The sequence below is a fragment of the Mobula hypostoma genome, chromosome X2, assembly GCF_963921235.1.
Source record: "Mobula hypostoma chromosome X2, sMobHyp1.1, whole genome shotgun sequence".
Taxonomy (NCBI): Eukaryota; Metazoa; Chordata; class Chondrichthyes; order Myliobatiformes; family Myliobatidae; genus Mobula; species Mobula hypostoma.
In genome coordinates this window covers 23,873,599-24,359,667 of record NC_086129.1, presented here as the reverse complement: position 1 = coordinate 24,359,667, position 486,069 = coordinate 23,873,599, and the positions used below count along the sequence as shown (strand labels likewise).

Sequence of the window (486,069 nt, the reverse complement as noted above, 5' to 3'; positions counted from 1 at the left end):
GCAATACGTAATATAGAAGAAGAAAAAAGAAATGAAATAATAAAAAATAAATTTACAGTATATGTATATTGAATAGATTAAAATCATGCAAAAAACAGAAATGATGTATTTTTGAAAAGTGAGGTAGTGTTCATGGTTTCAATGTCCATTTAGGAATCGGATGGTAGAGGGGAAGAAGCTGTTCCTGAATCACTGAGTGTGTGCCTTCAGGCTTCTGTACCTCCTATCTGATGGTAGCAGTGAGAAAAGGGCATGTTGGAGGTGCTGGAGGTCCTTTATAATGGACACTGCCTTTCTGTGACACTGCTCCTTGAAGATGTCCTGGGTACTTTGTAGGCTGGTACCCAAGATGGAGCTGACTAAATTTACAACCCTCTGCAGCTTTTTTCGGTCCTGTGTAGTAGCAACCCCCCCCCCCCACCCCCATATCAGTGATGCAGCTAGAAGTTTTTGAGAATATACTACTTTGTAACATGTTTACAAAAGTGTGTTTGGATATTAATAAGAGTAATATCCAATAGTGTGGAAAATCTGTTAGTCTGGCACCACAATGTCTCAAAGGTGTTGGATTATTGGAGAATCATTATGATGTACAAGAACACAGTGGATGGCTAGATAAGTGTTAAGTTATTCTCTAATTTCTGACCCCTAATAGTAATTTTCCACCTGATGTAACTGAATATCAAAGTGAGATTGAGGTATCTGTGCACTGAAGATCAATATTGCTCTGGTACACTTGGGAGATTCTACAACTCAGAGTATTTAAGTATATGAAAATTGGCCTGGTAGATTTTACACAAGGCACTGCACCCTGTAGTCAGCAGAAAAGGTTCCTGTAAGAAAGATTCCAGAATTTTGATTCAGCCTTTATGAAGAAATGGGAAAATACTTTACCATTTCAGAATGCCATGCCTTGGAGCTGAGGTATTCCAATGTGCTTGTAGTCCTTTTCCTTCTTAAGCCTTGAGGGAAATGCTTAATCATCAGCCCAGAGTCTACCCTGAACATCTATCATCCAGCCACTTTTATCATACACTATTAGTCCCATTTTATTCTCTCCATGTTCCCATCAACTTGCCCAGATTCCACCGCTCACCATTAAAAGGGGCAATTAACAGTGACCAATTAACCTACCAATCCACGCATCATTGGGATGTGGGAGGAAACCGGAGCACCTGGAGAAAACTCCGATGGTCACATGGAGAAGGTGACAATGCCACAAAGACACACTGAAGATCAGCACTAATCCCAGGTCTCTGGTAGAGCCAGCATCTCTACTTGCTATACCACTGTGCTGAAAAGGATGGAAAGTTGCTGCATGCATCTTGCAGATGGGTCAGACTTTCAACCGTGGTGTGTCAGTCATGGGAAGAATGAATAGTTAAGATAGGTTGTCAATCTGAATAGTTTGGATGGCCTCCTATTTCTGGAGTGTTATCATTCAGGTCAGCAGAGAGTACCTATCACATTCCTGATTTGTGTCTTGTAGATACTAGGAACAATTTGAAAAGTCAACTGGTCATTGGCACAGTAAACTTGCCCTCTGACCTAGTGCGGGATCTGAAATTTTGATCTGGAGAGTGTGCTTAGATTCATGCCTACTATTGATTCCTGGGATGTTGATGATAACAAATTTGAAGAATGTGATCCCATTGAATGTCAAGGTGAGGAGATTAGGTCTTTGCCAGTATGAAATGACCATTGTTTCAGTATTTTTGTGGTGCATTTTGCTACTTCTCAGCCCAAGCCTGGCTGTCATAAATAGATTCAATGCCATAGACCATGTCAGGTGTGATCAGAGCAGCTGTGAATAGTCATGAAACTTATGCCTGGTGATGGTCAGATGTTTACATGAACGTAGATGGCTCTATTGCCGAAAAAAAAAGCTGTGGGTGAATTGTAATCATGGGCACTGGTGTCTAAATGACGGAGTGAAAAGCCATTCCAGTGGCAGGTAGAGTGTGCAGACTCTGCACAGGTGGCACCCTAGCTCTCCATCAAAACCAGGTCAGTGCTACCTGCCGTGTCACAATACTGTGATATCTTGAAGCTTCAACAACCATAATCAGGACACCATTGACTGCAGCAAAATCCTTTTTGGTTTACCAAAGTCCTTCACGGAAGGAACCAAATAACCATCCTGGTCTTGTCCAGGCAGTGTGTCACCTCTGTCCCACAACAATATCGTTAATTTTTAACTAGTCTTGAATCTGGTTCAGGATACCACTCAGTCATGACCATTTTGGGGCAGGCAATAAATTCAGAGTTAAAAACAATGCTACCGTTCCATTACTGATGAGGTCCCAGTCTGATCACATTCTGTACTATCCAGTCCTTAGTCCTCCGTACAAGGAGGAAACATATTTTCAATTGTCATTGTGAAGGCAAATCTCAGATTGCTGGCTTTAAACATTTACAATAAGATTAGATTAGATTCAACTTTATTGTCATTGTGCCGAGTACAGATACAAAGCCAATGAAATGCATTTAGCATCTGACCGGAAATGCAAAGAACAGTGTTATTTCCAAAATAACTGCGAATAAAAGTTCTACAGCACACAAATATAAAAGTACTGAGACAGTACAATACGGATGCAATACTGCTTAGCGCTGTGATGAGAGGTCCAGCAGTGTCACAGCCTCAGGGGAGAAGCTCTTCCTGTGCTTTTATCCTGTGATAAAAGATACTAATTGAGAATTACATTAACAAATCCCAAAATAATCCTGTGGGTTTGGCATTTAAACAATACTAGAAACACTCTTGCCAGATGTGGGAAATTTTGAACACATTAAATTTTAGGAGGTGTTTCTTTCAGTGCACATTGATTATTTGTATAACAACTTGTTCATCACTGGTGGTTTCCTCCCTGCTAGATTTTGATATGTACACTTCCTCTTCTGTGGCTCTGATTCGCTGGAATTGTATTTTAAATCAAGTTTTAGATAGTTTTATCAAGGTAGTCAGGGTTAGTTGTGGTGGGGGGGGGGGTGGAGATAAATAAAATCAGAAAGTATCAAATAGCCTGTTTTGTTTCTCGTCCTTTTTCCACTTTGAACATCAATGATATTTTTTCCCTTGAGACAAATTTACTGAAGGAAACTAAGACTTTCCAACTTATTTAGTAAATCATCCCAGCACTTCAACAATACAATCCGTTCAGCATAAACATATTTGCATGAAAATATGAATTACAACTATGTATTATTTTTAAAGATCAGAATATTTGGATAAGAATAATAAGATGCTGTATGATTTTCTGATAATGCTAGCAGAGGGATGTGAAGGAGTCAGTAATGTTAGGGCACCCTGCAATATGTAGACATCGGCCCGAAGCAAAATGCTGAAAAATCGGATTAATGCAGATAGATGCCGACTGGTCAGTAAGCTGAATGACCTGCTTCCATGCTGTATTACACGATGTTATGGATAAAGGTGTCAGAGGACATGAATTTAGATTTTTAAGTGGACTTGAGGTATGGGTCAGTCCTACTATAATTGATCAATCAAATCGGCAGATGTGCCGACTAGCCCACTTCTGTCCCTGTTCTTTGAAGCCATAACAATCTAACAAGATTTGGGGGAAAGACATCAGAGTGCAGATGAGATCAAAGCAGAATGATTTCTGAAAAAAGGAAGAATTCTTCAAAGCAAACCACTCCCATCAAAAAGTCAAATAACATTAAAGCACTTCAGTCCTCAAAGATGATGGCGTATTCCTCCCTTACATCACTCTTTCAGGATTGACGCCTATCATTCTGCAGCTCCTAACAGTGAATTGCTCCAGATGTACAAAAAGAGAAAACCTTGATCAACACAGCAATAGATTACTCATCTGGATTTTTCACACAACAGGAGCGTTCACGTTGATGTTTTGGTTAATATTTTTTTCTATTAATGCAACTAAACAGTTATGAAGCTTTATCGTGGAGATACAAAAGACTGCGGATGCTGGAATCTGAAGCCTCACACAAGCTGCTGGAGGAACTGAGGGTCAGGCAGCATCTGTAAAGGAAGTGGGCTGTCAACATTTCAGGTTGAGACCTATCATCTGGACTGAGAGAGGCATGATAGTCAGTATAAAGGTGGGGGGAGGCAAGTGCTGGTGGATCCAAATGAGGAGGGGCTAATTGGCAGATGGAGTTGGGTGGGAGAGGGAAAAGTGGAAATGGAGATAGATGGAGGCAACAAAGGGCTGCAGATGATGGAAACTGAGAGGAGAGGAAGGTAAAGAGGAACCAAATAAAGGAGGTAGGTTGGGCAAAGAAACTGGGAGATGGAGGGCTGTTGAGTGTGGTTTGGAGACAAAGAAATGTGTGAAAGGGGCTGAGTAGATAAGGAAGGAATAAAACAGACAGTTGAGGAGGGGTTTACACCAAAATGGAGAATTCATTGTTTGGCTTGTAGAACAAGCAGAATTTGAGATACTGTTCTTCTAATTGCATTGGGCCTCATCTTGGCAGTGTTGGCAGCTGAGGAAATAAAGACCTCTGTGGGAATGAGAAAGAGAATTAAATTGGCTGAAAGTCAGGAGCTTCAGATGATCATAGCAGTGCTTGGAAAGACAGTCACCTTGTCTGCACTGGTCTCAGATGTAACGGAGGCAGCATCAAACGCAATAGACAGGGTTGGAGGAGATGCACGTGAGCCTGGGAGGGCCACTTAAGTCCCATTGGATTAGGGTCAGATTGTTTTTGATTCTATTTTTCCTTGTAGATTTAGCCCTCTTTATGCTTGCTTACCTACATGTTTGTATCATCACTGTTGTAAACTTTTAGTATGTTGTGGTACACTTGGTTTTGTAGTTTTGTTGTCTGCCAAGCTGAAGCATGATTCACTCAGTACCTGCTAAACTGATTTCTTATCTAAACCACTTTGCAGTACGAGTGCACTTCCCTTTGTTACTGCCACTTACAGTTTGTTACGGCCAGACACAGAATCTGAGTCAGGTTTATCATTACCGACATGCACTCAGTGGCCACTTTATTAGGTACATCTGCTCATTAATACAAATATCTAATCAGCCAATCATGTGGCAGCAACTCAATGCATAAAAGCATGCAGACATGGCCAAGAGGTTCAGTTGTTCAGACCAAACATCAGAATGGAGAAGAAATGTGACTTTGACAGTGGAATGATAACTCAAATAATCACAAGTTTCAACAGTGGTACGTAAAAGAGGATCTCTAAACACACAGCACGTTGATTAGGAGGTATCTAATAAAGTGGCCACTGAGTTACTGTTGGACAATTTGTTGTTTTGTGGCGGCAGTGCAGCACAAAACTTGAGTTGCAATAAGTTATAAAGCAAATAATAGAGTTCAAAAGTCAAATAATGAGGTTGTGCTCCTGGACCATTCAGAAATCTGGTGGTGAAGGGGAACGATGTTCTGAAAATGTTCATTGTGATTCCTCAGCTATGGTTACAGCTTGCTGCAGTTTGTTACAGTTGCAGTTCCTTTGTAACTTCTCTGCCTTTTGTTTACTGGTGCAGGCCGACTCAGACCGTGATGAAATACAAGAAAATAGCTATAACCATAAGGTTTTGCACCTCATTCTTGACTTTTGTAAAACCTCTGGACAGCATTACCTCTAGATACAGGCAAAGGGGAAGATGGAGGAGTAGGTGTTGCACTGGGGAGGAATGGACACTAGGAGTCACAGAGTGGTCCCTGTGGAAAGCAGAACAGAATGGAAAGGGGAAGATAACACTGGTGATGAGGTCACGCTGTAGCTGGCTGAAACGCGGAGGGATGGTGTGCTTGATGTAGAGGCTGGCGGGGTGAAAGGCAAGGACTATATGGTGGGAGGCAGGGTGAGAACAGAAGGGCAGGAAATAGAGAGGAGGGGGAGGGTTCTATCGATCACAGTGATGGCGGAATCTATTTTGCTGGAAAAAAAAGGAGGCCATCTCAGACGTCCTGAGGTGGAAGGTTTCACCCCAAGAACAGGTGCAGTGGAGGCAAAGTAACGGAAAAGGATGGTATCCTTACAAGAGACGAGGTCAGAGGAGGTGTAGTCTACATAGCTGTGGGAGTCACTGGATTTGTAGCAAGTGTCAGTGAATAGTTCATCTCCCAAAATGGCGACAGATCAAAAAAGGGGATAGTGATGTCAGAAATGACAGCAGGGAAGAAGTTTGTAGCTGATGAAACTGACGAGTTCTGCATGGTAATGCAGTCATCGAGTAGTGAAGAAAGAGGTGGACGGGTTTCAAAGGTAGGTCCAGAACAAAGACTGCTCCCACATAGCTAAAGTCCGTTGTATCTGGAGCCCATGGCTACAGCTCTGATGTGTAAAAAAGTGGGAGGAATCAAAAGAGAAGTTTATTTGGGTAAGCGCTAGTTCCACCAGGTGGAAGACGGTGTTAATAGAGGGGAAGTGATTAGATGTGTTTAAGAAATGGAGAGCCCCAAGGCATTCCCGATGGGGGATGGAAGTGTATGCGAGCTTGCTGGGCACAAACTTGTCACCATTACATGAAACATGACAGCTCTACTTTAAAACATAGTGAAGCATTGTGAAGTCTTTCTGCCCCCTCCCACAGGGCACTCATTGTGGATTTGATTTCCTTTCAGACCACGCGTTTCCCTTTACTTCAGGTGTAAGGCAGAAAATTCTAGGTCACAGAAGGTCTGCCCAGAGCACATTCACCTTGATTGTGTTTTGCATCCAGCTGACTACGTGTTTCTTGAGCCCTTTTGTACTTCGAGTGCCCTTCACTACGCACCCATTGTGCAGTTCACAGACCATTATGCTATATTTAATAATGGTGACGTTGAGAGCGATCAGCCTGGTCACGAAAGAAAGCTGGAGAACAAAGAGCATCATCTGTATGTTGCAGGTGGTTCTTGCAGACAAGTACCTCCTCAGCAAATAAAAACTTGATGTACTTTACTCTGTATGCAAGTTGCCATGTTGCTATAGAGTCCCAAGGCACTTGATAGATGCATTATGAAGTATATTGACAGCAGGAGATTGGAAGAGGGAGAAAAGGCCATTTGCTGAGAAAGCGATTTTAAGGAGTAGCTGAAGAGAGAGGGACCTAAAGGACTACCAGAGTTGGTAACCAGCGTTCAAATAAAATTTGAAATTGGATTCAACCCACCAGGACTCACCGAGCTACTTTTTGGGTCTCTGTTCCACACTCTCAAGAGTGTGAAAGACGTACACTCTTTCCATCCCCAAGGAAGACAGAAATTGCACAACTAAAGTTTTTACGAAGGGCAGGAAGCTTTAGTTTGATACATTACATTTAGAGATGCAGGCACCACTCAATTGCAGCATTCAGGCTGGCTCCAAAGCCAAGCCTAATCTTTCTTCTCACTGCGTTTTATGCAGTCAGCCTCCATAAACACAGTGGGCAGTTATCTGTTCCAAGGAGCAGGATAAAGGACAGGGTGATGTTCTGAGGAATCTGGAACCAGGAGTCACTGCTTGAAAATAAGGGGCCACCCACTTAAGTCAGAGATTTTTTGCTCAGGAGGGGTCTGTCTTTGGAATGGCCTAGTCTTCTTCCTAATGTACATTTATATGTACCAGCCTGGGTAGACAACAAGAGGTTTGTAGCAGCACAGTGGTGCAGCAAGTAAAGCCAATTCTTCAGTGCCAGTGACCCAAGTTCAATGCTGATCTTTGGTGCTGTCAGTGTGGAGTTTGCAAGTTTTCCCTGTGACTCCAGCTATTCCCGATTCTTACCACATCCCTTAGGAACTTAAGGGCAGAATCTGGGGAAGTTGATGGAAATGTGCCAAGGACAACGTTGATTAAGGTTAGTTTATTACAAAAAAGGGCTAATGACGGTCAGTCTGGATTCAGTGGGCCAAAGGGCCTGTTTCTGTACTGGATCCTAAGTAGGGATGCACACTCTGCAAACATCGTGAGGGCACAGGTGTTTTTTTTTTACAAACGTTTAGATGTTTAAACATGAAATACAAAAGGTTATTGCTTTCCATTGGCCACAATAGTAATTGTGTAAAAATGATCCATTCTGAAAGTAAACAAGACTGGAGCGCGAGTTTTCCGTGCGTCTCAGTGTCAGAATAACATACAGAGGAATGATGTATCTGAATGCAAATATCACACTGACTTAAAGCTAGAATTTAGAGTTAACAAGTTTAATCAGATAATCAGCAATTCAAACTAAATAGTCTACTTCAAAGCTTCTTATAACCTTGAATGACAAACTCTTCTCACTTTAAACCCAAGCCTGTTCTCCCGAAGTTTAGATTTTCCTACCCTAGGGATAAAAAAAAAAGACCATCCACCTTCTCTACATCTCATATGTTACATACCTCTATAAAATAACCCCTCAGCCTCTCATCTCCAAACAACAGCACGCAGCACAAGAATCAAACTGGTGAATCTTTGTCATACTCCCTCCATCACACAAGTGGCAGACAATCTCCATACAATCTTCCAGATGCAGTAACACCACGTCTCAGTATTACTGGAGAACGGTTTTCCTGTCACACCTGTGCAACATTGCAGGTACTCCCCTTTCATTCACTATGAATGTATTAACCATTCTGATCAAACTAAATTAGCCCAGACCTGGGGTTTTCCTGCTCTATGTGACAGAGTTCTGTTTTGACTCTCCAAGTTTCAAACCAAACTACAAGAATACTGTAAGGTCTTCGAGTGCATGTCACAGCATTGGAAGGTTCAAAGCAGCTTTTTCATTGATCCTTCCAAGGCTTGTTACCTTCTTAAAAACCACATGTTGACCAATATTAGAAAAACATTGCAGGTATTTCTGAAGGCAGGCTAGGGAGCCACTGTAATGCCAAGCCCACAGCACAAACATTGAAGTATTAATTGTTTCACCACAGTGAACCCCTGAAGGATCCCTCCTACAACCCCCCCCCTTTTAAATAAACATGGGAGAACCATCAGGAAATGGCACAGTGAATGACTGCACTGTCTTTTCATAACTTGACTTTCACCTTCTCTTGTGCATCTCACACACACAGACACAGGAGAAGGCAGACAGATGAAGTAAAGTGCCTTTTGATAGCTACCCAAGATCCAACTAAACAGGATCAAGACACAGAACCAAATAAATATGGATAAAACTAAAAGGAAAAAAAGTGCTTATGTTTGATTTTTGAAGTCAAATTTTTAAAGAAATATTCCACTTGGAAACAAAATTATACAAATAGTGTACAGATACTTTATTAAAAGACAATGCATTAGACTCAGCCTGTGCTCCCAAAGTTCCCTTAACGAAAACTGTTTCACCATAAATTAGCAGGGCTACCATCAAAGTAAGTGGTTAAAATTTAGCTAACAGTTTCATAAAAGACAGGTCTGAGTTTAAAATCTGTTTTGTCAGTCTCTCCGAAGGGAGCAGTACATTAAAGAGACCTTATTATACTTCTCTTTCTTCATACTTTACTCCCACACACTGACAGAGCAGGTACCGAGCTTTGAAGCCAAAACCAGAATTAATTGACACTTTGAATTTCCTAGGTTTCTTTTATGATCTTCTCTGTTAAATCTCTTTCAATCTGGAACACAAAAAGAGGATGAAACTCATGAGGAACTAGTGGCAAATGTACAGCAGTTTTGGATGTAAGTATACATCTCTCCTCTTTCCCAAAAAGCCACGCCTTTTTTTTAACCTCTCCAAAAGCACTTCTCCCATCCCCTCTGGAAAATGCTGACCTTTCCTGGGATACAGTACACAAAATCTTTGGCATCTTGCTAAGCCCGAGAGAGGTAGTTGCCCTCAACCCTGGAAATATGCAGCAAGAAACTCCAACACAAATCTGTGTGCAGACCGCAAGAGTGAGTGCGAATGAGTTTTACCACTCATGTGCCTGGGTAAAAGGGCACTGTGTACCCAAAGATCTCCCAGAAAGAAGCAGTAATCTCAGAATATACCAGGTAGCTGAACACATCAAATAGTGTGCTACCATTAAAGAAAACACAATCTTAATTTTTTTTTATATAAAGCGGCACTTCTGAAAGAATGATGCTGATGAGACTGTTTACCAGTAAGATTTCATCTTAAACTCCAGATATTGTTTCCCCAATACCATTATTAATATTGCTTTGTCGCACACCTGACCTTACAGTGTTAAAGTTTTCCTTAACTGAAACCCTCAAGAGGGTTAAAGGACAAAGAATCTTACAGCTCACTTCCAAAATGAAGAAAGATTATCATCTTTTAAAAAGAGAATTGGATCCAACTATTCGGGTATTTGCCTTGTAGGCTGAGTGTTGGGCTAAAATTTTTTTTAAATGATTTGTACAGATTGAGCTAATTCATAAAATTATTTGATCAGGACAAAAAGGAGTGGTAAAGCAAGAGGCCATAATTAAAGACAGGCCACTCAGGGTTGAAGTATCAGAGAGCCTCCATGTGAAGTACTACAGGGAATGTGAAATACAGACCAGCTTTGATGATTTACCGAACAAGGAGTAAATGTACTGAGATATTAATCAAGCTGAATGATGAAAAAGTGTTGAGGTGCAAAATGGCTTGCACCACGGTATTGAGTTCCATTAGTTTTTGTTTTTATATATTATTTTTCTTGTTTTATTATTGTCACTGATTACAGGGCAGCATGGTAGTGTAGCAGTTGGTGTAACATTATTACAACGCCACTGACCTGGGTCCAATAGGAGCTTGTATGTTCTACCCGTGACCGTGTGGGTTTCCTCCCACATTCCAAAGACATATAGGTTAGTAGGTTAATTGGTCACGTGTGTATTTGGGTGGCACGGGCTCGTTACCGTGCTCATCTCTTTTACAAAAAATGCCAGTGAAGCAGTATCACTTGCTGCCATCAGGGGGAGCTGGAGACAAGGGCCTGCAACGCACTGATGGCTCTCTGGCAGCTATTGCAGACTGCCGTGCTCTGCACCTCAGGGGGCTTTAGACATGGTACCCAAGCACTGCAACAAAGAGGATACAGTGCACTGGAGGTCAGAATTCACCCCCAGAGTATATTTTATTCATAACCACTAGGCTCAAGGACTGCTTCGATCCCACTGTTAGAAGACTCTTGAACAGACTTCTTGTACGGCAAAGTTGAACTGGATCTCTCAACCTACTTCATTATGGCCTTTGTACATTAATTGTCTGCTTACATTGCACTTTTCTCTGTAACTGTAACACACTACTCCGCATTTTGTTGCGGCTTTTCGCTCAATGCTTTGAAATGTCTATAACTGTGAAGACAGTGCAATCGATCACTTAAAACTACACAAGGTACAATGGAATTACATGCACATTATAATTCGCCACAAAAGTCAATAAGAGTTAAATTAGTATCATCATTCTCTTACCCTCTTGGTCTTGGCAGATGTCCACACCAGCCCCGAATCTCCTTGAAGACTAATCTGGTCAATAACTGAAAAGAAAAAGTTGAACAGACAGATTAGTAGAGTGGTTTGCTCAAACCCTGAGCAGAATAAGGCTCCAACTGCTAACCTTCAGCCTCTGCATACTGAAACTCATCTGTGACGCCCCATGATTCAATATCTAGGTGCTGCCACAGTCAATGGCACTAGAAACTATTGCCGTACTCAGGTATGTATGGCAGAAGACACACAAGAACATAAGAAATAGGGGCAGGAGTAGGCCATCTGGCCTGTCAAGTCTGCTCCATCACTCAATAAGATCATGGCTGATCTGGCCATGGACTCATCTCCACCTACCTGTCTTTCCCCCAAAACCATTAATTCCCCTACTATGCAAAAATGTCCCGAACTGTGCTTTAAATATATTTAATGATGCAGCCTCTATTGCTTCCGAGCAGAGAATACCAGATACATTACTCTCTGGGAAAAGCCTTTTCTCCACATCTCAATATATTCCCCCAAATCTTCAGCTATCTCTCCTAGTTCTTATCTCACTTATCAGTGTAAACAACTTTCCTGCCTCTAACCTATCTAGTCCTTTCATAATTTTATAATCATTTTATAAGACCCCCTCTCATTCTTCTGAATTCCAGCAAATAGTCCCAGGCAATTCAATCTCTCCTCATAGGTTAACCCCCCCCCCCATCTCTAGAATCAACCTGGCGAACCTTCTCGGCACAGCCTCCAAAGCCAGTATGTCTTTCCTCAAGCAAGGAGACCAGAACTGCAAACAGTACCCTGGGTGTGGCCACACTGATACCCCGTATAGTTGAGGTATAACCTCCCTGCTCTCCCTCCAGCAATGAAAGTCAACACTGCATTTGCCTTATGGATACCACGTTGCATCTGCAAACCAACCTTCTGCGACTTATACACGAGCACTCCTGAATCCCTCTGCACAACAGCATGCTGCGATCTTTCACCATTTAAATAATCTGATCTTCTTGTTTCCCTTCCAAAGTTGACAACCCTCACCCACTCAACCCTATCAAAATTTCTCTGCAGACTCTCCGCATAATTTGCTTTCCCACTCAATTTATTACTAGTGTCAACACAAAAACGAACTATCTAAAGTCAAAAAAACTCGTATGATGCTAGAAATCTGAAATAAAAGCTAACTATTAGGTCAGGCAGCATCTGTGCAAAGAGGAACAGAGTTAATACTTTGGACCAAAGATCCTTTATCAGAAAGTAACTCTGCTTCTCTCTCCAGATGCTATCTCACCTGCAGAATGTCCAGTATTTTGTCCTTAATGACAAAGTAAACTTTATTTTTATTGAATAAAGAGACATACCAGGCAGGCTAAGATATCAGACGCAATCAACATATAAAATACATTGTTCCAGTTAGTGAGAAGTCCTGCCAACAGGGGTCCCAAGGCAGCACCTGAGGGAAAAAAAACAAGTTCAAGTGCAAGAATGAGCAGTCATACCTGCACCTCAAAGTCAGAGCAGGCAGGACTTCCTATCAAATTAGTTGCTCACAGGATGTGGACAGTTCATCGTCATAGACCTAGTAATGTTAACCAGATAGATGTGTCTGGAATCACACAGACCAAAATGGGTCAGGATGGCAGACAGACATTGTGAACCAGATGTACATGCCTTATCCAGCACTTTGAATGGGTTCATCCACCTTCAGTAAGTGGTAAGTAGACTGTGCTTTTTTTTTCATATTAATAGTTCCCATCAATTTATACACTAAATGTATTTAAATAAAATGTAAAACTTAATCTCAATACGCTCCATCTGTTTCTACATCTCTAATCATGAGAGATAATGCAAAAGCCCTCAGTCAACAAGAGCTGTCTGAAGGCTTGAAGTGAATAATTAGTTTATATAATTAACAAAAATGTTGTCTTTCATTATGCTGATGGGACAAAAGTAAACCCCATTACTAGTGAACAACTAAATGGCAACTCCTTTGCTTGCATCTTTGGAAACAGCTTTATTTCTATCTTTGGTATCTCTTTTTTTCCCTTTCAAGGTTCTTTTGAAGACCCTGACCTGGAGTTACACTCTGATTTTGGTTCTTTACGGGAATGGGACCAGCTCTCAGGGCCTCACGACTGGCTGCTTTTTGATATCCCAAGGACACAGCCTGGAAGGTGAGTGCGCCTTCAGGGTTCCGGATTTTGTGGCTCTGGAGACATGCTGATTCTAGGCTGGTGCTCCTGACTGAAGTGTTGCGGGAGAACACGGAACATTGGGAGCAGCGGGTTAGCTGCCGGGGGTTGTGTGTCCAGAGAGCTGCGCCTTTATGGTGCTGACTCTGGGTGCAGAGCTCAGAAAAAGTGGCGCAACAGACTTTTAACATCGTAAATCAGCAATTTGTTTGTTATGTGTCCCCTCTTGCTGTGAAACGGGGGCACCTCTTTATCCCTTGTTAGGGAGGGGAGGGGGAAGGGGGAAAAGAGAGAGACAGAGACAGAGACACACACACACACACAGTGGTATGTTGAATTACCAAGTGAATGAGTGGTCTTTGTGGTACTGCAAGTCTGTGTCTTTATTGATGCTTTGCTGCGCGCTTGAGTGCTTGCCGCAGGTGATGTTTTTTTTTGCTGGTGGGGATGGAGGGGGGGTCATTGCCTTGCTGCTGCTTATATGTGTCGGGGGGGGAGCTTTGGTGTTCTAACATTTAACTCATTCATTCTTTGGGGCACTCCTCTGTTTTCGTGGATGTTTGCAAAGAAAAAGAATTTCAGGATGTATATTGTATACATTTCTCTGAAATTAAATGTACCTTTGAAACCTATTGAAACAACTGACTTACCAATTGAGCCCGTTCCATCAATGATTGCAGTCACAGTCGCTAATGCTTTAGCGTTCCCTTTTAGACATTTGTGGGTCCCCTGGAGACAAGGTCACAACCACAGTTTAACATATTACCATAATCACTTTGTTCGTACACAACTACTGTCAACAGAAGGGCCTGTTACCATGCCACTATCTCTGAATAATAAAAATAAATTAAAAACCAGTGGCCCACTCTCTTCCCCACCCCCTGCATCTCACAAGGGCTCCTCACCAGATCGGCCGCCACTGCAGTTGTGATCAGTGCATACGGTCCATTCACTAGAGCTCCACACAGGATCAGCATTCCTGTCAGGGGGGAAAAAATAACCACTTCATTTAGAAACAAAAGTAAAACAGGTAAGGAGCATTTACCATCGTTGCATCTTCATTGGACAAACCAGATGCACTTCACAGCCAATGAACTGGTGTCTCTGGTGTAATGTAGAAATGGCAGCACACAAATTTGTGTACGCTGGAAGGGTCAAGAACAGTACAAGATAACGTAGCATTGTGGTATAGTGGCATAGACCAGAGGAACTTGCATTTATCCAAAGTGGGACATTGGGAAAACAATGGAGTAATAAAAGCTATGATAGGGCTCCAGTTTAACATCTGACTCAAAGAATATCAAAGGGCAGCAGTGGGTTATCAGCTACAGCAGTACCATTTGCAGTACAAGACATCTCCTTCCATTTGCCTACAAGATTGACATTAGATCACCAGGTTTTCTTCCCTCAATCAATGTCAGAAGACTTCATAAATGGCTGCCAGCCCCTCAGAGTGCACCGGCAACAGGTTCTTCCAACTGCTGCCGTCCACAGGAGCTGGACCATTCTCTCTCACCATGTGTGCCAGCCGTTTGGAACGTACCATCATTTTGGTACAGTCAGATCATTCTTGAAGAGCAACAAGTTTCAGTCTCCGAGCTCTGGAGAGTGACTTGAGCAGTGAGACTGCCTACACTGACGTTCATCACAATCAATAAGCTACTTAGAAAGGATCAGAAGGAAACAGTGTGTGAGGGCTGGGAAAGAGATGTTGTCCAATACCTTAATATCATCTTTTATAGATGGCCTCTGGTGTCACCCAGTGAACAAAAGAGTAGACCAGTTTCCACTGAGTAAAACGGTGTTGGTTTTAGGAAAATACCCAGGCAGGTGCTACCCTGAGTAAGAATGGCGAGACACAAAGTCTGGAATGGAGTCCCACAAGTATGAAGGAAATTTTAGGCACAATAATGGTTTCAGGCTGCCTCATTTTATACACATCAGTAAGTGCATATGATGACCAAATTGAAAAGTTGTAGATCATGACACAACCGAATCCTACAACACAGATGCCTCACCATCACAGAGCGGTAAACAGCACCGTGGTCCAATTTCACAATAGTCGACTCCAAATAAAATAAATATTAGATTAGGTAACACAATTTTCTGGGCCTATATTTCTTGGGAATTACCAAATCTCAAAAGAATAAAGAAAGAAAATCATATGATCCAAAATTTGTCCTTCATATCCTCTAACTTACCTATAATTATTGCAAGTCCATTTTTCCCAATGTAGTTATACAGGAAGAGCTGAAAGGAGACAAAGACATCAGCACCATTACTGTAAAGAGATTGCTTATCAGTAAGTATTTTTAATCATAGGATGACAGGATCGAAATTGAAATTCTTGGATTCACCAGGATAATGCACACTTGCTCCTTAATCATTGTAATTAATGCAAAACATCCTTTAGTTCTATAATTTGCTGCCGCACATTAACAGTACTTTCCAGGAGCATAAAGACAGAAGAACGTCACCTCTCCCACTGCCCACCACCAAAGTCCTCACCCCTACAACCTCTACGACCTCAATCTCCCTGAGGTGATCGCACTAACTTCAGCATTCTACCATTTGTATGCCACCAGCAAAATTCTTCTCGCTCAATATTTACCTCAAGAAGTGCATTTATAATAGCTTTCCTCACTTTTGATATTGTTGGTATAAAATAAAACAATAGTTTGACAACTGGGAAATCTGCAACATATATTTTAGGCTGCTTCAAAACAATCTTAAGTACTGAAGCTTCCATGTTTAGCAAGAATCTTCTCCTAAGCAGCAGCCAATGCTGCACTGTTGACACAATCTACCACCATTGACAAGGATGGGACACTGGTGGGTGGACACTCTAGATGAGTTCTCTTCCCACATTAGGAATTGACCCGAATTACAAAACCAACTTGGAGTCTTGAGGGTCAGGACATGGACAATGTACCTGGCATTTCAATTATTGATTACATTTTTTTTTTAAACTTGCGCTATGACATCACAGCCATTAAAGAAAGAACTTTATTTGGATGGGTTGGTTCATCCTTTGAAAATGCTGATCTTGAACATTCAAGGCTATTGTGGCTTTCCTCAGGGGTTGGGCCATTGCTCTACCCTCTTCTAGATTAGCATGGCTTCATAATTACTTAACTCAGGGGTCCCCAACCCTTTTGCACTGCGGACCAGTTTAATATTGACAATATTCTTGCAGACCGGCCGATCCGGGGGTGGGGGTAGGGTTGCCAACAGACAAGAGTAGCAGTCAAATACATTGTGTTTACCCCGAGAAAGACTACAATGACCATGAAGCCTTCTGGGGGCACCAGTGCGCACGCGTGTACCTGCCATTTTTTTCCTGCAAATCGTTTTTGGCGATTCTGTTTTGGGGGGGGGGGTGTTAATCACGACCGGAATATGGGTGATAAGTGGCTAATACACTCAATTTCATTTCTAAAAGGGTTTATCTAACGAATTTAATATTAAACACATAGCGCACATTTTCCTCGCATGAATATAGTGATAAGTCAATTATCAGGGGTGGACACGGGAGCTTGAAGTAAGTGTTGAACAAACTTCCAGTAGAAGTGGCAGAAACAGGTTCGATATTATCATTTAAAGAAAAATTGGATAGGTATTGGACAGGAAAGTAATGGAGGGTTATGGGCTGAGTGCAGGTCGGTGGGACTAGGAGAGAGTAGCGTTCGGCATGGACTAGAAGGGCCGAGATGGCCTTTTTCCGTGCTGTAATTGTTATACGGTTATATAAGTCACTTATAAGTCAATATCATAACATTTTAAGTAACGTTTGGATATTAAACACAGCACAGCACATATTTTCCTCGTATGAATATATAAAATCATTGCAACACACCAATATCACTGAATCAGTGGGAGCCCTGGGCTTGTTTCCCTGCAACAAGACGGTCCTATCGAGGGGTGATGGGAGACAGCGATACTCGAAGGGGGTTCCTTATGTCCAGTCTATTCCGCAATTTAGTTTTCGTTGCATTCATTGCAGAGATATGTTGGAAATGGAAGCAATGTTTTCAGTGCTTTTGTGGTTATCTCAGGATATTTAGCCTTGACTTTGATCCAGAATGCCCGCAGAGATGTTATGTCATGTCAAACATACTTTTCAGCCCGCCATCATTTGCAAGCTTGAGGAGTTGATTTTCTTCCCGCGCTGACATAGTTGGCGCGCGGGTAATGACCTCACATGCGTAATGGCTCAACAGTGGGCGTGACAGGGAATGAGGAAAGGTGCAGCTGACTCATACCGCCAAATCATATCGTTTCCTCGCGGCCCGGTAGCACATGCTTTGCGGCCCGGTGGTTGGGGACCGCTGACTTAACTAATTCACCAAAAACCTTTCCAGTGAATCAGAAAGATACATAGAAACATGCCTATTGACCCAACAACTTTGAGACCATCAAGCACAGATTATTTTTACAATGATCATAATCTAACCTACTTCTTCCTCCAAAGAGTATGGTTCAGGAGAATTCAGTGTTATTTGCCACCTCCCTCAGATAACCTCGCATGTGATACTTTGGTCCAATTTCTTTCGAGTGACATAAATCTATTGTCATGACCCTGAATTCCATACACAGAGGACAAGCACTTTTGCAGTGCCTTTGGTCGGTTGTTGTGGGTTCCAAATCACAGTCGAGGACACGAATAGGAGAGAATGGATTTCTTACAGAGTGGCTGCTTTGGCAAACTTTCTACCCTTTCTTCCTGACCTCCTAACAAAATCTGTTCTTACCATAGGAGCAGCCACGATCAACATCATCCAGCACGTAGTGGCCCGCCCACCAGTGTAATCGGAGATGATTCCAGCCAGAATTCCACCTTCATGGACAGAGATTGACCGTGAGCAAGCTTCACATTAACAAGTAGAGATATTAGCACCAGGAACACACTTTCCAATCCTCACTGCTCTGGAAAGATACTAAAAAAACTACCGAGTTCCTGAGTTTGAGGGAGAAAATGGAATGCTTTTAGTCACCACAGTAGTGTAGCAGTTTGCACAACACCATTACAGCTCAGGGTGTTCGAGCTCAGAGTTCAATTCCAATGTCATCACCTGTGGAATGCGTGGATTTCCTCCAGTTTCCTCCCACAGTCCAAAGATGTACTGGTAGGTTAGTTGGTCACTGTAAATTGTCCCGTGATTAGGCTAGGGTTAAAACAGGGGTTGTTGGGCACCTTGGCTCGAAGGGGCCTATTCCATCAGCATTGCATCTCAATAAATAAATACTTGCAAGAACACATAGGGTGAAGTGATTAGCGAAAAGCACGGCTTCATTAGAAACGGTCAGCAATGGCCTTGGGTGGGACAAGTCACATTTCACTTCAAGATGACAAAGGTGATTGATGTTGTCTACATGAACGTTAGTAAGACATTTGACAAGGTCTCCCATGGTAGTCTCATCCAGAAGATTAGATTTATACGATCCACAGTGACTTGGCCATCATCTGGATTCAGAATTTGCTTGTCCAGAGAAGATAGAGGGCAATGGTCAATAGGACTTATTCTGGCTGGAGGGAACTGCACTGGGACTTCTGCTATTTGTGATGCATAAAGATGTCCAGGATGAAAATGTGGATGGGTGAGTAAGTAAGTTCATAGATGATACAGATACTGGTAGCATCATAGGTAGTGTAGAAGATTGCCAAAGGATGCAGAATATAGATCGGTTGCAGATGTAGGTAGGTTAACAGCAGATAAGAGTTTAATCTGGGCTAGTGTGAGGTGTTGCACTTTGGGAGATCCATTGTAGAAGGGACAGTGCACAGTGATGATATGCAGAATGGTCTTCGAGTCCAAGTCCATAGCTTCCTGAAAATGGCTGCATAGGTTGAAAGGGAGGCGTATGACATTCTTGCCTGGGGTATCGAGTCAAGAGTCACAAAGTTATATTACAGCTTTATGAAACTCTGGTAGAGCTGCATCTGGAGTATTGCTTTGAATTCTGGTTGTCCCTTCATAGAAAGGATGTGGCAGCTTTGGAGATGGTGTAGAAGAGATTTACCAGGATGCTGCTGAATTCGAGGGCATGAGCTATGAGGTTGGACAAACTTGGGTTGTTTTCTCTGGAGCAGCAGAGGCCGGGGGGGTGGGGAGTTCAAAAGGATGTATGTTGGTTAAGTTTTTGTTTATGAACATAGAAGGCACTGGGTGCCTGGAATGTGCTGCTAGGGGTAGTGGTGGAGGCAAATATGCAAGAGGTATCGAAGCTCTTTGGCACATCAAAGCACAGAGATCGGAAGAATATGGATATGGTGTAGGCAGAAGTGTTTAGTTTGGCATTTAATTACTAGTTTAATTAGCTTGGCACAACATTGTGCGCCAAAGGGCCTATGCCTGTGTTGCACTGTTTTATGCTCTATGTTCTTAAAAAAGATGGGAAGCTTTTGTATTTGTTCAGAAGTTCAGAGCAGTACTTATAATAGGTGGAGCTGGAGTGAAATGATGAATTTATGAATATAAAGAACTTTTCAAGACTTAAGTATGAAATAAGAAAAGCTGGCTTTCTTTATAGAACACAGTTGGATTACCAACGGATGCCACGGTAGCGTAGTGTTAGAGCAACTCTACTACAGCTTGGGGTGTTCAATAGATTTTAAATTTATAAAGTGAGACAGTAAAATGTGAAAATAGTTGTGGGAGCTGAATACTTCAAGGCACTGTAAGGCGGAGGTAAATAACATCTTCAAAGATCAGGGAACTGTAACTGGCAGAGAGGAAATGAGGTCTGTAACCACATAGCAGACTTGGGAAGTCTGGTGATCCTTCATCCTCCTTGTGTGTTCTGTATCTGAGTTCCAGCATTGTGTTTTTCTGCACTCTTTTTCATATCCCTCTATGCACACTCCTCGAGACAGAAGAGTGATTAATAGTCAGCCTTCATCCTCAAACAGACAGCACAAATATTGTGTATCTGAAACACAGTGAAGTTGTAACTGCCGGAAATCTGAGACTAAACAGCTGGACATCCTTCAGACTTAAACCTATTCTAAGTCTTCTGGAGTTGGATTCCCATTTCCTCAGGAAAAGACCTTATCTATGTCCCTCGCGACTTCATACACTTCTACAAGATCAGTCCCCTACACTCCAAGCAATAAAGTCCCAGTCTGCCAAATTCTCTCTGTATCTGGCCCCGACGTAATCTTGGCAACACACACAAAATGCCGGAGGAACCCAGCAGGCCAGGCAGCATCTATGGAAAAGAGTAAACAGTCGGCATTTCAGGCCGAGACCCTTCAGCAGGACCGGAGAAAAACAAAAGATGAAGATTCAGAGTTAGAATGTGGGGGGGAGGGAGAAACACAAGGTGACAGGTGAAACTGGGAGTGGGGAGGGGGTGAAGTAAAGAGCTGGGAAGTTGTTCGGTGAAAGAGATACAGGGTTGGAGAAGGGGGTATCTAATAGGAGAGGACAGAAGGCCATGGAAGAAAGAAAAGGTGGAGGAGCACCAGAGGGAAGTGATGAGTAGGCAAGGAGATAAAATGAGTGAGGGAAAGGGGACATTACCGAAAGTTCGAGAAATCAATGTTCATGCTGTCCAGTTACAGGTTACCCAGACAAGGTGTTATTCCTCCGGCCTGAGTCTGGCATCGCAACAGTAGAGAAGGTCATGGATAGACATATCAGAATGGGAATGGGAAGTGGAAACAAAATGGGTGACCACTGGGAGGTCCTGCTTGTTCTGGTGGACAGAGTGTAGGTGTTTGGCAAACCAGTCTCACTGGTATACAGGAGGCCACACTGGGAGCACAGGACAGAGTATAGGACCTCAACAGGCTCACAGGTGAAGTGTCGCCTCATCTGGAAGGACGGTTTAGGGCCCTGGATGGTAGTGAGGGAGGAGGTGTAGGGGCAGGTGTAGCACTTGTTCCACTTGCAAGGGTAAGTGCCAGAAGGGAGATCAGTGGGGAGGGACCACCACCAAGCACATACTTCCCTCCCCCCACTTTCTGCTTTCCACAGGGGTCGCTCCCTACGCGACTCCCTTGCCTATTCGTCCCTCTCCACTGATCCCCACTTGTCTAAACTTTCAGACAAGTCTTTCACTGTACACCTGCTTCTCATCTTCAATGACTTTGTCAAACCAAATGTTTGAATGGATTCTTGTCCACAATTTAGTACATTCTTAAATTTGATTTGGCAAGTTTTCTGTCAATAAATTTGGTAGCCATGCTGCTGTAAGAGACAGACCAACTTAAAGCATATATTTATGAACAATTTTTCACTATTCACTTCATTTTTCTGGGGGAAAATACCCAATTTTATTGGGAGGAGTTGCAGTAGTTTTCCTTGCTGTTTAAATAGTCGGTATCTGAAGTAAACTTGTCTTCGTTGCTATGCAGAGTTAAGAGACCAAGCCCAACTTGCAACTCATTGGCTGATGCAACGTTGTCAATAAATCCCTCGTTTTAAGTTATCCACGTCTACAAACGTACCAATAATACCACCAACATCAAAGAGTGTCGAGAGGTCACCAGCAGCTTTGGGATTCAAATGAGCTGAAAGATGAAGAAAATAATTAGATAAGTTTGTTAACTCTCACTGTAAAAGTTCCAGCAAGCATAAAAGCAAGAACTTCTGCTCATGTTCCTACCCAACTGAAGTGTGAGCAGTGACTCAGTTGGTTACACCCTCACCAACCAGACACTTCACAGACTACGTCCTACTCTAGGAAGACAAGCCCATAATCCAGGGTAGGCATTCCCAAATTAGGGTCCGCAGACCACTTGATTAATGGTAGGGGTCTATGGCATAAAAAAGTTTGGGAACTCCTGATCTAGGGTATTACCACTGTGTGGATGGAAGTACTTTCTTTCCAAGGAGAAACTGTTTTCTTGCACTTACAGACAGGTGTAAAAACAATTGACATTTTATTACTTTGCAGTTCTCCTTGTGTCTTGGCCATTACTTATCCCACAAATAAAATTACATAATTTTACAATCTGCTCATTTCCTCAACTGCCACCATTCTTTAAAGGCCTAGGATTGCCAGAGGTTGTGAAAGGTGATAGACCCCAACTGATAAATGAGATTACTGTAGTACATTCAATCACCTCCATGTGGAACAGAGTGTGGACCCTTGCCAAGCCAGCTTAAACCAGGAGAAGACCTTCGGCAGAATATCACACACGTTTAATGAAAGTGTGCTCCAAAATGGAGTGGGAGAAAGAATCCACAATCGGATACAGATGTTCTACACGCACCATTAATGGTGCAGTATAAGGTAATGGTTAGGAAATTGGAAATATCCTGATCAAATATAGAGCTGGACAAGACAGGTTGTGGACATACAAGGAGTGACAACAACACCCAACAACACGCCTTCCCACTGCACACAAGACATCACTATCTTCAGCTTGGATGCACCGTCGCTCTGCAGAATGATGAGTGCCTGTGACCAAGTCTGAACTGGTCTCACTGGACAGAATAGCAAGAGTGAGAGTGCTTCTTTGGCAGCTGGTCCAGCCTTTGCCCCATTCACCATGGCATCCTACAACCTGACAGTACCAGGAAGGTGATATGGAGAAGCCATGGCTCACATCAGGAAATGGTTGGAAGAGAGTCTGGGAATGTGGGAACTGCGCTCCAATCTTTTGCAGGAAAGATCCTGGTAGTCGTGTGCAAGGTGCTCATGGCGTTACCGTGTAAGATGCTTTCACACCTGACTTCTAATGCATTCCTAACTTCCACAGTGGAAGCACACAGGTCCACAATGTGCATCAGCTCACTGGTGGCTGTCCACAAACCCAAGAGCCAGCAGTCAGCAGGCTCTAATCCATCACCGTACCCAAGGGTGGGTATGGCCTTCCATCTGGGACAGTGGCTGATACGTCCCCCAATCATCAACAACAACCCCTCCCCAACCAGCAATTCTAACATTTGCCAAATTGCTTGGCCTACCATTTCTACCCTTTCTTACAGGACCACTTTTGTAGTTCTGCATTGATAAGCACTGTGGAATCCAATTGGAAACTTCTTGAAACAAAGGCCAGGCGCTACTCACCCACAGATGAAATATAGAGTGGCAACCAGAAGAGGAACGTGTAGCTGACAAGTTTGGCAAAGAGTAAACAGAGTGAAAACTCCACCACTCCCTGTACAAACAAGAAAAGCAGCTTCAATTATGCAAGAAAATTACACTTGGGTGGGGGGGGGGAATGTACATACTAATTCAAAAAAATTACATAATACAAATGCTTTGAGAACTAAATTTTCCCTTTGCTTCACATGATTTAACTCATATTCTTGAATGATTTCAATTTAACATTGAAGTTAGTTATAAATATGGTTCTGGTTTACAAGAACAGAAAATGTAAACACTCCGCATCCTTAAAAAGAGAAATAGTTAATGTTTTCAGATCAGAAACACTTTATCGGAACTGGGAAAAAATGAAACGAGTTGTAGCAAAGGTGGAGAAGGTGAAAGACAGGATGGGGAATACGTCTGATCGTCCGAAGCTAGGTTTGCAGTGGGGATAAGTTGTCCAGGTCACAGGTTACAGGTTACTGGGGCAGTTAAAGAGCAAGAATATAAGAAGGAGTGTGAAGATGTGAAAAATACAGGGCTGCGGCAAACATCCAGAAGATCAAGGGATGGAGAGAGAAACATCGAGCAACAGTGCACAACCAGATGGATCCAAGAAAATCCAACTTCTGTTACAGACAGAGAAAGTGAGCCAGTCAAAATTGTTGGATTTGATATAATGTTGTTCGGCCAAAGTTCGCCAATTCTATAAGTGTCATTACTTCCAGCTATGAGCATCACTTACACACAGGGAGTGATCACATTTGAGGATTGACCCGGGCCTTTGTTACTCACAGGTATTCTGAGTGCTCCCAAGAAGCTGATTGCTGAGGGCTGTGTGGTGTAGCCATTGGTATTGATACTTCCCTCGTCGTTGGGATTGGCGAAAATCTCATCCATGCTATCACGGCGTAACAACGGCTCCTGCTCCCTCTGGTCCTGTAACGTACAGCAAGGCTTTAGCTTTTATGCAGGTCAAGGGGGCAAAAATACAGTTTGTTCTTCTAGACCCTCCAATGCTGCCTTACATTAGCTTCCAGGACAGGAGGTGGTGGCCAGTTCAAACCCCTTGCCAACGACTGCTGCAACGCTTACCAAGTTTCAATTGTTGCTGCATGTATACAGACTTTATTCTCGGTCTCAAATCTCTAGAGCCGCACAAATAGCTCAGTTAATGGAGCTGCTGCCTCACACACGGCTCCCGTTCCCATCTCTGTCGCTGTCTGCGTGGAGTTTGCACATTCTCCGAGACCATATGGGTTGGCAAGTGGCAAACACAAAATACCCCTAATGTAGAGTTGGGTGGTAGAGTCTGGTGCGAGCGGATGGTGACGTGGGAAAAACGGGTTACAGGGAAAACTTGTGGGAGAATGGAATTACTCTGCGAGGCAGCATGGATTCAAAGGACTGAAACTGGTTCATTTTATCTTGTGAAGAAACAAGAGATACGGAAGTATACAGAAGTTTTTAGTCTTTGCGATGAATATACCTGATGGCATCTCAACCCTGAGAAACACAACCAGGTGGATTCTACAAAAAACATTTCCCTCTTTCTCCCCAAAATAAATTCCCAACCCATGTTGTTGTAATGCTTGTCCTCTCCAGCACAGAAAGCACCCGAACTGAACGAGCTGCAGAATTGTACAGTGTGGGGGGGCTGGTGCAATGGTGTTGAGGCATTTTCATTTTCATTAGCTTGTTGATTCAGAATTGTTAAGAGTGGTCAATCTGCTTACATGGTGTTGAGGTGAAGTACAGCCCACATCTTCGGGGTCTGGAAAGAAGACAACAAGGTTAAGAACATGGAACAGTACAGCTTAGGAAAGATCCTTCAGCCCATGATGTTGCGTCGACCTTTTAACCTATTCTGCAATTAATCTAACCCCTCCCTCCCACATAACCCTCCATCTTTCCTACATCCATGTGCTATCTAAGAGTTTCTTAAATTCATAAACACTAAACATCACCCATCAAACAGGCACATCCCAAGGAGCTCCAACTCCCAATGATGGCATTTGAACAAACCAATTGTACCAGGCAGGTGCCAAGACTGTCGATAACAGCTGCCACACACAGGTCGCATCCAAAGTGCACGAGAGCTGTCACTGATTCGTCGTACCATTTCCCACAACTTACACACCCCACACTTTGAGGTAGTTGGGGGGGGGGGCGGGAGTGACAATCCCACAATTACCCGACCACCCCAAAGAAAATTTACCTGCACCCCAAATATCAGGACCAATTCAAATCCACCCAGTTAGATGAACCCAGTCCTCCCCATATAAAACTCTGATTCCTCAGCCCTCCAACCCCACCTCCAGAGAATAGCAAAAGACTCAGGGATGGAAAAGGTGAGTTTTTTTGCACAAGTCTATAACCATTCTATAACATATCATTGACACTGCATACATTGCTACACATAACACAGGTAATTATTGGACACAAAGTGCCCACAATGTGCATCTCTTGGCCCCAACACTGCATGCCATTCAAAGCAGGCAATCCCTGCTTTCGAGGAGGAAACCAGAGGTCCATGAGCCAGTCCTCATTGGCCGTTCAGAGGTGGAGAAGGTCAGCAACTTTAAATTCCTCCGTGTAGTTATTTCGGAGGATCTGTCCTGGGCCCAGCACATAAGTGCAGTTACAAAGAAAGCCTCTACTTCCTTAGCAGCTTGCGAAAAGTTGTCATGCCATCTAAAACTTTGACAAACTTCTATAGATATGTGGTAGAAAGTGTATTGACTGGCTGCATCAAAGCCTGGTATATAAACACCAATACCCTTGAACAGAAATTCCAACAAAAAGTAGTGGATATAGCCCAGTTCATCACAGGTAAAGCCCTCCCCACCCTTGAGCACATCTACACACATTGAGTTCTGGTCATTTAGGCTATGCAAGTATTTAGCTGGGATGTTCACTTTCCCTGTTATGGGCACGTGCACAAGGGTAGTCGGGGGAATGTTGGGTAAGAAAATGGCAGCTTGGTGTACCAAATATGAACGAAGAAAGTAAAGTTGTTAGAATGAAAAGAAAATCTTGTTTTTGATGTTTGAATGTTATCTGTGGTAGCAGAGGATGGTTTCCAATTATAGGATCTCACTGACATTCAGCAAGAGCAAGCCTTATGAAAGCTGGAAAAATGGAATTGAAATATGGACAGGTTACTGAGCTTGAGAAGAAGCAGGCCCTTGCAGTTATACTATCACTTTCAGGAAGAACAAGCAAGACTGCGATGAGAATTTCGGTGGAAGACTTGAACAAAGATGACGATATGAATGCACTAATAAATGCACTTGTCTCAGTTTTCCCTGAAGGAAAAACGATCGGATTTATGAGGCATATTCAGACCTTGACAAAATTTTCAAACAGTTCTATAAATATGGCTGATATTATTGATTTTGAACAAAATTACAATTGCATGTGTAAATACAAAATGGAACTTCCTGACACAGTATTGGTTTTTTAAATTGTTGGTTACCGTGTAAAGGATAGACAGCTAGACAGACAGACAATCAGAATTATTTTAAGTCAGGAAATGGCATATTTCACTGTGCAGAAACGAGAGTAGCAAGCATAGTACCCAGAGTGACCGGGCGAGGGCGCCATTTCCTGCCACAAATCCACTAAACAAGTACGGCAAGAGATCGAAATGTGCTGTTTGTCAAAGTACTTATCACTGGGCAAAAGGCTGTCCACACCGAACTGAACGAGCCAAGCTAACTTCAAAAAAATGACAAATGCGAAGATGTAGAAGAGTACCATATAACATTGTTTGCGAAAGAATCACTTACTAATGCAGAAACATCTGATATAGAGATTTTGATGATAGAATCTCTAGGATCTGCTGTTAAGAAAGCAGGGGGAGTATTGGATATGGAGAATGACCAAACAACCATGTTTCAACTGCCAGCCTCTCTTGAGCCCTGGATATTTACTGAGTGAATATTCTACATAAAGATATAACTGAGAATCAATGTGGGAATGAAGTATTAACTGTCACAGAGAACATGAACATGACCCCAGATAAAAAATATGAGACGGGGGCAAAGTGTATTACAAAAGAGCAGACTGTACAGAATGGAAAAGTCCTGGAGATGTCATTGGTCAGAATGGAGTTGTGGTATTCGTGAGACATGGAGGTATGTATGTGACAGTGCATCATTCCAGACTACGTAAAGCGCAAACTGAAAACCAGAACTCCATGGAGAATGACACAAAAAAATGAGAAGAACTTACTTCATACCAGTGTCACATAGCACAAACTGTGCTGAAGGGAGTGCAGCTGGGGACTCAACATACTTGCTAGAACAGAAATCATCACAAAAGCAAAGACAACATGGAAGGTCCAGTCTTAAAAACAGGACAAAGTGTGAGACTTCTACACCAAGACACTGGCATCTCATACAAAGCTGAGGTGTTAGGACAAGCAGGCAAAGCCACTGGAAGAAATAACGGATTGTTTGAGGAAGTCAGAGACATTGGCCAAAAGACAATGTCTTCAAGATGGGTGTGCACCCTGAGAGAAACCCTGACAGGAATCATATCAAATGCGTGCCTGGTGGGTAGAGGTTTTGAGGAACTGAACATAAAAGAACTCCACAAAGACTCACCAACATGTGCATCAGAGTCTCCCCAACTACTTCTCACAGTGATATGTCAAAAGCATTGACAACCCCATTTCGTGGACATAAAAATCAGCATTTTTACAGGAAATGGAGTTGTCACGGGACATTTACATTCAACCCCTACTTGAAGCCAGAAGCGAAGACTGTGGCAACTCAAAAAGTATGTGTATGGTCTAGCAGGTAGCATCACTCTACTGGTATAAAAGAGTCAAAGAAAACGTTGTAAACAGGTAGAAAGACATCACAAGTGGATACAGCCATTTCTTACTGGCAAAATTCAGAATGTCATGTGATTGGAGTACTTGATCAAAGTACTTGCTGGTCATGTAGATGCCTGAAATTTGGCATCAAGCACAAGAGATTTTCAGCTTTTTATTGGCAATCAAAAAGGATCCGAAGAGTTGTATGCTGGCAGAAGAAACCCTTGCAATGTCTGAAGGAATTGACAATGCTGTTTTTTCTCTGTCCACACTCTATTCTGAGCTTTTCCATGGTGACCCAAAGGAGGACTGTCTACAAATAACTTGTGTCACAGACAAAACTAGTCTTTGGTAGATGCCATCAAATCCACCAAGTCAGTTACAGAGAAGAGGCTTCGTCTAGAGATAAGCAGCATCAAGGAACTTGTCCAAGCACAGAAGATTCATCACATTCTATGGTCAACCACAAAGGAACAACCAATTGACTGTCTCACAAAGAAGGGGGCTCCAGCTCTTGTAGTGCTGAAGGAACTTAGAGAAGACATTTGGTGCCTTAACTGTATCAACATCAAGGGTTAGAACTAATTCCCATATCCTAAAGGACATTTCAGTTGCTATATATAATTTTTAGTACCCTGGAGGCACCAGGTGAGAGTATAGGCTATCTTTAAGAAATTTATTAAACCCAACAACTAGAGGTAAAAGTAATGAATCTAAACCAATGGACATATACTGATTGATATATACGAGTTGGGATGTTCACTTTCCTTATTATGGGCATGCCAATGGATGGTTGGGTAAGAGTGGCAGCCTGGTGTACTAAATGTGAACGGAGAAAGTAAAGCTGTTAAAATGAAAGAAAATTGTTTTTGTTGTTTGAATGTTATCACACGGAGTGTTGTCGCAGGAAAGCAGTGCCCATCGTCACGGGCCAACACCATCCAGGCCATGCTCTCTGCTCGCTGCTGCCATCAGGAAGGTGGCACTGGACCCACACCACCAGGTTAGGGAACAGTTATTACCCCTCAACCATCAAGCTCCTGAACTAGAGGAGATAACTTCACTTGCACCATCACAGAACTGTTCCCACAACCCATGGACTCACTTTCAAGGACTCTTCATCTCATGTTCATGATATTTATTGCTTATTTATTTATTACTATTTTTTTTCTTTCTTTTAAGTACTTGCAGTTTGTCTTTTGCACAATGGTTGTCCAAACTGTTGGTGCAGTCTGTCATTGATTCTATTATAGTTATTGGACTTATTGAGTCTTCCCACAAGAAAATAAATCTCAGGGTTGTTCATGGTGACATATATGTACTTTAATAATAAATTTACTTTGATGTACAAAAGCAACACAATACTTACACTCTACAAGAAAGAAGAAGCAGATTATTCCCATTCCTGCAATAATGGCACCAGGCACTATGAATGATAAACCCCAGGCAGAGGACACGAAGATTCCAGCGATCAAAGAGCCAAGAATATTACCGACTGATGTGTGAGAGTTCCAGATTCCCATAATGAAACCTCTCCTGTCAAGTTAAATGGGAGCAAAAATAACATTACACTCGTAAAATCATGATAAAGGATTTAACAAAGATGGTGACAGGTTGTTGTCTCAAGACCCTGAACAGAGTGTGGATTTGTTCAGAGTCTACCTGCCTTTATTGACTGAGTATTGCAAGCTGTGCCTGGGATTATTTGCTAGACAACTTTCTTCCCATCTTACTAAAGACAAGCTACTGTATGTTTATCGGAAAGCTTTGATATTCAGGGACAGTTGAACAATCTTGAGAGCAGATGATGATTTTTGCTAGAGATATGGAACCAGACAGGTAAAGCCGAGTTCCTCCAGACTGCAGCATCTCTCGTCTCTCCAGGTAAAGTTACAGGTCGGCTTTCATTTCATTGAGCTTCAAGGGGCTGATTTTTTTTTTTTTTTTTTTTTGCACAGATACAAGAGACGTACGTCCTGCAAAGTGAGAACTTGATCTCTTTTCACCCCAAGAGTGACAGATTCAACATTTGAATGTTGAGGTACCTAGACCCCCATGTTCACCCGAGGGAGGATAAATCAGCTAGAGTTCATTTATCCAGATCCTCCTGCCTCCCTCATACAGGTGGCACAACCTCCAGGAAGGTGTCCCAGTCCAACCTCAATTTTATGGATAAACCTTCACAAACTTTCCTAAGATTAGCCAAGTTCAAAGCAGCAGTAGGAAAATCTGCCCAATTGCTTCCCTTACTGGTCAGCTGTCATTAAAGACACCTTTAATAGCCCCATCTTCCGGTCAAGATGGCGCCAGCGAACAATGCGACCTTGGATGACATCTTCCAGATAGTGCACAAAACTGTTTCTTTCACTTCTTTTATGTCTTTTTCCTTTCAATGTGGTTCTGGTACTATTAGAGCATGTGATCTCCAGTTTGATGGTGTGTTCTCAGGCCAATTGAGAGATCTGGCGCTTTGCTGTCTCCAAGAAGATTCCAGGAGGCGAGTAGCCTCGAGGTCAAGGAGCTTAGAGATGGGGCACAAGCCCATGATCAACTCCATTTCTTGCTGATCTCGCCAATTAAAGAGTCGAGGACGGTTGAAACATTGAGGCGAGCGAGTGTTCAGCACCATCTACCAGCCTCTTGCTCGCTGTTGCCGAAGGAAGGTGTCTGTGTGCGAGTCTCTCACTCGCTGCTCCCGAGGGAAGGCCCCTACATTCGAATGGTCTCTCTCTCTCTCTCTCCTTCGATGTTGTCAGAGGATGATACCAAAGTTCTGTGTCGGTGGCTTATGGATTGGACTGTAGTTTGATTGGACTCTTTCAATTTTCTTTTTATTGTTTGTGTTTTCACCCATTCTTTCTTGTTGCCATTTGCATGATTTGTTTGTTTTTTTTTTGCGCGGGGGGTTTGATGTTCTTATTGCCATTTGCGCTATTTGTTTTTTGCGTGTGGGGGGTTTGATGTTCTTGTTGTTGTCTGCATGTTTTTTTGTGAATGGGTGTGGGATTGATATTTTTCTTTTGAATGGCGTCCATGGTTCTCTTTGTTTCATCGCTGTCTGGAGAAGGCAAATCTCAGATTGTATACGGCACACATACTTTGACAATAAACGTACTTTGAACCTTGAACCCATTACTCCTGAAATGAGGCAACACTAAGTATCAAACCTGGGACCATTTCTGGGAAGCTTGATCATGATGTGAATCAAGTGAGTCTTTCAACCAAGAAAAAGTGACATAGAATCAGGAAAAGCATATTAATTTCAGCTCCTTCGAGTGATTTTTCTTGCCAAATTACAATTACAGAATTTAAAATCATGCAGGTTTCACAGCAAAACAAAGACTGTACTATCTGCACTCTACACAGTAGAGAAGGTCATTCAGCCCACTTCATGTGTCAACTCTTTGGAAGGAGTCAATTAGCCTCACTTGCTTGCACTTTCCCATATTTTATTTTCTCACAGTTTCTTATGACATGAAAGCAAGACTTTTGGTTCATCAAGTAAATGCCAGCTCAGAACACTGCCATCAATCCTATTCCCCAATGTATTTCCCCGTAATCTATTCTCTCTCAAACGCCCATCAAATCCTGCCAGATTCTCCTTCACCTGCATTAGGGGTACTTTATAGTAACCAATTAACCAGCTGATCAACACACCTTTGGGATGTAGCAGGAAATCTGAGCACTGAGTGGCAATCCGTATAATCCCAGACAGAACGTGCAAACTCCACATAAATGGTACCAGTGGTCTGGGCTGAAAGCAGCTCACGGGGTTGTGCGGCAGCAACACTACTGATCAGCAAATCTCGCTTCTGAAGAGTGTGCAGCAGACCACAAGAAACTGCAGAGATTTGTGGACACAGTTCAGCATATTACAGCCTCCCCTCCATGGACTCTCTCCGTACTTCTCGCTGCATCAGGAAAGCAGCCAGTATAATCGAAGAGCCCACTCAACTTAGACAGCCTCTGTTCTCCCCTCTTCCACCCAGGCAGATGACACAAAAGCCTGAGAGCATGTACCAAGGCTCAAGGACAGCTTCTAACCTACTGTTATAAGGCTGTCAAATTGTTCCCTGGTACGGCAAGTTAAGACTCTTAATCTCACAATCTACAGTCTCATTATGATCTTGCAGCTTATTGTTTACCTGCAATATATTTTCTCCATATCTGTTGCAGTTTATTCTGCATTGTTAATGTTTTATCCTGTCTGATCTCAATGCAGTGAGTAATGATTTGATCTGTACGAACAGCATGCAAGACGAGCTTTTCACTGCACCTCAGTACATGTGACAATAATACACCAACTTCCAATATGCTTATTTTCTTTAACGACTGTGCTGGAATTCATTATAGCACATCACCTTTCCTGACCAGTCACAAGTCACAACCTGAAGCATCAATTCTCTTTCCACAGATCCTGCCTTACCTGCAGAGTCTTCCCAGCATTTTATGTTATATTTCCAGTATCCATAGGGTTTTAGTTTTGATTATTTTTCAAAGTTTCCATTATATCTCCAGTTCGGCAAAATGGGATCTCAGAAACCAATAGTAATTTAAGAGTTTCAGTTCAGGTTTGCTTGTTGTTTTTAAAAAGTTGGTCATGTAAGTGAACTGAAAGGGTTATTCTCAAAAGGCACTGGTTTACCCATTTCCTTAAGTGGAAAAAGTCTGTCATTCTTTGGTCTCTATCCACCTCATGCCCATTGTTATGTTACTGATTACGCTGTCTCTGTAATAATCATGAGGCTACACTGGAAAAGTTTCACTAGCACTTCTTAAAGTCATGGGGGTAATTAGTAAATTCCAAAGCTACCAGCAAATACACACATTTACTAAGAATAGAAATAAATATATTTGGGCCTTAGCAATCCTAAAGTAACAAGGACAAGATCCAGGAAGATGAGGGGCTGACTCACCACAGGAAAGATGTTTCACTTCTTCTTTCAAGGGGATTATCTATCCACAAAACCAATTCATGTGACAAGATAGCTTGACACATGACACCGCGTTAATGGCCTCTTACATTAAAGTCCCGAGCATGCAAGCATTTTTTTTTGGTGTAGAGTCAGCAAAATACAATACATACTTCCCTTTTCCGAACCAGTTACCCACGCAAGCGACAACAGCTGGCCACCCTGTGGTCTGCACCAAGCCATTTGCAATCTGTGGGGAAAAAAATGAACAAACGACGCAAATGAGTGAAAGTAAGTGACTCACAGATAAGACTTAAACTGATATTAAAGACATTAGCAGCTGGGGTAAGAGTTGCAACACTGAACATGTTCAGCTCCTGGCAGAGGCAGTGGGAAAGGCAAGAGGTCAGCGAGCTGGCCTGTCTGTACATGATGTTGTTAGGGAAGCTTGGCCATACAGCATAGAAGCAGGCCCTTCAGCCTGCTGAATCTGTGTCCGACATTTACAATAACCCCACACTGATCCTTTTACATTTGCCCCACGTTCCACATACTGGGGCAATTTACAGTGGTTGGTCTAGACATCTTGGGACATGGGAGGAACCTACAGGGAGATCGGGCAGAGTCCACACAGACAGCACTGGAGGTCAGGACTGAGCCCAGGTCACAGGGAGATCCACTGCCTCACGACTCCAACTGCTCCACTGCGTTGCCCTTTAAGTTCTGGCTGCTCAGCGTGCTGCACTCTACAGGCCAATGTTCCAGCAGTGAAAAGATGACCAATCGGAACAGGGCAGTAAGAGTCAGCCCAGAGGCCTGCACTTCGATCACAGCAGTTCCAACTCACGTATCCCTCAATGCCCTCGTCTAACAGCCTTGAAACTCACCTCAGATTTTTGGGAGAGAGCGCTCCATGTTGCCATTTGTCTTTGTGTGAAGAGGAGGGAATAACGGGGAAGAAAAACAGCTTGCGTTGAAAGACAGGCTCCACTGCCACTAAAATTAGAATATTTGATCAAGCAGCCATGTGTAATAGTTTACTTTATCCCAGTTTTCTCTTTCACATTCATGTTCTTGTAAAATTTCTCTCCAAAATCAGTCACAAACTCCTGGATACCAACAGGACAGGTGACCTGCTCTTGTTGCTCCTTGTAACAAGCGTAAAGGATGTGGTAGCACTGGATAGAGTGGGGAGGAGATTGCCCGGGACATTGTCAGAGATGAGCATTTCAGTTCATTGGAGGGGCTGGGCCTGTTTCCAGGGAGCAGGGGAGGCCAAGAAGGGATGTAACTGAGGGGCATTATAAAATAATGAGAGATATACAATAGGGTAAAATGCAGGGATCTTTGCCCTCAGAAGGTAGATAAAACTGGAGGACATACGTATGCAAAGGAGGAAAGTAATTTAGAGTGGATCTCGAGGAATCTTTTAGAATCAGAATTAATATCACCTGCATATGTCGTGAAGTTTGTTAATTTAGCGGCAGCAGGACATTGTAATACATGACAAATATATTAAAAAAAAGTAAAAAGTATATATATTAAATAGTTAAATTAAAAATAGTAGCACAAAAGCAGAAATAGTAAAAGTGAGATAATGTTCATGGGTTCAATGGGTTAGGAATCTGATGGCAGAGGGGAAGAAGCTGTTCCTGATGGTAGCAATGAGAAGAGGGCATGTCCTGGGTGATGGGGATCCTTAATCATGGACGCCACCTTCCTGAGGCACCGCTCCTTGAAGTGTCCTGGACACTATGGAGGCTGATACCCATGATGAAGCTGACTAAGTTGACAACTTTCTGCAGCTTATTGCGATCCTGTGCAGTAGCCCCCACCCCAGACAGTGATGCAGCCAGAGAATGCAGAGTACCGAGAACGTACTGCTGGAAATGGCGGAGGAAGCAGGTAAGTGTTTATGTATCTAGACAAGCACTTAAGTTGCAATGACTGTGGGCCAAGTGGAGATTAATATAGATGGGTGCTCACTGACTAGCAGGGACATGATGGGCTGAATGGCTCATTTCCATGCTGTATGACTATGCTTGAAAGCAGTGAAGCAGCTCATCTCGTTCCTTCCTCCCTCACCTCTACAGCCTCAAAGCTGGTGAACTGCTTTGCGATGTTTGTGAAGAATTATGAACCTAGTTTCTTTTATAACCGACCCTTCAGCTTCCGCCTTTTAGACTACAAGACACAGGAGGAGAATCAGGCCATTTTGGCCTGTTGAGTCTGCTCCACTTTCGATGCGTTGCTTGGTTTACCAATAACTGTCCCTCTGCCCGAGCGTCCCTGCAGCAAGAGCAGTGCAGAGTGACAAGAGGGTCAGGCTTCTACCCCAGAGCAGAATGGAAACAAGCAAGGTGAATACCGAGTTGAACTAAGACCGTGCTATTGTGCAATCCTCACTGTGTAAATTCCCGCTGAGAAAGAGGTGACAGGGCAATGTATTGATTGCTTCAACAAACTGTAACAAGTGCAATCACATTGTACAAGTTCCATCTAGTTGGAAGTGCATCAAGCAAAATAGAAACCTGCTACTCAAAAGCTTTTGATCAAGCAACTGATTCAGCACTAACTTCTGCAAAGTAAAATATATCCCTCATAATTTTAACGTGCATCTGAAATGGCTGACTATGGAAACAGGTGAGCTCCACAATCAGGGCAGGATGAAAAAAAACATAGGTAATGTGCTCGGGAGAATCTGCAGTCTACAGCCTCCTCAGAGAGCCCTTGCCGGTCAGTAGGCTCCTGACTACACAGTTGCACTGACCTGCATAAACACATAGAACCAGATGCTGTGGATCTGCCAGTAAAATCCACATCCAAAGAGAGCGGTGAACAATCCACTGAGCAACATCCCAACGGTGAGGTAATAGCGCAGAGGCAGACGCTCCCCAAATATACCACTGGAAAGAGAGAGAAATCTGCCTGAGTGTGAGGAGAATGCAGAAGTAACATCCCGTCAGTGTATAAAGTACAGCTACTGGACATGGGGCATCATTCAGTTTGTGTAATTAAATAAAAGTTCAGCTACGTGCAACTGGTGATTGAAATTTTTATTCAAATAAACGCCAGTAATGGCTTTCTTTTCCACATTTTCTTAAATTTTAAACCATTAATAAAAATCACAAATTATGATGATTGGAGAATTAAAGATCCCTCAGGTACTCTGAGTGAATGCATCAGTGATGACGACTTGGGGTGGGGTTCCAGCATCACATGAGCAGGTGAAGTTATGGAAGCAACAGTCAACCTTGAGCCAAGATTATCAGCCATGGCTTGCAGTGTATCACAGAGGCATGCTCCATCACCAGGGTCACATAAACAGTGATGACCATACTGTTATAAACCAACATAATTGCCCAGATTCCGTCACTTTTGCCAACACAACTTCCACATTTATTGTTTAAAATCTTTCCTCCTGGACTTCCATATTAATTTAAAAACTAGGTTTGGATGATTTATACTTCTCAAAAATTTTTTGGAGAGAATATAGTTTTTGCCGATATCGTAGGGCAAAGAACGAGCACAGTGCCAGAAAAGAAGCCGAGGCAATTGTGCTGAAAAGCAAAAATGCTTCAACATTCAGTGATCTTAGTCGGAAGATAGCTGGAAAAGAGGATGATAAACTACTCATCTCGTTCGTTACAGAGTTGCTTAATACTGGATAAGTTTCGTGACTGAAGAATAGTCAGAGCAAGCTTTACACTGTCCTCCCTTACGGGGGGGGGGGGGGGCATCCATTATGATGAGCTACACTCCAAACTATATAATTACACACTGGCACTCACCTGAAAAACATTCCAATGGCATAAGATATTAAGAAGGAGTTATCCAATGCACCAAACAGCATCTTGTAATTGGGTTTATCTGAAAAACAACATGCAGATAGTTATAGATATGTAAAGTAAATGAACATCCATGGGTATAATGAAGCTCCAAGTTACTGCCTTCCAAACACAGCACCTTAATCACCAAGAAGGTTGAAGATAGCATATAGATTGGTGGGGGGGGGGGGGAGAAAGAGATCGAAACATGGAAAATAGGTGGAGTAGGCCATTCGGCCCTTCGAGCCTGCACGGCCATTCAGTATGATCATGGCTGATCATCCAACTCAGAACCCTGTACCTGCCTTCCCTCCATACCCCCAATCCCTTTAGCCACAAGGGCCATATCTAACTCCCTCTTAAATATAGCCAATGAACTGGCCTCACCTGTTTCCTGTGGCAGAGAATTCCACAGATTCACCACTCTCTGTGTGAAGAAGTTTTTCCTCATCTCGGTCCTAAAAGGCTTCCCCTTTATCCTCAAACTGTGACCCCTCGTTCTGGACTTCCCTAACATCGGGAACAATCTTCCTGCATCTAGCCTGTCCAATCCCTTTAGGATTTTATACGTCTCAATCAGATCCCCCCTCAATCTTCTAAATTCCAACGAGTACAAGCCCAGTTCATCCAGTCTTTCATCATATGAAAGTCCTGCCATCCCAGGAATCAATCTGGGGAACCTTCTTTGTACTCCCTCTATGGCAAGGATGTCTTTCCTCAGATTAGGGGACCAAAACTGCACACAATACTCCAGGTGTGGTCTCACCAAGGCCTTGTACAACTGCAGTAGTACCTCCCTGCTCCTGCACTCGAATCCTCTCGCTATAAATGCCAGCATACCATTCGCCTTTTTCAACGCCTGCTGTACCTGCATGCCCACTTTCAATGACTGGTGTATAATGACACCCAGGTCTCGTTGCACCTCCCCTTTTCCTAATCGGCCACCATTCACATAATAATCTGTTTTCCTGTTTTTGCCACCAAAGTGGATAACCTCACATTTATCCACATTAAATTACATCTGCCATGAATTTGCCCACTCACCTAACCTATCCAAGTCACCCTGCATCCTCCTCACAGCTAACACTGCCACCCAGCTTCGTGTCATCCGCAAACTTGGAGATGCTGCATTTAATTCCCTCATCCAAGTCATTAATATATATTGTAAACAACTGGGGTCCCAGCACTGAGCCTTGCGGTACCCCACTAGTCACTGCCTGCCATTCTGAAAAGGTCCCGTTTATTCCCACTCTTTGCTTCCTGTCTGCCAACCAATTCTCCATCCACATCAATACCTTACCCCCAATACCGTGTGCTTTAAGTTTGCACACTAATCTCCTGTGTGATTAGCGTGTGAAAGCAGGTTGCCTTCGTCATCAGGGCAACTATTATGAGTAATAAAGTCCAGCTGTATTTTATGAGTAAAGTAATCCTAGCTGCCAATAGCTGGCAAATGTTACTGGGCAGCGACTCCACTTGAATACTCTGGCACTTACTCACGCAGTGTTGAATTTTCCACACCGTGAAAGCACAAGTGTTGGCGCAATTCTTACTGAAAAATTAGGAGTAGGAAGTAATCTACAGGACCCTTGTACAAAACTAGGCAAGGAAGGCCCTAGTTTAATATCAGGTTAATAAATGAGTTGGCTGATCCCAAATGGAGTGATGTTTAGCAAGCAGCAAGATCCCCAGCACCTTGCCTAGGATAAAGGTAAATTCCTGATGCCTGTCCAAAGGGCTAATACTTGCATCAGATTGTGAAGGGAAGGTTGGGTTTCGCTGCAACAGCTCAGGAGAAGAATTAGCATCCAGTACGATGCACACTGACACCTCAATGTTCAAGAGGTGTTCTCAGGAATGAGAGCCTCATGGAATCAGCACGAAAGAGTCATCATTTTAACATTATAAACTGGCAAACTGCTTTAGTATCATGACACGTATTCTGCATCTATGTAAAACCTTGGTTTTGCATGCCATCCTTAAAGATCATTTCACCATGCCATCCTTAAAGATCATTTCACCACATCAGTACATCAGGGTAAGGCAAGGAAAAAGCAATAATAGAGTGCTACATTGACAGATAAGGTGCAGTACAGGCAGAGAATTAAGTGCAAGGCTATCATGAGCTAGATTGTGAGATCAAGAGCCCATACAAGAGGTCTGTTCAATAATCTTATAGAAGTGGGATAGAAGCAGTCCTCGGGATTTCAGGCTTTTGAATCTTCGGCCTGACCAGAGGTAGGGGGGAAAAGTGAGAATGTCTGGGATGGGACGGTTCTTTAATGATGTTGGCTACTTTATGGAGAAGCGTATGTGGAGAGAGACTTGTTACTGACAACACAGTTGGGCTGACCAGGCACAGGTCAAAGAGCGAGACCAGAGGGTCCACGTGGTTTGTCAATGCCTGACAAGTTGCTGCTAATTCCCAGCGATAGTTACACTCACTGTGCCCAATGCCAGCCCCCAACCAGTGGCTGGTTGATACCAAGCCTTCACTGCAGGAGCATTCACAGAGGACTGAGGGTCACACCTAGGTTTTGGGACAAGGTTGGCAGCCAGACTGAGCATCCTTTCCAAAAAGGAACGTGGGTTTGTACGAGTGTTTAGACAGAAAGCCCAAGAGCAGTTTGATATAGAGCTGTTTACATCATCATTATGTGCCGTGTCATATGACATGGGTGATCATGATCTTTCTTTGACTGTGATTGCTCTTGGCAATTGTTTCTACAGAAGTGGTTTGCCCATTGCCTTCTTCTGGACAATGTCTTTACAAGATGGGTGATGGCAGCCATTATCAATACTCCTCAGAGATCGTCTGCCTGGCATTAGTAGTCGCATAACCAGGACTTGTGATACGCACCACCTGCTCCCATGGCTTCACATGACCCTGATTTTGGGTGGTGGTGGTGGGGAAGACTAAGCAGGTGCTACACCTTGCCCAAGGGTGACCTGCAGGCTAGCGGAGGGAAGGAGCAGCTGACACCTCCATTGGTAGAGACGTATCTCCACCTCGCCACCCAAGCTGTATCAGTGCATAAGCAGTATTCTTCTGAGAAACCATAGGAGTATGACAGCTTGAACAAAATACAAAAAGGAAAACCTAAATGCTGGGAACACTTAGCAGGCAAAGCAGCATCTGTCGAAAAAGGAACAATTAACATTTCAGGTCTAAAACCTTCCACTCGAAAGGTCACTTTACTCATTGCAGATTGTTTCCTTAATAGATTACAGCTGGGGTGGGGTGTCAAGTCAGCTGCTCCCTTTCAGTCTGCTAGCCAACTTCCGCATCAATGCCAAGAGGGTTGGTGGAGCTCCCATTTACTGGATGATCCTTCTTGACACCCACATGTTCTCCTAAGTATGAGATTACAGCAAAAAATGTAACTTTCTGACATTTCGCTTTCTCCCATTTTGTATTCAGTACAAAAGTTCAGGAAGAGATGCATACTGAGAGGCACCACTCCAAGAGGTGCATACTGAGAGGCACCACCCCGACATACATGTCCTTGATTCTATTTAATCAAGTCGACATTTTGGCTGGGTCCTGATAAACTGGTCGAGAGATGTCGTTGAACTTTACTGACATCAACTGGATTGGTATCGTGCACACTAACCCACAAGTAGCTGCTGATCTAGTATAATTTTCAAGAGATATTGTTACTCTTGTTCATTTCATTAATCGGTCAGTGGCAGGAGTCAGGCAAAGCGTGTGTCAAAGATGGCTGCATTCTGAACATCCATTTTATATGGAGAGGTAGCAGCAAGGAAGAAATTTTCCTCTTTGGGGTTTGATAAAGAGTGGAAATATTCTATGTGAATGATTGTACTGCTTATTAATCACTTAATATTAACCATGTTACGTTTCTAGGTTGATCCTCACTTACCTCCTGAGGATCAGTCACATAGGACCATGAGGTCTACAATTGTCCATGATGCAGTGGAAGAAACAATACGTTCTGCAGGGGAGGGGTGGGGCACAGTGGCACAGCAGTCAGTGATGTTCCAGAGACCTGGGTTCAATCCCCACCTCTGCCGTTGATTGTGCAGAACCAACACATTCTCCGTGAATGGATGTGTTCCCCCACCGCACCTCGGGGTGCTTGGTTTCCTCCCACGTTTCAATGAGGTGCTGTAAATTATCCCTTAGTGAAGATAAGTGACGAAAAGAATCAAAGGTAGAGTTGATGTGCGAGGGAGAGAATGGGTTGCCACACTGGAGGAAAATGAGGAGGGCTGGTCCAGGTGTGTTTGCTTTGCTGGGACTGGATGGACAAGACAACCCCCTCATTGGAACAATAATAATCACACCAATAATTACAATTAGCTGTATTTCCCACTTCTACACAATATAGTGCACATACATCAGGTTGTGTTTAGATGAAAGCCAAGTACCATGACCCAAAGCCCATCCATACACACAGCTCTGGCAGCCCTTCTGAGAGCTGGGAGCAAGTCAGCACAATATATTGATTCCAAACAGGCCTTTTTCTGAAAAATGTGCGATGCAGAATACAGGTTACAAAACATTCACAGTAAATGTTGCAACACTTTCCTGGCATAGTTCCCAGAGGTGACTCAGTCAAGCAAGAACTCCATGTGCTGCACTACCATCACAAACACAGCCATGGCCTTAGTGGAGGGGATTTTCCCTCACCAATTGCAGCATTAACACTCCCAATCGAAGGTTCAAGTCACGTTGCGCCCCCAAACTCTGAACTAGATTCACTTTTTCACTACAGATTAAGGTGAGACAACTATGTTCCCAGGAGTCCAAGACAAATATGACTATGTAATCGAGAAGGTGGAAAAGACCCTGATGGTTTACTAGTAACAACTTGCACATCACTAAAGTGATAGACAAATGCACAAATCCAGCCAAGAAGCAGAGTGCAGTGGTTGCGCACTGAATTAACAAGGCTCAGAAGTTCAGATCCTGCGACGACATAAAATGGTTCCTGCTGACATATAGTACTTATGAAGAGAGACTCTCACCAAATGGAGCCCAGTCACACCATGTATCGTTGTCGAGGTGACTTTTGTTTCCATGGCCGTCAATTGAGGAACAATTTTTGTGGAGTTCACTCTGGAAAATAATTCAATATTTTTGTTAGTGTTAAGAATATAAATCAGAGGGGGTTGCCCATGCACTGCTTCCCCACCCAAGCTCAGTATGTCCAAATCAGTGACAGGTAGAGTTCTCCATGAACTGAAAACAAAAGACACAACACCAAATGCTGGAACCTGAAACAAAAACACAAAATGCTGGAAGAACTCAAGTCAGTCAAGCAGCATCTGTGGAAAGCAACCCTTCCTCAGAGAGACACAAGAGCCTGCAGATGTAGGAATCTGGAGCAACAGGATCTGCTGGAGGAACTCAACAGATTGAGCAGCATCATCCTGATGTAGGGTTTCAACCTGAGACATCAACAGTTCCTCCAGCCTTCACAGATGCTGCTCAGCCTGCTGAGATCCTCCAGCCAATTGATTGTTGAAACTTTCCTCAGAACTGCTCCACTAGCCGAATTCTTCCAGCATTACCTGCTTTTGAATTGTCCATTCGTTGAGGAGCATTTACAGGTTACTGCAGCTTAAAAAGGATTTGCAAAAGAAAGATAAAGGATAATGGCTTCCTTCTGATAACGTCCAGTACATGTCCTATAACGAGGATAAGACCAACTTTGCGCCACTCCGCACTTCATTGCCGGTCTAGACACTTCTACATCACTACTCAGTCAAAATTATCCAATTGAAGCCCAAATCGGGGGGGGGGGGGGGGAATGGAATCTATAAGGTAGAGATTAACATGTTCTTGATTGTTAAGGAGGTTAGAGGTTATGGGGATAACGCAGGAGAATTGGATTGGGAAAAAAATGTCCATGAAAGAATGAAAGAACAAATTCAATGAGCTGAATGGCCTAATTCTCCTCCTCTATCAGTCTTATGCAAAAAGACATCTGACCTGGTAAATACCTCTGCTGCAAAGACTGCATAAGAGCCTGTTAGATCAGAAGTCATAGGAGCAAATTGGGCCATTCAGCCCATCGAGTCTACTCTGCCATTACATCATGGCTGATTAACCCTCTCAACACCAGTCTCCTGCCTTCTCCCCATAACCATCGACACCCTCACTAATCAAGAACCCATCAACCTCCACTTTAAATGTACGCAAAGACATGGCCTCCACAGCTATCCATGGCAATGAATTCCACAAATTCACCACCCTTTGGCTAAAGAAATTCCTCCTCATCGCTGGTCTAATGGGACAACCTTGTATTCTGAGCTGGTGCCCTCTAGTCCTACGCTCCCCTACTATATGAAACATCATCTCCATGTCCACGCTATCTACACCTTTCAATACTCGATTGGTTTCAATGAGATTTCCCCCATCATCGTTGTATTAACAAAAGAGCAGCTTATTTCTGTTTGAAACACAAGGTGGGCTAACACATGGAAAGAGATATGTGTAGAATTTTATAATCACTCCTGCTGTGGGTTACTGTTCAGTACTAGATATTAAAATTCATTTAATACTAGACAACGGGGTGACCCGTTGGGGCACCCTTTGACAGTCTGATGTGACCAGAATGAACATTAAATTTTCCTGAATGCCATTGGCATCGCTTTCCTTTGGAAACTGAAGTAGAAAACCTCAGTTTATTACAGAAGAACGACGCATAACAAAGCAAATATAGCTCCTCCTCATTTAATGAAGGACACTTTTGATGGCATCATTTCTGGTTTATCTGCCACCCTTGTGCCTCTCGTTGTCATTCTGGAGACGTGCAGTCCTTTCATCCCCCGTCTCTTCATCTCTTCTGCTGTTTGTTGTTTGTCTCTGATCCTGGAGACATGCATTTCTCAGCTCCTTTGTCTCTTCCTCTCTCCTCCTTCTGTGCCTGTTTTTGTCATTTTGGAGATGTGCAGCCCTTTCATCTCCCGTCTCTTCAGCTCTTCTGCTGTTTGTTGTTTGTCTCTGATCCTGAAGACATGCATGCGTCTCCTCCTCTGTCTCTTCTTCTCTCATTTTTTTTGTCCTGGAGTCGTGCGGCCCTGGCCTCATCCGATTCTTGTTCTCTCCCTCTCCTTACCACTTCCCGACAACGTTTGGCATCATCTCTTGACCATAATGTCCCCCTTTCCTTTCTATGTGGCATAATTAAGCTGACCATTTTTTTTTACCCTAATGCTGGATAGAAGATACGAAGCAGTAACACCAAAGGATGCTGATTATCCTTGATGATGTGGTTGGTGCCCTCCTAAATGGACGTGATATAGTCACCGCTGTCTTTTGACTGCAGCAAAGGGTTTTATGGGTGTCTCGAAGTACACCATTACAATAAGATTTAATTATCTCTTATTGATGGGTGGCAGTTAGATCTGTCCCAATCCTGCACGTGCTGATAGTGATTAGCAGAATGTGACCCCTCAAAATAGAGCTGCCCTGCCCTTTTGTTCCGGTAGGTGTTGCTGCTGAGGCTGGCCGTGCGCATGCCTTGGGCTGTCGCGTCCTGATTTCCATGATGGTGGATTGGCTCTCGGGTGGAAGGGAGCCTGTTGACTTTTGCGAATAATACGAATATATAGCCCTGAACTTTGCCTGCATTCTGTAAGTTAGCACATTTTAATTCGATTGAGCTGAAAAAAGTGCCGCTGTAATGCACCGTTTGTGCTAATTGGAGGTCACAGACAGACAGAGCATGAGAGTTTTAGTAGTATATAGATGACCAGATGCTTAGCTGCAGTACTATGTTGCAACAGCAGGTGGCAGTAAGAGCACTAGTAAGGATGAGCGACAAGAGGAAGGAGTTGGCAGTAAAGGAGTCAATCTTCAGATTATAGTTGAGAATTAGATTTAATATCACCGGTATTTGTCCTGAAATGTGTTGGCAGAAAAATAATAGAAAAAAAATTACAGTAAGTGTATATAAAAATAGTTAAATTAAATAAGTAGTGGACAGGAAGAAAAAAAAAGTGAGGTAGTGTTATTGGGTTCAATGTCCATTCAGAAATTGGATGGCAGAGGGGAAGAAGCTATTCCTGAATCTGAGTATGTGCCTTCAGGCTCCTGTACCTCCTTCCTAATAGAAGGAATGAAAAGAGGGCATGTCTCGAGTATGGGGGCGAGGAGGGGATTCCTAAATAATTATGTCACCTTTTTGAGGAATCACTCCGTGAAGTTGTCCTGGATGCTCCAGAGGCCAGTGCCCATGATGGAGCTGACTGAGTTCACAACTTTCGGCAGCTTCTTTCGATCCTGTGCAGTAGCCACCGGCCATCCCAGATGGTGACGCAGCCAGCTAGATTCTCTCCATCATACATCTGTAGAAATTTACGAGTGTCTTTGATGACATACCAAATCTCCTCAAACTCCTAATGAAATATAGCTGCTGTCATGCTTTCTTTGTAGCTGCATCGATATGTTGGACTTTTGATAGATCTTCTGAGATGTTGACACACAGGAGCTTGAAGTTGCTCACTCTTTCCACTTCTGATTCCCCTATGAGGACTGGCATATGTTCCCTCGTCTTACACCTTTTGAAGTCCACAATCAGCTCTTTGGTCTTACTGACATTGCTGCAACACCACTCAACTAGCTGACATATCACGCTCCTGCATGCCCTCTTGCCATCATCTGAAATTCTGCCAGGAAAGTGGATGAAGGCAAGGCAGTGGGTGTTGCCTACAAGGACTTTAGCAAGGTATGTGACAAGGTCCCACATGGGAGGCTGCTCAAGGAGGTTCAGTTGCTCGGCATTCAAGACGAGGTAGTAAATTGGCTTCTTCCACAAAGCCAATGTCCAATCCCGAGAATGGTAGTAGAGGGTTGCCTCTCTGAGTGGAGGCCCGTGACTCATGGTGTGCTACAGGGAATGGTGCTGGGTCCTTTGTTATTTGTCATCTATATCAATGATCTGGATGATAATGTGGTTAACTGGATCAGCAAATTTGGGGGTGTAGTGGACAGTGAGGAAGGCTATCATGGCTTGCAGATGATTCTGCTTCAGCTTGAAAAAAGGCAAATGGAATTTAATGCAGACAAGAGTGAGGTTTTGCACTCAGGAGGACCAACACAGGTCATACAGAGTGCATGGAAAGGCACTGAAGAGTGTGGTAGAATAAAGGGATCTGGGAATACAGGTACAGAATTTGTTGAAAGTGGCATCACAGGTGGATAGGATCGTAAAGAAAGCTTTTGGCACATTGGCCTTCAGAAATCAATGCACTGCATATAGAAGATGGGGTCCTATGATGAAATTGTTCAAGATGTTGGTGAGGCCAAATTTGAAATATTGTGTGCCATTTTGGTCACTTGCCTACAGGAAAGACATAGATAAGGTTGAAAGAGTGCAGAGAAAATTTACAAGGATGTTGCCAGGACTGGAGGACTTGAGTTATAAGGAAAGATTGAATAGGTTAGGAAGGTATTCTTTAGAACGTCAAAGATTGAGGGGAGATTTGATACAGGTATACAAAATTATGAGGGCTATAGATACAGTAAATGCAAGCAGGCTTTTTCCCCTATAAAGTTGGGTGGGACTACAATTAGAGGTCATGGCTTAAGGATGACAGACAAGAAATTTTGAGAATGTGAGGGAAATTTTTTTAGATTATGAAGACAAGCAGTCCTCTTTTATTGTCATTTAGTAATGTATGCATTAAGAAATGATACAATATTTCCTCCGGTATGATATCACAAAACACAGGACAGACCAAGACTGGAAAAAAAAACTAACAAAACCACATAATTATAACATATAGTTACAAACAGTGCAACAATACCATAACTTGAAGAACAGGCCATGGCACAGTAAAAAGTTCAAAGTCTCTCAAATGTCCCACATCTCACACAGACAGGAGAAGGAAGAAAAACTCTCCCTGCCATACACGACCATGGTCCGACTCTGAGTCATCCGAAAACTTCGAGCTCTGATCAGCTCTCCGACACCGAGTACTGAGCGCCATCTCTGTCCGAGCGATTCGACCTCCTTCTCGGTCGCCAACAGCAGGCAAAGCCGGAGATTTTGAGGCCTACCCTCCGAAAGATTCCCGACCACACAGTAACGACAGCAGCGAACGAGCGTTTCAGAAATTTCTCCAGATGTTCCTCTGCACTTTCACATCCATCTTCATCAAATTAGAATCGTTCACGGCCCCTATTTAACAGATATCATTTTTCAACGGAGGGCTGCGCACGTGCGGCGCGCTGCTTCTCTTCTCCTCCCTCTCTTTCTTCACTCAGAGGGTCGTGAAAGGGTGGAATGAGCTGCCAGCACAAGTGGTGCATGAAAACTCGATTTCAATGTTTAAAGGAAGTTTGGATAGGTACATGGATAGTAGGACTATGGAGAGCTACGGTCCCATGCAGGTTGATGGGAGTAGGCAGTTTAAATGGTTTCGACATGGACTAGATGGGCCGAAGGCCCTGTTTCTGTGCTGTACTTCTCTATGATTGTAACAGTTGTGTCGTCAGCAAATTTATAGATGGCATTTAAGCTGTGCCTAGCCACACAGACATGGGTGTAGACAGAGTAGAGCAGTGGGCGAAGCACGCATCCCCGAGGTGCGCCAGCATTGATCGTCAGTGAGGTGGAGATGGTATTTCCGATCCACACAGATTGTGGTCTCCCGGTGAGAAAGTCGAGAATCTAGTTGCAGAGAGAGGTAGAGAGGCCCAGGTTTTGGAGCTTTTTGATCAGAACTGTAGGAATGATGGTGTTAAACACTGAGCTATAGTCAATCAACAGCATCCTGACACAGGCATTTGTATTGTCCAGATGACCCAAAGCCACGTGAAGAGCCAATGAGGTCACACCTGCTGTATCCTATTGTGGCGATGGGCAAATTGCAGTGAGTCCAGGTCCTTGCTGAGGCAGGAGTTAATTCTAGCCATAACAATCTCTCAAAGCACTTCATCACCATAGATGTGAGTGCTACTGGACGATAGTCATTAAGGCAGCTCACCCTGCTCTTCTTGGGCACTGGTAGGATTGCTGCCCTTTTGAAGCAGGCGGGAATTTCTGACTGTGGCAAAGAGAGATTGAAAATGCCTTTGAGCACCCCCACCAGATGGTTGGCACAAGTTTTCAGAGCCTTACCAGGTACTCCATCGGGCCTGTCACGTTGTGAGGGTTCACCCTCTTGAAGGACAGTCTGGTGCCAGCTCATCTGGGAGTGAAACATCACTGCCATTTATGATGTTCGGTTTCACTTTGTAGGAAGTACCGGCCTGCAAACCCTGCCAGAGTTGATGTGCATCTGATTCTATTTCCAACCTCGTTCTGTATTGTTCCTTTGCTCTTGCGATAGCCCTCTGTAAATCATTCCTGGTCTTCTTGTACAGTCCTGGGTCACCAGACTTAAATGCCACAGATCGAGCCCTCAGCACCCTATGAAGCTCCTGGTTCATCCCTGGCTTTTGATTCGGGCACGTACGGTATGCTCTCATGGGCACACACTCATCCACACAGCTTTTTCATGAAGTCAGTGACAACTGTGGTGTACTCATTCAGACTTGAGGATGAGTCCCTGAATACAGTCCAGTCCACTGATTCAAAGCAGTGTTATAAGTGCTCCTGTGCTTCCCTTGTCCCTACCTTCTTGGTCCTCACTACTGGTGCTGCGGTCTTCAGTCTCTGCCTATACGCAGGGAATAGAAGTACAGCTAGGTGATCAGACTTCCCGAAGTGAGGGAGTGGAATACCATGGTAGGTGCTCTTGATGGTAGTGTAACAGTGGTAAACAGACCAAGAAAAGAGACAATAAGCAGAATATTTAACTAGAAAAAGGAAACTTAAATGTTGGTCAGGAAGTGGGGAATGATTATGTGTTGAGAGAGAGAAAACACCCAGGGTCTCCATTTGACATCTCTTTCAGTAGACAAAGTCTCGGACAGCACGGTGTTCAGTGTTTACTGACAACCTGAATAATTCAACAGTATTCAGCACCAGCTTGGTTGAAGATATCTTACAGAACCTGTCCCACACGCAGTTTACTACTTTTCCTTGAGACTCTGACTCACGCTCACATTGTTCCTTTACTGATGAATCTCCACATGTGCTATTACTCATTTATTAAGGAAGCCTTTATGGATTATTCATGGACCAACCCCATTCATTACCATAGAGGAACTGACAGGCAGCATAGAGTTACTGAAACATGGGAAGGCTGCAGGAGATGATATAACATCCAGATCATGGAGTCAAAGTGGCATACCACAGAAACTGGTCCTTCAACCCATCTTGTCCATGCCAACCAAGATGCCCATCTGAGCTGGTCCTTTCTCCACATCTTTCTAAACATTTCCTATTTGTGTACCTATCCAAATGTCTTCTAAATGAAATTGTACCTCCCCAAGAGTCAAGGGTTCCAGATCTATTCAATGGATGCACAAGGATAAATGTATCAAGGGCGAGAGAAGACACACCCCACCGGAACCAAAGACTCCTCTTCACCAAAAACACGTGGACCTATATCCCTCCCTCAGAATCACCTGAAAAACTCTCTGACCATTTATACACTTAGTGGCTTTCAAGCTTGAGGTGACACCAGTGACACTGCAAGTAGATCTGGGTTCAACCCTGACCTCCTGAAAGGTGAAATGTTTAAGGGGAACATGAGGGGAAACTTCTGCACTGAGGGTCGAGAGTGTGGAATGAGCTGCCAGTGCAAGTGGTACATGCAAGCTCGATTCCACCATTTAAGAGAAGTTTAGATAGGTACATATTGTAGAAGGGAGAGGTATGGAGGGCTATGGTCGGGTGCAGGTCAATGGGAGTAGGCAGTTTAAATGGTTCGATGGGCTGAAGGGCCGGTTTCTGTGTTGCATTTTTCTATGACTATGATTCTGGCGCTCTCTTTGTGGAATTTGCATGTTCTCTCTGTGACTATGTGTTGAGCTTTCCCTTGAGTGATCTGGCTTCCCGCCATTTCCCTGAAGGCTTTATAATTCAGAGAGGTGGAGTGAAGTTAAGATGGCGCCAAACGGCGTCTCCTTTGCTTGCATCTTTGGAAACAGTTCTATTTCTATCTTTGATATCTCTGTTTTCCCTTTTCAAGGTTCTTTTGAAGAGCCTGACTGAAGTTACACTCTGATTTTGGTTCTTTGCGGGAATGGGACCCACTCTCAGGGCCTCACAACTGGCTGCTTTTTGTTATCACAAGGTCGCAGCCTGGAAGGCGAGTGCACGTTCAGGGTTCTGGATTTTCGTGGCTCTGGAAATGGGTTGATTCCAGGCTGGTGCCCCTGACTGAAGCGTCGCAGGAGAACATGGAACATCGGGAGCAGCGGGTTAGCTCTGGGGATTGTGTGTCCAGAGAGCTGCGCCTTTATGGTGCCGACTCTCTGGGCACAGAGCTCGGAAAAAGTGATGCAACAGACTTTTAACATCGTGAATCAGCGAGTTGTTTGTTATGTCTCCCCTCTTGCTGTGAAACGGGGGCCTGTGGTATGTTGAATTACCAGGTGAATGAGTAGTCTTTGGGGTACTGCAAGTCTGTGTCTTTACTGATGCTTTGCTGCACGCTTGAGTGCTTGGTGGGGGACACCGATGCTATTTTTTCCTGGTGGGGAGGGTTGTTGCCTTGCTGCTGCTTATGCGTGGGAGGGAGGAGCTGGGGGGGCGGAGCTTTGAGGTTCTAACATTTAACTGTCATTTATTCTTTGGGGCACTCCTCTTTTTGTGGATGTTTGCGAAGAAAAAGAATTTCAGGATGTATATTGTATACATTTCTCTGACATTAAATGTACCTATTGAAATTTGGTTAATGCGCCATCTGCAGTAGCAGGAAAATGCGAAAGGAGTGTGTGGAGCAGAGAGTAAAGGGAAATGGCGGAAGGTGGGATGGGAAGAATCGGAATTGATGGGGATGGTCTGAGAGCCATCAATGGGCCAAACAACAATGACAAAGTGTCCAACATCATTTGATGCTTTTGGGATTTTCTTATGAGTGTTAGCCAAGGATTTTACTTCATTAATATCTTGTACTTACAACACAGAGACCTCCTTTATCACGAAAACACTGAAATAGATTGTTTTGTCATTATTAGTTGTGGGTTAAACTGTGGCCAGGGCACCTGAAGATCTCCCTTTTTTCAAAACTAACTTCAAGAACGCCTCTAAGTCCAGGCCTGATAAAAGACCTCAACTCAAAACACTGACTCTCTATTTCCCTCCATAGACGCTGCCTGACCTACTGAGCTCCTCCACCTTTTTATCATGTTGCTCTAAGAGAGCCCATTGTCTCATTCCAAAAATGACCCCCCAGAAGTGGTTTCCGCAGTGGGTCATGGACTCAAGAATGTGCCATCATCATTCAACTTCACATTCATAGCTTTGCAGCCCAGAAGGTAGATGCAGGTACAGAGGTCAGATCCTGAGAGCAGTGAACCAGGTGCTCAGCTCCATTTGGACCAGCTGTAATAACCCATTCAAGTGGATAGGCCTTGTCCCTGGATAAGGTATTCATGATGGGAGTTCACCGTTGGTGACAGGCCCTTCTGCTGAAGGCTGGCTTCAGTCACTGCAACATCACCCGTGGTGATCCCCAGATCTACAGGACAGCCACACATTACACATTAACCAAGAAACACAAGCAAGCTGCTCATTAAGCAATTATCTCATTTAGGAATTAACTCAGAAAACAATTAAAGCAAAAGGGAATTAAACACTTGACTACAGGAAGTCAAGATGGGATCAAACAGTGTCAGAGAAAATCAGGATCTGCACATTCACATAAAAATCTGCAAAAAAAAAAAAAAAAAAAATAGGTTCTGCATCCCCTCAGGTCTGCTCTTCCTCCAAGAGGACCACAACTTTGTCGGGTTTTGGAGGCTTACGTGCCCCAGTGGCCTGGAGAGCTATGTTGGCTGGGGTCAGAGCTTATGCTTTGGATCTTGGAAGGGTCACCCATGCCAAACACGTCAAAGGGTAGAGGACAGACCAAGAGTCTGTCCTCCAGGTTTGGCGGGGGTTCAGATCTGGCTAACGACCCTGACTGGTAAAACAAAACTGTCACGGAAACAGCAACGAAGAATCCTTCTACATCTGAGTGTGACAGTGTTCCTGAGTCTCCACCCCGGACTTGCATGACTGACAGCAGTGAAAACCCAGGGGGGAAGCTACTAATATGATGAAGGAAGCCCTGAACCCCGCCAGGAATGGAGGACCTTCATTGCTGCCCTAAATGCCAGCGGCGTAACGGGCAGTGAGTAAGTAGGCCTGCTCTCACTCCAAAAGATCACTAATCCTCAAAGTCACTTTCCCAGAAAATTCCCTCATCTTCTTCAATTCCTAGAATCCAAAAATCTGATTCCTGCCTTAAGCAACCACTGTCCTCCAAGAATTCCAAAGGTTGTCAATTTTGAATAAAAGAACATCTACTTTCTTATGCTCGTTTAGGCAATGTGTTCATCACTAGCTAGACCTTCATTTATTGCTCATTCCTGATTGCTCCTGAATAGAGTAGTTTACTCGGTTTCTTCAGAAGACAGTTAAAAGTCAACCACATTGCTTAAGGTCTGGATTGAGATATAGACCTGACTGCACAAGGATGATAGGTCTCCTGAAGGAGATCAGTAGTTCCAGGGTCACCTTGTTGAATAATTATTTTATATTTCCCAGATGGACGGCTTGTTCACCTTCAGATCAAAATTCCAGATCTCCAGCCAGTAATTAAACCACTATTCCTCTGTACAACCATTGGCACTAAATGGCCCTGTATCTGGAAACCATGACTTAATTCTAGAAGGCCAGGCTTCAGTTTCTCTACTGGTTGTGGCTTTATTGAATGTCTGAAGCTTATGTTGATGGGCAAAGTGTTTCTCCCAATTGCTTTCATAGCCCTCCTCCCTCACCCTATCATTTACATACCTTGACTATGCTGATGGGCTTGCGAGACAAGTGGTAACTGGCATAAAACAGGAAGGTCAGCATCAGAATGAAGCCACGGTACCTGGAAAAAGATAAGGCTGTTTTTAAATTAGATTCCAAAAAGAGTATGCGTGGTGCCCAGTCGCAGAGCAATGACAAGGCCCACTGACCAACGACTGATGGGGTGGTACTGCTACAGTGTCCAAGTTCAAACATGTGCCATATTTGATCACTGTTTTTGGGAGTTCCATTGAAATAGGTACACACTGGTGCAGGGAGAGCAAAGGGTGATAAGCCTAGAAATGGCACACTTGTATCTATAACTTAGTGTAATGCTCAGTTCCATGAATGCAAAGGGATGCCCCCAATACACACCTAAAGACAGAGCTCCATTTCTCTACTTACAAGAGATTGGAGATACTGGATTCTGATGCAGAGTCTTCATATGAAATGTCAGCCACCTCTTTCAGATCCTGCCTGACCCCTCAAGTTTTTCCAGCAGCTTATTGTTGTTTCAGGTGATTCCAGCATCTGCAGCCTCATGCCTCCATTCATCTTAGATCCAGTAAAACTGTTCTCAAAGGAACTGGACAAACTTCGAGACATACTGTATTTTGAGTTTCTCCCCGTTTCAATTTGCCAAGAAGCATAAAGCATTCCATCTTATCCAGAGGAAGGAGCGAATCACAGCAGCTGTCTGATTCCTCACAACACCACACATCAGTCTCCAATTCCTCAACTACACGAGCCAGCTTGGATGAAGAGTGAAGAATATCTCTCACTTATAACTCGGCAGAATTTGACTGCTGAACAAATGGAGGAGGAAACTTTAAACAAATGCAACCACCTACACTCAAGTAATCACCACTGCAGGCTTCATTTAGGAAAAGTCTAGACATTAGCAACCACAAATAAATAGACAACATAACAACATATCAACCAAAACTGCTGCATCAAGTAACTCATACTCCACACTGTTATGTCAAACAACAACAGTCAGGTACATTAGTTTTATACCCAAGGGTATTTAGTGGTAGATTAATGTTAATTCCATTTAAGTCCCAGCTTTGCACCAAGGGATACAACGTTAGCCTTTTTCACCAACTTTGTCATGAAAGGACAGGGCTGAAAGACCAAGTTTTGCTCCAAACCTACAAATACACGCCCCTTATAAACTTGCGCAAAACCCTTCAGGGGTTTGGCTCTGGATGGCAGCAACACCCAATTCCTTTGAGAACTGCTTCAATGGATCTAGAACAGTGTTAAGAATGGTCAGGCTTTGACTTGGGAGGCTACAGCAAGAACACATGGCAGCCAAAGGTGCTGAGTCTTTTGGGGTCATTTAGTTAATTGTAGGGCTTAAGCTTAAGAAGTTAGAGTTAAAGGTATAATAAATGTAGGCAGGGTGATAATTAAGGAAGTGAAAAGCCCCTACTGTGAGATGTGGGATTGCAGGGTACCTAACAGTCTCCCTGATGGTTACATCTGTTGTAAGTGCACCCAACTTCAGCTCCTGACTGGCAAGGTCAAGGATGGAGCTGGATGCACTCAGGGCCATCCAGGAGGCTGGAAACCCCACAGATGAGACTCTTACTGAGGTGGTCACACCCAGAGTGCAGGGTTCAGATAGTAGGTGTGTGACCACCAGGAGAAGTAAAGGAAGTAAGCAGTCAGTGCAGGGCTCCCCTGTGGCCAGTCCCCTCAGCGACAAGTACACTCCTTTGGATAATGCTGGGTGGGGGCAGGGGGTGGGGGGTGAATTATCAGGGCACAACAGCAGCAGCCAGGTCCGTGGCACTGTGATGGGCTCCAAGGCTCAGCAGGAAAGGGTAAAGTCAAGTACTGTGATAGTGGTAGGAATAAAGCAAGTGATCTTTTAGGGCAGTTAGGAACTCACAGGTATGACGTGGTGGGCATCATTGAGTCATGGCAGAAAGACAATCACAGTTGGGAGCTTAACATTCAAGGCTAGACATTGTATCAAAAGGACAGACAGGTAGGTAGAAGGGGTGGAGTAGCTCTGTTGGTAAAACATGAAATCAAATCCTTTGAAAGAGATGACATAGGATCAGAAGACGTAGAATCCTTCTAGATAGAGCTAAGAAACTGCAAAGGTAAAAAGATGCTGATGGGAGGTGTATACAGGCCTCCAAACAGTAACCAAGATGTGGGACACAAGCTACAACAGGAGACAGAAAAGGCATGTAAAAAGGGCCATGCATATGCAGGTAGATTGGGAAAATCAGGATGGTACAGGATCCCTTGAGAAGCAATTTGTAGAATGCCTATGATAGGGGTAGGCAACCTACGGCCCACGGGCCAGATCCGGCCCGTGGAAGTATTTTGACCAGCCCACGAGCGAGTTTTCCTTGTTCTGAGTGTTTCGCGCGACCACACTGATGGACATGCATGGCGTTTTGTTAACTGGCCCCAGGTTCCGTTTTGTTCCAAACCAAACACTGGTATATACGAATGACAGGAAGGCAGACTACCTTATTAATATGTATGAGATACTCTCTGTGCACGCGCAGGTTTTCAGATGGGATCATGCAAATTTGTAAACAGAAACAGCGTCACTGTGTTTTAACAAGAAATCCACACTAAATATCCAGATACTTACATGTGCTATGATAATTGTTGAATAACTCGCATTTTGAAATAAAATCGAAGAAAAAAATTCCAATGGCAATGAATGCAAAAACGCAGGAAGGTAGACACTGAGTGCCAAAATTTCCAAGACACTTGGACACTAGATTACTTCTTCATTGAGCAAGCTGGGAAACCAGTTTGTCTCATTTTCCTAGAAAATGTTGCTGTGAAGAAGGTGGCAAATATCAGGTGACATTACGAGACCCGCCATAGTGGAAATTTTAACAAGTTTACTGCGCAAGCAAGGAAGGATGAATTTGAGCGAATGAAGGCTAGTTTCGGAAAACAAACGTCATTTTTTGCCAAGAAAAGTAGTGAAAATGAAGGAAATACCCATGCCAGCTATGAAGTCTCAAAACGTATTGTCTCCCAAAAGTGGACACTCAGAAAATCAGAAATTTTTCAAATGGAATTGATTGAGATGCAGTGCGACGACATATTGAGATCGAAATTTCATTCTGAAGATGTGTCAGAGCTTGACTTCTATAGAAAATATATTCATCCAAATGGGAAATATCCTAACTTAGTGGACCATGCAAAAAAGATAGCATCATTGTTTGGCAGCACTTATCTGCGTGAGCAATTATTTTCAAAAATGAAGCACACCAAGAACCATTTGAGAACAAGATTGACTGATGCCCATCTGGATAATGTCTTGCTCTTGGCATCAACAAAACTGACACCCAATATTGAGAAGCTTTCAAGCAACAAACAGCATCAAGTTTCACATTGATTTATCAACTGTTTGCATTAAAAAAAAATTTTATTATACTTAATTTACCACCATTCAATGCATCATGTTCATACATTTTATGTTTAAAGATTCTTTGTGTCCTTTTAATAGATTCAAAAGATGCCTTAATTGAAATAAATTGCAACTAAACTGAGTTCTTTGACTACTAACTGGCATCCTTGGTTAAGCACAAATGATTTTCTAGCATGCGTTATTCATTAATTTGAGGCAAAACATAACTAGACGTATTTAAATGGATAATTCCCATATTTCAAGTTTTAATGGCATTTATCTGCCCCCCCCCCCATCCACTCATTAACACGTGATCCGGCCCACAGAGGCAAAAAGGTTGCCGACCCCTGGCCTATGAGATGGCTTTTTAGAGCAGCTTGTGGTCGAGTCCACCAGGGAAAGGCAATTCGGGATTGGGTGTTGTGTAATGAACCAGATTAGATTAGAGAGCTTAAGGTAAAGGAACCCTGAGAAGACAGTGATCATAATGTGATAGAATTCACTTTGCAGTATGAGAGCGAGAAGATAAAGTCAGATATATCAGTATTACAAATGGAGTAAAGGGAATTACGGAGACACGAGAGAGGAGCTGGCCAAAGTTGATTGGAAGGTAACACTAGCAGGGATGACAGAATGGCAATGGCTGGAACTTCTGTGGGCAATCCAGAAGATACAGGATAGATACATTCTAAAGATGAGGGAGTATTCTGAAGGGATGATGAGGCAACACTGCTAACAAGGGATGTCAAAGATAGCATAAAAACAAAAGAGAAGGGATATAATATAGCAGCTCCTAGAGGACCACAACTTTTTCATGGCTTGGAGGCTTATGTGCCTGAATGACCCAGAGAGCTATGCTGGTTGGAGTCAGGGCTTTATGCTTTGGCTCTTAGTAGAGTCATCTGTGCCAAACAGGTCAAAGGGTAGAGTTCAAGTGGTCCACTGGCACTGCAGGTTCAGGGTTCAGAATCCTGACTGAACACACAAAACTGTTGCAGAAACAGCAGTGAAGAATCCTTCTACATCTGTGTGCGACAGTATTCCCGAGTCTCCACCCGGGATTTGCTTAGCTGACAGTCGTGAAAACTGAGAGGAAGCTACTAGCATGATGTAGGTATCCCTGAACACTGCTAAAACCAAGAGCAAAATTGCTTTCTGGAAATGAAGGAGCTTCATTACTGCCTTAAACACCAGTGGTGTGACAGGCAGGAAGCAAGTATAATAGAGTACAAATCAATGGGAAGTTAAAGAATTGGGTAGCTTTTAAAAACCAAAAGGCAACTAAAAAAATCCATGAAGACGGAAAAGATGCACTATGAAGGTAACTAGCTAATAATATCAAAGAGGATATCAAAAGATTTTTCAGATATATAAAGAGTAAAAGGGAGGAAAGAGTGGATATTGGACCACTGGAAAATGACACTAGAGAGGTACTAATGGGGATCAAGGAAACAGCAGAAGAACTTAAGTATTTTGCATCAGTTTTCAGGGCAGAAGACACACGCAGCATGTCAAGAATTTGAGCACATCAGCCTGCAGAAGTGAGTGCAGTTGCTGTTACGAAGGAGTTGTTGTTTGGGAAGCTGAAAGGTCTGAAGGTAGATGTGAAGTACGTGGCCTACACTGCAGGCTACTGAAAGAGTTGGCTGAACAGATTCTGGAGGCATTGGTAATGATCTTTCAATAATCAATAGATTCCAGAATGGTTCCAGGGGACCAGAAAATTGCAAATGTCACTCCACACACTGAGAAGGGAAAGAGGCAGAAGGAAGGAAATTATAGGCCAGTTAGCCTGACTTCAGTGGTTGGGAAGATGTCAGAGTCCATTATTGAGGAGGAGGATTTGGGGCACTTGAAGGCACATGATAAAATAGGCCAAAGTTAGTATGGTTACTTCGAGGAGAAATCTTGCCTGACAAATTTGTTGGGAGTTCTTTGAGGAAATAATAAGCAAGACAGACAAAGGAGAGTCAGTGGATGTTGCTAACTTGGATTTTCAGAAGGCATTTGACAAGGTGCCACATATGAGGCTACTTATCAAGATAAAAGCCCAAGATATTACAGGGAAGATACTTGCGTAGATAGAAGTTTTGCTGACTGGCAGGAGGCAGAGTGGGAATAAAGGGGGCCTTTTCTGGTTGGCTGCCCGTGACTAGTGTTCCTTGGGGTCTGTGTTGGGACCAATTGACATATAATATAAAATAATGATTTGGCTGACAGAATTGATGGCTCTGTGGCCAAGTTTGCAGATGATACAAAGATAGGTGGAGGGGCAGGTAGTGTTGAGGATTCAGGGAGTCTGAAGAAACACTTGAACAGATTGGGAGAAAGGGCAAAGAAGTGGCAAATGGAATATAGTGTAGGAAAGTGTACGGTCATGCACTTTGATAGAAGGAATAAAGGCATAAACTATTTTCTAAACAGGTAGAAAATTCAAAAATCAGAGGTGCCAAGGGACATGGGAGTCCTTGTGCAGGATTCACTACAGGTTAACTTGCAGGTTGAGCTGATGGCAAGGAAGGCAAATGCAGTGTTAGCATTCATTTCGAGAGGACTAGGATTTTAAAAAAAGCAAGGATGTAATGCTGAGGCTGAATAAGGCATTGGTCAGATCACACTTGGAGTATTGAGAGCAGTTTTGGGCCCCTCGTTTTAGAAAGGATGTGCCAATATTTGAGAGAGTCCAGAGGAGGTTCACTAAAATGATTCTGGGAACAAAAGGGTTAACATGTGGGAGGCGTTTGATGGCTCTGGGCCTGTACTCACTGGAGTTAGAAGAATGGGTGGGGGGGGGGGGAATCTCACTGAAACCCACTGAATATTGAAAGGCCTGGACAGAGTGGATGTGGACGATGGGCCAAATGGCCTAATTCTGCACCTACGTCTTATGGCTACGGTCTTAACACAGTGGCACGGGAATTAGATGAACATATATTGCTGACCTCGTTCCGGCACCTTACCCTATATATACACAGCTGCAAGAGAAAGTTTGTAACTAGTTGCAATTACCTGGTTTTCTGCATTAATTACTCAAAAAGGTGGTCTGATCTTCATCTGAGTCACAATAATAGACAAACACAATCTGCCTGAACTAATAACAAAAACAATTGTACTTTTCATATCTTTATATAATACATTGTTTAATCATTCACAGTCCAGGTTGGAAAAAGTACGTGAACCCTTGTACTTAATAACTGGTAGAACCTCCTTTAGCAGCAATAATCTCCACCAAATGTTTACTGTAGCTGCTGATCAGACTGGCAAAATGGCGAGGAGGAATTTTAGACCATTCCTCCACACAAAACTGTTTCAGTTCTTCAATATTTCAAGGATAGCTTGCATGAATAGCTCTCTTCAGGTCATGCCACAGCATCTTAATTGGGTTTACATCTGGACTGACTTGGCCATTCCAAAACACAGTTTTTCTTCTTTTTAAATGATTCTGCTGTTGAATTACTCCTGTCTTTTGGATCATTGTCTTGTTGCATTATCCAACTTCTATTAAGCTTCAGGTGATAGACCACTAACCCTGGCATGCTGAAAAATGTCTTGATAAAATTTTGAATTCATTGTTCCCTCAATGATTGCAAGCTGCCCAGCCCCTAATGCAGCAAAGCAGCCCCAAACCATGATGCTCCTTCCACCATGCTTCACAGTTGGGATGAGGTTTTGGTGTTGGTGTGCAGTGCCCTTTTCCCTCCTAACGTATCAGTGTCCATTTCTGCCAAAAAGTGTTCAACTTCTTCTAAGGTCCTTTGAGAGTTGTTTTGATCCAGGCATAGTGCACATAAACAAATCTTTCTCGAGAAGAACAGGCTCTGTCAGTCTAGGCTGTAATTGTTTAAATGGGTACTCTGTAATGACGAGAAGTAGTACAATTGTTTGTGTGTTCTTAGTTGAGGTAGATTGTGTTTATCTATGGATGAAGATCAGACCACATGTTATGAGTAATCGATGCAGAAAACCAGGTAATTGCAAAGGACCAAACTTTTTTCTTGCAATTGTATGTCCTTGATGGCTGGTGCCAGTAGTGCACTGGGCAGTTTTAACTACCCTCATAGATAAAAGTTAATAGGATGCAAGGAGTTGATAATTAACTATTATCTTTCATGCTTTAGGAAGTCTTTTTAAGATCAGCTTCTTAAAACACTAAAAACAGTACTCAAGGGAGATCATTTATCAATTACAAAAAAAAGCTTTTAAATTAAAAAGGCATTTGCGAAAATCAGAACTAGAAAGCAAATTACATCATAATTGGTTGGAAGAGCACCAGGACTGGTACAGCTGTGCACAAAAGTTTGTGATCAAGCCTGAAATGATAAAGAATGATGAACGTGTTGGATAGTTTACAGTCACAGTTAGAACATGGCCCTGGAGACCATAGATACCCTCAACCACATGTGCGACTCAGTTGCCATGTTGCTTACAGAGACAATGCTCCCAGAGCCAGAACAATACAGTCAGCTGTAATGAGGCACTTCTCAATCTCAGTTTTTCTGCTCTCAAAATAACAAGTGCAGGCAAAATTGACATCACAAGAATACCACTGATGCAGACTTCTTATTGCTGAACAGACATTACTTGAGGTTAGGACCAACTGGTGGATAACACATCAATTACAGGTTTTTTTTAAAAAATGCCCCCTTGAAAACGTCAAAAGGGCATTGATGTAAATTACATAGTAAAATAAAGGAGTCATGGGAATAATTGCACAAATAATCAGTATTCTTTATATCAGCAAAATTCAGATGTCATATTAAATTCAAGTCAGCAACCTTATTTTGGAAATTACTGTAACAGAGAAAAAAAAGGAACTAGACAGTATTACCCGATAAATAGGAAATCATTATGCAAGTATTTGGAGTCAAGTAATTAATGCAACCTAATCTATTGTGACATTAACCATAACAGATAAAGGAAAAAAAGAGACAACTAGATTGGGGAAAACCACAGTGTTAAATGTAAATGGACAAGTTTCACATATCAGAGGACAATCTGGTCTCCTGGAAATCACACAAGTTGTCCAGTTTTAATTCAGTAAAGATAAAATATGTGAGCAAACCCCCAAATTCTGCCAGTTTACTCAGAAGAGAGATTACAAGTCATTTCTAGATCCCAATCCAGTCACTGGCACTACAAGTTAATGTGCATTCCTGAGTTATAAATGGGACATAATCTACAATGCCTATAAAAAGTAATCAAAATTTAGCTTTATTTAACTCTGAGCAACAGAAAAAGACTCTTACGTGTCAAAGTAATCCCTACAAAGTGATCTAAATTAATTACAAATATAAAACACAAAATAATTGATTGCACAAGTATTCACCCCCTTTAATATGACACACCAAATCATCACTGGTGCAGCCAATTGATTTCAGAAGTCACAAAATTAGTTAAATGCAGATCACCTGTGTGCAGTCGAGGTTTTTCAATAGATTGTAGTAAAAATACACCCGTTTTTGGAAGATCCAACTTTTGGTGAGTCAGTATCCTGGCAAAAACTACACCATGAAGACAATAAGGACACTCTAAGCAACTCCATGAAAAGGTTATTGAAAAGCACAAGTCAGGAGATGCATACAAGAAAGTTTCTAAGTGGCTGAATATCCCTTGGAGTCCAGTTAAGTCAATCATCGAGAAACAGAAAGGATATGGCACAGCTGTAAATCTGCTTAGAGCAGGCTGTCCTCAAAAACCGAGTGACTGTGTAAAAAGGGGACGAGTGAGGGAGGCTACCAAGAGACCTATGACAACTCTGGAGGAGTTACAAGCTTCAGTGGCTGAGATGGGAGAGACTGCACATACAACAACTGTTGCCCGGGTGCTTCACCAGTTGCAGCTTTATGGGAGAGTGGCAAAGAGAAAGCCACTGTTGAAAAAAATTCACATGAAATCTCAACTAGAGTTTGTCAGAAGGCATGTGGGAGACACTGAAGTCAGCTGGAAGAAGGTTCTATGGTCTGATAAAAACCAAAATTGAGCTTTTTGGCCATCAGACTAAATCCTATGTTTGGTATTAAGTCAAACACCACACATCATCAAAAACACAAACAGGGAAATCCTGGAGGAAAGCATGATGTAGTCTGTAAAGAGAACTGCAACTTGGGAGAAGATTTGTTTTCCAACAAGACAGTGACCCCAAGCATAAAGCCAAAGCTACACAGGACTGGCTTAAAAACAAAGTTAATGTCCTGGAGTGGCCAAGTCAGAGTCTAGACCTCAATCCAATTGAGAATTTGTGGGTGGACTTGAAAAGGGCTGTTCACTCATGATTCCCATGTAATCTGACAGAGCTTGAGCACTTTTGTACAGAAGAATGGGGAAAAATTGCAGTGTCCAGATAGAGCTGATAGAGACCTATCCACACAGACTCAAGGCTGTAATTGCTGCCAAAGGTGAACCTACAAAATACTGACTTGAAGGAGGCGAATAAGTACACAATCAATTATTGTTTTATATTTGTAATTTCAATCACTTTGTAGAGATGTGTTTTCTCATGAAAGAGTCTTTTATTTCCTCTGATCAGTGTTAAAAAAAGCCAAATTAAACCCACTGACTCAATGTTGTAAAACAATAAAACATGAAAACTTCCACAGGGAGGGTGAATACTTTTTTCTATAGGCACTGTGATTTCAGCAAGGTACCGATATAGCACTAAACTATCAAAAAATGTAGCAACTTCTCCATTCCTTAGGAAAGTGGAAATTGAAATACCATTCAGTGGTGGGAACATTAATAATACTGTATTAGTGTGCATCTGACCACTTCAATGGTGTTGTCCAGATTATTCCTTCCCATTTTCTAGTCTATACATCCAGTCTTGTACAGTACATCAGAAGTGTACGTTTACTGTCATAGGCATACATACCCAGGGTATAATTGTCATGGAACCAACCTCTTTGCAGCAGCAGCACAGTACATTACAAACTTAAACATAGATTAGATATAACTGGTGTAACCAGGTGACTGTTGAATATCATTTTTTAATTGTTAAAGCGCACTTGTGTATTTACTCTGGTAATGCTAAAATAGCTGTCTGTGCCTTTGAGAAAATGGTGACGCCATTATGTACGTGTAGAGTAGAAAGAAGAGTTACAATGTTCCAGAAAGAACTTTGAGTGCTGGTTGTATGGTGAGGAAAGGTGAATAATATTTACTAATATCCATACACTTGTTTGTCAAATTACCATTATTCTAGATTTACATTGTTTACATGTGGATGCTTTAGATTTTCATGAGTAAGGTATCGGCACTGGATAGCGTGGTTGTACGGAGTTCCTCATCAGCCAAGTAGGTTAGTCTTTCTATTAATTCAACTACAAGGCAATATATTGTAAGTTTATTTTTGCCTTACTTTGTTTCATGACCGAATGTGTTCTCCTCACTCATGATACTCTGTTCGCGTATCATGAGTGAGGAGAACTCATTTCAGGGTCTAGCCTATAATTGTTTGGAAATTAAGCACGTGTGCCAAAGTGAGTATCTCTTAGTTAAGATAGGATGTATTTATTCATATTTTTTGATGTGTACAAGGTTGGTAGGATTCTAATGTTTGTATAGAATTGCCTCTACATTGGTTTTGTATATTCATACTGCATACGTAACTAGTTGGTACACAAGGGTGTGGACTGAAATTAAACAGATTGTAACAGCAGGAACTGTTTCTTTTAAATTCATTTTATTTTGACACCCTCTTTCTGTATTAAACATCTAAAATATATAAAGGAATTAAAGACCCAAAAAGTATGTTGTCCTGCGTGTTCCCCCGCCCCCCCCTCACCTGAGGAATTGAGGATATAAAAAAAAACATTTTGAACCTATGTAACCTCTGGCTAAAAGAATAATTGGGACTGAACAGAAATTTTTGAACTGAAGTAAACTCTGTCTTCAGCAGTTAGCGAAAACCAGCTTATACTGGTTCCCTTTTGCGGAGACACATTGGGAATTTAATAAATAATACATTATACCTTTGTTTGAGTTGGGGGGGGAAGACTCACCAATGAGGACAGGAATGAACATCTGTCTGTAATTAAGTCAGGGCCTTGCAAAGGGAATAACTGATAAGGACTACACAGTACATCCATCTGTAATCAAACCTTGATTTAGCAGACTCTCTTATCTAAGTAATTAAGTTTTGCACCAACAGACTTGGTGGGTGTACCAGTTCTAATAACAGCTTGCAATAGTAATGTATGGGGCTTACTATGTATAAATATACGGCTGTAACCTGACTAAAGGAGTCCACTTGTCAGAAGGTGGCAGGGCTTGCGTGCCTTCCCTTTGACAGCTGGGTCTCAAACTCCTGCAGGAGAGTGCACAATAAACTGTGGTGACAATAAGAAATTGGTCTCCCAAATTTTATTCAGATTCGACTTTAACAACCAGGCTACAAAACTAGTATGACAAAAAAAATTAAACAACTTTAGTGCAAGTTGAGGGAAAGAAGACGTGCAAACATAGAAAATATAAAACAACTTGAATTAAATGTGGTAATATTTCACCATTAAGACTTTTTACCACAACAGGCAAAGATAATTCTGCCTTTTCCCTCACAGATAATACATGGCCTGCTGAGTGTTTCTAGCATTTTCTGTATGTATTTTATGATTCTCACAGTCGTGATGAAACAGGATGAGATTGAGGTAATTTCCTTCGGAACAGAGATAGCAGAGGGAAGCCTTAAAGTGAAATGCAGGGAAGTTACAAGAGGCCTAATTTGGTGGTGGTGGGGGGAGTACCCTTCCTTTCCACCCATTACGGAGGGATCAATAAATACAGGATTAAAAAAATTTAACTTAAACTAATTGGTCAGATAAGAAAGGAAGATATACGAGGGGATGTCTAACATGCTGCCTGAAAGAAAATGTGAGTACAAGATCATTAGCCCATAGTCTGCTCTGCCATTCAATCATGGCCAACTTACCTTCCCCTCAACTCCCCTTTTGTTAAATAGCTAACCATCAATAAAATTTCTTATTAAAAGGCAGCAGAGTGATGCAACAATTAGCATTGCCACCTCACAGCTCTAGCTACGAAAGTTTGTTTTGGACTCTTGTGATTAGTGTGGAATTTGAATCCTAATAATCTGACTTTGCCTTTCCCTGCTGAGCCTCGGAGCCGGCCAGGGTACAACTGCCTGGCTTCTGCTATGCCAATAGGTCATTTCCCCAACACCCCCTCCCACCCCCAGCAGTATCCAGAGGGGTATACTTGTTGCTGAGGGGAATGGCCACAGGGGAAACTCTGCACTGACTGCTTGCTTCTCCTGGTGGTCACCCATCTACTGCATCTGAGGCCTGCACTCTGGGTGTGACCACCTTAGTAAAATTGTCATCAGTGAAGCTTTCAGCATCCCAGATGCTCCAGTTCCTTGACCTTATCAGTCAGGCATTGAAGCTAGGTGCATTTTCTGCAGATATAGTCATCAGGGAGACCACTTTTCAGGTACCCTGAAATTCCACATCTCACAGAAGGAGCATTCCATTACCTGAACTAGCATCCTGCCTACACTTGTTATGCCTCCAACTTCTCAAAACTAAGTTTGTGTCCGTGCCTGTTGAGACAAAGCCTGGCCACTCTAACACTATCCACTCACACAATGGCCACTCCAACAATTCCATCACAGAACAACCAGCTGAACCAGGTAAGCCCTCCACCACCCCATTGCTCCCTCTCCATACCAAGCTGACAGCCACCGTCATGCCATGTGTCACCCACACTCTGAGACCATGGGAAGATCATCCCTTTATAAAATTGCACTGGCCATGACTTGAGTGTTAGAAGCCTTGCCTTGGAGGCAGAAGCTGCAAGCTTAATTCCAGAAATCAGGTGCTAAATTTAGATGATGACCTCTCCTAGGGTATCAACGAAGAGCTGGAAGTTGCACCTACTATTAGGGCCTTTGTACTGCTCTTAATCAATAAGCATTCACGCTATAATATCATGTTTCCTACAATGAACTCACTGTAAAACGTGCCTTTCATAGTCTGAAATATCGGTAAAGCCTTCTATTAAAGTAGATGGGCAGACAATCATTGTTTCTGTTTGAAATTCAGAACAAACTACGTCACACTGCACTACAATCAGTCAGATGACTCCACTGTCCAAGAACAAGATCACAGGCAGCAACCGATGACTAGAAGCATACCACACCTTGGTAGGGCAAACACAGCTTACATCTTGTAGACACTGCCTCTTAAAGATTTTATTTCTTCACATGACACAGATAGATTTATTGATTCTTGTTTATTTTTCTCCTGCTATTTAACCTTGAGTGACTCAGGACTTAACTTGCAAGTACACACAAACTAAACCAGTACGATAACAATGTCATGAGATATCCTCTGATCATAATATACGAGGGGCGATTGATATGTTCGTGGCCTAAGGTAGGAGTCTATTTTAGAAGACCTAGCACATTTATTTTTCAACATAATCCCCTCCTACATTTACATACTTAGTCCAGTGGTCCTGGAGCATACAAATCTTGGACCTCTAGAGGTCAACTCAGTGATTATGCAGAAAGTTTGAGGTTAATAGCTCATCTCCCTCTACCTTAGGCCACGAACTTATCAATCACCCCTGCTGTGGACACTTTCTGGAGGTCCAAGATCCGTATGCTCCACGACCACTGGACTAAGTGTGTAAATGTAGGAGGGGACTGTGTTGGAAAATAAATGTACCAAGTTTTCTAAAATTGACTCCTTCTACCTTAGGCCACGAACTTATCAATCACCCCTCGTACTTTCAGATATTGGCTTGCTACACTGTTGAGGTAGGAAGTTGCATCTCTCCATGATTTCAAAGCCTGACTTCCTATGGTCGGGGATTCTAGGACAAGAGGGCACGATTTCAGGATTGAAGTATGTCCTTTAGAACTGAGATGAGGAGAAATTACTTTAGTCAGAGGGTGGTAAATCTGTGTGATTTGTTGCCATGAGCAGCTGTGGAGGCCAAGTCACTGGGTGCATTTAAGGCAGAGATAGATAGGTTCTTGATTAGCCAGGACATCAAAGGGTATGGGGAGAAAGCAGGGGAGTGGGGATGACTGGAAGAATTGGATCAGTCCATGATTGAATGGTGGAGCAGACTTGATGGGCCGAATGGCCCACTTCTGCCCCTATATCTTATGGACTGCCTTATTAAAGAGTCCTGTTACAGCAACCATCTAAAACGTAACTGGCAAGAGTGGGACTGATCCCAGCATCCCCTACAATCTTCAGAACAATCTGTGGTAGGATTTTTGTTTCTTATTAGTATTTGGCAAAAATAAAATCAGTGATTTTCTACTATCAATTAATAAAGATATCAATTTTTGCTCTTTTTTTAAATAAAAGCAGCTACCTGGGGGGGGGGGAGAGAGAGAGAATGCGGGGAGGAAAATAGATGGCCACAGGAAAATTTCTCTAATATTCCTTACAAGTACATCCTGCAAATGGAACTCATCGGCGGTCTTCATGCACCTTCTAAATCATTTGCTCCTCCTTCACATGCTAAACTGGCTTCATTCTATACTCCTGTCAAAAGAACTTACAGGTCATATAGAATCAGCACAATGCATAGCATCTCTACTTCTAAAGCCAATAAGAGTTCCAATTGCACCTGACCCCCCCCCCATCTATGCAAATACACATGAAAAAAATCTAATTCAATAAAAAAAACTATTTGCATTATGATAAATATTTGAGGATTTTGTAAGCAGAAAACAGAAAAATCACCTTGCAGTTATTAAACAAGAGAATCTTAACACCACAAAGAGGAACTGCATCTAGTTTGGCCCTGTACTGTTATATCAAGAGAAAAAAAATTGAAAATGGATTGGCAAGATAGAAAGGGAACAAAGCAATAGAAAAGGACCTAGATTCAAAATGCCAAGCAATGAACTTAAAACTACTTTATTCAGATAGCATAAGCATCAAGAGCACCTTAATAATTAAAATGATCATAGCAGACAGCTAAGCATTTACACAAGGATGAACAAACTGTGGGGGAGCGGTCACCTGGAGTTCAATTGCTAACATCAATTGTTGAGAATGACATGCACAGAGGTACAGTTTCACTACTGGGATTGTCCCTCAGGGTACCAACTTTTGGAAAAGATATCAAGGTGCAAATTTGCAAATAAGATGTGCAAATGTCATAGTGTGAGGAGTGGTGATAATGGGGAACTTCCACAACACAAATATTGGCTGGAATAGCAATAATCTATGGGTCAAAGAGGAGGAGAGGTGTTGGACCTGTGATCAGGAAAACTTTCTTGATCAGCTAGGTCACGAACAGCAAGCATTATCAGTAAGGGAAATGTTTAGAAAACTGCAATCATACTATCTTAAAGGTTTTAAAACAGCACTGGAAAAGAATACACATGGCTACCAAGTTAAATGTCAATTGGAGAAAGGTCAGTTTCAAAGTCATGAGACAGTTTTCGCCACAAAGTGGAAGCGAAGCTTGACAGGGAAAACTGTCACTGAACCATTCGAGGCATTTTCAGTCGGTTATGTTTCAGCTGCAAGACTAGACATAATCCTCATAAGTGAAAAGGTGCAGGTAAACTGAAACTAGAACTCCTTGAAAGATAAGACTGTAAAATAGAGCAGGAAAACAATCTTGCCAATCTCCATTTTCCTTGAATTTCCATAATCCAAAGGCCATTCCATCTTGGCCAAAAGAATTTATGGGCCCAATCAAGCCTACCAGGGCAGCAGCTCAGCAAACAACTGTTGGCTCCAGATCAATGTGCGTGGGATGAAGACAGCCCCAAGGTCAGATGCTGACACATCCAATCCTCATTTTGGCAGTTCAACCAAATAGCAAAGCACCAACTTGGTGGAGAGAGAGGCCAGGTGCAAACAGGTACAATGTTAGGGAGGGGCACACATTAACAATAATCTCATCTTATTTAAATAGGATATGTGCAAAATTGTTGCTAAGTTACTTTATAAATAAAGATAGCAAGATATAAATTAGTATTAAATATTTAATTTAATGTTAAACAGCAACTAATTTGATTAAATCAATTTGAATAAAAGTAAACTATTCATTTCTGGAGACTTTCATACAGCAGAAAGTTGTCAAAGGCTGGAAGGATGTTTGGGGCCTCAGAATACACCACTGCACCTTTTGGATCAGGCCCAGAATACCTGGACAAATGCACCCAGAGCAAATGCAGAAAGGCTGGTGGTAGGGAGAACAAGTATATCATTTGCATCATAAGACATAGGAGCAGAATTAGGCTATTCAGCCCATCAAGTCTGCTGTGCCATTACATCATGGCTGATTTATAATCCCCTTTCAGTCCCATTCTCCTGCCTTCTCCCTGTAACCTTTGATGCCCTTACTAATCAAGAGTCTATCAGCCTCCACTTTAAGTACACCCAATGACTTGTCCTCCATCTGCAGCAATGAATTTCACAGATTCACCACCCTCCAGCTAAAGAAATTCCTCTGTATCTCTATTCTAAATGGACGTCCCTCTAGTCTGACAGTGTGCCCTCTGGTCCTGGACTCACCCACTACAGGAAACATCCTCCCCAAATCCTCTACCAACATTCGATGGGTTCCCCCCCCCTTCTTCTGAACTCCAGTGAGTACAAGCCCAGAGCCATCAAATGCTCCCTGTGTGTTAACCCTTTCATTCCCAAAATTATTGTAGTGAACTTCCTCTCGACCCTCTCCAATGTCAGCACATCTTTTCTAAATAAGGGGCGCAAAACTGCTCAGAATCCTCCAACTGCTGTCTGACCAATACCTTATAAAGCCTCAGCATTACATCCTTGCTCTTAGTATTCTAATCCTCTAGAAGTGAATGCTAACATTGCATTTGCCTTCCTCACCACCGACTCAACCTGCAAATTAACCTTTAGGGAATCCTGCACGAGTCCCTTTGCACCTCAGAGTTTTGAATTTTCTCCCTATTTAGAAAGTGATCTACACCTTTATTCCTTCTATCACAGTGCATAACCACCCACTTCCCTACACTGCATTCTATCTGCCACTTCTTTGCCCATTCTCCCAATCAGTCTAAGCCTTTCTACAGACTCCCTGCTTCCTCAACACTACCCGCCTCTCCTCCCATCTCCATAGCTGCAAACTTGGCCATGATGTCATCAATTGTCGTCCAAATTATTTAAATATAACATGAAAAGAAGTGTTCCCAACACCGACCCTACAGAACACCATTAGTCACTGGCAACCACCCAGAAAAAGAATTTGTTCCAAGAATTATGGCTGTGTTTAACTGTACAACAGCATCACATGTTCTTCATATGGCAGAGGCCACACAGCCTATTTACTCTATGGCAGCCCTCACTTCTTCCCCGTTCACATCCCTGTGACTAATTCTCTCACACACTTGATCTTCCTGCTTGCATGGGTAACTTACACTGCTTCATTTGCCTTTAAAATGTGGGAGGAACCAACATGGTCACAGAGAGGACACACAAACTCCAAGCAGACAGCACTGATGGGTCAGGTTTAAACCTGGGTCACTGGAGCTGTGCAGAGGTAGAGCGGCTTTGAGGAAGTGTGGCAAATCCCTGCACTTACTCATTTCCTTAAAAGAACTGGCAACTGCAAACACAAGAACAGAGAAGCAGGAGTAGGCCATCAAATCTGCCTCAGCTTTCAACATGATCATGACTGACCAACTGACCTACCCATGCTAGTGCAGTGGTTAACATAACTCTCTTACAACCCTACAATCCAGGTTCAATTCCGCCGCTGTCTGTAAGTTTTCCCCAGGACCACACGGACGACCTCCGGGTGCTCCAGTTTCCTCCCATATTCCAAAAACATACAGCTTTGTGGGTTAATTGGACACCTTGGCGTAAATGGGCAGCGCAGGCCTTTTGAGCCAGAAGGGCCTGTTACCACACTGTAACTCTAAAATAAAAAAAACTGAGTCTACAAGAACACAAGAAAATTAACTTTATGATTTGGAATATAGAACAGTACAGAACTCAAAACCTCAGATAGCAACAAGGAGGTGTACAGGAGAGAGAGTCATCGGCTCGTTGAGTGGTGTCTCAACAACGACCTCACATTCAACATCACAAGACTAAGGAAGTGATTGTGGACTTTAGGAAGGAGAAATCAGGAGAACATGCACACCAGTCCTCACTGGTGGGGGGGGGGGGGTCCAGAGGTGGAATATGTGAGCAGCTTTAAGTTCCTGGTGTTGACATCTCAAAGGATCTGTCCTGGGCCCAATGGCTCTACTCCAAATGAATTTGAGGAGATTTGGTATGGTTTGGCAGCAAAAGCTTCTGTAAATTGTAGATGGTGAAGAGCATTCTGCCCCTTACATCACAGCCTCATATGGAGGCTCCAGTCAATGCACAGGATCACAGGAGGCTGCAGAGGATAGTTGACTCAGCCAGTTCCACCAAGCACACAACTCTCTCCACCTCTGAGGACATCTTCAAGAAGGCAGCACCCACCATTATAGACCTTCACATTTCAGGACATAGCTTCCTCTCATTACGAGCATCAGGAAGGAGGTGGAGTTGATGTGGGTGAAGATCTATATTGGTGTTGAAGAAAACAAAGAAATAGGGACAGGAGTAGGCCATTTGGCCCATCGAGCCTGTTCCACCATTTAATAAGATCACAGCTGATCTGGCTGTGGATACAGCTCCATCTACCTGCTGCTTCCCCATAACTCCTAATTCCCCTGCTATGCAAATATCTATAAGGATGCTTTGAAAGTTTGGCAAGAGAAGTGATGATATTTTTCCAGAGAGGATAGAATCCACTGAAGGTGGGAATTGGGGAAAAGAGAAAGGAGTAAGAATCTGGTGGGGGAATGAATAAGAATGGAAGCTGTAAACTCTCTTCCTGCTCCATCCCATACAGAATTATACTTCCCCAGCACTGAGTTATTTTCCAGTGTTAATTCTCAATTCCCCAAGTCTGAGGCTGAAGGACAATATTACTGAAGTGTTGTTGGCTTTGGGATGCACACATAACAGTTTTGAAATCTCCCAGTTCACAGCATGCAAACTACATGTCTGCAGTGATTTTATTTTGGCAGGTTTGTTTTGTGGGCTTAGCCTGTGGCTTACACTCATCCGTCGTGCTTCCCCGTCAGACTATTACAGCAACAAAACCAAGCTTTGATTTTAGTTGTATTTATGTGTTTTAGTTAGTCATTAAAAAGTTTGCATCACACTATCATATTCTTATTTGCTGCTTAGGAAAATATCTAGTGCAGTTTTCTGAGATGTCCTGGCCCTTTAACTCATCTCTTGGTTTACACAGGGGTCCATTTGTACACAAAAGTGACAGTGCGTGTTTCAATGATGTTGGTTGCAGGATAAATTTTGGCCAGGATACTAGGAGGGCAACATACAGCACCCCTTCAGTCTGGTACTGTATTTAAACTTGAATTAATGTATTGAGTGGGACAGTGTACTCACACCATTCTGACTCAAATACGAGGGCTGTTTTGGAGCCAAAACTTTCTGGATATTACCTAAATATGTGATGGTCTAATTTTAAACTTTGATTTTATTTTCAGCAAAATATGTGCTTTAACACTCTCATTCTATTATCCAAATCCCAGTATGATATCAATCCTCAAATTCTCTCTAAAGCATTAGCTCATTTTGCATTCCTGATTTTCATCGATTACCAAGCTGTCTAGCCCTGAACTCTGGAATTCCCTCAGAAATTTCCTTCATCAGTTTTAATATGATGCTTAAAACTTTGGTCATGACACCTGCCCTGTTCTGAATGATAACATTCCCATGGAGCAGCTTGGAAAAATTTAACAATCGTGAAAGTTCTCTATGAATGAAAGTTGTTCCAACATCATCCAAGGTAAATTATATAAACTGAGGCAAGTTGCTACCATCCATAATTTGAAGAAGCTTTAAGATTTTAGGCACTTAATTTGATGTCATTTGTCATGCAAATCCAACATCAAGCTTTGTCCTTGCTTGCTGCAAAAGTGTTCTTTATAAATTTTAGTTCTTAATTATTATTCAAAAGAATATATATATATATATATATATATCTTTTTGTACTACTCGCATGCCTGAAGGGAAATCCAGATTTTCTGGAGAAGTTGAATCCACAACCTTTTGGCTATTCCAGAAAGTGCTATCACTGACCTTTCAACTAAACTCACATTTGTTAAGGTGCCAATTAGCCCTTTGCAAAGCAAACGGGGCCCATTTCCCACTGCTCCACATGCTGCACTCAGTTCCAAGAATAGGCAGGTGATAGAGAAGGGACGTGCTCAGTCAGATGGTTTGAGATGTGTCTATTTTAATGCAAGGAGTACTATGAACAAAGCAGATGAGCTTAGAGCGTGGATCAGCACTTGGAGCTATGATGTTGTGGCCATTACGGAGACTTGGACGGTGCAGGGGCAGGAATGGCTACTTCAAGTGCCAGGCTTTAGATGTTTGAGAAAGGACAGGGAGGAAGGCAAAAGAGGTGGGGGCATGGCACTGTTGATCAGAGATAGTGTCATGGCTGCAGAAAAGGAGGAAGTCATGGAGGGGTTGTCTACGGAGTCTCTGTGGGTGGAAGTTAGGAACAGGAAGGGGTCAATAACTCTACTGGGTGTTTTTTTATAGACCACCCAATAACAGGGACATCAAGGAGCAGATAGGGAGACAGATTCTGGAAAGGAGTAATAATAACAGGGTTGTTGTGGTGGGAGATTTTAAGTTCCCAAATATTGATTGGCCTCTCCCTAGAGTGAGGGGTTTAGATGGGGTGGAGTTTGTTGGGTGTGTTCAGGAAGGTTTCCTGACACAATATGTAGATAAGCCTACAAGAGGAGAGGCTGTATTGGGAAATGAACCTGGTCAGGTGTCAGGTCTCTCAGTGGGAGAGCATTTTGAAGATAGTGATCACAATTCTACCTCCTTGCACTGGAGAGAGGGATAGGAACAGACAAGTTAGGGAAACATTTAATTGGAGTAAGGGGAAATATGAGGCTATCAGGCAGGAACTTGGAAGCGTAAATTGGAAACAGATGTTCTCAGGGAAATGTACTGAAGAAATGTGGTAAATGTTCAGGGGATATTTGTGTGGGGTTGAGTAGGTACGTTCCAATGAGACATGGAAAGGATGGTAGGGTACAAGATCCGTGGTGCACAAAGGCTGTTGGAAATCTAGTCAAGAAGAAGAGCTTACGAAAGGTTCAAAAAACTAGGTAATGATATGCATCTAGAATATTATAAGGCTAGCAGGAAGGAGCTTAAGAATGAAATTAGGAGAGCCAGAAGGGGCCATGAGAAGGCCTTGGCAAACAGGATTAAGGAAAACCCCAAGGCATTCTACAAGCATGTGAAGAGCAAGAGGATAAGATGTGAGAAAATAGGACCTATCAAGTGTGACAATGGGAAAGTGTGTATGGAACTGGGGGAAATAGTGGAAGTACATAATGAATATTTTACTTCAGTATTCACCATGGAAAAGGATCTTGGGGATTGTAGGGATGACTTGCAGTAGACTGAAAAGCTTTAGAATGTAGATATTAAGAAAGAGGATGTGCTGGAGCTTTTGGAAAGCATCAAGTTGGATAAGTCACCGGGACCGGACAGGATGTACCCCAGGCTACTGTGGGAAGCGAGGAAGGAGATTGCTGAGCCTCTGGCAATGATCTTTGTATCATCAATGAGGACAGGAGAGGTTCCGGAGGATTAGAGGGTTGCGGATGTTGTTCCCTTATTCAAGAAAGGGAGTAGGGATAACCCAGGAAATTATAGGCCAGTGAGTCTTACTTCAGTGGTTGGTAAATTGATGGAGAAGATCCTGAGAAGCAGGATTTATGAACATTTGAGAGGCATAATATGATTAGGAATAGGCAGCATGGCTTTGTCAAAGGCAGGTCGTGCCTTACGAGACTGATTGAATTTTTTGAGGATGTCACTAAACACATTGATGAAGGTAGAGCCGTAGATGTAGCGTATATGGATTTCAGCAAGGCATTTGATAAGGTACCCCATGTAAGGTTTATTGAGAAAGTAAGGAGGCATGGGATCCAAGGGGACATTGCTTTGTGGATCCAGAACTGGCTTGCCCACAGAAGGCAAAGAGTGGTTGTAGATGGGTCATATTCTGCATGGAGACCGGTGACCAGTGGTGTGCCTCAGGGATCTGTTCTAGGACCCCTACTCTCTGTGATTTTTATAAATGACCTGGATAAGGAAGTGGAGGGATGGGTTAGAAAGTTTGCTGATGACACAAAGGTTGGAGGTGTTGTGGATAGTGTGGAGGGCTGTCAGAAGTTACAGCGGGACATTGTTAGGATGCAAAACTGGGCTGAAAAGTAGCAGATGGAGTTCAACCCAGATAAGTGTGAGGTGGTTCATTTTGATAGGTCAAATATGATGGCAGAATATAGCATTAATGGTAAGACTCTTGGCAGTGTGGAGGATCAGAGGGATCTTGGGGTCCGAGTCCATAGGACACTCAAAGTTGCTATGCAGGTTGACTCTGTGGTTAAGAAGGCATATGGTGTATTGGCCTTCATCAATCGTGGGATTGAGTTTAAGAGCCAAGAAGTAATATTACTTGGAGTACTGTGCTCAGTTCTGGTCGCCTCACTATAGGAAGGACATGAAAACCGTAGAAAGTGTGCAGAGGAGATTTACAAGGATGTTGCCTGGATTGGGGAGCATGCCTTTTGAGAATAGGTTGAATAAACTCGGCCTTTTCTCCTTGGATTGACGGAGGATGAGAGGTGACTCGATAGAGGTGTACAAGATAATGAGAGGCATTGATCGTGTGGATAGTCAGAGGCTTTTCCCTCAGTGCTGAAATGGCTAGTACGAGAGGGCATAGTCTTAAGGTGCTTGGAAGTAGGTACAGAGGAGATGTCAGGGGTAAGTTTTTTTTTTAAAAAAACGCAGACAGTGGTGAGTGCGTGGAATGGGATAGAGGCGGAAACGATAGGGTCTTTTAAGAGACTCCTGGATGGCTACATGGAGCTTAGAAAAATAGAGGGCCATGGGTAAAGCCTAGGTAGTTCTAAGGTAGAGACATGTTCAGCACAGCTTTGTGGGCCGAAGGGCCTGTATTGTGCTGTATGTTTTCTACGTTTCCATGTTTAAAAGGTCAGCAGGCCAAACCTTAAAAACATAATTTGTTAATATTTCAATACAATTTTCCTGCAGGAATGTAACACAGCACAGATGCCCATCTCACAGCAGCTCAGCATGCAAATACAGCAGCTTTGTTTCCTCCCCTCTCTTGTTATGGGATCCAAACACACCTCCCAGGTGAGGCAGCAATACAATTGCTTCCCTCCTGTTAATACACTACATTTGCTGCTCAGGAAGATGCCTCCACCAGTATGAAGAAACTAAACAGATTGGGTGAAGACTTTTTGGACCACCTCCATTCAGCTGACAAGTGTTGCTTTGAGTTCTCAGTTCCCAGATACTTCAGTGTTGCCTTTTTGAGACCTCCATCTTTGACCTCCTGGACTGTTTCAAAGTTCAACAGGAGCAGGAGGAACAGCACCTCACCTTCAATCAACCACATTACAGCCTTTAAGATTCAATACTGAATTCAACAATTTTAAATGATCATCCATTCCAATCCTGTATTTCTTGCTTAGTCTGTTGTCAGCTCTGCAGCTTTAAACCTGAATTTTTGTTGTAACTCTTCGCAGTTCTCATGTGGTGTTAACCACCTATTGCTCTCACCACAAATGCTGCCTGACCCATGATCATTTTCTATTTTGTAGCACCTGCAGTTTTCTACTGTAACTGTTTTGGTCTTTACCGTGACTGTTTCAGTGGATGCAGCCCAGTCCATCACAGGCAAAGGCCTCCCCACCATTGAGCACATCCACAAGGAGTGCTGCCACAGGAAAGCAGCATCATCCATTGTCAAGGACCCCCATCATCCAGGCCACACTCTCTTCTTGCTGCTACCTTTAGGAAGGAGGTACAGGAGCCACAAGTCCCATGCCACCAGGTTCAGAAACAGTGATTATCTTTCAATCATCAGGCTCCTGAACCAGCATGGATACACTCACTCACAACACCGAACAATGGATTCGCTTTGGAGGGCTCTACAATTTCATATTACTTATTCTGATTTGCTTCATTTGTTTTTGCACATTGATTGCTTCTGTGTGGTTTTACATTGATTCAGCTATATTTCTACATTCTACTTTGAATGCCAACAAGAAAATGAATCTCAGGGTTGTATATGGTGACATACACATATTTTTGTAATTAAATTACTTTGTTGCATAACAAGAGAGTTAACAACTGGTTACCATTTGTGACATGCAGGTTTGTTAAATGCTACTCAATATTTTAAATAAAAACATTTGATTGTAATTGACTTTTCCCTATGTTATGCAGCTCTAAGCCTGTTAATTATATACTGAAGTACAGATTTTATATAATTAATGTTTTTTTCCAGATCTTAGATATTGTGTAGGAAGAATGTGAAGAGTTAGGAAAGGATGAGTCACCCTCCATGTGCTAATGTAGTGTTGTGTATTTCACTGACGCTGAACTTTCAAATCAAAAACCTACGGCCAGCATCGGTGATGCAAAGTTGTAGCCAGTATAGAACTGCATTGTTTCAAAGTCACATGAAGGGAACCTGGTTTAGTACAAGAGTTAGGCCCTCTCCTTCTGAATTTGGTTTTCATAATTTTTACAGAAAATTCATCAAAGGCAGGTAAATGCCACAAAGTTTCAAAAAAATTTATTGGCTCACAATTCTGTCTCTGCTCCAAGTGATCCTTCCTACTGCTGGTAATAGGACCTACGGCCACTTTTCTTACACAGACGCACACACTTCCTTAAATCCCTTTCTCATGCTACAATCATCGTCAAAATATTTCTTAGAACTGTCTGACATAATTTCACAACCCCCTCCCATTAACAATGATTCCCCTATTTGAAAATGCCTCAGAGGAAGAGCATATAATTGGCAGGAGACACAAAGAACTGAATGTCCCATCTCTATGCTCATGTTTATTAATTCTTGGAACAGTTCTATATTACTTCACTGAATGGTCAGAGGCCCAATATCTGGAAGTCTAGGCCAGGGACTGGAGGCAGTCTGTCTCGGGGTTGGAGAGCTGTCTGTGTGCGTGTGAGGGAGAAAAGGGGCTTGTTTTGCTGTTGCTGTTGGAGCTTGTGTTGTTCTGATGAACATTGTGGGCATGTGACATTGGCACCGGAAAGTGTGGTGACATTTGCAGGCTGCCCCCCAGCATATTGTTCGATTGTGCAGATTGTTAACGCAAACACATTCCACTGCATGCTTCACTGTACATGCAATAAAAAGTAATCTGAATGCAACAAATGAAAAATACTCTGGGATGCAAGGAGTTGTGAAAAGCGATACAAATCTTCAGGACCTTTTAAAAAGAAAGAGCTAACCAAAGAGTTAAAATCAATCCAATTTGTCCAACACAAAAGAAATGTGTAAATCTCAGGAATTTTGACACTACCAGAGCACATGCAGCTCTGGCAATCTTGCTGGCCTATCCGAGGTCCACATCAGCTCGACAATAGAAGCTAAGAAAACACTGTCATCCATGATGAAAGATGTGATATTAATAAAATTAGAAACTAATAAATTGAGCAGCATCAATTTGGATTTATCAAAGGGAAACCATGTTTGGGGAGGGTGGGAGGGAGGGGGAGGGTAGTGGGGATAAACTCCCACAGCCTAGTAAATGCTCCCAATGGTGTGTGCCTCAAATAGCCTCTGACAACCAAGTCCGGCTCTTGGCCTTCATGTGGCTTAGCTACGAGCCTGGTGGAACCATCTCTACTGACAGGAGAAGGGGCAAAGGCAGGTTACTGGAACCTTAAAACCTGTGACACTCTGCATCTTTGTTTATTACTAAAGATGCTGCCTGGTCCATAAATACTAGTTTACAAGCCAAAGGTGTCATTAGCAAAGTGACAACCCAATGATTCTGATACAGGTCTCTATTGTGGACTCTGGCACTCCTTCTCTGCCACCAGTCCCACAGACCTCCCTCGCCATTCCCAACATCCTTTGTTCCCGCCAGATTTACAAACTCACTCTCTGCTCCACCTTGACAAATAGAGTACTGTGCAAAAAAAAAGTCTTGGGCTCCCCAGCTATATACTGTATATGCACACCTGAAACTTTTGCACAATACTCTATTTTTGTAAGAAGTTTATATAGGCATCCGTTAGTCTTGTGAGACCATGGATTTGCGCCTTGGAAGGTTTCCAGGGCGCAGACCTGGGCAAGGTTGTATGGAAGATGTTGTCCAAGGGAAGGGCATTACGACCAATACAGCTTGGCACTAGTGTCATCGCAGAGCAATGTGTGGTTAAGTGCCTTGCTCAAGGACACAACACGCTGCCTCAGCCAAGGCACGAACTAGCGACCTTCAGGTCACTAAACGAACACCTTAACCACTTGGCCACGCGTCAACTTTTTGTAAGCAGTGACAGTGATAATTGCAGTTTCAGTTCTTTTACATAATGACTAGTAACAGTGGTTCATCTATTCCCCAATTAGAAGCTACAGCAGGGGTGCAGCCTCGGACACATTTATGGCAGGTGACTTTAGTTCCCTCTGAGACCAGGATCTGGAACCATGGTCTCACTTGATTGCAGCAAAGCAAAAGGAGGCAACCTGTGTGGTGGTAGTTTACTTCAAACCTTAAACCCTGATTTATACCAATGCCAATGTAGCAGCGACAGGAAGCTAACCACGATCGCGACAGGGACTCTTGTGTCCCATCACTGAACAGTCAGCAACTTAAATTGGAATATCAGAAATGAAATGCAGTGCACACCACCAAAAAGAGTTGACAGGATACCACAGCATTTCGTAAGGGAAGTGGTTAAGCAGTTGAGATACCAGCAGAGCACAGACACTGGGATTGATTGCATATTTCTTCTGAACTGTAGCCAGGACAGGCATGGGCCAACACCTGCCAGTTCTGATTCGATGACAGCAGACACATTAGTTACAAATGTAGCAAACCACAACTTGCGTAACACACACAAAATGCAGCAGGAACTCAGCAGGCCAGGCAGCCTCTACGGAAACGAGTTCAGTAGACGTTTCAGCCCAGAACACAAATCAGCTAGACACCTATTTCAATCCTTTGGGTCTATTTTCAGCAGCAGGGAAAATGAAAAACTATCCTTGAGGTCCAGTGTGAAGGGGACATAGGGATGGTGGAGAAACCAAGAGGTAGAGGACAGGGAGTTCATCAAGGACATCGAAAAGTGTTCAGGAAGAAAAGTGACAAGATAACATCCCCATCAAGTTTGAACTCTTGCATAACATTTTTCTACCTGCCTAAAGTGAAATGTGGAGTCTCCACTTCGTCTTGCCCTCAAAGGGTAGGTTATGTTTTCCACCGGGAAGCGAGGGGTAAAGGGCACGACATCTTCCAACCAAATATTGAACCAGGGTCAATATGAGTGAGGTTGATGTTCTGGAGCATGTTGATATTAAGGGAGAGGAGGTGTTGGAGTTGTTAAAATATATTAGGACGGATAAGTCCCCGGGGCCTGACGGAATATTCCCCAGGCTGCTCCACGAGGCGAGAGAAGAGATTGCTGAGCCTCTGGCTAGGATCTTTATGTCCTCGTTGTTCATGGGAATGGTACCAGAGGATTGGAGGGAGGCGAATGTTGTCCCCTTGTTCAAAAAAGGTAGTAGGGATAGTCCAGGTAATTATAGACCAGTGAGCCTTACGTCTGTGGTGGGAAAGCTGTTGGAAAAGATTCTTAGAGATAGGATCTATAGGCATTTAGAGAATCATGGTCTGATCAGGGACAGTCAGCATGGCTTTGTGAAGGGCAGATCGTGTCTAACAAGCCTGATAGAGTTCTTTGAGGAGGTGACCAGGCATATCGATGAGGGTAGTGCAGTGGATGTGATCTATATGGATTTTAGTAAGGCATTTGACAAGGTTCCACACAGTAGGCTTATTCAGAAAGTCAGAAGGCATGGGATCCAGGGAAGTTTGGCCAGGTGGATTCAGAATTGGCTTGCCTACACAAGGCAGAGGGTCGTGGTGGAGGGAATACATTCAGATTGGAGGATTGTGACTAGTGGTGTCCCACAAGGATCTGTTCTGGGACCTCTACTTTTCGTGATTTTTATTAACGACCTGGATGTGGGGGTAGAAGGGTGGGTTGGCAAGTTTGCAGATGACACAAAGGTTGGTGGTGTTGTAGATAGTGTAGAGGATTGTCAAAGATTGCAGAGAGACATTGATAGGATGCAGAAGTGGGCTGAGAAGTGGCAGATGGAGTTCAACCCGGCGAAGTGTGAGGTGATACACTTTGGAAGGACAAACTCCAAGGCAGAGTACAAAGTAAATGGCAGGATACTTGGTAGTGTGGAGGAGCAGAGGGATCTCGGGGTACATGTCCACAGATCCCTGAAAGTTGCCTCACAGGTGGATAGGGTAGTTAAGAAAGCTTATGGGGTGTTAGCTTTCACAAGTCGAGGGATAGAGTTTAAGAGTCGCGATTCAATGATGCAGCTCTATAAAACTCTGGTTTGGCCACACTTGGAGTACTGTGTCCAGTTCTGGTCGCCTCACTATAGGAAGGATGTGGAAGCATTGGAAAGGGTACAGAGGAGATTTACCAGGATGCTGCCTGGTTTAGAAAGTATGCATTATGATCAGAGATTAAGGGAGCTAGGGCTTTACTCTTTGGAGAGAAGGAGGATGAGAGGAGACATGATAGAGGTGTACAAGATAATAAGAGGAATAGATAGAGTGGATAGCCAGCGTCTCTTCCCCAGGGCACCACTGCTCAATACAAGAGGACATGGCTTTAAGGTAAGGGGTGGGAAGTTCAAGGGGGATATTAGAGGAAGGTTTTTTACTCAGAGAGTGGTTGGTGTGTGGAATGCACTGCCTGAGTCAGTGGTGGAGGCAGATACACTAGTGAAGTTTAAGAGACTACTAGACAGGTATATGGAGGAATTTAAGGTGGGGGGTAATATGGGAGGCAGGGTTTGAGGGTCGGCACAACATTGTGGGCCGAAGGGCCTTACTGTGCTGTACTATTCTATGTACCCGATGATATAAAAACGATGCTTACCAGCTGTCTCTGCTGAATGCCTGAACGCAACGGATCCCTGGCGGCAGTGTAGATCGCATGGTACACTCGGCAACAATAACTAACACCAGAATAAACAGGCAGCCGGCAAGTTTCCGAAAGCTCCTTCCGGGGTGAAAAAAAAACCCACTGCGATTCCTGGGTCGCCACAATTCCACGCCGGCAACAGTATCCGTGATTGAAGTCAAGTCTGCTTTAAAAATAATACTGTATCCATGCAGTGCCGGTTATGTAACAGATTACACGGAAACAATGCATCATCACAGTCAAATGCGACAACAAATTTACAGAGCACGGTTTCCGGCACCGATCAGTTGAACATTGAGATGGATTAATCACATGCAGTTTATGGACAAGACGAGTCGTCAGCAGCCAGCCACAGCAGAATTTCCACCGCCATGTGACCCATCTAAGACTGACGCAAGAGAAGCGAGGAGCCAATGAAAGCGACCCGAGTGCAAATTCAGGATGGGTGGAGTTTCGATGCAACAAAAATCTTTCCCCATCGTTCCCCGTGCTGGAGGCAGTGATTGGTGGCTGCTAATAAATAAACGTGCTTTAGTCGCGAAATTAAAAATACAGCCAAGAAATTCCAATTGTTTATATTTTGAAGTTAATCCATTAATTAGAAAATGTGTATTAAATGAAAATACGTTAATAGATGCATGCATATATTGCAAATGAATCAAAATCAGGTTTATTATCACTGACGTGTCGTGAGATTTGTTGTTTTGCAATAGCAGTACAGTGCAAGGCATAAAAATGACTATAAGTTACAATAAATTAATTAAATGATTAATTAGTGCAGAAGAGGAATTGTGAGGTCGTGCTCATCGGCCCTTGGACTGTTCAGGAAAAGAATGGCTGATGGGAAGGAGCTGGTCCTAAAACATTCAGTGTGGGTCTATAGACTTCTCTACCTCCACCACGATGGTATTATGGAAGCTATGGTAAGGCAAGGATGAAAGACAACATCCAGGTGAGGATGACTGCAGCACTGTGTTCTCAAACCCAGTCAAGGGAGATCTTTGAAGTGAGACCAGTGGAGCCAACCTTGCTCACTGCAGACAAATAGGCAGTGGTGACTGCGACAATGTGTAGTAAAGTTAGACAAGTGAGGTCTCTGTAGTGAGACTTTTCTAGAAAGGACTTCCTAAAGCATAGTGTCCCTTTACACAGTAGGGGGTGCCGGAGACAAGATGAGATAAGAACCATGGAAGGATGTGAAACACATCCAACAACTAAGGGATGATTGTTTTACTAACTTCAAAATATCAACAGTTGTCAGCTTGAAGTTTTGATTGACTTTTAACACCTCTACTGTGAATGGCAATTGATCTTGCAAGTAAGGAATTCAAACATATACAATTTACCAAATGGTCAATTTCAACTCATCAGCCAATCCTATGTAAAAATAGCAACACCCGTAAAAGTTGCTGGTGAATGCAGCAGGCCAGGCAGCATCTCTAGGAAGAGGTACAGTTGACGTTTCAGGCCGAGACCCTTCGTCAGGACTAACTGAAGGAAGAGCTAGTAAGAGATTTGAAAGTGGGAGGGGGAGGGGGAGGGGGAGATCCAAAATGATAGGAGAAGACAGGAGGGGGAGGGATGGAGCCAAGAGCTGGACAGGTGATTGGCAAAAGGGATATGAGAGGATCATGGGACAGGAGGTCCGGGGAGAAAGACAAGGAGGGGGGAAGCCCAGAGGATGGGCAAGGGATGGGCGATGGTGGGGAGGGATTTATCTGTGACGAACTCGGCTGCATCCACTACTTTTTGTTCTTGGACATTGGTGTTTCCTTACCACTCAATGCAGATGTTGAGTGAAAGGTTGTTGTGACATGATTCATTTTCAACCAGTTAGGACACTGCCAATGTGTATCTATAGAAGTTTGTCAAGGTTTTAGATGACATGCCAAATTTGTCAAAAATAGCAGTTTTTTGTCCTGGCTTCAAGGCAGTGTGGGTGACAAGGACATGCTGTTCTCCTTACGCACAAGTAAAATAAACAGTGTGTGAGCCACAAGAGTCTATGTGTTCAGAACTTTTAGTGATTTAATTTTATTATCAGCAAGGACAGTAGTAATGAGTAAGAGGGCAAGTCCAAATGGTGAGGGTCCTTAATGGTGGATGCCATCTTCTTGAGGCATACCTTTCAAAGGTGTCCTGAATGGTGGGATGGGTTTTGCCCGTGATCGAACTGACCCTCTACAACTCTCTGCAGTGTCTTTCGATCCTGTACATGGGAGCCTCCATACCAAGAAATGATGCAAACAGTCAGAACACTCGGCAGTATATCTGTATAAATTTGCTAGAGTTTTTGGTGACATACTAAATCTTCTTAAACTCTTAATGAAGTATAGCCACTAGTGTGCCTTTGCTTTGATTGCATCAATGTGTTGAGACCAGGATAGATCCTCTGTGATATCAAAGTTCAAAGTAAATTTATTATCAGAGTACATGTATTTCACCATATACAACCCTGAGATTCATCTTTCAAGCATTTACAGGAAAATAAAGATATTTATGAAAACCTAGACATAAATGAAACAGCCAATGTGCAAAAGATAGATGGACAGATAGATAGATAATACTGAGAACATGAGTTGTAAATCTTGAAAGTGAGCCTGTAGGTTGTGAAATCACTTCAGAGTTGAGGTGAGTGGGGTTATCCAAGCTGGTTTGAGAGCCTGATGGCTGAAGGGTAACAACTGTTCCTGAACCTGGTGTGTGGGACCTGCTTCCCAATGGATGCAGCGAGAAGAGAGCATGGCCTAGATGGTGACGACAGTTGATAATGGACGCTGCTTTTTTGTGGCAGTGCTTCTTGTAGATGTGCTCAATGGTGGGGAGGGATTTATCTGTGACGAACTCGGCTGGATCCACTACTTTTTGTTCTTGGACATTGGTCTTTCCTTACCACTCAATGCAGATGTTGAGTGAAAGGTTATTGTGGCATGATTCAACCAGATTTTCAACCAGTTAGGACACTGCCAATGTGTATCTATAGAAGTTTGTCAAGGTTTTAGATGACATGCCAAATTTGTGGAAACTTCTAAGAAAGTAGAGGCGCTGCTTTGCCTCCTTTCTAATTGCACTTATGTGCTGGTCCCAAGACAGATTCTCTGAAATTATAATGCAAGGAATTTGAAGTTATTCCTCTTCCCTAGTGAGGATTGGCTCATGGATATCTGGTTTCTTCCTCTTGTAGTCAATAATCAGCTCTTTGGTTTTGCTTACATTGAGTGAAAGGTTGTTGCTGTAGCATGATTCAACCAGGTTTTCAATCTCCCTTCTATATGTCGATTCATCACTCCCTTTGCTTCGGCCAGTAACAGTGGTTCATCAATATGGCATCAGAGCTATACTTAGCCTCACGGTCATATGTATAGAATGGGGGCTAAGCACGCAACCTTATGGTGCACCTTTGCTGATAGTGATTGTGGAGGAGATGCTGTTGCCAATTTAAACTGACTGGGGTCTGCAAGTGAGGAAAATGAGGATGTAGTTGCACAGGGAGGCATCGAGGCCCAGGTCTTGTAGCTTAGTGATTAGTTTCAAGGGGACATAGTGTTGAATACTGAGCTGTAGTCAATTAAAAGCATCATGATGTATGCATCTTCACTGTCCAGGTTTTCCACAGCTGAGTGAAGGGCCAATGAAATGGCATCTGCTGTTGACCTGTTGTGACTGTAGGCAAATTGGAGCAGATCCAGGTCACTCCTCAGTCAGGAGGTTATATGATTTATGACCAACCTGTCAAAGCACAGTGGATGTAAGTGCTACTGGATGATATTAATGCCTAGGAACTTGATGATGCTCACCCTTTCCGCTGTTGACTTCTCAGTAAGGACTGGTGTGTTCTCCTGACTTCCCCTTCCTGAAGTCCACAATGAATTCCTTGTTCTTGCTGACACTGAGTGCAAGCTTGATTGATCTGTTAGCTCTTTGAAAGAATTATCCATTCAACCCAAAATGTTGACCATTCCCTCTATAGATGCTGCCTGGTCTGCTGAATACCTCCAGCATCTTGTTTGTTGTAACCCCATACCTCCCTATCCAGAAGTATTCTTCAAGTGTTCATTTTACTTCCTCTGTCAGTTACTATTGAATGTGTATTTCAGATGAAAAACTAGCTGAAGAAAAATAATTGTAGCAATTATAGGTAGCAAGGAGAATATTGAATTAAACATAGAAGACAGCACTGGTCAAACCATACAACCCACAATGTTTTTGCCAATTCAACATAAGCGACACAAGAGACTGCAGATGCTGGAATCTGGAGCAACAAATGACCTGCTGGAGGAAGTCAGAGGATCAAGAGGCAACTGCAGAGGGGAAAAGAATTATTGACATTGAGTCAAAGCCCTGCATCAGAGAATGTGCTGATAAAGCCATCAATTTGCGTAGTAGGGGATCTGTAGGGTTTCACAATGTTGCAAAGGTTAGGTCCAAGCAGCATTGGAGGTAGGAGTTAAATCTCAACACAGGGTTAAACAGTAGAGTAAATAGTCTGGTTGAGCCTGAATGGCTGGAGAGGCTAGAGTTGTAGAGTTGGCCCTTTCACTGTGTCAATGTTGACCATCAAGTACACAGCCATAGTAATTCTATTTTCCACACATGGCCCATAGCATTTTGTGCACAGGCAATTAAATTGCCTGTTGTAAGAGTCCGAGCCTTTGGCACCCCCTCAGGCAGTGCAATCCAGATTCGAACCATCTAATGAAAATTGTTTTCCTCCAATCTTCTTGAACCCTCCTCCCCTTACCTTAAACCTATGTCCAACAATTTTAGACACTTCAGCCATTGGGGAAAAAGTCTTACTATCGATTCTGAATGTACTGCAGAGGCTAAAGTGATATAGCTGAGTTGTGGAAAACTAAATTTCAACCAAGAGAATGAAAAACTAAGAGGTATTATACTATGTGGGAGGGATAAATGATCAGATACACTTGAGAGGCATTGGAATACCTATGAAGGCTGACTCTCAACTTACAGATGATATCCATAAGACAAGAAAATACAATTAGGCCATTTGACCTGTTGAGTCTGCTTTGCTATTCCATCATAGTTGACTTATTATCCCTCTCAACCCCATTCTCCTGCCTTTTCCCCATAACCTTGGATGCCCTTACGAATCAAGAACCTACTAAACTCTACCTTAAATTAATCTAATGACTTGGCCTCCACAGCTATCCATGGCAATAAATTCCACTGATTCACCACCCTCTGGCTAAACAAATTCCATCTAATTTCTTTTCTAAAGGGACATCTTTGTAGTCTGAGGCTATGCCCTCTGGTCCGAGAGCATCATCCCTTTATACAAAAGGACAGCCCTTGACAGGAAGCATCCTCTCCACATCCACTTTGTTTAGGCCTTTCAATATTTGATAGGTTTCAATGAGATACCCTTTCATTCCTCTAAAGTCCAGTGAGTACAGGCCCACAGCCATCAAACGCTCCTCATATGTTAACCTTTTCATACCCAGAATTATTGTAGTAAACTTCCTCTGTACCCTCTCCAATGTCAGCACATCTTTTCTTAGATAAGGGGCCCAAAACTGCTCCCAATACTCCAGGTGTGGTCTTTCTAATGCCTTATAAAGCCTCAGCATTACATCCTTGCTGTTATGTTCTAGTCCTCTCCAAATGAATGCTAACGTTGCATTTACCTTCCTTACCACTGACTCAGCCAGCAGGTTAACCTTTAGGGAATCCTGCACAAGGACTCCCAAGTCCCTTTGCACCTGTTTTTACATTTTCTCCCCATTTAGAAGATAGTCTATGCCTTTATTCCTTCTACCAAAATGCATGACCATACCCTTCCCTACACTATATGTTATCTACCACTTCTTTGTTCATTCTCGTTATGTCTAAATCCTTCTGTAGCCTCTCTGCTTCCTTAACGCTACCTGTCCCTCCACCTATCCTTGTATTGTCCACAAAGCCATCAATTCTGTCATCCAAATCATTGACATATAACATGGAAAGAAGTGGTACCAACACTGACCCATGCAGAACTAGTCAGTGGCAGCCAACCAGAAATGGCCCCCTTTATTCCTCTGTTTTGCCTGCCGCCAGTCATCCAATCCTCTACCCATGCTAGTATCTTTCCTTTAATGCCATGGGCTCCTACCTTGCTTAGCCAGACATCCCACCCTGCAAAAACTCATTTCAGGGAGGTAGCACCATCAACTTGCGGGAGACTTCCGGGAGAGGTGGGATGTCTGCAATAGAGTAGCTCCTTAGCAGCTAGTCAGCTAGTTTAAATAACGTTAGCTATGCTAATGAACAAATGACACCTGTTAAACTCACCTCAACATGTCTTTCACAGTCTTAACCCACCATGGGCAATAGAAAAGTCACTGTTGCGAACAGTGCAGCGAGCAACACTGTCATTACCTTGACCCCTATTAGGCAGGGGTACACTTTGGTATAGTCTGGGGAGACATACGTTTTATATTTTTTTGGAACACACTGCCATGGCGCGCTCTCTCTCTCTCTGGTGGTCACTCGCTCGCTCTCAAAAAAAAATTGATTTCTGTGATATTGTATATAATTTGCGGACATCAGGGAGCCACTATTAATATGCGGGAGACTCCCGGAAGTTCCGGGAGAGGTGGGATGTCTGGCTTAGCAGCCTCATGTGCAGCACCTTGTCAATGGCCTTCTGGATATCCAAGTAAACAACATCCACTGATTCTACTATGTCCATCTTGGCTGTTAGTTCCTCAAAAAATTCCAACAGATTTGTCAGTTAAAGAAACCAGGCTGATTTTGGCCTACTTTATCATGTGCCTCCAAGAAACCCTGAAACCACATCCTTAATTATGGACACTGTCCCAACTACTGAAGTCAGGTTAACTGACCAATAATTTGATTTCTTTTGCCTCCCTCCCTTCTCAAAGAATCGAGAGACATTTGCCATTTTTCGAGTCCTCCAGAATCATTCCAAAATATAGTGATTCTTGAAAGATCATCACTAATGCCTCCATAATCTCTTTAGCTACCTCTTTCAGAACCACTAAGTGTCAGAAGGTAAACACTGGAAACTTATAAATGTAACAGTCTGGAAATGAAAGAGATGTTGGACATCTTATGAATGCCCGTCTTATAGACATAGATGGATAGCTGTGGAGAAAATCTGGTAGAAATTTATACAATGTTGTTGAGTGCTGTGGAAAGGTTCAGAAGAACAACAAAGGATGTTGCAACACAGCAACATTGATTTGGATCTTAATGCTGCAAGGGTAGTAGCAAACTGAAGAAATTTAAATAATGTTTTATGGCGCAAAATGTTCAAAGAACCATTGGATTCTATTGTTGCTTCAGTGGGGCACACATGGGAAAGTTGAGTAGCTGGGCAATGAGTAGGAAAAGAATCGAGTAAGCAGAGATAGAATGCATTTGATCAGCACCCAAATGACGAACATATTATTGATATCAAAAACTAATTCTGTGAAGACATTCGTGGGACACTGATTCGTGTACCTTCCAAACACTTAAAGTGTAATACACAAATGATTCTACAGATGCTGGAAATCTTGAGCAATACACAAAATGCTGGATGAACTCAGCAAGTCAGGGCACCTATCATTAATGTGAATGGTTTATTAACAGTAACACTTGCTGATAACACAGTATTGTTTTCACAAGTTAGGCAACAAGGCATAGGAGAAGAATTAGGCCATTCAGCCCACTGAGTCTGCTCCACTGCTTTCCTCCGATTTATTTTCCCCTCTCAACCACATTCTCCTGCTTTATAGTGTTATACAACTAAGCTCATTCTTGAAAATGGTAAAAGTACAAATTGCAGAAAGTGGTCACCTGCAGTAAATCTTAAATGCATACATTCTCCCTCTCTTATTTGAGTCATCATCTACAACAAGACAGCCCGTGCATACATGAAATTTATCCAGTGATTCTGATCGTGGTTAATTATTCTCTCCAAAACATCTCACCATAAGGAACTCCAATTACAGTGTGGGTTGGCGTTAACATTTTGTTTTTTCTTATTATTATTGATATATTGTTTAACTTGGTTGATAGTTTAACTCTTATTGTACATATTGATATGTTGACTTGATTATATCAATGTATATTTTTTGTTGTTGATTTTCAATAATAAAAAGATTTAACATGGTACAGTGTGGGTTGGAGGTGGAAGACTGAAGTATATAATTGTAAAACATCAAGTAATGAAACACTATTGTTTGTAGTAGTCCTTTATTATTACTGATTTAGACAATTTTTCTTTAAAATTATCTCCTATGGAAATATTTTTTCAATTTTATTAAACTTAATGCTCAATTGAAAAAGTTCAGAAAAGTGGTTAAATATCTTTAAAATCAGTTTTTCATACAAAAACACATTAAATAACTTATCAAACACAACTGTTAATAAAAATACCACACATTATCTAATCACACTTTACACATTGAGTCTTACAGTGAAAATTTATTAGCCAACTGTATCCCAAAGTGAATTACTTCTTGGCTAGACATAAATTCATTAATGCAAGTTTCTTCATTGAGGAACGATTTCTGTAATGTTCATCCCAAGCATCATATGAAGATAACACAGATTGCAGTGCTTTGGAGTATCCTGCACAATCAAGGAGAAATAGGGAGACAAAATTTAAAATAAAATGAAGCACATCTTGGAACTTATCTTGATTATACCAGCTGAAACTGAACCCAAACTGTGCAAAAGGCAAACTTAGAATACCCCACAAATCAATAATCTCTAATTTTATTTAAGTTATATGTATTTACTTATTATCATTTTAAAACATCACATAAAACCTGTAGGAAAGTGAGCCTTTCAGCAAGAGGCATTATACAGAACCCAAAAGCTTTGACTGCTAGGAAATGTATGGTACAAATATCTGAGGAACTAGATGAATTTTGAAGTTTCCAAAAGAACAAACAATGCTTATTATCTGATGTAATGTCAAACAAAGTACATCATTAATAAGTTTCTGAATTCAAGCTAAGTGCAGTATAATTGCAGAAAACTGGATGCTAAAATCAAAACAATTAGATCCAATTAAAGCCAATCATACAGCCTTAAAGGACACCATAGAACATTCAACACAGTACCAGAATTACCAGCAATTTACCACAGCAGATGTACCTTGCTACCTGCTTGTAAAAGAGATTGCTTTAATTAAGGCTTATTAATGCATGTTAAAAACTAACAAAACAAATTGTTTAGCAAAATTATAATCTTAATTACAGAATACATTTTACTAAAACTCAGTAACTGTCAAGAGTGCTGTGTGTATTCTTTAAGCTACGCTTACATCCCCAACAACTCCTTCTGAAGTCCATTTAATTTTAAATATCCGATTATTTTACCATGGTCATTAATGTTTAGCTTTGTGCTAGTGATTTCACATTATAAATGTTGTGAATTTAATAGGTCCTAGTTAATGTATATTTAAATTCAACCTCATTGTTTATGGCTAATGACCACTCTATGCAAATTATGTTCCAGATTTTTATCAACATTGTTTAGCTTTAAGGTGAGAGGGGAGAAATTTAAAGTAGACTCAAAAATGCCCCGATGAGACCCTTCATCAAGACACTTTTGTGTGTGTTACTCCGGATTTCCAACATCTGTAAATTCTCTTGTGTTTAGACCTGGGTGACAAGTTAGTCACATAGAGGGTAGTGAATATTTGAAACAAGCTGTCATAAGCGTAGTAAAGGTAAATACTATTTCAATGTTTAAAACGTGGGGGCAGCACGGTAGCATTGGCAGCATCGTATCATAATGGTTAGTGCATCCCTTTATAGCATCAGCAATCACCGATCAGGGTTTAATACCCGCCACTATCTGTAAAAAAAAATTACACAATCTCGCCATGACCTTGTGGGTTTTTTTTTCCCCCCGTGTGTTCTGGTCTTCTCCCACATTCTAAAAATGTACGGTTAGGGTTAGGGTTAGTTGTGGGCATACTATGTTAGCACCTCGCACAATCCTCGCTGATTTGATGCAAACACATTTCACTGTATGTTTCAATGAACAAGTGATAAATAGAACAAATTTTTAAAAATTAGAACTGAATTTGGACAGGTACTTGGATAAGAAAGAAGTAGAAAGATGAGGGCCTAATAACAGAAAATGTGATTAGCATCAACAGGCGTCACATTTGGCATTGACAAAGTGGACTAAAAGGCCTGTTTCTTTGCTTTATGTCTCCATGATTCTATGAGTTTAATTAATATAATTTAGAATTAGGGATATGGGGTGATGCATAGAGGGAATCCGAATATCACGTAAATAATGAAAAAGTAGTTCCAATCTGATCATTTAATCTTTAAAAAAATAAGAATGTCGAAACTTTCTGATACCTTTAACTAACATAAATTATATATTGCATATAGAAATTCCTGTAAGTATATATTGCACAGAATTGATCAATTTGTCTTGCAACTCTTTGATCAAATAAATTGAGGCTTTTAATGGTGAAAATTTCTTTTGACAATTTACAAAATGCAAATATTTAGAAAACTAATTCTGTAAGTATTGTCATCCAGTTTTAAAGGCATACCTTTTGGGTTTTTGTAGAAGACACAATTATTTGCGCACTTGTCTGGATGCGAATCCCAGAAATCAGATCCACAGCAGCAGAGTGGAGGCAAATCGGTATTCCACAATTTAATTTTTTCCATCATCTGTGCTCTTAAAGCTTCTATATATCTGCAAAAAAAAAGTGGCATAAAACCCATTTAGCAGCAAATCACACAGCCATTATGAATCATTATATGGATATAATTGACAAATTAAATTTGCTTAAATTTAATCCTACCAATTTTTGCCTCAAAACTACATTTTCTATTCTGCCATCATGATTTGATTTATTCAAGGCCAATGAACAGTCTTAAACAGATGAGCATTGCTTCTCAGCAACCTAATTTTAAAACAGTTTCTCATATCAGCATGGGGTTGAAAGAAAATCTGAAGCTGCAAACTAAAGTAAACACAAATCTACCAGATTTTATTATGAAATTTATATTGGGTGAAGAGTCACTAATGAAGATTATTTTATTTCTTCTATGTGACAGACCAGTTTTGAATGTTATTTTTCCACTGAGATAATACTTAAGAACTTACCATATTAATTTCACCCACTTTTAGATTTTTAAACCACTAACATATTAATTGAAGACTCTTTCCAACATCCTGCATCCCATAGCATGCTTTGCAAGCATAGCATTTCACAATTCTAAAATAACTAGGTAGGTTTGTGACAAACTTGAAAGTATTCGAGCTGCTCAGTAAATCATGAATGTGATTAAAATGTGAGCTTTATTCCCCAGCAGTTAACATGAATTCATTCACATTGGGCAGTACAATAGTGTAGCGGCTCGCGTAACGCTATTACAGCATCAGCGACCCAGATTCAATTCTTACCACTCTCTGCAGGAGTTTGTATGACTGCATGGGTTTCCTCCGGGTGCTCCAGTTTCCTCCTCCCACATTGCAAAGACGTAAGCGTTAGTAGGTTAAATGTTACTTGGGTGTAATTGGGCAGTGCGGGTTTGTTGGGCCAGAGGATCTGTTACCTTGCTATATACGTAAACTAAACATTACCCTGAGACAAAGATAAATTCCAAATACTTATTGGTAGAATAGTAAACATAATGCTTCTTATTGATTCCTCAGGTCTATCAGGTTCACATCATCAACATCGCAGATATATCAAAACTTCAGAAATTGAATACATGTTAAATGGTAAGAATTTGTTGTGCTTGGTAGGGACTCCAATGAATTTCAAGTTCAATTACATGCTTTGCACCTTAGGATCACAAAGCTGTGTTTCAACACACATTTTTTTACACTTACATTACATCTTCAACATTGTTTGTATCTGTATTTACTAACAGGGCCTAATATTACGTTAATTTTAAAGAGCTTCTTGCCTTTCTTCCATATCAACAAGCATAATTTTACAAGAGAAAGGGATAGCTTCCTTGCTTGGCTAACTCTTGTTGCTGTTCTACAATACTGTAGAGAAAGGTTGGAGAGATGTCACAGCCTAGCCCGAGTTCAGGTGGCACTGGGATTTAATTTGTGGTAGATCTTTTGGTTAGTAATCACAGCTTTCAAATCAAAAGACAAATGGAGATGAATTTCTAAGAGCAATCAAGTTTAAGAAAGGTTCACCACAATCTCTCTCAGCTGACAGGTTGAGGAAGGCCAAGTGATGTTGCTCCTTTCATTATTTTTATCATGCAAAGTAGATCACATCCATTGTACTTTTGAAGAATAAACAGCAGTACTGTTTAGAGGACAATTTAATTGGTGACTGTTATTGAACTGATTAACTAGACACAATGTTCTTAAAATCAGATTGTGTACCTTGTACTCTCTCTATTTCGTTGGCTTTTGTCTTTATCTGCTCTCTTCTGTGTTTCCTCTTCCTTTAAATGCACAGTCCTTACACTTTCAGTCACAAATTCTCTTTGATGAGTGTGCTCAATCATCCTTTTCTCTTGTGCCTTTCTTAGTTTCTCTTTTTCTTCCTTAATTCTGGATTTTAAAAAGTAACAGATTCAGATCTGAGGTAAAGACATCTAAAAGCTGTGGGGAGTATATATGAGCATGAGTAAACAAAGCCAAACAGAATCACTTTGTCACTTTTTCACTCTCCAGTAATATACTCAAGTATTAATAAATTATTAACATAATGCAATGCTTTACTTTTTGCCCAAAGCTGCTTCTGACAAATCAATTCCCATAAAATATCATTTATCAGAGTTCAAATATTTATGCTCATTAACAATTTTTTTTAAGAGCCAATTTTTCTGTGGTGAAGTTCTCAGAATAAAAACAGGAAAACAAGTGGATTCTGTTTTCCGACTTGAAGCAGCAATTAACCTGTTGAGCTATAGCCTTGCCTCAATGGCTACATAGAGTTCCAGCAGTCAGTGCTGCTATCTCAGTTCCAGCATCCCTGTATGATCCTAACCTTGAGGGCTGTCCATATGGAGTTCCAATGTTTCCCTTGTGACTATGGTTTTCCCCAAAGTGCTCTGGTTTCCTCCCATATCCCAAACATGAGCAGATTAATTGGCAAATTTACATTACTCCCAAATCTAAGATGATGTCAAAATTACGCATGGGGAGTTGATGGTGATCGTAAGAAAAAATAAATGCAGGGAGTTTAAGGAAATAGGGTGATGGAAAAGGGATTTTGTTCTGCTAGGAGCCAGCACAGATCAAAGGGCTATCAGACCTCCTTTTGTGTCATTCTAAGTACAAGATAAAATATATCACTCACTTTGCTATTCTCTTCAAATGTTGTTGTTGGCGTTGTTGTTCTTTCACCTGCTCTCGTTCAATATCCATGAAGAGGCGACGATACATCATATACTGGCTACCACGCTGCGGGACATAGATCAAAGTGTTACTCTTGCATTTTGTGGAGTGCTAATTATTTTCAGACTACTGTACCTGAGGGAAACAGACCCCTCTTTGAAACTGCAATGTAATTTTGAGTTCTTGGACCACTTTCATATTTGAAAGCATCTGTAGCACTGAGATGGCTCAAAGTTCATTAAAGGGCTCACTACCTTGTTCGACTGTGTTGATGCCACAACCAAGAAAGCTCACCGATGCCATTACTTCCTCAGGAGGCTAAAAAATTTGGCATGCTCCCATTAACCTTTACCAGTTTTGGTTGATGCTTCACAGAAAGCATTCTATCTGGATGCCAACAGTTTGTTATGGCAACTACTCTGCATGTGACCACAAGAAACTCCAGGGAGTTGTGGACACAGTTCAGCAAATCACCAATTTCCCCTCTATGGACTCTGTCTATACTTCTCACAGTAGAACAAAGAAATACAACAAAATCAATGAGAAACTACACATGAACAAAACTGACAATGTGCAAAAGACAAACTGCAAAAACAAACAAGCTACTGAACTCCCCGCCACCAACCAGGTTTCATCACGTATGAAGCACCAGTAGCGTTAAACTGTCTACTTTATAACTTGTGTCGTAAATGCACCTTATTAGTTGTTAATTTATTTGTGGTAATATTACTTTGTGTTGTGCTCGTGAGTTATATGTACTGTAATGTGCACCTTGGTCCGGAGGAATGTTGTTTCATTTGGTGGTATAAATGTGTACAATTCAATGACAATAAACTGAACTTGAATTTGTGGTCTGTAAGTGAGGAAATTGAGGATCCAGTTGCACAAAGAGGTATCGAGGGCTAGGTCTTGGAGCTTATTGATTAGTTTTGAGGGTGTGATATTGTTGAATGCTGAGCTGTAGTCAATGAAGAGCATCCTGATGTATGCATCTTCACTGTCCAGATGTTTCAGGGCTGAGTGAGGAACCATATTCACTGTTGACCTGTTGTGACAGTAAACATATTGGAGTGGATCCATATGTATCAAATGAGTAATGAAAAGAAAGGTTATTTGACTTCAATAATATGTTAGGGCTGCATGCACTTCAGTTGACTTTTAGGTAAACAGATGCTATAGTAAGCAATTCGACACCTTAAACCTATTCTTATCCTTATTCATAGCAATCTTAAAACTTAAGGAGGTGATTAACATTTCCTAAATATTCCCCCACTGATAGGACACCTAGCTCATTTCCAATGGCTCCTCCTCTATTTTGATTATCCATATATTGTTTTAAGAAACTCTTGGATGCACCCAACAATACTTAATAGTTCTTGCATTAAAATACACACATCAACACTTCCGACCCATCATGTATATTACCGTGCTCCTGCCTGTCCTGATCAACTGGTCATGACACCTACCTTCCCTTAAATCCCTCTGCTTTCTAACCTGGTGTTCTGGTTCCTGTTTGGTTATATATTTGAGAAACACTAGTTGTCCACGCAGGCATTTCCAGTTAAGATCACTGGAAAACAATGAGAAAATGGAACTGTGACATTGCTCTGACTCTGGGATCATTGAGATTAGATGTAGTAACCATACCAACATCTAAACTCAAATGAGCTAACTGAAATAAAACAACATTTGGGAGGAAGAAGCAGAGTTAGTGATGCAGGTTGATGACCCCAAATTAGGATTAGATAAAGTTAAAAATCAAATACATTTTACTTAACATAGTGTTAGGATGGGAAAGAAACTCAGGGTACGTCCACACTACACCGGATAATTTTGAAAACGAAGCTTTTGCTCTTCGTTTTGACCTCCCGTCCACACTGAGCCGGCATTTTCAGCCCCCGAAAACGGAGATTTTCAGAAACGGTCTCCAGAATGAATAAATCTGAAAACGCCGAATATCTGTTGTAGTGTTTACGGGGTAACTGGAGAGATTTAAAAACGCTGTCATGACAACACCTCAACAACAATGCTTTTTCTGCTTCTGCTTGGTACCGCGCAAGCACTGCCGTACGGCTGTTATAACGCGCAGTCGGTGTGAACGGCGTGAGAGTTAAATTGTAAAGTGAGCTTTTTTGACTATTTTAAAACGCTGTCATGACGTGCCGGAACAGATTGCCGCAGTGCAGCATTTCATTGTTTTCTTGAACGCAACCCCCCGCATAACCTAACAATTTCAGAACAGACGGCAACGAGACTGAAGCCAAAAGAGTTAGAAATGTACTCACCAAATACTTTGACCCATAGCTTACTGAATAAATAAGTATACTCACTTTGCCCTGTTTTCTGTCCTTGCTTGTATGAAGGTGGTTTACCTATTTATGCAAGTACTTCTCTGGCAATAGATGTGTAACAGCCTAATGTAACATTGTATGGAAATACAAGATAACACTGATACAGACATGTTTTATACATTTAACAAGGTGCTTTATTAATGCCACAGAGTTAGTCAGTTTTTCAATGTTCGTCATCAGCCAGGTCATACTGTCCGTGAACTCCCTGTCGGTTGCCTCCATACGCTCCAGTATTTGTTTTTTTTTTAGTTTTAAGTCCTCCTATGCGAGATCCAAGAGCAATTCCTTTTAAGTTTTTCTACTCTGTAACTGGACAAACGCGCACCAAGTATATCGTTTCCTCTTCGCTCGTTTTCTGTGTGTCCTGCACATGCCCAGTAGGAGGAGATTCGCCCAAATATCCGTCTAATGTGGACGGAGATATTTTGAAAAATGCTTAGTGTGGACGCCTGTCGTTTTTACTCAAAACTGGCGTTTTCAAAATTATCCGGCGTAGTGTGGACGTAGCATCAAAGCATATGTGATTGGAGGGAGACCAAGACAGCCGAAATGACAAAAGGTGATAGTGTTAGCTGAAAGAGTATGGTGAAGACTTGTTAATTGCAAATAGATTGGGAAATAGTGAGTCCTGATGAAGGGCCTCAGCCTGAAATGGTGACTGTTCATTTCCCGCCATAGATACTGCTGACCTGCAGATTTCCTCCAGAATTTTATGTATGTTGTTCTGGAATTCCAGCTTCTGCAGAATCGCTTGTATTTATGAGATGGGGAAATCATGTACGAAGGGAGTCTGGTAATCATGCAAATAGAAGATGAACAAGGATAGCACAGTGGAAAAACACGTAATGTTGCTACATTCAAGCTCCACTGACCCGAGTTCAACCTGACCTCTGTTCCTGTTTATTTTGAAGATGCAATCTGTTCTTATGAATATGTTGGCTTCCCCAGATGCTGAATTTTCCTCCCACATTACAAAAAGATGCTAGTTGGGAAGTTTCAATGATTACTGTAAATTACCTTGGCATAGACGGATGTTAGGAGAATCAGGGTGAAGATGATGGGCTTTGGAGAGTATAGTTTACAGGTAGAGTGTTGGATTAGGCTTTTGACGCAAATGTTGAGTCAGCACAGATCTGACAGCCAAATGGGCTCCTCCTATATCACAAGAAAATATCAAAATGGCAAGAAAGAAAAAAAACTGAAACACAAAACACTGCAGTTGCAGGAAAGATAAAAGAGAATGATGGAAGGGTCCAGCAACATCTGCGGGAACAGAAAAACTGAGTTAATTGCCTTCCATTAGAACTGGCTAGTTCAGACACAACTGGTTTTCTGAAAGTGTTAATTTTAATGCCGGGCCTGGGGGCTGTAACATGCCTAATATGAAGATGCTTTCTGGAGCTTTAATGGGATTTTCAGTTGAAATTCTGAATTTTCCGTGTTCGGGAGCAGCAGGCAAGTTATTAGAAAGCATACAAGGTAAATATCAGATTCTTGGTTCCCTACCAATCATTGTCGCAAAATAAAGCTAGTCTTCTTCCATTAATAAGTCAATTTGTTGAACTCATTTCAAAGAAAGAACACACCTGTTTTTTGCTCTCTTCCTGGTCCACACCAGGTTGCAGAATGAGTGTTGCCTTGTAGTCAGTACTAAATCCAAGGGAGGAACCCGTGGGGTAAGGCTCACGATAAAGTCTGATACAAGGCTGAAATATATTAAAAAATTAGAGTTCCTATTACTTAAAGTTTTAAACAATTTTCTAAACTATGCAGATTTAATGCTGTACAAGTACTCCACGCTGATCCCCCCTGACTTTATAAACTTTTTTTTACTTTATCACAATAAAGTATCACATTTGAAACTAATTTAAAACTCTATAATATTGTTTGGTCTTGGTTCCCATCCACTAACACTATAGACCTACAGTACATTATCTCAAACAATACTCAAACTCCACTTTTTTGGGGGTTAGTTTTCAATCCTCCAAACCTCTCTTCCATCACCATATTTTTCATCTCTGTCCTCATGATCATTCCAATTTACAACATTCTCCACCCCACTTCTTCTTACTCTCTAGATCAATCACTTACTTGACTTATGCTCTTTATCCCTCCTTTGACATTTCATACTGACATCCCATGACAACGACTCAGTCCTATTCTGTCAACATTCACACCCAACACACCCATGAGATAATAAATTTTACTTTTAAAACAGCAAATACTGGAGACATACAGTAGATCAGGCAGCATCTTTGGGAAGGGGCAAGGTGAACTTAAATCTCCTTTCTGCATTACTTGCCTCCTTTCATCTTGACATCTGCCACTAGAACATAGGCTCATTTACAGATAAACTTGATGTGAATATTGTAAATACAGGATCAGTGTCAAGACTTTCAGATACCTGACTGAAGGACAATGATACAACACTGTTAATGATGCCTTCCTGTCCTTCCACTACTTGCCCAGTTCAGACTGGTGCACTGGTGGTATGGGCGATCATCAAATGAAAGGCATCATCTGCTTGCCACCTCCATCTCCTTGCCTATCAGAACACTAAGGATTTAAGATTATCAGTGACAACTCTGCAGCTAGCATGAAAACTTGTTTTTGTGTGGGCAGAATATTTCCACAACTGGCAAGCACACCTGATGCCAGAGTAACGTAGGACAGTCCAAATGGAAGGATGAGCTTGCTCCAAATACACCAAGTTAATTTGTACGCCTCTAAATGACAGGTGAAAAGTGAAATTTTGTGGTTTATGTTTGGGTTTAAGCTGATAAGGAGTTTGTCAGCCTTGCTGGAGCAACTGTTACAAGACTATAACATATAGGAGCAGAATTAGGCTATTTGGCCCATCGAGTCTGCTCCACCATTTCATCATGGCTGATCCATTTCCCCCTCAGTGGCATTTACAATTTTCTAGTCCTCCGGAACCATGTCAGAATCAACTGATTCCTGAAAGGTCATTACAGGTGTCCCCCACTTTTCGAACGTTCGCTTTACGAAACCTCAGTTACGAAAGACCTACATTAGTTCCCTGTTTTCGCAAACAGAAGGTGTTTTCACTATTACGAAGAAAGGCAGCGCGCAGGGAAAAGCAGCGCGCGATAAAGGCAGCGCACGAAAAAAAAACAGCACGTTCCGTGAGCAGCTGCTCTCCCCCGGATTCAGAACAGCATACTCGCCGGCATTGCTTAAACTTGTGCCCGTGGGCAGCCGTTTGCAAGATGAGTTCTAAGGTATTGGAAAAGCCTAAAAGAGCTTGTAAGGGTGTTACACCTAGTGTAAAACTAGACATAATTAAGCGTTTCGATCGTGGTGAACGAAGTAAGAACAACGTGAGTTTGGCTTGTAGAAGTTGACAAAGATGATGTTGAAGAGGTTTTGGCATCACATGACCAAGAACTGATAGATAAAGAGCTGATGCAATTGGAAGAGGAAAGGATAACAATTGAAACCGAATGAGTAATGATAAAGTACGACTTTAATTTTGAAAGGGTACGTAACTTTAGGGCATATTTGCAAGATGGTTTGAGTGCTTACAAAGAACTGTATAATAGAAAAATGCGCGAGGCTTAGCAGTCAAGCAGGCCGTCCACAGCAACCAGAGCAGACGACGAACCTCGACCTTCGACATCGAGGCAGGCAGAGATAGGAGAAGATGAGCTGCCTGGCCTGATCAACGATGAGATGACACCCCAGTGACCCACCACCCCACCCCCCAGTCCACGGACAGATACCGATTCGCGGAGAATGCAGCAGTAGCCGGGAGGCACTCAGCACATCTTTAAGAAAAAAGCCGAAATAAACATGCTAATTAATTAGGTGCCGCCCGTACTAACCTGTACTAATGCCTCCACAATTTCTTCGGCCACCTCTTTCAGAACCCTGGGGTGTAGACCATCTAGTCCAGATGACTTGTCTACCTTCAGACCTTTCAGTCTCCCAAGCACGTTTCCCCTAGTAATGGCAAATTTACTCACTTCTGCTCCTTGACACTCTTGAATTTCTGGCATACTTCTTGTGTCTTCCACAGCGAAAACTGATGCAAAATACTTATTCAGTTCGTCTGCCATTTCCTTGTCCCCCATTACTACCTCTCCAGCACATTTTCCAGAGGTCCAGTATCCATTCTCGCTTCTCTTTTACATTTTATATATTTGAAGAAACTTTTGGTATCTTTAATATTATTGGCTAGCTTACCTTCGTATCCCATCTTTTCCTTTCTTATGATTTTTTTTCTTTTTTACTGTAGTTGCCTTCTGTTGGTTTCTAAAAGCTTCATAATCCTCTAACTTCCCATTACCTTTTGCTCTATTATATGCCCCCCTTTGGCTTTTATGTTGGTTTTAACTTCTCGTCAGCCACAGTTGCATCATCCTGTATTTAGAATTCTTCCTCTTCAGGATGTATATATCCTGTGCCTTCCAAATTGCTCCCAGAAATTCCAGCCATTGCTGCTCTCCCATCATCCTTGCTAATATTCTCTTCCAATCAATCTTGGCTAGCTCCTCTCCAATGTTTCTGTAATTCCCTTTGCTCCACTATAATACTGATACATTTGACTTTAGCATTTCCTTCTCAAATTGCGGGATGAATTCTATCATATTATGATCACTGGCCCCTAAGGGTTCTTTTACCTTAAGCTCTCTAATCAATTCCAGCTCATTGCACAACACCCAATCCAGAATAGCGGATCCTCTAGAGGGCTCAACCACGAGCTGCTCTAAAAAGCCACCTTGTAAGCAATCTACAAATTCACCCTCTTGGGATCCAGCACCAACCTGACTTTCCCAATCTATCTGCATATTGAAATCCCCCAAGAATATCATAACATTGCCCTTTTAACATGCATTTTCTATCTCCAGTTGTAATTTGAAGACCACATCTTTGCTACTGTTTGGAGGTCTGTATACAACTCCCATTCAAGGTCTTTTTATCCGTGCAGTTTCTTAGATCTATTCACAATGATTATATACTTTCCAATACTATATCGTGCACTTGTCCCGCTTTTGCCAGGTTATCAGGATAAATAATTTTCAAATTCTTGGATTATATCCATAGTCATATATGTAAAGGTAAATGGGCAGGTATTTTAAGTTCAAGTTTATTGTCACCTGACTACATACAATCAAACTTAACATCCTCTGGACAACTGAGTGCTCACAAACCATGCATTACACAGCACATAAAACAAAATATTATAAGATCGTTCAAAGTGTATATAATATGCAGCACAGATAAACAGTAAACAGCTTGCTGTCCTTGTGACAAGACCTCAGTGATGGCAGGGTATTCATTAGTCTTTCAGCCTGAGGGAAGAAGCTGTTAACCAGTCTAGAAGTCCTAGTCCTGATGCTCCCGTACCTCCCTCCCAATGTAGTGGGTCAAAGAGATTGTGTGATGGGTGGTAGTAATCCTTAACAATGCTTTGGGCCCTTCATCTACAATGCTCCCGGTAAATGTCACAAATAGGGAGCAGAGAGACCCTGGTGATCCTCTCAGCAGTTTTTACTATTCTCTGTAGGATCTTGTGGTCTGATGTCTTGCAGCTTCTGTACCACACAATGATGCAGCCAGACAGGACACTCTTGATGGTGCTCCTGCACAAAGTTGCTAGAATGGGGGCGAGGAGTCTTGCATGTTTCAATCTCCTCAGAAAGGTGTAGATCCTGCTGTGCCTTTTTGACTAATGAGGTGGTATGTGGGTCCAGGTTAGATCGTCTGTTATGTGCACACCAAGGAACTTTGTCCTCTTCATTCTCTCCACGGCAGAGCCATTGATGTGAATGCAGAGTGGTCAACCTGCGCCTTCCTGAAGTCAACAATCATCTCTTTTATCATCCATGTTGAGACTCAGTTGTTGTTCTCACACCATTTGACAAGCTCTCTACCTCCTCCCTGTATGCCAATTCATCATCATTGCTGATGAGGCCAACCATTGTTGTATCATCAGCGAACTTGATGACATGGTTTGATCTGGGTCTAGCAGTACAGTAGCGAGTCAGCAGCATGAGCGGCACCAATGCTCAGCGTGATGGAGCTTGAGGTGTTGCTGACAACTCAGACTGACTGGGGTCTTTCCGTCAAGAAGTCCACAATCCAGTTACACGTCATTGAGATTTGCTGATGTGATGCAAACAAAAGTGACCATGACTCAGCAAGTCAGGCAGCAACATTGCAAAGAGAAATACATTTTAGGCCAGAAACCTTTCTATTTTCCCAAGATATTCCAATAACACTTCTCCAAACACACATGCTTACTACTCATGAAAACAAGTGCAGCAGGCACCCAAGAACATCAGCACCACCTGCAGGTTCTTTTCCAAGTTGCACAGCACCTTGACATGTTTAATGTTGCTGGATCGAAATCTTGGAACTCCCTCATTAACAGAACAGTGTGAGTTGTTTCAGTACAAGGATCGGGGCAGTTCAAGGCCCACTTTTTCATATAATCTCTCAGCAGCTTGGACAATATGGGATGGGCAATAAATGCTGGTCTTTCCAGCAGTGCCAGATCCCAAAACAATGAATAAAAAAAGATACAGCTTGTCGCATCCATCTTAGATCTTATAAAGCAGAACTGGATGGCTGGCAATGATAAACCACCAAGACATCAATAAAGACAGCAATAATGATAACTTTTTCCCAGAAAAATATCTTTGATATTTAAAGACTGATGTTTAAAACCTACAAACTGCCTGGCAGCTTATTTGGGGACACGGTGCTTTTTCGACTGAGTGATAGCCTACTCAGGCTGATATCTCAAAGTCTGAAAGGTGTGAAAATGAAGAAATTACCCATAACACTTTTAGACCTCAAGTCTTCTTTACTCAACTTCAAAACTGCAGCAGAAGTTTCTCTTCTCTTGTTACATACACCTGTTAGGGTGCATTCTCCAGCCTTATAAGGTAACCGTAGCCTTCATCCAGGAGCAGATGTCATCAGGTGGTTCCCAACCCTCACAGAATGTTTCGACCCTTAACCACGACACTCTCCAGTTGGTGGGCCAGCAGTGGTGGCCAAATCACTGCCCATCTGCGCCTGGCTTCCAGCTTCCTTCCTCTCGCCTATTCCAAATCAAACAAGAGGCTCGTTTTGCCTCTTCCCCCATCCTACGAGCTGCTTGTTTTTTGCTCCTTTCGTCCAGGCCCAGAGCTGACAACAACTGCCATGCTGATTTGGCTGGGAAACCTCTGCAGCCGATCTCCACAGGGAACAGCCATGCCTGCTATCCCTTGTCTTTACACTCCAGCACTACGGGCTGGTGCTTCAAGGCCTTCTCTTGTGGGCCTCTTCCCAGCCCTCCTCCCACAGCACAGTCAGCTCATCCAGAATCATTTTCCTGTCTTCAGATGACCACAGTACAACATCTGGGCGTAGGGTTGTATGCACCATATCCGGGAACTGCAGCCTCCTTCCCACATCAACCTTCATCTCCCAGGACCTGGCTGTTAGCAGCAGATTGGGCTTTGGTTGTTTGGTTACGAAAGGCCTGGCTCCCTCTTTGATGAGGGTGATGGCCTTCCTCAAATCTGTGCCAGCCGTCCTCTTCTTGCATCTCTCTCGCTCTAGTGTGTCAGCAAGAGCCAGAAACACCTTATCATGGTGCCACCTATACCGTCCTTGAGTTAGAGCTGTTTTACACCCGGACAGTATATGAGCCAGTGGCGCCTTTTGACCACAGAGCTTACAGTTCGGGTCCTCTCTCATGCCCCATGTGTACAGATGTAATGGCGAAGGAAGGGTGTCATACACGGATTGCAAGAGGAAGGAAATACAGAAGGGCTCCAGACTCCATAACTCTGCCCATGAGATCTTGTGCTTAGGCAGATCCCATTTTGTCCAGGCACCCTGGAACCCTTGTTCCGCTGCCTTTGACATCCGCTTCTCTTCCTCACAGATCCGTACTTCTGCCTGTACCATGTCTCCCCTGTTACTTATGCTTGCATTTCCCCACTGCTGGAAGTGAACTGAGCAGAGGCCTTGCCACCTGACGCAGGGGTTGCCGATGATATCTCGCATCTTCAGAGAACACACTGCGAGCTCCACAGCTGCGTTGGCTGCCCACTTGCGCCCAGATCTGGTTGTAACGCCTGCTTGCTTTACCAAGACGTCATTGGAATCTCTCAAGCTTAATAAGGCTTTGCATTTTGCCACCTTGAGTTCCTCCACAACAGATGACAGTGGAAGCTGTAGTTGCCCAGATCGAATATAGAGGCCCACTGAAGAGAAGCTTGGGGCAACTCCCAACCATCTCCACAGGTGCTTGTTGGTTTTCCTCTTGATGCCCTCTACGGCAGTTGTGGGGAACTCATAAAGTGTGAAGAGCCAGAGAAGCCTGGGCAGAATGCCGTATTGGTACAGCCAGGTCTTGAATTTACCTGAAGTCCGGATTTGTCGATCTTCTTTAGCCATTCGTCTGTCTGCTTCACAGCATTGGTGACATTGGCCCCATCTGTCAGTGACACATTAAACCACTTCCCCAAGCACTTTATCGGGTTATCTTCGATGGAAGGGATGACCTCACCCTGAACTTGGAGGCTAAACTTGCTAGTAACTTTGCCCTTTCTGATCACCATACACCTGGACTTATTGGCCTTGAAGGACATCCTCGCCCAAGTGATTACATTGTCCAGGGTTTCCAATACCCATCTTGCTTGGACATGTGACACAGTTGTTATAGTGATGTCGTCCATGAACCCTCGTAGAGCTGGCTGAACAATGCCCGACTCCAGCGTCGGGCCGCGGGTTACATCTTCTGCTGCTGATAATAGCAGTTTCAGTCCCATATTAAATAGGGGGGGAGATGGTACACCCTGTTGGAATCCCCTTCTGGAGGTCCTGCCAACTAGTTGAGAAATGGGCTGATGTAAATCTGAGTTTGAATCCTCTGAGGTAGCTGGTGATCATGTCTCGAATAGCCACTGGGATGTAATAGTGGTCAAGTCCTTCTAGGATGAGGTCATGTGGAATAGACCCGTAGGCGTTCGCGAGGTCTAACCAGACACCTGTTAGGTCGCCTTTTTTCTGCTTGGCCTCACGGATCAAATGACTAATCATTGAGGTGTGTTCCAGACACCCCAAAAAGCCTGGAATACCGCCTTTATGAATGGATGTGTTGATATAGCGGTTCTGCATCATGAAGAAGTCAGCCTTTTTGCGAGCACAGAAAAGAAAATCTTACATTCCCAATCCAGGAGAGAAATTGTCCGAAACTGGGCAATTGTGGAAGAATCCTCTTCCTTTGGAATAAAGCATCCCTCTGCCAATTTCCAACTTGATGGAATAGTACCTTTGGTCCAGATCTTTCTCATGACCTTTCCACAGCCTCTGAAGTAGTTTTGGGCATTTCTTATACACCTTAGAAGGTATACATTTGAAGTTTACACAGACTTCAAAATGTTAGTCCCTGTACACTGTTCCAAATTTACATTTTCATTGCACGTAAACAAGACATGCAACCTTTCAAGACTTCAGGGCATCTTGATTGGTAAGGGAGCAAGAGTTACAAAAAGAATGCATGAGAATGGACTTGGGGAAAAAAAAATCAGCCATGATATGAATTCTGCTCCTATATCTTATGATTGCAAGGCAGTGACAGAATCTTCCATTTCAGCTGCTAAAGTGGCCAATAAAATTGTTCTCTTTATGTCTATTATATTGTGGTTTACCTTTTAGCCATTTGAAGACGTTTCATTTTTAAGCAACTGGCAAATTATAAGGTTGCTGCTACGGAATAGCATTATCTGCTTTCTGTGAATCATTTCTGTTCAATAATTGTTGACCAAACTTTATTGTTAAGTGTGTCATATTTGCTTCCTTTATCAGTTTCTGCCATGACTTGTGTTCTTCTGCCAAAAGTTTCCTTTGCAATTGTCTTCTGCAAGAGGATCTACTTCATATATCTCAATGTAACTATCGTATATGGTGAGCAGATCCTAGTGCAGGTCCTAGGATACGATTTGTTCATCGGCAGTGCATTTTAAGGCAATATATTTCATCATGTTCATGGACTTTTCATAGTTCAAGATGAAGTACAACGTCTGCCCTCTTTTGTCGAGATGCATTGCTTTCTTGAAAGTTAAACATTGCCAGATAATTAGAATTTGGTAATGAAAATGAATGGGTTCAGATCCGGATGGGTGGGTGTTGAAGTGGAATTGAGGTCATAATCACCTTGTAGTTCAATGTCATGACTTTGTTGCTAACAAAGAAGCGGTTGGGCTGTAGACTCCCTTTCAACAGCCACTGTTAAAAGCTTAGGGTCAAGAATTGTGTTGTTTTGCAGGTTAGTCTTCCCAAATTTAGAATCATAGAAGGATGCTGCCCAAAGAGACCAGCTAACTCGTTATTTTATTTGAGGTTTTTGTTTTGGGTGCTTGATAGTTTCTTTGAACAGGTTCCATGGTGTTACTTTGTTTCATGGCTGCCCGCGGGAGGATGAATTTCAGAATTGTATTCTGTATACATACTTTGATAATAAATGTACTTTGATAATAAATGTACTTTGAATCTTATATCAGTGCCAGTTAATGAAGATCAACCCAGGCTAATTCTACTTCTAGGACATGGCTCATAATTGCAGATCGTGGCTGTTCAAATATTCATCCAAATATTTTTAAAATGTGATGGTGTTTTTATCTCTTCTGCTCTTCCATGTGACAAGCTCCAGCATCCTACCAGCCTAAGTGCAAGTGTTTGCCCTCATCATCCTTCTAATTTTGTCACCAATAACCTTAAATCTATACACAATATCTTCCTTTATATAAATTCTCCAATCTGTAGTTAATTTCTCACATGGTCTTGCGACTCATCTCATCTTAATCACTGAAAAAGGCGCCATAATCACTTCTTAGTATTTCTCACCTTAACCCTGCTTATACCTGTTTACATAATTATCCAAAGTTTACTCCCAATTTGCATCTCTGGGCTTTCAAAAGTCTGTACATCTAGCTCACACTTTTGTGATTAGCACCCTTTCAGATCAAAACTAAGACAAATTATTAAAATATGTGGCAGCAAACAGCATACAAGAAATATTTGACAATGTGATTGAATTTTTTGCAAGCCTGAGAGAATATTGAAGCAGACTTTAAATGCAGAGTTAAAAATCTTCTATGAGAGCCAACACCAACAAAGTGCTGACAATCTCTAGGAATTCCTTTACTTCTAATTTTATAAGCCTAAAAATAGCCCTGTCAGTACCCACCCAACTCTCCCCGCTCTTCTACTGGTGACCTTAACCAAAATTATTGATAATTTATCCTACAGCCTCTCCACACCCATCCCCCTGAAGCACTCACTGCAACTTAATTTGTCTCTGAATCTTATTAAATCAAATCCAATTCTGGCCTTCCAGGCTTTAATTGGTGCCACCTGTGTCATCATTAACCAATGCCCAAGATCTGTAATTTCCTCCCGGAATATCTCTACATTTGCACCTCATTTTCTAAGGTGCCTTTTGAAACTTAGCTCTTTGATCGACCTTATTAATTATAGGCCTTAATATCTCCGTGGCTTGATGTCAAGTTATGTTTGATAATGCTTCAATGACAAAATCACAGTCACAAAGAACACAGCAAGTACAGCACTGGACAGGCTATTCGCCCCACAATGTTGTGTTGATCTTGATGCTAGAAAAAGCAAATGTCCTCCTCTGTGTATCATCTATATTCTTCCATTCCCTTCATATTCATGTGCTATCTAAAAGGCTCTTAAACTCCACCAAATTGCTTGCTCCACTACTACCCCTAGTAACCAATTTCAGGCACCCATCACACTCTGCATAAAAAAAACACTTGCTTTAAACTGTTCACACCCCCACCACCCAACCTTAAAAGTATGTCTTCTGTTTTGTGACATTTTTACCCCGGGGAAGAGATTCTGAGCACAAGACCATAAGATATAGGAGCAGAAGTAGGCCATTTGGCCCATCGAGTCTGCTCCATCATTCAATCATAGGCTGATCCAATTCTTCCAGTCATCCCCACTCCCTTGCCTTCTCCCCATATCCTTTGATGCCCTGGCTAATCAAGAACCTATTTATCTCTGCCTTAATTATACCCAATGACTCTACCGCCACTCATGGCAACAAATTCAACAGATTTGCCACCCTCTGACTAAGGTAATTTCTCAGCATCTCTGTTCTAAATAGACATCCTTCAATCCTGAAGTCATGCCCGCTTGTCCTAGATTCCCCTACCATGGGAAATAACTTTGCTATATCTAATCGGTTCAGGCCTTTTAACATTCGGAATGTTTCTATGAGATCCCCGCCGCCACCCCCGCCCCCCGCCATTTTCCTGAACTCCAGGGAATACAGCCCAAGAGCTGCCAGATATTCCTCATATGGTGTCCCTTTCAATACTGGAATCACTCTCGTGAATCTTCTCTGAATCCTCTCCAATGTCAGTGTATACCTTCTAAAATAAGGAGCCCAAAACTGCACACAATACTTCAAGTGTGGTCTCATGAGAGCCTTATAGAGCCTTAACATCACATCCCTGCTGTTATATTTTATACCTCTAGAAATGAATGCCAACATTGCATTCGCTTTCTTCACCACCTACTCAACCCGAAGGTTAACTTTTAGGGTACCCTGCACAAGGACTCCCAAGTCCCTTTGCACTTCTGTATTTTGAATTCTCTCCCCATCTAAATAATAGTCTGCCCATTTATTTCTTCCACCAAAGTGCATGACCATATACTTTCCAACATTGTATTTCATTTGCCATTTCTTTGCCCATTCCTCTAAACTATCCAAGTCTCTCTGCAGGCTCTCCGTTTCCCCAACACTACCTGCTCATAGAACCATAGAAAATAGGTGCAGGAGTAGGCCATTCGGCCCTTCGAGCCTGCACCACCATTTATTATGATCATGGCTGATCATCCAACTCAGAACCCCGCCCCAGCCTTCCCTCCATACCCCCTGATCCCCGTAGCCACAAGGGCCATATCTAACTCCCTCTTAAATATAGCCAATGAACTGGCCTCAACTGTTTCCTGTGGCAGAGAATTCCACAGATTCACCACTCTCTGTGTGAAGAAGTTTTTCCTAATCTCGGTCCTAAAAGGCTTCCCCTTTATCCTCAAACTGTGACCCCTCATTCTGGACTTCCCCAACATCGGGAACAATCTTCCTGCATCTAGCCTGTCCAATCCCTTTAGGATTTTATACGTTTCAATCAGATCCCCCCTCAATCTTCTAAATTCCAACGAGTACAAGCCCAGTTCATCCAGTCTTTCTTCATATGAAAGTCCTGCCATCCCAGGAATCAATCTGGTGAACCATCTTTGTACTCCCTCTATGGCAAGGATGTCTTTCCTCAGATTAGGGGACCAAAACTGCACACAATACTCCAGGTGTGGTCTCACCAAGGCCTTGTACAACTGCAGTAGTACCTCACTGCTCCTGTACTCGAATCCTCTCGCTATAAATGCCAGCATACCATTCGCCTTTTTCACCGCCTGCTGTACCTGCATGCCCACTTTCAATGACTGGTGTATAATGACACCCAGGTCTCGTTGCACCTCCCCTTTTCCTAATCGGCCACCATTCAGATAATAATCTGTTTTCCTATTTTTGCCACCAAAGTGGATAACTTCACATTTATCCATATTAAATTGCATCTGCCATGAGTTTGCCCACTCACCCAACCTATCCAAGTCACTCTGCATCCTCTTAGCATCCTCCTCACAGCTAACACTGCCACCCAGCTTCGTGTCATCCGCAAACTTGGAGATGCTGCATTTAATTCCCTCATCCAAGTCATTAATATATATTGTAAACAACTGGGGTCCCAGCACTGAGCCTTGCGGTACCCCACTGGTCACCGCCTGCCATTCTGAAAAGGTCCCGTTTATTCCCACTCTTTGCTTCCTGTCTGCTAACCAATTCTCCATCCACATCAATACCTTACCCCCAATACCGTGTGCTTTAAGTTTGCACACTAATCTCCTGTGTGGGACCTTGTCAAAAGCCTTTTGAAAATCCAAATATACCACATCCACTGGTTCTCCCCTATCCACTCTACTAGTTACATCCTCAAAAAATTCTATGAGATTCGTCAGACATGATTTTCCTTTCACAAATCCATGCTGACTTTGTCCGATCATTTCACCGCTTTCCAAATGTGCTGTTATCACATCTTTGATAACTGACTCCAGCAGTTTCCCCACCACTGACGTTAGGCTAACCGGTCTATAATTCCCCGGTTTCTCTCTCCCTCCTTTTTTAAAAAGTGGGGTTACACTAGCCACCCTCCAATCCTCAGGAACTAGTCTAGAATCTAACAAGTTTTGAAAAATTATCACTAATGCATCCACTATTTCTTGGGCTACTTCCTTAAGCACTCTAGGATACAGACCATCTGGCCCTGGGGATTTATCTGCCTTCAATCCCTTCAATTTACCTAACACCACTTCCCTACTAACAAGTATTTCGCTCAGTTCCTCCATCTCACTGGACCCTCTGTCCCCTACTATTTCTGGAATAGTTGCTCCTCCAACTATCTTTGTATCATCGACAAATTTAGCCACAAATCCATTAATCCCATAGTCCAAATCATTCCATCAGGTCCAGGAGATTTATCCACCCTCAGACCATTAAACTTCCTGAGCACCTTCTCAGTCATAATTTTCACTGCACATACTTCACTTCCCTGACACTCTTGAATGCCCAGTATACTGCAGGTATCTTCCACTCTGTTGACTGATGCAAAATACGCATTCAGTTCCTCTGCCATCGTTGTGTCTCTCATTACACTGTCTCCATCGTCATTTTCTATTGGTCCAACAGTGGCATGCAGAAGTTTGGGCACCCTTAGTCAAAATTTCTGTTCCTGTGAATAGTTGAGTAGAAGATGAACTGATATCCAAAAGTCATAAAGTTAAAGATGAAACATTCTTTTCAACATTTTAAGCAAGATTAGTGGCAGTTAACAGGAACGATGGAGGTCAAGTTGAGGCCTGGAAGACCAAGAAAACTTTCCAAGAGAACTGATCGTAGCATTGCTAGAAAGGCAAATCAAAACCCCCGTTTGACTGCAAAAGACCTTCAGGAACATTTAGCTGACTCTGGAGTGGTGGTGCACAGTTCTACTGTGCAGCGACACCTGCACAAATATGACCTTCATGGAAGAGTCATCAGAAGAAAACCTTTCCTGTGTCCTCACCACAAAATTCAGCATCAGAAGTTTGCAAAGGAACATCTAAACAAGTCTGATGCATTTTGGAAACAAGTCCTGTGGACTGATGAAGTTAAAACAGAACTTTTTGGCCGCAATGAGCAAAGGTATGTTTGGAGAAAAAAGGGTGCAGAATTTCATGAAAAGAACACCTCTCCAACTGTTAAGCACGGGGGTGGATCGATCATGCTTTGGGCTGGTGTTGCAGCCAGTGGCACAGGGAATATTTCACTGGTAGAGAGAATAATGAATTCAATTAAATACCAGCAAATTCTGGAAGCAAACATCACACCGTCTGTAAAAAAGCTGAAGATGAAACAGGATGCTGTTCTACAACAGGATAATGATCCTAAACACACCTCAAAATCCACAGTGGATTACCTCAAGAGGCGCAAACTGAAGGTTTTGCCATGGCTCTCACAGTCCCCTGACCTAAACATCATCGAAAATCTGTGGATAGACCTCAAAAGGGCAGTGCATGCAAGACGGTCCAAGAATCTCACAGAACTAGAAGCCTTTTGCAGGGAAGAATGGGCGAAAATCCCCCAAACAAGAATTGAAAGACTCTTAGCTGGCTACAGAAAGCTTTTTTTTTTTAAAAAGGCATCCGTTAGTCTTGTGAGACCATGGATTTGCGCCTTGGAAGGTTTCCAGGGCGCAGGCCTGGGCAAGGTTGTATGGAAGACCGGCAGTTGCCCATGCTGCAAGTCTCCCCTCTCCACGCCACCGATGTTGTCCGTAGGACAGGGCATTAGAACCCATACGGCTTGGCACCGGTGTCGTCACAGAGCAATGTGTGGTTAAGTGCCTTGCTCAAGGACACAACATGCTGCCTCAGCCAAGGCTCGAACTAGCGACCTTCAGATCACTAGACGAACGCCGAAACCACTTGGCCACATGCCAACACACAGAGAAAGCATTTACAAGCTGTGATACTAGCCAAAGGGGGTGTTACTAAATACTGACCATGCAGGGTGCCCAAACTTTTGCTTCGAGCCCTTTTCCTTTTCTATTATTTTGAAACTGTAAAAGATGGAAATAAAAAAAGGAATCTTGCTTAAAATATTAAGGAAATGTGTCATCTTTAACGTTATGCCTTTTGGAAATCAGGTCATCTTTTACTCGCTTAGCTATTCAGTGTAACAGAAATTTTGACCAGGGGTGCCCAAACTTTTGCATGCCACTGTATATCTACCCTCAACTCTCTATATACTTAAAAAAGCTTTTAGTATCTTTTTTGATAATAGTTGCTAGCTACCTTTCATAATTCATCTTTTTCTTCCTAATGATCTTCTTAGTTCCCTTCTGTAAGTTTTTAAAAGCTTCCTTAAAAGTTCTTAAAATCTACAAATGTTTGTACCTTACCTATGCATTCTGCAAATTTTAGAAACTCTGTCAGGTCTCTGATGCTCTGAGAAGAGCAACCAAAGTTTGTCCAACCTTTCCTCATAGCTCATACCCTCTACTCTACTGCAGGCAGCATCCTGGTAAATCATTTTTGCACCTTTTCCAAAGTCTCCACATCCTGTCCATAATGCAGAACTGCACACAATACCATGAGAATGGTCAGACTAGTTTTATATAGCTGCGGTATGACTTTCCTACTCTTATGCTCAATACCCCTACGAATGAAGGCAAGCATACATAGCCCTTCTTAACCACCTTATGCACTTGCGTAGTCAATTTCCGTGAACTATGGATTTGGACCCCAATGTACTCTGTACTTCAATGCCATTTAAAGGGCCTACCATTAACTATATACATCTTCATTCATTTGACCTCAAGTGACTCCATTCACTTGCCCAGATTAAACTCCATCTACCGCTTCTCTGTCCATATCCGTAGCTGATCTATAATCACACTATATGCTTTGAAAGGCCTTTACACTGTCCACAACTCCTCCAATCTTGGTGTCATCCTCAAACTTGCTAATCCACTCATCCATATTTTCATTCAAGTCATTGATATATATCACAATCAACAGAGGTTCCAGCACCAATCCTTCTGGAGCACCACTGGTCATAGACCTCCAGCACCACGCTGTCATCTATAAGACCATTAAGACCATAAGACATAGGAGCAGAATTAGGCCATCTGGCCCATCCAGTCTGCTCCATCATTCAATCATGGCTGATCCTTTTTTTCCTATCTCCTCCTCAACCCCAGTTCCTGGCCTTCTCCCCGTAACCTTTGATGCCATGTCCAATCAAGAACCTATCAATCTCTGCCTTAAATACACCCAACAACCTGGCCTCCACAGCTGCATGTGGCAACAAATTCCACAAATTCACCACCCTTGGGCTAAAGAAATTTCTCCACATCTTTTCGAAAGGGCGCTCTTCTATCCTGAGGCTGTGCCCTCTTGTCCTAGACTCTCCCACCATGGGAAACATCCATACCACATCTACTCTGTCTAGGCCTTTCAACATTTGAAAGGTTTCAATGAGATCTCCCCTCATCCTTCTGAATTCCAGCGAGTACCGACCCAGAGCCATCAAACATTTCTCGTATGATAAGCCTTTCATTCCTGGAATCATCCCTGTGAACCTCCTCTGGACCCTCTTCAATGCCAGCACATCTTTTCTGAGATGAGGGGTCCAAAACTGTTCACAATACTCAAAGTGAGGCCTTATAAAGCCTCAGTATCACATCCTTGCTCTTGTATTCTAGACCTCTTGAAATGAATGCTAACATGGCATTTGCCTTCCTCACCACTGACTCAACCTGCAAGTTAACCTTCAGGGTGTTCTGCACAAGGACTCCCAAGTCCCTCTGAATCTCAGATTCCTGGATTTTCTCCTGTTTAGAAAATAGTCAGCACATTTATTTCTACTACCAAAATGCATGACCGTGCATTTTCCAACATTGTATTCATTTGCCAACATTGTATTCATTTGCCACTTTCTTGCCCATTCTCCAAATCTAAGTCCTTCTGCATCCTACCTGTTTCCTCATCACTACTTGCCCCTCCACCAATCTTTGTATGACCTGCAAACTTGGCAACAAAGCCATCTATTCCATCATCTAAATCATTTATATACAGCATAAAAAGATGTGGTCCCAACACCGACCCCTGCGGAACACCACAGTCACTGGCAGCCAACCAGAAAAGGGTCCTTTTATTCCCACTCGCTGCTTCCTACCTATCAGCCAATGCTCTAACCATGTTAGTAACTTTCCTGTAATACCATGGGCTCTTAACTTGGTAAGCAGCCTCATGTGTGGCACCTTGTCAAAGGCCTTCTGAAAGTCCAAATATACAACATCCATTACATCCCCTTTATCTATCCTACTTTTAATCTCCTCAAATAATTCCAACAGGTTCATCAGACAGGATTTTCCCTGAAGGAAACCATGCTGACTTTGTACTATCTTGTCCTGTGTCACCAAGTACTCCGTCACCTCATCCTTAACAATTGACTCTAACATCTTCCCAACCACGGAGGTCAGGCTAAATTTTCTTTCTGCTGCCTCCTCCTTTCTTAAAGAATGGAGTAACATTTGCAATTTTCCAGTCCTCTGGCACCATGCCAGAGTCCAATGATTTTTGAAAGATCATTTCTAATGCCACCACGATATCTAACGCTATCTCTTTCAGAATCCTAGGGTGCAGTTCATCTCGTCCGGGTGACTTAGGTACCTTTAGCTCTTTCAGCTTTTTGAGCATCTTCTCTCTTGTAACAGTAACTGCACCCACTTTTCTTCCTTCACACACTACAACATCATGCACACTGCTAGTGTCTTCCACAGTGAAGACTGATGCCAAATACTCCTTTAGTTCAGCAGTCATCTCCTTGTCCCATTATTATTTCTCCTGCCTCATTTACCAGCGCTTCTATATCCACTCTCACTTCTCTATGGGCAAGCCAGTTATGAATCCAAACTTCCAATACACAAGTGGTGATTGAATACAAGAAACCAACATGGATCTGTTAAGAGATTCTGTGTACAATTAACTTGGTAAGTAGTTTTTGAATTAGCAGCAGAGGGGATCAAGACTAGAAATGCTGCTTGTAGAGAATAAATGGAATTATGAAGATGTCATATAATAGGCATGTTATTAAGACTGAAGGCTATAGAATGAAGGGAATTGCAGCAGCATGAATAGAAAATTAGTGAAGTGAAAATGAACAGTATTGGTGAAAGGTAGCTTTTCAGACAGGAGAAAAGCTACAGTGGAGCTCCCATAGGTCTGTGTGAAGATCACTGATTTTTGTTATGTTAAATATTACGACTTGTGTATGCAAGATCATTTCCAAATGACATGAAATGTGGAGACAAATGAATTATAAGGAAGACAAGCCAATGGAATGGGCAGTTAGTTGGCAGATGAAATTTCATGTTAGGAAATATTAAGTGCTAGATTTTGGTTGGAAGAATCAGAGGAGACAATTAGATGGCATAATTCTGAAAGGAGTACAAAGAGATGTATATGTGCATTGTTTGTTGAAACTGGTATAGCAGAAGAAAGCGGTTATTAAAATACACGTGATGAGAGGGGCATACAATCCAAGAGCAAGTTATGATAACTTTTAAAAAAATTAAAATACTGGTTCAGCTACATTTGGCACAGTGTTCAGTACTGAGGGTCGCATGTTAGGAAAATTATAAATGCTCTAGAGACACTACAAAGGAGATTTACTAAAATTATTCCAGGAACACAGAACAGATTGTGAAAGGACCAAAATAGACCTATTTAAAACCACAAAAGGACATTGAAAGTAGACAAATAAAAAGGGCAGAGAGGTTAAGAACCATGAGACAGAATGAAGGTGGTAAGCCAAAGAACCAAAGTGACAATAAGTGGTTACAGTTCGGAATCCAACTGAGATAAAATAGTGCAAGAATCGAAATGAAAATATTTGCAATGCAATGGAGACGTTGGGAAATGGAACAAGCTGAATTGCTCTAACAGAGCAGGTATGAATTTGGATTCAATGGCCTTCTGTATTGTAACAATTTTGTGAAGTATCACGGGATGTTTCAATATATTAAAGGTATTGCATAAGTGCTAGTTATCACTGTGCAATCATTTCTAAGACAAGGAAAAAAGATTCTCATAAATGGCAAAATGCTGTTGGCAATGTGTACAAACAAGTGATTGGAAGAAGGTTTTGAGCAAGATTAAAATTAAGAATTCTGCCTCCTGCTGCTGTGCCAAAAACCCCTGCCCTTTGGTGGAACTGCCCCAACAATAAAGCGCCCACAGCCCAGGGTGGAGAGGGTGGATTCAGGATGAGGGACGCAGAGAATCAGCACTGACACACATGGCTGAAGGGTGTGGGTCATTGCTGGGGAATAATAGCAGCTGCTTCACTCGTTGATAGATTGCCCATCTTGTCATTTCCTGTGGATGCGAAGATAGGTGCAGACCTCTGTCCCTCCTTCAGTTTAGGTTATTATCAGGTGAAATCATTGGGCTAAAGAAAACTGTGTAACCAAATAAAGAGGAGGGGTACAGCCCTGAGCACCACATCTCAGTGGATACACCATGGCTGTGGCCCAACTAACACCAGCTCTCATGGAGATTCCCACCACACAGATTGTTGATTTTGCACCAAATTCCTAGCACAGCAATAGGCGGCCTCTTGTAAACCCCCGCCGTTCCAGAGTTACTAGTAGTGCCTCTCTATATATACATAATGCTATTATAACCTGCTTTAGAATTGTTTCTACCAGCACTCTTGTTCCTTGTAACGAGTTGTGAGTTACCAGTGTGTGCATTCATTAAATTGATCAATATGTTGTACTTGCTATTCACTTCTATTTATGATACCTCCACCTCTACTTATTTTAAACAAAATAAATATAATGCAAATTAGGCACCGTGATCAGTTACTTGATATTTGCTGCGGACTCAGGCCTAAGAGGTCTGGTTCCTTGCTGTATGCCTTTTACAAGACATTCCTTAAATTTTCATAGCTTCCATGACGAAGTGTATATGAACTGGTGAACGAACCCGTAACTGCATTAACAATCTTCACATCTGGGTTAGTGAAGATGCAGAGTAAAGTTCCATTATATTGCCTCAAAATTATTCTTCAACCCAATTGTATCACAACCATATCATGCAATACTTCTATTTTTCTTTGTGACATTCAAGAGTGACAATGCAAATCTAAAGGTGCTGATGAATTGTAATTTTATACTGTAGGATCAACTTGCACAAGCAACAAGGATAAGACTGATATAAACTATTTCATGTTGATAAATGCAATCAAATATGAGATGCTGTATCAGATTTATGCAAGAAAATTATAAAGGAGTAATATAAACAAAGTATGGTAGATCCACTTTCCTGAGGTAACAAGAGAAGGCACTACAGAGGATTGTAATTGCTCTGAGATATTAAGCTCAGGATATTGTAAGATTTGTTTTTAATAAGAAGGATAAGTAATTTAATTGAGCAAAGATTAAAAACTAAATTTAAGTTTGCTTGATAATTGAATACAAAAGATGTAAATGCTTTTAAAGAAAGGTTATCTTGGACTGATTAAAATGCATAACTAAATTAAATCATTAGATGGATCTTGGTCTTATGTTTACTCCTATGGAGCACGCAGAAATCAAAGACTAACCTTCTCATGCTGTAGCTCAGGCTCCAAAGTAACATGCTTCCCACCAGTGGATTTCTGTGGCTGTTTCTGCAACTCTGCAGGCAGATCATGCTGATCTTTCAAACATGTGACATCTGTGACACCTAACTCCCTCCCCATTTGGGAAGCTGGATTCTGGAAAAAAAAGTATGCAAACCAAACTTAACTAGAAAATTCCCCTCGTCTTTTTAATTTCTATATTTTCATTACCACTTCACGTAAACAGTTATTGATTTGGTATAGAAAATTATTGCAAGCTACAGAAATCTAACAATGTTTAACAAGTTATGAAATGTCTAATTCATTAATATAAAAATCAGTACTGGCTATAATGCAGCGAAGCAATTTTTGTTTTAGGTGAGATAAGAGTGAGTGTGTGTCTGTGTGTGCCCTTAACTCCTGATGGAATTGTCGGGGCGCCGTCATGACAACCTTTTTTTGGTATGCTCATCATATGGCGTATCTTGGGCATCTGAAACCTGGCGGAGCCCATCATTCTCCAGGTTTTTATAAGATAACTTTAGCAGTTTATAATTATACAAAAAGCTATACATTCTACCTTATAGAGTCTCAGAAAAGTACAGAACAGGCCCTACGACCCATCTTGTCTGTGCCGAACCATTTAAACTGCCTACTCCTATCGACCTGCACCAGGACCATAGAGCTCCATACCCTTCCCATCCATGTACCAATCCAAACGTCTCTTAAACCTTGAAATCAAGCTCGCATGCAGCACTTGCACTGGCAGCTCATTCCACAATCTCACCACCCTCTGAGTGAAGAAATTTCCCTTCGTGTTCCCCTTAAACATTAAACCCTTAACTTATGACCTCTAGTTGTAGTCTCACCCAACCTCAGTAGCAAAAGCCTGCTTGTATTTACCTTATCTATACCCCTCATAATTTTGTATACCTCTATCAAATCTCCCCTCAATCGTCTACATTCCAAGGAATAAAGCCCTAACTTATCAATCTTTCCTTTTAACTCAGGTCCTCCAGTCTCAGCAACATCTTTGTAAATTTTCTTTTTACCCTTTCAACCTGACTTGCATCTTTCCTGTAGGTAGTGACCAAAACAGCACTCAATAGTCTAAATTTGGCCTCACCAATGTTTTATGTGAGCCACACAGGGAAGGAATTAACAAAACGACTGATTGTATAACAGACTATATCAAATTCTGTGAGAATACCATCTTGCCAGCCAGGACTGTACACTGCTTTCCCAACGACAAGCCCCAGATCACCAGTGACCTGAAAGAACTTTTGAATAAGAAGAAAGCCTTCAGATCTGGAGATAGACAAGTAGCGAGGCGAGTACAGAGTAAACTGAGAGGGAGTGCAAAGACTTCTACAAGAAGTTGGAGTACGAACTCCAGCAGAATAGCGTAAGGGACATGTGGTCGGATATGAAGCAGATCACTGGCTTCAAGGTTAAGGAAGGGAAGATTGAGGCTGCCTGGATAGGACCAACAAATTGAACTTGTGAACTTGTTTTTCCAACAGGTCCAGCGTGAGACCTCCAGCTGTTCCCCACCCCCACTTTTCCAGACCAAACACCCTCCCTGCCCCTGAAGCCTTCTTCCTCCACTCCTCTCTGGTGAGTGGTTGTGTTTCAACCCCCCCACCCCGCCACTTTGGATCATCCTGCCTCCATAGGGATGCCCACCCTCCTCCGCCTCATTATGACTGCAGGTCAGGGTAGAAAACAGCTGGAGAGACTCCATCAAGGCAAGGCTGCTGGCCTGAATGGTATCAGCCCCAGGGTACTGAAGGCCTGTGCGAGCCAGCTGTCTGGTATTTTGCAGCAGCTTGACAATCTGAGTCTGAGTCAGGAAAAGATACTGGTACTGTGGAAGACTTCCTGCTTGGTTCCTGTAGCCAAGCAGGTGACTCCATTTGAACTTAATGACTACAGACCAATTGCCCTCACATCTTGTGATGAAGGTGCTGGAGAGGCTGGTCTTGACTTACCTTGGACTGCAGATGAGATCTTCATTGGACCCTCTACAGTTTGCCTACCAACCTCATGTGGGATTGGATGATGCCATCATCTACCTGTTGTCGAGAGCTCACTCTCATCTGGATGATGCTAGTGGCATTGTGAGAATCACATTTTTTGATTTCTTTAGTGCAGTGGTAACCAACCTTTTTAAGCCCAAGATCCCCTACCTCGACCTTAGTGAAAGACGAGATCTACCTACTAAATCGTTTAGAGAAAAAACAGCTCAGATTGTACTTCCAATTTGAGGCCTTTAATTTGGGCTAATTGCATTTGAATTACACAAAATACTTTTGTCAAATTTTCAAATTAATTCAAACAAGAAAACACTGTAACCAGCACATCTTTCTTTAAGAATATTACAATACTTCACACCTTTAATTCTAAGTTTCATTATTTAATTTTATTTCAACACAAAAAATAAATGAATAAAAATTGACTGTTGCACTCAGTGTGATGACTGGGGCTGAATACTTTCTGTTAGTTCCCTGAAATTTGGCTCATGACTACAGACAGCCAGTCTGAGACAGTCTGTGAGGCGTCTGTCAGTAAGACAGCTCCTGTACATAGATTTAATAATTTTCATCTGTGAAAGTGCAATTTCACATAGATAAGCTGACCCGAAGTAGGCACTGACTTTTAGTGCTATAAAACTAACACGCACACCACACATTGCTGGGGCCCCATCAGTTGTAATTGCCACCAGTTTATGAATGGGGATGTCATTTTCACGGACATATTCTTTAAACCCATTGTAAATATCCTCAACTCTCGTTCTCTCCTTTAATTGCAAAAGAGTGAGGAGTGAGGAATAAGGAACTTTGGTTCTCAAGGGATATTGCAACTCTGATAAAGAAGAAGAGGGAGTTGTATGACATGTATAGGAAGCAGGGAGTAAATAAGCTGCTTGAGGAGTATAAGAAGTGCAAGAAAATACTTAAAGAAATCAGGAGGACTAAAAGAAGACATGAGGATGCCTTGGCAGTCAAAGAGCTTTTACAGGTATATTAAGAGCAAAAGGATTGTAAGGGATAAAATTGGTCCTCTTGAAGATCAGAGTGGTCGGCTATGTGCGGAACCAAAGGAAGTGGGGGAGATCTTAAATAGCTTTTTTGCGTCTGTATTTACGAAGGAAGCTGGCATGAAATCTATGGAATTGAGGGAATCAAGTAGTGAGATCATGGAAACCGTACAGATTGAAAAGGAGGAGGTGCTTGCTGTCTTGAGGAAAATTAAAATGGATAAATCCCCGGGACCTGACAGAGTGTTCCCTCGGACCTTGAAGGAGACTAGTGTTGAAATTGCAGGGGCCCTGGCAGAAATATTTAAAATGTCGCTGTCTACAGGTGAGGTGCCGGAGGATTGGAGAGTGGCTCATGTTGTTCCGTTGTTTAAAAAAGGATCGAAAAGTAATCCGGGAGATTATAGGCCAGTAAGTTTAACGTCGGTAGTAGGTAAGTTATTGGAGGGAGTACTAAGAGACAGAATCTACAAGCATTTGGATAGATAGGGACTTATTAGGGAGAGTCAACATGGCTTTGTGCGTGGTAGGTCATGTTTGACCAATCTATTGGAGTTTTTCGAGGAGGTTACCAGGAAAGTGGATGAAGAGAAGGCAGTGGACATTGTCTACATGGACTTCAGTAAGGCCTTTGACAAGGTCCCGCATAGGAGGTTAGTTAGGAAAATTCAGTCACTAGGTATACATGGAGAGGTGGTAAATTGGATTAGACGTTGGCTCAATGGAAGAAGCCAAAGAGTGGTAGTAGAGAATTGCTTCTCCGAGTGGAGGCCTGTGACTAGTGGTGTGCCACAGGGATCAGTGCTGGGTCCATTGTTATTTGTCATCTTATCAATGATTTGGATGATAATGTGGTGAATTGGATCAGCAAATTTGCTGATGATACAAAGATTGGAGGTGTAGTAGACAGTGAGGAAGGCTTTCAGAGCCTGCAGAGGGACTTAGACCAGCTGGAAAAATGGGCTGAAAAATGGCAGATGGAGTTTAATACAGACAAGTGTGAGGTATTGCACGTTGGAAGGACAAACCAAGGTAGAACATACAGGGTTAATGGTAAGGCACTGAGGAGTGTAGTGGAGCAGAGGGATCTGGGAATACAGATACAAAATTCCCTAAAAGTGGCGTCACAGGTAGATAGGGTCGTAAAGAGAGCTTTTGGTACATTGGCCTTTATTAATCAAAGTATTGAGTATAAGAGCTGGAATGTTATGATAAGGTTGTATAAGGCATTGGTGAGGCCGAATCTGGAGTATTGTGTTCAGTTTTGGTCACCAAATTAAAGGAAGGATATAAATAAGGTTGAAAGAGTGCAGAGAAGGTTTATAAGGATGTTGCCGGGACTTGAGAAACTCAGTTACAGAGAAAGGTTGAATAGGTTAGGACTTTATTCCCTGGAGCGTAGAAGAATGAGGGGAGATTTGATAGAGGTATATAAAATTATGATGGGTATTGATATAGTGAGTGCAAGCAGGCTTTTTCCACCGAGGCAAGGGGAGAAAAAAAACCAGAGGACATGGGTTAAGGGTGAGGGGGGAAAAGTTTAAAGGGAACATTAGGGGGGGCTTCTTCACACAGAGAGTGGTAGGAGTATGGAATGAGCTGCCAGACGAGGTGGTAAATGCGGGTTCTTTTTTAACATTTAAGAATAAATTGGACAGATACATGGATGGGAGGTGTATGGAGGGATATGGTCCATGTGCAGGTCAGTGGGACTAGGTAGAAAATGGTTCGGCACAGCTAAGAAGGGCCAAAAGGCCTGTTTCTGTGCTGTAGTTTCTATGGTTCTAATTCCTCCTTTGTTGTAAAATCCTGGAAAGCCATTCTGACAAATACAATAAGCTGAGTTGTTTGCATTACATCCAGGGATTCATCAAACTGTAGTGAAAAATATTCACAGAGTGACAAGTCGATCCACTTCCTCTGACAGTGACTCTACCCTCCTTGTCACTGTTGCAGGGCCAAGTGGTATATTATGTATTGCGGTTGTGATGTCGTTTTTGTTTTTAAAGTCATTAAGAACAGTCTCTGTGGTAATGACCATTGCTTCCTTGAATAAATCACCATCTGTAAAAGGCTTCTTGTGTTTAGCCAAAAGGTGGCTTACACGAAATCATGCTTCAATAGCAGCCTTATTTTGAGCAGCATGTTTTGTGAAGAACGATTGCTGGGCTTTCAAAGCAGATTTCAGCTCCTCAGCTTTCCTGGCACGAATTGCGCTCTTTGAGGGGGTAGGTGTCTTTAAATTTCTGGTGGTTGGTGTTGTGGTGCCGCTCCAAATTCCCTCTTTTAGTCAGTGCTTATGTTTGGTGGCACAACATACATACACACTTGTCTTTCACCAAGGTAAAGAGAAATTCCTCTTCCCATTCTGGATGGAATTTGTACATTTTCGCCTTCTTTCGTGGAGCCTCCGCCATGCTATCAGGATATCACGAGCGAGTGACGTATATTGATGTTTGTGACAGTCTGTACTCTTATCTAATCTAATTGATCACTTTGATGCAGCACAAGCTATGCTGAAAACACAGTGCTTGGTGGGGAGCTACATACATGTGCACTGGGCAGAAAGAACGGAACGAAAACCTCGCAAACTGGAAACAATCTCTCTTTACAAACAGCTTTCAGTAGCGAAAGTATTGCTATATTACTATTATCCTAATTAGTATTACTTATTTTTATAATGCTCACATTACAACAGTATTTGTGTATTTATTTTTGATTTTTTTCGGGATCTACTGGAAAAGTCTCAAAGATCGACCGGTCGATCGCGATCGACGGGTTGGCGACCACTACTTTAGTGCCTTCAAAACAATCCAGCCACTTTTTCCTGAGTGAGAAGCTGCAAAGGATGGGCGTAGACAAATCTTCTATCTCCTGGATTACTGACAGATAGACCCCAGTTTGTATGGCTGGGTAGTTCTCTGTCCGACGTAGAGGTGAGTGGCATTGGAGTGTCACAAGGGACTGTCCTGTCTTTATTTCTGTTCACCCTGTACACCTCAGATTTTCAGTACAACTTTCAGTCTTGTCACTTGCAAAAGTTCTCTGATGACTCTGTGGTGGTTGGGTATATCAGAGATGGGCAGGAGTCAGAGTACAGAGGACTGGTGGACAAGTTTGTGGAATGGTGTGGACGGAATCACCTGCTACTGAATGTGGCCAAAACCAGGGAGATGGTGATTAAGTTTGAGAGGAAGAGGACTGTCACGAGTCCACAGTCCTATGGGAGAAGAGGTTGCGGTGGTGGAGTACAACAAATACTTCGGTGCTCACCTCGACAACAGTCTTGACTGTTAAACCAACACCAAGGCTGTTTACAAGAAGGGGATGAGCAGACTATTTTCTAAGGAAACCGAGATTCTACAATGTGTGCAGCAAGACGTTAGAGATCTGTTAACAGTCTTCTTTGCTGCTTTATGTTGGGGGAGCAGCATCAGTGCTGGTGATGCAAAAAGACTAAATAAACTTATTAAAAAGGCTGGATCTGTCCTTGGCTACAACCCAGAACTATACAAACTGTTATCCATTATGGACAATCTAGCACATCCTCTCCATGACCTACTGAACAAGCAGTGGAGCACCTTTTTGAACAGGTTCATTCAGCTCCGCTGTTACGAGGATCATTACAGGAAATCTTTCCTACCAAATGCAATAAGCATATACAACATTTCACCTCCATGAAACAGGAGAACACACATTATAGTACAATAGTATCTGCTTTATTATTTAGTACATTATTGCATATACTATTATTCTGTACTTTATCATTAGTTAAGTCTGTACACTAAGTTGTGTTTTTAATTGTTGCTACGAAATGAAAGAATTTCCCACTCAGGATCAATAAAGTATTATTATCATACAACTTTAACATAACATCCTATCTCCTGTACTCAAATACTTCGATTTATGAAGGCCAATGTGTCAAAAGCTTTCTTTACGACCCTATCTTGCTGTGCTGACACTTTCAATGAATTATGGACCTGCATTCCCAGATCCCTTTGTTCTACAGAACTCCTCAGCGCCCTACCTTGGTTGGTCCTACCAAAGTGCGTACCTTGCACTTGTCTGCATTAAATTTCATCTGCTAATTCTCAGCCTATTTTTCCAGCTGGTCCAGATCCCGCTGCAAGTTTTGATAATCTTCCTCGCTATCTACACTCAATCTTGGTGTCATTTGCAAATTTGCTGATCTAGTTAACCACATTATCATCCAGGTCATTGATATAGATGACAAACAACAATGGACCCAGCACCAATCCCTGTGGCACACCACTAGTCACAGACCTCCAGTCAGAGGCAACCATCTACTACCACTCTCTGGCTTCTCCCACAAAGTCACGTCTAATCCAATTTACTCATCTTGAATGCCGAGTGACCGAACCTTCTTGACTAACCTCTCATGCGGGATCCCATGAAATGCCTTGTCTACGTAGACAACATCCACAGCCCTGCCCCCATCAATTTTCCTGGTAACTCTCTCGAAAAAATCTAGGATTAGTTAGACACAACCTACCATGCACAAAGCCATGCTCACTATCCCTAATCAGTCCATGTTTATCCAAATACTCACATATCCAGTCCCTTGGAATAACTTCCAATAACTTTCCTACTACTAATTTCAGGCTCACCGGACTATAATTTCCCAACTTATCTTTAGAGCCTTTCTTAAACAGTGGAACAACATTAGCAATCCACTGGTACCTCACCTCTCGCCAAGGATGATTTAACGTAAAGTAGAGGAGACAAATTTAAATCAATTGTTTATCCCCAGTTAAGTGATCTTTATTAAAAATCAATAGAAATGTCTAAGTATCTTTTAATTAAAAAAATGAAATTTTGGCACATTTTACTGAAGGAGGCTCCAAAATATTGTATTTCAAAACTTCACTCCTGAAAGAACATTTGGAATCTATAGATTCAAAGGAAGCCTCCCTCAAGACTATTTCACAAGATTATGATCGATCTCAACCACCCAGGGTAAACTTTCACCCTTGCTTCTCAAGAATCTACCTACACCCAGCATTATAAATTTTCAAAGACTATATTTCTAATGCCTTTTGTGGAAGAGTTCCAGAAACACAAGACCCCTGGAAATAAAACATTACATCTCATCTCTGTTTTACATGGGCGACCTGTATTTCTAAACAGTAACCCCTAGTTTTAGATTCTCCAATCTATCAAAACAAGCTTCTCAGGATTTAATTTTAATCAAGTCTCTCACTCTTCCAGCTATTATTTATTTATTTAGTTCACTGGAGTATTCTCTTATTAATCTTTCCATTGCTCCCTTTACAATCTGATCCTACTTCTTAGTTTCCTCATCCACAATCTCATCTGAGAAATCATCTGTTTTCATATCTCCATTGACTCCTTTCTTTTTGGCCGTCCATTCATCCAGCTGGGATTTAGTCTTTGCATCTACTTTTACAAGCAGCTTTTTGTCTCCCACTTGAAGCTTATGCAATAACCTTAATGCATGCAGAGCAGATTCTGGTTCTTTATACTCACAATTTGTTTGACCAAGCTGGTTTCTGTTCAGATGATGCAATTTTATTCACGCTCCCTTTCACCCCTGACTGCAACTCAATCGCATCTTTGTTTGCAGTTTCCATTGAAACAGAGATTTCAGCTGCTCTTTTAAATGTATGTTGAGCTTTTGTTAGGAGTGTTTTTGAATGCTTTCTTGTAAGATTCCACAAACTAAACGATTTCTCAGTGTACCATTAAGACCATTACTGAACTGAGAATGCTCCGATAATCTCTTCAATTCAGCCACGTACGCTGAAATGGACTCACCTTTTTAATTCCACTTATGAAACCTAAAGCATTGTGCAATCCAATAATGGCTTTTGTTCTAAATGTTCCTGCATTACTTTTGACAATATCAGAAAATCTCACTTCTGGTTTGGATGGAGCAATCAAACTGAACTTTAAACCCAGTACACTTAGCAAAATTGGTATTTGCTTTTCATTGGCCATTTTATTTGCTTCAACATACTGCTCAATTTGCTCAGTATATAAAATAGTTATTTTTTGTGTAATCAGATCTATCTTCTGATGTAGCCAGCTATTTCTGCTTTTATTTATGATTACTATCACTCAGTACTCACTCTTTATGAACCCGTGAATTCTTGCCTTTACTGCCTTTCAATGTTCCTCGCTAGATTCATTTTAATGAATACCTTATCGCTGATGTTATGTTTAGTAACGTCAAAACATTAAACTAATTCAAAAGAAGACACAAGCATCCAAAATGCAGGTCTAACTTCGCATTTACTTTAAGTGGGGTGTGTACATATCACATGGTAGTGTGATGACATATGCAATTCATGCACATACATATAACCCGTAATGAATTATTTAAACAAGAATGCTTAATTAAACGTGTAAATAAATTTATATATACATATATATATATTATATATACATACACACACACATATATATACACACACAAATAATTATTCAAATATTACTGAATTATTAAAAAATCAACCACTCCAGCTATTTATCTAGTAACCCTTCTCTGAACGACTTACATTTAAAATCTTCCTCAAAAATGATCAAAACTATAACCAATATTCCAGATGTGATTTCACCAAGTATAACCTTCCGACTTTTGTATTCAATTAATCAAGTAATAATCAATAAGACCGTCAGCTTTCCCAATTACTTGTATCTACAGACCAGCTTTTTGCAAGTTGTTTGCTACGATACCAAGAACACTGCATCTCAGTGCATTGCAATCTTTCAGCTTTTATTGCTTTTTTAAAAATTATTCCTGCCAAAATATACAACCTCACACATTCTTTGAGTTTTCAACTACGTCCCAGTTCTAGATTCTCTAACAAATGGAAATAGCTTTGCACATTAAATAAATATCCAACAAGATATTATAAAAATCAAATCGAGAACTAAACTATATAACAGAATTTCCTCTAGTAACTTAACCTTTGGAATCCATGTATCAGCCTGTATATCCACACTATGCCCCTCCAAGAATAGTAGAGTAAAACTTGATAATTTAACTGTATGTTTTCCCAATAGGTCTGAGATTGTTGCCCCCTGTGAAGATGACAGTGGGGGCTATAGGAAGTGGCACCATGGTTCAAGTTCAGGGGGGCATTCAAGAGGAGAGAAGAGAAGAAAAATGTGGTTATAATTAGGATAATATAATTAGGGGAATAGAGACAATTCTCTGTCACGAGGATCGAAAGTCCAGAAGGCTGTGTTCTCTGCTAGTGCCCAGGTTCGGACATCTCATCTGATCTGCAGAGGAATTTAGAGTGGGAAGGGAAAGATCCAGTTGTCATGGTCCAAGTGGGTATCAATTACATCAGAAGAACAAGGAAAGAGGTTCTGCTGAGGTAATTTGAGCAGTTAGGGGCTAAAGTAAAATGCAAAACCAAAAAGGTAATAATCTCTGGACTGTTATCTGTTCATGTGCCCAAGTAGAGCCTTTTAAACACCTCTATTGTATTGCCTTCATTACCACCCCTGGCAGCACATTCCAGGCACACACCTATGTAATAAAAACTTGCCCCACACATCCCTTTGCACTCATCCCCTCTCACCTTAAATGCATGCCTCTAGTATTAGACATTTTGACCCCAGGGGAAAAAAGATAATAGCTGGTCACCGTATCTATGCTTCTCAATCTTATAAACCTGAATTAGGGCTCCCCTCAGCCTCTGCCACTCCAGAGAAAACATCACAAATTTGCCCAATCTTTTCTTATAGCACTTGCCCTTCAATCCGGGCAACGCCCTGGTTAGCTTCTTTTGCACCCCCTCCAAAATTTCCCCATCCTGCCTATGAAGGAAACAACCAGAAATGAATGCAATACACCAGATGGGGCCTAACCAGAGTTACACAAAGCTCCAAAATAACCTCCTGATTCCTGAACTCATTTCCTCAACTAATAAAGGCAGGCATGCCACATCTTCCTTACCACCCTATCAAGCTGTGGACTTCCAGGGAGCAATGGACTTGAATCAAGATCGTTCTATACATCAACACTGTTAGGGGTCCTGCCATTAACTGTATATTGAACTTTTATACTTCGCAATGAAACGCAGCACCCAGATTGGAAGTGCAAGTGAATTGCTGGTTCATTTGAAAAGACAGTTTGGGGAAGGCTGGTTCACAGACAGATAAAGACAAGCCTTGGTCTGTCCAAAAAGAGAGGTTGAGAGCAGAAGTATTGAAAATAGAAGATGTGCTTAAAGACACTGTTAACTAGGCAGAGAAGTTGGTGTAGCTCAGAGTGGAAGTAAAACATCCCAGAGGGAACTCAAAGAAATCTTGTCATTGGGTGACATGGAGGAACAGGGACAATGGAATATAGCTTTCATAGGAGGTAGGTTAGGAGGAAATATTGTCAAAATATCTGTAAGAGTCTGTAGGCTTGTAATGGATGTAGTCTCAAACTTCTCTTTCAAGATGAAGACAGAGATCCAGAAGGGGAAAGGAAGAAACAGATGCTTCTATTAACCCTCTAACCTCTACACCACATTCCCAAGGTAACCCTGGCTTCATCTTACCCTTGAAACTAAAACATTTTCCCCTTTTTCCAGTTCTCAAGGATCTTTGACCTGAAGCATACTGCTGGACCCGTTTTCAGCATTTTCCATTTTTGGTATTCGTTTATTATTGTCACTTGTACCAAGGTGAAGTGAAACGCTTGTCTTGCATTCCTGTTCATTTTGATCAAACCATTATAAAGTCCATTGAGGTAGAACAGCATAAAACAGTAACAATGCAGAATAAAGTGTAAAGGCTCTTGAGAAAATGCAGTGTAGGTAAACGATAAAGTACAAAGTCGTAACAAGAAAGATTGAGAGCTCAAGAGTTCAGCATACCATACAAGAGGTCCACTGAAGAGTCTGATAACAGTGAGATAGAAGCTGTCCTTGAGCCTGGTGGTACATGCTTTCAGGCTTGTAACTTCTGCCTGATGGAAGAGGGGAAGAGAGAGTACGTCTGGGGTGGGCGGGGTCTTTGATTATGCTGGCTGCTTTACTGAGGCAGTGAGAAGTATAGGCAGAGTAACATGCTGAACTGTGGCCACAGCTCTCCAGTTTCTTATGGTCACATGCAGAGTAGTTGCCATACTGAACAGTTATGCTTCCAGATAGAAAGCTTTCTATAGCGCATCAATAAAAATTGTTAAGGGTCAATGGGGACATGCCAAGTTTCTTTAGCCTCCTGGGAAAGTAGAGGCACTGGTGAGCTTTCTTGACCGTGACATCAATATGGTTGAGCCAGGACAGGCCAATGATGATGTTCACATCGAGGAACTTGAAGCTGTCAACCTGCTCAACCTTAAAACCACTGATGTCAACAGGAGCATGTGCACTATCCCTCTTCCTGAAGTCAATGACCAGGTCTTTTGTTTTGCTGACATTGAGGGAAATATGTCATATCATTATATTACTGAGCTCTCTACCTACTTCCTGTACACCAACTCATTTATTTGAGATGTGGCTTCACTACTGGTATCATCTGCAAACTGGTAGATGGAGTCAGAGCAAAATCTGGCCACGCAGTCATGACTGTACAGGGAGTAGAGTAGTGAGCTGTGGACACAACTTTGTGGAGCACCAATGTTTAAAGTAATCATGGCAGAGGTGTTGATACCTACCCTTCCTAATTGTGGTCTATTGGTCAAGAAGTCAAAGATCCAGTTGCAGGGGGAAGCATTGACTCTCAGGATTCAGAGTTTGATGATGAGATTACTTGGAATAATAGCATTTAGGCAGAACTGTAGTCAATACACAATTTTATCTCAAATTTCCAGCATCCATAGTGCTGGGGAGAAGAAATCATAACTATCAAATCAGTTCAAAAACCTTCTGCCATTTCTCACATGGTGGATTTTAGATTTGTTTCAGATTTAAGACCAATAGAAAGTAACATTATCACTGAAAAGAAAACTCACATCTCTTGTTGGAGACACCTTCCAGATTCCTCCAGGAAGACTTGAGTCCAAGTCCATTTCAGGTACTATTTGACATGATGCAAGTCGATGCCGAGCCTCTTTTGTGACTTTGCTCAGCTGAAACAAACAAATATTTCGAGCATTACTTTCAAAAGAATGATTTTTGTAAGTGAACAAAAACAAAATGTCATCTTCAACACTTCTGCCTTTTCTTGACAAAATTCAATCTTTTTTATAAATGCATCCAATTCATATAAAATTAGCTTTAAATTTAAACAAATTGAAAATGTTATGTTACAAATTGAAAAGTTCAAATCCAATGGGACAAGTACAATACAACTTCGGATAATGTAGGCTTATGTCAAAGGATCCCCAAAAGAGCATTTTTCCAATCAAGTTGATTCATCATTGGGGATCCATTGAGATACACATGGCTGCTGGAAATCAAGAGATAAAAGATTGGTCCCATATTGTACATCGGGATGAAATGGCGAACAGCTGAATAGGAGGTAATCATTTGCATGTGATGATAGCTGGAAACAGTCACCATAAATAAAAAGGATAAACTACAAAGAAGGATGGAGTAACGAAATCACTGATCATTCTAAGAGACTTATATTTCAGTAATTATAAATTAGTTTGTTATGGACATTTGCTGTAGAAATCCAACACACACACAAAAAAAACATCTTTTCCACAAATACCTACTCAGTTATAGGACAAGTTAACAATTGGTACTGGAATTGGTAATGGTTCATTATCATCACATGTACCGAAATATAGTAAAAAGCTTGCTTTGTGTTCTGTCTATACAGATCAGATCATTACACAGTACATTGAGCTAGAACAAGGTAAAATAACAATACAGAATAAAATGTAACAAACTAATAATATCTGGCCATTTGGTTTTCTTTAACTTTTATTATTGCTACTGAAACTACTGAAGATTTAGAAACCTAGTAGGATGATTCACTTCATAGCAATATGAATTAAGTTGTTTCTGCTATTTAAAATTGAAGCCCTATTAAAGTTCAGATCAACTTCATGTTTAAATCCTCAAATTAACTTGTAACACAGCACGTAATATTAAATATTGTGCAGATACACAATATAAACCTAGTCACTAGGCCATATTCAACTGCTACACGGTGTATAAAAAAGAACTTATTAGAGAAAATTATGATGCAGATTAGAAATCTAAGTTTCTCACACTCACAGAAAATTAACTTTAACTTTGTTGTTTCCACAATAGGCAGATTTGAATCTGCTCTTGATAGAGTTCTTATTCCATAAAGATAAGTTTTACTACAGGTAGATAACAATTCACACCATTTCTTGAGTTATTCAGTAAAGCTTATCATTAGAAAGGACTTAGAGCTATTTTCTAGAAATAAAGACCAAAATTAAACTCAAATGGAGGAAATCTGACCAAGATAATAGATTATATCTATTTCTAAATCAAATAATTGGCCAACATCATCTACAACACTTTTTTTTTAATTTAGTGACACAACACAGAGTAGGCTCTTCCGGTCCTTCAAGCCACACTGCCCCAGCAACCCCAATTAACTCTAACCTAATCATGGGACAATTTACAATGACCAATTAACTTACCCGGTACACGTTAGGATGGTGGGAGGAAACCAGTGCACCCGAGGAAAACTCACACATTCCACAGGAAGAATTGAACTCTGAACTCCAGAATGCTCTGAACTGTAATAGAGTCGTGCTAACTGCTACACTACCCATGACTGCAGAGGTTTAATTGGATCCAAAACTTGAGATTCCTTAGCATACATTAAGGCTTGTGTTGCATCTGCCTTCCACTTCCCTTCACAGATCCTACCTGACCCACCTACTGAATTCCTCCAGCATCTTGTTTGTTGCTCCAGATTCCAGCATCTGCAATCTCTTATGTTTCCATGGCTCACTGTCCTCTTGTTGCAGATTTAGTCTGGGAACAGTGCTTCAGGATTCAGCCAGTTCTGTAGGTGATAGTTCTGCCAAGAAACTTTTGGTGATGGACAATGGTCCTCCACCAAGAGTGCTTTCTGTGCCTTGCTACTTTCAGAGCTTATTTCCTCGCAACTATTGTTCAACCGAGGAGTACTGATTCATCAGTTGAGAGGTTGGTGATAATCAAGAGGTCACATTAATACATTGAGAGTTCATTAAGTTTGAAATCAACTTTGAGAACTTCAAGCGCTACTCCTTCCCACCTGTACCAATGTGGTGCCAGCTCTGCTAGGTCTGTCCTGCTGGTGGGACAGCACATGTGCACAGATTGTGCTGAAAATGTCAAATGTGGTCGTATTCTGAGTACAACAACATCGAGCTGTTGCTTGATTTGTCTATAAAACAGCTTTCAGAGGCACCAGTCCCTTGATGTCATGTGGACAAATTTACAAGGTTGACATGGCTACAAGTGACTTTGCTCTGTTTGAATTTAATACCAAGATCAAGGGCTAGTGGTCCAAGTCATTTTATTTTCTCTATTTGAACATACCATTCATGGTACAAGTGAATGGTTTCCTAAGCTATTTCAAATAGCAGTTACAAGTCAATTGCATGGAGCAAGCCTGGAAGCTAGAATGGACAAAGATTGCAGATTTTGGTATTATCATTGATATGGTCCCCAACATTAACCGTCTGAGAGCCACTGTTGAACCGAAGCTCAACGACTTTTCAATACCGACAATTCACAAATCAGGACTGTGATGGAACACTCTCCACTTGCCCGGATGACGACTGCTTCGATAACTCTCAAGGAGCTCAACACCACCTAAAAGGAAGTTGCCTTACTTGCACTCCAACTAGCTTAAACATTCATTTCTCTACCTAAGCTACTCTTACTGCACCTCTATCAGCAAAAAGGACAAAAACAGCAAATACATGAAAACATTGTAACATGAATACTTCTTTCTAAGTTGTACACCATCCTGATTTGGAAATGTATTATTTTTTCCTCAACTCCACTGTGTCCAAGTTATAGAACTCCAAACCCTTCAGTGGTACAATAAAAGATCTTCACCAGGAGTACAGTTTAGTTAAGCTGGCAACTCAACACAACCTTTTCAGGATAATTATGAGTAACAATAATTTCTGATCTCTCCAGCAATGCCCAGATTCCTACAGGAGCATAAATATAAAAGGGAACTTTGCTTAAGACAGTCTGTTTCTGCGAAATATCTATTATGCCTATTAAAAGATTCACAAACAGGATGGAAGAAAGTACAGTACTCTATTATAAGTTTTGTTTTAGAAAAGCAATTAATGTTAAACATATTTGCATGCTCCTGGAATTTCCTGAATGGGTAATGGAAGTTTACATTTTCATTTTACTAATTTTATGTTGTCATGATCCAAATTTCAAATTTCTATTCCAATTTGGCACGTTGACACAATGGGATTTCATATTTTCAACGATATGTTAACAATATAAGAGGACATTCAATCTACTGCATGTCTATGAGTGCTAAAGACCTGTGCTGAACAACTGGCTGAAGTGTTCATTGAGATCTTTAACCCTTCGCTTCAACAGTCTGAAGTAGCGGTGCCCAAGAATAATGTGGTAACCTGTCTCATTCACTATCATACAGTGGCACTTACATCCACAGTGATGAAGTGTTTTGAGAGGTTGTTGATGAAACATATCAACCCCTGCCTGAGAAACTGCTTGGATTTGCTCCAGTTTGCCCACCAGCATAACAAGTCCACAAAAGATGCCATTTCATTGGCTTTTCACTCAACCCTGGGACATCTGAACTGCAAAAATGCATACATCAGGATGCTCTTTATCGATTACAGCTTGGCATTCAATACTATCATCCACTCAAAACAAATCAATAAGCTTCAAGACATTGGCCTCAATACCTCTGCAACTGGATCCTTGATTTTCTCACTTGCAGACCCCAGAAGGTTCAGATTGGCAGCAACATCTCCTCCACAATCTCTATCAACACAGGTGCACCACAAGGTTGTGTGCTTAGCTCCCTGCTCTACAACAACCACCTCTCACTCAATGCCAGCAAGACCAAGGAGCTGATTATTGACTTCAGGAGGAAAAAACCGAAGGACCATGAGCCAGTCCTCATCCAGGGATCAGAGCTGGAAAGAGTCAGCAACTTTAAATTCCTCAGTATTATCATTTTAGAGGATTTATCCTGGGCCCAGCACGTTAGTGTAATTATGAAGAAAGCACAGCAGCGCATCTACTTCCTTTGTGAAGATTCAGCATAACTGAAACTTTGGCAAATTTCTTTAGACAGTTTATTAACTGGCTGCATCACGGCCTGGTATGGAAACATCAATGCACCTTAATGGAAAATCCCACAAAAAGTAGTGTATACTGCCCAGTCTATCACAGGTAAAGTCCTTTCCGCCACTGAGCACATCTACATGGAGCGCTGTCCCAGGAAAGCAGCATCCATCAAGGACCCCCACCACCCAGGTCATGCTCTCTTCTCACTGCTGCCGTCAGGACGGGGGTACAGAAGCCTCAGGACTCACCAGCAGGCCAGGCAGCCTCTATGGAAAAGAATAAATAGTTGATGTTTTGAGCCAAGAAACTTCAGGAGGGTCCTGATGAGGGGTCTTGGCCCAAAATGTCGACTGTTTACTCTTTTCCATAGAGGCTGCCTGGCCTGCTGGTGAGTCCTGAGGCTTCTGTACCCCCTTCTTGACAGCAACTTTCCTGGCCCAAAATGTCAACTAATATTTCTTTTCCATAGAAGCTGCCTGACCTGCTGAGTTCCTCCAGCATTTTGTGTGCGTTGCGTGGATTTCTAGCATCTGCGGATATTCTCATTTTAGGATTCACACCACCAGGTTTAGGAACAGTTATTATCCCTCAACCATCAGGCTCTTGAACCAGTGTAAATAACTTCACTCGTACCATCACTCTACTATTCCCACAACCTAGGGACTCACTTTCAAGGACTCATGTTCTCAATATTTATTGCTTATTTATTCATAATTATTTCTTTGTTTTCTTTTGTATTTGCACAGCTTGTTGTCTTTTGCAAATTGGTTGGTTGTTTGTCCTGTTGTGTGCAGTCTTTCATTGATTCTATTATGGTTCTTGGGTTTACTGAGTATGCCCACAAGAAAATGAATCTCTGGGTTGTATATGGTGACATAGGAATACTTTGATAATAAAGCTTACTTTGAACTCTCACAGCAATCCCTTCAATCACGTCTACTTCTTTCCCTCCAACGTATCCTCTCCTGCTTGCACCAACAACTCAATTCTGCCCATTGACCAGTATGTATTTAGAGTGCAGGAGGAAATCGGAACACCCAGGGAAAACTTAAGTGGTTATAGGGAGAACAAGAAAACTCCACAGACAACAGTTCAGGATGTGGGTTTTCCAACTTACCCTTAGAAGTTACAGCCTCATAGCACTACAGTAACCTGAAAATGAAACAACTTTAAGGAAATAACAGCTGCCATTTAAGCACTTCTGAGAGCTTCTCACCTGCCTGGCTTGATCATTGAATACATCTTCATCTTCCTTTTCATTACTTAACCCCTGAGCAGATACCCACCTCGAGCTTGGACTAAAAATAGCAAACCCAACATCATTGCCGCGAAGCAGGCAAGTGTTTTTGTTTGGAACGAGCTGATCAGCTGAAGCAGAGGATTGTATTATCACACGATCATCCTTTTCAACCTAAATAAAAACAGCAAAGCAATTAAGCTCTCTGTATAAAAGGTACTTCATCAATTTGGATACAAAATAACCTGTGATTTTTTTGTCATTTCCTTTGACTTTTAAGCAAACTGTGAAGTTGAATAATATTTTATGGTCCAGCATTTCATCAATGTGTATTGTAGGATCATGGTTAGCAAATTTAAATGCTACACACACATTTAAGCCCTGCATATATTTGATATTTAAACTCTGTATTATATTATTTCTATAGTTGCAAGTAAAAGTTTGTGAACCCTTTGCAATTACCTGGTTTTCTGCATTACTTATAAAATGTGGTCTGATCTTCACTTAAGTCACAATAATAGACAAACAATCTGCCTAAACGATTAGTACACTAACAATTGTACTTTTCATGTCTTAATTGAACACATTGTTTAATGGTTCACAGTCTAGGCTGGAAAAAGTATGTGAACCCTTGTATTTGATAACTGGTAGAACTTCCTTTAGCAGCAATAACCTCCACCAAACATTTCCTGTAGCTGCTGATTAGACTAGCAAAATGGCGAGGAGGAATTTTAGACTATTCCTCCATACAAAACTGTTTCAGTTCTTCAATATTTCTGAGACAGCTTGCATGAACAGCCCTCTTCAGGTCATGCCACAACATCTCACTTGGGTCAAGGTCTGGACTCTGATTTGACCATTCTAAAACATGAATTTTCTTCTTTTTAAAACCATTCTGTTGTTGATTTACTTTTGGTCTTTCAGATCATTATCTTGTTGCATCATCCAAATTCTATTAGGCTTCCGGTGACTGACTGCTACCCTGACATTCTGCTGTAAAATATCTTGATACAATTTTGAACTAATTGGTCCCTCAACGACTGCAAACTGTTCAGGCCCTGAGGCATCAAAGCAGCCCCAAAGCTTCACAGTTGGGATGAGGTTTTGGTATTGGTGTGCAGTGCCTTTTTTCTCTCCAAACATAGCAGTGTGCACTTTTGCCAAAAAGTTCAGTTTTTGTCTCATCTGTCCCAGAAGCATTGTGGAACATCCAGATGGTCTTTTGCAAACGTTAGACTTACAGCAATGTTGTTTTTTGGAGAGCAGTGGTTTCCTCTGTGGTGTCCTTCCATGAACACTATTCTTGTTCAGTGTTTTTCTTATGGTGGACACATGAACAGAGACTTTAGCAAGTTCAAGAGATCTCTGCAGGTCTTTTGCTGTTACCTTTGGGTTCTCTTTCACTTCCTTCAGCATTGCACATTGAACTCTGTGTGATCTTTGCAGGATGCAACAGTACTGAATTTCTTTCATTTATAGACAATTTCTCTTACTGTGGACTGATGAACACGCAGGTCATTAGAAAGGCTTTTGTAGACTCTTCCAGCTTCATCCCGCTCTACAATTCTTCTTCTAAGGTCCTCTGAAAGTTGTTTTGATCAAGGCATGGTGCACATAAACAAATATTTCTTGAGAAGAGTAGGCTCTGTCAGTAACTTGACTGTGTGTCTTTTTTTAAAATAAGGCAGGGCACCTCTATGAGCCATACCTCTAATCTCATCTCATTGATTTGAGCACCATACTCCAAATAGCTTTTGTAGAATGTATTACTCCAGAGGTTCACATACTTTTTTGAAACTAGGCTGTGATTGTTTAAATGGTGTACTCAGTATTGATGAGAGGGAGTACAATTGTTTGTGTGTTATTAGTTTAGGCAGATTGTGTGTCTATTATGGTGACTTAGATAAAGATCAGACTGCATTTTGAGTAATTAATGCAGAAAAAAGGTAATTACAAAGGGTTCACAATTTTTTTTCTTGCAACTGTATACATGTTAACATTTTAATTGTTTTGCACTAATTAATTTGAATACTTAATGAGGAAATTAAAATATTATGATAAATTATGCTATCTAACGATTTATATCACCATAAAAACCTTGGAGGACAGAAGATGGGTTGATATTACAAATAGTTACAAAAGCCAGAAGAGTGCAAGAAAAAGAAAACATTAGCAGGTACTGTATAATCAGAAGCAACATTTTGTTTTATAATTAAAGAGGGAAATTAAGTAAACAGTAATCTCTATTAAAGACCAAAGTAATTGGCTATTTCTAGATTCAAAGACTCAAAGTCCTAAATGAATATTTATGCCTGTTCCCACAGGACAGGGGTAACAAAGGGCATTGAAATTGAGGAGAAAATGTGAAGTATTGGAAGTGATTAAGAGGGCAGACTATAGAATCTAGCATCTTTTTAAAAAATAGAATGTAAATCACTAGGCTAAGCTGTTTCCCAGGATGTTAAAAGACACCAGGGTACCAACAGCATGAGGTTTGGCCATATTTTCAAATAAACTTTGGCTGAAGGCATGGCATTACAACTGTGGAAAATGTGTTACAGTTAATCAAAGAAGGGGAGAGGGATAGACGGAGTTACCAAAGGCCACTTGTCTGACTGTTGATGGCATGCAGGTTAGATTCATAGTATCATATAAATCATACAGCATAGAAATGGACCCTGCCAGCCCACTTTGTCCATGCTGACTATGATATCCACCTACACTAATACCATTACACACACCTCTCTACACCTTTCCCATATAAATAACTACAAGATTACTGGAAAGGCTGACACTTTGGATTGAATGCCCAGCATGTATTTTCTATGATCTGATGTAAAACACCCATTTCTTTTCAAATCATGCCAAGTTCCAATAATTTTTCAAAATAGAACATGCTAATAACACTGTAGTTGTAAGACAGAATTGGAGCATGGTGTAAACATAACTTTAAAGACTGTACAAAGCAATTTACACACATAGACCAGCAGAGTCCACTGTACTGGACATCAAGGTGGATATCACTAATTACTTTGAAATAACTTCATTTTTATGGAAAAACTCAATAATGTCATATTATTACTATGCTCATATTCTTAAATTATAAACTTCAATGTTGATATTAGAGTCAGTCCCATAAAGGAATCCAAGATACAATTGCAACATCAATAAGCAAAGTTAATGTAGAATCAATATTGTCTCCAGCTGACAAATGTACAAAACCATGACATCTATAAAAGGCAACGGGCATAATCGTGGTTCAGACCTTACACTGCATTTCATTCATTTCAAACTAAAAGCCATGCATTCATGTATTCAAATGCTAAAAAGTACAAGGTGAAAATAAAGATAGTGCTTTAATAATTAAATAAATTAATAAAAATAGGAAGTGCTGGAAATACTGAGCAGATGGGGCAACATCCTGGAAAAACACCTAACACTTCAGATCAATGACCATTGATCAGGACAGTCTAACTCAGAATGTTAGTTTGCTCTCGATAGAGATGTTAACTGACCTGCTGTGTACTTCTGATATTTTCTCCTTTTAATCCTGATTTTCAGCATTGAATTTTTGCTTTCCAATAAATTAAAAGCATACTTGTCTATATATAGCAAAATTGTTAGTGCTGTATAGGCACATCCCCATAAAAGTTCAATTATTGTAAGCTAGCTTTCCATTAAAAGGAATTAATGTTCCCTAGGAATAGACATGCAAGATAGCTACATTCAAATTATGACTCCATCTGTACACTTCTTTAATTTAGCATAATTTCTAAATTTAAAGTGATATTAGTTTTCGACTTCCCAATTACTGAAAAATTGAACAAAAAAGGCACATCTTAATTTTAACTGTATTGAGGATGAAGTGGCAGAATGTTCATCTATTTAATAAATTGCTTGTATCTTACTGCTTCACAAGTTCGCTGCCGTTGATGCTTCTTATGTATTTGGGCATATGCGGTCACACGTTGCTTCACCTCATCTTGAAAACGTTTCAAATTTTCCATCTTTGCTTTATGGATTTCCTTTAGTTGCTTATCTACTTCAAGAGCAGAAATCTAAAAACAAAGATGTCACTTTAATCAAGATGCTGAAAGATTCATAGCTGGAAAAACAAAGATATTATTTCAAGTAAAAAATAAGAACTTCTCAATAACTGGCAGCAACATCTCAAATTTAAAAAGCCATAAGTGATTAAAGGCACGTGACCTCTGATACTTCCATCAAAGACTTTAAGTAGTAAGCAAAAGGTAATATTATGACAAGTTTCTAAAGCTCCATGAAAAAGTTCTCAAATTTCATTAGGTTACTCATCCAAATCAGCAAGTGTTAAAGAGTATGATTCACTGCAAAGAATACGGAAATAAATGCTAAACAATCTCCATTATCTTAAATAATATTCCTCTTTAGCACTTGACATGGGAAGCTTATAAAGAAAAAAGTTCCTCTAGTCCACTCTGTAAACACAATAATCCTTGAGCTGATACTATGACCTTCCATTCATGCACCACTCTATGTGAAACTAACTCCATTAGTCCAATTTCATCCTTTATATGAAATATGGGATATTGCTTGATGCAAGACGAAATAACCCAAGCGCCGCATTTCTATTTGATATACAAGTTAGAGAAAGCCCAGTTCATCATAGGCATAGGCATCATAGGCATCACTGAATACAATTACATTGTATGCTGCCATAAGAAAGCAGCATTCATCTGCCAAGAGAGAATCTGCAGATGATGTAAATCCAAGCAACACACACAAAATGCTGGAGGAATTCAGTAGGCCAGGCAGTATCTATGGAAAAAAGGACAGTTGACATTTCAGGTGGCTGACTCACTTTCGAAGACTCTTTACAACTCACGTTCAATATATTATTTTTATTTGCACAGTTTCTATTGTTTTGCATATTGGTGTTTGTCAGTCTTTGTCTATTTATGTATAATTTTTCATAAAATTCTATTGTATCTATTTTTTTCCTTTAAAAGCCTACAAGAAAGTGAATCTCAAAGTTCAGGAAGGGTAAGATGAAGGAGCACATACCAACCCTCATAGAGGGATCAGAAGTGGAGAAAGTGAGCTGTTTCAAGTTCCTGGGTGTCAAGCTTTCTGAGGACCTAACCTGGTCCCAACATATCGATGCAGTTATAAAGAAAGCAACACTATACTTCATTAGGAATACAAAGAGATTTAGTATGTCAACAAAAACATTCAAAAACTTCTATAGTTGTACCGTAGACAGCATTCTGACAGGCTGCATCACTGTCTGGTATGGAGGGGCTACTGCACACGACCGAAAGAAGTTACAGAAGGTTGTAAATTTAGTTGGCTCCATCTTGGGTACTAGGCTACAAAGTACCCAGGACATCTTCAGGAAGCAGCGTCTCAGAAAGGCAGCTTCCATTATTAAGGACCCCCAGCACCCAGGGCATGTCCTTTTCTCACTGTTACCATCAGGTAGCAGGTACAGAAGCCTGAAGGCACACACTCAGCGATTCAGGAACAGCTTCTTCCCTTCTGCCATCCGATCCCTAAATGGACATTCAACCCTTGGACACTAGCTCACTCATTTTAATACACAGTATTTCTGCTTTTGCACGATTTTAATCTATTCAATATATACTGTAATTTATTTATTTCTTCTATATTATGTATTGCATTGAACTGCTGCTGCTAAGTTAACACATTTCACGACACATGCCGATGATAATAAACCTGATTCTGATATGGTAATGTGTACGTACTCATGTTAAAGATTTACTTTGAACTTTGAAAGTTAGAAGAGGCATAGTTAGTTAGATAGATAGCATCCTTTATCCCCTATAGTAGGATTAAAGATGTCATCCGTTTAAGGTAACGGTAATGAATTTTAGAGGGGATTTGAAGCATTTTTAATATGCAGAGAATGGTTGCAGCCAGAGGAGATGGTTGATTTAAATGATTACTACGTTTAAGATACATTTAGAAATATACAAGGTATAACAGGATATAGACCTAATACGTGCAAATGGGATTACTGGAGATAGGCAAAGAGATTAGCATGGATACGGCAGGCCGAACGCCCAGTTACTGTGTGGCATGACTCCATGACGTTTCCATGGAAACACGTCAAGCCAACATTCCCGTTTCGGGAGAAGGCCTACACGAGCCCCACATCCTCGGCGTCTTCTTTTCCAAGCACCAACTCCCCAGGGCCTGTGACTGATGCCTCGCACTCAGGTACTCACAAACGCCGGGCTATGCTCCTCGGAGCAGTCTCTGGCACTCTCCACCCAGGCTCCCACCGGCACCACGGCCTGGTTCCTTTCAGCCAGCACCCTGCCTACGCCCGAGTGCCACTGATGGTGGCGCTGAGTCGGGAACCCCGATGTCTCTCCGCGCCGCGCCTTGAGTGACATCGCCGGCAACCTGCGAGCTCCTTCCCGAAAGTTCAGACCAACCGCCACTCAGTCGCGTAACATGACCGTTCCTAACTAAATCTCGCGAGAGCTGCTTCAATCCCCGTTCTAAAAACGGTGCGACCAGCATCTTGGTAAAGGACAACCCCTGGTTCAACTGTGGAATTAATCTCTTCTTTTTCTTCTGATAGTTCAATAACAGTTGCTAGACCAATATAAGGTACATTACCGCCACCTACCGAATTGGAATATGGAGCAAAGAGACAGGAAGTATACGGATTATATACCCCCCGATTTAAATAATATCAAAAAGTCTTTCAGAAAGTCAAATACATATTTATATAGATTGCGATGGCAGCGATATTCTAACAAAAATTCCATGTTAAACTGTGTCTGTCCTAAAGATCTCAATTTAAGCAATTGAGCAATGTTTCCTTTGCACCTCACAGGAACTTCATTCAAACAATATATGCTGCTGGAAATAATCTCCCAATCGTCCTGTGGACTAATGCTGACACTGTATCTCAAAGAGTGTAAGCTACTCTCTAAAACGTTGTTCAAAGGATTTGCACAGTATTTGTTGATTCTAAGCTTGTCCTCATCCAGTACCCACTTCCCAAAACAGTCTGTAGAGTGCTGGCTACTTTGGTAAATTCGTTTATGAGTTCATTTCTTGAAGACAAGATTGTATAAACTTTCTACATGTCAAAATGCACATTGACTAGCACTTGAATTTGAAATGGCAAGTCAACCCCACAAAATCCAGCAGTAGTGGAACAAGAATACTCAATGAAGAGAGAATGGCCCTGTAGTGTTAATCATTGATTCTGGACACCATGAGCTCAAAAACACAAGACGGGATGATAGAGCTCGGCACCTTCTCAGGTATCCATAATTGCAGAAGCCAGACTGCAGTCAGATTGATTAACTCTAGCTGATATCACAAAATGGCTAGATGCACTGGATGCACCAAATATTGCTGTTCTGACAATGTTCAGAGGCAATAGTTTATGTGAAAAATTGTCCATGTATTTCTAATCCAGACGCTTACCACCCCATCAGACTTCTCATAAGCACCAAGAATCAGATCCCATTTATTATCACTGTATGTCATGAAATTTGATTTGCCACAGCAGTACAGTATTTAAATAAAAATAAGTTACAGTAAGAAATATATAAAAATAAGTAGTGTTCATGTGTTTATGGGTTGTTCAGAAATCTGATGGCAGAGGGGAAGCTGTTCCTAAAATGTTGAGTGTGTGCATTCAGGACTCTGTACCTCCTCGCTGATGGTAGCAATGAGGAGAGGGGATGTCCTGGGTGGTTCTATTGACAGTGCTATCAAGTAGGAGTAAATTGCTAATGTTCAGTTTGGTTTCCACTAATACCACACAGCTTCAGATTTCATTATAATCTTGCTGGATTCCAGAGATAAACTGAGAATGCTTCTCTTCAACATCAAGATAGCATTTGACTAGTTGAGGAGAGTTCTAGTAAATGGCAAAAGCCAAGGACGTAACTTTCCATTGGCAGAACTCAATCCTACCACAAAGGAGCATTATTAAAGTTGATGGAAGTCAGTCATTTCAGCCAAGAGTTCCTCAGGCGGTGCCCTAAGGTCTGGTTTAAGACGGCGCTGGTGGTACAGCAATAATTTGTGGCAGCAAACAAAACTATTAACTACTTTATTAATCACATTTTTTCTCAGAAACGATCACTGCAATCAATAGCCTGCAACTTCCCTTTTGGAGATGAACTTTGAACTGCCTCTACAGCCTGGCATTTTTGTGGTGTGAACTGAAGTCTTGAAGATCCAGGATGGTTGTGGCATGGTGAGTACGGGCCCAAGAGTGGGGAATAAGCCAATGTTTGACCATTGCTGGAACGGACTTAGAGGCGATTTGAAGTAGCAGTACCAAGGTGAGGCGGAGCCTGGAAATGAGAGCAAGGAGTGATGTGCTGTTTGGCCGATTTAAACGCTAGGCCAGATTGGAAAGGTGAGGTACAGGCCAAATTGAGCCTGTGAGGCCCTGGTTCAATAGCACATCGAAGTGGCAGGGCCCGGGTTTGAGAATGAGGAGCGACCCACTGTTTGGCTGACTTAAGCACCGGGCCAGATTGGAAAGGTCAGGGTGTCGGGACAGGATGAGAGGGATGGGGCAACGTTCAGCTTGCTACTCTGTGAGGCCTACTCGTCTCTGTGCTGAACTGAGGCAGCCGATCGGGGGTCATTGGCTTCGTGGCTGTGGACTCACTTTCATGAACTTCATTTCTGAATGTTGTTTGTTTACTTTTATTGCTTACACGATTGTTTTTTTTCTGCACATTGGGTGTTTGACAGTCTTTTTTAATAAGTTCTATTGGGTTTCTTTGTTTTGTGGCTGCCTGTAAGGAGGTGAATCTCAAGGTGGTGTATAGTATACATACATTGATACGAAATGTACTTTGAACTTTGAGCTTTAAGGTTAATTATCTTACGGGCCTTTCATCAATGATAAAGTTAGAAATGAGATTCTCATCTAACATGCAATTTTAAACATGTCCCTCTCTCCGCCCACTCCTCTGTCATAACAACGCATTTTGTGCCTCTCTCAATTCAGATAATGAAGAAATCGCTTTTTGTCAGGCCTTGACATCTTCACTGTCTGATACCGAAGAAGACTATGAAAACTTCTGATAACTCACATCCACATATCTTGGCATTTACAAACAGCAGAGGATAGATTGGAGGTAGGATCTGCACATGATATCACTACATAGCTGATTCTGAGATTGTTGATACGCACCTTAAGGGGCTCAGTCTATGTTGCCATTATATTTGCATGAATTAACGTAGGTTGCAATTACTTGAGTGTGTGATAGGCCTGGAAAATGAACAGTCGTGCTGCAGATGACTCCGATGACATATAGGTTGATGTGTATGCATGTGAAGGCAGTGACTGAAATAAAAATAACAATTCTGAAAATATTTAGCAACCAGCATTTTGGAGAGACAAAGAATTAAGGGTTATGGGGAAAAGGCAGGTAGATGGAGCTGAGTTTACGGTCAGATCAGCCACGATCTTATTGAATGGCGGAGCAGGCTCGATGGGCCAGATGGCCTACTCCTGCTCCTATTTCTTATGTTCTTATGTTCTTATTCACGGATATTTTACAGAACTAAGAATAGATAGAAATCAAATATATTTGTAGTTGCAGACAAGAGGGAGAGATAGAGTAAAGAGAATGTCTGTGATATGATGGTCACAAAGAGCCATTGAATGAGACAAGTGTTATTGATGCCACTGAGAGAAGAAAGTGAAGCCTTGGTGACTGTAGGACATGTGAATACAAGGAGATGAATGTTTGCAGAAGACAGAATAGAAAGCTGAAATGAAAGTGGATGCTGAAAATACCCAGGTAGTGTCTGCGAAAAGAGACCTTTCATCAGAACTAGGTAATATTGGTACACTTTGGAAAGGCTGGCTATCTGAACTTCCATCTCTGAACTATCTATACTTCCAGTTTAAGATGGTGCTACCGAAGGCATGTGACACCTTACTGGTAGTTTGAAAACAAAGAAATTTGATTAAAGCAGTATTAATAACACTTTTTTTTGAAGTAAGTTGTGGTAAACTATCACTACAAACAAAGAGGCAAGCAAAGGCGAAGTGAATTCGAGAGATGTGCCCTTCTGGTGCACTGCAAAGTCGACGTACTTGGAATTGGAGCTGTGTTGGTTGGAGTGAACAACTCAGAGGGGAGAAGCTGAGGCAGAGGAATTCCAATGCCCGTCCAACTAACCTGGGTGCAAGGGTGGATCGCTCTAAGTGCTGAGCTGATTTGTCTAGGTCAAGAATGGCTTCTTCGGCAGCGGAATCTAAGCCTGAAGCAAATCACTGGGCAGCATGTTCTAGGCCTGGAGCAATTTGCTGCGGCAGAGCCCAGATCCTAATGTGAGGCACAATCTGCTGCTCGGACAATTTAAACATGGGCCTGGGGGCTCCTCTTTCCACTGAGGCTGTGAGACTGCCCGCCAGCTGCTGTGCTTTGCATCTGCGAACCTTGTGACGATTTGCTCCACTAATATGATGAACTGAATACTGAGACTTTGAGCTGACTCTGGGCTGCTCTGAGGATTTGGATCTAAGGACTCAATTTGGTGCGGAATGCTTGCTTCTATTGTTTGCATGATTTCTGGGTTTTTTTCTCTTTCTCCGCACATTAGAGGTTGGTCTTTGTTTTTAAATTGGGTTGTTTTGGGTTTCTTGCTTTGTGACTGCTTGTAAGCAGACAAATCTCAAGGTTGTGTAATTTATATATTCTTTGATAATAAATGTACTTTGAATCTTGAAATTCTTGAATTTAATACTGAATTCATTATCTAGTCAGATGATGTGTGCTGAGTTTATGTTGGGCTTCTTTGAAGTAGGCACCTCCCCCAACCCAGAAAGGCCATAGCCTTTGTCAAAGCTAGAAGCCAACCACAGTCTCAACCCAGATCACTGGCAGGCTTACTCATCATAATATCTGACTGGAATCTGAAAGCTGATCCTGGCAAGCAATTAAAGTTCTTTGACTTCATCACATCATCATCCCTGAGACGTGGCATGGTCATTCTGTTAGAAACCTCAAAGCAGCTGGTCGTGGTAGAACTGACAGTGCCTTGGGAGACCCGATTGAGGAGGTGTTGGAATATAAGAAAGCCAAATACCAGGAGCTGGTAGAGCAGTGCCGGAGAGGGGTGAAGGGCACAATGTGAGCCTATAGAGGTGGGTGTAGAGTTTTTGCTGGCTGCTTGCTCTGAAGAACTTACTCCCTCCTTGGAATTACGTGGGCTGCAAAGAAAAGAGCCATCAGGACTGTCACAGAAGCTGCTGAGTGACCCTCCGGATGGCAATGGATCAAGAGGTGTGACCCGTGGACCAATGCTGCTGGGATGCAAGCCAGGGCCTGATCCACCCTGGCTGGGTCGCCTGGGCAAAAGTGTCTGATGTTGATGTGTGTAGTTGATATATCAATAATATTTGAGTAATGTTGTATATATGCTGTTTGATTAAGCGCTCTTGTTTGTTTAAATAATTCATTACGGGTTATATGTAAAAATATGCCAATTGCATACGTCATCACGTTACCAAGTGATACATGCGCCCCCCGCTTAAAGTAAAGATGAAGTTACTATTGTATTTTCAGACTCCCGTGTTTCCTTTGAATTAATGTAATGTTTAAAAGTTACACAACATAACAGTTGAAAGACCCGAAGCACCCGATGACCCCAGGTTACGTCACTGCTCATTGTCCTATCCATCGTGTGACTGTTTATTGGTCTGTCATGTGACATCACGGGATTGGTCGATTTCGCGGGCTTGTCCATCTATCAATTAACATTTGACCTACATATTCTGTGTCTGTGAACATGTTCATTTTTGTCGATGTGACTACCAGACAAGCAGACCTATTCAGCTGCACTGGACACAATAAATGTTTCTTTAATTGTAACAGTGGCAACAAGGATTAAATCTGTGACACTTGCTCTTTTGGAATAAATGTTCACATTTGAACCATGAGCATAATTGGAAAAGTTGAGGAATACTGTGATTCACTGTATCCCTAGAGTGTTTATGTCAAACATTTGGACTGTTTTTTTGTGACAGGCGACATCACTGAGCCCAATAAAAAAGCCAGCAACTTGCTCGGTGTATGCGGTCCGAAAGCATATGACAAGTTTGGTGAGTCCCAATTTGCACTCTTCAAAATCTTATGAGGAATTTGTGAGATTAAGTAGGTCTCATTACAATCCTAAACCATCAGTTATTGTGCAATGCTTTAGATTCAACACGCGTATTCAGTTAGAAAATGAATCAGTAGCAACATTTGTTGCTGAATTAAGAAAACTGACTGAATCTTGTGATTTTGGAGCTATTCGAGAAAATATGATATGAGATCACTTGGTTGTCGGCATGTGTAATGTTCGTATTCAATGTTGCCCATTGGCAGAATCAGAGCTCACACTTAAGAGCACAAACAACAGGAATTCTGCAGATGCTGGAAATTCAAGCAACACACATCAAAGTTGCTGGTGTGTGTTCCTTTTTGTTTCTTAGCTAGGACACTTTGTTAAGGTCAGTATAGTCTGCTGCAGTTGTAGGTGATGGGGATGTTGTCTCTCCTTGTACTTTGCACTGTTGCAACAAAATTACATTCTTATCTGCCACTTCCATGCCATTTGCAAAAACAAAGAGCAATTTAAGTGTGAGCAACACACATCAAAGTTGCTGGTGAACGCAGTAGGCCAGGCAGCATCTCTAGGAAGAGTTACAGTCAACGTTTCAGGTCGAGACCCTTCGTCAGGACTGGAGAAAACAAGATGAGGAGTAGATTTAAAAGGTGGGGGAGGTGAGAGAGAAACACAAGGTGATGGGTGAAACCAGGAGGGGGAGGGGTGAAGTAAAGAGCTGGGAAGTTGATTGGTGAAAGAGATACAGGGCTGGAGAAGGAGGAATCTGATAGGAGAGGACAGAAGGCCATGGAAGAAAGAAAAAGGGGGAGCAGCACCAGAGGGAGGCAATGGGCAGGCAAGGAGATAAGGTGAGAGAGGGAAAAGGGGATGAGGAATGTTGAAGGGGGAAGGGGCATTACCGGAAGTTCGAGTGGCCACCCATTTTAATTCCACTTCCTATTCCCATTCCAATATGTCAATCCATGGCCTCCTCTACTGTCACGATGTGGCCACACCCAGGTTGGAAGAACAACACCTCGTATTCTGTCTGGGTAGGCCTGATGGCATGAACTTTCTCGAACTTCCAGTAATGCCCCCCGCTCAGCATTCTGCATCCCCTTGAACTAGAAAAACAGTCTAACAGCCTCACTAGTATTGCAACACACAAAGGCTTGTTCCAGTATATGAGGCTCATGTTCGGCATAAATTCACCTCCAGCAATAATCCAACGTACCATTGCATCCTGCATTGAAGACCTGCCCAATACAGTAGCTTACTTAGATGATATTCTGATTACCGGGTCGACCCTAGAAGAGCACCTGAATAATCTTGATAAAACCTTCCCCTGACTGATGGAACTCGGTCTACAAGTAAAGCACAAGAAATGCATCCTTCTGGCAGATCATGCAGAGTACCTGGGTTTTTGCTTGGATTCCAAAGGTACACATCCTATTAGAGAAAAGCTTCTCCCCATTCTTGAAGCCCCAGCACCAAGCACCAAGGAATATCCATGACTTTGCTTCTTTTTGGACATGTGCAATCATTATTCCAGATTTTTTGCCTCACACAGCCATGTGTCTTGCTCTGCTTAATGCTCTATTGAAGGAAGGTACGAGGTTGCGTTGGGAACGAGGGATTCACTTGGCTGTCTCCTGATGTGGTCTAGATGTTGGCAGCATACACTACCATCCTTAAGTGCTAAAGTAACTTGTTGGCTCTCTTTCACCACAACTTTACGTATGAAGATGCTAGCCCAGAGTTACGTTTGGTGGCTGAAAATTGATGTGGACATTGAGCACATTGTTCATGCATGCAACCCATGCCAGCAGTCTTGACCTTTAAATGCTCCCGTACCTATGGTTCCATGACATTGGACAACCAAACCCTGGAGACGTTTACACGTAGATTACACAGGTCCATTGGACAGTCACATACTGTTGGTAGTCGTTGATACGTATTCTAAATGGATCAAGGCCAAAGAGGTGAAGACTTTGACCAGCCAGGCAAGGATAAACATTTTATGCACACTATTTTGTACACATGGAATCCCCAATACTGTGGTCTGTGATAATGGTCCCATGTTTATATGTAAGGAATTCAAAATATTTTTACAAGACAGTGGAGTTCGATTGCAACATACATCCCCTTATCACCCATCGTCAAACAGTATGGCTGAAAGAGCTGTTCAGACTGTCAAGTAAGGGATACAAAAATTGAATGGTGACATACACCAGGATCAACCAGTTTTTGTTTGAGTAAAGAATAATCCTACAAATTACCGCAGGTTTCTCTCCATCTGAGCTATTGGTGGGCTACAGGTTGTGTTCCACATCGGATTTATTGCACCCAGAGCAGGAAGACTGAGTATGAGATAGACAGCAAACAATGACAGTGCGGTACGACTCAAAAATGGAACATCGGAACTTTGAGGAGGGAGATCCGGTTTATGTTCGCCCAAACCCTGAATGAAAGGAGAAGTTATGGTGAAAGAGAGCCAACAAGTTACTTCAACACTTGAGGATGGTAGTGTATGCTGCCAACATCTAGACCACATCAGAAGATCACCAAGTGAATTTCTCATCCTAGAATGAGCTAGCGAACAAGACAGGTTAGCCCCGCAACCTATCGAAGTGGAATCCCCAGTTGAAAGCATTGAATCTGGACCAACACTCGATCCTGGGTTTTCTGGATTGCGCCGATCAGAACGGACTAGAAAACCAGTGGAATATTATCAATCTGGTTTTGCCTAAAGTCCTATGGTGGAGAGATGTTCTGTCCACCGGGTCGCTGTTTATTGGTCTATCATGTGACATCATGGGATTGGTCAATTTCACGGGCTTGTGCATCTATCAGTTAATGTTTGACCTACTAATTGTGTGCATGTGAACATTTTCATTTTTTTCTGGGTGACTATGAGTCAAGCAGACCTATTCGGCTGCACTGAACACGATAAACATTCTTAAATATGTCCCAGCACATCCTGTGGTATATCTCAGCAACAAACATTGCAAAAAGCCAGACAAACAAGTGGAAGTCTTTTGGAGAATTAAGAGGCAACTGGAAAATCAAGATCACTCTTTCAGATTGAATGATCTGTTCTGATAAAAACAAGTCATCCATTCTGGGTTTACTTTCACCAGTGTGGATCAACTTTGGTGCACTTCATGGGTGTGTGCATAGCCCACTGCTCCACTCTGTATACAGTATACAGTATACACATGACTGTGTGGCTAGGCATAGCTCAAATACCATCTATAAATTTGCTGTTGATACAACCATTGTTGGTAGAATCTCAGATGGAGATGAGAGGGCGTACAGGAGCGAGATATGACAACTAGTGGAGTGGTGTCACAGCAACAACCTGGCACTCAACATGTAACACGCTGTAAGGTTTCACTGCTAATGTAATGGCTTCTCTGTAATGTTCCACTGCTGAGGTAATGGTTTCTCTGTAGCAGCAATGTTTGGGTTACGACTAGAGATAACGGGGCATGTTAGCCAATGAGTGGGATGTTGCTCTTTCTTGTGTGTTTGGGAGAGGGATTTTGCTGTCTTTTGCCGGGGAGAGATGAGGAGGGAGGACGCGAATGGAGAGAGTTGGTAGACCGCCAGACGGAGTGGACTGAGGAGTGAGGGTCCGAAGGTCAGCGACGATTAGAGGAGATCGATGGTGGGCGAGCGGCCTTATCAGTGAGCTCCAATGTTTGCGCATTAGACTGTTTCATGAGAATGGGCCCTTTTCTTTTTTTTTTGTTTCTTTACTAATCATATGGTTAAATTAAGAATTATAAAGCTCAATTGTTTAATCACATATTGTGCACTGTTTGTTATTTCATGGTACTGATTTGTAACAGGGGACACATCACTCAGCATCTACCCAAACGAGATTTCTTAAGTTTGGTCGGGCTGAGGACTATCATCTCCTAGATTAAGCCGCTAGCTGAAGCAAGAGTTACAAACATCATTAAGACGAAAGAGTTGATTGTGGACTTCAGGAAGGGTAAAACGAAGGAACACATACCAATCCTCATAGAGGGATCAGAAGTGGAGAGAGTGAGCAGTTTCAAGTTCTTAGGTGTCAAGATCTCTGAGGACCAAACCTGGTCCCAACATATCGATGTAGTTATAAAGAAGGCAAGACAGTGACTGTACTTCATTAGGAGTTTGAAGAGATTTGGTATGTCAGCAAAAAGACTCAAAAACTTCTATAGATGTACCATGGAAATCATTCTGACAGGCTGCGTCACTGCCTGGTAGCTGCTGCACAGGACCAAAAGAAGCTGCAGAGGGTCGTAAATCTAGTCAGCTCCATCTTGGGTACTAGTCTACAAAGTACCCAGGACATCTTCAAGGAGCGGTGTCTCAGAAAGGCAGTATCCATTATTAAGGACCCCCAGCACCCAGGGCATGCCCTTTTCTCATTGTTACCATCAGGGAGGAGGTACAGAAGCCTGAAGACACACACTCAGTGATTTAGGAACAGCTTCTTCCCCTCTGCCATCCGATTCCTCAATGGACATTGAACCCGTGAACACTACCTCACTTTTTAAATATATATTACAGCTGTTTTTGCAGGATTTTTAATCTATTCAATATACATATACTGTAATTTATTTATTTCTTCTATATTATGTATTGTATTGAACTGCTGCTGCTAAGTTAACAAATTTCGTGACACATGCCGGTGATAATAAACCTGATTCTGATTCTGAAGTGGTTACATTGTGAGCTCTGAATTAGAGGAAGCACAAGTGAATCATTACTTCACGTAGGTGTAGATTCCTAGATAGTGAGAGGGGAAAAGATAAAAGGACAGGTGTTGCATAGAAAATGTCAACAAAAGGAGAGTGGGTGTTGATGGAGATGGAAGTCTCCACAATGAATGACGTGACATTGAGGAAAGTTCCCCCCGCCCCCGAGGAACAGGCAATCTGTCTGGCCGCAGCCGAGGTGAGGAAGATACTAGCTAGCATAAACCCACACAAAGCTGTGGAGCTGGACAACGTATCTGGTCATGTGCTGAGGGGTTGTGTGGCCCAGTTAATAGGGGTCTTAACAGACATCTTTAATATCTCTTTGAAATAGTCCGCTGTCCCTGCAGGCTTCTAGGCAACCACCATCATTCTGGTGCCGAAGAGAGCAACAGTAACTGGCCTAAGTGATTACTGCCCAGTGGCACTGCCCTTAAAAATCATGAAATGCTTTGAGCAGCTGGTAACGGATTGTATAAAAACCCTTTTCCAGTTGACCTGCCGCTCAAACCGATCCACTGATGATGCCAGAACCTCAGTCCTCCACTCTGTCCCGTCCTGTCCCACCAAGAAAATGGTGCTTCATATGCCAGAATGTTGTTCATTGCCCAGCTCGGAGTTTAACACGGTCATCCCTCAGAGACTGGTGGGTAAACTGTCCTCATTAGGACTCAACATCCCTCTCTATAACTGCATCTTGGACATCTTGATGGAAAGGACCCAGTTGGTCCAAGTTGGCAGCAACATCTCAAACTTCATCATATGTTCATGCTGCTGACTCACGACTGCACTGCCAGATTCAGCTCAAACCACACCATCAAGTTCGCTGATGATACAACAGTGGTTGGTCTCATCAAGAACAACGATGAGTTGGCATACAGAGAGGAGTTAGAAAGACTTATCAAATGGTGTGAGAACAACAACCTGAGTCTCAACATGGACACAATAAAAAAGATGATTGTGGACTTCAGGAAGGCACAGGTTGACCACTATCCATTGCACATCAATGGCTCTGTTGAGAGAGTGAAGAGTTCCTTGGTATGCACATAACAGATGATCTAACCTGGATCACAACAGCTCCTCACCAGTCAAGAACGCACAGCAGCGTCTACACTTTCTGAGCAGATTGAAACATGCAAGGCTCCCATGCTCCCACTCTAAAAAAGTTCTACAGGAGCACCATTGAGAGTGTTCTGTCTGGCTGCATTATTGTGTGGTACAGAATCTTCAAGGTATCAGACCGCATGATCCTACAGAGGATAGTACAAAATGCCAAGTGAATCATGGGATCTCCCTCCCCACTATTTGTAACATTTACTGGGAGCATTGTAGATGAAGGGTGCGAAGGTTGGTTAAAGATCCCTACCACCCATCTCACAATCTCTTTGACCCGCTACCCTCAGCAAGGAGTTACAGGAGCATCAGGACTTGGACTGCCAGACTGGGTAACAAATTCTTCCCTCAGGCTGCGAGGCTAATGAATACTCTACTACGACTAAGGTCTTGTTACTAGCACAGCGAACTGTTTACTGTACTGTTTACATGTGCAGTACACTACATATGCATTTTGAATCATATTTATTAACATACAGTACTATGTAAAATTCTTAGGCACATATATGTAGCTAAGGTGCCCTAGACCTTTGCACAGTACTGCATTTGTCGATATGGATCAGAGAGCAAGTTTGTAAATCTGGCGGCAGTAAAAGATGTTGGAAATGGCGAGGATGGAGCATTGGAGGAGGGGTGTGGGACAGGTGGCAGAGAAGGAGTGCTGGGGTGGGGGCTGGTGCACATGCAGACATACCCAGCCCTGACACACCAGACGAGGTCATTTGATTCCAAACAATTGGTTTATTGATCATTACAGAATGTCTCTCTGGTGCTTCCTGCTCCCTCCCCTCTCCCTTCCCCTTTTCTCACTCTCGATCCACAATAGAGACCCATATCGGAATCAGGTTTATCATCACTCACATATGTCATGAAATATTTTTTTGCTGCAGCAGCAGTACAGTGCAATACATAAAATTACTACAATACTGCACAAAAGTCTTAGGCACCCTAGCTATACACATGTGCCTAAAAGTCTTAGGCTTTTACACAGTATTGTATTTATGGTAACAATTTTGTTTTATGTGCTGTTTGTGATATATGTTTTATGGGTGCACTGTTGTCTGGAGGAACGTTGTTGTATATATGCACAGTTAGATGACAATAAACTTGAAGTTGAAAATGGTGATACAGGTAGAGAGTTTTTCTTGAAGTATCCTAGTAATTTTCGGATATAATGATGGTTTCTGACTCCATCATCCTTTCAGACAATGGATTCCAGACCCCTACCACTCTTTTGAAGAAAATATTTTTATTTTATTTCATCTCTAATTAGTTTTAATCTATGAAAAAGGATCTCATACTTCCTAGCATATATGATGAATAAACTCTTCTCGGGCTCCCAGCTGGGTACAGGTATCGATTTTAACTGATGTTTCGATGACAAGCTCTGCTATCTTCATCAGGGATGATGCCTGGGCATGTCTAGTCTGATGGTATTTATACCCAGGTTGCCTGCCCCTCCTGATTGGTTAGTCCTCATCCAATCAGGTTTCCGCTCTCCCATATTGTTTACAATCAAATTCCAGTTCTTACTTCTAGCGAGACCTTTGTCTTTGTTAAAATTTGGAGTAGAGCAAGCAATCCAAAAACTACCATTGGATACTGCAGAGGAGATAAGGAGGTCTGCATGGCCCTCAAAAGGGCTGTTTTGTCAAAACCGAACATTACAAAAGGAGAGTGACTGGCCCTCTAGGCACTACGGCGAAACCCAGCCATCTGCAGAATTCCTGTTGTTTGCATCATGATTTTACCAGCTGACAAAGGAAACGCGATGGTCCTGATGTCCTCGAAGGAATACCACAGGAAAGTCCAACAGATGCTGGGCGATCCCAGATCTACAGGGTTCTGCAGTGGGATCCCATGGATTCAACTGTGAGGATGATCTCAGCTCTTCTGAAGAAATCTGGACAGTCAGCAGACATATGCAAGACACTTCTGTCTCAGGTGCCGGTACCACCAAGACTTTATGGACTCCCTAACGTACACAAGGAGGTCCCCGAGGCCTATAGATTCTCCAACTTACTACCTCGCTAAGCATTTAGCAACCATGCTGTCTCCCTTTGTTGGGGGCTGTGAGCATCACATCACGAATTTGACTGACTTCGTAACAATGTTAACCAACATCCAGCTGACCTCGGAGGACATAGTGGTAACTTTCAACATGGTGTCCCCGTTTATGAGGGTTCCCATTAAGGACAGCTTGGTCCTCCTGCAGTCAATGTTTGATAAGGGTGCCATTGTCCTTTTTGAACATACCCTTACATCAACATACTTCCTCTATAAGGGGAACTACTATGAACAAACGGACTGGGTGGCCATGGGATCACCCTTGTTGCCGGCTATTACTAATTTCTACATGGAGGACTTTGAGAAGAGGGCACTGAGCTCATCTCCCTTATGTCCCAAATGTTTCTTCAGATATGTCGATGGCACCTTCATAGTGTGGCCTCATGGACTCCAGGCACTCCAACAGTTCCACAAACATCCTAACAGCATACATCCAAACATTCAATTTACTATGGTGATGGAGAAAAATGGTTGCTTCCCATTCCTGGACATTCTAATACGACGGAAACCGGATGGTAGCCTCGGACATGGCGTCTATCGGAGACCCACTCACACAGACTTGTACCTCATCAATAACAGCCAAAATCATACCTCCCAATGTAGAGTGGTTCTTTCTACTTCGATTAACCGTGCAAAAGCTATTTCGGACCTAGAGGGTCTCTACAAGGAAATAAGACAATTATCCATGACGTTCCTACAGAATGGCTGCAAGGTGAAGGAAATCAATCGGACCCTTAAATGGGTCAACAGAAAAAAACAGGAAACCTAACAACGAGGAGGAACCCGTCACTACCTCCTGTTTTCCCTATATTTCCACAGTTTCTGGAAGGATTGCCAGGATCCTGAAGAAATACCGGATTAATACCGTCCACAAACCTGTGAGGAAACTCAAATCACAGCTTATGTGGGTCAAAGATGACCTGGGGTTAAGGACAACTGGCGTTTACAGGATTCCCTGTGAATGTGGAGTAGCGTATATTGGCCAGATGGAACGCACAGTGGAAAGCCGAATCAAGGATCACAGGAGGTGTATCCGTTTGGGTTACCCAGACAAATCGGCGATAGCAGAACATTGCATTTGTAATGACCATAGAATTGACTTCAGTGGCACAGAACTACTGTGCTGTGCCAATGGCTTTTGGGACTGCCTGGTGAAGGAAGCCATTGAAATAAAACTAGAGGAAAAGAGTTTTAACAAAAACAAAGATCCCGCTCTAAGTAAGAACAGGAATTTGATTAACATGGTGAGACAGCAGAACCCTGATTAGATGAGGACTAACCAATCAGGAAGGACAGACGACCGGGGTATAAATACTACCAGACTAGACATGCCTGATGAAGATGGCAGAGTTTGTCATCGAAACATCGGTTGAAATTGATGCCTGTACCTAGCTGAAATCCCAAGAAGAGTTTAATTTTAATATCTATCTACTGTTTTTTACCCCTTTTAATCTTTTAATCTTGACCTCTGATAATTTTATATATTTCCTTTATATATTAAGATTAAGAATCATGGGATTGATGGTGAATTGGCTGTTTGGATTCAGAACTGGTTTGCCCATAGAAGATAGAAAGTAGTGGTTGAAGGGACTTATTCTAGCTGAAGGTCTACGGTTAGTGGTGTTCCATAGGGCTCTGTACGGAGACCTCTGCTGTTTGTGATGTATAAAAATGACTTTGAGAGAATGTAGATAAATGGAAGCTGCAGATGATACAAAGATTGGTGCTGTTATGGACCATGTAAAAAACTGGCAGATAATACAGTGGGATATAGATCAGTTGCACATATGGGCAGAGAAATAGCTGGTGTAGTTTAATCCCAGCCAAATGTGAAATGTTGCACCATGGTAGATCAAATGTAAAGAGACAGTACACTGTTAAAGGCAAGACCCTTAATAGTGATAATGAGCAGAGGGATCTTGGGGTTCAAGTTCATAGCTCCCTGAAAGTGGCTGCTTTCAGGGTGGATAAGGAGGCATATGGCATGCTTGCCTTTATTAGTTGAAGCATTGAGTTCAAAAGTCAGGAAGATATGTTGCAGCTTTCTAAAGCTCTACATCTGGAGAACGGCATACGGTTCTGGTCACCCCATTATAGAAAGGATGTCGAGGCTTTGGAGAGGTTGCAGAAGAGGTTTACCAGGATGTTGCCTGGATTAGAGTGTATGTGCTATAACGGGAGGCTGGGCAAGCTTGGGTTGTTTTCTCAGGAGTGGTGGAGGCTGAGGGATCTGACAGAGGTTTATAAGATTAAGAGAAGCATAGCTAGAGTAGACAGTCAATATCTTCTAGAGTAGACAGTCAATATCTTTTTCCAAGGGTTGAAATGTTTAATACTGGTGGTCATGCATTTAAAGTGAGGGGGATGATTTCAAAGGAGATGCGAGGGGCAGGTTTTTTTACACGGAGAGTGGAGGATGCCTGGAATGCGCTGCCTGGTGTAGTGGTGGAGGCAGACACATTAGAGGCTTTTAAGAGGCGTTTAAATAGGCACACGAATGTTAAGAAAATGGAAGGATATGGACATCGTGTAGGCAGAATTATGCTCGAAGGGCCTGTTCTATGTTCTATGCCTTCTTTCAGCCCTCGCCGCAGAGTCTCACACCCCCGCTACTCCACTGGCGGAGGCCGGTGCTGGGATTCCTCAAAGATCTCATTGATTCCTGTCCACGGCATCCTGCCTCCCAGTACCAGTTCCTGTCGACATACAGATGGCACGGTTTATGTATTGGTCCGTGTATACTGAATATGCAATGTACTTAGGTTGAACACAGTCTGTGTACCAGTGCGCATACACTATGCATAGTCTGTATACATTGGATATGGTCTGTGTAATCCAGATGGCTCCGTATTTGGCAGTCCCATACCATTTCTGTTTGAGAATGTAATCCTTGACAGGAAGTGACAGCTAAGCTGATGTAGGAGACCACAACAAACTGTTCTTTTTATGCTAAGAAGAAAAGATGTGAAAGGAGCCGATTTCAAAGCCCATTTTCAAGCTTCCATTGAGGAGTGCAGTTATATGGGTGATAGTTTAGAGGCAGCTCCTTGATATTAGTCCTCTAACTCTCCTTGGTTGTGGTTTATTACTGTACAGTAATTATGTTTTGCATATTTATAAATATTTGCAAGTAAAGCAATATAATCATTTTGACGAAGAGTTAAAATGCTAATTTCTTCCTTGCCGAAGAAATTTACGCTCTATTCATTCTTCCCCCCTCTTCAAATCATTGGCCCCTCATTCAAATGAACAGACTTTATAACTCTTCTCTATCACTATGGGAACTCTATGTCGTTTCTTTATTTGTGCTCAGCTCCACATCACAACATTAATATATGCTTTCGCCTCACAGTCTCACAGTTGTGTTGAAATCATGGTGAGGTGGTCAGAAAATTGATTTACTAAGTTTATTTCTAAAATATAGATGGAAGCATATGCCTTGAATAAAAATGTATTTTATATTGAATATTAACATTTAAATTAAGATCTAAAACAATAAATAAGTCCTGCACTTTGGCAGGTAGTGTTTTGGAGCCCTTAGTCTCGACCTCAATAAGTTCCTGTACCGCTCCTTTTGTATTCTGTGCCAATCAGCATTGCATAACAGACAACACAGTGAAACCTTGTTACTACAAGTCTGTTGTAGGATCAAGTGTTGACCCTGATTCTGTTATGCTCAAGTAAACTTATTCAAAAGAACTCATTCCTGGCAACAGTAAAGCTACAAAATTCACAACTGTTGGTTACCATGCATTTATTATCAAAATGGCTGGGATATAGGCAAAGTTGTTGCCATTTATTTTTTGCAACACAAATTTGAAAAATCAAGTGATAGAGGAGTAAATTGTACTTTCTTTCTGATTGCTCAGCGTTGACTCCTAAATCTTTTCATACTTTGGTTAGTAATTGGAGATAGATTGCTGGATGAAAGGCTCATTAATCTCTTAATATCAAACAACTTCAATTACGTTGACTTTCTTTTGGTTGAATCCATAGTAGTAATTGCATACATCTTGGAAAAAAGCATTTGAATGACTAATAAAGTTGATAATAAGCTGGGGCACATCCTCAAGAAATGCTTTAACAATTTAAATGCATTGAGCATCTACAACATTAAAAAAAATCAAAGTTGCTTCAAAGAAATACTACTGGATAATAATGCATAAAAAGAAGTATTTAGAGAATTGCCAAGTTTCACGAAATTCAAAGTAAATTTGTTATCAAAGTACATATATATCACCAGATACTACCCTGAGATTTCTGCAATGTATTGAAGAATAAGGATGAGTCCACTGCTAATTTGTTTGGAGTTCCAGCAAAAGCCAGCAATAACATTCTGTATAAACAGAAATGGTTTTCTAGGAAATATATGATAGTACTATATACTACATTTTGAAACCAACAATGGAACCAGCCAAAGCCAATTCAGAGGCAAATAACAAAATTAGGATTAGTTAATATCCAAAAATAATAAGCAATTTGGCAAACAGTGACTATGATAATGACTAGATGTGTAAAGGAAGATTTTAAATTTGAGTAAAGCAAGCTTTAATAACTTAGGATGAAAATTACTAAACTGGCTAAACTGCTAATGAGTGAGCCCAAATTTTAAAGTTAGAAATATTTAAAAAATAATTTGTTCCAATACAAGTCCAACATCTTCCCCTAAAATGCTGAGACATAACGTGTACATGGATTGGTGTCACAGAAAGGCACCATCCATCATCAGGAATCCCCACCACCCAGGTCATGCTCTCTTCTCACTGCTGCCACCAGGAAGAAGGTACAGGAGCCTCAGGACTCACACCACCAGCTTCAGGAACAGTTATTACCTCTCAACCATCAGGCTCTTGAACCAGAGGGATAACTTAACTCAACTTCACTTGCCCCATCGTTGAACTGTTCCCACAACCTATCGACTCACTTTCAAGAACTCTTCATCTCACGTTCTCGATATTTATTGCTTATTTATTTATTATTATTAGTTCTTTCTTTTTATATTTGCACATTTTGTGGTCTTTTGCACACTGGTTATCTGCCCTGTTGGTGAGGTTTTTCATTGATTCTATTATGGTACTGGATTTATTGAGTATGCCTGCAGGAAAATGAATCTCAGGGTTGTACATGGTTACATATATGTACCTTGACCTTTGAAGCAATTATTGCCAATCAATGAGATATAATGTTGAAAAGGTTTACACAAATGCAAGTATAAGTAGATAGGCTAGGAGAGCTACAGGAAGCAACAAAAAGGTCCAAAGAAAACATGAAAAAACAAAATCAAAAATTATTCAAAAGGGTATCCAAAACTTTCAGCTAAAGCCTCATTGGTATTTAACTAGCAGTGAGGGTTGGAGGGAAGTTAGTAGAGAAATAGTTGATGAAATAATTGTGATGAGGTGCTGGGCAGATGATAATAATTGGCAGAACAGATGGAACAGAAAAAAGGGATGCATGGCCGCAGGTATTGCACTCTTACAAATTTAATTTTTTTGCCCCAAAATATACTGCAACCTAACCATTTTTAATTATTCAAACAATTTTACAAGGTTGATCAAGAAAGACTTATATTTTGGGATCATTTCCAACAACCACACATTTCTTCATCAAATTAATAATCTCAGTACAGAGATGTTAGTAATTTGTCAATGCCTAAAATATGAAAAAACTGGCTCATAATTTTTGGAGCATTTGCAAAGGTGAGTGGAAAATGTACCCTGAAGGTATTTTTGGAATCTGTTCAAAATTGTTTTCTCAATCAATACTGAACAAAAAAACAAACTACTTGACTTTTATCTCGGGGTAATGAAACAGAGAAGTAGGAGACCTAAAAGTAGTAAATTTGCAAATAGATATGCAGTCTTCCGCGAATTTATTGTTCAGTCATATACTGATGTAAAGAAGGTATGTTTCAACACTTGTGAATTAATGGCTAGATACAGCCAGATAAGTATTCTTATGATTGATAACTGAATAGATATCAATCTGATTTGAGACTATCACCATTATCACAAGGAATGACAATCACATCAAAACTGATTGCTCATCATTCTCAGGAATTGTACTACTGCCTCAGAGAAGTTTCAAACATACATCTCACGAAGATTCGTCAGCCCTTTATTTTAAGATTTAATTGCATAAATCCCTTTATGTGAGCATTGGGATTTCTGCTAACAGGTTAAGTTTATATGGACTAACTCCATTTCTATGTGTTAGTACTGAGCTAAATCAAGCTGGATTTGGTCCACTGCCCAAACTTACCTACCCGACATTTGGCTGGACCAGATACAAAGAATGCAATAAGCTAACATTTTGCCTCAGGGATGCTGAGTTGTAGAAAATTTTCAGTAGGAACTACAGTAAATCCACATATTACTGCTAGAACACCTTGATAGGGCAAAACCACACCTGTGAGAATTTCTAATTGTTTTTAAAAGTACGTGACATTCAAATAGATTTTTAAATTATTGCTATCACTTTAATAATTAAAAATATAATTTATTTTTATTAAAATATGTTAAATGTCAAATAGGCAATCAAATCTTTACTCCTAATTTTCTGGTTGAGAAGCCCCATTAAAATGTGTTTAAAAGTAAATGGCTGAATATCAGCATTTCCTTTCAGAACCATCAGCAAGTCTACATGATTCAGCCTACACTCTTGTATCTTGCCTTACCATTTGCTTTGACACATTAAAAAAATCTAAACATTAAAAGGTTGACAGAGCACACAGTGAAAAGTTTGAGGGAAAGTCAAAATGAGATAACCATAATTTTATTTATGCATCTTGTTTTAGACCCCTTCATTTCAGGAAATAGTTTATCTTGATTTATTTATGTTGAATCTTGCTAGCTTCTTCATTCTGTTTACAGAAGCATTGAAAACAGAATGACAAGAAGGCATTCATCCCCTTGAGCTGCTCCTCCAAGTAATACATTTGTGGCTGTTCCTCTGTCTTAATATCACATTCCCACCTTATCAACATATCCCTTAATGATCTTTGTATCTAGAAATCCTTCTTCTTAAATATATTTAGCAACTTGGCCTCTGCCATCATCCGTTGCACAGGTTCACCATCCTGTGAGAAGAAGAAATTACTGTTTAGAATGACTCAACAACTGGGTCTCCACACCTCACTTGGATAGAAAATTCGAAAGATTCATTACCCTCTGAGTGAAGAACTTTCTCGTCATCTTGTTCCTAAACAGCCATCCTTCATTTTCAGGTTGTGAACCTTCCTTCTAGATTCCAAAGTCAGGGGAAAAGTCCTCCCATATCCAGTTTGTTTAGGCCTGTCAAAATTTTGTACATTTCAATGAGTCCTCTGTCATATCTCATTCTTATCAGCTGTAGCAAATATAGGCTTTTGTCCCAATCTCTCTTTATCTGACAGTCTTCCCTTACAACAATCAGTCCAGTGAACTTTCTCTGCATATTCTTTATGCAAGTACATTCCTTCTGAAGTAAGAGGCTAAAATTGTACACAATTCTTCAAGTGCTGTCTCACCATACTCTTTATGGTGTAGCATGGTAGTGTAGCTGCTAGAGTAATGTTTAACAGCGCCAGCAACCCAGGTTCAATTCTTACCGCTATCTGTATGGAGTTTGTATGTTCTCCCCGTTACTGCATGGGTTTCCTCCAAGTCTCCCAAAGAAGTACGAGGTAATTGGTCACATGGGTGTAATTGGGTGGCGCAGGCTCATAGGGCCAGAAGGGCCTGTTAACGCACTGAATCTCTAAATAAAAAACAATAAGATAATCGCAGCAAGACATTTCTTGCTCCAATACTCAAAACCTCTTGTAGTGAAATTCATCTTCTTTGCTGTTCATTGCACCAGGATGTTTACTTTTAGCATCTGGAATACCAGGACGCCCAGCTTCCATTCTACAGCAACATTTCCCAGACTATCATGATTGAGAAGCCCATCACCTCTCGTTACTACCACCAGGGAGGAGATACAGGAGCCTGAAGCCACTCACTCAACATTTTAGGATCGACTTCTTCCCCCTTGCTATCAGATTTCTGAAAGGTCTATGAACCCATGAACACTACCTCACTATTTCGCTCTCTTCTTGCACCTGGACTGTACACACTGGCTGTGTGGCAAAAAAAAGCACAGCAGCATCTCTTCCACCTGAGGCGACTGAAGAAGTTCAGCATGAGCCCCCAAATCCTCAAGACCTTCTACAGGGGCAGCACTGAGAGCATACTGACTGGCTGTATCACCACCTGCTATGGACACTGCACCAACCTTGATTGCTGGACACTACAGAGAGTGGTTCGGTCAGCCCAACACATCCATGGGTGTGAACCTCCCTCCATTGAGAATATTTATAGCAGCAGGTGCAGAAAGAAGAAAATTTAATTTATTGATTTGAGAACTCTGGAACGTGAATGGTTAATATTCATGTAAAAGCATTCAATAACTGACATCAGCAGTGCCTAGAGAAGGCTTTGAGTTCAAATATCAGTTCCCATGTTATCTCAAGAGGTTCCTTTTTTATAAAGGGTAACGACAAGATCTCCATCTTTATGTTTCCTCATCCTTGATGAAGTTGGCAGGGATTCTCTGTGCTGAAAGCATGGTAATAAATTAGAGAACACTATCCTTCTATTCAGGAGCTTGGCAGAGCTGAGGTCTGTCGAAAACTCCTAGTGGTACTGAGGACGTGCCCTGTTTGTACAAATAATGCAAATCATCATCAGGCAGGACCCAGAGCTAGTCCGAAAATGAAGGCTGAAAGGGAAGTATTCTCAAGAGGTTTCACCACTCTGCACTTATTCAACGCTTTCTTTTTTCTCCTAGCACTGTCAGGTAGGAGGTGTATTTTATACTATCTTTATAAATATATCAATTTAACATATTGCTTCTGTGCGCCTGCTGCAGTTTACTTGGTATGCTTGTTGATCTCTTGTTAAAGTCATTGCAACGGCATTGGAGCGGATCTAGCAAAAGAAAACTTTTAACAAGTCACGGGACACTTTTTAAAAATGATGTTTCTTGTTTCTGTTTGTTAAATGCAGTAGTCTCTAAGGCATCCCATGAAATAACATCCTTTGTTTTGCATCTCTTAGACAGAAACCGTGTCAATTGCCCACTCTGAATAGCATGTCTTTCACAATGACATATTTCTTGTATCATTTCCAGAGTGAGAGTTATAGAAAGTCTGTATTGTACATTGATGGTGTAAATTCTTGTGCTAGACCAGAGGTCATGTTGATCCAGTCAGTCATATTCTGATAAAGTAATCAGTTTGCAGAGGTAGGAGGTCATGCAGATCTGTGTGGGCATTTATTGTGCATTTGTTTGGTGTTTAACTCTTTCAACAATGACATTCGTTCTGGATAATAGGCTTATAATTAACAAAAAAAACATTTCATCACACTTTAGCTACCTTCTATCATTTTGGGTTGTATTTTTCATCAATATTTTGCAGGGGGTTGTATTTTGGATTGTTTAAGGTGGATCTGTCTGATCATCAAACATTCCTGATCCTCTGGACTTGACAGAGACCAGCAAATCAATTTTTGGTGGTGGACAATTGAAATAACATTTTTCTTAGCATTTACCTTTTAATTTTATGTTTTCTCCTCATGCTTCATAATAAAATTCCAAATGCAAGTCTGAGTGTTTACTGTCCTCTTTGGTGCCCTGCTAAAAGATAATTCGGTAAAAACAGTAAGAGCTTTTATTCAATTATTTGGTTGAGGGTGCAGCCAAATAATTTTTCTCATAGCAGCCAGCTATAAGTTTAGTGCACTATTTTAATAAGGATAGGTGGACAGAAAGTAAGATCAAAAATTGTGATTGAGTTTTCCCTCTCATTACCGGGGGCGGGGAGAGGGTGGAGGTGTATCTGAGTCCATTTATAGCACACCTACAACTGAGATCAGCTAACCGAAAATATCAAACGTGGTATCCTCTCGTTCTCTGCAAGTGTAACGTGCTAGGAAATTGGAGCAATTTGAATGAAAGCAAATATGAATTGTACCTTCAATTGGAATTATAAGATCAGAGACATCATACCAGATTTTTTTTTTGGTTCTATACTCAGCTTCAGTTGTGATAGTCCTAAAAGTTACAGTTCGGTTTATTATTTGGATGCTTATGTCAATTATAATCAATTACATTTCTGTGTTTAAGTTTGTACAAGATGTGGTTTATGACTATAACAAAATAATTGGTGCATTTTAAAAATCTTGTTTTACATGGGTGTCCTTCAGAATCAACACATTTGCATTCAACTAATTTCAAAGCACCTATTGAAATCAGCAGACAGTTGGTGATGGTTGGGTGTTGAAGGCATTTCTGGAATGTACATTCCAAAGGTGGCCATGCCATTATTTGACATTTCACAAAAGAATAAATATAACTTATTTACTGGGTTAAGAAGAGGAGTTAGAATAAAGAATGAGGGATTACAGTAAGCATTACTGCTTACTACTGTCCCTTAATGCTATCCCTCATGCATTACATTGCCACTTAAAATTTGAAATTAAGTATTTGTACCAAGGTCAGTAGCTTTATGGTAATGTTGTACTATCCAAGGAATAGAGGTTGTTGGGATTCGATCATAGCTAAGTAGTCTTAACTGTGAAGAAGATTCACAGAAGTATTAGTGTGAGTGAAACTCTGTATTTCAGAAGCACTTGGATGAGTTAGGATATTATGTCTAATGCTCTGATGCATGCCCTTGAACCAAAGTGTTGACAATTTCTTTCCCGCACTGATCCCACAGATGCTGCCCGACTTGTTGTATTCCAACAGCAGTTTATTTTTTGTTCCAGATTCCAACATCTACAGGTTAAAGCAACACTCACAACACGCTGGAGGAACTCAGCAGGTAGGGCAGCATCCGTGGAAACCATCAGTCAACGTTTCGGGCCAGAACCCTTCGTCAGGACCACGGATGCTGCCCGACCCGCTGAGTTCCTCCAGCGTGTTGTGAGTATTGCTTTGACCCCAGCATCTGCGGAATATTTTGTGTTTAGCATCTACAGGTTCTTGTGTCTCCAGGAAATCATAGATCATGTAAAAACAAGTGACAAAGAAAAAGAGTACTAGAAATTTTAAACACAGATGATTCTGCAGATGCTGGAAATCCAGAGCAACACCTGCAAAATGCTGGAGGGACTCACTAGGTCAGGCAGTATCTACAGAGATAGGAATAAACAATTGACGTTTCAGGCCAAGGCCCTTCAAAAGAACGTCATTAGTAGAAATCTTAACCTCTTATTAGTATTTTAAACACAGGACTATAGAAACATCTCTGTGTTTTGCTCTGATGCCAATTCCATTAACTTCCATGTACTCTGCATACATTTTTACCCTCACCTTTGCGAATGTGATGCAGCTCTAAACATTATAAACCAGTTTGTCTTATTTCAGTCAATGACAAACTACTAAACTCTTTGTACTGAGCCAATTAAAATAATGAACAAATATATGATAAGGAGTGACATTTAGAAATGTTTCTGAAACGTAAGTCCTGCTTTTCTTGTTAAACCTTGTAAAATTCTTTGAATAATTAAAAAATATTTAGAGAGATATATTAGGTTTTGGGACAAAATGGACAGAGGGCTGAAGGGCCTGTTTCCATACTAGATCTCTTGGTGACTCTATGATATATTTCTGCTAATAACTATAAGAGTAAACAGCAAAACAGGTAAGGGCTTCAAAAGACATGCAGAGTACTTGCTTTTGTGTAGGAGGCAAAGAATATTTAAAACATAGAGGTTATGCTGACCTTGTAAAGAGCTTGTTTCACTTTTAGCTGAATTATTGATTATAGTTTGTTTAAAAACCAGGTGCAGTGTGCAACAGAATTTTATGTTAAACCTGATCATAACTCAATTTATGCTTATATCACGAGCTCTTCTGGAGAAGATATAGGAAGGCTGGTGGAATGGGCAGATATATGGTACAGTTCCAAAATGGGTACAAGAACAGAGAGAAATGGAGGTATCTGTACATGTTTGTTTAGTGACAGTGCTGGCTAAGAAAATGGTGAATAAAACCATAAGGGATTCCAGAATTTAAATAGATAGTACAAGAGCAAAGAAGTTATGTTGAATCTTTACTTGTGTCCATTTTAGGGCAGCACACTTTAGGAAACATCTGAAGGCGTTGGAGAGAATGTAGGACACATTTATCAAAATTACTCAAGGAATGAAGTACTTTTAAATGGAGAAACTGGAGTATTCTCTTTGAAAGACCGGAGGTGTGAGGCTATCTAATAGATGTAGTTAAAATCATGAAGTGTACAGAGTAGATAGAGAATCCATTATCTTTGTAAAGGGGACATAGAGTAAAAGTACTTGACAAAGGAACAAATTGTGACATGAAGAGAAATTATTGTACACTGTGAATGGTTAGGCTCTGGAGTGCACTGCCAAAGTAGTAGTGGAAGCAAATCTAGCATTGAAAAGGGAGCAAGTATTTGAAAGGGAAAAAAATGTTGCCAGGTCAAGAGGAGAGGATAAGGAGAGTGTGTTGAGCTGGATATTTCCTGCAGATGGCTGGTAGGGACTCAATGGACTGAATGACCTCTTCCCATTCTATTTCTGAGATTCAGACCACAAATGAATATACAAGCAGGAATAGACCACTCATCCCCATTTTCCACTATTCAATGAGATTATGTCTGGTCTGACTCTAACCTCAATGCTGCATTCCCACCCTCCTCCAGTAACCTTTCATTCCTTGCTTATCAACAATCTATTTACCTCTGTCTTAAAAATAATCATGACACTGTTTCCATTGTTCTTTAAGGAAGGGAGTTCCAAACACTCATGCCCCTGTGAGAAAGAATTGCACCTTATCTCTGTCTTACACGGGCAACTTCTTATTTTTGAGTAGAAGCCTCTTGTTCAAGATTCTCACACAAGAGGAAACATCCTCTTCACATCCACCCTGTTAAGGATCTTGTATGTTTCCATCAAGTTGCTTTTCACTCTTTTAATCTCTAGCAGATGCAAAATTGGCCTGTCCATAAGACAACTCACCCTGCCACATATCAGTCTAGTAATCTCTGAACTGCATTTTATTCGATTCAAATCCTTAAGGAAGCAGATCAATAATGTGCACAGTGCTCATGATATAATTCACCATTACTATATACATGGAAGCATAACTTCCCTACTTTTGTGTTCATCTCCCTTGAAGTAAATAGTATTCTGTTAGCTTTTGCAGTTTCTTGCTATATCTGCATATTAGCCTTCTACAAATCATTGACATCCAGATCCCTTTGCTCCTCAGAGCTTTGCAATCTCTTAACATTTAGATAATATGCTTTTCTGATCTTTTCTGACCAAAATGTAGATCACATACACTCCATTTACCAGATCGTTGCCCATTTATTTATCTGAATGCCTGAAGATGAAACATTCAGTATCAAGTCAAGAAAGGTGCAGTGTGACCAGATGAAAGTTGCAGTGCAATATATTAAACTTATGTTGAGCCTAGTTACAACGATGCAGCGGGCCACTTACTTTCTCCAGATCAAAGAGAGAGGTACTTTGCATGGACCTGGGCTATACTTATCTTTTTATAGGATTCATTGAACCATATTTGTTTTAGTTCTTTTCAGGCCTTTACCCTCAACTTTTTTTCTCTGGTAAAGGCTTAGGAAGGACTGAAACAAAGAGTGCTTCACTTCTCCCAATCTAGCGTGCTGAATTTGGTGTTCACAATGGGGCCTCTCCTACACTGAAGAAACTAAATGTAGATTAGGTGACTACATTCAATTTGCTAAGGTGATCCTGACCTTCCTGTTGCTTGCTATATTAATTCTCTGTCCCATTTACACTTTGACATAATGTTCATAGCTTTCTGCACCTTACAATGATATCTACTGAAAGCTTTAGAATCAGCACTTCATCTTCTGTCTTGGTACATTTTAGCCTTATTGACACAATATTGAATTTTACAACTTAAGTTAACTCACTTTCTCTGCATCATAACTGGCCAGTCCTTCTGTGAAATTCAACTGTTCTATTAACCCATCAACTGGATGGCCTTGTTTAATCCTAAATTTACCTTACCAGAGACATTTTATTCTAGCTATCCCTCCACCTCTCTCACTGTAAATTGAAACCAACTTGTTTACTCCCTTTCTTAGTTCTTTGGCCTGAAATATTAACTCTGTTTCTTTGCTTGAAAAACAATTTTTTTTTGTTTTAATTTCAGGATTCTAGTATCTGCAGTTTTTTTAGTTTTCTGTAGCTTTCTTTATTTTGCAGTATTAACATCCAATACTCACTTTCTATAGGACCAGTGTTTGATCTCTCCATCTCCATCTCTGAAAACAGACTGTCAACTGATATCTTTTATAAACCTACTAACTTTCAGAGATACTGTATCTTGACTATACCTCACCTCACCCTGTCACCCATAAAAATGCCATTCCTTTTTCTCAGTTTCTCTGTCTCCACTGCATCTGTTATCAGGATGGGGCTTTCCTTTCCAGAACACCTGAAATGTTCCTCTTCAAAGAACGGGGTTTCCCTTCCTCTACCACTGAGTCTGCCCCCACCCGCATCTCCTCCATTTCCCAGATATTCACCCTCACATTATCTTCTCACCGCCTTAACAGGAAAAGAGTTCCTCTTGTCCTTACCTACTATCCCATGAGCCTCTGCATGTAGCTCATCATTGTCCACAATTTTCACCATCTTCAATGAGATCCTACCAGCAAGCACATCTTTACCTGGCCGACCCTCCCCCCCCCCCGCCCCCACACTCTGCTTTCTGCAGGGATTGCTCTCCTCATGAATCCCTTATCCATTCGTCCCTCCTCACTGATCTCCCTCCCGGCATTTATCCCTGCAAGCCGCACAAGTGCCACACCTGTCCATTCACCTCCTCCTTCACCACCATTCAGGGCCCCAAACAGTCCTTCCAGGTGAGGCAACACTTCACCTACAAGTTTGTCGAGGTCATTTACTGCATCCAGTGTTACCAGTGTGGCCTTCTCTTCATCGGAGAGACCCAGTGTAGATTGGAGGGCCACTTAGCAAGCAAGTTCTCTCTGTCTGCAACAGGAAGGATTTCCCGGTGGCCAACCATTTTAATTCAACTCCCCATTCCCATTCTGACACGCCAGTCTATGGCCTCATCTATTGCCACAATGAGGTCAGTCTCAGGTTGAGGAGCAACACCTCATATTCTGTGTGGGTAGCCTCCAACCTGATGGCATGAACTTCAATTTCTCCAGCTTCTGGTAATTTCTCCCTCTCCCCTTCTCTCCTTTTATGGATACTATAGAAAAAGGGTGCAGAGGAGATTTACAAGGATGTTGCCTGGATTGGGGAGCCATGCCTTATGTGAATAGGTTGAGTGAACTTGGCCTTTTCTCCTCGGAGCAATGGAGGATGAGAGGCGACTTGATAGAGGTGTATAAGATGATGAGAGGCATTGATCATGTGGATAGGCAGAGGCTTTTTCCCAGGGCTGAAGTGACTAACACGAGGGGGCATGGTTTTAAGGTGCTTGGAAGTAGGCACAAGGGGGATGTCAGAGGTAAGTTTTTCACGCAGAGAGTGGTGGGTGTGTGGAATGCACTGCCAGCTAAGGTGGTAGAGGTGAATACAATAGGGTCTTTTAAGAGACTCTTAGATAGGTACAGTATATGGAGCTTAGAAAAATAGGGGGCTATGCGGTAGGGAAATTCTAGGCAGTTTCTAGAGTAGGTTACACGGTCGGCACAACATTGTGGGCTGAAGGGCCTATAATGTGCTGTAGATTTCTATGTTTCTATGTTTTCCATACCCATTTTGACTCCCCTCTAATCCCTCCTCTTCTCCTCACCTGCCTATCACCTTTCTCTCTGGTGACTCTCACCTTCCCTTCCTTCCATGGTCCACTCTCGTCTCCTTTAAGATGCCTTTTTCTTCAGCCCTTTTCTACCTATCACCTCCCAGTTTCTCACTTCATCCGCCCTCCCCCACCCATCTACTTACCTCCTCACTTGGCTTCACCTACCTCCTTCCAGCTTGTACTCTTTTGGCTCCCTCCACCTCCTTATTCTAGCTTCTTCCCTCTTCCTTTCCAGTCCTGATGAAGGATCTCAGCCAGACACGTTGACTCGCTATTCCCCTTCATAGATGCTGCCTGACCTGCTGAGTTCCTCCAGCATTTTGTGTGTTACACACTTTATTAAATCATTTTTCTTCAATAAAAATATCTTGTTAACTGTTTTCATGTTTTTAGCTAGTTTTGCCTTGAATGTTTTCCTTCACGATTAATCATTTACTCATTTTTAGCTGCTTTTTATATTCTGACCTGCCACCCATCTTTGAACAATTATATGCTTTAAGTTTGAAATAGTCTTTAACCTTTCTGGTTAATCACAGATGGTGAGACCACCCCTTGGAATTTTTCTTTTTCTTTAGTATCTGTTTAGTGAATTCTCAAAGATTCTTTCAAATGTCTGTACTCCATCTTGAGTAATCAATCCTTAACCTAATTTTCCAGTTTATGTTTTTAGACCCATTGTACTCTTCCTCAATTCAAATGTAAAGTTCCATTAGATTATTATTAGCTTCACTATAAATCATTACTTAATAATGAGGTCCTCAATAAGATCATTAATTAATCCAATCTTTCATTGTAAAATATCAGGTCTAGTACAGCCTGCTTGATAGTTGGCTCCAGAATGCTCTGTTCGAAGAAACTATGCTGAAAACACTGCAAACCCCTCAACTTGGCTTTCTTTGCTCATCTGGTTTTTTTATTCTTTATGTGAATTCCAATTCCCTGTGACCTTATTGCTGTACTTTCTAACAAACTCCCATTATTTCTTCTTTTATACTGTTACAGGTGACTTCTGGCCCTGATTATTTCTCACCATTCAAACCATTTCTATGTCTTAGTTTCCTGAACTTGAGTCATCATTTTCTTTTGCACTAAGACTCATTAAAGACTGAATCAGTCCTCTATTTTTCCCTAACTTCCTGTCCTTCTGAAATGTAACGTATCATTCAATATTCAGGTCACAATATGTTATCCTGCAGCCATGTCTTTGTAATGGCTCTCAGATGATAGCTGCACCTTCTCCTAGTTTAGTTTCAATTTATATTGACTGTATGTTCAGCTACAGCCTTTAGTCCTATTATTATTTTTACTGATATAAAGTTGATCTTTTCCTGATCAACATTTTGATGTGATGAACTTCAGATACCGGTGTTATGTGCGTGATTTTAAAGCACAATACAGGCCACTTAACTTAGCTGATTTGTGCCAGTATTTATGCTGCGCCCGCTTCTGCCCACCCTGTTTAATTTCACTCTTTTCTCTCATTGTGAACTGGATTCAAATCTAATCCTGAATAATGATCCTTGAGTGTTTGTCAGTAATGTTTGAAAACTAGGAAGGTGAAATTAGGTCTCAAACACTCATCCTGAAAGGGTGCACTCTGCTCATGGCATTAGAATCTAGTGCAAGTCTAAAGGTGAGTCCAATATTAGTCAATTTCCAGCACCTGAATAATGCTAGCAGCAAAGACAATTTTCTTCTCAAATTTTAATTTCATTCTCACAATTCCTAATGATCTTGCCAATTCTCAAAATGCCTAAAATTCTTAAGAGACTCAAGCAAGTAGATGGAATTTACCATAAACTTAAAAAAATGATCTCTGTATCCCTTAGGATTCTACCAGGTTTATATTTGTCCCTCCTCTCTTCATTTCACAAAAGTTGTAAACCAGAGTTATTTCTTTTGCCCTACAACTTACAAATACAAAGTACTGTATTTTAACTTAGACATATAAAGTGTATCTGAAAAGCAACTTGTAAAACTATGTTCATATGTTTACTAAATTGCTCAGATGTTAATCTGCAGAAACTAGCAGATTTTCATGTTCTAATTAAGAACATACATTCTATTGAGACATTTTATGTTCAGCTCTTCCCCTCAGAATTGAAACAAGGCAACTCAGTGGAACTGTAAATGCAAATCGAATGCAGATAGTCAGGATGCACAACTGCTCCTCCCTCCCCATCATCCTGTCCCCCAGGGCTGTGTGCTGAGCCCGTTGCTGTACACTCTACTCACACATGACTGCATGACCACACACCCAAGTAATCATATTGTCAAGTTCGCCGATGACACGACAGTGATGAGGCTCATCACCAACAATGATGAGATGGCCTACAAAGAGGAGGTGGGAGAGCTTGAGGCCTGGTGCCAGGCAAATAACCTGTCAACAAGGCAAAGGAGATGGTTATCACCTTCAGGAGAACTCGCACCCTTCTTTACATCGGCAGCACAGCAGTGGAAACAGTGAGCAATTTCAAACTCCTGGGAGTGCACATCTCACACAACCTCTCATGGTCTGAGAACACATCCTACACAGTCAGGAAAGCTCACCAACACCTCTACTTTCTAAGGAGGCTGAAGAGAGCTGGATTACGCACATCCATACTCACATCATTCTACAGATGTGCTGTAGAGAACATCCTAACAGGCTGTATTACTGTATGGTATGGAAGCTGCACTTCAGTGGACAGGAAGGCTTTACAACAGGTAGTCAAAACTGCTCAACGCATTACTGGCAGCAGCCTATCCATCATCAAGGACATATGTACAGAAAGGTGTCAGAAAAGGGACAATAAAATCATGAGAGATCCCACCCACCTTGCTCATGGACTGTTTGTCCCAGTCCCATCAGGGAGAAGGCTACATAGCACCCACGCCAGGACCACTAGAATCGATCGCAGTTACTTCAGAATCAGAATCAGAATCAGGTTTATTATCACCGGCATGTGACATGAAATTTGCGAACTTAGCAACAGCAGTTCAATGCAATACATAATCTAGCAGAGAGAAAAAAATAAATAAATAAAATAAAAATAATAATAATAAATAAACAAGTAAATCAATTATGTATATGGGAAAGATTTTTTTTAAACGTGCAAAAACAGAAATACGGTATATTAAAAAAAAGTGACGTAGTGTCGAGAGATTCAATGTCCAATTTGGAATCAGATGGCAGAGGGAAAGAAGCTGTTCCTGAATCGCTGAGTGTGTGTCTTCAGGCTTCTGTATCTCCTACCTGATGGTAACAGTGCATGTCCTGGGTGCTGGAGGTCCTTAATAATGGACGCTGCCTTTCTAAGATAATGCTCCCTAAATATGTCCTGGGTACTTTGTAGGCTAGTACCCAAGATGGAGCTGACTAGATTTACAACCTTCTGCAGCTTCTTTCGGTCCTGTGCAGTAGCCCCTCCATACCAGACAGTGATGCAGCCTGTCAGAATGCAGAATGCTCTCCATGGTACAACTATAGAAGTTTTTGAGTGTACTTGCTGACATGCCAAGTCTCTTCAAACTCTTAATAAAGTATAGCTGCTGTCTTGCCTTCTTTATAACTACATCACTATGTTGGGACCAGGTTAGATCCTCAGAGATCTTGACACCCAGGAACTTGAAGCTGCTCACTCTCTCCACTTCTGATCCCTCTATGAGGATTGGTATGAGTTCCTTCGTCTTACCCTTCCTGAAGTCCACAATCAGCTCTTTCGTCTTACTGACATTGAGTGCCAGGTTGTTGCTGTGGCACCACTCCACTAGTTAATATACCTCACTCCTGTACACCCTCTCGTCACCACCTGAGATTCTACCAACAATGGTTGTATCATCAGCAAATTTATAGATGGTATTTGAGCTATGCCTAGCCACACAGTCATGTGTATATAGAGAGTAGAGCAGTGGGCTAAGCACACACCCCTGAGATGTGCCAGTGTTGATTGTCAGCGAGGAGGAGATGTTATCACCAATCCGCACAGACTGTGGTCTTCCGGTTAGGAAGTTGAGGATCCAATTGCAGAGGGAGGTACAGAGCCCCAGGTTCTGCAACTTCTCAATCAGGATTGTGAGAATGATGGCATTACATGCTTAGCTATAGTCGATGAACAGCATCCTGACAAAGGTGTTTGTGTTGTCTAGGTGGCCTAAAGCCGCGTGGAGAGCCATTGAGATTGCATCTGCCGTTGACCTATTGTGGTGATAGGCAAATTGCAATGGGTCCAGGTCCTTGCTGAGGCAGGAGTTCAGTCTAGTCATGACCAACCTCTCAAAGCATTTCATCACTGTCGATATGAGTGCTACCAGGCGATAGTCATTAAGGCAGCCCACATTATTCTTCTTAGGCACTGGTATGATTGTTGGCTTTTTGAAGCAAGTGGGAACTTCCATCCATAACAGTGAGAGGTTGAAAATGTCCTTGAATACTCCCGCTAGTTGGTTGACTCAAGTTTTCAGAACCTTACCAGGTACTCTTCGGGACCTTCTGCCTTGCGAGGGTTCACTCTCTTTAAAGACAGCCTAACATCGGCCTCTGAGATGGAGATCACAGGGTCATCAGGTGCAGCAGGGATCTTCACAGCTGTAGTTGTGTTCTCCCTTTCAAAGCGTGCATAGAAGGCATTGAGTTCATCTGGTAGTGAAGCATCACTGCCATTCATGCTATTGGGTTTCACTTTGTAGGAAGTAAAATCTTGCAGACTCTGCCAGAGTTGCCGTGCATCCGATGTCACCTCCAACCTCATTCGAAATTGTCTCTTTACCCTTGAAATAGCCCTCCGCAAATCATACCTGGTTTTCTGGTACAGGCCTGGGTCGCCAGACTTGAATGCCACAGATCTAGCCTTCAGCAGACGATATACCTCCTGGTTCATCCACGGCTTTTGTTTTGGGAATGTACAGTAAATATTTGTGGGCACACACTCATCCACACAGGTTTTAATGAAGTCAGTAACAACTGCAGCATACTTATACTTTCCCCAAGCAGTAAGGCTGATTAACACCTCCACCCACAAATCCACCTGTCTACGCCCCCAGCTACCATTACTTTATCATATCCTGTCAGTCATCTTATATACAGACACTCCTGTGCCCAGCATCACTTTATGTACATACAATCAATCTGTGTATACAAGCCATCTTATACATTTATATTCATTGTGCTTTTTTAATTACTGTGTTCTGTATCTTATTGTGGTCTTTTTTGTGCTGCACCAGATCTGGAGTAACAATAATTTCATTCTTTTCACTTATGTTCTGGAAATTACATTAAACAATCTTGAATCTCGAATCTTGAGTTGAGTTGACAGTTTTGTAGCCTGCATCATCTGGGCTTTCAAGCCAAATATAAGGCTTGGCAGTTGTTTGCACAATCCATCTGTGATGAGGAGTAGATGTGCACAACTGCTGAGCCCCTCTGTCCATGAAACTTGTTTTGGAAATTAGGGATTCCATTAATGCCACTCCAAGTACCCCAACAAGACAAAAAAATGAACTTTGCATGTCTAGAAACATAACAATTAATGGCCCAGCACTCAATGCGAGGTTTTTAATGCACTTCTTGCCATGCCTGATATACTTCACATTTCTGGATTGTACATCCAACCATAAGCTTCATCATCAGAATCCAGGGTTTCAATCCAAAAATGTTGATAATTCTTTTCCCATTGAGTCCCTCCAGCATTGAGTTTATCGCTCCAGATTCCAGCATCTGCAGTCTCTTGTGCTTCCGAGCGCCCCCTGACCCTAACGTCTATGAGAGAAAAGCAGTCAAAGACCTGTGACTAGTAGGGTGCCCCAGGGGTCAGTGCTGGGACATATTTTATTTCATTATTTATGTAAATTATTTCAAAATGTATATACATGGCACAATTAATTGGTTTGCTGATACTAATTTAGGATGTCTTGTTGATGAATTGCAAAGAGATATTGATCAGTCAGGGAGATTTGCTGAGGAATGGCAAATAGATTTCAACTTGAATAAAGGTGAGGTGGTGCATTGTTAACAGTCAAAACAGGGTAGGACTTATACAGAGAATGGCTGGGCACTGATGAATATTGTGGAACAAAGGAACCTGGGAGTACAAGTGCACATTTCACTGAAAGCGGCCGTATAAGTAGACAGGGCAGTGAAGAACTTGTTTAGCATGCTAGCCTTCACCAGTCAGGGCATCAAGTTTAGGAGTAGAAACATTATGTTGCAGTTGCTGTGACCACACTTAAGAGTATCGAGTACAGTTTTGGTCACCCTGTTATTGGAAAGACTTAATCAAGCTGGAGAGGGTGCAGAAGAGATTTACAAGGATGCTGCCTGGACTAGAGGATCTGAGTTTTAAGGAGAGGTTGGGCACGTTGGACCTTTATTCCCTGGAATGCAGGAGAATGAGGGCTGACCTCATAAAATTTAATCATATCATGAAGGGACTTGATTTGGTGGACAGCCATAATCTCTTCCCCAGGGTTGGGGAATCCAAAAGTTCATGTTCAAGTTTATTGTCATGCAGCCGTACACAAGTATACAGCTAAATGAACCAATGTTCCTCAGAGACTAAGGTGCAAAACACAGTCCACGTATCACATATAGCGCATAAAATTAATACATTAATATTAATAGATAAAGAACGTATTCTGCATTTGGTATTCTGTAGAGGTACAGCACACAGATACAAGACAAGGTTTTAAAGAGACCTGAGAGGTATCTTCTTTACACAGAGAGTAGCAAGTATCTGGAATGAGCTGCTAGAGGAAGTGGCCGACGCGGGTACAATTGTAACATTTAAGAGACATTTGGGTAAGTACATGAAGCGGAAGGGCTTGGAGGTTTATGGACTGAACACAGGCAACTGGTACTAACAGGGAGGATGCAGTGATCAGCGAGGTCCAGCTGCACCAAAGGGCCTGTTTCCATGCTACACTACTTTATTACTCCACATATGAGGGGTGATTGAGAAGTTCGTGGCCTAAGGTAGAAGGAGTCAACTTTAGAAAACCTAGCACATTATCTTTCCTACATTTACACGTTTGATCCCGTGGTCGTAGAGCATACGGATCCCTTCTTTGTAGAAGTCGGCATCTTGGACCTCCAGAAAGTGGTCCACAGCAGGGGTGATTGATAACTTTGTGGCCTAAGGTAGAAGGAGATGAGGAGAAACTTCAAACTTTCTGTATTTTCACTCAAAGAGTTGAACTGCACGTGCATGTAATGAGAGCTGTATAACTCATCTCCTTCTCCCTTAGGCCACAAATTTATCAATCACCTCTGCTGTGAACCACCTGGAGGTCCAAGATGCTCTTGTTACATGCACGTGCAGTTCAACTCTTAAGTGATAATGCAGAAAGTTTGAAGTTAATAACTCATCTCCTTCTACCTTAGGCCACAAACTTATCAATCACCCCTGCAGTGGGCCACTTCTACAAAGAAGGGATCCGTATGCTCCACGACCGCTGGACTAAGTGTGTAAATGTAGGAGGGGTTTTATGTTGAAAAATAAATGTACTAGGTTTTCTAAAATTAACTCCTTCTACCTTAGGCCACGAACCTGTCAATCACCCCTCATAGGTTGTATTTAGATTCTAGAAGCTTACAGATCTCAGTAATGGCACAGAATTCAGCCTGGGTGACTGGCCCTTTAGATAGCAAAGTTTCAAAGGATATAGGGTTAGTAAAACTTGGTTGTTCCACTTAGAACTGCCAGCTGCAAGCAGCATAATTCAGCCTAGTATTTTAGTCATTGATTTGAAATAAAATTGTTTTCAACAAATTGTGGAACAATATCTGTAAACCTTCTATTTGATCTTGATTTAGAAGTCTCCCATATTATCAATGTAAAACTTCTAGCTGCTTGCTATACTGAACAATGTGAAATAAATTTTGATCTGTCTGAATTATCTTTCTGTCAATATGAGTTTATAATTGAAAGATCTTCCAACAGAAATTTGCAATTTTATTGAGAGAGCTTAAGGATGAATGTGAAGGCAGTCATGTTTTTGCTGTTGGATATGTGTAAAAGAGAAAGAATCAGTAGCCAAGAGCCTTGAATGAGAATAGATGATTGTTGTTATGCAAGCGAGATCTCTTCATTTTAATTAGTTGTCACAGGAGAGTGGAATCTGTATAAGATGAGTCAGTGCCAGGTCTGTTAGTTCTATCCGTTTTATATGTAGAATAGATAAGGGAGATTTTCAGACCTTGAAATGAGAAAAGCATTAAATGCAAGCTATCTGGTAAGAAGTTCCAGTGGACGAAACTACTTCACATTAATATGCTAAGATCCAAACATGACACCTAAACAGAGTGTGGATTTGTGAGTAAAAAGATCCGTTTTAGCTTGAACTCAGTTTGCCATTTCACTCAGAGAAGTTGATTTTTGAACCAAAAATTCAAGAGAATCAGCAAAATTCAAAATCAGAGCTAGATTAATCAAGGTTCAAGATTCTTAGTGACTCAGGTCTATGGTATGCAGGAATTCTCTTTCCAAAGTTTGACCTTAGTCAAGTTGACCAACAAACTCAATCAAATGGATAACTAAAGCAAAGCAATTGTAAAATTAAAAATTTTCCGATACAGAGAGCCATGTCATCTCTTTCTTTCTTTCTTTTTAAATCTTTTTATTGAGTAAGTATACAAAAAAGGTAAGCCATATAAACATTAATACAATGTTAAAGTATAATAAAATTCCAAAAGATAACAATACCAAAAAGAAAATACTACAAACAATGTAATTTAAGCATAAGAAACCAAGATAACATAATAGTATACTAGATTTTATATATATCAATGGGAAAAAAAAGAAAAAAAAAACCCCCCAAAAAAAAAACCCACCGTGCAACTAACTAAAAGCAAAGCAAAGCAATGGGCTAACTTGAAACCAAACAGAGTTAAACTTAAAATCACGTCCTCAATCCCGACCTCCATTAAAACAGTGAAAAAAAAACAAGAAGGGTAAATATTACATTAAATGAAAATATCGAATAAAAGGTCCCCAAATCTGTTCAAATTTAAATGAAGAATCATAAAGGTTACTTCTAATTTTCTCCAGATTCAAACATAAAATCGTCTGAGAAAACCAAAAAAAGGTAGTTGGAGCATTAAGCTCTTTCCAATGTTGTAAAATACATCTTTTCGCCATTAAAGTAAGAAATGCAATCATTCTACGGGCTGAAGGGGAAAGATTACTAGAAATTTTAGGTAGTCCAAAGATAGCAGTAATAGGGTGAGGAGAGATATCTATATTTAATACCTTAGAAATAATATTGAAAATATCTCTCCAAAAAGTTTCCAAAGTAGGGCAAGACCAAAACATATGAGTTAAAGAGGCTATCTGCCCCGAACATCTATCACAGAAAGGATTAATATGCGAGTAAAACATGTCATCTCAAAATTTCACATGCTTAATTATTTTTGGCAATCGTTTTGCATGCAGTTATTTTACATAATTAACCAGAAGAATAATGAGCGACTTGGTTTCTTCTTTTAATTGTGTCGGTGTATAAAGCTACTACCTAGATATGAGTAAATCATGACTGTCTATGACTACATTCTCTGACAGAAATCCCATTCTTCGAATACAGTTAAACAGCTAGTTTGAATACTTTTTAAAAAAAGATCAGCATAATCGTCATTAATGTAGTGATTTAGCTAAATATAGCTTCAGTGGGGAATACCTGTTAGGTGTCTGTTGCAAAACTCTACCAGCAAGCAAATAACACAAAGCTTGTGGTTGGATGCACAGTACAGCTCTTTGCATGTAAATCCTAGAACATAAACTCAGTCTGAAAAAGTCATTTGTGTTGGACTTGTTGAAACCCATGTTGACTAGTTTCCTAGTTACTTTTTCACCCTGATTTAATTCTAACTGATTGTTAAACTACTACTGATTTCACTGTAATTCTTGAACAAATCCAGGTTTGATTCTACAAGGATGAGAATTTTTGGCAAACTATCTGTGCATAATTTGGATTTATAGTCATAGTCATACTTTATTGCTCCTGGGGGAAATTGGTTTTCGTTACAGTTGCACCATAAATAACTAAATAGTAATAAAACCATAAATAGTTAAATAGTGATATGTAAATTATGCCAGGAAATAAGTCCAGGACCAGCCTATTGGCTCAGGGTGTCTGACCCTCCAAGGGAGGAGTTGTAAAGTTTGATGGCCACAGGCAGGAATGACTTCCTATGACGCTCTGTGTTGCATCTCGGTGGAATGAGTCTCTGGCTGAGTGTACTCCTGTGCCCAACCAGTACATTATGTAGTGGATGGGAGACATTGACCAAGATGGCATGCAACTTAGACAGCATCCTCTTTTCAGACACCACTGTCAGAGAGTCCAGTTCCATCCCCACAACATCACTGGCCTTATGAATGAGTTTGTTGATTCTGTTGATGTCTGCTACCCTCAGCCTGCTGCCCCAGCACACAACAGCAAACATGATAGCACTGGCCACCACAGACTCGTAGAACATCCTCAGCATCGTCCAGCAGATGTTAAAGGACCTCAGTCTCCTCAGGAAATAGAGACGGCTCTGACCCTTCTTGTAGACAGCCTCAGTGTTCTTTGACCAGTCCAGTTTATTGTCAATTCGTATCCCCAGGTATTTGTAATCCTCCACCATGTCCACACTGACCCCCTGGATGGAAACAGGGGTCACCGGTACCTTAGCTCCCCTCAGGTCTACCACCAACTCCTTAGTCTTTTTCACATTAAGCTGCAGATAATTCTGCTCACACCATGTGACAAAATTTCCTAGCTTAGCCTTGTACTCAGCCTCATCTCCCTTGCTGATGTATCCAACTATGGCATAGTCATCAGAAAATGACAATAAACTGAAGATGACAAGACTCTGTGCAGTAGTTGAAGTCCGAGGTGTAAATAGTGAAGAGAAAGGGAGACAAGACAGTCCCCTGTGGAGCCCCAGTGCTGCTGATCACTCTGTTGGACACACAGTGTTGCAAGCACACGTACTGTGGTCTGCCAGTCAGGTAATCAGGAATCCATGACACCAGGAAAGCATCCACCTGCATCGCTGTCAGCTTCTCCCCCATATTCACCATATAGTCACCATATTTTACAGTGGGTGACAAAGGAGCAACATCTGAAATTCATTACAATTATTTTTTGTCCACAGACTTGCAATGGGTATTTACATTTGTACACTACTTTATAAAACCATTTCAGTACAATATTTCTTGGTGTATCTTTGACCTGCATGAAAAGTAATAACAACTATATATCCCCTCCAACAATCATTAATCAATCAGACTGGGTTTCAACCGAGAAATTGGATCAGTAAATTGGAATATTTCATTTAATGGTGAAGCATATCAGGAGGGAAATCAGATAGGATTACCAGAGAGAATTTGAAAGGAAAATTTATGGTTGAAAGATGGTTAAGTTAAATTTAATATACTCTACATATGTTTTTGATATTAACTAAAGTCACACAATTAAAGATTTCCACTGAAATAGGCAACTTATATCTTTTGTAGTATGTTTAATGTATGTTTTTGCAAACCTACCGTACTTTCACAACATTATTTTTATTTCAATGGTGTCTCTTAGTGAGGGAGCGGTATAGCCAGCTTTCTGAAAAGAAGTGGACTGCAAGTTCCCATTTTCAATGTTTAACTTCATGTATGGCCACTCGAGCCTGCTGCTTGATTTTCACTTCATATCCATGATACTAATAACTTTACCATTACTTTATTGTCAGTTCAAAGTCTATTTGCTGAGATAGTTTGATGCCAGTATAGTTAGCTTTCTTAATCCTAGTGATACTGAATACCTTTTAACCATGCATATGAAATATCTGTAACCCAGATGCTTCCTTGGGCTCTTTTTTCTAATCCAAAGATAAAATCACAGTTACAACTTCCATCCAGTCATCCTACTCCAATTCTCAATTGTGTTCTGCATGTCCTTATTAATATAATTCTTGCTTGATAATTTTCAGCAGTCATGCTTCAAAACTCCATTGCAGCATCAGAGTTTTTCTTTGTGATAGACTTCTTGAGAAATGGGATTTTCCAACTTTGTGATGAGTAGGACAGGCCTTGCAAAGAAACCAGAGCACTCCCCTTCCAAGGTTTTTGTAACTCCCAAGTAATGTTTGCTTTATGAATCTCTTTCCCAACCCACATTCCAGTATGCTTCCTACACTATTCTAATGCTTGGTCGTGGCCTCAGTTCATTCAATTTACTGTTTCTATATGCAGATCTCCATTTCTGCTATATTGAAATACAAATCAAACATTGACTATGCCATTTACACTGTTGAAACCCTCTAGACCTGATGATTACAAGACTCACCTGGCTCACCTTTCTTGTTCTGCCTTCTGTAAACTGGAAGTCATTTATAACTTTCATGCCTATGGCTATCTGCCATCAAATTCCATTCATTCATCACAATGCTTGTTGACCTACATTAAATCCTAATTAAGCAATACCTATATTTTAAAATTTTCATCTAGTTTCAATTTAATTTAATGCATTTGTTCCTCTCTGTCTCAGTAATCACAAGCTTTACAATCTCTGAGATGCAAGGACTTTTCCAATTTTGGCTTCTAGATCATCCCTGAATTGGTCACCAGTGCTGGTCTTTCAGATTAAGGCCCTGTCAGAAATTTGACTCTTAAAACTTTCCTGGCATCCTTCCTTTCTGTTACCCTATCCCTCTTTTCTCTTTAACACTCCTTAAAGTTCACCCCACTGGCCACTGTCCTAATATCTCCCTATATGTCTGCGTCACAGAATCATTGAGCACTGCAGCATAGAAGCAGGTCCTTTGGCCCATTTAGTCCGTTCTATTCTGCTGAGCGCGAATGACCTGCACCTGAACCATCGCCCTCCATGCCCCTCCCATCCGTGTACTTACCCAAACTTCTCTTAAATGGTACAATTGAACCCATATCCACCACTTAGCCGGCATCTCGTTTCACACTCGCACCACCCTCTGAGTGAAGATGTCTCCCCCCCCCCCACCTCAGGCTTCCCTTAAGTATTTAACCTTTTACCCTTAGCATATGACCCCTAGTGCTAGTCTCACCCAACCCCAGTGGAAAAAGCTTGCTTGCATATACTCTATCTACATCCTCATAATTTTATATACCCTCATTCTCCTACACTCCAGGGAATAACATTTCCTGGCAACATCTTTGTAAATTATCTCTGTACTCTTTCAATCTTATTGATAATTTTCCTTTAGTTAAGTAACCAGAGTTGCGCACAAAATTCCAAATTTGGCCTCACCAACATCTTATGCAACTTCAGCATAACAGCCCAACTCCTACACTCAATACTCTGATTATAAAAGCCAATGTGCCAAAAGCTCTCTTTATCTACCTGTGAGGGCACCTTTAAGGAATTATGGATCTATATCCCCAGATCCCTCTGTTCTGTTGCACTCCTCAGTGTGTTCAGTGTGCAAGTCCTACCCTTTTTTGTCCTCCCAAAGTGCAATGCCTCACACTTAACTACATTAAATTCCATCTGCTATTTTTCAGCCCATTTTTTCCAGCTGGTCCAGATCCTGCTGCAAACTTTGATAGCTTTCCTTGCCGTCCACTGTGCCCCCAATCTTGGTGCCATCTACAAATTTGCTGATCTAGTTAACCATATTATCGTCCAGATCATTGATATAGATGACAAACAACAATGGACCCAGCACCAAGCTCTGTGGCACTCAACTAGTCACAGGCCTCCAGTCAGAGAGGCAACCGCCTACTATCACTCTCTGGCTTCTCCCACTAAGCCAGTGATGAATCTAATTTACTACTTCATCCTGAATGCCAAGCGACTGAATTTTCTGGACCAACCTCCCATGCTGGACCTTGTCAAAGACCTTGCTAAAGTCCAACTAGACAACATCCACTGCCTTGCCTTCATCAACATTCCTGATAACATCCTCAAAAACTATTTAAGATTGGTTAGACATGAGCTTCCTTTCACCATCCCTAATCAGGTCCTCTCTATCCAAATATTTATATGTCTTGTCTCATGGAATAATGTACAAAAATTTACCCACTCCTGGTGTCAGGCTCATCGGCCTGTCACTTCCTGGCTTATTCTTAGAGCCTTTCTTAAACAACACAATCTTATCTATCTACCAGTTCTCCAGCACCTCACCTACAATTAAGGATGTTTTAAATATCCTTGCTATCTCTACAATTTGTTCCTCTAAATCACCCTGTCTATTGGATGGTCTATAATATAATCCCATTGACATGGTCATCCATTTTTTATTCCTCAGTTCCACCCTACAGCCTCAGTAGACGAGCCCTTCAATCTCTCCTGACTGAGCACTGCTGTGACATTTTCCCTGACTAGTAATACCACCTTCCCTCCTTTAATCCCTCTCTCCCATCGTGTCTAAAACAATGTGACTCCAGAACACTGAGCTGCCAATCCTGCTCCTCCTGCAACCAGTGGTGCAACTCTTCTTACTCATGGTGGTAATATTATAACACCATGTGCTGATCCATGCTGTAAGATCTTCTGCCTTAGCTGTGTACAATATTCTTTGTATTTAAGTAGATGCAACTCAGAAAATTGGTCACACCATACTCAGCCTTTCAATTTCTGTCTTTGTATATAGGCTTAACACCTACTTCCCCCACAACCACTTCACCAGCTGATCTGGCACACTGGTTCCCATCCCCCTGCAGCTCTAGCAAACCTTCCCACTAGGATATAGGTCCCATGCAGTTGAGATATAAGTCGTCCTGTTTGTACAGATCCAACATTCCCCGGAAGTGAGCCCAGTGATCCAAAAATCCAAACCTCTCCCTCCTGCACCATCTCTTTAGCCATGTGTTAAACTGCAATATCTTCCTATTTCTAACCTCACTATCACGTTGCACAGGGGCCCTTAACCCCCCCCCCACACCCCCTGAAATAATGTCAGTCTATTTTCCCTGTCAATTGACTCTAAATGAACACAATTTTCAGGTGAAAGAAACATCTTTTAAGTTATTCACCTTGCTTAGAATTTATGAACTTTAAAGTTGTGGCTTTTGCTCATTATGTGCATTCAGCATCGTCCATATCCTTCATATTTTAAAGATGTGAAGCTTTAATCTTATAATTTTTTATGTAAACCCATATAACCTGGATTTGGATTAGCCACTCTTACTCAATTTCTTGTTAATGTATTGAATATTATTTTTTCAGATTTAACGGCCAATGCTACTCCATACTCACTTTTAATCTGCACAGTCAATGCAATGTGGTTCAATTTATAATCTAATGACTTCAGGATTTGTACTTTGTTTACCATGTCGATAACTTTCACCGTAACCAGATCATTTCTGAGTATCGCCAAACACCACTGCCAAATCATTTTCTATTTTTTTTGAACTGGGCTCCTTTTGATACTGTATCATGAAAACCTTTGAAGTTACTTCTTTCTGTACTTTCAATGCTATGTGCATGCATCCATATTAAATTTAATATTCCACATTTCAGCTCATCTTTACAAAGAGTTCAAATCTATTTTAAAGTAATTTGCCTCTTCTCAGTTGTCATCATGAAGACAGAAATTCTGTTATGACTATACATTGTTCATAGATATTGTGAACAGCAAGGGTCCATGGCTTTTATTTTCCTCTGAGATCATTTTCTAATAATCATCACTAGTGGTTAAGACAATAGACTAAACAGTTTGTTGTCAATCCATGAGTCAAGCTTTCACATAAATATCATGCCAAATGACTTCTAAAAATTTGATGTATAAATGACTTCTACTGAATTAGTGGTAGCCACATCACCGAAAAACTAGTAATATGTTTGTAAACATGACTTGTGATGTATGAAATTTTATGAAATCTGATCTTTGGTGTCAGAAATGGATGCTGCTTTCCTGTGACAGCGCTCCATGTAGATGTACTCAATGGTGGGGAGGGCTTTAACCCTGATGGACTGGGCTGTATCCACTACCTTTTGTAGGATTTTTGTTCAAAGACATTGGTGTTTCCATATCAGGCCATGATGCAGCCAGTCACTTGGATCAACTTTGCTGATTTGCAAACTGAAAAAATTAATAGTGTGTATAATCTTTATCATTAAATATAGACTGGGAAACAGACAATGAGACTTTCTTTGCAGAATTAAAATGAATATATCAGTCCGCTCTTGGAGCAGATTAAAATGAGTTAATTAAACAATTAACTCAAACAATTTTCTTGGCAATCCTCATACAATTGATAAGATAATGTAAATGGAGCTTAATTATGTAGTGTTTTCATAGTTTTCTGTCAGATGTCCAAAGTACAAAATATCAACTTCATTTTTGTGTTAAGGAAGTGCTGTACTCCCAAATATTTGCTGTCTTTTAAAAGTGATGTTATACAAAGATCTCTTCTACCTACGTGGAATACTCTGCGGTAGTCTTTTGGAGAAGTGCAGTGTATTCTGCTGGTTTGCAGGCCAATGCCTATCACCGACCAGAATTACTAAAATGAAAGATTGTATTGTGATGATCACATTTTTGTCCGTGGGTTGGGCTATGTGCAAATTGTAATACGTACATTCCACCAGCGACTTCCATTCAAGAGCAATGAATTTATTTTAAGCTACTTTATGGCATCCCAAGAAAAATACTGATTAAATTCAAGCCTTTCTGTATATTGTGTGACCTAAAGCTCTTGATAAGTCAAAATAAGGTTTCTTGCTCCCAACATTCCTGCCACAGGAATTGTTTTTCACCTGGTTGTCAACTATCCTGAATCTGAAACATGATGTAATTATTAAACCTAAAGAGATGATTAAACCTAAGCTATTCCATCTTACTCTGGATGCTTTTTTGATCTATAGGCGTTTCATCAGCTATACAATAGGTGCAATCAGCTTACGTAGGTGAGATCTATCCCTCAAGACTCTCGCGGACAGGAAGCTCAATGAGAGTTTTTTTAAAATTCATTTTGAATCATGTCCCAACTGTGTTTGTCAAAGAGCAATGTACACAAATATAGGATCACAGAAAATCCGTCTTGATTCTTGACTATATTTACACAAGGACTCTTACATTAGAGGTTGGCACAGATAGGGTATAAGGAAGAGGCAACCACATAACAACTACCAGTAGGATTTGAACTATTCTAGGCAAACTAATTAGAATTAAAACTAGACAAATGACCAAAACAGAGAGTATAAAGGCAGCTCAGTGGACTGCTAAGTGATGGGTTGAGAGCTTAGCTAACAAATTATGCATTTGACAAAAGTATTATTAAGGGAGTCAGGATATGAAAATACAAAGGATTGTTATATGGAGATATAGAAAGTATTATGTGTTCAGGATGGGACCCCATAGGTTGAATGCACTGAATTTGGAGAAATGAACAGTTCTCCTTGGTATCTCGGCTGATATATATTGCTCACCTAGTATCACTACCAACAGATTGATCCTGTCTCAATGCTGTTTGAAGGATCATGCAGTATGCAGTTAGACTGCTGAATTGCTTAACTATAGCAAATCACAATTAGCCTGAGGGTTTTGGCAGACGCTGAGAGCAGAGATTTAGGGTGCTAGCTGCACTATGTGACTTGAGTTACTTTTACGTGATGGAAGGGATGTAAAACAGATCTCAGTTATTCAGCCTCTTTTGGACCAAAGTTGGATTAAGTCTTTCTGAGTTGTTTTGTTGATACTAAAGTTTTAGGTGCACTGATTAGACAATTGAGGATTAATTTTACTTTAGAGATGTAACATTTTCAATACCTATAGCTAAGCTAGGCAGAGGCTAGACAGTTTGAATCAGCACTCCTTGTCATATAGAAAAATGAGGAGTGACCTTGGTCAAATGCCTAAGATTCAAAGGTGGGGTGAGGGTTGGGGCTTGAAAGGGTGGATGTTGAGATAGTCTCACTGTGGGAGAGGCACAAACATGGGGATATAATTACAAGACAAGGGTCAATCATTTAAAATTGAGGTGCATAGAAATTTCTTTTCTCACAGGGTAATGAACCTCAAGGGTGCTGGAGGCCAGATCATTACACATATTTAAGATGGAGATAGATAGCTATTTTCCAGATAGAGGAATTGAGGAATTGAGGGTTACGGGGAACTGGTACAGAACAGGAGTTGAGGCCAGCTTCAAGCAGCCATAATCATATTGAACAGTGGGGCACATCTGAGAGGTCTGGTGGCCAATATTCATGTATTTCTTGGGTTACCATATTATAGCAAATAGCAGATGAAGCCAAGCAGGCATTTCTTTTCCCTCAAAGTTACTTTGCCACTTTGGAACCCAGAGCATTCATTATTCATTATCAAAGTCTTTAACAAGGGCAAGCAAGTGACTTGATGAAAAATTTGATTGGAGTCTTGTTGCTAAACATAACCTTCTATCTGAATCATCAGTCATCGCACAATGGGAAGTTGAGCTGTGGAGAGGGTCGGCACAAGCCTGCTGAGTGGCTTTGATGCTGAGGAGTTTGGCTCCACTAATTACAATTTATTGGCACTTCAATGCTCTGCTTCTGGGAGCATTTATTATTTTTGTTTTCCATCTGAAGTTAACACAAAACTAATACAACCTCCAGTGTGTAGCTACAGAAGGATGTCTTCTGATTCATAAAACCCTCTCATGTCTGGATTTTGAGTTAAAAAATAAATTTGATTCTGTTATCCTTGGCAGCACTTCTATTTCTGAGCCAGAAATTGCAGTTGCAAGTGCCATCCAAAGAGCTGACACATTTTTTATATACTTTCTCTTCAGTGCACTACTGAAGTCTGATGCTGCCTTTTGAATGAGATGTTCAACCAAGTTTTTGTCTGCTCTCTCAGATGAATATAAAATGTCTCAGGACATGTTATGAAGAAGAGCACCAGAGTGCTATCATGACCAATATTTATCCTATAACTAGCATTACAAAATAAAACCTAGTCATTTGCTTATTGTTGTATGCAGTACTTTACTGTGTATCTGTTGGTTCTTGTGTGTCTTAAGACAGTGAAACTTCAAAAATATCTAGTTAGCTGTTAAGTCTTGGTTGGCAGTATATGAATTCATATCCTCTTTTTCTGTTTGGATTTGTGTGTAATTTTTGATATTTTATTTCATATCAGTTGCCTTATTATAATGAAATTAATAGATATTGTATTCTCAGGGAGAGCTGTTATCATCTTTGGGCTGACCATTGTTTAGTAAAATAGCTTACTTCTTTGTTAGAGTACATACAGTTGACATTGGGATAGCAATTATATTGTAACATGTAAACATATGTTTCTCTGCAAATTAGGAGGAGTTATTGGTAACATATTTCAAACCCACTAGAAGACGTATCCAAAGGTTAAATTGCAATTAAATGCTTGCAAAACCGTTAGTGAGGCTAGTGGCTATTTATAAATCCCAAAATAAGAAAAGTGCAACAGAAAAGATGCATTTTAAAAGTATTTTGATTAAACTTCTACATATGATGAAATGTGCTTTTTGAAGCAAAGTAGATTTGGGCTTGCTTTATTTCTAAGGATTCCTTTCACAGAAAGCAGGAGTATGTTGAAGTTGGCTGGGAGGAAAGGAGAGGGAGATGTGATTCTTCACATACCAGCCTCCATTTTCTTGCATAAAAGCTATTCAACGGTAGAAAATCAGTTGAGGAGAAAGGATATGGAGGTCATGGCAGTAGAGAAGGAGAGTAGAGAAGTAGGAGTAGAGAAGATGCAACTTAGTAGTCCCAATTACCATCCCCATGCTTGTTTTGTGCTACTTTTAGCAAGACATCCTGAGATTTTGACAGACAGGACTAATTAAGCTTGCAAATCAAGCATCATGTTTTGTTTATCAAATTCATTTACAATTTTAATATACAAAGTAGTAGAATATGTTCTGTGCTGCCCATATCTACCACGTGTCTTAGACAATACCACTACAAGCCAACAAGCCTGCGGTATACAGTTTGTAAACTAACTGACAAGTTCTGATGAAAGGTCATCAGTCTGTGATGTTAATGTCACTTCGTTTTCTCCATAGGTGCTGCCTGACCCTACAGGTACCTTCAGTATTTTTATTTTATTTCAGGTTTACAGCAACTGCGGTGTTTTATATCTTCTATTGTCTATTTCCTTATTTTTTATGTTCTTATTCATTTCCTTTTCTGTACACCTCCTCAAGATGCATCTGCAGCAGGCAGCGAGAAGTCTCTGCAGATGGTACCACCACCATTTGTGTTCATCAGTTCATCATGGTCACTATCTTATCACAAATTGTTCTCTCCACCCTCAAACTATTCTGTAATTTAATATATATTTGAATTCCAGCATTTCCTATAACTGAAAAGCCATGGATCTGAAACATTTTTACTTCATATTTACAGCAGTTGCCAATTTTTTATCTTCTTAAACAAATTGCTGGTGATTTCTGTAGTGCCACGAGGAGATATATTTCTTCTAATTCCACATAATCATTCAAGTTTTCTTTCCTTGTACGTGGTCGATCTTAACCTCCAGGGTGAGCCCTCTGGAGAAAACCTGGATGGGACTACTACTCAGCTCATAAAAAAGCTGAGACACATGAGTCTGTAGTTGCTGTAATCTGGAGCAAAATACAAACTGCAAGGTATAATGGAGCACCCATACTTTTTTGCTTATAGCTCACCTGTTCAAATAGTTTGCCCTTCTATTCAGACTAGCTTTAGTAGTGTTACACTTAGTCTTCAGCAACACCAAGCCCATTTGCTTGCTTGATGAATTTATTATTGTGAGGCATCTGCCTGTTATCTGGAAACAATTGATGTAGAGAGAAATAATGTACAAGTTCGACTAAATTAAATGAATATATTGAAGGCTTTAGTATCATGGCAGTGCTTTGGTTAAACAATGTTGAGATTTGTGGTATTTATCTTCAATGCGAGAACGTTTCACAAATTGTTCCCTTATTATTAATTAAGCTATACATATTATGCGTTGAGGTTGTGCCACAGGATACAGAGAGTGATCAACAACAAATTGCAAACATTAAGGAGAGCTATCTACAATTATGTACTGTAAAATATTTGACATGTTTACAATTTTGGTAGTGGCTGGACTAGCAGATTTTTAGATGTTATTTCTATTAATATCCCAACCCACTTTACACACACGAAATGCTGGAGGAACTCAGCAGGTCAGGCAGCATCGATGGAAATGAATAAGCAGTCAATGTTTCGGGCTGAGACCCTTCTTCATGACTGGAAAGGAAGGGGGAAGATGCCAAAATAAAAAAGGTGGAGCAGAGGACGGAGGATAGCTAGAAGCCAGTTGGGTAGGAAAAGTAAAGGGCTGGAGAGGAAGGAATCTGATAGGAGAGGAGAGTGGAACATAGGAGAGGGGAAGGTGGAGGAGACCCAGGAGGAGGTGATAGGCAGGTGATAAGAGGTAAGGGGCCAGTGTAGGAATACAAGAAGAGTGGAGGGGGAGGAAAATTATTTTTTACCGGTAGGAGAAATCACTATTCATGCCGTCAGGTTGGAGGCTATCCAGCCATTAGGGTGTTGCTCCTTCACCCTGAGGGTGGCCTTATTGTCACACAAGAGGAGGTAATGGACTGATGTGTTGGGACAGAGATGGAGATTGGAATTAAAATGTTTGGCCACCGGGCGGTTACGCTTTTGGCATACAGAGCAGAGGAGCTCAATGAAGCAGACCCCAATTTACGACGGGTCTCACCAATGTATAGGAGGCCACATTGGGAGCACCGGGCACAATCGACAACACCAGCAGATTCACAAGTGAAGTGCTGCCTCACCTGGAAATTCACTTTTTAAGATATTACGCAGTAATATGAATTTTCTGGTGAACTGGTAAGTTTATAGGGAGTACAGGATTTGGAGCTACACTGAATGGAAAGTGAATGTATGGGACAGGGCCTCAGAGAGTGTAAAGGCAACACAGGAACTGGAACCTCATTGAGTTAAAGGAGACCTCAGGAAAAGGCCATGCCTGCTGCACTTTCTTTTCACTTACCATGGCCACAGAAAGCTGAATGGATGCACGGCAAGCATCACCTTACTGAACCAGTAGGATTTCAGAACAGTTGGATAGTGGATTGTTGAATTTTACCATAATAAATTGCTAATAGGTTTTCACTGCACAATATCATTGCTAAGTTCTTGTCAACCTTGCAATGTGCAATTTTCATAGAGTTAATGAGGCAGAATTGTAAAGGACTGTAGTTAGTTTGTGGAACATTTCAACCCTGGGAGATGTTGTCTTGGCTGATATTAGCATATTCACTGAACTGCTTCCAGCATTTTGCACTCCACAAAAACACTGTTTTCACAGAGCTACTCTTTAATTAGAGCCAAGGATAGGAAATGAGCCCAATGAAAGGGAACAAGGAAACAAGTTCTTTGTCCACAGTTACTTGGCAATCAGAAGTTCACAAACTGCTGCGTTCAATAGGATGGAACATACATTTTTACTCCCTAATTCTTTATTAAATATTGCTTGGGACTCATTCAATGAAATCCTCTATATTGATCTACTCAGTCCAAGCCAGGTTATTGTTTGGTAATAAATAAAGGCACCATGATTGTCAGCAAACTGTATAAAATGGATATATTTAAAACTCCACATTACAGCTCTCCTCCTCTATATTTTTCTCTCTGTAGAGCACAGAACAATATAGCACAGAAACAGGCCCTTCAGCCAAGCTAAGTAAATTAGTAATCAAATGCTCAACAAAACTAATTCCGTCTGCCTATATAATGTCCATATTGTTTGATTACCTGCAGATTTATGGACCTACTTAAGAGACTCTTGAATGCCTCTATGGTATCTGTCTCCACCATCAACTGTGGTAGCACATTCCAGGCACCCACTCTCTATGTAAAGAAAACTTTCCCTGCACGTCTCCTTTGAACTTACCTCCTCTCACATTAAATGCATGCCTTCTGGTATTAGACCTTTCAACCCGAAGATAAAAGGTACCTGCTGTCTACTCCGTATTTGTCTCTCATAATCTTATAAAACTCTTTGATCTCCCCTCAGCCTCCGCTGCTCCAGGGAAAACAACACAAGTTTGTCCAACTTCTCTTTTTAGCACATGCCCTCTAATCTAGGGAACAACCCAGTAAACCTCTTCTGCACCCTCTTCAAAGTCTCAGTATCCTTCTTTAATGGGGCAGCCAGAACTGAATGCAATACTCAAGATGCAACCTAACTGGTTTTATAGAACTGCAACTTAAGCTCCTGACTCTTGAACTAATTTCTTCAATGAATAAAAGCAAGCATGCCATATACCTTCATTACCGATCTATCTATCAACTTGTGTAGCCACTTGCAAGGAGATATGGACCCCAAGATCCCTCTGTTCATCAACATTTTAAGAGTCTTGCCATTAACACTGTATTGTCCCTTTACATTTGATCTACCAAAGTGCGATACTTCTCATTTGGCAGAGTTAATCTATATCCGCTGTTTCTCTGCCCATTTCTGCAATTGATCAATATCTTGCTATATCCTTAGCCAGCCTTCTACGTTATGCACAACACCACCAATCTTCATATCATCTACAAACTTACTAACTCACCCATCTGTGTTTGCATCCAGGTCATTTATACATATGACAAACAGCAGAGGTCCCAATATGGATCCCTGTGGATCATCACTAGTCACAGATCTCCAGCCAAAATAAGGCCTATCAACCACTACCCTCTATTTTCTATGGGCAAACTAATTCTGTATAAAATAGCCTGTTCACCATGAATCCCATGCGTCTTAACCTTCTGGATGAGCTTTCAATGAATGACCTTATCAAATGCCTTACTAAAATCCATGTAAACAACATCCACGGTTCTACATTCATCGATTATCCTCAGCACCTCCTCAAAAAGCTCAAATTGGTAAGACATGACATGCCCAACACAAAGCCACACTGACTGTCCCTAACTACAGTAGGCTGTGGTTTTTGAAATGTTCATATCTTTTATCTTTTAAAAAATTGTCTATACACTCTTCTCTCTCGTGCTGCAGTGTCCCTATTCCTGCTTGTAAACCACCTTAGGAAACTGTTGATGATAACATTGTTAGACAAAAGCAGTTATTATTTTCAGGCAATCATGCTTGAATATGCAATAAAACTGCAAGTGCTGAGAATGCTTTTTTGAAAGGCCAGTGACCTGAAGTGATAACTGAATTTGCCCCTCCACTGATACTGCCAGATCTGCTGAGACAGTTAGGGTTTTTGCTGTTTGATTTAGATGTCTAGCATTGTAGTAATTTGCATTTAATGTTTTAGAACAAGGTTACCCGCTACTGTCCTACTTTAATCACAACAAATAAGAGTGCATTAGATATTAGCCAGTATCCACAAAATAGCATAACTCAGCAGCCTGGACATTTCTAGGTCTTATAACAATGTTGTTGATCACCCTAATGTTATTCATTAAAATTACATAAAGGGCAAGAAGTTCAGTTGCAAGGTGTACAGACAATAATGTCGGATTTTGCTGTGTACCACTGCACTGAAAGTGACATTGTTGTTTCCTATGCAAACACGAGGAATTCTGCAGACGCTGGAATTTCAAGCAACACACATAAAAGTTGCTGGTGAACGCAGCAGGCCAGGCATCATCTCTAGGAAGAGGTACAGTCGACGTTTAGGGCCGAGAAGGGTCTTGGCCTGAAACCTTGACTGTACCTCTTCCTAGAGATGCTGCCTGGCCTGCTGTTGTTTCCTATGATGTGTTGCAGATTCTCATAGTTATCAGCATGTTGCCCAGATACTACTGCAAAGATTGCACTAACTTAAAAGGACATAACACAGTAGAAACAGCACTCTTCTAGTAACAACAGTGTTACTGGATGCTGCATTGATGTGAACGAGTGAGAAAGTGCTCCCAAAGGGTCAGGGAGACCTGGACAGATTGTTCAGGAATAATGTCTGCAAGATGCATGGTCTTTGACACTAAAGGCACCTTTGTGGCTGCACCAAGGTGCTCCTGGCAGAAAGTTGCCAGAGAGATCTCAACAAAGGTGACCACAATCAATAGGAAGCCTGCAATACATGTAAATGCCCGTACCTGTTCCCATCAGCTGAAGGAAAAGTAGATGAATTCTTCACTTGGTTATGGAATTTGGGAGACTTCCTGACAACAATGGTGAGCACCAGACTGGGATTTTGCAGAGAATAACAGTGGCAGCATGGAGTGACCATGAGGCATGAAAAGTGAGAGTGATCGTAATGCTGAGTTCCATGGGCAAAACAATCCATGTATATGTGTGAAGCTGTATTGAGGTTATAGGAACTCACAAACCTCAGTGAAGATATAGAATGCAACTGGAATCCTGGCCCTTGAAGTTGTGCAGTTTCAAGCTAGTAAACACTCAAAGTAAATAAAGACTTATTTAATTGAAATTTGCCTGTTGAAGCCATTGGGAGGAGTTTTATGCCATGAAAAGTGTTGGGGTAATGAATATCCTGCTAACAAATGGGAAGATAAATTACCCAGTGAGCACTAAGACACCCAGAAATGTAAACCATGCTCTGTACTCAGGGTTAACCTAACCTTCAATAGTACAACACTTTTGTTTATGGAGTTAGTGTGACTGAATTTCTAACCATGATGCATTTTGTAGCCATTTCATGACTGGGCTATTGATTAAATCTGCAGATATTGATACTACTGCCTTAAAGGTTAATTTTTATTTTATTGTATTCTTGCAGCAACCTTGCTGAGAGAGATTGTTGTCAGATTGGGGAATGGGTTAAAATTGAGTTTATTTGTGCAAAGCTTTCCATTGCAAAATCTCAAATTATACTTTCATCTGAGAGAACAACGGAACATTCAAGGTGACCTGAACTTCCAAGACAAAAGGATTATTGTTCCAAAGCTGCAAAGGGGCAACATGATCAAACTCATGCACTCCTTGTATTTGGAAATGCATCATTGCCTCTGTAAAGCAAGAGAAATTTCTGTAAACCAAAAAAAAGATGCAGATACTGGAAATTTGTAATAAAAAAAAGAAAACACCGGAAACTCTCAGCAGATCAGTATCATATGTGGAAAGAGAAATGGAGTTTATATTTCAGTTCAAAGACCCATCATTATTGCTGGGAGAGAGAACAAGTATATTGTTCGGAAGAGAATTTCTGTGAGGCAGGGGTTCCCAACCTTTTTTTATGCCATGGACCCCTACCATTAACCAGGGGTCCATGACATAAAGAAGGTTAGGAACCCCTGTCTTGGAGAGGGGCAGAACAGAGAGAGAGTGAATAAAAGAACACAGAAGTTGTAAAATGAGGGCAGTCAATTCTGCTCTCATCCCCTTCTTCCTGGACAGAACAAAAATAATCGTCTCTTGGTCTTCAGCTTCAACACAACAAATTACATTCAATGCATCATCTTAATTAATGGCTTCTACCTGGGAGTCTTCACAGGAGACAGGCTGGGAGTAAGTATGGTGTAAGTAGTTGTGAGAGTGTGTAGGGATGTTTTTCATTAGCCTATTCTCTTAGAGGTGGACAGAGAGATCCAGAAAAGGGAAGGGAAGGAAATGGAAAAGTCAGAGATTGGACCATGCTGTGGCTTTAAATGCCTTTTGTCTGTTTTGCCTCTTTGAACTAGCCAGTTAAAATTTAGGCTGCAGAGTCTTGTTGAAAGTCCTCACATGATTTATCACCTCGTGGTGGCTCGGAGCTTTCTGGAGCTCATCCACATCCCTGACAAAACTTCTAAATTGATAGAGTCAAGTTTATATTAAGGCATTTACATATTGCCTTACATGTGCTCAGGATGTCCTGAGATACTTCACAGGCAATTGACTTCTCTTTTGAAGCATAATTACTGTTGTAATGAAAGAAGCATACATCATACTCCTATGAGCAATGACAAATTGATCCGTTTTGGAGATATTACCCAGGTCACACAGGAGATGACATTAATAAATCAGTAAAATTTAATTTATATTAGTGTATGGAATAAAATGGCTACATACACCTAAAAATTAACTCTGAAAATGAAGCTTATATCATAGTGTTAGGCTGCAACCATGCTAGAGGTAAGTCCCTTTACTGCCTTTAATCCTTCTGTGTACTCTTCCCATCAGAGCATAGACACCAATTTCTTTCCAGAACTGATCTCTTGAGTCCATCCCCTACCACCTTTCATCAGATTTCTTTCATCAACCTAGGCCCCAAAACAACCACCTATGAATTAGTCCTACCACAAACTCACCAATCTTCGTCCAAATGCACAAAGCATTGACAATTCACCAATCTCCCCACCTCATCCTCCTATGCTCTCCACCCCACAATGCAAACTCCTAGCCAATTGATTCCCAACCTGATCTCAGGCTTGGACTTTGATGGCCTTCATCCCCACTAAATCCTTCTGTTTCCCACCTCCACTTAATCACTTAGCGAATTGCCAAGTCAGCATCTTTCTTCCTCATCTTGTAAAATCAAAGTACAATGTACTGCTGCTGCAAAAAATAAATTTCATGACGTATGTGAGTGATGATAGACCTGATTCAGATATGGGCCTCCATTGTGGACTGAGAGTGAGAAGGGGGCAGGGAGAGGGGAATCATGTTTGGGAAAGGTGAAGGAGTGGGAAGCAGCAGAGAGTCATTCTGTAATGATCAGTAAACCAATTGTTTGGAGTCAAATTACTTTGCCTGGTGTCTCAGGGCTGGCTGTGTCTGGACCTGTGCCATTCCTGCTCCTGGCTCTGTTTCTTTGTCACCTATCTCACACCCCTTCAGCAGCGCTCCACCCTCACTATTCCCAACATTCTTTGCTCCTGCCAGATATACAAACTCACTCTCCGCTCCTTGTTGATAAATATGGTACAGTGCAAAAGTCTAGGCACCCTAGCTATATATATGTCCCTAAGACTTTTGCACAGTACTGTAAGTGAGAAGTGGGTGTGGTGGACTGTGGGAGAAAGGATGGAATGAAGTTAAGAAGAAATAATTCAGTGAGTCAGAAGCGCTGAGTAAGTGCAAATGAATAGAGCAAGGCTGAACGATTATAAGGCCGGAAGCAGTGGACGGATGATCACCCAAGGAAATGAGGTCTTTGACTGTCTGGAATATAATGGCCTGTTGTTTGGTGATACAGCAGTGGTCTAGATGGAGGTATGAGGAAGTGTCTCGGAGCTGACATCTGGGCTCTACAACATAGAGGCCAGTTCACTAGATCACAACAGCACCACTCTTGTCAGTGGTTTTCATGATGATATTAGCTCTTAGTAAACAGAGTGCTGCAAGATCAGAAAGGGGTAAATTAGAGTGAGGGGAATGGAAATGTGAAGGCAGCTAATGACATATCAGTACTAGCAATGAATAGTTTTAAAGAGGGTTGGAGACCAGACCGCTTCCTTTGTTTATTAAAGTGCTTTGTAATTTAACTTGCTGGCGCTCCTCCAGTACTTTGGAGGGAGAGGGACACGAAGGGAGACATTCTGATATAATGCGAATAATGGATGTTGTTGCCTGGTTTTCTTAACCATGGCAAGCCTCGCTAATATATAACCCAGACCATTATTAAAGAAGCCTTGACCAGGAGGATCTTATGGCCTTAGTGTGGGCTGACCTTAGACAAAGCCACACTGAGATTCTTCTCTTGATTTCTGTAATCTTAAATATAAAAGCCCATGAGATTAACATGAACGTACAGCAAGCAATTAGAAAGGTAACTGGCAAGTTAACATTTATTGGTAGGGGGTTGCAAAATAAAAATAACGAAGTCTTCTTGAAAGTACATAGAGATTGAAGAGATCAGACCCTGAGTACTATACCCACTTTTGGTTTCATTATCTAAGGAAAAATCTACTTAACTTAGAAGGATTGTAGTGTCGTCCATGACTGTGTGGATATAGTCCAGCTCCAATTCCATCTATAAATTTGCTGATGACGCAACTATTGTTGGCAAAATCTCAGATGGTGATGAGGAAGCTTACAGGAGTAAGATAGATCAGCTGGGTGAATGGTGTCACAACAAAAACTTTGCACTCAGCATCAGTAAGACCAAAGAATTGTTTGTACACTTCAGGAAGGGAAAGTTGAAGGAACACACACCAGTCCTCTTCGAGGGATCAGCTGTGAAGAGTGTGAATGGTTTCAAGTTCCCGAGTGTCAACAGCTCTGGAGACCTATCCTGGACTCAACGTATCAATGCAATTACAAAGAAGGCATGACAGTGGCTATATTTTGAGGAGATTTAGGGTGTCACCAAAGACTCTAGCAAATTTCTACAGATGTACCACGGAGAGCTTTCTAACTGGTTCCATCACTGCCTGGTATGGAGGGAACACTGCACCGGATTGGAAAAAGCTGCAGAACATTGCAAATTCAGCCAGCTCCATCATGGGCAGTAGCCTCCCATCATCAAGGTCATCTTCAAACAGCGATACCTCAAAAAGGTGGCATCTATCACTAAGGACCACCCAGGACATGCCCTCTTCTCATTGCTACCATCAGGGAGGTGGTATAGGAGCCTGGAGACAAACACTCAACATTTTAGGAACAGCTTCTTCCACTTCGCCATCAGATTTCTGAATGGACAATGAACCAACCTATGAACTCTAATGTAGTGTATTTAATATTTCAGTAATATTTGAGTAATATTGTAAATATATGTTTTTGATTAAGCAAACTTTGTTTATATAATTCATTATGGGTTATATGTAAGAGGTATGTGGATGGTATATGTCATTACGCCACAAAGTCATATGTGAGCTTCTCACTAAGAAAAAAGGGGGAAGAAAGCTAAGCAGGCAGGTATCCTGGCTCCTGTGTTTTTCTTTCGATTGTTTTCTGGAGTTACGAAATATAACAACTATCTCACTATATTTTTTCCACTATATATTTCATATTGTAATTCATATTTTTCTTGAATTCCACTGTACTGTTGCCACTAAACAATAAATTTCACAACATGTGTCAGTGATATTAAACCTGATTCTGATTCTGAAAGTTCACCAGACAGATATTCTGGATGGGTATTGTAATTTAAGGAGAGATTGAACAGCTGAAGCCTTTATTCCTAAATGTGAAAAAAATGAGTAGTTGGCACAGAGATTAAGATAAATTCTTTCACTTCACTGGTTGTGAATGTTTGTAATGCTCTGCTCCAGAGAGCTGTGATTGCTCAGAAGTAGTGTACGTTCATGACTGGTGGATTCTTGGATGTTATAAGCGAGCCAACCATGATCTTACTGAATGGAAGAATGGTCTCAAAAAGCCTATTCTGTCATTTTGGTTTCTATGTGCTTAAAGACACCATTGTCACAATTCTTGCATTTGTCCTTAGCTGGTTATCCTGCAAGTGCAAGATTTAATGTCGTAGTTTGCCAGCATTCAAAATAGGCCCAGGCATGAGAACAAAGTGGTTGGATCAAATATAGAATTTCCTGTATCTCATCGTGAATTAGTATCACAATGATGAAATTTGGGGAGAAAATTAATTATTATTTCATAAACAAGTTCATAATCGATGATGATAACTCCCACACTGTAGAGTGATCCACTGGTCAAAGTGCTGTACTTTTAAACTTCAAAATCCACTTTTCTACTCAGGTGGACACAGAAGAATCACACATTAATAGAATAGAACAGTGGAGTTCTTGGTGTTCTGCCCTAATATTTGTCTCATAAGATCTGTTTGTGGGGCCTTTCTCTCCTTTTTACATTTCCAAATCTAAAGCAGAGACTGCATCTCAGATGCTCCACTGGCTTTCTGGTAAGAAGGTGGCGCACTCAATTGTGGTGGCCTCTCTGGTGCAATTGTCTGTCCTTTATGTGTTTTTTACAATTGCAAGACACTACTGGATACTAAGAACACCAAGTACTGGAGATTTACCTGTCGTAACTGTGAACGAAGTCACCAGAGAAACGCAGCTGGTAGATATAAAAGTCTTTATTTGGGACACACACAAGCTGACAGTCATCGGAGTCATTCAAGGGAGACAGACTCCTTAATCCAAAATTACAGTGCATTTTTATATGTTAAAGGACAAAGGTAACAGGACAATTTCTATAGTTACAATGCCCTCATAATGCTTCTTTTGAGTTACATGTAATTTTCTAAATTCATAGGTCTTCCCACCAACACACCCAAATTGAGTGTTAATTACTGTGGTCCCTGAGTCGTACTCATGCAATAGGGTGTCGATTGCATTCATGCCTATGCAGACATCTCAGTCAATTGGATGTTTCCTGGTCGGCAATTCACTCTAAAATGCAGCTTCAGGAAGACCATTGATCTGAGCTACATTTTAAATTCAATCTACATTCCATATTCAGATCTGAAGGTTGGTTGCTGTTGAAATTAATATTTGCTATTTACCCTAACTACAGAATATACCCTAACACCACCTCAGCAGTGAGATGCTGGATAGCAGCGCTGGAAGTGGACTTGTTGCATATTGTGTCGCTGCATACTACAGGCACCCAGGGAAGAAGGCATCAGAGGTGGTGCACAGAGATGGTGTGCAGTCCAACAAAAGGTGTAAATAATTGTCTTGGACATTGGTAATGTAGAATACTGCAAATCTGGTTCATTGGTTCATTGGCGAGACTGAAGGCGGAGGAGTTGCGTGGCCTTGGTTGTTGCGCAGACCAGGCCCTTTTCCCGCGGCATTGCCCGCCCAAAGGAGGAGACGCTGGTGGCTGTGTGAAAGAGAGCAAAGGCATGGCAGGCTCACTGGAGTCCATGCTGGGTTGGGGGCTGGCCCTCTCATCAGTGCTGCCCTCTAGTGTTCACTCGCTGGATTTTTGTTGATAATGCTCCTTTCTTATTATTTACATTATTTCTTATTATTGTTTTCAGTGGGAGCAGAGGGCGTGAATATAACAACACAAGCTTACACCACCCATGGTGTTGTGGGAGGCTCGGTCTTACTTTCTATACAGTACACAGCCAGCAGTTCTGAGATTCCTGTTATTCAGTGGCAGTTGAAGAGAGACAAGCCTATCCCTTTGGTCCAGTCCTATGGTACCCGTATCCTGGGCAAGTTACGGCCAGAGTACAAGGATCGTATTGTGGTCTTCCGCAATGGGTCTCTGTTGATCCACAACCTGCAGCCAACCGACGAGGGAATGTATGAAGTTGAGATTGCAATCACGGATGATGCCTCCACCGCAGTGCAAACACTCAATTTAACTGTCGATAGTAAGTAGCCGGCAGACCATTGAAGCAATTATATTCTGATATATATTTAAGTAACGCATACACGAGGAATTCTGCAGATGCTGGAAATTCAAGCAACACACATCAAAGTTGCTGGTGAACGCAGCAGGCCAGGCAGCATCTCTAGGAAGAGGTACAGTCGACGTTTCGGGCCAAGACCCTTCGTCAGGACTAACTGAAAGAAGAGTTAGTAAGAGATTTGAAAGTGGGAGGGGGAGGGGGAGATCCAAAATGATAGGAGAAGACAGGAGGGAGAGGGATGGAGCCAAGAGCTGGACAGGTGATTGGCAAAAGGGATATGAGAGGATCATGGGACAGGAGGCCCGGGGAGAAAGAAAAGGGGAAGGGGGGGAAAACCCAGAGGATGGGCAAGGGGTATAGTGAGAGGGACAGAGGCAGAAAAAGGAGAGAGAGAGAAAGAATGTATAACATCTCAAAGCTCTCTGCTTCTTTTTGGATTCCAGACCTAACCAGTTCTACTGTGCTCCGTCTAGCAGAATTAGTCCTTACTCTTAATAATTTCTCCTTTGGCTCCTCCCACTTCCTTCAAACTAAAGGTGTAGCTATGGGCACCCGTGTGGGCCCTAGCTATCCCTGCCTTTTTGTTGGCTTTGTGGAACAATCTATGTTCCGTGCCTATTCTGATATCTGTCCCCCACTTTCCCTTCACTACATCGACGACTGCATTGGCGCTGCTTCCTGCACGCATGCAGAACTCGTTGACTTTATTAACTTTGCCTCCAACTTTCACCCTGCCCTCAAGTTTACCTGGTCCATTTCTGACACCTCCTTCCCCTTTCTAGATCTTTCTTTCTCTATCTCTGGAGACAGCTTATCTACTGATGTCTACTATAAGCCTACTGACTCTCACAGCTATCTGGACTATTCCTCTTCTCACCCTGTCTCTTGCAAAAATGCCATCCCCTTCTCGCAATTCCTCCGTCTCTGCCGCATCTGCTCTCAGGATGAGGCTTTTCATTCTAGGACGAGGGAGATGTCCTCCTTTTTTAAAGAAAGGGGCTTCCCTTCCTCCACCATCAACTCTGCTCTCAAACGCATCTCCCCCATTTCATGCACATCTGCTCTCACTCCATCCTCCTGCCACCCCACTAGGAATAGGGTTCCCCTTGTCCTCACCTACCACCCCACCAGCCTCCGGGTCCAACATATTATTCTCCGTAACTTCCGCCACCTCCAACGGGATCCCACCACTAAGCACATCTTTCCCTCCCCCCCTCTCTGCTTTCTGCAGGGATCGCTCCCTACGCGACTCCCTTGTCCATTCGTACCCCCCATCCCTCCCCACTGATCTCCCTCCTGGCACTTATGCTTGTAAGCGGAACAAGTGCTACACATGCCCTTACACTTCCTCCCTTAACATCATTCAGGGCCCCAGACAGTCCTTCCAGGTGAGGCGACACTTCACCTGTGAGTCGACTGGGGTGATATACTGCGTCCGGTGCTCCCCATGTGGCCTTCTATATATTGGCAAGATCTGACGCAGACTGGGAGATCATTTCGCTGAACACCAACGCTCTGTCTGCCAGAGAAAGCAGGATCTCGCAGTGGCCACACATTGTAATTCCATGTCCCATTCCCATTCTGATATGTCTATCCACAGCCTCCTCTACTGTAAAGATGAAGCCACGCTCAGGTTGGAGGAACAACACCTTATATTCCGTCTGGGTAGCCTCCAACCTGATGGCATGAACATTGACTTCTCTAACTTCCGTTAATGCCCCACCTCCCCCTCGTACCCCATCCATTATTTATTTATTTATTATTATTCGTGTTTTTTCCCCTCTCTCTCTCCTTTTTCTCCCTCTGTCCCTCTCACTATACCCCTTCCCCATTCTCTGGGTTTCCCCCTCCCCCTTTTCTTTCTACCTGTGCGTCCTGTCCCATGATCCTCTCATATCCCCTTTTGCCAATCACCTGTCCAGCTCTTGGCTCCATCCCTCCCCCTCCTGTCTTCTCCTATCATTTTGGATCTCCCCCTCCCCCTCCCAGTTTCAAATCTCTTACTAGCTCTTCCTTCAGTTAGTCCTGACGAAGGGTCTCGGCCTGAAATGTCGACTGTACCTCTTCCTGTAGATGCTGCCCGGCCTGCTGCGTTCACCAGCAACTTTGATGTGTGTTGCAGGGGTATTTAAGTAAACCTAATTTATTTCCCACAAAAATATAATTTTGCATTCTCCTCCACTTTAATTCTTCTGCTCTTACAAAAGCAGCAAATTGTATTTATCACAGTTTCATGGTCACCAGCAACTTCTGCTAAATATCCATTCTCAATGTATGAGTGTAGGGGACAGTGAGCTTCAGCGAGTATCCAACTTTAGGGAGAGAAAGATCCCTGCCAATGCTGTCCTTATCCAGCTTTTGTTGATCACATGGAAGGGATAGGAAAAATTACTTTCATTTACATGGGGATGGAGATTAGGTCTAAGGTGTTGAAGCCCAAATCCAAGGGCATCCTAGCTAAATGTAATACACCCTAACTCCTTTTTGATTGAATTCTGAAAACTCAGCTGAGTGGAAGCAAAACCTATCATTCTCCTGATCAGAACGGCTCAGACCAGAGCCAGGCAACACTGTGTCACCGAGCCACATAGTTCATTTGTACTCTGTATTCCTGGATGTGTGAGGGAAGGTGTATCACTTCTTGCTTCTAATGGAGTTGTCATTCTCCCTGCTCTAAAATACTGATGTACAGGTATCAGGTAAAAATGAAGTTAGGCTTCTGCAAGAATTGGAGTCCTAATATGCCAAAAGATTTTTGTGTAATGTAACAGCAAAGAGAGCAAGTTGTATCCAGACTCATACTTACCAGCAGTAGTACCTCAACAAATAAACTATGCTCCTGAATTTTAAATACAATATGCCAGCTGTATTGATTTCTGACTCTTTTGACGTTGTAGCTCCCCGATACAAATGAATCAATTAGGGGAAAGTTTGACATCTGCTATGTTCCCAATTTATATTCTGATGTCTTGTTAAATATAATAAAATAACTGTCCTGCCGTAGATTTACTAATCAAGAACCTATCGACCTTTGCTTTAAATATACCCAATGACTTGGCCTCCACAGCTGTCTGTGGCAATGAATTCTACAGATTCACCACCCTCGGGCTGAAGAAATTCCTCCTCAACTGTTCTAAAGAGACATCTGTGTGTTCTGAGGCTGTGCCCTCTGGTCCTGGACTCTCCCACAAAAGGAAGCATCCTCTCCATGTTTATTCTGCCTAGGCCTTTCAGTATTTGGTAGGTTTAAATGAGATCGCCCCTCATTCTTCTAAACTCCAGGGAGTACCAGCCCAGAGCCATCAAATGATCCTCATACACTGACCCTTTCATTCCCAAGATTATTCCTGTAAACCTCCTCTAAACCCTCTCCAATGCCGACACATCCTTTTTCCTGGCCAGTTTTTTAGCTGCCACCCACTGAGTTATTGGACTCATTTAAAATTCTGCTGCCAGAATCCACTAAGCCCCATTCACTCATCACGCAAGTGCAACTACACCACCAGTTTCCCCACCCAGTACCAATTAGTTTCTAACTTTGCCTCTGACTAATTATGCTCCCCAAAAGATTGTATAATTGCAAGCTGTTATTGTTGTTGTTGTATGGGACACTCTGTGTTTTACAGCCTTGTGCCCATTGTCTGTTTTCTACCTTGGATTATCCAGTCCCTGTGACGAAGCCCGTGGTGGTCTTATCATCCTCCACAGTTTTGGAACTGAGTGAATACGTAACATTAAACTGTTCACATGAAAATGGAACAAAACCAATATATACATGGCTGAAAGGAGGAAAACCCCTAGAAAGTGATGAAAGGTTCTCCTTGTCCAGCGATCAGAAAATACTGACCATCTCACAGATCCACGTAACTGATGATGACATTTACAGCTGCGCCGTGGAGAATCCAATCAGCAGCTCTCGAAGCACGCCGGTCAAACTGACTGTGTACAGTAAGTACAAAAGCAATATTTAGAGGAACACTCAGGATCGACAGGACACAATCTGAGAAACTGGGAGGATATATAGATGGATAGTATGGATAACAAAATGAAAATATGCTGACATTTATAAAAGCATGTCAAATATCATAGCTTTTCAGTATTGCCAAAAGACAATTAGCTCAGAAGCATTTAAGGGTAGATAATAGTCATGGACTATACAGCATGGGCACAAGCTGTTCAGTTCACCACATCCACATCAGCCAGGGACAGCCACTCGTATTAATCTCACCTTCTAGTGCTGAATCCTGAACTGATTCTTAAGAGCAACTATATAAGGCCTTGGCCAGATCAAACCTGAATTCCTTGTACATTCAACAACATTGTGGGTATGCCCACACCTCCAGGACTAGCTCACCATCGCATTCCCAAGGGCAAATAGGGATGGGGCAATTAAGTGCTGGCTCAGCCTGAAAAGCCCACATCCCTTGAATAGATAAAAAAGGTCATAAGAAAGATGAAGTTAGAAGAATTCATTTTAATGATGAGAGTGATTAGAATCGGGAATGGCCAGCAAGGAATGGTTTTAGATACAGAAAATTTGAAGCATTTCATATGAATATCATGAATGTAATTGAGGCAAAAATAGATAATACTTTTACAGTGCACATCAGGAAGTATGTCCTCTTCCAGAACAGTAATTCCTTTGTAATGTTCTTCTATTTGTAGTTAAGATGGTTTCAACTATAATTCAGAAGCATGAAGTACAAATAATGATGTGTTTGTGTTTCTTATAGGGCGGAGTTCTTTGTACATTATCCTTTCTACAGGAGGCATTTTCATTCTGGTAACCTTGGTTACTGTGTGTGCTTGCTGGAAACCATCAAAAAAGTAAGACTTATTTGAGGTTCCTGCTTTTATGTTTTTCTCTGCCTGTTTCTGTGCTTACAGAATGATTCATTAGAAAGAAGTGTGAGTGTAGTGATTATGCTACTGAGTTAGTAACCTGAATTCAAATCCTGCATAGGCAGATGGAGAATTCTAATTAAGTTAAGAATATGGAAATAAAAATATATATAAATATTGCATTACTTCAACTTGTTCTTTCAGAGCAAGAAACCTACTCATAGAATCATACACCACAGAAAAGGGCCCTTTGGTCCACCTCATCCATGCCAAATACCAGGGGTGATTGATAAGGTCGTGGCCTAAGGTAGAAGGAGATGAGTTATTAACTTCAAACTTTCTGCATAATCACTCAAAGAGTTGAACTGCATGTGCATGTAACGAGAGCTGTATAACTCATCTTCTATCAATCACCCATCTGTGGACACTTTCTGGAGGTCCAAGATCCATATGCTCCATGACTGTTGGGCTAAATGTGTAAATGTAGGAGGGGATTATGTTGAAAAATAAATGTGCTACGTTTTCTAAAATTGACTCCTTCTACCTTAGGCCACAAACTTATCAATCACCCCTCATATGATGCCTACCTATGCTAATCCCATTTGCCCATATTAGGCCCTTATACCTCTATGCCTTTCCCATCCAACTACCTGTCCAAATGGTTTCATTTAAAACAACTTCAGCTGTTCTTTTAAATGAAACCAGTCCCACTTTGCAGTGTTTGTTTCTTAACAGTCTCACGAAAACATAAAAAATAGGCCATCTGATTCCTTAAGTCTGCTCTATCATTCATCAAGATCACTGCTGATTTTTTTTTACCTCATTGCTTCATTCCCTTGTCCCTTGATTCCCTTTATGTCTGGAAATCTATGGATCTCTTTGTTTTGAACAAACTCAACATCTGAGTACACCACTCTCCAGCATACAGAATTCCAAAGATTCATCACAATTTGGGTGAAGTAGTTCCTCCTCATCTCAGTCTTGAGTGACCACCCCCCCACCCCCCAAGTCTGAGACCTGTGACTCTGCTTCTGAACTCTCCAGCCAGGGAGCACAGGGAACACACTTTCCCTGCATCCGTCCTGTCATAATGTACAAGAACTTTCCAAGTTTTGATGAGATAGCCACTCATCCTTCTGAACTACAGAGTATATACACCTAGTCCTCTGAATCTCTCCTCATATGACAAACCCAACATCCTTGGAACTCACTTAGTGAATCTTCACTGCACTCCCCCACCATGCCAAGTACATTCTGAGGTAAGGAGACCAGAACATTATGCAGACTCTATGTATAGTTCAACCACAGATCTATACAAATGTAGTAAAACCTATGTTATTATTTTAAGAGGATTTAAAAGCAGAGATAAGGAAATTTTACAACATGTATAATATACTCTTTGCCTTCATAATCACTTGCTGGCTTTCAGTGACTCATTAATATCTAAGTGACACCTGGTTTTCTTTGAACATCAACATAACCAATCTCACCATTTAAAAAATGCTCTTCTTTTCTGTTTCTCATGAGGTTTTCTCATAAGGTACCCAGTTGTATCAAACTATTGGAGAATCACTTTCTCACGGCATTTAAGGTGAGCAGTATTTGCCACTACTGCCGGCAACTGTGTGCTATGAAGTGAACTACTTGAGAGTCACTTTTCTACATGTATAGATATCAACAGCTTCATCAGACATATGGCAAAGTAGAATTTGATTCAGTTTTAGATTCAGATTAGTGTATTGTCATATACACCAAAATGCAATAGAATTCCTAGCTGGTGTGAAGCTCATTTAGAGATTCAGGTTGAAAACCCTTTATCAGGTGAAGTGTCTTCAATCTGAAATGCACATCTGTCTGTGCACAGTTTTTAAGAATGCATGGCTTTTGAAGCTAGATTGGTAAATGAGAATTTATATTCCATTCAACATAGTTTTTCACCTCTAGCTGTCTGGGGCAATTCCTGTATGAAACCCTAAGCTCACAGTTTGTGTTAAGTTTGGAGATAATGTGTTCTTGTTGGAGTAATTTACCTATCTATCATAAGAGCTACATTAAGTTCAGTACTGCAGCTAACTCCAGTCTGTGAGTCAGTAATATTTCAGTTTAATGTTTGTTTTCCTATGCATGTCTACATTTCTACATAATGTAATATTTTGAAATTTGCTGATGGCATAAAACTGGGCGATATTATGAGATGGGAAGAGGACCCAAAGAGATTTCAAACAATTTATTCAAGTTGGTTAGCTGAGCAAATACAAGGGAAATGCAATATTACATGATAATGGCTAGACCTCATTCCTAGTATCAGTGACTGATCTCAGATGTCAGATATATCTCACGTGATCTGGAGTGTACTGATCATTTATATCCTGATCTCATCAGTAGTTTGTGGCTTACATTTTTACGGTGTTTTTTAAGACTGTGTACGAGGAAAGATTGAGTTGACTAGGCCTGTATTCTTTAGAGTTTAGAAGACTGACAGGGAAACTTTTTGAAACATACAAAATTTTGACAGGGCTAGACAGACAGGATGTTGCCTCTGGCTAGGACCAAGGCGGGGTTGGTGGTTCTAGAATGAGGGGTCAAGTCTCAAGAAAATGAGTGAAGCATTTAAAATTGAGATGAGAAATATCTTCACTCAGAGGGGGTGAACATCTGAATTCTCTACTACAGAGGCAGTTGAGGTCGTCACTGAATACAGTATATGTAAGAAGTGGATAGATTTCCAGACACAGGAGGCTCCAAGGATTTGAGAAAGGATAGAAATGTAGTATTAGTCACTGTATTGAATGTGAAGCAGCCAGGAAGAGCTGAATAGCTATCCCTATTCATATTTCCTATGATTATATGTTTTTTTCACCTGACTACTGATAAGTGACTGCCACATATAGCAGCTCTTGGGTTCTTCATTCTTCTTTATGGATTTATACTTTAACACAACAAAGTCCCATTACTGGATTCCCTATAGAGTTCACGTTTTCTCTTTATGAGAAATCATGTGAAAAAAAGTTGTTTGCACAATGCCCAAAAACCGACATTGTGCGGCCAAAAATCGCTTTAGTGCAACATTAATCACATTATTTTGCAGACAGTTCTGCATAAGTTAACACCACATGTTAACAATGAAGGACTTCTTGGCATAAGGAATTTGCATACCCTTATGCTGTTTTCTTCTTGTCCATCTGACTCAAATGACATCAACAGTATAATAAAGCTTAAGATTGATTCCTGGTGAAATTTTCAACCATGTTGGTCTGAAGCATGACTTTTCCTGTTCTCTCACAGAATAAAACAACTTTTAATTACACAGAAGGCTCAAACTGAGTGTTATTTAAAAGGCTGGGCATTGGGCCAAATAAACTGCAAGTAGACTGACCCAGAATGGAATACTAGTCAACATAACCCCCAGGTGATTTCAACAATTTGTACCTTGGTACAAAGAAGCGCCAGAAGAAATTCTGCAGAAAGAAAAGTGTTTTTTTTCTGCTTTAGATTAGAAATTACCACTAAAAAAGAGAAAGATCTCTGATAAGAAATGCCTTCATGGCAGGAAGTTGCCATGGTAGTGTCTGTAAAAGCATCATTGCTTTCCCTGAATGCTTGCACTTTAAGAGGAGCTTTACTGGAGTCAAATACCCTTCTAATTGGCTTGAGTGGCAAGAGAGAGCCTTTCTTGATTTCTCAATGCCAAAATGTTGCATTGCAGAAGTACCTCTCACTGTACCATAAATATATGCCACACATGCAGCCTGACAGGAGGATCCTATGACACTGTAGGAGAAAGAGCATTGGTATTCCTCCTGATAGACAAACCAGTATTCAACCCTCATCATACAAACTCCTTCAAGCAGTAATGATATACTAAACAAATAATCTGCTTATTGATAACAATTACCTTGAACAGAAAGTCCTACAAGGAGTAATGGATATGGCCCGGTCCATCACGGTAAAGCCCACTCCATCATTGAGCACATCTACACAGAGTACTGCTGCAGGAAAGCAGCATCCATCACCAAAGACCCCATCACCCAGGCCATGCTCTCTTCTCACAGTTGCCATCAGGAAGGAAGAAGGAACAGGAGTCTTAGGACTCTCACCATCAGGAACAGTTATTACCCCTCAACCATCAGAGTCCTGAACCAGTGGCAATAACTTCACTTAACTTCATCTCTGAACCGGTGGAATCACTTTCAAGGACTTTTCATCTCACGTTCTTGATATTTATCACTTACTTATTTATTATTATATATTTTTCTTTTGTATTTGCACAGTTTCTTGACTTTTGTACATTGTTTGTCTGTCTGTCCTGTTGGGTGCAATCTATTGTGCTTCTTGGATTGACTGAGCATGCCCGAAAGAAAATGAATCTCAGGTTGTATATTGTGACATATATGTAATTTGATAATAAATTTACTTTGAATTTTGAGCTTGATCTAGTTTTTGTACCTTTGCTATTTGCAGAAGCTTGCAATGCACATTGGCCAGGTGCTTCCAGCATCACAACAATGCTTATATTTAGAAACACAAGAGATTCTGCAGATGCTGGAAATCCAGGGTAACATACACAAAATGCTGCAGGAACTCAGCAGGTCAGGCAGTACCTATGGAAAGGAATAAACAGTTGACATTTTGGGCCGAGAGCCTTCATCAGGCCTTATACAGTATTTAGAGCACTTCATTGGTTATAAACTATTTTGTGGCAATCTGAAATTGTGAAAACCACATGGGAGCAATTCACCATAAAATGCATAAAAATCAACATGAAAGACTGTCCCCTTGAAGCCTCACTATTTTTCTTGTTTATTAAGAAATAAAAGAAAAGGAGAAAAAGAGGGATCCCAAGATCCTACAGAGCAAAACGAAGAACAAGCCAAGCATGAAGGTACAGTGTATCTAAAGTGTGGAGTGTTGGTTATAGGTTGTGGAATGCAAGCCTCTTTTTCTTAACACGGCAAAGTTGGTAGGATGGTTATAAAACATTGTACTGAGCAGATTGCTTTGTCTTTCTGGTAAAGGGTGTAGATGGAAGAAGATTTGGAATATTAAAGCATGGAGGACAGAAGATTAGATGGATTACAACATTCTTTTTGATTTCAGCATAAGCACCTTGATACAAATTGACATCTTAATTCAGTGTATCGAAAAGAATGACTGTTGTGGTGCAGAAGCACATTTCCCTAACACACTGACACAAGGGAATGTTTTCTTCTGGAGACTGCTCTGAATATTCTCAAAGCACAGCAGAGAGAACTCGAATTGATTGCCTGCATAATAATTTAATTGGATTTCTTGATACAAAAATGAACATAGATCTGGAATTTTTATCTCCTAGAGCAATGATTTTATGTACAGTGCAGTGGAATTTTTAAAAAACTGCAAAGCAATAAAAAGATTTGGTTAGACTACACCTGAAATATGTAAGCAGTTTTAAGGACCAAACCTTCGGAAAACATACATTGCTGCGAAGGAGTGCAAAATAGGTTTACCATGATGATAACTGGACCAAGCATTAAATTACAAGGAAAGATTAGACAAACTAGAGTTGTATGACCTGGAGTTTAAAATGTTATCTAATATATATAAAAAAGAGAGCTAAAGGGATGGATAAAAATAAATTATTTCAATTTGTTGAACAGACGAAGGGTAGGAGGTCATACACTAAAAATTAGATTTACGCCTTTCAGGAGCGATTTTAGGAATTTCTTAAATGCTCAATGTGATTCAGGTTTAGAACTCCCTTTCACAATTGGCAGTGCCAGGCCCATTGATAATTTTAAATTTGATATTGATATATTTTTGCTAACTAAAGTTACTTAAGGATATGAAGAAATATCAGGTATGTAGAATTGGGTTATATATCAGACAAAATTTCATCAAGTGACTGAACTAGCTCAAAAGGCTAATTTTGATGTTCTGTTCCTAACGCTATCACTTGCATCCCAACAATCCCTTAATCAGGCCTCACACTTGACAGTACCATGATCAACTGTGCCCACATAGACTGTGGGCTGTGCACCTACACACTTAGTAACCAATACATTTCTCTTTATTGGTGCACAATCATAGAAACATAGAAACATAGAAAATAGGTGCCGGAGTAGGCCATTCGGCCCTTCGAGCCTGCACCGCCATTTATTATGATCATGGCTGATCATCCAACTCAGAACCCCGTCCCAGCCTTAGGCAGCTCCAATTAACTGGTAGGGACAGGTATGGTCACATGACCTGTCACCTGGCCTTGGTCATAACTGGAATTATCGTTGTGTTGTCCATGGACACAGGCATAATCATGTTAGATACAGAATAGTGTCCTTAGAATTAATCTTCTTTTCCACATACCACTTAGCCCGTAATCACTTCTGATTCACATGCTGCTAATGGAACAAGCAAGCAGCTCTCTGCAGCTTTTCTCTCACCACAGCCTACTTCTGTGCTCCTTTCCTTTCAGAGGGCCAAGAATCTGACCAGGTGATATAGAATACAAGTACACACTGCCACTCAATTTAATACTCACAGATAGTAGTTCAGAATCTTAGCTACTTAAAGACCAGATTTACATGTGTACTCCAAGTATGAAGTGCCTACAGGCAAGGCAAGGTGAAAGAGTAGTGCAGGTACCAAATCCCTGGATGATTTAATTTAAGGAAGATAGAGATATATTATTGGGACATCATAAAATTTTTTGCACAATGAAATTGGTGCATTGACAGTTCCACCAAAAGTTTATGTGCAGTGTAAAGAAGCTTAGAGGCATCTTGACAAACCTAGCATCAGCCTTTGAATAGAGTTTAGAACCCAACCTTTTTTTTAATAGGGGTAGGCAGCTCCATTAACACACTTGTGGACCCAATTAAAAATGTAGATCTGGTAACCAATATCTCCACCTAGTTCAGCACAGACAGCGCAATCCAGAATTATGATGCTGCAATGGAGGCTCAAGTCTCTATCAAGCAAGTTCAGACTGTCATGGTAGTTCTGCAATGTATTCCCTGAATAATCACCAGCATTACAAGAGCACTAACCTTGGGGAGTGGCATTGAATTCAAAAAATACAAATTTGCTGTCCTCTCTTATGACAATAGCAATTATGATCGCTGCATTTCCATTTTGCTGGTTCTTTGATGTTGTCTGATAGACCACAGTCTACAGGACTTCAGAGATCAGATATGAACATAGTTGATTTTCAGGGCCATCTGCAGATGTGTGAGTCAGAAGCTTTCTACAGCAGACATTCGGGTAGCATTTGGAACAGGCTAAGACATTAAAGGATTACACAAGGATAATCATTTGCTATTTCTATGTAATTTTGTATGCTTCAATTTATAAATTTTGTTTTAAAATATTTTTTAGAAAAATGTTATCTTTGCACTGTGGCTGAGAAAAGATGGAAAGTGTAGTGGACTGGGCAATTCAGATTGCATTTACTGGTAGTGCAATTGAATGAGTTTGAGTTTGTCACAGGCAGACTGGATCAAAAGAGCAATGAAGGTAGATAAGTCACCTGGACCAGATGGTCTACACCTTAGGATTCTGAAAGAGGTGGCTGAAGAGATTGTGGAAGTATTAGTAATGATCTGTCAAGAATCAATAAATTCTGCCATGGTTCCAGAGGACTGGAAAATTGCAAATGTCACTCCACTCTTCAAGAAGGGAAGGAGGCAGAAGAAAGGAAATCATAGGCCAGTTACTCTGACCTTAGTAGTTGGGAAGATGTTGGAGTTGATTGTTAAGGATGTGATTTCAGGGTTCTTGGAGACACATGATAAAATAGGCCAAAGTCAGCATGGTTTCCTTAAGGGAAAATTTTGCCAGACAAATTTGATGGAATTCTTTGAAGAAATAACAAGCAGGATAGACAAAGAAGAATCAGTGGATGTTATGTATTTAGATTTTCAGAAGGCCTTTGACAAGGTGCCACACATGAGGCTGCTTAACAAGTTAAGGATCCATGGTATTACAGGAAAGATACTAACATGGATAGAGCATTGGCTGATTGGTAGGAGACAATCAGTGGAAATAAAGGGAGCCTTTTCTGGTTGGCTGCCAGTGACCAGAAGGGGTCTGTATTGGAACCGCATCCTTTTACGTTATATGTCAATGATCTAGATGACAAAATTGATGGTTTGGTGGCCATTTGCAGATGATATGAAGAGGGGTGGAGGGATAGGTAGTGTTGAGGTAGCAGAGAGGCTACAGTAGGACTTAGACAGATGAGGGAAATGGGCAAAGAAGTGGCAGATGGAATACAGTGTCAGGAAGTGTATGGTGTTGAACTTTGGTTGAAGAAATAAAAGCACAGATTATTTTCTAAATGGGGAGAAAATGCAAAAATCTGAGGTGCAAAGGGACTTGGGAGTCCTCATGCAGGATTCCCTAAAGGTTAATTTGCAGGTTGAGTCGGTGGTGAGGAAGGCAACTTCAACGTTAGCATTCATTTCAAGAGAACTAGAATATAAAAGCAAAGATGTAATGTTGAGGCTTTATAAGGGGCTGGTGAGGCCTGACGTAGTATTGTGAGCAGTTGTGGGCTACTTTTCTAGTAGCAGATGTGCTGACGTTGGGGAAGGTTCAAAGGAGGTTCATGAAAATGATTCAGGGATTGAAAGGCTGATCATATGAGGACTATTTGTTGGCTCTAGACCTGTACTTGTTGGAATTCAGAAGAATAAAAGGGGATCTCATTGAAAGCTATCGAATGTTGAAAGGCCTCAGTGGAGTGGATGTGGAGAGGATGTTTCCTATGGTGGGGCAATCTAAGACCAGAAGACACAGACTCAGAATAGAGGGGTATTCTTTTAAAATGGAAATAAGGAATTTCTTTAGCCAGAGGTGAACCACAGGTGAATCTGTGGAATTTGTTGTCACAGACAGCTGTGGAGGCCAAGTCATTGGGTATATTTAAGGCAGAGGTTGATAGATTCTTGATTAGTCAGACAAGAAAGGATACAGGGAAAAAGCAGGAGATTGGGGCTGAGAAGGAAATGGGTCAGCCATGTCAATGGACCAGATGGCCTAATTCAGTTTCTATATCTTATGGTCTATAAGGAGGCCTCATCCTCCTTCTCATTTTCCTCTTGTTGAATAGACTAAATCTATAATAGCATGGATTACATATTAAAACAACCAAAAGCCATGATACCCATTCTGCCGTATGCTACAGGTGTCCTCCAAAGGCATCTTGGCGGTGAAATTATTATACAACAAAGTAGATAATACTAGAAACAATCATCGGGTTAGTCACCACCTGAGGAGAGAGAAACAATTGACTTTTCATCAGAACGGCAGAGTTATTATTGTAAAGAATATTCTGATCTATGGTTTTTATTGTATGCACGTGTGAACTGTGTATTAGCAATTTCATCCTCCGGTCTCGCTTACAGCCCAGTAGACAACCTTTAATCGGTCACAATAGCTTCACTGCAGATGAATCAGTGGACTGACAGAAAATTAAGATATCATGATAATTGCCAGGAAATGGCTCTGTTCAGCGTGGTAAATTGTGCGTTGTCGCAACCCAGGTGGGCATTGAGAGTGTGAGATCCCTTTCTGACATGGTGCATCTCAGAGCCAAATACCATGTGTACACTTAAAGTTACTTGTAAAGTGAACTGGAATCCTTATGAAGTCATGTGCTTACTGCTTCTTGACGAGAGAGGATGACATGTTAGATCTCCTTAAAACAGAGCTCCACTGTCCTCCCTCATGCAGAAGTAGATGGAAAACGGTGAGGTGTTGCAAATATTTCCACCTTTAATCAGGTAACCTTGACATAGACAGACTGGACAGTAAGTGTTAAGTCATACAGTACTTCATTGTGCAAGGATTAGAGTGACACAGTTTCCTCTGGGTGCTCCAGTTTCCCTCCAAAAATATGTGGGTTGGTATGTTAATTGACCACTATAGATTGCTCCTGGTGTATTGATGAGTGATAGAATCTGGGTGCAGTTGACAGGAATATGAGGAGGATAAAATGGGTAAGCATAGGATTGTATAAAAATGAGCATTTGATGATCAATGCAGACTTAATGAGCCAAAGGATCTGTTTCTCTTTATGACTCTGATAGTATCTCTCATGGGCCATAATTTGCATGTGGTTGACAGACTTTGTCATGCAGTCCTCCAAGGTGGCTGGACCAGGTGACAGATTTTATGGAAGATGTCCTTACTAAAGTTCAGACATTTCACAAACTTATTTGAAAATGATCAGTTTTCTTCAATTTCTTTTTGTGCGACTGAATATAAAATCCCAGAATTTGATGTTTGATTGGTATGGTATCAGAATCAGAATTAGAATCAGGTTTGTTGTCATGGGCACATGTTGTGAAAGGTATTAACATACCTTTTGTATGTTGTGAGAGGTGTTAACCAATATCCCCTCTTCTCATTGCCTTCACAGTGCATTCCTGGAGGATTTCCTGATACCTTGCAGAGACAGGATTACTCTTCTTTGTATTACCTCCTCCTGTGGTGTCAAGCGGTGTCAGAAAATCACAGAATTCATATAGCGCCAGACATAATTGTTTCTCAGATCAGCTTCTCTTATAGACAACTCTGAATCTGTGACTCATGCCTACACCTACTATAGCAGCAGTGTACCTACTTATTAGGAGTTGTAGACTGGTTTAAGTTGCTAGCTACTCACAGTATTGCTTCCTTATCTAGGACTTGCGCCCAATAGGCATCACATCATACAGGTATCACAAATTAAAGTTCTTTCTAAGTTACCTCTCATTTGTTTGTGTTTGATTCTAGTTTAAAAAGCCTCAGCTGTCATCTAGTGTTAGAAATAGAATATTACAAGATTTAAGATGGGATTAGCACATTGAAAGTAATTTTCTTCTTCTGAGAATCAGAATCACTTTATTGCCAGCACGTGATTGTGATTTGGCGCCAAGCAAAAAACACAAGCCGATACCACAACAGACAACACAATAGCAACCAATAATTTACAAGACAATAGCGCAAACAGCCATAAGCAATCAACAATTAGCATAACGGTCACATGCGCAAATGTCAATAATCAAACTTAAATGTATGTGAAGATATGAACGGAATAAATAGTTGTCAACAGAACAAGGAGAGCAGGGAAGAACAATTAAATGATGTTGTACAGGGACAGTTAGGGTATTACACCTGAGTGGGTTTTGTTGTGAAGCTGGATAGCTACAGGAAAGAAGCTTTGGAGATGATGTGTAGCCCTGGTAGTGATGGACCTGATGGCAATTGGTGAATAGGTGACAGCAGTAATATTTCCAGCTCTTTTCTTTGCTCTGGCAATGAACAGGACTTTTAATGTCAGTAGCTGGCAGCCAATGATCTTCTCCACTGAGTGGACCACTCGTTCGCCCTGGACTTGGAGAGGGAGGAGCCGGCAGGGAAGCAAACAGTGATAGAGGTGGTCACAGCACTCTCAACGATGGCTGAGTAAAAATTCATCAGGATACACCGTGAGATGTTAAGTATCCTAAACTGGCGTAGGAAGAACAATCTCTGCTGGGCTTTCCCAGTGATGAGCGTAACATGAGCGTCCCACTTCAGTGTGTTTGTAATGGTAGTCCCCAGGAGTTTGAATGACTCAGCCACAGATACAGCCTGACCATTAATTTCTAAAGAAGGGAGCAGGTTGTCAGCAGAAGTCAATCCTCATTTCCACTGTCTTGATGGCATTAAACTCCAAGTTGTTATGAGCACACCATGCTGCGAGACAGTCTACCTCTCCTTGATAGCACATCACATCATTATTAGACATGAGGTCAACCTCTTCTGTGAAAGTTGGTGAATAGAAAGGGAAGTCAAGAATATGTATAATAGTGATCTATCAGTGGATTTTCCACCACTTTAGAAAGTTAAATTAGCATTGAATAATATTAACCATTTAATGTCATCAACATTTTTGTTATCTTTAGTTAGTGATAGAAGTACCAAATACCTAGATAAAGAAAAAAAATACTGGAAGCAACAAGCTGGCATTGATTTCAAAAATGAGGATTGTGTTTGATCACAAGAATGATAAGTAAGGAACAGCAGTAGATGAGGTTGACGTGAATCTTAAGAAAATCCTTCAACAAATAGAATTTACCTTGGGGCACATTAAGGGTTATAGAATTCACAGAAAGTGAAAATTTAATCTAGAACTAGTTAACAGCATCTTGTTAATTATTTTATGCCATTCTATTCCTTTCTCAGTAGAACTGCTACCAAAAGCAGCAGAGCACAAACGTGAGCGAAAGAACCATAAGGGATTATACGTCATCAAAGAAAAGGTATGAGAGGCAGTACCTTGTCTCTGGTTGCGGCAAATATTTCAGCTGCTCAGTGGTAGATCAGGGACAACATAACAGTTATAAAATCTGTGTGTCTAACAGCACATACACACTTCTATGTAGGTTTGAAAAAGATGTGTTAAAATATCATTGATAGTTTCATTGAATTCCAGTAAACTTGTACATAGACTATTCAGCCCACTATGTCTGTGCCAGTCAAACAAAGAGCTGCCCAGCTTCATTCCATCTTTCAGCACTAGGTCTGTAGCCCTGCAAGTCACAGCTCATAAAATAAATATCCAATTTTTTGTTTCAGTATGCAAAAGGATTTCGGCCCTGCCATCTTTTTAAATTTCCTCTTGTCCTCTCTAGTCTTTTTAATTTGTGCCCTCGTGGTTTCAGTCCATAGGTCCTTCCTGTTCTCTCCATTTCAGCCCTTTACAGTCTTATCCTCTTTAATTAACTCCCCTCAGGATCCTCTGTGCCAAGAAACTAACATAGTGTAACCAATCATTCCCTGTAGCTATTTTCTTTTCCTGGCAGTAAGTTCATAAATGTCCTTTGCCCCCTTGCCAGTTTTCATCACATCTTTCTTACAATGTGCCAACCAGAACTCAAATTGTTATTATTATTTATTAGTTTAATATTGTCACACTTATTGAGATGGCGTGAAAAACTTTTATTTGCATGCCATAAGTACATCAATGTAGTACAAAAGGGGACAAAAAGCAGAATAGTATTATAGTTACAGAAAAATTGTTGCGCAGGTAGACAAATTAAGTGCACAGGCTATGACTAGGTAGATGGAGAGATCAAAAATTCATCTTTATCCCATAAGAGGTCCATTCAGAAGTGTTATAACAGTGGGGTAGAAGCTGTCATTAAGCATGGTTGTATGACAGTGTACTCAAGTTTTTGTACCTTCTGTCTGATGAGAGGGGTTCAAAGGGGTCCTTAATTGTATTGGCTCCTTCCCCAAAACAGTGGGAAGTGTTGACAGAGTCAATGGACGATCAGAGGTTGGTGTCTATAATAGATTGGGGTGTGTTCACAACTCTATGCAACTTCTTGTGGTCTTGGGCAAAGCAGTTGTCATACCAAGCTGTGATACATCTGGATATATCATGGTGAACTCTGGCAATGACGGAACCCAGGTGCAGAGGAACGGCAGACTCCCATGGAGAGATGGAAACAAGAGGTTATATATAAGTATATCACCAGGGCATTGGAGACACGACCGAGCGACACTGTGAGGCACATCGTACTCAACGTAAGGACTCCAGGAAGAGCGCTAAACAGGGATCTGTATTAAATAATCATAGATCACAGCAAATCTGTGCCAGTCACTATTAACTTGACAAGACTAAACAGAAAGCACAAGGGCTTAACGGCTCTAGGTAAGACAACAATTAGTAAATACAGGTGCTTGAGAATTCTAGTACCCAATGTTCTACAGCTCACTGCAGAGGCCTGCAGGGCTCATGACAGTACCTCTGTCCCTAAGGCCAGGTCCTGATGGCCCACAGAGCCCTGGGGGGCTCAAGACAGGACTGGAAAACTTGGGACAGACCTGATGCTCTTGAGACAGGGCTGGAGAACCTGGAACAGTCCTAATATTCTTGAGACAGGGCTGGAAAACCTGGAACAGACCTGATGCTCTTGAGACAGGGCTGGAAAACCTGAGACAGTCCTGATACAGACAGGGCTGGAAAACCTGGAAAAGACCATGTAACTCGGAAACCTTGCGCATATAACTTGGGAAAATTGCGCATATAACTCAGAAACATTGCGCATATAACTCGGGAATATTGCAAATATAGCTCGGGAACATTGCAAGTATAACTTGAAAACATTGCAAGTATAGCTCAGAAAAACTGCATATACTGTAGCTTGGAAAGACTGCAAATATAGCTTGGAAACATTGCATGTAGCTCAGAAACATTGAATACCATAGGAGATCTAATATACCTTGTCGACCCAGAGAATCTCAGAAAAAATCTTGAACGTAGACTGGAGAAGCTTGGAACATAGACTCAGGGCAATCAGAACATGAACTGAGTAAAGAAGGCATCCTCGACTCCAGCCAACCATGTCCAAACCACTGTAGTACCTCTGCTGGGTCTTTTGATGGTGCCGGGTCCTTCTGTCACAGTGAGCGCTGGCAGCGACTGAACCCAAGTGCGGAGAAATGACAATCGTCGTCGCAGTGAGTGCTGGCAATGACTGAACCCTGGTGTGGAGGAATAGCAGACTCCCATGAAGAAAAGAAAACAAGAGGTTATCCATAGGTATACCAACGGAGCATTGGAGGTACAGCCAAGCCGTACCGCAAGACAAATCATACTCAACAGTAGGACCCCATGGAGAGCGCTAAACGGAAGTCCATATTAAATAGTCATAGAATGTGAAAAACGCGTGCCAGTCACAATTAACTTGACAAGATTAAACAGAAAGCAGAAGGGCTTAACAGCTCTAGTTAAGACAACTAGTAAATACAGGTGCTCGAGAAACCTAGCAGCCCAACGTTCTACAGCTTGGCGCAGAGCCCTGCAGGGCTCATGAGAGGATAGGGTGCTTTCTATGGTGCATCGGTAAAAATTGGTGAGAGTCATCAGAGCCATACCAAACTTTCTTAGCCCTTTCTGAGGAAGTAGAGACACTGGTATGCTGTGATCTAACTGACATTGTATACAATTTTTGCGTAATCTGGCTGCTCATTTATTTTAAGCTTTGGCTAATAGATGCATCCTACATGCCTTTTTTAAATCATTTCATTGTCATGACTGGCCGCCCTTAAGTGTCTGAGGACTCCAAGTTCCCTTTATTTATTTAAAACCTTGGTATTCTGTCAATTACTATATATATTTCCTTGCCCTTTTGGTCTTATCCAACTGCATTTCCTCACTCTTTTCTGAGCTGAGTTCCATTTGCCACTTCCCTAATGAGAACACTTATATCTTCATGAAGTTTAAAGCTGTTCCTCTCACGTTCAGCTGCAAACTTCTTTATCTTTCCCCCTATATTTAAGACTAAAGCACGAATGTATATCAAGTAGAAATCAGGATCCCAACATCCTGCGCAATAGAAAACTGATCTAATTTCCCCATTAGATCTTTTGCTAATGATTTTAAATTTGACCTCTGGTTATTCATCACTCAATATATCATTATCTTGGAAACCTCTTGTAGGTAAGTTTACAGTCTACTTATTAAAAGCTGAAAGCGCTTGCAGCAGAAAAAAAGTAACATACTTCTTCCTGCTGTGCATCCACAATTTTTATTGGCAACCATGGCCTTGGCCTCCACTGCACTAACCTCTGGAATTCTTCCCTAAATCTGTCTGCTTCTTTACTTCTGCATCCTCCTTTAAGATGTTCTTTACCATATTTTGTTCCCTAATATGTTAGATACAACGTTTTATTAAAATGGCATCCCTGTAAAGTGCCTTGGGACACTTTGGTATTAAGGGTGCTATGTCAATGCAAGTTATTGTTCTTTAACTTGGTCCTTCTCATGACAGCAAGACATTCAAACCTACCACTTTATTTTGTCTTTTCAGTCACCTACAATTCTAAAACTCAAACATTCTCTCCCTTAAAACACTGTATCCAGGCTTGCTTTTAATCTTATCCATTCAACTTTTAAGGACTTGAGTCTGAAACAATAAGGTTTCTCAAACTCAAATATTCTAATCCAGCTCGTTGTCTTTTGCAGGATTCTCCAGATGATGAGGAAGACTCTCACATTGATCCCAAGAATACAGCCGAACAGGCTGAATTCATCGTTCCCTCCATAGCTCCAGCTCGATCCCCAAGACCAGGTGGCCAATCACCTAGGCGGTATAGCAGGTCTCCTGCTCGATCTCCTGCTTCCAGCAGATTGCAGAAATCACCAAGCCGATCTCCCAGCTCACCATCACACCAGAGAGGTGCCAACCGCATTATTCGGCCAACAGGAGTTCATATGATTGTGGAGCAAGACGAGGCTAATACAGAGGAAAATTAACGCTTAGAAGATTTTGTATCTTCCTTCACAGACATTAAATATATAGTAGGTCCAGAAATATCAATATCAAAGCCTGGAACATATCCAAGGTCCTCCCCCTCACCCCCAATAACTGCTTTTCCCGAGTGTATATGTAATTCTGGTAAGCTTATATCCTGTAACTAGTGTTCAACATGGAAGCCCTTGGTGTAATTATTTGATGTTCCATTTTTAAAATGTAAATGGAATTATTTTCGATTACCCTTTGGGTAATAAGGATGCAGGAGCTAAAGGCACACAGGTATGAAATATGTTTGGTTTAGGGTTTTGGCAGATAGCCTTCAGAATCCTCACTCTTAAAATGACCTCACCTCTCCTGGTAGGTGAATATTTTATCAGGACTCATGTGGACGAAAATGATCTCAGTATTGATCTGGCAAATCCTAGCTGAGGACTCAGTAATTAGTTTCTTTGTCCTTGGGTTAGATGTGGAATGGGAGGTTTCATTATCTTGTTAAATGGTACATGAGTATGGACATGGAGTATAGGCCTGTTTTGATGCTTTCTTCAGCACATATGTGCATGATAAAGAATGGTCAGTCTGCAGATGTTGACCCATTTCCAGTATGAAAGATAATTGATAGCTTTACTCGGATACTTACACACTTTCAAGGACCTGAGCCAACACCACAGTCATCAATGGCAGTTGAGCACCTTATATTTTTTAGAAGCTGATTTCATTCCAGTGGGTCCGACATCTGAGGTCAGACAACTCGCTCGAGAACAGTCCTTTAAGATAGGCTGGTTAGAGAGAATTCAAAGAGAATAACTAATCTAAAACAAAAAGAAAATCACTGCATAATCAGATACAGAAAGCCAGGAAATGAAGGAAAGAAAACAAATGATGGCTCAAGCAATGATGTGATGGTTGTATTTGGTTCTTCTAGATTTAACCCAATCAAAAACAGGGCACCAAATTGATCGCTTTTACATTTCAGGCTCTAATGACATACCCCATTGATTATTCTATACTATATAAAAACCAGAAATATGCATTAAAGATGATTTCTGGTGACTTGGTAATACCTGATAATCATCCACTAACTTCCTGATCAAATAAAGTTCATGCATCTTCACATCAAATAAGCATGGGAATTCAGCTTGGCTGAGAGGCTTCCTTCAGTCACTGTAATCTAGGCTCCTGTACAGAAAATGTCCAATTTGGTGAGGTGCGGGAGAGCTTCTAGTGCACGACTTGCATCCCAGCACCTCCGAGAGAGGGGAAGAGACAATCAGGAAATAGCCTACATTGGATACAACTTTATCCAAATAGTTTTGGGTCTAAATATTGGCTGGTACCTTAAATTATTCAAATGACCCATTAATTTCTTTGTCCAAAGACACAAATTCTGCAGATAATAAGATTGCTGATGGTGAGTGAGATGGAACACTGTAGAGCAGATTCATCACGCCTCCCCAGGCAAATCCTATGCTGTTGTCAACCAAAATACTGGTGCTTATTTTCTTCCCATCCTTCCTTATTGACCAGCAGTCATGATGAACAGGAAGATGCTTTTCCTGTTACTAACTTTCAATGACAAACTCTCCAAAATCGGCTTGTAAATTGAACTTTAACAGGAAATTACACTGTCATGCTTTTCCCTCTAGTCTCATCATAGCCTTATTGGTATTTACATAGAAGAGAAAGAAAACATTACTGTTACGATATTCAGGAAGCCGATGTGATCTGTGAATGCCAACCTTGTGCAGATTCCAACCTCTCCCAATTTTCTTATTCTCCAATCTGGGGATCCAGAATTCTTGAATCAGTCATAAGAACTCGATCTCAGGACTCAATCCTTTCCTCCTCAAGTTTCCCTTGTCATTTCCTTGTAATATTCAGCTTGAAACCATTATTATTTTTGGGATGTTTACACTTCTTTCAAATAGAAAGAAGTCGAAGCCCTCATCAAGATTAATTCACATTGAAAGAATGCATGATTTTGTTTGCAAAACAACCCTGGTGCTTGTATGTAAATTAGGAGCCAACATCACAATACTTTGTTTAATCAATATAAAATCCTTCATTTACAATTTTAATCTTAACACGTGTACTTTAATCAGTCCACAAATGCATTGTATATGCTTGTTTGATGTTGTCTTGACACTGTCTTGGTGTTATCCAGACTATAGCATAAATATGAAATTTAATATGTTTGATTCTCTGAAATGGCGTACAAATATATCTCCCAAAATCTCCAAAGTGTTTAATAGATTACCTACATGCCACAATCATTGCCTTTTTTGAAAAAAAATCCAGTGTTGCTCCCTGTGCTGTATGACTTTCTACAGTCAAACTATTTGTTGCATTACTGCATTCCAATCCTTTAACAGCCTGGGCACACCGAGCATTCTAGCCAAGCACCTTTCGCTGTGAATGGTTGGGCCCTGGGACATGTTGTAGTACAGAAGGACTTTGAATTTCAAATACATGGTAACCTGAAAGTGTTGTCACTGGTACGTAGGGTGGTGAAGAAGGTCTTGGCACCCTGGCCTTCATCAATCATGGCATTGAGCACAGAAGTTGGGATGTTATGTTGAAATTGTACAAAATGTTGGTAGGCTGCACTTGGAATACTGTGTTCAGTGTTTGGCCACCCTGCTGTAGGAAAGATGCCACTAGGCTGGAAAGAATGCAGAAATGATCTATGAGACTTTTGCCAGGACTTGAGGAACTGGATTATAGGGAGAGATTGGGCAAGCTAGGACTTTATTCCCTGGAGCATAGGAGACTAAGTGGTGATCTTATTGAGGTATGCAAAGTCATGGATAGAGTGAATACACACAGTCTTTCCCAGGGTTGGGGGATTAACTCAAGGAGGTAGGTTTAAAATAAGATTGGAAAGATTTAATAGGAACCTGAGGGACAGCTTTTGCCCACAGAGGGTGGAGAGTATATGGAATGAGCTACCAGAGAAAGTGGTTGAGGCAGGTACTATAACCACATTTAAAATATATTACGAAGGGTCTCGGCCTGAAACGTCGACTGTATCTCTTCCTACAGATGCTGCCTGGCCTGCTGCGTTCACCAGCAACTTTGATGTGTGTTGCTTGAATTTCCAGCACCTGCAGAATTCCTGTTGTTTGCGTTTAAAATATATTTGGCCATTTACATGGACAGGAAAGATATAAAGAGTTATGGGTCAAATGTGGGCAAATGATACTAGCTTGGATGGATATCTTGGTTGGCATAGATGAATTGGGCATGACTATGACACTCTCCACTTGCAGCTTCCACCCACCACCTGTGAAAGTGGATGCATATCATTCAACAGTTTTATTTTACACCTTTGGAGGAAGGCAAGCAATGTATCAGAGCATTGTAGCCAAATATTAGTGTCTCCAGCAATAAAATACAGAAAATGATGTAAACATTCAGCAGGAAGAGTTAGAGGAACAGTTATTGATTCAGGTCCAAGTCCCTTCATTAGAATTGAGAAAGAGAACAAGTTGGTTGCGGAGATGGGTGTTAGAGATGAATAAAACAAAAGGAATTTCACTAGTAGGTGAGACTGAAGGACCTGTTGTGGCAGTTAAAGGGTCATTAAATGCAGATTGAGTCATCCAATCTCATTCCATCAGAGAAATTTCTGTTATTCCATCAATTTTTGACTCCCTCAACTTCTCTGCTAACTAGAAATACTTTTCTCCTCTCTTTCCAAGTTCTGGTGAAGCCTCTTGGACCTGAAACATTAACTGTTTCTCATTCACAAACAAGATAAACGGATTCTCTTTCCTCAGATGATGTCTGACCTACTGAGTGTTAAAACATTTTCTGTTTTTTATTGCTGGAGACATCAAATTTCCATTCTTTTAAATTTTCATTGGCATTTCCAGTGTGTCTTATCTTGTGCTCTTAGCCCTGAATGACAAACCAGTATCTCACATTAAATATTACTCTTGGATAGAGGATCATGAATGTATGGAGCAGGTGAGACGCTATTTTCACCAAACTATTCCAATGGCTTCAACTTTTAAATGGAAGCAGAAGTCAGTTTTACAGTCAGGTAAGCTGAAAATTTCAAGATAGAAATCAATAGATTTTAGTTAAGAATACAGTAACAAGGCATGTAAATGGAGTTCAGATACAAATTAGACATAATGTAAATAAATGGCAGAATAGGTTTGAGATGCAGAATTAATTACACCTGTTCCTATATTTTCATGCTCTCTACTCCAGCCAGTGATGAACCAGCTCATGCTGTTTCAGTACATGGTTTAGGCTATTTTGTTAAAATCTATTTACATGCTGACTGTGTCATAGAGATGAGATCTGTCAGAAATTTGCATATATTGATATGAATGTCAATCTTGCCCTTGCTCGTCTCACCTCATTCATTCCTAATTCCCATTGTCAGTCTATGGAATTATGTGAGTGGATCTGATATAATCCAAGTTTAATGCTTGCTTTAGAAAATGAGGCATCCTTATATTCCTTGGATACCAGTAGTTTGAACTGACCACTAATAGAACACAACTTGTTCTTGATTTGGTACCTGGATAGAATGTTTTATTTCAATGGTTTAGCCACCACTTTGAGGCGTGCAGGAGTCAGTAATTTAGACTTAATTATTCTCCTAGTTTTGGGAGAATTGACAAGAAGCTGTGACAAATATCAATAAAGGTTATTGTAAATTCCTGTACCTCAGTCTCAAATATTTCTTTAAAATTGTTTTCAGAATATATAGAAACTGTTACATTCAAGCCTTGTTTGTTAGCATCCATGCCCCAAGACCACAGATATGTGGATATTACAAAGGTGATCCATTTAAATAGATATTATTGATTTTCTTCTGTTTTGATCAATCACATCACCATGACTGACTGAAACTAGGAATCTATGGAAACAGGTAAAATCTCTAGACGTTTTGTTGAATGGAAAGGAACAGATTTTGATGTAATATGATTTTATAACATGTTGCAAGTCAATATTACATTCTTTCCAATATTTATCTTAATCATTAACTTCTTTAAACATTAAAACTGGAAAAGATATAAAATGAAGGCACTCGTAGCTTTTAATTTATAATGATTTAACTATGTTTATTTAGCTTTTAATGTTTTCATTTTTATTTTTTTCTTATTTTCATTTTGAAAAACCTATTAATAGATTTAAATATGACTCTACCAAAAATGTTAAAGAAATATTAATGTGACGTGGTCTTCCAGAGGTGTGGCCTCAGAACGTGACGCTTTCTCTTCTTGGCCCACTCTGCATGGCTGGAGTGGCATGGCTTTTGGGGAGTGGAGTGGTGGGTGTCAGCTTATCACCACATTGTTGGCTGTGGGTGCTTTAGATGCACAAGTTTCACAAGAAAATGTTGCAGCATTTTCTGTTTTTATTTCATATTTCCAGCATTTGCAGTTTTGTTGATAGCAATAGATACTTTAATTGCTGCTAAGTATTTTGGCACAAAAAGCACTATACAAATACAAACCTATTTGACCTTTGCTTCATGCCCGTTAATATAGCATTTGCATGTGCTCTATGTCTTCATGTTGACCGGGTGTAGCTTACAGGATCTGTTGCACACTCTATCTATACACAAAGTGTAGCAAGGTACGTCATCCCAAAGATCCCAGCAGTGCTGGGTGGTTCCATGTGACCTTGTTCAGCCTGCAAGTGGACTGGAAGAGCTCATGGACAATGTGACAGCTTGAAGGAGATGGGTAAATGTCAGGGACTGTGGTGAGACTGGCGGATAATACCAGTTCTGACCTTACCCTCTGAAGCAGAACATTCTGTCCTCAATAAGGGTCTCATCTTTGCCCCCCTGCACCCACACCTCAGTGAGTTCCGCACCCACCACGACGCTGAGCTCTTCTTCCGTTGCCTCCATCTCCATGCCTACTTCTTTGGCAAGGACTCTCCACCCCGCACTGATGACCCCTTCTCCCGATTTTACCCTCCTTCTCTTCCTGGACACCCTGCTCTGGATCTTTTCATTGCTAACTGCCAATGAGACATCAACTGAATCAACCTTACCACTCCTGTCATCAATTCTAACTTCACTCCTTCCGAACACACGAATCCTAACCTCACCATCGAACTCGCAGATAAGGGGGTGCTGTAATAGTCTGGTGGACTGACCTCTACCTTGCTGAAGCCAGGTGACAACTCTCAGACACCTCCTTTTACTTAGCCCTCGAACAGGACCCCATGAAGGAACACCAGACCATTGTCACCTGCACCATCAATGACTTTATCAACTCTGGGGATCACTATTACCAACCTCATAGTTCCCTTACCCTGCACCTCCCGTTTCTACCTCCTACCCAAGATCCACAAACCTGCCTGTCCAGGTAGACCCATCATTTCTGCTTGTTCCTGCCCCACTGAACTTATATTTGCATACCTCGACTCTTGTTTTCTCCCCCCTAGTTCAGTCCTTCACTTCAGACACTTTACACTCTCTGGATCTTTTCAATGACATCAAGTTCCCTGGCTCTGATAGTCTCATTTTCACCATGGATGTCCAGTCCTATGCACCCCCATCTCCCATCAGGAGGGCCTTAAAGTTCCATGCTTCTTTCTAGAAAACAGACCCAACCTGTTCCACTCTCCTCCTTCTGGCGGAACTGCTCCTCACTCTCAATAATTTCTCCTTAGGCTCCTCCCATTTCCTTCAAACCAAAGGTGTAGCCATGGGCACTCATGTGGGTCTCAGCTGTGCCTGCCTGTTTGTCGGCTACGTGGAACAGTCTATGTTCCAAGCCTACACTGGTATCACTCCCCAACTTTTCCTACACTATATTAATGACTGCATTGGTACTGCTTCCTGCACTCATGTGGAGCTTGTCAACTTCAACAACTTTGCCTCCAACTTCCACCCTACCCTCAAATTTATTTGGTCCAATTCTGACACCTTCCTCCCCTTTCTTAATCTCCCTGTCTCTATCTCTGAAGATAGTTTATCTACTGGTATCTTTCATGATTCCCACAGCTACCTGGACTATACCTCTTCCCGCCCGTGTCATTTGAAAAAATGCCACCCCCTTTCTCTCAGACCCTGCAACTCCGCGGCATCGCTTTCAAGATGAGACTTTTCATTTCAGAACTAATGAGATGTCCTACTTCTTCAAAGAAAGGGGCTTTCCTTCCTCCACCATCAACACTGCCCTCACCGCATCTCTTCCATTTTGCACGTCTGCCCTCACCCCATCCTCCTGCCGCAATACCAGGCAGAGGGTTCCCCTTATCCTCACCTACCACCCTACTAGCATCCGCGTCCAGCACATAATCCTCTTTAACTTTCACCATCTCCAATGGGATGCCACCAATAGGCCTATCTTTCCCTCTCCCCCACTTTCTGCAGGATCGCTCATCCATTCATCCCTCCCCACTGATCTCCCTCCTGGTACTTATTCTTGCAAGCATAACAATTGCCATACCTGCCCCTACACCTCCTCCCTCATTACCATTCAGGGTCCCAAACAGTTCTTCCAGGTGAGGCAACACTGTGAGTCTGCTGGGGTCATCTACTGTATCTGGTGCTCCCTGGTGTGGCCTCCTATGGATCGGTGAGACCCAACGTAGATCGGAAGACTGCTTCACCAAACACCTACGCTCCATCTGCCAGAAAAAGCCGGATCTCCTAGTGGCCACCCATTTCAATTCTACTTCCCATTCCCATATGTCAGTCCACGGCTTCCTCTACCTCCGTGAAGTGGCCACACTCAGGTTGGAGGAACAACACCTTATATTCTAGCTGGGTAGCCTCTGATCTGATGGCATGAACATCAATTTCTCGAACTTCCGGTCATTGTCCCTCTCCCTATTTCACCTATCACCTTGTACTTCTTGCTCTGACTTCTCATCTCTTTTTCTAGTCCTGATGAAGGGCCTTAGCCTGAAACATTGACTGTTTACTCTTTCCCATAGATGCTACCTGGCCTGCTGAGTTCCTCCAGCATTTTGTGTGTGTTGGGTAATTCCAGTTGGCAGCATTTGAATTCTCCAGATCCCTGAAGCTTTACTTTAACACTGAGAATAAATGATCAATAAATAAAAGAACTATTCAAACAGCAGAAAATATAACCACAATCAATTTTATTCATTTATTTTACACAAGGTTAAACTACTACCATTTAGAAAGATTGTATTGCTAAAGTCTTGACTCATTGGTCAATAAAACATTGGAGACAGCATCCCGAAGCGATGTGTTCAGGCTATATTTATCTCTGAGCTTCATTTGGAATGAGCGAGTTTGTGCTTGCCCCTTTAAGGGGTAATTCCCATCAAGTTTATCCTTTATTAAATGACTTACTCTGTTCACAACTGTCGTATAACATCCTCAGGATGCAAAATTGGAACGTTTGCGGCACTTAACAGTTACTACATCATTTTTTTTCTCAGAGAGAAGAAATGGCTGTATAAATGTTTGGTATTCTGGTCAAGATCAGACAAAGGCCAGAAAAGATATTCAGTCCTCTGGATTGCGGAATGTGAATTGCATAGCTGAGATAGAGACTGAATTATTCATGAGCAACTACAATCAGGAGATGGAGCTCTGGGTGATTTTCCTGTTTCTAAACTCATGATCAGGTATAGCACACCAATTCAATTAACTGATTACCCTAAACCAGGACTATAAAGCTAATAGAGGCAATGCCACTGCATGAATGAGTTAAAAGACAATGCAACAAATTAAAATAGTTCCATGGAGAAATGTTGCACTCCATTCAGGCCAATTCCGCCCACAAGACTAAAGGAATTTTAAAGCTTACAGACTCTTTGTTCTCGTAACCATGGCAATGCACCTTGCATAAAGCAATTCTATTAAAATTCTGAAGGGGGAACTTGGCACTTCTTAATGACAGGGTGGATGGTGGGGGGCTACATGCTCACCCACCTATCTGGAATTAAGTCAGAATATTTATTTTATTATATTGGTAATAACAGAATACCAAATGTTATAATTTTCCTTTAATAGTTAAATATCAGAAACTAAACAGTCAATAAGGTGGTACTTGCCTGTCATTAGCCTTAGATCTTAAGTGAAACATAGGAGCTGATCAGAAAGATTGCTTGTCACTAGAAAATAGCTCATAAACTCAATAGCATTTTCCTCATAGATTATCATAACTATGCATACATCAATATGTCTTCTTTCCTTTGGAGTTGTGTCTCTGAAAATCAGATAACGTTTATTGCAGAGAAGATAGCTATTCAGCCTCTTGTATCCATGATGGTCAAAACAGAGAGATGTAGATTTATCCAGTGCCCTTCTTTCTATCAAATGCAAAACATTCTACTGAAAACACTCTCTGATCATGTATAATTGTGACACACCTCTTCCCCACATAATCATCCATTGAATTTGGGCTCTTCCTGTACTCTGATTCTGCCTTTGTCGTCACCTCTTGAAATATTTACTCACTCCTGCCGCCTCTCACTCCCCTAGCTCAGTTATCCAATTCTCCACATTTTTTCTGCCTTTGAAGCCCACACTTAATGCCTAATTCACCAATGGTCAACATCTTTCTGGCTTTTACTTAGAGTTTTCAACAAGAACATTTGTGTTAGATTTAATCACAGAGTTATGTACAGTATCCAAAATAGAAATAACTCATAGAAGCACAACAAGGCACAACAATTACAAATTCTGGATATATTCCTGGACCCATGAGGCAGGCACCTATTTCCCAGTGCCTCCATACTATTGGTTTCCAGGCACACCCTGACGAAGGGTCTCGGCCCGAAACGTCAACTGTACCTCTTCCTATAGATGCTGCGTTCACCAGCACTTTTTATGTGTGTTACACCTATTCTTATGACACCACTACCTTTGACCATCCTACACCAATGAGAAGGTGAACAGATTTTTCCTTAACCTGACTGGGTAATTCTTTACTGTCAATCAATCAACTGTCATTTGCTAATTCACAAGCAACATTTTTAAGTAATAAGGTATTCGATAGCATTAAACTAAACAGTTTGAATATCCCTGTTTATTTTCCTGAGTTGCTCTTGGTAGTGTCCAAGGAATGTTAACTTCTGTAAACCTCAGGACAAACATCAATATCAACATTTAATGTGACCAAATGGATTACATACAGACGAAGGAGATACTGCAGTGAAGGAAAAGGTGAAATGGGAGTCTGGTAATCGTGGCTTTTCTCAAACCTCTGAGCAAAAATATTTTAAACGTATTTGGTCTTAATATCGATTTTTGGCTGCTGGATGAAACTGCAAATGTCCACCGCTGCCATCCAGTGGCCTTGGCGCATTACTGCTTGTAAATACATTCCCCGTCAGGCACTTTTTTGGATTTACAATGATGTTGGTTAACTAACACCTGAGTATTGAATTATATTAACAATTATAACAAAGGCAGAGTGAGCTGCATCTATCATATCACTGAGTGCTGTGCGTCATTACTAATGCAGCTCTTAGATTACACATGGCACTCTATCCAGGGATTTATATACTAAACAATTTTCAATAATGCTACTGGGATGCTATCCAGAATACAGCAGAATCTGAACTCTTAATTCCAATGGCCAATGGCCAACCAATTCACAATTATTGTACAAAAAAACAGAGCAGTAAAGTCCTGCTACTAACTCCCTTTATAAAGAATCCTAAACATCAAATCACCCCCTTCTCCTCTATTAATTACAATTCTTCATTAGAAAATCACCACCAAATGTAATCAAAATTTTGTAGTTTGAACAAGTTGTCGTTCATATCTGAGACAGAAGTATCACCAGACCAAGTTCTCTCTACAACTCACTACCAGACGATTGTTGTAGGTATTCAGCTTGTCAAATGCACATTAGCCACAAAATTTTTTGCCAGAGATATTCTGACTCAAATTTTTCTTGGTTTGGTATAAGCCATAAATATTGAGGGTGAAATTCCTAGTGGTGACTAGGGTAAAGCAGGCAATAGCAAAACAGTCCAGGTGAAGAATCTTGACTTGAAACGTTGACTGTCCATTTCCCTCCACAGATGCTGCCTGATCTGCTGAGTTCCTCTTGCACTTTGTCCAGAATTTAGTATCTGCAGTCTCTCGTGTTTCCAATAGCAAAACTATCTCACATTCCCACCACCATCTGCATTGTGCTGTTGCCAGAATTCAATTTCAGCCCTGTTAGTACCCAGTTGTGTTTAAGATTGTTACAAATACTGTATAAACTACTATCCTGATCAACAACACCTTCTGTCACCTTACTACCCGTCATCTGAAAACTCTGGCAGAATTGCAACTGTTGATTAGAAGATTCTGTGTGCATCTGAGAGACTGCACAGCCTTGGGATGAAGAATATAAATGGACTGTCAAAAACCAAATAAACTAGGACTTGGCCCATGCTGTAGATTGGTGATGTTTTTGTAATCAATGTGGTTTCATAGAAAGTTTCTGTGCCTGTTTAAGGCCTTTTTTTTGCTTTCCTTTTATTCCCTCTCATTAAAAGTGCATCAGTACCAGCTTTGTAGCTTTCCCCATCTCTCTCCTGGCTCACTGACAGGACCTGCTTTTCAATGTCAGCACCTACATTGCACCCTGGGAGTTCAGTTGAAATGGTCAACTCTCCGCCTCCTTCCTGCACCAGCTACCACAGCAGCAGCAGCAGCACCTCAGCAAGCGCCCAAGGCAGGGAAAGTGCTTCCACCAGGAAGAGAGGGAAGAGGAGCGTATCGAGACCAGGTCCTCCTGTGATACCACCAGCATGGCTTCCTCTGTCTGAACCGAGGCAGAGGAAGAGGGGCTCAGAGCTTCCCGGAAATTCCGCAGAAACCAAAGGCCTTCGCTGGACAGGCTGGAATCGGCAGCTGTAATGAGAAGAAAAATAAGTTATTAAATTGATTGATGGATTTTTGCCATTAACTTTATCGTAAAATTGCCTAGGAACAAAGGCACAGAAGTAGGCCGTTCACCCCACTGACGATCCCAATAAAATCAACAATAATCCTTAACCCTCCTTAAAATAATTCTACCAGTCAGTTTTCAATTTTCCAGTTGGTCTAAGTTTCACACAGTTTTGGAGTGTGTGATTTCCAGAGTTTATCTGCCTTTCTGTGAAGAACAGTGTTCCAATATCTCGAATTAACAGGCTACCTCTGATAAACTCCTACCCATTGTACTGTAATCCATGAACAAAAGGGCCTTGGAAACTCTAAATATTAATGCTCTTTCTCCAGTCAAGGAGGGAGATTAGAAGAATCCCACAGGAAATCTTGCTTAAATGACCAAGTGCATGTTTAATTTCACATGAAGAAGAGACCAGCAGTCACTGGCTCGACAAAAAGCTTCTGACCTAAAGGACTCACTGCATCTCTATCATCAACTTGCATTCTTGCACTGATTATAAATTACTGATAAATTTAAGTGGCATCATTTGTCCACTGACAACCAGGCTTTCTGAGCTCATTGCCAGACCTTTAGAGCCAAAAGAGAAAGGAATCTTGCTGCTCCTGGTCTGACTGGAGCCCATGCTGCTGGACATCTCCTGGATAGATTTTACTTGGTCAGATTCAGAATCAGATTTAATATCACCGGCATATGTCATGAAATTTGTTGACTTTGCAGCAGCAGTACAATGCAATACATAATAAATATAGAAGAAAAACTGAATTACAGTAATTATGTATGTATATTAAATAGTTAAGATAAAAAAGTAGTGCAAAAACAGAAATTAAAAAAGTATTGAGGTAGTGTTCATGGATTCAATGTCCATTTAGAAATCGGATGGCAGAAGGGAAAAAGCTGTTCCTGTATCGCTGAGTGTGTGCCTTCAGGCTTCTGTACCTCCATCCTGATGGTAACAATGAGAAGAGGGCATGCCCTGGGTGGTGGGGGTCCTTAATGATGGACGTATTAAGAAAAGCAATGTTTTTAAAAAACGCAAACACAAGGAAATCTGCAGATGCTGGAATTTCAAGCAACACACATAAAAGTTGCTGGTGAACACAGCAGGCCAGGCAGCATCTCTAGGAAAAGGTACAGTCGACGTTTTGGGCCGAGACCCTTCGTCAGGACGGGTCTCGGCCCGAAACGTCGACTGTACCTCTTCCTAGAGATGCTGCCTGGCCTGCTGCGTTCAAAGCAATGTTTTAGTTTTTTTAGTTAATTGTTGGGATAGGGTATTGTTTGAAGTTATTCACAGAATTCTTTTCTTGCTGGCAGTTTGATGTTTATTTTTAGAAGCTTTTTGTATGACACATGACTACGGGGTTGTACACCTAATGGGTTCTTTTTTTTCCTCACTTTTCTGCTTAGTAGGTTTTTTTTGTTATCACAAAATTTTTTTCCAATCTTTAAGATAATGTCTTTTTTGAGGCATTGTAAGTGTTGTTACTTCAATGTACTCATGTTATTTTTCCTGTATAATATAACAATAAAGATTTGAAAAGAAAGAAGTTATTCACAGAAAAGGCCCTACAGCCCACCAGGCCCATGCAATTTTTACCCAATTTTTGGGCCCATGCAATTTTACCAAACACCCAATTTTTACACTAAGCCTACTTGAGTTTTTGCACATCCATCCCAATTCCACCTCTCACATACATGTCAATGGAAATTTACAGTGGATAATTAACCAACCAAACTGCACATTTTTTAGACGTGAGCAAAACCCATGGAAAATGTACCAAACTCCAAAAAGACAGCACCTGAGATCAGGATCAAACATGGTCATTGCAGCTGTGAGGTAGCAGCTGCTGGTTGCACCACTATTACTCCCTTGTTTAAAAACGAAGTTAAGATCAGCCCAAAGACCATAGGCCAGTCAGTATAACCTTGGAGATGGGAAAGCTTTTAGGAATGTTGATCTGGGACAAGATATTCATCACCTTCAGGAAAATGGATCGATTGAAGTAGACCAACATGCTAAGGCTAATTGGGGCAATGGGACCTGCTGAAAATGAAAGAGCACCTTGGAAAAAAAAGTTAATAAAGCATACATAATTCTTGTCTTTATCAGTTGAAGCATTGAGCATAAAAGCAGGGAAGTCATGTTACTGGCCTGGTCTTAACTGGAGAGTTGAGTTCAATTCAGGTCACCCATTAAAGGAAGGGTGTGAAGCCATTACAGAGAGCCCAGAGAAGGTTTATGAGGTGAGTTCTTGGGATGAGAGATAACAGTTACAAGGATAAATTAAGCAGGATAGGTTTCTACTTTGAGGAATGTGATGCTTGAGGGGTGGGGCAGGTGGAATTAAATGAAGAATAAAATAATGAGGTATCTGTAGGTGGAGCCATTTAAGACCAGAATGCTGAGGGACGGAGAAGACAAGGATTTTTTGTTCCTCCAACAAGATGTTCTTGGAATCAGGAATGTACAGTGATGCCAGAAAATTTGTGAACCCTGTAGAACCTTCTTTATTTCTGCATAAATATGACCTAAAATGTGTTCAGATCTTCACACAAGTCCTAAAACTAGATAAAGAGAACACAATTAATTAAATAACACAAAAACATTATACTTGTTCATTTATATATTGCGAAAAATGATCCAATATTACGTGTATTTGTTGGAAAAAGTATGTGAACCTTTGCTTTCAGTAACTGGTGTGTCCCCTTTTTACAGCAATAACTTCAACCAAATGTTTTCGGTAACCATTGATCAGTCCTGCACATCAGCTTGGAGGAATTTTAGGCCATTCCCCCTGACAAAACTGCTTCAGCTCTGGGATGTTTGTGGGCTTCCTTGCATGAACTGCTTGCTTCAGATCCTTACACAATATTTCTATAGGATTAAGGTCAAAACTTTGACTCAGCCATTCCAAAACACAAATTTTCTTCTTTTTCAACCATTCTGTTGTTGATTTATTCTTGCCTTTCGGATCATTGTCTTGTTGCATTATCCGACTTCTATTAAACTTCAGGTGATGACTGCTATCCTGACATTCCCCTGTAAAATGTCTTGATACAATTTTGAATTCATTGTTCCCTCAACGCTTGCAAGTTGTCCAGGCCCCGAGGCAGCAAAGCAGCCCCAAACCAAGATGCTCCTTCCACCATGCTTCACAGTTGGGATGAGGATTTGGTGTTGGTGTGCAGTGCCTTTTTCTCTTTGAACATGATGGTGTGCATTTCTGCCAAAATGTTCAACTTTTGTTTCATCTGTCCACAGAACATTGTCCTAGAAGAATTGTAGAACATCCAGGTAGTCTTTTGCAAACTTGAGACAAGCAGTAATTTTTTTTTTGGAGAGCGGTGGTTTCCTCCGTGGTGTCCTTCCATGAATACCATCCTTGTTCAGTGTTTTTCTTAAAGCGGATACAAAAACAGAGACTTTAGCAAGTTCTAGAGATCTCTGCAGGTCTTTTGCTGTTATCCTTGGGTGCTTTTACACCTCCTTCAGCATTGCACGTTGTGCTCTTGGTGTGATCTTTGCAGGATGCCCACTCCTAGGGAGGATAGCAACAGTGCTGAGTTTCCTCCATTTATAGACAATTTCTCTTACTGTGGACTGATGAACACTCAGGTCTTTAGAAATGCTTTTATAGCCTTTTCCAGCTTCATGCATCTCCACAATTCTTCTTCTAAGGTCCTCTGAAAGTTGTTTTGATCGAGGCACAGTGCACATAAACAGATCTCTCTTGAGAAGAGCCGGCTCTGTCAGTAACCTGACTTTGTGTGTCTTTTTTAAAGGTCAGGGCACCTCAACAACCCACACCTCCAATCTCATCTCATTGATTGGTACACCTGACTCCAAATAGCTTTTGTAGAAGGCATTACCCCAGAGGTTCACATACTTTTTCCAAGTACATGTAATATTGGATCATTTTTCTCAATAAATAAATGAACAAGTATAATGATTTTTGTGTTATTTATTTAATTGGGTACTCCTTATGTAGTTTTAGGACTTAAGTGAAGATCTGGTCACATTTTAGGTCCTATTTATGCAGACATAGAGAAAATTCGACAGGGTTCACAAACTTTCTAGCACCACAGTAGTACCCGGAGGAGTTGGTGGACAGGTTCCACTGCAACCATCACAAGAGAAATGGATAAATCTATGGTGGAGGGAAACTTGCAAGTCTATCTCAGAATAACTAGTAGGGGGAACAAGTGGGTTGCTCTGAAAGGGACATGACATGAATATGATGGGTTGAACAGCCTGATTTTGGGTTGTACCCATACTATTATTCCAATATTCTATGATTTTCACTGTCTGTACTTTTTTGCTCCTAAAATCACAGGGAACAGATTGATATGAACCCACCTGGCTCATCCCCATCGTAAAGCTTGGCAAACTTGTTTAACTCCAGCTTGGGTAGGCATTGTTCCACAGACACCCAGTGTCCAGTCACGGGGCACAACAGCTCTGTTGGCTGGTACAGGAGCTACAAAAGAAAATATAGAGATTAATCCAGGCTCAGTTCAATGGATCAAAAAAAAAGCCTTCAAGAAATTGTGGAATATGAACTATTCAAAAGTTTCATTGAACCTGGTTAACTTCCTGCTCATTCTAATCAGCTCACACAAATTTGAAATAAGTGACTAAATTAAGAATTACAATAAAGCACTAAAAGGAGATGTTATTTGTTTATTAATTAGTGAATGCAGAGATGGCTGGGATGTGATGCCAGTACTGGTGACCTAATGATGTCATCCATGACATAGAACTTGCTCCAAGATGCAATGATGTTAACACTATGCCCCTATGGTAAAATGACAAAGTCACCTGTGATATAACAGGTCATTTGTGATAAAATATTAGATGATAACCTCTGTGACTTGTGATTGGATGTGCCCACTTCTATGTGACACCAGTACTTTTGACATGATGGTACACCTGTCACCAAATGCCATATTACCTGTGGCAGAATGGTGTCATCTCATCATGATGACATCCCTTGTAGTCTCACCTGTGACACAAGTGTTGTCAAGTAGGCCTCCAAGAAGAAGAGGAAAAAAAAAGAGAAGCAAAACCCTAAGGACATGAAAGAAATGGCAGAGACCCACTATTGTGGGATTTTAAAGCACACCTTTCAAAATCATTCAACAATGAAAACTTTCGTGAAGAAGTCTGAGGCCCATTTTATCAGAGTTTTCTACAAGGCAGATTATTATCTAAATGGAGACAGGCTCCAAGTGAATGAAGTACAGAGGGATCTTGTGTTCAAGTGCCTGGATCACCAAAAGCCAGCAGGCAGTTCCAACAAGTAGTAAAGAAGGCAAACAACATTTTGGCCTTCATAGCAAATGGTTTGTTGTCTAAAAGTAGTGAGGCTTTGTTGCAGTTTTTTTAACAGTACAGTGCAGATTTGGCCCTTCCAGCCCTTGAGCCATGCCACCCCAGCAACCCCACAACCCTGAATAACTATAACCTAATCATGGGACAATTTACAATGACCAATTAACATATCCGGTGCATCTTTGGACCGTGGAAGAAAACTAGAGGACCTGGAGAAAACCTACACATTCCACGGGGAAAACGTACAGAGACTCCTTACAGAATGCTGCTGGAATTGAACTCTGCACTCCTGAATGTCCCAAGCTGTAATAGAGTCACACTAACTACTACGCTACCATGGCGCCCAATTGTGAGGCCTCACCTGGAATATTGTGTGCAGTTTTGGTCCCCTTAACAAAATATAGTAGCATTGGAGGCAATACAGAGGAGAATCACCAGGCTAATTCCTGGGATAACAGGATCATCTTAACAAGAGAGACTAAACAGCTTTGGCCTATATACTTTAGAATGAGCATTGATCTGATTCAAATATGCAAGATTCTAGGGGGGCTTAACAACATCAATGTAGAGATGGGGGGCCATAACTACAAGAGGACAGTCATTTAAATTGAGGTACATAGAAATTCTTTCTTGCAGAGGGTGGCAACTCCCTGCTCTGTTGGTTCATGTTAAAAGTATTTAAAGCAGAGGTGAAGAATGATTTGATAGATTGGGGAAAAGAGGGGTATGGGAAATGAGAAAGCCAGCTGTGATCATATTAAATGATGAGGTGATCTTGAAGGGCCTGATAACCTTGTCCTGCTCCTATTGTGTTCTTTTGCTCACTTTGTGAACAAGTTGAGAGTTTACAACAATCTGATGTTTTATAGTCATGAATTCATGCACGATGTGTGGAGTAAATACTTCAGCTGAAATATTAATTGACTTGGATGAAGTCAAAGGAATGGTTACTAAATTTATTGATAACATGAGGAGAATCAGGAAAGTAAACTGGAAGGCATCTACAAATGGATGTGCCAGGTTACTGCCTCCCTTCACAGGTGACACCATTTCAGCCTTTAACAGTGACCCCCACCCCCACAGATCTAGATCATCCCACATGGATAAACATCCTCTGCCATAATGCTTTGGTAGGTGAGTGGGAAAACACCTGGCAAGTGTAGTATTAATATGGAAAATTGTGAAATTATCCATTTTGACAGGCAAATAAAAAAGACATCATCTAAATGGTGAAAGAGACCGTGTTAGGGATCTGGAGCTGCAGCTTGATGACCTACTGCTTATCAGGGAAAGTGAAGAGGTGATAGACAGGAGCTACAGGGAGGTAGTCATCCCTAGGCTACAGGGGTCAGAAAACTGGGTCACTGTCAGGAGAGGGAAAGAAAATGCCTGGATAGTGGAGAGCACCCCTGTGGCTGTCCCCCTCAGCAACAGATATCTTGTTCTGGATGCTGTTGAGGGGGATGACCTGACAGACAGTCGACGCCCAAGGTGACCGGGTCTCTGGCACTGAGCCTGGCGCTGTTGTGCAGGAGAGAAGGAGGGAGAAGAGGAATGCGGTAGTCATAGGGGATTCCAAGTCAGGGGAACGGACAGGAGATTCTGTGAGCCTGATAGAGATACCTGCATGGTGTGTTGCCTCCCAGGTGCCAGGGTACGGGATGTCTTGGATCGGGTCCTGAATATTCTGAAGGGAGAAGGCGAGCAGCCAGTTGTCTAGGTACATGTTGGTACCAATGACATAGATAGGAGAAGGGAGGAGGTCCTGAAGAGAGATTTCCGGGAGTTAGGAAGGAAGCTGAGAAGCAGGACCTCCAGGGTAGTAATCTCAGGATTGCTACCTGTGTCACGTGCAAGCGAGGGCAAGAATAGTAGGATCAGGCAGATGAATGCCTGGCTGAGAGACTGGTGCAGAGGGTAAGGCTTCAGATTCTTGGATCATTGGGATCTCTTCTGGGGAAAGTATGACCTGTTCAAAATGGACGGGTTACACCTGAACCCGAAGGGGAGCAATATCCTGGCGGGAAGGTTTAATAGAGCTGTTAGGGAGGGTTTAAACTAATTTGGCAGGGGGATGGGAACCGGAATGATAGAGCGGAGGAGGGGGAAAACAGAAATAAATCTAAGATAGTGAGCAGTAAAGATGTCAGGAAAGACAGGCAGGTGATGGGGCAAATCTGCAGCCATTGGGATGAGTTGCAGTGCAATCAAAGCAAAAAGTACCAAATACTGGTCTTAAGGTGTTGTACTTAAATGCACACAGCATAAGGAATAAGGTGGATGATCTCGTCGTACAGCTACAGATTGGCAGGTATGATATTGTGGCCATCACTGAGACGTGGCTAAAGGATGCATGTCTCTGGGAGCTGAACGTCCAAGGATACACGGTGTATTGGAAAGATAGGAAGGTAGGCAGAGGGGGTGGCATGGCTTTATTGGTAAGAAATGATATTAAATCATTAGAAAGAGGTGACATAGGATCAGAAGGTGCAGAATCTTTATGGGTTGAGCTAAGAAATTGCAGGGGTAAAAGGACCCTGATGGTAGTTATATACAGGCCTCCAAACAGCTGCAGTGATGTGGACTACAAATTACAACAGGAAATAGAAAAGGCTTGTCAGAAGGGCAGTGTTCTGATAATTGTGGGGGATTTTAACATGCGAGTGGATAAGGAAAATCAGGTCAGCACTGGATCTCAAGAGAGAGAATTTGTAGAATGTCTGCGAGATGGCTTTTTAGAACAGCTTGTTGTTGAGCCCATTAGGGGATCGGCTGTACTGGATTGGGTATTGTGTAATGATCCAGAGGTGATTAGAGAGATTGAGGTGAAGGAACCCTTAGGAGACAGTGATCGTAACATGATTGAGTTCACTGTGAAATTTGAAAAAGAGAAGCCGAAATCCGATGTGTCGGTATTTCAGTGGAGTAAAGGAAATTACAATGGCATGAGAGCAGAACTGGCCAAAGTTGACTGGAAAGGGACACTAGCGGGAAGGACTGCAGAGCAGCAGTGGCTGGAGTTTATGCGAGAAGTGAGGAAGGTGCAAGACAGATATATTCCAAAAAAGAAGAAATTTTCAAATGGGAAAAGGATGCAGCCGTGGCTGACAAGAGAAGTCAAAGCCAAAGTTAAAGCAAAGGAGAGGGCATACAAGGAAGCAAAAATTAGTGGGAAGACAGAGGATTGGGAAGTTTTTAAAAGCTTACAAAAGGAAACTAAGAAGGCCATTAAGAGGGAAAAGATGAACTATGAAAGGAAGCTAGCAAATAATATCAAAGAGGATACTAAAAGCTTTTTCAAGTATATAAAGAGTAAAAGACAGGTGAGAGTAGATATAGGACCGATAGAAAATGATGCTGGAGAAATTGTAATGGGAGATAAGGAGATGGCAGAGGAACTGAACGAGTATTTTGCATCAGTCTTCACTGAGGAAGACATCAGCAGTATACCGGACACTCAAGGGTGGCACGGAAGAGAAGTGTGCGCAGTCACAATTACGACAGAGAAAGTACTCAGGAAGCTGAATAGGCTGAAGGTAGATAAATCTCCTGGACCAGATGGAATGCACCCTTGTGTTCTGAAGGAAGTAGCTGTGGAGATTGCGGAGGCATCAGCGATGATCTTTCAAAAGTCGATAGATTCTGGCATGGTTCTGGAAGACTGGAAGATTGCAAATGTCACTCCGCTATTTAAGAAGGGGGCAAGGAAGCAAAAAGGAAATTATAGATCTGTTAGCTTGACATCAGTGGTTGGGAAGTTGTTGGAGTCGATTGTCAAGGATGAGGTTATGGAGTACCTGGAGGCATATGACAAGATAGGCAGAACTCAACATGGATTCCTTAAAGGAAAATCCTGCCTGACAAGCCTATTACAATTTTTTGAGGAAATTACAAGTAGGCTAGACAAGGGAGATGCAGTGGATGTTGTATATTTGGACTTTCAGAAAGCCTTTGACAAGGTGCCACACATGAGGCTACTTAACAAGATAAAAGCCCATGGAATTACGGGAAAGTTACATACGTGGATAGGGCGTTGGCTGATTGGCAGGAAACAGAGAGTGGGAATAAAGGGATCCTATTCTGGTTGGCTGCTGGTTACCAGTGGTGTTCCACAGGGATCAGTGTTGGGGCCGCTTCTTTTTACGTTGTACATCAACAATTTGGATTATGGAATAGATCACAAGATCACAAGACAAAGGAGCAGAAGTAGGCCATTCAGCCTATCGAGTCTGCTCTGCCACTCTACCATGAGCTATCCTATTCTCCCATCTAGTTCCAATTTCCGGCTTTTTCCCCATATCCCTTGATATCCTGACTAATTAGATACCTATCAATCTCCTCCTTAAACACCCTCAATGACTGGGCCTCCACAGCTGTATGTGGCAACGAATTCTACAAATCCACGACACTCTGGCTAAAAAAAAATCTCTCCTCATCTCCGTTTTAACTGGGTACTCTCTAATTCTAAGACTATGGCCTTTTGTCCTGGACTCACCCACCAAGGGAAACAGCCTTTCCACATCTACTCTGTCCAACCCTTTCAACATTCGAAATGTTTCTATGAGATCCCCTCTCATTCTTCTATACCCTAATGAATACAGTCCAAGAGCCGACAAACGCTCCTCATATGTTAGCCTCTGCATTCCAGGAATCATCCTCGTAAATCTTCTCCGAACTCTCTCCAACATCAGTACACTCCTTCTAAGACAGGGGGCCCAAAACTGCACACAGTATTCCAAATGAGATCTCACCAGTGCCCCATAGAGCCTCATCAACACCTCCTTACTCTTATACACTATTCCTCTTGAAATGAATGCCAACATAGCATTCGCTTTCCTTACCGCCGATCCAACTTGGTGGTTAACCTTTAGGGTATCCTGCACGAGGACCCCCAAGTCCCTTTGCACTTCCGATTTTTGAATTTTCTCCCCATCTAAATAATAATCTGCCCGATTATTTCTTCTTCCGAAATGTACAACCGTACATTTGTCAACGTTGTATCTCATCTGCCATTTCTTTGCCCACTCTCCTAAACTGACTAAGTCTCTCTGCACCCTTTCCGTTTCTTCACACTTCCTGCTCCTCCACCTATCTTGGTATCATCCGCAAACTTGGCCACAAAACCATTTAATCCATAATCCAAATCATCGATATACATTGTAAAAAGAAGCGGCCCCAACACCAACCCCTGCGGAACACCACTAGTAACCGGCAACCAATCAGAATAGGATCCCTTTATTCCCACCCTTTGCTTTCTGCCTATCAGCCAGTGCTCCACCCATTTCAATATCTTTCCCATAATTCCATGGGCTCTCATCTTATTAAGCAGCCTCATATGCGGCACCTTATCGAAGGCCTTTTGAAAATCCAAATACACAACATCCACAGCCTCTCCCTTGTCAATCTTATTTGAGATAACCTCAAAAAATTCCAATAGGTTGGTGAGGCAGGATCTTCCCTTCATGAAACTATGCTGGCTTGGGCCTATCTTGTCTTGCACCTCAAGGTAAATACATAAGTAAATCTTATTCCATATACTTCATACAGTATATGTATATTGAATAGATTAGAAATCATGCAAAAAACAGAAATACTGTATATTAAAAAAAGTGAGGTAATGTCCAAGGGTTCAATGTCCATTTAGGAATCGGATGGCAGAGGGGAAGAAGCTGTTCCTGAATTGCTAACTGTGTGCCTTCAGGCTTCTGTACCTCCTACTTGATGGTAACAGTGAGAAAAGGGCATGCCTTGGGTGCTGGGTGTCCTTAATAATGGATAGTGCCTTTCTGAGACTCTGCTCCTTGAGGATGTCCTGGGTACTTTATAGAAGGAGCTGACTAGATTTACAACCCTCTGCAGCTTCTTTCGGTCCTGTGCAGTAGCTCCAGATGGCTTTGTGGCTAAGTTTGCTGATGATACAAAGAGATAGGTGGAGGGGCCGGTAGTGCTGAGGAAATAGAGTCTGCAGAGAGACTTGGATAGATTGGAAGAATGGGCAAAGAAGTGGCAAATTAAATACAATGTTGTAAAGTGTACGATTATGCACTTTGGCAGAAGGAATAAACGGGCAGACTATTATTTAAATGGAGAGAGAATTCAAAGTTCTGAGATGCAACGGGACTTGGGAGTCCTCGTGCAGGATACCCTTAAAGTTAACCTTCAGGTTAAGTTGGTGGTGAAGAAGGCGAATGCAATATTGGCATTCATTTCTAGAGGAATAGAGTATAGGAGCAGGGATGTGATGTTGAGGCTCTATAAGGCGCTGGTAAGACCTCACTTGGAGTACTGTGGGCAGTTTTGGGCTCCTTATTTAAGAAAGGATGTGCTGACGTTGGAGAGGGTACAGAGAAGATTCACTAGAATGATTCTGGGAATGAGAGGGTTAACATATGAGGAACATTTGTCCACTCTTGGACTGTATTCCTTGGCATTTAGAAGAATGATGGGGGACCTCACAGAAACATTTCGAATGTTAAAAGGCATGGACAGAGTGGATGTGGCAAAGTTGTTTCCTATGATGGGGCAGTCTAGTACGAGAGGGCATGACTTAAGGATTGAAAGGCGCCCATTCAGAACAGAGATGCGAAGAAATTTTTTTTGGCCAGAGCGTGGTGAATCTATGGAATTTGTTGCCACGGGCGGCGGTGGAGGCCAAGTCATTGGGTGTATTTAAGGCAGAGACTGATAGGTATCTGAGTAGCCAGGGCATCAAAGGTTATGGTGAGAAGGAGGGGGAGTGGGACTAAATGGGAGAATGGATCAGCTCATGATAAGATGGCGGAGCAGACTCGATGGGCCGAATGGCCAACTTCTGCTCCTTTGTCTTATGGTCTTATGGAAAGTTTGTAGAGCTCTGAAATTCAGAGGGACCTGGATGATCACAAATAATCTGGAAACCAAACAGCATATCATCATTTATTGGTAGGGAAATTGGATACAAAAGTAGGACTATTATGCTTTAGTTATATTGTGTGTTGGGGAACCACATCTAGGGTACTAATCACAGCATTTAAATCTTTATTTAAGGATGTAGTTGCATTGGAAGCAGTTGAGAAAAGGTTCACTAAACCCACTCCTGGAGTGGGCAGGTCTTCTTATTGGGAAAGGTTGGACAAGCTAGGTTTATACCTGTTGAGGTTTAAAAGAATGAGAAGGGGTTTGATGGTAACCTACAACGTCCTGAGGCATTTTTAGTGAATGCAGAGAGGGTATTGTGGAAGAATCTAGATTTAGGGATCACTGTTCAGAATTAAGGGGTCATGTATTTAAGATGAGGGTCGTGTTACCTGTGAAGTGAGGTAGTACTTGTCACATGATGTCATTACCACCTGTGGCACAATGATGAGACCTCAACACGGCAATGTTGGCCTTAATAATTATGTCAACTTCTATGATACAAAGATATCAGCTGTGACAAGGTCATCCCACCCATGACAATTGTATTGTCAAGTAGCCCTACAAGAAGAAAGGAGAATCAAAATGTAAAAGGCATTAGAAGAAATAAGATCAAGCAACACACATCAAAGTTGCTGGTGAACGCAGCAGGCCAGGCAGCATCTCTAGGAAGAGGTGCAGTCGACGTTTTAGGCCAAGACCCTTCGTCAGGACTAACTGAAGGAAGAGTGAGTAAGGGATTTGAAAGTTGGAGGGGGAGGGGGAGATCCAAAATTATAGGAGAAGACAGGAGGGGGAGGGATGGAGCCAAGAGCTGGACAGGTGATAGGCAAAAGGGATACGAGAGGATCATGGGACAGGAGGTCCGGGAAGAAAGACAAGGGGGGGGGACCCAGAGGATGGGCAAGGGGTATATTCAGAGGGACAGAGGGAGAAAAAGGAGAGTGAGAGAAAGAATGTGTGTATAAAAATAAGTAACAGATGGGGTACGAGGGGGAGGTGGGGCATTAGCGGAAATTAGAGAAGTCGATGTTCATGCCATCAGGTTGGAGGCTACCCAGACGGAATATAAGGTGTTGTTCCTCCAACCTGAGTGTGGCTTCATCTTTACAGTAGAGGAGGCCATGGATAGACATGTCAGAATGGGAATGGGATGTGGTACAGTAGAGGAGGCCAATAAGATATTGTGAGAAGACATTCGAGACTGTAGATGTTGGAATCTGGAGCAAAAAACAAGCCTCTGGATGAACTCAGCAGGCTGAGCAGCAATTGTGTAGGCAAAGTGATGGTCACTTATCCCTCTTTAGAATATTTTATGGCAGAGGTAGCTAGATTCTTGATAAACAAGGGATTGTAAGAGAACCATGGGAGGACAGGAATGTGATATTGAGATTTTAATGGTTTCTGTCATTAAATGAAGAAACCCATGCAGACACAGGAGGAAAAATGTGCAAACTCCACACAAACAGAGGTCAGCATGGAATCCAGGTCACTAGAGATGTGAGAGTGTGTTTCTACTAGATAAGGCACTGTGCCAGACTTGTACAATCACAACACTCATACTTAACTTGCAGCTGATTTCTCACCTGATCCATGCAATGCTAGAATAAAATCTGTCCAAGGTTTCCTGAAGACAATCATGCTTACCTTGTATTTTACTTTAACACATGAATGCACATAAGGGCCCAAGTAATAATACTTCATTCTTGGAACCTTCTCATTCAGTCTTTGGGTTAGTGCTATTTCCCTGGAAGACAGCAGAAGCAGTATCACACTTAGAAGCCTGTTATAACTCAGGTCTCTCTCCCTAAGATAAAGCATCATTTCAATGTGGAACAAACCTCTTCCTCAGCTCTTTACTATTGAGAGCAGCAAATACAGAGGCAGTCAAGTATATTGGAGGCTGAGATTGATCTTTGGACAGAAGGGGAATTCAGGGTTTCAGGAGGTGGAATTCATCCTCCCACTCCCTTGAGCTGGGTCCACCTCTATCCAGAAGTGTGCAGCCAGCATTGTGGCTGGCCTTCCCGCTTCATGTTCCATAAACGTGAACTCATCCAAAGCTTTGTTAGCATCTCTTAACACTAAGCATTCATCTCCAAACTTATTTCATCCTATTCTTCCATCACTCTGTTTTACATTGGCTCCCAAATGTGGTAATACCACGTTTTGGACTCTCATCCTTATATCCCTCTGTGGGTCTTTACCCACCACCCTCACAGTCTCCACCTTAACCATTTGCACCCTGAACCCCCTCCCCACCACCAACCTCCAACTGTAACCTCCCACAATCATCCAGGTTGTCTACTTCCTCTAATTCTGACCCTCTCATACATCTCAGATCATTAATCACTCTATCATTAGGAGCCTTTCCAGAACTCTCAAAAAAAAATCAGTCGGTCTTGAACCCTTCTCTTACCGACAGGGAGGAGAGCATTGCATCACAATTGGCAAGTATAAATATGCTGGTTTTCCTCTGTAATGAACCTTGGCTGTTAAAGGGCTTGCTGAAGCAGGATACAGATTGGGATTCTTGAAATGATCTGGTTGGTGTTCTACGTGAATTTCCAGTCATTAAGATAATTGACTGATGGATTACAGTCCAAGTTTTTTACTAGCAAATAACCTGTACTAGGAATGACAAATTTTTAACATTTCATTTATACAATTCCTGTTTCCCTGAAAAATACCTGAGAGCAGAGTAGACTCCCAATGAGAGAGAGGAGTAATCTGGATCATAGCACAAGTACTGTGAGTTAATTCCTTCAGGTAGTATGTCCAATAATCCAAGAGCTATAATCTTCCCGTCCAGCAGGAACTGTTCAATGAAAGAGCCATAGCCAGTGTCTGGGCCATCAGCAGGATCCTCCCCCTGTGAGCGAGACAATGGAAGCAGGGTTAGGGTAGTTTCAGCAGTGGATCACAGCATGCTTTCTCTAAACCTCTGTCTACTCCATCACAAGTGCAGATTGCCCACTAATTCAAGACAGGCATTGCAAGCAGGTTGCACACATTCGGTTTTTGGAAACTGGGTAATGATGTTTTAAAATAAGCCTGCTGTTGTACAATTAAAACAGCTGGTAAAATAGGGAGCTTTCACATGTGATGTGTTGTTGATAGGAATCATAATCACCTGCTTGGGCCTGCTGGGACCTACCAGCTATTTCTGGGGCACAACGTCTTGTGTGAGTCTGTGTTTATCTGTGTCTATACATATAAGGTCTTTGAACATTCACCAGCAATAATATTATTTTTAAAGTATTAAATTTCTTGTTAATATTCATCCCTTAAATCACAATAAATGGCAGCTATATGGTGTCAAATTACAGATTTTCTCCAAGTTGTAGAAGTGAACATTTTTGCATTTTTTCCTATTGTCACAGAGTGAATGAAGTGTGAAAATCCCTCTGAAGGATGTCCATTAAATGCACACTCATTAGTCGCCATATAGGTTAGATTTAAGGGTTAATTTTTCAAACATTATTTGCCCTTGCTTAGTGCTTCTTCCAGGCATTGTTCAAGATGGAGGACGAAGTCATCAGATATGTTGGTAATCAGGTTTCCTTGCCCCTGTTTGACCTGATGCCATGACAGTTTGTGGGGTTGTGAATCAAGCATTGGGGACTCATGGGGCCACACTCTCATACCTGTCTTCCATTGTGTTATCGGGGAGGAAGTGCAAGACATACAGGTGAAATATGAAAGAGGAGATAGGCAGGTTGTCCGCAAGATTAGTTCAATGAGTACCACATGAGTCTCAAGCAGTGTGTGGACCACTCTCTCAACTTGAACACCAGTCCCCACATAATTATGAAGAAAGACTTGCAAGATCAACTTGATTGTATTTTTATTTCTTTCCGAACCCAGATGCTGGGTGGAAACCGCAGTCCTGATGCAGTGTCTCAAAATATAAACAATTCCTCCCCCCCTCCCCCCCCCCCCACACACACACACACACACACACACACACAGATTCTGCTCAGCCCGCTGAATTCCTCCAGCAGATTGTTTGTTCCAAATACACAAATACTGGGTGTTCTATCCGGTTTGACTCTGTGTTTCAGCGTGGTGACTTAGATATTACAGAATAGGTTGCTAGGCTATATGGAAATGTATTTCTATCATATTGATCCCTGATTTAGGAGCAGTCCTCAATTAACATATCCAATTGTAAGACAGGTAGCCAGCTGAACTTCTCATCTTGGAGACCTACCTTTGAACACTAATATTGTAAGTAGATGTAGGAGTAGGTTACATGGCCCTCTGTGCCTGCTCTACCATTCAATAATATGATGGCTGATCTTATACCTCAGCACCACCTTCCCGTGTTAAACCCAAATCCCTCGATCTATCACTCTTAGTCTTCACTCACTGTCTGAGCTTTCACAGTGCTGCGGAGTAGAGAATTCAACAGATTCACTTCCAGATATGTAAAGAAATGTCTTCACATCTCAGTTCTGAATGGCTGACCCCGTACTTTGAGACTGTGACACCTAGCTCTAGATATCAGTTTCAGGAAACGTTAACCGTGCATCTACTAGGTCAACCCCCTTAAGAATTGTGTTTCTTTCAATGAAATCACCCCTTATTTTTCTATATATAGGCCTTGTCTACTTATTCTCTCCTCATGGATGGCCACCACTGCACCTCCCTGCCCTCCTCCACCTACTCCAGCCCAGGAATCAATACCTCAAATGGTAGGACAACCGGATCTAGGTGATGTCTCACTGGGGCATAGATTAAGGATAAGAGGGAAAAGATCTAAAAGGGACCAAGTGGTGGTGAGCATGTGGAACAAATTGCTAGAGGAATTGGTACAATGGTATCATTTAAGAAGAACTTCAATAGACACATGGAGGGGCATGGCTTAGAGGAATATAGGCCAAAGGGTCTGTATCTGTGCTGTATTGCTCTATGACTCTCAGAAGGTCATCTCTATTTCTAAATTCCAAGGAATACAGACTCAAGTTGTGTAGCCTTTCTTAATGCAACAACACTCTCATCCTAGGAATTAGCCCAGTGAATCTCCTTTGGACAGACTCCAAGGATGAAAGACATATTTCTGTTTGTAGCCCCCACAACATCAACATCCCAAAGGTCACCATTGACTAGAAACTCAATTGGACCAACTATGTGAAAATTGTGACTACTTGGTCAGAGGCTGGATATAACTGACTTCCTGACATCCTGAAGACTTTTCCAGCATCTACAAAGCAATAGAATTCTACAATCTGTAGCTTTTTTTATTTTGTCTCCAGCCTTTGTTGCCACCTCCACCCCTCTTGGCTTCATCTGCCTATCCAACCCCTCTTCACTTGGATCCACCTGCTCCTTTCCAGCTCCTTCATCCCTCCTCCTTCTTCCCTCACTTCTTTATACAGGCTATCCTCCCTATACACTCCCAGTCCTGCTGCTGGATGTCAACCCAAGATGTCAGCATCCCTTTTCCTCCAGAAGCCTGGCAACATCCAGGGCTAAGCAGCCGATGCGATTGATACCCCACTCAACACAAGGGCACAATGGATGTGGTATGTGCAATATGCAAGATACGTTGCTGTTACTTGGCCTTAAATCTTGATCTCTACCACCAAAAGGAACAAAGGCAGCAGGCACATAGGAACACCTCTACCTGCAGGATCCTCTCCAAGTCACACAACATACTGACTTGGAAAATATATCACCATTCTTTGTTGGGTCTAAATTTTGGGCTTCTATCCCGAAAGGTACTGTGATAGCACCACCAAAAGAAGGTCAACAAGAAAATCACCTTAATCTTTTCAAGGGCAATTAGGGACAAACAACTAATGCTAGCTTTTTATAAAATTTGGAACATGTATGCAAAAAAATGCTGTGTTGAGATCTGCTGTTATGAGGGCATCATACAGATTTAGCGCATTTTTGCGGAAAGAAGGCATATACTTTACCCGATAACTAAGGTCTATATATTCACAAGAGTCTGCAGATGCCAGAATCCAGAGAAGAAAGCTAATTGCTGGGAACTCAATGAGCTGAATTGATGGGTCTCAACCCAAATGTTGACTCAAGATTTGAGTCAAGACCCTTATCTGGGCTTGAATTCAATCTGAAACATTGACTGTCCATTTCCCTCCACACATACTGCTCGACCCGCTGAGTTCCTCCAGCAGTTTGTCTGTTTTTGCATAATATCTATGTCCAAGCAACCTTCTTAATAGTCATCTGTAACTCAGTGGTTACATTAGCAACTCCATGTCAAAGGGTTGTGATAGCAAGATCTACTGAACACACACAAGATAATGCTTGAATGCAGTGCTGAGAGAACTTTGTGTTATCAGGTGATTAGTCCAAGTTGGTGCTCCTATGCAGTACTAAGAGTGTGTCACACTGCCAGAGGTTCAGGGCAGACATGGAGTGCGGTCTACTCTCTCCGGGTGTTAAAGTCCCCCCCACCCACTATTTGGAAAAGGACCTCTCCCCCATTCCAACCTCACCCTCTGCCTTGACCAAAACTTATGATTTAAGAGTGTGATTTAGTCATTACTTCACTACCGTTTGTGTTAACTTGTTGTTCACAAAATGTTTATTGTTTTTTACATTGCACCAAAGGTTCCACTGATTTATTTCCAAAGTTCAGAGGTCTCAAATACTGTGATATGAATGCACCTCTCCATTCATTTGTTTCTATTTGTATATAAGGTAATTGGGAAGAACTGGGATTGCTCTCTTATATCCACAACTTATGACTGATCTGTTCTTATAAAATTCAAAACCAATATGAGAAAAATCATCCATCAGCAAACTAAGGGTCCTAAAGTAGCTATCCATTGCAGAAAAAAAAGCAGCATAACATACAGGTGTCACTTACCAGGAGCGGAGTACTGCAGAAAAACCTTCTGTACTGCAAGAAACAACACAACAGTCAGTCAGGCAGATCAGCACAGAGGGGCTTGCAGCATCTGCCTGCATTCCCTACAGCCATTGGATGAATGATGTTTTAGCAACAGACCCCTCCACCAGTGAATTAAGCTTAGAAACCAGTGTACCGAATTACTGGACATTGACCTCTATGCTCATGTCTGAAGCCCACATCCACATCTACTTGGGATCTCTTTGGTACTAATTCCTCACAGAAGTTCCCTTCATGTCTCTGTATGTAATATCTTAAGTGTTTGTGAACTCTCTGTTTATTGAAATGAGTAATGTCAGTGCAGGGCGATGTAATTTTGGACATTCAGTATCAATATTAATCACTTACAGGTCAGGGAGGCATGGGTTATTGTCGAGGTGTTGTTGTTGAAAAAGCAATGATGCCAACAGCATTTTATGGAGCAGTTAATGACTTCCTGCTCCTCAGTGTGAAACTGACATATTGATGGATTTGCATATTAGTAATCACCGAGGCTGTTAATGTGTTTGATTTAGATTGAATTCCAATGGTAGGAAGATTCCTGTTCATTGATAGCAACTCAGAGATTAGCCAAGGAACTTCTCAAGCTTTATTCAAAAGGAAACATTTTCTGGCTTCTAACTCTTTGCCTGACTAGTCATGAGAAATCCAGCTGCACTTATTGACTGTTTAAAATTATCGGCAAAATGTCTGCATTGTCTGAGTGTCTGCCATTCATAAACTGATATAATCTACAGTGATACTAACATAATATATCTCAATTTCTTCAAAGCGTTTGTTTACTGTATATGAGGTAATGATTAACCATTATCAATGGTATTTCAATTGATAACATTCTTGTCTAAATCAGATCTGCAGGTGGGTTCAAGACTAACTTGAGACTGAGAAGTACAAACATTAACTGTGGTAGTCGCTGAAACAGTACAGTACAGTACAGGAACAGGCCCTTTGGCCCATATTGTCTGAGCCGGACATGACACTAAATTAAATCAAATCTCTTTTGTCTGTACATAATCCATATCCCATCATATTTACGTGTCTATCTAACGGCTTCTTAAGTATCACAATTGTGTCTGTTTCCATCAATGCCTCTGGCAGCCTGTTCCAGGCACCTAACAATCTCTGCGTACAAATAAATACATAAATAAATAAGACTTGCCCTGCACATTTCTCTTCAAACCCCCGACCCTGCCTAACTTTAAATGTACTTCACATTTAAATTCTGATTTATAAGAATTTATAAACTTTTATCAGGTCTCTTTTATCCTCAGCATTTGATGCTCCAAAGACAACAACTCAACTTTGTCTAATCTCTCCTAGCTCATGTCCTCCAATCCAGCATCCTGCCAAACCCCTTGTGCACCCTTCTCCAAAGCCGCCATATCCGTCCCATAGTGGGACAACCAGAACTTCACATGACATTTCAAATGTGGCTTATCTAAAGTTTTTTGTGTGACTACAACATGACTTCCTGATTCATACCCATGAGGGCATGTCATATGCCTTCTTCACCACCATACTTGCATGGCCACATTCAGTGAACTACGGACTTGCACCTCTAGATCCCTTTGTTCATCAATGCTGCTAAGGGTCCTGCCATTAACTGTATAGTTTCCCCTTATACTAGACCCCTCCCCACTCACAGTAAAGCACCTCACGCTTGCTTGGAATAAACCTCATATGCCATTTCTCTGCCATACCTGCATGCAACGTTTGAGTACAGAGAGGAAATTAAGAACCTGGTGGCATGGTGCGAAGACAATAACCTATCCCTCAACATCAGCAAGACGAAGGAATTGGTTGTTGACTTCAGAAGGAGTAGCGGACTGCACCACCCAATTTACATCGGTGGTGCGCAAGTGGAACAGGTCAAAAGCTTTAAGTTCCTCGAGGTCAATATCACAAATGACCTGACTTGGTACAACCAAGCAGAGTTCACTGCCAAGAAGGCCCACCAGCGCCTTTACTTCCTGAGGAAACTAAAGAAATTTGGCCTGTCCCCTAAAACCCTCACTAATTTTCATAGATGCACCGTAGAAAGCATTCTTCTAGGGTGCATCACAACCTGGTATGGAAGTTGTCCTGTCCAAGACCGGAAGAAGCTGCAGAAGATCATGAACACAGCGCAGCACATCAAACAAACCAATCTTCCGTCAGTGGACTCACTTTACACCGCATGCTGTCAGAGCAGTGCTGCCAGGATAATCAAGGACACGACCCACCCAGCCAACACACTTTTCGTCCCTCTTCCATCCGGGAGAAGGCTCAGGAGCTTGAAGACTCGTACAGCCAGATCTGGGAACAGCTTCTTTCCAACTGTGATAAGACTGCTGAACGGATCCTGACCCGGATCTGGGCCATACCCTCCAAATATCCAGACCTGCCTCTCGTTTTTTTTTGCACTACCTTACTTTCCATTTTTCTATTTTCTATTTATGATTTATAATTTAAATTTTTAATATTTACTATCAATTTGTAATCCAGGGAGCGGGAAGCACAGAATTAAATATCACTGTGATGATTGTACATTCTAGTATCAATTGTTTGGCGACAATAAAGTATAAAATATAAAGTATATTCTACTCTATCCTATGGGAGCAATGGTGCAGTACTGAGAGGTACCATTTTCCAGGCAATGGGCTAAACAAAATAGAAATAAAAATGTTCTCGGCATTACTTTGAAAGTATATATGGGATTTATCTGGATAGTATTTACTGCTCAATCAGTATCACCTAAACATTGTGTGGTCACAAATTGTAGTATGAAGCAGTCATTTTACACAGAACAAGATTCCAGAAATGGCAATGCGTTAAGAACCACATCAAAGTTTAAAGATCTTTGAAAGTTCAAAGTTTCAAACTTTCTTTGAACAAAAAGAATAAGTTTCTTTGTACTTTGATACAGTCCTAACACATTGCCATTTCTGGAATCTTGTTCTGCGTAAAATGACTGTTTCATACCACAGTTTGTGAAGTATTCTGGGACATTCCAGGTGCGATATAAATGCAAGTTGTTGCACTTTTATCTTTACGAACTTATCTCTCCAAGTCCATTGTGTTTGACCTGGCAATGTGCAATCACAATAGATCTCCTGTGTTGATTATTTTGCTGAATTTAGAAGACTTTGAAAAGTATTATCCATTGATTATTAAATGATCTGAATGAAATTGAAATGATCAGACCGAGCTTTTGGCCACTAATAGTTTTTTTCATCGAAGCTGACAGAATCTACGAAGTAGCTGGAAATGGACTGATTGTTAGGTGTACTTTTTTCACCAGCAGGCTGGATTTTGGAGGGGAAAGAAAATCCCCTGTTATAGCACTCAATTGCTTAACAATTACAGGGACTTAGTTACTCTAATATTTATTGATCTCTCCTTGTCTAAAGAACTTGCTGATGGTACCAACACCCCCCAAGTATTGCTCTCATAAACCTTGCAGTCATCTACCCAATCTTTACTTTCCCTATACTTTAAATGGGTCTTGCTTTATTCTTCTAAATTTGATGTTCTGCTTTTCTGTACAACCTTGCACGATTGCTTCTCAGGGAAGTCCAAATCTTTTCAGTCTGCCCTCAGTCCCCAGCGTCAAGGGTCAAACTTCTGCCTTCATCTGAATATCAGAATGACCGCCTTGATTTTTGCTGACATTGGGGATATAATAATAATGGGCACAGTCCTCAAGTCATGAGGGAAAGATCATGTACAGTTTAAATTGGCATCACAGTTGGCACAGATATTGAAGCCAAAGGGCTTGTTCCTGTGCTGTGATGTTGTTCCATCTTCTATGAAGTGCCTGGAGGACAAAATGAGCGCGTCCTCCTCAACTCAGCACGCTGGTGGTCTCATTACTCTGCAGTACTGCACAGTGCTAACCAGTAATCTAGTTGGATCCCTCTCAACTTTGTTCTTGGTCACGTTAATACCACCAAATGGAATGTGTGAGATACTTATTTATTTTCTTCTCATGTCAGGCATCTCAGGAAACTGAGTGCACTTCACATGTGCATACTGATAGCAAGGAACCTCACCAATCAACGGATAAGGGAGGTTCCTCGGTATCAGATTCATCTCCACTATCACCCCCTACACCCACAACCAATGTAAGGCACAACCCCAACCATCCCACAGTGTCAATGAGTCAGCACAGTTGGTACCTCAGCCTCTGAGGCCATCAGCTCTGTGTCTTTGTGCACGTGCATCTGGTAGCGCTTGTAGACCTTGTATGATTCACCAAAGGTGGCCTGTAGTTCAGGGCTGGGTGGAGAAAGTCTCAGCAACTTCACCTGAGTGGAGAAGGAAGGAAAAACAAATATTAAGGGGAAATAAGCAAAATAAACCTGTTACTAAAAACAGAGAGTGCTCTGAATATGCAACAGATCAGGCAGCATCTGTAGAGGGGGAAACAGTTGATGTCTTAGATTGATAACACCTTCATCAGAACCACAAAAGTGAGAAAGCTAAGAATAGGGTGGGACAGGGGTGGGGAGAGCAAAGGGACCATCTGTGATAGGGTGGAGACCAAGGTTGGCTTGGTGAGTTAATTGCTTCTGATGCCATCAGAAAAGGTTGATGAACCATCGTTGATCCATCTGAGGAAGGTATAATGAGGGGAACAGAGATAAAAAGAAACGCTGAACTAGAATTATTGAGACAGAGCACAAAAGTAGCCCTGAAATAAATAATGTTACTACAGCACCAGTGACCCTGGCTCAATTCCACTGCTATACGTAAGGAGCTTGCATGTTCTCCTTGGGATTTCCTCTGGCTGCTCTATTTCCTTCCCTCATTCCAAAGCTGTGTGGGTTAGTAGATTAATTGGTCACATGGGTGTAAATAGATGGTGCAGGCTCATTGGCCAGAAGGACCTGTTCAGTGTTATAATGCTTAAAAAAAAAATAAAAACAATAAGATAATAAGATGGAATGCTGGAAATTACGATCAAGTCCAGCAACATCTGTGAGGGAAGAGAGAGACTGGGTTAAGGTTATCAGTGAGTGACATGACATAAAGGATTAGCCAGTGCTGATACTAACAGTATAGGCTGGATATCTGAAGTTGTTAAATTGAGTACTGTATTGTGTTCCAAAGGATGCAATATACCTGGAGTTGTTCCTTGAGCTTACTTGGGTCTTTGTTGTACAAGAGTACGTGGGTAAATGGAGAGTAAGGAGTGGGATGCAGAATTAAAATAACACAGACTTCACCCTTATGGACTCAGACTCATCAGATGTGATTAAAGAACACATTTACCATTTGCTAAAATAGCCCAGTCGGGAGAGTGTTAGACTGAAGATCTGATAGTCCCTGGTTCAATCCTGGGTTTTGGCATTGATACTTTTTACTTCAAATCTTGCTGTTTCCACGTGGGACTTAAAGGTTTTTTAGGGCGGCATGATAGTGTAGTGGTTACAGCTCCAGACACCCGGGTTCAGTTCTGCCACTGTCTGTAAGGAGTTTGCAGGTTCTCCCCATGACGGTGTGGGGTTTTCCTGCATGGTCGACTTAATTTTGAAAGGGTACGTCAGTTTAGGGGATATTTGCAGGATGGTTTGAGTGCTTACAAAGCACTCTCGTTACCCAGACATCTTTGCAACGTGGGAGGAAACCAGACCATGCTTACAAAGAACTGTATGATAGAAAAATGCACGAGGCTCAGCAGTCAAGCAAGCCTTCCACATCAGACACAGCAGACGACGGACCTCGACCTTCGACATCGAGGCGGGCAGACATAGAAGAAGATAAGCTGCCTGCTCTAATGGAAACAGACGACGAGCTGACACCCCAGTGTCCCACCACCCCAACCCCCAGGCTGCGGACAGATACCGATTCGTGGAGAATGCAGCAGTAGCCGGGCGACACAAAGCACATCTTTAAGAAAAAAGCCGAAATAAACATGCTAATTAATTAGGTGTCGCCCGACACGTAATTGTTGGCCCAGATCTGAGACGATGCAATCGGAAATCGGCACTGATCTGGGCCGACAATTATGTGCCGGGTGGCAGCTGATTAATTAGCTTGTTTATTTTGGATTTTTTCTTAAAGATGTGCTGTGTGCCTCCCGGCTACCGCTACATGCTTCACGGATTGGTATCGGTTTGCTGCCCGGAGGGTGGGGACCACTGCACCACCCAAACTCCGACGACGCAGTCTAACACACCATCATCAGTGTGCTCTGCGCTGTCCCAATTCCGGTAAGTGATACTACACTGTACATACATTATTTCTACTTTATATAGGCTGTGTATTTTTACGTGTTATTTGGTATGATTTGGCAGCTTCATAGCTTAAAGGTTACTGGAGAGCGCTTGCGCCGTGTTTTTGCTGACGGCGCTTGCGTGAGATTTTCGCTACGGAGAACAGCGCCGGCAATGATTGTGGAAAAGTATTTCTACTTTATATAGGCTGTGTATTTATCATATCATTCCTGCTTTTACTATATGTTACTGTTATTTTAGGTTTTATGTGTTATTTGGCATGATTTGGTAGGTTATTTTTGGGTCTGCGAACGCTCACAAATTTTTCCCATATAAATAAATGGTAATTGCTTCTTCGCTTTTTGACATTTCGGCTACGAACCATTTCATAGGAACGCTCTACCTTCGGATGGCGGGGGAAACCTGTATTGATAAACGAAGGATCAGGTTAAGATCGCATGGCATCTCTGTCCCACTCTGCAATGCCATTCCATCAAGACTGATCTGTAATTCAGTTCTCTTTACTGATCTTTGATGCATCTGATGGCAACACCCTCGAGTGCTGTCAGTGCCAACTTTCTATGTTCTCCCTTTGCGTGAGCTTCCTCCCACATCCCAAAGAATTGCTGGTCGGTTAATTGTAAATTATCCCTAATGTAGATTCGTGGCAAAAAGAATCAAATGGGAGTTGACGGACGTGTCTGCGGCAAAATAAGTTGCAGCTGCAGAGGTACAGGGAAACATGGAGCGTAAATGGGACAAATAGGATTGCTTGCATGGGATAGAGCATTGTTCCCGTGGGCCTACTGGACTCCTGGTGCAAGAAATCCTTTGATACCCTCACCATAAAAAAAAAGCAACTTCAGTATCAAAATTTCAATGTCCCTCCTCTCCCCCCCACCTTAAACTAACCAGAACAAAGCATGAATACGCAGCTTATTCCCTTTGCTTTTTACCACGCCCCATCCACGTGATTAACTATCATAATAAACGCCCAACACAGAATACAATGCAGATAGAAAACAGATGCATGACTCCTACAGTACTAGTTGGGAAGTCTAGGACTGAGGGACTGTGCCTAAAAATTAGAGCAAAACGTTTCAGAACCACGATACAAAGCAGTACTTTCAGGAAGTAGTACCAGCGTAGAAGTTACTACAAGTGGACAACAAATAGTGACGCAGCCAGTACAGTTGCCGCCCCACACTCAGCAATCCAATTCGGGCCTGGCTGCCATCCTGTCTGTGTGCAGTTTGCATGTTCTGCTTGTGATTGTGTGGGAATCCCCCGGATGCTCTGATTACTTCTCTCATTCCAAAGATGGTTGTTAGGTTAATTGGGTATTGTAAATTGCCCAGAGTGTAAGCAGATGACAGAAAAATTAAGGGTTGTTGATTGAAATGTGACAAAGAATAAATTATAGGGAAAAAAGTCGGAGAATAGAACAGATAGGATGCTTTGGAGAGCTGGAGAGATTTGACAAGCTGAATAGGCTCTAACTTTGCTGTAAGTAAACATATTATAAGACATAGGAGCAGAATTAAGCCAATCAGCCTCTCGAGTCTGCTCTGCTATTCGATGAGACATGGCAATTAACGCTAGGTCAAATGTTGATGTTAAATCTGTTGAAAATAGATTTTTGTTAAACAGTGTACCAGAAGATTGAGAGGAAGAGACAGGTTTGTGATTAGGACACAGACCAGCAACAATTCTTGAATTAGTTCAAAGGACCACAAAGATCCCTACTGATCTCCTGATAACGCCAAACAGATTAAGATTATTTGTCCGATTGGAGTTAGTTGTTTTAAATATTTCAGACAGCAACAGCCTCACTCAGGAGAAACAGAGAATGCCAGACACATTGATTGTGATTTTTTGTTTATGAAAGCAATACTTCTGGTAGTTTTTCTTTTACTATTGCTTCCCCTTCTCAGTACATGCTTCACATCCAGAACCTTACTGAGCAACACACAAAAGATGAGGAATGCTATGCAGTTAACATTATGGGTTAATGTGTGTGTATAACTGTGTATAATTACAATCTGTTTTCGATGATAATTAGGGGACCACATCTCTGCTTGCTCTGGAACAACTACTCATCCCACCTCTCCCTTTTACTTATCATTTTTAATTTGGTCGCAGTAGAACAATTGCACAGACACAAGGAGCATTTTCCTCCTTTATACTGTGCCACTTTAACATACTGACACACAACCCTACAGCACAGAAAAAGGCCCTTCAGCCCATCTAGTCCCTGTCGAACTGTTATTCTGCCTGGTCCCTCGAATAACACAAGCTTAAAGTCTTCACTGTGATACTCTTTATCAACAATGAATTAATGGGTTGTTCCTCGATGAATGAGATTTGGCAAACAGATTCTTACCTCCAGCTGATGCTGCGCTGTGGCTGGCGTGCTCTCCTCTAAAAGCTCTTCTAGTGATCTAGTACGACTGGGTGCAGACGTGGAATGGAGTGGATGTGAGATGGGAGATGGGTGCACTGCACTCATGGAGATTTGTGACAAGGATGGCTGAGGACCTTGTGAAGGAGCTGGTTCCTGACCTGGTACCTTGTGCTCCGTCAATCCCACCAGTTCAGACTCCGCAGGTTCCAGCTCCGCTTGCTGGCCCCTCTCGGGGCTCTTCAGCAGCTCTCTCCGACTCTCCTTGGTCTTGCGGCAGGTGTGGATGTGTGAAGTCGTATCTTCAACTAGGGAAGAGAAATGGCCTTGGTCAAGTAGCTTTATAAACCACATTACAACACAGATCCATGTTATGATTACACGTGGCCCATAAGCCACCCTACACTCGCAGGGCAAGCCATCTGAGCCAGATACTTTCCTCTGTTTTTTGTAGATTTCAAATATTCTCTCCTCCCTTGCAGTGGATTGAGCTGAAGAACAGTTTCTTGGGCACCGACAACACTCACTGAAAGTTTATCCTTCATTTTAAGGTCAAACTTATTAAGCTCTGGATCATCAGCACAAAACCCAGTCTGACCCACAACACATCAACATTCCCTAATGCAGGTCACCAGATCAATAATCGTGACTTTGAGGACAATAGTCAGAGTCAAATTTATTGTCATGTGCATGAGTACGTGCACAAATGCAATGAAAAACTTACTTGCAGCAGCATCAGGTAGATAACATTAGAGACACAACATTCACAGGAAAAGCATAAATTAAATATAAGTTATACAGGAAAGAACAAAATTAGAGCAAATAAAGAAGTCCATTGTAGAGCAAAGTTCTCATAGTGTTGCTGTACTGAGGTAGTGATTATGAACAACCCTGGCTGATGTACCCTTCAACAATTAGAGGCACAGAGGCCATTTTACTGTGTCACCTGAGATTGGCTAAATCAGAAATCAAACTCTTGTCAGGCTAAATTGACGTGGCCCTCCCCTACCTTCCTAAATGAGCAAAGCTAACTTCTCATTACCCTTTGAATTATTTTTGTACCTGTTCACTAGTTTGCTTTGACTCTGTACTTGGAACCCAGATCCCTTGCTTGTCTGCAGTTTCCAACCTTGTGCCCATTTACAGTATGTTCTGGCCTACCATTCTTGATTAGGTCAATAATGAACCCCATCTAGCACGGTTTAGCCCATTGAACTGATCAATGACATTCTTCAGCCTTCTGCTCCCTTTAACCATGCCAACATCAATTCTTGGTTCACTTCATTGTGTGGATGACTGAAAGAACTCACCAGACCACGTCTGGCTGCTGTTCATACTCCGCTGGTCAGATACATGGTTCACCTCTGACCAGTCTTCATCAGACCTCTCAGGGAATGTCCAGGGTGTCTGCCCAGTGGTCAGCTTAACCTGCCCAGGTCCCGGCGATGGTTCCTCTTTATGGCACGTGGTGTCCTCTTCAGGGCTAAGTCCTTCAGAATGAAATAAACCACACTGAAATAACAGACACAAGATCACATTCAAGGGTGACTGGAAGATCCTGACCCCCATCCCACCTGCCGGTCAGTACAGCAAAAATTCCAACAGTGTCAGAAATGAACGACCATTACAAGGGATATCCGCAGTTAAAACTATCAGAGATGGATTTTGCCATTTTGCCAGCATAGAATGGGTGCGAGTAGCCAATCACTCATCAATTTTTACTCCTTTTGAAAAAGACATTAATGATGTTTCCTTTTATCCCCACTTAAACAAATTTAATCCTTTTTAAATAACATCATAAATGTTTGCCCAATGACTTTGAACCAGCTGAATAAACTTTGTGATTAAATTAAGTTTTAGTGGGAAAACTAATAACTATTTAGAGCTGCTGCTGATTGATGCTGGCCTCCTTGATGGATGACTGACCACGCCACTGAGGGAAGGCAATACAGAGCTACATATATAAAGGGTCAATGTTGGAACACTACTTTCTTCAGAGGCTAATGAAATTTGGCCTGCCCCCACTTCTCCTTACCTATTTTTATCCATGCTCCATTAAAAGTATACTATGTGCTTGGTACAGTAACTGCTCTGCCCATGACTGCACAAAACCGCACAGAGTTGTGGACATAGCTCAGCACATCATGAAAACCAGCCTCCCCTCTATAGACTCTGTCGATACTTCTCACTCTCTGAGTAAAGCAGCCAGCATAAATAAAGATCCTACACTCCCCAGATATTCTCTCTTGTCCCCTCTCCTATCGGGCAGAAAATACAAAAGCCTGTATGACCAGGCCCAAGAACATCTTCTACCCTGCTGTTATAAGACTACTAAACAGTTCCCTGGTACGATAAGTTGGATTCTTGACTTCACAATCTACCTCATTATGACCTGGCTCGTTATTGTCTGCCTGTACTGCCATTTCCCTGTAGCCATTACACTTTATTTTGCATTCTGGTATTGTTTTACCTTATTCTAGCTCAATGCACTGTGTATGAACTATATGAAGAGTATGCAAGACAAGCTTTTCACTATATATTGGTGCATGAGACAAAAGTAAACCAATTCCAATCCCATATGTGGTGAACGTTTTCCACTCACCCTTGGACTAGGAGGAAGTTGTAATTAACTTGGTCACCAGTCCAATTGCCGTGTATTAACTGTTAAAGGAATGTGTGAAGATTTACATATCTATGCTGTTGAATGGGCTTTGAACACTCTTGGCATATCTATAAGAGCAGATGTTTGGCTAGGATACGACACCATGATGGTGAACACAATCATCTCACTCTTTGAAATATGTAGCATTGGCTGGGAGGGTGGGAGAGGTATGGGAGCACATGTGCATCTGGCAAATTGTGCCATGGACTGGGTCAGTTCTTTCAACGGGGGGGGGCAGGGGGAGACAAAAAGAGATATTTCAAGAAGATACCTTGCCACTGTTTGAACTTAAAATGTACTCTTGTCCTCTCCACAATCACAGTTAAGTACATCTCAGTGATTCGCTGAGCAGTTTCTGTGAAGCAAAATTCTCATAAGTTTCTATCACCTTCCAAGTGAATTACAATCTTGTTATAGATTAGTGGCTTGTGTGCCTCAATGTGTGAGAGCTATGCTGGCTGGAGTCAGGGCTTTATGCTTTGACTCTTGGTAGGATCACCCATGCCAAACAGTCAAAGGGTAGAGGGCAGACTAAGAGTGGTCCACCAGTCCTCCAGGTTCGGGGGTTCAGCTCAGGGCTAACAACCCTGACTGGAAAAACAAAATTTTTATGGAAAAAGCAACGAAGAATCTTTCTACATCTGAGTGCGACGGCATTCCTGAGTCTCCACCTGGAACTAGCATGGCTGACAGTAGTGAAAACTGAGAGGAAGCTACTGACAGGATGAAGGAAGCCACGAACACTGCCAGAGATGGAGGACCTTCATTGCTGCCCTAAATGTCAGCGGCGTAATGGGCCGTAAGAAGAATTTCTGTCACCAAATAACGTGAGTAACAAATACCCTTTACTCTCCTTGTGATTTAGGTCTTGGTCATGTGCTCACAACTCGTTAAACCTCTGAGAGTTGTTAAACTTTTACCCACAATGCAGAAGTGAAAGAGTGATGCACTGTAAGCAATGCCAACTTTTGGATAAAACCAATCTGGCCCACCTGCACGGGTGCGTAAAGGTCCCACGGCATTATTATTAAGAGAGTGCTCAAGTCTTCAGCCACTTCCTGCCAATACTTATCACTCAATCAAAATCACTTAGACCACTGATCTGTCATGATCACATTCGTATTTGTGGGATCTTATTATGTGTAAATTAACCGCTACATTACCCCTATTATTGCAACAACTATATTTCAAAGGTACTTTATTTGCTGGAGAAAGCTTTAGGATCATAAATCATGCAATATGAAGGCAATTTTTTCTTTTCGAAACACATTTAGCATCAAAGAACAAACAGACTGGCAGTTAAAAGGTGATTTTTACACATTATGAGTTCCACCGACAGTAAATGACAAAGGACACCTTTACCTATTGATTTGCATTGTTAGCTGAATTTTGTGTGCTTACTTGGGCATCAGCAGAGCTCTCCGCTCCTTTAGGTTTATTGCCAAGGGATGAACTGCTATCACATGAATGAACAACTGTTCCCCTACTCTTCCTGAAGTCGGTACACCTGGCAATGTAACTCTCAGTTCTACCCTGATGACTGCTAGATTGTCCACAATGAGGTTGGAATGGGGCTGGAACCCAGGATCTCCTGACTCAGAACTGAGAGTGACCCTAGTAAGCCAAAGCTGACACAACATGATTTCCTGCAAGTTCATAGCATTATGTCCAAAAAAATATCCTGGATGCCATCTTGAAAGGAAATAAAATCATTTATTTCAGATATGGAATTAACATAGATAGATTCTTCATGTTCTCTGCCCTTCCTGATAGTAACACACTAAAAGCTGGAGGAATTCAACAGGTCAGGCAGCTCCTACAGAGTGAAATGAAGAATTGACATTTCAGATCAAGACCCTTCATCAAGACAGAGGGAAATAGCCAACATAAAAGTATGAGGGGAAGAGCTGGTTGCTGTTATAGGCAGATGAGACAGGGAGAGTGGGAATGATGCAAGAAGCTGAGGTTCTGAAATAGGAGGACATCTCGGATGTCCTAGATTGGAAAGCCACGACACAAGAACAGATGGGGTGGACATGGAGAAACTGACAAAAGGGGATTGATGTTCTTACTTCCTTGAAGGGACTTAAGCCAAAGTTTTCACTGTTCATTTCCCTCCACAGGTGCAGTCTGGCCTGCTGAGTTCCTCTAGCACTTCGGTTGCTATTCCAAGATTTCTAACATTTGCAGTCTCTCGTGTCTCCCCTCTGACAGATCATCCATTTTTCTTCAGCTAACATAATGCTGCAGTCACTGCTTTTATACTCACCAGCAGTTTCTTTCACAATAGCATCAACTCGTGTTAAATGTTTCCGCATCTTCTTCAGAACTCGACGCTGTGATCTGGATATCCGGAAGTCCAAGACATGGCACCTAAGACAGCAGTAAAGGGAAAAATCCTTTCAGTGATGGAACATATACTGAGACTTCCTCAGACATTTCTCTGAGAAATGAGTCTCGGGGTTTATATGGTGACATATAAGTACCTTAATAATAGATTTACTTTGCACTTTGGGCGTCCAGAAGACAGAGTGACATCTGATTTATAACACAGAAAAAGGCCATTTGCTCCATGCTTGCCTCTTCCAGGCTTCTTCAACTCAACCATAACACATCATCCTAGTTCTTCCTCCCTCACAATTACATCTATGCTATTAGCTGTGCGCCTTCTGGTAACATTTTCCAAATTCTCATTCTTAGCACTCTCGGACGAAGAGGTTTCTCTTGGATCAGTAGCTTGTTAGGGATCCTACTATTGTACTCCATGCACTAATGGGATTGCATCTTTCTCAAATTCAATTGTGACTTTAAATAAATTATAAATTTTAAAGTACCCCTAGGCACATTTCACCTTTCCTAATAGTAATGATTGTGTTGGTTGGCTCCCCCCCGGTTGCTCTGTCAAATCCAGTCTGATAATCCTCTCCATTTTTAAGCAGTTTTCTCTCTTTACCTCTGACCATATAGAAGTCAGAATTGTGGTACATTCTTAAATCGCTTGCACATTTAATTGGACCATCAACATTACTGATAGCCTAATAACTTCCTTACTGTCAACCACACAGCCAATTTTGTATCATCAGCAAATGGCTTTAATGACTAACTCATTAACGTATACAAGAAGCAAGAGATTGCATACTGAGCAACACACACAAAAAGCTGGGTAAACTTAGTAATATCTATGGCGGGGAACAAACATTCAACAGGAAGCTCCAATGTTCAGGAAATGTAGGAGATGTGGGTGAAGGCACTTTCAATGGAGGTGGACTGGAAACATCATTGTGCCTGTCACCTCCCTTTGGTTGCCCCTCTCCTTCCCTTTCTTGCATGGTTCACTGTCCTCCTTCCTAGCTTGTACTCCTTCCTCACCCCTCACAGCTTCTTATTGCGGCTTCCACCCTCTTCCTTTCTAGTCCCGATGAAGGGACTTGGCTGAAAACGATGACTCTTTATTCCCCTCCAGAAGTGCTGCATGACTTGAAGAGTTCCTCCAGCATTTTGTGTGTGTTGCTCAAGAGTTCCAGAATCTGAGGAATCTCTTGTGTTTATGATTGAGTACTGAGCTCTGTGAAACACTGCTGGTAACAGCCTTTCACTCACTAACCATCAACTTTCCTTCCTGATATGAAGTTCTTGAAGAGCCATGACTACCAGGATTATGGACCTACTGCTGTGGATTGGGTAGCTCCTTTCCAACGAGCTAAGTGGTCTCCTTTTCATAAATTTTCTATAATTTTGAGATTCCTAAAAATAGTAATTCCTCCTCAAAAGTTAATCCCATAATCCTAGAAATCAATCTAGTGAACCTTCTTTGCACTTTTTGGCAATCCTTCCATAGCTAAGGAAAGCAAACTGTACACAATATATCTGGTGTGATCTCACCAAAGATGGTCAAATGTAAGGATCTCTTTGACATAAAGACCAATGAACCAAACACAGAGGGGAGTTTACCATCCACTCTACTAATGCTTTATTTACTCTGAAAAGTGCTTGAAGGCAGTTGTTAGGGAGTCAACCTCCTGTGTTAACTCACTCTGTACCTACGTTTAATATTGTCTCTTACCTAGATGAACTTCTGAATAAGCTACTAAATGAAACTCATGCAAAATGACTTTGCTTCAATGTCAAATTACTTTCAATTTAATGAGTTAGTAAATGTACACACATGAGAAAAGCACTCAACAGTGAAGATCAAAATCATATATCAGATAAGTGCTGTGCTTACCTCATTGTGTAGGTGGGGCAGCAAGTGATGGGCATAGCAGCTTTGTACAGATACTTCCCGCTCCTGGAGCAAACAAAGAATTGGAGTTAATTAACTGGTCATTGACAAGCTAGCAAAATATTCTCAGTTATATTACGTATAAATTACTTCAGTTCCATGACTAGATGGTTGCATTGAAATTTTATTATAAGTTCATTCTTTTTTACGCTCTGTGGCCACTTTATTAGGTACCTTGTACCTAATAAAGTGGCCTGAGTGTACGTTCATGGTTTTCTGCTGCAGTAGCCCATCCACTTCAAGGTTCGACATGTTGTGCATTCAGAGATGTGCTTCTGCACACCACTGTTGTAACGCGTGGTTATTTGAATTACAGTCACCTTCCTGTCAGCCTGAACCAGCCTGGTCATTCTCCTCTGACCTCTCTCATTAACAAAGTGTTTTCACCCACAGAACTACAGCTCACTGGATGTTTGATTTTTTTTTTGTTTTTCGCACCGTTATCTGTAAACTGTGGAGATGGTTGTGAGTGAAAATGTATTTATTTATTTTATTTTATTTAGCAATACAGCATGGAGCAGACCCTTCTGGCCCTTTGAACCACAGTAACCCCCAACAAACCAGATTAACTCTAACCTAGTCACAGGACAATTTACAATGACCAATTAACCTACCCGCTATGTCTTTGGACTGTGGAAGGAAACCAGAGCACCTGGGGAAACCATGGGGAGGACATACAGACCCCTGACAGAATGGTGTTAGAATTCCGAAACGCCCTGAGCTGTAATAGCATCGAGCTAACCACTACGCTATTGTGGCACCCTTAGGAATAATCGTAGCACCCTCAAAATCCCATGAAATACTCAAACCACTCCATCTGGCACCAACAATGATTCCAAGCTCAAAGTCACTTAGATCACATTTCTTCCCCATTCTGATGTTTGGTCTAACAACAACTAAACCTCTTGACCATGTCTGCATGCTTTTATGGATTGAGTTGCTGCCACAGGATTGGCTCATTATATATTTGCATTAACGAGCAGGTGTACCTAATTAAGTGGCCACTGAGTATACAGTAAATAGTATTGTTAGTGAGACTACAATTTATGTCCCATTATCTTGAGGAGGTGGTATAAGGTTGAGTTTTTGTCCTGCTTTCAGAAGGCTTATAGAAATTTTAACAAACATCCCTCTTTCTCCATGTTGGATGGCCATCACTTTCTATCAGCAATGGCCAAATCACATGGTGAGAGATCCAAGATTACACCCCAAAGTGATTGCTCCGCTCTTAGTGCCCGATGACACAAGCACTTGCTTCATTTTCCATCTGAACAAGGTTTGACAGTGTCTGCAATGTGACATCTTGATGTGGCTCAGTCTGCAGTGATCTTTGCAACGGTGGTTAAAAGTGATAGTTCCTCAATGTGATGAACAACTATGTGTTTACTCCCAGCAGTCATGTTGCTCCAAGCGCCTCACCTTCAATTTGGGCATAAACCTCTTGGCCTGCATCTATACAGAGCTGTAGGATTCTAACAACCTCTTCAGGGTTTCCTCAAGTCATTAATTAACAGAATGTTTGTGCTTGTATAGATTGCATTGAGGTAATAACAGGCTAGGACACGGGTTCCCAATCTGGGGTTCACAGACCCCTCGGTTAATGGTAGGGGTCCATGGCATAAAAAAAAGGTTGGGTACCCCTGGTCTAAGGGGAGCTTCTAATACCTGGAGACCGGATAACTAACAGGACTGATTGCAGCTGATTTGAGCTTCTCTATTCTATTCTCTGTTATTCATATGGGGGTCAATAAGTTCAGTGAGGCTGTGATGTGCAGTCAGCTGGAGAGCGCAGGGGTTTGAAGGGTCAGTGATCAGAGAGGCTGCTCTGGGTTTAGTATGACTGAGCATCTTACTGGGGTAGTTGAGAATCAGAATCAGAATCAGCTTTATTATCTCTGCCACAAGTTATGAAATGTGTTGTTTTGCAGCAGTGCAAGGCATAAAAAGTTACTGTAAGTTATTATCAATAAATAAATAAATAAATAAATAGTGTGAAAGAGGAATGGCAAGATAGTTTTCATGGATCATTCTGAAATCTAATGGCAGATGTGAAGAAGCTGTTCCGAAAACACTGAGTTTGGGTCGTCAGGCTCCCGCACCTCCTTCCTGATTTAATGAGAAGAGGGCGTGTTCCAGACAGTGAGGGTCTTTTGTGATGGATGCTGCATTCTTAAGGCATCGCCTTTAGAAGACGCCCTCGATGGTGGGGAGGGCTGTGCTTATGATGGAGCTGGCTGAGTCGACTCTTTCAATTCAACCACATTAGGAGATACCTATAGCTCAAATCAACTAAAACTAGCAACTGAGTTTTTACATCAGGCCAAAAACTTCACCGTGAAACTCCTTTCCTAAAGTTATAAATTTCATTTTGTCTGAATGAATTCTCAAACTTTTCATCTGATGCCAGAAAAGGCTATTGGGCATTACATTGCCACTCTGAGGATTTTAGCAATACAGAACCATCCTGACATAGCCTTGAGGAGCAGATTAGTGTGGGGTAAACGATGAGAGAATACAGGCAAAGTCCTTCAATCCATCGTCTCATTTTGAGAGCACGGTGAGAATTGCAGTTTAAGAGAAATGCTGAGAAACCTGAAGGAGTATCTGGACAATAATTGCTGGTATGGATATATTGCAGGAACAGTAATAGTGATGACAGCCATGTCTTTGCCATTGAGATCTGAACATAGGAACCTGAATGACGGGAAAACAGTGGACTGAAAAAGAGGAGAGGCCCTGTCACCAACACCAGAGAATCCACACATCTGAGGAAGGAATCTGAATGTGGCTGTCCATGGTTTGTCCAGCAATGAGGAAACTCCTACTGACTACGCCAGAGAGATGCTCTTCAAATTGTATGAGCTCGTGATGGTTTTGGGGAGAGTTTGTAGAATGCATTCACCTCACAGGTAACCTGGTAAAAAACTCCAGTAAGTTTATATCTGCCATTAAAATAACTAGCCAAGACATTGTAACTGGTGTGGATACAGCTTAGTGATAAGATGAGGCACTGACAAGTATTTCAGACAACTCCAACAAACAATATGTGGATAATTATTGTCCTGACACTCCTTCATGTTTCTCAGCATTTCTCTAAAACATATGCTGTCCAGCTCAGTTAGTTATTGATAGCATTGCGCCTGTCACTTTGTAGCACAGCTCAACTGTCATACACTTGCTCTGGAAAAGTGTTCCAAACACTGATACAGATGAGGTGTGCTACAGCCGAAGTAACAGGAGCAGAGCTAGTATAATTGTAGCTGTGTCTGCAATGCTCCGTTGTAGATACGGACTGGCGATAAGTTGAGTGTTCATAAACTGGGGGGAGCAGTTGAATACCATGTATATAAGTAGAGTAGAGTTTGTTGCAAGTACAGTGGGCAATATGTCATCATGCACAGTAAATAGGGGAACACACTGCAAGTGCGTTACCTGTGCACAATGTCTAAAATTGTTATTGTACATATAAATTCTTGCAAATGTAACCAAAGTCCATAGATTGATATTTTGGATATGACTGCAATTAACTGGAGTCAATTCATGACTGTACCCGAGCTTCCAATGTATGTATATTGATCTGTTTGCATAGCATTGCTCACTGCTTTATGTTTGAATAGGAAGTAGTGTGCTTAGCTGCTCAGGAGTATAACATAAAGGGAATCGGTGCCTCCGTAAGACTGTGACATGCTGCTGTGACCTATTACATTTAATGTGCTTGCTGCTAAGTAGAGTCCAACTTCCACAAATAAAGATAAAGGCTGTTTGCTGGAAGCTATACACTCAGAGGCCACTTTAGGTACCTCCTGTACCTAATAAAGTCCCTAATAAATGAGTGAATGTTCATGGACTTTGCTGCTGTACCACCCATCCACTTCAACACTTCGAGGTTCATTCAGAGATGCTCTTCTGCACACCTCTGTTGTAGTGCATGTCAATTTGAGTTACTGTTGCCTTCCTGGCAACTTGAACCAGTCTGGCCATTTTCCTCTGACCCCTCTCATTAACAAGGCATTTTTACTCACAGAGCTTCTGCTCACTAGATGATTTTTGTTTCTCGCACCATTCTCTGTGAACTTTAGAGCCTGTTGTGTGTGAAAGTCCCAGGAGATCAGCAGTTTCTGAGATGCTCAAACCATCCTGTCTGGCACCATTCTTTGTCAAAGTCACTCAGATCACATTTCTTCCCCATTCTGAACAACTGAACCTCTTGACCATGTCTGCATGCTTTTATGCATTAAGTTGCTGCCACATAATTGGCTGATTAGAAATTTGTATTAATGAGGTGTACAGGTGTATCGAATAAATTGGCCACTGAGTGTACAATAGTGCATCCACATTAAGTCCCATTTTGAAATTCTGAGCAAGATTCTTGGTGATGGAAGTTGAAGAAGGAATAGGTCTGGATTTTGCAGTGAGAAGCAATCTACTTGCTTCCACCACTGATCCTCAAACAGGTTAAAAAATTACTCATTCGCATCCTACAGAGGGAACTTGCTAGAACATGTCAGCCAGACGTCTGGCTTAGTTCGGTTGTTGTTCAGACCAAATGTCAGAATGATGAAGAAATTCGATGTAAGTTACTTTGACTGTGGAATGATTGTTGGTGCCAGGCGGGGTGGTTTGAGTATCTCAGAAACTGCTGATCTCCTAGCATTTTCATCATGTGGTGGGGAACTTGCATCCCTGTAATTCCTCCCCTTGGTGAGGTTAATGAGAACAATATGTCACAATATTGAATGCATCTAAGCATTCCCTTCTTCAGAAATATTGCAATTTCAAATTCATAAATAATTAGTCAAAAACCAGGCTGTGAGACTTCTGAACACACTACTACCACCCAATACACATTACACTGGACAACAAAGATTTTGCTTCCTGAATTCTATTGGGTGTATCAAATGGATTTTGGACTGCTGATCATGAAAATCACCATGAAATTTCCCGATCGCACACCATTTTTTTGAAATTGCCTATATTTATTATTTCAATTCATAATTCAAGTCAATTAAAACATTGCCCACAATGTAAGCTGAAAAGTTTTCTATCTTGCCCAGAGGTGTCCAGGCATGCTGAGGCAGGGTGGATGCTGCATGGCAGGGCAGGTTTTAGTAAGGCTATTAAAGCATCATGCCTTGCGTTTACATGTATTATTGCATTCTATGCATTGCATTTACATGTATATCGGTTTGCGATCACATTAATGTGCATGCTTCGCGCGCGTAGCATATTGTGCGTACTCATTATAATAAATAAATTGCATTTTCAGGAGTATTTGTGACAGCAAAATGTCTTGCCAATGCTGCAACAGCTGCGGCACTTTCTGTTATATTTGTGGGCGAGCATACGCTTAAATCGCAAAGACGGAGCACGACTCTCTTACTAAGAAAGCCTAGGAGCTCTACTTAGGGTGTAAAATTAGTGACCAAGATAAAGCCTGGGCTCCTCACATCTGATGCACAACATGCGCAGCCGATCTTAGAGCTTTACTCAGAGGTTCTCAGAAGTCAATGCCGTTCACTGCCCCAATGATATGGTGGGAGCAGAAGGATCATGAGACAGACTGCTACTTCTGTCTGACCAGTGTGTCTGGTTTCTCTGCTAAAAAGAAATCCTATGAGTACCCCAATCTCCCTTCAGCCATGAGATCTGTGTCGCATGATGATAGTCTTCCAGTACCAAAGCCACCAGAGACATGGAGTCTAGAGAAGACAGGCAAAGATGCCATGATGCACGAGTCAGGAATGGAAAACAACACTGTTACTGATACAGATTTTATCCTTTGCGTCGAGTGAGCCTCATCTGATAACTCAATCTGAATTCAATGACCCGGTCAGAGACTTGGGTTTGTCAAAGGCAAAGACAAAATTACTGAGTTCAAGACCGCAAGGATGGGATCTGCTGTCACCAGGCACAAAAATTTCTGTGCAGGATTTCGATATTTGAGACAGGTATTTCTCAGAATAACTGATGCAAAGAATAAGGAAGGTATTTTATTGGTCCACAAATCAAACAGGTCATCAATAACAGGCAATTCGAAGAACCTGTGCAGCTGGTTGACAATGCTTCAAGCATACAAAACCATGAAGTGCAACATGTCACTAAAGAATCATTTCCTGCATTCCCATTTAGACTTCCTCCCTGCAAATCTTGGCCTTGTCAGTGACAAGCATGGTGAAAGGTTTCACCAGGACATTGCAGTTATGGAGAAACAGCATCGGGGCAACTGGAGTCCATCAATGCAGGCTGATTATTGTTGGACATTTAAGCAAGAAGCCTCAGACACTGAGTACAAATGAACATTTTTAGCTTAGTTGAACTTTTGCAATTAAACACATTATATTAAAACAGTTAATTTCTTGTTTCTCCAAATTCTTACTTGATATAAGTAGTCTGCAATTATATTTGTGTTCAGCTTAAAGCAGTCTATCATAAACAAAAAAAATTCTGAGGAAGCAACACTTCCAAAAAAATTTGCTGTCCAGTGTTATTGATGCCAGTGTTGTATATTTAACTATATGTCGTACATGCACTTTATGGCAACTTGCCCATCTGCAGAATAGTTTTTATTATCTTTTAATATTATTGTGAGACTATTATTTTATGCGCTATATATACTGTATTTTGCACCTTGGTTTCTGAGGAACGTTGTTTCATTTAGCTCTACACTTGTGTAAGTTTGAATGACAATCAACTTAAACTTGAAGTTGAACTTGAACTTACACCCTCTCCACTAATTGTAGCTTCCAACCAGGACCAGCTAACTCAGCACAGAGCTGAAATTAAACTCCAGATCTCTGTATGTTAACAAAGCAGTAGCTGAATTCACAGACAGTTATTTACTCTCCCTCAGGTTCTCCACAGATATTTTACTGCAAGTGCTCAGGGTTTCTACTCAATGTTACCAGCACTCACCTGACCCAGCCTTTGTTCAGCAGCAGCTGGTAATCGTGGACTGACAGCTTGTGAGCCATGAGACCTGCAGGACAAAGAATGGAAACTTAGTAAAAGGCACTCCTCCCACTGCAGGCCAGCCTGGGATGTGTTCACTAGACAGAACAGTGAACCCATGTACACTGCCATCACTCAAGACCACTGCAATACATACACTGTAGATCAATGGGTGGGTCACTCTTTACTATGATGAAGATTATGGGTTCAACTCCTACCAGGGGAAAGCCCAGAATCAAGGCTACATTTTTACTACAATTCCAAGGAATTGTTATATTGTTAACACGAATGTCTGTGTGTGATTTTAAAATGAGGTCCTACCTGGCCTCACAGGTGAAGGTCAAATAGCCTTTTGAAAAAAGAAGGATTCTCTGTTTTGCCTTGTACTGGGTAATTATTTTGCCTTATACTGTATTCATTCAAGGGCTAAGCCAGCATTTAATTGCCCGTCCAACAATTGCCCTTGAGAAGGTAGAACGAGCTTCCTTCTTGAACCTCTGCAGAGCTTCAGGTGTGGATATACCAACAATGCTGTTAGGGAGGGAACTCCAGAATTGTGACCCAGCAACAGTGAAGGGACAGTGATATATTTCTAAGCCGGGCTGGTGTTTGGCTTGGAGGGCAACTTCCAGGTGGTAGTGTTCCCTATACTTTTGTTGCCCTTGTTTTTCTGTCAGGTAGAGATTGTGGGCTTGGAAGGTGTATCTTGTGCATTGGTGGTGGAGTGAGTATGGATAGAGTGGCTAGCAAATGGGCTGCAGTGTCCTGTGTCAAACTTTTTGCAGCCTCAATCAGGCAAGTGGAGCTTATTCCATCACACTTCCAACTTGATCCATGTGGATGGTGCACAGGCTTTGGGGAGCTAGGAGGCAAGATACTTGCCACAGGATTTCCAGCCTCTGCCCTGCCTTTGTTGTCACATTCTGTATATAGCTACTCCAGTTCAGTTTCTGGTCCGTGATAACCACACTCAACTGAAAATTACTTCCTCTAAGAACTTGCTCTGTGCAAAAACAATATACTTTCCACCTTATAGCAGGGATTGCACATCTAACAGACTTAGAGGTGAAAAATAACTTTGGCAGATTCCTGAGGATGTGTTCTTCCTCGCTTACCATAAGCTGCAGTGAGCTTTAATGACAAGAGATAGCAATCAAAAAACTGCAGCAGTTGGTAAACAGAAAACACTGTAAATACTTTAACAAGTTGGGCGACTTCTATGGAAAGAGAAACAGAGTTAATACTTCAGGCTGTGGGACCTTTATGAAAACTCTTCATCAGTTAACCAGTTCTGATGCGGGCTCTTCAACCTGAAACATTAAGTCTCTTTCACTCTGTTGAGAGTTTCAGCATTTTCTGTTTTAACTTGATGCACAAAACTTGTTCTGAGATAATGTCCTGGGACGAGACAGAAACAATTATTCAATGAGCTGTCACAAAGTTCTCTTGTCCTTTGAGTAGTGGTAGAACTTATACCTTGAAAAACAAATCAAGATACAGATTAGTTTATTGTCACATATGCCAGGGTGCAATGCAATTCCTTGCTTGCATAAGGCTCACAGTGTATATGGTAATAATAAATACAACAATAAATAAAACAACATGTCAAAACAACTAGAATGCTGCAAAGATTGTGGTGCAACCTAAGGTAGTGGAAAATAAATTTAAATTAACAATAGTGCAATAACTGAGGGAGGTAGAATTTAGAGACTGAGAACATGGCTGTACCACTGAGAAGGAGAAGTAAAGGAGATGATTGGGTCAGGCAGAACTTCAAATACTGCAAGTCTACCTCATTGGCAAGCTGCTCATTGGTGGAGGAGCAGGACTTGGTGCAAACCATGTTGCAGCCTGCTACAGAGAGGCATCGTAGTTGGTGTGCGAAGGCGGCGTGCAGTCTAACAGCGAGTGATTGTCTTAGTCATTTTTCTTGTGATTGCAAGACCGTGTTGGGCATTGGAAATGTGGAAAGCTGCAAGTCTGGCTCACTGGTTCAACAGCGGTGGAGCGGCGTGGCCTCAGTCGTAGTGCGCACGAGGCCTCATGCTGCAGGGTCGTCTGTTGCAGCCACCCACATGCAACGCTGGAGGCAGTGTGGTGCAGTGCCAGTGCTGCCCCCCAGTGTTCACTTTGTGGAAGACAAGCTGGATTGCGTATGTCTGCAGACTGCTGCAGGCTTGTTCTTGCTGACAATATCCATCGGCTCAGGGACCTGGGCTATATTTTATTTTTGCATGTGACTGTATGTCTACTGCTATTTTACACATCTCACAGCTACTACAGCCAGTAGACTTTTTGGATAAGTCTCTATTAGCTTTGCACAACGTGATGGAACAAGATTTGCCCATTCCTCCTTGCAAAATTGCTCAAGCTGTGCCAGGTTAGTTGGGGAGCGGCAGTGGACAGCATCTTGAGGTCTTGCCAGAGAAGCTTGATCGGGTTAAGTCAATGTCAAATTACATTTATTATCAAAATATGTACGCAGTATACAACCATGAGATTCAACAACCCACAGACAGCCACGAAGCAAAGAAACATCATGGAACCTGTTCAAAGAAAACATCAAACACTCTGTGCGCAAAAAAAAGAACAAATTGCGCAAATGGCAAATAACAAGCAAATAACACGCAAATAACACACAGGATATTAAACATTAAATCGTAGACTCCGTGAAACAGTTCCGGAATGTTCAGTTTAGTTCAGTTCAATTTAGCACTGTGTCGTTCATTACCTGCAGGCTACAGAGCCAATCCGCCCCAATCAAAATTGCGCAAAATAGCAATAAAAAAGAGTAATCTAAAACCAGAAGCACATCTAACATGAAATGCAGAATCCTCTAAAAACGAGTCCAATCCACAAGCTGTGCCTATCAAACCTTGCCTAAGCCACAAGACTCCTGCACCTTCCTCCAGCAGCAGAGAGCAAGAGGGAGAGAGGCAGGACTCCTACAGGGCCCCTCAAGGACATCAATTTTCCTCATTTGAAGCCACTCCATGGTTGCTCTGGCAGTGTGCTTTGGGTTGTTATCCCGCTGAAAGACAAATTTCCTGCCCAGTTTAAGCTTTCTAGCAGAGGCTAGCAGGTTTGTATCCAGGCTCTCTGTATTTAGCAGCATTCATCCTCCCATCAATCATGACCAAATTTCCAGGCCCTGCTGCTGAAAAGCATCCCTACAGCATGATGCTACCTCCACCATACATTACAGTAGGGATGGCGTTAGCTGGCTGATGCGCAGTACTAGATTTACACCACACTAAAAGAAGCCCATCCTTGCCCGTAAAGGCTTTGCAAAGCGTCACTAAGAAGTTACTGTAAAGTTGTGGAAGAAGGTCTTGTAGTCGGATGAGACTGAAGTGGAACTTTTTGGCCTCAACACTAAGCGGTACTTGTGGCATAAGTACACCGCTTAGTGTTGAGGCCCAAAAGTTCCCCCTTTATTCCGTCTCTTTGCCTCCTGTCAGTCAGCCAATCTTCTGCTAGTATGTTTTCTGTAATTCCATGGGCTCTTACCTTGTTAAGCAGCATCCTGTGTGTTATCAAAGACCTTCTGAAAATCCAAGTAAACAAATTTCATTGACTCTCCTTTGTTTATCCTGCCTATTTATTTCCTCAAAGAATTCCAACAGGTTTGTCATGCTAGAATTCCCCTCAAGGAAACCATGTTGACTTTGGCCTATTTTATCATGTGCCTCCAAGTACCTTGAAACCACATCCTTAACAATTGACTCCAACATCTTCCCAGCCACTGAAGTCAGGCTAACTGGCCTATTATTTTCTTTCTTCTACCTCTCTTCCTTATGAAAGGCATTTGCAGTTTTCCAGTCCTCTGGAACCACGCCAGAATTTAGCGGATCTTGAAAGATCATTACTAATGCCGCCACAATGTCTTCAGCTCCCTCTTTCAGAACCCTGGGTGTAGTCCATCTGGTCCAGGTGACTTGTCTACCTTCAGACCTTTCAGTTTGCCAAGCACCTTCTCCCTAGCAATAGCAACTATACTCACTTCTGCCCTCTTCCACAGTGAAGAATGATGCAAAATACTTATTAAATTCATCCAACATTTCTTTGTTCCCCATTACTACAACCTCAGCATCATTTTCCAGTTGTCCAATATCCACTCTCATCTCTCTTTTACTCTTTACATATTCGTAAAAACTTTTGGTATCCACTTTGATATGATTGGCTCGCATGCCTTCATATTTTACCTTTTCTCTCTTGATGGACTTTTAGTTGCCTTCTATTGGTTCTTTAAGGTTGTTATAGCCCGGGGTGGTAATAGCGACAAGTTCTCACTACCTATTAAATGCTCCCAATGACCTGCAACTCAAATAGCTTCTGACAACCAAGTCCAGCTCTTGGCCTTCATGTGCAGCTTAGCTACTAAGCCCAGCTAGAACGCAATATTCATGGTCGAACCTGACCAACGGAGGCCTCATTATTGGTTTTTAAAAGCTTTCCAATCCTTTAACTTCCCACTAATTTTTGCTCAATTATATGCCCTTTCTTTTCCTTTCATGCTATCTTTGACTTTTCTTGTCTGCTATGGTTACCCCATCCTCCCTTTAGAATACTTCTTCATCTTTGAGGTATATCTATCCTGCTCTCTAAAGCTCCAGCCATTGCTGTTCTACCATCATCTCTGCTAGTCCCCTTCCAATCAACTTTAGCCAGCTCTTCTCTCATGCCTCTATAATTCCATTAACTCCACTGTAATACTGATATATCTGACTGCAGGTAAATATGTGGATCCCAGATTGGCCTATACATTCCCCTGAGGACCCACCAATAGACAATCCTTTAAGAGAACATTGAGTGATTGCACTACACTATAATACTGATACATCTGGCTTTATCTTTTCCTTCTCAAAATGCAGAGTGAATTCTATCATATTATAATCACTCTCTCCTAAAGGCTCCTTAAGCTCCCTAATCAAATCTGCTTCATTACACAACACTCAATCCAGAATTGCCTTTCCCCTAGTGGGCTGAACCACAAGCTGCTCCAAAATGCCATCTCATTGGCATACTACAAATTCCCTCTCTTGGGATCCAGCACCAACCTGATTTTCCCAATCTACCTACATATTGAAATCCCCTATCACTATTGTAACATTGCCCTTTGTACGGGACATTTCTATCTCTCATCGTAATTTGTATCCCATGTCCTGGCTGCTATTTGGAGGCCTGTATGTAATTCCCATTGGGGTCTTTTTACCCTTGCAGTTTCTTAACTCTACCCACAAGAATTCTACATCTTCCGATCCTATTTCACCTCTTTCTAAGGATTTAATTTCACTTTTTACCAACAGAACCACCCCACTTCCTCTGTCTACCTGCCCGTCCTTTCAATGCAAGGTGTATCCTTAGCTGTTTAGCTCCCAACTATGATCTTCCTTCAGCCACGTCTCAATGATGCCCAGTGTCATACCTGCCAATCCCTAACTGTGCTACAAGATCATCTACCTTATTCCATATACTGTGTGCATTCAAGTATAACACCTCCAGTCCTGTATTCATCAACCCTTTCGATTTTGCCCCTTGTAACACTACAGCGCATCCCATTGACTGCAATTTTGCCCCATCATCTGCCTGTCCTTCCTCATAGTCTCACAATACACTGCATCAACTTATATACCAACTACCCCATCCTCAGTCCTATCACTCCGTTCCCATCTCCCTGCCAAATTAGTTTCAACCCTGCCTCTAAAGCTCGAGCAAACCTGCCTGCAAGGATATTGGTCCCCCTTGGGTTCAGGTGTAACCCATCCTTTTTGTACAGGTCATACCTTCCCCAGAAGGGATCCTAAAGCTGAAACCTTACCCTTTCCACCAATTTCTCAGTCACACAGTCATCTACCACGTCATCCTATTATGCTCACTGGCGCATGCCTCAGGCAGCAATCCACATCCTGCATTTCTGCTCTCTACCTTCAAGGATCATTGATAAAATTCAACATAACAGGAATCAGGTATAGACTCACTGCTTTTTTTAAAAAAATAATTAACTCAATTGTCATTGACTTCTTGTCCACTTCTGTTGGCCCTGAGGAGGCACTTAAGTGTCAAACACATTGATGGGCATAGACCAGGCAAGAATGGGAGATTTCACTGAAGCTCAATGGTGCATGAGATGGATCATGAATGAAAATCCAGTATTTCTATCATTAAACTTGTACTAATTCCAGTCTGGTCCGAAAACTTAACCACTACACTACTGTCATCCTATTATGTCTATCAGAGGAAGACAGACATTGTTGTTAAGGACCAGTGATTTACAGGACATAATTGCAGTAGTATCCCAGAGTAGTATCTTAGCTGACTCATCATTGTTCCCAACTGACGATTATATTGTGTTCAGTTCCGCTTCCAACTCCTCAAGCAATTAGTGGTTTGCGCCCACATGCAACAAGGCTTGAATACAGTCCAAGAATGGGTGATTAAGTGCAAGTGAGTGCCTCACACATACCACTCTTTGCAACAGGATGTTAATTCACTATGGATAATATTGTGGGTACATCTCACTGACAGAAACCAACCTCACAGTACTGAGGTTGCAAGACCAGACCAGAGGCTGTGCTCCCTGCAAAGTGAATTATCTCCCGTTCCCACAAAGCCTTCCCAGGAGGGTCTGCAAGGCACAAGTCACAAGTGTGATAAAATGCATCAAGAACACTAGAAAAGTTCTATACAATCTATGACAAAATTACCCACTTGACCAGCATCTTCCCATCACTATAAACATTCACTCCCTCTTTGCTGAGGTATGAGGTATGCTTCAGTGAAATCCCCCATTCTTACCTGATGAGGTATGAGAAGATTTCATTTTGTTGTTTTACCCAGTATAATTTTGCCATCTGAAAGCACTGACTGGAATGGCAGTTTAAGTAGATTTAATGTTAAATGTCAGATGAGAGTCAAAATCAGGTTTATTATTACTGGCATGTGGCGTGAAATTTGTTAACTTAGCAGCAGCAGTTCAATGCAATATATAATATAGAAGAGAAAAAAATAATAATTAATAAATAAGCTTGAAAATAAAACAATGCAAGTAATGCAGCAGTCAAGACTGGAGAACAAGACTAATTGGCAGACCTCAAAGGAGCGTTAGAGGCATAATGAATTGAATAGTCTATTTCCACATTTCCTTATTACATAAACCCCATTGAGTTTATGCCAGTTTACAGAGCAATCACACTCCCCACTAGTTTTCACTGTTATCTGTCTCCTCACATTCCTTTCAGCTCCCACGGATTCCGCCACTCATCAGCACACTAGGGAATTCTACAATGGCCATTTAATCCACTGACTCACCTCACTCATCTTTGGGAAGTGGCAGGAAACCAGTCGTCCTAGGGGAGACTCACACAGCCACAGAGACATCACTGGATGACAGTACTCAACTTGTCCCACTGACACTGTGAGGCAGCCCACCAGCTGTTGTGCTGCACCTCCTGAGCACTGTTCATAAACTGATTTCTCCATAAATCATCCATAGTCTATAACTACCCACGGCATATCATTCTGTAGTCCCTTCATTTCACTGAACTATCACCCTACCAGGTTCAGAAACAATTATTCCCCCTCAACCATCAGGCTCTTGAACCAGAGGGGATAACTTTACTCAACATCACTTGCCCCATCACTGAACTGTCCCCACAACCTATCGACTCACTTTCAGGGACTATTCACCTCATGTTCTCAAATATTTATTGTTATTTATTAATGTTCCCCCCCCCCTTTTGTATTTGCACAATTTGTTGTCTCTTGCGCACTGGTTGTCTGCCCCATTAGGCGTGGACTTACATTGATTCTATCACGGTTATTGGACTTTCTGTGTATGCCTGCAAGAAAATAAACCTCAGGGTTGCATATGGTGACAGATAGGTACTTTGATAATAAATTTACTTTGAATGTTAATAATTAAACTAATGGAAAGTATATTGCATCTAGTCATTAATGAATATCATAAAACATTTGACTCAAAATCTCGACAATTTCTTTCCACCCATAGATGCTGCTCGATCCACGAAGTACATTCAGAGCATTACTTGTTGCTCTAATTCCAGCATCTGCATTTTCTTGTTCTCCACCGTGAAACATTATATTATTATCATTATCAGCTTGAAAAATGCTCTAAAAACACATGGGAGAATTTAAATAAAGTTGGATTTCTGCAAGTCAGGTCATTCATAAACCAGGGAACCCTGCTACAATTTAAGTCTGTTGGAAAGCACAGCAGCATGCAGTTATCAATTTTAATGCACCTGTAATGGTGATGTTAAAAATAGGTACACTGTATAATGGACAATATCCTCACCTGCACAGATTCTAATAAACCAACAGCATGCACTCTTCCCAACATTAACAAAAAGATTGTATGAGCACATAGCCTTACAAGGGGCAGTGGTTTTAGCTGGACATACAAGGAACAAAAGGTGTACCACCCTGAACTCAAACCTAGAACAAAGGCCGTTCTCAGCTAAAGTCAACAAAAAATTCTCTTACCTTCCCCCCTCTCTTTTTCCATTCCTCATTTTGATTATCACTCATCCCTTCTTCTCACCTGCACACTTACCTCTGGTTCCCCTCTCCATTTTTTCCATGGTCTAACTGCCCTCTCCTATCAGATTCCTTCTTCTCTAGCCCTTTACCTCTTCCACCCATCGCCTCCCAGCTTCTTACTTCATCCACCCTCTCCTACCCACCCACCTTCCTCCATCCTTGGTTTCACCTATCACCTGCCAGACTGTACTCCTTTCCCTCCTCCCCCTTCCTTCTTACTCTGGCTTCTGCCCCCTTCCCTTGCACTAATGACGAAGGGTCTCAGCCCAAAACATCGACTGTTTATTCCCCTCCACAGATCTGCCTGACTTACCGAACTCCTTCAGTGTTTTGTGTTGTGTTACTGAATTCAACAATTGTTTCCCAACAAGAGACCTAAGTATCCGCAGAACAAAGGAACTGAAATTAAAATTGAACATATTTCTATCTGTGCTCTTTAGAGCAAATATTAAAAATGGCTGCTGAGTAATTTAAAAATAAAACCTGGAAGTGAAATTGATGTAAATTAAATTGCAAGTACTTCATAGAGAGGAGGATTTCACAAAGCATAGCGGGGTTTTGTGCTCACAGGGAACAGAAGCTGTCAACTTTATGCTTTCATCAATGTGACCAAGAAAGATCATGGCTAACAAAGCGGATTTCACAGAATTTTAGTGCGATGTCTCGCCCAAAAGCTAGACCAATGGTCGCCAAAATCATAGTGGTTTGTTTGGGACATCCTTGCATTAAAAAGTAATTTTTGAGGCTTACTGCAAAATCATCTGATCTCACAGCTGCCATTTCATTGGCCGGCTGGCAGATAGTTTGTCATGGAAACGGTGGCGTGCAGGATATGGAGAGGGGAAATCACAAAACAGCGCAGCCTATGGCTGCTCCAGGGAAATCATCAGGGCCAGAGTGGTGTCTGTCCGCAGGTAAGGGAAAAGAGGAAGCAGTGTCAAGATGCATTGGTTCCCACACAGGGAACTCTGACCTCTGACCCTTGATTCCAGAATGCACATGCACCAAGAACATGCAAGGTATAATGGTCCAGGGGTACTTTAAATCATTCACGTTTCAACTTGCAAACTGTGTATTAATTACCTAGGTTGTAGATTACAATCTGACAAACCAATTTCCATCATCAAATAATTAAAGTATGATGGGGAAATGACATCACAATTCAGGAATTATGTCAGGAAGTGCCCAGTTCAATTTCCCAATGGGTGGGACTTTAACAGAAAATAGGGACAAACACTTCAAACCATGCAGAGGTTGATAGATTCTTGATTGGTCAGGGCATGAAGGGATACAGGGGGAGGAGAAGAGATTGGGCTGAAAGGAAAATGGATCAGCCATGATGAAATGGCGGAGCAAACTCGATGGGTCAAACGGCCTAATTCTCCTCCTGTTTCTAATGGTCTTCTGCACAAAATGGTTTTAGGTCTGATTACAGCATACAAAACAGACAGAAATGGCCCAATTTAAAGTCACGGATAGTCTTTCACAAAAATCTAGACTTTTACTCAAGTACAGTACTGAGAGAGTGCTACACTGTCTGAAGAGCTAAGCCTCAGTGAAAAATTAAACATGAGGCCCAGCAATGGGGTCAAGGTACAGGATGTGCATCGAGAAGTGACTCAGCTGGTGATTATCACATTATTATTTCTGGGGATTTATCGTGTGCAAATTAGTTACTGCACTTCCTACATTGCAAAAATGAGGGAAGTACCTGATTGTCTGTAATCACCCTTTGAAGGTCACAGAAAGACAAGTATAAATTGGAATTGGTTTATCATTGTCACATGTACCAAGATACAGTGAAAAACTTGCCTTGCACTTTTCTGTAGATCAAATGATTACATAGTGCAGAATAAGGTAAATCAATAACAATGCATAAAGTGTAAAAGTCACTGGAAAATTGCAGTGCAGGTAAATGATAAAGAGGAAGATCATAACGAGGTAGATTGAAAGACCAAGAACCTTTTGTCCTTTATTCATGTTTCAAAGGATCAATTGTTGAGTTTCCATCTACATAATTGACCTGCCCAATAACACCGAAAGCATCTTATTCTGTGTTTATGAAGAATATAAATAGCTTTGCATTCTCCACACCCATGTATACCCACAGGCTGAAGCATGTAACACATGAACTACATTCTATTCAGCTGTGTCAGAGAGAGTAATTATGTTGCTATGGTTGCAGATCTACTTCCTGCTACACTGGTCAGAACAAAAAAGTTAGTATAAATCATTATAGGTTTGGTGTTGGCATATTATTGTCGCACGTATCGAGGTACAGTGAAAATCTTACTGTTGAAACAGTTCACATCATTACACTAAGCATTGAGCTAGAATAAGGTAAATCAGTAACAATGCAAAATAAAGTAAAAGCTACCGAAAAAAGTGCAAGGTTTTAACAAGGCAGATTGTGAGGCCACCTTATTATACAAGAGGTGAGTTCAAGAGTCTGATAACAATGAGATAGAAGCCGTCCTTGAGTCTGTGGTACATGCTTTCAGGCTTCTTCATCTTCTGCATGATGGGAGATGGGAGATGGGAGAAGGGAGAGAAGAGGATGTCCAGGGTGGATGGGTCTTTTTAATTATGTTGACTGCTTTACTGAGGCAGTGAGAAGTATAGAGAAAAGCCACAAAGGGAGGCTGGTTTCTGTGATGTGTTGAGCTGTGTCCATAACTCTCTGCAGTTTCTTGCGGTCATGTGCAGCGCAGTTGCCATACCAAGCCATTATGCATCCAATGAAAAATACTTTCTACAGTTGCAAACTCTGTGCTGTTTCCTTCCATTAAACCGACAAACAGAATTATGTCACTAGCATTTACTCTGACTGATCATTTTCTGGATATGATTGAAAGTTTTTCAGTGAACTTCAAACTTATGGTAAAACCAACAAGCGAAGATCTTGGTTTATGCTATGTGCCTGTAGCTGCCACAATCAGAGTGAATTTGTGTGGAGGGCTTTGAAACCAGGAGGAAGGGACCTGGCTGGATTGGAGTGCAAGTCTTATGCTTGTGTTTCTAAATGGCACTGCTACTGCCATTAACAGCTTTAAGTTTAAGAGCATAACAAGACATAACTTTTGGTAGTGCAACGTGGAGGTGAGTTCTAGGACATAATTATGCAGAAGAGATCCAAAGCTTGCCTGAGACTATCTACATTTAGGCTGCAGGTTACATCTGTGGGCAGCACAGTGGCATAGCTTGTTGAGCCACTGCCTCTTATAGTTACCTCCCCCATCCCAAAGACAATAGCGTGGTAGGTTAATTTGGCCTTTAGAGTGTAGACTGTGGGGAGCTGATGGGTATAAAACTGCAATTAGCACAGTATTAGTTTGCTAATTAGTCTCTACATTGGAGAGACCCGTTGTAAATTGGGGGGACCATGTTGTCGAGCACATCCACGCCATCCACCACAAGTGGGACTTCCTAGTGGCCAACATTTTAATTCTGATTCCCATTCCCCTTCCAACGTGTTGATCCATGACCTCCTCTTGTGCCAAGATGAGGCCACCTTCAGCATGGTGGAGCAACACCTTACATTCCATTTGGGTAGCCTCCAACCTGATGGCATGAATATCAACTTCTCCTTCTGGTTATCAAATTTCACCTCACCCCTTCCTTTATTCCCCACTCTGACCTTTTACCTCTTCTCATTTGCCTATCACTTCTCCCTGGGTCCCCTCCTCTTTCCCTTTCTCTTATGGTCCACTCTCCTCTCCTATCAGATTCCTTGCTCTCCAGCCCTTGACCTTTCCCACACACCTGGCTTCACCTATCACCTTCCAGCTAACCTCCTTCCCCTCCCCCTACCATTTTATTCCAGCATCTTCCCCCCTTCATTCTCAGTTCTGAAGAAAGGTCTCGGCCCAAAACATCAAATGTTTATTCATTTCCATAGATGCTGCCTGACCTGTTGAGTTCCTCCAGCATGTTGTGTGTGTTGCATAGTATTAGTGTGACTGGGTGGTTGATGGCTAGTTGAGGCTCGATGAACCTCTACCGCTCACAGCTTGCAGCAACAGGGCACTGGAGGCTAATCTGTGTACTGACTGTGATTGACACACAAGCAAGATCCAACGCAGCTCAATCAATAGAAATTCAGTGTCTCCACGGCTAAAGCTGTGACTTTGTTTCTCTCTGCTAGGATTAGACTGAAAAGGAATCAAGACTTAGGTAGCTGCTAACTCAAAGATCAGATCAGCCTTATTGTACTGGAAGGCAGACGAGGCTCAAGGGGCTGAATGGCCTAGACTTGTTCTGATTTCCATTGTTCTCATTTTCCTCATAATTAAGTCCAGCTCTGCCATAGAAACTTCACAACTGAGATAAATGGAGAAAAACTTCTGTTTAATGAGCTGCACAAGACTACACCATCTACACTCACTTCCATTCCCACGTTTGGTTCTATTGGAGATGGAAGTCAACGTGCAGATAATTGTGTTTTGCAATGGCAAGTGAGGGTATTATGTGCTAAAAATGTGGATATATGCTAATGGTTCCCAAAATTGGTGGTGGGAGTTTATAAGGGGGCGATAAAGGTAAAGATGGGGTGGGGAGACTCGGTAGCAAGGGGAGCATCTGTGGGATTGCAGGTTTAATTTAAGAAATTAATTACTTATTATAAGCAGTTGTTCCACAGTGCTTCATAATTGATTGCAATGATCACATAATCACCTCATATCTTGCCAACCCACTGTTGTCTTAGACTCTGCTATAGTTGTTAACGTTATAGTTGTTAAAAAGCAATGTCACACTTCTGTATTTGGCACATCATGAGAAATCTGGACTGAACAAGTCATGTTATTTCTGGACCCGCCCACGCACTATTGTCGGCCACTACTGTAGTACGGTCTTAGCTAGTACGATTCCCATACTCTAATTACACATTGACGCAACTCCTGTGAATTGAATTGACTTTATTACTTACATCCTTCATATATATGAGTAAAACTCTTTACATTATGTCTCCGCCTAAATGAGCAATGTGCAATTTATAGTAATTTATAAGGGCGGATGAACTGAGTAAGTATTTTGCATCAGTATTTACTGTGGAAGACACTAGCAGTACGGTGGAAGTTCCAGGTGTCAGGGGTCATGAAGTGTTGAAGTTACCATAACTAGAGAGAAAGTTCTTGGGAAACTGAAAGGTCTGAAGGCAGATAAGTCACTCGGACCAGATGGTGTACACCCCAGAGTCCTGAAAGAGGTGGCTGAAAAGATTGAGGAGGCATTAGTAATAAGCTTTCAAGAATCACTAGATTTTGGAATGGTTCCAGAAGACTGGAAAATTGCAAATGTCACTCCAAGAAGGGAGAGAGGTGGAAGAAAGTAAACTATAGGCCAGATAGCCTGACCTCAGTGGTTGTGAAGATATTGGAGTAAATTATTAAGGATGAGGCTTTAGGGTACTTGGAGGCACATAATAAAATAGGCCATAGTGAGCATAGTTTCCACAAGGGAAAATCTTGTCTGACAAATCTGTTGGAATCCTAAGATGAGGTAGCAAACAGGATAGACAAAGGAGAATTGGCTGATGTTTTGTACTTGGATTTTCAGAAGGCCTTTGACAAGGTGCCTCACATGAGGCTGCTTAACAAGCTACGAGTATTACAGGAAAGATTCTAGCACGGATAAAGCAGTGGCTGATTGGCAGGAGGCAAAGAGTTTGAATAAAGGAAGCCTTTTCTGGCTGGCTTGCAGTGACTAGTGGTGTTCCACAGGGGTCTATGCTGGGACCGATTCTTTTTACGCTATTTGTCAATGTTTAGGATGATGGGATTGATGGTTTTGTTGTCAAGTTTGAAAACATTATGAAAATAGGTGGAGGGGTAGGTAGTTTTGGGGAATTAGAGAGACTGTAGAAGGACTTAAATTGGGAGAATGGGCGAAGAAATGGCAGATGGAATACAGTGTTGAGAAGTGTATGGTCATACACTTTGGTAGGAGAAATGAAAGGGTTAACTATTTTCTAAATGGAGAGAAAGTACAAAAAACTGAGGTGCAAAGGGACTTGGGAATTCTTTTGCAGGATTCTGTAAAGGTTAATTTGCAGGTTGAGTCTGTGGTGAGGAAGGCAAATGCAATGTTGGTATTCATTTCAAAAGGTCTAGAATATTAAAGCAAGGATGTGATGTTGAGACTTTATAAAGCACTCTTGAGGCCTCACTTGGAGAATTGTGAGCAGTTTTGGGCCCCTTATCTTAGAAAGGATGTGCTGAAACTAGAGAGGGTTCAAAGGAGGCTCATGAAAATTATTCCAAGATTGATTTAGATTAGATTATGAGGACACGCAGTCCTCTTTTACTGTCATTTAGTAATGCATGCATTAAGAAATGATACAATGTTCCTCCGGTGTGATATCACAGAAACACAAGACAAGTCAAGACTGAAAAACTGACAAAAACCACATAATTACGACGTATAGTTACAACAGTGCAAAGTAATACAGTAATTTGATAAAGAACAGACCATGGGCACGGAAAAAAAAGTTTCAAAGTCTTTCGAAAGTCCCATCATCTCACGCAGACGGTAGAAAGAAGAAAAAAAAACTCTCCCTCCCTGGAGGTTCATCCAGCGCCGCAAACTTGCCGATGCAGCACCCTGGAAGCACCCGACCACAGCCGACTCTTGAGTCCGTCCGAAAACTTCGAGCCTCCGACACCGAGCACCATCTCTACCGTGCGCTTTGACCCCAGCCCCGGCAACAGGCAATTGGCAAAGCCGAAGATTTGGGGCCTTCCCCTCCGGAGATTCTCGATCGCACAGTAGCAGCGGCAGCGAAGCGGGCATTTCAGAAGTTTCTCCAGATGTTCCTCCGTGCTTCTCACATCTGTCTCCATTAAGTCAGGATTGTGCACGGCCCCTACTTAACAAATACGATATCATTTCGGAGCAGCTGCGCATGCTGCGTCACACCGCCATCTTCTCCTCCCCTCCTATATTGAATGGCTTGTCATATGAAGAGTGTTTGATGGCTCTGGGGCTCTATTTACGAGAATTCAGAAGAATGAGGGGTGACCTCATTGAAACCTATCAAATGGTGAAAAACCTTGATAGAGTGGATGTGGAGAGGATGTTTCCTATGGTGGGAGAGTCTAAGACCAGAGGACACAGCCTCAGAATAGGGGGGCACCCTTTTAGAATGGAGATCAGGAGGAATTTCTCTAGCCGAAGGGTGGTGAATCTGTGGAATTCTTTGTGGAGGCCAAGACTTTATGTATATTTAAGGCAGAGATTGATAGATTCTTGATTGGTCAGGGCATGAAGGGATACAGGGAGAAGGCAGGAGACTGGGGCTAAGAGGAAAATTGGATCAGCCATGATGAAATGGCGGAGCAGACTCGATGGGCCAAATGGCCTAATTCTGCTCCTATGTCTTATGGTCATATGTTCTTTACTGCCTGTCCAACATCATACTTAGAGGAGTGTGGTTTCAGTGTGGTCACCCAACTTCTTCAAAGCAACAAAACAGACTGCAGATTACTGAACGTGGGGATCTGAGGCTCCATCTGAGTGACTTTCAGCCTGATGTTGAGAAGCTGATATCACTGCAGCAAGCCCAGCCATCTCACTGAAAGGTGAAAACCAATGAAGCAGTAAATAGTCAGACTACTAATATATACTCTAAAATTATTGATGAAAGTTGTTTATTTTATTTATATAAATAAATAATTTTATTAGTAGCTTTAAATAGATTTGAATATTTTTTGCAATTATTTGACACTGCTTTGAATTTGCAGTTCCTATTTTTATCCACTGTGCATCATAAATCAAAATTCTTTATAGTTTTTATATAATGGATGGAAAGGGAGAGGGGGTCATTGGGGATGTGGTCTGGAAGCCAAGTGGGCGGTAACCCCAAAAAGTTTTGGAACCACTAATTTATACAAAACATGTCAGATCTGGCATTACTCAACTCCAACCCTGATTCTCCAATCTGTCCCCTACCCCTGCCTCTCCAATCCAGCTCCTCCACTCAGCTCTCTTTACATTTTATCCATCTCATCCCCACCCAGATCCACCTTCTTCCTCCACTGTGAAATTGTTTGAAGTTTGCCTCTCCTGTGCTATACCCATGTCCTGATGAAGTGACGCACTGTTGCTAGTACTTAACTTTCTTTTTCAGACAAAGGACAACAGGCAAGAAATCTGGATTTGATCACCACTGCTGAACAAGGAGTATTCTGAATCACCTGAGAAAATCTCCCTGCAACTTTGTTTGTGATTAATTTATATCAGGGGTTACTAATCTGGGGTCCATGCACCCCTTGCTTAATGGTATTGGTCTGTGGCATAAAAAATGCTTGGGAGCCCCTGATTTATATGGAAGTCCAGTGTTTTCATCCATATTACTCACCACTTCAATAGAAAGGTGAGGAGCAATCATGAAAAGAGCAACGTATGCCCAAAAGTCAAAAATCATTTGCATACTTCATTTTTCATCATACATTTTCAGCAGCAAATGCATGAGAAGTGAACATGTATATATCATAAGAATACAAGAATTACAATCAAATGCTCAACAATAGGTTCATCACAGACAAAACCCTCCCCATCATTGAGCACATCTGCAAGGAGCACTGCCGCAAAAAAGCGACATCATCAAGAACTCCCACATCCAGGCCACGCTCTTTTCTCGCTGCTGCCATTGGAAAGGAGGTACTGAAGCCTCAAGCCCCACACAACCAGGTTAAGGAAGTGTCAACCATCAGGCTCCTGGATCAGCGTAGACAACTTCACTTATCTCAACACTAAACTGATTCCAAAGCCCATGGACTCACTTTCAAGGACTCAGCAATTCATGTTCTCAGTATTATTTATTTATTTGCACAGTTTGTCTTCTTTTGCACATTGGTTGTTTGTCAATCTTTGGGTCTTGTTTTTCATTGATTCTATTGAATTTCTCTGTTGTACTGTGAATGTCTGCAAGACAACGAATCTCAAGATAGTATATGGTGACATATATGTACTTTGATAATAAACTTACCTTGAACTTTGAATTATTCATCGACTAAATGCAATTCACTATATCAGGATTCCCATTTAGCTAACTTAAGGCAAGTCTAGTGTACTGGGTAACACTGCTTTGAGCAGTCAACCTAAGTCAGATTAAGGATGAAAGTCACCAAAGATTCAGATTGGGTGTACAATATGCACCCAATCAACTTCTACCACCCTATACCATCTCTGAAGTTGAATTCTCCCCTTTTGATTTCACGTTTAATTCCAAGACTGAAGATCATAATCAAGGTCAATATTTCAGTGCAGTTATTGAGTTGGCTCAGCAAATGTTCCTGCCTACTTAACAACAAAGATAATGCTTCAAACCAATTCCATTAGCTATGATGTAATTTTAATCACTCTGAGGTCACAACACACAGGATCTTTCTTTCTTATTTTGACCAGTGTTCTATGTTCAGCAAAGAAAACACTTCAAGAGCTGATTGTGGACTTCAGGAAGGGTAAAATGAAGGAACACATACCAACCCTCATAGAGGGATCAGAAGTGGAGAGAGTGAGCAGTTTCAAGTTCCTGGGTGTCAAAATCTCTGAGGATCTAACCTGGTCCCAACATATTGATGCAGTTATAAAGAAGGCAAGACAGTGACTATACTTCATTAGGAGTTTTGGTATGTCAACAGATACACTCAAAAACTTCTATAGATGTACTGTGAAGAGCATTCTGACAGGCTACATCACTATCTGGTATGGGGGGCGGTGCTACTGCACGGGACTGGAAGAAGTTGCAGAGGGTTGTAAATTTAGTCGGCTTCATCTTGGATACTAGCCTCCAAAGTACCTAGGACATCGTTAAGGAGCGGTGTCTCAGAAAGGCAGTGTTCATTATTAAGGGCCTCCAGCACCCAGGGCATGCCCCTTTCTCACTGTTACCATCAGGTAGGAGGTACAGAAGCCTGAAGGCACACACTCAGTGATTCAGGAACAGCTTCTTTCCCTCTGCCATCCAATTCCTAAATGGACATTGAACCCTTGAACACTACCTCACTTTTTAAATAAATATTATTTTTGTTTTTGCATGATTTTTAATCTATTCAATATACATATACTGTAATTGATTTGCTTATTTATTTATTTTTCATCTATGTTATGTATTGCATTGAACTGCTGCTGCTGAGTTAATAAATTTCACGACAAATGCTGGTGATAATAAACCTGATTCTGATTCTGATTCATGATGCTCCCTATCTTAACATGAGCAGATTCATTCACATTTTACAAGAACATTACAATGCAAGGTAAACGCCAGCTCTTTCTTCCTTCCTCCTGACGTCTCACTTCAGCAGAAGTAGCCAGACATATAAATACCTTTTGAATTCAGGTGTTTGCCACTGGTCACTTGGCCTTATTATGGATATTCAGCCCATCTGAAGAGATTCAAGCTACAATTTGATTTTTCATCAAGTGAAACTTTTGCCATAATGAACATTAAAACTTGTAGGCACAGGAAATTTGAAATGGAAACACTCAACTGGTCAGGCAGCATCTCTGGAGAGAGAAACAGTAATGGTTTCACCTTGGGGATCCTTCATCATTCTGACCAGAAACATTAACTTTTTTTTTCTTTTTCAGATGCCACCTAGACTGCAGAGTGTATCCAGCATTTTTGGTTCTTATTTTGCCACAATGAGGTTTGCACATATCTGGGGGTAATCTCCCATACACCATGCCTTTCCTCTCTTACTTCTGTACACGGAACCATTTTGCCTTGCAAGTCCGTGGTGCTTTCAGATTTCCTCAACAGTGAAGAATGAGAAACTTCACTGATGAAATATGATATGGTTTTGACTTTTCAACTGATGTTAATTTTCCCACTTATATTCAGGCCCAGTTGCACATTATATTGCCACTGGCTTTATCGCTTTTATTCACATATAATGCTCACTCATATTTACATGTCAGTTCAAGTCCCACTCCAGGCATTGAACACAAGCCATTCTATCGCATGGGAAATGTCATTTGTGGAGAGTTTGCACAGTATCCTAGACAACCAATAGCCCTTAATTACCATCAACAGAGTAGGTGATCTGGTCATTATCATGTTATGGGACATTGCCCCAAGCAGCTTGGTTGCTATACTTTCCTCGAGCAAAAAACAAACTGCTGGAGGATCTCAGAGGGTCAGGCAGCATCCCTGAAGGGGAAGGGGTAGTCAACATTTCGGGTTGAGACCCTGCATCAGGACTGCACCACCCCAGAGGTACTTTTCTGGTCGCAACTCACATTGAACTGTTGAAAATACTTTAGCGATCCTATTGTGTAGGTTGCTTTTTGTACTGTTAGAAACAGAACTAGAGTCATTTTATAGATGATGTGTTTTTATGACTGAACCAATAAAACTGAGACTTGGATCCAAATCTGATTGTGTTAGCAGGAAAGATTAAATTCAGTTCATTAAATAACCTGTCATAAAAAATCCTCCTATCAGTAACAGCAAAGAGGAAATAACCTGAATATCATGAAAATGATGAGATTTCATAATTCTGTCCAATCGTGATAAGTTCCCCCAGCCAAACAGCCATGTGATGGAGTACTCTTTAAAATAGTCTCATGCAGTTCTTCAAATCACTAAAGCGTAACACAACACTTAATAGCTGGAGGGAAAAGTGACTGGAATCGGTGAGGGAAATGGGATTGCGACACCTACATAAACTAGGATGGAGTACTGTCAATTTTGAAAATAAGTAGCTTAGTACAATCAGAGACCTATCACAACAGTTGCAAAGATTGCAAAATTGCTTCAACTCCTGCAGCATGTCTGATGCTACAATGCTTGAAGCTGCTCAAGCAAGGGCAGTGATTGCAATGCCATGCAGAGTACGCTTCAACACTACTTGCAGGAAGTTCTATCAGAATTCAAAGCCCCGGATGCAGCGGGCCATTCCCCCACAAATGGGCCTTCAGAATCAAAGCAAAGCATTCTTTAGTGATACTTTACCAGAAACCTTCTAAGAAGATCACCTGACACAGAATTGCATGCTTGGAACCAGGTATGGTAAGGTGTCCTCTGGCTTAAGTACTTGCCCAGGCTACAGTCTCCCTCAGGTCTTCTTCCAACATCACCCTCAGCTTGATAGTGAGCGAAGTTATCCTCGCCAGTTCAGGAACCTGATGGTTGCAAGGTAAAACTGTTCCTGAACCTGGTGGCATGGGATCTGAGGCTTCTGTACATCCTGCCCAATGATAATAGTGAGAAGAGAGCATGGTCTGGATGCTGAGGGTCTTTGATGATGGATGCCGCTTTCTTGTGGCAGCACTCCATGTAAGTGTACTCTGTGCTGGGGAGGGCTTTGCCTGGGACTGACTGGTCTGTATCCACCAGCTTCTGTAGTCTTTGGTGTTTCTACACCAGGCTGTAACGCAACAGTCAGGATACTCTCTACCGTGCATCTAAAGAAGTTAGTTGAAGATTATGGTGAGATGTTGAATCTGTGCAAACTTCAAAGGAAGTACAGGTACTTTTGTACCTTCTTTGTGATGGCACTTTACATGCGGGTCCCAGGACAGATCCTCTGATACGTTAGTGCCAAGGAACTTCAAGCTACTGACCCTGTACACCTCTGATATGCTGATCACTCGCTAGCATTAGAGCTGTACATAGCTCCACAGTCATAGGTACAAAGCGAGTAGAGCAGACGGCTAAGCACATAGGCTTGTGGTGAATGTGGAGGTGCTACTGTCAATCCATACTAACTGGGTTCTGCCAGTGAGGAAAACGAGGAACCAGTTTCACAGGGAGGTATTGAGACCCAGGTTTTGGAGCCTAGAGATGAATTGAGGGGATTATAGTGTTGAATGCCGAGCTGTAGCCAATAAAGAGCATCCTAATATATGCAGCTTCATTGTCCAGATATTCCAGGGTTGAGTGAAGTGACAATGAAATAGCATCTGCTGTTGACCTGTTGTGACCGTAGGCAAATTCTAGTGAATCCATATCACTCCTCAGGCAGGAGTCCATATGCTTCATAACCAACCTTGTCATCATACTGAAAGACAGTCATTGAGACAAGTTACAATGTTCTTCTTGATTGAAGCCTGCTTGAAGCTGTTGGGTACCTTAGACTGCCAAAGCGAGAGGTTGAAGATATCCGTAAACACTTCAGCCACAGATTAGCTCAGGAATGGCCTAATTCTGCTCCTATGTCTTATAGGTCTTCAGTACATGGCCAGGTACGTTGTCAGGGCTAGATGGTTTCTGAGGATTCACCCTCATGAAGGATGCTCTCATGTTGGCCTCAGAGACTGAAATCACAGGATCATCAGGGACTGTGGGAGTTTGTGAAGATGCCTCCATGTTCTGTCAGTCAAAGTGAGCATAAAAGGCATTGAGCTCATCTGGGAATGAAACCTTGCATTTATGTTGCTTGGTTTTGTTTTGCAGGAGGTGATGGCATTCAAGTGCTGCCCACAGCTGTTGAGCTTCCCTCTGTGATTCAAGTTTAGCCCGGAATTGCCATGTTGCATATGAGATGGCCTTCCAGAGGTCATGCCTGAACCTCTTGTACTTCCCTGGAACGCTAGTCCTAAATGTCACTGATCTAGCCCTTAGTAGATTTCAAATCCCTTAGTTCATCCAGGACTTCTGGTTGGGAAAGTCACAATTATTTTGTGGGGATACACTGTTTAGTGATCTAGCCTCTACAACGCTTTAGGGTAAAGAATTCCAGAGATTCACCATCTTCTGAGAATGAAATTTTAAAGCACCTCTGTTTTAAATGATTAGATTTAGTTTATTGTCATATGCACCAGGGAGCAATGAAACTGCTTGCTTGCATGAAGCTCAGGGAGTGAGTAGCATACACAGTAATAATAAATACTAACAAGAAATAGAGTGATGAGCGCAAAGGGCAGAAAGCTGCAAAGATCTACTGCAGTCAGAAATAGAGCAAGAGAAATGCTGAGGTGACAATAAAGGAGTAAATAAGAGGTAGATTTAGAAGTCTGTGCACGTAGCAACGCCACCTCTGGTAAGATGGCAATGCGTTCGGTTGTAGCGGCTTCTACTGGGTCAACAAAAGGTGATAGTGTTACATTTAAATGTATTTTTAATGATCAGAAGACCCTGCTGAATATCAAGAACATAAAGTAGTGCTGGTGTACCCCATCAGCGCGTTGCTCACTGGCAGAGAAAATGAAGGAGCTGCTGCCTGAGTCGAAGGAAGCATAGTCTAATGCTGAGTGAACGTCTTCAGATCATGTGATCGCAAGACCCTTTTGGACACTGTTAATGTGGAATGCTGCAAGTTTGATTCACTGATTTGAACTGAGAGTGGTGTTTGCTCGGCAGACCAATGGATTAAGATGTTAATTAAGTGATCACTTCTGGGAGTAATTTCCATGTCCTTCCCCAAAGCAGTCTTCAGTTCAATGGCTATAGTACATTAAATAATTGGTAGAAGAATTAAAAGGAGATTAGGGAAGCTTTCTTCTTTTAAAGTTTAGTGTGCCTGAAAGACTGCTGGAGGAAAGAACATTGAGATTCAGGTGTAGCTATCACATGTACAGCAAAACATACAGTGAAGTGTTGTTAGCATTAACAACTATCCCACTCAAGGATGTGCTGGGGGCAGCCCACAAGTGTTTCCGTATATGCCAATACCAACATAGCATGCCCATAATACTCAGCAGAGCACCACAGAGCACAACAAGAAACAAAACAGCAACAGCAAAACAAGGTCTCTCTCCCCCTCCAAATCACCCCACCCATGCACACACACAGTCTTCGAACCCCAGAACAGGCCACCTTCGGTCTCTGGTTTTCAGTGGACTTGGACTCGCAGGCATTGGGCCTTAGCTTCGCAGCTAAGATTAATCTGAATAATTATTTTTAGCATGGCATGGACATGATAGACTGGAGGATCAACACCTCATATTTCACCAAGGTAGCCTCCAACCTAATGGCATGAACATCAATTTCTCCTTCCAGTAATATTTTTTGCTTTTTTTCCCCTCTTATCCTCCCCCCCTTCCCTTTTCTTCTGTTCCCCATTCTGACCTCTTACCTCCCACTTGCACCCCTCCTTCTTCCCTTTCTCCTGAGGTGCACTCTTTTCTCCTATTAGGTTCCTTCTTCTCCAGCCCTTTACCATTCCCATCCACCTGGTTTCACTCAATATCTTCTAGCCAGTCCTCCTTCCCCTCCACCCATCCTTTTATTCTGGCATCTTCCCCCTTCCTTTCTAGTCTTGATGAAAGGTCTCAGCCTGAAATGTTGACTGTTTATTCATTTCCATAGATGCTGTCTGACTTGCTGAGTTCCTCCTTGATTTTGTGTGTGTTGCTTTCCAGTATCTGCAGAATCTCTTCTGTTTATGAAGATACTGTACTGTGCAAAAATCTTAGACACCCAAGACTTTTTATATAAGTTTTGTTTTAGATGTTTATTTTTTGTTCTGCTTTCGTGTGCCAGTAGAAAAGAGCAAATTTTAAATTTCCAAACATTTATTTTCCAAAAAATTAAATGTTAGAGACATTTTCGTATTTCATTAAAGAAAATAACATATTAAGTAATAGACCACTTTACAAACGAAAACTTGATTACTTTGTTGGTGCATAGCCCAGTGCGTGATTAAACAAAGATAACAAACAGGATGCCAATGATCAATGACATAATGAGTTGAATGAACTAAACTGATGAACTGAAACAGAAACAGGTGTAGAAGGAATCAAACTGGGCGAAGGACAACCACACTAAAAGGTGAGGGTGTATCAGATATGACAGTTTGACCTTCAAATCATCAATTCTTACACAAGGACACAAGGTGGTCATCCTGCATCAGCAAGGTCTCTCAAGCAGAAATTTTCCAGCAGATGAGTTTCAAGATGTGCTGTCCAAGCTCTTCTGAAGAAACACAAAGAAACAGGCAAGGTTGAGGACCAGAAACACAGTGGCTGACCACAGAAACTGAGTGTAGCAGATGAGAGATACATCAGATTGACGTCACTTCAAAGTCCAGCACTGCTATCAGCTCTGAACTCACAGAAACCACTGGAACCCAAGTACACCCCTCTACTGTCCACAGAAGTCTTGTCAGAAGTGGTCTTCATGAAAGAGTTGCTGCCAAAAAGCCTTTCCTCTGAAGTGGAAAAAAAAGCCAAGAGACTGACCTATGCACAAAAACACAAGGACTGGGGTGCTGAACGATGGCAACAAGTGCTCTGGGCTGACAAGTCAAAATTTGAAATTTTTGGCTTAAAGAGGAGCCAGTTTATACATAGAAGAGCTGGAGAGTGCTACATGGATGAGTGTCTGCAGCCAATAGTGAAGGATGGTGGAGGTTCCCTGCAGGTTTGGGGCTGCATTTCTGCAAATGGAGTTGATCTGGTCAGAAATAATGGAATCCTCACTGTTGAGAAGTACAAACAGATTCTCATCCATCACTCAATACCATCAGTGAGGCATCTGATCGGTCCCAACTTCATTCTGCAGCAGAACAATGACCCCAAACACACAGCCAAGGTCATAAAGAACTATCTTCAGTGAAATGAAGAACAAGGAATTCTACAACAGATGGTATGGTCTCCACAGAGCCCTGATCTCAAAATCATCAAGACTGTCTGGCATTACTTGGAGAGACAGAAGCAAGTGAGACAGCCAAAGTCTGCAGAAGAACTGTGGCAACTTCTCCAAGATGCTTGGAACAACCTACCAGCCAATTTTCTTATAAAACTGCATGACAGTGTACCTAAGAGAATTGATGCAGTTTTAAAGACAAAGATGGTCACACCAAATATTAATTTGATTTATTTTTTTTACTACTCTTTATAGTAATTTTTCTGATATGTAGAAATTTTTGATTTCATTATTTTTGCGAGCATCTTCACTTTACATCATTTTTTTTACATGTGACTAGAAGTTTTGCACAGTACTGTAGTAAATTCTTGCAAGTGTGTGACAAAAAAAAAAGAAAATCATTTGAAATAGAGGAACAGCATCAGCTCTGTGATGGACACAGGTCAGTGTACTGTAATTAGTTTAGGATTGCCCTGTGAAAGAAACAGTACAGCTGAATTGGTTTGTTGTGCTATAACCACTGACAGGTCCATCGACAAGATGGTTTAGAGGTCTTTCATGACAGTGCTGAGTGGTAGCTCTAGTTTGATTTCACTTATTAAATACTTAAGAGTATGTCAGCTACAACACACCAGCAGCCTTGCTCTTTACATAACAGCTTGGAAGGCAACATTAAATGCTGATATGCAGCTTGAGTAACTGATTCTCAAAGTCCAAAATCAGATTGTGACTCTCATCCCCATTGGTTTAGAGCCAACTCTTAACAGCGTTGATAGGGTGGTTAAGAAGGCATATGGCACGTTTGCTTTTATTAGTCGAGGCATTGAGTTCAAAAGTCGGGAAGTTATGTTGCAGCTTTCTAAAACTCTACTAAGGTCGCAACTGGACTATTGCAAACAGTTCTGGTCACCCCGTTATAGGAAGGATGTCGAGGCTTTGGAGAGGGTGTAGAAGAGGTTTAGCAGGACCCCGCCTGGTTTAGAGGGCATGTGCTATAACAAGAGATTGGACAAATTTGGGTTGTTGTCTCTTGAGGAGCAGCAGCTGAGGGGAGATCTGATAGAGACTTATAAGATTATGAGAGGCAAAGATAGAGTAGACAGACAGTATCTTTCCCCCAGGGTTGAACTGTCTAATACAGAGGGCATGCATTGAAGGTGAGAGAGAGTAATTCCAAAGGAGATGTGAGAGACAAGTTTTTATTTTAAACACAGAGTGATGGGTACCTGAAGTGTGCTGCCCAGGGTGATGGTAGAGGCAGATACATTAGGGACTTTTAAGAGACATTAGATAGGCACGCAAATGTGAGGAAAATGGAAGAATATGGACATTGTGCAGGCAGAAGAGATTAGTTGGCCATTTGATCACAAACTTGTGGGCCAAAGGGCCTGTTCCTGTGTGGTACTGGTCTATGTTCTAACTCTCTCTCAATGACCCAAGGTTCTGGATTATGGTGAATCGCAGGGGAATTGCAAGTAAACTAGCTGTATTCTCGGATTACTGCTGTTTCTCTTCTGGGAGGGTGACCTGTCTAAGCTGTGCAAGATATGCAAGTGCAACAATTACCTTAACAGCACTGCTCTGTTAAATTAATTCATTGGGGTCTGTAACACTACTTACCATACAATAGCTAATATTTAATTACAATAACAAGGGCTAAGGTCCACCGTTAATTTCAGGATCAAATCAATCCTGGTCTTCACCTTGGCCACAGCTTTAGTCAGCTAATTGATTCCGAGAACCACGGATTTTATCTTGAGCAAGAGTTCAACAGGGCCATCAGCACAGTAAATATGTTTTAATAGGTCAGCAAGATGTCACTGTTACAAATATTAAAAAGTGGCCTTGCAGAGACTGTAGAGACCTGCTGATTTGTTCCTTGTGTCTGGTCACAATGGCTATTTGTAGGTGCAACTGATCCACAGATATGAATTCTAGGCATTCAGCAATATAATGTAGTTCTATGCTGGAGTACATGGACAAGAGCTCCGCCAATATCCACAAGAGCCTGAGTAGATAAGCAGCTTCATTGTGGCTTCTGAGTTCAGTTGCTTCATTGCAGCTGATCAAACTACACTCAGGCTACGTTCTCACTACACCGGATAATTTTGAAAACAAAGCTTTTTCTCTTTGTTTTGACCCTCTGTCCACACTAAAATGGTGTTCTCATCCCCTGAAAATGGAGATTTTCAGAAACTGTCTCCACAGTGAATAAATCTGAAAACGCCTAATATCCGTTGCAGTGTAGACACGGTAAACAGAGCTTTTTAAAACCGCTATCATGATGTGCCGCAACAGATGGCGGCAGCGCGGCATTTCATTGTTTTTTTTATTATTATTATTACTTTATTGTCGCCAAACAATTGATACTAGAGCATACAATGATCACAGAACCTAACAATTTCAGAACAGACAGCAACGAGACTGAAGCCAGAAGAGTTAGAAATGTACTCACCAAATACTTTGACCCATAGCTTACTGAATAAATAAGTATACTCACTTTGCCCTGTTTTCTGTCCTTGCTTGTATGAAGGTAAGGACAGAAAACACCCTCCGCCACCTCCATGCGGAATATTTTGGAGGATCAAGAACCAAGAACCAAGGTGGTTTACCTATTTATGCAAGTACTTCTCGGACAATAGATGTGTAACAGCCTAAAGTAACATTGTATGGAAATACAAGATAACACTGATGCAGACATGATTTATACATTTAACAAGGTGCTTTATTAATGCAACAGAGTTAGTCAGTTTTTCAATGTTCGTCATCAGCCAGGTCATACTGTCCGTAAACTCCCTGTCGGTTGCCTCCATACGCTCCAGTATTTGTTTTTTTTTAGTTTTAAGTCCTCCTGCGCGAGAGCCAAGAGCAATTCCTTTTAAGTTTTTCTACTCTGTAACTGGACAAATGCGCACCAAGTATACCGTTTCCTCTTCGCTTGTTTTCTGTGTGTCCTGCGCATGCCCAGTAGGAAGAGAGTCGCCCAAATATCCGTCTAATGTGGACAGAGATATTTTGAAAAACATTTAGTGTGGACGCCTGTCATTTTGACTCGAAACCGGCGTTTTCAAAATTATCCGGCATAGTGTGGACGTAGCCTCAGTAGCCACTTTATTAGGTACACCTGCTCATTAATGCAAACATCAAATCAGCCAATCATGTAGTAGCAACACACTGCATAAAAGCATGCAGACATGGTCAAGAGATTCAGTTGTTCAGACCAAACATCAGAATGGGGAAGAAATGTGATCTAAGTGACTTTGACCGTGGAATGATTGTTGGTGCCAGATGGAGTGATTTGATTATCTCAGAAACCGCTGATCTCCATGGACTTTCACAAGAAAAAAAAAACAGCAGCAGTTCTGTGGGCAAAATTGTCTTGTTAATGAGAGAGGTCAGAGGAGAATGGCCAGACTGGTTCAAGTTGACAGGAGGGTGACAGTAACTTAAATAACTACGCGTTACAACGTGGTGTGCAGAAGAGCATCTCTGAACGCACAACACATTAAACCTTGAAGTGGAATGGCTACAGCAGCAGAACACCATGAACACTGGTCACTTTATTAGGTACAACAGACCACTAAATGTAAGTGAAATGCATTGTTTGCAAAGACCAATACCATTCAAGGATGTGCTATGGTCAGGTCACTCGTCTGAGTGCTACTGGTAACATGTAACCCAGTACTACCTGTCGCATGGTCGGGTGGTCGGCGACTAAACCGGTTCCCCCACCAGGCTTGCCTGGTGAGGAGGGTGGCTAGACACCCTGCAGGATGAAAAACAAGACCTGTCAAAGGGCGGATGAACCCTCTCGTAGGGTCAATGGCCATCTAGCAAACACGTGCCGTGAAGCGCGGAAAGGGCATCCCTTGCATCGAAGCTTGGTCTGGCCATTCACTGCAACAGAACTTCCCCCAGCCGTCTTGGACCCCACCATGCCTCTGGATCTGGGAGGGGATGTCGAGAGGGTGGGTCTGGACCTGTGCAACCCCCTACAAACCTAAAATCCACACACGCACACGCTGTTCCTTTCTGAGGAGTGGGGTACCACCCCACTAACTGACTGAAAGGAACCATCATCATCCTATGGGATGGATAGCCAGAGAGAGAGATAGCTAGCCCACAAGTATTGCCATGCTTCAGCACCAACAGAGCATGCCCACAACAAACTTACCCTTACTAGCGCTTTAGGGATGTAGAACCAGTCTATGTAGAACATAGAAATCTACAGCACATTACAGGCCCTTCAGCCCACAATGTTGTGCCAACCATGTAACCTACTCTAGAAACTGCCTAGAATTTCCCTACTGCATAGCCCTCTAATTTTCTAATATTCCACGCACCTATCTAAGAGGATCATAAAAGACTCTATTGTATCCGCTTCCACCACCACTGCCCGCAGTGCATTCCACGCACCCACCACTCTCTCTGTGAAAAGCTTACCTCTGACACCCCCTTGTACCTACTTCCAAGCACCTTAAAACTATGTCCCCTCATGTTAGCCATTTCAGTCCTGGGAACAAAGCCTCTGCCTATCCACACGATCAATGTCCCTCATCATCTATCAGGTCCACTCTCATCCTCCACCGCTCCCAGGAGAAAAGGCCAAGTTCACTCAACCTATTCTCATAAGGTACGCCCTCCAATCCAGGCAACATCCTTGTAAATCTCCTCTGCACTCTCTATAGTATCCACATCCTTCCTGCAGTGAGGGGACCAGAACTGAACACGGTACTCCAAGTGGGGTCTGACCAAGGTCTTGTATAGCTGTAACATTACCTCATGGCTCTTGAACTCAATCCCATGGTTGGTGAATTCCAACACACCACACAACTTCTTAACAACACTGTCAACGTGGCAGCAGATTTGAGTGTCCTATGGACACAGACCCTAAGATCTCTCAGATCCTCCACATTGCCAAGTGTCTTACCATTAATATTATATTCTGTCTTCAAATTTGACCTACCAAAATGAACCACTTCACACTTGTCTGGGTTGAAGTCCATCTGCCACTTCTCAGCCCAGTTCTGCATCCTATCGATGTCTCACTGTAACTTCTGACAACCCTCCAGACTATTCACAACACCCCCAACTTTTGTGTCATCAGCAAACTTACTAACCCACCCTTCTACTTCTTCATCCAGGTCATTTATAAAAATCACAGAGAGGAGGGGCCCTAGAACAGATCCCTGTGGAACATCACTGGTCACTGACCTCCATGCAGAATACGAACCATCTATAATCACCCTTTGCCTTCTGTGGCAAGCCAATTCTGGATCCACAAAGCAAGGTCTCCTTGGATCCCATGCCTCCTTACTTTCTGAATGAGCCTTGCATGGGGAACCTTATCAAATGCCTTCCATATACACGACATCCAGTGCTCTACCTTCATCAATGTGTTTTGTTACATCCTCAAGAAATTCAGTTTCGTAAGGCACGATCTGCCCTTGATGAAGCCATGCTGACAATCCCTAATCAGATTATGTCTCTCCAAATGCTCATAAATCCTGCCTCTCAGGATCTTCCCCAACAACTTGCCCACCACTGAAGTCAGACTTACTGATCTCCCTCTCCTGAACTAGAGAACAACATTTGCAACCCTCCAATTCTCCAGTACCTCTCCCGTCCCTATTGATGATGTAAAGATCATCACAAGAGGCTCAGCAATCTCCTCCCTCACTTCCCACAGTAGCCTGGGGTATATCTCATCCGGTCCCGGTGATTTATCTAACCTGATGCTTTTCAAAAGCTCCTGCCCATCCTCTCTCTTAATGTCTATATGCTCAAGCGTTTCAGTCTGTTGTAAGTCATCCCCACAATTGCCAAGGTCTTTTTCCCTAGTGAACACTGAAGCACAGTATTCATTAAGTACCTCTGCTACCTCCTCTGACTCCACGCACACGTTTCTACTATCGCACCTGATTGGTCCTATTCTCACATAGCTCATCCTCGTGCTCTTCACATACTTGAAGAATGCCTTAGGATTTTCCTTGATCCTGCTCACCAAGGCCTTCTCATGACCCCTTCTGGTTCTCCTAATTCCATTCTTAAGATCCTTCCTAGCAACCTTGTAATTTTCTAGAGCTCTAACAGTACTTAGTTTCTTGAACCTTTCGTAAGCTTTTCTTTTCCTTAACCAGATTTTCTACATCCTTTGTACACCATGGTTCTTTAATCCAACCATCCTTTCCCTGTCTCAATGGAACATACCCATGCAGAACTCCATGCAAATGTTCCCTGAACATTTGTCACATTTCTGCCATGCATTTCCCTGAGAACACCTGCTCCCAAGTTCTTGCCTAATAGTATCATATTCCCCCCCTACCCCAATTAAATGTTTTTCCCAAATTGTCTGCTCCTATCCCTCTCCAGCACTATGGTGAAGGAGATAGAGTTGTGATCACTACCTCCAAAATGCTCTCCCACCGAGAGATCTGACCCCCGACCAGGTTCATTTCCCAATACCAGATCAAGTACAGCCTCTCCTCCAGTTGGCTTATTGTGTCAGGAAACCTTCCTGAAAACACCTAACAAACTCCACCCCATCTACACCCCTTGCGCTAAGGAGATGCCAATCAATATTAGGAAAGTTAAAATCTCCCACCATAACAACCTTATTATTACTGCACTGTTCCACAACCTGCCTCCCTATCTGCTTCTCGTTATCCCTGTTAGCAGATTGGGGTCTATAGAAAACATCCAGTAGAGTTATTGCCCCTTTCCTGTTTCTGACTTCCACTCTCACTGACTCAGTCGACCATCCCTCCATGACGTCCTCCTTTTCTGCAACCATGACACTATCCCTAATTAGCAATGCCACACCCCCACCTCTTTTGCCTCCCTCTCTGTTCTATTTGAAACATCTAAAGTCTGGCACACTCAGCAGCCATTCCTGCTCCTGAGACATCCAAATCTCTGTAATGGCCACAACCATTGAGTATTGTGAACAGTTTTGGGCCCCTCAACTTAGAAAAGATGTGCTGGCGTTGGAGAGGGTCCAGAGGAGGTTCACAAGGATGATTCCAGGAATGAAAGAGTTACCATATGAGGATGTTTGATGGCTCTGGGTCTTTACTTGCTGGAACTCAGAAGGATGAGGGGGATCTCGTTGAATCCTTTCAAATGTTGAAAGGCCTAGACAGAGTAGATGTGGAAAGGATGTTTCCCATGGTGGGTGAGTCAAGGACAAGAGGGTGCAGCCTCAGGATAGAGGGGGGTGCCCTTTCAAAACAGAGATGCAGAGAAATTTCTTTAGCCAAAGAGTGGTGAATTTTTGGAATTCGTTGCCACATGCAGCTGTGGAGGCCAGGTCGTTGGGTGTATTTAAGGCAGAGATTAACAGGTTCTTGATTGAACATGGCTTCAAAGGTTACGGGGAGAAAGGTTACTGGGGTTGAGGAGGAGATTGAAATAAAAGGATCAGCCATGATTGAATGGCAGAGCAGACTCGATGGGCCAAATGGCCTAATTCTGCTCCTATGTCTTATGGTCATATTTCCATGTATTGATTCATGCTCTAAGTTCATCCGCCTTGTTTATGATACTCCTTGCATTAAAATAGACACATCTCAAACCATCAGGCTGACAGCATCTTTGCTCTAACATCTGCCTATCCTTCCTCACGAATTCCCTACAAGCTGTTTCTAATTGTGCTCCAACCTCTGCATCCTCTGCCTCTTCACTTCGGTTCCCACCCCTCTGCAAATCTAGTTTAAACCCTCACCAAAAGCATAACCCTCCCTGCCAGGATATTGGTTCCCCTCAGATTCAAGTGCAACCCATCCTTTTTGTACAGGTCACATCTGCCCGAGAAGAGGTCCCAATGATCCAAAAGTCTGAATCCCTGCCCCCTACTCCAATCCTTCAGCCATGCATTCATCCTCCACCTCATTCTATTTCAATACGCCTCGTCACGTGGCACAGGCGGTAATCCCAAGATTACTACCTTTGAGGCCCTGATTCTCAGCTCTCTTCCTAATTCTTGTTTGATTTCTTGTTTTAGTTCCACAGTTTCTGGCTGTTTCTTCCTCTACTCGTTTTTCTGCTTTCAGGACCTCCACCCTTTTCTACCTACGTCGTTGGTACCAATATGTAATATGACATCTAGCTGCTCACCCTCCCATTTCAGGATATTGTGGAAGTGCTCAGAACATCATGAACCCTGGCACCTGGGATGCAAACTACCACTCTTGTTTCTTTTTTGCGCCCACAGAATCGCCTAACCATAAAGTCCATTATTACTACTGCCATCCTCTTCCATTCCCTACCCTTCTGAGCCACAGGGCTAGACTCAGTGCCAGAGGCATGGCCATTGTTGCTTCCCCCAGGTAGGTCGTTCACTCCAACAGCACTCAAAATGGAGTACTTATTGTCAAGGGGGACAGCCACAGGGGTGCTCTCCTCTACCTGACGCCCTTGCTTCCCTCTCTTGACAGTCACCCACTTATCTGTCTCCTGTGGTCCCAGGTGACTACCTGCATGTAGCTCTTGTCTATCACCTCCTCACTCTCCCTAACAAGCCAAAGGTCTTCGAGCTGCAGCTCCAGTTCCCTAACTCGGTCTCTAAGGAGCTGCAGCTCGATGCACCTGGCACAGATGTGGCCATGATGGAGGCTGGAAGTCTCCCGGACATCCCATATCTGACACCCAGAACAGAAAACTGGCTTCGCAGTCATACCCACTATTCTTGTTAGAGGGGAACTTACCTTGTCTAGGTCCGCCCTCACTGAAGCCCTGATGAGCCAAAGGCCTATTACTCTAACTTACACTACTCCGATGATTACTCCGCGAGACAGTGTCTTTTTGAATTTGGACCTTTCTCAGCATCCTGGTAACATAATGTAGTAACATTATTTCCCAGATCTCAAATATACCAAATAGCAAAAGGTATTAGATGGAGGTTATCAGTTATTTGTCTAAATGTCAGATACAATTGATAGGGCAGCATTTTTCAAGCCTGCTTCATTTCTATAGAAAAAGGTAAACTGCTGAAGGAACTTAGTGGGTCAAGCAACATCTGTGCAGGGAAATGGACAGTAAACATTTCGGGCTGAGACCCTTCATCTCTAGTCATACAAGATGAAGGGTCTTGACCCAAGACATCAAAGATCCACTCTCTCCACAGATGCTGCTTGACCTGCTGAGTTCCTCCAGATTTCAGCATCTGCCATCTCTAGTGCCTCCACTTCAATAAACAGAATAGTAATGAATGATTAAAAATGCAGCGAAGCAGCTTACACCTTGCTTGCTCTTTTTTAACGTCATAGAGTACCTCAGCACGCAACCAAACCCTTCAGCCCATCAAGTCCATGCCTAATCTCATCGACCTGCACCTGGACCATAGCCCTCCACACCCTTTCCATCCATGTACTTATCAAAGCTTCTCTTAAATATTGAAATCGAAACCACATCCACCACTTGCACTGGCAGCTCGTTCTGCACTGCCAACACCCCTTAAGTGAAGAAGTTAACAGCATAAAACATTGGAGCAGAATTAGGCCATTTGGCCCATCGAGTCTGCTCTGCCATTCAATTATGGCTGATTCTTCTTTTTCCCTCCTCAGCTGCACTCCCTGGCCACGTTCCCCCTCATGTTCCAATTAAATATTTCACCTTTCACCCTTAACCCATGCCCTCTAGTTCTTGTCTCACTCAACTTCAGTGGAAAAAGCCTGCTTGCATTTACCCTATCTATATCCTTCATTATTTTATATTCCTCTGTTAAATCTCCCCTCATTGTCCTACACTCCAGGGAATAAAGTCCTAACTTATTTAGCCTTTCCCTATAATTCAGGTCGTCAACTGCTGGCATCATTCTTATAATTTTTTTCAGTACTCTTTCAATCTTACTGAGATCTTTCCTGTAGGTAGGTGATCAGAACTGCACACAATATTCCAAATTAGGCCTCACCAATGTATAATACAACTTTCAACATAACACCCCAACTCCTGTGTTCCATACTTTGATTTATGAAGGCCAATGTGCCAAAAGCTCTCTTTATGACCCTATCTACATGTGACGCCACTTTCAAGGAATTATGGATCTGTATTCCCAGATCCCTTTCTTCTACCGCACTCCTCAGTGCCCTACCATTCACTGTGCAAGACCTACCCTGATTTTTCCTCCCAAAATACGACACCTCACACTTACCTGCATTAAATTCCATCTGCCATTCTTCAGCCCATTTTTCGAGCCGGTCCAAATCCCACTACGAGCTTTGATAGCCCTCCTCGCTGTCCGCTATATCCCCAATCTTGGTGTCATCCACAAATCTGCTGATCCAGTTTACCATCTCATCATCCATTGATATAAATAACAAACAACAGCGGACCCCCCACCAATCCCTGCGGCACTCCACTCCAGTCAAAGGCGCAACTATCTACCACCATTCTTTGGCTTTGCTCGCAAAGCTAATTTTAAATCTAACTTACTACCTCATACTGATTGCCAAGCAACTAAACCTTCTTGACCAACTTCTCATGCAGGATTTTGTCAAAGGCCTTGTTAAAGTCCATATAGACAACATCCATCATCAACTTTCCTAACAATGTCCTGGAAAAACTATAAGATTAGTTTACCTTCACATTCTTCCTGTGGTGTAGCAATCAGAACTGCACATAATACTCCAAAAGTCGCCCAACTAAAGCTGCAGCATGACTTTCCAACATTTATACTGAACACCCTGAATGTATGCACCGAATGATATAGGCAAACTATACACCTTCTTTACCACTCTATTCACTTGGACTGCCACTTTTAGAAAGTGATGGGCTTGTACCCCAAGGTCCCTTTGTAGATCAATGCTCCCAAGGGTCCCACCACATATTGTGCACTTGATCTTCCACTTCTCGCTTGTCCAGATAAAACTCCAACTGTCCAAATCCTACGAGGTCATTTGACAAATTCTCTCTCTATCTACGACTCATATCAATTTTTGTATTGTCTTAAAACTTGGTAATCACCTATATTTTCACATAGATCATATCTGTACCTCACAAATACAGAGCCCTGATCCTTGTGGACTTATCACAAACCTACAGTAAGAGATCTCTCCTCTACCACTACTTCATCTTGACCAAGTCAACTTTGTATCCAATTGACAAATTCACCATGGATCTCATGCAACTGATCAGCTTACCATGAGAGAACTTGTCAAAACCTTAACTAAAGTCCACGTAGACAATATCCACTGTCCTACCCTCATCAGTCATCTTCCTCAACCTCAAAAAACTCAGTCAAATTTGTGAGACAGGACCTCCCCTACACAAAACCATGCAGACTTTCCCCAATATGTAGATACTTTTCCCATGCTTTAGTTAAATGAAGATCATCTGTGTGCAGTCAAGGTGTTTCAATTGATTGTAGTAAAAATAAACCCGTATCTGGAAGATCCAACTGCTGGCGAGTCAGTGTCCTGGCAAAAACTACACCATGAACACAAAAGGACACTCCAAGCAACTGCGAAAAGGTTATTGAAAAGCACAAGTCAGGAGATAGATACAAGAAAATTTCCAAGTCACTGAATATCCCTTGGAGTACAGTTAAGCCAATCATCAAGAAATTGAAAGAATATGGCACAGATGTAAATCTGCCTGGAGCAGGCTGTCCTCAAAAACTGAGTGACCATACAAGGGGACTAGTGGGGAAGCTGCTAAGAAATCTATGACAACTCTGGAGGAGTTACAAGCTTCAGTGGCTGAGATGGGAGGCACTGTGCTTCACCAGTCGCATCTTTATGGGAGGGTGGCAAAGACAAAGCCACTGTTGAAAAAAAACTCATTTGAATTCTCGGCTAGAGTTTGCCAGAAGGCATGTGGGAGACTCTGAAGTCAGCTGGAAGAAGGTTCTATGGTCTGACGAAACCAAAATTGAGCTTTTTGGCCATCAGACTAAATGCTATGTTTGGCATAAGCCAAACACCGCACATCATCAAAAACACACCATCCTTACCGTGAAGCATGGTGGTGGCTGCATTATGTTGTGGTGATGCTTCACTGCAGCAGGCCTTGGAAGGCTCGTGAAGGTAAATGGCAAAATTAATGCAGCAAAATACAGGGAAATCCTGGAGGAAAACTTAATGCAGTCTGCAAGAGAACTATGACTTGGGAGAAGATTTGTTTTCCAGCAAGACAATGACCCCAAGCACAAAGCCAAGGCTACACAGGACTGGCTTAAAAACAACAAAGTTACTGTCCTGGAGTGGCCAAGTCAGAGTCCACATCTCAATCCAATTGAGAATTTGTGGCTGGACTTGAAAAGGGCTGTTCACTCACAATCCTCACACAATCTTACACAGCTTGAGCAGTTTTGTAAAGAAGAATGGGGAAAATTGCAGTGTCCAGATAGAACTGAAAGAGACCTATCCACACAGACCCAAGGCTGTAATTGCTGCCAAAGGTGCATCTACTAAATACTGACTTCAAGGGGATGAGTAATTATGCAGACAATTATTTTGTGTTTAATAATTGTAATAAATTTAGAACAATTTGTAGAAATTTGTTTTCACTTTGACATGAAAGAGACTTTCCTATTGATCAGTGTCAAAAAAAGCCAATTTAAAGCCAATGTGATTAAAACAATAAAACATGAAAACTTCCAATGGGGGGGGTGGGTGAATACTTCTTATATGCACTCTACATGGGACAAATAATTTTTATCTTTGTTAGAATAAATAGGGTCAACCATTCAAGGACATTCTCTCTCCTTCCTGCAACAGACCCAGTAACCTTCATCATTTGCTCCTTTGATCCATTGTGGAGCTCTATCATCTACAGCCTTGGAAGAGCTTCGATTGCCCTGATCTCTTTCACCTGCAATGCCCAGATCTCCTCCAGCTACTGTGGCTTTGCTCATCTTTGCCTGAAAACCTGCATTGGATGAATTCTAACTGAGGTTCAAAATAAGTCAATTGTTCATTGTTCTGACTTGAACAATGACTAAAATGGTAAGTAAGATCACTAGCCTAAATAACAAAAATGAAGCAGCTGATTAACTGATTTCCGATAAGGTGATAATAGGGTACGAGATACAAGAGACTGCAGATGCTGGAATCTGGAGCAAAATAAACAAACTGCTGGAAGAAAGTGGGTCAGGCAGCATCTGAGGAGGGAAATAGATAGTTAATGTTTCGGGTTGAAACTGAACTGAAAGAGTTGGGGGGAAAAGCCAGTATAAAGGGGTCAGGGGGAGAGTTGGAGCAAGAGCTGGCAAGTGATAGGTGGATCCAGGTGAGGAAGGGGTGATTGGCAGATGGGAGAAGCGAGGGAAGATGATAGGTGGAGGCAAAGGATGATGGAATCTGATAGGAAAGAAGCTAGAGCATTACATCAATTAAGGGAAGTGGGGAGGGCAGATAAGAACGGTGCGGGGAGGGAACCCAGTGGGAGCAGTCTGTGGCAAACATAATATGTGGAGGCAAAAAAGAGACTGGGCGATGTGGTCTAGTGGGGGTGCCGGTGGTTATAGGGGCACTCAAACTCAAGGAGAGATGGCGGAGGTCACCAAGGTATGTGGAGCATTAGAGTGGCAGAAGTATGAAAGTCTAAAAGATAAATGAATTGCCACCAATAATGAATTGTATGGACGTACATTTTTTTCCTGCAGGAAAGCATCATCTGGGACCAGAATTTAAATAGTGTTGGTAAAGCAAATTAGCAGATTGAAAGGTACTGGTAGCTCTTCACTTAAGGTGAGCATCACCTTCTCTATTTGGTTTCTGAAACACTGAGACAAAAGCTAGACACACTGTGCAAATCTGACTTTACACTTATCACCCAAATTAGATCTGACTATGCACACTTTCAAACTTTATCAGCACTGAAATCTTTTAAGTAGCGTCTTTCCTGTAATGTTTGAGTTGTGCTACCCTCTGTCACAGGTGTCTTTTGTAACAGCGTTGCGCCTTTGGAAGATAATCTGTGAGATAAGACACTTAATACCAAGACTAGTTCCACCACGAGGAGTGCTGCTGTCTGCTTGCCAACTGGGGTTCTGAGGCCAGGTTATTTTTAGGATTTTTACCAAGCAGGGCCACATCCACATCCTGTCTGAGTCTGAGCCTGCGTCTGCAACATTCTTTTTTTTGAATATTGCTAATGTCAAGACATCTTGCTAATAGAACTAACCTGCTGGAATGTGACAAGCCAGTTCTCCACGCATCTGCTCCACCAACTTAACTTTCATGTGATAATCAGCCAGAACAGACTACTGACCTGTGGACAGTTTCTAGTCTGCTGTTTTCTGCCACAAGAGCAGCTGACTGACTGCAGCAGTGAGCAGGTCCTGGGCGCCTGCACTGCAGAATGCACAAAAAGCAGATCAGGTGCATCTGATAAAACAAAAAAAAAATTCTCTGGTAGGGTGAAATAATGGGGCAATTAAAATAAGATTGAGAGAGACACAGAAGACTGAAGATGCTGGAATCTGGGGCAAAAGAACCCAAACAATCTGCTGGAGGAATACAGTGAGTCAGGCAATATCTGTGCAGGCAAAAAGGATGGTCAACATTTCAGGTTGAGGCCCTGAAGCAGGACAGAGTGGAAGAAAGATGGCCAGTATAAAGAGCGAGGGAGAGGAGTGAGGCAGAAGCTGGCAAGCAATAGGTGGAGCTGGGTGAGGAGGAGGTTAATGGAAGCTGTGGGGGAGTGTGGTGGAAGAGCATCAGGGATCGAGTGAGTTGGGTTTGTGGGTGATTGGCAGATGGAACCAGGAGGGGGAGGTGAAAAAATAAGATTAAGTATCTTTGTCTGTCTGATTTTGAATTGTTTGTGTAATGTTTATATATTAAAAAAAGACAGGAAAAATTATTAGCATTCATACAAAAAGAAACAAATCAAGTTACAGTTTATAAAACTGTAGAATTCAATACCAAGCCCTGCAGGCTGCAATAGTTGGAGATGAGGCAATGTTCCTCAAGCTTGTATTCGGTCTCATTCTTACAGTGCAGGAAGCCACAGAATAAGATCAGAGTGTCTGTGGGAAGGTGAATTAAAGTCTCACAGCAACTTTCTCCACTACCTAAACTAACTTGCTTCTCTCTGTCCCAGTTCTAATGAGGGGTTTCAGACCTGAAACATTATCTGCATCTCTTTCCACTAATGATGCCTGACCTGCTGAGGCTTTTCCAGTTGCACAGGGCCTCTCCTTCTGCCGCTGGATTCACCACTGATCTCCATGGAGACACTTTGTATCTGGGCCTTCAGCTTTATACCATGGCCTTGTAAGGTTCAGCTAAATATTTATTTTTCTTTTAAGTTGTTATATTTTAACTAGTAACAGCAATTTGATGTCTTTTAATATAAAACCTTTTTTATATATTTGTCATTATTTAAACAAAGTTAAACTATCTTTAAATGACTGATTATAACATAGTAAAGTACAGCAGAGAATCAAGCCATTCTGCCCACAATATCTACACTAACCATGTGCCAATTTAATCTAATCCCATCAACCTGTAATCCTTTCTGCCTGTTTATGTACCTGTGGAAATGTCTTTTAAGTGTATTTGTTTCCACCACTTCCCCCGGCAGCATATTCCAGGCACCGAGTGCTCTGTGGGGGAAGAAAAACTTGTCTCAATTCTCCTTTAAACTATCCCCTCTCACTTGTCTTCTGGCCTTTGACATTGATTATTTATCTTATCTACATTTCTCATAATTATAGAAACCTTCATCAGGTTACCCCTGAGCTTCCAGTGCTCCAGAATAAACAATCTATGTTTGCCAAGCTTCTCCTTGTAGCTAATGCTCTCTAATCCTTGCTATGTCCTGGTGAAACAACAATTTGCTGAGGGAACTTGGCAAGCTGAGCAGGATCTGTGGCGGGGAAGGTGGGGGAGGAAATTGTCACCATTTTGCCTCAAAACTCTGTATCACAATATCCTGAACTACTTCTGCGCTTTCTCCAAAACCCCCACATCCTGACTGTAACGCCACCATTCTTGTGTTAACTTAACAAACTATATACAGTATATACACCCCTCTGTCTTCTATGGCCAAGCCAATCTTGAATCCAATCTACCAAGTCTCCTTGGATCCCATGTACTTTCATTTTCTGTATCAGCCTCCCACAAGGGAACTTGTCAAATGCTTTACCAACGTCAACATCCACTGCCCTACCCTCAATCTTCTTCTTCACCTCCTCATAAAACTCAATCAGGTTTGTAGGTCTTGGTCTCCCCAAAGCACAAAGCTGACTGTCCCTATTGAGGAGGTGTATAAGATGGTGAAAAAAGCCTTTTTCAGTAAGAGTTGTGGGTGGGACCTCGAATGTGTTACACGGAATCCTGACTACCAACAGGGATTCACTCTGCTGGTAGGGCAGGTGCACAACTGAGGCCTCAAGGTTTCTAGTAATTGCACAGTTACACAAGCCCACTGTGGCTACAGTCCTTGCAAGGTGTAGGGCAAGAATGGGCAGTGAGTCACATTGACTATGTTCTGACCCAACACACAGCCATGTTCAACAGGATGATGGCATTCACCCTTCCTGTCAGAGCCAAGTGGCAATTGGGTGCATCTGTTGGGCCCAATACTGGGCACTTTTGTTAGACCTGCAGCCTCTCAGGTCCAGCATGCCAGGTTCAATTCTGACCTCAGGTGCAGCCTGCATGGCATTTGCATGTTCTCAAAGATGTGCAGTTTGGTAGGTTAATCAGCCACTGTAAATAGCTCCTGGTGAATGGATGGGAATGAGGGCAGAATAAGATAAAGATTAGTGTCTGTGTGGTTGTTGGTCATTTGGAACTCCATGCTCTGAAGGGCCAGTTTCCATGCTGGGTAACTCTGAGTATTCACTGATCCACAAACCTGAAGATGTGACTTTCACCTGGCCTTACCTGCTCTGCAACTCACAACATCCAGCTGCACACAGAATAAGCCTTTAGACCAATCGCTACAAATACACTGTACAACATAAGGGAAGTATAAAGAAAAGACAGTTTAGAGGTATCAGATAGGAACTGAAAGACAAGGGAGTTGAGCCACACTGACCCAAGGACTTGGAGTTCACATCAGCCCAATGGCCCAGTGACAGAAATGCTCAAGTCTTCATAAGTACTTGGGTATGGAGACTAGTTTGCCTGCACGAGTGCCAGTAACAGACCCAAAGAGGACTGAGTGAGTGCCAGGGGTACGTACACCAATTAATCTCAAGTTCAAGAATTTAGAAGGTTATTCACAGGAACTGGTTTTTCCCCTGAGCTCCACATAAAATGTGTGGTCCCTATTACTGCTTCCCAAGATGCAATAATTTTCTATGCCCAACTTGAAAGAAAGTGCACCAGTAGAGGTGAACTTCAAATGATGTGGATTCAGATATTTGGGAATAATTGGACAAAAAGCCACCCCAGAGGAACAATGGATTTCTTGTTTCCTATCCATCAGTCTCTGCATAGTTGGTTGTTTGCCAATATGACATTTCTCTGACATTCTGCCAAGGATCAAAAACTTCTTGTCCAGATGTTCCTTCTGTACCTGCATGTTGTGCTACAGGGTTTGTATTGAGGTTTGTGTTTGTGGCTCACTGTCAATAGATTCAATTATTGAACACAATGTACTGATCCTGAGCAGCCAAAGGAAGACAAATGTGGAATTTCTGGAGGATTTAAAACATTCTGAATGCCATATGTTGCCAAATTCTGCAGTTCCCCATTCATGGTGGCCAAATATCACCAAATCTTGGCATTTAAGTCATGTATGTACATAGGGATATTTCTAACATGGCAGGACCCACATCAAGCAGACATAGGTCTTTATGTGGTAATAACTATTGATCTTGGCACTGTAATAAGATATTTGCCAAAGGTCAGGGAAGGTTTGCATGTTATGAAACCCAAAGCTGGTAGGAGGCAGCCAAATGTCCTGAAGTAGACAATGTATGCATTGCTATTTAATTTTCCCTGTAGGCCAGAATCAGCAGGAATCCTCTCTTTCTCTCTCTCTCTCTCTCTCACACACACGCACTTTCCTTCCCCCCACCTCCACCAGTAGATCATTGCCTCTCCCTCCTCTCTCTCGCCGAATACTAAACTTGGCTGGTATCCTGGCTCTGGCTTCCTGCCCACTTCTCAGCTCAATCCTTCTGGCTGCAAGAATTTCAGAGGTTGGAAAGTGGGATTCTACAGAAGTGTAGAGAGGTTGGGTTCTGGGTGAGACCAGTTTGGTTGTGAGAAATAATCACTGCTGTGAGGAGGGGTGATATGTTAGAAGGATCATCAAATGTGCAGTACAAGTTAAACTAAAATGTTAGAACAAATCAGGCGCATTGTAGGAGTGAGTTACAAGCCTCCAAGCTGTCTGGGAAAGAAAGAAAGAGCAAAGCTGCAGTTAAATTTCTGATTTGCACAACAATAAATAAATAAATTTTATTACTTAAATATTAACTAGTATAATCAATGCAAAAACATAAAGGACACAAATTCTTGAACAGTGTATTGAAGAACATTTATTAGTCATATTTCAGTAAAGCCAACATGACTGGGCAGTTGGATAAAAATCCTGCAGATGCTGGAAACCTGAAACTAAAAATGTCAGAAGCACTCAGCAGATCAGGCAGCATCCTGCAGAACTGAAGTGGAGCCAATATCTCTGTTCAATGACTGTAAAAAAGCGAGAAAGCATACATATTGTAGTTGTAGGAAAAGGGAAGAGTGGAGAGAACAGAGGGACCATCAGTGATAGCATTCAGGTCAAAGATATCATTACTTTAAATCCAGGCAGTAAAGGGCAGAAGAGCTAACAAACTGGGAAACAACCTGAAATCAAAATATCCAGCAACACAAAATGGTTACTTAATGGTCTGAAATGTTAACCCCTGAGAGCTGCAACATGGCCAAATAAAAGATGAGCAGCTGATCCTCGGAACCTTGCTCCATATCATATCTTCCCTCATAACTTTGTACATCTCAGACAGTCTCCCCTGAGCTTCCTGTGTTCCACTGACACAACACCAACCTTCACATACACCTTCTTGGCTACGTTTTCCTTCTGAATCTCTGGACCACGAATATATATATATTTCAATGTCTATATTCCCATTCCTGCTGCTCCCTGCTAAATTATATTGCAGAGAAATTGAAACGGTAGCCTGAGAGATAAAGTAAGCTGCATCTCCAAAATATTTTCATCTTTCTTACTTCCTTTAGAATAGGAGGTGGCTGTTTCAGTTCATTGAGTCTATATTATCTCACAGAACAATTCCATTCTCCTACCCTGTTATCAAATTCTAATCAGTTTCCCCCAGATTCTACCACCCACATACACATTGCATACAAATTAACCGACCAGCCCACACATCTTCATAAGCACTGGTAGGAAACCCATCTAATCAGAGGGCGAACATGCAAACTCCATGCAGACAGCACCAGACATCAGGGCTGAACCTTGATTGATGAAGCTGCAAGGTGACAGCCCTACCTGTACCTGACATCGCTGTGCTGAACGCAGTTCACCGTGGGGGTGAATTTCTTATGAAATCTGCCCTGGGTATTTTCTGTTGGCAGAGGGTGACGGCGGCAACATTCTCCACTGTGTGTGTAAGTGCGTGCTCCCTTGTTACACCTGCTCCGTTACCAGGACAATGGAGGTAACGGAGATGGAAGCCCTGTGCATTAGGCTTGGAGGACTACCTGAGAGTTTACAAAAGTAATGTAGGATAAAAACCCCACAGCTCAGACAGTTCATTTCCTATCATTGGTAATAGATTATTGACTAAACATACAACCAAATCCCAGTCAGTTAGTATCCAATAGACCGAGACATGAGGTGACAAAGTCCCCATTTCTCCGCTGCTGGGGAGTTTTGAGTTGCAATTAATCATATGCTTACTACTATGTCTCAGAAAATCAAGCACTGAATGGCAATATTTTATTTTCTGAATGTACTTAATTAATTTGTCTTTCGATGAAGCCACATTTTCACCAGTGTGAGGGTCTGAAAAACAGGACATCTACACCATGTGGATTAGACCGGAATACATACAGATAAAACTCTCACTTAATCATCACTTGAACACATCTTTCGGGTGTGTGGGGGGTAAAGAAAGAGAAGATATTCTGTGTCAAGTCTCCAATGCCATTCTCCATTCACATACACATAAGATCCATCAACTGGTATCAAAAAAGCTGAGGTTGTTCTAGTATTGGGGCATGTAGCAGACCGGAGGACATTAAAGTGCCTTAAGAGGACCCCGAGATTGCAAGAAACAGGGCCAGGATTTACTCCCCAGTCCATTCTTCACTTCACAACCTGTGGCTACTGTTGTTTGCTTGCAAGGTCTCAACACAAGACCAGTGTGAGGAATGAAGCAGACTCTGAAAATAACCATCACCTAAACAATAGACTCTTCAAGCAGCTCATACAGTTGTGCAGAGAAAAAAAATCAGTCCTTTTTGTCACGAGACTGAGAAATTGTAAGCCAGAATAAACACTCAGTGGCCATTTTATTAAGCATGTTCGTGGCCTTCTGCGGCTGTAGCCCATCCAGTTCAAGGTTCGCTGTCCTGCTGAAGGGTCTCGGCCTGAAACGTCGACTACACTCTTTTCCATAGATGCGGCCTGGCCTGCTGAGTTCCTCCAGCATTTTGTGTGTGTTGCTGAAGGTTTGCCGTGTTGTGCATTCATGTATGCTCTTCGGCACACCACTGCTGTAACATGTGGTTATTGAGTTACTGTCAGCTTGAACCAGTCTGGCCATTCTAACCTCTGACCTCCCTCTCATTCACAAGTCATTTTCACCCACAAAAATGCCACTCACTAGGTTTTTCTTTGTTTTTCTGCACCATTCTCCATAAACTCTAGAGACTGTTACGCATAAAAATCACAGGAGATCAGCAGTTTCTGAGATACTCAAACCCCCCATCTGGCATCAACAATCATTTCACGAATAAAGTCACTTAGATCACATTCCTTCCCCATTCTGATGTCTGGTCTGAACAACAACTGAACCCCTGGACCATGTCTGCATGCCTTTATGCATTGAGTTGCTGCCACATGATTGGTGATTAGATATTTGCATTAATGAGCAGGTGTACAGGTGTACCAAATAAAGTGACCACTGAGTACAAATAGAAAATGGTGGCAATCTTAGCTGTCAGCAATAGTCCAATGCTGCTTGGGTCAATTATTACCCAAGCTAGGAGAGTTAAGACTCCAGCAACACCTCACCATTTTTTTTGTTAATGCCTTAAAGATGAAAAATGAGGCTGTCATAAATAGAACTGAACAATGCAATGGAAGTGGAACAGCAAGTATTTCACATATGTAGCTTCATAGGTGGAGTTCTAAATCTCAAAAGTTCACTTTAAACCACAATGGAGCAAAGTTGGAAACAGAATTAAGCAGCATCTTCAAGTGACCCTTTGCAGTAAGCAGCAAAGTTTGAGGATTTAAAAATAAACAGCAGGCTTGGTGAAAACTCATTCATATAATCTGGCCACATAGAAACATGAAAAAGAACCATAAAATTGATCTAAAAGGAACTCGGGACCAAAGTCCCAGTTCAGAATATTCAGAATACTGTTCCACTAGCCTTCTCTATCATCTGTTCAAATTTAAATAAATTAAGGATGAACTATGACTTTTCAAAAAAAAATCCGTGACTTCATATTCTAAAGAAAACCATCCAGGACTTGTTTTTTTATATATATACTTCGACATGATTCAAACATCATTACTTTGATTTTGGGTCTTAACCCAACCTATATTTTAAAACTAATTAATTTAAGACTAAAATATGTAACATCCATCTGGCACGGAATGTATTTCATTTAATATGGTTGGATGTCAAACCTGTCACTTGCCGTGAAGCGTTATGGCATATCCATGTAGCACTGAAACCAATACACAACCCAAAACACTACAAAATGCTAAGTGAACAACTGAGCCACATTAAGCAATAACATAACCCCTCCTCATCTCTTCCCAAAACCCTTCACACAAAATCAAAGCTTCTCTGAGTCTGTGATCACCCTAGGGTCATCTGGGTTAAGAAGGAAAAATAGAACATTAAGATATCTCATCAATGCCCAGTGATCCCTAATGAACATGCATGTCTTTGAAGAGGAAAGAAATTGCACTAAACTATCCATGTTCATCAGCATTGCTGTGTAATGGTCTATAATCCAGGACACTCAACCTGCAATCCCATTTGAATTCAGTTTGGAAAAAAACATGGTCTAAAAAGTTGGTTGGTGGTAAAAATAAGGATGAACTATTAAATTGATAGTTCGACAAACTAGGTGAGTGTTGGAGAGTATATTGACTGCATCACAGCCTGGTATGGAAACACCAACACCCTTGAATGGAAAAGCCTACAAAAAGTAGTGGATGCAGCCCAGTCCATCACGGGTAAAGCCCTCCCCACCACTGAGCACACCAACATGGAGGGCTGTCACAGGGAAGCATCATCCATCATCAAGGACCGTCACCACCCAAGCCATGCTCTCTTCTCACTGTTGCCGTCAGGAAAGTGGCACAGGAGCCAGGTTCAGGAACAGTTATTACCCCTCAATCATCAGACTCTTGAAGCAGAGGGGATAACTTCACTTGCCCCATCACTGAAATGTTCCCACAACCTACGGACTCACTTTCAAGGGCTCTTCATCTCATATTCTCAATATTTATTGTTTGTTTATTTATTTATTATTAGTTCTTTTTTTACCTTTCATATTTGCACCTTTTGTTCTCTTTTGCACTCTGATTGTTGTCTGGTGGCCTTTCATTGATGCTATTGTGTTTCTTGCATTTATTGTGAATGCCCACAAGAAAATGAATCTCATGGTTGTGTCTGGTGACATTCAAGTACATTGGTATTAAATTTACTTTGACCTTTGATTGTCTCAAATGATCCCCACCCGATCACTGCTATTCGCAATGGAATAAATGCCGCTTTCCCAGTGCAAGCTATAGATGGATCCAGTCAGATAACAAACCATATAACCATATAACAATTACAGCACAGAAACAAGCCATCTCGGCCCTTCTAGTCCATGCCGAACTCTCACTCTCACCTAGTCCCACTGACCTGCACTCAGCCCATAACCCTCCATTCCTTTCCTGTCCATATAGCTGTCCAATTTAACTATAAACGACTACATCGAACCCGCCTCAACCACTTCTGCTGGAAGCTCGTTCCACACAGCCACCACTCTCTGAGTAAAGAAGTTCCCCCTCATGTTACCCCTAAACTTTTGTCCTTTAACTCTCAACTCATGTCCTCTTGTTTGAATCTCCCCTACTCTCAATGGAAAAAGCCTATCCACGTCAACTCTATCAATCCCCCTCATAATTTTAAACACCTCTATCAAGTCCCCCCTCAACCTTCTACATTCCAAAGAATAAACCCAACTTGTTCAACCTTTCTCTGTAACTGAGGTGCTGAAACCCAGCAAACATTCTAGTAAATCTTCTCTGTACTCTCTCTATTTTGTTGACATCTTTTGTATAATTCAGTGACCAAAACTGTACACAATACTCCAAATTTGGCCTCACCAATGCCTTGTACAATTTCAACATTACATCCCAACTCCTATACTCAATGCTCTGATTTATAAAGGCCAGCATACCAAAAGCTTTCTTCACCACCCTATCCACATGAGATTCCACCTTCAGGGAACTATGCACCATTATTCCTAGATCCCTCTATTCTACTGCATTCTTCAATGCCTTACCATTTACCATGTATGTCCTATTTTGATTAGTCCTACCAAAATATAGCACCTCACATTTATCAGCATTAAACTCCATCTGCCATCTTTCAGCCCACTCTTCTAAGTGGTCTAAATCTCTCTGCAAGCTTTGAAAACCTACTTCATTATCCACAACTCCACCTATCTTAGTATCATCTGCATACCTACTAATCCAATTTACCACCCCATCATCCAGATCATTATTATATATGACAAACAACATTGGACCCAGTACAGATCCCTGAGGCACACCAGTAGACACCGTCCTCCAATCTGACACACAGTTATCCACCACTACTCTCTGGCGTCTCCCATCCAGCCACCGCTGAATCCATTTTACTACTTTGATATTAATGCCTAACGATTGAACCTTCCTAACTAACCTTCCGTGTGGAACCTTGTCAAAGGCCTTACTGAAGTCCATATAGACAACATCCACTGCTTTACCCTCGTCAACTTTCCTAGTAACCTCATCAAAAAATTCATTAAAATTTGTCAAACATGATCTTCCACGCACAAATCCATGTTGACTGTTCCTAATCAGACCCTGTCTATCCGGATAATTATATATATCATCTCCAAGAATACTTTCCATCAATTTACCCACCACTGACGTCAAACTCACAGGCCGATAATTGCTAGGTTTACTCTTAGAACCCTTTTTAAACAATGGAACAACATGAGCAATACGCCAATCCTCCGGCACCATCGCCGTTTCTAATGACATTTGAAATATTTCTGTCAGAGCCCCTGCTATTTCCACACTAACTTCCCTCAAGGTCCTAGGGAATATCCTGTCCGGACCGGGAGACTTATCCACTTTTATATTCCTTAAAAGCGCCAGTACTTCCTCTTCTTTAATCATCATACTTTCCATAACTACCCTTCGTGTTTCCTTTATCTTACATAATTCAATATCCTTTTCCTTAGTGAATACCGAAGAAAATAAATTGTTCAAAATCTCCCCCATCTCTTTTGGCTCTGCACAAAGCCGTCCACTATCCCTCACTATCATTTTGCTATTAATATAACTGTAGAAACCCTTTGGATTTATTTTCACCTTACTTGCCAAAGCAGCCTCATCTTCTTTTAGCTTTTCTAATAATCTTTCTTAAGATTCTTTTTACATTCTTTACATTCCTCGAGCACCTCATTTACTCCAAGCTGCCGATATTTATTGTAGATCCCTCTCTTTTTCCGAACATCTTCAGTTGAATGATAACAGCACCATCCACCATCTCCCCCCGCCACCTCCAATAACGTGGCTCTCTGATTCTTTTGTTGATTTTTGAGCATTGGTGAATGAGCCCAATATTTATTTTGTCCATCACCAACTCGACTTGGGCTTGGAGGTGTTAAGTCCTGTTCTCGAAACACTGCAGTCTTTCTGGACAAGATACCTCCTTGATGTCATTGGGTAGGGAGTTTCAGGGTTTAAACCCAGCAATGCTGAAAGGGGAGTGATATATTTCCCAATCAAGTGGCTGATTTGGTGACTTGGAGAGAACTTGCTTATGGAGAGAACCGTGCAATTATTGCCTTATCTTTCTCAGTGGTATAGATCATAGATCTCATTGAAACCCACCGAATATTGAAAGGCCTGGATAGAGTGGACATGGAGAGGATGTTTCCAATTGTGGGAGAGTCTAGGACCAGAGGGCACAGTCACAGAATAGGAAAGTGTTCCTTTAGAAAATAAATTCCCTGCTGCAGACAGCTGTGGAGGCCAAGTCATTGGGTATACTTAAAGCACAGAGGTTGATAGGTTCGTGATTTGTAAGAGCATCAAAGGTTAAGGGAAGAAGGTAGTAGAATGGGGTTGTGAGGGAAAATAAATCAAGCATGATGTAATGATGGAGCAGACTCAATGAGCTGAATGGTCTAGTACTGCTCCTATCTGTTATGGATTTGAGGTACTGTTTGGGTTGCCTGGATAAGAAACATTTTATATCAAATCAGTACACACTGTACTCTCTCACGAAAAGACAGCCAGGCAATAAGTAAATTGTATTTTTCCAGTAATATCTACATCCTAAGTATGAGACACTTGCATTGCTGTTGGCTATTGTACAGTTCCAGCAAACCAGGTTCAAGTCTGACTTTGGATGCTGTTTGTGTGCAGTTTGAATATTCTCCCCATGATTGTCTGGGTTTCCTCCAGGTGCTCTAGTTTCCTAACATAGCCCAAAGACATGGTAGTTTAACATGACTCTGGAAATTGCCCATTGTGGCAGAATTGGGGGAGAAAGGAGAGAAAAGTGGGGAAAAAATGAAATTAGTGTAAATGGTTACTTGAAATCAAAGCGTTATATGCCGTGGAACGAGGCCCTCCGGCCCAACTCATCCATGTCTATCCAAACTAGTCCCACTTGCCTGTGTTTGCCCCATATCCCTCTAAACCTTTTCTATCCATGTATCTGTTGAAATATTGTTCAACCATAATTGTACCCACCTTTACCACTTCCCCGAACAGCTCATTCCACATACTCGCCACCCTGTGTGAAGAACTTGCCCCCAAGTCCTTTGAAAATCTGACAACTCTCACCTTAAACCTCTGCTCTCTAGTTTTACACTCCCCTCCCCTGGGTGAAAGACTGTGACCACCCTACTTTGCTCATTCATGATATTATAAACCTTTAATAAGGTCATCCCTCAGCCTCTTACGTTCCAGGGAAGGAAGTCCCAGCCGATCCAGCCTTACAGCTCAAACCTTTCAGTCCTGGCGACATCCTTTGGAATCCTTTATGTACCCTTTCCAGCTTAATGGGGGCAACCAGAATTACACACAATACTACAAGGGTGGTGTCACCAACAACGTATACAATTGCAACACGACATCCCAACTCATGTATTCAATGTCCTGACCCTTGAAAGCAAGATTCGATGGTCCGCGCGAACTTTGTAGGCCAAGGTCTTGTTTCTGTGGTAATGGACATTATGAAGAATGAAGGGCAAGAGCATAACAGCACAGCTGCTCTCCAGGTAAAGGTTCCCCCTCCCATGCCCATCAGCTGTCCTCATCCACTATGAAGATTACAACCCGCCAACACGGTTGATCGGGAGAACGAGCTCTGGAACAATGCAAATACAACCCAGTACAAACAAGGAGTATGCCATTTCGCGAAGACACACCAAATCTACCCCAGCCAAGCATTAGGTGTGAAGGATTGATCGGTAAACAGCTGTTAGCTGTTTCTAGACAGAATCACGTTCGCATGGAAACCTGGACGCAAAATCATAAATAGCCACGCAAATATTCCAGGCATTTTACAGAAAACTCCAGCCATTCCTTGGACTCAAGTTTATAACTCGAAACCCGATAGAAATCGGCAACTGGGCTCGAAGCAGCCGATAGCAAAACACTCGCCGGCAGTGAAACAGATTTTAGAGTAAACATATAACACAACCACCGGCTGAGATCAACAAGTCACAAGCGCTGGCAACAGATAACATGAACAACTAGAGAGAAAAAACTAGAGCCATGTTGACAAAAAACTCGGATCAACACCAGTAACATAAAACATCTTTCACTTTCAGTTACTGCTTTCAATTACTAAGTAACATATACAATTGGTGTATTATTTAATCTTCGCCATTAACCCCAAGTAAAGAACATTGATACACTGATCTCCTGTGGAGATGATTCTCTCTGGGGTTCCCTGCTTGCCTCCCCACAGCTGCTCACCCTGGGCACAGAACGAGTCCTTCCCGCAGTAGCCGCAGCTCCACGCCTCCAGAGGCGGACTGAGATCCGTCGCCAGCCCCGCTGGGGGGTTCAGCCCGGTGCTGCTGGTTCCCATCCCGAGTTAGGGAAAGGGGTTCAGTGGGAGTCACGCCATCCGCTGACTTCCCCGGCCGAGATCCGGAGCCGGAACACTCAGAGAGAGAGAGAGACACACACACAGACGCGGCGGGAGCCAGCCCTGCCTCTCGCCTACTTCCTCATCCGCCCGGCTGACGCTCCGGAGTAAGTGGCCCAGTCCACAGCACCCCCGCCCCCATCACACCCAGCCAGCTCTCGGTACCGGCACCTTGGGCTCTCCGCCACCACTTAAAGGGATATTCCCTCGTTACAAACACGTCAACACAATCGTTTTCTTAAAACTGGGGCGGAGGTGGTTAATGTTGCAAAATTTGGTGTCTAACCATACAAGGAAATATCATATAGGAAACAATATACTTTGTCGGGGGGGGGGGTAAGTGGTTATAGAGCGGAAGAGAGAGTAGCAAAGAGCCCGAAACAAGACTCCAAATCTGCACAGCCATCAAAGTTCCAGATCCACGGAATTGGGGATAGGGCCGGGGATGGACGAGTGGGAATGAAACGGCTGTGGGTACGGAGGGAGAGCAGCAAGCGCAGGGATATGGACTTTAAAACTTATGCAGTGCGTGCCATGTTAAGGGGAACAAAGGTAGGAGGCGAAAAGTACTGGCTGCTGGTACGGAAAGAACAGAGGAGTTTTAAGGGGAGTGAAATAGGGAAATCAAACCAGGAACAGAATGCGCCGGGGGTCAGAACAATGTGGTGGTCCTGAGAGGCAGAGGAACAGTTAAGGGAATGCTTTGAGTCGGTGGACTGGGCCATGTTCAAAGAATCATCAGAGGACCTGGATGAATACACGATTGTCACGAGCTTTATAAAGACACCCGTGGACGAGAGTGTCCCCATAAAATCATTCAAAGTCTTCCCCAACCGGAAGCCTTGGATGAACCAAGAGATTCACAATCTGCTGAGGGGCTAGATTGATGGTGTTCAGGACTAGCAATCCAAAAACGTACAAGAGGCAAACACGAGGAAATCTGCAGATGCTGGAATTTCAAGCAACACACACAAAAGTTGCTGGTGAACACAGTAGGCCAGGTAGCATCTCTAGGAAGAGGTACCTCTTCCTAGAGATGCTGCCTGGCCTGCTGCGTTCACCAGAAATTTTTATGTGTGTTACATACAAGAGGTCCAGATATGATCTCCAGAAAGCATTTCACATGTAAAGTGGCATAACCCAACCAAACTTGCATCACTGAAGGATGCTGGGCAGCAGTGGCAGGGCTTGAGTGCCATAACTTCTTACAAAGTGAAACCAAACAACAAGGGTTTCACTGCCAGATGAGCTTAATGCATTTCATGCTTGCTTTGACCAACAGAACATTGAACCTTCACAGCCCCTGATGACCCTATGATTTCAGTCTGAGGCCTACGTGAGAACATCCTTCAAGAGGCTGAACCCACGGAAAGCATCTGGCCCAGACGGTGTAGCTGGCCAAGCACTGAAGACCTGTCCTAACCAACAGGCTGGAGAGTTTATAGACATTTTCAACCTCTTGCTTCAGCAGTCTGAGGTACCCACCAACTTCGAGCAGACTTCAATCATACTGGTGCCCAAGAAGAATGTGGTAACCTACCTCAATGACTATCATCCAGTTGTACTTGCATCCACTGTGATGAAGTGCTTTGAGAGGTTGGTGATGAAACATATCAACTCCTTCCTGAGGAGCGACTTGGATCCGCTAGAATTTGCCTTCAGTCAAAACCGGTCAACAGCAGATGCCATTTCATTGGCTCTTCACTCAGTTCTGGAACATCTGAATATTGAAAATACATACATTTAGATGCTCTTCATTAAATACAGCTTAGCATTCAACACCATCATCCCCACAAAACTAGTCAATAAGCTCCACGACCAAGACCATAATACCTCCCTGTGCAAATGGGTCCACAGATTTCCAACATTCTCAGTATTCTGAATTTGGATTCTGACAGTGCAGCATGCTTGATGGACCTTTTCCTGTTTGTAATGTACTCTTGTCTGTAAAGACCTTGTATGGTGATGTCAGGTTTCAAGACTAACATTTGCCTTTGATTGGTAACACCAAGTCAGATTAAAGAATCATTTATTTTCATTGAATTTGTGGGAGCCTGCAAAATGGCTTAAGCTGCCAATTTAACTGGAGGGATTGCACTTCAGTGACTGTACAGAGCACTTTTTAGAGAGTGAAGAAAATGCCAGGAGACACAGTATTGTAATGAATGGCATCAAAAGCACATAAGATTGATGAGGAAGAATAATTACCAAAAGTTCAGAGAGAGACAAAGCTATTCTGCAACTCATAGGAATAGAAGTATCTATGTATGTCAGGCTTTTTAATTTAATGATATTATTGGAGCTTGTTAGTATGTAGGGGTGTCCATAAATTAGGTACTTATAACCCGGGGGCAGCTGGGCAGAAGAAATGACAGTCTTCTTACTTCCTCTATATTCACTTCACCACCGTGTCAATCACCAACCCTTCCTCCCAATTCCAGTTCGTGCTCAACCACTGAAACACTCAGCATTTCAGCTACACCTAAACAGCACCAAATGAGTCGCTTGTGAAATTCTTATGTGTGTTTATGTTTACTTTTGGAGACCTTCTCCATGTCATTGGGATGACATTCCTGCCCTTATTGCACTGGCATACACAGTATATAAGTTATTTGGAACTACTGAATCCGGTTCCACCAGTTTTCTGTAACCCCTTGTGTGGGAAAGCTGAGCCTACTGGGCCTGAACACCTCCCTCTGCAACTGGATCCTAGACTTCCTGACAGGGAGACCTCAGTCAGTCCGGATTGGAAACAGCATCTCCAACACCATCATGCTAAGCACGAGGGCCCCCCAGGGCTGTATGCTCAGTCCACTGCTGTTCGCTCTGCTGACCCACGACTGTGCTGCAACACACAGCTCGAACCACATCATTAAGTTCGCCGATGACACGACCGTGGTGGGTCTAACCAGCAAGAACGATGAGTCAGCATACAGAGAGGAGGTGCAGCGGCTAACGGACTGGTGCAGAGCCAACAACCTGTCTCTGAATGTGAACAAAAGAGATGGCTGTTGACTTCAGGACGACACGGAACGACCACTCTCCGCTGAACATCGACGACTCCTCCGTAGAGATTGTTAAGAGCACCAAATTTCTTGGTGTTCACCTGGCGGAGAATCTCACCTGGTCCCTCAACACCAGCTCCATAGCAAAGAAAGCCCAGCAGCGTCTCTACTTTCTGCGAAGGCTGAGAAAAGTCCATCTCCCACCCCCCATCCTCACCACATTCTACAGAGGTTGTATTGAAAGCATCCTGAGCAGCTGTATCACTGCCTGGTTCAGGAATTGCACCATCTTGGATCGCAAGACCCTGCAGCGGATAGTGAGGTCAGCTGAGAAGATCATCGGTGTCTCTTTTCCCACCATTACAGACATTTACACCACACGCTGCATCCGTAAAGCAAACAGCATTATGAAGGACCCCTCGTACCCCTCATACAAACTCTTCTCCCTCCTGCCATCTGGCAAAAGGCACTGAAGCATTCAGGCTCTCACGACCAGACTATGTAACAGTTTCTACCCCCAAGCCATCAGACTCCTCAATACCCAGAGCCTGGACTGACACCAACCTACTGCCCTATACTGTGCCTATTGTCTTGTTTATTATTTATTGTAATGCCTGCAGTGTTTTGTGCACTTTATGCAGTCCTGGGTAAGTCTGTAGTCTAGTGTAGTTTTTGTGTTGTTTTACGTAGTTCAGTGTAGTTTTTGTATTGTTTCATGTAGCACCATGGTCCTGAAAAACGTTGTCTCGTTTTTACTGTGTACTGTACCAGCAGTTATGGTCGAAATGACAATAAAAGGTGACTTGACTTGACTTCCCTGTCGTAAATCAAAAACAAAATATCATGTTGGAAATCTGAAATAGAACCAGAACATACTGGAAACACATGGACCAGCTCAGGCAGCATCTGTAGGAGGAGAAACCCTTTGTTCCAATGAAACATTAACTCTGTTTCTCTTCCCACAGATTCTGTCTGGCCTGCTGAGTGTGGCTTATGGTAGCTGATTGAACGAGAAGTTGTGCAAAGAACAAACAGAGGGTTTCCAGCCTCCAAGAGCTGTGGTTCACCTACAAGTTAAAAGCAGACCATTTCTCTGTTGGTCAGACAGCCCAAAGCCAAGTTCCCCAGGCACCTGACCATACCACAGCAATGACCATTAACAGCTTCCATTTATATTATTGTGTGCCAATTGGTTGTAAAGCTTTGAGAGAGATGGGCAGTAAGGTTGAAGTGTAACACATACAAAATGCTGGAGGAACTCAGCAGGTCTGGCTGCATCTATGGAGAGGAATAAGGATCTCGGCCTGAAACGTTGACTCTTTATTCCGCTCCATAGATGCTGCTTGACCTGCTGAGTTCCTCCACCATTTGTGTGTGTGTGTGTGTGTGTTACTCTGGATTTCTAGTATCTGCAGAATCGCATGTTAGTAAAGGCAAAGAGAAGTAGAAGGAAAGGGTAATTTGAAAGGCATAGATCCAAGAGGTTCTATGGAAGCCTGGTATGTGGCAGAGAGTGTTCCAGAGGGCAGTGCCCGAATAGGTATCCACTCTTTGCCACATCCTATCGATGTTTGTTGTACTTATGTCTTTATCTGCTCTATATGAAGCTGGAATGTAAATTCAGCTTTGGGTGCAAATCGAGGACCTCTAAATTTAAAGTCCAATGGAATGAATGATATTGCAGATTACAGTTTAAATAAAATCTTACCTAGACAGCAAGTAAACAAAACCCAAATTAACAAAAAGGACACAAATGCACCATGGGCAAAGAGGAAATGATAAGTTAGAATGTGGCATTCATTTTAGGCAGTCTTGAGCTGCTTCTTATTAAAAAAAAATCAATGTAATCAATGTAATTTCTTATAAAAACATTTTTTATAAAAAGCAAAGCCAAAGAAATACAGATCCAATGATTTTTTTTTAATGAAAGGTGACCTATTCTGCATTACGTGTGTGGGTGTATGTGGTTGAATGAATCCCGTGCTCGTATGCTCACAGTTGAAAATATTACACATTAGAGATCAGGCTATGTGGTGAATAATGATTGTTCAATATGCAGATTCTAATGCAGTAATTGTTGGAGGGTTTTTACTTCATCCTGAAGTATTTTGAAATGACAAGCAACAGAAACAGATTAATAACAAAAGCAGAAAATATTGGAAGAGCTCAACAGGCGAGTATCTTGATTTTCAGAAGCAAGTCAATGCCTTTCAGCTCCTTGAGTATGTTCCACAGTCCAATTAGATCACTGTAGGTCGACGCCTCAATTACTTTTTCTTCCTCATGAGTTTATACCTTCCCTTAACAATATTTAGACTATAAGACCATAAGAAATAGGAGCAGAATGAGACCATTCGGCCCATCCAGTCTTCTCTGCCATTTCAACATGCTGATCCATTTTCCCTCTCGGCCCCAATCTCCTGCCTTCTCCCCATAACCTTTCACACTCTGACTAATCAAGAACTCATCAACGCCTGCCTTAAAAACACCCAGTGATCTGGCCTCCATAACTGCCTGTGGCAATGAATTCCACAGATTCACCGCCCTCTGGCTAAAGAAATTCCTCCTCATCTCCATTTTAAAAGAATACCCCTCTATTCTGAGGCTGTGCCTCCGGTCCTAGGCTCCCACTTTAGGAAACAACCTCTCCACATCTACTCTATTCAGGCCTTTCAACATTTGATAGGTTTCAGTGGGATCCCCACCCCTCATTCTTCTAAATTCCAGCAAGTATAGGCCCAGTGCCACCAAACACTTCTCATACAATAATCCTTCAATTCCCAGAATAGTTCTTGTGAAGCTCCTCTGAACCCTCTCCAATCTCAGCACATCCTTTTTTACATAAGGTCCCAAAACTGCTCACAGTATTCCAAGTAAGACCTCACCAGCGCCTTACAAAGCTTCAGCATCACATCCTTACTTTTATATTCTAGACCTCTTGAAATGAATGCTAACATTGCACTTGCCTTCCTCATCACCAACTCAGCCTGCAAATTAACCTTTAGGGAATCCTGCACGAGGATTCCCAAATCCCTTTATACCTTGGATTGTCTCCCTGTTCAGAAAATACTTGATGCTTTGATTTCTTCTACCAAAGTGCATGACTATACACTTCCCTACACTATATTCCATCTGCCACTTTTCTGCCCATTCTCCCAATCCAGCCAAGTTCTCCTGAAGCTCCCCTGCTTCCTTAACACTACCTTCCCCTCCACCTATCTTCATATCATCTGCAAACTTGGCCGCAATGCCATCAATTCCACCTTCCAAATCATTGGCATGTAACAGAAAAAGAATTGGTCCCAACACTAACCTCTGCAGAACACCACTAGTCACTGGCAGCCAACCAGGAAAGGCTCCATTTACAAGACCATAAGACATAGGAGCAGAATTAGGCCATCTGGCCCATCGAGTCTGCATCACCATTCAATCGTGGCTGATCCTTTTTTCATATACCAAAAGCATAACTGCCTGATGGCCAAACATTTTAATTCCAATCTCCATCTCTGTCCCAACACATCAGTCCATTACCTCCTCTTGTGCGACAATAAGGCCACCCTCAGGGTGAAGGAGCAACACCCTAACGGCTGGATAGCCTCCAACCTGACGGCATGAATAGCGATTTCTCCAACCGGTAAAAAATAATCTTCCTCCCCCTCCACTCTTCTTGTATTCCTACTCCCAAGTCCCTTTGCACCCCAGATTTTTGCATTTTCTCCCCATTTAGAAAATAGTCTGTGCTTTTATTTCTTCAACCAAAGTTCAACACCAGACACTTCCTGACACTGTATTACATCTGCCAGTTCTTTGCCCATTCTCCTAATCTGTCTAAGTCCTACTGTAGCCTCTCTGATTCCTCAACAATACCTATCCCTCCACCTCTCTTCATATCATCCACAAACTTGGCCACAAAACCATCAATTTTGTCATCTAGATCATTGACATATAACGTAAAAAGTAACAGTCTCAAAATCCCTTCTATTCGCTTGCAGCCAACCAGAAAAGGCTCCCTTTATTCCTACGCTTTGCCTCCTGTCAGTCAGCGAAACCTCTATCCATGGTAGTATCTTTTCTGTAATACCGTGGGCTCTTATCTTGTTAAGCAGCCTCATGTGCAACACCTTGTCAAAGGCCTTCTGAAAATCCAAGTACATAACAACCACCAACTCTCCTTTGTCTATCCTGCTTGTTATTTTCTCAAAGAATTCTAACAGATTTGTCGGGCAAGATTTTCCCTTAAGGAACTATGCTGACTTTGGCCTGTTTTATCACGTGCCTCCAAGTACCCTGAGGCCTCATCCTTAATCATCTCTAACATCTTCCCAACCACTGAGGTCAGGCTAGCTGGCCTATAATTTCCTTTCTTCTGCCTCCTTCCCTTGAAGAGCAGAGTGACACTTGCAATTTTCCAGTCTACCAGAACCATGCGAGAATCTAGTGAATCTGGAAAGATCATTACTGATGCCTCCACAATCTCCCCAGTTAACTCTTTCAGCACCGTGTCATAAAGAGGTGGCTGGGAACAGACCCAAGTGCAAGACACAGACACTGAAGTACTAGGGACAGGACTAGGATACAGGGTGAGGGCTAGGACATGGACACGAAAACCGGGAACCTGGAACAGGACTGAACAAGAGAGCTAGGAGCCCGGGCTTGGACTCCGAGCCAGAGACTGGACAAGGACCCAGAACCTGGGTCTTGCCTATGGCTCAGACCCCAGAACTAGGCAAGGACGTGACTTGGCTGGCAGGGAGGGCGAGGCTGGAGACCAGAGACTTGAGGAGAGGCTGGAGACCTGAGACTAGAGACTTGAGGTCTTGAAGCTCCTCCTGGGCAGGGCACGGTACTCCACCCGACAGAGGCAAGGGACAGAAAGGGACAGAACTAACCATATGTAATGGCAAGACGGCCTGGCTTACCCGATGGAGGCAAGGGACAGGAAGGGAGCTAGGTACAGGGTGGCTCCAAGACAAGACGACAGGCGAAGCGAGGCAAGAGTTACTGGCAAGACAAGGCAGGGCTTCAGGCGAGGAAACAGAAGGCAGAGGAAGGGATACAAAGAGTAAGGACAAGAACAATCCAGCAGCCATGCCCTGGTCTCTGGAGGTATTTATGCAGCCAGCCCCAATGAGAATCAGCTGACTCAATTAGTGCTCAACAGGAGCAGAAACAGGGTAGACAGGAAAACCTGGAGCAAGGGTCGATGGATTGGACCGTGAACCGGAATGCGGACTTCACAGACCGGACCATGACACCCTGGGGTGTAGTCCATCAGGTCCAGGCAATTTATCCACCTTCAGACCTTTCAGCTTCCCAAGCACCTTCTCCCTGCCAATAGCAATTGCATTCACTTCTGCCCCCACGACTCTTGAACTTCTGGCATATTGCTTGTGTCCTCCACAGTGAAGACTGATGCAAAATACTTACTCAGTCCATCGCCATTTCATTGTCCCCCATTACTACAACTCCAGCGTCATTTTCCAGTGGTCTGATATCTACTCCCGCCTCTCTTTTACTCTTTATATATCTGAAAAAACTTTTGGTATCCTCTTTGATATTGTTGGGTAGTTTTCCTTCATATTTCATGTATTCCCTCCTTATGGCTTTTTAGTCGCCTTCTGCTGGTTTTTAAAAGCTTCCCAATCCTCTACCTTCCCACAAATTTTTGCTCTATTATGGTATATGCCCACTCTATTGCGTTTATATTGTTTTTGACTTCCCTTCTCAGCCACGATTACATCATTCTGCCTTTAGAATACTTCTTCTTTAGGATGTACAGTGCCTTGAAAAGTATTCAGCCCACAACCCTTTATTCACATAAATGAATAATACAACCAAGGATTTTGATTAATTTAACTGAGATTTTTAAAAAAATTTGTGAATAATCACATGCTCTTTTTTTCATAATAAAGCCCAAAAACAGGGAAAATTGTAAAGCATGAAAAACTAAGAATTCAAAATCTGAAATGTCAGCAGTTTAAAAGTATTCATCCCCCTTTACTCAGTACTTAGTTGAAACACCTCTCGCCACTATTACAGCCATTAGTCTTTTAGATAAGTCTCTGTTAGCTTTGCACAATGTGATGGAACAAGATTTGCTCATTCCTCTCTGCAAAATTGTCCAAGCTGTGCCAGGTTAGTTGGGAAGTGGCGGTGGACAGCATTTTTGTGGAATTGCCAGAGATTGATTGGGTTAAGGTCAGGACTCTGACTGAGCCACCTAAGGACATCAATTTTCTTCATTTGAAGCCACTCCATGGTTGTACTAGCAGTGTGCTCTGGGTCGTTATCCTGTTGAAAGACAAACTTCCTCCCTGGTTTAAATTTTCTGGCAGAAGTTAGCAGTTTTTTTATCCAGGATCTCTCTGTACATAGCAGCATTCATCTTCCCATCAATAATGACCAGATTTTCAGTCCCTGCTGCGAAAACCATCCCCACAGCATGATGCTACCTCCACCATACTTTACAGTAGGCATGGTGTTACCTGGCTGATATGCAATATTAGATTTATACCACACATACTGCTGAATGTTGAGGCCAAAACATTCCACTTTGGCCTCATCCATCCACAAGACTTTCTTCCACACATTTACAGTATTTTCTAACTGATGTTTTGCAAAGTCTTTAAGGGCAAGGATGAGATTTTTTTTAGTGGACCTAATCCTTAAACTTCCTAAAACAATGTGATAATGACCAGATTAATTTGTTTGAGTGATGGGTGAGAATAAATGTGCATCAGTACATCAGCCCCCTCAGATCTTGGAAGTTGTGCTGTGATACATTTTACATTCACCTTACAGTGCAGAAAGGGTCTCTTTCTAACATCTCGATTCCAGCAGTGCAGCACACCCTCAAGAGTATGCTGAGGGAATTCCCTTCATTTCAAGCACCACCATCCTCTCCTACCATAATCCATCATCTTCTGGCCTTTGGTTCTTCCACCTATCACTTCCCAGCTTTTGATATCTCTCCCATCCTCACTTGGATCCACTATCAGCTCTTGATCTGCCCCTTCCTGCCTCCATTTTATACTGGCTTCCCCCCCGCCCCCCGCCCAGTCCAGACGAAGGGTCTGAATTTGAAGCCTCAATCATCCATTTCCCTCCACTGATTCCTGACCCGCTAAGTTCCTCCAGCAGTCTTTATGTTGGTTAATATTTCCCTGGGATGTTGACCTCGCTTTTGTGCTCATGTCTTAAGAATGGGCTTGACCCTTCATTCTTCTGACTCAGAGGCAAAATTTACCAAGCTTCACTCTAATATCTCCTTATGCGATGCACTGTCAACCTTCATCTGATAATGCTTGCCTACTTGACAGCTTTGAAAATTTGTGTGGTTTATTTATATTTCCTTTCAATAGTTCAATCTATGCAAAATTAGTCTGAGCTAGTGTCAGATCAAGTAGTACTAAGTTCAGCAACACTAAGCACAACTGATTCCTCTCCTATAGTTCCATCGTTTTGTTCTCAGCTACGTGTTAATTTACAACTACATTATTCTTGGACATCCCACAACCCAGTGTTCCTGAACCTTTCCCCAGAGCTTGTAAAAGAATACAAAATAAACAAAACACTGTAGAGAAAGCTATGTGTAATTAATGAAAAGTGCTCTTTTAAACTTGAAGTTTTGTAATCATAAAATGACTTCTTCTTTAGACAGGTTGCAGTTATTAATAATTTGTCAGCTGATAAAATAACCTTTCAAGATTTGTAGTTAAGAAATTTGTGTTTAGAAAGAGACATCAGAAACATTATCTGTTGGATAACAGGATGTGCAGTTGAGAGTATTGCCGTCACATACTGTTCTTTTATCACCAACTTTCAAAGAATGAAGAAAATGATCACCCCATGTAGCTGCTGAGTGAATAACCCTTGTCGTGTGAAATAAACAGGAACTCTGCACAGTGACCTTTCCTAGTCCCACTGTATAAACAGCAGCTTTGCACAGTTTTATGGTGAGCACAATTACCATACTAGCTTACTGGCAACTCTGTGCAGTCACAGAAGTAACCTCGAGCTTGTCTCAAAATCAGAACTCTGTGTAGTCAAAAGCTTTAACAATGCAGTTGTATAGCGTGTGGATTTCTGCATTTGCCAGCATACACTAGAGTGAGGGAAACTACCTGACAGAGTGAAGTGGTCGATCTCTGGATCTCGTTTCCTGTTTTCCAGTGACTTTGATGGCAAATCTCGCAAAATCAGAATCGGGTTTATTAGCATTGACACAAGTTGTGAAGTTAGTTGTTTAGTGGCAGCACAGTGCAAGCATAACAAATGGTGAGGGTTCTTCATGATGGATTCCAATTTCTTGAGGCACCGCCATTTGAAGATGTCCTCAATGGTGGGGAGACTTGTGCCTGTTCTTTCAGCCCTGTGCACTGGTGCCTCCACACCAAACTGAAACAACCAGTCAGAATGCTCTCGACGGTATGCAACTGAGAAACAAGTCCTTTTAGTTATCATCTAAAGGGATGTCCTCTTTAGCCTGCTAGATGTGAAAAAGACCAGTTGAACCTGTCCATACTTCCTTCCAGCTTCAAGGGTTATGACCTAGGGAGAGCATGAATGTTGGAATAGAAACATAGAAACATAGAAAATAGGTGCAGGAGTAGGCCATTCAGCCCTTCGAGCCTGCACCGCCATTTATTATGATCGTGGCTGATCATCCAACTCAGAACCCCGCCCCAGCCTTCCCTCCATACCCCCTGATCCCCGTAGCCACAAGGGTCATATCTAACTCCCTCTTAAATATAGCAAATGAACTGGCCTCAACTGTTTCCTGTGGCAGAGAATTCCACAGATTCACCACTCTCTGTGTGAAGAAGTTTTTCCTCATCTCGGTCCTAAAAGGCTTCCCCTTTATCCTCAAACTGTGACCCCTTGTTCTGGACTTCCCCAACATCGGGAACAATCTTCCTGCATCTAGCCTGTCCAATCCCTTTAGGATTTTATACGTTTCAATCAGATCCCCCCTCAATCTTCTAAATTCCAACGAGTACAAGCCCAGTTCATCCAGTCTTTCTTCATATGAAAGACCTGCCATCCCAGGAATCAATCTGGTGAACCTTCTTTGTACTCCCTCTATGGCAAGGATGTCTTTCCTCAGATTAGGGGACCAAAACTGCACACAATACTCCAGGTGTGGTCTCACCAAGGCCTTGTACAACTGCAGTAGGACCTCCCTGCTCCTGTACTCGAATCCTCTCGCTATAAATGCCAGCATACCATTCGCCTTTTTCACCGCCTGCTGTACCTGCATGCCCACTTTCAATGACTGGTGTATAATGACACCCAGGTCTCGTTGCACCTCCCCTTTTCCTAATCGGCCACCATTCAGATAATAATCTGTTTTCCTATTTTTGCCACCAAAGTGGATAACTTCACATTTATCCACATTAAATTGCATCTGCCATGAATTTGCCCACTCACCCAACCTATCCAAGTCACCCTGCATCCTCCTCACTGCTAACACTGCCACCCAGCTTCGTGTCATCCGCAAACTTGGAGATGCTGCATTTAATTCCCTCATCCAAGTCATTAATATATATTGTAAACAACTGGGGTCCCAGCACTGAGCCTTGCGGTACCCCACTAGTCACCGCCTGCCATTCTGAAAAGGTCCCGTTTATTCCCACTCTTTGCTTCCTGTCTGCTAACCAATTCTCCACCCACATCAATACCTTACCCCCAATACCGTGTGCTTTAAGTTTGCACACTAATCTCCTGTGTGGGACCTTGTCAAAAGCCTTTTGAAAATCCAAATATACCACATCTACTGGTTCTCCTCTATCCACCCTACTAGTTACATCCTCAAAAAATTCTATGAGATTCGTCAGACATGATTTTCCTTTCACAAATCCATGCTGACTTTGTCCAATGATTTCACCGCTTTCCAAATGTGCTGTTATCACATCTTTGATAACTGACTCTAGCAGTTTCCCCACCACTGATGTTAGGCTAACCGGTCTATAATTCCCCGGTTTCTCTCTCCCTCCTTTTTTAAAAAGTGGGGTTACATTAGCCACCGTTAAGTTAGTTGAAATTTGCAGTGAGGAGCGTGAAGGTAGCATAGTTGTTAGATCAGTCGCTTTACAGTGCTAGCGACCAGCGATCAGGATTTGATTCTCACCGCTGTCTGTAAGGAGTTTGTACATTCTCCTCGTGACCGGGGGGCAGTTCAGGTTAGTGAGTTGTTGGCATGCGGCTGCCACAGCACATCTTCACTGTTTCAATTTGACACAAATGACGCATTTTACTGTATGTTTCGATGTACATGTGACAGATAATGTTAATCTTTAAATCTATGTAACATTGACATCAATTAGGTTTGCTTTATGCAGACTCAACTATATTGATGAGGACATTTAATGAAGTGAGAGGCTTCATCAGAAAGCATGTGAAACAATGCGTTCCATTTACTACATTTTCAGGGGATTATTGGACTTCTTGTTCAAGCTGCTGTGATATTCCTTGTGGAGCACATAATCCAGATTTACATTATGGTGCAGTATTAAGCTCCACAGTTTGCATTCATCCGGAGACGATATTCTACTTTCTACTCCCTCAGTTAAAAGTCCCGGGCAGTACCTCCCAGTGCTCTGTCCAATATGTGTCTACCAATTGACCATAAGGATAATCACACTACTGTTTCTGGGAGCTTTCTGGGCACTGTTGCTGTCATTGCTTGTGTTGTTCCGTCACGCAAAGTGCACATGCTATGTTGGTAGCGACGCTTGTGAGCTACCCCCAGCAAATCCTGAACAACACACACAAAACGCTAGAGGAACTCAATAGGTCAGGCAGCATCTATGGAAATGAATAAACAGTCAACATTTCAGGATGAGACGCTTCATCAGGACTGGACCATCCGCCCTGACAGCGAGGCAGGTGGATGCTTTCCTGGTATCATGGATTCTTGATTACCTGACTGGCAGACCACAGTATGTGTGCTTGCAACACTGTGTGTCCGACAGAGTGATCAGCAGCACTGGGACTCCACAGGGGACTGTCTTGTCTCCCTTTCTCTTCACCATTTACACCTCGAACTTCAACTACTGCACAGAGTCTTGTCATCTTCAGACAACCCCAACAGATTTGCTGGTGAAATGTTGCCTCATCTGGAAGGACTGTTGGCGCCCTGAATGGAGGTGAGGGAGGAGGTTAATGGGCAGATGCAGCACTTCAGTCGTTTGCCAGGGTAAGAGCCAGGTGGGAGATTAGTGGGGAGGTTCAACTGGACAAGGGAATCACAGAGGGAGCAATGGGGGAGGGAAGGTAAAGGTATGTTCAGTGGTAGGATCCCATTGAAAATGGCAGAAGTTACGGAGAATGACGTGCTGGATGTGGGGGATCATGGGGTGGTGGGTAAGGACAAGAAGAACTCTATCACTGTTAAGGTGGCAGGAAGATGGGGTGAGGGTGGATGTCCAGGAAATGGAAGAGATGCAGGTGAGGGCAGTATCAACGGTGAAGGATATCCTTACATTTTGTTGGTTGTTAACACAAATGATGGATTTAAGTGCATGTCTACATGTACATGTGATAAACAAATAAACAAAACTGAATCTAAATTAGTTGCTGAGGTTCTCACAGTAAGCTACACCAGAAAAGCATGACATATTGCTTTGAGACATCCTGAGGTCAAGGCAGCAATATTTTAAATGTTTGCTCATTCAGCATTGCTTCTTTATGCAAATGAAGCAAACCTTCTGTCAGACATCTTTGATGGTTGGACAAACCATTACTGAGAATCAAATTTTTATTTTATCTTTTAAGTTATTTCACACATCTGTTGACATGGGATTTAGCAGTGGGATCTGTATAATAACAATATAATAATAACTATGTTTTATTGGCTGTGAGGTATTTTTGGGGCACCCAATGTTCTTGAAAATTGTGACATAAGAACATTCTTTATTCAATAAATGTGAGCTTAATACAATGCAGAATTGCTTAAGTGTTTGAAATGCAATAGGAGATTGAGGCAGTGAAAAGAATTAGGCAGTAATGAGAAACCATCAGCATATCCTTTCGTTATGGTTACAGAACGCTGGAAGATGAGGTATGCACGCAAATAATTCACCCTATGATTCAGAAATAGGAATACATTCTACAGCTAGATTGTTGCCTGGCAACCTTTTAGAAGTAATATCAGTCAGCAAGAGTAGTTATTATATTCTGCTGGAGAACACAGCAAACAGATGGAATCCAATGAAAGCCTCCTCATCCTCACCAGCAAAGCACAGCCTCCAATTTCTTAGAAATAAGCATTTAAATAAAAAATATGGTAGGGGAGACATTTTTAGACCAACCAGAAGAAATGGCTGTGGAAATGCTGAAATGTTTTTTAAATATCCTTTGGCTCAGATTTTTCAGATCTTTTACTGTAGTTGGCTGTTATAAATGAGTGTCTACTCAAAAAAAAACAATCACAAAGGAGCAGGCAATTCACTTATGCTGTCCACCAGTTCTCTGAAAGATCTGTCCACGTAGTCCAATATTCCTGCTGCTTTCCAACAGCTCTGCACATCATTCACCATGGAGTACTTATCCAGCTCTACTTAGGAAGTTATTATTGAATATATTTCCACAGATATTTCAGGTAGCAACGTTGCTGCAAAAAGATAAATTGTTCTCAACTCATCTATGACTCTTGAAAGATTTATTCCTGAGATTTAGGTGTGCTTTCAGTGATATTTCTGTGAAACAAACATCAAATGTTTTATACAGTACTTCTCGTATTTTACTTCATTCTTGGGAAATGTCATGTTTCTTAAGTTCAAAATCTAGAGTGAATTTATTTTGCGAGAGACAAGCTCAAGGAAATCATATATGTCTTTATGATAGACAGCTTACCACTTCACTGGAGCAAAAAATAATCTGCTGGAAGACATCAAAGTGTTCAGCAGTACCTATGGGAAGGAAAAGGAATTGTCGAGATTATGGGTTGAAATCTTGCATTCCGACCCAAAGCATCAACAGCACCCGTGCACCCCGTCCCCCCGATGCTATTTGACCTGCTAGGTTCCTCCTGCAGATCCATCGCTGCTCCAGGTTCTAGCATTTGCCGTGTTTTAGTGGAGTCCAAGAGCAGAGAAAAGCTCGTCAATATAGGGAGTGGTCAGCACCTGCTGGAAAAGGTATGCTGAAGAACAACTCAGTCAAGAAAGATGCTGCCTTTGGTGGGAGAACCATTGATTCATCTTTCAGCGAGCACACTGTAAGTTAGATTCAGATTCATTTGTTTATTGTGTACATTGAAACCCACAGTGGAATGTGTCATTTCTTGTTGACAACCAACACAACCTAAAGATGTGCTGGGGGCCTGCCTGCACATGTCGCCACATATTCCAGCAGCTACATGATGTGCCCACCGTGTTTACAGACTAAAAGAAGCAACAGCAACAAGAACAACAGCAAAACAAGCCCTTTTGCCTCTCTCCTATCCACGCACACAGCCAATCTTCTAACCTCAGGACAAACCATCTCCGGGCTTCCAGCCTCTAGTGGACTCACAGACATCGGGCGTTTGACTTCCCCAGCAAGCTCAGACTCACAGACCCAGAGCTACAGCCATCACAAAGCTACAGGCTTTGACTTCTGGACTTCTAATCGGCCTTTGGGCTTCTATCTTCAGTATCAACCCCCAGATAATTTTAGCACCATCCCAGCCCAACAAGAGTTTAAAAAACTATTCAGCAGCCATGTTGAAGTCCTCAAACACTGAAAAGCAATGCACAATATAACGAAACAGAAAGTGATGGAAAGACTCAACCGGCCAGTCCACACATCCACAAGAACAGAAACAGAGTCAACGTTGCAGTTCTGACCCGAAACATGTTCTTTGTTTCTGTTCCCACAGATGCTGGCTGACCTATTGAGTACTTCTGAATTTTCTGTTGTTTGCATGAGATGTCCAGCATCTCCAGTTATGATTTTCACTTATTTGTTGAAATACACAACATACTGCACCTTGGCCACATCCAAAGCTCTAAGTGTTTCCCTGTGGAGATCTGCAGTGCTTCTGTTATGACTGAAAAGATTGGGAAGTGGAAGCTCAGCTGTCCAGTTTCATGAATTCAACTCCAGTAGCAGCTCTGTACATATTGTAGGATCTCTCACCCCACTTTCAACCTAAACAGAAAGGTGCGAGAGTTTGTTCAGGAACATTTGTGTAATACAAACAATGCAGGGGAGGGAGAGAATTTGCATTTCAGAACCACACACTTTCATCAGAGAACCATTAACCTGAAACTGTCACTCTGCAAGATGTCACCTGATTTGATGAGAGTCTCCAGCATTTTCTACTCTTAATCCATGGTTTTCAGGGTCAGCTGTACTTTATCTTCATTATCCTTATCAGTAAATAGGGGATAACACTGGTGGGAAATGATGTTCAACACATCAGGTTAAGTGCAGAAATGTTTTTGTTTTGTGGCTAGATTTGTAAGCCCTGAAAGAGAATGGTGGCTTTTGTGGTCAGAGACCCCCATTGCGAAAAGAAACAGAAGAAGTTATTGCCTTTGATGTGGCATTTCCTTCAATCTCTTTCAGGAACAGAGCTATAAAATCTGACATATTATGCGACATATATTATGCATTCAGTCACAAACGTCAATAAAAATGTAAAATTTGTCTCCACTACTGTATACATAAATTATTTACAGGTTCTGACAAAAAGAAGTCAGAGAAGTTTATTTTTTCTTTTGGATGTATTACACTTCCACAGGCACTGGAGAATATTACATTTTTTCATGTTATAATAATCAATATATAGAACTGATTTCCTTCAGAGAAAATTAATCCTAACTCAAATAAAGGCTTGGATGATTTTTCAGTAAACATGGAGAAAAGTGGCTAAATAAGACTTGGAGTTGAAGGAAATAGGAAAAAAAACTGGAGGAAGTTTTGAAAAATGAAGGAACAAAATGCAAGCCAAGATATGTTTTGCAAGGTTTGCCAGTGTCTAGGCATGGACTGTATCCTTCTCCGTCTTGACTAGTTAAGATATAGAGCTGTGCAGCACAGTGACAGGACCTTTGGCCCATCATGCCCATGCTGATCCACACTCATGCAATAGAGCAAGGCCGTGCAGGTTGGTGGAGGACTTCAGTTATGCAGATTTTGAGTGTTGGACTATTCTCTCAAAGAGGCGTCGCTGCCCAGATCCTCCTCAGCTGCTTCATCCTATGGGAGTGCTCTTCAGCCAAAGCACAGCAGTGATTCCATGCAATCAGAGGCACGGTGAACATGATCATCACTGAACAACATTTCCCAAGAACAGTAGAGAGTTGTAGCAACCATTCCATCACGTGTTTGTCAACATCATTAAAGTCCCTGAGTTCATCATTGAAGAGAGATTGTGAAGAACCCTCCTCCAATTCGCCTCTTGTAAAAATTTATCACCACGTTACATATGCTACACCACAGTATGGAAGCCATTGCTTTAGCGAGCAGATCTGATCTCTATGCAGACCAATATCATAGAGTCATAGATTTATAGTGTAGTGCATCATGAAACAAGCCCTTTGACCCAACTGGTCCAAAATTCCCAAAGTTACACCCCTTTGCCTGCATTTGGCAGATATTCCTCTAAACATTTCCTATCCATGCATCTGTCCAAGTATCAGTGATCCATTATCCTGGGTGTGCCCTAAACTCTAGTGCTGTCTCTGAGGAATTTACATATTCTCACTATGAATACCCGAGTTTCTCCTGTGTCCTCTATTTTTACTCCTGCATTCAAGGTTCCTTGGCCACTGTAGAATTGTCCCTAATATAAGTGGCTGGCAGGACAATCGGAGGAGGTAATGGGAGACAGTGAGAGCAAACTCATTTGTGAGGTAAAGACCTCCCCACCATTGAGCAGTTCTACAAGGACCACTGCCACAAGAAAGCAGCATCCATCATCACGGACCCCCACCATCCATATGTTTCTCGATGAATGGAATTCCCACTGTTTAAATAAGAGGCTCTTCAGCTAATGGGAGGAGACGGTTAAGAGGTCCCTGGTGATGACTGTGCCAGGCAGTAGGGTGTCCACATTTTGATTTGTCCTTTTGTGAAGATGGTCTCAATTATAATGCCCTTGAGGTTCCTGTGGATGGTCCTTTTCCCATACATGAGAGATAAGGTCGTGGGTCTGTGATTCTTGACCATCATTTCCCAGCAGCTTACTCTCAGTGAAAGCAGACGTCAATGATAAAATCCACCATCTCCGTGCATATTTCACTGGCTAACAAATAAGTTGTTCAAAAATCAAGATCTCAAACCCAAAGCAAAGCCAATGGACTGCAGTGAACTCTGCTCTCCTATACACGACTGAGACAGACACTTCAAACACTACAGAAAGGCTGACAATGCTGTCTCTGCAAAATCCTCCAGTTCCACTTTCAAGATAAGTTAATCTCTTCTAAGCAACGTGTGCAATCTTTCAAACCTCATCAAAGACAGTTAGCATTATCATTTGCATGACTGATATTAGAATCTCACAGCAGATACTCTATGCCAGACTGTTATGGGAAGAGATTCCAAGGAAAAGATAAGGATGTTCTCAAAGCCTCCTTGAAAACCTCCCACATCCCCACTGACCACTGGGAATTTGACACATTACCTCCCAAAATGGAAAAGGAGTATTCGCAATGGCACTATGAACCTCAGGTCATGTGTCAGGAGCACACAGCAGATCAGAATAAGTGGGGGACAGAGTGCACCATTTCCCAATTTACCCATCCAACTGCCCTGCTCAACAGCTCCTAACCCACTGTACCTGTGGGGGTGTCTCCAGATTCCACATTAGTCTCATTAATCACTTCAGAAACAGCAGAAGCAAGCCACCCGCAGCTCCAAGGAACTGCTAAGAAAGAAGATTCTGGAAAGGAATGATTAATTTCCATAACTGTGGTAGGATCAAAATCCCAGATTAATATTAAGTTCTCCTGCTGGCCAGGCTTCAGAAACTATTTCAAGCAAACTCTGCTGTCAAACACCATTCATTTTAAATAATTAAACCAGGATTGGTATGTTGTCATGAGAATTTCTGACCAATGACAGCTTAAAGTGAAGAAGGAACATCTGAGATGACATTGAAAAACATGGGTCTTTTTACTAGAAGCAATTCATCAAGGAAGTTTTGTATAATGCTCTCTGTCAACCACTATTCATTTTAAATCACTAAACCAGGATTGGATTGTTGTCATGGGAATTTCTGACCAATGACAGCTTACATTGTAGAAGGAACATCTAAGATGACATTGGGAACCATGGGTATTTTTACTAGAAGAAATTCGTCAAGGAAGTTTTGTATAATGCTTTGATAACCTCTTCCCAGAATACTGCTTAGAATAGGAGTCTTTCATGAATCTAGTGTTGGGCAGATGCAAGATGTAACCTCCCAACATTGTTGACTGACTGTAACCAGAGCTCAGTACTGGGGCTGTTGTCCTTCATTGGACGCAGCTATTGGTTTGTTTGTCCTTCCAGTGAATGGGGACAATTTTGGTAATTGGTATTGGAATTGGTTTATTATTGCCGTGCGTACTGAGATACAGTGAAAAGCTCGTTCTGCATAAAGTTCATACAGATCAAATCGTTACACAGTGTATGGAGGCAGAAAATGATAAAATAATAACAATGCAGAATAAAAGTGCAAAAGCTACTGAAAAGGTGCAGTTTTGGGTAACAATAAAGTGCAAGGTTATAACGAGGTAGATTGTGAGGCCAAGGTTTTAGATTTAGGTTTAGATTTAGATTGTGCCACCAGATCCTCGATTTTCTCACTTGCAGACCCCAGTCAATTCAGATTGGCGAAAACATCTCCTCCACAGTCACCATCAGCACAGGTTACCCCTCAAACATCAGGCTGTTGAACTAGAGGGGATAACTTCATTCGCCCCTATCACTGAATTGTTCCCACAACCTATGGACTCACTTTCAAGGACTCTTCATCTCATGTTCTCAATACTTACTGCTTATTTATTTATTATTTATTTTTTCTTTTGTATTTGCACAGTTTGTTGTCCTTTGCACACTGGTTGCTTGTCCGTTGAGTGGGTTGTGGTCTTTCATTGATTCTATTGTGTTTCTTGTACTTACTGTGAATGCCTGCAAAAAATGAATTTCAGGGTTATATATAGTGACATACATGTACTTTGATAATAAATTTACTTTGAACATACAATGAAACGTGTCATTCATGTTAACAATCAACAGACTCAAGGATGTGCTGCAAGTAGTATCACACTTTCTGGCACCAATGCAGCATTCCCACAATGCTTGGCAAAACAATACAGGGCACAACAAAACAGAACATAACAGGCAACAAAGCAACAACAGTGAAGCCAACCTGGTTCGTCCGTTCCTCCCGCCCTCCCACCCACCCATGCACACACACAGTCTTCTAACCCCAAAGCAGGCCATCTTCTTCAGCCTCCAGTGGTCTCATGAATTCCCAGACACTGGCCCCGAATTCACCAGTGGACTCGTAGAGAATCACAGACCCAGGCCCTGGCCATCAGGCCTCAACTTCTAGATCTCTGTGATCTGATCTGGGCCTCTGATTGACCTTCAGGCTTTGATCCGGACCTCTAATTGACCTTTGGGCTTTGACCCTGACCTTCAATTGACCTTCGGGCTTTGATCCGGACCTCCGATTGACCTTTGGGCTTCAATCCTGACCTCCAATTGACCTTCAGGCTTCAACTTGGACCATGAATTGACCTTTGAGCTTCGATTCAGACCTCTAATTGGCCTTCGGGCTTCTTTGATTTGGACCTCCAATTGACTTTTGGGCTTCAATCTGGACCTTCAATTGATCTTCAGGCTTCAATCCAGACCTCCGATTGACATTCAGACTTCGATTTGGACTTCCAATCAACCTTTGGGCTTCACCCTTCGGTATCAACCCAAGGCTTGCCGATGGTGACAGATGAGGGCCTGACCTCCAGGTCTCAAACTCCAGTCTCGCCGATGACAGGGCCCTGTCATCCAGCCATGCCCTCGCTGTTGGTCACTGAATGCAGAGACTCTGGCTTGTCCTCTAAATCCCCTACATTCTTATCCCTAACCCTAACCTGACCCCATACTCCCCTCCTGTCCCCAAAACCATCCCATGAACCTAAAAAAAATCTAAAAAAAAAATAACTATGCCTGAGCTGCCACCTCTACAGAGACCATATAAGAGTCTCATAACAGTGGGGTAGAAGCTGTCCTTGAGCCTGGTGGTTCGTGATTTCAGGCCTTTGAATCTTCTACCCAATATCAAGAGTGGGTGTCTGAGGACTTGTTCCTCAAATACCCATTACCTCATTCAGTTAAAGGCTGGACTAGCACTTTGTAGCCAGTGGCATATTTTATAGTTAGTGACAAGCTTTGCTGAGCCGTGACTCCTGAGATTTGTGAAGTCAGAGGACAGTGGCTCTTACCTTAGACTTTTGTTGTCGGGGGGTGTAGAGATTGATTGATAGGGAGCCAGTGCCTTGCAGATAAAGGCTCATTTTCCGGTCTGCTTCAGTGAAAATGTTGTTCACTTGTTGCAAGAATGAACCGAAGTGCTGTGTGTATACTGCAGCTCAGTCCCTGATCCCGAGGGACTGTTCAAGAACCAGAAACTATGTGCATGCAGACTGTTGATAAACTTTAGAATTTGTGTCCTCATAACTAAAAATAATGGTATTTGGTCTTGTTTGATTAAAATAAAATGGTTGGCATAAGTGCCCCTCAGAAGTGATCTGGATCATCAATCTGGTGCTGTCTGCAAAACCAATTAGGTACCATTGCTCCCGAGTGAGATTTGAATTTTCAACTTCCGGATGTACAGGTGAGAATGTTACTTTTGAGTCAGGCTGATTCCTATTTTACAATCTGTCATAGGTCTTTGTTGAAGGCTAGAACCCATTATTGTCAGGGTAGTGAATTAATAAGCTGGAAAGACCTCTGCTTGAACACAAAGCAAGATGAAGGATAGATATCTGATGCAGCTTGTATTTTAAGAATTAGCTCTTGGCTGTGTTTCACTGATTTCTGCACCCAGCTTGAACCCCAGTCCTAGAGCAGCACTTAACCCAACATTGTCCTTCACATAGCCCCTCAGGTTAATGGATCTGTAAGTGACTTACTGGGAACAACAAGCCAAAAAGTTAGTTTAACTTGCAGAACATTTAATTGTTCAAACTCAAAGCAATTTATTCCTTGTGAATTGTGAGGGGTTTTCAGTCTGGGAGATACTCCAGGGCATAGTCTTTAGTGAAAGCCTTTTTGATGTGCATTCTAAATACAATGACACAGTAATACCAGGAGTTATCCTTACGTACATTAAAATCAAGTACCTCACACTAGGGTTGCGGCAATTTTGAAAATTCAGAAAATAATGGTAGGTTATTGCTCAGCAAAGAGTTCAGAAATATTCACAAGTTATTTTGCACCATTTGGGAAATAATGAACTATGGTTTCATAGATAATGGATTCTCTTTGCCTCAGAGATTGTTACACTTAAAGCAAGCACATTAATCAGTAGTGGCTTCACTGCAAAATTTGTTCAACAGACTATTACATGACAGATGTAATAGATAATCATAAGTCAGGTCTTTCTCCAAAGTTGGCTCACAGCGGTGGAAAGCCAGATGAAGCATCCAAAATAATTGGCAGCTCAGGGTTTCTTAGGAGTAACAGCTAAACCAGTGGAGGACATTTTATATAAAAGCTTTTCAAAGAAGGAAAATGGAGTAGAAGTACAAACTGCATCCCTGTTACAATGTTTGGGGTGTGGGTCTGCATGCAGTTGTAACAGCTTGCACACATAGACAGACTGTATTCTGCAGATTACTCATCACTTCATTTCCAGAACCAGCAAGCTTCACACTTTGAGTGACAAAGCATTGTGCAAAGTATAGTTTACATAACGTAACTGCAGAACTCTTGCTGAAATTCATTTGCTCTTGCATTTCAGCAGGAAGACCTCTGAACTCCACTTCCTTCTCTCATGCTTGGCTGGTGTTTAAACACTGAGTGGGGTTCAGTAACTGAAAGTGGAAAAAGTAAACCAGTTGTCTAGATATTCCACAGAAACATCATAAGAACATAGAACTGCACAGTACAGGCCCTTTGGCCAACGATGTTGTGCGGACATTTTAACCTCCATCCTACATAGCCATCCGTTTTTCTGTCATCCATGTGCCTATCTTAGAGCTTCGTAAATGTCCACAATGTATCTGCCTGTACCACTACCACCAGCAGGACATTGCTTGCACCCTAGAGGCAAATTACCTCTAAATCCCCACTACACTTTCCTCCAATCAAGTTAAAACGATGCCCCTTTGGATCAGCCATTAATACCCTGGGAAAAAGTCTCTGGCTATCCAGTCAATCTATGCCTCTTGTAATCTTGTACGCCTCTATCAAGACACTTCTCATCCCTAGCTAGCTCAATTTATCCTCATAAGACATGCTCTCTAATCCAGGAAGCGTCTTGATAAATCTCCTCTGCACATATTCCAAGTGTGGTCCAACCAGGGTTTTAAAGAGCTGCAACATTACCTCACAGCTCATGAACTCATTTGGTAAAGTTTCTATAATGGTTTCTGCAGATAAATATTTCACTTTAATGAAAACATTATTGAGTTATAAATGAGGAACTGGAAAAATTGTTGCAGCTGTAGCCTCATCCACGGGCCACTCATTAGGGCATATACTCCACATACAGTTGCTCTGGCATTCTCCAGAAGAACAAACTGTCAGCAAATACTTTTAAGTGCTTTTATGTGTAAAACACACAAGTACCCCAACACCATTCCCAGCAAGCAGAGGCCAAAAACCTGAAGGAGATTAACCACTGTCCAGAGAAACAAGGGAGCTCTTGACAGTATGCCAAGTGATAAACAGTCTGTTCATAGCTCAGCAGAGATACAAACAACATACTGAGACATGTCACAAATACACTGCAGGTTCGTTGCCGGAATTTATTCTGACATTGAAACACTGTGTAACAGCAACACTCTTATTCTGAAAGTCATTGGGTTCAATGGAAAGATGCAAAAGTAGAGAAAGTATACTGATGTAATTACACTCAGTGGCCACTTTATTAGGTACACCTGCTCGTTAATACAAAGAATCTAATCAGCTAATCATGTGGCAGCACCTCAATGCACAAAAGCATACTGACATGGCCAAGAGATTCAATTCTTGGTCAGACCAAACATCAAGATGAGGGACAAAGAAGTGATCTCAGTGACTTTGACTGTGCAATGATTGTTGGTGCCAGATGGGGTGGGTTAAGTATCGCAGAAACTGCTGATGTCCAAAGGTTATCACACACAACAGTCTCATGAGTTTACAGAGAATAGTGCGAGAACAAAAAAAAATTTAGTGAGTGGCAGTTCTGTGGGCAAAATCACCTTGTTAATGAGACAGGTCTGAGGAGAATGGCCAGACTGTTTCAAGCTGACAGGAAGGAAACAGTAACTCAAATAATCATGTGTTACAACAGTGGTGTGGCTACAGCAGCAGAAGACCACACCAGGTTCCAGTCCTGTACCTAATAAAGTGGCCAGAAAGTACAGTTAGGGCTCCAGGTGAATTTCCAGACGGGCTCAAATCGGTTCACTTTTGATGCGATCGAGTTATTAAATCAAATACTAGAGAGCATAGTTTTAAAATGAGTGAGGGTAAGCTAAAGAGAGCAGTTTCGACCAAGTTTTCTTTTAGTGTAACGCACTGCCAGGTCTGGTGGTAGAAGCAGACACAATGGTGGCATTTAATAGGCATTTAGACAGGCACATGAACATGGAAGGAAGGGAGATACATGGATCATGTGCAGATAGATGGGTTTAGTTTCATTTGGCACTATGGTTGGTACTGACATTGAGGACCAAAAGGCCTGTTCTATGCTGTACTGTTCTATATCCTATGTTGTAAGAGTGTGGTGCAGTTAGTGGATAAAAGATTTGAGGTTTAAGATTCATTTTATTTATCAAAGAATGTATAAATTATACAACTTTGAGATTTGCTTGCTCACAGGTAGCCTCAAGTCCCAAGCTTGTATAATTTATATATTCTTTGATAAGGAAAGAATTGGTGTCGTCTGAGATGAAGGCTTGCTAAGGGGAATGTTGCTGCTTGACCCTGTAGCCTCTTCAGGACTTAGTGTTCTTTGTTCAAATGTCTACTCCCTAAGGAAAAGAGAAAAGGTTTTGCATTATATTTGTTTGATGCAGAATTGCTGACAGAGACAGTGGTGGCACTGACATAACATTAATCAGTTTTTGAATGTCCACAGTTAATGTTTTCACTGCAACTGTAGATTCTGGATATAACAGGGATGTTAACTTAAATGCATAGTCAGAGGTGTGATGCATCATCCATCGTCAGGGACCCCCACCACCCAGGTCATGCTCTCTTTTCTCTGCTGCCATCAGAAAGAAGGTACAGGAGCCTCAGGACTCACACCACCAGGTTCAGAAACAGTTATTGCCCCTCAACCATTAGGCTCTTCAACCAAAGGGGACAACTTCACTCAACTTCACTTGTCCCATCACTGAACCATCCCCACAGCCTATGGACTCGCTTTCAAGGATTTTTCATCTCATGTTCTCGATATTTTTTGCTTATTTATTTATTTATTTATTTATTTTTTATTTCTTTCTTTTTGTATTTGCAGTTTGTGTCTTTTGCACACTGGTTAAACACCCAAGTTGGTGCAGACTTTCATTATGGTTATTATTCTATTACAGATTTAAGAAAATGAATCTCAGAGTTGTATATGGTGACATATCTCACCATATGGAGAAAATGGTCGGAGGAAGCTTATGAGGCGCTCCAGGGTTGTTTTGAAGTGACAGACTGGCAGGCACTCTGTGAGTCAGATGGAGAGGATATTGATGGGCTCACAGAGTGTATCACTGATTACATCAACTTCTGTGTGGACTGCAATGTTCCGACAAGAACTGTCCTTTGTTACTCAAATAACAAGCCATGGGTGACAAAGGACATTAAGGACATCCTGAACGCTAAAAAGAGGGCGTTTAGAGATGGAAATAGGGAGGAGCTGAGGGGAGTACAGAGGGACCTGAAAGCCAGGATCAGGGAGGCTAAAGACAGGTACAGGAGGAAGCTTGAGTGGAAACTCCAGCAGAACAACATGAGAGAGGTCTGGAGGGGGATGAGGACCATCACTGGATTCCGGCAAACTAGCAACAGAGGAGCGGAAGGCAGTGTGGACAGGGCCAATGAACTTAACCTGTTCTTTAACAGATTTGACATTGTGGCCCCTGCCCATCCCCCACATGAGTCATCTGTTGTCAGCCCCCAACCAACACATATTCCACTCTCCCCTCCTACCCCTCCTCACAGTCCCCCACCCTGCTCTCATGACTATACCCCTTCCCCACACGAAATCACCACGGTGGGCTTCACAGCTGAACAGGTGAGAAGACAGCTGAAACGTCTCAACCCAAGCAAGGCTGCAGGACCAGATGGTGTCAGTACCAGGGTGCTCAAAGCCTGTGCCCCTCAGCTATGTGGAGTACTTCGCCATGTATTCAACCTGAGCCTGAGGCCCCGGAGGGCTCCTGTATTGTGGAAGACGTCCTGCCTCGTCCCTGTGCCGAAGACGCGCGCCCCAGCGGCCTCAATGACTACAGACTGGTGGCATTGACCTCCCACATCATGAAGACCGTGGAGATACTTGTTCTGGAGCTGCTCCAGCCTATGGTCAGGCCACACTTAGACCTCCTCCAGTTCACCTACCAGCCCTGACTAGGAGTTGAGGATGCCATCGTCTTCCTGCTGAACCGTGTCTACGCCCACCTGGACAAGCCAGTGAACACTGTGAGGGTCATGTTTTTTGACTTCTCCAGTGCGTTCAACACCATCCGCCCTGCTCGCTGGGGGAGAAGCTGACAGCGATGCAGGTGGATGCTTCCCTGGTATCATGGATTCTTGATTACCTGACTGGCAGACCACAGTACGTGTGCTTGCAACACTGTGTGTCCGACAGAGTGAGCAGCAGCACTGGGGCTCCACAGGGGACTGTCTTGTCTCCCTTTCTCTTCACCATTTACACCTCGGACTTCAACTACTGCACGGAGTCTTGTCATCTTCAGAAGTTTTCGGATGACTCTGCCATAGTTGGATGCATCAGCAAGGGAGATGAGGCCGAGTACAGGGCTACGGTAGGAAACTTTGTCACATGGTGTGAGCAGAATTATCTGCAGCTTAATGTGAAAAAGACTAAGGAGCTGGTGGTAGACCTGAGGAGAGCTAAGGTACCAGTGACCCCTGTTTCCATCCAGGGGGTCAGTGTGGACATGGTGGAGGATTACAAATACCTGGGGATACGAATTGACAATAAACTGGACTGGTCAAAGAACACTGAGGCTGTCTACAAGAAGGGCCAGAGCCGTCTCTATTTCCTGAGGAGACTGAGGTCCTTTAACATCTGCCGGACGATGCTGAGGATGTTCTACGAGTCTGTGCTGGCCAGTGCTATCATGTTTGCTGTTGTGTGCTGGGGCAGCAGGCTGAGGGTAGCATCAACAATCAGCAAACTCATTCGTAAGGCCAGTGATGTTGTGGGGATGGAACTGGACTCTCTCACGGTGGTGTCTGAAAAGAGGATGCTGTCTAAGTTGCATGCCATCTTGGTCAATGTCTCCCATCCACTACATAATGTACTGGGTGGGCACAGGAGTACATTCAGCCAGAGACTCATTCCACCGAGATGCAGCACAGAGCGTCATAGGAAGTCATTCCTGCCTGTGGCCATCAAACTTTACAACTCCTCCCTTGGAGGGTCAGATATCCTGAGCCAATAGGCTGGTCCTGGACTTATTTCATAGTTACTGGCATAATTTACATATTACTATTTAACTATTTATGGTTCTATTACTATTTATTATTTATGGAGCAACTCTAATGAAAACCAATTTCCCCCGGGATTAATAAAGTATGACTATGACTATCTGTACTTTGAGAATGAATTTACTTTGAACTTTTGAACTTTAAGATTCAAGATTCAAGTTTATTTATCAGGTGTACATTGAAACATAAAGTGAAATGCGTTGTTTGTGTCAACAACCAACACACCTGAGAATGTGGTGGGAGCAGTTTGCAAGCGGTGCCACATATTCTGGTGCCAGCACAGCATACCACAATGCTCGGCAGAAGAACACAGAACACAACAAAACAGAGCACATCAAGCAACAAAACAACTACAGCAAAAACAAGCCCTGTTTCTCCCTCCCTCCACGTACACAGTCCTCTAACCCCAAGACAGGCCGTCTCCTTCGGCCTCTAGCAGACTCAGATTTGGACTTGGACTCACAGACTTTGGGTCTTCAACTAGCTCAGCAGACTCATAGAGACTTGGCTCTGGCCAATGGGCTTTGACTTCCAGACTTCTGAATCGACCCTCAGGCCTCAATCCTTGGCTTCAACACTAAGTCACAACCTGGTTCTGGGTGGCAGCTATAAGACCATATGACAAGCCATTGGGCCCATCCCACAGTGTTTGGTTGATGTAGGGGATATTAGTGAATGAGAAATCTAAATACAATCCAGATTTTTTTTTTCTCGGCATCACTGAGGTGCCTGAATCACTGAGTTCAGAGAACAAGCGCACCTGCCTCCTTCAGAAACACACTAGAGTGGAATAACGTTAAAGCAGTGTTGTCCCTTCAAAGCGTGAATTATCTTCTTAATGAATAAAAAATGCAAAATCAATAATCTCCTGAATTAGGTCTGATTACAGTGCACAGTTTAATGTACCAGTTTATGAAAGTCATTGCCATGTTTTCAGAGGGTGAATGGAAATGTAGAATGTTTAGATCTGACAGACAATTAGTGCACGGTGTACCTACTTAGTGGCATAGACCGCTTTTCTATTCTAAACTCACTCAGGTCATCTGTTAGCACAGACATCGTGGGCTGAAGTTCCTGTGCTGTACTGTTCTATGTTCTATAATCCTGACAATAACAGGATGTTTGTTTACCATACTTTAATAAACCCTAAGAACAATTCGGAGAAGGAAGTCTGAGAATCAGAGCAGGAGTGCGGCGGGAGCCATTTTGATTTTTTCTTCTTATCATCAGAGTTAAGAGAAGTGGGACTGCACAGGCATGTGACGTCAGGCAGTGAAACGCAGAAGATTTAAAAGGAACACAGTCTAATACAGTGGGCAGTGTAGTTTTGCGGACAGTGGAGTGAGCCAGGAGCAGAGTGAAGGCTTAGGGGCTTTGGCTCAACGGGCTTAGGCGGAAACGGGTGAGGCAAAGTAGGTTTGGTTTTCAATTTTTCCTGTTATTTGAGGAAAGGGGGAAGTATGAGTGTGAGGGCAGCTTGCTGTTCTCGGTGTCGGATGTAGGAGGTCCTGGAGTCTCCTAGCCTCCCGGACGTCCACATCTGCGCCGAGCTGCAGCTCCTAAGGGATCGTGTTAGGGAACCGGAGCTGCAGCTCGATGACCTTCGTCCCGTCAGGGAGAGTGAGGAGTTGATAGAGAGGAGTTACAGGCAGGTGGTCACACCGGGGCCACGGGAGGCAGACAAGTGGGTCACGGTTAGGAGGGGGAAGGGGAAGAGTCAGGTAATAGAGAGTACCCCAGTGGATGTGCCCCTTGACAATAAGTACTCCTGTTTGAGTACTGTTGGGGGGGACAGCTTACCCGGGGGAAGCGACAGTGGCCGTGCCTCCAGCACAGAGTCTGGCCCTGTAGCTCAGAAGGGTAGGGAAAGGAAGAGGAGGGCAGTAGTAATAGGGGACTTGATAGTTAGGGGGTCAGATAGGTGATTCTGTGGATGCAGTCCAGAGACCCGGATGGTAGTTTGCCTCCCTGGTGCCAGGGTCTGGGATGTTGCTGATCGCGTCCAAGATATCCTGAAGTGGGAGGGTGAGGAGCCAGAGGTCGTGGTACATATAGGTACCAATGACATAGGTAGGAAAAGGGAAGAAGTCCTGAAAGGAGAATATAGGGAGTTAGGAAGGGAGTTGAGAAGAAGGACCGCAAAGCCCGCAGCAGCCTGATCATCATGCGCTAAAAAAGTGCAGCATCAGACAAGCGCAATTCAGCTTGTCTTCCACTGAGCAAACACTGGAGAGCAGCACCGATGGGAGGGGCAGCCCCAAACCCAGCATAGATGCCGTGCCACACCACCTCCGGCATCTCTTCCCCAGGGCGGCTGCAACAGACCACCCCGTGGCATGAATCCTTGGTCCGTGCTACAACTGAGGCGAAGCAGCTACCTCGTTGGTCTTGCCAATGAACCAGTGAACCGTATGTGCAGTATTCCACATTACCAACGTCCAACCTGGTCTTGCGATCACAAGAAAACCGTCCAAGACAATCACTCACACCATTTGTTGGATTGCGCTGTCGAAGTAACTGTTGGCATCAACATTAAGGTAACTAAAATAACTGTGCCCAGAACACATGCACTCTTACAAGTCAATCATTCTTTTTAGTTTACTTGTGCACAAGGAGAACAGCATAGGCTCCTGTCACTCACAGTGTTCTGGAGTCTGAACCGAAAGCTACTATTTTTATACAGAATTGCCTTATAAGTTATGGATATTAATCATTGTAAATTGTATATGTGTGAACTCCTTACTCACAAGATCAATTGTCATTCACAATAGAAGTGTTTAAAATCAATCGAAACTTCAAGCGGACAGCCGATATTTTGAAGTTAGTAATGATAATAGAGGTATTAAAAGTCAATCGTAGATGAGTGGTAGAATATAGTACATATTGTATATGTACTTTGATAACAAGCTTACTTTGAACTTTGAAACGTCTGTCTCTGATGTATATGCAGCCTTCTGCAGTATTGCCACAGTAGTATTGCAGTTAGTGTGACTCTTTACCGGGGGTGCAGTGCTAGCCGGAGCACGCCGGAGCACGTCCAGCACCTCTTTAAGAAAAAAGTCGAAATAAACAAGCTAATTAGTTAGGTGCTGCCCAGCGTGATTTGAGTATCTCAGAAACTGCTGATCTCCTGGGATTTTTACACAGAACACACTCTGGAGTTTACAAAGAATGGTGCCAAAAACAAAAAAACATCCAGCGAGTGGATTTAACAAGATGTTTTCACTCATAGAACAGCCACTCGCTGGATGTTTTTTTGTTTTTGGCACCATTCTTTGTAAACTCCAGAGTGTGTTCTGTGTAAAAATCCCAGGAGATCAGCAGTTTCTGAGATACTCAAATCACGCTGGGCAGCACCTAATTAATTAGCTTGTTTATTTTGGCTTTTTTCTTAGAGGTGCCGGACACGCTCTGGCTAGCACTGCACCACTGCTCTTTACAGTTTAGGGCATCAGAATTTGGAGTACAATCCCAGTATCCTCTGTCAGGAATCTGTATGTCCTCCTCATGGAATGTGTGAGATTTCCCCGGGTGCTCTGGTTTGCACCAACAATCCAAAGACATACTGGACAGGTCAATTAGTCATTGTAAATTGTCCCGTGATTAGGTTAGGGTTAAACCAGGTTTGTCAGGCGTTGCTGGGGTGGTGCTGCTCAAAGGGCAGAAAGAACCTACTTGGCACAGCATCGTTAAATAAATGTAACTGTTGCATTCAATAAAGGTGGGGAAAATTGCATTTGACAAGACTTTGAGAGGACTAGTATCATCACAAGACTCAATTTTAGTTTCCACAGATATGCGGGTGAAATCCCACACTACTTTACTAACAGCTCTTTCAATTTCTTCACACTTTGTAACTCACTGCTCTCTTGGCACCAGTATTGGACGAACAGAAATCTCCTCCAACTTTTCCATCAAACGTGTGGTTTGTAATTCATGTCCTCATTTTTGCCATAGATTCCATTTCCCTGGCCAACAGTCTAGGGTTGAACCAAACTGCTTCATGGCCCTGATGTTATTTCTGACACTAAAATGAGCCTAGATTACACGTCCTCACATTGTTCTCATACTTTCACCTATGTCCAGTCCACTCTATTTGCACGAGATAGGGTCACAGATGTCCTATTGTTAACAAGAAAATCTGGATACCACTAAGTCTACTGGCAATGATGTAACAACTTCAGTGTAAGTAAGTTCCAACTTGTACAGTATGTTCCAGTCAGAAGAAGCCGAAACATTCAATAACTCCAGCTCAAGCCATGCACTCTGAATCCTGGCTTTGGCTGACTGTACCTCTTCCTAGAGATGCTGCCTGGCCTGCTGCGTTCACCAGCAACCTTGAATGTGTGTTGCTTGAATTTCCAGCATCTGCAGAATTCCTCGTGTTTGGCTGCATGCCTGTCTCAGTCTCCTGATACCAAATCAGATAGTAAATCAACGGATTACAAGGACAAAGTATTCTTAGCTTATCAGCTGCTGAAACTCTCATCTTTGATGCATTTGGATAACCATAATCTGAAAAAAAAACAGCTTTAATTTCCACAGACATTTTGATAAAACTTCCTTCTGTCATCTCTGGACTTGAGTTCACCCAGATATCGGTTGGCTATCCCTAATGAACCCAATATTATTAATCCTGGATTTGGTAGCTCACATTGGCTCCAGTTTTATGTGATTTTTCTATTTAAAAATTCTTATCATATATAGAAGCGGAATCATTTAAAGGAAATAATTCACTTTTATGCAGGTTTAATTTATATCCTGAAAACAATCCAAATTCATTTAATAATTTCAATAAGCTGGGAATAGATTCTTTGGGATTCGAAATATAAACCAAAAGATCATCCGCATAAAGGGAGATCTTATGAATAGTCCCATTTATAGAAACTCCTTGAATACTTTTAGCTTCACGAAGTGCAATAGCCAAGGGTTCCAACAACAATTTAAATAATAGAGGACTTAACGGACATCCTTGTCTCGTACCCCGAGAAAGTTGGGAAAAAAGGGGATCTACAATTATTAGTAATAACAGTGGCAATAGGGCTTTTATATATCAATCTGTTCCATTTATTAAAATTAGTACCAAAGCTAAATTTCTCTAAAACTTTAAATAGATATTTCCATTCAACTCTATCAAATGCCTTTTCAGCATCTAGAGAAACAACACATTGGGGAGTCTTAGAGAGGGATGAGTATACATAGTTCATAGTTCATAGTCATACTTTATTGATCCCGGGGGAAATTGGTTTTCATTACAGTTGCACTATAAATAATAAATAGTAATAAAACCATAAATAGTATTATGTAAATTATGCCAGTAAATTATGAAATAAGTCCAGGATCAGCCTATTGGCTCAGGGTGTCTGACACTCTGAGGGGGGAGTTGTAAAGTTTGATGGCCACAGGCAGGAATGACTTCCTATGATACTCTGTGTTGCATCTCGGTGGAATGAGTCTCTGGCTGAATGTACTCCTGTGCCCACCCAGTACATTATGTAGTGGATGGGAGACATTGTCCAAGATGGCATGCAACTTAGACAGCATCCTCTTTTCAGACACCACCGTGAGAGAGTCCAGTTCCATCCCCACAACATCACTGGCCTTACGAATGAGTTTGTTGATTCTGTTGGTGTCTGCTACCCTCAGCCTGCTGCCCCAGCACACAACAGCAAACATGATAGCGCTGGCCACCACAGACTCGTAGAACATCCTCAGCATCGTCCGGCAGATGATAAAGGACCTCAGTCTCCTCAGGAAATAGAGACGGCTCTGACCCTTCTTGTAGACAGCCTCAGTGTTCTTTGACCAGTCCAGTTTATTGTCAATTCATATCCCCAGGTATTTGTAATCCTCCACCATGTCCACACTGACCCCCTGGATGGAAACAGGAGTCACTGGTACCTTAGCTCTCCTCAGGTCTACCCCCAGCTCCTTAGTCTTTTTCATTCAATATTATATAATATTTAACAATCTCCGAGTATTTGAAAAAGAGTAACGGCTTTTTATAAAACCCATTTGATCCTGAGAAATAAATAATCTAGTATATTCTCCATCCGATTAGCCATTATTTTTGAAAGAATTTTGGCATCCACATTTAATAATGAAATAGGTCTATATGAAGCACAATCAGTAGGATCTTTATCTTTCTTAAGGATTAAAGAAATAGAAGCTTCATAAAATGTGGAAGGTAACTCTCCTAACAGAAAAGAATCTTCAAGCATTTCCAACATATAAGGAGTAAGCAAATGTTCCAATTTTTTAATAAAATCCTACAGTAAAACCATCCAATCCAGGAGCTTTACCAGATAGCATTCAGAGAATAGCTTTCTGAATTTCTCTTTCGGTGAGAGGAGCATCAAGAATTAGTTGATCTTCAACAGATATTCTAGGAAAGTCAATCTTTTGTAAAAAGGCATACATATTATAAGGGTCAGCTGGAAACTGAGATTTATAGAGTTCACTGTAATAGTCTTGAAAATTTTTATTAATATCTTCATAATTACCAGCTACACTACCATCTCTCTTATAAATTTTTAAAATTTGTCTTTTAGCTCTAACTGCTTTAAGTTGAGATGCTAATAGCTTGTTACTTTTATCTCCAAACGTATAAAATTGACTTTTTAATTTAAGCAAATTTCTTTCAATAGGATAAGTTAATAGTAAATTATATTGTGATTGAAGTTCAACCCTTTGTTTAAATAAATCAACATGAAGAGAGACTGCATAAGTATTATCTAGATCTTTAATTAGTTTGGAAATTCTATCTAGTTCTATTTTTGTCTGTTTTTTGAGTTTAGCCAAATAAGATATTATCTGACCTTGCAAATATGCTTTGAGTGTATCCCATATAATCAATTTTGAAACATTTCCTGTATTATTAATAAGAAAGAAATCTTTTATCTGAATCTCTAAAAATTTAACAAAGTCTGAACTTTGTAATAAATTTTCTGGAAAGTGCCAAGGCAAGTTTACATTACTAACATCATTTATCTCAAAAGTTGAACTTAAAGGCGCATGATCCAAGACTGCAATAGCATCATATTCACATTTCCGGACTTTGGACAAAAATCGGAAATCAGCTATAAAATAATCAATTCTCGAATATTTATTATGAACATGTGAGTAAAAAGAATAATCTGTCATCAGGATGTAAATTTCTCCAGATTTCTATCAAACCATAATCAGTTAAAAAGGAATTAATAAGTGTTGCCGAACGACTCAGAAGCTGCTGATTGGTTGAACTTTTGTCAATCAAAGGGTTTAAGCAACAGTGGAAGTCACCTCCCATCAGCAGCATATATTCATTTACGTCTGGTAATAAACCAAATACATTTTTAAAAGAAGGATCATCTACATTAGGTCCGTATAGATTAACCAGGACAATTTTTCTGTTACAAATAGTTCCTTTAATAATTAAAAGTCTACCATTATTATCTGAAACAATGTCTTCTTGAATAAATAAAATATTAGATTTAATAAAAATAGATACTCCCTTTGTTTTATTTTGACAAGTAGCATGGTATTGAAGGCCCTTCCATGTTTTAAAAAATGATTCCACTTCTATATATGATAACATTCCTCTAAAAGTTACGGATTCTTTTAAATATTTAGGCATTACCATTACTAAAAATTATGGAGACCTTTATAGAACTAATTTAGTTCCCTTAGTGGATTCTATGAAGCAATTTTTTTCTAGATGGAATCCACTTACACTTTCGTTAGTAGGTCGAATTCATGTAGTTAAAATGATGATTTTACCAACATTTTTATATGTATTTCAAAACATTCCTATTTTTCTAACTAAGAAGTTTTTTGATCAAGTTGACTATTATTTCATCTTTTGTTTGGAATAATAAAAGACCAAGAAATGGAAAATGTCATTTACAAAAATTAAAAAAGGATGGAGGTATTACTTTGCCTAATTTAAGGATGTATTGTTGGGCGGTTAATATACGTTATGAGTGTTCTTGGTTATATTGGACTGGTAAAAAGGAACGACATCTTGGGTTGATTTGGAATTGAAAACTGTGAAACAATTTCATTTAACTTCGTTATTAGGAGCTTCTTTACCTGTACAATTAGCCAAAATTTCTATTCTAAAGATAAATCCTATGATTAATCAATCATTACGAATTTGGTATCAGTTTCGTAAATTCTTTAATCTGAAAAAATTTTACCTTTTTAGTTTAATTTATCGAAACTATTTATTTAAACCTTCACTTAATGATCCTACCTTTTCTCTTTGGAGGAATAAAGGAATTTTTTCCTTTATGGACTTGTTTCAAGAAGGTCGATTGATGTCCTTTGAGAAATTAGTAACTAAATACTCTCTCTCATATTCACATCTTTTGCAATATCTTCAGGTCAGACATTTTTTACAAGAATATTTAAGTAATTTTCCATATATACAAGATTCTGACCTGTTAGATATTATTTTAAAAATGAACCCTTTAGTGAAAGGTTTTATTGGGAAAATTTATAATTTACTATTACAACAGGACAATTATCCTTTACTTAAAATTAAGCAAGATTGGTAAAGAGAGCTTAATATGACCTTGATAACAGAGGGTTGGTTGCGAATTTTGAAGCTGGTTAACTCTTCTTCGATTTGTGCCAGTCATTCTCTAATTCAATTTAAAATTGTACATCGTTATTATTTGACGAAGGAGAGATTGTCTAAAATACTTCCTAATGTAAATAGTCAGTGTGATAGATGCAAAACTGAGATAGCTATATTGACACATATGTTTTGGTCATGTTCTGTATTGAAACAATTTTGGAAATCTATTTTTTCTACAATCTCTAAAGCTTTAAGAATCAATTTACAACCTAATAAATTGACAGTTTTGTTTGGTATAATTCCTCAACATATTCACGGTATTTCTATATCTGACCAATATGTAATTGCATTTATCATATTATTGGCTAGAAGGGCTATTTTATTAAAATGGAAAGATGTCTCTGCTCCCACTTTGATACAATGGTTCTCTCAGGTGATGTTATGTCTTAGTTTGGAAAAAATTAGAAGTCGAACTTTTGATCCTAAATTTGAATTCGAGAAAATGTGGGGTTCTTATGCCCGTTATTATCATTTGATGAGTTAATTAAGATGGTCCTTTTCTGATGCTTGGTTATATGAATTTGGTTGGCGGTTTGATGTCTTTTTTTTATGGAAGCTTGTATGGCGCATAGCTCCGAGTTTGTGCTCCAAATGGGTTTTTTCCCCTTTTTTTAGTTATCAGGGGTTTTCTCTGTTTTAGTTAGTAGGGGTTCTTTTTTTCTTTCTTTCCTTTTTTCCATAAAAAAAAGCTTTAATACTTTGTTTTTTGATTATTATTGGTATACTGTTCAGCCTGGTTGATAGTTTAACTTTTACTCTACATATGGATATGTTATCTTGATTATTTTGATGTATTTTTCTCTGCTGTTGATTTTCAATAATAATTAATAAAAAGATTTAAAATGAAAAATTCTTATCCTTGCTTTCAAATGCCTCCATGGCCTCATCAATGCCCTCCCAACCATCTCTGCAATCTCCTTCGCTCCTCCAGTTCTTACTACTCAAGTAAGTCCTGATTTTAATCACCCCTCACCAGTTACTGTGTCTTCAGCCACCAAGACTCTAAATTCTGAAACTCACTCCCTAATCTTTTCATCTCTGTAACTCCTAAACTCAGCCCAAATACTCCCTAACCTGAGCCAAACATGCCTCAGCACACCACAACCAGCCTCCCCTCTAAGGACTCAGTCTATACTTATTGGTGCCTCAGTAAAGCAGCCACCATAATCAAAGACCCCACTCACCCCGGACGTTCTCTCCTTTTCTTTCTCACCATCGAGCAGAAGATACAAAAGTCTGAATGCACGTATCGTCAGGCTTATGGACAGCTTTCATCTGACTGTTATCAAACTCTTGAATGGACCTTTTTGGCCAGAAAGAATGACAATCAGTGAACAGGGATGGATGTGACAATTTTGTGAGATTGTCCTTGCAGCTCCCATTTTGTGAACTAATCTTTGCTTTTTGATAAGTTAATCAGAGCAATTGAATTGAATGACCCGCTAAACCAGAGACCATTCTCAGACAAGTGGCTATTTATTATGTAAAGTAGCAGGTTTGCAGAAGAAGCAATTTGTAATCTCATTAGGCTCAGTGTCTGGGTCATCTCGTTTAACTGGTTTGAGCCAGTCAGAGTTGAAAAGAACCAAAGATCATAGAACAATACTGGTTGTAGCCCTGGATCAGAGCCAATAGGAAGGTGACCCAGGTAGGTCAGATAACCTCAAACCAATGAGATGGAAATGCAACATTTGAACTGATGAGAAGTGTTTAAAAGTAAGGAGCTTCAAATGCAATACAACAACAACTCTTTAGAGGCCAATTATTGAAGATATGGAGGACCTTCATGGTGGACACGTGGAGATTAGATTGGGAGCATGAGGAATGCCTAGTTAGTGAAGACTCCTTTCCCAGGTATTACCTTTTCTATTCTTTAACTGTTCATGGAGGGTCAGGGAAACTTAGTAGGTTTGCACACAGGTACTTGGTTGTGTAAATTCATGTGCTCCTCAGTTGAGACAATAAAGGTACTTGTTGGTAGTTACAGATTCTCTCTGTGTCTAACTGATCATCACTTCTAAGGGTTAGATCCTTGTAACCTCTTGAATGATAAGATTGACTCTTACCTTCACAATCTGCCTTGTTATGATCTTGCACTGTACTTTCTCTGTAGATTTTACACTTTATTCTGCATTGTTATTGTTTTTCCAGCTCAATACACTGTGATTTAATCTGTACACAGTATGCAAGACAAGCTTTTCACTGTATCTTGATACATCAGAATCAAGTTTATTACCACTTACATATGTTGTGAAGCATGTAGTTTTGTGGCAGCAGTGCAGTGCAAGACTGAAAAAAAAGATAGCTTACAATAAGAAATATAAAATGTAAATAAATAGTGTAAACAGAACAAAAAGTGAGGTAGTGTTCATGGTCTGTTCAGAAATTTGATGGCAGAGCAGAAGAAGCTGTTCCTAAAGCATTGAGTGTGTCTTCAGGCTCTTGTACCTCCTCCTTGATAGTAATAATGAGAAGTGGGCATGTCCTGGAAGGTACAGTCCTTAATGATCAATGTCACCTTTTTGAGGCATCACCTGTTGAAGATGTCCATAATAGTGGGAGGCTAGTGCCCATGAGGGAGCTGGATGGTTTACAACACTCTGCAGCTTTTTCTGATCCTGTGCATTGGTGCCTCCATACCAGACAGAGATGTAACCAGTCAGAATGCTCTCTACAATGCATGTGTAGAAACTTGCTAGATAGCTGTGCCAAATCTTCTCAAACTCCTAATGAAATATAGCCACTGGTGTGTCATCTTTGTAATTGCATCAGTATACTGAACCCAGGATAGATCTTCAGAGATGCTGACACAAAGGAACTTGAAGGTGTTCACCCTGTTCACTGCTGACCCCTTGATGAGGACTGGTGTGTGTTTTCCCAACAACTTCTTCCTGAAGTTCACAATCAGTTCCTTGGTTGTTGTTGTGACACCACTCAACTGGCCGATCTACCTTCTCATCACTATCTCAGATTTTATAGATGGCATTTGAGCTGTGCCTAGGCAGCCAAATTGAAATGCTTGTACATACTCCTGCCTTCACTACATGAGATTTCCTTCCAATGTACTTTGCTATGGCCCTTTATTGTGACTTTTTGGCCCCTTAATTAAGAAAGGATGTGCTGGCATTGGAAAGGATCCAGAGGAGGTTTAGGAAAATGAACCCAGGAACAAAAGGAGCTTTTGATGGCTCTGGGCTTGTACTCGCTGGAGGGGGGACCTTATTGAAACCTATCAAATACTGAAACCGTAGATAGAGTGGATGGGGGGGGGGGGAGAAAGATGTTTCCTGTACTGGGTGTGTCTAGGACTAGAGAGCACAACCTCAGAATACAAGCTCGTCCCTTTAGAACAGAGGTTATGAGGAATTTCTGTAGACAGTGGGTGTTGAAAAAGTGGAATTCATTGGGTATAATTAAAGCAGATGGTGATAGATTCTTGATTAGTAGGGGCATCAAAGGTTATGGGGCACAGGCAGGAGAATCTGATTGAGAGGAAAAGTAAATCAGCTGTGATGGAATGGTGGAGTAGACTTGGTGGGCTGAGTAGCCTAACTTTGCTCCTCTGTCTTCTGATCTTATGGATATCAGCAGTCAATTGTAGATGCTTGTAAAGATGGAAAGGAGCTTTTCCTCAAGAGTATTATGAAACCTAGTTACTTACCCAAGGTCTTGCAGATTTCACAGAAATTTACAATAATGCTTGCTTTCAGATTTTTCAGCTTTATTAAGTTTACTTATTAAAATCTACTGAGTTTAGAATTTTAAAGAGATAACTAAACTAGTGGACATGGCTTTCTATAGTTTGTAAGTATAACTCTCCCCAAAGACTGTTTGGAGGAGCCCATCTGAATGGTTACAGATGTAAACCTTAGTCTACAGCTTATTGTGCCAAGTATTTGTCCTGAACTTTTCTTATTTTATAACACAAAATAACGCCTCACTTGTGTATCTGATTGAGAAAACTTTGATTGTTCCATCTTCATCCTGTTTGCCTGCTGCAAGACCCTCCTGAGCTGTTCAATATGGAAATGTTTGATATTTGACAATTAGCACAATAGCCATCCTTTGATTGACAGAGAACAACAGAGTTTAATTGCTTTATAAAGAGTAGGTGAGTGAGTTTTCCTCTAGTGACAATTCTGATGTTTACCAATTTTAAAGGCGAATTACTAATCATGCCAGTATCACTTTTATTGTTCACTTGCTGACTTATCAATCTTTGTTGACTGGGGTTCACTGAAAACTTTTGTGATTGTGTTAACAGGTTCTTCAGCGTTGCCTCTCAGCTCACAGTCTGCTTGAAAAGATCAATACTGAGCTTTGCTTCTTCATGGTATACTGTGATAAAAATCTTGGCTAGTGTTTAGTCAATATGGGAAATGTGGAGATGAGCTGAATGATGTTAGTTACATAGATTTCAAAGAAGTATTTGATGAAGTACCTTGTGAATACAAATCTTATGGAATTTAAGACATTGAGCTGGTTAGGAAATTCATTAAATGACAAGAGACAGTAGAAATAAAGGGATTGTAGTCATACTGGTACAGCCTCGGCTATTCATCACATCTATAAACGACTGAGGTGATGAGATAGAAAGCAACATACCTGAGTTCACTAGTGGCACGTAGATAGCCAGCACTCAAAGCAGCGAAGCATTAAATTCTGAAGAAACATTAATAGATTAAGCAAACATGCAAAACCCTGGGAAAAGTGTTCCAATGTTAGTAATATGACATCATCAACCTTGGATCTTACAAAAGGAGGAGAGATTTTTCTTTAAAAATAAAGCCTAGAAGCGGGTCTGAGGAGGTCCATTTCTATAAAGCATTAAAAATTATTTGAACAGGGACAGATAATAATTTAGAAGGCAAATGGAATGTTTGGAGTGCAAAGACTGATTCAACTATCCCGAGCCTTGGTTCAACCACTCCTAGACTTTTCCAAGCTGTCCTGGGCTGCACACCATTGGGAAAAATATACTGGTGTTGGAGGAGTTGCAGAGCAGATTGGCCAGAATGATACTTAAGTAGCTCTCCGGTGAAAATGATATTGTATCTGTTAAACAGGGGCCGTGGACAATTCTGATTTGATGGAGACAGACGTGAAAGCACAGAGGAACATCTGGAGAAATTTCTGAAACGCCCGTTCGCTGCCGCTGCTACTGCGCGATCAAGAATCTTCCGGAGGGTAGGCCCCAAAATCCCCGGCTTTGTCTGCTGCTGGCAACCGAGGCTGAGGTCGAATCGTTCGGTTAGAGATGGTGCTTGGTACTCGGTGTCGGAGGGCTGATCGGAGGCTCAAAGTTTTCGGACGACTCAGAGTCGGACTGTGGTCGGGCATGGCAGGGAGAGTTTTCTTCCTTCTCCCGTCTGCATGAGATGTGGGACATTCGAGAGACTTTGAACTTTTTTACTGTGCCATGGCCTGTTCTTCATCAAGTTATGGTATTGTTGCACTGTTGTAACTATATGTTATAATTATGTGGTTTTTGTTAGTTTTTTCAGTCTTGGTTTGTCCTGTGTTTTTGTGATATCACACCGGAGGAATACTGTATCATTTCTTAATGCATGCATTACTAAATGACAATAAAAGAGGACTGCATGTCCTCATAATCTAAATATAAAAAAATATGATTACATAAATTATATCCATGAAACAGAAGTTTTTGGAAATATGATCAAAATCATCAGGTTATTAAAGAGAGCCAATCGTGAGAACTGCTGAGAAGTTCAGCAGGGGACATTGTCTAAATATAAAACCAGCAACAGCACTAAATAAGATGTCAACTCCTTGAATGAGAAAGAACAAGAAGATGGAATCTTCACAAGAGTCAAACATTTGCACAAACTTACTCCAGAGAAGCTTGAAAAGCTGGGTTTAATTTGACTGACCATGATCTGAGCTTAATTGCTTTATAAGGAGTATAAAGCAATTGTTACTCAAGTGAGAATTCTGATGTTTACCAGTTTTAAAGGCAAGACTTGGGCTCCTCAATGTGGCTGTAAACACAGAAGGAAAGGAAAGGTACGTTGCATCCAGAGTTTCTCCGGTTAGTGGACGATTTCCCTCCACGCCTCTCTGACGTAGTGCGGAACCGCATACGAGGCAAGTTACAACAGTGGTTCGCCATTGCCTTCTGCCAGGTGTGTCCCTTCTGGATTTTCACCTTCAGCAGTGCCTCTTCCCCCTGCCCCCTTTAGTCTTTGAGAGATGAAAGGTCACAGATCAAAATGTTTTCTGTTTCTCTTTCCACAATGCTGCTTGGGCTGCTGAATTGATCCAGCATTTTCTGCTTTGCTGGGAAATGTTCCTCACACAAGGAGCAGTTGAAATTTGGAACTCTACTCAGGAAATGAAACTGTTTGATTGTTCAATGGTTAATTGTTAACTTCAATCGATTCATTTTTGTTAACCAAGCACTTTTCAGTAAGTTTTATGGATTAGATGACTGCTCATTAAAGAGGGTGAAATGTTTCAGGAAGCCAGACAGCTAACCTGTTTCCATGTCCCTCCTTCTCATAGACAGTATGCTGTGATTGAGAATGGCTTGCTTTCATCCTGGTGTTGTGGGTTCTGAGGTAACTGAGGCTGATATAGGAATTGAAGACTTCTGCAGATGAGCCAAGAGGTGCATAACTGGATGAACAGTCTGTGCTGGTCGAATCCTATAGCATCAGGGTATCACGCTCATATAATTCATTCGCAATGAAAGATTAAACTTGTCACATAAAGAATTGATTGCACAAACTGATAGTGTTGATTTTGAGTTTCTCCTTAATCCAAAGCCAAAGTCAAATGGAAACAAAACTTTTAGAAGTTACTTAGGACAAACTTGACAGTTCAAAGATGATCTCATGGAGTCATACAGCATGGAAACAGGCCTTTTGGCCCAGCTCCTCCGTGCCAGCCAAGATGCCTGCCTCAGCTAGCCCTATTCTGCTATATTTGGCCCAGTCTAGACCTTTCCTATCCATGTGCCTGTCCAAGTGACTTTTAAACATTGTAATTGAACCCATCTCTACCACTTCCTCTGGCAGTTTGTTCTACAAACCCATCACCTTCAACATAAAAAGGAAGTTGACACTCAGGTCCAAATCTTTCCTCTGTTACCTTAAAGGTTCAATAGTTACATTTAATGTCAGAGAAATATATACAATATACATCTTGAAATTTATTTTCTTCGCAAACATCCATGAAAGCAGAGGAGTGCCCCAAAGAGTGAATGACAGTTAAGCAACAACACTCCCACCCCACACCCACCAGCAAAAAAGAATCAGCTTTTTTGGGAGACATAACACACAGCTCACTGATTTATGATATCAAAAGTCTTGTTTCATCGCTTTTTCTGAGCTCAGCGCCCGGAGAATCTGTGTCCTCTAGTTTTAAACTCCCTTATCCTGAAGAAAAAGACTGTGACCATCCATAAACCTCTATAATGTCACCCAAACCACCTTCCCTCCCCAACCCAGCCTCCTTCACTCCAGGGAAAACAGTCCCAGACCATCCAGTCTTTTCCCACTACTCAAGACCTCCAATCCCAGCAATATCCCTGTGAATTTCCTCTGTACCACTCCAGCCCAATCACATCCCTCCTTTAGCTCACCCAAAACTAATTTTATGGAGGAGTCTTTCAGCAGGGCTTGGACCCCTGCCATACAGAGTTTAGGCCTATCAGGCAGAAACCTTGTACTAGGTGCTGGTTGAAGCAGCATTCTTGCTTGTCTCGGACACAACTTGTAGACATTATTTAATCATCCATACACCTTGAAAGTAATCAACAAAACTGTTCTCAGTGCAAAGATAAGACTGAATTTTGAAATCACCTTGCATTGCAATTATGTCTGAAACATGTAGGAATGTTGCTTTGGTGACCATTCTGTATCATGAACCCCAGTGCAAATCAAGTGACTCTTTCCACACTAAATATGTTAACACCAATTACTACACCAATAAGCAGCTGGGCGAACGAAGATAAACCCAGTTAAGAATCATTTTAACTCATTGTACCAATTAAATATCTCTAGGTGGAGAAGAAAGCATAATTGATGAATCATTAATGGTAGAAATAAAGTTTCACTCAGCTTATAACAATTGGACCTTATTATTGTATAACCATGCATTTCTGCACAAACAATAATTTTTGACTAATATTCTTTCAGCTGGCTCTGTCATTTACAATTCCCTGCAGAGGGGAAGAAGGGATATCTCCCAGAGAAAAGAGAATGCAGAGTTCATGACTTATCGGCCCACCAACCTTCATGTTTCTGTCTCTTATAGGTACCACTCATTGTAAGAGCAGTACAAGCAGAAAGTAGGAAGCATGAGAAAGAAATAACCTTACATTGGAAACCAATGTCAGAAGAATTATGGCAGCAATGGGTCAGTCAAATTATCTCACAGTCATGTATGTTGTCCACTCCAATTAGGCTAAAATCTTTAAGGAAAAAGCACCGCTCAATGTCTGTCTGGTTCCAGCCCGCAGTCCATTATTAGCCTGATGTCTCTCCAGAGGGTCCTACTCCATGCAACCCTTGTGGAGATGCTGACCTAGAGCTTCAGATGCAGTGGAAAATGTGGTCCCCCAACTCCTTCCTCCAATCTTCCCTCCTGTACCCTTTGCTCTGAATACTGGTGTCCTGGGGATAGGGAAGCAGTGGGCTCCTCCTGCAAGGATGAGGATAGTTCCATACTGAGCCAGAACACTGATGATTCAGTGGCAAACCAGCCCTACTACCTTGCTCCTTCCTTCATTGGTTGTGCTGATCTCCTGCTACAACTGAAGACATTGCTCTTTCCCTTCGTGTTCTGCATTCCTCCTAGTCCTGCCTACTGTTGTACCCCCATATGCCTTTGCTCCATCATTGAGGGCATCCCTTCAGTCTTCAAATTCTTCAGTTCTCTTCCTGGATCCCCTGCTGCTTCTGCTCTACCTCCGCGTTCACATCACTCTTTAGTCAACTTTTGATTGCATACCCTAATATCCTGGCCATTTATTATTAGATTTAGGCTCCTGTAAGTTTTCTTGGGACATTTTAGTCATAGTCATACTTTATTGATCCCAGGGGAAATTGGTTAAGAAAGTGCTGCAAAAAGTGGAAATTGTAATTGTTGCTCATTGCTAAGAGCTGGGGTCTTGGGATCGGCTTCATCTTCATGGGGTTAAGGAAGATCAAATCTGGTTGTGAGCTCTTCCTTTGTTATTTTTGGAATGTTAATATGCAGATGTGCATAAAATGCTGCCATTACCTGAGGACAAAGAGTATCCAGTTGTCTGAATAGTGTGCAGGTAATGAGTCACTGCTTTGGTACAGAGAACAGAGGAACAGAACAGCAGAAAAACAAGCTGTGTCTCAGCTCAATTACATTCATCCCACAGGGCTCAAAGCAAAAAAGAAGAAATAATAAGCAGCAAAACAACATGGGCAAAGTAATACCGAGATTAGTGCTTAAGCTAATCCAGAGTTTCCCAACCTTTTTTAGCCCACACCCCCCTGAAGCACCTTCATACTTGCCAACCCCTCTCTTAGGCACAATATACTTTCCAGCACCCCCATATTGTAAAAACATGTTTACCATATGCTAACATGACAAAAATGATTCTGCTTTAAGTTTTTATTTGTCTTTAAACCTAGCTTGCACAGTACCTATGCATTGTACAGCAGCTTCAATATCCATGTGATCCTTCAGCTTGATGGTTATTAGCAAGAGATGAAATATCTGGTTCAAGTTATGACAGCAAAAGCCTTAAGGCCTCATGTATAAAAATATCCAAACTGTTTCTGTTTTTTTGTGAGTATGTGGTTCTCTCCACTGAAGCCTCTTTCAACAAGGTAGGAGGATGGAAGTGCAGTTTGGCTCTTCTCCAAAGACTATGAAACTTTGTATGATAGAGTAGCCACATACCACAAAAGCTGACACTTTTGAAAATCATTTTTGTTTCTTCATCATTTTTCATTTTGATCATTTCTTCTTGCAAGCTCTCTTCCTGTTCTTCCACCTTGCCAAGAAATGGATTAATTACCCAGTCCGGGATTTCCAGATCGTTCAAATCCTTGAATTGGTTCTGAAAATCCTTCTTCAGTGACTGTAGGTGTAAGAAGTACTGTTGCAAATCACCATCTGTGAGAGAGTTCCATACTTTCCATGTAGGGAAACTGAGAACATTCTTTTCCCAATGTTTTTCTTATGTATTTCCAATTTTCTGGTAAAAGTGGACACTGCACTTTTTGCCTGGATTAAATTGAAATTCTCACTATGCAGTTACATATTTAGAATGTTCATTTTGTCATACAGATCTCTTGGGTATGCCACATCTCCACCTAGAAGTTCCATCTTGTTTCCCAAGCTCTTGGGAACTTTGAGCAAAAATACAACCACAGTGTAAAAAACCATCCAAAGAAACATTTTAAGCAGTAGCCTTTTGACAGCCCACCCACTTCAGTGTGAAGAAGTAAGCGTTCAAACTCTTTATCCTTACCTTGGCATCCTCTTTATCCTTATTCTGCTATTTAATGGATGAACTTTAAACTTGTTGTCATGCTTGAAAAATGTTGCTGGCTGAGGTTTTTATCTGTGAGATGTTGACGATGAATTACACAACAGATTGCAAACAGACTTGGAATTTCTGTTTTCATAAATGCCACTAACCGGCATGGTGACCTGTCATATATGATGCTCCATCTGTTGCACAAGAAATCATGCTCCTAATCGGAGTACTTTTATCCTCAATATACATTTTGAGCTCATCATCGATTGATTCTCCATTGGTATTTGTTTTTTTAACTTCTTACAAAAGAGAATCTATTCATAAACTTTTCCATTTTTGATAAATCGTACATATGCCATTAGCAATGCCTCATTGTCTCGCACAGTTGACTCATCCAGTTGTATCCCAAACCCAAGTTTTCCGTAGCTCTGTGCATAGCTGATATTCAATGTTTTCACTCATTTCATCAATATGACGAGATACAGAGTTATTACTCGAGGAATTGATTTTAAAATACTGTTATCCATTTTGAGAACAGTGATGAGCATTTCTGATACAGCAGACATTATTCATTTTTGGAAATATTATAAGAAGCAATGAGTCCACTATTAAGGTCATTTTTAGCTTTCTTATGTGGCCAAGTGGTTAGGGCGTTGGACTAGCGATCTGAAGGTCATGGGTTTGAGCCTCCACCGAGGCAGCATGTGTCCCCTTAAGCAAGGCACTTAACCACACAATGCTCTAGTCTACCCAGCTGAGAATGGGTACCGGCAAAAATGCTGGGGGTTAACCTCGTGATAAGACTGGCGTCCTATCCGGTGGGGGGTGGGGGGGGGAGTCTCGTACTCTCAGTCACTTCACGCCGCGGAAACCAGCATAAGCACCGGCCTGATGGGCCACAAGGCTCGTGACAGACTTTAATCCTTAGCTTTCTTCGCAAATCCTCGAGTGTGCAACGTTTTTCAAATGCTTCTTTCATCTTCTGGAACTGAGTAATACCATAAGTAGCCTTTTCAGGGTGTCTTTTATGGAAGTGTTCCTGCGGTCTTGATGGTTTCATGGTTTCGTTAGATACAGTATTACTAATAAGACGCTTGGGGTGTTGCTGATCTGATGGGTATAGAATAAAACCTTACTATTGACGAACTTTCTGTAGTTTGTTTCTTCGCAGGATTAGAATTTAAGGCTTCACCGCCTTCAGACTCGTAGAGATCACGCCATATGTACTTATCCATCATTAATGGGGCTAATTTAAAATAGAAAATTAACACAAACTGGCAACGCCTATCGGATGTTGACAACGGCAGCGAGTTGACACGGTTGGGCAGGTGTCATGCCTCCAGTTAGGGGCTGCCTACCACCCCCGCTAAGAATCTTGAATGCCCCCCTGATGACTTCTATTTCCCCCAACATCCCCTTAGGACATGTAACCTCCCCCGTAGTGAATCACTGCGGTAATCAAAGGGGTGATGTAGGAGAAGTGTGTGTGTGTGTGTGTGTGTGTGTGTGTGTGTGTGTGTGTGTGTGTGTGTGTGTGTGTTACACTTTGTGTGTCTGTGAGTGTTTCCATGTTTGTGTGTGTCGGGGGTGGGGGCAAAGCGAGGGGGAGACCATATTCTTCCTAGTCTATGTATCCTTAATACTGCTGCTGCTACCACCACCTGGCTTCTTCTAATGGTGATATTGTGGGTTTCCTCCATCACCCTGCCACAGTGCCACACACCCTTGCATGCACATTTCTTTCCAAACCCCACCCCAGTAGCTTTGTGTCAGATCCCTGACGTTTGAACATCTCTGCTCATAAAATCTTTTAGTTCCGAATATAAGTTGGGCTAAGTAAGTCAACATTTCACTACTGCAACATGATGTTCAAGGAATTAGGAACATTCAGTTCCAGAGAGCAGTCAAAATCAAAATGAAAGAGGGAGAGAGATAAAAGTACTGAAATAAAACAATACAGAAAGCAGTATACAGTCAGCAATCAAATCCCATTCAGTGTCCTTTTAAGTGATCAAAAAGTGTAATTTAGTCTTTTCATTAGAATGTAAGATGAAGAGGTAGTTCTACAAACACAGAAACAAGCAAAGCCTGAGTAAGTGAGTGAGTCGGAGGCCACGGGCACACAGTAGACGGGACACAAGGACAAATTTGGCTTGTTCTTTGAGTGCTTGCCAATCCTCCTCATCACATTAGCAGTCTGCCTCTGACTGTTTTCCATCAGCTGGCACCAAATACACAGGAGATCAGCGTGATTTATTCGTCACTCTTCTGCTTTGATCTGCTGGGGAGCAAGAGTGTGCTGTGTTTTGTCAATTAATTTTTATTCTGAAGGTGAGTTCACAGCTGTTCAGGCTTGTGAATTAGCCCCCCTGCATCACGCATTATTTATTCTTTCCTCTGCTATTATCAGATCCTTCCACTACATCCAAGACAGAAATTTAATAGGGGAAAAGGAAAAGCCTACAGATGGAATTTGCATTGAGTTTTAATTTCTCAGTTAACAGCAGGGAAGAGAATGGACAAAAACAGAAACGTAGTAGAGAGTAGACATAAGAGGAGGCTGTCTGATCCATTACATTTGCTCCTCTGTTCAGTACATCATTGGATGGTCATAGATCTCATTGTTACCTTGCATCTAGAGATGCATTTACTTCTTAAAAATATTCAGTGACTTGGCCTCAACAACCCTTTTGCCATAGGTTAACCCATAGAGAAATCTACAGGTTTAATGTGCTCTGAGTGAAGAAACTTCTCCTCATCTCAATCCTGAATCTCGTGCCCTTGTTCTAGACGTTGCAGCCAGAGGAACATCCTCTCCACATCCAAGCTTCCTAGCCCTGTCAGTATCTTTTTAATTGAATCTCCTCTCATTCTACTAAGCTCCAGTGAATACAAACTAATTTGTTTTAATCTCTCTTCCCATGCCAATTCTCCAACCCAGCAGTCTGGTGAAACTCACAGCACTCCCATTATGGCAATTATTTCTGGTTCGAGCCAGGGAGTCTAAAACTGCATGCAGTGCTCCAAGTATGGTCTAATCAAGACAGCATATAATAATTGCAAGACATCTTTGCTCTTATGAGTCAAATCCTCTTGCTATGTAGGACAACCTACCACCTACTTACTTAACTTCTAGTTTCAATTGCATGTTGGTACAAGGACACCTGAGTCTTTTTGGACATCAGTACATCACAATCTAACATAATTTATGCAATTGGCTACACATTTGGTTTTCCTATAGAAGTATACATTTTCACATTTACCTATACTGTACTGTATCTGCAATGTTTTTGTCCCTGCTGAATCTGCATGTTACCTTGAAGCTTCCTTGCAACCTCCACACAGTTCACAATTCCCCCCAGTTTAACTGCCACCAGTAAACTTCAGAACATTACTTCTGGCTCCCTCATCCATTCCACAAATGAATAAAGATTTATTTATTTCCATTGATTTCTGTCCATCAATTAATTTTCAATCCATGCTAATACATTGTCTCCGACATCATGTGCTTTAATTTTGCCTTGCTGCTGCTTGTGCGTGGGAGGGGAGAGTTGCGGGGGCTTTGGGGTTTTAACATTTAACTGTCACTCATTCTTTGGGACACTCCTCTGTTTTCGTGGATGTTTGGGAAGAAAAAGAATTTCAGGATGCATATTGTATACATTTCTTTGACATTAAATGTACCTATTGAAACCTAAACTTACAGTATAAACTTAAACCTATGGGCTAACTTTCAGGGACTTTTCATCTCATGTTCTTGATATTTATTGCTTATTTATTTATCATTATTATTTCTTTTTTTTTGTTCTTGCACAATTTGTTGTCTTTTGCACACTGGTTGATCGCCCAAGTTGGAGCGGTCTTTCATTGATTCTATTATGGTTAATATTTTATTATGGATTTATTGAGTTTGCCCACAAGAAAATAAATCTCAGGGTTGTATATGGTGATATAGATGTAATTTGATAATAAATTTACTTTGAACTTTATATGTGAGACTTTATCAGATGATCTGAAAGTCCAAGTACTACCCCCCCTTTTGGTTCTCCCTTATCTTTTCTACCAGTTATACCCTCAATTGATTCAGTTGGTTTATCAACAAAATTTCCCTTTCAGAAAACCATGTTAACTTTGTCTAATCTCATTGATATTTTCTATTTGCCCTGTTAAATCCTTTCGAATTGCCCAGTGTGCTAGTTTACTCTCACACTTTTGGCCCAAGTTCATAGTCTTACAGCACAGAAAGAGGCCCTTCGGCCCACCATGTCTGTGCTGACTTTGCCCATTTGTCAGTATTGGGTTTGTACCGTTCTATGCCTTGCCTATCAAGTGTCTGTCTTAAATGCGGTGATGCATCTGGTTCCACTATCTCCTTGGCAGTGCATACCAGATATCAACTAATTTGTGTGTAAAGAACTTCCCCACAGATTGCCCTCTAAAATTTCCTCCCAATTTAAACCTATACCCTCATACTTTTGATACACCTACCATGGTGGAAAAAAAAAGATTTGACTATCTTCCAATTCTACACTTCACATAATCTTATCTATTTCTACCAGTGCACCTCTCATCCGCCTTTGCTTCTAGGTAAACAAGTCCAGCCTATCCAACCTGTCCGCATAACGTAAATCCTTCAATCCAGGCAACATCCTGGTGAATTTTCTCTGCATTACACTGTGGTGACAGGAACTATATGCTCCATCTGTGGCCTAGCCAGTGTTTTATAAAATTGCAACGTGGTGTCCCAATTCTTATATTCTGTCCTGACATATGAAGGCAGGCATGCCATATGCCATCTTCACCCCCTTTATCTACTTATGTTATCACTTCCTGGGAAGCACAGTGATCAGTGATAATTTCTTAGTCCTTTAATGAAGTCAAAAATCAAATCGTATTTAATGTAATTTTTATATTCCACAAAATCTGTAAGGTTGAAGAAGTAATGATGACATTTTCATTATAACTTTTTCAAGATAACATTTTCATTACAGTTCTTCGGTAACAGAGCAGGAAGTGGAAATCAGAAGTCCTGCACTTACACTCTCTAACCAGTAGGAGTTGCTGAATCAAAGTTAGACACAGAAACCAAAGTTTTTTCGCCCTCCCTTCAATTACCATGCACATTGAAACTTATTGCTTCTTATCAATGGCAGAAATGGAAAATAAGCAGATGTCGGAATAGAGAAGTGGAGGGAAGAAAATACGTCAGGACATGATGATTGGCTGAGATCACTAAGATATTTAATCTGAAATAAACACTGATCAAATGCATAATATTTCCACACTCTGCCATGTTGCATGTTAGTTTTTTTCAGGTAGATCTTGTGCCGGTTCTTCATATATGTTTATTTACTTGAATCCCATTTATTTGCCCTCACCCCTAATCTTTTCATACTTTTAGTTGAGACAATCATCCATTTCTCTTTCAGCCACTAATTTCAGTAATCCTAGTTATAAAAATAAACTCCATAAACTTTGTTCCTCTTCCAATCCAATTTTCCAATTGTCTTTACCCTATCACTGTTGATCATGCCTATATCCTTTAACACGTTTACCTCTTTACAGCTTTTTCCCCTTATATATTCCTTGACTGTGTTTCTGGATAATATTGTTCATTTTTGTCTGTTTAAATTCCAGAAAATGCCTTAGGCAATTTTACAGGATTAGAGATGCTGTTTAATTGAATATGATCTAATAATCTCTGTCAGTGGTACATTATTCACCTTTATGTTCACTCTTGGAACAAAGATAATTTTTCCAGTACTTCAGTAATGAAGTCATAGGTCATTTGCTGAACAGTTATTCAAATCACTTCATGATTTTGCTCTCACCACCAACGCTGCCTGGGCAGGGCGAAAAGCATTATCAAGGATGCATCTCACCCTAACCATAGACTTTTTACTCTCCTCCCATCCGGTAGGCACTACAGGAGCCTCTGCTCTTGCACCAGCAGGCTCAGGAAGAGCTTCTTCCCTGAGGCTGTGACCCTGCTGAACCTCACATCACAGCGCTAAGCAGTATTGCATCCATATTGTACTGTCTCAGTACTTTTATATTTGTGTGCTGTAGCACTTACTTTTTATTCACAGTTATTTTGTAAATAATACTATTCTTTTGCACTTCTGGTCAGATGCTAATTGCATTTCATTGGCTTTGTATCTGTACTCGGCACAATGACAATAAAGTTGAATCTAATCTAATCTAATTTTGAAAACCTCAATTATATTCCCAATCCTCCAGTTAAAAGGAAAAAAATCACACTCTATTCCAAGCATCAGCCTAATGAATCTACTCTGTATATTCCATAATGCCAGTATCCTTCTGAGAATGGAGTGCCTGGATTTAACCATAATACTCCAAATGCAACCTATTCTATCTCTCACATATAGAACCATAGAACCATAGAAACTACAGCACAGAAACAGGCCCTTTGGCCCTTCTTGGCTGTGCCGAACCATTTTCTGCCTAGTCCCACTGACCTGCACACAGACCATATCCCTCCACACACCTCCCATCCATGTATCTGTCCAATTTATTCTTAAATGTTAAAAAAGAACTCGCATTTACCACCTCGTCTGGCAGCTCATTCCATACTCCCACCACTCTCTGTGTGAAGAAGCCCCCCCTAATGTTCCCTTTAAACTTTTCCCCCCTCACCCTTAACCCATGTCCTCTGGTTTTTTTTCTCCCCTTGCCTCAGTGGAAAAAGCCTGCTTGCATTCACTCTATCTATACCCATCATAATTTTATATACCTCTATCAAATCTCCCCTCATTCTTCTACGCTCCAAGGAATAAAGTCCTAACCTATTCAACCTTTCTCTGTAACTGAGTTTCTCAAGTCCCGGCAACATCCTTGTAAACCTTCTCTGCACTCTTTCAACCTTATTTATATCCTTCCTGTAATTTGGTGACCAAAACTGAACACAATACTCCAGATTCGGCCTCACCAATGCCTTATACAACCTCATCATAACATTCCAGTTCTTATACTCAATACTTTGATTAATAAAGGCCAACGTACCAAAAGCTCTCTTTACGACCCTATCTACCTGTGACGACACTTTTAGGGAATTTTGTATCTGTATTCCCAGATCCCTCTGTTCCACTGCACTCCTCAGTGCCTTACCATTAACCCTGTATGTTCTACGTCGGTTTGTCCTTCCAACGTGCAATACCTCACACTTGTCAGTATTAGACTCCATCTGCCATTTTTCAGCCCATTTTTCCAGCTGGTCCAAGTCCCTCTGCAGGCTCTGAAAACCTTCCTCACTGTCTACTACACCTCCAATCTTTGTATCATCAGCAAACTTGCTGATCCAATTTACCACATTATCATCCAGATCATTGATATAGATGACAAATAACAATGGACCCAGCACTGATCCCTGTGGCACACCACTAGTCACAGGCCTCCACTTAGAGAAGCAATTCTCTACCACCACTCTCTGGCTTCTTCCATAAAGCCAATGTCTAATCCAATTTACCACCTCTCCATGTATACCCAGCGACTGAATTTTCCCAACTAACCTCCCATGCGGGACCTTGTCAAAGGCCTTGCTGAAGTCCATGTAGACAATATCCACTGCCTTCCCTTCATCCACTTTCCTGATAACCTCCTTGAAAAACTCCAACAGATTGGTCAAACATGACCTACCACGCACAAAGCCATGTTGACTCTTCCTAATAAGCCCCTGTCTATCCAAATGCTTGTAGATTCTGTCTCTTAGTACTCCCTCCAATAACTTACCTGCTACTGACGTTAAACTCACCGGCCTATAATTTCCCGGATTACTTTTCGATCCTTTTTTAAACAACGGAACAACATGAGTCACTCTCCAATCCTCCGGCACTTCACCCGTAGACAGTGACATTTTAAATATTTCTGCCAGGGCCCCCGCAATTTCGACACTAGTCTCTTTCAAGGTCCGAGGGAACATTCTGTCAGGTCCCGGGGATTTATCTACTTTAATTTTCCTCAAGACAGCAAGCACTTCCTCCTTTTCAATCTGTACAGTTTCCATGGTCTCACTACTTGATTCCCTCAATTCCATAGATTTCATGCCAGCTTCCTTAGTAAATACAGATGCAAAAAACCTATTTAAGATCTCCCCCATTTCCTTTGGTTCCCCACAAAGCCGACCACTCTGATCTTCAAGAGGACCAATTTTACCCCTTACAATCCTTTTGCTCTTAATATACCTGTAAAAGCTCTTTGGATTATCCTTCACTTTGACTGCCAAGGCAACCTCATGTCTTCTTTTAGCCCTCCTGATTTCTTTCTTAAGTATTTTCTTGCACTTCTTATACTCCTCAAGCACCTGATTTACCCCCTGTTTCCTATACATTTCATACAACTCCCTCTTCTTCTTTATCAGAGTTGCAATATCCCTTGAGAACCAAGGTTCCTTGTTCCTATTCAATTTGCCTTTTAATCCTGACAGGAACGTACAAACTCTGCACTCTCAAAATTTCCCCTTTGAAGGCTTCCCACCTACCAATCACATCTTTGCCAGAGAACAACCTGTCCCAATCCACGCTTTTTATATTCAACTTTACACTCTTTTTTTTAAATGTTTAATTAACTGACAAATCTGACAAGGGTCTGTACTCTCCCCTCTGCAAGGATTCTCACCTCTGTGACCAGGAAGTGAAACAGAACTTCTTTCTCCTCCCCAGCAAAGATGATTTAAAAAAATATCTGCAATGTTGAAAATCTGAAAGAAAGACAGAAAATGCTGGATGCACTCAACAGTTTGGTCAGCATCTGTGGAAAGAGAAATGGAGCTTTAATGTTTCAGTTTGTACTCCCTTCAGCAGACTGTGCCAACTTTGTTTCATTTCCACTGCTGAGAGTTTCCAGCACTTTCTGTTTATGTCTGAGAACACGAGAAACAACAGATTAAATAGAAAAGATGATGCGTATCTTCTTTGCAACACGATTCCCAAACATGGCAATGGATGTTCATGCTTCCTCTCGTGAAACCACAGCTATTGTGCTGTGCCTCTAGAGACAGTATAGATTGTAGCTTGGAAGCACAGAAACTTAGAACTAACATTTGCCAATATTGCAAATCAGTAATGTAATACTGACTACTAGTTTACTTGCATGCACCGTTGACTAGAGTGGACCTGAAAATCCAAAATATTGGCTTTGAAAACCCTTTACAAAGTAAAAATATAGTTGATGACCAAACCCTTGGTCAAAAGGATAGGCTTAGTGAAGAGAGGGAAGTGCAAGAAAGGATTAAAAGGGCCCGGGGCACAGCTGCTGAACTGAAGGCATGGTCACCAATGGTGGAACTAGTAACATCAGCAAAGGGCAAATTAGAATAGTGCAGTTAGCTCAGGTTTTCAGAACTAGAAGCAATAGGGACAGGTAGATTAACAAAAGAATTTAAAAGCAAGGAATATGGTTTTATATTCATGTTATACTTTATGCAAGATCTAAGATGATTAAGGAGCACAAGGATGAAGGGGTCTTGGTTTCAATGCATATGAATAATGGATGGAGAAGAAATGCAATGGAACAATTGTCTGGAGGTGTCAAGGGTAAGGGTTTCAGCAGCAAATCAGGTTAGACTGGGGTTAAATCAAATGGTATCATACTGGATGACAGTGACCTCAGTGATAGGGCTGATCCAGATTTGGAAATTCTTCTTTCAGTCAAATATAATACATAGGTACTGAATAGTCTGCTTTAAGCTCAGACAGACGATAGCAAGTGCGATGGAACTGAAGGCTTGGAGGAAGGTACACAACAGGAATCAAAACTTTAGATGGCACATTCAAATGGAAAGTTCAAAGGATAGGAGTACAAAGTTGTGAATTAAACTAACAGACTTTGTGACTAAACTGACTTTATGCTGATTACTGTGTAACTCCAGAATAATCTTTTATGTTGTGTTGGATTGAATTCAAATTTTTTTAAAGAATGTCTCACAGCCAGATATCACTTAAGGTCACTTAAGGTAATGTACCCAAACTGCTCATGATGCTATTTCAGTTCAAATCCTGCTGATGGTCCTCATTGACAAGTCTATAATGGATTAATTTGATGAAGTGAACTGGTTTCAATTCTTTCATTGTATGGTAAGACTGCTTTCAAAGCCACTGGTATGCAGTGATCCTGTCATTTGTTTATTGTGGTTGCTCCACAGCATATCTACAAGTCAAGAAGATAAAAGAAATTCTTATTTGTTCCTTGTGCATTTCTCAACAAGCTCTCAGATCAATTAGAAACACAAGACACTTCTTCATTGTTGTTTTTTTAACTATTGATTGTGGTTGTTGTCCATACTCCAGCTTGCTCTTCCAAAGGCAGCAATTCTGTTGAAGAATGGTGTTACTGTGTTGTTCTTCTCCAAGCATCATCACCTTGTCATGGTGGAGAGGCTTGTGATTCCCTGAGATTGCAAGAGTGATGCTGCCTGGAGCTTGGCTCCTGGCAGGGTCACCCATAGAGCTAAGGTCAAGGGGGTAGGCGCCAGGCAAAGAACAACCCAATCAAGAACTCAACAGTGGAGCTGGCGGAAGATGACAACACATCACAACAGCAGTGAAAGAGGAGGAAGGTTGAAGCAATGAAAGGTCCCTAGTTATCTTGGATGCCGTGCCATTGGACCCTGACCCTTATCTGTCAAAGACCATGCGATGACCTCCCCATATTAAATAAAATCATGTACAGGCGTTCTTCATTAAGGGAATAACCCCTTGAGAGAACATCATACTCAACTCATGTGATTACATTACTGCTCTATTGGCCATGTCTGTCCTTCCTGTAGGTGCCTTATTCACTGAGTATGAATGTGTGACTCTACAAAGTCTGCCAAGTTTGTTTAAGATTTAAGGTCATTAAATGAGATGACATTCTATTTTTGCTTATATTGGTTATTTGTGTTCAAGAATACAATGCAAACTGGTGCGGTCTGCAAACCTTACCAGAGTTGGAAGGCTTAAAATAACATAACTCACACATGCAGTTGGAATCAATACACACTCAGAGGCCACTTTATTAGGTACACCTGCTTGTTAATGCAAATATCTAATCAGCCAATCACGTGGCAACAACTCAATGCATAAAAACATGTAGATATAGAACATAGAATAGTACAGCACAGTACAGGCCCTTCAGCCCACAATGTTGTGCCGACCCTCAAACCCTGCCTCCCATATAAGCCTCCACCTTAGATTCCTCCATATACCTGTCTAGTAGTCTCTTAAACTTCACTAGTGTATCTGCCTCCACCACTGACTCAGGCAGTGCATTCCACGCACCAACCACTCTCTGAGTAAAAAAACCTTCCTCTAATATCCCCCTTGAACTTCCCACCCCTTACCTTAAAGCCATGTCCTCTTGTATTGAGCAGTGGTGCCCTGGGGAAGAGACGCTGGCTATCCACTCTATCTATTCCCCTTATTATCTTGTACACCTCTATCATGTCTCCTCTCATCCTCCTTCTCTCCAAAGAGTAAAGCCCTAGCTCCCTTAATCTCTGACCATAATGCATACTTTCTAAACCAGGCAGCATCCTGGTAAATCTCCTCTGTACCCTTTCCAATGCTTCCACATCCTTCCTATAGTGAGGTGACCAGAACTGGACACAGTACTCCAAGTGTGGCCTAACCAGAGTTTTATAGAGCTGCATCATTGCATCGCGACTCTTAAACTCTATCCCTCGACTTATGAAAGCTAACACCCCATAAGCTTTCTTAACTACCCTATCCACCTGTGAGGCAACTTTCAGGGATCTGTGGACATGTACCTCCAGATCCCTCTGCTCCTCCACACGACCAAGTATCCTGCCATTTACTTTGTACTCTGCCTTGGAGTTTGTCCTTCCAAAGTGTACCACCTCACACTTCTCCGGGTTGAACTCCATCTGCCACTTCTCAGCCCACTTCTGCATCCTATCAATGTCTCTCTGCAACCTTTGACAATCCTCTACACTATCTGCAACACCACCAACCTTTGTGTCGTCTGCAAACTTGCCAACCCACCCTTCTACCCCAACATCCAGGTCGTTAATAAAAATCACGAAAAGTAGAGGTCCCAGAACAGATCCTTGTGGGACACCACTACTCACAATCCTCCAATCTGAATGTACTCCCTCCACCACCCTCTGCCTTCTGCAGGCAAGCCAATTCTGAATCCACCTGGCCAAACTTCCCTGGATCCCATGCCTTCTAACTTTCTGAATAAGCCTACCGTGTGGAACCTTGTCAAATGCCTTACTAAAATCCATATAGATCACATCCACTGCACCACCCTCATCTATATGCCTGGTCACCTCCTCAAAGAACTCTATCAGGCTTGTTAGACACGATCTGCCCTTCACAAAGCCATGCTGACTGTCCCTGATCAGACCATGATTCTCTACATGCCTATAGATCCTATCTCTAAGAATCTTTTCCAACAGCTTTCCCACCACAGACGTAAGGCTCACTGGTCTATAATTACCCGGACTATCCCTACTACCTTTTTTGAACGAGGGAACAACATTCGCCTCCCTCCAATCCTCCGGTACCATTCCCGTGGACAACGAGGACATAAAGATCCTAGCCAGAGTCTCAGCAATCCCTTCTCTCACCTCGTGGAGCAGCCTGGGGAATATTCCGTCAGGCCCCGGGGACTTATCCATCCTAATATATTTTAACAACTCCAACACCTCCTCTCCCTTAATATCAACATGCTCCAGAACATCTACCTCACTCATATTGTCCTCACCATCATCAAGTTCCCTCGCATTGGTGAATACCAAAGAGAAGTATTCATTGAGGACCTCGCTCACTTCCACAGCCTCCAGGCACATCTTCCCACCTTTATCTCTAATCGGTCCTACCTTCACTCCTGTCATCCTTTTATTCTTCACATAATTGAAGAATGCCTTGGGGTTTTCCTTTACCCTACTCGCCAAGGCCTTCTCATGCCCCCTTCTTGCTCTTCTCAGCCCCTTCTTAAGCTCCTTTCTTGTTTCCCTATATTCCTCAATAGACCCATCTGATCCTTGCTTCCTAAACCTCATGTATGCTGCCTTCTTCCACCTGACTAGATTTTCCACCTCACTTGTCACCCATGGTTCCCTCACCCTACCATTCTTTATCTTCCTCACTGGGACAAATTTATCCCTTACATCTTTCAAGAGATCTCTAAACATCGACCACATGTCCATAGTACATTTCCCTGCAAAAACATCATCCCAATTCACACCCGCAAATTCTAGCCTTATAGCCTCATAATTTGCCTTTCCCCACTAAAAATTTTCCTGTCCTCTTTGATTATAATTATCTTTTTCCATGATAATTATAAAGGCCAGGGAGCGGTGGTCACTGTCCCCCAGATGCCCACCCACTGAGAGATCTGTGACCTGACCCGGTTCATTACCTAGTACTAGATCTAGTATGGCATTCCCCCTGGTCGGCCTGTCCACATACTGTGACAGGAATCCATCCTGGACACACTTAACAAATTCTGCCCCATCTAAACCCTTGGAACTAATCAGGTGCCAATCAATATTCGGGAAGTTAAAGTCACCTATGATAACAACCTTGTTATTTTTGCACCTTTCCAAAATCTGCCTTCCAATAGGCTCCTCTGTATCTCTGCTGCTACCAGGGGGCCTATAGAATACCCCCAATAGAGTAACTGCTCCCTTCCTGTTCCTGATTTTCACCCATATTGACTCAAAAGAGGATCCTGCTACATTACCCACCCTTTCTGTAGCTGTAATAGTATCCCTGACCAGTAATGCCACCCCTCCTCCCCTCTCCCCTCCCCTCTATCCCTTTTAAAGCACTGAAATCCAGGAATATTGAGAATCCATTCCTGCCCTGGTGCCAGCCAAGTCTCTGTAATGGCCACTATATCATAATTCCATGTATGTATCCAAGCTCTCAGTTCATCACCTTTGTTCCTGATGCTTCTTGCATTGAGGTACACACATTTTAGCCCTTCTACCTTACTGTCTTCACACTGTTTATTCTGCTTCTCTTTCCTCAAAGCCTCTCTGTATGTTAGATCTGGCTTTACTCCATGCACTTCTTTCACTGCTCTATCGCTCTGGGTCCCATCCCCCTCGCAAATTAGTTTGAACCCTCCCGAACCATGCTAGCAAAACCACCTGCAAGGATATTGTTCCCCCTCGAGTTCAGGTGCAACCCATCCAATCTGTACAGGTCCCACCTTCCCTAGAAGAGATCCCAATGATCTAAAAATCTAAAACCCTGCTCCCCGCACCAACTCCTCAGCCACACATTCAACTGCCATCTCCTCCAATTCTTACCATCTCTGTCACGTAGCACTGGCAGCAATCCTGAGAACATCACCCTTGAGGTCCTGTTCTTCAGCCTTCTGCCTAGTTCCCGAAACTCACACTTCAGGACCTCATCCCTCTTCCTGCCTATGTCGTTGGTCCCAACATATATCACGACTTCTGGTTGCTTTCCCTCTCGTACCAGGATGTCGTGCACCCGGTCAGAGACATCCCGGACCCTGGCACCCTGGAGGCAACAAACCATGCGGGTGCCCTTCTCACGTCCACAAAATCTCCTGTCTGCTCCCCTGACTATAGAGTCTCTAATGACGACAGCTCTCTTCTTCTCCAAGAGGTTCAGTTTTTGTTCAGACCAAACATCAGAATGAGGGAGGAATGTGTTCTAAGTGACTTTGACTGTAGAATGATTGTTGGAGCCAGACAGGGTGGTTTGAGTATCTCAGAAAATGCTGACAGGAAGGTGACAGTAATGTGCAGAAGAGCACTTTTGGACACACAACACGTTGAAACTTGAAGTGGATGGGCTACAGCAGCAGAAGACCATGAACATACACTCAGTGACCACATTATTAGGTACAAGAGGTGCCATGAAGTGGCTACTGAACGAATGTCAATGAGTGAAAAAGAGTTTAGAAAGCAGGTGAGAGAATAAAATAGTGACAGACATGTTCAGTGAATGTGATTTTTTTTTAAATTTGTTCAACAAGAACTAGTAGTATTGATGGATTTAGTGCTTCAAAGTCTCACCAATGTGGAATGGCAACTGAATAAGCAAATCTAATAGTTGAACTTTAAAAGTACGAATAAATAGAAGCTATAACCAATGACATGTTCATGCTGTGCCCAGATCTGGGCACTAGGGAGCAATATTAGGACTGGTAGAAGGAACAGCTACAAGAATCTAAAGTTTGAGCATGGTGTGACTGGTGTCCTGAGCTGTGTATATTTCAATGAAAGAAATATTGTAGGAAAGGCAGGTGAGCTCAGGGTATGGATCAACACATGGAATTAGGATATTGTAGCCATTGGGGAGACTTAGTTGCAGGAGGCCCGGAACTGTCAGCTCAATATTCCAGTGTTTCATTGTTTTAGACACAACAAAGCAGGAGGGATTAAGGTGCCATTACTAGTCAGGGAAAATGTCACAACAGTGCTCAGTCAGGACAGACTGGAGAACTCATCTAGTGAGGTGTTATGGGTGGAACTGAGATATAAGAAAGGTATGACTACATTAATGGGGCTATATTACAGACCACCCAACAGTCAGCAGGACTTAAGGGCACAAATTTGTAAAGAGGAATTCAGAAGGCCAGGCAGCATTTATGGAAAGGAGTAAACAGTTGACATTTTGGGCTGAGACCCTTCATCAGGAGTTCATCCATCATTTTGTGTGTGTTGCTTGGATTTCCAGTATCTACAGATTTTCTCATGATTTTACCAGTGGCAGCATCTTACAATATGAATGATCCTGTAAATGGAAACTCAGTGGGCCTCTGACCACCAGATGACTCTCCCTGATGTTACTTAGACTGGGCAGAAACATTACAGCCACACTCAAATCATTAATTTATTTTCAATGTCTGTTAAATACTTTAATTTATGGATTGTAAAAATACTGCAAACAGTGTGGGGAAAATGCTGCTTTACAAGTGGGGCGGTTGAAGGGTATGTGATAGGTACTATAATGAACACTTCCATTTAGAGTTTCCAACCCTCGCAGCAAAGGGCTTCAGTAAGAGCCCCACTGATTGGCTCCTGTCATGACTCTATATGAATATATCTGCAATTTGTTCCGTGTCCTCTAGGATCATTGGTATCATGGCAGACTGTTATATTGTAATGCACTAAATTGCTGTTTACATCAGTAAGCTAAATGAGTTGAGCAGTACAGTTAAGTAATTGTACGTAATGTATCAGCTCAATATTTTGACTACCACTTTCCAGACTCTAGTTAAGGTTCATCTTCCAATACACCGATCAATGCTGCAAGATTTGTTGCCAAAATCTATCCCACTGTGTCATTTAATTCAATCCTAAACAATTGTACTAAAGCCAGGGCCTGTTAGGTGAATGTGCACTAGAAGAATATTTATAAAACTGTAACCTTAGCTGTCACTCTTGCAAATGTATAACACAGTGAGGGCTTTAATTTTATTGCAGGGTTTGTGGAAACATGGCATCTGATGGTACATTTCTCACAGCACCCATCCAGCATCAAGGTGCACAATGGTTGAAAAAAATTGAAGGAGGCCTTTTGTCTCTTCTGCCAGTTTAATATGATCATGGGTGATCTTTTACACCTGTACCACTCGTACAGCTCTACAGCACAGAAACAAGCCCTTTGGCCCACCTAGTCCATGACAGCCTGGTCTTCTGCCAAGCCCCACCTACCTGCACCTGCTCCATAGCCCTCCATACCCCTCTCATGCTTGTACCTATGCAAACTTTTCTTAAAAGCTACAATTGAACTAGCATCTACCACTTCTACTGGCAGATTGTTCCACACTCACACCTTCCTCTGAGTGAATAAGTTCTTCCTCAGATTCCCCTTAAATATTTCACCTTTCACTCTAATCCTATGACCTCTTGTCCTGGTCTCTCACAACCCTAGGGGAAAAAGCCTGCAAGCCTTCACCCTATTTATACAAGATTTTCCCTCATTCTCCAGCACTCTAGTGAACATTTCTTGCTGATTCTCAAGTCGGAGTTGGAGAACTGGGGCGGGGGTGGGGGAGGGAGTGACATGGAAGACTTTAACATCGCAAATTAGTAAGTTGATTTTTGTTTTGTTAGTCTCCCCTCTTGCCGTGTGACACCTCTCTTCCCCTTTATTAGGGAGAGCGAGACAAGTCGAATTGTCTGGTGACAGATTGTTTTTATTGTACTGCAGATCATGGCCTTTCTTGGGGGGAGCTTTGCTATTGTTGCTTGGTGGGTGGAGGATGCTGATGCTTTTTGCTGAAGTAAGAGGGTGAGGGGGAGGGTTGATGCTTGCTGCTGCTTATGCATGGGAGGGGAGAGAAGGTGGGGGCTTTCAGGTTCTAATATTTTTTCTGTTACTCATTCTTTCAGATACCCTTCTGTTTACGTGAGTGTCTGCGAAGAGCAAGAATTTTAGGTTGTATAATGTATACATTCTCTGATATTAAAATGAATTATTGAACTATTGAATAAAGTCCTAGCCTACTCACCTTTCCCTATGACTCAGGTCCTTGAGTCCCGGCAACATTCTTATTATTTTTTCTCTGAACTCTTTCAAGTTAATTGATATTTTCTGCATGAATTCCAAATCCCTCAATTTCCCTAGCATCTAAAATTCTTCAGTCTCTCTCTTAATATAATAATCCTCTCTAGCCTTTTTTCCCTCCCATCTCCCATTGAACAGAAGATGCATCAGCTTGGGAACATGTGGCCCCATGCTCAGTGTAATTTTTTATTCTATAGTTATAAGAGTTTTAAACAAATCTCTTAATCAATAAAAATGATCCTCATCTCTCAATCTACTTTGTCAAGACCATTGCTTTTCATTTGCTGTCTACATTGCACTTTCTCTGTAACACTATATTTTTCATTCTGCTTTTATTTTACTTTGTACTATTCCCTTGTTCTTATGTATGAAATACACTGTTTGGATAGCATGCAAACCAAAGCTTATCCACTATACTTCAGCACATGTGACAACAATAAACCAATTCCAATTTGTTTGGCTCAAAAATTCCCTCGATTTACTACTCTCTGGGTAGAGAGATTTCTTCAACATTAGCATTTTAAAAATGTAGCTCCTGGTTCTTGACACTCCAGCCAGGGGAAGCAGCGATTTGTCATCTACCCTGCCAAGTTCTGTATGAATTTTCTATAGTACAGTGTATGCCTTATCCAAGATACACTGCAGCAACTTGTCAAAGCTGCTTCAGGAGTGCTTGGGAGACTTGTGACCTTTGGCCTTGGAAGACTAAGATAATGATGCATGGGAATAATACCAACAGTTGGCTCCCCTATAACTCACTCTACATCTTGACCTGGAAATATATCACCATTCCTCTAATATCACTGGACCACATCCTGCAATGTTTCCCAACAACAGGAGGGAGACAATGACTATACTTCATTAGGAGCTTGAGGAGATTTTGTACGGCACCAAAGAGTCTGGCAAGTTTCTACAGATGTACTGTGGAGAGCGTTCTTACTGGGTTGTGTCACCTTCTGGTATAGAGGCTCCAATGCCCAGGATCACAAGGGGTTGAAGAGGGTAATAGACACAGTCATTTTCATCATGGGCATTAGCCTCCCCACCGTCAAGGACATGTCCAAGAAGGTGGCATCCATCATTAAGGACCTCACCATCCAGGTCATGCCTCTTCTCATTGCTACCATCAGGGAGGAGGTATAGGAGCCTGAAGACACACGCTCAATATGTTAAGAACAGTTTCTTCCTCTCTGCCATCAGATTTCTGAACAGTCCCTCAACCCATGAACACCACCTCACTGTTTATTTATTTTATGTTTTCACTGTAAGTTACATTAATTCTTTATGTTCTACTCTGCACTACTGCCACAAAACAACAAATTTCATGACGTGCATATGCCAGTGATAGTAAACCTGATTCTAACTAATGAGTACAAGAATTCCAGAGGCTCAAGATATTCATTCATTACCACCCTCTCAGGAGAAATCAGAGGTGGCCATTAAATGCTGACCCTTTGAGAGGTGCACTCACTCAGTGACAGAATATTTAAAATGCATGTCACTTAACTAGTTATTGAGCTGTCTGTTGTTTAACTATGTGGTGCTGGTAGGGCACAAGTGATCAACCACTGACTGCATTAGAGTAGCTGACTGCTACATACTCGCAGCACTGTTCCATCTTTATACATAGACACTATCATTTTACATGGCTGTGTCAAAAATTGAATTATTATTATTATCTAGCACTTGTCTCTGACTCAGAACTAAAGCCAGGCAATTTTGTATTTTATTATATTTTGTATAATAAAAACATATCAAAGTGTTCTTACAAAAGCACAATCAAAAAAAATGTGACACAGGATCAATTATGGAAATTAGGATGTAATGGCACAACAGGACTCATTGGGTCAGAAGGGCCTGTTACCGTACTGAATCTCTAAATAAATAAAAATAAATTTCTTTCTGTCTTTTTATTACCTCCTGAATTGCCTGGTTCGAATTTTTAGTACTGGATCTCAGCCCTAGATTTGACATCCAGGAGAATTTGTTTTTCTTTATGGATACTTTCAGTTCCATATCTTCAGTGAAATTTTCCTTTAGCCCTGGAAATCCTAAGTTTGAAGATTCTATCTTCATAACGTAACAATGGAGAGGCGAGCGGTGGCGATGGCAGAGGCACAGGTGAGAAATGGCCAGGGAAAGCAGAGGCCACCGGTGGCGGAGGTGCAGGAAAGGCATGGTCGAGGCAAGCGAAGGTGCAGGAGGGGTCGAAGCAGAGTTGTGGTGTCCCCGAGAGTGAGAAAAATTCAGATCTCTGATCGATCTAAGTGCCGGGCCGAATTGGAAAGGTCACGTATGGGCTGAATCGTGGTGGTGGGGTTCAGGGCCAGAAGTGGCTCAGTAGCGAGGAACAACCCGATTTTTGGACAATTTCAGCACTGGGCCAGATTGAAAATGTCAGGGTGTTGGGACTGGAGGCAAGGCAAGGGCCAGTACTGTTCACTGCTCTGTGACGTTTACTCAGCTCCATGCTGAACTGAGCCTGTGGCCTGCTCCAGCTGCAGTGATGCCTGGCTTTGTGTCTTTTGTAAAATTTCAGTTCTGGATGCTATTTGCTTACTTTTATTGTTTGTATGATTTTTTTTTCTCTTTCTCTCCAGTGTTTGACATTTTTTTTATGGGTTCTTTTGAGGTTTCTTTGTTTTGTGGCTGCCTGTAAGGAGACAAATCTCAAGGTTGTATAATGTGTACATAGTTTGAAAATAAATATACTTTGAACTTTGAACCCTTGGAGCCCAGGTGTCATTCTGGTATTCTGGGCAGCTTCATGTTCCAATGTGGCAGCAGCATTCTTCATACCCTAGCATTCATTATCATAGAACATACAACAGTACTGCACTGGACAGGCTATTTAACCCACAATGTTGTGCTGATCTTGATGACAATTTATACTAAACGTTCTTTTCTTCTCTATCTCTATATCTCTCATACCCTTCATAATCATATGTTCATCTAAGAAGCCTCTTAATCTTCACCAAACTGCCTGTTTCCACTATTATCCCAGTAACCTAAAATTTTTGTGTTTTTAGAAACAAAACATGACCCACACATTACTTTTAGATTCTATCATCTCCCCCCAACAACATTAAATCATGTCATCCGGTGTTTGACATTTCTACCCTGGGGAGAAGATTCTGACTGTCTATCCTATCTATGCCAATCATAATTTTAGAAAGCTCTTTCATGTCTCCCCTCAACTTCCAATGATCTGAGGAGATCAACACAAGTTTGTCCAACCTTTACTCCAGGCAGCACCTTGGCAACCATTTTCTGCACCCTCTCCACATCCTTCCTATAATGGGACAACCAGCACTGCACACAATACTCCAAGTGCGGTCTAACTAAAGTTTTATATAGCTGTAGCATGACTTTGTTACTCGTATCCTCAACAGCACTACCGATGAGGGTAAGCATTCCACATACCTTCTTTACCACCTTATCCATTTCCTCATGTCATGCTTCTTGTGGCAGTTTTACTCATCCACAAGGAGTGCTGGCACAAGAAAGCAGCATCCATCATCAACGACCCCCACCATCCAGGCCATGCTCTCTTCTCGCTGCTGCCATCAGGCGGGGGTACAGGAGCCTTCGGTCCCACACCACCAGTTTCAGGAACAGTTCATACCCCTCAACCATCCTGAACCAACATGGATAACTTCACTCACCTCAACTCTGAACTGATTCCGCAACCTACAGACTCACTTTCAAGGACTTTACATATCCTCAGTATCATTTATTTACCTTTTTTTTGTTTGCACAGATTGTTGACTTTTGCACAATGGTTACTTGTCAAGCTGTTGTGTGCAGTTTTTCACTGATTCTATTGAATTTCTTTGTTCTACTGTGAATGCCTGCAAGGCGATGAAGCTCAGGATATCATATGGCAAAATATACGCTCATTGGAGCCCGATGGCTGAAGCCTGGAGAACGGAGGCCAGAGGCCTGTCCTGCAGTTGAGGACTGTCTGTCTGTGTGTGTGTGTGTGTGTGTGCGTGTGTGAGAAGGAGGGTGGGAGGGAGGAACAGGGTGTGCTTTACTATTGCTGTTTTGATATTTGTTCTGCCGAGCCTTCTGGACATGCTATGTTTGCACTGGAATGTGCGGCGATGCTTGAAAGGGTGCAGAGAAAATGTACAGTGATTTGCTGGTACTTGAGGACCTGAGTTATAGGAAAGGATGAATAGGTTATGACTTTATTCCCTGGAATGTAGAAGATTGATAGAAGATTCAATAGAGTATACAAAATTATGAGGGGTATAGATAGGATAAATGTGAGCAGGTTTTTTTTCCCACTGAGCTTGGGTGAGACTAGCACTAGAGGCCATAGTTTAAGGGCAAAGAATAAAAAATTTAAGGGGAACCTGAGGGCTGGTGAGTGTGGAACGAGCTGCCAGTGGAAGTGGTGGATGCAGATTCAATTTCAACGTTTAAGAGGATTTTTGATAAGTACATGGATGGGAAGGATATGGAGAGTTATGGTCCAGGTGTGGGTCGATGGATCTAAGCAGAACAATAGTTCGGTACAGACTAGACAGGCTGTAGGGCCTGTGTCTGTGACTCTGTGATTTGTGGGCTGCCCCCAGCACATCCCTAGGTGTGTTGGTTGTTAATGAAAACCGACACATTCATTGTATGTTTTGATGTACATGTGATGAATAAATCTGAATCTGAATCAAAAAAGGAGAGGTGTCACACCTTCAGTCAATGGGGAATGTGTCAAGGGACAGGCAGGGGTTGGTAGGGAGGGAGAAGTTGACTGGAGAGTCATTGAAAAAGTGGTCCCAGCAGCAAGCAGAAAGGGGAAGATGTGCCTGGTGGTGGGATAATGTGTTCGATATGGATGCCACTGGGGTGAAAGGTGAGGACTAAAGCAACTTGGTGGTTGTTCTTCCTGGGGGAGTGGGTTGGGCGGATGGTGGAAATGGGGGTGTCGGAGTAGGCAAGTGGCAAATGGAGAAAATATGTGTGAGGGCTCCATTGACAGAGGGGAAGCTATGCTTCAGAAGCTTTTATGTTCTAGGTACCAAATCCTAATCAGGTTTATTATCACTTATATGATGTGAAATTTGTTTTGCAGCAATGTCTGCAGTCTCTTTTGTCTTCCCATGTTTTGCTGTCTAGATATGTAACCCTGACTAAACAACCTCTGAACATATTTTACTTTACACAAAGTATTGAAAAAAGCATTGCAACACTGCTACGAGACACACAAATCCGGTATTGGAAGCAAGTGACAACATGCCAGTGAACTGTGCATACTCCACGCTATACTATCTACACTTCTTTTTTTGTTTGCTCTGCTTCTTCAATTTTTGTTATGGACTAATGACCATGGTCAATAGCCTATAAATCCAATCTCAAAAACTGCAATTAATAAAGGGGAAAGTTATGACATCATCATAGCTCAGGCAAAACCTGACTCTCTGCCTGAAGGTTCATAAATTGGGGCAGCGATATCTCGATTGAGCCATGGGCTAGAGAAATGTGGTCAAGACCACTTGAAAGGGCAGATTCTGACCGTTACCCCATTGAATGCCATACCCTCATTCACAGGAATTACGTCACTGTGTGATTAGAGTAAGGGAATCATACTAGCTAACAATGTACTACAGTAGTGAACAGGGATAATGTGCAGACCAGGGTCAGAAATAACACAATTTCTCATGATATACCACATTGTTTTTCAACAACTTCAATGTGCTTCAAGCAAATTCTAAGAAATTGGTGTATTAGCGAGAGATGAAGTGATCAGTGTAATCAGTTATGAGGCACTGAGGATCAAATGCTTATAGTAAGTAACTCATTTCTTAAACTAAGCCTGTAATCCCTCTGCTGCCCCCTTGCTACCAAGCACCCCCCAACCACCACCCTCTTTACCCTTACCGCCCCCTTAGAAATTTCCACCACCCCTGGGAAGGCGATTATAGCTTACTTTGCTAACCACTGGTACAGATCATACTCGAAGGATGACCTAGAAATGGTGGGCTGAAGGTCCTGTTCTGAGCTGCGGGAATCCAAGAATCTACGACTTCTTTCCCATTTTTCATTGAATTCCTTTGCTGATCAAATAATCAACACCACTCTCTGTTTAACAAAATTTCATTTGAGACCACTCTGGATCTCAGTGTAAATCATTTATTTTATAACAGCTGTCTGAGCTACGCTCAAGATAGCTTTCAAATCTACGGAAGATTTGATGGGACATAATCCACACCAAACATCAAGCACTGCTTCTACTCATCCCACACTAATCCTATTGTGTTCTCCCCACCTTCCGATCAATGTTCCCCAGATTCTACCACTCACAATCACACTAGGTTCATTGGTCTACCAAACTTGCACATCTTTGTGTCATAAGGTGGTGGCTAGGAACAGATCCAAGTGCAAGACACAGACACTGAAGTACTAGGGACAGGACTAGGATACAGGCTGAGGGAGAGGGCAAGGACATGGACATGAAAACCGGGAACCCGGAACAGGATTGGACAAGAGAGCTAGGACCCTGGGCTTGGACTCAGAGACAGAGACTGGACAAGGACCCAGTACCTGGGTCTTGCCTCTGGCTTGGACCCCAGAACTAGGCAAGGACGAGGCTTGGCAGGAGGCAGGAGCCTTCAGGCTTGGGGCTAGGCAGGAGCCTGGGGTCTCCAGGCTTGGGGCTAGACAGGAGGCAGGAGGCTGGAGCCTTCAGGCTTGGGGCTAGGCAGGAGCCTGGGGTCTCCAGGCTTGGGGCTAGGCAGGAGCCTGGGGTCTCCAGGATTGGGGCTAGGCAGGAGCCTGGGGTCTCCAGGCTTGGGGCTAGGCAGGCTCCTCCTGGGCAGGGCGCGGATCATCACCCGACAGAGGCATGGGACAGGAGGGGACAGAACCAACCGCTGGTAACGGCAAGATGACCTGGCTTAACTGGGCGGAGGCAAGGGACAGGAAGGGAGCTAGGTACAGGGTGGCTCCAGGACAAGACTGCAGGCGAGACAAGGCGAGAGTTACCCGCAAGACAAGGCAAGGCTTCAGGCAATGCAAGGCAAGACGAGACGAGACGAGACGAGACCTTCAGGGGAGGCGAGAGTTACCGGTAAGACAAGGCAGAGCTTCAGGCGAGGAAACAGAAGGCAGAGGAAGGGATACAAGGGGTAAGGACAAGAACAATCCAGCAGCCACGCCTTGGTCTCTGAAGGTATTTATGCAGCAAGCCCCAACGAGCATCAGCTGACTCAATTAGAGCTCAACAAGAACAGAAACAGGGTAGATAGGAAAACCTGGAGGAAGGGTCAATGGACCGGACCATGACACTTTGGGACTTGGGACAAAACCAGGGCACCCAGAAACGCCTACTGAGTCACAGGGAGAACATGCAAACTCCAGTAGACAGCACCTGAAATACGGATTGAACACAATCTCTGGAACTGTGAGGCAGCTACTCTACTATATTCTGTTAAAGGTGAATTGATCCCAGCTCCACTCCCTATTCCTCCCCCAAATGGTAGAATCTGTCTGTTGTCTTACACTTCTCCTTATTCCACTAATTAAATTTCAAAGTTTCAAATTAGATATGTGTCACCTGATGCTGCCCTGAAATTCATTTTCTTATAGGCATTCAGAGTAAAGACAAAGAAACATAATAGAATTAATGAAAACGTGCACAACAAATACGGACAAACAACTAATGTGCAAACAACAACAAACTGTGCAAATAAAGAAAAGAGAAAAAGTAATTATAACAATAAACAAATAAGCAATAAATATTGAGAAAATGAGTTGTGAAGTCCTTAAGAGTGTGTCCATGGGTTGTCGAATCAGTTCAGTGTTGAGGTCAGTGTATTTATTCCCCCACCCCACTTCAAGAGCCTGATGATTGAGGGGTAATAACTGTTATGAACCTGGTGGTGTGGATCCTGAGGCTCCTGTGCCTTCTTGCTGATGGTAGCAGTGAGAAGAGAGCATGGCCTGGGTGGTGAGGATTTCTAGTGATGGATGCTGCTTTCCTACGACAGTGCTCTGTGTAGATGTGCTCAGTGGTCGGGAGGGCTTTACCCGTGATGGACGGGGCTGCATTCCACAACCTTTTGAAGGCTTTTCTGTTCAAGGGCATTGGTGTTACCCTGCCACCTCAGACTCCTGCCTCACCATTCCTCTCTTCTTTATACTGGCCAACTCAACTCTACTCTCAGCCCTGGTGTAGGGTTTCAATCCCAATCGTCGACAGCTACTTTTTCCCCACAGACGCTGCTCGACCTGCTACATTCTTCCAGCAGTTTGTTTATGGCTGAAAGGGGAAATGGATGTTTGTTCACCTACTTTATGTAGTTGGGTCTCAAATTTTGTTTTAATAACACTCTTTAAGTCTTCTGGGATGCTTTAAGAAATTAAAGGCTCTACATAAATCCAACACGCACAAAATATTAGAGGAACTCAGCAAGTCAGGCAGTATCTATAGAGGGAAGTGAAGAGTTTACATTTTGAGCTGAGACCCTTCATCAGGACTGAGTTTCAACCAGAAATGTCAACTGTTCATTTCCCTCTATAGATGCTGCCTGACCCACTGAGTTCCTGCAGTGATTTGTCTGTTGCTCCAGATTTTCAGCATCTACTGTCTTTCTTGGATCTACATGAATGCAAATTGTTTTTCTTTCCACCAGATTGGAGAAGGAGTAGTTTAGTGTTGCTCCTCTTGTCCATCATGCAGTCGCCTTTATAGGATGTAGAGGGAAAGGATGAATACTGGGAAGGTCACTATGAAAATCCTCCCTCCAACTTGTCAAAATCATGGGCGCAAAGGTGATGAGTTTATCCTGTGCCCCGCAGATTAGGATGAACATGGACGGGTTTATGATGGAGGGAGCGGACAGTGTGCAGTTCCACTGGTTTAACTCTCTCCTGAGGACCAGCACTCTACCAAGGCAAGGAGAGACGAGAGGGGAAAATTATTGAAAAGAGCAACGAATAACCTGCAGATAGAACTCAGCTAGCCAAGTAGCATTTGTGGGGAAAAAGGAAAGTATAGATGTTACTCGACCCTCTGAGTTCCTCCAGTAGATTATTACTCCAGATTCAACTATCTACCGTCTCTCATATCCCCTAATTATTAAAAGCGATGGGGACCAGAGGAATAGATCTAATGGAATTGCTCTCCTGTGAGCTGGCATGGACCCGATGGGCCGAAAAATCTCCTTCTGCTCCGTTACCAGGGGATGGCTTATGGGTTTGGGGGAGAGATGTGAACTCCCTGTTCTTTTTCCTGGAGCGGAGATGATCTCACCTTCTCCAATGCGCAGTCTCTCCGCAGTCCTCAGCTCCTGAGCACTCGCCTCTCGCTCTCCGGTTCGATGGCAGCTCCGCTCGTCACCCTCGACGAAGAATGGCAGGATTTCTACGAGCTGAAACCCGACCGAGCCGGGGGACGGGGGCAGCTGGAAGAGGAGAACCTGAACGAGTTGGGATCGGTGAGAACGGCGGGAGTCTCCCACCTTGAAGACCTAAGCGAGCTGGATAATTTCACCACGGAAATTATGAGCTTCAAATCCATGGAGGATCTGGTGAACGATTTCGATGAGAAACTCAACGTTTGTTTCCGAAATTACAACGAGAAGACGGAGAATTTGGCCCCGGTAATAAAGCAGATGGCGGAAGAGGAGGAAGAATTAATCAGGGATGATGAGTAAGTGGTTTGTAAAATCTCAAAATTATAATTAACAATGAGCAATTGAGACAAAACATCTGAACATTTCGATTAATCACAAAAGTGAAATGAACGTCGCTGTGGAGGATTTTATTTTTAAATTTCCTACAAAATGATTTTATTGTTGCAGTTGAATTTAATGAAGCGGCGTTTGCTTTATGTAAGAATAAAGCTGCTGCGCGTTGTTCCAGGAATACCTTTTGTTAGACGTTTTCGCAGTGACCCGACACTCAGCCACATCACCTGCAGAACACTGCTGGATTTCCTTTTACTTCTCAAAAGGTTTCACCAACCTCCCCCCGCCCCCCGACCCTCCACCACCACCAGAATGCACAAATTAACATCACAAAATCCTGATCCTGACAATTAATGCAATGGGATTTAAGTGTTTTAGATTAAAATACTGGGCTGTAGATAATTTAAATATTGTGCAGCTAAGGAAGTCTATTTTCTAAATTAAAACATATTGAGTAGGTCTGGACCAGAAGGTCCAGGGTTGTTGCTGCATTTGAAGGTGCAGTAAAGCACAAAGCTGTTCGAATGGATGTGGATGTGGACTGATTTCAGGGATAATTACTGCACCAGGCAAACCCAGTTTTTCACATAGAACATCATGTAATGGTCAAAGGACGATGCCCTTATTTCCCACTTGGGGCTATTTTGCTATCCTAACGGCGATCACTTCCCATTATTGTTGGTTGCGACTGTGTAATTCTTTCTTCAGCTCTGGCACTTGTCATCAGGACCTGAGGCAGGTTCCGCAGATCTGGACTTGGCATTCGCAATGAAAGTGCAATGTTGTCACATGCATCTAATCCACAATGGCTAGATGTGCCCACATTCATATTCACTGGAAAATCTGTGCCCTCAGTCTGGGGCATGTTGCAGTCTGCCCGTGGTTATATACATAGTCAGATGTCTCCAATTAGTGGGAAATGATGAGAATTAATGGCTCAGTGAGCAAATACATTACTGAGTACAGTACTGAGCATATTACCCAGAAGACTGCTTGGCTTCATTCCTGTGTGGAATTAGCTGGTTTCACCTGATGCTGGAGTACAGTTGACATGGTTGTCCCCGATCTTTTTGGATAAAGTGTCATCTCCATCAGAAATGTATCCAAGTGAAAGCCACAATGGAATTTACATCCACCACACTGTCAGTGCACACTAAATATTTGCCATGTTAATCAAACATATTTTTCTCATCTTACTCCTGGTTCTTTTGCCAATGTTTTAAATCTGTGACCTTCCATAAATCCTGCCATAATTTTGTACATCTTTATCAAATCTTTGGAAGCAGGATGTCACCAGAACCTAAAAATTGTTGCTTTGAGGAAAGATAGGAAAAGCTGAGGCTGGGGAAAAAAAGCCACTGATAGAGATTTACTTATGGTGAATAAAATTCTGAGGAGATTAAATAGGAAGTAGATATTTCCTTGAGTAAGGAAAGCAGGGAATCCAGGGAAATGTTGATTTAAATTAATTGGCAGATTTAAGGATTAGGAATGAGAGAAGGGAATGCCTACAGGACTGCTTTGAATCGGTGGACTGGACTGTATTCAGGGATTCATCTTCGAACCTGGATGAGTATGCTGCAGTTGTTACTGACTTCATTAAAACCTGTGTGGATGAGTGTGTGCCTACAAAGACCTACTGTACATTCCCAAACCAAAAGCCGTGGATGAACCAGGAGGTACGTCGTCTGCTGAAGGCTAGATCTGTGGCATTCAAGTCTGGTGACCCAGGCCTGTACCAGAAAACCAGGTATGATTTGTGGAGGGCTATTTCAAGAGTGAAGAGACAAATTTGAACGAGGTTGGATGCGACATCGGATGCACGGCAACTCCGGCAGAGTCTGCAAGACATTACTTCCTACAAAGCGAAACCCAATAGCATGAATGGCAGTGATGCTTCACTACCAGATGAACTCAACGCCTTCTATGTCCACTTTGAAAGGGAGAACACAACTACAGCTGTGAAGATCCGTGCTGCACCTGATAATACTGTGATATCCCTCTCCAAGGCTGATGTTAGGCTGTCTTTAAAGAGAGTGAACCCTCGCAAGGCGGAAGGTCCAGATGGAGTACCTGGTAAGGCTCTGAAAACCTGTGCCAACCAACTAGTGGGAGTATTCAAGGACATTTTCAACCAAGTTTATCAATTTTATTCACCAAGGCAGAAGTTCCCACTTGCTTCAAAAAGGCAACAATTATACCAGTGCCTAAGAAGAATAACGTGAACAGCCTTAATGACTATCGCCTGATAACACTCACATCTACATTGATGAAATGCTTTGGAAGTTCGGTCATGACTAGAATGAACTCCTGCCTCAGCAAGGACCTGGACCTATTGCAATTTGCCTATTGCCACAATAGATCAACAGCAGATGCAATCTCAATGGCTCTCCACGTGGCTTTAGTCCACCTGGACAACACAAACACCTACGTTAGGGTGCTGTTCATCAACTATAGCTCAGCATTTAAAAAAAAATACTTTATTTTAAAAAAAAAACAATGAAATCAACTAAAGCATACCAGCTCAGACATGTATAAAAAAGAAATAAGCAAAAAAAAGACATAACATTAGAGGGATGCCTATTGTACAAAGTGCTCAAAAATACTAAACGTTGAATCTCACATAAGGGCTGTGAGAAATCAGCTGAGGGGAAAGTGCTCATCCGCCCCCGGCCTCATCCAGGTAGGCAAGAAATGGATCCCAGATAGCTGAAAATTTTTTAATTGAATTGGTTCTCAAGAACCTAAGTTTCTCCATCTGTTTGACTGAGATCATGTCAGCCATCCATCTCCGAAAGGAAGGGGGAGAAGGTGATTTCCATTCCCTCAAGGTAAGTCTTTTGGCAACAATCATCCCCAGCATCAGAAACTGTTGTATGGCTGCAGGGAAACAAATAGTAGATTGCGAGCAGCCAAATACAGCGAGACCACCTTCCAAGGGGAAGGATCTTTTATAGGCCTTTGAGTACTGGTCAAATATTTTGGACCAAAATCCAGTCAGTAATGGGCAAAACCAAAAGATATGCCTGCTTTGAAAGGGAGAATATAACTACAGCTGTGAAGATCCCTGCTACACCTGATGACCCTGTGATCTCTGTCTCAGAGGCCGATGTTAGACTGTCTTTAAGGAGAGTGAACCCCCACAAGGCAGAAGGTCCCGATGGAGTACCTGGTAAAGCTCTGAAAACCTGTGCCAACCAACTAGTGGGAGTATTCAAGGACATTTTCAACCTCTCACTGCTAAGGTGGAAGTTCCCACTTGCTTCAAAAAGCCAACAATCATACCAGTGCCTAAGAAGAATAATGTGGGCTGCCTTAATGACTATCGCCTGGGAGCACTCACATCGACAGTGATGAAATGCTTTGAGAGGTTGGTCATGACTAGACTGAACTCCTGCCTCAGCATGGACCTGGACCCATTGCAATTTGCCTATCACCACAATAGATCAAAGGCAGACATAATCTCAACTATGGCTCAGCATTTAATACCATCATTCCCACAATCCTGATTGAGAAGTTGCAGAACCTGGGCCTCTGTACCTCCCTCTGCAATTGGATCCTCGACTTCCTAACCGGAAGACCACAGTCTGTGCGGATTGGTGATAACATCTCCTCCTCGCTGACAATCAACACTGGCACACCTCAGGGGTGCGTGCTTAGCCCACTGCTCTACTCCCTATATACACATGACTGTGTGGCTAGGCATAGCTCAAATACCATCTATAAATTTGCTGATGATACAACCATTGTTGGTAGAATCTCAGATGGTGACAAGAGGGCATACGGGAGTGAGATATGCCAACTAGTGGATTGGTGCCGCAGCAACAACCTGGCACTCAACGTCAGTAAGACGAAAGAGCTGATTGTGGACTTCAGGAAGAGTAAGACGAAGTAACACGTACCAATCCTCATTGAGGGATCAGAAGTGGAGAGAGTGAGCAGCTTCAAGTTCCTGGGTGTCAAGATTGCTGAGGATCTAACCTGGTCCCAACATATCGATGTTGTTATAAAGAAGGCAAGACAGTGGCTATACTTCATTAGGAGTTTGAAAAGATTTGGCATGTCAACAAATACACTCAAAAACTTCTATAGATGTACCGTGGAGAGCATTCTGACAGGCTACATCACTGTCTGGTATGGGGTGGGGGGGGGAGGGGGGGTGCTACTACACAGGATCGAAAGAAGCTGCAGAGGGTTGTAAATCTAGTCAGCTCCATCTTGGGTACCAGCCTTCAAAGTACCCAGGACATCTTCAAGGAACAGTGTCTCATAAAGGCGGCGTCCATTATTAAGGACCTCCAACTCCCAGGGCATGCCCTTTTCTCACTGCTGCCATCAGATAGGAGGTACAGAAGCCTGAAGGCACACACTCAGCGATTCAGGAACAGCTTCTTCCCCTCTACCATCCGATTCCTAAATGGACATTGAACCCATGAACACTACCTCACTTTCTTTAATGTACAGTATTTCTGTTTTTTGCATGTTTTTTAATCTATTCAATATATGTATACTGTAATTGATTTACTTATATATTTATTATGATTATTATTTTTATTTTATTTATTATTTTTCTCTCTTCTATATTATGTATTGTATTGCATTGAACTGCTGCTGCTAAGTTAACAAATTTCACGTCACATGTCAGTGATAATAAACCTGATTCCGATTCTGATGCTGAAACCTACTGCCTGAATGCTGGAGGCAGAAACATTATTCACATAGAAAAGCAGTATGGATTTGTTCTTAAAGAGTGCAATTAGACTGTTCAGTGGGTGCAAATGGGCTAAAAGGCCTTCTCCTGTGTCATGACTTTTCTGTGATTCTACAGCATCTGCTCCTCCTCTGTCTTTGTTGTTGAAAACCATCATTTCTTAAACCCTCTTGTAAATCTCTGCACCACCTCCAGTATCTTCACATTCTTCCCAGGAGCTGTGACCACAATTGAACTATGAGCTATAATGAATGTTTTGAAAGATTTAACATATTCTGCTTGCTTTTATGCTCAATGCTTCTTTCATAAAATCCAGATCCAATTTTCCTTATCAAACAGTTTCTCGACTTGAGAAATGTGTTTATTTGGGTCTTCTTCGGTTGCACTAACAGCCATATGGAAAAATAAATAGTTCAAATCCATTTGCACAGTGGAAGTCAGTAATGATGTTTAAAATATTTTGGAAAGTGTTCTGTATATTTATCTCCTGCAATCAAATTCAAAGTGGTCATGTGAAGGTTCCTGGCAGTGCAATAGATGGTTTGAAGCTTCCTGAGTTAATCAAGCATTAACATCACTTCCCAAAAAAAACCTATGCAATTACCTATATACTAGCTAATGTGAACTGGCTTGGTTCAGTCGGTAGCTTTCATTTCCTTAAGTCAGTAGGGTTGGATTCATGTTGATTTTACTATCCAATATGACCAAAAGTCCATTTCCAAAATGAATTTGTGAAGTAAAAATGAGACCTATCAGTGCAAAAAGAATTGTGTTCTTTGTTTGCTAGACCAGGTTTTGGTTTTAGTTTATTATTGTCACATGTGCCAAAATACAGTGAAAAACACTTGTCTTGTGTACTGTTCATACAGATCACATCACTACACAGTGCATTGAGCTAGAACAAGGTGAAACAATAACACCGCAGAATGATGTGTAAAAGCTACCAGAAGAGTGCAGTGCAGGTAAATAATAAGGTGCAAGCTCATGACAAGGTAGATTGTGAGGCCAAGAGTCCATCTTATCGTACAAGAGGTCTGTTCAAGAGTCTTATAACTAGGTTTGAAGCTGTCCTTGAACCGGGTGGTATGTGCTTTCAGACTGCAACTGTTTTCCTGTCTATTTTCTTTAAAGCACATGATAATGGCAGCAGGTGTGCAATAAACTGGGTCACATCCTTCATCATTCAGGTATTCATTGCAGAAATTTTAACTATTTTGACAGGATCATTTTATGGCTAGTTTGGCACCAGATTTATATTCAGCTAAGTTTAGCATTGAGTAATATTATGTGGACTTAAAACTGGTGTTCTATCTGCTCCTGTAGGTTATCTTCATGCCAAGCTCGATTAAGTTTACTCCATCAACCAATTCATTTAATAATCAGAATGATATGGGGCAACACAGGTTAGGAATGCCCTGATTAATAATCTGTGCTGTCAGTTGATCAGTGAGATAAGAGCATTAGAGATCCAGGGCCGGGTGACAAAGTCGTCTGGTTAAACTGAAGAATCAAATGATGCAAAATGTTCCATGAACAAATTTTGAAGAAAAAATTGGGAATTTAGCTTATTCACATTCCACATCAGAAACCAATGATTTGGGGAATGTTACAGTGTCAGTGCTGGTGATATTTCACAGCAAAACTTTCTATCAAATGGTATAAGATGCCTTGAGCTGTGCCTAAGGTCTGGAGACGTGCTATATAAATGCAACTGCATTTGTTTTCTACAGAAAGACAAATGGAACTCTCCCTATAAAGCCTGTTGCCCCTTTTCAGAAATAAACAGAACAGAGATATTTCAAGTAATCTATACAGCTTGATATTAATATAATGTTCACTAAACACTTAAGTTTTGTCCCTATCATTTCTGATGTTATTTCAACTCATTATGCCCACATTCCATCTCATAGAGTCATAGAACATGACAGTACAGAAACAGACCCTTCAGTCTATCTAGTCCATGCGAACCATTAATCTGCCTAGTCCCATTGATCTGTACCCAAAACATAGCCCTCTATACCCTTCCCATCCACGTACCTATCCAACTTTCCCTTCAATGTTGAAATCGACCCTGCATCCACCACTTGTGCTGGCAGCTGGGTCCACACTCTCTCCACTCTCTGAAAAAGTTCCCCCTCATGTTCCTCTTAAACATTTCACCTTTCACCCTTAACCCATGACTTATAGTTCTAGTCTTACCTAACCACAATGGAAAAAGCCTGCTTGAATTTGCCCTGTCTATACCCCTCATAATTTTGTATGACTCCATTCAATCTCCCCTCAGTTCCAAGAAATAATGCCCTAACCTATTTAATCTTCCCTTATAATTCAGGTCCTACAGTCCCGGCAACATCCTTGTAAATTTTCTCTGCACTCTTTCAACCTTATTTCCATCTTTCCTGTAGGTAGGTGACCAAAACTGGACACAATACTCCAAATTAGGCCTCACCAACATCTTATACAATTTCAACATAGAATCCCAACTCCTGTACTCAATACAGTGATTTATGAAGGCCAATGTGCAAAAAGCTTTCTTTACAACCCTATTTATCTGTGGTGCCACTTTCAATGAATTATGGACCCGTATTCCCAGATCCCTCTGTTCTACAGCATTCCTCAGTGCCCTACCGCTCACTGTATAAAACCTATCCTGGTTGGTCCTCCCAAAGTGCAACACCTCAAACTTGTCTGCATTAAATTCCAACTGCCATTTTTTAACCCATTTCACCAGCTGGTTCAGATCCCACTGCAAGCTGTGATCGTCTTCTTCGCTGTCCACTACACCCCCAATCTTGGTGTCATCTGCAAATTTGCTGATCCAGTTTATCACACTATCATCCAGATCATTGATATGGACGACAAACAGCAACGGACCAGCATCAATCCATGCGGCACATCACTAGACACAGGCCTCCAATCAGAGAAGCAACCATCTACTACCACATTGTTTGGCTTCTTCCATGAAGCCAATGTCTAATCTAATTTACTACCTCATCTTGAATTTCGTCAAGCGACTGAACCTTCCTGACCAAACTCCCATGCAGGACCTTGTCAGATGCCTTGCTAAAGCCCATATAGACAACATCCACTGCCTTGTCTTCATCAACTTTTCTCGTAAATTCTTTGAAAAAGCTCTATTAAATTGATTAGATACGACATACCATGCACAAAGCTATGCTGACTATCTCTAATCAGTCCATGTCTATGCAAATGCTAAAGCCCATATAGACAACATTCACTGCCTTGCCTTCATCAACTTTCCTGGTAACTTCCTCGAAAAACTCTAAGATTGGTTAGACATGACTTACCATACACAAAGTTCTGTTGACTATACCTTATCGGTCTCTGTCTATTCAAATACTTTATATCTGGTCCATCCCAATAACGCTCCCACTTACTGATGTCAGGCACACCAGCCTATAATTTCCTGATTTACTCTTAGAGATTTTCTTAAACAATTGAAGAACATTAGCAGTCCTCCAGTCATCTGGAACTACACCCATGGCTAAGGATGTTTTAAATATCTCTACTGGGGCCCCTGCAATTTCAGCGCTAGCCTCCCACAAGTTCCAAAAGAACACATTGTCAAGCCCTGGGGGTTTATCCACCCTAATTTGCCCCAAGACAGCAAACACCTCCTCCTCTGTAATCTGTATGAGATCTATGACCTTGCTGCTGCATTGCCTCATTTCTATAGACACTGCGTCTGTCTCCCAAGTAAATACAGATGCAAAAAATGCATTTCAGATCTCCTCCATCACTTTTGGCTCCATTATGGATTACCCCTCCGATCATCCAGAGGACCAATTTTGTACCTTTTTATCCTTTTGCTCTTAATATATCGGTAGAAGCCCTTAGGATTCTCTTTCATCACCTTGTGTTCCAGAGCAACCTCATGTCTTCTTTTAGCACTCTTGATTTCCTTCTTATGCATTCTCTTGCGTTTCTTATGCTCCATAAGTACCACATTTGTTCCTACCTGCTTATATCTGCTATGCACCTCCTCTTTTCTTAACCAGGGCCTCAATATCTCTCGAAAATTAAGGCTCCCTAAACCTGTTAACTTTACCTTCTATTCTGACAGGTACATGCAAGCTTTGTACTCTTAAAATTTCACTTTTGTAGGCCTCCTACATACCAAGTACACCTTTGCCAGAAAACAGCCTGTCCCAATCCACACTTGCCAGATCCTTTCTGATACCATCAAAATTGGCCTTTTTCCAGTTTGGAATCTCACCCCGAGGACGAGACCTATCCTTTTCCACAGTTACCTTGAGACTAATGGCATAATGATCACTAGATGCAAAATGTTCCCCTACACAATTTTCTGTCACCTGCCCTGTCTCATTCCCTGATAGGAGATCTAGTATCATACTCTCTCTGGTTGGGACTTCTATGTACTGATTATTTCCTGAGCACATTTAACAAACATGTTCCCATCCAGCCCTTTTACAGTATGGGAGTCCAAATCAATATGTTCATTCATTTTGTGCAGTATTGAAAAAATCAATATGTGGAAAATTAAAGTCACCTGCTATCACAATCTTGTTTCTTGCTACATTCTGTGATCTCTCTACAAATTTGCTCCTTTAAATCCAATGGGTTGTCTGTAATCCCATTAACGTGGTCATACCTTCCTTATTCCTGAGTTCTACCCATAAAGCTTCACTGGATGAGCTCTCCAGTTTCTCCTGACAGAGCACTGCCATGACATTTTCCCTGACTAGTAATGGCCCCCTTCCTCCTTGAAACCCTCCCACTCTATCACATTTAAAACAACGGAACCCTGGAATATTGAGCTGCCCATCCTGCCCCTCCTGTAACCAAGTCTCACTCCTGGCTACAATGTCATAATTCCACATGCTGATCCATGTCCTCATCTACCTTTCCTATAATACTCCTTGCATTAAAGTATACGCAGCTCAGAATATTAGCCCCACCACACCCAACCTTTCGATTCCTGACTTTATATGTAGGCTTAACAACATCTTTCTCCAGAGCCACTCCAATATCTGTTCTCGTGCTCTGGTTCCCATTCTCCTACAACTTTAAGTTAAGCACCACTATTGCAGCACTAGCAAACCTCACCGCAAGGAAAGGTTTATTTTTGTGCCTTTATTTTTGAGTTATATAACGTGGTGTGTCTTCAGTTCTCTGCTGCAGTTATGTAAGAGTTTTTTCCATTAGTCCAAACTCTCAGTCGATGTGAATAAAGACAGATAAATGAGTTAGAGGTGGCTTCTTATTTTCTCTGATTTGTCCATTTATTTCTTTGCATGATGACATTGCAGAATTGTTAAATTTCACCATTCACACTGATTAATTCACGTTGATACAATTGTATTTCTATGTTATATTGACTGTCATGTTGTACGTACTATTTATTACAAATTTCTATAAATTGCACATTTAGACAGACGTAACATAAAGATTTTTACTCCTCATGTATGTGAAGGATGTAAGTAATAAAGTCAATTCAATTCAATTCAACAAAATAATAGCAGGGAGCAGAGATGTTGAAATGTAGCACAGTCAGCCCTGCTTTTGGAACAACGTGAACCAACAAAAGTGTTGCCAAGAGTGAAACAGGCTGTGTTTATTATTCATGAGTGGAATTTTTGATCAATTATTTGCATCTGTACTGGCAGCAAATTATAGGTCTTTCATCTTCACGGCTAACATTTGTATTGTGCCTTTAATATAGTAAAACGCCATCAAATGAAATCTGATATTGGTACATAAGGGAGGAAGAACAAGTGATCAATAGCTCTGACAAGATTGGGAAATGACCTAGAGGGAGAGAGGGAGAAAGGGAGGAAAGGTGTTTTGTTTTACCACAGGCAGCCATGAGTCTTTGGAAATCTTTCTCCCAAAGGGCAGCGGTAGCAGCATTTTTGATATGTTTAAGGCAGAGTTAGAGACTTGATAAAAAAAAACGTTAATGTGGGAGGCAGGATTGCAATATTGAGGTTATAATCAGATTAGCCATGATTTTATTGAATGGCAGAGAATGCTTGAGGAGCTAAGGGAACTACTCCTGCACCTAGTCTGTAAATTCATGTGTCATCCACTCCCATTCATAACTGGATGTGGTAGGATTGCAAAGCTTTCATCTGATCAATTGCTGCTGCTCTTGCTATTTAACACACGTAGTCCGGTGTTACATAAGAGATTCGGGAGGCAGTTAGTTGAAGGGGGACAGAGTAGGGAGACCGAAGGATGCAGTGGATCCAAATGCAGTAGGATTTGATAGGAAGCGGTTTGCAGAAAAGGAATGTGAGCAAATCTGTGTGTGCATGTGTGGGTCTGGTCAGTGCTTGCATACATGCACATGCTCATACATGTGTCTGAGAAGTAGAGCCTCTTCCCTCTCTTTGCCATTGGATCAAGACCTTCCTCTGGCAAGCCTATGTGGAACCTGGTGTTCAATAGCCACCAAACATTAAAATAACTCACATATGGGCATCTTCCACTCTTCACAGCTTGTATGGATGCAACTCACCCCTGAGCCAAAGACACTGGTTAGAAGGTGGTGGTCAGGTATTACTAGAAAGTTTTGAACGTGCTCTATTAGCAACAACATCTCCTCCACCATCACCAACAGCACATGAAGAAAGCACGACAGTGCCTCTACTTCCTTAGAAGTTTGCGAAAATTCAGCATGACATCTAAAACTTTGACAAGCTTTTATAGATGTATGGTGGAGAGTATATAGACTGGTTGCATCATGGGCTGATATGGAAATACCAATGTCCTTCGGAGGAAAATCTTACAAAGTGTAGTGAATACAGCCCAGTCCATCACGGGTAAAGCCCTCCCCACCAGTGAGCAAATCTACACAGAGTGATGGTGCAGGAAAGCAGAATCCATCATCAGGGACCCCCACCACTCAGGTCATGCTCTCTTTTCTCTGCTGCCATCAGGAAGAAGGTACAGGAGCCTCAGGACTCACAACACCAGGTTCAGAAACAGTTATTACCCCTCAACCTTTAGACTCTTGAACCAGAGGGGATAACGTCACTCAACCTCACTTGCCTTGCCCATCGTTGAAGTGTTCCAACAACCTATGGACTCATTCTCAAGAACCCTTCATCTCATGTTCTTGATATTTATTGCTTGCTTGCTTATTTGTTTGTTTATTTATTTATTTTATTTTGTATTTGCACAGTTTGTTGTCTTTTGCACACAGGTCATTTGTCCACCCTGTTGGATGCGGGCTTTCATTGATTTTCTTACGGTTCTTGGATTTGTTGAGTATGCCCCGCAAAAAGATGAATTTCAGGATGGTATGTGGTGACATATATATACTTTGATAATAAATTTACTTTGAATTCTTCCTTCTCAGGCATTTTGATATGAGCCTAAAGCTGTTAAAATTCGAGCCTCCACATTAAAAATCCAGCAAGAATAACAATAAACATTTGCCCCCTAGTATCTCCAACATAAAGGCTGGACATGTGATGATCTAGGATATTAGCAAAGCCAGCAAAGCATATTGGGGCATATAATCGTGTTATCATGCATGGATGGGAGTATTGCCCAATATAAAATCTGGCTGTTGGATCACCAATCTGTAGTTTATATGTCCCAGCAATTCAGGGAAAAGGAAATCTCATCTAACCTTTATCTTACTTCTGTGTTTATACTTCTCCCATTGATGTAATAATCCCAGTTGATAAAGGTAGTTTGTCATGACCAGGAGGAGATAGTGCTTTAATTGGTTTAATGGATGTCAAACCTTGAGACTCCACTGTGCAAAGTTTAGCAAAAAACACTTAATGCATGAAGATCCGTTGGCCATTATTTTAATGGATAGGATAAAGGAGTCAGCATCTCCATTAGATTTTGAGGACAGAGGGACAACAAATAAATGCAATAGCTTCTAAAGCATTATTTTAAATAATCCAGCTCCTGCTGACTCACTGTTTCTATGGCCTCCAGATAATGTTTCCAAATTATAACCATTCCTAAGTAAATCTGATCAAGTGTTTGCTATTCCCTGGTGCACAGAGAATGGTGGGTGAACCAATTAAAAGGATTTGATAAGGAAAAATGCAGACAATTCTCTGATAGTAATTTACAACTAAATAAATGCACTTTTAAAATTAGAGCCAGGTCATTTAGGAAGACTGTATTAGTAGACCATAACGTATAGTAGAAGAATTAGGCCATTCAACCCATTGAGTCTGCTCCACCATTCAACCATGGCTGAATTTTGTCAACCCCATTTTTCGGATTTCTCCCCATAAATCTCAAGTCCTGTACCAATCAAGAACCTAGCAGCCGCTGCCTTAATACATCCAATGACTTGGCCTATACAGCCCTCTGAGGTGATGAATTCCATAGATTAACCACTCCCAGCTGAAGAAATTTCTCCTCATCTCACTTCTAAAGAGATGTCCCTTCATTCTCAGGCTGTCCACTCGGGTCCCAGAGTTTCCTACTAACAGAAATATCCTCTCCATATCCACTCTATCCAGGTCTGTAGTATCCGGTGAGTTGTAATAAGGTCCCTGCTCATTCTTCTGAAGTCCATTGAGGATAGGCCCAGAGACATCAAATGTTAAACCTTTAATTCCTGTGATAATTCTTGTGAACCTTCTCTGGATCCTCTCCAGGGCCAGCACATCCCTCTTTAGGATATGGAGCCCAAAATTACTCAAGATATTCCAAATATGGTCTGACCAACGCCTTCTAAAACTTTATAAAGAGTCAAAGAGAGAAGATTGTCTGTTGTATCCGATGATAACTGTTAGATCTGTGCATTTCTTCTGTTGTGCGTTCGAAGGCGGCTGCTGAATCCAAGCTGTGAGCAATATGCACGTTCACAATAAGGTCATGGAAACTTTTAAAATCAAAGTAAGCTTTATTCATAATAAAAAATTATTTACAAGACAGTACAATGCCTTTTCATCCTTATATTCATAGTCAATGCTTTAAGCAGAGTTTTATTACATTCCTTGAAACCAATAGGACTGTTGCCATACATGTGGCCCCCTGGGGGTGATATACTACTCGAATAATTGAGGGGCTTCCTCACCCAACCTGACCCCTGACCCTGCAGTGGTGGATGAGCCCCGTACTGTGGTGGCTGCACCGAGCTTCAGTGCGTCCCTCAGCACGAACTTCTGCAGCCTGCAATTGTCAGTCGGCAGTATTCCTCCACAAAAATATTGATGTTCTGACAGACCACCAAGTTTCAAGCTGACTAAAGGGTGTCTTTCACTGAATTAATGATCTACTAGCAGCTCGCCAGCCACTCCAGCCATTTGGGAACAAGTTCATGTGTGCAATATTAGCTTTCATGCAGTGAACTGCATGAAGGAACCTGCGTGGGAGAATTTTTAAACTGAAAAAGCCACTCGCACTAGGGCAGTTCCACTCTCTTGGCCACAGAAGTCTGGGTCCAGTGGTTTCAAATTATCGTCACAACTGGGGCCCTCCTTGGGTGCAGTGGATGACCATCACTTTACTGTGCCTTGTCGTACCTTTCGCTCTCCACGGGTGCTGTAGAGCTGCCTTCCTGGCTGTTGGATCATCTGTTGATTGCGTCCTCCCAGTTTGCTGGTACTGATTTCGCTTGCTATGACAGGCATGTCCCTATCTCACTGGGGTGTGAGGCCTGCTGGTGACCCTTACCTGGTTTAGCCCACCTGTCACAGTGATGTACCGGGGTGTGGCTGCTGTTGCACACAAACAGCTACTTGGAGCCACGAATAGAAAGATACAGCACAGAAACAGGCCCTTCAGCCCACTGAGTCCGTACAGACCATCAACCACATATTACACTAATTCTAACTATTCTCATTTATAATTCTCTCACGTTCCCATCAGATTCTCCATGATCTACACGTTAGGGGCAATTTATGATGGCCATTTAACCTGCTGACTACCATGTCACTTGAATGATCGGCGGGAATTGAACACCGATCTTATAGCTGTTGTAAAGTGATTGTGCTAATCACCACGCTACCATGCCACCCCTTTATTGTCTGCTCCTTACACATACCCTGACCATTCTCGTGATTTCTCTGCCCTCTACTGCTTACCAACTGCCCGTTACACCGCTGGCATTTAGGGCAGCAATGAAGGTCCTCCATCTTTGTCTGCCCTTGTTTATTTTCTCTAAAATACCCCAGGTGTGGTTCAGGGTCCTCATTTCTCCCTCTATGATATGGCACCAATTTGTCGTTGGTCTCCTGTGTTTCCTCCACCCTTCAGAGGTCCAGTGAAGTGCTGTCTTGATCAGGGGTCCCCAACCTTTTTTGCACCGTGGACCGGTTTAATATTGATGATATTCTTGTGGACCGGCTGACCGGTGGTGGGGGAGGGGGGCGGTGTTAATCACGACCGGAATATAGGTGCTTGTAAGTGGCTAATAAACTCAATTTCGTTTCTAAAAGGGTTTATCTAACGAATTTAATATTAAACACACAGCGCATATTTTCCTCATATGAACCTATGAAATCATTGCAACACACCAATATGGCTGAATCAGTGGGAGTCTTAGGCTTGTTTCCCGCAACAAGACAGTCCCATTCAGGGGTGATGGGAGACAGCGATACTCGAAGGGGGTTCCTTATGTCCAGTCTATTCCGCTTGGCAGAGATATGATATGGAAATGGAAGCCACGTTTTCAGAATGCCGGCAGAGATGTTATGTCAAACATACTTTTCAGCCCGCCGACATTTGCAAGCTCAAAGAGTTGATCTTCTTCCTGCACTGACATGGATGACGCGTGAGTAATGACCTCATGTGCGTTCAAGTTTAACAGTGGGAATGACGAAAGGTGCAGCTGACTCATTACAGGGTTACCAGATTGGCTTTTCCGGCACCAAATTCCAGAAATCTGGCTTTTTCCCATTGTGGTTGGCGTCAGAAAATTCATTTGGCTTTTTGGCTTCTTCATGGCTTCCTCACATGCTAAAATTATCTGCACGAAAATTATATACCATCCTTTTTCTAAATCATTTTCCTTTCAGAAAAATGTTTTTTGGTCAGTTACATTTGGCAATATTTCTGCCACCAAGAGTCTGGGCAAGAAGGTGACACAGTCATGTCACCAAATCATATCGATTTCTCGCACGTGCTTTGCAGCCCGGTACCGGTCCACGGCCCGGTGGTTGGGGACCGCTGGTCTTGATGACTGAGTTGGCCTCTCTTGCCGCACACAGATATAGAACGATTCTTAATTGTTGTTTCCGTAACAATTTTTTTTGGGACCAGTCAGGGTTGTTAGCCCTGAGATGAACTCTCGAACCTGAAGGACCGGTGAAGCACTCTTAGTTTGGCTTCTACCCTTTGACCTGTTTGGCATGGGTGACCTTACCAAGAGCCAAAGCACAAGGTCCTGACTCCAGCCAACATAGCTGTCTGGGTCATTGAGGCAATTTTACTCAAGTTTCTGCATTTTCAATCCCTGACAGGAGAAAAGGTACATATTGTGGTGTTTTGGGCTTTTCCATTAGGCCGTGTACTTCCAGTCCAAGGAAGAAGGATGGGTGGAGAAGTGACTCCATCCCTCCTCTCCCAGAAACATTGAGATTTATGCTGTGTAAAATTTTAAGTCCATTTGAGGTGAATCCTCTTCCTGGCTTTGAGATCAGACCTGACTATGTATATGTCAACACATAAAATTTTGGAAGAGTTCAGCAGGTTGGGCAGCATCTATGGGAAGTAATGCCATTTTGAGTCAAAACTCCTTTGTCAGGAATGTTGAAAAACCTCAGTGTGAAACATTGACTGTCCATTTCCCTCCATAGATGCTGCCTGACCTGGTAAGTTCTTCCAGAATTCTGTGTTTTTCTTGTGTCTTTCTATATGTGTCAAGTTTGGTTTGGCTCAGGTATTTATTCATACTTGAATTAGGTTGGGGCATCCTGTGCTGGTCTGTCTCAGTACTTTATCCAGGTCAGGATGTTGTGCTTAATAATATTGGCATATTAATAGTATGCTTAAGTTGTTACATTTATGTTGATGGTTTCGTTGGATTAGATCGGGAAAGGATTCACACAGCATTTGGCTTGGATTGAGTTGTTTTGGCTCTAGTTTGGTTTGGCGAGTTTTTTGTAGCCAAGCAGGTTTCTATCTTTTATACTGAGCACTTACTTAAAACTTCTCCATTCCTATTATTTTACCTGTTCTGACATGATCATTAATCTGAAATATTGGGTAAGTTTTGACCTCCAAAATATGTGAGTTTCAATATTGGGTCAGTTTTGACCTCCAAAATATGTGAGTTTCAAGAGGTGACTAAAATGTTAAAAGTAGGAAACAGGTGTCCCCATTGTAACAGAAAATGGATGGGGGTTGATTCATTCTCTGCAGGCTGTGTTTTCTGAGTTCTCGACATTCAGCAACTGAGGAGGTACAAAGGAATAGGAGGGGCCAGTCTATTACTTCTGCTTGTAGGTCAGTATTCCACAGCCCATAATTCTTCCCTTATCTTCACTGTCTCTCTCCCAATACATCCCAAATCACAGACCTAAGCACATCCTGTGACGAGTCCATTTTGAGTTGTCTAAAGGCATTTCTCTACCAGTGTCTTTAACGTAGTCTTTTGTTGGCCTTTGCTGGCAATCTGTTTTAAACACAGCCACACCCATGATATCATTTTCAGAATAACAAATTTAGCAAACCACAGAAAAATAACAAATTAAAACTGGTCATATGATCAATTTAATCATCTGCCTCAGGACAGCATTAGGAGCTTCAGAACATATCCTTTGTTAGTACTTTTTAACAAGTTCTCACACCAATCTGCTGCCTATCATCTTCTCTTTTCTAATGTCTGGCATATTCCCCAAACCTTGATCTCTCCCACCAATCTTCACAACCCCATTTTCTCTTCCTAATCACCCGTAATCTTTAACCAAGGGAGCTCCACATCAATCAGCCTTGTGTTTCCTCCAAATTTCCCTCAATATCTCCCCACCCAATCCTTGCCCTGACTTTCCTACCCTCTCCTGATTCCTGCCTTGTACCACAGGAGCTCCAGGACCAGCATGCAGCAAAACCTCTTAAGCAGGTCAAAACTGGTCAAAGCTGTCCAGGTGTTTCAAGTCCTAGTAGTAAATTATTTTCAAAAAAGCTCCTCACTGGGAGGTTTACACCCTGTGGTGTAAGTCTTTCAACCTACCCTGGAATCTTGCTCTGATAAATTATCAAGGTAAATTCTCTATAGATGTAGGACCCTGTAGTGCATTTGCAGCCTTTAAGGCAGACATTGGCAATTGCCTTGGATTTGATAACTGAGGATTTACCTTGAAAAGAATCACTGCAATGCCACTGGGAAACTATGTTCAAGTGCACATGCGACTGAACCACACTGACAAAGCCAGGTAAAGGATGACAGCTACTGGTGGGATTCAGAAATCTTATACTAGACACCCAGGGGGCGGAATCAGCATACTTATGAGATGAAATTCTAATCAGCTCTTAGGGACCTATTACAGTGGTCTTGAAAAGATAATTAATGTAGAAACCAGGTCAGTGTATTGAAATCTGTCCCACTCCATGATTTAGTTCATCATCTATACGTAAAAGAACATAGTAGAGCAAAATTTGAGACCAGTGTTAATAATACTGAAATTTCTGACAGTGGATTCTTCAGGAGTTCCCCTAACTGGATCAAAGTGAAAGAATCATTGTGTCTCACCTCACAAATTAACAATTTGTTTTCGAAGAGACAGACTTATGATCTCATCTCCTGACTCATCTTGATGAGGGAAACGTGCAGAGAAGCAGAAATATTTTTTTTATTGCAGAGTTGAACATGTCCAAGGACTTGTTTGAGAGGAATTACAACAGGTACTGGAGTTGCATGAAGGACGTTTTGTCAACACCTTAGATAGAATAAATAAACACTGTCAGGAACTTGTTAAAAAGGTACTCACAAGGGATTTTTTCTGAAGTTCCTAATGCTGCTCTGAGGCAGATGATTACATTGATCAAATGACGAGTTTTAATTTGTTATTTTTCTGTGGTTTTGCTGTTATTCTGAAAATGAAGATATCATGGGTGTGGTTGTGCTTAAAAGAGATTGCAGCAAAGGCCAACAAAAGACTACCTTAAAGACACTAGGTAGAGAAGTGCCTTTAGTCAACTCAGAATGGACTATGTGGGAATGAGTGGTGATGGCAGAAGGGAAGCAGGTATCTTATGCCTGGAAGAAGAGGCTAATCCTTCCCATCCTCAAGCTGCCTGTCAGCTTGAAGCTCATAGGCTATGAACAAAGATAGATCTCTGCCTCAGCACGACTGACTACAGGATTTAGTAAGGCTGTGAGGAAAATCTGCAACAATGGTGAGTGCATAGGGAAAGTCAGGGGAGTTAAAGAGGTTCTGGGCAGAGTTGGGAGAAAGGGACTACTACAGAGAGAAGGGGTCTACTACAGAGAGAGAGAGAGAGATGGACTACTGCAGAGATGAGCCAGGGAAGTTACAGAATATCAGAGAGGAGCTGAGAGAGACAGAGGATGAAAAGGGTGATTGGGAGGGGTGGAACAGAAAGTTGGCTTTTGTTATTTACGAGCTGTTAGACACCTGATAGAAGTTTATAAAACCACGAGAAGCATTGATTGAGTAAACAGTAAGAATGTTGCCCTTGATGCAAATGTCAAGAGCCAATATACATGTATTTAAAGTAGTGGGAAGGGGGAATGTGCAGAACAGATTTTTTACACAGGGTCCTGCCAGGCTGGTGGTGAGAGTAGATACAACAGTGGCATTAAAGAGGCTTTGAGATAGAAACGTGAAATGCAAGGAATGGAGGGAGATGGATCATGTGCAGGTGGAAGAGATTTAATTTGGCATTATGTTCAGCATAGACATCATGGGCTGAAGGGCCTATTCCTGTCCTATGTTCTGTACAATCTTTCCTGCTGATTATTGTACCTGAGATTTGGGTGCACCTACACACTTTGAATCAGGCAGACAAATGTCCCTGACAGTCAGTTGATTCATCAGATTAAACATGCTGATTGTTAGCCTGTGGGCCAGATGCAGCTCTTCTGTAGAGTGACAAAGGACATTTGTACTCCCGGCTGGAGGCCGGGCATCAGATAGGCTGTGTGCAGCAGACTACTAACAATGACCTTTCTCATTCCAGGATCTGGGATGCCCTAACTGACAACTACATAACAAGCACAGCTGAGGACTGGAGGACAGCACGTCTTCAGGAACTCAATATGAACCTCTCCAACATGGAGGTAATGTTGAAAACTCAGGCAAGACAGCATTTTATGCTTCCAACTGTGTTGCACTGCAAAATATTATTCTGAAAAAATGGAGTTAATCTTATGTTAAAGCTTACCTCTGGCTTCATTTTGTGTGTCATATCCCTCCTGGATACTAAGAATCAACAAGCTCCTTTGCGCAAAAGATATGGGCAGTGAAAACTCCTGAACTAGCTCATTAATTGAGTGATCAGATCTATAACTAAAAATAGCTTTTCCTCAGTAATGGAACCTTGCTTCTGAGTCAGAAGGCCATTGGTTCAAGCATTACCTCAGAATTGAGTTGTGCATTAGCAAAGAGGTGCCACACACACTGAAATGTCTGAAAAACTGAGGCCCTATAGCCATCCTCCCAGTTACCCTATAGCCATCCTCCCAGTTGCCCAGTGTCCAGCATTGAGCTTGTTGTCATAGAAAAAACTCCAAGATGAGGAAAGACAACAGATCTCACCACCTCCAACAGGTGGTGATGAGTGAAACTGTAAGATCCGGGTGGTCTGTCAACATTTGGAGCAGGTTCTGCCAGGGTCCAGCAATGCCTGCATTCACTATGCCAGCCAAGTTGAAGCCCTGAGCCCCTCATCTCTGCTCTAACCATCACATCAGCCCATCCAACGCCAGTCCTCAGATGTGGCCTCTGCATATTACTAAAGTGATAAACTGTGCAACAGGCTGAGCAGTGATGGGATCACCACATCCCTGCTTCAGGAGCGCCTGCAGAGTGCCAGGCTCATGGCATAACAGTTCGCAAATTGGGAAAATGTCTCTGAGGTGTAGTGGGATGTATACCTGTGAGTGTTCAGACTCCTCTCCAGCAAATAGACAGCCTGTGGGGTAGGACAACAGCATAGAGAGCATAGAACAGTACTGCACAAGAACAGGCCCTTTGGCCCATGTTGTCTCTGCCAATTCATCTACCTGCACCTGATCTGTATCCTTCCATTCCATGCTTGTTTATGTGATACTTGTCCGAAAAGAGATTTGTGGTATCATTGTTGTAAAATTAAACTGTCAGTGTAACATCTTTCTTGATGTATTTAATGCACATTAATATCTACGAAGGTTTTTGAAAGCTATAATTAGGAATATGCCAATGTACACTGATGGTTCTCAGCCTTCTATTTCATTCTCTTGCCTGTTCCTGGTAGCGATGACAGTGTAACACTAACCTGTACGGGCCAGAAGCAGCTACTGTCCCATCAGAGGAGTTTGGATGAGTGTTAACTCCTACAATAATTTTACTATTGAAAGGCTCAGACTAAAGCAAGGCCTTCAACAGGTGCAGTACTGGGGCTATCACGTTGGGAGGGGAAGTCATTGCAATGCCATCTGCATCCATCCAGTTACTTGAAGGGATTGCTTCCTCTGACACCCAAGGGAGCAGTCTTCGAAGGTCACTGGGTGCAGTAACGTGAATGAAGGACTATGGGAAGAAATATGGCCACCATCTCCCGCTGGTTTCTACATGGGATAGGGAAGAGGGGCCTTCTGCCAGTTACTTGGGAAGCAAGTGGTAATGAAGGTGAGAAACTGCTCTTCATTATGTTGGCTAACATGTGAGGCATTGCAGAATATTGTAAGTATTTACCCTATAGTCATTGTCTGACAATGACAGGAAACCTGCATGGGAGAGTTTCTAAAGTGATAAAGCTGTTGTACTAGGGCAGTTTCACTCTCTCGACCTTAGGCGTCTGGGTCCAGTGGTATGAACAAGCATCACCAACTGGGGTCTTCCTTGGTTGCAGTGGATGACCATGATGTCTTCTGTGCCTTGTCATGCTTTTCGATCTCCATGAAGTGTTGCAGTACCACCTTCCTGGCCGTTGGATCTCATTGTAGATCTCATCCACCCAGTTTGCCAGAGCTGACAGGCATATCCCTATTTCACCGGGGTATGAGGCTGCTGGCTACCCTCACCTGGTTTAGCCCTCCTATTGAGGCAGTGTACAGGGTGTGACTGCTGTCACATGCAAACAGCTACCTGGAGCCACAGGTGAGAACTATGTGTCCAGTGGAGACCAAAGGTGAGTGAGCTGCCCTGGAATGGACACTAGCCCCTTTACCAAAGGTGCTGCCCCTCCCTGGACACTCCATACACCCCATTTACCCTGAATCTATAGGCTATAGTGTTAATGTTTTTAAGAAAAAAAGAACTGTTTTACAAATGAGACCCTCTGTTGGTTGGGTCAGCCATGGATGTTGCGATCCAGCTGTCCAAATGATACACAAGCCAGGGCAGTGCAATATGGAGAGCAAGCTGTTGCCCATGCAGAAGGCTCCCCCTTTCCATGCAACTGATGAGCCCAAAGGAATGGCAGAGAATGATATAATTTGCTACCAGTGACATCGCAGGAGCTGCCAGTCAGCATTGAACTCAACGTAGGACTGCTTTAAGGATTCCAGCTCTGGGTTTTTCCCTCAGAGTTTACTCCCAAAGCCTTCCCCATGAATGAGTGCAGCCACAAGGCAGTGGAAGTGTGAGATCAGACCTTTCTTTCTCTTAGATGAGCTGCCAATCATGGCTGACAAGCCCTATTTGCCCGAAGTGACTAGTTTTAAGGCATCAATAACTTGCCTTTGCTCCTTCTCTCATCAGTAGGAACAGTTCTGCCAGGCTCAGCATCTAAGCCACACATGAAGACCAGGAGCTGGACTTGTTTGTCAGAGGCCCTTAATAGATATTAGGAGCTTATCCCTATTACTACCACCAGCTATAATAACCTCAAGGAACCATTTTCACAAATAGAAATGAGAATATAACAGCTCCCATTTATTGACTTGCCTGTTGATATTTCATCCTGGCGTTGATAGAAGCAGATTAAGTTCTGAGCTGGAGCTGGTTACCCATTTTCTCCTGTATTGGAGTATGGTTATGGAGATCTTTGGTGTGTCAAAGGTCTGGTCGAGGTTCAGGGACATACAAACTCCTTCCCTTATTCCATGTATCCGAGGAGCAGCAAAGAAGTCTACCCAGTTTCATCCTCTGTCAGCGGAGGGGTGGCAAGGGCACTTGTAGAGAGTAAATGTTTCTGAGGCAAGCTGCATGATTTCAGCATGCCCCTGAAACCTTTAATGAAATAAAACACATCTGAAGTATAGTCTATACAGCAGTCCATTTACATCGAGGGGAATTCCATCTATGGTAATTGCTTCAAGGTTTCAAAGTCCATTTATTATCAAAGTATTTATATAGTATATAACCCTGAGATTCATCTTCCCACAGACAGCCACAAGAAACACAATAGCACCCATTTAAAGAAAAACCTCACAGAACAAGACCATCAAACCCCCAACGTGCAAAAAAAGAACAAATTGTGCAAATAACAAAAAGCGAGCAGATAACACACAGAACATTAAACATCAAGCTCCAGAGACCCTGAAAGAGAGTCCACATCCACGAGCCACCGAAGCAGGTGAAGCCAGTCCAGAAGCTGATGGCACAGGCCACAGCTACGGAATCAGTCAGTTCAGCTCTGTGGACCCAAGGCTCCTGTATCTTCTGCCAGAAACAGCGAGAGGGAGACCAGTTAAATGCGGGCAGATGGCGCTGAACACCTGCTCTCATCCTCATCAATTTTAATCTTGCTCAATGTTTTAATCGGCATGGAGTAATAGAGATAACAATGGGTTCGCGTTCTGCCATTAGGAATCGATGGCTGCCCCTCTCATTCTTGCCGAATCCCCGAGGAGATCGCAAAAGCACCAGATTTTTTAATTGGCTCAAAAGTTCATCCCTAAAATGGAAATTACAGGCTGCAATCAGTCACAGTTCAGAAGAAGTATATCTAGAAGAAGAGTATCTAGCAGTTTTGTGAGCTGTCTGCAGAACTGCGCCATCTTACCGGATAATATGCTAAAGATTGAGTAATTTTTGCTACCATTCTTGCCGCTGTGGCTGAGAGTGGGCAATGATCTGGCAGTCAAACCCACAACATTACTGAACTCAACGGGATGATGTTTTATTTTCAGTTGTGGGATAAAACGAGTGATATTAGATAGTTGCCATTCTAACTGAATCAACATCACACACATCCAGTATCACAGCAAAAGTTCTATATGCTCCAGGTAATCAAGGGAAGTAGAGGTCGAATATACATACTGTAGGAAACGTTATGATGTGTGTGTCGGGGGGGGGGGAAGGTTCTGGTAATGTTTTAGTAACTGATATAGTGAAGTGGATGAAATATAAAACTCCCCAATTAAATGCTTGCAGGGTTACATAATGAATATTTCCTGTAGCTATTGTGCTGCTTCCTAATTACTGTTCCTCAGTGTAGAAAACCACTTAACTGATCTAAGTGACAGATCTACTGTATATTCAAAATGTGAAGAAGTCAAGAAGGTAGGGATTCTGGCCAGGGCCAGTAAAACCTGAAATTCATTTACAATTGAATTAATTGTGTAAAGGAGACCAAGTAATAATGGTGTATTGAATCAGAATCTGAATCGGAATCAAGTTTATTATCACTGACATACGTTATCAAATTTGTTGTCTTGTGGCAGCATTACAGTACAATACATAAAATATTACTATAAACTCCAATACGAAGTATATAAAAATTAAATAAGTAGTGCAAAAGAGAGCAAAATAATGAGAGTGCACACAGTATACAACCTGAAATACTTGGTCTTCACAGGCATCCACAGAAACAGAAGAACCCCAAAAGTATAATGACAGAAAAACGTTAGAACCCCAAAGCCCCCTCTCCCCCTGCAGCAAAGCATCAATGCATCAACCTCCCCTTCCCCCTGCCCGCTTCAGCAAAAAGTGTCAGCGCCCACCAGTCACCAAGCCATAGCAAAGCCCCCAAAGACTGCATGATCTGCAGACAACAAAAACTATTTTTATTATCTTTGCTATTGTTATTCAGTGTAATATTTATTCAATCATTTGCAGCAGCTTGCTGCATATTGAAAATAAATTGTACAGTGCAATATTGATATAACCGGGGGCAGCAGATAACTTTAGCATCTGTATTATAAGTTGCTGATGTTATAGGTGAATCTATCATTTACCTAATTATGGAATTCACCTTTCTTCAAAGATCCGCACAGCAATTCTGTTTATGATGTATTAGATATTCCAGTGGTAAGAACATAAGCAATAGCAAGACGAGGCAATATAGTTCCTTGAGCCACTTGGCTAGTTAATTAGATCAAGGTTGATTATGTTCCTTAACCCATCCGAATTCATCATCAAGCTTCCAAGATCTGGGCCTCTGTACCTCCCTCTCAACTTCCTTATTAGCAGATCTCACTCAAAGAAGATTGGTCATGACATCTCCTTCTCACTGATTATCAACACGTGTGCACCTCAAGGTTGCATGTTTAGCCTCCTTCTCTATCTTTATACACAAATGACTGTGGTTAAACACAGCTGCAAAGCCACCTTCAAATTAACTCATGATATTTGGCTGTAAGGCAGCTATGGAAGCAAGATGGGATTCAATCAATGCTGCACCAACTCTAAGATGAGTAAATCATTTACCTACAGGCACAACACATTTCTGAAGATGTGGTCTCACTAAAGCCCTTCACAACTGCAGCAGGACCTCCTTCCTCATAAACTCCAACCCTCTTACAACAAAGGTGAACATATCATTTTGCCTTTCTAATAGGTTGCTGGTTCTACTCTCTGCTTCTTGTGGACCAGCACACCCAGATCCCTCTGTACACTAATGTTTGGTCATTTTTCACCGTTTAAAAGAACACTGTTTTACCATTTCTCCTCGAATATACTTCACCTGTCATCTTCTGAGCCAGTTACTTGACCCACATGTCTAGCTTTGCATCTTCCCCACATCACTCTTGCCAATACTAATGAGAAAAATGAATATATATTATTGCCCATATTTTCATCCAAGGTATTTCTAAATTATGAACAGCCAGTGCTGCTCCCTCTGGGGCATCTCTAGTAATAGTCTCCTATGCTTAAAAATCCGCATTACTGGTTTTGTCCTGTCAATGCCAAAAAGTACGCATAATGCACATGAGCTGTCCTTTTTAAATAAGTTTTTTTTTGTGATCAGGAAGGTGGAAACAGAAGGTCAGGGCTTCCAAAAAGGAATTGGACAGGTACTGAAGCAAGAGATGTTCCTCACTGGTCACGCTATAACAGTAATTGTCAATGTGACTACCAAACTCAGCTACATTATTTTGCCTCTGGGTCAGCTGGGAACATTTGCATGATCTTGCAGCGGCTACTTTGTTAAAGACGTCAACTGCAGCTTGTCAACCTTGCCTGCCACAGCTTGGGTCACAGTGAGGCATAGCTTAGATCTGTGGCTCTGGACAGCTTCCTAGGGTTAGAGCACATTATGTGAAGACTGAGAGAGCCCAGATAACTCAGGAGCGTTCATCAATTGCAGCGGCTTCCAGACGCTCCAAGTCCAGCTGCTGTGCAGCTAAAAAAGGTACTATATAAATGCAAGTCCTTCAAGAGCTTTACAGTATAGCCTTTGATAAGGTTCCGCATGGTAGGCTGGTGTGGAAAGTTAGACTGCATGGCATCCAAGGTGAGCTAGTTAATTGGATATGCGATAGGCTTGATGATAGAAAGCAGAGGGTGATGGCGGAAGGTTGTTTTACAGACTTGAAGACTGCCTGTAGTAGTATAGCCCAGGGGCCAGTTCTAGGCCCACTATTATTTGACATTAATACCAATGATTTAAATGAGAATCTACAAAGCATTGATGGTAAGTTAGACACTAATATAGGAGGTGCCACTGATAGTGAAGATGGTTATCAGGATTTACATAGGGACCTTGGTAAGTGAGCTAAGGAATGGCAAATGGAGTTCAATTTGGATAAATGTGAGCTGTTGCATTTTGGGAAGACAAATCAGGGGAAGGAGTTCACAGTGAGTGGTAGGGCACTGGAAGTGTTGTACAACAGAGGAAGTACAAGCACAAGTCCACGGTTCCCTGAAAATGGCGTCACAGTTAGACAGAATGATGAAGAAAGGCCGACATCAGTCAGGGCACAGAGTACAGAGGTCGCAATGTTATGTTGCAGTTGTAAGATATGTTAGTGAGGCTACATCTGGAATATGGTGTTCAGTTGCGGTCTCCCTGCTCTCGGAAAGATGCCATTAAACTGGAAAGGGTACAGAGGTGATTTATGAGGATGTTGCTGAGACTCTAGAAAGTTAGTTATGGAGAGAGGCTGAGCAGGTTGTGTTTTTTTTTCATTGGAGTATACGATAATGAGGGGTGACCTTATCTGGAGGTATTTCAAATCATGAGGGCATCAACGTGCAGTCTTTTTCTCAGGGTTGTGGAATCAAGAATTAGGATGCATGGGTTTACGATGAGAGGGGAGAGATTTTAATTGAAAACTAAAGGGCAACTTTGTCATCCAGAGAGTAGTCAGTATATGGAATGAGCAGCCAGAGGAAGTGCTTGAAGCAGGTATATTACCAACATCTAAATGATACTTGGGAGAACTACAGTAGATAGGAAAGGTTTAAAAGGAGATGGGACATATGTATTGCACTGTACTGCTGTCACAAAACAACCAATTTCACCACATACTGTATGTTAGTGATATTAAACCTGATTCTGATTCTCTATGTTGTAGAGTAAGTTTGAAAAGACAGAGTGAGTGTGATACTATGGTGATGTGTACATTAGGATGTAGGACAATACACTGTCAGTGACTCATGCCCTCCATTCACTCCCATTTTCCTTTCTTTCTTTTTCAATCTTTTTATTAAATTTCAAATTAATATACATAACAATACTAATGATACAAAAATATAACATTGATAATGGTTAACATATACAAACATAATTTGAGTAAAATATATAATTCAAACCTCCCAATCTCTGAGTAATTGAACATGAAAAAGAGTTTTATAAAGAACCCCCTAAACTAAAAAAACAAAGACTGGGATGTCTTATTCCCTCGGATAAGAACATTATTTGTCACTAACTCCGCTCCTCTATAGATAAACAAAAGATTATTTAAAAAAAGGGTTCTGAAAGGGACAACTTACATCATATGAAAATGTTGAATAAATGGCCTCCAGGTTTCTTCAAATTTAACTGACGAATCAACCATACCACTCTTAATTTTTTCCAGGTTTAAACATAATATAGTTTGAGAAACCATTTTCCTTGATGCAGTACAACACTGCTCCTGCTGACTACCTTGACCACATCCATCCATGCTACCTTGGTCTCAACTGTTGGCTTCACCCTCCAATCAATAGGGGGGTGGACATCTCACTCCAGGCCCCCGCACTCCCACTAGGTATTGACAAAACCAGGTGAGGCCTTTTCAGATCTTGACAGCATATTATTAGCACTATTGCTTCTAATTTAACTTGTATACACAAAATACTCTGCAGGTGCTGGGGTCAAAGCAACACTCACAACACGCTGGAGGAATTCAGCAGGTTGGGCAGCATCCGTGGAAATGATCAGTCAACGTTTCGGGCCAGAACCCTTCGTCAGGACTGAAGAGTTCCTCCAGCGTGTTGTGAGTGTTAATTTAACTTGTATGTTTGGCTTGAGCTTGTATCTTTAAGCACTGCAGTTGAAATGAGTCCTGCTGTAGGGACTCGGCCCAAAACATCGTCTGTACTCTTTTCCATAGATGCTGCCTGGCCTGCTGAGTTCCTCCAGCAGTTTATGTGTGTTGTTCAGATTTCCAGCATCTGCAGATTCTCTCTTGTTTGTGGTTGAAGCGATCTGATCACTTTGCCTCTATGCCAAAGGAACTGGAGATGGTCATGAAAGGGGTGGCCAAGTGGTTAAGGTGTTCGTCTAATGATCTGAAGGTCGCTAGTTCGAGCCTCAGCTGTGGCAGCGTGCTTGTGTCCTTGAGCAAGGTACTTAACCACACATTGCTCTAGTGTCTGTGTGAGGAGTGACGCCCCACACAGACTTCCAATCTGCGCCTTGTAAGGCATGAAAATGCCCGACGCAGGCCTCTCATGGTCTGAGTCGACGTTCCCCCCTCCTCCCTTAATTAGGTCATAATAACTTAACTCCGAGGAAAGAAGTGAACATCTCAATGAACAGACTGTCTTATATTCTGGCATTATCTTTCTGTTAATCAGCAACACTTAATGTGTGAAAGTACTTCCTTCTTACTCGCTTTCAGTTGAGCGAGGAGAGAGGTGAAAAGCTGGCCCATCTGGAAAACCGAATTTGTAGAGAGGCTGATCATGGATGGTAGGGTTAGCCCAAGAATGTTTTGCAGCTTCCACAAATAATTTCCAGGTCACCGCTTTAAGCAATTCCAGGAAAACAAAATCGTAGGGACATTAGAAATATTATTTATATATTTCAATTATAAGTTTTGCAATAGGATACAGGTGGTTTAATAAGAATGTGGAATTAACCTGTCATCTCCTGATGTATAGGACTTTTGCAATTGCATTTGAAGATGATATGCTGCAAAGCTGTATGATTGATGGTCTCCGGTGGAAATTTGGCAATGAGGTGGTTGCAAGATTTGAGATTATGATACCTCCCAATATCAACAAGAGTCAGCAATGTGGTTTCCCTTTGGAAAGTACATGTAGTTATTCGCTCGGCCTTATTGGTCTGATGGGTGGTGCCCACTTTACTATGCTCAGTGTGGTTTCAGTTATAGTTATAGAGGTCTATTCAGTGTTTTTCTCACTACAGATGCTACATGAATAACTGAGCATTTCCAGAATTCTCTTTTACATCAAATTTTCAGCAATGATAGTGTTCAGCATCCAGTGTTGTTGCATTCTTTTCTCTAATTGCCCTGAATGCTCCAGGCTTCCTTAGATGGCAATTGTGCCCATTCACAATCTTTGTTTCCAGTGAATCACAGACATTCTCCACTATCAAACCAATACTCAACCCACTTCTCCAATCACGACTTAAACAATGTCTCATTTTCCGGTTTCCAGTTCTGATCAAGATTCATTGGCCTAAATTCTCTTTCTCTCTCCACAGACACTGCTTGATAGGCTGAGAATCTGCAACATTTCCTGTTTTTATTATATACACAGAAGTTGTGTCCAGTAATGACAGATGGACTGTGAGGCCTTAGCCAGTTTCTTCAATATGCATTATTCCGTAGGGATTGAAATAGCTTCTCTAGTTATAACTTTAATCCTTTTTTCCCCCTTTATCTGACACTTTTAAATTAATGAACTAATGCTGCCAGGAAATTTTCACTGGAAAGCATCAGTACATACGAATTACTCAGGGTGTTATTTCACAGCTATGGAGGTGTGAACCAATCTGTTCTGTTCAAAACTCTGCACTGAATGAGTAATAATTTCTCCCAAAAGTTAGGAAAAGACCCAGGTATTTCAGACTTCTATGGAATGATTGGAATTCATGCTTTCTGGATTACTAGTCCACTTCACAACAGGTGCAAATAAAGAGCTGAGAACTCAAGAACATCCTTGATGTAGGGAGAGACTTGGTGCTGCTGCAAAACCAGTCATGGATTCAAACCCCCTCGCTAAAACTTCACAGCTTATCTGATTTTCACCTTCCTGTCTTTCCACTCACATCATTGAGCGAAGTTTCAGAACAACCATGGGTTGTTTTCTCTGCTGAGGGATAAAGTTGTGAGAGTTATAGTTAGGGTAGATATTGTCTTTTTCCTAGGGTGAAAATGTCAATTACTAGATTTAAAGTTCAAAGGATATTTACGAGGCAAGTTATTTTACCCAGAACATGGTGGAATGTCCTACCAGCAGAAGTGATGTTAAGTGGAGACCATAAGACAATAGACAATAGACAATAGGTGCAGGAGTAGACCATTCGGCCCTTCGAGCCAGCACCGCCATTCACTGTGATCATGGCTGATCATTCACAATCAGTATCCAGTTCCTGCCTTATCCCCATAACCTTTGATTCCACTATCTTTAAGAGCTCTATCCATCTCTTTTTTGAAAGCATCCAGAGACTTGGCCTCCACAGCCTTCTGGGGCAGAGCATTCCATATATCCACCACTCTCTGGGTGAAAAAGTTTTTCCTCAACTCTGTTCTAAATGGGCTACCCCTAATTCTTATAACTGTGGCCTCTGGTTCTGGACTCACCCATTGGCGGGAACATGATTCCTGCCTCCAGCGTGTCCAATCCCTTAATAATCTTATATGTTTCAATAAGATCCCCTCTCAGCCTTCTAAGTTCCAGAGTATACAAGCCCAGTCACTCCAATCTTTCAACATATGACAGTCCCACCATCCTGGGAATTAACTTTGTGAACCTACGCTGCACTCCCTCAACAGCAAGAATGTGCTTCCTCAAATTTGGAGACCAAAACTGATCCTGAATCTATAGAACATTGGAAAATGATTACTAATGCGTCCACGATTTCTAAAGCCACCTCCTTAGGTACCCTGGGATGCAGACCATCAGGTCCCGGGGGCTTATCAGTCTTCAGACCCAACAGTCTATCCAACACCATTTCCTGACTAATATAAATTTCCTTCAATTCATCCATTACCCTAGGTCCTTTGGCCACTATTACATCTGGGAGATTGTTTGTGTCTTCCCTAGTGAAGACAGATCCAAAGTACCTGTTCAACTCGTCTGCCATTTCCTTGTTCCCCATAATAAATTCACCCGCTTCTTTCTTCAAGGGCCCAATTTTGGTCTTAACTATTTTTTTCCTTTTCACATACCTAAAGAAGCTTTTACTATCCTCCTTTATATTCTTGGCTAGTTTACCTTCGTACCTCATTTTTTCTCCGCGTATTGCCTTTTTAGTTACCTTCTGTTGCTCTTTAAAAGTTTCCCAATCCTCCGGCTTCCCACTCGTCTTTGCTATGTTATACTTCTTCTCTTTTATTTTTATACTGTCCATTACTTTCCTTGTCAGCCACGGCCTCCCCTTACTCCCCTTAGGATCTTTCTTCCTCTTTGAAATGAACTGATCCTGCACCTTCCGCATTATTCCCAGAAACACTTGCCATTGCTGTTCCACTGTCATCCCTGCTAGGGTATTGTTCCATTGAACTTTGGCCAGTTCCTCCCTCATAGCACCATAGTTCCCTTCGTTCAACTGTAATACTGACACTTCCGAGTTTCCCTTCTCCCTCTCAAATTGTAGATTAAAGCTTATCATACCTCCTAATGGCCCCTTTACCTCGAGGTCCCTGATCAAATTCGGTTCATTACACCACACTAAATCTAGAATTGCGTTCTCTCTGGTAGGCTCCAGTACAAGCTGTTCTAAGAATCCATCTCAGAGGGACTCCACAAACTCCCTTTCTTGGGGTCCAGTACCAAGACATCAGAGCAGAATTAGGGTAATTGGCCCATTGAGTCCGCTCTGCCATTCCATCATTGCTGATATATTAGCCCTCACAAGCTCCCAGTCCCATTCTCCTGTCTTCTCCCAGTAACCTTTGACACTCTTACTAATTAAGCACTTTTCATTGAAATATACCCAATTACTTGGTGTCCATAGCCATCTGTGGCAATGAATGGATGTCCTTCTATTCTGGGGCTCTGCCCTCAAATTCTAGACTCTCCCACTATAGGAAACATCCTCCCCACGTGCACTCTATCTAGGTCTTTCAACATTCAACAGGTTTTAATGAGATTCCCCCCTCTCAATCTTCTAAACTCCAATGAGTACAGGGCCAAAGCCATCAAATGCTCATCATACATTAACCTTTTCATTCCCAGAATAATTCTCGTGAACCTCCTCTGGAACCACTGCAATACCAGTTCATCTTTTACTAGATAATGGGCCCAAAGCTACTCACAGTAGTCCAAGTACAGTCTGACCAATAACTTCTAAAGCCTCAGTATTACATCCTTGCTTTTATATTCTAGTCCTCTCGAAAAGAATGATAGCATTGCATTTGACTTCCTCACCACTGACTTGACCTGTAAGTTAAGCTTTAGGGAATCCTGCATGAGATCTGCAAGTCCATTTGCGTGTCTGATTTTTGAATTTTCACCTGTTTAGAAAATAGTCTACGCTTTTATTTTTTCCACCAAAGTGCATGGCTATACACTTCCCTACACTATATTCCATCTGCCACTTCTTTGCCTATTCTCCTAATCTGTCTAGGTCCCTCTGCAGACTTCCTGCTTCGTCAACACTCTCTGCCCCTCCACCTACCATTGTATCATCTGCAAGCTTGGCACAAGCCATCAATCCCGTCATCCAAATCACTGACGTACTAGGAAACAAGTCTAACACCGATCCCTGTGGAACACTACTAGTCACCAACATCCAACCAAAATAGACCCTCTTTATTCCCACTCTTTGCTTCCTGCCAGTCAACCAATCTTCTATCCACACTAGTATCTTTTCTGTAATACCATGGCCTCTTATCTTGTTTAGCAGCCTCATGTGAGGCACCTTGTCAAAGGCCTTCTGAAAATCCAAGTAAGCAATATTCACTGACTCTCCGTTGTCTATCCTGCCTGTTATTTCCTCAAAGATTTCCAACAGATTAGTCAGGCAAGATTTCCCCATAAGGAAACCATGCTGACTTTGGCCTGTTTTATCATGTGCCTCCAAGTACCCTGAAACATCACCCTTAATAATGGACTCCAACATCTTCCCGACCATTGAGATCAAGCTAACCAGCCTACGATTTCCTTTTTCTACCTCCCTCCCTTCTCAAAGAGTGGTGTGATATTTGCAATTTTCCAGTCCTCCAGAACCATTCCAGAAGCTAGTGATTCTTGAAAGATCATTACTAATGTCTCCACAACCTCTTCAGCTACCTCCTTCAGAACACTAGGGTATAGTCCATCTGGTCCAGGTGACTAATTTACCTTCAGACCTTTCAGCTTCTCAAGCACCTTCTCCTTAGTAATAACAACAACTCTCACTTCTGCCCCTTGACATTTTTGATTTTCTGGCATTCTGCTAGTGTCTTCCTTAGTGAAGACTGATGCAAAATACTTATTAAATTTGGCTGCCATTTCTTTGTCCCCTATTACTACCTCTACAGCTTAATTTTCCAGTGGTCTGATATCCACTCTCACCTCTCTTTTACTCTTTATATATCTGAAAAAAACTTATGGTATCCTCTTTTATATTATTGGCTAGCTTACCTTCATATCTCATATTTCCTCTCCTTTTGGCTTTTTTAATTGTTTCTCAATCCTCACTACTTCTCACTACTTTTTGCTATTTTATATGCCCTCTCTTTACCTTTTATAAGACCATAAGACATAGGAGCAGAATTAGGCCATCTGGCCCATCGAGTTTGCTCCGCCATTCAATCATTGCTGATCCTTTTTTCTATCTCCTCCTCAACCCCAGTTCCTGGCCTTCTCCCCATAACCTTTGATGCCATGTCCAATCAAGAACCTATCAATCTCTGCCTTAAATACACCCAACAACCTGGCCTCCACAGCTGCACGTGGCAACAAATTCCACAAATTCACCACCCTTTGGCTGAAGAAATTTCTCCGCATCTCTGTTTTGAAAGGGCACCCCTCTATCCTAAGGCAATGCCCTCTTGTCCTAGACTCTCCCACCATGGGAAATATCCTTTCCACATCTACTCTGTCTAGGCCTTTCAACATCCGAAAGGTTTCAATGAGATCCCCCCTCATCCTTCTGAATTCCAGCGAGTACAGACCCAGAGATATCAAACGTTCCTCGTATGATAACCCTTTCATTCCTGGAATCATCCTTGTGAACCTCCTCTGAATCCTTTCCAAGGCTAGCAATCTTTTCTTAGATAAGGAGCCCAAAACTGGTCACCATACTCAAGGCGAGGCCTCATCAGTACCTTATAAAGCCTCAGCATCACATTCTTGCTCTTGTATTCGAGACCTCTTGAAATGAATGCTAACATGGCATTTGCCTTCCTCACCAACGACTCAACCTGTAAGTTAACCTTCAGGGTTTTCTGCACAAGGACTCCTAAGTCCCTCTGCATCTCAGATTCCCAGATTTTCTCCCCGTTTAGAAAATAGTCCACACAATTATTTCTACTACCAAAGTGCATGACCATGTATTTTCTAACATTGTATTTCATTTGCCACTTTCTTGCCCATTCTCCTAATCTGTCTAAGTCCTTCTGTGTCCTACCCATTTCCTCAACATTACCTGCCACTCCACCAATCTTTGTATCATCTGCAAACTTGGCAACAAAGCCATCTATTCCATCATCTAAATCATTTATATACAGCATAAAAAGAAGTGGTCCCAACACTGACCCCCGTGGAACACCACAGTCACTGGCAGCCAACCAGAAAAGGATCCTTTTATTCCCACTCGCTGCCTCCTACCTATCAGCCAATGCTCTAACCATGTTAGTAACTTCCCTGTAATACCATGGGCTCTTAACTTGGTAAGCAGCCTCATGTGTGGCACCTTGTCAAAGGCCTTCTGAAAGTCCAAATATACAACATTCACTGCATCCCCTTTATCTATCCTACTTGTAATCTCTTCAAAGAATTCCAACAGGTTCATCAGGCAGGATTTTCCTTGAAGGAAGTCATGCTGACTTTGTACTATCTTGTCCTGTGTCACCAAGTACTCTATCACCTCATCCTCAATAATTGACTCCCAACATCTTCCCAACCGCTGAGGTCAGGCTAACTGGTCTATAATTTCCGTTCTGCTGTCTTCCTCCTTTCTTAAAGAATGGAGTAATGTTTGCAATGTTCCAGTCTTATGGCATCATCCCAGAGTCCAATGATTTTTGAAAGATCATTTCTAATGCCACCACAATCTCTAACGCTACCTCTTTCAGAACCCTAGGGTGCAGTTCATCTGGTCCGGGTGACTTACGTATCTTTAGGTCTTTCAACTTTTTGAGCACCTTCTCTCTTGTAACAGAGACTGCACCCAATGGGTTAATGTCCATTTAACCCATTCTGTCTGTGTGAGATCTTTGAAGAAGTTATTAATTTAGTCAGAATTGTCTGATCTCTCTATACTGGCTTCCAAATATTTTTGTACAATATACAGTATATACAAATATGTATGTATCTTTGACATCTGTGACCGATTCAGACTTCATATTCAATTCCATCATGGTCAGGTTACAGCCACTCTCAGCTTTCCAGATTCATGATCTTTCGAGAGGTATTTGAAACTAAGCAGGTCTCTTTCAGTGTCACAAGACAAAAACGTACCTATAAAAAAAAATTCAAGCTGCTGGTCGTTTCTGCCACAGCGCACAGCGGCTCATGGCTGCTTAAGGAAGATCTCCCAAACTACATACTCAAGGAGACATTTAATTTTATCTTTCCATCAAAGCACAGGAACAAGCAGAGGGGAGCGCAGGTATTTGCCTGTATTGTAAGTGTCTCCATCAGATAGTCAGAGACTGCACTTGCATCATTGTAACCTGTCAGCAATACTAGAGAGTCTCCTTGGTTTATGCATAAACATATGTCCTTCAGTACACCTGGGCATATTCTCCAACCCTAGTCCTGTCAATGCAGAATCCATTAAATCATTGCAGGCTCCTCTGTGGCCTGAAGAACATTGCTTCTATTGTGTTAATTCCCTTTAAGGTCTGTTTAGAACCATCACCCCTGCAGTGATTCATGCAGACAAATGTGAGAAATGGCAGCACATCAACAGGGAACACTGCACTGAAACAGGCGACGCCAGCTTCAACACAAGCCTACACAGAGAAACCTGGCCGTGCTGTTCTTTGAATCCTGCAATTAAGATTCTTGCTCTTTATGTGCCATCCACAAACAGCAAGGAAAGTGACCTACTCTGCTGTTTTAACACCAGATAAGTGGGTGGATCACTTATTTCTAGGTCTTTTATAGAGATTTTTTTTAGTTTGGTTCAGTGCTTTAAATCTTCAGATGCATTGTCTTATGTCAACTCCGCTATGGACGGTCCCAAGTCCAGCTGTGAAAGGAGGGGGGGTTGGGCATGGGGCTAGCAACCTTATCCTGTAAAAACTCAGAGCTACAGAAATGCCGAGAGGAAGGATCTTCGCCAAGAAGACACTAAGAAAACGGGGAGCTGCTGTTGGTGGCCTATGCCCAAGTAGGGGTGGTGGGGCAAAAGAAGAAGAGGAAGCAGAATTGTCTTATGTCACCAATGACATTTGTTTTCTTTCATTATCGTCTGACTGTGTACATATCAGAATGGGTTAATTGGGCTTTTAATCAACCACAGGAGAAGTATAAGAAGAGACAGAGCTTCAGTGTTTGCAGGGCTTTCCCCCTCTGTGTAATCCTGGAGAGATATTCCGTACAAGTTATGTTGGATGGGGAAGAGAAGTCCCAATTTTCTTTGGAATCTGTTAAAATTGAAACTCTGAACTCAATCAATTGCAAAAGGAATCAATGACCTGGAATTTCCTGAAAGCTGTTCCCTCTTTTTTCCTTTACCCTGTCTTCACACGTCTCAAGATGCCATCGTACATTGTGCAAAGTGACAGCAGTGGAAAAGGAACACAACTAAAGAAATTCTCAGCTGAAACTGTGTCCAACAAGTTGAATGTCAATATGGAGTTCTTGGGAAAGAGTAGTTTATGGTATTCTGTAAATATTAATATTTAGTGGGCTATCAGAGACATAAGACCAGAAGTCAATAAGACATAGGAGCAGAATTAGGACATTTGGTTCATCGAGGTTGCTTCACCATTCCATCATGGCCGGTTTATTATCCTTCTCAACCCCATTCTCCCGCCTTCTCACTGTAACCTTTGATGCCCTGACTAATCAAGAACCTGTCAACCCAATGACTTGACCTCCACAGCCATTTGTTGCAATGAATTCCATAAATTTGCCACCTTCCGGCTGAAGAAATTCCTCCTCATCTCTGTTCTAAAGGGACGTCCTTGTATTTTGAAGGTGTGCCCTCTAGTCCTAGACTTACCCACTATAGGAAACATCCTCTCCACTTACACTCTGTCTAGGCCTTTCAATATTCAATAGGTCTCAGTGAGATACCCCACCCCCTCCATTCTTCTAAACTCCAACTAGTACAGGCCCAGAGCCATCAAACTCTCCTCATGTATTAACCCTTTCGTTCCCAGGATTATTATCATGAACCTCTTCTGGATCCTCTTCAATGGCAGCACATCCTTTTTGAGATAAGGGGTCTAAAACTGCTCATAATACTCCAAGTGCTGTCTGACCAATGCTTTATAAAACCTCAGCATCAATCCACATACAGAAAAGCAGTACCTCGCTGATTTGGTCATTATTCATAATGACAGCGCTGACCTTTCTCCAGAATCCATTTGAAGCTCTGGTTTTGCATGAGCTGCTTGAACAATTCAGCTTTACTGGTTTGTGTTCCATGTGTAGTATAATAGCTGCCAGAGACAGCACTCACTTCTGAGATTTACTTGTATTGGTTTCAGTGAGGTCAGATTGGACAACACATAGCAACATTGCGCTACCTCAATACTGTGTATATAGTGTCTACGACTGAAGTGTCACATACCCAATGACGGGTTAAAGAACCAGCAGAAATGGAAAACACCTTGAAGTCTGGTATTGCTTTTCACTAATGCTCATTTATTAGTAACTACGCAATACAGTAATAAAATTCAGACATATCAATCAGGTTAGCAATGATTATATATATAAGTGTGGGAATATAAAAACCAAGCTTTTTCAAGCCTAGGGATAAATGGATACAGTCTTACGATGATGGGTAAAGGGAATCAGTTCAGTTCGTGGTATCTAGTTGAGTAGTGATGGAGAGAGAGAGATGTTTAGTTCTTCAGGTGAGCTGATGCTGTTGATCTTCCTGTTGTCCTCCGAAACTTCCAAGTTAGCCAAACTTAACCAATTCTAAGAGCACCGTCTTCAAGTGATAGTCTACCAATCCAGGCAAAGGTTAGACACACAGGTAGACTCCACAAGGTCGCTCTTTCACGCACTAATGATCACAGATCGATCCCTCACAATCGATCCTCAGTCCCACACTCGTGGGCACCTGAACAGGATGGTGGTAACTTCACCACACCTCAGTGCATCTGCGTGTCCTGTGAAACAAGCAATTACGCTGGTTTAAGTACTGTTGTGCTGCACACCAGCTGTCCATCAAGTAGTTCCTCCCTTCTCTATCTGTAGGAACTCAGAAGCTGCCAGTGTCCTTGCAGAAATTCCAAACAAACTGTGAGCAGTTTTCGCCTCTCTCTTTCTCAATAACAAGTTGTTTGTGCTGTACAGCTGCATGCTCTCTCTCTCTCTCTCTTTTTAAAAGCACAGTCCATAATGAATAACTCAGGATATCATCACAGAAGATAAATTTCTAATCTGCAGTTTTCTTTTGCTATTATTACCACTTGTCTCAGATTTGGAAAACAAAACAGAAAAAAAAACAGCTGCTGGCAATAGGAAACAAAAATAAGGATTGATGGAAAAAAATCAGCAGAACAGGCAGCAACAGTGGAAAGAAAAACAATCAAATATTTGGATTTGCAGCCCTTCTTTGGAACTGGAAATGAGAGAGACAGGAGAGAATGTGGGGAAGGGATATGTAGAGCAAAGGGACTGTGATAGAATGAGTTGAAAGGAACTAATGGTTGTAGGTTCCAGCACTTTAAACTTCTGGGTCTGAGTAATGAGTTGTTAATTGTAAAATGGTGGTGCTTGCCCAACAGACATGATGTGAGGAGTAGGATAAGAAAAACTGAGTGAACATTATAAAAAACAGAAAATAGAAAACGCAAGAGGAACTAAGTAGGCCAGGCAGCATTTGTGGAAAGAAAATCAGATGTCCGTAGTGGTTGAGGAGACCATTTAAAGAGATCCTTGACATTATGAATAAGGCATTGAATTTGAGCTTAACTTTTATAAAACATGAGTCCTCGGTGAAACGATTGCAGCCAATTTTGGGAATTGCCCTTTGGAAAGCATATCAAGACCTTGGAGAGGAAGCAGAAGGGATTTACTATAATGGTACAGAGTTGAAAGACTTTAGAAAAGCCGTTAATGCAAAGTTGGGACAATGGAAACAGATTCATCATCAGTTTTGAAGGGGTATGCATTCTGGAAATGGAAAAATTTACAGAGCTATAGGAATTGGAATTAGATATTATTACAAAGTTCTCTCAATGTGATCTGAACCTCTGGCAAACCAGCAACCGATTCAATCCCCGGGCCTGTTACCTGCTGACTTAGAAGCAAGGGTAACCACATTGCTACTGAGATTATTCCTTTTATCAATATCAGTCACTCCTGAAGTTTAGTAATGCAGCTCCCACATGCTGTCTTACTTTTCCTAAAAGTCTGAATGAATGGAAAAGAACTTAGAAGTTAGGGTAAGATGAAATAGGTAAACAAAGATTTTAATTAGGACATCAACAATATACAAACATATTGGATAGAAGTCCTGTTTTTGTGTTTTAGAATATCAAATTATACACGCAGTGGCTACCTTACATCTGTTTGTTAATGCAAATATCTAATCAGCCAATCATATGGCAGCAACTCAATTAAAAAAAAATATGCAGACATTGTTATGAGGTTCAGTTGTTGTTCAGGCCAAACATCAGAATGGGGGAGAAGTGTGACCTAAATGACTTTGACTGTAGAATAATTGTTGGTGCTAGACGGGGTGGTATGTGGTTTTCAGAAACTGCTGATCTTGAATTTTCACACACAAGTCTCGAGAGTTTACATAGAATGGTGAAAAAAAAACCCACAAAGAAACATCCAGTGAGCAGCAGTTCTGTGGGCAAAAATGCCTTGTTAGTGAGAGAGGTCAGAGGAGAATGGCCAGACTAATTCAAGGGCAGGAAGGCGACAGTAACTCAAATAACCACCCGTTACAACAGTGGTGTGCGCACTTTTCAAACCTTGAAGTGGATGGGCTACAGCAGCAGAAGATCACAAATATACACTCAACAGCCACTTTAGTAGGCACTGTACCTGGTAAAATGGCCACTGAGTGTATATGCACTGTTGCAGACTCACTAGCATGTTAAATATTTGAGAGACAGAAAAATATTTTTAGATTTATTTTGATCGATTGCAAACAAGATCAGATCATCGCTTCCCAAATGACAGCAGCAGGACGGGATTAGAAAGGATACATTGTCCTGTGAGGAAAAGCAGAGCACAGGGCTAAAGGCAGTTACTGCCAACCTCAGTAAGGCCAGCTGTGCAGCCCCTGCACATGGTACAAGAGCCATACCAATTAGCATAGAATGTAATTAGCATTAGATTAGCACAAGGCTTTCTAGTGTATCCCCATCACAAGCTTCCACCAGAATTCGATTAGGAAGAGACAGTAAATCGTGTACATTCTGGGCAAGGAAGAAGAAACCAAGGAGTTGGACTTGGGATCCCAGCTTTAAGGCAAGTCTGAAAATTGCAAATATTACATAAAATTGAGAATGATTGTGAAAGGGAACCTGGGACAGGGTCATTCTACTCATTTTCCTTTAAGTGTTGTCTCAGCCTCAGTAACCGGGTTTGACACAATCTGGCAATTTGACGTAATACTGCTGCATTTAGGCTGTTGGTTTCAGCACCTCGCAAGTTAACAGTCTGTGGCTCTGCAAAATCTCTGGCTTGTGTGTTTGAGCTCACCTGATACTCAGCAGGCAAGTGTACTTCCTTTAATTTTGCATTATCTGTAGCATTGTCATCATTAAATCATTATTTTATGTTCATTTAAGTTTATATTAACTGATATTTATCATATACTGTGCTGCTGCTGAAAAAGCTAATTTTCATGAAATGAAAATTGTTAATAGTTGACAATAATAAGCTAGAACTTGAATTCTTTCACAGTGCAATGACTCCAGAACATATAAATCTTCAGCACACATACATCACTGTATTCAGCTTCCACTCTGTTCATTCTGGACACCTAAGCTCAGAATGCGAATTCCACTTCTGCTCACTGATTGAAATAAATGAGGCATGAGAGTGAATTTCTTTCTTGCTGTGATGGATCAAGTTGTGCTCATTCAGCAGCATTGTGGAAACAGTTTAATAAGTAATCGCTCAAGACTAGCATTTTGCACAACCTTGCAATGATACCATGTGCTCTATTGCCAATGAAGTACGGTCACAGTGTGGCTGCTGTTGGTGATCTGACAAGCAGCAGTGTGATTATCACTGTGTATTTTGTTTTAAACACTCTGGTTGGGTGTATATGTTGATTATTTCACTTGTGAGAGCTGATCCACTTTGCTGAGAAAACATTCCATTGGATATTTAAAAAAGACCTAAGAGAGAAGACACAAACTTGGTTTATCATCTCATCTTAAAGCTGTAATCCCCATCAGTACAGCCTTCCCTTAGCATTGCACTGTGGTGACAGCATAGGATAAGTGTGTGCTATTCCATTATATATTCATTTTATAAAATGTGGCCAGCACTGACGAGGACGCTTTGATTGTTAGACCATAAAACATAGGAGCAGAATTAGGTCATTCCGCCCATCAAATCTGCTCCACCATTCCATCATGGCTGATTAATTATCCCTCTCAACCCCATTTTCCAACCTTCTCCCCGTAACCTTTGACACCTTTAGTAATCAAAAACCTATTAACCTCTGCTTTAAATATACCCAATGAATTGGCCTCCACAGCCTTATGTGGTAATACATTTCGCAGGTTCACCGCCTTCTAGCCGAAGAAATTCCTCCTCAACTCTGTTCTGAATGAATGTCCCTCTATTCTGAGACTGTGCCCGCTGATCCTGGACTCACCCACTATAGGAAACATCATCTCCACGTCCACTCTATCTTGGCCTTTCAAAATTCCATAGCTTTCAGTGAGATCCACCCTTGTTCTTCTAAACTCTAGGCAGTACAGTCCCAGAGCCATCAAATGCTCCTCATATGTTAACGCTGTCATTCCCAGAATCATTCTTGGGAACCTCTTCTGGAGTCTCTCCAATGCCTGCACATCTTTTCTTCTATAAGGGGCCTAAAGCTGCTCACAGTACTCCAAGTGCAACCTGACCAATGCGTTATGAAGCCTCTGTTCTCCCTTTCTCCCTCTGTGAGTAGTGAGCAGCAAGTTTGCGAGGTAACTGTTGGCATGGCCAACGTGGCTGCCTGTGACATATTTAGCACATTATACTCATGGCAGCTAAGGTGAGCTGGTAGTGGAATCAATTGTCAATTAGTCTGCCTTGTCCTGAATGTGTTAATCTTCCAGAAGGCAGGTTACTGTAATTGACTACCTTATAGTACTTGCCAAAATCAAGGTGCTGGAAGGGTCTCGGCTTGAAATGTCGACTGTATATTTGCCTCCATTGATGCTGCCTGGCTTACGAGTTCCTTCAATGTTTTGTATGCATTGTTCAAAATGTCCAGCATCTGCAGAATCTCTTGTGTTGGAGGAACTCAGCAGGTGAGGTAGCAGCTGTGACCATGGTGGAAGAATACAGGGTGTTAATGTGTGAGTGAGAGAATAGATTACAGAGAAACGAAAGGGAGAGTGATGTTGATGATTTTTGCCTTGAGAGTAAACGGTCCCCTATGTTGTAAGGAAATATGGGAAATTGCTTAAACAAATATAGAACACAGCCCATTGGTTGTGAGATCACCTAACTTTGTCTATTGCAGGCTGTTTTCCAACGTTGCAGTTGCATCAGGTTAACAGCTCAGTTTTACATATGCCTGGAGCTGTTTCTAGCATGCCCTTCTGCATTGTCAGTTGAACCAAGATCTCCTTGGCTGAAGATGTTGCAGTGGTGATTACACAGATACACAAGGTGATTAGGCACAGATGTCCCAGCTAAACAGTTGTAGGTGTGGCCAGTCTGGGTTAATCACATGACATTCTTCTTTGCAGTGATGCTGAAAGAAGGTAGTACTGTAACTGACATTGTCCCAGTGATGCTTCAAATACTGCAGTTAGTTTAAAGTTCAAAGTCAATTCATATCAAGATACATACAGGTATATGTCACCATATACTACCTGAGAATTCATTTTCTTGCAGGCATTCACAGTAGAGCAAAGAAATACAATAGAATCAATGAAAAACTGCACACAAAGACTGACAAACAACTAATGTGCAAAAGAAGACAAACTGTACAAATACAAGAAAAACAAAAAAAATTAGGCATTTTTTAGGGCGACACCCTGAGCCCACTATGGTCTTGTCTAGCTTTAAACCTGCTCTCTAATTTACTGAATCAGATGAAAATAGTGTATCAAATCAGATACAACCAAATGAATTATACCTTGACATATCTTCTATAAATGGATGATTTGATATTATACGCTCCTTCAACAGTAAGACTCAAACAATTAATTCAAATAGTAGAACTATTTTCTGAAGATATAAACATGAACTTTGGACTAGATAAGTGTAGAACATTAAACATAAACAAACATGCAATAGAGCTAGCAGAATATAAAACAGAGCAGCAGGGTATAATACAATCGATGGATGAATATGAAACATATAAGTATCTGGGATAGCAACTTGCAAAGAAAATTGATCATAGTGCAATAAAGGGAAAACTTTCAACAGAATTTACTTCAAGGCTGCCAAACAGAGCTTAATAGTAAAAATATAACAAAGGCAATACAGGTTTCCCCCACCATCCGAAGGTAGAGCGTTCCTATGAAACGGTTCGTAAGCCGAAATGTCGTAAAGCGAAGAAGCAATTACCATTTATTTATATGGGAAAATTTTCTGAGCGTTCGCAGACCCAAAAATAACCTACCAAATCATGCCAAATAACACATAAAACCTAAAATAACAGTAACATATACTAAAAGCAGGAATGATATGATAAATACACAGCCTATATAAAGTAGAAATACTTTTCCACAATCATTACTGCACTGTTCTCTGTAGCGAAAATCTCACGCAAGCACCGTCAGCAAAAACTCGGCGCAAGCGCTCTCCAGTAACCTTTAAGCTATGAAGCTGCCAAATCATACCAAATAACACGTAAAAATACACAGCCTATATAAAGTAGAAATAATGTATCTACAGTATAGTATCACTTACCAGAATTGGTTCAGCGCCGAGCACACTGATGATGGTCGCAGGTTGGGGTGGTGCAGTGGCCCCCACCCTCCAGGCTGCCGACCGATATATTGCCGCGAAGCATGCAGGGGTGGCGGTAGCTGGGAGGCACACAGCACATCTTTAAGAAAAAAGCTGAAATAAACATGCTAATTAATTAGGTGCCGCCCGGCACGTAATTGTCGGCCCAGATCAGTGCCGATTTCCAATTGCGTCGTCTCTGATCTGGGCCGACAATTACATGTCGGGCGGCACCTAATTAATTAGCACGTTTATTTTGGCTTTTTTCTTCAAGATGTGCTGTGTGTCTCCCGGCTACTGCTGCATTCTCCACGAATCGGTATCTGTCCGCGGCCTGGGTGTTGGGGTGGTGGGACACTGGGGTGTCATCTCGTCGTCATCTGTTTCTGTTAGAGCAGGCAGCTCATCTTCTCCTATGACTGCCCACCTCGATGTCGAAGGTCGAGGTTTGTAGTCTGCTGTGGCTGATGTGGAAGGCTTGCTTGACTGCTGAGCCTCATGCAGTTTTCTATCATACAGTTCTTTGTAAGGACTCAAACCATCTTGCAAATATCCCCTAAACCTATGTACCCTTTCAAAATTAAAGTCGTACTTTATCATTGCAGCGAAAATCTCATGCAGTTGCTTCATGTTCAGTTGGCTACTGCATTCGGTTTCGATTGTTATCCTTTCTTCTTCCAATTGCATCAGCTCTTCATCTATCAGTTCTTGGTCATGGGATGCCAAAACCTCTTCAACATCATCTTCGTCAGCTTCCACAAGCCAAACTCACTTTGTCCTTGCTTCGTTCACCACGATCGAAACGCTTAATTATGTCTAGTTTTACACTAAGTGTAACACCCTTACGAGCTCTTTTAGGCTTTTCCGATACCATAGAACTCACCTCGCTAACGGCTGCTCACAGGCACGAGTTTAAGCAATGCCGGCTAGAACGTCATTCCGAATCCGGGGAGAGCGGCTGTTCGGGGCGCGAGCTGCCTTTTATCGCGCGCTGCTTTTTTTTCGTAACAGTGAAAACACCTTCTGAAAGCGAAAACAGGGAACTAATGTAGGTCTTTCGTAACAGTGAGGTTTCGTAAAGCGAACGTTCGAAAAGCGGGGGACACCTGTAAACACATTCACTATACCCATATTAACATATTCTTTTGGCAAAATACATTGGTCAAAATGATCTGGAAAATTTACAAAGAAAAATAAGAACTGAAATGACAAATTTTAGAAAACACCATGAACTCTTGAACACACTTAGATTAACACTACCTTGGACAGAAGGAGGAAGAGGAATAACAGACATAAAAAATGTACAGAACAGGCAGGTAAAACTTCTAAGGGTATATTTTCATCAATGAAAACAGGATTCAGCATTCCACTCGAGAATATGCAATTCTGATAAGAAATATACACCACTAAACTTAAATGAAAGCACAACCCAGAAAAATGAAGAAATTATCACTGCAGAAGAAAGAGTTAACCAATGGAGAGCATACTCTTCCATGGAAGACATCTGCACAATTTGAGCAGACTAGATGTCGACAAGGAAACGTTGAACACCTGGCTCAGAGTAGGAGACCTCTTCCCAGAAACAGAGGGTTTCTTATATCAATACAGGACCAGGTGATCAACACAAAAATTTTGAAAGTATGTAAGAAGAGACTAACAAATTCAGGATGATAAATGCAGAAAATGCCAAAAGAAACCAGAAACAATCCAACACACTACAGGATCCTGAAAGAGTTTAATTCATCTGATTCCTTACACAGACATAATCATGTGGTAAACATAATTCACCAAAATCTTGCTTTAAGATACAAACTCATAAAAGACACCATACCTTACTATAAATACAAGCCTGATCCAGTTTTAGAGTCAGAATCCCACAAATTATATTACAACCGATCCATTGTACAGATAGGGCAATCCATAGTTACTATCTGGATATAATATTACAGGATAAACAAGCAAGAAAACTTACTTAATAGATATAGCCATTCCAAATACACACAACATACAGAAATCAATAAGTGAAAAACACCAGAAATATGCAGAATTAAAAGAAGAAATTGAAAGACTTTGGAACATGAACTGGATATACATTGTCCTGATAGTAATATCTACAACTGGTGTCATCCCAAAGTCACTACACAAATAACATTAAACAATTAGGCCTATATCACAATATTTATGTAAATCTCCAGAAACCCACAATACTAAACACCACTAGAATAGTCTTAGAGTTCCTAGCAATTGAGAAATGAGTGTGCTTGGCTATGCCAGTACCTCAGGTTTTACTAGCTTGAGTTGAGAAATTTTTTTTAAGTAACTAAATAAATAATTCTGAGAACACAAGTTATAGAATCCTTGTAGGTGAATCCTTAAGTTGTTTTCAGTGATCAGTTCAGTGTTGAGGTGAGTGAAGTTATCCACGCCGGTTCAGGAACCTGATGGTTGAAGGGTAACAACTATTCCTGAACCTGGCATTTATATCCTATTGGAGTCATCAAATCTATTGTCTTGGCATCGTTGCAGAGAAATCAAAGCAAGGCTTTGTCAGTTTTCAAAAAAAAAATTAAAATAAGATTTATTTGTCACAAGTACTTTGAAACATACAGTGAAATGTGTTTTTTGCATTAACAACCAACACACCCAATGATGTGCTGGGGGCAGCCCAGAAGTGTCACCACACATTCCAGTTTTGGATGTCCCTAAAGTCTTTACAGCCCATGAGAAACCTCTCTGAGTGTAATGCCTGTTGTAATGCAGAGAACTTTCCAGTTATTTTGTGGAGAAGCATCTTCCATAAACAGAAATGTGATCATGAGTTTTTTAATATTAGTTGAGAGATTAATATTGGTTGAGATACCAAGAATTCCCTTTGAAATTCTTTGTGGTGGTGTCTTGGTGGGGGCTTGGTTAACCATCTCATTTGATATCAGAATCTCTGCTGGTGTAACATGCCTTCAGTGATATCCTGATGTGCAAAACCTTAAACTCAGGTCCCTAAAGTGGGACTAAAAACCTCCCACTTCCAATGCAATACTTTATTAACATGTGAAAGGGAAGTAGTTCATTAGGTATATACTGTAGAGTTGTTTCAATACAGTAATTGGTAACTGGTTAATTATCATTATATGTTCCAAGATATAGTGAATAGCTTTTGTTTGCATGACAAATTATTCCATATTTAGGTACATCGATGTAATACAAAAAGGATAAACAATAACAGAATTCTGTATATAGCATAACCACAAGAGATTCTGCAGATGCTGGAAATCCTGAGTAACACACACAAAATGCTGGAGGAACTCAGCAGACAGGGGTGACTATGGAGGGGAATAAACAGTCAATGTTTCAGGCCAAGACCCATCATCAGGACTGTATATAGTGTTACATTTACAGAGAAAGTGCACTGTACTTGGACAACTAAGGTGTAAACAGACAAAGTGCAAAAGGAATTCAAATGTTCTGGGGTGGTGGGGGGACTAGATCAAGTAAGCCTTAATTCATGGGATGAAGAAAACTTAAGTTGAATGATGACAGCGAATAGTTCTACTTTTACCTTTCCTTTTGCATCTTACAGGTGAGTGACAAAGATAGCATCACCGAGGATGGAGAGTTAATTGAGAAGCTGGACATCATCGTGTCCTCTACAAGTGAGGAACCTCTCTTCACAGCCGAGCAGGTAGATCTTCAGAGCCAATAACAAATGCACCCACAGGAACGAAATGAAACGACAACCAAATATTGCCAAATTTACAGGAGAAATCACCCATATCAAAAGCAGCTTTAGTTCATTAGTGCAGCCAGATGCCATGATTCAATACTGCCCATCCTTACAATCTGTCCTTCAATTCAAAGCCCCAGCTGATGCTTCACTCTTCAGTCTGTGAGGTTATAGGCATAGTTACTGGTGTAATTCAAAGGCCTGGATGACTGATCTGAAGGTATTTTTAAATTCAAGATTCAAGGTTGTTTACTGTTATTCTTCAGTATACAGATGTAAAGAAGAGCGAAGTGATTGTTACTCCAGATCTTTTGCAACATTTAAAAAAAGCACAATAAGCAGAAAGAACACAATAAAGATAAATACATAAGGTTATCTTATATACACAGGGTGGTTGTATGTACATAAAGGGATGCTAGGTACAGGAGTGCCTGTGCACAAGATGACTCTGACAGGAAATGATAAAGTAGTGGTGGTTACGGGTGTGGAGGGGTGGGTTAGCGGGCGGAGGTGTTGAGCAGCCTGACGGCTTGGGGGAAGTAACTGTTTTTGTGTTTGGTAGTCCCACTGTGGATGCTACGCGGCCTCTTCCCTGATTGGAATGGGACAAACATTCAATGAGCAGAGTGCGTGGGATCTTTTATGATATTGCTGCCTTTTTCCAGCACCCCTCTGTATATACGTGTGAGCAGGCTGGTGCTGGCGGTGTGCTGGACAGTTTTAACCACCAGTTGTAGTGCCTTCCTGTCCACCACAGTGCATTTCCTGCACCATGCAGTGATGCAGCTTGTTAGGATGCTCGCAAATGTGCATTTGTAGATGGTCGTGAGTACTGGTGTGCATAGTCCAGCAATAACCCCACCACAGCAGCTTGGACTCAAATACAAGCCAGCGAACCGAATAGTCTGTTGTGATAAGATTTAAAATGGTGATGATGATAAAATACTGTTGTTACATATAAAGTGGTTGTTAAGTAACCAAAAGAGAAGAGGATCTGCTGCTCTAAGTTCAAGCCACTGAGTTGAACATTAGTTTGGGGCTGATATAAAATGCTGGGCTAAATAGTAACAACCACATGCTATAAAGAAGTGATAAAAGCCCAGTGAAGCAACACTCTCTCTGAAAGCCGGAGGTGGGACAGAAATACTACTCAGCCATCATTGTTCATGAGATTGGCATGTGAGATGGAGGGTTGATTCTGGTATATTAATGAAATTCCATCCTCAATCATTAACTAAGAAGAGGAAACCATTTCGATCCAAGCTAGCGTAAGGGCTGAGAATGGCGAACACAAGAGAAATCCAAAGCAACACACACAAAATGCTAGAGGGACTCAGGTCAGGCAGCGATTGTGGAGGAAATTGCTCCATCAGGTCAGGACAGATAAGAAGCCTTTTATATATGCACAGTGGAGAGTATCCTGACTGCTGGCATGGAAACAACATGCCTAAGAATGGAAAAGCCTACAAAAAGTAGGCCCTACCTCCGAGCACACCTACAGGGAGTGCTGCCACAAGAAAGCAGTACCCATTACCAAGGACCCCCACCATCCAGGCCATGTTCTTTTCTCACTGCTGTCATTGGGAAGGAGGTACAGGGGTCTGAGGTCCCATACCACTAGGCTCACGAACAGTTGTTAACCTTCAATCATCAGGCTCCTGAACCAACATGGGCAATTTCACTCACCTCAACTCTGAACTGATTCCACAACCTATGGACTCTCTTTCAAGGACTCTACAAATCATCTTCTCAGTATTATCTATCTATCCTCCAGCATTTTAAAAGTATGTTGCTTTGGATTTCCACAATCTGCAGATTTTCCTGAGTTTGTTATCTTGCTACTTAAAGTTAAGTTCAAGGAAAGTTCAAAGTACATTTATTATCAATATATGTATACTATATACTGTACAACCTTGAGATTCGTCTCCTTACAGGCAGCCACAAAACCAAGAAACCCAATAGAATCCAAAAAAAAGAAGACCATCAAACACCCAATGTGCATGGGGAAAAAATACAAATCATGCAACCATTAAAAGTAGGCAAATAACCAATTAACATTCAGAACTGTAAGTGACTCCACAGCTACAAAGCCAGTCGCAGCCAATCTGAGAGCCTGTTAGATGGAGGCCACAGCCTTAGTTCAGCACAGAGATGAGTAAACCTCGCTGAGCAGTGAGCTGAACACCGGCTCACTGCTCTGCTCTGGTCCTGACACCCCTGACCTTTTCAATTTGGCCCGGCGCTTAAATCAGCCAAAAAGCAGGCAGTTTCTCACCCTCAGACTCGAACCCTGCTTGCTTCGATACGCTCTCAGGCCCAGGACCCACTGCCTCAACTTGGTTCTGCCACCTAAAACACCTCTCCACTCCAGCAGCCAAACACTGGTTCATGAGCCGGGGCCCCGCCACCTCGATCCAGCCCATATACGCCACGGTGCAACTGTCCTGCACCCTCAATACTTCAGCTCACACTGCAAAAATGCCTGGTCATACAACGATTCAGAAGCTCGACTCCGAAAGGGAAGTTACAGGCCATTGACTGCAGTGATTGCTTTCAAGAAAAAGTGTGATTAATAAAGCTGTTAATAGTTGTGTTTGCTGCCAGCAAGTTATCTCTGTGCTTCAACAGTGCTATCTTATTTATTCATTTTTGTACTTGCAGTTTGTCTTCTTTTGCACATTTCTTGGTTGTCAGTTTTTGTTGTCATAGAGTCATAGAAACGTACGGCACAGAAACAGGCCCTTCACCCATCTAGTCCATGGTGAACCATTTAAACTGCCTACTCCCAATTGATCTGCACCGGGACTGTAGCCCTCTATCCATGTACCTATCCCTCCCATCCATGTACCTATCCAGACTTCTCTTAAACCTTGAAATTGAGCTCGCATGCACCACTTGTGCCAGCAGCTCATTCCACACTCTCACGATCCCCTGAGTGAAGAAGTTTCCCCTCAGGTTCCCCTTAAACTTTTCATCTTTCACCTTTAACCCATGACCTCTAGTTGTAGTCCCACCCAACATACATCAGTAGCAAAAGCCAGCTTGCATTTACCCTATCTATACCCCTCATAACTTTGTATACCTCTATCAAATCTCCCCTCGATTGTCTACATTCCAGGGAATACAGTTCTAACCTATTCAATCTTTCCTTATAACTAAGATCCTCCAGTCCCAGCAACATCTTGTAAATTTTCTCTGTACTCTTTTAACCTTATTTATGTCTTTCCTGTAGGCAAGTGACCAAAACTGCACACGATACTCCACATTAGGCCTCACCATTGTCTTACGCAACTTCAACCTAACATCCCATCTGCTGTACTCAATACTTTCATTTCTGAAGGCCAAAGTGGCAAAATCTTTCTTTACCATCCTATCTACCTGTGCTGCCACTTCCAATGAATTATTGACCTGTATTCCCAGATCCCTTTGTCCTACTGCATTCCTCAGTGCCTTACCATTTACTGTGCAAAACCTACCATAGTTGGTCCTACCAAAGTGCAACACCGTCTGCAGTAAATTCTATCTGCCATTTTTCAGCCCTATTTTTCCACTGGTCCAGATTCCACTACAAGCTCTGATAGTCTTCCTCATTGTCCACTTCGCCCCCAACCTTGGTGTCATCTGCAAATTTGCTGATTCAGTTCACCACATTGTCATCTAGAACACTGGTACAAATGACAAACAACAATGGACCCAGTGCCGATCCCTGCGGCACTCCATTAGTCACAGACCCTCAGTCAGAGAAGTAACCATCTGCTTCTCCCACAAAGCCAATGTCTAATCCAAATTACTACCTCATCTTGAATGCTGAGAGTCTGAAACTTCTTGACCAAACTCCCATGCAGGACTTTGTCAAATGCCTTGCTAAAACCCAGATAGACAAATGCCTTGCCTCATTAACTTTCCTAGTAACTTCTTTGAAAAAACTCTATTAGATTGATTGGATAGAACTTACCATGCACAATGCTATGCTGACTATCTCTAATCAGTCCATGTCTATTCAAATACTCATATATCCGGTCCCTTAGAATACCTTCCAATAACTTTCCCAACACTGATGTCAGGCTCACCGGCCTGTAATTTCCTGGATTATTTTTAGAGCCTTTCTTAAACAGCGGAACAACATTAGCTATCCTCTGGTACCTCACCTGTTACTAAGGATGATTTAAACATTTCTGCTGGGCCCCTGCAGTTTCTGATCTTGCCTCCAACAGGGTCCGAGGAAACACCTTGTCAGACCCTGGGGACTTATCCACCTTAATTTGCCTCAAGACAGCAAACACCACCTCCTCTGTAACCTGTACGGGGTCCATGATCTCGCTGCTGGTTTGCCTCACTTCTATAGACTCTGACCATCTCCCAAGTAAATTCTGATACAAAAAAAATCGATTTCAGATCATCCCCATCTCTTTTGGTTCCATGCATAAATTACCATTCTGATCTTCTAGAGCACCAGTTTGTCCTTTTTTATCCTTTTGCTCTTAACATATCTGTAGAATCCCTTAGGATTCTCCTTTACCTTGTCTGCTAGGGCAACCTCATGCCTTCTTTTAGCCCTCCTGATTTCTTTCTTCAGTGTTCTCTTGCATTTCTTATACTCCATAAGTACCTCATTTGTTCCTACCTGCCTATACCTGCTATGCACCTCCTATTTTTTTTTCTTTCCCAGGGCCTCATTATTTCTCAAACACCAAGGTTCCCTAAACCTGTTAGCTTTACCTTTTATTCTGACAGGTACATAAAAGCTCTGTGCTCTCAAAATTCCACTTTTGCAGGCCTCCCACTTACCAAGTACACCTTTGCTGAAAAACAGCCTGTCCCAGTCCACATTTGCCAGATCCCTTCTGATAAAATCAAAACTGGTCTTTCTCCAATTTAGAATCTCAACCTGTGGGACAAACCCATCTTTTTCAATACTTACTTTGAAACAAAGGGCATTGTGATCACTAGATGCAAAGTGTTCCTCTACACAAACTTCTGTCACCTGCCTTGTCTCATTCCCTAACAGCAGATCCAGTACTGCACACTCTCTTGTTGGCTCCAGTCAATATGTAGAAAGTTAAAATCACCTAGTAGCAACCTTATGTTTTTTGCAACAGTCTGTGATCTCTCAACAAATTTGTTTCTCCAAATCCCGTAGACTGTAGGGTGGTCCGTAATATAGTCCCATTAAAATGGTCATACCTTTCTTATTCCTCAGTTCCACCCATAAAGCTTCAATAGTTGAATTCTCCAGTCTGTCCTGATTGATCACTGCCGTGACATTTTCCCTGACACCACCCCTCCCCCTTAATCCCTCCCATTCTGTCGTGTCTAAAACACCAGAACCATGGAATATTGAGCTGCTCGTCATGCCCCTCCAGCAACCAAGTTTCACTAATGGCTGCAATATCTTAATTCCATGTGTTGATCCATGCCCTGAGCTCATCTGCACTTCCTACAATACTTGCATTGAAATATACACAGCTCAGAACATTAGCCACACCAACTCAACCTTTTGAGTCCTGACTTTGTCTGAGGTCTTAACAACATCTGTCTCCACAACCTCTCCACTATCTGTTCTGGCACTCTGGTTTAACCCCACCCCCACGCACCACTAGCAAACCTTCCCGCCTTGATATTAGTCCCCCTCCAGTTCAAGTGCAAACCATCTCTTCTATACAGGTCCAACCTTTCCTGGAAGAAAGCCCAATGATCCAAAAATTTGATGCCTTCCCTCCTATGCCAATTCCTTAGGCACATGTTAAACTGTATGATCTTCCTACTTATGGCCTCACTAGCACATGACATGTGTAGCAATCCTGACATCACTATTCTGGAACTCCTGCCCATTAACTTAGCACCTAACACTCTGAATTCCCCATGCAGAACCTCATCCCTCTTCCTACCCATGTCATTGGTACCTGCATGGACCATGACCGGTGGTGCTTACCCTCCCACTTAAGACAGCTGAGGACTCAATCCGAGATGTCCTGGAAGCCTGGCACCTTGGAAGCAACATGCCATCTGGGAATCTCGATCTTGTCCACAGAATCTTTTTTTTGTTCCCCTAACTAATGCATCCCCTATCACCACATCTCTCCCCTTCCCTTCCGAGTCACAGAGACAGTCTCAGTGCCAGAGGCCTGACCGTTGTAACTTTCCTCTGCTAGGTCACCACTCCCAACAGTATCCAAAGTGATATACATGTTGATCAGGGGGATGGCCACAGTGGCACCCTGTGCTGGCTGCCTAACCCCTTTCTCCTTCCTGACTGTCACCCAGTCTCCTGTGCCCAGCACCTTGAGTGTAACTACCTATTTATATGTCCTCTCTATCACCCCCTCAGCCTCCTGAATGATCCGGAGTTCATCCAGTTCCAGCTCCAACGCCTTAATACAGATTGTTAGAAGCTGCAGCTGGACGCACTTCTCCCAGATGTGGTCGTCAGGGACACTGGCGCTCTCCCTGCCTTCCCACATCCCACAAGAGGAGCATTCAGCTATCTTGCCTGGCATCCCTATTGTTCTAATTACAAATATAAAGGAGGAAACGATAAATTAACTGGGGGTAAAATATCTACCTACTGCTTTTTCGCCTCTCCTTGTTGAAGCCTCTCAAACTTCCAGTCACTGATTGGCTGCTGCGCAAAACACCAAAGTGCTGCAAATTGATGCTTTATGTACCCACTCGGTGAACCTGAGTGAATTACATCTTCTCATGCTTTTCATTGCTGATTGCCACTGCTCAAAACACCAAATTGCCGCGAATTGATGCTTTATGTACTCAATCAGTGAACCTGAGTGAGGTATGTCCTCTCACACTTCGGGTCGCTGATTGGCCGCTGCTCAAAACCCCCAACTGCCACGAATCGATGCCTTACGTACTCAATTAGTGAATGTGAGTGAGCTATGTCCTCTCACATTTCAGATCGCTGATTGGCGCTGCTCAAAACACCAAACTGCCGCAAATCGATGCCTTGTGTACTTAATCGACATACCTGAGTGAGCTACATCGTCTCACGCTTCCGACCGCTGATTGCCGCTGCTCTGTGTAGTGTTTCATTGGTTCTGTTGTATTTCTTTGTTCTTCTGTGAATGCCTGCAAGAAAATGAATCTCGGAGTAGTATATGGTGACATATATGTACTTTGATAATAAACTTACTTTGAACTTTGAGGTCATAGGTTGTCTTTGGTATCCATGATGTGGCTGTGGAAGAGGCCTGTCACTGTCATATTGGATGGCTAAACTTATTTTGCTTAAGTTTGCTCAGGTCATAGCACAAGGGTGAGTAGTGTTTCATTGAGAGGAACACCAGAAGAAAAAAAAGAGCTCTTGAACAACTACAGACAAAATGAAAATAGAGGAACAAAGGCTAATGGCTAGAATCTTGAAAGTAAAATTCTAAGTGATGATGTGAGACTTTTGTTACAGAAACCACTGTAGTACAACTTTCATTCCAGCACAGGATTAACTGGAACTAGAATGCATATAACTCTGCCTGAGTCCATAGCACACCTGACAATGCATCTACTCATTGACCTCGCAGTCAACTTCAGAAAGTCACAGAGTTCTTTGAGAGGAATAAAAATGACAATTGAAAAGAATTGAAGGTTGCAGAATCTCTGGGATTAGCATCATGTGATCACCCCACAGGTCATTGAGGAGATTGAAGAAATGATGCAGAATTCCCCTGACCCTGAAGTTGAAGAGACTCCATCACAATCCGACAAGCTCTCTGTCCTCTCGCTGGAGGTCCAAGCATTGAAACCACCCACCTGCAGTAACAATAACATTCTGACAGAAGGTAAGGTTTCAGCATATTGATGTTACATTGGAGATGGGGACAAACCCCCATCTCCCATGATTTACTGAAAATTGGCTAGATTGATAGGTTAAGAGTAGTCCAGATGTACACACCTCACGATTGCAGGCTCCTTTTATACTGCATATGTAGGCAGTTTACTCACGTTTTGCTCACAAGGAGTTATAGAATAAAAATGTAAAATAGGAGGGACCATTTAACCCAAGCCTTGTTCATTAGATTCAATGAGACCATAGCTAATCTGCATTTTATCTCATTATTTCCTGTCTCTTAATGCCCTTACCTAACAAAAGAGAAATGTAAAAGTCATAAGGATGAACACCTTCAAGATCATCAGAACTAATCCTTAGTTCACTTTGATCAGTGGGGAAGTTTCAAACTACCAATCGAAACAGCATGCCTCGTATGAGAGAAGTGCTTGAGAAAGTTTGATTCCTTTTGTTTTCATAAGGCAGAATTTAAAAAAGATTAATTCTATTTACATCCAATTTTAGGACACTTTTCTCACATCTGTGTGTTTGAAGAAATAGACCATCCAGTCCATTGTTTTTAAAAAAAACAGAGAATGCTGTAAATACTTGGCAGATCAGGCAGCATACCAAGAGTGAGAAAACTTAACAATTCAGATCAAGGGAGATGATTATCATTGAAACACATTAACACTGCTTCTCTCTCCACAAGTGGTACTTGACCTGCTAAGTGTTACCGGCATTTCTATTTTTATTTCGGGATCTGCAGTATCTCTTGCTTTTCAAATACTATGTAACCCATCATGCATGATTCTGTAGCTAGGTCACTCCTTATCCCTGTGAAGGACAATGTGATTAAAGTATAAAGATGTGGAAACAGCTTAATGAGGGAACTTTGTAGACTGAAAAACATCTAAGAGTTCCTGGCTCCAGGTCAGAATGTAGATGTATCATGATGTACACTTGCCAGAATGATCTGGTTACTGTGGAATTTAAATGTATGCTATTGACGTTTTCACACTTAGGTGCTCTCAACCTGATGGAAAACTCCATCTTTTAAGGGTTAAAATATGATTGAGGAAATTCATACATTTTATACAGATAATTATTGGTGTCCAGGTGTGAGTTACTGACTAGAATTTGACTGAGTGATCATAACACCACCTGAGCTAAGGAAGGCATCACAGATGAGCATGTAGTAGAACTGCTACCTCGCTGCTCAGCAGCCCGGGTTCACCCTACAAACTACCATTTACCTGCACACCAGTGGCAATCCATGGTGGCCAAGTACCAACTAACATATCTTTGGGATGTGGGAGTGATCCAGGAACCCTGGAAGGCAACTGTTCTCCCTGTGTGGCTATCTTCCTAGAATTCGGATCTCCTCCCACATTCCAAAGACATACATGTTGGCAGGTTAGCTGGCTGCAGTAAATTGTCCCGAGTGTGTATGGAGCTGAATAGAAGGTGGGAAGAATAAAATGGAATTAGAGGAGGACTGCCGTAAATGAGTGCTTGATGTTCAGTGCAGACTTGGCAGGCTGTAGTGTTATATTTTGTAACTTCAAAACATTAAACTAATTCAAAGGAAAAGAAGAGAGCTGGGAATGTGAGTCTAACTGCGGGTTTACTTTAAGCGAGGTGTGCATGTATCGCGTGGTAGCGTGAGGACGTATACAATTCGTGTATTTATATATATATAGCCTGTAATTAGTTATTTAAATGAATAAGAATATTTAATATAACAATGTACATTTAAGATTACTCAAATATTGCTGAAATATTAAATACACAACACTCCTTCCTGTTTAGCTATGAGCTCCAACTCAATGGAGAATGCATCTCAACTATATACACAGTATACTATATAGTACAACTACTATATACAGACATCCACAACATAGTAAATTGTCCCATTCAGCTCTAAAGAGTTAATTGCTATGGAGGCTTTCTAACTCTTGTTGGGTAATGTTTTTCTTGATAGGGAGAGGGTGGGGGATTACTGCTTGGCAGGTGAGACTTGTGTCTGTGAAACAATCTCAGGTTCTGGGGTCTCCTCCATGGTGGTTGTAGGAGTTAACACTGAGATTAAAAGGGTGCATCTGACAGCGGTAGCCACCTTTCTTATTCTTGCTTTTTCTTCTCGTTTGTGCAATCTTGATCTTGGGAAGGTGTTTAGTTCACTGGATGATGTGGATCATAATGTGTCAGTACAGTGTCTGACATCGCCATTTCGCTTGCCTTTTTGAAAGCCACTTCACACTGCCTTGTTGATTAGCATTTCTTTCTATGTGCAGTAATGAGATCAAGGGTGGAGTACAGTAACCAGGTTTGCCAAGAACCTGTTATAGTAGTTGACAGATCCTAAAAAGAACTGCAACCTTTGGCCTTGGGGCATCCATCACTGCTTAAATATTCTCAGCACATTTGTGTAATCCTTGTGTGTCAATAGTGTGACCACAGTAGGTGATGCTTGGTTTAAAGACTTCACATTTTTTGTGTCATACTCTGAGCCCATAATCTTCTAATCTTTTGAACACTGTCTTGAGATTTATTTTGGAGATGTTCCTTGTCATCCTTGCCAGTAACAATGATGTCATCCAGGTAACACTGAGTACCTGGGTGGCCTTGTAGCACCTGGTCCAAAGCTTTCTGCCAGAGTACAGGTGCAGATGCTACTCCAAAAATAAGCCCTTTGTGAGTGTTTATAGTAATGTGGCGAGCATTTGGCCCATGATGACAGACGAGGAAGCTCCTTAACTCAACAACAGTTTTTAATGTGATAAACACAAAACAGACCAGTCAGCATGACCCGGAGAGAGAAGCCAACCAGTCTCACACCGATGGGGGAGGTGACCATCACACACCCCAGTTACAGTTCGGGTGACCCACAAATACACAAGCAAATAACTGTATAACTGGATTGGGTGCTTTGTAACGAACCTGAGGCGATTAGGGAGCTGGAGGTAAAGGAACCTCTTGGAAGTAGTGATCATAATATGATTGAGTTCAGTTTCAAATTTGAAAAGGAGAAGCTGGTATCAGGTGTATCGATATTTCAGTGGAACAGGGGAAATTACACTGGTATGAGAGAGGAACTGGCCCAAGTCGATTGGAAAAGTAAGCTAAATGGAGGGATGGCAGAGCAGAATTGGATGAAATTCCTACAAGAAATAAGGAAAATGCAGGAAAAATATATTCCAAGAAAAAAGAAAATCATGAATGGAAAAGTGGCACAAATGTGGCTAACGAGAGAGGTTAAGGCAAAAATAAAAGCAAAGGAAATGGCGTACAAGGAGGCAAAAATTAGTGGGAAAAATGAGGACTGGAAGACTTTTAAAAACTTACAGAAGGAAACTAAGAAAGTCATTAGGAAAGAAAAGATGAATTATGAAAGGAAGTTGGCGATAACATAAAAAAGGATACTAAGAGTTTTTCTAAATATATGAAGAGTTAAAGAGTGACAAGGGCAGATACGGTACCAATTGAAAATGATGCTGGAGAAATTATAATGGATAACAAAGAGATGGCGGAGGAATTGAATGAGTATTTTGCATCAGTCTTCACAGTGGAAGACATGAGCAATATGCCTGATAGCCAGAGGTATCAGGGAATAGAATTAGGTACAGTCAAGATTACTAGAGAGAAAGCGCTTGGGAAGCTAAGTGGACTAAGAATAGATAAGTCTCCCGGTCCGGATGAGGTGCACCCAAGGGTTCTGAAGGAGGTGGCTTTGGAGATTGTGGAAGCATTGGAAATGATCTTCCAGGAATCAATAGACTCTGGCATGGTTCTGGAGGACTGGAAGGTCGCAAATGTAGTTCCGCTATTTAAGAAAGGAAGGAGGCAGCAAAAAGAAAATTACAGACCTATTAGTCTGACATCGGTAGTTGGAAAGATATTGAAGTCAATCCTCAAGGACGAGGTTATGAAATACCTCGAGGTGCATGACAAGATAGGCCGAAGCCAGCATGGTTTCATGAAGGGAAGATCCTGCCTCACCAACCTATTGGAATTTTTTGTGGTAATCTCAAATAAGATTGACAAGGGGGAGGCTGTGGATGTTGTATTTGGGTTTTCAAAAGGCCTTCGATAAGGTGCCGCATATGAGGCTACTTAATAAGATGAGAGCCCATGGAATTATAGGAAAGATATTGAAATGGGTGGAGCATTGGCTGATAGGCAGAAAGCAAAGGGTGGGAATAAAGGGATCCTATTCTGATTGGTTGCTGGTTACTAGTGGTGTTCCGCAGGGGTCGATGTTGGGGTCGCTTCTTTTTACGATGTATATCGATGATTTGGATTATGGATTAAATGGTGTTGTGGCTAAGTTTGCGGATGACACCAAGATAGGTGGAGGAGCAGGAAATGTTGAAGAAACGGAAAGGTTGCAGAGAGACTTAGTCAGTTTAGGAGAGTGGGTAAAGAAATGGCAGATGAGATACAACGTTGACAAATGTATGGTTGTACATTTTGGAAGAAGAAATAATTGGGCAGATTATTATTTAGATGGGGAGAAAATTCAAAAGTTGGAAGTGCAAAGGGACTTGGGGGTCCTCGTGCAGGATACCCTAAAGGTTAACCACCAAGTTGGATCGGTGGTAAGGAAAGCGAATGCTATGTTGGCATTCATTTCAAGAGGAATAGTGTATAAGAGTAAAGAGGTGTTGATGAGGCTCTATGGAGCATTAGTGAGACCTCATTTGGAATACTGTGTGCAGTTTTGGGCCCCCTATCTTAGAAAGGATGTACTGACATTGGAGAGAGTTCAGAGAAGATTTACGAGGATGATTCCTGGAATGCAGGGGCTAACATATGGATTGTATTCATTAGAGTATAGAAGAATGAGAGGGGATCTCATAGAAACGTTTCGAATGTTGAAAGGGTTGGACAGAGTAGATGTGGAAAGGTTGTTTCCCTTGGTGGGTGAGTCCAAGACAAGAGGCCATAGTCTTAGAATTAGAGGGTACCCAGTTAAAACAGAGATGAGGAGAAATTTTTTTAGCCAGAGGGTCGTGGATTTGTGGAATTCATTGCCACATACAGCTATGGAGGCCCGATCATTGAGGGTGTTTAAGGAGGAGATTGACAGGTATCTAATTAGTCAGGGTATCAAGGGATATGGGGAAAAAGCTGGAAATTAGAACTAGATGGGTGAATAGTTTAGCTCATGGGGGAGCTGCGGAGCAGACTCGATGGGCTGAATGGCCTACTTCTGCTCCTTTGTCTTGTGAACCCGAGCTAAAGTGTAACAATAAATAAACTGGAACTTCGCACAAAAGCATTTTAACACAAGAACAATAAACAGTACTGGTCATTAGAATTGCAGGGGCAGGCTGTCGATCATGCCCCCACCCAGAACGTCACAGTAAGACGTCACTTTGGACTCTTCTTCCATCTCCATCTGTAGGTAGGCCTCAGCTAAGTCCACTTTGCTGAAGTGTTTCCCTCCAGAAAGGTTTGCAAAGATATCCTCTATCCTGGGCAGAGGGTATTGATCTACTTTCAAGTACTGGGTTGATGGTGACCTTAAAATCATCACAGATCCTGACAGCTCCATTTTTCTTGGCTACTGGAACCACTGGTGTTGCCCATAGACTCCATTCAACCTTGGAAAGAATTTTTTCAGCCTCCATGGCTATTTAATCATGGATGGCATAAGGAACCAGGTGGACTTTGCAAAACTTGGGTGCAGCATTTTCATTTAACACTATTTTACCCTTAGTATCTTTGAGCTTTCCAGTGACATCCTTGAACACTGCTGTGGCATCATCCAGTATTCTTCTTAATTTGATTTCAGGTGGCTTCATTGCAGGGGATGTGGTATGCAAATTGTAAATGGTTCTCCAATCAATTTGAAGTTTTCTCAGCCAATCATGTCTGCACAATGCTGGTCCTTCTGTTTTTATCACATACAAACCTAATGTAGCTTGTTGGTTGTTGTATTTCACAGTTACGAATGTCATTCCCACAGGAATTATCTTTTCTCCAGTATAAGCTCTTAGTTGGATGTCTGCAGGCCTCAGTTTAGAATCTTTGAAATGTCATTCAAACTCATTTCGTGGAATGACTGAAACAGCCGAACCAGTGTCCAATTCCATTTTAATTAATTTGCTATTCACTTCTGGTGTAAGCCATATGACTTGTATATTGTTAGTTTTCACATGGTAAATCTCAAGGCAACTCAGTCCTCTTCACTCTCATCGATACCAGATTTTTCATCAGCAGCATGCAGATTAGTGCTCTCTTTGAAATTGCAACATGACTTCTTAGATTTTTTTCTCCCCTGTGCAGTCCATTTATTTTTGTCTGCCTGACATGCTGTTTGTATGTGTCCTACTTTGTTGCATTTTCTGTAGGTTTTGCCTTTAAATCTGCAATGGTCTGGTGTATGTGAGCCCCTGCAACAATGGTAACGCAATTTGTTTGGCCAGACCAGTTTCAGTTTAGATGTTGCAATTTTGTTCACGCTTACTTTCATTCCTGACTGCAACTCAATTGTGTCTCTGTCTGCTATTCCCATTCATACAACAATTTCAGCTGCTCTTTTAATTGTGAGCTGTGCTTCAGTTAGGAGCCATTTTTGAATGCTTTCTTGTAAGAATCCACAACTAATCAATCTCTCAGTGTACCATTAAGACCATTACCGAACTGACAATGCTCAGACAATCTCTTCAATTCAGCCACGTACACTGAAATGGACTACTGTTCCTCTTGATTCTGCTTATGAAAGCTGAAGTATTCTGCAATCAACAAGGTTTTGGTTCTAAATACTCCTGAATTACTTTCACAATATCAGCAAAGCTTATTTCTGCTGGTTTGGTTGAAGCAGTCAAACTTCAAAGCAAACTGTATGCCTTTAAACCCAATGCACTTAGCAAAATTGGTACCAGTTTCACAGTGACTATTTCATTTGCTTTAAAATACTGTTCAATTAGCTGAGTATGCATGAGCAAGTTACCCACTGAGCAATCAAATGCGTCAATCTTTCCGATGTGGCCAGCCATTTCTGCACATTTTTTTCTAATTATTATCACCCGGTACTCACTCTTTATGAACCTATGAATTCTTCCATTTACTGCCCTTTTTTCACTCAGTACTCTGCACATGCTGCGCTGTCTTTCTGATTCGCCCTTCCTCACTACGCTTTTTTTTGTAACTCACCATTCCTCGCTGCACTTCAACAGGTTGGTAGCCGTCTCAAACTACATTTACTATTGGAGTGTGTATGCAGTATACAGCCCTGAGGTTCGTCTTTCCACAGACAGCCACAAAGCAAAGAAACACCATAGAACCTGTTCAAAGAAAACATCAAACACCCAATGTGCAGAATAAAGAACAAATTGCGCAAACAGCAAAAAAAAAACAAGCGAAAGACACAGAAAATAAAACATCAAACCACAAAGTCATTGAAACAGTCTCAGAATGTTCAGTTCAGTTCAGTTTAGCACTGTGTCATTCATTGACCGCAGAGCCAGTCTACCCCAATCAAAATCATGCAAAATAGTAATTAAAAAAGGAGTAACCAGAAACCAGAAAAATGTAAAACATGAACTGCAGAGTCCAATCCTCAAACCACACCCATATCGAATACCCAAGATTCGGGCACGGTGAGCGGTAATAGAAGTAGTTTCCTGAACTGTGTAAAGGACGTTGCCCTTGGTTGCATTGCTCACTGTCGCCATCTTCTTCCAACACATTTGTATAAAAATACCTCATTGCCACTGTTTGGCTTTGTAACTTCAGAACATTAAATTACTTCAAAGGATGACACGGGAGTCTGAAATGTGAGTCTAACTTCGTGTTTTACTTTAAGCAAGGTGCGCGCGTGTCACGTGGCAGCATGATAACATATACAATTCATGTATTTATACATATAACCCATAATTAATTATTTAAGGGAACAAGAATGCTTAATCAAACAATGTGTATGCAAGATTACTCAAATATTACTGAAATATTAACTACACAATGCATGGGACAGTATGTCTTTATGAAAATGATAAACTAGGTTGGTCAAAGGGACTGGCTTTAAAGAAAAGCTTTGAAGAGTGATAAGGTGGAGGTGGAGTTGTAACTCATGGGGCCTGGATGACTGACTCATCTGTCAATAGGGAAACTAATAGAGGAGTGGCAGTGGCTGGTGGGGGTGAAGCCAGAGAGAATGGACTTTTATGATATTAAAATGGGGGTTAGGTATACATGCAAATACAAGAAGACAGTAGAAACAGAGAAGGAGGAATGAGGTGGCTTCAGAAACTCAAAGCCTGTTTTTTTGTGTTTTACACGTGCAGATGTGAAACTAATGTCGGAGGCTGAGATGGGCGAAATGTTGGTGCAAATTGAATTAGCCATTAAAGATTATTCAGAGGAGCTGATACAGCAACTGGCATTGCGTGATGAGCTAGAGTTTGAGAAGGAAGTGAAAAACAGCTTCATCTCCATCCTCATTGAGGTGCAAAACAAGCAGAAGGAACACCGGGAATCAATGAAGAAGAAAAAGAAGGACAAAGGTGGAGTTCCACCAAGCATCCGACAGGAGAAAGCAAACCGCATGCCTGTGAAGGTGAGACCTTGATCCCCATATGTCAACAGCAACCTTAAGGCTGTTCAATACCAGCCAATCATTATTGATACATTGATAGTCATATATGTTTTGCAGTTATGTGATGTTGTAGAAGAGAGGGAGGTTGTCACTCTGTGATCCCAGCTCAGTTTCTGCTCTATGATGTTGGGCCCTAATTTGCTTCCGTACCATTATTCACATACGGAGAGAAAATATGAATGATATGTTCCTTTCTGACCTGCATTTCTTCCAAGTCAGCATGGTTTCCTTGCCTGACAAATCTGTTGGAATTCTTTGAGGAAATAACAAGTAGGATAGCAAAAGGAGAATCAGCAAATGTTGTTTACTTAGATTTTCAAAAGACCTTTGACAAGGTGTTACACATGAGGCTGCTTAACAAGATAAGAGCTCATGGTATTAGAAGAAAGGTACCAGCCTTTTCTGGTTGGCTGCCGGTGACTAGTGGTGTTCACGCTATATGTCAATGATTTTGATGTTGGAATTGATGGCTTTGTGGCCAAATTTGTGGACGATGCAAAGGTAGGTGGAGGGGTAGGAAGGAGGGAGTCTGCTGAAGGGCTTAGACAGATTGGGAGAATGGGCAAAGAAGTGGCAGATGGAATACAGCGTAGGGAAGTTTATGGTCATGCACTTCAGCAGAAGGAATAAAAGCATAGACTATTTTCTAAACAGGGATAAATTTTAAAAATCCGAGGTGCAAAGGGACTTAGGAGTCCTCGTGCAGGATTCTCTAAAGGTTAGGTGGTAAGAAAGGAAAATACAATTTTAGCATTTATTTCAAGAGGACTAGAATATAAAAGCAACATTGTAATGCTGTGGCTTTATAAGGCACTGGTCAGACCACACCTGGAGTTGTGGGCCCCTTATCTAGGAAAAGATGTGCTGGCTTTGGAGAGGCTCCAGAGAAGTTTCACAATAATACTGGAAATGACAGAATTTACTTATGTGGAGCATTTGATAGCTCTGGGCCTGTACTCACTTGAGTTTGGAAGAACGAGAGGGGAATCTCATTGAACCCTATTGAATATTGATAGGCCTAGATAGAGTAGATGTAGAGAGATTCCTGTAGTAGGGGAGTCTAGGACCAGAGGGCACAGCCTTATAATGGACAGATGTCCAATTAGAACTGAGATAAGAAGGAATTTCTTTAGCCAGAAGGTAGTGACTCTGTGGAATTCATTAGCACAGATGGCTGTAGAGGCCAAGTTATTGGGTATATTTAAAGCGGAGGTTGCAAGTTTCTTTCTACTGCCTTCGTAGTGCATTGAATACAAAGCTAGACAGGGAGTTAAACACCTCAAAAATCACCAAGACAGAAGCTTTCTTTGGATTTTTTATGAGAAAACTTTGTGAAACTGCAGAAAGTTAAGTAAAACATTTATTAGATTCAATACAGAATCATCGTGCACCTGAATATACTAATATTATTGATTAGTGTCATGATCAGGTTATACACATATGCAACATTCTATAGCAATGCCGTGGACTAGAGTGAATTCATGGCGCAATGATAGCTTAATAGTGATGAATGACAGACATAATACTTCTTTCAAAGTACATCTGCTAAATGGTTACCAATACTAAGATGCTCAGGACTCACAGATATTGGTGTTTCAAGGGCATATAAAGCGTGGATGAAGATGAATGTCTTTCTACCATGTGTACTTCAATTGAAACCCAAATTAACCCATGCATGAAATGATGTAAAAACAGCTTATAAACAGGAAGTGACGTTTGTATAAAACAAACTGCATACTAAATGAATACTCCCCTCCTCACATCCACGATGGCAAACTTAACTACTGAAAATGAAAGTCAAATGATTGTTTCATTACGTCTTTGGCAAAAGAATGGACAGTCTCAGAGATTAGACTTAAGCAGTCTTACTGCACAGTCTTTAACCATTTTTGCTTCAAAAATGTCATCCTTGAAGACATACTTGTCTGATGAACAGACTGGTGACACGGTGCTCACCCAGAATGATGATTGGCTGAGGTACCTCTGAAATGAGTTGTGCTCTCTTAATACATCCTTCAACTCACTGGAAATGAGACAGTGCAGGTGACAGAAGTGTGTATAGGGGATCATTTTGGATCTAGTGATCTTAGTGCCATTAATATCAAGATAAAAATGGAGAAGGATCGACCTAGTCCTCGGGTTAAGATTCTAAATTGGAAAAAGGCCAATTTTGATGGTATCTGTCACAACCGTGGATTCAGCAGTGCAACAGATACGGCATTTGCGCTCGTGAATATGCACATGTCAGCTAATTATTATTTCATTGTGGTGGTATTTAACTCTATGGTATTTGGTATTTGGTATATGGTATTTAGCGTCATAGCGCTTGTCGAAACTTGAGCAAAGCACAGCAACATTTTGCTGCCTGTTTGCATTTGGCTTTGCCTGAGAAATTGGACTGTTGAGTCAACTGACTCTGAAGACTAGCGGTATTCATCTTATGTTTAGTTATTCCTTTCAGCTGCAGTGTTGCCTTCATTTTCCATTTGAGAGTTTCAGTTAATGGTCCTGTTTGGCCAAGCGTTTATTGTTTTCTTTTCCCTCTAACGCTGTTCACATTAAAGTCTGTGAACTATCGGACCACTTCAGTGTCTCTCTGGCATGTGGGCCATATCCGAACGTAGTGACAGTATCAGAAAGGATCTGGCAAGTGTGGATTTGGACAGGTTGTTTTCTAGCAAGTGAAATTTTGAGAGTACAGAGTTTGTATGTTCCTGTCAGAATAAAAGGCAAAGATAACAGTTTTAGGAAATCTTGGTTTTCAAGAGATAGTGAGGGCCTGGTTAAGAAGAGGAAGAAGAATATACATAACAGATATAGGTAGGGAGGAACAAATGAGGTACTTGAGGAGTAAGAACAGCAAGAGAACACTTAAGAAGGAAATCAGGAGGGCTAAAAGAAGGCCTGAGGTTGCTCTAGCCAACAAGGTGGAGGAGAATCCCAAGAGCTTATACAGATGTGCTGTATTAAGAGCAAAACAATAGCAAGGAACAAAATTGGTCTCTTGAAGATCATCATGATCAACTGTGCATGGAAAGAGAGAGGGAAAATCTTAAATAAAACCACAAGACATAGGAGCTGAGTTAAGCCACTCAGCCCATTGAGGCTGCTCCACCATTCCATCACAGGTAATTTATTATCCCTTTCAACCCCGTTCTTCTGTCTACTCTTTGTAATCTTTGATACCCTGGCTAATCAAGAACCTATCAACTCTGCTTTAAATACACTCAATGATTTGGCCTCCACAGCTATCCATGGCAATGAATTCCACAGATTAACCACCCTCTGGCTTAAGAAATTCCCCCTGAGCTATGTTCTGAATGGATGTCCCTCTATTCTGAAGCTATGCCTTCTGGTCTTAAATTATTGGAATCATTCTCTCCATGTCCACTCTATATTGGCCTTTCAATATTTGATAGTTTTCAATGATGTCCCCCCTCATCCTTCTAAACTCCAGTGCGTACAGGCCCAGAGCCATCAAATGCTCCTCATTCATTAACCCTCCATTCTTGGAATCATTTTTGTGAACCTCTTCCAGACACTTTCCAAACTTTTTCGTGAGCTGAAAACTGCTCACAATACTCCAAGTGTGGTCTGACCAATGCCCTATAAAGCCTCAGCATTACATCCTTGCTTTTATATCCTAGTCCTCTTGAAATCAATGCTAACATTGCATTTGCCTTCCTTACCAATGACCCAGCCTACAAGTTAACCTTGAGGAAATCCTGCACGAGAACTCTAAAGGATCCCAGAATAAACAACAGGAGGAGCACATCAATAAATACCTAACCACCCACCGACCCCTTTTTCCATTGCTTTGAGGTGTCTGATATAGGTAGTCCATTACTCTGCAAGGTAGCTTCTCCATGAGCTTTGTGCCTGGCTTGCGGTCTCCTGCCCCACATACGGCAAGCTCTAGAAGTATCCCATTAGCCTCATTTGCTATCTCAGAAAGCCAGAACTGGAATGGAAGCATGTCATTCTCAAATAATAGCTGTTTCTTTATGAACTGTCATATTTCCAGAAGACCACAAGATATAGGAGCAGAATTAGGCCATTTGGCCCATCGAGTCTGCTCTGCCATTTCATCATGTTATATTTCCTTATGATTTGGGTGGCACAGTGACATACCTAGTAGAGCAGCTGTCTCATAGCTCCAGTGATCCAGGTTCAATCCCAATCTCAGATGTTGTCTGTATAGAATTAGCATGTTCTCTTTGTAACTGTCTTAGCTTCCTCTGGGTGCTCCAGTTACCCCACCTCCACATCCTAAAGATGTGTCACTTGATAGGCAAGTGGGCTGTAAATTGTCCTTACCGTGTTGTAGCGGTAAATTCTGGGGACATTGATGAGTATATGGGAGATTTTTTGAGAAGGGGCCATTTGGCCCATTAGGTCAGAGCCTGCTCTCAGACGAGTGCTATCCCTCAACTTATTTCCTTGCAACCTGTTCTTTCATATGTGACCATTAACCCCTACTTTCCCCAATTCTCTGACCGGTCATCAACACTGATGGGTGCAATTTCTAATTCTCCTCATGGACTAGGGCTTGGAAGCCATGGTGACACTGGGCAGTTATGATGGTAACTAATCCCTGCAGGTAACTTCACTGCAATGGGCAATACCCTCACTTGATGTCAGCATACTTACTCTGCATATGATAACTAGAAAAGGAGCCTTATTCGAGAGACACTTATTCAGCACTGAACTCATCCTCAAGGTGCAATTGTCATATTTTCTGTATTTCTTAATGCAAATATTTTTACCTTTCATCCTTTAGCATTATTTCTATCGACTGTATTCAAATAAAAGTTTTTCCCACACAATTCCACTCAGTAAATTCCTCCTGTCAGTGAGGGCTGCCCAGGTAAACATCAGCCTCACTGAGAGAGATGTGACACCAAGGAACATCAGATAACCTGTGTTGTTCTCTGATACTTTATAATGGCGTCAGCCTGGGGAGTAATAGAAAATTCAGCACACCAGCTGGGAAATATTCTGCCTCTTTAGGTAAGGATAAGCAGGATCTTTAAATCTTTAGTGATCTTTAAAGAAACAAAAAGATTTCAGTAAAAATGCCTTTGACAATATATGGGTATCTTAAAGCATTCACAGACCTCAATATGCTTTTATCAATCTAATCAGTGTTTGTAATTATAATCACCGGAGTTTTTAATTTGCAGGTAGCATACTCCCACAAACAATGTGAAAAATATGATTGGACTCTTTTTATGTTGATTGTGGGATAATATTGCTCAAGGTGACTGGCACAGAACTTCTCATGACCACAAGAGCTGGCACCAAAGGGACAGCCTTAACATTTTTTGAAAGACAGTGCACTCTCAGTAGTTGTCAAGTTCAGACTTTGTGTTCACATCCTACTCTTGGCACAGCTTAATGGATGTACAGAATAAAATAATATGGAAGACAGTCCACGTAGTACTTGCAAACATCGGCATCTGAGCAGCAGAGCAAGTTTCCATTATGTTAGTTTCTGGCTTAATTAGATTTTGTTAAAAAATGACATTAAGTGGTTGTGGTATCATGTAACTCTTTCCACACTGTGACTACTGATCGTCTGTGGTAAGTTTGCTTAGGCATATTAATTATTGGTCGTACAAATTAATAGTATGAAAGTTAAATTATTTCTGATTTGGGAAATCAGTCATGGCTTGAGTTGCAAAGTCATTGATCATCGTGGATTTTTATCGATCCACCATTCATGGGGTACCTTCAGCTGCCAAGGCCCAGAATTCTGGTAGAACTTCCGTAAACATCCCTGTCTTGCCTTTTTCCTTTAGTGCTCTTGACACATACTGTTTTGGTCAGTTTTTGGGGAATTTGCATTAAGAATCTCCTTGTGTGTATCAAAATCTCCTTGTCAGTATCAAAATGACTTGTGTAACACCTGTGTAGTGCTGGTCTTATCTCATGTGACTTGTCGTGGCACTCTTGATAAGAAAATCAAATTACATAGTAATCCACTGGGTGCTAGTTGTCATCAGAAGCTCTAGGTATCAAAAGGAGGCAGTGAATAGAACGCAAACAACAGGAATTCTGCAGATGCTGGAAATTCAAGCAACACACATCAAAATTGCTAGTGAACGCAGCAGGCCAGGCAGCATCTCTAGGAAGAGGTACAGTCGACATTTCAGGCCAAGACCCTTCGTCAGGACTAACTGCTTCTCCAGTTAGTCCTGACGAAGGGTCTCGGCCTGAAACGTCGACTGTACCTCTTCCTAGAGATGCTGCCTGGCCTGCTGCGTTCACCAGCAACTTTGATGTGTGTTCAGTGAATAGAACACACACTTCTGGAGTTAAGTTTTATTTATAAAGAAAACAATATATACAAAATATTTACATGAACAAGAACAAATCAAAATTCCAACATTCTGTTTAGTTTTTAAATCTCAGATATCAAATGAAATCCAAATTCCTTGTTCGTTAGAATCAGTGAGATTCATTAGAATAACCTTTATTACTCCAATTTCTCTTATTAGATCTAGTATTATTCCCTGTTTCAAGGTTTACGGACTAACCTTTCCTTTTTATTTATCCCAAGTTAGTTAAAAAACTAATTAAATTTTTATTCTTAAGTATTATGGTTAACTTCAGTTTCAGTTCCAGGTCAGTGTGTCTACAAATTTAAATTCAAATTTTAAAAAATTATATATATATATAAATATAAACTAGGAGCTATATATATACAGCTTAACTCCATCCACGACAATTCTCCAACATCACAACTTTTAAACAAGATAAATCTCATTCAGTCACTTAAATCCTCTACTTTAATGAAACATTTCATTCCTATGCTGGTTCTTCGATCTTGGGTGGCTTATCATCTTGTTTCTTGGTTCATTGGGTGAATTGGTGGGTCTGTCTGTCTGTATCTTGTTTTACGGCGGTTGGCATCCAGCTTAATGGTGCATTACTGCCACCCTCTGCTCCAGAATGTGCACTAGACATACATTCTAAATCCCTTCACCCAATCGCGCACGTGCACACACACACACACACACACACCACACACACACACACACAAACCTACACTTCACCCTTCCATCTTTGACGAATTGGTGGGTCATCCACAGAAAGTTGATTCACAATACTTACACAAAAAAAAACCAAATCCATTGGTATGATTTAACAAAACTAATTTCTATGACATGGTAGAGATCTTGGACACTCATCTCTACCGATATTGTCTCATTGTAGCTGCTGCTTGTTATAGCCATAGCTTCAAAAACTCTTTTATCACTATTGTCTCTCCTCCAGGGGTTTCACCCCGAGGTTTTCAAGTAAGTAGGGTAGAAATACTCACTACTAATTCCACTTTTAACAGTTTATATCTTTAGTTTCTCATAGTTTGCTTCAATTCTCCCGCTTGTCAATGCCTGCGTCAGTAATGCCTCATTCTCACATAGTTTTATTTTCCCCAAGTTCTCTTCTTTTTTAAATTCAGTGAACCTCATTTTCATCCCTTCACAGGTGGAGCTTTCTAACGTTACATCTTTTGGGTTTAATTAGCCTGGGTTACACCTGGGCTGTGCTGTTTCTATGATAAAGGCATGAGGTGAGTCCACTGTTACCATTGTTGTCTGTCGCCTGTAAGTTCTCCTGATAACCTCCACTCCTCTATCAAACAGCGCTTCAGCATGGAAGGAATCTCCAGTGTCATCCAGAGTGGCATTCGGCAGACCTTTGGAAACTCCGGCAATGAAAAACAGGTAACTGCCTTTAGTGCCATTTCCCTGTTATATTGTCCAAATTTCCTATTGAGCTAGATTTGTGAACCCATAGAACTGGAGTCTCCAAGAATTAGAGATTGATTTTCTCCCACAAGCCAGAAGAAAAATCATAAAAATAATAAAAGGTAGAAGATTATCATTCTCATTTTTCATAAGTGACTAAAATGCTAATTAGTAACTAAAATTTTGAGGACAGAGAAAAATGCCTGTTTGAGTGGGCAAGATGGTTGGAGGTGGAAAGTAAATTTATCTAACAACTCTGTAACATTGGATGATAAAGAACAATAATTAGGTCAGCTGAAACCGCAGCAGTAACCAATATCTTTCAAAGTCCACCTACTAGGTAAGTTTATTGATTCTAACTGCGTGTAACATTTGTTGACATACTCAGCGGTATTATATTGTGGGGATGACTCCAAGAAATATCTGCTTATTCTCAAATTGAGTCGGTCCAAGTTAAAGCCATCCTTCCAACAGTAGAATGTAGATAGAATAAGTGCATCATAAACACAAGAGATTTTGCAGATGCTCAAAATCCAAAGTAACACACACAAAATTGCTGGAGGAAATCAGCATCTATGGAAAGGAAGAATCAGGCAGAAAATTCAAAAATCCAAGGTGTAAAGGAACTTGGGAGTCCTTGTGCAGGACTCCCTGAAGGTTAACTTGCAAGTTGAGTTGATGGTGAGGAAGTCAAATGCAATGTTAGCATTCATTTCAAGAGGACTAGAGTATAAACACAAGGATGTAATACTGAGACTTTATGAGGCACTGGTTAGGCCTCATTTGGAGCATTGTGAACAATTTTGGGCCTCTTATCTCAGAAAGGATGTGATGACATTGGGTTCAGAGGAGGTTCATGAGAGTGATTCCGGGAATGAAAGGGTTATCGTATGAGGAGCATTTAATGGCTCTGGGCCTGTATTCCCTGGAATTTAGAAGAATGGGGGGGGGGGTGGTCTCATTGAAACCTATTGAATGTTGAAAGACTGTGATAGAGTGAATGTGGAGAGGATGTTTCCTATAGTGGGGGAGGTCTAGGACCAGAGGCCACAGCCTCAGAATAGGGGGACGTCCATTTAGAATGGAGAAGAGGAGGAATATCTTTAGCCAGAGGGTGGTGAACCTGTGGAATTCCTTGCCACAGGCAGCTGTGGAGGCCAAGTCATTGGGTATATTTAAAGCAAAGTTGATAGGTTCTTGATTAGTCAGGGTTTGAAAGGTTATGAGAGAAGGCAGGAGATTGGGGTTGAGAGGGAAATGGATCAGCCATGATGAAATGGTGAAGCAGATTGATAGGTCAAATAACCTAATTCTGGTCCTATCTCTTATGGTCTTAAATAGTCGACGTTTCAGGCCAAGACCCATCATCAGGACCCTATATAGTATTACATTTACAGAGAAAGTGCACTGTACTTAGACAACTAAGGTGCAAACAGACAGTGCAAAAGGAATTCAAATGTTCTGGGAGAGGGATTAGTAAGCCTTAATTCATGGAATGAAGAAAGTTTAGGTTGAAAGTGAATGATGAAAGTGAATAGTTCTACTTTTACCCATCTGATGAAGGGCCTTGGCCCGAAATGTCGACTGTTCATTCCTCTCCATAGATGCTGCCCAACTTTCAGAGCTCCTCCAGCAATTTGTATGTAGAGCAAATGATAGTTCACTATCATTGTTGTTTCACTCTTTACATAAATGAAGCAGGGTACTGAAAGAACACTTGCCTTTTCACAAAATATATGTCCCATTTATTTCTAAACACCAGCTTTACCATTATAGTGACAGCATAGATTTGTCAGTTTGTTTGAAAGAAATCTCAAGTGTATATATGTTTGAATATTTTGTAGGTATGGTAGCCGTTACTGCTCTGAGACTTTTGAATTGGGAGGATGAGGATCCCCCAATGGTACTTGGACTTCCCTTCTTGTCACTTTGGGATGGTCCGGTAATAAGGAGTTTTATGATAAAGCAGATGTTACCATTGCCAAACCTTAGATTCTACTATTGGGCGATTATTATTCGTTATTTAAAATTTTGGACATGGAGTTGGGATACAGTTCCAAGTCCACAATGGGTTAATCTTGAATGTAATTCTGTTTCAGGATTTTCATTGGGTTCTATTTTAGGGACCCCACTTCCTTTTGACTTTTCTAAACTGGACAAACAAATGGATAACCCAATAGTTAAATATACTCTTCGAATATGGTTTCAGTTTCGAAAATTTTTTGGACTGAATCAATTCATTTTAACTAGCCTTATTATATCTAATTTTCTTTTTCAACCTTCTTTTTTGGATCAAGCATATCTGGTTTGGAAAACAAAGGGTATAATACGTTTTTCTGATTTATTTTCAGATAATTGTTTTATGATTTTTGAACAATTATCTAATAAATATATTTTACCTAGATCACATTTTTTTAGATATCTACAGATCAGAAACTTTTTAAATACTGTTCTTACTTGCTTTCCGATTTCATATTCTGTTGATATATTGGAAAAAATTTTGGATTTAAACCTTTTTCAGAAAGGTTCAATAGCAATTATTTATAATATGATAAGGACTGGGAAAGGTAACTTACTACCTACTGAGAAATGGCAAAAAAAATTTCAATTAGTTAATTCTTCCTCTATTTGTGCTAAACATGCGTTGATACAGTTTAAAGTTGTACATAGGGCTTATATGTCTAAGGATAAATTAGCTCGTTATTACTCTCATATAACCCCTATATGTGATAGATGTCATTCGGAGATAGCTTCATTAACTCATATGTTTTGGTCTTGCCCTTTATTGAAGGCATATTGGGACAATATTTTTGATATTATTTCCACTGTTTTGAACATTGATTTACAACCTCATCCTATTACTGCCATTTTTGGTTTACCAATGATTGAAAAACATCATTTGACCCCTTCAGTTTGTCGGATGATTGCTTTTGTTACTTCAATGGCTAGAAGATCTATACTATTGAATTGGAAAGAGATTAATCCTCCTACAACATTTCATTGGTTTTCTCAAACTATATCTTGTTTAAATCTAGAAAAAATTACAAGTGGTATTTTTGACCCATCTATTAAATTTGATGAGACTTGGAGACCATTTATTCAATACTTCCACATGATGTAATCTGTCCCTTGCCAATCTATTTTGTGATTTCAATATATAGGGAGAGGAGCGGAAGTGGCGACACTATTGGTTCTATCTGAGATATCATAATAGCCCTTTCTTTTATTTTTTTCCGTAGTTTTCTTTAGTTTGGGTAGTTTTTTTTAGGGGATTTTTTTCCTTTTTTTTTACGATATTTTATATTTTATGTATACTCTTTTTATATTTTGTTGTTAATCTGTGTGACTTTGGGATGTTTCTAACTATGTGCTACCTGACTGTAAACTTTAATAATTATTATCGATTAACATAATCCCAATTATTATGTACTTTTTGTAACGTGTTTGTTGTTGAAGCTAATAAAAAGATTGAAAAAGAGAAAAGATAAAGCAGATCCTTGGCTAGTCATGAGATGGAGAAAAAGCAATGATGTTTCTTTCACTTAATTAATTGCGCTTGTTTCCTGTATCTAGTACCTAACTACAGTGATTCCTTATGAAAAAAAGAGCACTCCTCCAACTGTTGAAGATCTTCAAATACTGACCACAAGTGAGTAACATGAAGTTCAGCTGCTAGCTTCACTCTATTTGGATAGGTTTTTTTTGGTCAAATTGGCATTGAGAGGTTTTGGAAGGCCTTGTCAAGATTGAGGCATAAGGTTCTCCGTTGTCTAATAATTTTAAAAATTCACACACAGAACTGGTCACCAATGACTTTAAATGGCTTTTCTACTTGCCCTTTGGCACATAGAGAAATCTTTGATTTCTAGGCCCTGGAAATAGTGCAGGGCAGATTTATTAGAATGGCACCAGGGATGAGAGACTTCAGTTACTTGGAGAGATGGTTGTCCTTTGAGCATTGAAGATTTAAGAGAAAATTTGATGGACATGTTCAAAATAACGAATAGTGTAGATAAGAATAAAATGCTAAAGCATCACTTTCAACAAATAGAGGATATACAAATAGAGGAGCTAAAGCATCACTTTCAATGGCAGAAGGATCAGCAAATAGAGGATATGAAGGTGATTACAAAGTATCTGCAGGTGACATAAGAAACCACATTGAGTTCTACACTGTTTGAAAGAGTCGTGTGGGCAAATTCAGTTGTGGCATTCAAAATTATTAACTGCAGGGGTAAAACGTCAAATATGCTGGGCCATGGATCAATAGCTGGGAAATGTGATTAGCCTAAAGTCAATTTGATGCCAACATAGATACGATCAGCTGAATATCTTTCTTCTGTTCTACTTCATAAATTTCTATGATAAATCGTCCAGTGTGATATTAATTTGGTGGCTGCACTAAAACATTATCACAGGGGTAATGGTCAGCTTCTATGGGTTATCATTCCATATTTCCATCATGTAGCTAGTGATATCAGCATGATAAACAATAAGACATTTGGCTCTTCGGTTTTAAAGTAAGAATTCTAGTAGACACTGTACACCTGGCAAACTCCCACAAGCAGCAGCATCATATTAACCAAATCATCTATTTTAGTCGTCATAGAATTGTTACAGCAAGGAAGGTCATTCACCCACTGAGTCTATTCTGGATTTTAGTAGAACAACTGTACCAGTCCCATTCTTC

The 486,069-nt window shown here is 41.8% G+C and overlaps 5 protein-coding genes across 9 annotated transcripts; 2 read left to right on the top strand and 3 right to left on the bottom strand.

Annotated features, from left to right (window-relative positions):
• Positions 1 to 2,435: 2,435 nt before the first annotated feature.
• Positions 2,436 to 82,825, bottom strand: slc37a2 (solute carrier family 37 member 2). The gene is made up of 18 exons (XM_063038693.1): positions 82,415 to 82,825; positions 52,970 to 53,051; positions 42,093 to 42,183; positions 37,065 to 37,143; positions 36,044 to 36,179; positions 33,447 to 33,523; positions 29,730 to 29,896; positions 25,272 to 25,309; positions 24,331 to 24,474; positions 23,515 to 23,605; positions 21,947 to 22,009; positions 18,246 to 18,331; positions 15,696 to 15,744; positions 14,400 to 14,473; positions 14,145 to 14,223; positions 12,664 to 12,755; positions 11,294 to 11,358; positions 2,436 to 9,507 (listed from the first exon to the last, which is right to left on the bottom strand). Exons 1-18 carry the CDS (start codon positions 82,471 to 82,473, stop codon positions 9,492 to 9,494), a joined length of 1,488 nt encoding a protein of 495 aa, XP_062894763.1. The 5' UTR covers positions 82,474 to 82,825; the 3' UTR covers positions 2,436 to 9,491.
• Positions 82,826 to 90,651: 7,826 nt separating this feature from the next.
• Positions 90,652 to 144,862, bottom strand: ccdc15 (coiled-coil domain containing 15). 4 transcript variants are annotated; one of them, XM_063038793.1, is made up of 10 exons: positions 144,584 to 144,859; positions 142,265 to 142,414; positions 138,336 to 138,530; positions 132,859 to 132,975; positions 119,882 to 120,034; positions 99,699 to 99,818; positions 95,724 to 95,827; positions 94,802 to 94,972; positions 92,991 to 93,139; positions 90,652 to 91,036 (listed from the first exon to the last, which is right to left on the bottom strand). In XM_063038793.1, exons 1-10 carry the CDS (start codon positions 144,752 to 144,754, stop codon positions 90,918 to 90,920), a joined length of 1,449 nt encoding a protein of 482 aa, XP_062894863.1. In that variant the 5' UTR covers positions 144,755 to 144,859; the 3' UTR covers positions 90,652 to 90,917. The 4 variants fall into 4 exon arrangements, with proteins under 4 accessions (XP_062894863.1, XP_062894866.1, XP_062894865.1 ...); XM_063038796.1 differs by lacking the exon at positions 144,584 to 144,859 and adding an exon at positions 144,351 to 144,413; XM_063038795.1 differs by lacking the exon at positions 94,802 to 94,972 and having other exon boundaries at positions 144,584 to 144,862.
• Positions 144,863 to 167,097: 22,235 nt separating this feature from the next.
• LOC134340832 (hepatic and glial cell adhesion molecule-like) lies at positions 167,098 to 232,529 on the top strand. Of its 2 annotated transcripts, none has more exons than XM_063038382.1 (7): positions 167,098 to 167,200; positions 205,936 to 206,277; positions 209,983 to 210,264; positions 211,050 to 211,143; positions 215,967 to 216,040; positions 223,345 to 223,421; positions 227,135 to 232,529. In XM_063038382.1, exons 1-7 carry the CDS (start codon positions 167,116 to 167,118, stop codon positions 227,423 to 227,425), a joined length of 1,245 nt encoding a protein of 414 aa, XP_062894452.1. In that variant the 5' UTR covers positions 167,098 to 167,115; the 3' UTR covers positions 227,426 to 232,529. The 2 variants fall into 2 exon arrangements, with proteins under 2 accessions (XP_062894452.1, XP_062894453.1); XM_063038383.1 differs by having other exon boundaries at positions 223,348 to 223,421; positions 227,135 to 232,528.
• Positions 232,530 to 233,715: 1,186 nt separating this feature from the next.
• LOC134341007 (arginyl-tRNA--protein transferase 1-like) lies at positions 233,716 to 333,614 on the bottom strand. Its single transcript, XM_063038697.1, has 12 exons — positions 333,346 to 333,614; positions 280,848 to 280,911; positions 273,879 to 273,941; positions 271,923 to 272,026; positions 268,302 to 268,481; positions 266,974 to 267,299; positions 262,551 to 262,679; positions 258,352 to 258,384; positions 254,198 to 254,379; positions 253,155 to 253,254; positions 243,639 to 243,759; positions 233,716 to 239,241 (listed from the first exon to the last, which is right to left on the bottom strand). The coding sequence occupies exons 1-12, from the start codon at positions 333,458 to 333,460 to the stop codon at positions 238,994 to 238,996; spliced, it is 1,665 nt and encodes a 554-aa protein (XP_062894767.1). The 5' UTR covers positions 333,461 to 333,614; the 3' UTR covers positions 233,716 to 238,993.
• A 74,679-nt stretch (positions 333,615 to 408,293) lies between these two features.
• On the top strand, positions 408,294 to 485,036 carry fez1 (fasciculation and elongation protein zeta 1 (zygin I)). The gene is made up of 7 exons (XM_063038446.1): positions 408,294 to 408,656; positions 428,513 to 428,612; positions 457,103 to 457,204; positions 464,883 to 465,033; positions 473,315 to 473,586; positions 481,275 to 481,355; positions 484,953 to 485,036. Exons 1-7 carry the CDS (start codon positions 408,325 to 408,327, stop codon positions 485,034 to 485,036), a joined length of 1,122 nt encoding a protein of 373 aa, XP_062894516.1. The 5' UTR covers positions 408,294 to 408,324.
• Positions 485,037 to 486,069: the final 1,033 nt, after the last annotated feature.

Coding starts and splice junctions, on each gene's coding strand:
- fez1 (XM_063038446.1), top strand. CDS start 408,325: ATGGCAGCTCCGCTCGTCACCCTCGACGAAGAATGGCAGGATTTCTAC. Junction 457,205..464,882: donor CTCTCTTCACAGCCGAGCAG/GTAGATCTTCAG, acceptor ATCACCCCACAG/GTCATTGAGGAGATTGAAGA. Junction 481,356..484,952: donor ACTCCGGCAATGAAAAACAG/GTAACTGCCTTT, acceptor TCCTGTATCTAG/TACCTAACTACAGTGATTCC.
- slc37a2 (XM_063038693.1), bottom strand. CDS start 82,473: ATGCGATCTACACTGCCGCCAGGGATCCGTTGCGTTCAGGCATTCAGC. Junction 37,144..42,092: donor GTGTGACTGGGCTCCATTTG/GTGAGAGTCTCT, acceptor GTTGTTTTTCAG/ATAAACCCAATTACAAGATG. Junction 33,524..36,043: donor GGTTCTATGTGTTTATGCAG/GTCAGTGCAACT, acceptor TTTTCCCCACAG/ATTGCAAATGGCTTGGTGCA.
- LOC134341007 (XM_063038697.1), bottom strand. CDS start 333,460: ATGGGAACCAGCAGCACCGGGCTGAACCCCCCAGCGGGGCTGGCGACG. Junction 262,680..266,973: donor CAGCGCAGCATCAGCTGGAG/GTAAGAATCTGT, acceptor TTCTCCACTCAG/GTGAAGTTGCTGAGACTTTC. Junction 253,255..254,197: donor GGAGTCTACTCTGCTCTCAG/GTATTTTTCAGG, acceptor GCTGTCTTCCAG/GGAAATAGCACTAACCCAAA.
- LOC134340832 (XM_063038382.1), top strand. CDS start 167,116: ATGAAGGCTGAAAGGGAAGTATTCTCAAGAGGTTTCACCACTCTGCAC. Junction 167,201..205,935: donor TTTTCTCCTAGCACTGTCAG/GTAGGAGGTGTA, acceptor TATTGTTTTCAG/TGGGAGCAGAGGGCGTGAAT. Junction 211,144..215,966: donor TGCTGGAAACCATCAAAAAA/GTAAGACTTATT, acceptor TTGTTTATTAAG/AAATAAAAGAAAAGGAGAAA.
- ccdc15 (XM_063038793.1), bottom strand. CDS start 144,754: ATGTCACTCAAGGCGCGGCGCGGAGAGACATCGGGGTTCCCGACTCAG. Junction 142,415..144,583: donor AGGAGCATAGCCCGGCGTTT/GTGAGTACCTGA, acceptor CTTTGTTTTTAG/ATTTCTGCTCTTGAAGTAGA. Junction 91,037..92,990: donor CTTCTACAAAAACCCAAAAG/GTATGCCTTTAA, acceptor TTGATTGTGCAG/GATACTCCAAAGCACTGCAA.